Source organism: Danio rerio, chromosome 4 (assembly GCF_049306965.1).
Source record: "Danio rerio strain Tuebingen ecotype United States chromosome 4, GRCz12tu, whole genome shotgun sequence".
Lineage (NCBI taxonomy): Eukaryota > Metazoa > Chordata > Actinopteri > Cypriniformes > Danionidae > Danio > Danio rerio.
In genome coordinates, this window is record NC_133179.1 from 32,057,902 (window position 1) to 32,634,617 (window position 576,716).

Genomic DNA, 576,716 nt, shown 5'->3' on the forward strand with positions numbered 1-576,716 from the left:
ACAAGGATTCTGATACAACAACGCGAAGCATACGCATTCGTTGCGTTTAATGAGGAAACACGCTAAACTTGGAGGGCTCATGCTGAAAGGCAGAGTAATGCCCTGTCTTTGACAGCTCGCGTCTTCACCGGAGACTTTCTGAGTACATTCATGTAAGACAACAATACTCCAATTTTAATATGATTAAGATTATACTCTTATTAAAATTCTACCGTGTAGCCTTAAAAGCAACCTTACCTTAAAGGAACACCGATTCACGAAAAAGTGCTTCCTTGGTCTTATCCACATTTATTGCATGCTGAACACACGTCCACCACAACACGTTAATTATTTAAAATTTTGACAGCGCTAATATATATATATATATATATATATATATATATATATATATATATGTGTGTATAAATATAAATGTATATATGTATGTGTGTATGTGAGTGTCAGTATGGAATCAGATTAGTCTCAAAAGAAATTCATGGAAAAGACACAATGTACACATGCTTAGCCAAATTCATGTGCATAAAACCAAATTCACGTGCGTAAAATATTTATTTATATTCACAAAAAATTTTCACGTGCACAAATTAAAAATACATTTTCATAAAATACGTTTCACAAATGCAAAACACAATTTGCAAATGTATAAGAGAGTACAAAAAGTTTTGAATGTTTAAAACTTGCGAGTTCATCCTGAATGAAAATGTGCTAATCCTCTTTCACGTACGACTCCCCCTGGATACGTGTGTGTGTGTATTTTTGAGACTTTCCTGGCAGAGTTAGGGCAACTCGTACCTTTCAGCCAATCAGATGAGAGCTGTAGTCAATGACACCAACTCTGCGCTTCATTTGCGCAGACTGTTTCTCTCCAGCATGGCGAACGGAGAAAGCAGCAGTCACACTTTTTTCATTTATTTAATTATTTGACCATAGCCTCACTCTTTTTATTCATTATTTTGCCGCAGCTCCGCTCTTATTTATTGTCTTGCAGCCTCATGAGCAGAATGTAGCCTGCAGAATGATGAATTATTATTGAGTCTAATCTGTCTCCATAGTCAGTGTGTGTGTCACATCACATCTCACATTTCTGTCACACCAGGTAGCAAAGCTGGTGGTGCAGGAGTTTCCACAGATTCCACAAGAAATCATTGTGAATCCTACCAAAGAGTCGATAGTCCATTGCAGAAAGCAAATGGCTAAGGAAATTTTGCAGGCATCAGGTAGGGATGCAATTAGCGTAATGAAAATCTAAACATTAATAAAACATACATATTTGTACTTTAAGTACAAAAACACTACTACTAAGTATTAAACACTAATATTTCGACAATTGCAGTATCAAGAGAGGACTACTGCTCTTTATGTGGAAATAAAGACTCTCCCCAAGTGCAAAAGCACTGCATCTGGGTAAGTAAAATTATTAAATGTTTTTAAAGTTTGTTAAAATTACAGATACATTTAAAAAATGCTTCATGTTTTCTTAGGTTTAGTGCGACAAGTACAAACAGTGGTACCATGTGACATGCCTAAAAGACAGTAGCAGGCCTATTCAAGAATTGATTATGTGCATAAGTGTAGGCCTATGTATGCATGTGCATGCAGTGTTTTGTTTTTCATTTAGAAATAAATTTGTTTAAATGTTTAAAGTCTTATGTTATAAATTACTCACCATCATGTTGTTAAAAGCCTCTGACCTTGATCCGTCTTCTGAACAAAAATTACTTTACTATTTAGAATTGGCAATGAATATTTGTATAAAAATATATTATTATAGAGAAAGTCTGAATGTGTGAATATAAAACCAATTTTACCTCAATATTTTAGGTTGATGTGGTTTCAGACAGGTTTCCCCAGTTTGTGTCTGAGTTTTGAACTGAATTCTGCAGACAGCTCTGGGTGACCGCTAGCCTTTCTTGAGGGTACCACCCACAGACTCGACCAGGCCGTGCAAGCTAATCAAGAACTGGAGAGGGTCCTGCGTCGTGTTGCGTCCGAGGAACTGTCTTCTTGGTCTTCCAGATTAACCATGGTTGAATATGCACATAATTCCCTCCCGGTCTCGTCTACGGGTTTGTCTCCCTTCCAGTGCTGCTTAGGCTAATAGCCCCCTCTATTCCCTTCCCAAGAACCAGATGCTATTGTTCCCTCCGCCAAAGCATTCATTAAGAGATGTCTCCAAACATGGAGGATTGCCAGAAAAGCCCTTATCCGGACAGGCGATAGAAACAAGGCGTTTGACGATCGCCACCGTTCTGTGCCCCCTTATTTCGTGTGTGGTCAGAAAATCTGGTTGTCTTTCAAGGATATTCCTTCCCATATGTAAATTGGGAAGTAAAATTCTTCGAACCTTTCCTCATTGTCAAGGTGCTCAGTCCAGTGTCAGTTCGAATAAAATTAAGCCCTCAGTTTAAAAACATTCATCCGGTTTTCCGTGTGTCTAAGATCAAACCCATTCTTCGCTCTTCCCTACAGCCTTTAACCTCTGCTCCTCCACCTCCAAGACTATTTGAGGGTGCACTTACATACACAGTGCGCCGGGTACTGGACATGAGGAGGAGAGGCAGAGGTTATCAGTATCTGGTAGACTGGAAGGGGTATGGTCTGGAAAAGAGGTGTTGGTAGAATTCACTCCTTCTTCTACTTGTGACAGCTTTTACCTTTTGCTCATCCATTGCCACGCCCTCTGCTCCGATGATCTATCCCAGGAAGGAAATTGACGTTTGGTGAAATTCACATTTTTCTAGTTTAACATATAAGCGGTTCTCAATCAGGCGAAGTAGCACTGCCCTCACATGATCGATGTGTTCATCAACGGAGTTAGAGTAGATCAAGATGTCATTGATGTTAATAATGATCCATCGATTTAGCATGTCTCGGAAGATATCATTGACAAAAGATTGGAACATGGACGGACTGTTTGCTGACCCGAAGGGATTACGAGATATTCATAGTGCCCATTAATGGTAAAAAACCCCATTTTTTATTCGTCACCTGCTTTAATTCAGATGAGGTTGTGTGCGCTTCAAGCTTCGTAAAGTATTTTGCTGTGCACAATTGCTCAAGAGCTGCAGGTACTAGACGGAGTGGGTAGCGGAATTTAGCTATAATTTCGCTGAGCCCCCCATAGTCGATACATGGGCACAATCCCCCTTTTTTTTCCACGAAGAAGAAGCCAGCTGACACAGGTGAAGTAGATGGGTGTATAAATCCCTTTCTTATCTCCTCCTCGATATAAGAGTTCATGGTTTTAGTTTCTGTTTGTGATAGAGGAAAAAAATCTTCCTAGAGGGGGTGTTGTACCAGGTAAGATCTCAATAGTACAATCATACTCAAGATGGGGAGGTAATTCAGTGACCTTCTGTTTGTTGAATGCCTCGGCCAGGTCCATATAAACAGCTGGAATGTTTTGGTTTTGTTCTGTACAATGACCTGTAGACATTCATGTAAACAGAGTTCATTCTAACTTATTATCTTACCGCTCCGCCATGAAATTATGGGATTGTGTTTTCTCAGCCATGATAAGCCTAATATCAGGCAATGTCGAGGGAAGTTAATGATAAAGAGTTGAATGGATTCGCAGTGGAGAGCGCCTGTTCTGAGTGATAGTGCTGGAGTGGTGTAGTTAATCTTTCCGTCACCTAGGGGGCGGCCGTCTATCAACATGATTGCAAGAGGAGAGTTACAAGAAAGCAAAGAAATGTGATGTTCATCAGCCAAATCTTTATCCATAAAATTTCTAAACAAAGATTGATTAATGTTTAAGGAAATCAGGAATAATCAGGGGTAATTAGTGCATTGATTTTTATTGGACAAACAAATGGCTGAACTTCCCGGTATTGTTCTAGTAGGAGGTCTTACTGGGCATCTGGACTTGACATGACCCTGTTGGCCGCAATACAAACAGAGATGGAGGTGAAAACGCCGTTCACGCACTTCTGGGGAAAGTTATGTATGATCAGTTTGCATGGGTTCATGTACGCCGGGAAATGTAGTTGTAAATTGGTGATTTGTGAGAGGCTGGAAGTTTTGTATTGGTCTGCGGGTTCGTATTAGATTGTCCAGGCAGATGGAGAGTTCAATAAATTGGTCTAGGGTTTTTCATTCGTCCCCACAGGCCAATTCTGCTTGTAATTCAGAGCTTAGACCCTTACGGTCGAGGGTCTTCAAAGTGTCATCCAACCAACCAGTTTGAGTAGCCAAAGTTTCCTTGTTGGATCGTTAGTAATTCTTCCCCTGCATTCTGACCTCCTTCTGGGTGTTCAAATACTGTACAAAATCATTGTAAGAAACTTTCAAATGCAGCCAAGGTGGGAATAGTGGGACACCAGATGGTGGTAGCCCAGTCGAGTGCCTTATCTGTGAGTAATGAGCACACAAAAGCAATCTTACTGTTGTCTGTGGCATACAAGTGGGGTTGTTGGGTCACAAAGAGATGGCATTGCAAAAGAAATCCTTTACATTTTGCTGGGTTACTGCCACATTTTTCAGGTAATGCCAGGCGCGGGTTAAGCAGGGTAACAGGGTTGCTGCATGGTGGATGGAGTGATTCCGGTTGGCTGAGAGGGAATGACATTTAACCCCTGTAGGGCCTTCACCAATTCCTCCGTGAGAGTGGTCAGATGAGTTAATTGTTGTTGATGAATGGATAGGACTTGGGCTTGAGCTGTGAGGTCAGTTGTTAACTGTTGCATGCTGCCGGATCCGTATTTGGCGAAGTCTTCTGTAATGACTGATCTCAACAATTTGTAGCAGATACGATACTCAAGTGAATCAGAAGAACAAGCAATGACGAGGGCAGGCAGCAAACATTCCACATCGGTAATCGGGCAGGGGTCTGGGCTGGCAGCAAAGGTTCAATGTCCAGAGAAAGAGCAATGATCAGGGCAGGCAGCAAGACAAGGCGAGGATATGTAAACAGTCCGGGTTGGCAACAGGAGATCAGTCAGAAGGCAGGATAACAACCAGTAATGTATGCGGGGCAAAACAAGACTTCGCACTGAGTGTTCTGAGAATGTTACTTAAGGAATAGAGTGTGGATTGAGATTAGGTGCAGGATTATCAGGGTCCACTTATGAGATTTCTGGGGGATGGGGTTCTAAAAGGCAGGTGAGAGTGACCTTTGCAATAGCTGGGACCGAGTCGATGACAATATCATGAACACAACCACAATTGCACTCCTCCTCAAACCCAATAAAGACCCAACATTACCATCAAGCTATCGTCCAGTTTCACTAAGTAACGTAGACTATTTTGTCTATCGGACGAACCGTACGTAATACGTACATATATCCCATGTCACAAAAACTGCCTTCTTTCATCTGAGAAATATCGCTAAATTACGAAATATGCTATCCATCTCAGATGCAGAAAAGCTAGTCCATGCTTTTATGACTTCGAGACTGGATTACTGTAATGCTCTATTTGCTGGCTGCCCAGCATCCTCTATTAACAAACTTCAATTAGTGCAAAATGCAGCAGCCAGAGTTCTGACCAGGTCTAGAAAATATGATCATATAACCCCAATTTTATCCTCCTTACACTGGCTGCCTGTTAAATTTCGTATTGAATTTAAAATATTACTTCTCACCTATAAAGCTCTAAATAATCTAGCTCCTGTTTATCTAACCAACCTTCTGTCTCGCTACGAACCAACTCGCTCCTTAAGATCTCAAAATTCAGGGCTTCTGGTAGTACCTAGAATAGCAAAATCAAGTAAAGGAGGTCGAGCCTTCTCTTTCATGGCTCCTACACTCTGGAATAGCCTTCCTGGTAATGTCCGAGGCTCAGACACACTCTCCCAGTTCAAAACTAGATTAAAGACCTATCTGTTTAGTAAAGCATACACTCAGTGCATCACCTAACAGGTTCCACACTGGCTTCTACATCTTGCTTATATACACTATGAACAGCAGCTACGCTAATTATTCTCTTTATTCTCTATTTTCACCTGGGGATACTCATCCCGAGGTCCTCAGATTAGGCGGAGTCACTGATTGGATCCAAGACCAGCGACGTGATGATCCCAAGGATTCCATATCCGGGACCAGGCCATATCCTGAGCTGCTGCTGCGCTGATGGTCGTGGGGAGTGGAGAACATGAGTCTGATTCCAGCGACGCTCCAGGGACAGACGAGTCTTCATTGAGGCCATCTTCCAGCATAAACCACGGCGAATGAAGTTCTGCACAAGACTTTTGGCCAGCGGAGAAATTAAAATGGTCGTGCCCAACTGAGTCTGGTTCTCTCAAGGTTTTTTTTCTTCACTCCCATCAGGTGAAGTTTTTTTTTCCCTCTCCGCTGTCGCCACTGCCTCGCATGGTTCAGGATTGGTAGAGCTACGCATCGATGAATTTGCTCTTCAGTGTTTGAACTCTCAGTAATGATTAAATCACACTGAACAGAGCTAAACTGAACTGAACTGAACTTAAACACTAAAACCTGAACCACACTGTTCCAATTACTATGACCATTTATGTGAAGCTGCTTTGACACAATCTACATTGTAAAAGCGCTATACAAATAAAGCTGAATTGAATTGAATTGAACATAGCAGAGCTTGCAAAACTGTGTTTTTTTTTTGTCGACAACACGAACGTTGTCAACATAACTCACTGGAAATCCAAAATGCTTACACACCGGCGACTTCATTGAAAGAGGAGAGGGTTTAAGTTCTGTCGACGGGTCTCCTGCTTCTGCAGTTTAACAAGCACTTCAACAAGCCTGTTTTTTTCCCGCTTGGCAAGCCAAGCTGACGTGACATGGGGGCGTGGCAGCATCGACGATTCTATTTTTTTATTTGATAATCGAAATTGAGCATAAATTTTGATCGATTTTGATTAAAAATCGAAATCGTGACACCCCTAATATGTATGGTGTATTACGTGTGCATATGTATAGACTGTATCATGTGTGTATGTGTATCATGTGTGGATGTGTATGGAATGTATCATGTGTTCATATGTACACAGTGTGCCTACGCATGAAGTGTATCGTGTGTGTATATGTATGGAGTTTATGATGTGTGTATATGTATAGAGTGTATTATGTGTGCAAGTGTATGGAGAGTTTCATATGTATGAAGTGTATCATGTGTGCATATGTAAAGAATGCATGTGTATGGAGTATATCAATTGTGTATATGTATATAGTGTATCATGTATAGAATCACTGAATCCATTCAAGTAATGGATTCATTAATTAAGCTTCCAGTACCGTGACTCGCCTCTCACACCAGCGACCCGGGTTCAATCCCAGACCCTGTCAGGAGTGTATTGTGTGCATATGTATGGAGTGTATCATAAGTGCCTAAGTATGGACTGTAATGTGTGTATATGTATGGAGTGTATCATGTGTGCATATCTATGGAGTGTGAATATGTCTGGAGTGTATCATGTGCATATGTATGGAGTCTATATGTTTAGAATGTATCATGTGTGCATATGTATGGGATGTATCAATTGTGTATGTTTATTAAGTGTATGATGTGTTCACATGTATAGGGTGTATCATGTGTGCATTTGTATAGAGTATATCTTATGTGCATATATATAGTGTATGTCATGTGTGCATATGTATGGAGTGTATCGTCTGTGTATGTACTGAGTGTATTGTGTGCATATGTATAGAGTGTATCATGTGTACATATGTATGTAGTATATCGTGTGTGTATATGCATGGAGAGTATCATATGTATAGATTGTATCATGTGTGCATATGTAAAGAATTCATATGTATAGAGTGAATCATGGGTGTAAATGTTTATATTGTCTCATGTGTGCATATTGTGACGCCTGCTGCGCTGTCATTTGTCTGCCGTGTCTGTCTGTGTGTCTGTTTTGCTCCCTCTACAGATGCGCTGTAACATTGCGGGGCATAATCAGGTGGATAGGGAACACCTGAGTCTGTTGCAGCGTGACACTGAATGTGAAAAACGGGCGTTTAGATTGTGAGAAAGCTAAAATAGAACAAAAGATTGAGGAGAGTCAACTGGAGCAGCAGCGCGTGCAGGTCGAGCAGAAACTCCTTGATCTTCTAAAAGAGGGTAAGTTCCCTGCTGAAAGTGTTGTAGCCTCCTCACCTAAATTAGATATTGTTAATAATTTGCGCTTGGTTTCGCCGTTCAATGAGTCTAATGTGGAAACATTTCCATGTGGAAATTTCCATTTTTTTCTTTTATTTGAGAGGATTGCTGTAGCTTATAAGTGGAGTGACATTGAGTGCAAGTTACTCCTTCAGTGCGTTTTGACGGGAAAGTCCCAGCAAGCTTATTCTGCTTTATCTGCTGAGTAGAGTCAAATTTACAAAAATGTTAAGTCATCTGTTTTAAAGATTTATGTGCGTGTGCCGGAAAGTTATCGCCATCAGTTTCGTTCTTTGGAGTGTGAATCCAATCAAACACATGTGGAATTTGGGAGAGATCTAACTTTGCGATTTAATCGTTGGCGTATGTCAGCAGAAGTGACCACATTGGATGATCTGATACATTTAGTTTTATTGTAGCAATTTAAAAATACGCTTCCAGATATTGTTGGCGTCCTAAAAGTCCATCAAATAGACATAATTTGATTTGTAACTACTGCTTAAAAGAAGGGCATTGGAAATCTAATTGTCCTGTTCTTAAATAAAAAAGTGCTAAAGCACAACTAACTAAATCCGCCTTTTTTGTGAAGCCCGCTGCGCTTGGGGGCCCTGCACCGCTGTCAGCTCAGACTGTCGGCTGAAACACCAGCGAATACATCAAGCGTGTTAGACTGCCAGGATATTTTTAATCTGTTTATTTCGGACGGTTTTGTGTCACTTAAAGGGGGTAACAGAATAGCAGTAAAAATTCTCAGAGATACAGGATAATCAGCTTCTTTTATTTTAGAATCTATATTGCCGTTATCACTGGAGTCTGACACTGGTAAATCATTGTTAATTCGTGGTATTGGATTGAATACATTAAAACCTGTCATACATGCCGTTGACTGGCAAGCCTAATCAGCGGTTAAAACCGGTACCTCTGCAGCCCTTTTCTGTGGTATGTCAACCTCCGAGTATCTTATCATTGACTGTGTTGGGCCATTCCCTTGCTCAAAAGCTGGGAGTGAATACCTGCTTACAGTGATGTGCCAAGTCACTCGCTATCCGGCCGCATTTCCTTTGCGTTCTATTAACACCAAGTCTATTGTAAAAGCTCTCACTCAGTTTATTTCAATTTTTGGCTTTCCTAAAGTTATTCAGTCTGATCAGGGAAGTAATTTTACTTCAAACTTGTTTGCTGAAGTTCTTCGTCATCTGGGGATTAAACACAATTTCTCCACTGCGTATCATGCTCAAAGTCAAGGTGCGCTAGAGCGCTTCCATTCCATCTTAAAATCCTTGCTCTGGGCTTATTGCGTTGAGATGGACAGAGATTGGGAGGAGGGCCTCCCGTGACTGATTCTGTCAGCCAGGGAAGTAACACAGCAGAGTATTGGCTATAGCCCGACTGAACTCGTTTTTGCTCAAAAAGTTCGAGAGGTGCTGGCTGTTTTGCACGATCAGTGGACTGATTTAGATCTGCCTGAGAAATTGACTGAATATGTTTTGGGTTTTCGTCAACAGCTTTCGTTGGCATGGGAACTAGCTAAAGAGCAGCTGGGTAGTTCCCAGAAAAAAGATGAATCGCCTGTTTGACCGTTGCACTGAACACCGACAGTTTAGCGTGGGAGACTAGGTTGTTGCGCTCCTCCCGGTGTTGGGATCGCCCTTCCAAGCCAAGTACATAAGGTATATAGTACAAGTACATATAAGGTGACGCACATTGGCAGTAATGATAACTACACTATTTTACCACCAGATTGAAAAAAGAAATCACAAGGGTGTCATGTTAATATTTTAAAGCCATATTTCAATCGAGACCGTGTCACACCAATGCAGGTAAAACCTGTAGCGCTGGTTGATAGTTTTCCAGAGCACTATGTGCATCATGTGATTGACATGCAGGCAGATGAATTGAAAACACCCGATGATTGCATGTTGCAGGGTATGTTGAAGAATTCTAAGACTTTTAAAAAGTTGTTATTCGATTTTAAACATCTAGATGCTACTCAACAACAATTATATGAGTTTCCACAGCTATTAACTGATGTACCGACACAGATGAGTGTTTTGACGCATGATATAGATGTGGGAGAAGCCATGCCTACCCACCAGCGCTTTAAACTTGTTCCACTGAATAAACATGATGTATTGAGAGCAGAAGTTCAGTATTTGCTCTTCTTCTTCTTCTTTTGCTGGTCATCTCCGTGTCTTTAAGTTAAGAAGTCATGATAGTATCCATTTTTGTACGGACTAAAGAAAATTAAATTTAGTTACAAAACCAGACTCCTTTCCTCTGCCGAGGATGGAGGATTGTATTGATCAGGTCGGTGCTGCAAAATTCGTGACTAAATTGGATTTACTTAAGGGCTATTGGCAGGTCTTTTTAGGTGAACGTGCGAGGGAATTACTATCGTTTATAACACCTGATAGGCTATTCTCCTATCTGGTGATGAGCTTCGGCCTGCAGAGCGCGCCCGCAATGTTTCAAAGATTAATGAATAAAATAGTTGCGGGACTAGAAGTTTATTTGGACGATACGATTGTGGTGAGTGACAGTTGGCCGGAGCATCTTTTTTGTTTCCGCCGCCTCTCACAGGCCAACCTATATATATGTATAGGGTGTATCATGTGTGCATATGTATAGAGTGTATCTTATGTGCATATGTATGGTTTATTATGTGTGCAAATGTATAGTGTCTGTCATGTGTGCATATGTATAGAGTGTATCGTGTGCATATGTATAGAGTGTATCATGAGTGGATGTGTATAGAATGTACGATGTGTTCATATGTATAGAGTGTATCGTCTGTGTATATATATGGAGTGTATGATGTGTGCATATGTATGGAGGGTATCATGTGTATATGGAAAGTATTATATGTATGGAGTGTATCATGTGTACATAAGTATAGAATGCATATGTATGGAGTGTATCATGTGTATAAGTATAGAGTGTTCCATGTTTGTACATGTATATAATGTATCATGTGTGCCTACGTATGGAGTGTATCGTGTGTGTATATGTATGGAATGTATGATGTGTGCATATGTATGGAGGGTATCATTTATGGTGTATCATGTGTGTACAAGTATAGAGTGTTTCATGTGTGTATATGTATAGAGTGTATTAATTGTGTAAAGTGTATCATGCGTGTAAATGTTTAGATTGTCTCATGTGTGCATATGTATATAGTGTATAATGTAAAGAATCACTGAATCCAATCAAGTGATGGATTCATTAAATTTCAGTAGCTTAGTGGTACCGTGACTCACCTCTCACACCAGCGACCAGGGTTTAATCCCAGACTCTGACAGGAGTGTATTGTGTGCATGTGTATCATGGGTGCCTATGTATGGAGTGTAAAGTGTGTATCATGGGTGCATATGTATGAAGTATATATGTACAGAATAAATCATGTGTGCATATGTATGGAATGTATCATTAGTGTATGATGTGTTTATATGTATAGGGTGTGTATGTGTATCATGTGTGCATATGTATATAGTGTATCTTATGTCAGGGCCGGAGTGGGACTCATTTTCAGCCCTGGAGTTTCAAGCCAGACCGGCCCACCTCAGTTCACGACTGATTCCAATTCAGTTACTAATGGCACTATCACGTCTTTTTCAAGAAAACTGCTGCTTTAGAAATTCCAATGTTCAACAGCCCTAACAGTATTTTATGTCTTAACAATAAAATTGAAAAAAAAATAAAATAAATTTTCATGGGAGATTCGATCACAGGTCTGCAATATTGAAATGCAATGTGCTTACCACTGGACCACATTGGTGCTATTACAGCGAGAGTAAAAAATAACTAATGACTTGTGACCCTCAAGACACAGCACTACTTTCCTTTTGATGGCTCAATCTTTTTCTCCTATTTTTAGATTTCTGATCAAGTTATGTCAGATTTATTAATGTAGTGAATCATTTGATTTTTATTGAGCAGGTGTATTATTCATTTTATTCGAATTCTTATATTCACTAAGGTGCCGCTGTTTGGGGTCGATAGTTACATTACATCATCATCATTAACGTTAGTTAACCTGCAGGCTGCATTTTTTCTCACGGGGCTGCGAGAAAATAAACAAAAAGAGCGGCACTGCAGCAAAATAATGATTAAAAAAAGTAAAGCTATGGTCAAATAAATAAATAGAAGAAAAAAGTGTGACTGCTGAGAGTGCAAGCAGCTAGGGACACCGGCCCTCGCGGCCAAAAAACAGACCGGCCCACCAGGAATTCACCCGGTCCTCCCGATTAGCCAATCCGGGCCTGTCTTATGTACATATGTTTGAAGTGTACCATGTGTGTATAAGTATAGTGTGTTCCATATGTATATGTATAGAATGTATCAAGTGTGCCTACATATGGAGTCTATCGTGTGTGTATATGTATCGAGGGTATCATATGTGTGTATGGAGTGTCTCATGTGAGTAGTGTTCCATGTGTGTATATGTATAGAGCATATGGAGTGTAAATGTTTAGAATGTATCATGTGTACATGTATGGAGTGCATTGTGTGTATATGTGTAGAGTGTATAATGTGAGTAAATGTATAGAATGTATCATGTGTGCATATTATGGGTGGAGCCGAATCCAAATATGGTATTCGGAAAGGCACGAATAGTGTGTTTTTTTACAAATACTTATTTCGAACAAGTACTTGAAAAAGTGGGGTGGGGATAAAAGGTGACTGACACAGGCTGCTCCACACAGTATCAACAGAGAAGGCTCGGCTTAGCGAAAAAATACTAAACTGCATCACTATTTTTGTTAACGTTAAATAGATTTTTGTACCTTAACTGGGTTCCAGAGGCAGTTTATAAACTTGTAGCGTAGTTGAAGCGGAGTTTGATTGGTATATTATTCCATTACGCTGCATTATTGACGTCTGCAATAGGATGCTCTGTTTACGTAGCTCTGTTAGCTCAGTAATTTAGACAATAGACTGTTCGCTGAGTAACGTTAACGTTAGGTTATAAAGGTTAAAATGATGCCTGTGTAGTTGTGTGGAATTGTATGCACTTATAGGAGTTATATGGTATGTTTAAATTACTGTCTTTTGCACACAGCAAGGTATATGCTATAGGCTAGTTAACCTTTGCACTGCTTCCCGTCACTTATTGACTTGAAACTCCTCACATGGATTTGAAAAAAAAAAAAACCTTGCTCAAATTCTGTCTGAAAGAATTTTACAGTCAGTGGTGCTGCAGATAAAACAAAGTGATACTGAATGTAATGTGTGCAAAAGTGAAATCAGCAGAGATATCAAACATCTGTCAAATCTTCTATGCATTCATTTTCTTTTCGGCTTAGTCCCTTTATTAATCTGGGGTTGCCACAGTGGAATGAACCACCAATTTATCCAGCATGTGTTTTACGCAGTGGATGCCCTTCCAGCTGCTACCCAGCACTGGGAAACATCCATACACTCTCATTGACACTCATACACTACGGACAATTTAGCTTACCCAATTCACCTATATTGCAAGTGTTTGGACTGTGGGGGAAACCGGAGCACCCGGAGGACACCCACGACAACACGGTGAGAACATGCTAACTCCACACAGTAATACCAACTGACCCAGCCGAGGCTCGAACCAGCAACCTTCTTTCTGTCAGGCGACAGTGCTACCCACCGTGCCAACGTGCCACCTTCTATTTAATGCATAATCATGTGCACAAAGCATCCTCTCCTGATACTGTCTGCCAACCAACCACAAGCATCAATCCCCTCATCAGCACAGCCATGTTCTGCTAAATCCTCCACAAGCACCAGACCATCAACACAGCCACATTCTGCCCCCTGCAAATGTAAAATAAAAATAATAATAAAAACTTTGTTTTGTGACAGGCAGATGACATTAGCAAGGCTGTATCTTTTAGTAATATATAGAATACAGTTTTCGTTCTGCCAGATGTCCCAGTCAGCGGTTTATTTAGTTTCATGTTGGCAGCTAACAAAATAAATCTATTGACACAGAGCCAGGTTTCAGATTTGCTCAAATAATTATTTTATTAACTCTTATTTGAATTTTCTTGGTTGTGATCTTAAGCAATTTTTAACATTTTCTAAATCAAAGGTTCAACAAATAACAGGTTTTTATCAATGGTTCAACAAATAAAAGGTGATGATTTAATATCACTAAACTTACATCCAAAATAATACTCAAATTCACCACACGGGGTCACTATAATAACAATAATTTAATATCACCCAACTAACATTCAAGATAATACTCAAATTCACCACACGGGGTCGCTACTATTGCTTAAACTCCGAAAAGCGGTTCAAAAGAAAAAACCCAGAACGAAACTCAAATAAAGTGCCAATTATTCAGAATATAAAACTATTTAGAGTGTTAGGGCACACTTTTAGGGTGAAATCATAGTCTTTAGGATCACACAAACATGGTAGTGGCACCCTACACATAAACATAGAATGACTGTGAGCATTTTCGTCATATAAATTAAACAATGCAACACGTAAATCAAATGTCAATATACAAACAGCATTATGCACTCAATTCAAATACATTATGCACTTAGACATTACATCTAACACTTACCGAATTCTGTTTTACTGAGAATCCTGAGAAGTGAATATCATCATACGTACTCGCGTAAATAATGGATTTAACCTTGGATGATACACTATTTCCTTCGTCTCTCATGCACTGCTCAAATAGCACATCTCTGGGCCCTATCATACACCCGCGCAATGTGGCGCAAGGCGCGGCGCAATACCTGTTTGCTACTTTAAGCTTGGCGCAAGAGTCATTTTAAGGCGTTTCGCCACGCTCTTTAAATAGCAAATGCATTTGCGCTCATTTGTGCGCCCATAGGTTCTGGTCTAAAAAGTAAGGCGTTCTGAGGTGCACTGCGGGCGCGTTGCTAATTTGAGAAACTATAATAGATTTTTCATTAGACCAAAACGAACCCGGTCTAAACTCCAGCGCAGAGTTGCGCCTGGCTTACACACTGCTTAATGGCCTACACACAAGAGCATTACGCAAATATCTTTACATATGAAAAAATTTTAATATTAAGGATATATATAAATAGGATATAATAAGAATAGATATAAAATTTAAATATAAAGGATTAAAATATTACAAAACATATTATTTCCTAGCCTACATAAATATGAAAAAACACTGCTTTTATGCCTTCTTTATCTAGGGAGGCTTTTTCAGTTCATTCATAACAATTTGCTTTTGTATAATGTTATTATTATTAGCAGTATTATTTATTATATCCATATTTATATTTGTTTTATTAAAAACAAGCTTAGATTTGCCCACCTGTCAGGTTTTAGACCATATGGGGCACAGCAGGTGTTTTAGGATATAACTTAGGTTTTTGAGCACATTTTGCTATTATTATTCATTTATTCATTTGCTGGAAATTAGAACTGAATTTAGAAATAGTTTTGAAACAAATATTTGCGCTTAACAAACAAAATAAATTATGTATAGGCTAATTGATATCTGTGCGTAAAGACTTCCCTATCCACGAGAGTGAAAGTGAAAGTAGATTTTTTCTATCTCTCATTCTTGAGCGGTAGATGCTCTGTTTAACTGTTTTCTGTAAAATAAAAAAAGGCTGTAAACTGTTTGCTTGTGAAATCCTCAGTTTTTCCACTTCCACTTACTTTATGTCATGTAAATAGCAAATGCTTATGGAGCGACGCAGCTGCGGCTCTTAAAGGGAATGGGAGATGAGACTCTGATTAGTTTATTCTCAAAACACACCTATAACTCAATAAGAAAATAAACTCAACCCTTTTAGACAATGCGCCACGGCGCAAAGCGGATTTTCCCGTCCTTAAATTAGCAAATATGGATTCTGACACGCCCTGAAAGCGTTTGCACCCCTGCGCTTTCCGTTTTGCGCACGCACCGTCAAAATAGAGCCCTCTGTAATGCACTCCTAGCGCCGTCGTCACTAACAGCCGCTCCCTTAAAAGGAAAGTACGTATTTTTGTGTCCCGCACATTTATTTAGTTAATTTTATTTTTTGGAATTCTGTGCATTAGAAAGGAGTTCTTTCAGAAGAAGTTTAGAACAGTTCTTTGAAGTATTATTTGTATTTATTCTGTCTATTCAGTGTCTTTCAACAAGAATGGTGGTGGTGGGATTTATAATGTTCACAATGGTATTTCATTAGTTGTTGGTTTAACCATGGATGAGGTAAAGGTTGTTATGTTTAGGCATGTCCCGATACAACATTTTAACTTCCGATACGATACCGATATTGAAGCCTTGAGTAAAAACCGATACCGATACAAATCCAATATCAGCACAATTCATGAATACTTTACTTTTACCTATTTCATTGAGTGGAATGTATGAACGGCTAGATCAAACTGAGAAAAAGTCAGCAACAGTAAGTATGGAAATAAATGACTAATTTATTAACTATTGGTTGCATAAATGTGAATCTTTTACATAAGAATATGTAAAAAAAAAAAAAAAGAAAGAAAGAAAGAATTAAAGAATAAATATTAAGACCCTGAAAAATATTCTTATGGAATAAGAGTAAATTAAAGGAATTACATTTATTACTTAGCCAATAGCCACACTTGCATGCTATTTCAGAGCGAATATTCAAAGTAGCATGGTAAACAGTATAGGAAGGCTGTCATTGTTCAAAAATGACCCAATGTGAATATAAAAGCAACCTCAGCTCAATAAAGCAGGTTAGGCGGAATAGTGCTATTTACTGATGTTTTGTTGTTAAACTAAATATAAATCTACATTATAGTTGCTGTAAAAGGACCTTATGAAACGGAAAATAATCACCTCAATCTTTTACCGGGAGATTTCAGTGGCTGAACAACACGTCTGTGCATATAAGTCATTCATAACAGAACACAATCTAACATAAGCTTAGTTTTAAAACAGAACATTACCTGTCTTACAGTATTACTTTAGCCATGGTTTCGTCCTTCCTCCAGCGTGCTAAAGTAACTCTAATAGTGATCCAGGTTTTTAAAAGTTTCAATTCAGCATTTGATTTCTCCCGGTCTGTCTCGTGACCGCGCGTCCGCTTATGCAGACGGGCACGCACTAATGGCGGATTTGTGCAGAGGTTCGAATCAACATTTGCTGACAGACAGTCTGAGCTGCTAATCAGAATCATGGGAGATGTCGGTCCGACTCTAATTAATTGGATAAACATTTTTAGTGTTATGCCTTACCCAGAATATAAAAATACATATTAACACATTTAGATCATTTACTGTAATCATTACTATTGGACTGTGAAGAGACTTTCAACCAGCACAACAAAAAATGTTTCTGAAGACAATCACCTACTGCACCTTTAATGTACCAAAATATTTCCTAAAGATTTAGAATAAAGAAAAATGTATATACATATTTTTAAAATACAAATGTATTAGATCATAAATTGTTAGAAAAAATAGGAATCTGTTGAGGTTTAAATTAAAAACTGCAGCCTATTGTAGCTTTAGCATATAAACTGGCCAGAACATTCAACTGAGTCAGAATTTTTCTAGCCTCTCTTGTAAAGAAGTACATTTGATTTGATTGAAAATTCATTGATAACAAAATTAGTCAAATTAGTTTTCATATTAATTTTAATATAGCATTCTGCTTGGTCTTAAAGCCTTTTTTAAAGTATTAATTTCACTATTTATGATGATATAGCAGTCAAAATAAGACAAATGAGCTCATGTATGGGACAAATTCTGGACCTTTGTCATTGAGGAGTGAGTTTTTCCAACCACCCGAACCCCTCTGGCTATGGGCCTGCATAGTTACCATGAATAAGGTTCAAAATGGGATAATTTTGACACTTATAACTACTTTTGTCAGGTTGGAGCTGGAATTCATGTTCGATATCAGTTCAATGTACAGCGTGCATCGCATTATCAGATTATTGTTGTTTGAGACCTTGGAGTGAAAACAGACTAAACTTAAGGCTGGGTGAACTGGTCCGATAAACTCACTACACAGATAGTATGATCGTCCTTCTTGGAACCACAAATGGCCATGGCGTGACCGCAGTATAACTCGCACATCTCCTTCGTCAGCCATCATTCAACACACACAGGCGCGGCTGCGCCCGCCCTAACAGAAAGCAGGAGGCGTGTCTCTATAGCAACCTCTCGCGACACAACCTCTCCAATGGGGCGCCTTGCAATATTTGCAAACAATACATATGGATAATTTTTATTATCATTTGACAGTAACGGAGGAACGCTGCAAAATGTAGCGAAGAGTAATGATTTTTCTCTAATAATTTACTTGAGTAAAAGTACACATATTTAAATATACTCAAAAAGTACTCGTTACCCAATAATTTTACTCAAGTAAATGTAACAAAGTAAATGTAACTCGTTACTACCCACCTCTGGCGGTGGCAAACATCATTTCCCGTTTACATCTTTGATACAACATACAATTAAGGCTAGACACTGTACATGTCAAGATTAATTTTAACAAATAAAAACACTTGCAGGTCGTGGCTCAGAGTTCACAGCGTCTCCTTGTAGTTGCTCCATCTTTGAGGTGATTTTAACCGAATCCAGCACTGAACTGGGAGATTCTGGAAGCTGTTTTGTCAAATCATGCTTGCTATGTATTTTATAATTCTCTGAAACATAATTAATATTGAACTGTAAGCACTTTTATGTTTGTGTCGTGTCATTTGGAAGCCCAAATACAGAAACAGAGAAGCTCTTTGAAAACAGCAGGATGGCATTTTCTCCCTCTGCTGTAACGTTGCAGCGCCTCTGGCAACGGCCCTTAGCTGCACAGTGTGTGTGCGCAGTAAACGAACCTTTGTGATCTCACAAGGGCCGGAAGTATTTTTTGCAGTCCCCAAAATTTGTTCATTGTAGGCTTTGCTAAGCTAACTCTGTAAAAACCAAGGTCTCTCTTTGCATTGAACTTTCAATTTCATTGTTTTTGTTATATTTAAAACATCTTGCAGTATTTTGTGCTGAACTTTGCTCATTTATTCATTTTCTTTTTGGCTTAGTCCCTTTATTAATCTGGGGTCACCCCTGTGGAATAAACCATCAACTAATCCACCATATATTATATGCAGCGGATGCCTTTCCTGCTGCAACCCATCAATGGGAAACATCCATGCACACTCATTCACACACATACACTACGGTCAATTTTAGCATACCCAATTCACCTGATCACGTGTCCTTGGACTTGTTGGGGAAATCGGATCACCCGGAGGAACCCAGGCGAACACGGGGAGAACGTGCAAACACAGAAATTCCAAGTGACCATTGCCGAGGCCTATTCAAAATGAAAAGGGTGGTCTGTATTGCTGGTGTATATAGGCCTGTAGTCACCCAAGGCTGAGCGAATATTAAAACGTCAAATAACAAATACATTCCTTAAAATATCAAATAAATTTTTGAAAATATGAAATATATTTCTTACTTATTTGTGTGTCTGTGTGTGTTATGTTTGCTATATGCTGTTATAGTGGTTTGGCATGTCTTTGTCTTTAATAGGGAAAACACAAGACATCTGCACAATATTCAAGTTAGAGGAGGCATCCACCCCTCTTTAACACTTGGAAATGCGAGAATAACAATGGTATTCATTATAAAAAATAATTACCTAAAGCTATATTATGCATGGCTACTTGTGGCCATAGATTTAACCGTAAAAGCATTAGGCTGTTAATAGGTTTGCGCTTAGGGTGATTTCTGCAGCTCTGTGAGAGCCAATCAAAGAGGCTTTGTCAACATTCCATTGGCTTTCATTTGCATACGGGAGGTGGGTTGCCTATAAAAATTCACCCCCTGCGCCGTTTACTCAAATATAATGCCTAGTTCAGACTGCGTGATTTTAGCCCCGATTTTGGCTCGCCGACAGGTTTTGAGAAATCGCCGACAAATGCCTGAAATCACAGGCAAATCGCTGCTCGTGCACGTGAGTGACAATCACACAGTATGAATGATAAAAGACGCGATCTGAGAGAATCGCCGATGAGTCACCGATGCCTGTGAGATATTTGGCATGCTAAATATCTGGAGCTGTCAGCGTTTCAAATCATGCCGTGTGAATTGAGTTTTGACTGAAAATAACATCAGCGATCGCCTACAGCCAATGAGAGAGCAGCTTTCACTTGCGTGTGCTTGTGTGTATACATGCTGCAGGCCAGCGGGAGGCTGGAGGGAAGTTAAAGGCGCTCATTTTCAGGTTTATTTGGACCCACGAAATGTAGGGGAAACTAGTGGAGGTTTGACAGGACTCAGGAGCAACTGTGTCTGTTTGACGTTTCATACAGAAAGAAATTAGTTTATTATCAACGTTGAGGAGAAATGGCTAATTCCCTTTAAACCCAGGTGAGCAAACATGTACGTGTTCTACCCCATTAAAGGCTTCGTTCTCATTATGTAGTTAATAATAAAAGATATACTACATGTTTTTGGCTGTGAAACGTAGTTTGAACGGAAGATTGACGGAGATTCTTCCTATAGTAAAGTCATGCAATGTGAATGTCCCTGTCGCCGATCTATCTTGCAGTGTAAACAAAGCAGCGACGAAACGCTAGCCCAGATAGTCATGCAGTGTGAAAACATCTGTGACAGAATAGTTTGAAAATCATGCAGTCTGAACTCGGCATAAGCGGCAGAGCACTGGTCTTGGTCAACTTCATTCATCCAGCTTACAACGGCATAGCAACATGGCCAGTCCTGTTAAAGCGAAACAGCCTTTTTTTTCACCGCAATGATTCAGAGCACCAGAGAGAAATATCACAGAGAGGTGGTGTTCGCCCTAGAGAAGCAAGCTGTGTTCAACCGAGCCAAGAGAAGCAGCAACGATGTATGTCTGCGCAACGTCCGACACAGCCTTAGTAAGCCCGGCCTCACCCTTCTCGCAGATCAGTCTTGACAGCAGCACCACTTGTGCTGTGGCATCGCTGACTAGATTTGACTAACGGCGCTCTTGCTTTCTGTTTAAGTTTCTCAGATCCGCACGGGTTCGACGTCATCTGCTCCGCGAGCACCAGCGTGGAGGCTGGTGGAGCCGTTTCTGCACTGCACACCTCCAGACAGCAAGAAGATGACCGTTGCCGAGGTCAAGGCGCTTGGTCATGGGCAAAAGGTGAGAGTCTTGTTGCAGTTTGTTGAGGCAACTGCAAAGCGGACAGCGCACTTAACCTTTGTTTGGTGTTATAGGTGGAAGAAGTGCGCCCTCGGGTTCGACGAGACGGAATCATGAGCAAGGTGGTCAGCGCGAACGGCACTGACTGCAAGCTGAAGGAGTTGTGGGTTAGCGATTTCACTGGTGAAATTAAGCTGACGCTTTGGGACACCTACGTCAATACGGCTAAATGCTTCAGATCCTACGTCTTCAGGAACATCATGACGCGGGAGAGTGAAGGGTGCATCTATCGTACCACGGGCCCCTTCAGCATCGTGGAGGAAATTGCTGAGGTGGAGGAGAGCAGAGTGGAGGCAGAGGGCAGTGTGGTCCTGTTTCAGGAGACATGGCTCTGGACGGCAGAGGAGAGACTTTGATTCAGAGAATTATGCTAAGCTGTTAGCATTGTGGAAGATCACCTACTGCACCTTTAAAAGAAATTAGTCTACAGTTATATCCTCTTATCCAAGAACCAGAACAAGTGAGGATGTGTCCGTGAGCAGATGTAACTGGCCAGCATACTGACTCTAAGCGACTTCAGGTAAAAGATGAACCAATAACTGAAAATAAGAATTTATTATTAGGTTAATCGATCTAAATTAGACCAAATCACAACACATAAAGTAATCAGGTTGAATAATAGACAGACCCTTACACCTTCGCCATGTATCTATCTTTCCTCTAACAGTACCTCCGCTTGTGCTTTTGCTTCATCCTGTCTATAAGGCGCCGAACTGCATCAGTGCACAACAGATGCAGAGTGCGTTCATACTGCTCGCCGCTCAAAGTTTTTTTAATAATCAAACGTTTCCATGTCACATGACACAACAAATTGATTAATAAACTCGTTGCCAATGATTTAGTAAGCGATTTTAAAGGATTAGTTGTTGCAGCCCTAATTTGTTTCTCATTGTATTTTGGAAAAAGGCACAAAGTGAAATTTTGTTCAGTTTATGTACTTTTATTCACAACAGCAAAAATTTATTCTGTGAAGTCATATGAACACATTTTCACTTACGTAAGTGTACATTGTGTTCTACAATATGTTCTTGTGCTTAAAAAGATAGTTCAAACAAAGAAAAATTTATATTCTGTCATCTTTTACTCATCCTTCACTTTATCCAAATCGGTTTGAGTTTTATCCTTCTGTTGAACTCAAACAAAGATAATTTGGAAAAAATCTAGAAACCTGCAACCATTGACTTCCATGGTTTTTGTCACTTTAACCAAATCAATGGTTACATTTTTTCAAAATATCTTCTTTTGTGTTCAACAGAAAAAAGAACCACTTAACTTGAGGGTGAGTAAATTGTCATGTTTAGGTGAACTATCGCTTTAAGTCCAGATGTTAAAACAAGCTTTCATGTTCTCATGTTCTTTCAGAGGTATTAACAACATATTTTGTGAGTTTTAAGCATTTAAAACTGGGGTCAAGGTTATTAGCTCTTGTTTAAGTAGACGCACATATGAGAAAAGTAGGCAAACTGATTTTTAAGGTGTATTACGCAGTTTTTGCTTTGTTTTGTTGTATTTTGAAAGGAAATTTGAATAAAAAAAAAACCCTGCGTATTACTTTTGTATGTATTTTAATGCACTTAAAAAGATAAGTGGAGTAAATTTACACAAATTAAAAGCATTAGGTCTATTAAATTTTTAATACATGTTATAACAACTATTTTTAAAGCAGAATCCAACACAAAATCAACAGAGATGCTAATTTTTGAGATCCTGCAAAATTCTTAATGAAATGCAAAATAATCACAAAAAAATTTAAATAATCTCATAAAACATCCAATTCCAAACCATATAATCAAATGATGTTTATTTTAGTTTGATTTACATGACTTATAGATGTTGCACACAGTGTACGTGATGTATTTGAGTGTCTCTCAAAAAATGACATCTCGCCTGCACCCTCACAATGGTTACATTACATGGAATTGGGGGGCAGGGGAGTGTTCAGCTTGTGCAGTAAGCAGACGCAGATGAAGCGCAAGTGATTTACATGTGAAGTCATAGCAAAGATGAGGTATAGACATACTAAGAGTAAAATAAAGAAGCCTTTTTATGATATGTCATTGTAATTGTTTCAGACTGCACACCCAACATAGTAGGCTACCTAATAAAAGAAAAATTCAAATGTTTCATATAAATACACACACACAAACTGGTTGCCTTAAATTGTAAGTAATGAATACCTAAGGTCTCAATTTTGAGGACTCTGCTCTCCATTGTGAAGTTTCATGTGAGTGTTGAGGCTTCTTTTATGATTAAAGTCCTTTCCACACTCACTGCATCTACAACAATCCTCTCCTTAGTGTATCATCTTGTGTTTCTTATTGGAGTCTGTACATGTGAGACTCTCTCCACACTGATCACATCACTATGGTTCCAGTGTGACCATTCATGTGGTTCATGAGGCTAGCTTTACATATGAAGCTCTTTCCACACTGATCACATGGAAATGGCTTCTCTCTGCTGTGACTTATCATGTGATAATTGAGTGCGCTTTGACATATGAAACCTTCACCACACTCTGTGCATATGAAAGGTTTCTCTCCAGTGTGAGTTCTCATGTGGATTTCAAGGGTGCCATTTTGGTTAAAACTCCTTCCACACTGATGGCAGGAGTAAGGCTTCTCCCCAGTATGAATTCTCATGTGCACTGCAAGGTTTCCTGTATTATAGAAGCTTTTCCCACACTGTTGGCATGAGTACGGCCTTTCTCCAGTGTGAACTCTCATGTGAACATTAAAGTTTGATTTTTGACTGTAACTCTTCCCACACTCTTTACAGGTAAAAGGTCTCTCTCCAGTGTGAATTCTCATGTGGACTTCAAGGGTGCGTTTTCGGCTGAAGCAGTTTCCACATTGACGACAAGTGAAATTACATGCAGATTTGGATTTTCGAGGTCTTCTGTGTGATGAAGTCTTTTTAGTCAGTGTGGGTTTTTCATCAGTCGTTATTTCTTGGGGTTTCTCAAACTGCTGTTTCTTCTCCAATTCATTCCATTGATGAGTCTCTTTTTTCATCACCATCAGGTCTTAAAAAAAAAAATTAAAATTTTAAGTTTACTTCAGTATGAAGGCACAAAGCGACAAGCATGACATGGATGTTTCTCTCAAAAATGACCTAAACATTTACTCTCCGCCATGTGGTCTTAAACATTTTCTTTCTTCTGGAACACAAAGAAAGCCAGCGTTTTTTCACATCTTTTGTGTTCAGCCGAATCAAGAAACTCATTAAGGTTTAAAACCACACAAGGGAGAGTGTGGCGAGGCATGATGGAATACAGGTAACAAAGAATATGGCAGAGCACTCATGTGCAAAATGTAATTTATTGACAGTTCCCGTTCCTCTTTACAGTCTATCCTAAATATGTACAAATGACATTTGTAAAAAAAAAAAAAAAAAAAAAAAGAAATCAGGAAAATAAAGAAACAAAAATCTAAAACAAACAAACAAACTAGAAAATAAATGAAGAGTTTGGTTGCAAAACCCGATAAGCGCCATTTTTTGACATTTGGATTTTGATATTGGAAATCACCGTTCAGATGTACCTTAATCTATGTGTGAATTGCTGCAATTAATAACATTTAAGAAAGTACATTTTAGGCCTACTACAAAATGTATTTTTTCACAAAACGCTATATCCGCCAGACCAGTTTCTTTACAAAGTGCAATATAACAGTTACAGAATGTTCAGTATGCTGGGCGAGCTCAGCATCCCCTGGGAAGAGAGTCACCGCCGGTGAAGTGCTCCGAGTTTGCTCATTGAAATAGCGATAGGAGATAAATGAATGAAAACACTACAAAAGTGGACCCGAATAAAATAATTCTGAGTCTGTCAACAATACGCAAATGCAGCAAGAAACGAGTCTCCGCTGATGTCAATTAAGAGAAAGGCCAGGGAGTGCCCTTTTTCCTGCGCTTTGTACTTTTGTCTTTGTTTTCTTTCCTTTGTGCATGTTCTGAGGCTTAGATGAAGACCTATGTCGTGACATTTTTTTTTATACCCGACAAGATGCAGAAATGCCATCTAAAAAGGTGACCTGCTGATTGTACAATCAGGGACAGTGACAATGTAAATATACAAATAAATAATGTTAACCTGGTGTTTAGGAATGTAAAAACATCTGTTAATGAACACCCAGGATTATTTTTTAACCTCAGGTATAGCATGACCAGTGTGGAACATGATTACAGATAACCCAGGATTCTGTTTATGCAGCATTAGAATGACCCAGGGTTTTTTCTTATCATCAGCTGTAATCCATTTCTTAAGCAGCAAATGTCATTTTTAGACTAGTTTATTGGCCAGTTGTAGTCAGTGCACTGCTAAACGTTATTGTTCAACTATAATTTGTTTGTTTTGCCTCCTGTCATCCCACAGCAACATCATATAGTTTAGATTACTGTATAATGTTTTATAATAATTAATTATTTTAGTGTCCATTTCATTCAGCATACATAAAATTGGGGGCATCCACGTTTTTTGACGTATTTTAAACCAGGGTTTCTGCAGGTTTCACAAAGTTAAATGTAAGAATTTTTATACCATTTTAGACTCATAAGGCTAAGGAATTTTTCAATTGGCCCAGATGAAAAAGATTTTTATTTGTCCTATCAAAAAATATTATAATTTAATACATTTATTAATAAAATAATAAATGAATAATAATAAATTAAAACGTTTTAGATATTTCTTAGCAAAATATTTTAAATATTGTGTAAAACAAGTAAGCTCTACTTGTATCCACACACTTTTTCCAAGATACACTTGATTTAAATTAAATTAAAAAAATAAACAAATGTTTTAAAGACTATAATAAACTAAATCTATATACATAAATCTGTCCAGGCCGATGTCCTCAGCAATAAATACATGAAGTACGCTTAAACAAATGTTATTGTGAGGAAAATAATTAAACCAATATGATAGAGTTAAAATGACCTTTTTGAATGAAACGTTTAAAGTTTTATTGAGATTGTTGGTGACTGTTTTGGTTTTGGCCAGATTTGGTACCAAAACATGAACAAAGAATTGAAAAAAATTTAAGACCTGCAACACAATATTTCAGTAAATTTAAGACTTTTTTAATGCCTGAAATGTGGATTTTGGAATTCATGACATTTTAAGACCCCGCGGAAACCCTGTTTAAAATAGCCCTGGTAATTAGTTTTTATAATAATGATGTAATTCAAATACTATCTGTGAGAACTAGTAACAACTACTAGAAACGAGTTTAATCCCATAAAGTTGATGAAAAAAATGGGAATTGTGATCAACGTGACATATGCAAATGGAAAGTACTAAGCCAACACCATCACCGTAATAACAGATATTTTCGTATGTATGAGAATACTGTATGAGAATACTGTAGGTCAAATATCACCAGCTCAGTTAAACTTGTTTTAATTTATTGTTTTTATTTATTTTATATAGTGCCAGTGCTCAAGAACTCTTTAAAAGTAAAAGAAAAAGAACAAAAAAAGTAATAGAACAAAAAAAGCAATAACCTTAAGAAGGTGGAGAAAATGGGAGACAAATAATACATAAAAATAATGACATAAGACATGAGAACAAGTAACGAAAGAAACTCATTCCTGTCTTTCAATAGCTGCATTTCCCCTATCGCGCCTTAAGAGAGTGAGCCAAGGCCAGTCGCATTTCCATTGTCACTTCTGGGGCCTAATCGAGCCAAAGTGGGCCCAAAGAGGGCCAGTTGGGGCTTCGGGCGGAGTGAAAGGAGAGGCGGAGTGCGGACATAGTTTTCCGATCACACATGAGTACATGCGCCAAACAAATAAATAAATAAGGGAAAGAAAACATCTAGCCTTATAGGCTGGGGTCTTTTTGTGAATGATCGCCCTTATGTTTCTCTTTTAAATGTAAGGCTATTGCATAAATAAAGTTTTCATTTATAAGTGACTTTTTCCTCCCCGATGTTTCAGTAATGCATGATAATCTTTACACCATATTAAAAACACAGCAGACAGTAAATGTTTTCAAGAGTTTTTGTCAAGTTTAAAAGTTGTGTTTGTGCACGTTTAGATGCCTGTATGTTAATGTGAGACCGAACAAAAGTGTGCTCACTTCACCGCTCTGTTGATGCTGCGAGCGGCTTCTTTCTTTTGTTATTTATTTTGAAGATAATACACAATATGAATAAACAGAAAGACATAAAACTTAAAAAATTTCATGTCTACTTTTGTAGGCTCAAAACAATAGTGCCATTTCTAGATAAAATAGCCAAAGCTATATTGAAATAATTGAAAGAATTACAAATATTGCATATTATAAAATCACATTAAATAAATAAACCAATTTAAAACTATGAAAAGCTAAACCAATTTATGTATACAATACATAAATTAAACCGTTTTAAAGCCATTTTAAACTTTCGTTTTACCAAGGCCCCTCTGAAAAAAAGATTTTAGATCTTTTTTATAAACAATAAACACTGGAGAAGGTTTGAAATATTATTTATTAAGTATTTGGATACAATGATTTTAATCACATCATGCAAACAGAGCATTTTTTGGGTGAGTGAAAGCAGAAACTAGGCGACCTTTTTTTCTGTAGGCTAGGCTATCTTTTTGTCTTTTATGCATGAAGAGCTTTATTAGTGGATAGCTGCTGAGCACAACAAAATATAGGCTATATTTTATTACTTGCTCGTATGTGCTAAAATACTTAACACTTTCCTTTACATAAGATATAACATGCAACATCCTTAAGTAAAGGGGAATCCCCTATTAAGTGTCATATGGCCTGTAGGGAAAAATTTATGTTTCAGGTCTCTCCGGAGCATTTGGGCTGAATGTTTGACAGCGTCTATCTAAACGAGGATGTTATAAAATACATTTTCTACCAAGTTAATAATGAAGAATTTCTGTGGTTTTATATTATGGATTGGTGCGCTCCCTGCCCTGGATCCCTCCGTTAGTGGCGAGACCACTCGATTTCGATGCCAACAGTTGGTTGGCGAGTTAATGAATATGATGAATGGAAACACACAGACATGTGTGTAGAGACATTTCATGTACTGCTGTACAGTAACGTGTCATTTGTTTGTTTCGATTATCTTTATTTTAATGGTTTGGGATGATGTGATGGTGTGCTTTATCTGCCTGATTCCTGCTGAAGTGGGAAGGTTGTGTGACATTTGATTCGGGGGACGTTCTGGGGGCAGGGTTTGCGTGACACGCTGTGAGCTGCTAGCCCGACAGTGGAAACGCGACATGATTTCGGCCTCACTGCTCAACCTCCCAGGCGATTGGCCCGGCCCGATAAAAGTCCTGGCTTGCACTGGCCCGACAGTGGAAATGCAGCTAATGAGTGCTTATGTGCATTTAGGAGAACTAGGCAGCACACTCAATAGAGGTAAAGTTGGTTTTATATTCGCGCATTCGTTCATTTAGAAGTCTCTATACTGTTTACCATGTTACTTTGAATATTCGATCGGAATTAGCATGCAAGTGTTACTTGAAAACAACATTAACACTGTTTATTTGACTGTGCACATTGTTGTATTTTGATATTCAATGGCTGCTAATCCGTTTTTTAAGTGTGACGTCACTCGGAGCGGCTTCCGGGTCCAAGCACTCTATTCAACTGAATGGGAAAACTCATGAAATGGTAATATTAAACGTTTACAAATCGATTTAATACTTTTGAAAATTACAATCGCAATATATATGCCCATGTCTAATATCCAATGGCCAGAAAGTGACTCATTTTTTATAAATTGTTTAAATTTAGGTCTTTGTTATGCAGCAAGCCCAGAGATTGTTGTGTACACTATGACTTTATGTAAAATTAATTTTAATGTGTGATATGAATAAAAAGTGATCATAAACGAATGATTTCTCCACTCAAATGAATGGCGGCTTGGACCCAGAAACAGTATTACATACTCCACCACCATGTCACCACTTAACAAGCAGATATGATTTCGCTATTTGAGAGTTTTCAAATAATACTTTTATGAAACTATATTATTAAGGGGAAAGTCAGAATGCGCGAATATAAAACAGACTTTAACTATTGACAAAAGACATGAGAACAAGTAGCAAGAAATAAACTCATTCCTGTTTTTCAATGAGTGCTTATGTGGATTTAAGAGAACTAGGCAGCACACTCAGGGCTGCAAGATAGATTTAATTCAGGATTCTTATTATTAAAATATATCAGTATGAAAACCAACCTGTTTGTTCCTGCAGATCTTCATGTTTGACTCTAATTGTTTCTACAATCTTCACATCTTCACTCTCCTCTTTAATAAACGCCATCTTTATAACAGTGTGGAGATCAGTCGCTTCAGCAGGAGTTTTTCTCTGCGTTTGGACACTTTATCCTGTTTAAAATTAACAAAACAATAAAAATGTCCTGTTTAAAATAAATAAAACAACTTCTCTTCAACACTTGCTTCAACAGTTTCTTTGTATGAGAGTAATTAACAAAACTAAATCAAGTAGAAGAGAAAGTCCAAGCAAGAAAAAATGACCTGATTAAAACTAGTAATCCATTTCTTGTACACTTCAAATGGAATGACATTATGCTATTTAATAAATTAAAACTTCATTAAAACACGTATTACACACGTTTCTGTTAACTTCATACATTCAAACAATAGACCTTGATTACTGTGAGTCATAGATCTTCATTACTGTCAGTCATAGTACTACGTTGTATAAAGGGTTTAAATAATATTGTCAACAGCAGGTACATAATTAAGCATATGGTATAAAAAACTGAAACTTTAATCAATCGGATTATATTCATGTAAAAGTTTTAAACACAAACCTTTTTCCAGTGGAATCCCAGCGCAGGAGTGGCGCAGCCTTATGACGTCATATGTCATGCCAAAATAAAAGTCTTTAGCTTTTTTTACGATTCACAGCAGTCATAACTTATTTACATTTCTCCCTCGTTTTTCACTTTCCACTATATCTGCTCTCTCTCTCTCTCTCTCTCTCTCTCTCTCTCACACACACACACACACACATAAACAGTATTTGAAGTTGATCAAAACCTTTAATCTAAACATTTTAGAAAAATTTTGAAAAACTTTTTTAATCCACTTTATGATGATTTGCAGGTCTAAAAGACATTACTATTAATATCCAAATCTCATCCTCATAATTATGACATCTACCTCCCTATTTCTACTACTTCATAGGCTTCTAGGGTTTTAATGCAGTCTAGGGTGTACACCAGGCACTCTGGCATTGTCCGCCCCCTGTTTTTCCAATCCCCTGAGAACTTTGCTTATCTTCAGAACACAAATGAAGACACTTTAGATGAAATCTGAGAGTACCAAGATGCTTAAAGTCCAGAAAAGGAACAAAAAAACATTGTCAAAACAGTCAATGTTAGTGTTTTAATTGTAATCGAGTCCCAACAACACTTTGTGGCATTGAACCATAGTGGCATAGTGTTTTTTTATTTTTGTGTGTGTGTGTGTGTGTGTGTGTGTGTGTGTGTGTGTGTGTGTGTGTGTGTGTGTGTGTGTGTGTGTGTGTGTTTGCCACTGTATTCTTCAGTATATCTTCATTTGCATTTAGCAGAAGAAACTTAAACATGTTTGGATCAAGTTGAGGATGAGTAAATGACAGAATTGTGATTTTTTTCATGTAAACTACCCCTTTACTGCTTCTTTAAGTGAAGGTAAAGTTCATTATTACTGAAGATATAGCCAAAGAATGGCAAGAAACATAGAATACAGATAATAAAAGACAACAATTCCTATGAAACAAGTGCCATTTCCACATTGCAATTTTCAAAATTCTCATAAAGTACAAACTTAAAAAAAAAAAAAAAAAAAAAAAAACTAAAACTTGAAAGATATCTTCATCCTCCAAAACAGCTATTCCCACCTTAGGCACAAAATCCTTATTAATTATATTGCTTTTCCTTAGGCAAGAGAGGCTCTCTTGTTCCACACCATTACGGACAATATGCATGATATTACAGTAGTAAAATAACAAATAGCTTTTTAAGTTAAAACATTTTCCAAATAATAAAATGTCCTCTTATATGCAGATATCAATAGAAAGTCTGTAGTTTATTCATTTTTTTTTACTTTGAAAAATAAATTTGACATCTCTTTTGCCTCATTTTTTCACTGAAAAAACAAATTCTCTTAAAAAATACAAATCAACTTACATTTTTTATTATTATACCCACAATGCAAGAACACCATTCAACATTCATTTATGTCACGTTTCATTCTTTTTATTTCTTTTCCATAAACCTTTAAGAAGATGACAGTGTGATGAAGTAGCATCTGCTGTAAGGGGGGTTGTTCACTGTAACAGGGTGGTAAGGACAATGTGTTTTAACAGTAATTTAACCAGTGTAAACCATTAAACAGTGTCATTTATGAAGTTAAAATTTTATTGTTTTTATCTTGGGGTATTTAAAATTAGACCATTGAGGTAAGATGGACCACCTCGGCTGGATCAGGCTGCATTTCTGTGTAGAGTTTGCATGTTCTCCCCATGTTGGTGTAGGTTTTCTCCTACAAGTCCAAACACATGGTATAGGTGAATTGGGAAGCTAAATTGTCCTTAGTGTCTGTGTGTGTGTGTGTGTGTGTGTGTGAATGAGTATGGGTGTTTCCCATGATGGAAGGGCTTCCGCTGCGTAAAACATATACTGGATAAGTTGATGGTTCATTCTGCTGTGGTAACCCCAGATTAAAAAAAGGAACCAAGCCAAAAAAGAATGAATGCTGAGCACTGCATGTCCAATAATGTTTAATCTGAACTGTGTGCTACTCTTGATTGAAACAAATCTGTCTGCAATTATGTTATAAAATGTAAAATTTTTTATTAACAACAGATACATTATGAATGTTTGAGAGAAGGATAATGACAGGTGTGACAGGCCAAACAGGGTTAAATTAAAAGAAAATTACTGAATTAATCGATCAGCCCTATATTAGAATCTTTGATTTCATTCATTTATTTTTTCTTAGGCTTAGTCCCTTTATTAATCCAGGGTCGCAACAGCAAAATGAACTGACAACTTATCCAGCACTTGTTTTATGCAGAAGATGCCCTTCCAGACGCAACCCATCCTGGGAAACATCCATACACACAACAGAAAATTTAGTCTACCCAATTAACCTAAACCACATGTATTTGGACTGTAGGGGAAACGGGAGCACCCAGAGAAAACCCAAACGAACACAGGAGAACATGCAAACTCCAAACAGAAACGTCAATCGACCAAGTCGAGGCTCAAACCAGCAACCTTCTTGCTGTGAGGCAACAGCACTACCTACTGCGCCACTGCATCCGCCCCTCTTTGATTTCATACATCTTTACATTCAAATAGGATGCAGAACCACCCCATCATATGCCTTAATAAAATGTGACAGGGTGGTAAAGTGCATCCAAAAATGGCCACAAATCTCCCTGTCAAGTTCCTCACTTAGCATGCATTCATTCAATCTAAAATTTACTCTTCTTTGCTTTATAAAATGTAATAAATAAGTTTACCCTATCTGTTTTGCATGGCAAGGTGGTTGGGTTGAGCTTGACGGGCCCTGTCTAACAAGAAAAAACAAGAAAATAAGAAAACTGAATTTCTGTAATTTCCTGCTTGTAGTCTTGGAGGGTACAGGGCCCATATTATGTCAATTATGTTTTTGTAATGTCATTTAAAGCAAGAATACATGTTAGGTGTTTATGATGTTAAAGTTGGATTCTGTAACATTTAAGTGAGACAGGTGTAATGTTTGAGACAGATCAAGAATGAGGCAAGGATCAATTACTCTTATTTAAGCTTTTTACTCAATAATTGAAACAATATGTAACAATAATAAATGGGGGGAAAAAAAGAAAAACATTTATAATTATTATCTTTAAACAAAAACAACGAGTGTAAGCCAAATCAAAGAAATTAACAAAACAATCCTTAAATCTAAAGTCTAAACTAGGCATCAAAAAGAAACAGAAAATAAAAACAGAGATCTTCAGTGTATACGACACCCGAACTAAACTAATTAAACTACAAAACTCAAAATACACAGGTGGCAAAACACTCAAACTAATCTAACAAAACAGCAGTCTAAACTAAAACAAACAGGATAAGTCCATCAATGCTTAGTTTAGAATCACACAACAACCATTGTTACTTAAAGTCAACGAAGTTCAACAAGCAAACTTGAATTACCACAGTAACTAAGATATGTCACTAAATAGATAAAGCATTTGCACAAACAAATTGCGTGGCGCACAAACGGTACGCCGAGGCTGAGCGCACACCACACACGCGTCTGTCGGGGCTTTAAATCCTTGCGGCTCGTCCTGGGATTGGTGGAACCGAGAACGTCATAATGATGATGGACAGAATAATAAACCAATAAGAAACCTAAGGGTTGAGCAAACGGAGAGGAGGGTGAAAAACAAGACAGAAAAAAAAACATAAATTATAACAATACATATATGAAAGTTAATGTGATGGGGTGGTAAATCAAACTGTGGGACGCACACAAATCATGAAATATTTACAAAAAAATCTATATCTTATGGAAATAGAAACACACATATAAACCTCAAAACAACAAAAATTTGGGAGGAAAAAAAAGTTAATTATTTGGTTACATTTTAGGTGCAAATGCAATTTAGTCAGCAAGGACAATTTGCTATGTAATCATAAGAAAAGTATTTAAAAAACTATACTTTTTAATAATAATAATTTTAATATATCATGCTAGCAAGAACACTTGAATTAATTACTTTAAGCTTTGGAAACACATTTTAGGACATTTTTGTGCTTCATGCAGCTCATTAAATGTTACGGACACAAATGGCACCCGTTTCATAGAGTGACCAAAAAATGTTTAGGGTAAAGGTTTTGATCAACTCCAAATACTGAATATTTATGTGTCTGTGCATGTGTGAAAGTGGAAAACGAGGGAGAAATGTATCAATAAGTCATGTGTGCAGCAACACTTATTGGCAATAAAAAGCTAAGCAAAAAAAGACTTTTATTTTGGCGTTGCGTGTGACGTCATAAGGCTGCGCCGCTCCTTCGCTGTGATTCAATAAGAGAAAGGTTTGTTTGAAAGCTTTTACATAAATATAAACCGACTGATTAAAGTTTCAGGTTTTTCATCCGAAGCTAAATGATGGAGCTGCTGTTGACGATATTATGTTAACCCTTTAAACAACGTATTACTATTTCACTAACATTAATTGAGGGCTATTGTTTGACTAAAGCACTTATTTATTAAATAGCATAATGTCATTCCATTCTAAGTATACTCCATATAAGAAATGAAGTAACAGTTTAATTTGTGGATATTGTTTCTTGCTCGGACTTACTCTTTTACCTAATTTCTGTTGAAGCCAATGTTGAAGATAAGCTATTTTGCTTCTGTTCATTGTTTTACTTATTTTAAACAGAACTTTTTTTTTATCGTTTTGTTCATTTTAAACAGGATAAAGTGTCCAAACGCAGAGAAAAACTCCTGCTGAAGTGACTGATCTCCACACTGTTATAAAGATGGCGTTTATTAAAGAGGAGAGTGAAGATGTGAAGATTGAAGAAACATTCACAGTCAAACAGGAAGATCTGCAGGAACAAACAGGTTTGTTTTCATACTGATAATATTTTTAATAATAAGAATACTAAATTATGTCCATGCAGCCCTGGGTGTGCTGCCTAGTAGTTCTCCTAAATGCACAAGGACTTATTGAAAGACAGGAATGAGTTTCTTTTTGTTACTTGTTCTCATGTTTTTTGTCATTCATTTTATGTATTATTAGTCTCCCATTTTCTCTACCTTCTTAAGGTAGTTGCTTTTTTTGTTCTACTACTGTTTGTAAAGAGTTCTTGAGCACTGGCGCTACATGACATAAATTTAAAACAAAAAATTATAAAAGTTTAACTGAGCTGACAATATTTGACCTACAGTATTCTCATAGAAGATATCTGCTATTACAGTGATAGTGTTGGCTTAGTACTTTCCATTTGCATATGTCACGTTGATCACAATTCCCTTTTTTTCATCAACTTCTTTATGGGTTTAAAATTGTTTCTAGTAGTTGTTGCCAGTTCTCACAGATAGTATCGGTGTTAAAATTAGATCATTATTATAATAACTCATTTCATGGTTATAATAACCAGGGCTAATGTGTTTAAACAGGGTTTCTCTGGGGTCTTAAAATGTCTTAAATACCAAAATCTAAATTTTAGAGCCCTAAGTCTTAAATTTACTGTAGTATTATTAATATTGTGTTGTAGGTCTTAAATATTTTTTTAAACAAGTCTTCATTTTCCTTTGTTCATATTTTGCTGCTCAATCTGGCCAAAACTCATACAATCACCAATAATCCATCTCAATAGAACTTTAAACTTTTTTTTTTCAAAAACGTCAATTTAACTCTGTTTATCATAATGGTTTAATTGTTTTCCTTACAATAATATTGTTTAAACGTGCTCCATGTATTTGTTGCTGAGGACATCGACTTGGACAGATTGTTGTGCATAAATTTAGTTTAATATAGTTTTTAAAACTTTTAAAACATCTGTTCATTTGTTTTTTTTTTATTTTAAAGAAAGCTTATGTAAGAAAAAAGTGTATGGATACAAGTAAAGCTTGCTTGTTTTTAAATCGTAAAGAAATCTGTTTTTTTTAACTAATGAAGACAGTAGAAGTCAATGATTTTTAGATAAACATTTAAAGATTAAAATATAAACTTACGTAAACCATGCAACCACTTTTACTAAACAAATTCCATTATGTGCATTTAAAAAGGTTTGTTATAAAAGATCATATGATGAAAATGTGAGTGAATGGACAAACAAGCAGCCTGAGCACACTGTAAAACATCTGAAATGTTGTTTTGGTCATTCTAAAACACCTAACTGTTTCAGTATTAATGTTATTATATTATTAATTACCTCCAGAGTGTCTAGAGCATGTCTGGAGCGTCTGTTCTCAGCGTCTCATGACTTCAAACGCCACCACATGTTCATTGTGTGTCGGCATTGTCCTGAGAGGTGAAAGTAATTTATTAAACAAAGAAAAGATCCATGTAGCTTTTTCTACCACAGTAAATTCTGTTTTTACTGTTGATATTTGGCACCAGTTAATCAGAAAGTGACAAGTTTGTTCACTTTGTTTCATTGGATAAAAATGCTGATTCATTTATTTATTCATTTTCTTTTCGGCTTAGTCCCTTTATTAATTTGGGGTCGCTACAGCGGAATGAACTGCCAACTTATCCAGCACGTTTTTATACAGCAGATGAAATTCCAACTGGAACCCATCACTGGGAAACATCCCTTCACACTTCTACACTATAGACAATTAAGCTTACCCAGTTCACCTGACCTGGAGTATGAACCGAACTTAGCAGTGAAAATGAAACCGAAAGCGTGCAGATTGTTTAAATATTTGTATGGCATTACAGAGTAATCAGTGGCATAGCGGACGTGTGATTCCCCCAGCCCGTAACCGTGTACCAGTTCTATGGCATATTGCCAGGCTGTATCTGATATTTCTTGTCCCAGTTTATCTTCCCATTTTAAATTTGTATGATTTAGGGAAGGGGAGGCAGTTCTTTGGATCACTTCATATAACATGGACATCATATCCCTTTGATATGGGTCCATATTTACCAATTCATCTATCCAGCATGCTTCTGGTTGGTTCGTTAAAGTAGAGAAGTGTTTTTAATGAAACTACAGACCTGAAGGTACCTTAAATAATTAGAATGAGGAATCTCAATGTCTGTTCTTAACTGTTAAAATGAGATAAATATGCCATCTTTAAACAAGTCCTTAACACAATTAACTCTCCTCCTAGACCATCATTGGAATGCTGAATCTATAAGAGAGGGAGGGAATAACAGTTTTACAAAAATGGGAGCAGAAGGCAATGCTTTTTTATTATTAAAGTGAAGTCTGAATTGTGACCATATTCTGAGTGATCCATCAATAACTGGGTTATTTATAGAATATTGTTTACTCACTGCAATTGAAGCACAAAGTAGTAAGCATTAAGACAGTTAAGACTGCTGTTCCATCAGTAACCATAGTCGGGCCTCATCATTACAGATGTTGGAAAACCAGAATATCAGTTTTTGTAAATAGAAACAGAAATTTTGGTAGTATTGTCATATTAATGGAATTGATCTTCCTAGGCAAATATAAATGAAGGGTTTACCACCGCGTCATGTCTCGTTTGGCTTTGTTTAATGTCGTTTTAAAATTATTATTGGAGAAATCCTTTTATTTGCGTGTCACACTCACACTCAGATATACAAATTTATCAGGACTTACTGAAAATGGAAAGGATTAGAAGGACATTTGCTGTGCTGTCATTCATTCATTCATTTTCTTTTCAGCTTAATTCCTTAATTAAAAAGAGGGCATCACAGCAGAATGAACCGCCAACTTATCCAGCACCTTTTTACGCAGCGGATGCCCTTCCAGCTGCAACCCATCTCTGGGAAACATCCATACAAACTCATTCACACACACATACACTACGGACAATTTAGCCTACCCAATTCACCTGTACCACCCCTGTGTGGGTGTGCTTGAACTTTGTAACAGCATTGTGTATGACTCGTTGCAATTCCTCAACAAATGCATCAAATACTAATTCGTAAAATTCGTACTGTAGTATTTCTCACTAACGCTACGTGAGTCGTGAGATCTGATTTCTTTAAACCTGTCTGTTGTCTGACGCAGCCGAGCGAGGTGTTTAAGGCACGCAGAAAGGGACGTAGAAATGGTGGGCGAGAGGACTAGCCTTAAAGGTAATACAAAATATATTTTCCAAGCAACAAAATTGTGGCTAGTGAAAATGGCAAATGGCTAGTAATGTTGGAAATCTACTAGCCACAGTGGCTGGTGATCAAAAAAAGTTTATACATGACCAAACTAGTGTGCAACTTAAGCAACTTTTTTTACATTCAGTTTTGTAGTTCGGGCCCAAACAAATATTTGTTGCATTTTTCAATTGTTTGACAATGTAAAATCTTTAAGCTACGTTTGATGTTTCATTGTTGAGTTAAACATTTTTTTAAGGGTCTCCGACACATTGCTTTTATTATATATCTTTATTTTATTATTCAAAATTAACTGAAAATTAATCAGTTTTTGTTATGTTCATTATTTATTTATTTATTATTTACTAACTGCTGCTTAAAAACCAGCTGCTGAGGATTGTTTCAGTTGGTAACACAATAATCAGCCAGCTCGTTCACCTGTTCATAATGAATCTGGCGTGATCTTATGTGGAGATCCTCCGCGTATTCCGCTTGCAGAAGAAGTCTTTTCTTATGGAAGGTGATGTTGAGTGTAGCTGATCAATTGTATTAATTTTATTCATAATGTCTGTAAGCCATTCTGACAATCTTTTATTTGCAGTAGCTTGATATGAAATAGTCTGTCCTCTTATATATGCTTTCAGAGTATTCCATAGGATGCTATAACTTAACTTTTGGGGATTTGTTTGTCTCAAGGAAAAAATCAATTTGAGCATCATTAAGTTTTTCAAAACCGTTGTCTGCCACGAGTCTTGAGTTAAACTGCCATGATTGTTGGGGGACTACATTGCCTGGAAAACAAAGCTTAATTGAGACTGGACAATGGTCCAAAATAACAATACTACCATACTCTACTTGTGACGTTAGGTGAAGTCGTGAAATAGGTTTAATGCACAGGTGAATAGAAGGAAAATTGCTGGTAAGATGGATCTTTAAATCTCCAGGGGTCACTAACAACATATGTCTGAAGGAAGGAGTTGATGCATTGTGCTGGCTGACCTAATGTATTACTCGAAGAGCTAGAGCGGTCCAAAATTGGGTATAAAACACACGCCTCCTTAAATAAATTGTGTGTGTCAAGACAATTATGCAAAATTGAAAGTAAATCACTGAAAATTTGTAAATTGTCCCAATTAGGAGCATGCACTTTGGCCAGGACCACAGACATGTTAAAAAAAAGCTTACCTTGGATTATTATGTATCTGCCATTTTTGACTCCATAACAAACTGTATATACTTATGTATGAGTACAGCAACGCCCCTACGATTGCTATTGAAGTTAGAATGATGTATTTGTGTATAGCCTTGTCTATTAAGTTTAGAATAGTCTTTTTTTCAACAGACGTGTCTCCTGTAAATACACAATATCAGATTTTAACTTGTAAAGATATGCGAACACCTTGTTTCGTTTCATTGGGTGACTTAGCCCCCGCACATTCCAACGGGTAAAATTTGTCTTTTCTTCACCCATTTTATGGATTGATGTCGAAAACATTTATCATAAGCATCCGTAAGGTATCTGTGGCTTTTGTATGTAGGGGGTGTGTGGGGGAGAGAGAGGAAAGAGAAGGAAAAAAAAGGTGATCACACATACACTTATAAACACCAAACAACACAATATTGAAACGTTGCGTGTAAACTTGCTCACACTTCCAGCTACTCCCACTCTTTACTAGCTTACCATGTGGGACCTCACATATAAAACAAAACAATTTGAACAGCTCTTGATGTTTTACTATAAAGCTACCCTATTATTGACGAAGTTTACTTGAGAACTAGAAATAACAACAAGACCCATGTACTATAGTGGTAATTTTTAAAGAGCCCATATTATGGGTTTTTGAAAATTCCCCTCCATGTAGTGTGTAACACAGCTCTAAGTGAAGTGAAGTATCCAGCTAAGGCTTAAATCTGTAAGAATACAGTGTTTAAAACGGTTGATTCATCTATAAAAGAGTCGACTCATAGTGCTTCAAACGAGTCGCCTTGATACCGACTCATTAGGTGTTTCGCCATGACGTACGAACGAAACCAAGTTATTCACGTGCACGCGCAAACCCGGGAGATTTCAAACCTGAGGCCCCGCCCTCTGACGCAGAAACCCAGACACACACGCACACCCACAAACACACGCACACCCACAAACATGCCGGTCGATTGAAGTAACACTGCAGATGGACATTATATTGAGTCTCTACCCAAAGATGAAACATCAGCATTATAACCAAGCAGTTGGAAACTTCTGGAAGCTACATGCTACAAAGAATACTTCATCTGAGTTTGTTAAAGGAAGGATCAGTAAAGAGTAACTGATGGACGTCAGGATGGGTTTCTTCCATTTCTCAAGTGTAAGTACGTGCGGTTAAAGTTGTTGCCTCGTTTACTCTAGCTTGCAAATGTATTTAGTTGTGATTTGTTACTTGTAACCGCGTGTACTGTATCAGGTTAACTGGATATTTTATCTTATCGCGTGCAAAGTCACGTTAAAAACGCGACGCGTGCTGTTTGTTTATGGAGCTCCGTGCTAGAGTTCTGCTCCCGCGATTTATTCGGAAATTTATTCCCGCGCCGCAGAAATCTGGCGCGGGGACAGCCGCGGGAATAAATTTCCGAATAAATCGCGGGAGTGGTCGGTAACGGGTTTAATTTGGGACGGGAGCGGGCTGTCTAGCAATATCACGGATATTGCTATGCGAATTAGAAAGAGAGAGTCTGCGTGGTGCTTGTGTGTGTGTGTTAGTGCGCACGCGCGCGTATGAGAGAGAGCGAGAGAGCGAACGAACGAACGAGCTTTGTGCTGTGTGTATACAGACAGCTTGGCTGTCTGGACTGTATACTGGGTGATTTTTGGTTGTGTTCTTTGCTCTAGCGGGACCGGGCGCGGCGGGCAGAAAACGGAGCGGGTTCTCAGGCTAAAACCTGGCGGGTGCGGGCGGAAGCGGGAGCGTTGTCATCCGGAGGTGTGTGTGTGTTTTTGTGTGTGTGTGGTATGGCGAGTACACGACTGTCTCCTTCGTTCGGTTATCCGTGGCACTATCCACTCGCCATAGTGTGGCAGCTAAAATCCACGTCTACAATATCGAGCGTGTATGAACTGTGATTACTTTTTAAATTGCTGATTAGCTATTGGCCATTTCCCTCTCTGACTGAAGGCAGTCGACCAATCGCGACAGACTGTCATCGGTCCAATCAGCGCAGATTAGCTCCGCGCTAAGGAGGGGTTTGGGAACAAATGAATCACTGGACGATTCATACAGGAGTCGCTGGGATAATTAGCTAAAAATAAATGCAGATTATAAGACCATGAAAGTGTTTTTTGACCTTGCATGCATATTAGACTGTTGTTGGAGACCCTTACAACCAGGATATGACCCTATTTCATGTATAATATGGGCTCTTTAAAGTAAAAAATGACATTAACATTGGTATGGTCTTTGACAGCCCGGTGTACTTGTGTAATTGCCTTTATTTCAATGGCTTTCTTTAAAATATCCTCTTTTTTTCAGAAAAGTAGTGGCATTTAATCACGAAGGTGCGTGGTGGTTCCTTGTTGTCCACTGGTTTGCTGCATAGAGTGCGGTATGGCCGGTCCAGAAGTGGATTCTTCTCGAGGTTCAGAGTAACTTTATGGAGGCCGGCTATCAATCATGTCATGCGTCTTCCGTGTTCCCATCCTTCTTTAACTCCTTAATGTGGTGATTTGAGCGGCAAGACCTCTCCCTAAGATCCTCGCTTCGTTTTCTCAGCAGAGCCAGCTACTATTTTTACTATACTAAACCCTTTTTCCACGGTAGTAAGAGAGTCTGAGTATGCACCCAACACAGACCCCAGACCAGTCACTCGCTCTTCCGCTGCTTCCACTTTGGCGTTAATGTGCTCCACAGCATAGCGTAACTCCCTGAAGCTGGTCAATTTGATTGCAAAATTCATATGACTGTGCAACGGTCTTTTCCTCAATTTTAGCAATCAAATCGCCCTTTAGTGCATCAAATCTTTTTTAGATGCAGCTTGCTCTTCGGGTTAGCATTAGCATGGAGGCTAGTAGTGGATTCCGCTTCCCTACGATTGCTTCAGTCTATATTTATCCTGATTCAAGTTGAATTTCGCTCTGAACAGCTAGACTACGACACTTAAACGGTTATTTTCCAGTATAGGTAGATTTAAGGTAATAGTATTTAATATAAGAGCAATATTAAATGAAATTTTAAGTTTCACGTGAGAACCTCAACAGTTTGCATCTTTATATGGTGCTGTTCCAACCGAAAGTCCAAAACAATATAACAATAATCACATTGAAATGCAAAACCCTCAGCACTTTTAACTCAAGTGAAAGGAAAAAATACAAATGATTTCAGGCCAGCAGATTCGTCAGATTTAAAAACAGGAAAAAATAATAATGATAATAACAGTACGGTGAGAAAACAAAATGAGAAATAAAATGAGAATTTGGGCAAAGAAAACAAAAAAACTTTTGCTTCTTATCCACAGAGCGGAGGGGTCAAGGGAAATGAGAGGGGAATGGTGAATGTAGAGGTGTGGATGTGAAGGTTGAGGGCATCGAGGAACAGTAAACTCTGAGACTGTTGACTGCGGGATAAAGGCTTTCGGCAGCTGACTCCATGCCAGTGAGATAAATCGGCAAGTTGATTTTGTTCAGGACACACTGCACTGAAGTCTTAGGTGACGCACTCGTTCAGATGTCACGAGCACTTCAGTAACAAGACAGCGGTTTTTGCTCCGTTGCTTCAATATGTATTTTTGCTCTTTGTTTCTCACAGCCAGTCGTTAAGTTTACACTGCTCGTCTCGACCTGGTTTCTCTACTCGTTTCCCCTCACTGCTACAGTTTAGTCAACTTCTCTTTCTTTCACACACCACATAATTCTGCCCTTTTCAACTCTCCTCTTTATAGTCTCTCCATTTGCTTTTTGCAGTCCCATGGGTGCTTCCGGTCGAGCGAACACTGGCGTGTCTTGGCTGACGCTGCACTCTTTGTTTACTTCTTTTTACCCGAATATTTTATTGGAATGTTTTATTTTTGATCTGAACTCCTGGGCCATTGACTCTGTGATCGCTGTGGATTCTGTGATCGCAGTGGAATTTGTGATTGCTGTGATCACTGTCTGGTTGCCCGCATACCATTAACTTCTCTAGCTCTGCGTCCATGTCTTCACTAACCTTCAGATTACACAATTTTTGGATTACAACATGTGGCTGCTCACCCTGTTCCTGTGGATTACTCTCGGCTCTGCTGTGAGCGGTGTAGCTCCTTGTCTGATGTATTCGGTGGGAGATCTCTACAAACTCAGGTCTGCCACCTTACAACCTCCACTACCACTTCTGAGTCATTCGGACATCATCCGCCATTCGAGGTCGAAATACATACACTGCAGCTTTCGTCGGAAAATTCGATCTAGCAGCCCTGATGGTAACGACCTTATTCGGTCTTTCTGGTCTAATACAAGACAGCCTAGAGTTGTCAAGAGGTGTGTTGACCATATAGTCATTTCTTCGCTGCCTAGATTAGATCACATGACCTATTTTTGTTTTATGTGTAAGCCCCGTTGTACTGGCAAAGGGGGTCTTGCACTATTTTACCATGATTATTTTAAAATTAGTCCTATACAGATAGTAGAGCCCACATCCTTTGAAGTTTTGGTTGCATTACTTGAAGGTTCGACTCCTACTGTTTATGTTGTAATTTATGGACCACCAAAACTATCTGCTATGAATATTTTTTTTTAGTGAGCTTTCTGATTTTTTAACTTCTATTTGTACTCTGTCTTCAAATATTTTGTCGACCTCATCCAATATGTTAATTTTCCTACACTTTACCTGGGAACATACTCTTGACCATGTATGCTGTTCTGCTGTTGCCCCAAACAATATTTCCATAACTGATCATCTAATCTCAGATCATAAGTCTGTACTTTTTAATGTCTCTCTCTCTCTCTCTCTCTGGGAAGTGTAAAACCTTTACGCTCTCTCTTTCTGCAATATCAAGACCATTGATGAAATGATAAACTATTCTGATAATCATTGTATCTCCGCTTCTGCTTCTGACTTGATGTACTTTAAAATAAATAGCCTGTCTCAAATATTGGATACTGTGGCCCCTATGGGAACAGGCAACATATCTTATACCAACCCCTCTCCCTGGTTTACTTCTGAACTGCGACATCAAAAAGCTTTAGGGCATTGCCTGGAAAGACTTTGGAAAAAATCTGGTCTTAAAGTCCATAAGCAGATGTATTCTGACCATCTTGCCGCTTACAAGACTGCAATACAAAGAGCATAATCAGCATACTACTCGAGTCTTATTAACACTGGATACTCGAACTCTAGGACCCTGTTTTATACTGTTGGTAAACTGTTGAGGTCACATGACTCTTTCACTTGACCCAACTCCGTGTGTTTCTTACTCCAACTTCCTTTGTGCCAAGATTGATCAAATTCATCAAGGATTGCTTACATCTGCTTTATCTTCTTATGATAATCATTATGATCATATTTCTGTTAATTGGTCAGTAAGCACTTTTTCTAATTTTGAACGGCCCATTGTTGATTTTATTACCAAGGAGATCATGAAATCTAAGACTTCCACCTGTTCACTTGATCCCCTACCGACTATTCTAGTTAAGTCCTGTATTTATTCACTTTTATCCTTCATAACATCTATTATCTGTTCTTCACTATCTACTTCTACCAAAATACTGGAATGAACAGTAGCAGCTCATCTTCACTCACATCTGCTTACTAATAAAATCTATGAGCACTTTCAGTCTGGGTTCCGCTCCAAAAAAAGCACAAAAACAGCCCTCACTAAGGTTGTTAATGATTTTCTCTTAGCTGCTGATTCTGGCTGTTTGTCTATACTTGTTTTAGATATCACCACTGCTTTCGATACCATTAATCATTCAATATTACTGGATCGACTGGCCTCAATAGGAATTGCTGATAATGCCCTCTGCTGGGTTACATCTTACTTAAGTGACAGAAAACAGTTAGTGCAGGCAAAGAACAGTCGCTATGATTCAGTCTCAGTCTCTCATGATGTTCCTCATGGATCTGTATTGGGTCCTCTTTTATTTATAATTTAAATTTTCCCTTCAGGTCATATATTCCGTTCTTCTGGCATAAAATTTCATTTTTATGCGGATGATACGCAGGTTTATATTTCTACTAAGAATGCTTCATCTCAGGCCCCCTCCGATCTTACTAAATGTCTATGAGATATTGATATGTGGATGACCAGTAACTTTTAAAGTTGAATGTTAGTAAAACTGAAGCTCTTCTGGTTGGCTCTAAATCTGTACTTTTCAAAGCTCAATCCTTGACTCTATTTATCAATAATTCTCCAGTAAATTTTACAACGCATGCTAAAAATCTTGGGGTTATACTAGATCAGGGGTGACCAACCCTGTTCCTGGAGATCGACCTTCCAGCAGATTTCAGTTGCAACTCATATTAAACACACCTGCCTATAATAATCAATTTACATTGTCAAAGCATTAGATAAATAAAGATGAATTGAATTGAAAATGCTTAAATGTGTACACGTTAATGGACCGAACAAAATATGATCTGATTTATTTTACATTTAATGTGCATCAAAATTACAGTGTGTGTAGCCAATGTTTCCAGTGTCTTTTCACTTTTTAGCTTTTTGATGAGAGTTTTTAAAAGACTTTTAAAAGACAGTTTTCAAGACTTAATGAAAACTAATGTTTTTTTTTATTTATTTCAGACCTAATTGAAGAGAATGAGAGGAGTAAAGAGGAGGAACATCATGTCAAAATTGAGGAAAAAACTCATTTACAGACTGATGGTATTTTGAAAAGGAAAGACAAGAATCGTTTCAACTGCACTCAGTGTGGAAAGAGTTTTGGAAGAAAAGGCGATCTTAAGATTCACATGATGATCCACACTGGAGAAATACCATTCACATGCACTCAGTGTGGGAAGAATTTCAGCATATCATCATCCCTTAATCAACACATGTTGATCCACACTGGAGAAAAACCATTCACTTGCACTCAGTGTGGGAAGAGTTTCAGCCAATTATCATCCCTTAATCTACATATGATGATTCATACTGGAGAGAAACCATTCACATGCCCTCAGTGTGGGAAGAGTTTTAACTGCTCATCAAACCTTAATCAACACATGAGGATCCACACTGGAGAGAAACCATTCACATGCAATCAGTGTGGGAAGAGTTTTAACTGCTTAACACACCTTAATCAACATATGAGGATCCACACCGGAGAGAAACCATTCACATGCACTCAGTGTGGGAAGAGTTTTCGCCAATCATCATCCCTTAATCAACACATGAGGATCCACACTGGAGAGAAACCATTCACATGCACTCAGTGTGGAAGGGGTTTTAACTGCTTATCAAACCTTAAACAACACTTACGGATCCACACTGGAGAGAAACCATTCACATGCACTCAGTGTGGGAAGAGTTTTAACTGCTCATCACACCTTAATCAACACATAAGGATCCACACTGGAGAGAAACCATTCACATGCACTCAGTGTGGGAAGAGTTTTACCTGTTCATCACACCTTAATCAACACATGAGGATCCACAAAGCAGAGAAACCATTTTAAAACATGGACCAATTGCTCACTTTTTTAATCTCCAATCATCTTGTTTAATCCCGCCCCTTTTCGCAGCGCCGTACAACAGAATTCTGCATGCTCAAACTCTAGTGTCACTGCAGCTTCAGTGTGGGAAGAGTTTCAGCAACTCCTCAGACCTTAATAAACGCATGAAGTCCCACAAAGGAGAGAAAACATTTACATGCACATGTAGTGTGGGAATAATTTTAACTAATCAGCAAACCTTAATAAACACATGAAGATCCACACTGGTGTAAGAGTATATGTGCTTGAGTGTAAGAAGACTTTTATTACAGCTTGATTTTATGACAGCTCAAAATTGAAACTGCACAAGACGATTCACACTGTGACGAGGTTTAACCAGTTAACACATCTGAAAAGACAAAAGAGGATTTACACTGAAGAGAAACCGTAAAGATCTGATTAGTGTCTACAAAGTTTCGCTCATTCAGCGCAGCTTAAGAAACACATGGACAAAAAGTTGCACACGACATGATTGCAGCAAAACATTTTCTCATGTGCACTGGATGTTTCATGTCTGAATAATGTTTAAAAAGGCTCAGTGACAGTATATTGTTTTCCAACACTCCTACACTGTAGTCGGTGGGGTTGTAAATGTGTCGCGTTTACCATAAACACAAAGGTGGCGGCTGAGAGAAGAACAGTTTCATAAATATCTGGCAAACAGCACCTCAGCGGCTTGAAATCTGTTTGCAAGTGATTGTACAGGTGCGGATACATCTGTGCACTACTCTCCAGTGTATTTATGTATCTAGTGTTGTTTTGGATGATGTTCTTTGTCTGACTCCCTGAATCCAGAAATTCATTTTGAGCTCCAGGACGGTTCGTTTGCAGTATACCAGGGCCTCAGGTTTAGAAAGTCTATTCAATTGTCCTGTGTTGCAGCTTTTATTAGTAAAGTTTCTTCACTTTTAGGTTCAAGATTCTTTCTAGTTTACTACATTTACTTTTTTTGAGTAGAATACAAACTTTATGAATATTTTATGATTTAGGCAGAGCAACAGGTATTAAGTTTTACAATATTAATACACTGTGATGATTGCAAGACTCCAGATTGGAGTATGTTGTAAATCCTGATTGGATGCCTGCATTACTCATCAATGGGTATATTTAAGTGGTTTTGCTGGCTACCCCAGGATGCTGTGGCTACTCAGGAGTCCTCATGTCAAGACCTGCCATCTCAGTGGATCTTTAACCTTATGGTTTTGTTTTGCATTACTTGTATCATGTAGTTAAAAGTGTTCTTGTGATTATGTCCTAAGTTTTTTTATCTTCTTCTTATACCTAGATATTTGCTGGTTGCTTTGTTTAATTGTTATATGAGTTACATTTCATAATAAATAATTTGCATTCAGGCCATTTTGTTGGTTCATCTCTATTTTATGTTGTGACTCAAACAAGCAGGTCATAACACTCTGTAAAACGTGTCCTGTTGTATCAGAGATCTTGTCCTTTCAGTAATAACCATAGGTGAGAGTAGGAACCTAGATTGAGCGGTCAATTGAGAACATTACCTATCATCTCAGCTCCTTCAACACAACAGACTAGCTATTACGATGTACTCCTATGCAACCTAGGGTGCTTATTTTTCCAGAGAAATTGACTAAATTATCAAACCGTTTCAAGTATTGTAAAGATATATTTACAGGGATATACCAGCCTGATCTCACGAGGAAACGTAAGTATTTTACGTTTTGTCAGTTGAGTGGCTAGTTCATACAAATTCGAACGCGTTCAGTCATATGAAAATGTACGATTTATAAAAAAGGAGGCGTGGCCCCTAACCCTAACCGTCCTTGGGTGATGAGCAAATGGTACTAGATTGTATGAATTAGATTGTACGAATTCATACGAATTAGCCACTAAATCAAAAAGTTACGAATTGCTGTGAGATTGCATTGGATATACTGAAGTAGAGAAGTATCTTTAGGAAGGCAATTCATTTTGAGAATGATAGTTTGTTATTTTGAGTACCTCAGAGCAGTGGTTATCAATTCTGGTGCTTGTGCAAAATGAGTTAACAACCATCCAAAAGTCATTTTAGCTCTTATTACTAGATCTTAGAATAACACTTGAGAAACCACAAAAGCAGAGATTTGGCTTATCTTTAACTGCTAAGGATCAATTTGCACCAGATTAACAAGCAACATTTGTTTGATTTTTCTTTGCTGACTGGCCTCAACGAAACACAGCGTTCCTGATTGGCTGGTGACTCAGCTTCAGTGACGTCCTTGGCATTCACTCACTTGTTAGTGGAAGTTGTCCTGTGTTACCGGGGTGACAGACTCTGCTGAGAGTCGATTTGCAGAGGTTTTTTTGCATTTTCGGCAGTTCCTAAACAAGAGGTTGCATGGAAAGTTCTTAGCGACCTGATTGTGTGACGGTGCAGTGTCCGAGAGCAAGGCGAGCATGAGTGAGCTAATGCAAAAAAGCAAAGTTTTACTGTTGCAGTAGGTTTTTAAGTGATCTGGTTTAGTCCATCCAAATGCCACTGTTTTCCAATGAGCAGTTGCCATGGAGGGTGGGCCCACGCCCCGTAGCATTATGCTAAGGGTAAGTCATTAACAGACTGCTTGGTTATTTCATGTGGTAAAATATCTTGTAAGGTCGTTACTATCTTACATCAAATGTTACAAGACAAATACAGTTTCTGAAACTAGTTTGTCATTTACCAAAACGTATTTCAAATATCACTAGCTTATGTTTAGTACCAGACATCATACATTTCTGACACACAGAAGCATTTATCTGCTATAAGGGTTAAAGGGCCATGTTTCAGCAGTTTCACACCTCTAGTTTGGAAAATGTCAGGAAAGTGGGTGTGTCTAGCTCTGTTTAGGTGGGAGTGTTGGGGGAGGGAAGAGGGTTTGCATGAAAAGGGGACTGTCATTACGTGCATAATAAAAAGCAGACCGGCAACGCAGACGCAGAGATGGACAGCGATTCGGAAAGCAGCATTTACAGTGGATTTGACAGCTATGTGGAGGCGGAGGATTTCTCTCCACCAGATTCCCCGCAGTCACATCCGGTTGAAGACAGTACAGGTCCACTGCCTTATCAGTTTGAACCTTTGAACACAAACACACCAGTGAATGCAGAAGAAAGTGAAGATTCTCCTAACGACTCGAATATTGAAGTCTCGCAATGGGAGTTATTATTTCCAGCTGTATTTGTTGAAATAAACAAACAAATACACAATTTTGGATGCCACAAAAACTGCACTGCATCAGAAAACTGAGTTGTTGTCATCTTAACAGGTGTTGTGATAACTGCTCCAGACTCCGTCCAGAGGAAAATGTATGCTGTAGAGACATACCAGAGGTAATAATTTATTTTTGCCACTAATTCCTGAAGCTATTGCATGCACAGCATTATGTTGTAGCCTATACTAAGTAGTACGCTTTTCATTTTGGTCAACAGGTGCACAGACATGGCCAGTTTATCAGCGTATGTTGCATAACAAATCACCCAGGATTTGAGCCTGTCGCTCTTAACCCGTACGTCCTGCAGATAGCTTATGCCCCATATCGACAGTTGTATGGGAAGATGTCAAATGCAGCTCACAACAGGTTGGTAAAATGTGCAACTGAAACATTTCTGTGCTCTGTTGTTTCAGTATCATTACAATGAAGTTTTATTATGTAATGATAATGCTTTTATTCATTCATCCTGGGAATAAATTCCTGAACAGTATTACTTCTATTTTTATTATCAAACCTCTTTAAACGGCATATGATTCAAAACTGTATAAATTACAAAACAATAATATCTAACCTGATCTTTGTTTTATTCAGTTGTTACAAACATCTGGCATATAGAAATTTTGTCTGGTGGTGCTGGAGATATCTGGGGAGACAGATCAGAGTGGTGATACCCTCATGTGCAGTTGGAAGAATAAGACAGGAATTCCCAGAAGAGAATGTAAACTACACTGGTTTTTTACCCCGTCCACTTTAGTATAAACCAACTGTAATGTCTCAAGTGTGCTGTAATTATATATATATATATATATATATATATATATATATATATATATATATATATATATATATATATAAAGAAGGATTAACAAATACACATATGTACACTAAAAACCACAATTTGTCCGTCTTATTCATTTTTGCATCATAGGTTGACATAAACATTTGACATTTCAACATAAGAAAAATATGACACAAATATGAGTTATAAGTAAAATATGACACTAGTGGGGCGCTAAGGCACAAGGTCGCAAGCACGCCTCCCACCAGTGCTGATATACAGCCATAGTATCTCAAAGTCAACACGCAGCATTCACTTTTAACAATTTAGCCAAGTAAAATACAACACAGTTTCCACCCCACAAAACAAACAACACAAGCCAGGAGAGAGGAGACTCTTCAAATGATGTTCCAGTCCGGTTTAAATTGTCTTCACAAAAAAGCCAGCCTCCACGTGCTGGCTGGCACCTGATTCACCGCACCTGTGTGGCAATGATGAAACCTATTCGGAGACAGAGGTGGAGAGAAGAGAACCTCACGCAATACACACACAAAAACCTCACTAAAGATATTTATTTGTATTATTTTTATATTATCAATTATTTATTTAAAGAAAATTCGTAACAATGACACAAAGCAACACTATTCAGCTGTGTTTGTGTCATGGTACTACGAAGCCATGTTTTTAGTCTTCTTAGACCACTGAAACTTCTCTCAGCTTCTGTTGAATACACATGAGTGACAAGAAGCAGTCTTACAAGTGTTTTCACTTGATCAAAGAGACCACAGACTTCTCGACAAATTTCCTAAAGGATGCCCGCTGCTTCACTGCTGGACTGCACATTGTACTTTAATCTGAACATCGTCAATTGTGTGCTAAGGGATGTTTTGTTTAATTCTGGGTACTTTTGCACCACACTATCAACCTCCCCTGTTAACAGAATGTTTTCCAGATTCCTTAGCATCAGCAACCCTTCCTGCTTCCTGCTAAATCGTTCTTTGAACTGCATTTGCACAACATCAAGCACTTTGTAAAAGGCGCCAGAGTGGACAAAATTCAAGTGAAAGCAGAGAAACTGCATGTGAGAAAGACCGAGTATGGCCGGCGACAGAGACTGAATGCACACAAGAGAGACTGAGTACTTATGAGAGAGACCGAGTGGTAAGAGTGAAAGACAGAATACACGCGAGGAAGACCGAATACCCGCGGGAGAGACTGAGTATTCGTAAGAAAGACCGAGTGGTAAGTGAAAAAGACCGAATATACGTGAGAAAGACCGAATACACGCGAGAGAGACCAAGTGGTAAGCGAGAGACACCGAATAATGCGAGAAAGACCACATGCTGACACGTGAGAGAGACAGAGTAATGTACACGTGAGAGAGACCGAGTGGTAAGCGAGAAAGACCTAATACACGCGATAGAAACCAAGTGGCAAGCGAGAGAGACCGAATGCTGACACGCAAGAGAGACCAAGTAGTAAGCGAGAGAGACCGAATAATGCGAGAAAGACCATGTGCTGACACGCGAGAGAGACCGCGAAACATAATACATTACTGTTATTGTTATTATTGCTAATATGTTGTTTTTATATGTTCTCTGTGATGTAAAAATGTGTAACATTAAACACCTTACATTTGTCATGCCAATAAGGCAGTTTGAATTGATTTTTTTGTGTGAGAGAAAATAAATCTGACTGTGAGAGCTTAAAGAGAAGGCAAGAAGGGCCTTTTATGCCATTAAAAATCAACACAAATAGAAATTCTTGTTCGAACCTGGTTCAAAATATTCCAGTCAGTGATTGAACCTATAGTGCTATACTGGAGTGAGGTTTGGGGCCCTCTTCTTAGTCATGAGTTTGATAAGTGGGATAAGAATCTAGATGATTATAAATGAATCATTGTAAATAAACAGATTATTGTTTTTATTACTGTTTCATCCTAAAATGTGGATTGTTAAATGTACATTTATTCAAAACTAATATTATTTTTGTATTGATTTGTATGAATAATATGATATGTTGAATAATATGGTATATTGAATTTTAATGTGTTATATTAAATAATATGATATTTTGATATTTTATTTAATTATTATATATACATATAATATTTTTTCAACTACTATCTATTGAGTGTACTGTTTTTTATTATTATTATTATATATGTATGTTACTTTTTATGTAAACTTTAGATAACCAAAGATGCCGTTTTAAATTGTAAAGAAATCAGCGTATTTAAACAAATGAAGACAGCAGAAGTCAATGAATCATATGAATTATTTAGCCTGACATGTTAACTGCTCCAAAATATTTAAGATGTTTCCCTAAATTAAACATATTGTATTCAAAGGGGACAAAAGTTTTACCCAGACATTAGAAAATGAACATTAGAGCAGTAATCACAATACAGTGAAACCGTGATATTTTTATCCAAGATTATTATACCTTCAGAATCGGCCCATGCCTATGTGTGACACTATATGAAGAATATATGGCATCACGACATTTTAACAGCATGAACTACTGCCACAAGCTGTTGGAGAAACATTCACAAATTCTTCCCATGATGCTAGACCATTTGAGACACTCTCAGGTAAATTTAAGTTAGTAATTTTAAGTTAAAAATATGATAGTATCAGTTTGACAGTATCAGTTAAACATACTCTCTAAGAAGGTCACACTATATCATTAATATCGGACTTAAATGACAGTGTGTTAGAAATGTTTAAGTGGAAATTATCCTCTACCCCCAAGTCACACCACCAGCTGTTCACTTATGTCGGGGACTGGAGGGCGATCAAGGTGATTGTTTATTTAATGAATACATTCTGATGATAAATAAGGTGCAACATTATAAATAGTTTTTAGGTCAAATGTTTTTATGTCTCACTTTATATTAAGCATCTCTCACACTCAAAAAATAAATTCAAACTCCTTTATTGGCATGACAAATGTAAGCCAGAAGCTTCTGATTGTATCTCATAGACAAGCCACTGTTGAAAGAGGCTTTTCTGTTAATAAAGAAATAGAAACCTGCAACATGCAAGATGACACTTTAGTAGCACAGAGGCTGGTATGTGACTGTCACTCAACATGGTGGCGTTACCAAAGTTCCCTTGACAAAAGAACTTTTGAATTCAGTGGCAGCAGCCAGAACAAAGTACCGTTTCTACCTTGAGACAGAGAGAAAAAAGAAAGAATCTCTTGAACGAGGCCAAAAGAGAAATTTGGCAGAGGATTGCTGAGAGAAACTAAAAAAAGGAGGAACACTATACAAACAGCTGCTGTAAGTCGTTCCAGAGATGCAGACATATTTGCAGAGGAAGCTGAGGGCACGGCTGGCAGTAAAATGACTAATAACTACTGTAAATCAAATGCTTTAAGGAGGGCCAGCAAAGAGAAATCAGATGAGCTCAAGAACATTGAGGAGGAGATTCTGGCCTTGGAGATTCAAGGAGAAGAGCTCAAAATAATGTAGCATGCACGCACACAGACATCCCAAGTAGGAAAAAGTCATTTCCGGGGGATACAGAGTTGATTTGCGGGAGGTAGCGGATTGGTGGGTGCTCGAAGAGCAGGGGCGGGGTGGTTGAGTAGTGAGCAATGTATCTGTGAAGGGGGGCATGTGCGCGCGAGACGTACTAGAAGAGCGGTAGGGATGCAGTTGAGAGAGGGGTGTGCAACATATTTAAGGACCGGGCAGGAGACGTGCGATTTCCGGGAGATTATTATTGCAGGCATCCGGGAGTGTCTATGCATTTCAGGGAGACTCCCGCAACTTCCGGCAGACTTGGGATGTCTGCGCACACACACACAAACACACACCTGCAGACATATTAAGATGTTTGTTTTTTCCTGTACGTTGTTCAATGATGCTTGTAACCAGTCTTCAGTGTTTTTCAGTTTGAAAAATATATTTTGCCACTAATTTTATGATTACGCCATTTTCTTATTTGTGTATGTTTGTTTTTGATATTGCGGGATAGGTCTTAAATTTAATATTTAATGGTCTTAAAAAGGTCATAAAAAGTCTTAAATTTGACATTAGGATTTCTGTAGAAACCCTGTATAAGTGTATTCACTTTGACCCCTCTTCGCTTCAGCTATTGCAGGCATCGATGCAGTCCCTCCTTTTCCATGCGATGGCTGTGGCCAACATCATTGCTCTGAAAGTAAAAAATGACATAATATATTTTTGTCTAATATATTTTGGTGATATAAACCATTGTGTTGCTGCAAAAGATTTGGTAATAAACAGAAATACCTGGATAAGCTGAATGTTCACTATTCCGTTTGATTTGAGGTCCATCACAGAACAGGTACTATATTTTGCACTGTGCCCTAATTTTAAAAAATATATATTTCTGTGATGATTGAATATTTATAAACAAAGTTACATAATACTACTTTTATATTGTTGTATTATTTTGATACACCTACCAGGAGAGTCAGCTCGCATGTCCCCGCCAAAGATGGTGTCTCCATTCTCGATTGCATGGTGAACAGCTGTACTTTGTTGCACATTTCACAGCCAGTTTATTGTTGGAAAAAGTAAATTCCGCTGGTGTTTTAGGTAGGTTGTGTGACTAATCCCTGCAATGTTAAATACCTGAAACAACTGCAGACACAAAGAAAATTAACTATTAGTTATACTGCAGCAGAAAGAAGGGTCACAAAGGGGCATAAATAAAAATAGCCTTGCCTTCTCCACTTGCAAGAAGGAGGCTCTACTAAAAAGTAGAGCTGCGGCAAGCTGGATATTTCCTGCTGGTATGTCTGCAACATACGGCTGACTGGTCTGTTATGATGCTCACAGTGTGTGCAGACCTGATCCACAAACTAAACAGTTCCGACTGTCCTACTGTGTGTAGCACAGCTTTTTATGCAGATAGGACACTGCCTGAAGAGCGCAAAGAGGTTTTCTTTATAAACAATAAATTTCCTCATTCTGTAATATGGAGTTTCTATCACAGTACTGATAGGAGACACAAAAACAAAAAACGGAATTCAACAAAATATATTAATACAACATGCCGAATTACATTGTAGTGTAGTAGCAAGTACATTACAAATTTCTCAAATAACTCACCTCTCATTATAGATGGTGTGGTTGGTATCTTTGGGGTTGAACATAATGTCTTCTATAGACGTTGTTCTTGATCTTTTTACAGGCGTTGAAACAGCTGGTGGAAGTTCCTCGAACAAGGTGTTCAACATGACTGTGCTACAGCTAACATCCTTTTTACGTTGTTTTAACCTGGGCGTCTGAAAAGACAAAATGTGCTTGTGTGAAAATGCCAACTTAACATTGACCAGCTGTCACGAAACAGAATCAAGGAGCAAAAATGCAGTTTAACACAAATCTTTAATTAAGTAAAAGGTCAACCAAGGCATTCTGTAGTATAGTCAAATACACAGAGCTGGATCTTCGGGAATGAAACTCAAAAGGTCGCTCACAACTGGGAGAAATCAACGAACCAGATTCATGACAGAACCCCTTCCCTGAGGGGAAGTTGGCTGGCGCGAGCGAGAGAAGTCATTGATGAGCGAGCAATCCAGGATGTCCTGAGCTGGGACCCAACTTTTCTCCTCAGGGCCATAGCCCTCCCAGTCGATCAGATACTGAAAACCACGTCTGTGGCGGTGGGAAGCTAAAATCATTTTGACCTTAAAGGCAGGAATGTCGTCAATGAGGATAGGGGTGGAGGCGGATTTGTGGTTGGGAGTGCGGATGACAGGTTTGATACATGAAACGTAAAATAAATGGGGTGGATGTGACGAAGCGAGTGAGGTAAACGCAGTTGAACTGCAGCAGGATTAATGATCTTAATAATGGTAAAGGGACCATTAAATTTGGGAGCTAGTTTACGTGATTTGTACCAGAGGGGTAGGTGGCGGGTGGAAAGCCAGACCATCTGACCGCCAATGTATTTAGGAGCTTTAGTGCAACGACGATTAGTGATGCGACATGTACTTTCACGAAACCTTAATAATGTGGAGTGCACGGCCTTCCAAGTGTTACGACAACGCTTAATGTACGCCTGGACAGACGGAACCGACGCTTCCCTCTCCTGCGGAGAGAACAGCGGAGGTTGGTAACCTAGACAACAGTGGAAAGGGGAAAGCCCCGTTGATGACGTAAGAGTGGAGTTATACGTGTATTCAGCCCAGCCCAGCTGTTCGCTCCACGAGGAGGGATTCCGCGCTGCTAAGGTGCGGAGAAGACGACCGAGAATTTGATTCACGCATTCAGGTTGCCCATTAGTTTGCGGGTGAAAGCCTGATGACAGACTGGCAATAGCCCCAATCTGTCGGCATAATTCTCGCCAAAAACACGAGGTGAATTGAGGACCCCTGTCGGAAAAAACAGTTTACCGGTAACCCATGGATCCTAAAGACATGGTTGAAAACTAGTACTGTGGTTTCCTGCGATGTGGGACCACGGGCGGGAGAGAATAGGTAACGGCCTAAGAAGACCCGAGGGAGGGAGGTTAATACTTTTAGACTGAGCACAAACTGGGCAAGACATGACATAAGTGCGAGTATCTCGTGTCATAGATAGCCACCAGAAACTTTGATGGATAGCGGTTAGGGTGCCCTTAACCCCCGGGTGGGCTACTAATTTGGTGGCGTGTGCCCAGTGTAGTACTGCCGAACGTACTGACCTGGGAAGGAATAATTTATTTTTTGGGCACATAGGAGAAATTGTTACCCGAGCGAGAGCTTGTATAACCTTACGTTCAATTCCTCAGACTAAGGCTGCGATAACACAGCCCTTAGCTAGAATGGGTTCAACGATCGAGGGGTCCTCTGAGGGGTTGAACAGGCGCAACAGTGCATCAAGCTTGACGTTCTTAGAGCCTGGACGATAAGAGATAGTGAAGTCAAATTGCCCAAAAAATAATGCCTACCGTGCCTGTTGAGCATTGAGTCTCTTAGCAGTATGAATGTAAGCCAAGATGCGATGGTCCGTCCAGACCTCAAACGGCACAGCCGCCCCTTCAAGCCAGTGGCACCATTCGCCCAATGCTAATCGAATGGCCAAGAGTTCACGATTACCCACGTCATAATTACGCTCCGCGGGTGAGAGCTTGTGTGAAAAAAAGTCGCAAGGGTGAACCTTATCATCGGTGACCGACCGTGAGAGAACGGCTCCCACGCCGGAGCTGGAGGCGTTCACCTCCACGATAAACTGTTGGGAGAGATCAGGCGTAACGAGGATGGGCGCGGACGAAAATAATTGCTTAAGTTTCTCGAATGCTGCTTGGGCTGCGGATGGAAATTGTACTTCGTAGAGGTAAGAGCGGTTAACAGCGCGACAATTTGACAAAAATTTTGGATAAACCGCTGATAAAAATTTGCAAACTTAAAAATCTCTGGAGAGCAGTGCGTGTCTCCGGAACGGGCCTGTCCTCAACGGCGTGCACCTTTGCTGGATCCATGCTAATACCATCGGCGGAGACTATATAGCCTAGAAAAGGAACTGAGTCAGCATGGAAAATACACTTCTCAGCATTTACGAAAAGCCGATACTCTACACCGACAGATCCACAATGCAGGCAACGCCTGACGTCACCTATTCAAAGTGAATGGGAAGTGTTGACGCTGATGCCCCTTGTGAATGGGGCGTTAGAGGTCAGATGAGTAAGATTTACCTGCACAGCACTTCACTAGCTGGCCTTCGTTACACCTGCTTAAAAGTGGTTTGTAATATGCCAGTGAGAAATAAAAGAAGAGAGTGATTTTTTTCTTCAGAGGGTGTTGTTTAATGGAGATTTAAATTTGAGTGTTTTTTTTTTTTTTTTTTTTGTAAAGAATGAGGCCAGCTGATAAAGAGTTTGTGGAGGAGGACAGAGCAAGGTATTAAATGTCCTGAATAGTTTGTGGATGTCTGAAGTGGTGTTCATTTTGTAATGTCAGTATGGGTTTTGGCAGAATAGAGTTGGGAGGCTAATGATGCCGGCTGGGTTTGGTAACTGCTAAGGTCAGTGGAGGCTGACCTAAGGTCAGTGGAGTGATTTGTGCCATGCTCTCTCTGTTGTCCTGGGTGCTCTTCGATGTTATCTTAGAACATGCCCTATTTACATAAAGAAGTGAGAACTGTGGGTGTAAGGGAAGAGAGGATGTAAGTGGAGGAGAAGTGTGTGGAGGACAAAACATTTTTTACTAGTAGCAATTTAGTTGTTGAAATCAACAATTGAATTCTTGATATCAACAATTAAGTCTGAATGATAGCCTACATTTAGTAGAAGTTTCACAAACTAATTTTGAGAAAAGCATGTGATATGATTGCCACATCTACAATCATTAGTTAGCCAATCAAATGAATCCAAACTCACTATAAGAAGCTTAGCAAAAAATGACTTTCTTGTTTTCGTTTTCCGAAGAAAGCCCTTGACAGGACTGCTCCAGCTCTGTCACAAGCTTCTAAAATTCAAAATCTCTCTACAACCCATCAACAATTCTACCAACATCATCTAACTATGACAAATCAACAACAACAACAGCAGAAATAACAAAACAGCAGCATCAAAACTACTCTCACATCATCAACAGCAACATGGACAGGAACGAAATCTCCACTCTCCTAGAAACACCAGCCCCGGCTCAACAACACCAAACTCAGCCTGGAAGCTAACTCGATACAGAGGCTCAAATAAGAGACTGAAGGCCTATCCGCTCTACTTCAGCAAGAATCCACATTCCAGTGAAAAATCCAGTCCTGCTCTACCAGCTTTCCCTTCTACTCTCAGCTTTTCTTGATCACGTTTGATGATGATTGATGATCCTAGAAAACTGAACAGACCTTATATTCCTGGTTGCTTTGCCTGCGTCCTGACTTGTTGATATGATTATATGTGTTACTATGGAGAAATGTTAATGCACACCTGTCAATCAATATTGGTGGGCGGGGGGACGTACTCTTACGTCAAGCTGTGGTTGGTCTGAAAACCGATCCAACTGGTCCACCGTTTTTATGTTGTTAAATTAAAAAAAAAAAAAGCACTGGGTGTGTTTATATCACCCCAATATGACGATCTAAACATTATATCTACACACATGTAGAACACTACAAACGTGTCCAATTGAAAAATATTATTTTCCCAAATGCTCTTTTTGTATTCAGTCTGAAGAAATGTAAAGTCATTTGCTTTGGGAGTGTACTAAGATTGCTAAAGTGTTGCTAGGTCGTTGCTAGGTGGCTGCCAAGGTGTTGCTAGGTGGTTGCTAGGCAGTTGCTAAGGTGTTGCAAGGCAGTTACTAAGGTTTTGCTATGTAGTTGCAAGGCGATTGCTAGGTAGTTGCTAAGGTGTTGCTAAGTGGTTGCTAAACTGTTGCTTGGTGGTTTCTATGCAGTTGCTAAGGTGTTGCTAGGTGGTTGCTAGGCGATTGCTAAGGTGTTAGAAGGTGGTTGCTAGGCAGTAGCCAAGGTGTTGCTAGGTGGTTGCTAAGGTGTTTATAGGCGGTTGCTAAGGTGTTGCTAGGTGGTTGCTAAGGTGTTGTTAGGCAGTTGCTAAGGTGTTGCTAGGCGGTTGCTAAGGTGCTGCTAGGTGGTTGCTAAGTTGTTTCTTGGTGGTTTCTGTACGATTGTTAAGGTGTTGCTAGATGATTACTTTTAGGTTGCTAAGGTGTTGCTAGATGGTTGCTACGTGGTTGCCAAGGTGTTGCTATGTGGTTGCTAAGGTGTTGTTAGATGGTTGCTACGGTGTTGCTAGGTCGTTGCTATGCAGTTGCTAAGGTGTTGCTAAGTTGTTGCTAGGTGACAAAAAATAATTAAAATAAAAATTACATGATAAAAATACAAAGATAAAAAAGCAGCATTTTTCTAAACATAATAGTCCTTCATATGCTTTACATCCTGCTATATATGTGTTTCATCTTCGTTTATTATTTCACTTGCTGCATGTGTTATTTAATGTTAGAATACTTAAACAAATAACAGCCATCACTTAAAGGGTTATATTTTACCCTCAAAATGTAGTATATTTAATATTATTATCAAATTTAGCACAATCGCCTCACAGCAAGAAGGTCCCTGGTTCAAGCCTCGGCTGGGTCAGTTGGCATTTCTGTGTGGCATTTGCATGTTCTCTCCATGTTAACGTGGGTTTCCTCCGGGTGTTTTGAAAACAAGTGGTGACAGAGGGTAAGCTAAAATTGTCCATAGTGTATGTGTGTGTATGAGTGTAGATGGATGTTTCTCAGTGATGGGTTGCAGCTGGAAGGGCATCCGCTGCGTAAAACATATGCTGGATAAGTTGGCAGTTCATTCCACTGTGGCGACCCCAGATTAACACAGGGACAAAGCTGAAAATGAATGAATGAATGAGTATAGGCCATGATAGATAAGACAATGTATGATTAAGATGAAGTGTTTTAAAATGCAGATTTATTAAAATAAAGGTCACAAAGTAAAGAAGAAATATATTGTGTGTTTATTTATTTCACTGTCTACAAGATTTTACCTTGTAAACTAGAGAGTACAAGGTTGGAACAATGCCTTACTTTAATTTACAACCCACAAATTATGTATTTACCCTTTAACTACAGGGAACAGGGAGCAAAGAAGCTGAACTTCAACACACTACACAGGAAAATTATCAGATTTAAATTCTTGGTGTTGATGCATGTAATAAAGTTTATGGCCCTTCGGCCGCCGGGAAGAAGGAGGCGGAGCTTTAAAATATTTATTAATAACAATGACGGCAGCTCCTCAGGGAGACTGCCGTCTAAACCAAAACAAACGAACGACAGCTCCTCACGGAGGCTGCCGTCAAACTGAAAGCAAAAGTAAAATATGTCCGGGCCCGGTCCTCTCTCGGCTTCTTCTGCCATCGGTCCTCCTTTTATGGTCCAGAGCTCCTTCCGTGGGATCCGAGGCAGGTTCGCACCGCAGGTGTATCCACTTACGCTGTGGCCTTACCCTGTTCCCACGGCTCTCGGCCACGCCCCCTCGCCACATACCCCCATCTCCCATCACAGGCCGGGGGGACCCCGTGGCTGTGCATACTCCGGGGGGGGTTTGGCGCCACAACACCCGCGAGACCTATATGAGACGGGCCGAGAGAAAAGGAGATGGAAAAAAAAGAGGAAAGACAGAGTAGACCGAGAAAGGGGAGAGAGGAAAAAGAAAAAGGGGTTCGGTTCTCCAGACACGCTGCCACTCGGTCCTCCACCAGCTGAGAGATGCGACGACGTGCTGGGAGCCCTGTGGAGGAATCTATCCACCCGTCTGTCTTCTGGCGTCCGGCGGCGGTTCTCCTGGCTGGCTGGCGGCATTTCTGGTCTCCTGCTCCGCTCCCGCTTCGGTGGATGGATGCAGGCTCTGGCATCATGGCGGATCGCGGCGACTCCCCCGGGTTCTGTGGGATGGCTCGCTTCAGCACTTTCCCTTCCGGTGGTGAGCCCCGTGTCCCCTACTCCTCCCCATGCTGGGAGACGGCAGCAGGCAGATCCTTTCCTCGCCAGCCTCAGGCTGCCCCGGCACTCTGGGCAGACGAACGGGTTTCTCCCCCACTCGGGTTAACTCCCGAACACTCGCCCACTCTCTCAGCGGTGAGGGCATCTGGACAACGCGTCCCTCCTTCTCCCGGGTTTCGGCACCACTGTAATAAAGTTTACGGCCCTTTGGCCGCCGGGAAGAAGGAGGCGGAGAACCGACGGAGCTTTAAAATATTTATTAATAACAATGACAGCAGCTCCTCACGGAGACTGCCGTCTAAACCAAAACAAACAGACGGCAGCTCCTCACGGAGGCTGCCATTAAACTGAAAGCAAAAGTAAAATATGTCCGGGCCCGGTCCTCTCTCTGCTTCCTCTGCCATCAGTCCTCCTTTTATGGTCCAGAGCTCCTTCCGTGGGATCCGAGGCAGGTGCGCACCGCAGGTGTATCCACTTACGCGGTGGCCTCACCCCGTTCCCACGGCTCTCGGCCACGCTCCCTTGCCACAATGCATTTCAGAGTGAAGTTTTGACATTATAGAGTTAGATTTTGATAAATAAATAAAATCAGAGATAGAATTGATTTGATTCAGTGCGAAATCAAGGAGTTATCTATCCAACACTTGGTGGTGTTATTTCCAATATTCGGGAATTCATGCACCCCCAGTCACTAAAGAATTTTCTAGACGCCATTTCCATCTGAGTTTTAGAACAGTAACTGGTGGGTCAAACTACCTCAATGTTGGCATTTTACTGACTTTCTCTAAGGAAATACAGTTGTAAATTTATTGTTAAGTTAATTACTTTAGAATGAAGTGACAATTTTAAACTTCTGTGGTTCATTCATGGTCGTTTGTGTAGCTTGACTGCATTGCTATTGACTTCTTTTTAAGAATGTTATTCTATATGCTCATGCAAACATAGTGCATAAAAACATTAAATGTACATGTTAAACACATTTCTGTCACAGTAAATGCCATTTTATGTGTTGTTACCCATATTTAAAATAAAATCGACACTTCTCCTTTAATTGAATGCTCTCTTAGGGAATCTCCGGAGCCACCTCCTCTGCCCAGATACTAATGCTGCATTCACACCAGATGCAGAACCCACGGATAAATCGCGATATTTACGCAGAAATAGCCGCGTGAACATTTGAGGTTACTTGCTTCATTTGCGCGTCAAATTCATTTAAGAACAGACGTGGATTCGTGTGATGAGCAGGGTTTCTGTCTGCCTGGTTACTCTAGCTTTGTTGCTAAATGGCTAACATTGATTAATGAAGAAAATAAGTGTTTATGTGCTTTATGAAGGCTGAAAAACAGTGTTGATACGTTCAGGGCCATGTCTGAGTCCACTAAATCCTTTCAGAGGTGCATCCAGCTCTGTGAGCTCATAAACTCCTCCAGAAACTAAACCTGGATGACGGAGACTTTCAGCGGTGCTTCTGACTGACCCAAGCCCAGTTTGATGAACTTTTTGTCTGTGTCGGCTGGAGGATTTCCCCCGGAACACCAACAACAGGTGATACGTCACAATCACGCCCCCACAAGAGCAAGCTCCTGATTGGTTAACGCGGCGCGGATGTCCATTGAAGTGAGGAGGGGGCGTCTGCAGTCTTGGATCCGAGCAATTTAACGGCCCAGGCAGTTTCACGCACCTGATGTACCTGATGCGTCCAGTAGGGGGAGGCAGCACGGTATTATTATAGAACGCCCCTTACTCTAATCATCACACCAAACCAACATGATGCGACATGATGGAAAGGTATGCTAAATACTCGCTAAACATATTGGTTAGCAAACATGGATCTTAAATATTTTAGTTAGATTAAATTCGATATATGTCATTATGTAAACAAAACGGTGTAAACCATTTCACACGCAGAGACAAAACGATGGCAATGTCGTTAGTTTACTGTTTAGCTCAGTTTAGCTAGCCACATGTAAGCTAGCTACAGTACATGTACTACGTCACATTTTATTTAAGCTAATTTTCTTTTAACATTTTTTTTTGTCTGTCTCTAGCCTGCACGAGAATGCCTTTGCGGGTAAGATTTTTTTGTAACCTGTTCTAAACTTTTTATTTTTTTAAAAATTATTATTTTTTAATAATGGAATAATGCATTTTGCAGCAACATTAGAATAGGTCTAGACATTGTTTAAGAATTAATATAAAAAAACTTTATACTTCGTCTACAAAGTTTTTTTAATTGGCCTATTTATGTAACTCTACAAAAGATTTAACTGCAAGCTCGCTAAAAAGCAAAAATAAGTTTAAAAATAAGTTACTTTCTGTATATAATGTAAATTATATGTTCTTGTTGTTAAATTGCAGATATTCCAACAGTACGGAGAGATCGGAATTTACCAGCGGTGAACAAGTGCAACATGTGCTGTTCCCTTTACCATTGTCTGTTCTGCTCTACAGATTACTATAAACCATCAAAGAAGAGTAAACTGGAGATTCATCAGCAGCTTCACTTTTCGAGGGCAGTCACCCATGATGGTAACACAATTTCTGAATAATTTTTTTTTTTATTGTATATTAATTTGTATATTGCATAATAATTTCAATGTTAAAAACCCTTTTGATTTGTGTTTTGGTATTTCTTAAAACAACATAATCAGTATTGTCAGGTCATGTTGCGTACAAACAAATTACTAATATGTTGTGCTGGGAATTTAAAAATTTTTACTATTCTCAGCAAGGGAGTAATTATTATATGTTTAATAATTTTTTATATATATATGTTTTTTCACAGATTATACAATACACCGGTGTGGTCTGGGCTGTCAGCCAAATTTCAGTGTTTCAGGTAGTCAGCTACCATTGTGTATATTGTTATTCAACTATATACCGACTTGACAATTTTGTGGTCTGCCTCAAAAGATGTAAAACGATTTGTAAAGCTGCTAAATCAACAACTCCCTTCCTGGTGTGCTATCTCAGAGTACCACTACATCATTCATCCATCCTGGTGTGCTATTTCCGAATACCACCACATCATCCACTCATCCTGGTGTGCTATCTCCGAGTACCACTACATCATCCATCCATCCTGGTGTGCTATTTCCGAATACCACATCATCCACTCATCCTGGTGTGCTATCTCCGAGTACCACTACATCATCCATCCATCCTGGTGTGCTATCTTCGAGTACCACTACATCATCCATCCATCCTGGTGTGCCTTCTCCGAGTACCACTACATCATCCATCCATTCCGGTGTGCTATCTCTAAGTACCACTACACCAACTACTTCCATAAAGATACATACCAGTGCAGTTGTTAAGATCAAATGCCCCCATTGCCACATTGCCATTACAAAAAAAAAAAAAACTTAAGAAAACATCTGGAAAGGAAACACACAAAATGTTAGGATGACATTTCAGTACGTCATCACCTTTATTCTGACTGCATAGATCAAGCTAATGGTGTCTATGCAGTCCAGAAAATGTTTCTCTCTTCAAGTATTCCAGTCCATATAGTTTCCAAAACCTGGGGAACAGAGCACATCGTCATGTGTGAGTTTCCATCCCGTCAAGTGGATACGGACTTGGCTTGGAGAAGTGGGTTAAGCCACTACAGATGCCATCACCTACGATCTCTAGATTACTGTGGATCCTTTGCTGATGCTCCTACTTTGTCAGAAAGTACCCTTACAGACATGCTTGGGTTAAAATGGTTGGGAAGGGAAAGAAAAACAGACTGCCTACAAAGACAAAGCCTCAGCACCCAAGACAACAAATCCTTGTCTATAGCAACAAAGGCTACAACGCCATGTTCTAAAAGGTGTATTTCAGTGTATGAGCCACATGCATCGTATTATGCCAAACTTGGTCGAATAATGGTCACATAAGATGTGAAGCAGAACACCTGGCATTGTCCATGTGTCAGATCAAGAAGGTCCTGTCTTCATAAATACATTGGAAAATGGCACCTTTTCCAGACTAAGCGTCACCTATTCCGCACTCTCCGAAGCACAGAACAGACCAGTCCAGTTCATAAAAGGGATGATGACTTAGGTTTACTGTACCCCCCAGCAAAAGAGCTTGAACCTATGATTCAGTACATCTTTAACAAGAAGACCATTCCTGCAATTCTTCCCGAGAACCTGCGTTTGCCTTCATCTTTAAGCCCCTATGCAACCAACCTCATTCCTGATGAAATGTTCTGCCAGCGATGTACTGGAAATGTACCCCTATCTGACCCTCTGCTCATCACAGCAAAAGCTAAAATGTCTACCAATACAATAATTATCTATGGTAAGTATTTTTCATTTTAAATAAGGATCTATGAAATTCACACAAATGGCACAGTTTAAATGATCCTAAATAATATTGTAGTAACCGCTTATATTTTACCATTGAATTTTCAGATGTTGCCAACTACACAAAATGTTGCCACCAATGTGGACTCTTCAGATATCAAGAGTGGAAAGATGGCTTGCACAATTTTAACGAGTGTCTTTCTTGACCTTCCTTTATGTCTACATATTCGATACATGCTACAGGTTAGGTTATCTTAAATCATTTTCCATTACCTTTGGAAAAAACATTAGTGGTTTAAAGAATTGAAAACTGATTATTATTTGTGTTATCTTCAATTGTAGGCCCACAGCGCAGTTGCGAGAGTAGTTCAGTGTCTATAGGTGACAATAGGAGAACAGTTTTCCCCAGCCAAAACAATGCTCCATGCCTATCTCTATTTTGAGGCACTTACAAGCCATGAGTATGAATACTCTTGTGTGACGTGGGGATCATCCACCCATTGTGATCATAGATCTACACAGAAAAGGAGCATTCAACATGTCATGTAAGTATTTTTGGGATGGACTACAATGACATTCTACAAACATGTTCAGGGTCATTTGACAATGCTAGTGCATATAAACCCATAACAGGCTTATATGTTTTTTTTTAATTATATAGGTAATCTTATTAATATTTTCATTTTCTGTATGGTGTAAGTGAGTGATGTCAAACAACCACCAAAAGACTTCAATGGGCATGTGAATATGGAGGACTTTTGGGAGAAATTGTCACTGCAAATGATTGGTCGTGGCTTTGTACAAAGTAATTAGATTGCTTTTATGTCTCTTCTTGGCATTTTGTATGCTACTTATTGTTACCGTTTTTTAGATTTTTGCTTTGACTGTTATTTAAGGACAGGGGGACAATCCTTTCACTGTCCACCCCAGTTATTACCTTTGGGCACCTTGGATTGGAAGACATACTTGCAAGTCCAGTCAGTGTCTCAACACAGAGTTCTAGAAAGTTCACCAACCCAAAGAAGCTGAACTTTGTGAAATTACTGTGTCCAAAGATAGGCTTAAAAATGAGCTTTACAAGCAAAGGGTAAAATTAGTTTCAATTGTCACTTCTGTAAAGAGAATCAAGTCTGTTTTTGTAGGATAGGCTTGGTGGGATATAATTTTTTTAATGGATTATTTTTTTTATTTTGAATTGTTTTTAGGTCTCAGTGATACAAAAAAAAGTGAGGAGTGTGGGATTGATTCCACTGGTTCAATAAATGACCGCCTAGAAAGACTATCCTGTGAGATGAAGTCTAGACATACCTACGACAAACTATTCGAAAAGATTTGGGGTGCCTCAGGTGAGAAAAAAAACTTTTGTGTTTGTGACTGCCACATCTTTGTAGGCGTTAGGATTGGACAATATGACCAAAATGTTATTGAGAATATTTATTTCACAGTATATACACTACCGGTCAAAAGTTTGTTGTCAGTTTTTTTTCTCAGTTTTTTTTTAAGAAAATTATTCCGTTCATCAGGGCAGCATTTATTAAATAAAAAAGAATTGTCAAATATTTTTTAAAATGTTAAATAACTGCTATTACTCCAGTTATAATTGCATTTTTTTACTACTACTACTACTAATAATAATAATAATAACAATAATAATTAATACTAGAGTGATTTCTAAAGAATCATGTGGTGATCTGAAGACTGGAGTAATGAAGCTGAAAATTCATCTTTAAATCACTGAATAAATGATTAAATTAAATGATAAATTACTTTTAAACAGTTATTTTACAGTGCAATAACTTTTCACAATTTGTACTGTAATCTTTAAAAAATAAATGCATCTTTGGTGAGCAAGATAAGCTTTGATAAAAAACATTTAAAAATCATGCTGATCCCAAACTTTTGACCTGTGTGCGTGTGTGTGTGTGTGTGTGTCTGTGTGTATATATATAACCTTTTAAATATAGTGAACAAATATGACTTAGATGATCAATAGGGATGTGCCGGTGAACCCGACGATCACACCACTGTAATGGCGACATGGCACCACCACAGTACACATTTTATTTCGTGGAAACAACATATATAGTCATACTGCCCATCCCTAGTTGGCCATGTATTAATATTATTACTGCTGCCTGACACTATAACTGCCGACCTGATGTTTGGTCCAGGAGGGTGGGCTGTTGTTATGTGCCCTTGTGTAATTGTCTACAGCATAAAGTGCTGTTAGCGTGAAGAGCGTCCAAGGAATTTTGCAGATATCCTTCTCTCGTGGAAGCACATCCCTAAAATTTTCATCTATGACTTTGCTTGCGGATTAGCAACACACACAAATCTTCGCTGTCCAGAAACGCTAACCTTTATACCAAATGGAGGGCGTCTAGCTGACCCAACAGATGACAACATCAAGATGGCACAGGAAGGGAAGCTCAAAATCTCATTGCCATGGCTTAACGTGAAAAAACAAGTTCCAGACATCCATGGCCACCCAATTACAGGCTCATCAGAGAATTATGTCCTCAATGACAAGTTTCATGAGGACAATTCAAAAGACGGGATGTTCTCCGCAAGATTGGTCTTGTAGCCCAACTTGCTGGCAAAGTAAATAGCCAGGTTGCGGAGCAGTTCCTTAGCGAATAAAAAAAGAATAAAAAAAAAAAACTACTTACTAAATATGAGCCTTCCATCAACTCACGCCTTCCTTATGAGAAATATTATCCACCATCACAATAATCAGAAGAATTTTAGAAGAGATTTTGGGACAGAAGTTGGGCTCAACACCAACCATCAGGCTCTTCTTGGTAATGTTTAGATTACAGTCATATCAATTTAAAATGGGTTGTAAATATTACTTTTACAAACACCATCATGTACCAATACTTTGTGTTTGTCCAATTAAGATACTTCAGAGATTTTAGAATCTTCCACTAAATCTGCCACCACAGATGATCCCCAGCTGACCAGTAAGTAACTAATAATCTGCTCAATAGTGCAAAGATTCCATATTAATCCATATTTGGCACACAGCTAATTGTTGTATGTTTATATATTATTTGTTTTATACAAATCTGATATACACTGTTCTTGGTTTTATAAACAGCATAATTTTTTATGTTATTGTGATATTTTTACTGTTTTGAATTTATACTATATTTCATGAACTAATAATCTAATGACTTATAGACCTTTCTGGCTCAGAGGGAACAGAGGACATCCTACCATTGCCAGACTTGTAACAGAAATGGGTAAAGAAGAGAATTTGTTCCATCTAACAATACATTTTCCTTTTATAGTTCATTGTGTGTGAGTTTGTGTCATTTTATTTTCATAGCAACCACTGCAGATTTGACCATAGAGGCAGAGCCTAGGATTGTGGAGATTGCAGATGAGGATTCAGCTAAGTCCTGGAAGAAGCCTCACAATCCTCTTGAAGACAAATTGGTAATTGTTCTCGTATTCAATATCAATTCTAAAATATGTGTGGCAAAACTGAAACATCCAATCAATACATGTTTCCTATCTAAGAAAACATGAAGGATTTAATAAGTGAGCATTTTCTTTCATTTGACCATTGCAGCTCAGATATATCCGGGACACAGAGCGACTTGCAGATGAGGTAATTGTGAAAGAAGGAGCAATATGCCTCACAAGAGCAGATTTTTTGACTTTGGGCGTAAGAAGGGAAATGGAGTGTGAGGTAAGTAGTTAAATTTGCATGCAGATATTTTTTAATGTACCCAAAATGTTAATCAGTGGGTGCAATGGGTGATTTTTGTTTTTGTCAGATAACTTGGACCCTAGAGTTTTTCTTTGACTTTGCTTCCTTCTTTATTATTCATTACAGATTGGAAATGCCTGCATGAGACTCATCTATGAAGAGGCTCGAGCGCATGTATCAACATTCTTTAATGATTTTATATCAGATTTTTCTAGTTAAGCATTTTTTATGAAAGTTACTTCACTTCATATACTAAGGATGTCAAGTTATTTTCTTCTTTTTGCTCTCTCTCATAGGGCAACAACATTTACATTGCTGACTTGTATGTAGTTGCCACATGGAAAAGCAGTAAAGATCCTCTAGCCTATTTTCCAGTAAATATGGTATAACAAATTATAGCATCTAATATAAGATCTAAGCCAGAAGTTTAATAAGATTAGCTTTTTTTGGTGTTATGTTTTTAGAATAATGCTGACTTGATGGATGCCCTTGTGCTTCCTGCATGGATACAAGCCACTGTCTCAGACCATTATGTGTAAGATTATTTTTCAAAGTAATCATTTAGTTTACAGTGTAAAAACAGTTGAAATGTACATTACATTTTATAAAGCTTTGACTGCTTTTGTAGATTGTTGGAATTGATTTTTTATGCTGTTTTTAGGCCAGTATCATAAGGTGATGTCAATCACAGTCGAAATGTGTCAAATCTTTTTGTATTCTCCCTGGCCTCAACCATTGCTTATGTATATCTTTAGGTACTGAAGCCACTCTTAAGAGAGATGCTCCTACTAGACTCCCTTTATAGTACTCATGGGTCTGGTTTTGGAGGTGACCAGTTAAGAGGCATCTTTAGGTTCACAGCTAAGAGATAATTGCCATGTTCCCTTGGCATATAATGGAGACATGCGGTTGCATTGTTTCAAGTTTATTTGTTTTAATGAGAGTATTTGATGTTATTATAATGATTATAGTTGCCATGTTCCCTTGGCATATGCGGTTACATTGTTTCAGATTTATTTGTGTAGTTAGAAGTTAGTAGTTGCCATTTTAACATAATCGCACAGGTGTAGATCAGATACTGTTTTACAGTTGTATAAACAGAGTATTATGAACTGTAGGATTTCCTATTGCTTTGTAAGTTCATTTGTGCTTTTTCTTAAATCATAGGAATATTGCACAAAGTCTCAACCCAGCACAATGGACAGAAGTAACAGGATTGGATATTGGGGTGATCCAGAACAATAATTGCATTATTTGTTTTATACTAATTTTTACATTATTACATTACTTTTTTTTTTTTTTTTTAGCTTTGTCTGATTTTATTATTGTTATTATTAGTAGTAGTATTTTAATTCTAATTTTGGTATACAAGGTCCTGCCTCAACAGAACAACAGCAACGATTGTGGAATTTTCATGCTCATGGTAAGTAGTAGTTTATGGTAAATAGCAAGAGGAAGAAGGTGGTTGCACTTATTTTTTTAGTTTTAAAAATTAATATCTACTTTTTTTCAGTATGCCCTCTACAATGTGCTGGACATTCCATTCAACTTCTCACAGGTGGTCTTCTACATTTTGTTACTTTACATTTTTAATAAAGTACTTTATTGCTGGCCATTGAATTCTAACAATACAAATGAAATACTAATGTAGTAACATTTCAATTTCTGTTAGCTTGACATGCATTAAATCAGGGAGTGGTGGAGCCTGCGGCCAACTGAGCGGTTTGGGATACATGGGTATGTGAATCATGTTCTGCACATCTTAGTTTGACATTTCATTCTTGAAGTTTCTCACCAACAAAAATTAATGACCAACTGAGGCACTTTAGCAATCCATCTGCATACTCACACTCTCAATTTTGTGTTTTCTGACAGTTTATTTAGATGGAATAAAGAAATACATTTTTCAGTGCTGTCTTTTGTGACAAACAGTACTTGCAATATCGATGGCCAATAAATATATATTTTTTCCTCTCTCCTTTAAAAAGGGAAAAGGTTTAAAACCCATGGAAAGGTTTGCTCACCGGACCAAGGAGGCAAAGTCCCTCTGTGAAGGGAAACTTCTGCCACTTTATAGGGCTTTTCCTTGTGTAACCAATGACCTGCCACAGCATGTTGTTGCCACAAGTGCTCGGGGGTCTTTAAATCAGGCACTTGTAGACTACATAGTGGCAACAAAAGCAACAGATAGCCACATTCATGTATGTGGATCAAGCATGCATTTCGAAATAAAATCTTATTCAGAATGTAAACTACTTGCAAGACATGTAAATTGTAATGTTGTTAATGTCATTTTTTATTTTGTATACAGTCCATCATCAGTGGGCAAAAGAACTCAAAGTGGCTTGACAGTTATTCTGATCAGTCTGTCAAAATAACCCTGTGCCACTTTACATTAAGGATGAGGATCAAATTGATTCACTTTTCCTTCACCTCTCCTCCGTTCTAAGACCCCCCCATATATATAGCATATTTTGTGAATCAACTTATTTGGCAGATCATTTGTGGTTGCTTAGTACTTGAATACAATTTAATTTTGACAGTTGTTAACATAATTCTAATAACTAAATGCACATGAGTGTGTTCAAATAACCACTTTTTTTTAATTGTAAAAAAATTAAAAGGGTTTGTTCACTTGTAAAATAAAGTTGACACTTTCTGTATTTTAGTACCAAAACTAGCAAAGGAAGCCCCCTGCATCTGCCTTTGCAATACCTTCAGATAATTTAGCATTTTATGGAATACATGTCACCATTTAAAGAGCCCATATTGTACATGAAAAAGGGTCATATTTCGGTTATATGGGTCTCCAACAACATACTGATATGCATGCAAGGTCAAAAAACACCTTCATAGTCTTATAATATGCATTTATTGTTACCCAATTATCCCAGCGACTTCCATATGAATCGTTCAGCGATTCATTTGTTCCCAAACCCCTCCTTAGCGTGAAGCTAATCTGCGGTGATTGGACCGATGACAGCCTGTTGCGATTGGTCCACAGCATTCAGCGCTAGACAAATGCCTAGCGTGGTTTGTCAAGCCCCCGGCGGACGGGCCCGCGTGATAACCCCGTGACCGTCATAACCCCCGCATGGGAAGTATGAACGGCACTTAGCAGTAAAAATGAAACCGATAGCGTGCATATCATTTACTGAGTGTGATTTCCGTGACCGAGCTTTTCTCAGCTGTAACTTAGATCATTTCTATTTGCAATTTTTGCTGTGGCACCTCTTGCTTGAAGTGTTATATGTTCTCAGGGCTTACCTGTACTCTGCTTTGCCCAAATATCCCATCCCCAGCCAGGGGGTTGTAGTGCTCACCAGCGCATAGCAGGCTGCCTTTGCGCCTAATAAACTTGCCTTGGTGTATTGTCTTCCCATTCTCACAAGTCTTATACACCAGTCTTTTCTTATCCTTCCTTTAACAAACGAATGAATCGCCCACTGTAAGCGTGTAGACTGCTGAATCAATTATTTCCCCTCACACTTCCAATAATATCCAGGTAAACACAGCGTCTTCTTGACTTATGACTTCAGGATCTGTTTGTCGGCTGTGTTAGTGGGCAGGGCGCAGATTTAAATTTTCCTCGGTTTGCGCCCATAACAACTATGTTTCATAGTCACGTCACGCCGAAACAGCTAAAGACTCGTTATGAAGACGATTCATTCTAACCACTATGAGTCGACTCTTTTTTTTAAGATGAATCAATAGTTTTAAAAACTGTCCACTTTCAGATTTAGGCCTTCGCTGGATATTTCACTTCATTTAGATCTGTGTTACACACTACATGGAAGCTCCTTTTCGAAAACCCACAATAGGGGCTCTTTAATGTTTATTTATTTTATATAAATTAATATTTTAATGGCTCTTTTATTGCCTTTGGATAGTTAGCTAACAAATTCATCTAAACAATGAAATTGCTTGTCATTTTGATAAAACTTTATTTATTGTATTATTTACAGGTTTGATTTGTAGAATTATTATCAATAATCAACACCTGAATCAAAAGAAATGTGAAGATACGCAAGGCATACTTTGTAATGTTCATCTCTCTCTTTTTTTTTGTTAAATCTGAAGGTTATGCATATGTGTTAGATACTAATGTGTTGTTGTTTTTAAAAGCTACAGTTCTCCATACAGTAATACAAGACCCTGTGACGGTGGCTGAGTAGAGACTGATTGAGATGATGTATTTCTAGAGTTGGTGGAATGACCAAGCACACCTGCTTGGTCATTTGTGGTGATAATAATGAAGGTATGTTTGATAAAGTTCTGTATTTGTTTCACAATAAGCTGAAATGGTATTAGAGCATTAGAGATTAACAAATGACATGAAGGTGATACGTTTTGTGTTGTGGGTGAACTGTTACTTAAATATTGTTCTGCTCTTTGCTTTTCACTTTTCCTCTTCAGCATATCCTAATTAGATTCTATTTGGACCTGAAACATCTGCTAGACTACATAGTGGCATCAATACTGTACCTGGAAGGGCCTAACAACACACACACACACAAACACGGTCCCGCCAATTAAATTGGATTGATTTCACCTGTGCTTCAGGGGGTTATAAGAGAGGGATTGTATCCCTTAGTGTCTCCTAATAAGAGACCTAGCGTAGAGTTCCCTGCAGTGAACTGACAACTTATCCAGCATATTTTTTTATGCAGCGGATACCCTTCCAGCCACAACCCAGCATTGGTAAACACCCATCTACTTTTGCATTCACTCACATACACTATGGCCAATTTAGCTAATTCAATTCACATAGCCTTGATTTAGCTCGTCATCAGATCGGCTATGTCCCTCCGTTGTTTCACCATCTCGGTGAAGTTGCCTATCGACCAGATCTAGTCCGGCAATGTGTAACCCATTTCTAGCCCAAATAACCTTAAATTTGGTTGCATATTGTTTTTTTGGGGGGTTTTACCAGTTGGTTCAATTGACACTAGCCTTTTTCCTCAATTTTAGTTCTCAGAAAACTTGTTTATGGAACAATCGTTTTGATTTATATGGAAATGTCATTATTTTATGAAAATTGGGTTAAAAATATTTTTTTCTTTATTGGATATGTTTGAAAGCCGTGGTGACATTGTTAATTGCAATATTTTCTGCTTAAAACATGGTTTTGTTTGTCACCTAGAGTTTTACACAATGATTAATGCTATGCCTAAAAAACATCATAGTATTGATCAGAAGTATTCTCTCACACTACTCTGTAATGTTTTCTCTTCCACCTCTGTTTTTGGCCACTAAATGTTTCAGAGAACCAAAATGTAACAAGTTTTAAAGGAATATTCTTATTCAAAGACTTCATCCTAATCAGCTCAGACGTAATTTTATTTTATGTTTTTTTTTATTTAATTTACAGGAATTAGAAAAAATAAGACCAAGTTACATTTCTCTAATTCTCCCCCAAATTAAAGAGCTTCAGTTTAAAAATATTAATGATGTGTATCCATCAAAACAATTTTTGAAATTAAAATTTGATACTGAAGATAACTCTTGTTACCCACAACACATCAAGATTAGATCAAGTCAAAATCTTATTATCTGACACATCTGACTTTCATTCGCCAACAAGTTTTGTGAAATTGCAGACAAAAGCCCACAATTGGAGGCAAATATGTGTTTGTTCACTCGAGTGACAGTCAAGCAATGTGAATGATCAAAAACACAATCTAAGGGTGTAGGACAGTGTCCCCTGCATCTCCCCAAACATTTTCTCCTCCCTAATCTTTCTAATTTTCTTTTTAGTGCCTGTCCTGATCTTAGCAAAACAGCCTAAGAGTGACACCTAGTGGCCATAGAAGAATATTGAGTTGTAATAAGTTTGTCCCTTTACCGTAGTTAGAGCAACAGAGCTGTTTTTCGCTGCCATACAGGTTAATATTACAAAGGGTCTTAAAGTCTGTGAGTATTTTGTTTTAATATTTTTCTTCATTTGGAGTGTAATTTTGAAGAAACATGTATAGAAATTACTTTTCTTAAAAGATAAAACAACAACATTATTTGTTTGATTATCTGTATGCAAAGCTTTATGTTAAATCTGCATTTAATACCTAAATTGCATGTAATAGACCTATTATTTTGACATTCTTTATGTATGTTTAGTCTTACAGTGCTTCTTTCAACTAAAATACACTCATTGGACATCTGGCGTCCGAGTCTTTCTTGGAGGAACCTGTTAGCTATCTGCCGAGCTAGCCAGGCACAAGCACTTCAGCAGTCATCCTAGCAGGGGCAGAATAGTGCCAACCATTTGATTGGTAAATTAATAAACTATTTGCAAGTCTGCAATGTGCACAAATATAGTTATCGGTTTAGAAAATAGTTGAAACACATTGTTAGATTTCGCTGTATTTGGCTTAACTGTTCTTTGGTGGCTCCCCAATGTATAGATGACTTTAATACATAAAATTAGCAAGCTGACTAAAGTTTTTACGAGGAGAAGACTTTATTTAAAAAACAAAGAATAGTGCAGTTCAGCAGCAGTGGTGTTAACTCGTTGTCTTCAAGTAACTTAACCCAAAGTACTGTCTGTGAGACACTACTTTATAACAAAGGATGTAATCCCCCCCAGAGATTACCCAACTGCTTTGGTTGGGTCACAACTCTTGAGTTTCTATAGACCATTTGGTTCACACCATCTCAGATGCAGATACTTGTTTGCATATGAAACAAACCATACAATCTATCAACATATAGAGTTATTTTGCCTTCTTGTAACCCAGTAGCAACTCTCACAACCTGGTACTGGGCTTTGACCCTTGATCTACACTACAAAACAGTTGTCAAAATCTTCCCCCGTCTTCAGTTATTAACTTTAAATCTTCAGGTGTTCAAAGGGTTTCATTAACAGTAACTTCATATGTATTTAAGAGTTCACACTTGTTTGTCAAGCTGTCCCGTGAGAGAGCCCTAAGCTCATAAGATCCTCGAGCCCAGGGCTTCCTACTGTAAGCATGGCGAGAGGGTAGTTCGAGCTCAGGTAGATCTAGATGAACTCCCCCAACTTGTTTTTGTTCTAATGACAGATTTAGGGATGGCTAAAGGGAGATATATGGCTTACTAATGCTGTGTTCACACCAGACGCAGAAGAAGTGATTTCCATGTTAAGTCAATGAATAGACATCCTGCGACGCGATACGCACGAATGGCACAATATGCTGATATGGTGCGATGCAAATTGAGCGTTTTGCACGTTTGGTGTGCTTACAGTTTTTTCAATACATTAAACAAGTTTCCTAAACTCTTAACATGATTAGCACAACATCCGTCTTTGTTGGCTATACAATTAACACATTTCTTGTTGCTTTGACACAAAATGTATCCAGTTAACATTTAAAATTCTTGAACTTCTTGTACACACAAGCTCAACTAAGACCAAAACTATGTAATTTTACAGTCAAATTTACAAATTCTTTCACACAGTATGTCAGACCAGATAACATCATATCCTAAACACAACTTATATAGGCTAAAGTCAAAGTGAACAGCTGTTCATTGTGAATTGAAACACAAATATATTCCCTGTATTTTTACTTTCAGAGAATCTTGAAGTTGGAGGCCAAGTAAGTACCACATGAAATTATTTATGTTGACGAGGCTGGTGATGTCGCCATGGGAGAAACATTATAGGCCAAAGGGCCACAGTTACCGTGCCGGGCCATAGAAGATATCAAGTATATTGTGGATGAGAACGTGGTCAAATGCACAAGACCAGGCAGAATAGAAGATTACTTTTTAATTATACTTTTTTTTTGTATATCTTGCAGTGATGTCCTTTTGCAAATAAAGTAAGTACTGCAGAAATTCTGTGTCTGTATTTTTTTACATAAGCTGTAAATTTTATAAAGCAACTTTATTTCTTCATTTTTTGGATTGAATTTTAGCAGTATAAAAAAATAAAATGCATGCATTTACTAAACCCAACAAAACAAAACTGTAGAGAGGCTTAAAATATAAGGGCAGTGCTGACACATAAGTAAAATAATGTAGTCTCTGTAATGTCAGCTGATGATAGTGTTTTTATTGTCAGTGTTTTCTGATTGACTGAATGTTTCTGTTGGAAAAGAACATGTGTTAGTGTTTTGAACAATTATTTCATTTTGAAACATGTTTACAGTGTTTTGTTAGACATGGTGTAGTGTGTTCGTTTATTATTGTATTTTGAAAAGTAGTTTAGAGGTTTAGTTTACAATGTGTGATTTTGAGCATAAAATTAACTGTTTTGCCAATTTTATGTTTTAGGTGTGTTGTTGCGTTAAGAGTTTAGCAAATTTGTTAAATGTATTGAAAAAACTGTCATAGCCGTTGTAAAAAAAAAAAATGTTATTTTCTTAATAAAATCCATGTTAGCCATTTAGCAACGAAACTAGAGTCACCGGTCAGACAGGAGCCATGCCCAAGACGCGAATCTGCATCTGTTCTGAAGTTAATTTGATACGCAAATGAAGCCAGTTAACCCAAATGTTCACACAGCTATTTAACTGTGAATAGCATGATTTATCTGCGCGTTGCACATCTGGTGGGAACACAGCATAAGACAGGGCTGCTCAATCCTGATCCTGGAGATCTACCTTCCTGCAAAACAAAGCTTTCACCCTGTTCAAACACACCTGAACCAATTAATTAGGACCTGAACAGCACTTGATAATTACAGGCAGGTGTGTTTGAAATGGGTAGCAATTGAAATCTGCAGGAAGGTGAATCTCCAGGAACAGGGTTGAGCACCCCTGGCATAAGAGCTTGACTATGGTGCCAATTTAGAATGTTCAATTAACTTGGGTTGCATGTTTTTGGACTGTGGGAGGAAACCAATGAACCCGGAAGAAACCTACACAAGCATGGGGAGAATGAATAAAATCCACACAAATGTCGACTGGTTCCGTAAGGATTTTAACTAAGGACTGTAGAATACACAAGACGTGTCACTCGTATACTTTTGAATGGGGAAAAGTGTAACTTTTAATATGGCGAATGAAGCCCTGCCTTTTAGTACAGGAGCCAATCAGCGATTGCTATATGGTGAATAAAGCCTGCCTTCTAGTACAGAAGCCAAATCAGCAATCACTTTAGAATGACAATACTCCGGGGGAGGGGATATGACCAGACGTGAGTTTCTGCAGATTTTGCGTGATACAAACAACTAAAAATTAACAAATTAACAACTAAAAAGTTGTTGTTTAACTTTATCGGTTATTTGTAATATGAAATGAAATCGTAAGCTTGGCAAGTAGTTTTGGAGAATTTGATGTTCCCCATTCAGATTGCCCAAGAGGCGTTTCAAAGATGGCCGCAAAGTGAAATGATTTGCCTGAAGGGACTTTGTTTGGACCTGTGACATTCTTGTTGTGAGGCAACAGTGCTAATCACTGGGCCGCCATGTCGTCCAATCTAGAAAGGAGGGGGAATAAGGGTGGGAGGGGGATTCTTCTAGATGAAGATAACTGAGGTAAGAAACCGTGATTATTTATATTGAGTCAGGATTCCTCTGATTGGTCAATCATGTGTTGGCTAATGCAGGACTAGTCGTGAACAATCATAAGCATGTGATCCTCTCGTAAGTAGTTTATAAATAAACTTCACTTGAATGAACAGCCAAACTACATGAAAAAGCTGTCTTTTTGAATAAACCCGTGTTTGTGTGGACAAGACCTCAATGTTGAGGACTCTGCTCTCCATTGTGAAGCTTCATGTGAGCGCTGAAGCTTCTTTTATGGGTAAAGCCCTTTCCACACTCACTGCACCTATAACGACCCTCTCCTGAGTGAATCTTTTTGTGTTGCTTAATGGCGTCTTTGCGTGTGAGACTCTTTCCACACTGATCACATGTGAACATTATGGTTCCAGTGTGACCATCCATGTGGTTCTTGAAGCTCGCTTTGGTTGTGAAGCTCTTTTCACACTGAGCACATGTAAACGGCTTCTGTCCGGTGTGACTTATCATGTGGTGTTTGAGTGTGCATTTATATGGGAACCTTTTACCACACTCTGTGCATGTGTAAGGTTTTTCTCCAGTGTGAATCCTCATGTGGACTTCAAGGTTGCTATTTTGCTTATAACGCTTTCCACACTGAGGGCAAGGGTAAGGCTTCTCCCCAGTGTGAGTTCTCATGTGCACTGTCAAGTTTCCTGAAATATAGAAGCTTTTTCCACACAGTTGGCATGTGTACGGCCGCTCTCCACTGTGAATTCTCATGTGGGCTTTAAAGCCTTGTATTTGACCAAAACTCTTTCCACACTGTTCGCAGGTGTAAGGTTTCTCCCCAGTGTGAACTCTCATGTGAACATCAAGGTTTGTCTTTTTAGTGAAACTCTTTCTACACAGTTTACAGCTAAAATTACAGCTGGATTTGGATTTACGAGGTCTTCCACGTGATGTAATTTTAGTCCATGTGGGTTTTTCATCAGTCGTTATGTCTTGGTGTTTCTCCTCCATTTCATTCCATTGATGAGTCTCTTCTTTCAGCAACATCAGGTCTTAAAAAAAAAAGTGAACATTAGTATGAAGGCACAAAGCGACAAGCATGAAATTGATGTTTCACCCAAAAATTAAATTGACCTTACCATTTACTCTCTGTCATGTGGTTTTAACATTTCCTTTCTTCTAGAACACAAAGTAAGCAAGAGTTTTTACACAATATCTTCTTTTGTGTTCAGCAGCATCAAGAAACTCATAAAGGTTTACCACACAAGGGAGAGTAAATGGTGAGGCTATTTTCATTTCTGTGTCAGAAATACCTTTAAATGGTTTCTATTATGAACCTTTTTTATAAGATGTAAAATAAGTCTTTGGTGTTCCCAGAATGTGTCTGAGGTTTCAGCTCAAAATCAGATCATTCATTGCAGAATACCTAATTTTGGGGGTCAGAGGAAAACCAAGCTCTTTTTGTGCCTGTTGCTTTAAATGCAATTGATCAAATGCACTTGCTATGCACTTATATTACTCGTGTTGTGATCCCTCATGTGTTTCTTCCACTGGATTTAAACATTTGTAACTTGCTTGGAAGACCCACTTGAAAAGAATCCTGCATGTTCAAAGCAAGTACGCATAATTCAAGCTTCTATTAGTGAGTTTGCATTATTGTATATAACTTATGTAAATGTTTCCCAGCACTGAGTTGCAGCAGGAAGGGCATCCACTGTTTAAAACATATGCTGGATAAATTGGTGGTTCATTAGGCTGTGGCAACTGCTGATAATTAAAGGGACTGAGCCGAAGGAAAATGAATGGATGAACTTGTGCAAATGCTTAATGCTACGTTTGCTGTAAACTGGAGTGATGAGGAGATGGCAAGATGACATACTTTGCTACTTGTTATCATTAATTTGTACTTTTGTCTTTGTTTTCTTGCCTTTGTGCATGTTCTGAGGCTTAGCTTAAGACCTATGTGGTGACATTTTATATATCCGACAAGATGCAGAAATGCCATTTAAAAAGGTTACCTGCTGTTTGTCCAATCAAGGACAGTAAAAACGTCAATATTCAAATAATAATGTTAACCCAGGGTTTGCAAATTTCAAACATCTGGTAATGAACATCCAGGTTTTTATTTTAACCCCAGGTATAGCATGAGCAGTGTGGAACGTGTTTACAGATAACCCAGGATTTTGTTTATCCAGTGTTAGAATGACCAAGGGTAAACAATTTGAAGTTTGAAAAACCCTAAGAATACTCAGCATCAGCTCTCAGGATAACCAGAAAACAATGACAAACAGCGAAATACAAAAAGTGTCAATCGTGTAATAGCAGTGACCTGATCTCATATGCTATTGTTTTAGAACTTCAGTTGCCTATTGGAGAACTCAACAGGAATAATAAACGGCAGAAAACTGTCACACTACTTTCTCTACAAACAAGTGTCTTCATGACTATACATAAAAAGTAGAATAATAAAATTTGAAAATATGACTTTGCAACATCAAGCAGCATTAAGCATAGGCCAGTACAAGACTGACAGTTTGATAAGCTTGAATAAAATTATCACAGTTTCACGGTACTGTGATTACTGCTTTGAAATATGTTCTTTTTAAATGTCTGGGTAAAAAAAAAAAAAAAACCGGTTTTCCCTTTGAACACAATATATTTTATTTTGAGAAGCTTTGAAAGTATTTTGGAGCAGTAAAAATGTCAGGCTAAATCATTTAAATTGATCCTTGACTACTGCTGTCTTCATTAGTTTAAGAAACACAGATTTCTTTACGATTTAAAATGGCATTTTTGGAGATCTTTTCTGCTGGAGATACTGTTGTCCTGAAAAACTCAAACCATAAAAAAACCTTACATATACAGTAAGAACGATATAGCGAAACATTTAGCCATTTTTATTTTACCTTAAAAACAGTTATCGTCCCATGCCTAAGCAGCATAACACTGTTTTTAGGATCTAAAAATTAATTCTTTAACAAAAATGTCTCAAGCAAAAAGAGTCCAATGGCGACGCCTGCTGGTACGTGAAGTATATGGTCAATACTTACGAACTTTACACTCAAATGTTTGCATATCATCAGCATGCTGTTATCCATTTCTTAAGCAGCAACAGTCATTCTTAGACTAGTTTGTTGGCCAGTTTTAGTCAGTGCACTGCTAAACATTATTGTTCCACTATAATTTGTTTGTTTTGTTTCACGCCGTCCCACAGCAAAATCCTATAGTTTATAATACTGTACAATGTTTAATAATAATTAACAATTTTAGTGTCCATTTCATTCAGCATATTTAAAATCAGGGAAATTATGTTTTTTGACATACTTTAAACCAGGGTTTCTGCAAGTTTGAGAAAGTTAAATGTAAGACTTTTTAAGACATTTTTAAGACTATTATAATGAAATTTTAGAATCCTAAAGGGCTAAAGGCATAGGAATTTTTCAAATGGCCAGATGGATAAGATTTTTTTTGCCAAGACAACAAAATATTATAATTTAATATATTTAAAAATACAATAATAAATGAACAATAAAAATGATTACATTATTTTAGATATTGCTAAGCAAAATATTTTAAATTGTGTAAAAACAAGAAAACTTTACTTGTATCCAAACATCTTTTTTCCAAATATAAACTTTCTTTAAAAAAAAAATTAACAAATGTTAAAAAGTTTTAAAAACTATAATAAACTAAATTTTTGCACAACAATCTGTCCAGGTCGATGTAGTAAATCAGCAATAAATACATGGAGCACATTTAAACAAATGTTATTGTGAGAAAAATAATCAAACTATTATGATAAATAGAGTTAAAATGACCTTTTTGAATAAAATCTTTAAAGTTTTGGAGAGATGGATTGTTGGTGATTGTGTGGGTTTTGGCCTGATTGGGTAACAAAACATGAACAAAGGAAAATGAAGACTTGTTTAAAAAAGATTTAAGACCTACAACACAATATTTCAGTAAATTTAAGACTTTTTAAGCCCTAAAATTTAGATTTTGGAATTTAAGACATTTTAAGAGCCTGCGGAAACCCTCTTTAAACACAATAGCCCTGGTAATTGGTTATTAAATTAATGTAGTTTTAACTCAGGTACTATCTGTGAGAACTAGCAACAACTACTAGAAACAACTTTAAACTCAAAAAGAAGTTGATGGAAAAAAAGGGAATTGTGATCAACGTGACATATGCAAATGGAAAGTACTAAGCCAACACTATCACTGAAATAGCAGATATCTTCTATGAGAATACTGTAGGTCAAATATTGTCAGCTCAGTTAAACTTTTATAATTTATTGTTATTATTTATTTTATAAAGCACCACTGTTCAATGACAATTTACAAACAGTGGGAGAACAATAAAAGCAATAACCTTAAGAAGACAGAAAATGAGAGACTAATAATACATAAAATAATGACAAAATAAATGAGAACAAGTAACAGAAAAGAAACTAATTTCGTCTTTCAATGAGTGCTTATTTGCGTTTAGGAGAACTAGGCAGCACACTCAGGGCTGCAAGATGGATTTAATTTAGTATTCCTATTATTAAAATATATCTGAATGAAGATCAGATGACTGAGTTGGTCTTTGAGAATGAAAACCAACCTGTTTGTTCCTGCAGATCTTCCTGTTTAACTCTGAATGTTTCTTCAATCTTCACATCTTCACTCTCCTCTTTAATTAATGCCATCTTTATAACAGTGTGGAGACCAGTCGCTTCAGCAGGAGTTTTTCTCTGCATTTGGACACTTTATCCTGTTTAAAATGAACAAAACAATAAAAGTGTTCGGTTTAAAATAAATAAAACAATGAACAGAAACAAAATAACTTCTCTTTAACACTTGCTTTAACAGTTTCTTTATAATAGAGGTAAAGTTGGTTTTATATTCGCATATTCGTTCATTTAGAAGTCTCTATATTGTTTACCATGTTACTTTGAATATTCCATCGGAATTAGCATGCAAGTGTGGCTTGAAAATAACATTAACGCTGTTTATTTGGCTGTGAACTATGTTGTACTTTGATAGTCATAGGCTGCTAATATGATTTCGCTATTTAGATGTAAATAATAATTTTATGAAATTATAATATTAAGGGAAAAGTCCAAATGTGCGAATATAAAACCAACTTTACCTCTATTTCTTCATATGAGACACTTTTTCCAGTTTAAAATGAACAAAACATTAAAAATGTTCTGTTTAAAATAAATAAAAGAATGACAACAAACAAAATAACTTCTCTCCAATGCTTGCTTCAACCGTTTCTTTATATGAGAGTGATTAACAAAAAGAAATCAGGTAAGTCTAAGCAAGAAACAATATCCACAAATGAGCTGATTAAAACTAGTACGCCATTTCTTATAAATAGTGATGTATACTTCGAATTTAATGCCATTATGCTATTTAGTAAATTAAACCTTCATTAAAACACGTATTACACACAGTTCTGTAACTTTATTCAAACAATATCCATCAATTACTGTCAGTAAAATAGTACTACGCTGAATAAAGGGTTAAAATAACATTGCCAACAACAGGTACGTATCGGATGAAAAACCTGAAACTTTAATTAATCGGTTTATATCTGTGTAAGTTTTAAAACAAACCTTTCTCCAGTTGAATCACAGCGCGGTAGCGGCGCAGCCTTATGACGTCACAAACCACGCCAAAATAAAAGTTTTTGTTCAGCTTATTTTGCCACTTCCTCTTCTTTTTCGTTAATGACGGGTGGCAAGTTTGAGGTGCATTACCGCCACCTACTTGTGTTGGAGTGTGAGACTTCAATGAGTGGAAGGATTACTACATGTTTTCTAAAAAAAAAAAAAAAAAAGGAAAGATTTTTTTTCCTTACTTAGTCATTAAATAATAATACCAATATTCATAATAAAAATCTAAATAAAAAAAACTAATTATGATTCTTTCCGATTAAATCCTGTAAAACAAACCTGTACTCCTCACACATTTTAACAGATAATCATATACCTTAGTCTGTTTCTGAGCATTTTAAAAAATGTTTGTGATTGAAATGTCAGTCATGTCCAAATCTCTTAGTTTTATTTTAAACTGGTCCCTCTCTCTTCTATATTTTGTACACTTGATTAATACATGTTCTATGGTTTCGATTTGTCCACAATGTCTGCAGCATTGGTTTTGCTTTTCCCTATCTTGAATAGTGAACTGTTTAAATTGGAATGACCTATATGAAGTCTGGATATGACTGTCTTCCTTCCTGTTCCCATATACTTTCCTTTCTTTCCCCACTTTATTTTGTATATTATACAGATGTCTTCCTTTTGATTCTGAATCCCAGTTTTCTTGCCAAAGATTATTTACTGATATATTTATAATATGCTTTATTTCTGTTTTAGATAGCGGGATCTCAATATCCACCTCATCTTTCCCCAATGCTGTTTTTGCCATCTTATCTACTATTTCATTTCCTTCTACTCCTAGATGAGCGGGGATCCATAAAAAATTTACTATTATTCCTATTTGGTTTATTTTATATATGTTTTGAAATATTTCATTTAGTAGATCCTGTCGTGTTTCTGAGGTCCCACTATTCAAACAATGTAGTGCTGAGTATGAGTCAGAGCACACCACTACTCTTAAGGGGTGATTTTTTTCCACCCACTGCATTGCCATTGATATTGCCATTAATTATGTTGAAAAAAACTGATATATGACTACTTAACCTCATTGAAACATTGTGTTTATTGTTAGGAATATATAAAGCTATACTCATGTTCCCAACAGTTTTTGATTATTGCTTTTACTGGATGTGTATCTGCATGCCCTCTTACAGAGCTCCAATATGCCATTTTCAGCTTAAGTGTTCTATACTTTATTGGTTGCTCTGCCATTTCCACCTGAATCGCTGAAATGGGCGATGTTCGAAATGCTCCACTTCCTAATCTTAATGCTTGAGATTGAATAACGCTAATTTTTGTAGCTGAGATTTGGATACTGAGCAATATACTATACTGCCATAATCTAAAATTGGCCTTATGATAGCACAGTATATTCTTGTTAATGCATGTCTGGTAGCACCCCACTCTACTCCTGCCAAACATCTTAGGATATTTATTCGTTTTTTGCATTTATCTTTTATTTTCTTTATATGGGTTGTAAATGTAAGTTTTGAGTCTATCCATACTCCTAGGAACCTGATTTCTTGAACCTGCTCTAACTCTTGCCCATAAAGATTTATTATGATATTTGGGGATTTCCTTTTTTTTTTTGAGAAACACATCACTTTGGTTTTTTATACAGACAATTTAAAGCTCCATTTATTTACCCAATTTTCCACTTCATTAACTGCTTTTTGCATTCTTTCTTTCTCATATTCTAAGTTTCTTCCCCTTTTCCACAAAGCACCGTCATCTAAAGACTTGCCTATTTCTTGTCCAACCGTTACAAATATATCATTAATCATAATGTTAAATAATACTGGGCTGCATACACTACCCTGTGGGGTCCCATTATCTGTCGAATGTATGCTAGAATAACTTGTTCCTACCCTTACCTGAATAGTTCTGTTAAACAAAAAGTCCATAATCCAATTGTACATTTTCCCTTTGATTCCCATATTGTCTAATTTAGTTAATACTCCCTCTTTCCAAAGCATATCAAAGGCCTTTTCGATATCAAAAAATATCCCTATTAACACCTCCTTATTCATCATTGCTTTCCTAATTTCAGATTCTAAACATAAAACTGGATCCATAGTACTTCGTCCTTTTCTAAAATCACTCTGATAATGATTTAAAAGATTTCTACTTTCTAACACATAATTTAGCCGAGATACTATTAACTTTTCCATTATCTTACAGAAATTAGATGTCAACGCAATTGGTCTATAGTTTGTTGCTTCTGTATGCTCTTTGCCCGGTTTTCCAATTGGAATAATCACTCCATGTTTCCAAGACATAGGAAATTTTCCCACTTCCCATATTTTATTGAAGAACTTTAGAAGTCTTATTAGTGATGTATCTGAAAGATGTTTTATCATTTCATAATAAAATTTCATCTTTACCTGGAGATGTACATTTCAGATTCTGTATTACCTGCTTCATTTCATGTATAGTAAAATCTGCATCCAATGTGCCCCTAGTTGGTGCTTTTTGTGTTAATACATTTGGATTTTCTTTTATGATTTGTTCCCTTTTTATTCTCATACTGTCTGATAAATTATTATTACTGTGAACCTTAACAAAGGCTTCTACCAACTCCTCTGCTTTTTCTTCATTGGTCATTATGTATGTACCTTCTTTTATTAAAGCTGGAATATTTTTATTTATTTGCTTTCCACCCATTTTCTTGATCATATTCCACATATCATTTATATCTATATCTGCGCCAATTTCATCACAGAACTTTCTCCAATCATTTCTTTTTGTTGTCCTTATTACCTTCCTTACTTCTGCTTGGGTTCTCTTATACTTTATAAATTCGTCAAAAGAGTATGTCTTTTTAACTTTTTTTAGAGCTTTATTTCTGATTTGAATTACCTCATTACATTTTTCTGTCCACCATGGTACAGCCTTTTTAATTCCCCCCCCTTTATTTTTCCCTTTAACCTCTTGTGCTGCACTACATAAAACTGCATTAATTTTGTTATTTGTATCTTCTATTTCCTCAAAGTTAAATTTTGTACTAAGCATTTTATTTTCACAAATCTCTTTATATTTCTTCCAATTAGCACCTTTAAATCTCCATCTTGTCATTTTCTCCTCGTGACATTCATCTACTTCTATCTCAATTGAACATTTTATAAGAAAATTGTCACTTCCTAAAGTACTATGATATAAGGTTTCCCATTCACATTGCCTTGCTAAGTTATTGGATACTATTGTTAAATCTATGACAGAATTCATTCCTCTTAATACATCCACTCTTTGTTATATTTCCATCATTTACGCATACTAAATCATTGGAATCTAATATTTCTTCTATTACCTGCCCATTTTGATCACTATTTACACATCCCCACAGGGTACTATGTGCATTAAAATCTCCACACCACATTATGTTATCATGTCCCTCTATTCCTATATTTTTAGTTAGATCGCTATTCAATCTCTTACAGGGGTTGTAGAAATTTATCACTCTTATGTTACGATTTTCTGCCCTTACATCTATCACTATTGACTCATATTTCTTGTTTACTTTTATCTCCCTGTATGCAACCCCTGCCTTAACTAAAGTAATCACTCCTCCCCCATTTCCTTTTTTCCTATCTTTTCTTACTATTTCATATCCTTGGACCACATAACTTAAGTTGGGTTTTAGCCAAGATTCTTGTACACATATTACATGTGGTTTTATCTTAAAATCATCTATCCATTTCTTAAATTCTAGGGATGTAACGGTATTGTTAATACCGTCATACCGCAATATAATTTTTTTTCGATATTACCGTAGTCGCATGACTCTGTAAAACTGTAGGTCTTCTGAGAAAATTTGCTCAGGCGAATGAAGCGAACGGGAGGTAGCGAAAACTACAATTCCCATCAGCCCAGGGGTGGCCATCATCCCTTGCGGTCTGTTGTCGCTACAGATCCAGTAATGCGGAAATGGAGTGTGCTGCTAGAAGCGGGGATGAAAAAGAGCTGGAAAACCCTAAAGCGGGTGTTGTCACCGCGCGCGTACTGAATAGCGGTGTTGACGGGCGAGTTCTTATCAGCTGTGTTGTCGCGCGCGTTCTGATCAGCTGTGTTGTCGCGCGCGTACTGTAAAGCGGGATGGAGGGTTTGTCGCGTCGCGGGGGCACTTTTGATCATTTTGGAAGGGAACTTTCTATCCAAGACTAAAAAGGGCATGTGCACTGCACAGGTTGAGCCCTGTGTGTGCACGTGCCTGCAAGTTGGGGAATACGACTAATAATCAGTCATGGGGACTGCAGAAACACAGCACACTGTTCAGACTGATGCAGACATGAGACCTCTATCTCACTCATGGTTTGTCCTCTCAAGTCGGGGAAAGACAATGCACAACGTTACCCACTGCTGTCAACCTGGGCCAAGTCATATCTCTCTTGTCCCAGAAACCTCAGTCCCAAATGAGAGGGTTTTTTTCTGTTGCAGGGGACATTGTAAATACCCAGAGATACCAGCTTTTACCAGATTATATTTATATGATAATTTTCCTTTAAACCCATCTCTATCTAAGTGAGTGAGTGATTAAATGTTGAATGTGATGAGTTTTCAACAATACTAAATTGAAACTTAATTTTTTTACATGATTTAATTTTTTTTGTTATTAAAATTGAAGTTCCTGTTTCAAAGCTTACAGGTAGATGGCTAATTTGTATGTCATTGACACTTTTGGCACTTTTTTGGAGTATTTTCATAAGTTTCATAAGTTTCATACGTTTTTTCCTGTAAATGATTCAATAAATACCGTACCGTGAAATTCTGATACCGTTACATCCCTATTAAATTCTAATCCATTTGATATCAGACTTCTTGCATTCCACTGCAAGATTAAAAACACCATTATACTTCTCCACATGTTGACTGAGAGTTTGCTACATTCATCTTTAGTTTCTCATTTATCTGTTCAACTGTTATTCCTACCACATTCAAGTACTTTTCCGCTGCTCTTAGAATTATTCTTGTTCTTTCTGTTCTACTTTTAGTTTGGGCCGAGCAATTTACCACTTCTACCATAAAGGTTAAAAATTCCATCTTATTTTGAATAATCATGGAATCGTCTATTTCCTGAACCAAACACTCTTTTCTCATTTTTGTGTCTACAACCTTAACTTCTGTTTCTTTCTTTTCTTCCGTCTTAACCTTCTTGATGGCTTCTGCGTATGTTATTCCTTCAGAGATCTTGACATTCTGAACTTTTACAGCACTTTTCCTCACCTGACAACCTCCATATCCCGCGCTATGTTCTCCCCCACAATTACAGCATTTTGGTTTCACACCTTCTTCACATTTTCCGTAGTCATGTTCCCCTCAACATTTTGCACATCGTTGTCTTCCTTTGCACACTGCTGCAACATGTCCAAATTTTTGGCACTTGTAACATCTTAGCGGTGGGGGGATGAACAGTCTTACTGCATAGCTTATTAATCCAACAAACACTCTTTCCAGCAGTTTTTCCTCTTCAAAGTGTATCATTATCGACAGACTGTCACTCCTCTCATTATTTCGGGTTATTTTTAGTCTCCTTGCATCTATCACTTTTGCTCCCCTAATGCTTTTCTTAATTGTTTCCACAGCTACATTTGTTTGTATTCCCGTAATGACTCCTCTCGTCCATTTCTTTTCTCCCATTATTTGACTTGTGACTTTTTGTCCTAATATAGACTTTATCCCTAAAGCAGCTTTTTGTTGTTTGCCATCTTTACAGAAAATGATCATTTTCCCATCTCTCAACATTTTTGCAATTTCTATGTTTCCAACTGTTTCTTTTAAAGATTTTGTCAGTTTCAAAGGATTCAAATTACTTGCGTCCCCTGACATAAATTTCACCATTATTTTATACTCCTGCTTTATTTTGCTCACCTGGTGACATTCTCTCTCACTTTCTGTTCCTGAAGTCTGGCTCCAATCTTTTCTCCTTTTTTGCTTTTCTACTAAAGTCCACTTGCTACTTGTTTTTCTTTCATCTTCCCCGCCATCAAATTCATCCTCCATATCCAACTCACTTCCGGATTCTATTGCCCTTCCGCCCATCTTGGTCTCAGTCACAACTTAGTGTTGCCACCCGCCGGCCAAGCCTGTCTTTCACTACTGCTCTATTTTGCCACTTACTGTTGCAGTCAGGACTTATTGATACATTTCTTCCTCGTTTTCCACTTCACACAACATATCTGCTATCTCTCTCACATACACAGACACAGATACAAGCCCGGCTCCAGCTTGGAACTTTAGGGTGGGTCAAGTGACATATTGGGTAACAAAAAACAAAAAAATGTATATATATATATATATATATATATATGTGTGTGTGTGTGTGTGTGTGTGTGTGTGTGTGTGTGTGTGTGTGTGTGTGTGTGTATTTGAAGTCAGAATTATTAGCCCCCCTGTTTATTTTTTCCCCAATTTTTTTTTCTTTTCTTTTTCAACACAATTCTAAACATATAGTTTTAGAAACTCATCTCTAATAACTGATTTATTTTATCTTTGCCATGATGACAATAAATAATATTTGACTAGATATATTTCAAGACACTTATAACGTAACATTTAAAGGCTTAACTAGGTTAATTAAGTTGACTAGGCAGGTTAGGGTAATTAGACAGTAATTGTATGATGGTTTGTTCTGTAGACTATCGAAAAAATATATAGCTTAAAGGGGCTAATCATTTTGCCCTCAAAATGGAGTTTTAAAATAATAAAAAACTGCTTTTATTCTAGCCGAATTAAAACAAATAAGACTTTCTCCAAACGGAAAAAAAAAAAAAAAAAAATCTGACATACTGTGAAAATTGCCTTGTTCTGTTAAACATAATTTCGGAAATATTAAAAAAAAAAAGCAAAAAAATCAAAGGGGGCTAATAATTCTGACTTTAACTATATAACAACAGTAAGTGGCAAAAAAAAAAACTTTTATTTTGGCGTCATAAGGCTGCGCCGCCACCGCACTGTGATTCAACTGGAGAAAGGTTTGTTTTAAAGCCCTTACAAATGTATAAACCGATTGATTAAAGTTTCAGGTTTTTCATCCGATGCTAATAAATTGTACCTGCCATTGACAATATTATTTTAACCCTTCCGTTGTCAAAAAATTCTATTGGAATTTCAGTTTATCCTTTAGGATCTTAAAGGATTTCTAAAATCCTAATGGATATTTTCTTATAGGACTTCCCCTTTGTCCTATAAGATTATAAAATTTTAATGGACATTCAGAATTTTTTTTGTTGGATTTTCACTTTGTCCTACTGGATTTCGAAATTCTAATGGACATTCAGAATTTTTATTATAGGATTTTCAATTTGTCCTGTAGGATTTTAAAGTCTTTTTGGACATTATGACTTAATTTATATAAATTCCCACTTTGTCTTTAATCTGATTTAGATTTTTAGAATTATTAGACTGTGATTAGATTGTGTTTTTTTATGGAATTTCACTTTTTTTCTATTTTGATTCTGTAAATTAATTAATTTTTTAGACCCACATAGTATAGGATGTTTTTTGACCTATGATTTTTCGTAAAGTAAAATGATTATAATATGAACACATAAAAATTACAATATAATAAACAGTTTAGTAAACATTATATAGTACTTTTTAAATAAACATTAAATTAAAATACTAATGAAACAATACATTTTTAATTTGTCTTTTATTTAATCAGCCTCTTCAGTTTTGCTAATAACATAAATAAATAAAATAACATTGTCTGTTTTTTTAGAAGAGAAGTAATTTACAGTTAATATAGAGTAGTTAATTTACAGTATTTTGCAGCATTATAATATATATATATATATATATATATATATATATATATATATATATATATATATATATATATATATATATATATATATATTTATATATATATATATATACACACACCCATTGTAGTGATTTGCTTGAATCATGAGTGAACAGTGATGGTTGAGGCAATCTATTTAAACATGAGCTGTTAATTTCAGAGACAATATTTACAACACCTGATTTATTTGAACCAGATTTTTATGTTTCCATGACATGACACAGTTCTTCAATCATTTTACATATAATTTAGAGTTAATTAGATGTATCATGTTTGTTTGTTGCTGTTTATGTGATTAACGTCTGCAATGACAAGTGTATTTAACGTTACTGCAACGGAAAAAGATTTGAATAGCAGCACCAGATTTGACGTGATATGCTCTAGTCTAAACTATCTTTACGTGACAAAGTATTGTTGATCTCACAATTAAGGCAATATGAAAAGCACACTTTTATTATATATATATATATATATATATATATATATATATATATATATATATATATATATATATATATATATATATATAATAAAAGTGTGCTTGTCATATTGCGTTAATCATATTGTTCAGCATTTAAACTTTAAAATGTTAGATTAACCCATTATTAATATTGTCACAACTTGTTATTGACATGATTGAATTAACAGTTTTACAATTTAACATGTTAATTGATTTCTCTTCACCTGTCTCTGAGGTAACTTAGTTGACTTTTTATCTTGTGTTATCAGATCAATGGTTCTGCGCTGACACGTTGTTAGTATTTGCTCGCTGAAAGAAAAAAATTACATCTTTTTAAACTTTGTGTTTATGCTATTACATACTACTTGTTTTTTCTTTGCAGTATTGGATGCCATCTAGTCCTAATTGCCTTCGACTCCAGTTCCAGCCCATATATATATATATTATTGTCGAGCCCTGATATATATATATATATATATATATATATATATATATATATATATATATATATATATATATATATATATATATATATATATATCAGGGCTCCACAATAAGGACTGCCCGATGGTCCGGGGCCAGTGTGCGAGACACTCGTGCCAGTGTACAGAATGTTGCTGGCCCGATCGGGCCAGTGCTGCCTTTTTGCCTGCCAGATCGTGCCAGAGCTGCGTGCTGCGACTGTCTGTCAATTGTGTGCATATACAATCTTACAGTGCTTTCACACATAGACGTTTGTTTCGGAATCTGTCTCTTTCCCCCGTTAGCGCGGTTTGTTTGGCATATATCCAGCAGTTGCGCTTGCATCCGCGCCAAATCAATCAGTCCGAGATCGCCTGAATGAGACGGTCTTTGTCCTATTGAGTGGATCGATTGTAGTGAGAAACAATGCAACAAACTAACGACCCAGGCTATATCACAGTGTATTATGATTGTGTAATAGCCATATATACGGCTATATGAAGAGAGAATGATGAGCAGGGCGAGATGTCATTCTTACCGGTAAATGTGAAAATGAAAGCATGCTAAAATATTACCGAGAGCTGTTTATCCAGCCTGATCTCGGTTTATCCTTTAGGAAAATTGACCGAAGTTAATATCTGATCATTTTTTCCATATTTTAATCGTATAATATGTTGTGTTAGGCCAGAGTTTTGTCTATTCTGCACTGACAACTCGAAAGAAAATCAACATTGATCTGCTTTGCGATCCGATGCAGTCTCGGTTCATCTGCTATGTCTCTCTATAATTTAAGCCTAAAATACAGAATTATAGTCAACGTTTCTTTATTAGATTGATTAATTCAATAGATAGATATCTACAAAACCTGACAATTGAAATGAGGCTCTGTATGAGAAAGTCTGACCTCTCTTATTTGTATTTGGTGACGATGTCTGTGGGTTGTTAAAATTAAAGTGCACATTTTCACTTATAAAATATTCTATACACAACTGGTCAAAAGTTTGGGGTCAGTACGATTGTTAAAAATGTTAAAATAAGCCTTTTCTGCTCACCAAGGCTGCAATTATTTCATCATAAATACAAATTGTGAAATGTTGCACTATAAAATAACTGTTCAAAAGTAGTTTATCATTTAATTTATTCATTTATTCCAGTGATTTTAAAGATGAAATTTCAGGTTCATTACTCCAGTCACATGATCCTTCAGAAATCACTAATATTAATTATTATTATATTTTTTTAATGGTAATAGTAATAAAAGCAACAATGTCTGGAGTAATAATTTTATTTGAAACTACATACAATAAGAAAGCAGTTATTTAAAATTGATAAATATTTAACAATTAAACATTTTTTTATATTTATAAATATAGCCTTGATGAACTGAATAATTTTCCTTAAAAAACATTTTAAAAATTACTGTAAATATATATACAGAGTTATTAGCCCCCTTTTGTTGTTTTTTTTTTCTTTTTAAAATATTTCCTAAATGATGTTTAACAGAGCAAAGAAATGTTGATAGTTTGTCTGATAATATTTTTTTCTCTGAAAAAAATCTTATTTGTTTTATTTTGGCTAGAATAAAAGCAGTTTTTAATTTTTTATGAACCATTTTAAAGACAAATTTATTAGCCTCTTAGGCTAATTGTTTTTCAGACTGTCTCCAGAACAAACCATCTTTATACAATAACTTGCCTAATTACCATAACCTGCCTAGTTAACCTAATTACCCTAGTTAAGCCTTTAAATGTTACTTTAAGCTGTATCAAATATTATTTACTGTCATCATGGCAAAGATAAAATAAATCAGTTATTAGAGATGTTATCAAAATTATGTTTAGAAATGTGCTGAGAAAATCTGTTCTCTGTTAAATAGAAATTGGGGAAAAAATAAACAGGGGTGCTAATAATTTAGGGGGACTAATAATTCTTAAATCAACTGTGTGTGTGTGTGTGTGTGTGTGTATACACCCACACACACACACATGCACAGTCAAATAGCTATTAACTTCTTTTTTTTAGCGTTGAACCCTGTATGTGTGTGTGTGTGTGTGTGTGTGTGTGTGTGTATATATATATATATATATATATATATATATATATATATATGATAGCTTCATTTGCAGCTTTAACATCATTGGAATAAATCATATTTTAAAATATTCAAATGGAAAAGTTAACATATTAAAAAGGAATTATTATTTACAAGGTTACTTTTATATCTGCATTTTTATCAAATAAAGCAGTTTTGTCCCAAACCTTTGAATTAAAGTCCATGTTGTCTTTATATTTTCAGATGCTTTATTTATTACTGACTTTACTTTGCTTTCAAAATATAGAGTAGAAGTGAACTAGTTTTGCTTTTTGTTAAAGCCACAATGGCCCTGCATGTTCGGAACCACACTTCTTTGTATGAGTGCTTTACTGGGACCTTATAGGCACATTTTGTGCCTAGACTCAACGTAATATTAGTGGGACCTAACTATTTTGCTAATTTCTAAATACCCACAGAGCATGCTCATAGGACATACTTCTGAGCCAGATACTGTGCCCCAGTATACCTATACTACGCCCAGTGTGGCCATATTCACTCTTTGTGTGGACTTGCTATGGGCCCACAGTGGACTTCTGTTTTGTGTGGGCCAGCACACAGTTTGGTCGGGCAGCATTGTATATTTTTTTGGTCTAGGCATGTTTGTTTGGAAATGTGTGCACTAATACTGTACACTCAAGTACATGAAGGTGAGCTTTAGCGAACTGCATAATACATTCAAAACTATAGTAGGTTGAGAGAGACAATAGAAAACCATATCTATATTAAGATGAATTGGATACCATTAAAATATTGTAGAATTTATCCTAAAATATTTTTATGTCTTGTCCTATAAAACAATCATATAAGAAAAAAGATCAAAATTCTAATTGGATTCCCATACAGAAATTCTATTGGAATCCTTTAGGAGTTTTCAATACAATCATATAAGAAAGCTCCTAATGGAATCCTTTAGGATTCTCTTTTTTTGTCTGTATAAGTGTACATGTTTGACTGATTTAGATCAGAAGTTCACTAAATGTTCATTAACTAAAGTCACAGCAAAAGTAGCTACAATTAACATAGAAAAACCATAGACAGCACCACTGCTTTTTCTGTGATAGACATAATGCTCATCTGGGATTTGAGCCTGGGCCCTCTCGCACCCTCAGCAAGAATCACACCCCTAGACCAACAGAAGCATTCTGCAGTGCCACAAAAAAATTGATCCAATCTACATTCGTTTTTGTTACGTGTGTCAGCAACTCCCTGGAGGCATATTACAGTTCACAGGCAGTAAAAACAGCCCAGTGGCCTAATGGATGAGGCACCAGCCTTCAAACCTATGTATTGTGGTTTCAATTCCCACCTGGGTTGTCTTTGATGCAGTTCCTTTTAAGTTGGCTGTGCAAGACAATCCAGTGTGACCTTCAAAAAGCTAGGTTCATGCCCTTAGGTCAAAAAGATATGACAATGGATAGTCTTCAGAGAAGCTGTTTTGTTATTAGGTGTCCACACTAGATCATCTGAATGCAATATGGTATAGGGATCCTAAAGTGCTGTTTTCTGAGTTACAAGAACTTCCTGAGCCATACAACAGATATGGCAAATGCTAGTATTGGTCTAATGGATAAGACCTCAACCTTCAAAGCTTGGGATTGTGGGTTCAAGTCCAACCTGGGTTGAGTTTGTTGGATTACATTTAAATTGTGGGAAAAAAACCCGACTTGTCCCCTTGAAGCTTAGGTGTGATGAACTGAGGACAATAGTTCGCTTTGAATTCTCAGACTTGTTGTGCACTTCAATTAAGATTCATCCAATCTTGCTTAAATCTCACTGTGACGTTACAAACCTAAAAGGATTCGCTAAGCTCTGGAAATGGAGATCTTGATATTAAGTGCCCCCTGTGGCTTTAAACTAATGGTCTCATGTTAGGTGGATGATGATGAAATGCAAACAAGAAAAAAGCTGCAGAAAGGTTGTGAATTCATGTTAATTAGAGTGGCCTTGGCTGGAATTTGAAACTCAAGACCAGTCACACCATACGCGAAAACCAGGACCAATGACATACGAATGTGGATGATTGCACACAGAAAATGTTTGTCCATTAGTTCTTATTTGACGGAATGCAAACTGGCATCTAGATCCTAAAGTGCAGTTTCCCATGCGTTGGCACCTTGTTGAAGGCATACAAGAGCTCCATGACAAAAGCTTGATAACATGGCCCAGTGGCCTAATGGATAAAGCATCAGCTTCTGGAGCTGGGGATTGTGGGTTCAAGTCTGTATAATTCGATGGGTTTTTGTCGGTATAATTGTACATGTTAGACTAATTTACTGTAGATAAGAGTTCAATGTGACTATTACCGCCGTAGCATATACCGCCGCCACTTTAAATGGACAAGCATGTGTTTTTAATGTATAACCGCAGTTTATGAAAATGCCGCCAGGGAGCACAAAGGGACGGCATGCGAACGTACAGAAAAAGCCTACACAGCAGCTGTTAATATGCTACTGTTCTCATAAATGAAAATGAAACGATAAAACAAAGCATTATAATTCCTTCATTAATCATTTAACATTTGTTAGCATGCTTTATTATCATTGTAAACTTGTTAAGTGCAATGAGAATTTTACGGAACCCCGGAAGGGACGTAGTGGGGGAGAAAAAAAATGAGACTCATGTTTGAGTCTCAGTTGAACGTTCCAAGAGATCCATTTCAAGCTGTGAATTTGTACATGCACTTAAGAGATACGATCAAGACATTGCTTTAACTAAAAGTTTACAAAGCCTGTAGACCAGGGATGTCAAACTCAATTCCTGAAGAGCCACAGCCCTGCACAGTTTAATTCCAGCCCTGCTTCAACACACCTGTAGGTTTTAAACAAGCCTGAATGACTCAATTAGTTTGATCAGGTGTGTTTAATAAGGGTTGGAACTAAACTTTGCTGGGCTGCGGCTCTCCAGGAATTGAGTTTGACATCCCTGCTGTAGACTTTCTCCTGGGCAACCCTGTAATATTGATGAATTGTATAAAGTACTTAAATGTGTACTGTAGAGAGAACATTGATGTGTCTTGAAATGACAAACTCATTAAAAATGAAACAAACATTTGCATAATACTTTATTGTAAACAAAGCTGTATATAACAGGACAGAACATAAATAAAGATTAAAGATTCCAATAACTTTCCTTGCTCACAATGTTGTATTGCAGTGAATAAAAAAATAAAAATAAAACATTTGTATAATTCCCAGTGTTGTTTCAATTAAAAAACAACTTTAAACTGTAGTAAGGTAAATAATCAATATTTTAAAACTTTATAACTATTGAACGGCTATGGCTAAATCTGTCAATTTCAAACCTTTCGAATCTCTATAACCATGTAAACAGTTTAAACCTTTTAGAATAAACAAGGTTCAATTTCAAAAAACTTCTTACTAACAATTAAGTTCGAGAAAACGGAACACTAGTTAAAATTTCCATTGAAAAACTTTGAGCAGCACAAATATATTTAAATATATAATCTCAAATTGTTTACCCTTTTTTTAGAGAGAAAGTAATGCATACAAAACAATGCGTCTGTAATATTTGCTGCAATGAACTGTTAAAGTGAAATTATGCAAGAATACATACCACTTTGTCCACTTTATATGGATAAACTTCAATTTTATGCAATTAACCAAAATATGATTCAGAATTATTTCTACACTAACAATAATGACATTGCATCATATAAAGATTGTTTTAGCCAATCAATTCAAAATAAAAGTTTAATTTTCCTGACAATCAAATGAAAAACAAATTAATACTATATGGGGTGAATTCCAATCAATAGTTAAACAAAATATGAGTGTTCCTTTTCCCCATGGTATAAAAATCTACACAGGTACCACTGATAAAGTTACCAACAGGTTAATAAAAGTTACAGATTGTTCCATAAATGTACCATGAACACAATAAACTATCCTGAAAAACACCAATTTCACAGGATGTTCATTTCGAAGCAATCACTAGACAGAATGTTATCAAGCTCTGTGCGGAGGTCTGGGTATGAACTGTAAGTGTATGGCAAGTCAAGTGTAGCGCCACATGTATGAGCTACTGGCCTTCTGCTAAGGTCAGATTCAGCATTGAAGCTTACCTTGATCTGTTCAACACATATGACGGAAGAGCCAGTGCAGAACCGCAGAAATGTTTCTGCTTTGGTTTGGTCTGCGTTTCTGACATAACGTTGCAGATGATGGAATACCATCTGTTCTTTCTGAGACCGGACATCCTGTGTTGTTTGCAGTAGCTGCGCTACTTTTTTGCCAGTGGCCTTCTTTTTCTCGTACAGAGACACTAGACTTTTTTGGTCTGGTATTTTCAGCAGTGCCAATGGCATGTTTTTTGAGAAACAGTCTATTATAAACTTGGGCTCTTGAAGTATGGCTTTATGAGCCATTGTTTGGATGGCAATTTTCATATTTTGCAAGTTTTTAAAAGGGATTCTGTGAGAGCCCATTCTCGTGAAGAGGTCAAGCAAATCCTCTTCGTCTGATTCATCCAGCGTGCCCTCATAAGCCTTTGCAATGGCAGTTCGTTCTGTCAAAGAGAGGTAGTTGTGGAAAGATGACAACAATAACTCATCATCCACTGAGTCAATTCCATACATGCATGCTAGTATGAAAGCACTGGCAAGTCTCACAGGCAGTACACCAAGGTCAAGAAATCCTTTTACCCAGATCCGTCCTACTGCCTCCCATTCAGGTTCAGAGAAATCTGGTCTCAGTCTTGGAACACGCTCATCTTCCCCTTCACACTGCTCAAAAAAACTGATCCCAGAATGCAGTGTAAACTTCTCTGGATACTCCAGCATCATCTACAGCAATCTCATTTACAAATTCCATTTTCAAAGTAGACTGAATTATGCTTCTGTCCATGAACACAGACAAAAGATCTTCTACCACCTTTACCCTGTGTATTAAAGCTTGCACTTCTGTTAGATTTGCAGAGATTCCAAATGAAGAAGAAATTTGGTCTCTTAAATGGGATGGCAGACTGTCTGGGGTTGAAGGCATTTCGGAACCCATCTAGATGAAGGTAAAAATAAAAATATTTACGAAAAATATTTAAACTTTTTTTAAAATTCTGTATTCATAAGTATTCAAGCAATATGTATAGTAAAATGCTTTTCTAACCCTAATGTTGTTCTAAACTCTTTTGTGTCATTGTGTACTCTTTTTGATCATTTATATACTTATTTTAGTTAGATTTGGATGAGTATTTAGTGTAGTTCTAGGTTTTTCAATTGTCTTCAAAACATTTAATTTGCTGAAGATGCAATGTAGTTGCATTTAAAAGCAGAGAACAGAAATTATCACTGGAGTAATGATTTAAGATTTATTTTACTCAAACTGTTGAGTAATCATTCCAGTCATATTCTATAAGCTGCCAATTTGCCAGACATTTTTAGACACAGGAGAAAAGTCACAGGTTTGGAGTGACATCTAATTTAGGAACAGCATTGACAATTAAAAATTTAATAATGATAATTTCAGGTTTTAGCTAGGTTTCAAAAGGTTTGTTCTTAGCCTATGCATTTTTAAATTATCTATAGTCTTTGACCTATACTAATTATATTCTGTATGCAATCGAAGGATTAATTACTCTCACTTTAAAATATGGGTAGCACTTAACAATAAGATTGTATTAGTTAATGGATTAGTTGACATGAATTAACAGTGAAAAACACATCTGTTAAACTATATTTTTATTGATGTAACTAAACATGTTACTGTGTTATTTAGTTATTAGTTAATGCATTATTAACATAAAACGATGAACAAATATTTGTAACACATTAGATAATGTTTAAGTACTGTACCCTACAATAAGGTTTACAATTACCTTAACAAATGCTTTGTTAATGATGTTAGTAAATCAAGAAACATGAATATCATGCAAGCAGATGTTTTACTTATTTTTTAATGCACCAAAACAGCAATGTTATTCATGTTTGTTGACTCTTTACTAACATGATTCAACACTAACAAAGCATTAGTAAAAGGAATTAAGAACCTTATTGCAGTTTACCCTACTGCAACATTATCTAATGTGTTACTAACATCTGTTAATTATTTGTTCATGTTAACCGATGCATTAACTAACACATCAATATGTTTATAGTTTATATAAATTTAGTTTTGCTAAATAGATGTGTTTCGCATTGTTAGGTCATGTTATCTGGCCCATGAACAAATGCATTAGTGTGTGTAAAAGTACACATGTAACTGACGCAACTAATTAAGCTGTTAATGTAAAGATTATAACATGAGTAAGTTAACATTTATAAAGATTCTTTAACACTGAATGAAGACTTTGTTCACTATAAGTTAATGTTTAAAATTTAATTATACATTTATATACATTTAGTTAACATTAACAAAGATTAAGTAATGTTCAACAGATGTGATGCTTACTGTTAATGGATGTTAACTAATGCATTAATGAACATTAAGTAATACAACCTTATTGTAGAGTGTTACCAAAATATGCTATTCTTCATTTATTTGAAACTGCATGTACATTGAGGAAATGTTCATCATAGTACCAAAATAAAAAGACTCATAACTGATATTTTATGTACCGTATAGTACTGACCTGAAAAATAAATTTTCCAAATAAAAGACATTCACATACAGTGCTCAGCATAAATGAATGCATCCCCTGTTGAAAGCTAATACTTTTTATTAAATCGTCAGTGAATATAGACAATAGATATACGTTGGTCCATTTAAAGTAAACTTTTATTTACCTTTTATTATACAGTTATATCAATTAAAATAAAAGTTTAGTCACCTAACATTTTTAGGAATAGGAAGAAAACACATTTTTAATAACAAGTTATTGCAACAAAACAACCACAACAATCTAACAAATAAATTCATGTTTATGTTCATCTTGATTTTTCCTGTTTATTAAAATTTTTATATTTTTCCACAACATATTCAATTGGGTGTTCTAATTTTGAATTAATTTTGAAACGGTTATCTTACCTTTTTGTTTCATTAGTTTAAGTTTTGACTTTGGTACTGGCTAATAATGTTTATGAACATGTAAATATATTCTAAAGCATCCTAAACAAAATACGAATTTGATATAGATCTGTGAGGGGTGTACTCATTTGAGCTGGCCACTGTAATAGTTACAAAAAATAAGTTGAATTTACAAAAATTACCATTTATTGCACACTTACTTCCTAATACTCTGTGGTTTCCTGGACGTTCTACTTTTTTGCAATAATTTCGAGTCTCTTGTTTTACCTGAATTGTTCAATTGCCTGCTGTTCTTCAGAAATCCTTCAGAGATCACAACATCTTAGTTTTTCCAACAACTGTGTGTATTTGAACCCTTTCTAAAAATGACTTTATGATTTTTAAATCCTTGTTTTTACACTGAGATATTCATATGTAACTGTTAAAGAATTCTTAAATGCTCACTGATACTTCATAAACAAAGAAAACAAAAAACGATGCTCTTAATGCATGCTGTTTTCTCTGGAGTATCAGTGAGCATTTAAACATTCTGTAGTTGTCAGTAATTGCATATGTTTTTCTTTTATTTTAAAGATCAATCTATAAACCAGTCAACATTGGAAAGGGTTCAAATACACACATTGCTGAATCTGTGTGACCTCGAGGAATTCTCTGAATATCAAGCAGGCAGTTTAACTATTTAGCACAAAAAAGGCACTCAATAACATTCAGGATACAACGCAGTTTTAAATATAATGTATTCATTTACGTACTACTTTCTCTCATGGACTTCAATGTATCTAAACTGTATATTAACTGCTTTTGTGTGATTTTTGTGTATACATAATTTTGTTTATCTTACTCAGGTCAGTACTTAATCGAAAAATGCAGTTTATATGAGCTCTCTTAGTGTTGTACAATAAATAGCATGTTTCAAGATTCTAAAAAGTAAAAAGTGTATGTAAACTTTTGATTTCAAGTGAAGCACATCTTGTTCATTTCATTTCAAATCCATTGTGTTGGTGTATAGAGCCTGATTATCTATGTTCTAAAGTGCTTACAAGAAAGGAAAACTTTAAAAACATGTTTTGTAAGTCATACCTGCAATACATGATGGCTGTTACTTAAGGGTAGTGATGGCTCCTCATTTTCAGCGTCAGTCAGCTCAGCATTCTGGATGAATTATATACCAAAAAAGAAAGTATGAAATTGTCACAAAAAAGTCTGTGTCAATATAGTTCAATGTTGTCAATTCTAATGTAACTTAATAAGCACAAAGCATAGTATATCTGATGTATTGTACCTATAATAATGCCCCTTAAGTTTATAAAAACTAAATCTAGTATAGTTTTAAGGCTTTAAATTTAAATATAACTCTTTTTACAGAGACACTTTGCTAATCAGGATTACATTACCTCAATGATTTCCTCTCTCAGATCCCATGTTACTACTATTTCTTCATCTTCAATTCTGTTTCCAAGTTCATCCCCTTCCCTCCACTCAACTGTCTCTTCCATATCAAATCCAAGAGTTTCAACTCTGTTGTTTTGTAATGGAGGGATCTGATTTGTCAAGTCAATCAATTCACAGTCTCTTTGAAAATCACAGTGCTCATGTAAATCCTGTGGACTCTTTGATTGCTGCAAACTGTAATTGAACAATTTACCAGTCTCCTCATCACTTGAGCTGCTTGCGACTCTTTGGACGACATGTGCTTTTTTGATATCATTCAAGAGTGAATGAAAGCAGTATGAAGTGCTAGGTGCATCTGCGGTAAAGCCACTTTGTGCAACATCCTCCAATTCCCCTGGTCTCTGGGTTTCTGTTGTCACTCGTCTCTGAGAAACAAAAAATTTACTAACATTACTAAACATAAACATTACACTAAATTACTAACATTTATTCTAAATCAAATCTTGAACAGCTCTGTTCTTAATCTATTTTTAAGTGCAAAATACCTTCTTGCTTTTTTCATTAGATGAAAGTCTATAATCCAGTAAGTGTGTGCTTGCATGATCAACATCACTATCACATCCATGCAATGACAATGATGCAGCAGGTCTTTCTGTATCACTGTCTGATCCATCCTGTCATAATGAGTGGTCATTAAACCCATCTTTATCTTCTTCAGATAAAGATTCTTCGTCTGTGAGGTAAACCTCTTGTTTAGTGCAAATATAAAACCTCAACAATTTCAGCTTGGTTTGTTCATACAGATTTCCAACAGTACTGTCCAAAACAATTTAGTTTCTTTTGAAATCACAAACATGAAATGTGAAGTCTGCTTCTGGACCTTTTGGAGACTCCCCATTTGGAAAAAAAAGATTCTTTCCCATTTCCATTATTTGTTCAACAGTTGTCTCTTTTTGAACTGTCAAATGTCTTGTCCCACCACCATTATTGGTCCTCACTTGCTGGTATCCATTACGACCATAGTGAAGCCATCCAATTACAATTCTCCTGGTGGTTCTTTCTGCAGATGAATTTTTGTTTCTTGCCATGGCATTCCATTCCTTAGGGATAACACACCTTTTTCCTTGGAAAGTTTTAGATGAACCAAGTTTCCTTGCTTCAATTTTGTCTCTCAGGTTCTTTAAAAGGGATTCTTTATCAGAGGAGGCTGCTGTTTGTTGACAGAAGGAGACGATAGCTAGTCGGTCACCATATGAACTAACATACTTTGCCATTTGCTCATCAGTCATGACAGAGAGCACAGACTTGTCAATCTGAAAAAGCGGTGATTGAAGATTTAATTTAATATATGGATGGCTTTTGAAAGAACATGAATTTATGCACTAAAACTTTATAAATATAAAAAAATGTGTATATTGCAATGTTTATTATTTTAATCATTTACAAAAAATGTTTTAATTACTTCACAAGACATAGTTCTAGAATGAAGTTAATTATTAATATTGAGGGTACAGTTAATCTATATAGACAATACCTACTTGCAGTTCCTGTTAAGTGAATCTGTTAGCATATTTTTGAACAGCCACGGTTGTATTTATGTTATTGTGGAATAAATGTATGTTCGGTTATGTAAAGTTTCAAAAGGACAGTTCTAAATAAAACAAGGTAATATAAAAAATCATTTTAATTATGTGCAAACTTACACAGACATAGAACCTAAATGACACCTTTATTAATATCTGTGTAATAAATGTGGCCATATTTAAGGATATTATTAAATGTTTACATATACAGGGATACACGTTACAGGGTTGTGTATGTTGTTAACGTAATTGCTAAAACTTGCTTTTAATGAAACATTACTAACCTTGTCCCTTATCATGAGAATGATGTCCTGTTCTGGGACGTCTCTTGACCTCAAAAACTGTTGTAGATCATCGTCCATCATAGAGCTACAACAATTAGCGCTAGCTGCGTCTCCGTTGATGAGATGACAATCAATCACATAAAAGTTTAAGTTAGTTTAACTTACTCAAAGGACCTTCCGTGCAATCTAATCAAAAAGAGTTTATTATGATAACTCACCGCAAAAGTATGACCTTTCTCCGATCCAACTGCGGAGTGTTAACATTCAAGATCATTAAAGTGAAGTGATGTTGACGCTGTGCAAGTGCAAACACCAAATGCAAACAACCGCGAACAAGTGTCTCGTGAGAATACACGTCTCGCGGGCGAACATAAAACAACTTTGCGAGATAACGCAAAACATCTTTGCGAGGGAACGCAAAACATCTTTGCGAGATAACGCAAAACATCTTTGCGAGAGAACGCAAAAAAATTAGAAATATATATTTTCCTCCCACCCATTTTTTTTCTTTCACTCATTTTTTTTTTCACCCACCCATTTTTTTTCTCCTCCACTACGTCCCTTCCGGGGTTCCGTAGAATTTATATATATTATTACATTATTACATTTAATGTATATATATATATATATATATATATATATATATATATATATATATATATATATATATGTATATATATATATATATATATATATATATATATATATATATATATATATATATATATATGTATATATATATATATATATATATATATATATGTATATATATATATATATATATATATATATATATATATTTATATGTATATATATATGTAAGTATATATATATATATATATATATATATATATATATATATATATATATATATATATATATATATATATATATATATTAGGGATGTGCGGAGCAACCGGTATTTGTATTTGTTAAGGGGGAAAAAGTATTTGTATTTGTATTCGAGTACAATTCAAAATGGCGCAAAAATATATATTTTTTCTATTACACTTCTAATTTACGTTATAGTGAAAGTATTGTTTAATTATACCCATTATATAAATTATAGACATGCAATATTAGTTGTTGTTTTTGAACATGTGACAAGAAATGTCATTGAAAAGAAAATAACATAGAAGCCATTATCTCATCCATGGTTAAACCAACAACTAATAAAATACCATTGTGAATATTATGAACCCCACCACCACCGTTCTTGTTGAAGGACACTGAATAGACAGAATAAAAACAAATAATATTTCAAAAAACTGTTCTTCTTCTGAAAGAACTTCTTTCCAATGCACAGAATTCCAAAAACTAAAATTAACTAAATAAATCTAAATAAAACCCTGCCTGGGAGATCTGGCAGAACAAAAGTATTCTATATAATACTAAAAGATACAGTCCTGCTTTTGTCATCTGCCTGCCACAAAACAGACACAAAGTTTTTTTTTTTTACTTTTTTATGTTTGAAACTGACTTGCTGGGGCAGAATGTGGCTGTGTTGATGGTTTGGTGCTTGTGGAGGATTTAGCAGAGCATAGCTGGGCTGATTGAGGGGATTGATGCTTGTGGGGGGTTCACAGACAGTATCAGGAGAGGATGCTTTTAGTGCATGTGATAATACATTACATAGAAGGTTGCGCCGTGGCACAGTGAGTAGCACTGTCGCCTCACAGCAAGAAGGTTGCTGGTTCGAGCCTCGACTGGGTTCTCCCCATGTTGGTGTGGGTTTCCTCCGGGTGCTCCGGTTTCCCCCACAGTCTAAACACATGCAATATAGGTGAATTGGGTAAGCTAAATTGTCCCTATTGTGTGTGTGTGTGTGAAAGAGAGTGTATGGATGTTTCCCAGTGCTGGGTAGCAGCTGGAAGGGCAGCCACTGCGTAAAACATATGCTGGATAAATTGGTGGTTCATTCCACCATGGCAACCCCAGATTGATAAAGGGACTAAGCCAAAAAGAAATGAATGATTATGCATAGAAGATGTTGACAGATGTTTAATATCTCTGCCTCAGCTGATTTCACTTTTGCACACATTATACAGAATCACTTTGTTTTATCTGCAGCACCACTGACTGTAAAATGCTTCCACAAAGAACATGAAGTTTTATTTTTTTTACTGGTGGAGGACCAAGAAATGGCTCAGCAGCAGTCTCACTCTTTTTCATGGTGCCCAAATGTATTTGAGGAGTTTCAAGTTAATAAAAAGTGACGGGAAGCTATGCTAAGGTTAACTAGCCTATAGCATATATCTTGCTGTCTGCAAAAGACAGAGACGTACCAACTCCCATACCATATAACTTAGACTTACCATTTAACTCCCATACTATTCGACACAACTGCACAAGCATCGTTTTAACCTTTATAAACGAACGTTAACGTTACTCTGTCAACAGTCTATTGTCTAAATTACCACGCTAACAGAGCTAAAGTTGCGTAAACAGAGAGCACCCGATTGCAAACTTCAAAAATGCAGCGTAATGTAAAATCCCGAACTAACTCTGCTACAAGTTTATAAACTGCATCTGGAACCCAATTAAGGTACAAAAATCTATTTAACAAAAATAGTTATGCAGAGAAGTATTTTTTTCGCTCAGCCGAGCCTTCTCTGTCTGCTGCTGTGGAGAAGCCTGTGCCAGAGACCTTTTACCTCTGCCCCGCCCTCCGACTGAGCGTCTCTCTCTCTCTCTCCCTCACTCACTCACGCACTGTGGTCTCGGGAGGAAACGCAGCTTTTTGATGTAATGCTTTTCTTGCTCCCGAATACAAATAATTTTTCAAGTATTTGTTCGAAATCAGTATTCGTAAAAACACGCTATTCGTGCCTTTCCGAATACCGTATTCGGGTTCGGCTCCACCCTTAATATATATATATATATATATATATATATATATATATATATATATATATATATATATATATATATGTATGTATGTATGTATATATATATATATATATATATACTATATACTGTCTATAGTTGAAGTCAGAATTATTAGCCCCCTGACTTATTAGCGCCCCTGTTTATTTTTTCCCCAATTTCTGTTAAATGAAGGGAAGATTGTTTCAGCACATTATTAAGCATAATAGTTTTAGAAACCTATTTCTAATAACTGATTTATTTCATCTTTGTTCCAAATTTTTTTTTTTTTTTTATTAAAAACTGCTTTTATTCTAGCCGAAATAAAACAAATAAGACTTTCTCCGGAAGAAAAAATATTATCAGAAACACTGTGAAAATTTCCTTGCTCTGTTAAACATCATTTGGGAAATATAAAAAAAAAGAAAAAAAAGAAAAACAAAAGGGGGCTAATAATTTTTACTTCAACTGTATATATATATATATATATATATATATATATATATATACAGTTGAAGTTAGAATTATTAGCCCCCTTAGTTTTTTTTTCTTTTTTTTATAATTCATGAATAATTGCGTAAAAAGAAGAAAAAGTTGTCAAAAGTTAGAGCTAATTCATCAAAATTAGCTATATTAAAATACAGCTATATGCTAATACATTCAGAGTGAACAAACTCAGGGTAAGGCTAAGGTATGCGCTTGCCATTTAATGCATTTAAAAATTTGCGGCAGAGGTTTTACCAACCGCTTCTTTTCTGTCATCCAGCCCTGCTCAAACAAGTGTTTGTTTTTATATAAATAAAAAATAAACAAAACAGTAAATGTAGAGCTTTAATTGTAGCTGCTGAGCGCAATTAACGAAATATAGGCTATAGCCTAGCTTATATTTTATTACTTCTTCTTATGTCCTGCAACACTTAACGGTTTCCTTGATAACCGAATAATATGCATCATCCTTAAATTATTCTCTTAAATAAAGGGAAATTATCCATCAAGTGTCATATAGCTTAGGGAAATATTAATGTGATTAGGTGCCTCTTGAGCATTTGGGCAGAACGTTTGACGGCGTCAATCAAAAAGATGATGTTATGAAATACATTTTATACTGAGCTATTACCAGAAAATTTCTGTGGGCAACTTAACCCTGCCGTTTTTGTCGAGATTCTCCCGTATTTTACCATTTAATCCCGCTATCACGTTTATCCCACATGATTTTTAAGTTATTTCAGTGGGTGCTGGTAATGCTCTTGTCAGCTAATCAAAAACTTGTCTGCATATTTACTTATGGGTCAGTCACAGGTGGATAAGATTAATATTTGGTTATGCAAACTTTAACTACAAAAACTCACTACAAATATGCAGACATCTTTATTCTCACAATACCTAATTAAGGTATTTGCACCATATGCGTTTATGCACACAATTAAGCAGTTTACATTTAATGTTCCTTTGCGATTATACCTTTGGTGCAATTAAAAAAAGGAATAGCTGAATGTGTTCAAATATTCTTTAAATGTGTTTTATAACTATGAAATTTACTAAACAAAGTGAATCATTATGAATTTGCCTAGAAATGCTCCACATACCCCCCCCCCCCCCCAAGTCACAGCAATAAAACAGTACACAGCACAAAAATATTTTTCAGCCTACATCACTGAGAATATAGCTGCATTATTTTATTAACAAAGAATAAAAATGTTTTTGTTTCCCTCAACACATTATTAATCATAATGATTATTTTTGCCGGTGTAAGTTTATGCGCGCGCTGGTATTACTCACCCACTTACATTGATGATCGTGTTAATGGATGACCGCACACTTCAGTTCATCGGGTTGTTTACCTTTTGTGTTTTATTTAAAGCTTTTATTACAGAACATTTCAACCAATTATTGGAATGAAAAAACATGCATCAACACAAGAAAGCACGGGCGGTCTATTTAAAACGGCAATACAAGCACTGGCTGCTTATGTTGTGGCAGTGAGCTTGTAACGCAGACCGTGATAAGATTTAAACATGACAAAGATTTCTCCAGAGACAAGCGCCATAGTGACCAGCATCTTCATGACCAGAATGTTTAGAACTTCCGTTTACAGTAATTCGCGATCTATAAATAGGTTTTAATAGTGCTTTGAGTGGATTAGAAAGTATTTTTGTGACACAACTTTGAAAGGTGTCTGTTAAAGCTGTTAAATTTCTGCCAGATCTGTGGTTCAAGCGCGAGAGAAGAACAGTATCATAAGCCTTTTCTTTCTCGTTCTGCTTAATAACATGGCCCAAAAAAGATATTTAAAATAAACAAAACAATATGTCTTTTGACTGCTTTTTGAATAACTACATTAGACAATACTTGTACTTTTACTTTCAGTACTTGAGTAGTACATTTTGAAATAAACTACTTGCAATACTTCAGTACAAAAATGTTGAATACTTTATTATTCCACTTAAGTAGCACTTCTACTTCTACTTGAGTCACTTTTTTGATAGAGCACTTGTACTTTTACTTAAGTCTGGGTCTCTAGTAGTATCTCTGTGAAACACAAACTGACACTTTGAAGAGGGTTTTAAGACAAAACCTAATGTTGCATTATTATATTAATGTTGACCATATAATGATAGAAATTTTCAAAATAATCATCATGTTTTCCCTGTTTTATTTTAAGTTAGTTTGCAGCAGTTCAACCCAGTCCCCAGTATCCCATGACCTGAGTCCGGAGAGCTCCTCAAACATTCTTTGGTCAGCAGGAGTTTACATATAACGTAAAAAGATATGCTGTTGTTTGAACAGAGTTCTGCACATTTAAGTACAGGGAATTCTGAAGTTCAGTTTATAAAGATTCCAGCATAACAAATGCACATCTTTTTAATATCTTCAAGACAATTAAGAAACAGAACTCAGTGAAAACCACATGTATTTGCATGTTATACCTTATAACAGAACTCTTATTTTTCCCTAGAACTGCAAACTTTCTGGAGAGTTCTTTTAGGCCACAGACCAATTTCACATCTATGGGTTTTCTTTTTAGCATCGAAACACACAGTAATGCCCTGATCAGCTGTCCTTTGCATGGCCTATAATAATTTAAAAAGAAATAAATTTATGGTCAAATTTTAAATGTGTGTTCACGTCGATGTCTTGCAGTGCTTTAAAAAGCACAACATCAGTGTCCTTCCCATTGATTTTCATCACACAGTGTACCAGCTTAAGGTTTGCCATCTTGGATGAGTGATTGATTTTTCTCCCAAACGAGACTTTGTCTGGATGGCACTCACAAGGGAAGGTCCGCGCGTCAATGCAGAAGTCCCTCTGTCCTGCTTTGAAAAAGAAAAGGTAGCCGCTTTTATCTCTGATGTCTTCCATTATCTGTCTTCCACTGGTGCCAGAGATGACCTTCCCATGGTAATCACAGACAATGTCACCTTTGGAAAAGCGCTTGGTTGCAACCACTCCTGTGATGAAGAGGACATTACATTAGTTAGATTACATTAGACGGACAGGACATTTTTAGGTAGACCTGAACATTAAATAAAGTCAGACTTTTTAAAGAATGCCAGTGTAAAATGAGCTGCAGCTAAAAGTCCTCTAGGGCACAAAAATAAGGAAAGGTATGTACTAACCTTGACCCCGCACAGGACCAAAGTCCTTAATGGCAAGGCCTGACCAGCTCTGCTGCGAAACAGACTTGATGATAATTTCATCTTTCTCGATGGTCACCTTGAGAGCCGGCTTCCAAAGGCTCACAATCTCCTCAGGCTTAGGGTGATTGCCTTTCCACCCCTCTTGTCCAATAACCTTTGCCACTGTGACAGCTGTTGGTTTACTCTGTGTGAATTGTGCTAAAAGAGAGAGAAAAAAAATCCTCCATACAATGAATAAATGCCCAGGTTTGAGTAAATGACTGACTGTCAGTGCTGTGTTTATAGATTAGACAACTTACACAACAGATATTCCTGTCTCTGGTTATACTGGACGGTTCTCCACTTATCATAAAACACACGGTCATCAGGAAATCCGGCATTGAGCCGCTGCATCTTAGTCGGTGGCTGACCTCCACGGGAGACTGGAAAACTGGAAATAAATGATGAGAAGTCTTTCACTGGCTCGATCTCCTCGCTGGTTTCAGCCACTGCACGGCTCTCGTCTTCTATCGAAAAGCTGTAAAAATAATGTTAAAATCTATATTTAGAAAAGTACATGAAAACATGCATGCTGAATTCTGATGCTGGATGAGGAGACCTACCCCACCAAGGAGTCCAGCAGCACAGCCGTGTCAACAACCTGCTGAGGCTGCAGCCTTCTGTGAGTTTGGTGTGGGTCTCCAGAACTGCAGGCCAGATAAAGTGTAATGGCGTCTCGCTGGTGTGTAGGCAGGTTTTTTGCAGAAATCCGAAGAGTCTTCCGCATAAACTGACTGCTGCCCAAGGGCAGCTTAAACCTGCAACAAGGGAAAGAAATATGTGAGTTCTAAAACAACAAGACTGCTACTACATCATGAAGTGTATGTGTAGGCATGTACATGTCATGCAGGCGTCTCATGTCTTGTGCGACATTGCTCAAAGCCTCGCCAGAAGAGTTAAGAAAAAACTGGTTGCAGCACTTCTCAGGCCGGATGTTTTCAGGCCTGATCTGCACAAAATACAGCTGAAACCACTGTGGAGATAGGAAAGGGAGAACATTTTAGACTATGAGAGTATAATTGTTCAAACTATCTGATCACCATGTCCCACTGTCACAATATTGCTGTGGCCATGACTGCCAGACTGCAAGAGAACTTCACAGTGATCTTGAACACCACTCAGGTTTCAGAGTCTCCTGTTCTCACTCATCTGAAGAGTGTGCAATTAATTTTCACAGTAAAAAGTGTGACTTATCACAATTAAAAATACCACTTCCTCTTGAAGAGTGAGGGCAAACATCGCTTTCTGGCTGTGGACGCCAGTCACAACTCTGCCACCGTGGTGAAGCCGGTCCACCCATTCTGAATCCTGGAAAACATCGAGAACAGGGCATTTCAACATGTCATATGTATCACACCACATCACATGTGCTGACTCACTAAAGCAGATTAACTTACTGTGAAGGCTTGCACCGCTCCAGGGCTTTGGAAGTAGTGGTGGATCAAGATAGCCTCACAATAATAGCGGAAGAGCACCTTCTCACTACTAAGGACCTCAATGTTGTTTTGCAGTTTCATGCAGACTCGCAAGAATTCAGGTTTGGCAGCTCTCAAAATAGCAGCGCTGTCAGGAATGGCAGACATGGTGGCTTTTTCCGGTTCTGTGGGCTGGCTTACGACAGCTGTTTCCGGTTCTGTGGACTGGCTCACAACATCTGTTTCCGGTTCTGTGGGCTGGTTTTTGATGAAAAACCCACGCTGAAGGAGCTCCTTCACCATATTGGTGCGAGAGCTCCTATCGGGAAGGATCTGGCAGAGCTGGTTGTAGTCCCAGGTCCTGCTGGTCATCATCCAGGCCCTATTGGATGCCTTGGCCCTCTCCAGCTCCTTGGCTCTCTCCGCTGGTGTGCTGGCCTTCATGCACAGCCTGGTCAGGTGTACAGAGAGAGTTTTCTGTGGCTTCTGGCACAGCAGGCAATAGAAAATGTTGCGATTAACTGACCTGTAAAACACACATTCATGAGGTCAAGAACAGCTTTAAACTGGGCACACAAATTTAAAACATAAGATTGAATAACTAAAAACATGATGTATGTGAATATATATATATATATATATATATATATATATATATATATACATATATTAGTGCTGTCAACATTAACCCGTTAACGCATGCGATTAATTTGAAACAATTAACGCGTTAAAAAATTTTTACGCAATTAACACGGTTGCAGACTGCGTTAAGTGAAAGTGAGATGTTTCTTTTCCGGACAGAGCAGCCATGTGACATAATCTGCAGCCCATTGGTTCTTTTCTTTATTGACATTGGGCTGACCCAATCACAAACTTCCATGTTGGGCTCTGTGTAATGTAGGTGTGTATTTGTCAAAAAAGTCGAGAGTCACGCATGTTTCTTATGCGTGGCGGAGGGAGAGCAGAGGCGGAGAGCAGCCAGGCACTTGCCCTTTGCGTCTCTGCAGTCTGCAGTGGAGGACAGGTCATTATATTCCTGTCTATTCTATCTAGTTACCCATCTGTCCATATAAATATACTTTTGTTTTTTTTTTACTTTTAATCTGCATCACGGCCCGCAGCAACTTCCTCCTATGTTGTTTCCTTAACCTGCAAGTCTTTATTTTACAAATGATAAAGAATGTCTGCTTCTCAAGCTCTATGAGGGGTGTCATTCATGTATTTTAAGATGCACTTGGTCAAAAGACAATCGCCTGAGATATCATGACATTGTGTTTTTGATCGTCAGCATGATGTAGGCTTATAGTGACAATAATATTTATACAATATGGTTATAATGATATTTATACATGACCAAACTAGTGTGCAACTTAATCAACATTTAGTTTTATAGTTCGGGCTCAAACAAATATTTGTTGTCATTTTTAAATTGTTTAAGTTCATTTGATTGACAAAGTAAAATCTTTTAGCATCGTTTATTGTTTCATTATTGAGTTAAACATATTTTAAGGGTCTCTGATACATTGCTTTTATCATTTATCTTTATTTTATTAATCAACATTAACTGTGTGCGTCAGCAGGCAGTTTTTGTCATGTTCATTATTTATTAGGCTCCCTCAAAACACACAGGCACCCACATTTCCAGTGTGGACAATAATTTCATTATAATAATAAAAAAATTTAAGTTTTTAATTTGTCAACTCTCATTATTTCCTATATATGGCTTTTGTGCTTTTATAGAATGGGAGTTGGTAAACATAATCAAGGGCGTGGGGTGGTGGGGAGCATTTTGATTGATGTAGTGGGCTGCTCTGGCCCAAAATGCCAGGGCCGATTATTTTGTCCCAGTCCAACTCTGCAATTAGTACAATTGTTTGTTTTCAATACTTTATTATTATAATTTTCCATTTTCCATATCTGTAATACTTGTATTTTGGCTTTTTTTTTTTTGCAGTCCACTTAGAATCCAACATGGAAATCAATGTTTTCTTTATTGGCATTGATTGTTTTAAAATTTAAATGTCATTAACATGCCTGTGTTTTTATTTCTGTAATAAATATGGCTGTCAAGCCAGGATCTTGATGGTTTATTGTGTGTATGTTGTTTACATGAAGAAATCTGTGTTACAAGTTAAACAAAAAATGTAATAAACGATTAAATTTATAATTTAAATAGTATTTGTCTTGCCTTTACATTAATTTTACATTTGAATAGCCAAAATTACAAGTTTCGCAATTATTCTTTTTAAAAAGTGCGATTAATTTATTTTTTTAATCGAATAAAGCAAATATATATATATATATGTGTGTGAGTGAAAAGTTCAGATGCAAAAATCTTTAAATGCCATCCAAAGTTTTCTCCCTAAATGAACATTTTTCTTAACCTCCTATGTTTATGTTCAAGTATTTCACTCTAAAAGCAATGAAAAAAAGGCCGATGGAGTAGGTAATGCTGTCGACCCACAGCAAGAAGGCTGCTGGTTCGTGCTTCGGCTGGGTCAGTTGACGTTTCTGTGTGGAGTTTGCATGTTCTCCCTGCGCTCGTGTGGGTCCAAAGACTAAGACTAATATCAATAAAATATCCACTTCTAAGCTTTTTAAACTTAGATACAGATAAAGTAAGATAGATAAACTTAGATAAGATAACATTTTTGATTCAGCATGCTAACTCCAGTGAATGTTAACTCCATGAAATTAATGCCAAAAGATCAAATTAGGCCATACTATGTACAGTGTCTTGAACCGGACCAAAGCACGCTTGTCCCCCCTCTCGTCTCCCCAGATGGCCCGCACTCACATTACATTCGGGCCTGGGAACGCTTACTTCATAGACGATGCGCTGTTCAGTAGAAATGCGCTCTCACTCAGCAGAGTGTAGATTTTTCAAGTTGTACTGTTTTAGTCGTTTGGGATGCTGTGACACACAGTCAATTATTTCGCCGAACAGATCAGCAACTTTTGACACACATAAACAGTCATAAAGTCCTCGTGCTGCAAGAGTTAGGAGGTTTGCTGAAGGTGCAGCTGTGATGCAGTGAGAAGTTTGTGTCTGTAATAAACTACGACAGTTTGCGTTCATTGAAAGGTAAGAATGATTAATAAATCCATATGAAACAGTCGCTTAAAAGTCACGTCTTGCTTTCAGTTTCTGGCTTTTGCGTGTTTTGCACACACAAACGTACCGCGCCAAAACCCAATTGAACCATGCCTGAGCTCGATTCAGCGCACTCACACTTCTCAAACGATCCAGAAAACGGGCCTGGGCACAGTTCGGATAGCATAGAGTGAGTAGGCCCTTAGTCTCAAAGTACAGTTACTTAAGCAGGGCTCGACAATAAGGACTGCCCACTGGCTGCAGACCAGCGATCGAGACGATGGGGCCATTGCTGCCTTGTCACAAAAGTTTGGCTGTGACTGTCTGTTTATTGCGTGCAAATACAATCTTAGGGTGCTTTCACATATAGACGTTTATTTCAGAATCTGTCTCGTTACCCCTGTTAGAGTGGTTTGTTTGGCATATGTGAATCCAGCAATCGCGCTTGCATCCACGCCAAATCAATCAGTCCAAGATCACCTGATGATGGTCTCTGCTCGATTGAGTGGATCGATTGTTGTGAAAAAACAAAACAATGCAACGAACTAACGACCCAGGCTATGTCACAGTGTTTTATGATTGCGTAATAGGCATATGAAGAGAGAATTATGAGTAAGGCGAGATGTCATTCCTACGGGTAAATGTGAGTTTCATGTCTAATGCGAAAGTGAAAGCATTCTGAAATATTACCGAAAGCTGCTCAACATTGATCCGCTTTGCGATCTGATGCAGTCTCGGTTCATATGCTATGTCTCTCTATAATTTCAGCCTATAATGCAGAATTCTATCCAATGTTTTTTAATAGATTGGTTAATTCAATAGATAGATTTTTACAAAACCTGACAACTGGCATGAGGCTCTGTATTTGAAAGTCTGACCTCTCTGATTCACATTTGGTGACGATGTCTGAGGGGTGTCGAAATTAAAGTGCACACTTTCGCTCATAAAATTTTCTATACACAACTGGTCTAAAATTTGGGATCTGTGTGATTGTTAAATATGTTAAAATAAGCTTCTCCTGCTCACCAAGCATGCATTTAATTCATTATAAATACAGCAAAATTGTGAAAAGTTGCACTTTAAAATAAATGTTCAAAAGTAGTTTATCAATTAATTTAATAAATTAATCCAGTGATTTTAAAGATTAATTTTCTTTTTCATTACTCCAGTCTTCAGAGTCACGTGATCCGTCAGAAATCACTAATATTAATTATTATTGTTGGTATCATTATTATTATTTTATAGTCATAAATGTAATAGCAATAAAAGTAATCATGTCTGGAATAATAATTTTATTTGAAACTACAATAAGAAAGCAGTTTTTTTTTCTTTTTTTTATAAATATTTAACAATTTAAGATTTTTTTTTACATTTAATTACTGAATAATTTCTTTAAAAAATAACCTAACCCTAACCTTAAAAAATTTATACAACATATATATATATATATATATATATATATATATATATATATATATATATATATATATATATATATAACTAATATAAGTTAGTTATAATATATATTTTTATTAATAAAAATATTTATATATACACACACACACACACATTACAATTGAATTTTTTTTAAATAGTCAGAAAAAAAAAATTTCAATGAAAAGGGTAGGTATTACAATTGTTTGGCTATTGAAACAATTTAAAATACTGTATGTGGCTAAGAAATAGCTATTAACTTCTTTTTTTTTTTTTGGTAGGGCCAGTGAAAATTTTGGCAGGTCAAGTAAAAATCAGAACCACTGGCCCAATCAGGCTAGTAGAAAAAATCCTTAGCATTGAACCCTGTTAAGGCATACACAGAAATTGTACTTACATTTCAGATGCCATTTTTTCCCCTTTTCTTAACTTTCTGGAGAAGACTGAAGAAGAAGAAGAAAAAAAAAAGAGTTGATTTCTGGGATAGTGTTTGTCTGTTATCCACAAGTGAATCAAAGCAAGTGTAAAGAATAATGAAGACACTAGGTTTGAAACTTGAACTCCGGTCAATGGCCAATCAGGACACAGCTCAAAACAGAAGCCCAGCCACCTTCTTCCGGGTGACAATAGCCACATTTCAACTATCGGGCCAGTGCGAGCCAGGGCTTTAATCGGGCCGTGCCGGGCCAATAGCTTGGGAGGTTGAGAAATGAGACCGAAATCATGTCGCGTTTCCACTGTCGGGCTAGTAGCTCACAGCGCGTCACGCAAACACTTATATATTTATATTGTGTATTATCTTCAAAATAAATAAAGAAAAAAGCCTCTCGCGGCATAACAGAGCTGTGAAGGAGTGCTCTTGCCCGGTCTCACACACACATACAGCCATCTAAACGCGCACAAACAAACATTTTAAACTAGACAAAAACTCTTGAAAACTTTTACTGTCTCCTATGTCTTTACTATGGTGTAAAGATTATGATGCATTATTGAAACATAAAGGAGGATGCAGCAAAGAACGTCACTATAAATTAAAGCTACTTTATTATTTTATGCAGCAGCCTTACATTTAAAAAGGAAACATAAGGGTGATCATACGCAAAAAGACCCCAGATTATAAGACCAGATGTTTTCTTTCCCTTATTTCTTTATTTGTTTGGCGCATGTACTCATGTGCGATCAGAAAACTGCCCACCTCTCCTGTCACTCCGCCCCGAAGCCCCAGCTGGCTCTCCTTGGCCCAAGGTATCCGAAAAAGGCCAGCCGCTGGCCCCAAGAAAGCCCCGCTTTGGCCCGATTAGGCCCCGGAAGTGACAGTGGAAACGCCACTGGCCTTGGCTCGCTCGCTTTAGGCCCGATAGTGAAAACGCGGCTAGTGGCTGTGCAGCTAACAGGAACGATTCTCTACAAAATGAATCAATCTAAATTAAAAAAACATAGGAGAGTACAAATATTTGTAAAAGTAAAAGATTAGGTCTAGAGGCTCTAGATCTTCTCCAGCTCTCTCAGTGATGAACTCTGAAGTTTTGTTTTTAATTTTTTTTAGTTCTCAGGTTCTTCCTAAAGCCTATAAATATAAACTCTATCAACTATATATCCCTCTAAACTACACCACTAATGGCAAACACAGATTTAGATATATTATTGAGAACAGGATTTAGTCAATTATATATTTATCTGTTATATATAAAGTCAAACTAAAATAGAGAAGTAAAGCTACGGACTGTTACCTACACAAACAAGAGTTTCCAGCCGAGAGGGATAGAGGTAAAGTTGGTTTTATATTCGCACATTCGTTCATTTAGAAGTCTCTATATTGTTTACTATGTTACTTTGAATATTCGATCAGAATTAGCATGCAAGTGTGACTTGAAAACAACATTAGCACTGTTTATTTGACTGTGAACAATGTTGTACTTTGATAGTCATTGGCTGCTTATATGATTTCGCTATTTAGAGTTTGCAAATAATACTTTTATGAAATTATATTAAGGAGAAAGTCTGAATGTGTACATAAAACCAACTTTACCTCTATAAAGCCTGTCAGTTGATCAAGGTGTAAGAGTTTGCTTTGTTAAATTGTTACCATTATTTGGAAAAAAAAAAAAAAAAAAACTCATTAAAGCCTTTTTGGCCTTCATTACTGCTGTCCACGCGAGGTTCAACTGTAGAGGTAAAGTTGGTTTTATATTCACACATTCAGACATTCTCCTTAACAATATAGCTTCAAAAAGTATTATTTGCAAACTCCGAATCATTTTATCAGTAAATGACCATCAAAGTAGAATATTGTTCACAGTCAATTAAATAGTGCAAATGTTGTTTTGACGTCTGTCTTACATGCAATTTGAGACTAAATATTCAAAGTATCATGGCAATTAATATAGGGAGCATGTCACTGAATGAATGTGAGAATATAAAACCAACTTTACCTCAATTGTTCAACTATAAGTATACAAAGCTCCAAGAACACTTTCGAATGCCAAGAAACCTGTAAATATGACTTTGCCTCGATCTTCCACATTAGTTAAATGTGTGTGTTGGGCCAATATGGTTTGATCATTATAGAGGTAAAGTTGGTTTTATATTCGCATATTCGTTCATTTAGAAGTCTATATATTGTTTATCATGTTACTTTGAATATTCGATCGGAATTGGCATTCAAGTGTGACTTGAAAACAACATTAACACTGTTTATTTGACTGTGAACAATGTTTTCTTTGATAGTCATTGGCTGCTAATATGATTTCGCTATTTAGAGTAGAGTTTAGACTTTACCTCTATTTGATCATTTGGGCTACTTGTTGTTATTGAGGTAAAGTTGGTTTTATTCTAACATTCGTTCAGTGACATGCTCCCTATATTATTTGCCATGGTACTTTAAATAATCAGTCTGAAAGTATGAATGACTTCAAAACAACATTAGCACTATTTAATTGAATGTGATAAATGTTCTACTTTGATAGTCATTTGCTGATAATATGATTTCCCTATTTAGAGTTTGCAAATAATACTTTTTGAAACTATTAATAGTGAGAATGTCTTAATGTGTGAATATAAAACCAACGTTAACTCAATCTTGTTGTAGTGTTCGTCAATTCATCTTTGCAAGTTTTGTTTAGATCACTCGCCACATGTCTTTTGTTTACTTTCTACATCCCCGCTAATTCTATTGTTTTCGTTCTATTACTATATTAAGCTAATGTCACTCACGTGTTCTCCTTCATCCCTCTAGTCTGATTTCCAGTCAGTTTTGGTGTCCTTGATCATGTTCCGTTTAGATTTTTGTCCTGCTGCTCGCCAGCATCTTCCAGCACTCCCCTTCCCAGCGCTCACTCTTCCTCGCAGGTGTGTCGTTCTGCGGTATCGCCCTCTGTCGGGTATTATTGTTATTACACCCCTGTGAGAAGACCGTCAATCCCTCTACCGAGAAGCCTTTTTCCTTTTAATATCAACTTTAGTCTTTTATGACTGTTCCCTCTATACGGAGAGTTTGTGTTGCTGGAGTTTTTCTTCTGGAGTTTTTCGTTCCCCAATCAGCGTCTATTAGTTTTTTCCTCCTCGGAGCAGTTTTTGTTTAACCTTTTAAAGATATAAGTTTTTTTTCCCTCTGAGACGCTTTTGTTGAGACAGAGGTAAAGTTTTAGAGGTTTTATAGTCGCACATTTGTTAAACTGTATATTTTCCATGTTACTTTGAAATATTTAATCGGAATTAGCATACAAGTGTGACTTGAAAACAACATTAACACTGTTTATTTGAATGTGAACAATGTTGTACTTTGATAGTCAGGCTGCTAATATGATTTTGCTATTTTGCAAATAATACTTTCATGAAATTATATTTATTAAGTTGAAGGCTAGGGCGAGGCAGTGGGGCAGTAGGTAGTGCTGTCGCCTCACAGCAAGAAGGTCGCTGGTTCGAATCTTGGCTCAGTTGACGTTTCTGTGAGGAGTTTGCATGTTCTCCCTGCCTTGGCGTGGGTTTCCTCCGGGTGCTCCGGTTTCCCCCACAGTCCAAAGACATGCGGTACAGGTGAATTGGGTAGGCTAAATTGTCCGTAGTGTATGAGAGTGTAAATGTTTGTGTGGATGTTTCCCAGAGATGGGTTGCGGCTGGAAGGGCATCCGCTGCGTAAAAACTTGCTGGATAAGTTGGCGGTTCATTCTGCTGTGGCGACCACAGATTAATAAAGGAACTAAGCTGACAAGAAAATGAAATGAAGTTGAAAGCCCGAATGTGTGAATATAAAACCAACTTTACCTCTATGTTGTTGAGGTGCAAAAAAATTGTGAGAGACTGCATGTGTCCTTTGACCTGACCTTGACAATATGACTTTTTCATGTTTAGCTGCTGACTCTACTGGCAATACATCAGTAAATAGTAAACGCAGTCCCTGAGGAGGAATAAAACAAATGTTGTTTTAACATTTCTTTTTGACTCAAAATGTTCTTGTAGCTTTCACTGTAGCCAATAGCCCGGGACCTTAAGCACTGACGCCAAATCATGTCGCGTTTCCACTGTCGGGCCAATAGCTCGTGGCATCACATCCTTAGAATGTAATAGAGTAATTAAGTTCATTCACTATTGTGTGTAATAGTGGATGAACATAGTAATATTTGTCATGGTAGTAATTTTAGCTATAAAATTGACTGTTAATAGCACACAGAGTGGAAGAAGATGTCAGGATAATACATAAATTGTGGATTAATTAAGTTGCTTCCAAACAAAACTTCTTTACATAATTATGACTTACAGTATTCATGATTTTCTTCAGATGTTACATGTATAAATAATTTGATGGTTTTCAGATAGATTTTTGTTTGTGTATGTATTCATATTAAGTAATTGTTCCTGTTTTTTGCATCATCTTTTAGATACTACATCACTACTACACCAATATAATGCAAAAATCTAATGTGTGGGCTGTTTGTGTAAGGCTGTGATAGCAGTGCTCAAACCCAAACTCATTAACACGACTGATTATTTTGATGAAAAATGTGAAATTCCACAATGTGTTGATGCTATTGACGGTTCACACATTCCTACACTGAAACCTCCACAATACCAGTCTGATTTTCACAATAGAAAAGGCTGGCATACCATCATTTTACATGCAGTTGTGGATGGTAAAGGCCTTTAGTGGGACCTTAATGTTGTACAGCCTGGTAGAGAACATGACGCCAGTGTCCAGAAAAAAAACATGCTTTTGGACTTAGGCGACATCCACCACGGCTTTTCCTGGAGTAAAATACATGATTTAGGCTGCTTCATTCTTGTTGACTCTGCATATCCACTGCAGAAATGGTTGTTAAAACCATATCCAGAGGCTCAAGAACTGTGCAACACAAGAACAAGTCGAGCCCACTGTGTGGTTGCATTTGGGAGGTTGAAAGGCAGGTGGAAATGTCTCAGTAAAAGAAATGACTGCAATGTAAATGCTGTTGTTGATGTGGTTGAGACATGCTGTACACTGCATAACCTGTGTGAATTGATTTGTGCCAAAGTGGCCCACCGGTGGTTTTGATGAAGATGTTGAAAGACAATCTTATATTAGCTCAGATGCAAGAACTGCTCTGCATTCGTTCTTTCATGCAGCAGCAATGATTGTAACAGTATTTTTGTTTTGTTCAGAAATAAAATACTGTAAATTAAGTTTGGCGTTACCTTTTTGGTGTTATCCACAATCAAATCTGTCATGCAGCTATAGGTTTATAAATAGAAAATAATTATATCACAAGTAAAATCTATTGTATAGGCAGTTTATACAGGGTACGTCAATAAAAAGAGTCCACTTTCAATGCATTATTTTTATTTTGATTAACCTCCACCTACACCAATTACAGCATTTCTCAGACTTCTTTTTCATCATGATGGAATTGCAGTGGTGGTCTGGTGGACATCTCATAAAACAAAATCTGCACTTAATTTCGTAACTTATTTGCAACAATGAAAGTAATATTTGTGTCACATATTCATTTAAACAAATGCTCATCATTATATGCAATTACCTTTAATAATAGCTGCCTGATAGGCCAGACCCTTAACTGAATAGGACCTTCTTACATTTATTAGAAACCTGTTAACAGGTATAGCTGTTCATGCCAATACCAACATGATAGCCTAAATCATTTTGAATGACAAGGACCTGCTTTAGATCCTTAGATGCAAATAAGCATGGATTTTAAATTACCATTAGTAAGCATAGTTCTTCAACAATACCAATTTGATACCTCAAATAATTACAATGGAATAGGGCCCTCTATATGTTGTATTAATTTGAATATATATACTTTTTATTCATTTTAATAAAGTATATTTCAGAAGAGCCATAAACCTTTTAGATGACATTTTTGCTAACATATTTTATGGTTATATTATGCAACAAGGTGTGACCTTTTATTTGTAAACAATATTCAAAGTAGTCCAAAATACAAAGGTGCATATAAGCTGTGCAAACAAAAATATAAAGGTCAATTTAAAAATGACTGCACACACAGACCAAAACACAATAGCATGTTGGATATGATTCAACTGGTCTACTTTTTTCCAACTCTTCAATCAAAACACCAACATGTACCACTTTAGCAACTTGTCAGTCATGTTCCTCTTTGATTTTTAATGTGAACGCTTCTGACTGGACTCCTGAAAAAGCAAAATTGACATGAGAGTGTAACAGTGAAACTCTCCTAGCCAACGGTAATCTAGCCAATGGCATGAGCGAAAATACACTTCCTTTTACACAATCTTCTAAGTATTTAATGTATACACCATATTTTTCATGTGTTTCAAAGTCTTAAACAAATGGGTGCAAGACCACCATGCTGTTTTACAGAGATAGCCTTTATTTCTTTCGTTTGCAGTGGTGGGTTATTGGATTATTGTGGGCTCAGTGGTGGGTTATTGGGTTCTTGTCTGCAGGTCTTGGAACAGAAACAAAGGAAGATAAACAGGATGATGACCAGACGAGGAATCAAGAAGGCAGGAGTACCTGGTCTGACTGTGACAGGTGTGAACTTAAAAAGATGCATTCAGTAGTTCACTATAGAACTACTAAAGAGCTTTAAGTCAATTTAATTCATGGCCAAGCTTTACTGTTTGTAGATAAACTGAGAATCAAAATTTTCTACTTAAAATAAAGGTGGCTGTTATTCCATTATTTTGATTAATTTCTCTATTTCTGATCATATTATCAAGTATTTTCAATGAAAAGCCAGTTGAATGAACAATTAAGTAACTAAGATGTTTTACTGTAATTCATTTAATTTGAAGAGTTTGGTTGCAAAACTGTCTCTTTTTGTCTTTATTCTTTATTTGTAAAACAGTGAAACACAAATAATCACATAATTATAACAATAATGTGATAATTATTACATAATAATGTAATCCTGATGAATTCAGCCATTATGAATAAGCAGTTATACAAAGCAAAACTATTCTTTAACAGAAAAGTCGTTACATTTATCATACCATATCACATAAATGATGCTTACAGGGTATTACGCTTGATGGAAATATCTAAACTATTAGCACAACCCTTTAACGCTGTTTATTTCCTAATGAAAGTGAAACTGAAAGCAACACTCTTCCGCTACCGACATCAACCAGCAGATGGCGTTCGGACACCACAGAAACTTAAACTCATTTATTATGTGCCACACATATTGCCATTTCCCGTGATTCAGCCATACATCCAATGCATGTATGCTCTTCTAAAACTACAACACAGTTATTTAAAATAGTAAATTAACTTATCATTCAGTAATTGACTAAATGCCTCTTAACTTATTTGCATACCCATGTAAACCTAAACCTAATGTATTGATTTATATATATATATATATATATATATATATATATATATATATATATATATATATATATATATATATATATATGTATGTATGTATATATATGTGTGTGTGTGTGTGTGTGTGTTTATATTACACAAATGCATTTTCATTTCTAATCTATAGTGTGTGTGATTTTTATTTTTTTTAAGGACAACAGTATCTTCAGCAGAAATTATATCCAAAGATGTAATTTTAAAATTACAAAAGTCAGTGTTTTTGAAGCTAATAAAGACAGCGGAAGTCAGTCATTCATTTTCATTCTTTACTATTACCATCTTCACAATTCCAAATAAGTTTTAGATGTTTCTCAAAATAAAATATATTGTGCTTAAACGAGAAAAGGGTTTTAATTTTTTTACCCAGACATTTTAAAAGAATATATTTTAGAGCAGTAAATCACAATATTGAGAAACTGATTTTTTTTCATCTAAGGTTATCATACCTTCAGAATCTTATACTGGCAGTTGTCTACAATGGAAAACTGGAGTAATTGTATTAGCCTCAACCAACAGATCAACAGAACAGAACAGTTTTTTATGTTTTTTATTTTATTTTTAATTCTTGGCAGTAATTTGGGAAAGCTAGTATTTGACTATTACAACTAAGGCACCAACATTATGGTTTGGAACAATAACTTTTTAACGAGACCATTTATTTTTTCACAGCAAGACATAAACAAATTAGAAACATTAAGACCCACTCCAGCCATTAAGAGTTCAGATCAGTATTCATGTAAGAACAACAAGTTGCAAACGAGACTATTCATACCTCCATCACTCAGCAACATTAGCAAATTAGTATCATTAACACCCACACCGGCCAACAATTGTGAGTTTAGATTGGTATTCATGTGAGAACCACATATGTTGCAATAAAATAAATTCGTAATCATAGCAAGCTTTTTCCTAGTGCCCAAAAATAAACTAACTGATACTGGGGTAGTTTTCATTTCATTCCGCTCTATTGAAATCCATCTCACATCACTGTTCTTTGGAAGCTGCCAGATCCACAATGAATGAAACTGTGATGTTTGATAATAAAATCTAAAATTTGGGAGGTTTAGCCCTCCTTTAGCATATGGTGCCTGGAGGGTGGTTAGACTTACTCTTGGGGTTTTCTTATGCCATGAAAATGTAGATATGGCTTTGTCAAGATCTTTAAAGAAATACCTAGGAATTTTAAAAGGGATACTATGAAATGAGTAAATGAATTTAGGGAGTATGTTCATTTTTATTGTAGTGATTCTAGCAATTAATGATAAAAGCAAATCTATCCACCTCTGAAGGTCAGTTTTAGTTTAGTTCAGCATCCTTACATAATTATCGTGATAAACTCTCTCCAATGAGCTACTTATGTTTATGCCCAAATAGCTAAAACCACTGGGGCACCATTTTAGAGATCCAGAAAGAATTCCAATATCCTTGTCCAGTATATTAACTGGAAAAGCTTCACTTTTTAAGTAATTTAACTTATAGCCAGATACTGCACTGTATTCATTCAGACACTGAAATAGTGGGGGGAAAGACTGAGTTGGGTTAGTTAGGAATAGTAGAAGATCATCTGCATATGGACACAGTTTATGTTCGACTATGCCATAAGTTATACCCGAAATTGAAGGATCCGAGCGAATGGCTATAGCTAAGGGCTCTATAGCAATTGCGAATAAACCAGGTGAGCATGGGCATCCCTGGCTGCATCCTCTGTGGAGTGACAAGGCATCTGACAATATTCCATTAGTCAAAATTTGAGCCTTAGGGGCGTTAAAAAGTGTTTTGATATATTGAATAAATGTATCCCCAAAGTTCATAGCTTTTAATGTGCATATTAAAGTTATCAGGAACTTTGGTTCTGTTCTGTCGAACGCCTTCTCAGCATCCATTGATAAAATCATCAATGGGTGTTTCTGGGCAGTGTTAATCACATGAAACAGTCTTCGAACATTGTCTGCTCCCTGTCTGTTTTTGATAAATTCAGTTTGGTCTGATTGATTTATTTTGGAGATGACATTTTCTTGTCGCAGAGCAATTCGTTGTGATAAAACCTTATAATCAGAATTTAGTAAACTAAGGCCTTTAAGATCTACATTCTTGTTGATTTTTACCTGATTTAAGTAGCAGAGTTATTATTGCAAGCTCCAGTGATTGTGGTAGTACTTGGTTATCTACTGATTCTCTAATCATGTTGGTTAAAGGGGGCAATAGCTTTTTAGAAAATGCTTTAATGTATTCAATTGGAAATCCATCTGGTCCGTGTGCCTTATTATTCTGTAAAGATTTAATAGCAATATGTACCTCATCCTCAGATATTTCAGAATCTAGTATATCTTTATCTTCTGTATTAATTTTGGGGAGAGGTAATTTAACCAAAAAGTTTTTTTTTATTTCAGTGTAAATATTTTCATTTTCAAAATCACTTTTATACAGTGTCTGATAATACTTTTAAAATTCCAAATTAATTTCTTTTGGACCTTCTAAACATTTACCATTAGGTGCTTTAATAGAGTGAATATATTTTTCACTGTCCTCTTTTTTAATCTGCCAGGCAAGTAATTTGCTTGTTTTAATGCCAAATTCATAGTAGTGATATTTTGTTCTTGCCAAGGCTGCTTCTGCTTTACAAGTACATAGGTTATTATATAGTACTCGTTTTGTAGTTAAAACTTTAAGAGATTCTGTTTTTTTTTTGTCAACAAATAATCCTGTTCTTAAGTTCTTATATCTTTTTCTAATTGAGATAAAGTTTCTCTCCTTATTTTATTTTTGTGTGCCACATATGATATGTCCTCTCATATAAGCCTCAAGAGCTTCCCAGATGTTAGAGTGAGAAGAGGAATTTAGATTGGTTTCTAAGAACACATCAATATAGTCTTTCAGAGGATAGCCACTGAATCTCCATCTTTTAGAAGTAAATTGAGGTGGGCCTATTTCTAGATCCATCTTTATAGGGTTATGATCAGAAAGAGTTGCAGCTAAATAAAAACAAGATTTAACCTTTGACAAACTAATTTGTGGTGTCAAAAACATGCCAATTCTATAGTAAGTATTATGGACACTAGAATGAAATGAATAATCTCTTTGATTTGGATGTAATGATCGCCATGCATCAATTAAGCCTAGATCATTGAAGGTAAGAAAAACACAAACTACAGCCAAAACCAAAGATGAAATCAACTGAGAAAAAAACTCTAAATAAAATAATAATGAATAAAAAAAAACTAATTACACAATAATTTTTTTTATTTTTCGACATCTTTAAAACAACACATCACATTAAACAACTCATCATGGAGCTTCACCTATTACTGACCTTTGACTTGATTTCTGTCATGTGAACAAAAGCTCTTAATGAAATTTCTGTTGTTTATTTGAAGTCACCATGATGGAGGATAGAGTCTGCTTTAGTCGGGCTCTTCAACTTCTTGCTATAAAATGTCTTTTATTTTGGCTGCTGTAATTATTAGTATGAAACACACTTTTTATACTTATAGCATGAAAAGTCAAAAGAAAATTAAAGTGTCAATGTGAAGAGATTTACTATGATATCAAAGCCAGCCTCTCCTGCTTGTTTTCTAATTCAGTACCATATTAATTATGTGAGAGAAATGAATAATATACATAAATGAAACAAACCACTGATGCTCCAACAATTAATGACATTATAACAGGTTTAAAAGCACCATTTACAATAAGATTGTTTGATCTATGGCAGAAATGAAAAACACACAGTCATCAACATTTAGTCTTTGAATCTCAATAATGGTGACAAACAAAAAAATAAAAATCAATTAAAAAACAACCCAGAACAAAACAAAACACTCTACTGAAATATCACCTCCCGAAAACAACACAAAATAAAGGAAAAGAAAGAGATTGAGAACATAAAGCTGCATAATTTATTTATGCTGCAATGCATGCTGGGAGCTTTGTACTATGCTGGCACCCAGCATGCATTGCGGCATGAACTATGCAGCTTTTTTTCTTTTTAGCAACCACGGTTGAGGTTCATATCCTGATGTCTGTGTCATAATAAGCAAGCTGGAGCTCGAGGATTTAGTGCATGACACTCTAATTATTAATTGCATCCTAATTGTTTGTTTAATCTTATATGATGAGCAGCAGACTGCCAGTAGTATTGTTCCTTGCAGCTTTAATACAAATATATTTGCATTTTTTATGAATCAACTCTTTAAACACCTAAAGTTATATCTATAACAATTAAGCATAAAAAGCAGAGTTTTTCATGACACTTCTTGCTATAATTGATGAGTTTTAAAATCACAGCTATAGCAGTCAGAGAATCATTAAAATAAAAGCGTAAAGCTTCAAGAGCTCAACTAAGCAGCCTCTGATCTCCATGATGGTGAGGTCAAATTAAATATTTTTAATAAAAAAAAATATAAACCTCTGTTCAGTCAAATATTCTTACAGAAATGAAGTCAAACTGTAATCAGTGAAGCTGCTAATGCTGTTATTTAATGGAGTTGTTTAATCCTGTTTTAATTCAGTTGGTTTGGTGTGAGGCTGTGTCTAGTTTTATTTCTTCCTTCAATTTCTTATTCCTTCAGTGATTGTGCTTGTTAACAGCAGGTGTTTAACAGCAGGTGTCTCAATTCAATTATTTGTGGTCATTTGCTCTGTCTAGTGGACTAAACTAATTGACTAATTTAAGGGCCAGGTGAATGAGGGTGTATGGCGAGATCAGACACTCTGATTAGGTTCTCAAATACAAGGGTTTTCTACAAAGGTAGATACATCCCCCTCCCCTCACAATTTCCTCCCCCTTTCTCTCCCTTCATGTAATTTATACACTTCAGAAAGTATTCAACTAGTTCCATACTCCATTCCAGTCGGTGGCGGTAATGCACCTATAAGTCTGGTTGCCAACCGCCAGTAAAACCCAAAGAAGAAGAAGAAGAAGAAAGGTAGATACATGTTACTCTGTATGACAAGGAGGCAAATCAGCTTCTAACGCCGAGAGGGTTATTTTACCTTTATCTAACTCTAGAATTTTATCACTTTACTCTGAATTACCACAACACTTGAAATTTAACACCAATGAATTTGCTGTGTGAGAATTTACTCTTCAAGCCAACTCTGGTACAAGCTGTATTTTGCGGAGTTTATCCCGTGAATTTTTGGTGTTGTTTTTTTATAGAAACGGTCATAAAGAACGTAATGCTCAGATGTGCCAGTTGATGGATGCCCATTTACATCAGAAGGGAATTTCTTCTCTTTAAGCCACTTTAAAGACACTTTCAGGGTTCCCTTTTCTGCTGCTGTAATATTGGCTTCATTGGCTCTAAAAGTCGACCTTCATGTGGACTGAAGGGAATCATGTTCGGACTGCAAAGATTTGCATGAGCAGCCAGTCCTCTTGCAAAATCATAAATGGTCACATTGGGGAGATGTTTCCAGGATATCAAAATGTCAGTAAAGTCGTGTGGATTTTGAGCTCTCATCAAAACTTTAAGGCTGTAAACAACACCGCAGGGGCACATCACAACTGCCCAACCCCCTAGATAATAACAAAATGATTTTAGCAATTTATTTTTTAAAACGTTATTATTATTTTAAAATAAATCCAATGCAATTGTTGTGAATAATAAAATAATTAAAGAGAAATAACTATAGAATTACACAAACCTGATGCACCCCAAACCTTCTGAAATATTTTATCGTAAGATGACATGCTTTGCATTTCACTCCTCAGTCTTGTTATGAGGTCCATCTTTGATCCCTTTTTACCTAATCCACAAGACTCGCATAAGCGTCGGACAGCACTAACCTAAAACATAATATTTAAAATAATACTAATAAATAACAACAACAACAAATCCACTAATAAAAAAAACTAACTTGAAATAATTGAGAATGCAGTTAGTACTATCACAATATTAGAAGTTGTCAGAAAAGGTCACATTCAGTTTCATCAGCTCATCAACTAGCCTCTCCTCAGTAACTGGAAGTTCAGATATGGGATTAGAGGTTGATGGCTGAACTTTTTCAGTATTCAAAACAGTTCCAGACTTCCTGGTGTTAACTCCAATCCAGGGTGCCCAAAGGTGAAAATTTTATTTAACAGCAAATGGATTGTGGTTTCCACCTATCTGAACGGTGTGCTTAGTACATCTACTAAACTGAATGGACCAAACACAAAATAAACAAACTTACATGGCACAAGACCTCTTGCAATAATTTCCAATCTCAGGGAATTCCAAAACGCCTCAACATCTACATGTCCATCAAAGTTTACAGGCGTTTTTTCAGTTTCACTTACTACAAAAACAAAGGTAGTTAGGTAACTGGATAGTTACGTAGGATGGACGAATTGATAACATTTTTTAAAATTAAACAATGGAGAAAGAGGGGCAGATAATTAAAACATTAAAATTTAAACAGTTATCATACCTGGCATACTAAAAACTCCTTTTTGATGTGCATCCATGATAACAACAGATGGATGTAATCCACACCTTAAGCAGGAAAACTGGTAATTGTGGTCATTCAAGGCGCCAAAGTGCAGATAAGCTCAAAGCACAGTTTTGCTGCTTGGATAATGCATTTCAGTAGATGCAGAAAGAGCTTTACAGACTCGTTCAACTGCAGTGTGAGACTAAAAGAGAAAATTACATATTATCATTGAAAACAATGTACAATATAACTCCAATCCTAAACAACCACTGTTTTGCAAAGTTTAGCTCTAATCACACCTTAATAAGCAATACACTAAAAACCTCCCACCATGTGTTGAGGCAGAATGGAGCTAAACTATGCAGAACAGCTGTCATTTAGGTCTCTGGACACTCCAGGATATGATAATCCATCTACTATACCTGTAAAAAATTTCTAAGCAGCAGACAAAATTTCACACTTAGTATGATGTGGTCATCATAGTTATGCAGACCAGAGTTCCATTCTTGGTAGCGATATGAAAGGCCACACACTGGGCATTTCTTGCAATACATTTCAACATCTAAAAACAAGCATGCAGTTAATAATAATAATTTATTTTATTTGTAAATGGCGCCTTTTTTAGACACCCAAGGTCGCCTTACAATAAGCATCGGCAGACATGCTAAACAAATATAACATTTCTAAAACAGTCATTGACCAAACAAGTTAAAACGCAATAGCGAATATAAAAGAACATAACAAAAGCATGATAAAAAAATTGTTAAGTAAAAGCCTGCTTAAAAAGATGGGTCTTTAGACGTGATTTAAAATTGTGAAGACTATCACTGCTCCTAAGATCTACTGGAAGTGAGTTCCATAGCCTAGGAGCCATAGAGCTAAAATATCTGTCTCCCATTGTGCTCAATCGAGTGCAAGGTGGTGCCAGGGTGAAGTTGTTGGCTGATCTAAGGGTACGAGAAGGGGTTAATGGAAAATACATTTAATACTCATTGAAATGATTTGCTTCTAGCAAACAAATACCAACCTTCGATTATTCCAATAGTTGTGACAATTTTGGCTTTCTTCGAGATGAACAAAGGGTCACTAAGTGGTACTTTTTCTGAACACAATGAGCAGAGCATTTCATTTGGAACAAGTACTTTTTGGGAACTCCTTTTCACAAAAACTGGTTGTTGATGAATGAAGGGAAGATGGTATCGTTTTTATGGTGAAAATGTATTGCACCATTTTTTTGAGGTCATCATTTGTTGGAGGGTACACGATGCTCTCAGAATCATCTTTTGCCAAAGAAGTATGATCAGCATCTGCTGGCAATAAAGACTTTGTGGCCAAGTCTTCCTCAGTGCTCTTTACTTTTCGGAACATATTTCGCTTTAATTTTGGCATTATAAAGAACCATAATTCTGTCCAAACGGTTATAAAACGAAACTTTCGGCTCAAATACGGAGATGTAATGCATATGAGATGCACTTCCAATGTCAACATACGATGCAAGACATGTATCTTCTTCCTCTGCTTTTTTTTTGCTAATTTATGCACTGTTTCTTGCGATCCTCTGCAAACCATCTCTGGGTGACTATTTCTTGCAAAACCTCTTCCTGTAGGGAAACTTTTGAAGCCTCCGATCTGCAATAATTAACTGATTTTAGGTGGGTACACCTAGATCAGGATCGCATACCAGATCTCCTTTTAAAATAAATTAGCGCATTACAGATGTCAACATCGCAAGTCACCTTATGCGAACTGCCCCATGTCTTTTTAATAACATGGACAGGAATGCAAGGGCCTTTTGAAGATTTTGAAACGGCGAACACACCATTTTTTTCATCAATGCACAGGCTCCGAAGACAGGAAAATGCAGTGATGTCATGCTCAATATTTGAATGGTGTGTTTTTTAAGATTTTTCTTTAAAATACAAATATCGCAGTGTGGACAATTCACCCTTTGCTCCTGCTTTCTTTGAACAACTGTCACCTTGGCGGTCTCTTGGTTTGGAGTGATAGTAGGATGTACCGTTTGCCTGTTTGGAGGAGGTGCCATCTGCCGTTTTAGAGTGCTAGGTGGAGGTGCCATCTCACTGTTTAGAGTGCTAGGTGGATGTGCCACCTCACAGTTTAAAGTGCTAGGTGGAGGTGCCATCTCACGGTTTAGAGTGCTAGGTGAAGGTGCCCTCTCACGGTTTACAGTGCTAGGTGGAGGTGGCATCGGCCGGTTTACAGTACTAGGTGAAGGTGCCATTTGCCGGTTTAGAGTGCTAGGTGGAAGCGCCATCTTACGGTTTAGAGAGCTAGGTGAAGGTGCCATCTGCCGGTTTAGAGTACAAGGTGGAGGTGCCATCTCATGATTTAGAGTGCTAGGTGGAGGTACCATCTCATGGTTTACAGTACTAGGTGGAGGTGCCGTCTCACTCTTTGGAGTGCTAGATGGAGGTGCCATCTCACGATTTAGAGTGCTAGGTGGAGGTGCCATTTCATGGTTTACAGTGCTAGGTGGAGGTGCCGTCTCACTCTTTGGAGTGCTAGGTGGAGGTTCCATCTCACGATTTAGAGTGCTAGGTGGAGGTGCTATCTCATGGTTTACAGTGCTAGGTGGAAGTGCTGTCTCACTCTTTGGAGTGCTAGGTGGAGGTGCCGTTTCACTGTTTAGAGTGCTAGGTGGAGGTGCCATCTCACAGAAGAGGAAGAAGTCTGAAGAGGTAAAGCCACAAGTTGATTTTTAGTGGAACATTCTATAGGTGCCAGAGTAGAAGACAGATGAGATGCATGCCACTTTTTCCCCATGCAAATGTCTTGAGAACTTTGGGTGTCCCTTTGGAACATGAACCGGACTCCTTACACGTACCCAGTCTCCCTGTTTAAAGTTAGGAGTGCGAGCTTTCAATCTAGAGTCTGCATACATTTTCATTTTCTTCTGTGACAATGACACTGTCTTACTCACAGCACTCTCACTAGTTGCAGGAGGAAGCATCCGCATCTTTCTAACACTCAAATGGAGAGAGTCCAGTTGCAGAATTTGAAGTAGCACGATACACCTGAAAAAATTGTTACTGTTGGATTCCATGCTTCCCCAGACACAATAGCAGACTGAATACAGCTCTTGAGCACACGATGAAATCTCTCAATGGCACCTTTTGCAGATGGATGATAAACTGATTTAAAGGTATGTTTAATAGCTCTCTTTTTCAGAAAAGCAGCAAACTCCATTGACCGGAATTGACATTCATTGTCAGATACCAGGTACTGAGGATTTCCAAATCGACTGAAAACTGATGTCAAGAACTTTATCACATTTTGAGTTGTGATCGAGGAAGTAAATGCAACTTTAGGCCACTTACTATGGTAGTCAATCATAGTCATCATATACCGACAATCCCAGGCAGCAGTTTCTAATGGGCCTACAATATCAACAGCCACTTTTTCACAAGGCACATAGGGATAAGGTACAGGTTGTAGAGGTGCAGCAGAAACAACAACTGTCTTATCAGAGGAGGCACATACTTGACAGTTTTTAATCATCTGACTGACAAAGAATCCATACCTGGCCACCAATAGAGTTCCCGGAGACGTTGTTTTGTACGGACAATTCCTTGATGAGCATCATGGGCCAGATTCACCAATGTGTGCCTTAATGAAACAGGAACAATAAGACGTGATCCTCTGAAAACAATCCTCTGTTTTGAACACTCAACTTATTTCTTAAATAGGAACGTAAATCTTCGTCCACAACCACTGATGATCTGTGCACATAATGCAATTAATTCTGGAGATGATGCAGAGGCAGCAACAAACTCAGCTGGAGTCACAGCAGACATCTCAGATGAGAAAATGCAACAAATTCAGGTTCTGCATCAACCAGTTCCTTTTCAGAAGCTGGCAAAGGTAATCGAGACAAACAATCAACAGTGTGATTTTGAGAACCAGAACGGTAAATTACCTCATAATAAAAGCACAGGAGTCGTGCTCCCCAAAGTGCAATTCTCATTCCAGCACAATCTGTATCTTTGGAAGAAAGAAGCACTGTTAAAGCGTGATGGTCAGTACGTAAGAAGAATTTTCGTCCCCAGAGATAAATTCTCCATTTTTTAACAGCCCAGACACAGGCTTCCTTTTCAATTGTTAAATACTTGCGTTCAGAAGGTGATAGTGTTCTTGAAGCAAAGGCAACAATACGTTAAGATTGATCTTCATGAATTTGAGCCAGTACAGCTCCTATTCCATAGCTTGAAGCATCAGTTAAAACCACAATCGGTAAATTAGGATCAAATAACGCCAATGCAGGGCTTTTGATCAGCAACTCCTTCACAGTGTCAAAACTGTTCTGTGCTTCTGCTGACCAAACAAAATCAACTCCTTTACTGATACAAGCACGCAATGGCTCCACTACAGTGGCAAATCCTGGAATAAACTTGTTGTACCATGAAATTAGTCCAAGAAAAGGCCGAAGCTGATGTGCATCTGTAGGAACTGGTGCATGAAGCATAGCTGTCAGGGTTCTGCCACTCTGGTCTTGTAAATTCTTGTTTTGGTGGCAGAGCTTGGACACTACCCATGTCTGGTCCTGTTTCTGTCTCTGTGTGCGTGCGCGCCGTCGTGGGTGTACGCAGAATGTGCGCGCTCCTGCTTGACGCGGCCGCGCGCGCGTTCTGCGTCCCTCAGACCCGTGCGCTCTTGTACTCGTGTTTGTGTTGTCGTCTGTCAGCAGCGTGGTGTTTCATTTCCAGCGTCTCAGTCTTGTTGGTTTCGGTTTTGGTCGGCCCTGGGATGAAGCATGCACGCTGCGAGTGTGAGCGCACGGTGAGTGTTTTCATTCATTGTGTGCTCGTGTCTTGCATCTCTTGTCAAAGCACGTGGCTTGGTGTTTACATTGTGGTCACGTGCTTTTGTCGTGTACTTCAGTGTTGTGCTTGTCTTGTCATGAACATGCGGTTAATGAGTTCTCTCATTGGCCGCATGTTCTTGTCCTGTGTTATGTGAGCGCATGGCTTGTGTTGTCTCTCTGTGTCATGCGCTCTTCCGTCTATTGTCTAGTCCCACCCTCCTTGTTAACTCATTATTAGTTTGTCATGTTCACCTGTTTGTGTCAATTTACTTTTGCTCATGTCTTCAGTCCTTTGCCAGTTCGTCGTTGATAGTTTCCTGTCCTGTTGTGTCCAGCCCTGTCTTGTCCATCCAGTCAAGTTAGTTTGTTCGTTTATTTGTTTTATTAGAGTTTTTACCCCCTCGGGGTTGTTTGTTTTGCCTTTTTGTTTTCATTTTATTATTAATAAAAACCCATTATTGCTGCACCTGAGTCCTCGCTCCTTTTCCTAACCACGAACGTAACAATAGCATTAAGGTGATCGTCATTTGGATGAACACTTTGTGCAGACACAGTATGGCCCAAGAAGCTTAAACTTGTCTTGCTGAACTGGCATTTCGAAGTGTTCAACTGAAGTCCCGGACTCTGCAAAAGCTGAACATCTTTTTTAAACATACCATCATGTTCACTCTGTGAAAGACCCCAAATAATGATATCATCCAGATAGCGAGCTACATTTGGCAGTCCTTGCAGTACAGTAGATACCAGCAAGGGCCTTCATCAGAAATTCTAAAGGTCACAATGGCTACTACGGATGTGATAAATGTATCCAAAAGGGAGTCTACACAAATATTTGGATGACCTTCCCAGAAGTTTGTCTAAGGACCAATCATGACTGATTTGATTTATTAGGTGAGGACTCACACTTCAATGAAAACACACCTTTAGATTTCCTATCTATCGGTCTGGTGACATAATTTCCTCTAGACTATATGCATCTTGTGTGTCTGGGAGTTACACGCAAACTAATATCTCTCTGGCAGAAAGGACGTGTAAAAACACGTTTAGGTCCAATGATTGTCCAGAATGTGTCTTCGCAACTTGCAGAGCTACGTCCTCATACTCCATCAGAAATTAACAGAAAACCAAGATCCCTTGTTGAGTCAGACCGCTGGAAGGCTACTGAATTCCGTACGTTTCTCTTGTACACTGCACCAGTCTGCTTAAAAGGAAATATTCCAAAGGCAATGTATGAAAACTTCATGCTGCTTGCAGTTGCCATGACCATCTTTATAAGTCCATCCTTGTGTGCGGAGTGTGCGGAGTATGCCGACTACGCCGGAAGCCTCCTGGTTTTGTTTTTGAGACGCTGCAGCAGCCTGTATGGAAAAGAAACCTTAACCTACAACATGCATGGCTTAACTCACCTAATTCACGACGTGCACACATTTGGTGTACTTGACAATATTTCTTGCTTTCCCTTCGAAAATCATCTTGGCCAGTTGAAAAAGATGATAAGAAAACCCAACAAGCCCTTAGAACAAATCATACGCCGTCTGTCAGAAAGGGAGGCAATGAGAACAAGAGAGTCAGATACAAAGGAAAGCCTACAAAAGCAACATGCCAATGGACTGAATGTAAAAGAGCAGTTTGCAAAAATGCAGTTCACTCCCTTCAAAGTGCAGACATCTACTTGGAACAACTGTGTCCAATTGAAGAACAAGGATGTTGTTGTAGGGCAAAACCTGCTGGTGGAAAAGCATGGAGAGGTTTTCATTGTGCACAAAAAGTTCTGGAGCAAGACAGATCTTTTTGTCTATCCTCTGCCATCATCACAACTAGGCAATTTCCTTCTCTCTGGCATGAAGGAAGAGTGTTCTCCTCCAATTATCTGTAAAAAGGTCTGTATGTTATAGGATATGTTAAAATTAAGTTGCTAAACTTCTTTTGTAAAACTGAGTAACCCATTTTTATTTTTTGTTCACAGTTAAATGTTTGCTTTAGTTCATTTTCCCAATGAGGACGAAAGCTTAGCTGTCATTTCACAAAGCTGGTGCACCGATGATGGATGCTATTGGCCTCCATTCAAGAGCCAAGAAAGAATGAGAAAAGCAGTAATGGCACATGAAAAGCCAAATCCTGAATCATGAGAGATACACCAATGTAAATTATTAGAGACAAAAAGTAAGACTTTCAAATTATTATCAAACCACTAAATGTGTAATTAACAAATATTCAATTAATTAGCCCCCTCTCTGTTGTTTTTAGATACATATGACAAGGCTCATGAATGCCAAATTCAGGCTGAAAAAGGCTCAGGCATGGAAACAGAGCCAGAGTCTCATCAAAGAAAGAGAAAGTAAGATTTATTGTTTCAGATAAATTACATAAACACTGCACTAATTCATTTATTATTTTGCTTATTCCTAGACAAAATCCAAAATTTTATCAGACAGATCCTGAGGAATCCGATGGTGATTATTATAATCTCCCGCCACCACCAAAGCCCCCAAAATTTACCCCAAAAAGGGATGTAGCTAAAGGCAAAAAAGGTATGTCAAAATATTTATTGTATTGTAACAGTTGTTTATGCACAGTGTCATTGTAATATGTACAGTATAAAGTTACATTTGTCATTTCTACAATTTACAGTAGCACCCCCAAGTGTCAACTGCCAACATTGCGTCTCTGCAGAGGGTAGGTGTCCCTTATTTAGTGTACTAAATATAAGAAAGCCTTGCTATTTCAAATTTTGCAAAAGAATGAATTATGTTGTATTTTTTAAGCAAGAGCCGAAAATAGAGCCACAAATACCAACAAGACATCAGATAACATCTGTCAATGTGGAAAAGCACTGCACAGTCCTTTTAATTATTTGCATGTCTGAAAGGGGTTTTAAACCTGCTAAAATTGTCTTGACGTCTGATGTACAGTTGAAGTCAGAATTATTAGCCCCCCTGTTTATTTTTTTCTCCAATTTCTGTTTAACGGAGAGAAGACTTTAAACACATTTCTAAACATAATAGTTTTAATTACTCATTTCTAATAACCAATTTATTTTCTCTTTGTCGTGATGACAGTAAATATTATTAGACCAGATTTTTTTCAAAACACTTCTACACAGCTTAAAGTGACAAAAAGGCTTAACTAGGTTAATTAGGCAGGTTGGGTAATCAGGGAAGTTATTGTGTAACAATGGTTTGTTCTGTAGACTATTGGGGGGGAAAAGTATAGCTTAAAGGGGCTAATAATATTGACCTTAAAATGTTTTTTAAACTGCTTTTATTCTAGTCAAAATGAAAAAAAAATTAAAAAAAGAAATACCATAGAAATTTCTTTGCTCTGTTAAACATCATTTAGGAAATATAAATAAAACTCAAAGGGGGACTAATTTCTGACTTTAACTGTACAAGGCAAAAAAGCTGTGCTTAAATATCAGAACATTACTAAAAAAAACAGGTATGCATGTCTGTTGCTCGTTCCAAGTATTTACATATGTGGTAACACTTCATAATAACTACAAACTATAAATCATTTATTAAGCATGAGCAAATGGTTAGTTTATTACGTTTAGCCTTAACTTTACATTAATAGATGTTAGTAAGCAGTTATAAACAGGCCTGCATCTATTGTACAAATGCTGCAGTCTTAACTTAAAAGCACTTGCTTAATGATTGTGTTTTCACAATTTACTTTGTTAATGATTAATTTTTTGATACTGACTGAAGTATTGCATTATCTACAAACCATTAATTTAAGAATAATTGGCATTTAAGATCATTCAAAATGCAAAAGTAAATGATTAATGTATTCAAAATAACACACATACTGTATCTTATTCAGGGAAATAGTAGTAGTTACTTGGTGTGTTAAAAATGCTTTGTCTATGACCAAATGTAAGGACTATTTATGCTTAGTAAATCCCTTTAATGACAATTAAATGCTTCGTATTGAATGAAAAATAAATCTTTGCAATAATACCTTTGTTATATTACTTTAAAGCTTAAACATTGCTTAGTAATTGAAGTGTCAAAGTATAAGAAAAATGAATAACAATATAATTTAACAATATACTACGATACAATATTTCAATGTTATTTAGTGATGTACAGTAAATAATAATTATTAATAATTGTAATTACAGTGAACTGAAATTTCAATTATTTTAATTAGATAAGATTGCAAAGATTAGTTTTATTTTTTTCATTTTATACAGTTTCACTTGTGTATCTTGAAATAAATAGAAATAAAGTAGTTTATTTTCCTTTTTGTCCTGTTTAGAATATAACAGAGCCTTTAATGATCATTTATAAGGGATTTTCAAAACATACATAATCCTCACTCGATTAGGTCACAAAACTGGATGAAGTTGAGTAAATGAAGCATATATTAACATACAAAGTAACGATTACTATATGTATGAATCGTACGATATATAAATTGTTAATATGTATAGTTTACCAATCATTTACTTAGGAATTCTGAATGATCTTAAACACCAATTATTCTTTAAAAACTAGTTAGTAAATAATGCAATATTTCTTAATAGTAATAAAAAAATAAATCATTAGAGTATGAAAGCACACTCATTAAGTGCTGCACTTGCTTTGAATGTTATCACTCAAATGAGCGTTATCAGCTGATAGTGTAACGGTGGCTGGTAATAATAATTCAGTTTAAATATAATTTGAATGAAGAAAAATAAAAATAAATTTCAAATTTCAAAAACCAGTTTTAGTGGGATTCGAACCCGGACCCGTCTGCACCACGGTCCAACGCTCAACCGCTAGTCCACTAGGAAGTTTCAAATTTTCACGGTCCTTAATCTCACTCCCAGCAGACCTCAAACAAAAAAAAAAATTAGTTATCAATATTTTTAATTAAACTTTGGGCGCCAGACAAGATTTACTTGCCAAAAAGAAAAACATTTACCAATACCCTGGTTAGCTACAGCCGGCATTTAACCACCATACACAATGCAAAAGAAAAGGATAAATAATAACAACGCAACACACTTTAAATTAAATCAACTGTTGTATTTTTATCACACAGTACAAAAAATATATTTTCTAAATAATACCTAATTCTTTTTACCCCTGTTCAATCTTTGTTGAACGATTTTTAACAACAAAAAAATCACTGCTTAGATAAGTCAATAAAATAAAAGAAAGAAAACATCAAACAAACAATCAATCAAACAAACAATAATAACGTGTGGCTGAGGTAACAGAAACCAGAGAGAAAGAGAATTGCAAAGAAGGTTTGTGAAATTGAGTAGCAATGGGTGTGGATTGTATGGGTGTATGAATGAATGTGAATGACCTAAATAACGGACCCGGCAAACAACGCTGATTCTGTACAGGTCCACCTTGGCTTTCGATACCCATAAGATCCTGCAGACCCCTCGCACTTAATCGCTCGTGTTGTTTTTCTGGTCAGCCTGTCCCCCGTCACTTTCACACCACAGTATTTATCGCCACACCTCCATCTTCAAAGTCAACAGCTCTTCACCTTTTGCATCTTTCTTGTTTCTCGTCTTTTTCTCTCCCCACGATTTCACCACCAACACACGAATAAAAAAAACAGCAATGAAAACAGCTACTCCAACAGCAGCAACCACAACAACAACAACAGCCACCCGGAGCAACCCTCAACACCCCCTTTTATGGTCTTCTATTGTGTAGCTGACCTTCCACTTCCTCCCGACCCCGGAAGTAAGGTTTTGGAAGCTCGACAGAGGGCAGAACAGAGCAGCGCCTCCTTGTGGCACTTTGAGAAAATGGGAGAGCATTTTATTCGCCACAATAGATATGGGCCAGTAGGGGCTTTCTGCGTTAAAAAAATACAAGTAACGGGAAATTTAATAAATAATACTTGTAGTTTATCAGCTATACTAATAGAGAAGACTTAAGATTAAGATTTGTTTTTTTACATTACTCTGACAGTTGGGTTTGGGGTAGATGTTAATAAAATACAATTAATGGGAAATTATGCAGCCATATGTTATCTATAGCTAACTAACCATATGAATGGATGATAACTAATTCTCCTGGTTTTCTTCATGCACCACCTAATTTAGATGTCCTAGATTGAGGAAAGTTCACTGTTGATGGATGTGTTGTTCTTGTCATCTTGCATAGATGATTGTCAAGCAACAAACCAATTTTTAATGTTTCTTTTTTTCGCAACAATTTTATTGATTTGGTTATTCTATAATTTTGATAAATTGTGCAGTTCTAGTTTTTCAAACTTAGATCAGGGGAGTGTAGTCCTGCTCCTGGACAGACAATATCCAGCAGAATGCAACTGCGTTTATAGTGTGTTTAGTTTTATTGGAGCTCTGTGGGTCACCACCTGAAAAAGCTAAATATTAGGATATAAAATAAATATATTAATAAAATATAGTTTTTTATTTTGCATTTTAATGGTTATTTAACAAAAATGTATCTCCCATATAGCACAATCTTCTCTTTCATTTGGACCTGCAGGTCGACTTACAGAAGGTAACTGCAGTATAAAATAGCAAATTCCATTGCAGTGGTTTTTATATTGTTGTTTCTAAGTCATATGTGAACTGCACTTAAGCACTTAAGAAAACTGTCAGTAGATGTAAAAGAGCTTCAGTATCAGGCCAATATGAACAGAAATCTGCTGATGCAGTTCATTAAAGGCTACGAGGACATAGCTCTGCCAGAGGGCATTGAGCTGCCACTGATGGACAGTCAGATGCTCGAGGAGTTTAAGCATCAGCTTTCCAGCAATGCTGAACTACAAGAGAAATTGGTAAGAACACAGAAATAAACATGAAACACATTATGTACAGTTATTACTGCTCTGTTTAAAGTTTGATTCTGATCCATCACAATAGAGATGGCAAAAGTACACACATCCTTTACTTAAGCAGAAGTACAAATACTCATGTAAAAACGACTCTGGTAAAAGTTGAAGTTCTGACTACACTTTTGTACTTAAGTAAAAGTAAAAAAGTACGGCCCGAAAAAATGTATAAAAGTAAAAAAATACCCATATCAATCGCAAAGACATGCAGTATAGGTGTAAAATAGGAAACTAAATTATCAGTAGTTGTAAGTGCTGATTAGCGTTCATTCCGCTGTGACGACCCCTGATTAATCAGGGACGAAGCTAAAGGATAGTGAGTGAGGATAGGTAGGTAACTAGAACTCAAAATTCTACTGATACATTAATATAAACCAACTTACCTTAAAAAATGTGTATGTAAAATGTTCGTTGCCAAATTTATGAAAGTAGCTAAGCAGCATCAAATCCTGTAGTACTGCATAACAAAATTGCTTAAAAAGTAAGCTAAAGAATCTAACTAAGGATCTGAGAATGCTTGTAGCAAACTTAAGTGTGTGTTGTTTCAAGAAAACAACTATTCATTTGTTTTGGTTTTTATTTTCATTTGTGTTTATTCATTTATTCTTCATTTAATTATTTTATTTAATCAAATGATCATTAGTCATTTATATAATTATTATATCATTTTATTGATCAGTAGTTAATGATTTGATTATTATTAATTATTTGTCATTTTATTATGTTTTTTATATTTTATTATTACTATTTTATTATAATTATTGCTTCATTATTATTTCCATTATTCCATGTTGTTATAATCTTATGTCTGTGGATTCAAGCAAAACTTGTTTTCATGAGTAAGAGATAAGAGAATGTCTCCATTTCAAGGTCTTTATTGTCTCTGGACAATGTTGTGAAGCATTAATTTTCTACTGCTTTTGGTTGTGGTATAATAACACTTGTTGGATTTATCCTGGTCAGACGAAGTCTGAGCATTGAATCATACGCAACTAAGATTATTCAATAAACTTTGCTCTTTCTTTATCATAATTACTTCCTCTCCTGCTTCAGCTCCTCTCTGGTTTTCTCAGTCAACTCCTGTATTGATAAGAGACTGTTAATTCAGTTGAATACTGGTTAACAGGTTTAGGTATTGAAAACTTTGCTGACTCGTTGTCCCTATACCTGGAGAAACAGACATTTTCTGACAAGATCTGGTGTCCGGGGCTGGATCGTATTTACCTGGCGTGGAGATGGTGATCTAACAGAGCCCATGTATCATCATCCGTATGCAAACTCACAGCATTCAGCATGTAGTTTTGTGGTTGTTAATTTAAAAACAACAGCTGCCATTCATGTTCATACACTCTAAAAATAATTCTGCAGCCCTGTATATCTTTACTGTACGTTCACACCGAAAGCGGCGTAGGCGTCCAAGGTCACTCTGGCCCCCCTGGCGACAATGCTGTCTGCATTCAGCTCCGGCGGCGAGGGCGTCAAAACTCACTACATTGATCTCGTATTTAAAAGAGCCGTTGCAGCATATCAGTTACATTCCTGCATAAACATGTTTCTAGCGTGAAAATGTTGCACACTTCTTATCAAATTCATATAACAATGAAAGATCACAATGAAAGATCGTGTGGTGTGGCTTTACTTTATTTATCCAATGTGTCCATATGTCTAAAATATCCTGAAGCAGCTATACTGTTTTGTACTGTCACGTCGCGTGAGATTACCGCTTTTTTTTTTAAGATAAATATATATATATATATATATATATATATATATATATATATATATATATATATATATATATATATATATATATATATATATATAACATTAATGCACATCAGTAACTCACCAGTAACTTAATTAATGCATGTTCCTGTAAGAAAACATTGTAAATTATTGGAAATCCGGCGACCGCAATAATCAAACCCTTGGGAAAAACTGTGATCGGAACCAAAGTTCACAGGTCTGAGTTCTCTGTACTCCTCTCAAGCGGTGGACGTCTTCATTCTGATTGCTTGCCGCCGAACCGCGTCATAGCTCATTACCATAAAGTTGACTTGATTTTAACTCTCCTCAACGCCCACAACAGCGAAGACGCGCCGCATTGCTCCTCGCCGCCGGCTCTCATTGAAAATGAATGACTTCCGACTACTTTGATGCTCTCGCCGCTTTTGGTGTGAACGTACGGTTATAAACAAGGTCTTACATTTTAAACTATTCTGTCTAAAATATATCGATTTTTTTTTCTTTTGCTAAAAGAAAGTCTTATATTCCTCGGCTGGGTCAGTTGGCATTTCTGTGTGGAGTTTGCATGTTCTCCCTGTGTTCGCGTGGGTTTACTCCAGGTGCTCCGGTTTCCCCCAGAGTCCAAACATGTATGTGTGTGTGTGTGTGGCATTATGCTTATGCTACTGTATATGCTAAAAACAGTTCTTTGTGCTAAACTTTTTCTTTGTTTAGCTGATAAAATAGTAAAACTCAGCTCAAGAATATTTACAAATAACAATTACTTGCATTGCACTATCTAGGTTTTTTACAGTTATTGTACACAAATGTATTGATTAATGACCTACAGAAATAGGAACCTGAAAGCTACATGAGTACTTTTGTGCATGCACACAATGTTTATAAACAAAGTGCTACTATTGTTACTACTATTGTTTATAAACAATAGTGAAACTTAATATATTATTGAGTAATGTCACCTTTCTGTGATATTTATGACTTTGTCTTGGAGATAAATCAACATATAGATTCTGTTTCTACATGTTGTATTTTTGTATACACAAAGTTTACAAGCATCACGAACTATGGCCAATTTGTTTAACAGATTAGGTTTTTGGCTGCAAAAGGAGGGAAGAATGTTAAAGGGCCATGAAACCCCCTCGTTTCAGCAGGGTGTTTTCACACCTCTACTTTGGAAAAAAACAGAAAAGTGGGCGTGTCTAGCTCTGTTTAGGGGGGAGTGTCGGAGTAGCAAAAGAGAGATGGTGTGGGAGTGTCGATTTGACCACATGCTGGGTTTCAAAACACACACACATGCACACAGGGGAGAAAGTGACTGTGTTTACATGGACATCTGTTATCAAATTATTTGCCAAATTATTAAATGGTGGACTTAAACAGCAGTTTGGCACTTACATTTAGAATTCATTCGTGCCCCTCGTGACAAACGAGATATTTGATTTGAGGAACTGCTCTAAGCGTGTATTTTTCATGCAATGTTTGATACCGAACGGCGAATGAGAGAAAAAAAATAAACTGCATTTCTCTGTAACTTAGATGCACTCGGCAATTAAGCCGGTGAAAATCCTACACGAAGGTTAATAGTTTGGTTGTGGTGCCAACATGTTTACACTCGGTGCAACCGTTAATTCGATATGAAAAAACTGAATAAACAAAGAGCACTGGTCGCTAACTTACCAAATCTGTAGAGACAGGACAATCACCAGCAACTAGAGCCGCGTCTTTATTAAGAGGAGATGAGCAGCAAATCCGAATCTCCATTTGCAGAAGAGAAAAGCTCTTGGGTAAACAATGTTCCGCGACACGTAAGTTATTGTTGTCATGCGTCGCATCGCGTCGCGTACACTGTAGTCAACAGTCCAGCTGCGCTCTCACAGAAAGAAAATGAAAACAAAACTTGACTTTAGCAAATTATGAAAGCAACACTGTACGCTTGTTTTGCCAACACAATGTGGCGTCTCTGCCGTCCACACTGTAACATTAATGAATATTAATGAAGTTGCACAATAGAGCGCGCTGATTGGTTTGAACCAAGCCTTACTCATGCATTAATGCAGCACACTCGGAGACGTAATAAGGCACTCTCAGGAAAAGACGTTCAGTCTACACGCTAGAATACACACTAAGATCTCATGACCGTGACGCAGCTTCAAAAATTTGTTCAAACCGGAAGTACGAACTTGCTCGAAATAACACAAAAACAACTAATTTCCACTTTTTAGTGAGATTGATGTGTATATAGACCTTTTACTTCACTTCTCTATGGAGGGCGCCATTGCGAAGAGCGGTTTCCGGAAGAATGCAATAAACTTTCTTTTATCAACTAGAGAATGTTAGCAGTAATGGCGAGTCGTGGAGGATCAGGTACAAATTGCGCGGTAAGAGGCTGTACCAATAGTTACAGAAACTTAAAAACTTCGCTGATCAGCCGTGTTATGAACACAAGCCATTACTTAGAGCAGAATGTGCATGCCCCAGACCTTTTAAACTGCACAAGATGCCGTCTGACGACAATGTATGCTCGTCTGGTCAGGCTGGGAGATGACCAGCTAAAACCAGCTTGACCAGAGTCCAGCCAAAACCAGCTATGTCCAGTTTAAACCAGGCTGGTCAAGCTGGTTTTACCTGGATTTGGCTGGTCATTTTCCAGCCTGACCAGCTAAGACCAGGCTGGAAATGGCTGGAAACCAGCCTGGAAATGGCCAAAACGTAATTAAAAGCCATCTTATGATTCAGCCTTTTCAGTGTGTCTACGACCTGGTTTTAATGATGTATGTTTATGTTAAACGTATTTAAGAAACCTGCATTTTATTCAGCATTTAAGTAAAGTTACATTTATATTTGGCAATATTCATTAAGATCATTTAATATGTAATAAGAATTAAAACAAATCGGAAGATCAAAAGTGAAGTCTAATTAGTTCAACAAACTTGACTCGTTTGTTTTTATGACTCTGGAAGCTAATAAATAAGCATAATCTGGTAGTTGAATAAATAAGCATTTCAATTGTGTTTGTGATATAGGTTTTTAGCCATGCTTATTTATTATAAAGACCTTTTTTAATATATATATTTACATAAGGAAATTTAAAAAATATCTTCATAAAACATGATTTTAATATTCCAGTGATTAGATGTGTATAAAAGAAAAATCTATAATTTTGACAAATACTGTGTATTGTGTGCTATTTATATACATATGCTGCTTATGACAGATTTTGTGGTCTAGGGATGTATATGGATTTTAAGTCTGACTTGAATGCATCTTTTAATACTGCATTTTAAGGGTGCTAATAGTAAATCAATAATAATTTGTTTCTCAGACTTCAGTCTTGTATTTACCAAGTGGTTACCAAAGTGTGCATACACTTAAATATTGACTAAATATGTCTGAACATTTTAGCAGCTGTAATGGTATGGTACCTGAAATATTTACCATTTGTAGTTGCTCAAATTACAATATTTAACAAAATAACACCTATAAATATGTTTTTTTAAAACACATAACATATGGTGAACGTTAGTATGTTCTTTCTTAATTCCAAAAATAAGTGTACAATTGTTGAACTCTAAAAACTTAAAATGCTTTATTATTTTATTTATTTGCATTCATTAGCTATTTAAAAAAAATAATCTAAATCTCACACTTTTCAAAATAAACCTTACTCTGCACTACATAATATTACCCAGCTATGTCTTGTCTGTATTTACAGGAACTAGTGTTTTGGATGAGCAGTCTGGAATGGATGAGCTGGAACCTGAAGATGAGAGTCTTGCATCCGTCCCCAGTCACAATCAGATGTTGATGACAACAGCTGTACACTTAAAAACTTTGCCTCCATTGGAACTCAGTGGGAAGACCACATCTTTGAAGAGCATTGTTATATAAAGAGAAAACAGTGTAACTTGTGTAAACAAGTCAACGCAATGCAATTCTTTTCAACCTACTACTCTATTGAATGACACTAACTCAAATCTATACACTGGTCTCCCTCTCCATACATTTCATACTCTTGTGGCAGTTCTGCGTCCCCATGCAAACCAGGCTTTCCAGACTGATATTGAAAATCAAATCTTGCTCACGCTAATGAAACTGAAATTAAACTTGTTAATAGAAGATCTTGCGATTCGATTTAGCATGTAAGTCAAGTGAGCAGAAAAATTTCTTACTGGATTGACACCATAGTTGTGGTATTGAAGGATTTAATACCATGGCTCCCCAAGGAAACAATAAGGGCCACAATGCCTGAGGCATTTAAGCAACATTATCGTAATGTCACTTGTATCTTAGACTGCAGTGAAAGTGAGGTGCAGAGACCAAGAAACTTAGACTCAAGGTCTGAATGGTACAGCCACTACTATGGTTGCAACACTATTAAGTATTTAATAGCTATTGCACCATGTGGTGTCATAATGTTTATATCTGAAGCATATGGGGGACGCTGTAGTGACAAGTTTGTCACATGTGATTCCGGCATTCTTGATTATCTCCACCTTTTCCAAAAGACTGTTTTTTAGTTCAAAAAGTGGTTTTGTGTCTGAAGAACTAACTCTCTCCTTGAACTCTTGATGTGTGTCAAAACATGGTGTAGAGCAGGGGTCTCAAACTCACGGCCCGCGGGCCATTTGCGGCCCTCAGTGCAATATTTTGTGGCCCGCGCCGACCGCTGTACACTGACAGAATCAGCGGAGCGGGGAGAGAGAGCGCTCCCCGCTCCGCTGATTCAACCCGTACACAGCGGTCACTGGCATTCCCCGCCCGCCGTGAAAACGCACCTCGCCCCTTTGTTAGACGCTGTGACAGGCGGGAAGTGTTAGGAGGGAACTCGCGCCAGCCAGAACCAAGGTAAGCTGTTCCCGCCCCTGCCTGCCACTTAGCTACCTATCTGCAGCCTGCCACCTACCTTGCTACAGCCTGCATCTTATATATATTATAGGTAGATACAGACTGGTACAGACTGATGTGACTGGAGTGGGGTGGGGGTGTTTTATTTATACATATATACGCCTTTTTTTAGGTGAGGGAATGGAAGTTTTGAGTGAGTTCCCCCAAGCCATACTGAGGGTCTCAACTGCTTCCGCTCTAAAGCCAAATGTGGTTCAGATTTGTGAGAAGAAGCGCTGTCAAGTCTCTGGCAGCAAGGAGTAGGCAAAAGATGCCATGTTCAGAAGAACTGTTCATAATCTTCACTCAATGTTCTATTATTGTTCAGGACACTTCATGTTCAGAAGAAATGATTAAAACTGTTAATAATGACATTTGAGGACTTTTTTTTGTGAAATCTCTTATGCGGCCCAGCCTCACCCAGACTTTGCCTCCTGCGGCCCCCAGGTAAATTGAGTTTGAGACCCCTGGTGTAGAGGGTTGCCTATCTCCTTCCTTTGCTGATGATGAGTCATATAAATCTTCAGCTTTGTGATGTTTAAATGTCATCTGACTTATTCTTTTTTGTTGAAGGTTTTTTTTTTTTGGTTGCGGCATTCCATCTACACTGCTCATCAGTGCAAGATAGCCCTGTCAGACCACTGGCTACTGCATTTTGCACCTTTCAAGAGTTCACACTTTGCTGATGATTGATTATAAGCAAGTTTGGCATGCGGTCCCGGGAGAGAGCCCTGAGCTCGAAGGTTCTTGAGCCCTGGGCTCCCTCCCGTTTGGAGGAAGAGAGGGGAGCCTCGAGCTCAGGTAGATCTCGACAACTCCCCTTTTGACAATAGCTAAAAGACTAAGATTGAAAGCTATTAAAAAATATGCTGCATTTTTAGATTACCTGTATTGAAATTAATGATTTACTTGTTGTGCATGTTTTTGGAATGTGGGAGGAAACCGGAGAACCCGGGGAAAACCCACGCAAGCACGGGAAGAACATGCAAACTACACACAGAAACGACCACCGGCCTGTTAAGGAACTAGAACCGGTGACGTTCTTGCTGTGAGGCGACAGTGCTAGTCACTGAGCCACTGTGCTGCCCTATAGAGGGAAAGGTGAAAAGGTGGGGTGGAAGGGGGGATTCTTCAAATCGAAGATGACTGTAGTGAAAAAACACTGGCTCTTTATAGTGGTTAGGAATGGCCTGATTGGTGGATCAAGCATGCTAATGCAGAACCAGCCGTGTTCAATCATAATCACGTGCTCCTCTCGAAATTAGTTTATGAATAAACTTCACTTCAAGAGTTCACACTTAGCTGATGATTGATTATAAGCAAGTTTGGCATGCTGTCCCGGGAGAGAGCCCTGAGCTCAAAGGTTCTTGAGCCCTGGGCTCCCTCCCATTTGAAGGAAGAGAGGGGAGCCTTGAGCTCAGGTAGATCTCGACAACTCCCCAAAATGCTCCACTCGGGCCAGCAGCCGCATATTTGAAGAACCCCCCAAAAGGCACAGGAGATTAATGCCATATCCGGCTGCTGAAAAGTGATACAGAAATAGCTTGGAGGAGCAACAGAGACTGGTGTGGGTGTAAAAATTAACTGAAAGTGCTTATGTAAGACTATGTGTGCTCCCGGGGCCGGTTAATTGTAAGGGTAAGTGTAGAGGTTTAAAACATATGTGGTGAGTTTCATAAAGGTTTAGTATAGCAGTGATGGAAAATGAAGCTGTAAGGTTCTGCGGAGCTGTAGCTGCAGATGAGAAGCGGTTAACTGATTAACCGCTTCGGCAGTCCAATGGGGGGTGTGTCAGTAGTGGTATGGATAATTGGTAGTGTGCGTGAGCTCCGGTGGAGCGACACTGCTGCAGAGGTGCAATGGAAGTCAGTATCTGAAAGGGAAATACGCCTCCGCAGAGACGTTTAACTGCTTTAGCAGTGCTGGAGAGTAATGTATCAATCAGTAATGGATTGCTAAGTGGAAGTGTATATGCGCTCGCTGAGCGTCACTGCTGCGGCAGTGATGTAGAGGGGAGTGATGCTCGGCTGAGCATCTCTGCGGCTGCAGAGGTGCGATGGAAGTCAGTATCTAAAGGGAAGTATGCTTTGGAGAGCTGATTAACTGCTGTGTAGCGGATAGGGATGAGGCTTGGTAGCGGCTCTGAAATTGCAGGGGTGCGTAGGTATTCAGTGTCAAATGAAAAGTTGGTGAAATAGGATAATGGGTGAAATATGATTTGGTGGAGTTTAGAGCGTTGAAGTAGAAGATTGTATGGTGAGAAAGCCGTGTGCGTTCCCGCTAAGCCTTTACGGCTGTATTATGCGGGGATTGTGTTGGTAAAAAGAGCTTTGAGCATTGTAATGTAAGAATTTGGTATGGTGAGGAAGCAATATTTGTTCCCGCTAAGCCTTTACGGCTGTATTATGCGGGGATTGTGTTGGTAAAAAAGAGCTTCAAGCATTGTAATGTAAGAATTTGGTATGGTGAGGAAGCAATATTTGTTCCCGCTAAGCCTTTACGGCTGTATTATGTGGGGAGTGTGGAGATAAAAAGCTTTAGAGCGTTGTAGATTATGAATTGTAAGGTTAGAAGTAATGCATGTTCCCGCTAAGCCTTACAGCTGTATTATGCGGGGATTGAAATGTATTTTTTTTTTATATATAACACGTACTTCCTTACTTGCATACGCGCACACATAATGTGTGCGCACACACACACGCGCACACACACACACGCACACACACGCGCACACACACATAAACACGCGCTTGAACACCTACGAATACACATTGAGCATACTTACAGACATATAAACCCCAAGGGGAAATGAGGAAGAGAGAAAAAAAAAGGGGAAAAAAAGATAAGAGTCCTATTGTAGGCTGGAATTAGAGAGAGCAGATATTTGTGTTTAGAGATTCATAAGTGTTGATGTCGGCTACCGAGAATCTGCTGGGCTTCTCTGAGGTGATATTGGCTGAGGTGATATTGGCTGAGGCGAATGTATGATTTGTAGGCGTTAGAAGACCAACAACCGAGGGTTTGAATCTGTTGTTGGGAAAGGCCGTTGTGTGCTGCTGTAGCAGCTGCTCCTATCCTAAACGAGTGCGAAGAGAAAGGTTCGGGGGGAAAACCTGAAATGCGAAGGATTTCCTTAAGGTGAAATTGAAACCAGAAACGAGTAACTGGACGATTAGCATCATCAGTAAAAAGTGGAGCGAGTCTGTTGGGTTCTTGGGCCCTCCTGTAATGCATGTATGCTTTGAGGGTTTGGAATGGTTGAGTGGGTGAGGGAATGTCAAATATATAAATAGGATGTCCTCTGTGTAATTGATCTGTTTTGCTTTGCTTAATGAAGAAAGATAGTTTCTTCATCTAGCAAGGTTAGATCTGATAAGGTTGGGTGAATTGTAGGATTGAAATTTTATGTTGTTGTGAGTTCAGAACATCGCAAAAATCCAAAAAAAGCTAATGTGAACATGGCGTCGAGTGTGCGGGCTGTATGGATGGAAATATATCCTTTGCATAGGGTGTGGATGCATTTAGAAAGGATGTGAAGTGTGATGGGTTGCCTGGTATCGGGGGAGGAGGGGTGACTTTTTTATATACCCTTAATAAGGAGAGAAGTTTGGGAATTTGAAATAGCCTCTGAAGGAGACCCGTGAATCAATTTGTGAAAAAATTGGATCCCACTTCGAATGGAACTGGCTTGTAGATTTTTTGTAAGGTGTAAATGTGCTATGAATGAGGTGATAGAAAGGAGAGAAAAGTCAGGAAAAGGAGTTTTATACAGACAGTGAAAGTTTTTGAAGGAACTCCAAGCAGTGAGATATGATTGGAGGGTCCTAGGAGCGACGCCCTGCAGGATGAGAGAAATGGCTGATTCTCTGAGGTGGTGTAGAGGATGGTTTATGGCAATATCATCTCTGAATAGTGAAGAACAGGTGTTGGATGAGGGTCCGCTTCTGGTGCTAACAGCCGAAATCTCTGGAAGAAAAAGCGAGACAGAGAATCAGCAATTTGATTTTTGCAACCTTGTACATGTTCAGCAGATATGATAAACTGTTTTGTGGCAGCTGTCCAAACGAGGCGTCTTAATAAGGGCATGAGTGACGGTGAGTGCGAGCGCCCTTTATTAATGCATTGAACTGTAGCCTCGTTGTCGCAATGTACGAGGATGCTAGAGGTGGACCACTCGTTACCCCATAAAATGGCCGCGGCGACGATGGGATATAATTCGAATAGAGCTGATGATTGCTCGTTTTGGGGTATTTCCAACATTTAGGGTGGCCATGGGGACGCGAACCAACGGCCTTGGTAAAAACCTCCGAAACCGACTGATGGGGCGGCGTCTGTGAATAATTTAATATCTACCGGCGATGCTTAAGGTCGCTGTAAAAAAAGGAGCATCCGTTCCATTACTTAAGGAAAGATATCCATAAGCTGATTTCGTCGCGACAAGGTTTAGAGAGAAAGATTGTATCTTCTAAACCAGGAACTGAGGTAGAGAGTTGTAGGAGGTGCGTGATAAACGGACGACCTTGGGGGATAATGCGCAAGGCGAAGTTTAAGTGCCCGAGGATGGAGAGGAGTTCGCGTTTTGTACATGACTGGTTTTCGATGAAAATTTGGCATAGAGATGTAATGCAGTCGACTTTTTCTTTTGGGAGAGATGCTTGGAATTTATTCGAGTCTAGGTTGATGCCCAGGAATTCGATGGACGTGCTTGGACCGGATGTTTTTTCCTTTGCTAGAGGGATTCAGAGGTCGGCAAAAACTTTTTGGGTGATCGATAAATGATTATTTGGAGGAAACGACGGAGGAGAGATGATTAGGAAGTCGTCTAACAGATGTATAAGGTAAGGAATTCCGTAATTGTTGGAAAGTATCCAACATACGGCTTCTGAAAGCATGTCGAATATTTTTGGGCTGCTTTTACAGCCGAAAGTTAACCGAACTGCAAAGTAGAATTTTGAGCGCCAGCGAATGCCAAAAAGGTGCCAGAAATCTGGGTGGATTGGCATAATTTTAAATGCGGATGTAATATCGACTTTAGCTAACCAGGCATTACGGCTGGCGGTTTTGATAAGGGTTATGGCTTGGTCTATGTCGTGGTAGTGGAGCGAGTATTCGTCTATCGGGATAGTGCTGTTTATGCTGGGGAATACGGAGTTATGTGGCGCGGAGAGATCGATAATGAGGCGTTTTTTACCGGAGAATTTTCGAGTAGCCACTCCAATAGGACTTATACGAAATACTGTAAACGGCGGAGCTGTAAAAGGCCCGATCATGAAATCGTTATCAATTTCTTTTTTGATAAGCTGATCGACTGTTTCTGGTTCGGCTTTTGCAGATAGAAGATTGGGACAGCAGAGGTTGTATGAGGGTGATGCTGAAACACCTGGGTGGAATCCATGAGTTAAACCTGAAATGAGAAAATCAGAGAAGTTAGTATCAGGGTGATCTTTTAACTCAGAAATGAGGTGAGGAATAGGTAGTTTTTATATTTTTTATTGTTTGCTCTGTAGATTGGGCAAACAATTTTAGCATGAGCCCCACCGCAAAATGAACAGACATGCAGATATTTGCAAGGATTTTTCTGACATCTACCTAAGTTGAAGTTAATACAGATGTTACTGGAAGGAGTGGAGCGGATAGAAGAAGGAGGGAGAAGAGGAGGAATGTTAGGATTAGCGGGGCGGGGAACGTAACTAGTAGATTTCGGGTTCTGAACTGTGTTAGCGGAGGGAGAGATGAAAGGGCAAGAGGTAGTGGCGTGAGGACTGGAGCGGCAGACCGCGCAGGCTAGATTACGGCATCCTAAAAAGACCCGATTATGGATATCAAAGTCCACGGCCCCCCAGTACGGAATTTGATTCCATTGGGTTACCCGGATTGCACATTTAGCTGAAAATAATTTGTGATAAGTGTAAAAATGAGTGCCCCCGTAGGAGAGCGCGAGTTCGGCTATGATCGCCATGTAGTCATTTAACTCGCGCCTCCTATGGGGGAAGGCGGAGCAGATGACTTCTGTATAACGTGAGAATGCCATGGTAAATTCGGCTAAGGATAAGATATGTGACTGTGTGTTGGACGACTGTTTTAAGGTGAAGGTGAATTCACCGCAATCCACCTGACGTTCTGCCGCGGTAGGTGAAATTGGTGACAAGAGTGTGATGAGATTTATATCTGCACCTGAGAGAATCTGGTTTCTTGTAGCTGTAGAGATAGGGGTGGGATCCAGAGCCAGAGCGTTAGGCGACATAGGGAGGGGAGTGGCGGTGAAAAGTGTGTAGGAGGGCCGTGCTGAGGAAACTGGTGCGGGGAGAGTTTGAGTTGGATCAGTGCTAGTGTGTGCTAAAGGGGGTGAAAAAGAGGGGGGAATAGGGTAGGTTGGAAGAGAGGAAGGTGGTTGGTTATGGGGAATAGAGTAAGAAGTAGAAGGTTGAGGAGGGAGAGAGAAAGGCTGATTAATCTGAATGGCAGGAGGAGCGGAAACGTTAGGTTGGAAAGGATTAGAAGAAATTGGAGGGATAGGAGGGGTAGCAGGAGAACTGGAGGGAGGGGCTGGAGGCCAAGAGAAAGAGGGAGGTAAAAGTTGAGAAACGGGGAGTCCTTGGTTCAAGTCCTGACGGTGTGACGTAGCTGGTGGTGACTGGGATTCCTGGGGGTGTGGTCCTGTGGGTGCACTGCTGGATACGTGTTTGGTTTTTGATTTTCTTTTTCCTTGTTGAGTGCGGGTGGGTTGAGGGTAGGGGTGTGTCTGGCGCTGGGTTCCCTGGTGGTAGGTCTTTTGCTGGGACTGAGTAACGGGTGGGAGTCTGAAGTGTTTGAATAGAGTTTGAGTAGTTCCGATTTATTGAGGGTCCTTGGGGCGTGAATGCCGAGATCTGCGAGATGTTTACGTAGTTCTGAAAGAGTTATTCTTGTGGGCTGACGGAAGGAGGAAGCTGTAGCATATGATGAGGCTGGGCACGTGGCTTGCTGTCTGGATGTCGATGGAGAAGTGGAACTGGTGCGAAGTCTGGTGGATGATCGGGTGGATCGGCGGCTTCTTGTGGCATTCTGGGGCTCAGTTTGAGGTACCATGGGGAGTTCGGGTGCTGCTGGTTCTTCTGTAAAGGTGAGTGGTAATGGATTGGCTGGATTGGTGGTTAAATTACTGGGGCTGTTGTCGTTGTTGTTGATTTCCATTTTTTGAAGGTATTGTAGATTGATGGGCAGTGGTAAGGGTTGTTGTTGATGTAGCTGTTGATTAGCTTTAGCTTGCTTCGCTGTGCTGTTGTTGTTGTCGTTGTCGTAGTTGTTGTAGTAGTAGTTGTTGTTGAAGTAGTTGTTGTTGTAGTAGTAGTAGTTTTTGTTGTTGTCTGTCGTAAGCGTTGCTTGCTTTGTTCTTCAAATCGAAGATGACTGTAGTGAAAAAACCCTGGCTCTTTATAGTGGTTAGGAATTGCCTGATTGGTGGATCAAGCATGCTAATGCAGAACCAGCCGTGTTCAATCATAATCACGTGCTCCTCTCGAAATTAGTTTATGAATAAACTTCACTTCAAAAATAAGAACATTGTTTTATTTGTTATTGCACAATACATCACCATTAGCACTTTTTGTAATAGCTAAACATTTGTTAAATATTGCTGTACAATATATGTTTGCATTAGATTCCTGAATCACATGCAGACAGTTTAATTAAGTTTGCTGTACTTTTAACCATACTAGCAGTGTTGCTTTATTGGCAAGTGCTTTTGACATTTATTCATTCACCACACACAAATTCTGTTCAAGAACAACAATGGTTATTTATGATCCGATGCATTGTATGAATTCTGGATATCAGATTTGTATTTTACTGAACATATTTATAAAAAGTTATACATGTACAAGTACAAAATAAAAGGTTGGTGTGAATGTTCATAATTTAAAGAAATAACTTTTTTTTTTTTTTTAAATCAACAACTGAATTTAAACGGAAGCATGTGGTAAAAAATAAAAATCAAAACAGCTTGTCACGCAATTTATTATACTCACCTTCCACAACACTGCAACAGCATGGCTACAAGACCTGCCAGGGCCAGCTACACAGGAACGTCTAGCTGTTTCTACTACTCCGTTATTTTGTAACATAACCCACGCCATGTGGTTGGGTTTATTTACAGATTGACTTGGGTCTACCTCCGCTTTCAGTAATGTGAACTGCTGATATTTGTGACAAAGGATGCATCTGATTTTATTACTGTGTAGATAACGGTATGCTTTTGTGCTTTTGTAATTTCTAAGCTCTTCACCATCTACACCCTCGGACAAAACAAGATAACTGAATATGTCAACATATGTGAGGGCTGGCCATTGTTTCATATCATCAGTCCAGGAGGAGGCACAAATCAACATGGGGTAAGGAACAGACAGAGTTACCTCGTTTACGGTCTTTATTAAGTAATTTTGATCGTGCTGCCATCGCAAACTAATTTTGCATCTTGTCGACATTGTGGACGTTTCAACTAGGTAAAATAGGTAACAACCATCGTTTCAAATCCGTCTAAATAGCTCTAACGTGAACGCAATTCATTGATCTCTAGTGTGAACCGGAAGTTCGTCGCATTCTCGCTACGCGTACGCGCAAAACTTTAATGGGTAATTTCGCGTTCCATGAAAAAGGTCTACATACGATATATATGTCATGTCTTTTCTCTATTTTTCTTTTGTTTTCAACAGCATCTTAAAAGGAGCCCAAAGGTTCTAGAACCAATCAGCTGCTGAACATCTTTATATGCAAGTAAAGTTTTGACTGACTGCCAGAAAGTAATGAGCAAATGATATCTCAGTGGCAGTTCTTTAAGAAAAAGATAGGTGAGATGTAAATCCTGAGATTGATGTAGATTTTAATAAATATTTTCAAATATTCATAACACTTTGAGATATGTTCCCTTTATGCACTAGATCTCCATGTTAAAAATTCCATGCATTAACTTTCTTCAACCAGACCACTTCTGAATTTAACTGTGGTTAAATTGCACTGCAAACACAAAAGCTCTAAAATACAAATTCAATTCAATTTTGACATGTTAATTTGTCAATACTTTTTACTGACTTTTTACAGTTGTTCTGCAAATATCCATCAATAAGTAAATATCCATCAGAAGTAGTAAATGATATACACTAGTGTATACTTGAACACTAAGAACAGAGAAAACTACAGCATCAGTTTTTATTCATTGAAGACCAAATTACTACAATTTTCCATAAAGCATCAGCTATACATTCACTGAAATGCAACAGTTTGTCCCCCCTCTGCAAACAGCAGTAAAGATGCGAGCCTGTTTTCATCTGCATTGAACCCTGACGGTAGGCCTATATCATGCAAAGTTATTTGTTGATAGTGATGTTGAGACATTGATGGCTGTGGTGAGATCGACGAGTAAACATTCATAAGGTAAGTAGTGTAAGGACATATATTTTTATATTAAATTGCAGATTTAAAATACATACAGTATACAACAAGGGTTCATAATTTTACATGTTGTAAACCTTTTATTCAATAAACACCCCATATAAAACCCAAGCACTGAATAAGAGTACTAATGTACTTACGCAGGTGCATGTACATTTGCAGGTTGCATTAGGTTGTCACCACCATTGCATAATTCTTCATATGTTTACAATACATGAAGAAAAGTACATCTAAACGTAATATACTTACGCGGTTCTTTCCACGTTGAATCTTATTGTTACTCCCTTATTACGCAAACATTACGGTTTGTTCCTTTGCAATTTAAAGAAAAGTACATCGTTATTTCACTGTACTTACGCAGTACTTTCCATGTTGAATATCTGGTTGTTACCCCCTTATTACCCAAAAGTTTTAGTTTGTTCCTTTATACCTACACAAACGTTATTTATACATACACTATACATACAGAAAAGTACACCGAAAAGTACATTTCACTGTACATACGCTATAATTTTTGTGTTGAATATCTGGTTGTTACCCCCTTATTATGCAAGCATTACAGTTTGTTTCCTTAAACATACACATACGTTTATTAAACTTACACTACACGTACTTTCTGTATAACACTGTTATTTCACTGTACTTACACGGTACTTTGTGTACTTTGGGTTGTAAAAGAAAGCGTTACCAAATTTTTCATTTCACAAATTGTAAGTCCTCAGCAGATCTAACAGCAGCTCTCCTTCCTCCACTTTCCAGACAGCGTCCTTGTAGCATCACTGTTGTTTCAAAGTTTCAGCAACATTTATGGCCTTGTAATACTTCAAATCTATTGTAATTCTGGACCTAACGAATGCTTTAAAAACTCTAAATCTCTTGACCCTGTACATCAGGGATGTCAAATGTACGGGATCAGGCCCGCAAACAGGTTTAATTCGGCCCGCGAGATGATTCTGTAAAGTATAAAAACGAGCTGCAATTTTTCAATAAATGAAGCTGCTGTTCCAATTGTGTCCACTGGATGGCCAACTGCAAATGGTTAATTTCATCTGATAAAGCAGGGATTCTCAACCGGTGCGCCGTGGCCCACTAGTGTTTACTGTTCCTGTCAGCGATCTCCCAATAATATCCAGCTGCAAACTCAACCGCCATCAGATCATCGCGTTTCAACAGATTTAGGGTGTTTACTGTATTTTACATTTGTCTGTATATTTTAGAGTAGATGTATTTTATAGTAGAGATTTAAAAGTCAGTTTAGCTTAAAGCAGAAGCTTTGCAGTCTTTGTTTGAAAAATTATAAAGAATGTCTGCTTCTCAAGCTCTATGAGGGGTGTCATTCATGTATTTTAAGATGCACTCAGTCAGAAGACAAGCGCATGAGATATCATGACATTGTATTTTCGATCATCAGCATGATGTAGGCTTATAGTGATAATAATATTTATACAATATGGTTATAATGTTTGTTAATGTTATGGTTAAAGCTTTATGTTTTATGTTGATCATATTAAAACAAAGAAAAAAATTGACGTTATTGTTTTTAAGTTATATATATCATGTTTTTACCGGTCTGGCCCTTTTCCTCCATGTGTCCCCTAAGTTAAAATTAGTTTGACACCCCTGCTGTAGACACTCATCAGATCTGTACGGTTTCTCTCCGGTGTGAATCCTCTTTTGTGTTTTCAGATGTGTTCACTGATTAAACCTCTTGTCACAGCAGGGCCGGAGTGGGACTCCTTTTTAGCTCTGGAGTTTCAAGCCTTAGACCGGCCCACCTCAGTCGACGACTGGCTATATTAAAATAACGTCATTTCCAATTCAGTTTCAAATGACACTAACATGTCTTTTTCAAAGACACAGCTGCTTTAGAACTTCAAATATTTTTTATAAATATGAGAACATTAATTCTTTATAGATATCCAGTCCTTTGTAATGATCGTCACACACAAAAAACATAAGTACATAAGTAACCCAAACAGTATTTTATGTCTTAACATTGAAAAAAAACGTATTATATACTGGTGAGGTTCAAACTCGGGTTGGCTGCTTCAAAGCGTAACGTGCTGACCACTAGACCACGATGGCGCTGTTAAGCTCTGCAACGTTATCTGCTGCTATTGATGCCTACTCTTTTTTTCACCCTACTCTTTTTCTCCCCTTTTTAGATTTCTGATCAAATTATGTCAGATTTATTAATGTAGTGAATCATCTGATTTTCATTGAGCAGGTGTAATATTCATTCATATTAATTAATATTCACTAAGGTGCCGCTGTTTGGGGTGGAATGGGGTGCAGCCCGCAGGTCAATGATCATCATTAACCTGCGGGCTGCATTTTGCTCACAGGGCTGCGAGAAAATAAACAAAAAGAGCGGAGCTGCGGCAAAATAATGATTAAAAAGAGTGAGGTTAAATTAATTTTAAATTTAAAAAGTGCAACTGCTAAGAGTGCAAGCAGCTAGGGACATCGGCCCTCGCAGCCAAAAAACAGACCGGCCCACCGGGAATTGTCCTGGTTCTCCCGATTAGCCAATCTGGGCCTGTGTCACAGTGTGAACACTTGTACAGTCTCTCCAGTGTGAAACGTATGGTGCAGTTTCAATTTTGGCGCTGTAATAAAAGTCTTCTCACACTCAAGCACATATACTCTTTCACACCAGGGTGGGTCTTTATGTGTTCATTAAGGATTGCTGATCGGTTGAAACTCTTCCCACACTGAGTCCATGTGAATGGTTTATCTCCAGTGTGGTTCTTCATGCATTTATTAAGGTCTGAGGAGTTGCTGAAACTCATCCCACACTGAAGCTGCGGTCACACTAGAGTTTAAGCATGCAAAGTTCTGTTGTATGGCGCTGCAAAAAGGGGCGGGATTAAACAAGATGATTAGTCATTAAAAAGGTGAGCGATTGGTCCATATTTTACTTTTTTTATATAATTATTTTTTAGGGGTTTTCACCCTTATTGGGATAGGAAAGTAGAGATTTTTATAGACAGGAAAGGTGGGGAGCAGAGATAGGGGAAGGATCCGCAAAGGACCTCGAGCCGGGAACCGAACTCGGGTCGCCGTGAGCACCTTGGTGCTATGTGTCGACGCACTAACCACTAGGCTATTGGCGACGACCATAATTTACGTTTCTGTCCAGACAGGTCATGTTTTGATCTTTAATTGGTCTCACACAGTCAAGTGATGTGATTTCGCAGGCCAGAGTTCACGAAGTGAACTGCAAAACTTGATGCAAGAACTTGCTTTCAAGTTTGATGTATTCGTGTGCGTATGAATGGAAGTCTGAGGAGAAAAGTCCAGTGTGACCGCAGCTTAAGTACTAGTGAATGGTTTCTCTCCAGTGTGGACCCTCATGTGTTGATTAAGGTTTGATGAGCAGATAAAACTCTTCCCACACTGAGTGCATGTGAATGGTTTCTCTCCAGTATGGCTCCTCATGTGAAGATTAAGATGTGGTGATTGGTTGAAACCCTTTCCACACTGAGTGCATATGAATGGTTTCTCTCCAGTGTGGATCCTCATGTGTTGATTAAGGTTTGATGAGCTGTTAAAACTTTTCCCACACTGAGTGCATGTGAATGGTTTCTCTCCAGTGTGGCTCCTCATGTGTAGATTAAGGGCTGATGATTGGTTGAAACTCTTCCCACACTGAAAGCATATGAATGGTTTCTCTCCAGTGTGGATCCTCATGTGATTATTAAAGTTTGATGATTTGTTGAAACTCTTCCCACACTGAGTGCATGTGAATGGTTTCTCTCCAGTGTGAATCATCATGTGAAATTTAAGATTCCCTTTTCTTCCAAAACTCTTCCCACACTGAGTGCATGTGAATGGTTTCTCTCCAGTGTGGATCATCATGTGAAACTTAAGATTGACTTTTCTTCCAAAACTCTTTCCACACTGAGTGCAGGTGAAACGATTTCTGTCTCTTCTTTTCCAAATACCACCAGTCTGTAACTTTTTTTCCTTTTCCTTTTTTTGAGTTTTTTCCTCAATTTTGACATGATGTTCCTCCTCTTTACTCCCCATATTCTCTTCAATTACGTCTGAAAAAAATAAATAAATTCATTAAGTCTTAAAAACTCATCAAAAGCAGAAAAGTGAAGACACTGGAAACATTGGCTACACACACTAATTTTGATGCACATTAAATGTAAAATAAATCAGATAATTTTTTGTTCGGTCCATTAACGTGAGAACATTTAAGCAGATTCAAGTCATTTCATCTTTATTTATCTAGTGCTTTTACAATGTAAATTGTGTCAAAGCAGCTTAACATGAAAGTTATAATAAATTCAAACTGTCTGTCCAGTTGTCAGTTTTTACATAATTGATCATAGAAGTCATTTTAGTCATATTGATAAGACAGAGATTTGAAAGCTGTAAATGGCTATTTTTATTTGTATATATTTATAATTACAACAAAATGTTTTTCTAAAATTTGTAAAGCAGACAGGGAATACTTGTTCATTCTGTGCCTGACTGGTAAACGCATCAGAAAAAAAAATGTTCTGGGGTAACAGCTGAACAGACACCTGAATATTTACCTCTCAGACGTGACATACCTGTGCATTGTAAGACTTAAGATATCACAAACATTTTGATGTCTTTGACAATTCAAACATGAGCTGAAAACACAGAGACAATCGGCTTCACAGCAGGTGGGAATGCGGGAAAACCAGCTCCCCTCCTTTCCTTCATTTACATTTGAAACATCTCCCCTTGGTCACTCAGCCCCTTTTCACTCTACTCACACAAAATGGTCATTTCAAAATATGAATGTTCTATATCAACCCACGTGACTTTATCATGTTTGATATAATTTTGAATGTCTCAGTGCGACTGGTACAATGGTCTCATTCCCTCAGAAATAGACAATCAAAACAATAAATATATAACTTCAGATATCTTTTGAACCACTGTGAAGGGTGTGCCTTTCCTATATTCAACACACTCCTTTCCTCGAGGAGATTCTTAGTGGTCTTAGTAGATTTTAATGGTCAATTTTGTGACTGTATCCGATTTTTTTGATGACCTACTTACATCATCTTTTAAAAGTGACTCATATCCGATCATCTGCATTTACACAGCACACGGCAAAGGCGCAATGACCAAGAGAGGAAAAAAAAAAAGAGCGGACGCTGACTTACAGCTGATAATGAAAGCGTGCTCTTTTCTCTATTCCTGTATGAAATCTGTTCTTTTTACAAACGGTTTTGCTATAGTTTAAGACAGAAAGGTTCTCATTTGTCCATCTTATTTTGACCTTTAGGCTTATTTAAACCTTTAGGCATCTTAATGTAATGTCCATGGTGTGATTTATGCATGTGATGTATGCACTAGTTTTATATAAGTTTATATAGGTTACGTGGCAAACATTGCGCTCTTTCGCTCTCGTTAACATGCTTAAATACCTGTGCTATATGACAGTGTAAAAGCTGTTTAAGTTCTCGTGTATGAGATTTAAGGTTTGGGACTTTGGGTTTGCTGAAGTCTGTTCTGAAAAGAAAGTGTCAGACTAAACATCATGGTTTTTAATGATGCACAATTCGTATTGACAGGTGAAAATCTGATCAACCTGCTTACACTGCAGACACGAGAACACAGAACCGATTCATTTCGGATAAATTTTCACATATGAACAAGGCCTGAATCTGATTTGAGTAAATCGGAATCCACATGATTTGTTCCGGCTTACACATACATGGGCCATATCCGATCTATGCCACATGGGCGAAGAAAAAAAAAATGAAATTTCACTTGAACAGTGCAGTGTAAATGGCCTAATTCTATAGTAATGATCATAGAATGACTAAATAGCTTTGTTTAAAAGATAGCAGATCTATGGGGACAGGACAAAAAATATCCTAATCCGAGAAAGTAAAATAATGGTGCTTTCACACCTACACTTTTGTTTCGGAACGTATCTCGTTTGCCCAGTTAGCGCGGTTCGTCTGGCATATGTGAACAGGGCAATCGCGCTCTGTTCCGTGCCAAAGTAATCGCTTTGAGATCGATTGAGTGAGGTGGTCTCGGCTCGATGGAAACGAACCCTGGAGCGGTTCGATTGCAGTGAGAAAGCGATCCGATCCAAGCGCGGTTATATCACAGTGTTTTATGGATATGTAATAGGCTTACGGCTATATGAAGAGAGAATTATGAGTATGGCGGGAAGTTTCGCGAGTCTCCGGATGCCCGCAAACAAGTGATGATCTCCCGGTAATCTCGCGTCTCCCTCCCGGTCCTCAAATAGGCATCGTCGCGCACCCTTCTCACCTCTACCCACCGCATCTCTCCACAAACACGTAGCGCGCGCACCCTGTCAATCACCACCAAACCACCACCTCTCCTGACAGCTGAGAGGGACACTGCAAAATAAACCCTGACACTCTGACCAATGTGAGGAGAGTTTACTCGCACGTGACTTGTTTTAGCTCTTTGGTCCGATTAGAAACTTTGCAGTGTGAAAGCGAACCGCTCCAAGAGCAAAGAGCAACAATGTAACAATTGTAATCTCTGTTTCGGAACAACTGAATCGATTCACAGGTGTGAAAGCACCCTAAATGATTGGGGATATGGCCAACAAACACTCATTTGGGAATGAAATCCATTTGGGGGGATGGTGGGTTATTCTAGCGAGCATCTGGAATGAGCAAGGTCCAGTGGAAGATTGGTGGTCTCTGGAACGGCTGGTGGTGACGGCTTGACGGTGCTCACCGATAGAGTTGTTTAAACCTAAGCCCAAGCCTGCCAGGCCCAAGCTCGACGGGAGACCACCTTTCCGGGACCTTCGGTGCCTGGAGGTACGTGCCTGACAACAATAGTCTCTGACCTGCCATCAGGATTTGGGGGAAGGAGTGAAATCGTGAACTTTTTGTTTTTGGCGGATGTACAGTTCAAAGAACCAGGCAGTTCTCTGGCTAGGCTGTATACTTGAGCAAGTGCGTCCGTTTTCCGCAGGCCCTTGGCTGCACGTCATGGCATAGTTGAAAAGGAACCGGGGTCTTGGGCCAGGCTTTATACCCGAGCAAGTGCATCCATTTCCCGAGGGCCCTTGACCGCGCTTCCTGGCATGGTTGAAAATTAATCAAGGGGTCTTTGGCCAGGCTGTATACCTGATCAAGCGCGTCTGTTTCCTGCGGGCCCTTGGTCACTCGTCTTGGCATGGTTGTATAAGAACCAGGGGGTCTTTGGCCAAGCTGTATACCCAAGCATGTGCGTCCGTTTCCTGCGGGTCCTTAGCCGCACGTCCTGGCATGGTTGAAAAATAACCAAAGAGGCTATGGCCAGGCTTTATACCAGAGCAAGTGCGTCCGTTTTTTGCGAGACCTTGGCTGCACATCCTGTCATGGTTGAAAAAGAACCAGGGGGTCTTTGGCCAGACTGTATAGCCAAGCAAGCGCATATGTTTTTTGCGGGCCTTTAGCCGCGTGTCCTGGCATGGTTGAAAAAGAACCAACGAGGCTTTGGCCACTTTACCAGTTAGAATGTGCGGGGGCTAAATCACCCAGTGAAATGAAACAAGGGTTTTGCATACCTCAATAAGTTAAAATCTGATATTGTATTTTTACAGGAGACACATCTGTTGAAAAAAAGACTATTTTTAACTTAATAGAGGAGGTTATACACAAATATATCATTCTAACTTTAATAGCAAAAGTAGGAGCGTTGCTGTACTCATACATAAGAATGTACAGTTTGTTCTGAAGTCAAATCTGTTGGATTAAAAATGGCAGATACATAATAATCCAAGGTTACCTTTTTAACATGTCTGTGGTCCTGGCCGATGTGTATGCTCCTAATTGGGACAATGTACAATTTTTTAGTGATTTATTTTCAATTTTGCCTAGTCTCAACACACACAATTTAATTTGAGGAGGCGATTTAAATTGTGTTTTGCACACAATTTTTAACTGCTCTAGCTCTTCGAGTAATACATTGTCAGCCAGCACAATGTATCAACTCCTTCCCTCAGACATAAGCTGTAAGTGAACCCTGGAGATTTAAATATCCATTTCAAGCAATTTTCCTTCTATTCACCTGTGCATTAAACCTATTCCAGGATTGACCATTTTCTCCTGGACAAGCAGTTACTTCCCTTAATGCAGGGGTCGGCAACCCGCGGCTCTAGAGCCGCATGCGGCTCTTTAGCGCTGTCCTAGTGGCTCCCTGAAACTTTTTCAAAAAATGTTTGAAAATGGAAAACGATGAGGGAGGTAAATATATTTTTTTGTTTTAATATGGTTTCTATAGGAGGACAAACAATCTTAACGTTTTCCAACGCTGTAAAAGTGTGTAGAATATTTAATTTCAACATTTCTGTCAACGAAGATTTGCGTCATAGCCTGCGAGACACGTTTCTATCAGCAGGACGGGATGCCAGGCAGGTAGCTGTTGTAAACAAACCGGCGGCTGTGTGATGCGCCATGGAGCACCAGCTGTCTTTGCCAAAGATGTACAGCGGGGCACGCGTTCTCATTTTTCCTCCCTGAGAGAATTCAAAGAAGCCCATCCCGATCACTCACTCAACGGTGATTATTTACAAGGTGCGATCGTTGATATGCAAACTGCATTTGGGAGCAGATTTTGTGAGTTGCGAAAGGAAAAAACGAGACTGTCTTTCCTTGACACACACCCTTGGAGATTAACCCTTCCTTGTTGAGCACATTCCCAGGAATGACTCGAGCTGATCTTGAAATGGAAATGGCAGGCTGCATTTTATTGCACTGTTTGTTGTCCAGATAAGGGGCACGTTGTGCACATTCATTTTGATGTTGTTTTTTTGAATCCTCAAAATAAAAAAAACATTAAAAAATCTGATTTCTTTATTGCATTTCTTTAATTTCATCAAAGCAAAACATAATGCAATAATATTGTAATGAAGTTAAACTTGATCATTAAACATACTTCATTAATATTGTAATGAAGTTAAACTTGGTCATTAAACATATTTCATTAATATTTTAATGAAGTTAAACTTGATAATTAAACATAATGCATTAATATTGTAATGAAGTTAAACTTGATAATTAAACATAATGCATTAATATTGTAATGAAGTTAAACTTGATCATTAAACAATTCATTAATATTGTAATGAAGTTAAACTTGAACATTAAACATAATTCATTAATATACTGTAATTAAGTTAAACTTGAGACGGCATCGTACAACAGAGTAGTCACGTGGCGCGTCATTCTCTACAGGATGCACTGCAGGGAAATGAACATTTAATCATGAAGGCTCAGTATGTATTTGTAGCCAAGAAGTCATTTTTTTAGTAGGCTAATATAGCTAATATAAATACATATAGCATGTGTTGCCATCATTATAATGCTTATATAAAGCCTTTAATTTTTTGCAGCTCCAGACATATTTGTTTTTGTTTTTTTTGGTCCAATATGGCTCTTTCAACATTTTGGGTTGCCGACCCCTGCCTTAATGTCTGAAATAGAGTATGGTAGTATTGTTATTTGGGACCATTGTCCAGTCTCACTAAAGCTATGTTTTCCAGGCAATGTAATCCCCCAACGTACATGGCGGTTTAACTTAAGACTCTTGGAAGACGACGGTTTTGAAAAATTTATTGATGCTCAAATTGATTTCTTCCTTGAGACAAACAAATCCCCAGAGATAGGTTATAGTATCCTATGGGATACTCTGAAAGCTTATGTAAGAGGACAGATTATTTTATATCAAGCTAGTGAAAATAAAAGAAAGTCAAAACGGCTTACAGAGATTATGAATAAAATTAATACAATTGATCAGCTACACTCAACATCACCTTCCGAAGAGCTTCTTAAGAAAAAGACTACTTCTGGAAGTGGAATGTGACTCCTTGACAAGTGAAAAATGCAGAGGATCTCCACATAAGGTCATGCCAGATTCATTATGAACATGGTGAACGAGCTGGCAGGTTATTGTGTTACCAACTGAAACAATCCTCAGCATCTGCTTTTTTAACTATTCAGAATTATCATCCCTCTGTAATTCAAATCAGTTGGCATAAGAAGGAAATATAACACCTTCTGAAACTGAAAATGCAATCAAAAAATTGAAAACCAGAAAAGCGCCAGGCCCTGATGGCTTCCTGGCCGTGTTTTATAGCACCACTGACTTGTAATGCTGCTGTATGTACCCTGATAGAAACCTATGTTTAGAATTCTAAAATGCAAGGCGCTGCGTGGCGCAACACTTTGCGTCGCCGAGCAGCATTTCTGGTTTGCGACCTGCTTATGTTAGTAGCTACTGTATCTACCATGTCAATTTGTTGTTCAAGATGTGTGTTAAGGAAAAATTGAAGACTTTTAAAAAATCAATTAAAATATTTGAAAAATAAGAATGTAAGCAGTACTAAAAAATAGTTTTTAGAACAACTAATGATCCCGTTAGTTACAGTACATATCCCTGTCGAAGGTCTGTGAATTTAAGCCAATTATTCATTAAAAAATGACAGGCCATTCTCGTACGTGACTTTGTTCTTTGTGTGACTGAAATGTAGGCAATAGCTGTGTTTCCATCCAAAAATGTTAATTAAATTTATGTGCAAAACTGGAATGTCACATAAAATTACACATGACAGCCTGTTGCGATTGGCTGACACTGACTGCCTTCAGCGCGAGCCAAAGTGAAATGCCCAGCAGCTAATCAACAATATAAAATTAGTCACAGTGCAAACACGCTTCATAGTGTAAGGCGTGGATTTTGGCTGCCAGTGGGTGAATATAAATACAGACAACTAACTATTTTATTGAGCAAAAACTCCAAGAACTGGCGAGGAGATTTCCTAGCTTGTCACACTCTGCTCTTTTCACACACACACACACACACACACACACACACACACACACACACACACACACACACACACACACACACACACACACTACCCTCCTCAGACGACACACACATACACACACATTACCCTCGGAGGAAGACACCGCACACACATACACACATTACCCTCCTCCACGGAGGTCTGTAAACAAAGCGGTACGCGTCGCGTTTTTAACGTGGCTTTGCACACGATATGAGAATATAGCGAGTTAACCTGATAACCTTGAGTCTTTGGTGCTAGCATGCGGCTAACTCATCTGTTTTTCCTCATCCTGGTTTTTATTGGAGCATTGGACAAGGCCTACAGTGGTCGCTTGGATTTTAACATGTTCACTTATTCTGGAACGGATCTTTACCAACTTTAACACACTATGCTTCCTGCGGAGGACTTGGTACAAGTGATTCGCTCTCTAAAACTACTACGGCGCCCCGTACACTCATAGGGGTCCTCACCGGAGTTTTCTGGCTCACCAGGCTGGGTCTATCAACACCGTCTGGTCTCGGAGGCGATTGGTTCGTCCTCACTCTTAAGCACGGGTTTGTTTGACGAATCTTGCACCCATCCAGAAGGCTTCATCATCCAGTGGAGGTCAGCTAAACAGTGTCAAGTTTGCCCACCTAAATGCACGTTCTATCAATAATGAAGCAGCTTTGATTCGTGACCTAATGATTGACAATGATCTGGACTTTCTTTGCATTTGTGAAACTTGACATCAGTCTAATGACTTTTTAAATTTAAATATGCGTGCTTTGCCATGCTACACATATATCAAGCGCTCTCGCTCCACTGGCAGAGGCGGTGGCTTAGCAGTTATTTTCCGCTCTGATGTGACTGTAATCGAGGTAACTCTGCCATGTTTTACTACCTTCGAATGCTTGGCGTTTAAATTGACTGGCACTTCTCCTGTGTTAGTACTGAACATTTATCGTCCTCCAAAACCTGCTTCCGAATTTTTCTCAGAACTTACTGATCTATTGACGGTGGCTAGTGTGCTGTCTTTTTTTCTTCTCCTAACTGGTGATTTAAATTTTCACGTTGAGGATGTGGACTGTGCTCAAGCTGCTTGTTTACTGGACATATTTGACTGTTTTAACTTGATCCAGCATGTTGACTTTCCTACGCAAATGTGGTCACATGCTGAATTTGGTTTGTGCCACAGGAGTGAATATTCAGTCACTTAAAGCATATGTGGTGCCTTTCAGTGACCATAAACTCATTACGTTCGATCTGAGTACACCATCTTCTCAGACTACTGTCAAACGCACTATTACTTTTAGGAAACTTGGTGATATTGACCTTGACCAACTTAGTCAACAGATTGAGGATGTGCCTATTATACCTACAGTAGCCCAATACAACTCTGTTTTTAAGTCACTTCTTGATAATATTGCTCCACTGAAAACTTGCTCCGTTTCTTTTACTAGATAATTGCCCTGGTTTACGCAAGAGTTAAAAAAAAAATGAAGGCTGTTGACAGGCAATTGGAGAGAAAATATATTAAATCTGGGAGTGTAATACACAAACTTATGTTTGAGCAGCATCTCACAGAATATCATAATGCGCTGATGGTCGCCAAAAGGGAATACTACTCGCATATCATTGGTAGTCAAAATTCCAACTCTAGAACAGTCACTAAGCTGGTTGGACCTCCTAAGAACTACACCCCTACAACTGCTGAGTACTGTGAGGATTTTTTAACATTTTTTTACAACCAAGATTGACAATATTTTCTCTTCCATTGCTGGTGATCCTGATTCCACATATGTTGAGCCTTCAACCTCTGTTCTTCCTGCTTCCGGCTTCTCGACTTTTAACATTGTTGATTATGTTTTTATTGCGAAAACTGTTATGTCACTGAACTCTTCATTTTGTGTTCTTAATCCTTTCCCAACACTATTGTGAATGCTTCACTTAGCACTGGTTTTATTGAAACTGCACTGAAAACTGCTGCTGTTACACCGATTAAAAAAAAAAGCCTGGCAGTGACTCCTCTGATCTGACTAATTATCGGCCGATTTCTAATCGACCTTTTCTGGCGAAGGTTCTTGAGCGGGTGGTCGTGGGGCAACTGCAAGAACACCTGCAAGCAAACGCTTTGTTTGGTGCATTTCAGTCTGGTTTTAGATCAGGACATCGCATAGAAACTGCTTTGGTTAGGGTTATAAATGACCTCCTGATTGCCGATTCGGGGGCTTGTGGTATTTTAATGCTTTTAGACTTAACCGCAGCTTTTGATACAATTTCTCATAGCATACTGTTGGACAGACTGTTCCTTTATGTCATGGTGTCCCCCAAGGGTCAGTACTTGGTCCACTTCTCTTTAGTATTTATATGCTGCCTCTTGGTCAATTCTTGCAGAAATTTGGTATTAGGTATCATTGTTATGCCGATGACACACAAATCTACATTAACACATCTCCCAATTCATCTGCATCAATGTCATCGCTTAACGCTTGCTTAACTGAAATTAAAGCTTGGATGCAACATAATTATCTTAAACTGAATAGTTCGAAAACAGATTTTATTGGTTGCCACTCTTTCTAACGTCAAGAGGTGTAGTGAATTTGAGTTAACAGTGATGGGTCTGTCTTATCACCATCTCTGCAGGTACGTAATCTTGGTGTTCTCCTTGACTCTCAGCTTAGTCTCAGCCTCATTTTAAACATGCAACTAAAACGGCTTTTTATCATCTTCGTAATATAGCCCGCTTATGTCCTTTCCTCTCGAGGCCTAATGCTGAAAGACTCATCCATGCTTTTATCCAAATTTCCCGAGTTTGCATGCATAACTACTTGGTTTCGTTGTCACGTCACCGCGAAACACCTAATGACTCGTTATCAAGACGACTCGTTTAAAGCACTCTGAGTCGACTCTTTTATAGATGAATGAACAGTTTCAAACAATGTACACTTACAGATTTAAGCCTTAGCTAGGTATTTCACTTCACTTAGAGCTTTACACACTACATGGAAGGGCATTTTTAAAAAAAAACATAAATATGAGCTCTTTAAAAGGAAAAAAAACTGAATTTTCTGCGGTAGAAGAAGCTACATAAATCTTTTCCTTAATTAATAAATGGCGACACACAATTAACACGTGGTGGCATATGAAGCCATGAGACACATGAGACATGAGGCTCCAGGCGCTCTGGATGTCAAAACAACATAATATACATACATCCGGCTGGACCTTTTGTGTACTTATAGCTCCATCTAGTGGCGTTGTATAGCCAATGCCAACCTATAGATACACAGCAATAACCCCACACTGGAGATCATTAATAATATAATAACTTTAATACAAAAACGGTAAAGGCGTGTTAGAATGATCAAAACAACATTTCAGATGTTTTACAGTGCGCTCAGTCTGCTTCACACAGATTTTCATCATCATATGATCTCGTATATCAAACCTTTTTTTAATGCACATACTTGAATTTGTTCAGTAAAAGTACTAGTGTAGTTTATGTACTGTAAGTTTATCTTTTTTTTATTGAATAAAAAGTTTATCCTGCTCAGATTTGCGCATGCTTTTATGCCTATGTTTCAAAAGTTATGTGCATCATGACGTTTCCATCAACCAATTTTTAATTTTTTTCTATGCTCATAGCTATCCAAAATGCACATAAAAATAGGTGGCTGGACATAAAGCTGAGTGATAAATACCACTTCATCTTTATAAAAAGGAAAGGACACCGACAGAAACTCGGAGTTTAGATAATAAAGCCTGCTACTGTTAGATTTACAGAGTAAGTTACCACGGTAACTGAGCCAGAGTTAAAGTTACCTCTCTTTCAGAAACAGACTTAACCTGCTTTCTCGACCTATTTTGAAACAGACAACCCAGAGTTTCTCTAATTTCAGGATTAGCATACTCTGAGTTTTCACTTAACCTTCTGTCTGAAATGGCCCCTGATCTCATATGCTATTGTTTTAGAACTTCAGTTTCCTATTAGAGAAATGACCAGGAATAATAAACGGCTACTTAAAGTACTTGCTCCACAAACATGTATTTATGACTATACATACAAAGAAAAATAATAAAATGAGAAAATATGAGTTTGCAACATCAAGCAGCATTAAGCATGGGCTAGTATAAGATTCTGATGGTATAATAACCTTAAATAAAAATATCACGGTTTCACAGTACTGTGATTACTACTCTAAAATCTATTCTTTTTAAATGTCTAGGTAAAAAACAAACACTTTTTTCCCCATTGAACACAAAACATTTTCTTTTGAGAAACTTTTACAATATGTTTGAGCAGTAAACATGCTGAATAATTATAATGAATCATTGACTTCTGCTGTCTTCATTTGTTTCAGAAACATAGATTTCTTTAAGATTTAAAATGGCATCTTTGGATATATTTTCTGCTTGAGATACAGTTGTACAAAAATGTAATATATATTTATATATTTGAATTTGAAGAAAATATTGGCAGTTTTAGACCTTGACTTTTTTCAAACCGTGGTATACCTTGAAAAAGTTATCCCATGCCTAAGCAGCATAACACGGTTTTTAGGATCTAAAAATGTATTCTTTAAAAAAAGTCTCAGGCAACAAGATTTCAATGGCGGCGCCTGCTGGTACGTGAAGAATATGGTCAATACTGACGAACTTTACACTTAAATGTTTGCATATCATCAGCATGCTGTAATCCATAATCCACTTAATCAGCAAAAGTCATTTAGACTAGTTTGTTGGCCATTTGTAGTCAGTGAAATGCTAAACTATATTGTTCCACTATACTTTATTTTGTCTCATGTTGTCCCACAACATCATCATATAGTTTAGAATACTGTACAATGTTTTATAATAATTAATTATTTTAGTGTCCGTTTCATTCAGCATATTTATTATTGGGGCGTCCACATTTGACATACTGTAAACCAGGGTTTCTGCAAGTTAAATGTAAGACTTTTTAAGACCATTATAAATGAAATTTTAGACTCATAAGGCTAAGGAATTTTTCAAATGGCCCAGATGGAAAATATTTTTATTTGTCCTATCAAAAAATATTATAATTTAATACATGTAATAATAAATTGGTAAATGAATAATAATAAATGTAAATATTTTAGATATTTCCTAGCAAAAGATCTTAAATATTGTGTAAAAACAAGCAAGCTCTACTTGTATCCATACAATTTTTTTCAACAAAAATTTTCTTTCAAATAAAAAACATTTAAAAGTTTTAAAAACTATAATAAACTAAATCTTTGCACAACAATCTCCATGTCGATGTCCTCAGCAGTAAATACATGGAGCACGTTTAAACAAATGTTATTGTGAGGAAAAATATTAATCCATTATGATAGAGTTAAAATTACCTTTTTGGATAAAAGCTTTAAAGTTTTATTGTGATGGCATGTTGGTGATTGTATGGGTTTAGGCCAGATTTGACAGCAAAACATGAAACAAAGGAAAATGAAGACTTGTTTAAAAAGATTTAAGACCTACAACAAAATATTTCAGTAAATTTAAGACTTTTTAAGGTCCCTAATTTAGATTTTGGAATATAAGACCCAGCAAAAACCCTGTTTAAACACAATAGCGGTGGTAATTACTTATTTTAATAATGATGTAATTCTAACTCAGATACTTTCTGTGAGAACTAGCAACAACTACTAGAAACAAGCTTAAACTCATAAAGAAGTTGATGAAAAAAGGGAATCGTGATCAATGTGACATATGCAAATAGAAAGTACGAAGCCAACACTATTACTGTAATAGCAGATATCTTCTATGAGAATACTGTAGATCAAATATCACAGCACAGTTAAACCTTATTGATTTATTGTTTTATATATTTTATATAGCGCCAGTGCTCAAGGACGAAACAGTAAAAAAAAAGAAAAAGAAAGGAAAAAAAACAGTACGAGAACAAGAAAAGCAATAAACTTTCAATGGTTGAGAAAATGGGAGACTAATAATACATAAAATAATGACAAAAGACATGAGAACAAGTAACAAGAAAGAAACTAATTTTCGTCTTTCAATGAGTCCTTATGTGCATTCAGAAGAACTAGGCAGCACAATCAGGGCTGCAAGATGGATTTAATTTAATGTTCTTATTATTAAAAATATATCAGTATGAACACCAACCTGTTTGTTCCTGCAGATCTTCCTGTTTGACTGTGAATGTTTCTTCAATCTTCACATCTTCACTCTCCTCTTTAATAAACGCCATCTTTATAACAGTGTGGAGATCAGTCGCTTCAGCAGAAGTTTTTCTCTGCGTTTAGACACTTTATCCTGTTTAAAATAAATAAAACAATGAACAGAAACAAAATAGCTTCTCTTCAACAGGAAATCAGGTAAAAGAGTAAGTCCGAGTAAGAAACAATAGCCACAAATAACCTGATGAAAACTAGTACTCCATTTCTTATATAGTGATGTATACTTAGAATGGAATGACATTATGCTATTTAATAAAACCTTCATTAAAACACTTATTACACACATTTCTCCTGCTTTAATCAAACAAGCCCTCAAATAATGTGAGAGAAATAGTACTACGTTGTATAAAGGGTTAAAATTAGAATTATTATCGTCAACAGCAGGTATACCATTTAGCATTGGGTGAAAACCTGAAACTTTAATCAATCCGTTTAAATATATGTAAAAGCATTCAAACAAACCTTTCTCCAGTTTATTCACAGCACAGGAGCGGCGCATCCTTATGACGTCACACGACACGCCAAAATAAAAGTCATTTTTGGTTAGCTTTTTATTGCCACTTACTGTTGCAGTCATGACTGATACATTTCTCCCTCGTTTTGCCACTTTCCCACATACAGAGACACACATATATTCAGTATTAGGAGTTGATCAAAACTTTTAATGTAAACATTTTAGGTCATTCTAATACTTTTTCATGATTACATAACAATTTTCACATGTCCGTGCTGACTGACATTGTATTTGCACCTAAAATATCAAATAAATTACTTTCTTTCCTCCCAAATTTTTTATTGATTTGAGAGTTATGTGTTTCTATTTCCATAAGATTTTTTTTTTTGATAAATGTTATATATATTTTTGTAAATATTTCATGATTTGTATACGCTAGCACAAGTACATTAACAAACAGGTCAGCTTATTAAAATTAATAGTTATTATGATGAAATATAATCAAGCTATTAAATCTCATTAGCAGTTTCTCCACTGTATAACTTACACATTCTGATTAAAGAGCAACAAATGAATCTTTCACTTGTTTAGATTTTTTTTATTACATTAAATAACAGGTGTCACTTTAAAAATGCACACATCTAACATTATAATGAAAGCATCCGACTGCTTTCCTAAGCTTTTATGCTCATTTAAGACGAAATTAGTTGTGTTAAAAAAAAAATACACCAAAATCGATATGTTTATATGTTATTATTACGCCGTTGCCCCAAGTCTAGGGGAAAACAACAAGGGCATAGTAAACAAAGAAATCAAATGTGTTGGGGTGGTGGATTTCCCAAATAAAACAAAAACTTAATGCAAAAGATCCTTCGGTCGATAACCAAACTCAGACACTCAGTTAAGAGTATTTGAATAGATTATAGAAAAAAATGTAGTAAATATAAATGAGCATCTCTTCTGGGTGATCACAGGCCAAAATAACAAACAAAAGAATCTATAAAGTAAAATGCACTAAATTACCTATTACTATTTAAAGAAAAATACAGGAAGCTTACCTTTCTCCCTAAACATAAACATATTCAAAAATATTCAAATAAATAGGCAGGCCACCCCTACATGCTCAAACTCTCAAAATAGGGTAACGTATGAACAATGGTACAAAATTGTTGGTCATCGGCCGGAGGAGTAAGGGAAATCCAGGAGCTCCACTTCCAGCATTGAACGCAGCACATATAAAATCCCCTAACCCTGCCAGAAGCTCCTTTTTATACAGGCCTTCGAGACCATCAGATAATCGGCAGGATAATGCCGGTATGGGAGCCTATGGGATAACAAAAAACAACTACAAGAAGGCAGGACAATGAAAAAGATATGCAATTCGTAAAAGCCAGACTTTCACTTCGCTTCAAATCACGTGTACAGAAACCGTTTGGGAAACATCGTCTATTTATCAGTATGGAGCATGTCAGATGAGTCATGCACCATTATAATTAATGACTATTTTGATGATTGTATAGGAGGGGCGGAACCTGTAATGAAAAGTAAAGTGAATTGCGACGTTTTTTATATTTATTTATAAATGTTTTCATGTTTTCATTCCTAAACAAAGTGAAAGCACAGAACAGAATCACATTTAAGAGTTGTGATGTGCAGATTGATACTTAAATATTGATATCTCCGATACCAGTTTGTATGTTCTAGAATCGATTGTCTTATCAAAATATCAATATTTCAATAATTCAGAGCAAATATATTTTATTGGAAGTAGAAATACAGCCTTTCTCTAAATAATGTCAATTTAGTCGGACCACTTGTTCTTCCGCCTGCAATGTCATTTGCGTAATATGGCACTTTACAACTGCAGATCACACTAGCTAGCCACTCAGTTTGCTGGCCTGTCACATGCGAAGTTATGTGTGGAGCAACTTCACTTCCATAAACTGAAATGATGCGGTTTGTGACACAAGTAACAAAACAGTGAGGTACTGTGGTAATACTACAAATCTAATTAAACATCTACATAGAAATCACAAGACAGATTATGACAACTATATGACTAGGCAGTCAGAAGAGGAGGAAAGGAGAGGTACAGGTGCTGCTAGGGCGACACAGACATCGCTTTTAGAGTAATAGGTGCAGCAGATAGTAGATGTGGCTGTATTAGGGGCCTTGGGTTTTTTTTTTTTCGTTTTTTTTGACAGTGATGAAACAACGAAAAAAGGTTCAAAACACTTTCATGGGAACCGGACTAAATGTAAAAGTGTGAATGTTTTTTAAGATATTCAGGCAGGCTTTTTAGGATATACATGCTCAGATGCTGTCAATAAACATATAAGTTGGCTTTTTTGCATGATAATTCTTCATCAATAAACAAGAATAACCGGTAATATGGCTCGTATTCAATATAAAGTGACACATTTAAGTACACTACTTGTCACTTTAATTTCCCAAACAGTCATTTTTGGGCAGTATCCGATCTGTATCACTGATACTCGCCTTCATTTTACTTGGTATCAGATCAGATAGGAAATCAGTGGTATCACACATCACTATTTAAGAGCGGCCCCTGGTGGTTCGGCGGTAGGGGTTGCACATATAGGGAGGCTCAGCTCTTCAGAGAAAAACTGAAAATACGGGAGAAATATGGGAAAATACCTTTAAGGGATGATAGCGGGATAGAACTTTAAAATACGGGAGAATCCCGGGAAAAACAGGAGGGTTGACAGGTATGTTGACAGGGTCTGTCAAGCACAACCCAACCACCACGACACGCAAAATAGACAGGGTAAACTTTATTATTATTATTACATTTATAAAGCAAAGAAGAGTACATTTTAGATTGAATTAATGTATGCTAGGTGAGGAACTTGACCACAGGGGAGATTTGTGGCCATTTTTGGATGCACTTTACCACCCTGTCACATTCTTTATTGTGATGGGGTGGTAAGGGATGTGATGGCGTGGTTCTGCATCCTATTTGAATGTGAAGATGTATGAAATCAAAGAGGGGCAATGCAGTGGCGCAGCAGGTAGTACTGTCGCCTCACAGCAAGAAGGTCGCTGGTTTGAGGCTCGGCTGGGTCGGTTGGTGTTTCTGTGTGGAGTTTGCATGTTCTCCCTGTGTTCATGTGGGTTTCCTCTGGAAGCTCCGGTTTCCCTCACAGTCCAAATACATGCGGTACAGGTGAATTGGGTAGACTTAATTGTCTGTAGTGCATGAGTGTGAGTGTATGGATGTTTTTCAGGGATGGGTTGCGGCTGGAAGGGCATCCGCTGTGTAAAAACTTGCTGGATAAGCCGAAAAGAAAATGAATAAATGAAATCAAAGATTCTAATAAAGGGCTAATCAATTAATTCAGTAATTTTCTTTTAATTTAACCCTGTTTGGTTTGTCACACACTTCATTACTTTCTCCTTCACACACTCATTTTTAGTCATTCACTCATTATCCTTCACTCAAACATTCATAATCTATCTGTTTTTAATTTAGTCCCTTTATTAATCTGGGGTTACCACAGCAGAATGAACCACCAACTTATCCAGCATATATTTTATGCAGCAGATGCTCTTCCATCATGGGAAACACTCATACTCATTCACACATACACACAAAAGACAATTTAGCTTACCCAATTCACCTATATTACATGTGTTTGGACTTGTAGGGGAAACCGGAGAAAACCCACACCAACACGGGGAGAACATGCAAACTCCACACAGAAATGCCAACTGATCCAGCCAAGGTGGTCCATCTTACCTAAAAACGATATATTTTTAACTTCAATAATAAACCTGTTTAAAGGTTTCCACGGGTTAAATTACTTTTAAAACATATTGTTCTTACCACCCTGTCACAGTGAACAACCCCATCACAGCAAATGCCACACTGTAATTTTCCTAAAGGTTTGTGGAAAGAAAATGAAAAGTTACATAAGTGAATGTTGAATAATGTTTTTGCTGTGTGGATTTAATTTTTAGTTGATTTGAATTATTTTAAGTGAGTTTGTTTTTTCAGTGAAAACAATGAGGCAATTGAGATGTCAAATTTATTTTTCAAAGTTAAAAATGTAATAATAAAAAAATATTAAACTACAGACTTTCTATTGATATCTGGATAAAAGAGCACATTTTATTATTTGAAAAACATTTAAATTTAAAAAGCAATTTGTTACTTTACTACTGTAATACATATTGTCCGTAACAGTGTGGTACAGGAGAGGCTCTCTTGCCTAAAGAAAAGCAGGATTTTGAGCCTGAGGTGGAAAACTAGCTGTTTTGGAGGGTTAAGATATCTTTCACGTTGTAGTTTTTTTTTTTTTTTAAGTTTGTACTTGATGAGAATTTTGAAAATTGCAATCTGGAAATGGCACCCGTTTCATATGAATTGTCGTCTCTTATTATCTGTATTCTTCGTTTCTTGCCATTCTTTAGCAATATCTTCAGTAATAATTAACTTTACCTTTACTTACAGAAGCAGTAAAGGGGTAAAGGGGTTTACATAAAAATTACAATTCTATCATTTACTAATCCTCCACTTTATTCAAACCTGTTTGAGTTTCTTCTGCTGAATGCAAATAAAGATATACTGAAGAATACAGCGGCAAAAAAACAGCCACTATGGTTCAACGCCATAAAGTGTTCTTGGTACTCGATTCAACACATTTTCACTCCCAACCCGTCATGTACTGACGCTTGGTCAGGAACCCTAGTTTGTGATGCACAGGGTACCCCTTCAGCGTCATATTTAGACGTGCAGGGATTCCCTAAAGAATCTGTACCTCAACCTAAGCGTAAAATCGAGATGCTCCAAGCCTCGTATAATTACCGATAGATGTCAACGAAATTTTTAAAACCTGATTTACGCCTATTATTGCAGTTTTCTTATTTTAAAAATGTGTAATTTTTGTTTTGTTCATGAAAAGCGTCGGTCACACTGTACCATAAGGTTCATTAGTTAATGTTAATTAATGCATTTACTAACGGGAACAAACAATGAACAATACATTTACTACAGTATTTGTTCATGTTAGTTAATATTAGTTAATAAAAATACAGTAGTTCATTGTTAGTTCAGGTTGACTCATGGTGCATTAACTAATGTTAACAAGCATGGACTTGGATGTTAATAATGCATTAGTAAATGTTCAATTATGATTAATAAATGCTGTATATGTCTTGTTTATGATTAGTTCATGTTAGCAATAACTAATGAATCTTATTGTAAAAGGTTACCAAAGCGTCTGTAAACTGGGTCAAAACAACTGTAAGAATAAACTTCGGTCCACGTGACTTCCATTCAACAGTGAGTTTAACACCGCTCTGCTATTGGTCAAACTGCATCAGCGTTGAGTTCACAGATGAGTTCAACTGTCAACATTAACTTAAGTGGTAGGTAAACGCTGCATAATGTATTATTATTGGAGATCAGTTGGTGTTGATAAATATGTTATAATTTACTTTATATTTAATGAGTGCAATTATATTCGATTGCTCAGTTTAGGGTAATTATGCCCAATAAAACTTTGATTCATTCATTTTACTTATTAATTTTCAACTTAAAAAAATATTACAATTCAAGTATTAAATTTAAAAATATTTTTAGCTGATCTTTTTATTATTAAATTATTCATTGAAGTTGGGGTCATTGTATGTCGCAATCTATTTTTTGCAGTCTATGGTCACGATCCCAAGGTTCATTGCGATCCCAAGGTTCACTGCAGTTTTCCACTCGGTAAGTAAAAAGTAAACAAATAAAGACGATTTGTTGATAAAGCATGTACTGTAAACTAGCAAAATTATCTAATTACATCCCAGTTTATTTATTAAAAACATATATTTTTTTTCCCACATATAACATTATAATGTGGTATTTACCCTTTAGCTACAGGGAACAAGGGAGGAACAGTGCTTCACTTTAATTTACAACACTCAAATGTGGTATTTACCCTTTAGGTACAGGGAACAAGGAGGGAAGAAGCTGAACTTCAACACACTAGTGTATACTTGAACACTAAGAACAGAGAAAACTACAGCAGCATTTTTTTATTGAAGACCAAATTACTACATTGTTCTATAAAGAATCAGCTATACATTTACTGAAATGCAACAGTTAGCCCCCCCCTCTGCAAACGGCAGCAAAGATGCGAGCCTGTTTTAATCTCCATTGAACCCTGACGATAGGCCTATATCATGCAAAGTTATTTGTTGATAGTGATGTTGAGACATTGCTAGCAGTGGTAAGATCGACGAGTGAACATTCATAAGGTAAGTAGTGTATGGAAATATGTTTTTATACTGAATTGCAGATTTTAAATACATACAGTATACAATAAGGGTTCATAATTTCACAGGTTGTAAAACTTTTATTTATTAAACACCCCATATAAAACCCAAGCACTGAATAAGAGTAATGTACTTACGCAGGTGCATGTACAGTACATTTGCAGGTTGCATAAGGTTGTCACCACCCTTGCATAATTCTTTATATGTATACAATACTTTAAGAAAAGTACATTGTAAACTCAATATACTCACATGGTTCTTTGCGTGTTGAATATCTTATTGTTACCCCCTTATTACACAAACATTATGGTTTGTTCCTTTGCAATTTAAAGAAAAGTACACCGTTATTTCACTGTATTTACGCGCTACTTTTCGTGTTGAATATCTGGTTGTTACCCCCTTATTACCCATTACAGTTTGTTTCTTTATACCTACACATACAATATTTATACAATACGTACAGAAAAGTACACTGGTATTTCACTGTACTTACGCAGTACTTTTCGGTTTGTAAAAGAAACGTGTATTCCTGGTGACTGGTTTCTCATTCAGGGAGTCAGACAGAGAACATCATCCAAAACAACCCTAGCTACATGAACACACTGAAGAGTGGAGTAAAGATGTATCCGCACCTGTACAATCACTTGCAAAGAGATTTTAAGCCTCAGAGCCGCGTTTGCCAGATGTTTATGAAACTGTTCTCTCAGTCATTGAGAGTCTCTCATCATTGTGTTTACGGTAAACGCAAGGAGCGCAACACATTTACAACCCCACCTACTGCAGTGTGGGAGTGTTGGAAAACAGTATACCGTCACTCAGCCTTTTCAAACATTATTCAGACATGAAACATCCTGTGCACATGAGAAAAAGTTTTGCAGCATTCAAGTCATGTGTGCAACTTTTTGTCCCATGTTTCTTAAGGTGCGCCAAATGAGCGAAACTCTGTAGACACTGATCAGATCTGCATGGTTTCGCTTCAATGTAAATCCTTTTTTTGTTTTCAGATGTGTTAACGGATTAAACCTCTTGTCACAGTGTGAACACTTGTATGGTCTCTCCAGTGTGAATTGTCTGGTGCACTTTCAATTTTGGAGCTGTAATAAAAAGTCTTCTCACACTCAAAGCACATATACTCTTTTACACCAGTGTGAATCTTCATGTGCTCATTAAGGTGTGCTGATTGGTTAAAACTCTTCCCACACAGAGTGCATGTAAATGGTTTCTCTCCAGTGTGGGTCTTCAAGTTGTAACCTACAGTCCGAAGGTAAAATTTCATGTGTGACCTCATTTGTCTATGTGGGTTCAGTCTATAGGACAGTTACGATCCCCCGGTGCCAGGGAGACTGCAGTGAAAATCCCTGGGTGACATCTTTATTTTAACGGGACATTTAGCAGATTGTTTCGGCTCGCTCTTGTTGGACTTCAAAGTAACATGACAGATAAGAAAAAGGAGAGAAAACCCCCTTTTCACCATTTCTGTTCTGTCTTCAAAGGCATTCCATTACCCCTCCCTCCTGGGACACCCAGACAAGGCTCAGACACTGAAATGGACTCAGAAATTCTAAATTTCATAGTCAAAGTAATTGTTATGTGTTTGTAAACTTTGTACTTCATTTTTGACTTTTCTTACATATATCTCTCTCTCGATATCCCCTTTTCAAGACACTAGACAAGCTAAGATTGCCTGAATCATGTTTATGTACTTCTAAAAGTGTCATGTCTGTTATCATTCTGTAGCGTACATCATCCAGGAGGCATGATCATAATTTATAAGGCTTCCATCCTTTAATACTCTTGAGTTAATGTCTCTTTGTATGTTTTCGGGCAGACCCTTATTATGCATATTAGCAGTCGAGAGACAAAGAAAATCTCCCGCTCAACTTTGCCATGAAACCATTGGTCAGTCAGAAAAAGAAAATGTGACTTGCCGCGACAGATAAAATCCATCTGCACACACAGATCAGGGCAGAAAGATCTCTGAAAGAAGGTCTCTAGAGGTGCCCCTCGAGTGGGCAGACCGCATTTCTGTACCTGCGTGCCTCGCTTGAGTCCCGTTTTCTTATTTTTCCAGCAAAGTAAACTCAGTTTAAAGTTTGTGCCTTGCGTATCCTCCGATCTGCATCGCAAGTTCCACGTATCAAGGAAGGACACTAAAGGACAAAGGGAAATACCCACTAAATCCAGGTATTTAGTTATGCGTTAAGAATCACTTCTCTCCAGTGTGGCTCATCATGTGTAGATTAAGGGATGATGATTGGCTGAAACTCTTCCCACACTGAGAGCATGTAAATGGTTTCTCTCCAGTGTGGATCCTCATATGTTTATTAAGGTCTGATGAGCTGTTAAAACTCTTCCCACACTGAGTGCATGTGTATGGTTTCTCTCCAGTGTGGATCCTCATGTGTTGATCAAGGCGTGATGAGCAGCTGAAACTCTTCCCACACTGAGTGCAAGCAAATGGTTTCTCTCCAGTGTGGCTCAGCATGTGTAGATTAAGGGATGATGATTGGCTGAAACTCTTCCCACACTGAGTGCATGTGAATGGTCTCTCTCCAGTGTGGATCCTCATGTGTTGATTAAGGTGTGATAAGCAGTTAAAACTATTACCACACTGAGTGCAAGTAAATGGTTTCTCTCCAGTGTGGATCTTTATGTGTTGATTGAGGGATGATGATTGGCTGAAACTCTTCCCACACTGAGTGCATGTGAATGGTTTCTCTCCAGTGTGGATCCTCATGTGTTGATTAAGGGATGTTATATGGCTGAAACCCTTCCCACACTGAGTGCATGTGAATGGTTTCTCTCCAGTGTGGACCTTCATGTGTTTATTGAGGTATGATGAGCAGTTAAAACTCTTCCCACAATGAGTGCATGTGAATGGTTTCTCTCCAGTGTGGATCCTCATGTGTTGATAAAGGGATGATGATTGCCTGAAACTCTTCCCACACTGAGTGCATGTGAGTGGTTTCTCTCCAGTGTGGATCCTCATGTGTTGATTAAGGCATGACGATATGCTGAAACTCTTCCCACACTGAGTGCATTTGAATGGTTTCTCTCCAGTGTGAATCCTCATGTGTTGATTAAAGTGTGATGAGCATACAAAGCTCTTCCCACACTGAGTGCAAGTAAATGGTTTCTCTCCAGTGTGGTTCATCATGTGTTGATTAAGGTTTGATGATTGGCTGAAACTCTTGCCACACTGAGTGCATGTAAAAGGTTTCTCTCCAGTGTGGATCATCATGTGAATCTTAAGTTTGCTCTTGCTTGTCAAACTCTTTCCACATTGAGTGCAGGTGTTACGATTCTGGTCTCTCCCTTTCAAAATATCATCAGTCTGTAAATTAGTTTTTTCCTCAATTTTAACATGGTGTTCCTCCTCTTTACTCCCCTCATTCTCTTCAATTAGGTCTGAAATAAAAAAAAAAACATTAGTTTTCATTAAGTTTTAAAAACTCACATCAAAAGCTGAAAAGTGAAAAGACACTGGAAACATTGAAAATGTTTTTTTCTGTGTAAAGCAGACAGGGAATACTTGTTCATTCTGTGCGTGACTGGTAAACACATAAGAAAAAAAGTTCTGTGGTCACAGCTAAATATTTGCCTCGCAGACATGAGACATACCTTTACAGAATCTGCATAAAGGCCGGAATGTGCACCTTTCCCCTTGTGTGCTGTTGGGTAATTTTCATCTATTCTGGGGTGATTTTGAGGCTTAATTTGGTCAAATCTTTCTGTGTTTCAGCAAACGGATTTATATTTGGGGACATCTTATTTTGACATATTCTGGGAAAATGCTTTGAAATGAAAAAAAAGAAAACTAAGTATACTCTGGGCAAATTTACTCCCTTTTTCGTTATATTCATGGCTGATTTTTCTCCATTGGCCTCAATTATAAGAAAATTGTTTTGATTGCAAAGCCATGACAGCAAATAATAATGCATTTAATGGCGTGTACAGAAGCTAATCTGGTATCAGTTTATTGTACGGAGCGTGTCTGTCAGTCAGCGCTTATACATGCATTCACTGGTTCAGAGGTAGCATATGGAAGGCGACGATCGATGTACAGCTTTACTGTAAAGAAAGTGAATGCAGACATTTTAATATTATTTTCAGCGTGCTTCAAGGTTAAAAATATATCAGAAATGTGGGAAAATACTTAATGATAGGATGATAGTGGGATAGAATGGTTAAATATGGGAGAATTTTGGCAGAAACGGAAGTGTGGACATGAATGAAGTGAACAGGAAGTGTTTGTGGAGAAACAGTTTTGCGATAAAGCGCAAAACATCTTTGCGAGGGAACGCAAAAAAATTAAAAATATGTTTTCCTATTACTCATTTTTTCTCACACCAATTATTTTTCCCACCATCACATCCCTTCCGCAGTAATCCAATAATTAAGCAGAAAAAGTCATTAGGCTCGTTTGAGATGGCCAAAATCTGCGCAGAACCGATCACCGGTGATCATGGCAGGATGCATGCCGATTAGAAATGTGTCCGACTTGCCTTCACCTCACTCTGATGTCACGCTGAAGTGCACCAAAAAACTCTTGCGATCGTGAGGCAGGTACCTCGGATTATGCAGTCGGCAGCAGTTGCTCTCCAAAGACTGCGTTACCAAAAGCATGATGGGAATCAACTGGCTGACGACACAGCTGAATACTGATTGGATGAGACTAACACATTACACTTTATTCTCTATCTTGTTTTACTAAGGTTTATACCTGGATTTGTTGAATACCTTTATTGAATTTTAATGATAATTAAAAAAACGTCATAAAGAGCATTACATATGGTTATTTATTTAGATTGACACGCAAACAAAAGCAAAACACACCTTTGTAATACATAACTTGACCTATCCAATATAACTAAATGATACCTATAAATCACTAGGATGTGCGTGTGCTGTGTTTTATTTCTCACTCAGTTTAAAGTCCTGTTTGTTTTCATTTTCACTTTTTGTATGTTTGTGTGATTTTTGTATTGTAATTTTTATGCAGCGTTATTCCATGAAACTCAATCCAATACATGCATTTAGGCATACAAAAGTAATCAGACTGCTTTGTCATTATGCCTTATCTTTGTGTGGGTTCATATTAGAAGTGAAAGGGGTGTAGTAAACAAGACACACACACACACACACACACACACACACACACACACACACACACACACACACACATATATATATATATATATATATATATATATATATATATATATATATATGTATGTATGTATGTATGTATGTATGTGAAGTCAAAAGTCATGTTTAATAGACCAAGAACATTTTCAGTTTTTTCTACAGTCTTAATAGTTTTTATTCTGGATAAAGTCTTGGGCTATTAATTTTAGTCTGGCTGGAGTAAAAGCAGTTTGTATGGACCTAATAAGCATGTCAATAAAATTGACCACCTAAGAATTTCTTTATGTCAAACAAACATTTGTCATGACCTGTCACTCAAAAGCATCTTGCTATAGCTACTTCATTTATAATGTAGCCAAATTAGGTTTCTTGAAAGTTTTCTTGTTGTATAATCTGTTTAGTTTGTTATTCTTTTAACATTTGTTGAATATACAGAATTATATTTTTAAACACCCTTTTAGTTAATGATCTGTTCATCTTCTGTAATTCTGACCATCTTTTTTTTTAAAACAGTGATTTTTCAATTGCATCCACTCGGACTCCCACATTATAAAATACTATGGTAATGTATACGGTGGTGCTTTTGAACCATATTATAGAATAGCCTATTTAAATTTTATAGTTGCTCTGGTATCACAACAACAATAAACATAACTCAATCCTTAATAAAAAGTTCAAAAACACTATAATATTCATTATAAATCACCATAGTATTTTTTCATGAGGTCATTTGTCCGCGATAAAAAAGCCAGTGGTGGCAAAACAGGGAGATTCGGCAAGTGTCCGACTTCTGATGTAATTTTTTAGCCCTTCTCTTACTGCAGACGCCTGCTCTCGTTTACAATGCAGTCAAGGCGAGGCACACATCAAATGAGCCTATTTTTAGACTGGTTTGTTGGCCAGTTGTAGTCAGTGCAAAGCTACACATTATTGTTCCACTATAATTTGTTTTTTTTGTCTCACGTTATCCCAAAGCAACCTCATATGGTTTAGAATACTGTACAATGTTTTATATTTAATTATTTTAGTGTCCATTTCATTCAGCATGTTTAAAATTGGGGGCATCCATGTTTTTTGGCATACTTTAAACCAGGGTTTCTGCAGGTTTCACCAAGTTAAATGTTAGACTTTAGTTTTTAAAGACCATTATAAATAAAATTTTAGACTAATAAGGGGCTAAAGGTTAAGGAATTTTTCAAATGGCCCAGATGGAAAAGATTTTTATTTGCCCTATCAAAAATACATTATGATTTAATACATTTAATAATACAATAATAAATGAATAATAAAAAAGTCAATATTTAAGATATTTCTTAGCAAAAAAATTAAATATTGTGTAAAAACAAGCAAGCTTTACTTATATCCATACACTTTTCTAAACATAACTTTCTTTATAAAAAAAGTATTTAAAAAATGAACATGTTTTAAAAGTTTTGAAAACTGTAATAAACTAAATCTATGCACAACAATCTGTCCAGGTTGATGTCCTCAGCAGTAAATACATGCAGCATGTTTAAACAAACTATTGTAAGGAAAATAATTAAACTATTAATGATGAATAGAGTTAAAAAGACCTTTTTGAATAAAAAGTTTAAAGTTTTATTGAGATGGATTGTTGGTGATTGTATGTGTTTTGGCCTGATTGGGTGGCAAAACATGAACAAAGGAAAATGAAGACTTGTTTAAAAAAGATCTACAACACAATATTTCAGTGAATTTAAACTTTTGAAGGCCTAAAATATTGATTTTGGAATTTAAGACCCCATGGAAACCCTGTTTAAACACAGTAGCCCTGGTAATTAGTTATTATGATGATGATGTAATTCTAACTCGGATACTATCTGTGAGAACAAGTAACAACTACTAAAAACAAGTTTAATCCCATAAAAAAGTTGATGAAAAATAGGAATTGTGATCAACGTGACATTTGCAAATGGAAAGTACTAAGCCAACACTATCACTGTAATAGCAGACATCTTCTATGAGAATACTGTAGGTCAAATATCGTCAGCTCAGTTAAACTTTTTTATATAGTGCCAGTGCTCAAGGATGCTTAACAAACATTAGAACAAGGAAAGCAATATCCAACAACTTTCTACTCACTTAATTGGAAATGACATTCCTGATACATTTCAATCTGGTTTTAGGACACTCCTTAGCAATGAGACAGCTCTCCTTAAGATGTCTAATGATATTTTTCTGAATGTTGGTTCTGAAAATGCACACTTCTGATTTTACTAGACCTGACTGTGGCATTTGACACAATACATCACAATATCTAGATTAAGCGTTCAAGATTGTGGGCTGGGATTCAAGAAAATGTTTTGAATTGGTTAAGTTCTTATCTCTTAGGGAGAACCTTTTCTATTGAATTGGGAAATTTTTCTTCCTCTTTTGCACGTTTGGAGTGTGGTGTTCCCCAAGGTTCATATGCTGATGATACTCAGCTTAACTTGCCCATAAAAGAAAACTCTGTTTTACAGTCCTTTTTTACCTGTTTTAATTAGATTAAAGAATGGCTGGCTGGTAATTTTTTACACTTGAATGAATCAAAAACTGAAGTACTAGAGTTTGGCCCAACCGAGTGTCTGTGAATCTACAATTAATCAATTAGGTTCGATCAAGTCTAAGGTCCACAGTCACGCAAGAAATCTTGGAGTTACTTTTGACACTGAGTTACAGTTTGACAATCAAATCAATTCCGTCATCAAAAGTGGTTTCTATCAATTAAGGAACATTGCCAAATTGAAGCCTTTTCTGACTTCTAAAGAGCTGAAAACCATCATTAATGTTTTTATTATGTCCAGATTGGACTACTGTTACTCTTTGTATTCAGGAGTTTCGCAGGCATCAATAGCACGCCTGCAGCTGGTTCAAAATGCAGCTGCTAGGTTTTTAACTGGGACAAAAAAACATTCCTAGTAACTCACCAGTTTTATCATCTCTTCACTGGCCCCCAGTCCAATTTAGGATTCAGTATAAGTTTTTGCTACTTGTTTTTAAAAGTTTGAATGGTCTGGCACCTATTTACATCTCTTTAACGAGAATTAATTGCAATTAATTAATTTTAATCTGTTTTATCTATTTTGCTTATTTTTATATATAGGTATAGATTTTGTATGCTGGTCTTTTTGTAAAGCACTTTGGTCAACGTCTGTTGTTTTTCAATGTGTTCTATAAATAAAGCAAACAAACAAACAAATAAATCAGAACGAGATAGAAGTGAAGTTGGTTTTATATTCGCACAGTCCTTTATTTAGAAGTCTCTATATTGTTTATCATGTAACTTTGAATAATCGATTGGAATTAGCATGCAAGTGTGGCTTGAAAACAACATTAACACTGTTTATTTGACTGTGGACAATGTTGTACTTTGATAGTCATTGGCTGCTAATATGGTTTCGCTAAGGAAAAAAGTCCAAATGTGCGAATACAAAACCAACTTTACCTTAATCAGAATTAGGATCAAATGACTGAGTTGGTCTTTAAGAATGAAAACAAACCTGTTTGTTCCTGCAGATCTTCCTGTTTGACTGCTAATGGCTCTCCAATCTTCACATCTTCACTCTCCTCTTTAATAAACGCCATCTTTATAACAGTGTGGAGATCAGTCGCTTCAGCAGTTTTTCTCTGCGTTTGGACACTTTATCCTGTTTAAAATGAACAAAACAGTACAAATGTCCTGTTTAAAATATTTAAAACAAGGAACAGAAACAAAATAACTTCTCTTCAACACTTGCTTCAACAGTTTCTTTATAAGAGAGAAATTAACAAAAAGAAATCATGTAATAGAGCAAGTCCGAGCTAGAAACAATGAGCTGATTAAATCTAGAACTCCATTTTTTATTTATAGTGATGTATATTTAGAATGGAATGACATTATACTATTTAATAAATTGAGCCTTCATTGAAACACTTATTACACACGTTTCTGTTACTTTAGACAATAATCCTGATTACTGTGAGTAAAAGAGTACTACTTTGTTTAAACAGGGTTAAAATAATATCGTTAACAGCAGGAACATAATTTAGCGTCGGATGAAAAAAACTGTAACTTTAATCAATCGGTTTATGTTTATGTACACGCTTTAAAACAAACCTTTCTTTAGTTGAATGACAGTGCGAGAGCGGCGCAGCCATATGACGTCACACGCCACGCCAAAATAAAAGTCTTTTTGTTTAGATTTTTTGCCACTTAATGTTGCAGTCATGACTTGACTCATACATTTCTCCCTCGTTTTCCACTTTCCCACATACACAAACGCACATATATTCAATATTTAAAGTTGATTATATATATATATATATATATATATATATATATATATATATATATATATAAACATTCAGTAATTGAAAATCTTATATTCCTTAAGAATATTACAAGCCTTCTTTGCTTTGTTATCAACAATGTTCTCCAAACTTGTGCAGTAGTCCTTAGTCTCTTGAAGAAAATGAACAAAATTTGGCTTTGATCCTGTCCATTTTATATTTATATGAAACTGTCCCAAAATAATAAAAAGTTGTATTAGAAAGGAAATTTTTTTACAGGTATTAACATAATAAATGCAAATATCATTTTTTTTTTTTTTTTACCTGAATACAATATTTGTTTTCCTTCTAAGAAAATTTTCCAGATCCACCCAGAAAATCCTTGTGTTTATACAATCACAAAACATGTGGGCAATAGATTCCTTTCCCATGCAACAAAAATCACAGGAATAAACAATATCCAAATTAAATCTCTCTAAAACCTCTTTAACTGGATATATACTATGTAAAATTTTAAATGTAACTTCTTTTACTTTGTTATTTATACAATATATTTCAGAAAAACGCCAAGCAGCTTTTTTTCAATTTATATTTATGAATACATTGGTCCATTTCAAATTATTATTTACAACTATAATATTTCTAATATATTTATTAGCATAACTTTGTTTAATAATATCAATGTCTCCTATAAAAAAAGGTTTTCTTTAACATATTTTCCTTCTAAAGATTTATTTTCATATGCTCTTAAAAAATGAAGAAGCTGTTGAGATATGGCATCAAATACAATGCATACTCTTTTTGGAGTAACTGGAAAACCAAATTTATCTAAACATTCACTGTAAGATAATAAATTAAGGTTTAAATTTAGAAGTTGTCTAACTAACACAATATCATTTTCATACCATTTTTGAAAGAAGAGAGATTTATTTTTATATTGAATGCATCTATTATTCCAAGTAATTTACTTGTTTGGAAAAAAAAATACTTAAATAACAGCATCCAGGCCAATAAAACTTGTCTGTGAAATTTAGCTCATTTCACTGGAAGTTTGTCAATTTTAAAATCACAACTCAACAGAAATTCTATACCCCCCATCATGTCAAATATGTGTTTTGGAAAAGTATACTACATACTGTTCTTTTCTTTCATGAATTTAATTAACCAATTAATTTTGAATGTATTGTTTAAAGTTTCAAACAGATAACCCACCATTGGATTTTTGTTTACACATAATTTCCTTTCTTAAATAGTGATGTCTATTTCTCCATAAAAAAAATTAAATAGTATTTGTCTAATTCTTTATATACATTTGATGGCATCTCTAGAGGTAAAGACACATAGACAGATCTTGATATCCCTTCTGCTTTGGACAGTAAAACCCTGCCATTCAGGGATAAATTTCTTTGTAGCCATATTAAATCTAGTCTTAGTTTTATTTATTGTGGGTGGAAAATTAAGCTTATTGCGTTCATTTTCTTCTTTATGAATGACAACCCCTAAATATGTAACTGTATGTTAAATAGCGATACTATGTAATTCTGTCAAATTGCATGTTTATTTGGAAATAACATAGATTTATTCATATTCGTTTTAAGACCTGATACTAAGGAAAATTCTTTTACACAATTAACTGCTTTTAATATTTCTAAATGATTTTTAAGAAAAATAGTAGTATCATCTGCTAGTTGGGACAATTTAAATTCTTTTCCAAATACATGTATTCCTTCAAAATCTGCTTTTTTAATATATAGGGCCATAATTGTGTGACTAATAAAAACAAAAATGGAGATAAAGGGCTACCCTGTTGTATACCTCGATTAATCTCAAATCTACCACTTGTACCTGCAGATAATTTAACTGAACTATTGCATCCATTGTAAATAGTTCTAACAGCTTTTTCAAAGTATTCACCAAAACCAAAATGTTTAATGCATCTAAACAGAAACTCATGGGTTACAGTATCAAATGCTTTATAAAAGTCTATGAATAAAATAAAAAAATAATTTGGTATATAATCAATCATACCTAAATTTATTGCAACGATCAATTTCTTCATCCATAACAGTATAAAAATCTCCACCCCAAATAATCCTTGCATGAGAAAATGTAAAACTTAATTAATTTTACTCTCACTTGTTGTAAACAAGTGATAATTATTTTGCTTATTATTTGTGGCAAAAACATTCACTATAATAAAATGGGAAAGATCTATACTAACATGTAAAATTAACCATCTTCCTTCCATATCTTACTGAGAATTTGACCTTTAAATTGACCTTTTAATATGAGTACCCTAGCCGATTGGTTAGTACCAAACGAAAACCAAACATCATTCCCCCACTGAATCCTCCAACAGTTTACATCAGCTTCACAAGCATAAGACTCCTGAATAAAATAAAAATCTGCACTTTTACTCTGACAAAACAAAATAAAGATTTCCTTTTCAACTGGTTTCTTATACCTTTGGCATTAATCAAAAAAAAAAATTAATTGACATGAACAATAACCAATTAACAAATTAACGTAAGCTAAGTGCTCTTAACAAGAACATAAAGTGTCACCCACTGAAGCTACGTGTTGCTTTTATCAACAATAAGTGCATTAACCATCTTCTCTTAACTTCAGTAGTAATTCAAGAAGTCATGTAAAGAAAATTACCAGTCAATATCTCAAGTCTCTGACTATACTGTTGAATACATTTAAAGTCTCTAAATGATCATCCTTTGATTTCTTTTCCGTTCACAAATGCTTTTTTTCCTACTAAGTAAGCCTTCTCCCCATTTTTTCTTGCCTGTTCAACAAACAGCCACAGACGAGCACGCGTTGCCCTGTCATCAGCTGTTAGGTCTAACTTCACCTGAAGATTCATGCTTTTGAGGAAGTCGTTGTTCTTGGCGCCCTTCCAGAAAGTGTCTCTTGCTGATCTTGACATAAATCTGACGATCACAGGTCTTGGAAACTTTCCTTTCTTTCCGTTCTTTCCTCCGCTATCTATTCTTCCAATACGATGAGCCACATCTACTGCTACTTGGACTTCTCCATCGCTGCCTGAAATTGCTGAATGGCAAATTGTTTCCAAATTTGCTTTGATGTTTTCCTCCCACTCTTTCTTCATTTCATAGATACGAAGATTGTACCGGCGGCTATATCAATCCACATCGTTTACTATATCAATCCACATTGTTTGCTCCATTTCACTGACTTTCTTTTGCATTTCTTCCACTCGTATTTTTTATTGTAGCTTTTTTTTTTTTCAGATCGACTACTTCTTGATGACAGAAGTCCAGCGATTTTTTAATACCCTTGATTTACTTCGTTTTGTGTTTCACAGCTATAGTTATATCTGCTCTTTTGTTGATTTTGGCAGTAATAACACAGATTATATTGTCCGGTATTTCAGTCAAAGAAGGATCAGAATTTACTTGTATCTGTTCTTTACGTGCTTTCTTTGAGAGTTTTTTTTATCTGTAGTGTTGGGACTAGAATCACACACTCCATTACCATCCTTATAAGCTTTGCAGAAGTATGAGTGCGTGTCTTGAAAACTCTCTTATCTTTGACATTAATTACCTCCATTTCTTCCGTGGTGCACAGTTCACTCGTCAAGTTTGTTAACGCTGAGTTCCGAAATCTGCACTTAAGAACAAAAACAGATTCTTAAAATCCTACTATAAAAACTATATACATCCGGTAACCAAATATTATGGCAACTGTATTACATAATCTTTTCTAACTACGTGTGACAAAAACTTATAACGTTCTTCAAAAGCACAACACAACCGCTCTCTCCGCCATCTTGGCCGGAATCCTAGATTTCAGGTTAACGTTGGATTTGAATGGAGTGCCTGACGTCGTTTCAACATTACCCCGATGAGCAAAACGATGTTGAATCAACGTCGGTGATCAACGTGGATTTTGATATCAAAAGAAACGTTGATTTTTTGTTGAAATTATGTCATTTTGCTATCTGGGTTACTTAAGGAGAACATTTAATTTATTTTATTTTTGATTGTATAATGGTGGATATTTATGGTTGCCGTGGCTAGCCTGGGTTTATTTATTATTATTCGACAAGATAAACTTGTCTGGCGCCCAAAGGTTATAAAATAACATATGATAATTTTTTTGTCCAAAGTCCGGTAGGATTGAATGGCCTGAAAAAGCCACAGCATTCACAAGCCACGTGGTCTAGCAGGAGATTTGCGGTGCTGGCGGCCGGGGTTTTAATCCCGCCAGGAGCAGTTTTTGAAAGTTGATTTTTTTTTTTTTTTTCTTTCTTTGAAAGATTAAAACAAAACTTATTTAACCCGTGAAGAAGGTAGGAGTGTGAAACAACGTCGTGATTTCAACAGTGAATCACCAGTGGTGGTCTGCCGGTGAAACAATGTCATAAACGTTGATCCAATTTGAAAAATTGAAAGGTAATTCAACTTTGATCCAACCAAAGACCTGATATGGATACAACGTTGAATCATCATTGAAATGACGGCTGGGTGGTTATTATTTTTATGATGCTTCTTTGATATTTGTAACTTTTTGTTTTTCCCCACAGATATTTGAGTGTGGCTATGCAAAATGAGCTGTCTAGCAGGTATGAGTTGCTTAAACATTTTATGCTAAAGCATTTACACTAAATCTGGTATCCCTGTCCATATGCAGATGTACATTCACAAGCTGGAAGAAGCTTTTGAATCACATCAAACACACAGAATGAACCTTTTAAACAATATTTATTAATTTTCCATATAACTGGTGTTGACATACTTTTTGCATTACCCACGCAAACCCAGGGGGAACATGCAAACTCCACACCTAAATGCCAACTGACCCAGCCGAGGCTCGAACCAGCAACCTTCTTGCTGTACTGCACCACTGCGTTGACTGTTATTTTTAATCATTCCAAATTAAAATGTTAGAATGTTCTTAAGGAATAGGGCATAAGGGGGGATAAGTGGAAATAGTACACAGAGAGGAAATGTTTTTACAGCTCCAGAGGTGTAATTGCAAGTGCACAAGTTTGCAACGCAGTTTGCGAATGTTTGTTGAAACGATGGTTTTGGGAAACAGTAAATCAACAAACTATGTTTGTAACAATGGAACTTGTAGCCTTAATTGGCTAACGATGGTTTTGGGAAACGCACCACAATTTGTGAATTATATTTCTCCACACTGTTGGCTAGCCTATGCCATGCAACAGGTAACAATTTTGCTTTTGAGCTAGATATCCAGTCAAAGCACCACGCATCCTGGCATTATGGACATGTTAGCTAAATATTATTATTATCATTATTCCTTAAAGACCTAGAGGTATTTTGTGGGCACCTAATGGGCTTATATTATTATAATGTTTTTAAAGCAGTTTTATTTTTATTTTAGCAGTCAGCCTCAAGTGTCACATATTATTTTAAACAGGAGAACCTGAAGCTTCAATCTATATCATTTAAAGGTCCAGTCTAAAATATTTTTTGGTCCAAAAACATATGAAAGGACAGACAATATTCCAGAATTTTAAGAAAAACGTTTTTTTTTTTTTAAAGTGCCATTTTCTAGTTATTACAAACAAAACCTCATGAAGTTTTTTTTTCTTTAGAAATACACACTGATGTTTTATACTTCCAAAATAAATTTTGTCTACATCCACCTCTCCCTGAGCAAGTTATAGCAATTTATTTCAATGTTATTCTAAGGCGTTTTTCAGTGGGGAAAAAACTAGTGCATTTATTTACTGACAATGTATTTGCACAAAAGTTCTGTGAATGAATTAAACAAAAAGATTGTTACAAAATAACAAAACACTGAAGCAAGTTTGACTTTTTCCAAACTATATATTTTCAGTTACCATAAAAAATACCACTTACAATGAACAAATAAAAAATAAGAAAATTACAATTAATGCGTCAAAGTCCAAATAAACATAGTGCAAATCCTCAGTAAAAACTTAGATATAAATATTTACTATACTGTAAATAGTTACATAACTAAACTAGATTCAATATGTACTATCCTTAGGTTTTATGTGCCAGCATATAGTTATGACCCTGCTGCTTTTCAACTTTTGCATTGCAGACAAACAACCGCACCGCGATTTGCGTCCTTTGAAAACAGCAAGACAAGCACTTCGTCTTTGCTGTGTCACTTTTTTGTCATGTTTTTGTTATGTTGTTGTGCATGCAAAAGTATGAGAATTATTTGATGCAAAACTTTTTTTCTGTGTTTTATTTAGCCATGCGTAAAAGTACAGCCTATTTCTCATTCCGGGTTGGTCAAATAGCTGATTGCTGGTCCACAAAGCGAAACCTATGCTTATTGGTTGTGAGAGAGCGAGTTTGAAACAATCTGGGCATGGAGGAGGGACAGTGCATGAATGCATCATGTCTAGTTTGTCCGGAGACACAAGCTACCTTTGCTAAATCAGCGTTGTCAAAATGTAATGACGTAACCACACTGATTCCGGAGCCTCTGAATGTAATGTACAGCGATGGAAAGCTTAGGGTGCTTTCACACCTACACTTTTGTTTTGGAACGTATCTCGTTTGCCCAGTTAGCGCGCTTCGTTTGGCATATGTGAACAGGGCAATCGCGCTCTGTTCCGCGCCAAAGTAATCGCTCTGAGTTTGCTTGAATGAGGTGGTCTCGGCTCGATTGAAATGAACTCTGGAGCGGTTCGATTGCAGTGAGAAAGTGATCCGATCCGAGGGTGGTTATATCACAGTGTTTTATGGATATGTAATAGGCTTACGGCTATATGAAGAGAGAATTATGAGTATGGGAAGTTTAGCGAGTCTCCGGATGCCCGCAAACGAGTGACGATCTCCCAGTAATCTCGCGTCTCCCTCCCGGTCCTCAAATAGACATCGTCGCGCACCCTTCTCACCCCTCCCCACCGCGTCTCTCCTCAGACACGTCGCGCGTGCGCACCCTGTCAATCACCACCAAACCACCACCTCTTCTGACAGCTGAGCGGGACGCTGCAAAATAAACCCTGACACTCTGAGCAATGTAAGGAGAGTTTACTCGCACGTGACTTGTTTTAGCTCTTTTGGTCCGATTAGAACTTTGCAGTGTAAAAGCGAACCGCTCCAAGAGTAAAGAGCAACAATGTAACAATTGTAATCTCTGTTTTAGAACAACTGAATCGATTCACAGGTGTGAAAGCACCTTAGACTCTCGTCTTTATGCCAATCTTTGAATTGTACGGATCGGATCAGCTGATTAAAAATTATTAAACATTTAAGAACAATACTTATTTTTAGCCGCGGGCAGCTGTTTCGGTCTTTTAGTGGACATAATCCACTTTTCTAAACCAGCAGATTTAGTTCTTTCTCTGCATGCGTGTGAAAGAGAAATGAACAGAGAAAATGAACAGACGATAAATAATATGCAGCTCACAATGCGTGTGGATATGCCCATTTATTAAATTAATAACTGCCACTAGTTCTGTGTGCATGAGAGTGTTTTACATGAAGTGGCAGTTGGTCAAATATTTGTAACAGCCTGAATTTACGAAAATTTCGTTCTGAAAGAGGTGTTAAAAGAAAAAGCATCTCCGACGAGCAATTGGGGTTGGCGGTTTCAAGGGCAGTTATAGAGGTGAGTATTTTTCCCTAAATGCTTCAACCTTTAAGCTTTTTAAGAATTTATGACCCTTAAAAATCTCATCTGCTAAACAGTATAAACCAGCCTACAAGCTGTGTGAGTTACCAGGTGTCACCGACTCGGTCCCAGTCATTCCTCTCGCTGGCCAGCAGAGGTCACCATCATCGGATTTCTAACCATTACGTCATGCTCATACACTGATTGTCACACACCTGCAGCACATCTCACTGATGACCCACGCACACACTTATAAGCAGCTCAAACACTCACACCATTGCGAAGTCATGTTCTGCCCCCAGCTGACATTTCTGAGCGTTCATCTCCTTGCCTGATCTCCCCGTGTATTACCTGGACTGTCCCTCGACCTTGCCTTGCCTGCCGCCTGCCTTGAACCTTGCTTTGTACCTCGACTTGATCCCCGCCGCCTGCCCTAAACCCAGCCTGGTATCTCGCCTCTAACCCACGCCGCCTGCCTCTGCCCCAGGCCTGCTATCATACTCCTTGACAGTCAGCCGCCAGCCCTAAAAACCCAATCTAACTACTTTTGATGTGAATTCGCAAATTAGTGTGTGATTTGTGATTAAACTATGTTTAATAAATATACTGCAAATGGATCCCTCTGTGTCAGACTCCACGTTTCACCAGGTAAATTTAACTTGACGAGCCTGTTTTAAGATGGGCATAGATTTTGGCTGGTTCACTGAAAAAGTTAAAAGCAAATTAAAAGGTTAAATGTTGTACCATATAGTTAAAAAGAATAAAAACAACATTTACTAATTACTAAAAAGATAATTGAGCTTTATAACAGTAATGAATTATATTTACTTAATATTCTTATGTCATCTTGTCATTACATGTAAATGATTATAGAGTGTGGAATCATACATTAGTGTATTTCGTAACCAGTCTTGTTAGAATTAAAAAAGAATTTAAAAAATACTTTACTTAATGACTGCAATAGTACAGGATGTGTAAAGTACCCTTATGTAGTTCATACTTAATGTAAGCACTGTATGTAACGAAATAAAATTTTATTTCAGGATGCACAATTTAAATCCAGTCCCATACAATGCAGAGTATGTAGGTCACAAACTATGTGGATCAAAATGAGAAGCTTTGCATGTTTGGAGTCACACATCTTATCGCTATTAATGGCTTCAGCAAGAAAATTGTTGGCCATTCCACTATGCCAATTAAGAACAATTTAACAATTTATAAAGAGGTGAACGGGTAAGACTAAAATGTTCTATTTTCATTAATTCATCTTCTGCAGCTTTTCCGGGGCCGGGTCACGGGGGCAGCAGTCTTAGGAGAGAACCCGAGATCTCCCTATCCCCAGACACTTCCTCCAGCTCCTCCGGGGATCCCGAGGCGTTCCCAGGCCTGCCGAGAGACATAGTCCCTCCAGCATGTCCTGGGTCTTCCCCGAGGCCGCCTCCCGGTGGGACATGCCTGGAACACCTCCCTAGGTAGGAGTCCAGGAGGCACCCGAAACAGATGCCTGAGCCACCTCAGCTGACTTCTATTAGATATACCAGAATTTTAAGAAAAACGTTTTTTTTTTAAAAAAAGTGCCATTTTCTAGTTATTAAAAACAAAACCTCATGAAGTTTTTTTTTCTTTAGAAATACACATTGATGTTTTATACTTCCAAAATAAATTTTGTCCACATCCACCTCTCCCTGAGCAAGTTATAGCAATTTATTTCAATGTTATTCTAAGGCGTTTTTCAGTGGGAAAAAGCTAGTGCATTTATTTACTGACAATGTATTTGCACAAAAGTTCTGAGAATGAATTCAACAGAAAGATTGTTACAAAATAACACTGAAGCAAGTTTGACTTTTTCTAAATAATATATTTTCAGTTACCATAAAAAATACCACTTACAATGAACAAATAAAAAAAGAAAATTACAAATAATGCGTTAAAGTCCAAATAAACATAGTGCAAATCCTCAGTAAAAACTTAGATATAAATATTTACTATACTGTAAATGGTTACATAACTAAACTAGATTCAATATGTACTATCCTTAGGTTTTATGTGCCAGCAAATGGTGTTGACCCTGCTGCTGTCTAAGGAGAGAACTCCAGACTTCCCTATCACCAGACACTTCCTCCAGCTCCTCCGGGGGATCCCGAGGCGTTCCCAGGCCAGCTGAGAGACATAGTCCCTCCAGCGTGTCCTGGGTCTTCCCCGAGGCCTCCTCCCGGTGGGACATGCCTGGAACACCTCCCTAGGTAGGCGTCCAGGAGGTGTTACGTTTCAAAGAAAGTCAGAGAGGATCCAAATGCAAGTGAACAAGTTTATTGTATATGACAATAAGACAAATAGTGCCAGGCTAGAAGGACGCAGAACACAGGGCAGGAAACAGAACGGGGAAACCAGATCCAGATAACTCCTCAGGGCCTGAGCACAGACACACAAACATGAGTGATAGTAACGAACTGACACCGACACACAAAAGCGTCGCCCAGATATAGGCACCATGATGAGCCTCAGCTGGCGAACTAATCAGACCAACTGAGTGTCGTCATAACACGTGAGCCTAACAAATCCACATGGGACAACCAAAACAAAACAAACCCACGTGATCAAACATACACTCCGGAGAAGGGCACAAACCTGCAACCGTGACATTACCTCCTCTCCTACGAGCACCACCTGGTGCTCCCAGAAGAGCTTACCTGGCGATTGTAATCATCGATAAGAGAGTGATCCAATATGTCCTTTGCAGGGACCCAACTCCTCTCCTCTGCATCATAACCTTCCCAGTCCACCAAGTACTGAAATCCTCGTCCCCTCCATCTCGAGTCCAGAATGCGCTTAACCGAATAAAAGGTCTCCCCATCTACGAGACGCGGCGGAGTGGGCGGGTTAATGGCCGTATGAAAAACGGGCTTTAAATTGGAATCATGAAACACGGGATGTATTCTCCTGTACGCTGGAGGAAGTTTGAGGCGGACTGCCACCGGACTAATGATCTTGATGACAGTGAATGGGCCAATAAATTTAGGTGAAAGTTTATTACATACAGAACGCAAAGTAATATTCTTAGTTGAAAGCCACACTTTTTGACCGACAACGTAAACGGGAGGCTTCGACCGGTGGCGATCGGCTTTAGCCTTGGTGCGCGCACCCACTTGGAGGAGGGTCTGTCTGGCTCTGCTCCAAGTGCGTCGGCACCTCTGGACAAAGGCGTGGGCAGAGGGGACCGCGATTTCGTATTCCAGACTGGGAAAAGCTGGTGGCTGGTATCCTAAGCTACACTGAAACGGAGAGAGGCCCGTAGCCGACACTGGTAATGAATTGTGTGCGTACTCCACCCATGGGAGCTGCTGACTCCAAGAGGAGGGATTTTGGGAAACCAAACAACGTAACATGCGCTCGAGATCTTGATTGGCCCTCTCTGTTTGTCCGTTACTCTGAGGATGGAAACCAGAAGAAAGACTTACAGTCGCTCCCAATAAATGACAGAATTCTCTCCAAAATTTAGAGACAAACTGGGGTCCCCTGTCAGAAACCACGTCCGTCGGGAGGCCATGAATGTGAAAGACGTGATTAATGACAGCATCCGCTGTCTCTCTGGCTGAGGGTAATTTAGGCAGAGGAATGAAATGAGTAGCTTTCGAGAACCGGTCCACAACGGTCAAAACAGCCGTATTGCCACCAGATGGCGGGAGACCGGTGACGAAATCTAGCGAAATGTGCGACCAGGGTCTCGAATGCACTGACAGCGGCTGAAGGAGTCCAGCAGGGGGGCAATTAGAAGTCTTAGAAACAGCACAAACAGAACAGGCCAAAACAAACTCGCGTATGTCCCATGCCATAGCTGGCCACCAAAATCAATGTTTAACCAAAAATAATGTACGACTCACCCCAGGCACGACTCACGTCAGACCGAATCTCCTCCGGCACAAACAAACGACTGGGTGGGCATCCGACCGGGGGCGTTACCCCATCCAGGGCTGTGCGGACCCTGCTCTCGATCTCCCATGTTACTGCAGAAATACAAATCCTCTGGGGAACGATGGGCTCAAGAGGCGTATTGCGCTCGGAAGAATCAAAAAGATGGGATAACGCGTTGGGTTTGATGTTTTTAGAACCTGGTCGATATGAGATAGTAAAGTCAAAACGTCCGAAAAATAATGCCCACCGAGCCTGCCTGGAGTTAAGTTGTTAGGCGGACCTGATGTATTCGAGGTTCTTATGATCGGTCCAAACGATAAAGGGAACCCCCGAACCCTCCAACCAATGACGCCACTCCTCCAAAGCGAGTTTGACAGCCAACAACTCCCTATTACCAATGTCGTAATTTCGTTCTCCGGGAGATAATCGGTGAGAGAAAAACGCGCACGGATAAATTCTGTCATCCGAGGCTGCGCGCTGGGACAGGATCGCGCCCACGCCCACCTCTGACGCGTCAACCTCCACCACGAACTGCCGGGAGGGATCAGGTGTCACCAGAATAGGAGCTGAAACAAAGCGGCTCTTTAGTTTAGTGAATGCAACCTGTGCTGCACTCGACCACCTGAAGGGCGTCTTGGCGGAGGTTAAGGACGTCAGAGGGGCGGCGAGCTGGCTGAAATTGCGAATAAAACGCCGGTAAAAATTAGAGAAGCCCAGAAATCTCTGCAGGGCCTTACGAGACTCGGGGATTGGCCAATTCACCACAGCCTGAACTTTCTCTGGATCCATGCGCACCCCCTCGACTGACACAATGTGTCCTAGAAAGGGAACAGACATGGAACAATGTGCATGGAACACGCATTTCTCCGCCTTGACAAAAAGCCCATTCTCTAGCAGCCGCTGAAGCACTCGCCTGACGTGCTGCACATGTTCCTGGAGAGAACGAGAAAAAATCAGAATGTCATCCAGGTAGACATAAATAAACTGATCTATCATGTCTCGCAACACAACATTTACGAGTGCTTGGAAAACCGCAGGAGCATTAGAAAGCCCAAAAGGAAGAACACAATACTCAAAATGCCCCCTAGGGGGTCAAAAACGCGGTTTTCCACTCATGACCCTGCTTCATGCGAACCAAATGATATGCGTTGTGGAGATCTAATTTCGTGAAAAACGAAGCCCCTTGCAGACGCTCGAACGCTGAAGACATCAGCGGCAAAGGATACGTATTCTTCACCGTGATGCTGTTCAGCCCTCGATAGTCTATGCAAGGTCTAAGAGACCCATCCTTCTTTTTCACGAAAAAGAACCCCGCCCCCGCCGGAGAGGAAGAGGGCCGTATGATCTTGGCCGCTAGAGAATCAGAAATATATTTCTCCATGGCCTCACTCTCAGGAATGGAAAGAGAGTATAACTTGCCTTTAGGCGGAGACGTACCTGGCAATAAGTCTATTGCACAGTCATATGGACGATGAGGAGGCAGAGAAGCAGCTCAAGACTTACTGAACACTCTCTCCAGGTCGAGGTACTCACTGGGCACGTTTGACAGGTCCATGCGCTCCTCCTGAAACACAGAACACGAAACAACAGAACGAGCAGACGAAAGACAAGATTCATGACATTTCTCACTCCACGAAAATATGGAATTAAGACCCCAATTAATGTGAGGTTTATGAAGAATTAACCATGGATGTCCTAAAACCACCGGTGAGTTGGAACAGTCTGTTAAAAAAAATGAAATGTGTTCAATATGATTTCCAGACGTGATAAGTTTTATGGGTTTGGTGGAGTGAGTGATAGTGGGAAGGGAAAGCCCACTGAGGGCGCGTACTGCATTGGGTTGTGACAAAGCTATAACTTTATATAACTATAAATTTAGAACTGAAAGCGAAACTGGAGTCAATGAAATTTCACTCCGCCCCGGAATCGACGAGGGCATGGGTGTCATGACTTCCGGAACCTCATGATACAGTGAAGGGCAATAAAGTGGCAGCCATAGAGGATTTGTGCAAATTAATTTAACCCATCAGTAACCCCTTACCTACTGATGGGTGTTGTCTTTAACGGGACAGGAAGCCACCCGATGACCCGCCCCTCCGCAGTAGAGGCAGAGTCCCCCTGTTCTCCGTCGGCGCTTTTCTTGCACGAACAAGCGGGATCTCCCCAGCTGCATGGGTTCCGGGTCAGTGCTTACCCCTTCCGGTGTCGCAGTTAATGCCGGAAAGTCAGGAACGGAATCCGAAAATCTGCTCTGCTGCAGGCGAGTCTCACGCCGAAGCAGTCTGGTGTCCACACGGATGGCTAAATCCACCAGCTCGTCCAGAGTCTTAGGAAGATCTAAGGAATAGATCGCATCTTGCAGACTATCAGACAATCTGTGCAGAAACATGTCCCATTGTGCCTCCGCGTTCCAGCCGCATTCAGCGGCCATTGTTCGGAACTCAATCGAGTACTCCGCCACGCTTCGATTCCCCTGGCGGAGTTCAGCGAGGACTCAGGCAGCCTCTCTCCCGGAAGTGGCTCGATCAAAGACCTTCTTAAGTTCTTTGGAGAACAGGTCAAACGTAGAGCAGCAGAGTAGAGTACGTAGAGTAGCTTTTGTTCCAAAGCTGTTGTTCCCCAAACGCCACCTTAGATTGTTCGGAGGAAAATAATGACGGCTGCAGCGAGATGTAAAGGGAACACTTAGACAGGAAGGATCGGCACAAGAGAGGCTCTCCAGAGTAGCTGGTCAGAGGTGGAAGACGCGGCTCAACAGAGCGACCAAGAACCGCAGGCGCTGGTGACACTTCCGGGGTCGGTGCAGTCTCGGGGGCCGGTGCAGTATCAGCCTGTGCAGCACGAGTAACCAGTTGTTGGACCTGGGATGTGAGCAATGAAACTTGGCCAACCAGGGCCTGGATCGCCTGAGCCGTGGTGGCCAGGGCCTCATCCTGTCGATCAATCCGAGCGTTGCTTTGAGAGACAAATTCGGAGATCTGGGAAACACTCGCTGGATCCATGTAAAGGTCAGTTCGTTCTGTTACGTTTCAAAGAAAGTCAGAGAGGATCCAAATGCAAGTGAACAAGTTTATTGTATATGACAATAAGACAAATAGTGCCAGGCTAGAAGGACGCAGAACACAGGGCAGGAAACAGAACGGGGAAACCAGATCCAGATAACTCCTCAGGGCCTGAGCACAGACACACAAACATGAGTGATAGTAACGAACTGACACAGACACATAAAAGCGTCGCCCAGATATAGGCACCATGATGAGCCTCAGCTGGCGAACTAATCAGACCAACTGAGTGTCGTCATAACACGTGAGCCTAACAATTCCACATGGACAACCAAAACAAAACAAACCCACGTGATCAAACATACACTCCGGAGAAGGGCACAAACCTGCAACTGTGACAGGAGGCACCCGAAACAGATGCCTGAGCCACCTCAGCTGACTTCTCTCGATGTGGAGGAGCAGCGACTGTACTCTGAGCTCCTCCCGGGTGTCAGAGCTCCTTACCCCATCCATAAGAGTGCGCCCTGCCACCCTTCGAAGTTAACTCATTTTGGCCTTCCAGGTCTGTCCAGCTTTCCCCCTTGCCAGCGGATCCAACTCAATACAAGGTGGTGATCAGTTGACAGCTCTGCCTCTCTCTTTACCCGAGTGTCCAAGACATACAGTCGGAGATCAGATGATGCAACCACAAAGTTGATCATTGACCTCTGCCCTAGGGTGTCCTGGTGGCATCTGCATGGATGGACACCCTTATGCTTGAACATTGTGTTCGTTATGGACAAACTGTGATTAGCAAAGAAGTCCAATAACAAAACACCACTCGGGTTCAGATCAGAGAGGACGTTCCTCCCAATCCCGCCTCTCCAGGTATCACTGTCATTACCCATCTGAGCATTGAAGTCCCCCAGTAGAACAATGGAGTCCTCAGTCTGGGCACCTTCCCGCACCCCTCCCAAGGACTCCAAAAAGTCCAGGTACTCTGCACTGGTGTTTGGCCCGTAGGCACATACCACATTTAGAGACCTATCCCTGACCCGAAGGCAAATGGGAGGCGACCCTCTCATTTACCAGGGAAAACTCTAACACATGGCGGCTAAGTTGGGGAGCTATAAGCAAGCCCACACCAGCCCGCCGCTTCTTGCTGTGACCAAATCCAGAGTAGAAGAAAGTCCAGCCCTTCTCAAGAAGTTGAGTTCCAGAGCCCAAGCTGTGTGTGGAGGTGAGCCCAACTATCTCTTGTTGGTACCATTCCACTATCTGCACAAGCTCGGGCTCCTTCCCTCCCAGTGAGGTGACATTCCATGTCCCAAGAGCCCGTTTCTGTGCCTGACGATCGGGTTGTCGTGGTCCTAACCTTCAAACACCACCCGTTCCACAATGCATAGGCCCCTTACGGCTCCCCCTGCAGGTGGTGGGCCTGCGGGAGGATGGTCCCACATCGCTCCTTCAGGCTAAGCCCGGCCGAGTTCCATGGGATAAAAATCCGGCCACAAGGCGCTCATACAAGCCCCTACCCCAGGGCTGGCTCCAGGGTTTTATATATATATATAGAAATGCTGTCATTTCCCATGGGATGTGGGATCAGGTCAGGGTGGACCATGGCAGAGAATTTTTCCTAATCCTCATCATGCAGGAAATGGCAGAACACAGACATAACCAGCAGACTGCCTTACCTCCAAACAACATCAACAAATTTGAAATAAAATACCTGGTGTTTTTTTTTTTCTATCTACACTTTTGAACTACTGAATAAAGTACAGTTGTACATAGATACAACAGTTATTACAACTTAAGCCCTAGATGCATAAATAGCCTATTTATAATAAGTTGCACTCTCAGAACTAAGGCTATTCATCATGTTAAATACCTTTTAATGAATCACAAAGGTGTTAGGTAGCACATAGACATTAGGAGACAAATTGTAACCTTAAAAAAGAAATGAGGAAAAACAGTTAGGCTGCAACAACATATAAAAAAACAATGTTACCATGTATGCCAAACCAAAATAGATATGTTTGTCTACTGTATCAATTATTAAAATATTGTAATAAGTTTTTCCCAATACTTGTTAAATCATTTAACTGACAATTTTATCCTGTGTAACATTTTTACATAGTTTACATTGCTTTTACTCCACAGAACCACACTGTAGAGAGAATGTGGCCTGAAGTTAATAAGCGGGTCATTTTTCCAATCAAGAAAGCACTCATTCAGATGGTTGACCAGGAGTCTTTGGATATGGAGGATGGGTTGACAAGATACTGTTTGTCCAACCTTACATGCCAGATCAGCCAGATTGGAGTGCAGAGATTTGTTAATGCACAGAACAGTTATTATAATACAGGTATGTTACAGTGCTTTAACATTTGTTTAGACCAAAAGTTGATGATCTTTTCTACATTTTTGCTGTAAATCCACCTATGACTTGACACCACACATATAACTACCCATATACATGCATGTAATATCCTGTAAGACCACTTCCTGTTGTTTATCTTTAAATCTAATCCTTCAGGAGAATATTTACAGGAACAGTAGGTATCTATGACCAGGGTGAATTAAGAGTAAACCAGGGTTTGCTTTAATGTAAAATCAATAGTTTATTTTTATTTTTTTATTTTTTTACCTCAAAACTAAACCTTTAATTTCTAGGTAAAGGCATACACAATCTGCTGGCTGCAAAACAAGGATTGTCGAGGAACTTTTGCAGAGGGCTTCAGAAGCTGCTGAGCTGTACCATCAGGAAATAGGACAGCGTTTGACCAGTTCGTCAGCATTTGGCATTGACCCATTTCGGTCTGAGGAGGATAAAATTAGGGCAGAGACAGAATTTAATTCCCTTTATTTTGACCTTGGAGACATCTTGAACTACACTGTAAATGAGCATTGCCACTTGTTCCAAGACTGTTTACTTCACCTCATTAACATCACCAGAAGAAGTGCACAGATATCACCCGGAGAGGTGCAAAAATAAATGTTATTGTATATCTTTTTTTACTACTGTAATACATATGGTGTAGTCTACTGTAGCATGCACTGTATAAATTGCGAAACCAGCAGTTATAGTAACTACAGTAGTTCAATTAGAATAAATATTCTGCAAAAAATGATTTGAGATAGACTGATTTGTATTTAAGCATACTGCAAATGAATTGAGCATTAAGCAAAACAAACTGCTAATGACAAATTCAATGAAAGTTTTTTTTATTCTCAAACATGCCAACAGAATGTTTAAAACATTGTCTTTGAATCACAAAATGTATGAAAAAGGTAGTAATAACACTAACGTACTGTATTGTGTAAACTGCATATAAACATGCATACAAACTAATACAAAACATTTTAAATAAGGGGGGTGGGGGAGTTGGCTTTAGCTTAGCATAGATTATTGCAATAGCATCTTGCTAATTAAAAAAAAGTTCTGACTTTCCCATTTAGAGTTTGACATATGTCATCACATGGTAGTTTTTTTTCTAGGCTGATATGGCTAGGTTCTATACACATTCCAGCTTAATTTTGAAAGTATTTTGCTGCCATACCATGGCTGTAGCAAAAGAAACATACAGCACTTAAAAATTGTTCCCAGCTAGGTAACAGCATTGCGTAATATTACACCTGTTACAATCATGGAACAGCAGCAAAGTTCCTTGATTACACTGAAAGAAGACTACAGATCCTAGCCATATCAGACTACAAGATTGACAAAATGAAAAGTTCCCATCTAGAACACAATGTCACAACAGAAGAGTCAAGCTTTTAATAGGAAAAGCATTAAAAAAATGCAAATGGCCAAACCGAATTAAATGATTCCTTCTAATCAAAATGTGCTCTTGCCAGACCCAGACATCAGCTTGGAGGGTTCAGTTGACAGCTTCAACAGGAGTTGTACTGCTTGTCTAAGGCCTTAATGATACTCAGGACCTCAGACAAGCCAGCCACAACCACAATAAAATCTCTTGACACTGCAGACCTGCATTTTATACAGGCTTAGCCCTCGTCCACTACTGCCTCTATGCATTGTCGACAGCCAATAAGGCTACAACAGCACCGAGACAGGACTGTCCATCACTCCTATAACAAACACACATAGAAAAATATATCATTAAACTGGAACTTTACATATTTCGGGTACATACTTCACACAGCTCTTATGGTCAGGGCTGGATTAAGAACACATTGAGCCCTGGGGTTATAGCAAACCCAAGGACCCTAATTTATTTTATTGGCTCACAAAAGTAGTTTTTTTCTTTGCTATTAATTTTTTGCTTATTGATATTTTCATCTAATTTTCCACTATTTGATTTATACTGCATTTGATTATTATTAATGTTTTCTATTTTACTAAAGTTAGCGTAAAGCCTATAAAATTAATCTCGTAACATGAACTTTATTCAGGCTGCCAAATTCAGCAAAAACAAAAACACCTGCAATACATTCTAACGAGTGCTTTACAATACTTTAAATAGGGTTTAAAATGTTTACTTTAAAATGTATCTAAGCAGAACTTTCAGGTAAACATTTAAAATCCCTGGTTGCAATTTCCCAAAATTTTGGTCTTGAGTCAATCAATTTCAGAAGGTTAGCATTTTTTTTTTTTTTTGGCAGATGAAATGTCAGATGAAAGCTTGCACCAATATTCAATTGTTTAGGATTATTACTGTTATTTTTATAAAGTAAATATTCCTAAAGTTTGCTTTCTAACTGGTTTAGATAGCCTTTTATGTATTCTTAAAATAGACACTCTGCAATGATGGACATTTTAATAACCGATTGTGTAGGCTATTTTATTTGGATGCACAAAGTCTTGGTTATATTATTTGAGAAGAATGGAACTGACATCGCTTCAGTTATAAGTCCATTCACCTAACTATCTGAATACCAGATACAATTTATTTCTTGTTCTATGATGCATTGGGCTAGCCTATCTTTGACTGGACTGTTTTTGCAGTAGAGCCGAAATAAGGGACTAAATCAGGGCTACTCAAAATACAGATTGGGCTACAGCCACTCTGAGCCACAGTTTAGCGGCCTCACAGTTTTTTTTTTAACACTAACGAGCCAAAACAAATACTTCACAATATCTGCATGTGAAAGCATAAACTAAAGAAAAAAGGAGTTTCCTGCATCATGACACAAATTAATTTGTCATTTAATCAAGGGCCTCCCTTCTGTGGGCCCTGTGGCTTCAGCCCGACCTAGGCCTTGTAAGCCGGCCCTGCTCATAATACTTCATACTGATGGTCACTAATGACACTAAGGCTGAAATTTTATAATAAAACAGCAGGTGTACTAAAAAAAAATTGTATATTAAACTATCATTGTATATAGTGTAACATTGCAGAGCAGTTTGAATTTAGGGAATAATATTGTCATGCAATGCAATGAACCTAAATCATACTTTTTCTGCAGTGTGCATTTATAATCTTTTTGAGTGCTATTACACCCGTGTAGATTTCTACTAAGTCTCTCTAACATAACTATTTTATGCAGCACAAGCCATCAGTTGCATTATCAGTAAAGCCGAATTTATAGTACATGACTTTAACCCTCAGCAGATCACTGTGCTGTTCAAAATGTTGTTATTTACACTAAGCGACAATACATAAATGATCCTGAATTGGAGGTTCAACCAACAGCTATGGCTTTAGAATAATGTAAATGTTTCTCAGCTTAATAATAGCTTAATGTAAATATTTAATGGGTGATTTTACTACATATTTTAGTAAGAAACTATTGAAATTATGCCACAATTTTTAATATCCAGGGCTCCCTTCAGGGAAAGTTTTATAATTTGTTACATGTGAACTATGGTCCTTTTAATGAACATATTGTACATGTCAGCATGTTGCCTAGGTAATTACCTCTGAACACACAGCACTTGAACGATGTTCTCAGAACCTCACTTTGCCGTTCTGTGAGGCATTTGCACAGCTCTCTCAGTTTAGCTGACATGGCAGGTAGACCTTCAAATGCTAGTAGAAGCTCCTCAATTTTCTCTTTTACATCACAGAGCCCAGAGTCATCATGTTGTGAAGTTTGCCTTTTACAGAAAAATAAATATAATTATTGACAGGTTCTAAAAACAACAATAGTTTTAATTTTTTTTCTGTGAATGGCTTAAAGAACTCAAGGCTCTTGTGAGGTCATAATTGTAGCCAAAGTATGCATTAAAGCAGGGGTGTCCAAACTCTGTCCTGGAGGGCTGGTGTCCAGCTGATTTAAACACCAACTTGCCTCAATACATCTGTCAGGATGTTTCTAGAAACCCTAGTAAGAGCTTGATTTGCTAGCCTACCAGTGTCTGATTGAGTTTGGACACCAGCTTTAAGGCACACTTTGGCTACAATTGGACCTCATGAGAGCCTTAAGTTCTTTAAGCCATTCACAGACAAAAAAAATTAGAGCAATGAGGCAAAGCAGGGGTGCTGAGGTCCGTCCGTGTGAGGAGAGGGATTGGTAAAATGTGGTGCCGGATCCGGATCTGGCTTGTTCCAGCACAAATTAAGCCGTGTCCATATGATACTTGAATGAAAATATGGTAATTCAAATAATGTCAACCAAAAAACACAGTATGGACAAGAACCAATGTCAATGCAATGACTGACCCAACAGTTTTGTTACCAATTTAAAAAATTTTATTTTGGTGAAAACCAGCAGTTTAAGAGAATAAATAATTGTCCCATTGGTTACTGTGCTATACAAGTACATTTCCATCAGCATCTCATCAATATATTGACATACTGCCATTATGCTGCCATATTTCATAATGCTGCTATGCCTCAATATTGCTCCATTTTATGTAGTAGGCTGTTTGTTATTAATCAGATTAATGTCTGCACAAATCAAAACTTTGAGACCAATTTTACTTCTGTATTTTGACAACTCTAAGAGAAATAGAATATTGAATTAGAAAACTGCACAGGGCACGTCTTTTTTGTTTTAGATTATTTTCTTTTTTCCTAAACTTAATTGGATGTAGTAAAATAGCCACTTCATTCAGAAATGAACACTGACAGTTTGAGGGGCGTGGTTAATTATATTATTCTCATTATTCTCAAGTCCTTATGGAGGCCCAGCGGGAGGACCACAAGGTAATCCGGAGTCTGCTGACCCAGGAGATCCAGCCTGCAACAACATAACATCTCAGCGAAGAGTGTAGCGGAAGCCCTGTGTCGTATAATCTCCCGAGTGGGAATCTCCAAGGAGATTCTCGCTGATGAAGGCACCGCATTCATGTCACGCACAATGTGCGAACTTTACAGATTATTGGGCGTTAAATCTATTCGCGCCAGCGTCTATCACCACAAACAGACAGGCTGGTGGAAAGGTTTAATTGCACGCTTAAATCAATGATCCGTAAATTTGTTCACAAGGACGCGAAAAATTAAGATAAGTGGTAGGAGCCCTTATTATTCGCTGTGCGGGAGGTTCTCCAAGCCTCCACGGGGTTTTCCCCCTTCGAGCTTCTCTATGGCAGACAGCCCAGAGGGGTTTTGGATGTCGTAAGAGAGGCTTAAGAGGATGAGCCTTCTAATAGTAAAAATGAAATTCAGTATATTCTGGACCTTAGAGCAAAACTCCACACACTTGGGCGGGTCTCTACAGAGAATTTGCTTAAGGCCCAGGATGACCAACGCCGCCGTTATGATAAGGGCACTAAACTACGTAAATTTTTACAGGGAGATAAAGTCCTTGTACTGCTATCCACTTCCAGCTCTAAATTACTCGCCAAGTGGCAAGGGCCATTTGTGGTCACACGACGAGTCGGTGATCTCGATTACGAAGTGGTTTGTTCAGATACGGCTGATTTACATCAGATCTATCACATTAATCTGCTGAAGCAGTGGAGGGAGCTGGAGGACGTGGTGTTGGCTACGCTTGTTACTAACGAGGATGACCTGGGGCCGGAGAGCCCCGGCCGGGAAGGTCCGAGCGCTCTGGTTACGGGGGGCAATCATCTCTCAGCGAGCCAGCTCCTCGACATCCAGCACCAAAGTGAGTACTCTGACGTGTTTTCGCCCCTTCCCGGTCATGCTAACCTGATTCAGCACCATATCGAGACTGAACCGGGCGTGGTCGTTAGGACCCAGCCGTATCGCCTACTTGAACACAAGAAAAATGTGATTCAAAAAGAATTGAGTAATATGTTGAAAATGGGAGTAGTAGAAGAATCCCACAGCGACTGCGCCAGCCCGATTTTCTTGGTACCCAAGACGGACGGCTCGGTCCGGTTCTGTGTGGATTATCGCAAGGTAAATGCTGGGTTGAAATTCAATGCTTATCCAATGCCGCGTATTGACGAGTTGCTCAACCAGTTAGGGGGTGCTCGGTATTACTCGACATTGGATTTAACAAAGGGATATTGGCAGATCCCCTTATCTCCAATATTCCGCGAAAAAAATGCCTTCACTATGCCATCCAGATTACACCAATTTGTGGCGCTTCCGTTCGGGCTGTTCGGGCACTGGTGACGTTTCAGCGCCTGATGGATAAAATACTCTGCCCTCACGCAGCATATGCCGCTGCTTATTTAGATTACATCATCATTTACAGTAATGACTGGCAGCAGCATATGCAACATCTGAGGGTGGTATTGTCCACACTGAGACGGGCTGGGCTCATGGCCAACCCACGGAAGTGCGCAATTGGGTGAGTGGAGGTAAGGTATCTGGGCTTCCACTTAGGTCACGAGCAGGTGCAGCCACAAATTGATAAGACTGCAGCTATTGCAACCTGTCCGAGACCCTGGGGTGCAGCAGGCCGGACGGCTCCCTGGCCTGAGGCGGGCGGTAGGGGTATGTGGAGAGGTGAGCATAATCGAGCACCCAATAAGGGGGGAGAGCATACTCTGAGCCCGGCAGCTAATCAGCAGGTCAATCAAAAATGATAAATAACACCTGTCTTTCTAGTGATTGGGCCGGAGACACTCCCTTCTTAAGGAGAACGGGAGGAGCAGTCGGGAGAGGTGAGAGCACACGCACACAGCCTGCTACATGTGTGGTGGCATTTAAAACAATAATAAATCAGTTTGCTTACCTGAATCGCCGACCCTCTCTTCTTCTTCCCACAACAACTAACCAAAGGTTAATTGTTTAAGACAAAAATGTATGAAGCTGACAAATAAGTGTTTTAATCTCAAGCAGATGTTAAAAATAAGGGAGTTTAAAAATTTCAAGGTTGTTAGTAACTTTACAAAACATAGTTGTACTGTAAACTAAATGTCCCATCAGACCTGGCCAAACTAAAACACTGACAATAATAAAACAGTAATAAACTATGACTATTTAATTTATTTATTTTTTTTACCAGACACAGTGTTGGTTTTGAATATGACAACATATCTTTTGAAAGATAAATCTAGTAAAAACACTAGCATGATGGTGGGGTTATTTAAAATAATTTGAATGGATATAGAATGCAATATAAAATCCACTAAAGATTTTCCATAAATTGCCTGAACATTAATGAAAAGTTTAAAGATTATTCATGATTCTACCCTAGTTTTCTTCGTTTTCTTCTTCCCATCTCTACAAATACTTGTCCCACTCAGTCATTGCAAAGATTCGCGTAGAGTTCTGTTTCCAATAAGACGAACCTGTGTTAGTGGGAAAAATAATAAAGTTGTGAAATTCAGAATGACAGCATTATTAACAAGCAGGGGTGAACTTAAAGGTACAATGCTAACCAGCTAGCATAAATCTCTGAAACACACCCCACCTTAAAGATGACAGCAGAACCCTCACTCAGGGAATAGTGGTTGGTCGGCGGCATGCAGGTCTTACACTCATTACCAAGCCATACTTGCTTGCTGTTCAGACTGAATAGTCAGAGTAGCATGATAAACAATATAAGCATGTCAGGTTGTCACTGTTCAAAAATGAACCGATGTGAATAAAGCAACTTCAGCTCAGTAAAGCAGGCTTGGTGGAATAGTGCCATTTACTGTTGTTAAACTAAGTTTAAATCTACATTATCGATGCTGTAAAATGTCCCTTATGAAACTGAAAATAGTCACATCAATTGTTCTCCAGGAGATTTCAGTGGCTGAACGACACGTCTGAGCATATAAAAAATATAATTTGTAACAAAACATCTACATCAGCTTTGTAAGCTAAAATAGTTTTAAAACAGAAAATGTATAACAGAAATACTTCAGCCATGGGGTCATCCTTCCACCAGCGTGCAAAACTAACTCCAATATTAATTCAGAAGTTTAAAAAGTTGATTATGCATGTTTTTACCACTCGCGCTTTTTCTCTCTCATGAATCCGCAGTGGGTGTATGTGTAAACAGCTGCGCATTAGTTCAAATCTACAATTGCTGACAGACAGTTTGAGCTACTTATCGGAATTTTGGGAGACATCGGCCGAACAATATTTAATTGGTTGAACATTTTTTAGTCTTATGCCTTACGCAGAATATAAAAATACATAAAAATACATTTAGATCATTTACTATAATCAATAATCTTATCGGAATGTAAAGAGACTTTCAACCAGCACAACAAAAAATGTTTCTGAAGACAATCACCTACTGCACCTTTAAGTAATTAAAAATATATTAATTCAATATCTTCTCCAAAACACACCTCTTATGCCAGGGTTCCTTCACTTTTAGTTTCATGGCAGATAAACAGGCGTCAGTTTTCTCAAAGGGAATAATCAATTCCTTTTCCTGCACAATTTTTCCCCCTCCAGCTGACCAAGGAAAATAGTTCTGTGAAAACACACAAAAGCACAATGTACCCATCAAAAGTAGTTATTTTAACAGGTTAAATAGAGCAATTAAAGTACATTTCAATATCTTTAAGACTTTCCATACATTAAGTCCCCATTAGGTCACTTTAGGTTTCACTGGTAACATTTTAAGAGTCGACGCCTCAGCCAGCGCCTCAGCCAGAGTCGACGCCGCAGCCAGAGTCGCCGCCGCAACCAGCGCCTCAGCCAGAGTATCCGCCGCAGCCAGTGCCCTAGCCAGAGTTGACGCCGCAGCTAGAGTCGACGCCGCTGCCAGAGTCGCTGCCGCCTGAGCTTCCCGAAGGGCCGCCGCCTCCTAAGCTTCCCGAACGGCCACAGCTCCTCGCCTTGGCGATCCTAGCCAGACTACTCGCCCTGCCGGCGCCACCCAGATGGCTCGCTCTGCCAGCTCCCCACAAGCCTCCAGCTCTGCCGGCTTGACCCGCATTACTCCAGGTCCTCCCCCTGTTCCGCCTCCGCTCGGCCTCCCGCCTGAACAGAATTGGATTGTCTGGAATCCACTCTAGAGGGGGGGCTATGTCACATAACCAGCGATCGCTCTCCAGAGATCGCTGGTTCTCACACGAACACCAAGGACTACACTTCAGCCTTCCCCTGTACTACATCTTCATACACAGTGTTGGGAGTAATGCGTTACAAAAGTAATGTATTACAGTAATGTATTACATTGTCCTGTAACGCAGTAGTGTAAGGCATTACTAATAAATTTTCAGTAATATTTTACTCGGTACATGTTCAGTAACGCGTGCGTTACAACACACTTTTCGCCCGCAAGACATTAACAAATAAAAAATACTGCAGTTCTATTTCCTGTTCGTGGCTAGAGAATATATGCGCGTGCTGTCATTAATCTCCCTCTGGCTATGGGACCTTTTTACTTTGAACGCGGAATGATTTCAGCTTCTAAGCTCAAGGTCCGGGGCTATTGGCTCAGCCCGGTTCGCAGTACGCGTAGCGGAAAATCAGCAAATGGATGAAAATGGCATATGACAGTGCATTCGCGAGACGGACGTAAGTGCATATGGCGTTATTTCACTGAGAAATGTCGTAAGCTCATTCATGTAATACGAGCGAGTGAACAGGCCGGTTTCCTCTGTGGACAAAACTCCTCGGGTTCACTCAACACTGGCTGGGCTGCTCACATGCTAACGACCTGCTCTCGCTCCGTCAGATGATGCAGACTCACAATCTGTGCCTTTTGTTTCCTCTTCCTTTCGTTCTGTTGCTCTCCAGAGATCCTCCTATTTAATTGTTTCCCAAAAATTTTTATATGGTTTATATAGTGCTACACTATTTACTTACAGGTTAAGATAAATTCTATAATAAATACTAGTGTTTTTGATTGTAAGGTATACTGCCTATGTTTTAGGCTATAGTATTTACAATGAATGCTTAAGCATACTGTCGTATTAAGAATAGTGAACTCATAAAATTAAATATAAAGTGTAGTTTTACTACAGTAAAGTGTGGTGAATTGTAGTACAATCTACCCCATATTTTTAAAAAAATACAGCACTGGATCATTTGTTTATTTTACACTTGTTGTGTTACCATAGCAGCTATAGTATTACCACAACAGAGTAATTAAAGTACTTAATGACAATATGTGTGTTTAGGGGCCCTGTGGAACAGCTTCTTCTCAAAATGAAGAGGATGGCAGGGAAAAATAAAAAAATGTGATTGATAGTGAGATTTATTTGAAGAGTGAATAGTACAGTAGGCTATAATACCTTATAAAGTGTTTCTATTAGTTACATTTCTGCTTGCGTTAATTTTTATTTTTGTCTAAATGCTTTTTTATTTGAAATCATATAACATACAGCCAACAATGTTATGGTTTATTAGATTAAAAATTAAAAGTCTATTTTAGTATTTTGGTTATTGTTAATAAATAGTGTACTAATATGATTCATATCAAAAAGCTTGAAAGGAAGAGGGAACATAAGACACAAATTGTGAGTATATTTAAGAGATTGTGAGAATTTGTGCGCGAGCAGCGTATGTGAGAGCTCGCAAGAAGTTTTGTCCACAAACAGGAAATCGGTGCACAAACATTATACTGAGAAAGCGGTTCATCATGCTCACTTTGTGCAGGACGGTTTTGTGTTGTAAACCACTTGAATGTAAAGTAAATACAATAATGGCAACAATAAGAAAAGAAACTAAATCTGCATTTTGTTATGGAGTTTACATATCGGCCTGTTGTGTCTAATGTGAATATAACCAAGCCATTCACAGATATTGCCAGATAATCACTTTACCTCTACCATACTTTTAACAGATCATTTGTAATTCTGGCTGTCATCCTTTCTTGCATTGTCTTGAGCCATCACATTGCCAATTATATACTATATTGTTAGTAGCCTGGAGAGGTCACAGTCATTCTGCTACATCAAATCACTTTCTACTGGATGTAAAATGCTCATTATAGAACATTATAGAATTGTATAATGTTAAGTTCTAATTCTATAGTTATTTTGGTGAAAGTAACTTAAAAGTAATATAAGAGTAATGTAACATATTACAATTCTGAGACAGTAATATTGTAAGGTAAGGCATTACATTTAAATAACAGTAATAAGTAATCTGTAATGTATTACAGTTTGTAAGTAACTTGCACAACACTGTTCATACATGCTCTCCTGTTACTCACACATGCTCACTCATCAAGATTGATTACATTCTCATCAGCTGAGCCTTGTCAGAGACTGATTACACACCCTACATAAGACACTCCTTTACTCATCCAGTTTGCCAAGTCTTGTTAGCTGTTTCAGTTACTTTACAACGCGTTCCTCCCTGTCTTTTTTCTCCTTGTTAGACTCTAGCCTTGTTCACCTTTGTTCTCCTGTTACAAGTGACCAAAGATATTTAGAAATTGAAAAACTAAAATATTAAATTGTATTAAATGTAAGCAAATATATATTGAATTGCTTCTCTTGATTTTTCCTTTTTTATTTAAAATATTCTTCTACAACATACAAATTTGGCTGTATTTGTTTTTGGACCGTTATCATGAGTTATTTTGTTAGATAAGGTGCAGATTTGGCTTCAGTACTGACTAATCTAATGTATATGCACAAATATAATGTTGTACAGCTTCATAATACAAATATTAATTTAAGAGGGATCTGTGAGGGTGTTCGTAAATATGCTAAGCACTGTATATTGTATAATTAAAAAAGATACAAAATATAATTTAGTGTAAAATAATATTTAAGATTTCTAATACTCTTTAAGGGTCTTGAATTTCTCCAATTTGATTTAGCAACTTTTTAATACCCTGTGGTCAACCTGTTTAAACCCACATTGTTTTATAACTTAAAAAAACAAATTTGTTAAACAAAAAAGTTGACTTATTTCACTGCATCAAAATTTTATCAACATGGACCAATTTATATCTGCTAAAAGAAACTGTCTTTAACCTACCTCTGATAAACCTTTGGGCTAACGTTAACTGCAGGACTAACTGTGCGTGCAGCTGTTGTTGCAGTGGCAGATCTTGAAAAACTAAATCGTGGTCGACCAGGATTTGGGTTAGAGGGAATTGGCACTGGGCTAGGCAGTGGCCCAACTGCCTCATCGCCCATTACCTCAAATGCACTTCCACCATTTAGGTCAACACAGCTGAAGTATCCTGATGCCGTTGGAAAAATTGGGATCCCCGCGTTACTTATTAAATAGACACTTGTCTGTGTTACCTACACAAAGGAGACAAGATAAAAAACATCACTTGGTCAGAATACAACTCAGTCAGAATATTAAGCCACACTTTGGACCAAAAATTGTATTCGCTTTCAGTGCTGGAAACCCATGTGCATTGTTCGAACTATACCATGGCCTTTGGGGAGCCCACTTTTTTTAATTAAAAAATGTAAGCACAAGCTCTGTGATTGGTCGGCTTGGTACCGGTGACGATCATGGGCGGTGCTGAGAGGCACGAGCCCGGTGGAGCGAGCATTTACAAGTGTGGAGTCCAGATAGAGACTTTGGTTTTATGTTTACCTTTTGGTTGATGTCCGCTGGTTCAAGCCTCTAAATGCGCAGTTTTTAGCTACTTGTATCTTTCAAAAAAAAAAAAACACCCGTGAAAAAACTCGACACTAGGGCTGTGCAATTAATCGAAAATCCGATTTCGATTTTAGCTTCTAACAATTATGATAAACCACTAATCAAGATAAACGATTATAAACTTAGCAGCGCGCAAGACCGCATGCTCGGCTCAGTGTGCGAATGAGACCAAATGCTGACCTCATGCTTCTGTGTGTGCGCGCCGCACACATAGAAGCATGCGGTCAGCATTCTGTCTCATTCACACTCTGAGACAAGCAGCGCGCACACATCTAAAGTCATCTTAATGTAAGCTCTTTGATGGTCAAATAGGTGTCAAAACGCAGTGTTTTGAGATAATTCATATTAACCTTTATTTGAGTAATAAACACGAGTTGAGAATCAAAAGACGTGAAAGAGAAACCATTAAAGTGACAGTGCAAGATGTTCCTGCTGCCTCCTGTTTTTATGATTATTAATCAAACAGCAAAATGAGAAAATCCCTCACTGCTCTTAACTGAAAGACATTTGTAGCTAAAGTGTTTTTCTTACAGTGAAGATGCTCAAAGCACAGATTGTTTTATATTTTTATTCTATTGTATTTGTTTATCTTTCCTTTGCAGGGTGGAAAATAACTGTATATATATATGCAGTTAAAGTCAGAATTATTAGCTCTCCTGAATATTAGCAACCCTTTCCCCCAATTTCTGTTTCATGGAAAGAAGATTTTTTTTCAACTTATTTTTGTACATAATAGTTTTAATCACTCATTTCTAATAACTGATTTCTTTTATCTTTGCTATGATGACAGCACATAATATTAGACTATTTTCAAAATACAAGCATTCAGATTCAAAGTGCGATTCAAAGACTTAATTAGGGTAACTAGGCAAGTCATTGTTTAACAGTGGATTCATCTGCAGACAATTAAAAATATTTATTGCTTAAGGGGGCTAATAATATTGACCTTAAAATGGATTTCAGAATATTTAAACCTGCTTTTATTATAGCAAAATATATATAATAATAAAAAATAAAAATAAGCCTTTATTTTTATATATTTATTACTTTAAGAAATAAATATTATAGGAAATACTGTTAAAATTCCTTGCTCTGTTAAACATCATTTGGGAAATATTTATTTAAAAAAAAAATTCTCTGGAGCGCTAATAATTTTGACTTCAACTAGTAATTGTTTAGAATAATCGTGATTACAATTATGACCAAAATAATTGCCCTACTCAACACAGAGAAATATAAAAACCTACTGGCAGCTAGCGTCTCGAAAGTGTAATTGCAGAGCTAAGTACACAAACATCGAGCAAAAGTATCAATGCAAGTTTACCAGCAGGGCCGGCCCAAGCCTTTAGGGGGCCCTAAGCAGAATTTTATTTGGGGCCCCCTTGGTGCAGGCAATATGATAAATTATTGTTAATCCTTAATTATCAATTTTATTTGCTGTAGCTGTGTTGCTTACATTATAAGATATGCTTTTTTTCTTACATATACTTTTTGTATTTTCTAGTTCAAATATCTAAAAGAAATCACTTTAAATCAAAATCAAATTAAATCAAGAAGCATTTTCAACAGATAATCTGTCTAAAAAATGTTTATTCTTTAAGATTTTTTACATATTTGGACAAGAAACAAGACAAAAACAATAAAAAGGAAAGAATTTTTGCAGTATTTACCAACTGTCAATGATTCATAGTACATGGCTGTGAAATTTGAAGAAAACCAACCATGATATATAAACATTTTTGCAAATGAAGAGTAAAAAATGCATCAAAAAGTTATAAGATGCATTTCTTTCATTAAAAGCACATGTTTATAATATTGCAACTGTGTAATAAAGCACACAACTTTTCAACAAGCTGAAAAATGCAGAGATAGAGGGCGCATCTCTAAATTAGTCAGAGCAGCAGCATCACAATTAACCTAGTTAAGCCTTTAAATGTCACTTTAAGCTGTATAGAAGTGTCTTGAAGAATATCTAGTCAAATATTATTTACTGTCATCATGACAAAATAAAATAAATTAGTTATTAGAAATGAGTTATTAAAAAGATTATGTTTAGAAATGTGTTGAAAAAAATCTTCTCTCCGTTAAACAGAAATTAGGGAAAAAATAAACAGTGGGGCTAATAATTCAGGGGGGCTAACAATTCTGACTTCAACTGTGCATGTTAGAAAACAGTTAAAATAGCAATTTTATGCTTTCTAGTTTTATGTAAACTAAAGACATTTATTACAACTTGGCCAACCTATTTGATGTATTTTATGTATAGCCCTGGTTTATTTTTAATCATGCAAAATTTTGCATTGCACTAGATTAATATATTTTCTTTAAGAACAGTAACTGATTGGAATACTCAGAAAGGTGAGCACAGACTCCTCTGAGCACTTATAATGCCTCCAGCAGTAGAGAACATTAGTTATTTTCTCATCAATTTAAAAAGAGCATTATTTTTAAGTTTTTCTATTTAATTTATCTAATATTTTCAGCACAAATACCATCTACAAGACTTTGCAAAGGTCTGCAAGGGTTAAATAAATGAAAAACCCTTCATGTGTTCTTGTCCTATTATTGATATCTTTATATATTTTGGCGGAATTAAATAGTGTGAGCCCATATTCCTGTATAAAGTTTCACAATTGCAATCGCTCATCTGTCAGTGGTTAAATAGGCTGATGCGTCTCTGATGTATTGTTGAGCCACCATTACGGGAAGACCCACCTGGTGGCAGCTGGGTGTACTGCAGCCACAGCGGTAAATGGCTGCCGTCAGAGATTAATTAATTCAGATCTTTTGTACATTAGATAAATATCGATTCTTGGCGCCAGAGCATATTGATATATTTGCACCACCCATAATCTATAACCAAACTCTCCAACAAACTAAAACAAAAACGAAAGTTAGTAATTTAATGCACTCTTGTGGGCCCCCTGGTGGCCATGGGGCCCTAAGCAGCCGCTTAGCTCGCTTATGCCTTGGGCCGGCTCTGTCTGCCAGCAAGGCAGGCGCGGGGGGTCATGCCAAACCCTTGAATAAGTATAAATAAGCCTTAAATTGCCGTCATGCATGAATGAATGATTATTTTTGCACTTTTACACAATAATTCATGATCACATTACACAATACTTAATCCACACGTCAAAACAACTCAATATTTTTTGACACTTTTCCCTCTCTCCATGTCCCTGAACACGTTAAAAGGAGATGGATTAATCTGAATAATTTCTTTAAGTTTGCTAATGTTTTACTCAAGTTCGCGTTTTGTCGATTAATCACAAAAACCTGTCCACACATTACATTGTTACGTGATTTAATTTACATATGGCTGCAGGTTTAATTCCTCATCAATGAGGCAGCACGTCCTCATGCGTTGTCAATGACATTATATTTAGCCTAAATATGCTTTACATAGGCTAAATTTATAATATTAACAAAACGTCAACTGGAAAACAAGTCTTATCTCCTTAATCTTGAGAGCTCTTTAAGTAAATTTTGAGTTCAATCGTTAGGTAGCCTATATTTTTTTACATTCTATTAAGATTATGTCAGTTTAATGAGAACAAACCTTAAAAACCCTTGCTAAGTTGTCTATAGTCACGTCATCCTCCCTTAAAACTGCGGAAAAGGAGCCTCTCTTTAGCGAATAAGTGGTAGACATGTTGCCGTCATTTGCTGGATGAACGTTAAAGGGTGCCAATTTGATCTGTGCAGAACTTACGTCACATCCGTTTAGAACCACCTGCGCTACTAGTGCTTGTGTGTTAAGCACATACCGCCACCTACTGTTCATATCAAACGTCACTCCATCAGGATTTCAGCTCCTGATTTCATACCTCTCGTCCATTCAAATTAAACACTTTTATTACATTATGCCTAAATTCTGTCGATCAGTTTAGTATTATATATTGTATTAATACCTTATATAAGCTATTATTTTATATATTACTATTAACATTTGTGTATAATAGCCTACGTAGCCTACTGTAGGTTTCTAACTTTGTCCATTGTTATTTAAATTTCATTATTTCCTTCTCACTTGCATACGTACAAAAATGTCAATGTCTAGCACTTAAAGCGTTTTTGTCAACATTTCTCTCTTTTTTTATTTTTATTTCCATGCCAAAAAAGGAACAGAAGGAGTTATATCTCTTACATGAATTAAATATAGGATAAATATTTCAATATCAATTTACACAAAGTTAGAAACTTAAAAAAAAAAAAAAAAACGTTTCTTCCAATCCATCTCATGAACTCTTAATGATAATAATGGTGGAACCAACATCACTACTGGCTATACACTTTTTATACACTTATTTAACACACTTGGCAACAACAACAAAAGAAAGAAAACGAACAACAAAAAATTGTGGGATTGCATTAAAGGGTTTGCATGAATCAAGCTTTGAACATCATAAATATACAAAAAGGTGAAAAAGTGATTAAAGTTCTTAAAAAGGTTGACACAATGCATTCAAAAGTAGCACTTTATGTTTTCCTAAGTCAATTTTGCTTAAAAAGTATGTTTTCTAAAGATAAAACCTGTCATTTTCAGAAAAGAAAACAACAATTTTGAGGACAAACGTGTGCTTAACAGCTTAATTCAACCCAAAATCTGTTAGTGACACTGCATAAAAAAATAAAAAAACAGCTAGTTCATCTACAAAGCCACAAAACAAGCAAGTCACATCAAAATAAGCATGACTATAAATAAATTAGGCTTTCCAGTCAGTGTACAGTCCATTACTTCCATTGTATCTGTTCAGCTGAGGGAATGGAACCAACCCCGTGACGTCAGACACAGCGATATTCCAAAATAGCTGCACCCTAGCTCTAAAAAATACAGTAAAAAATGCTATTTTCTTCAAAATGATTACATTAATCCAGTTTGTAATATATATTTTCATTAAAGTATATCAATTCGCTAAATAATGTAACCTTGACAGACTGCTTTGTTTTCACTTTTATGCTTTAAAAAAACAAGACCTACTTTATATTAAAGAACCTTAACTACATAGGGTTAAATTAATAAAATGGTGCAATGCACTTAAGTACTGTATATACATGTTTTTAAATTGTTATTTTCTAATCATCTGCATGTAATTACATTTAATATTAACTTCTGTATTCCAAAGGCCACTTAAATTGAGTCCAAACGCAATATTTGACCTTCATGCATAATTAATTTACATTTTTAACTCATTTAATTTATCTTTATTTAATGTGGTTTTAATAAACTAATGGTTAATGTAAAAAACTAATAACTTCAACCTGAATATAATAATAATAATATATCGCATATGCTGTATTCTCAAATTATAGTGCAATATCTGTGTAAATGAGTGGGAAAATATGTGTGGTGCACTAAGGAGGGAGTAGTTTCAGACAGAGCTTTTGTGTTGTCTTATTTATGCTTGTGATCAGATATTTGACCGGTTTACATTCTTTGGATTTTGCCTTTATTGGAGTATATGGGCTCTCTGCAAGCAGGGAAAAAATCCTTTTGTATAAATTGAGACAATTTATAACTTTATTCATGTTTCCTTTTGTTATTCAGAAATGTTCTGCATATGTTTTTTGAATATGTCTTGATAAGTAAAAAAAATGGCTCTGGGAATATTGTGAATCTCCTTTGTTTTCATATCTTTTTAGTTTAACTACATTTTAATTTACTTTTATAGGGACACCTCCAATGTGAAGAAGTGGACAGCTAAAGATGTTGCTGGCTGTTATGCTAGATATTATTTAAATTTGATTGTTTGCATTAAAATGTATATTACAGTATTAATTATATTATGTGAATTTAATTGTGATGTATATTGATTAATAAAAGTGATTTTTTTATTAGAATTGTGATGTATTTTTAATTTAGATAGATAGACATTTTCTTTTTTATTTCTGTTTGCAGCTCAAGACTAATTTTAAGATTTCATTTTGCTATTTTTGTGATCCTTAGCCCCAGTCTAGCCCAAGTCTTTAGTTGGTTCTTTATTTTTAATTCCTGTTCCTGTGTTTTGCTTTCTGTTTTATTTCTAGTTATAGCTTATTTCTTTAAGCCTTTTGTTTAAGTTTTAGTAGTTTCATTTAGTTCCTTATTTGTGTCATTTTGTTTTTTGAGCTCTTATTTCCCCCCTCTTAAATATTTCTCGTATTTACTTAGTTCTAGTTTGTTTTTTGCTTGCTCTTTTTTTTTTTTTTCTTGTTTCCCCAGCCGTCTAGTCCTGTTGTGTTGCTTGTGTCACTTCCCTCCTAAGTCATTGCTGGTTGTGGATCCCCTTTCCTTGATGATCCATCTGTTTGCCACCCCTGTCCTTAACCAGAGGTTCGGGTAGCTACCTTTTGACTGCTTGGCCTGAAGTTTGGAATTCCCCTTTCCTGACCAGCCTGTGTTACCCCCTTAAGACACCCCCCTCTGTATTATCCTGAAGTCCTGAGTCTCCTCCCCTCACCAGCCTGTTCTCCTGCCATCGTCCTGCACTATTGACTGTCCTTCTGCATAGTCTTGTTTACCTCCTGAAAATAAACCTTGTGTTCTCGAGTCAATTCTGCATTTGGGTCCTCCTTGCCTACAGTGACACAAAGTGGAGACAACACTTCGGATTCAGCGAAGTTGGAATTAAATGCTGATCATTCTCCATTTAAACATCTTTGTTTCTTCCCGCTTGACATGTTAATAAGCTTTCACTTCAAATGTAAATTAAGAATAGCAATCCCAGACCTTTCAGTATACCCGCTTAACATATTAATAAGCCTTCGCTTTGAATGTAAATTAAGGACCACAATAAAAGTGATACTCTTCCGTTCCCAGATCTTGAGTAGACTTTCAGGTGAGAATACAAACTGTTATGATAAATGAGTTTAAACAGAATTCCTTTTGGTCAGCAGATGGATCTAGATGGCTCGCTGCCACTCACATGCTACAAGTAAATTATCATTCCAAAGACATTAATTAAATGCTTAAATACTTTACTTGAGGAACTCTCCTCTCTTTGTTAAGAAAAGAGCATGAGACACTTGTGAAATAAAGTAGAAGTTGGGTCGAGGCAGACTAATTTCTTACAGAACAATGGGAAAAACCAGCATTAAAAAATGAAATGGTGCTTCAAAGCACTCAAGGTGGTTCCTGGTCATTCTTAAAAAGAGGGTTGCTCCAGGAACCCTTGAAGTTCCTCAGAGAACTGCCCCTTTTGAAATGGTGCCTAGAAGTTCTTTAGACGGTTCCGCCGGTGTGGCAATGTGAAAAATCCCAAAAAGTGCCTCCAGGAACATTTTAGAGTAGTTTTTTATTTGTACTGTACTATCTGTACAAAATATAAAATGTTCCTTGTATTTAATTTGGCTTTTTTGACAACTGATGTGATGTCTTAAATCTGACATTGAAAAATATTGCTGTTTTTTTCTTTTGATAATTCAGTAACCATAATTTTGTTATTGATAATCGAATTAAAGTGTGGCAAACAAGTTGCCTTAGCTCTTATGTCCTCCCTGTTACCCCCATTAACTATGTAGTATTTTCATATTATTTAAATAAAATCAACATATATTACAGGTGTTTTTCTGGTTACTTGTATCCAAAGAACTGACCACATTAAGTCACTAAAAATGGGATTTGATTGCATTGCAATTTCTTTTTATACTAAATAAAATACATTAAATTTACAATGTGCCGTAAATCATAAGTCTTTTTTAGATAATCCTTGTTTAATAATAGCTTTTAAAAATACTATTGCAGGGTAAAGTGGGGGACATTTTAGCCCTTAGAAAATGTCAATATTTCAGTAACTATTTATTTTAAACACCTTTTAAAGGTACAAGAAAGTTCTGTAACGGGGAACATTTGGCCTGTGTTACATGTGAAAATTCTGTAAAAAATGCTGAACGGTAATATCCTAAACTGGACCAGTATATTTATAGTAAGTACTCTTTCAACTGAAATTATAAATATCCTGGAAATTATCTTTTTTTTCAGGTACAGTTACTACCCTGAGATGGCACCAAATAAATAATTAACTCAATTAATGAATTTTATTCATTCGTGCATTCAGTCTTCTCTGTCAAATTGCATACTTTTTTTTTTGTTAGAACAGTTTCTTGTGTGTAGTGTGAAGCTATAGGTTACAATAATGAGTAATTTATCTGAAGAAGGTATATTAGGTTAATGGTTCATCTTCATGACTAGTATTGTATTTAATTAAAATATTATTGCCTTATGTTTTTTTTTTTTTTTAAGTGCTACAATACTTGCCGACAATGCCAGTATTTGCAAGTAGCTTAACGTTAGAAGGTTCGTAAGGAGCAACTATTTGACATACTAAAATTAGAATATTATGCTATTTTCACATTTTTTTTACTAAGATTAAATACCCTCCATCTCTAGGCTAGACTCAGTGTCGACTTAAAAATACAGAATGGAGGCAAATGCGCTGTACTTTAACATTGAATTTACATTAATATTAGGCGTATATCTTTTTTTTTTCATTTAAGCATAGACCTACTTTTCTTTTGAATAATGTAAACCCTTGCCCCGTCTCTTATATCTTTAGTTTCATGCTTTCAATGCCTATTGATAGCGATATGTTAAGAAAGCAAGCAGGAAAGTTTTGCTTTGCGAGTTATCCATCATGAATTGGTAACGGTGTGTGCTACGTTCTGTTTTGCCGATTGCAAAACGTGATAAGAAAATGGTTTGCCAGAATATACCCTGACCGATAAGGCTCATTGTGTCTCTATAGATGTTGTAGAAGATCAGAGTTCCTGCACTGTTATCCACAAACACTCCTATTCTCCTGCTGAGTGGATTTACCGTAAGACGAGTCTGTGCGATTGTGCCAGAATGAGAAACTGGAGGAATCACAGAGCAAACTCCAGGACTGAGATTAAATCCAAACCCACACTCATCACCTTCTCCCTTCCTCCTGATGCTCGTAACCCGAAACACACCACCATCTCCAACTGCAGTCAATCTCCCAGTAACAGCGTCCACACACACTTTCTTTGAACAACACATGAGAATAATAATCAAATCTGTCTGGATGATCAGGATACAACTGTTCCTCTTCCACACTCTTCACCTCTGTTCTCCTCAGACAGAATGAGTTCAGTGTTTGCTGTGTTTGGATCCAGTGTGAGGAAACAGACATCTGAACACAAGAACACACACATTTCTAACCACAGCTCTCTCTCTCTCTCTCTCTGTGTGTGTGTGTGTGTGTGTGTGTGTGTGTGTGTGTGTGTGTGTGTGAGAGAGAGAGAGAGAGAGACAGTGTGTGTGTGTGTGTGTGAGAGAGAGTGCATGTGTGTAATCCTACATTTGCGTGGTCCTGCTGTAATCCTCATGTCTCCTCCATGATCCAAACTGTAAACACACACAGATAGAGAGAATGAGCTGTTTAGTTTCACCTTTAGCTAATAAGCTAAAGCTAGCACTGAGCTGCTCAGCTACACGCTCAAAATTCTTCAGCTAAAACACACACTTGTTGGTTCCACCCGGGATGCACAATAAATCTAACACAGTGCGTTCTTTTTCTCTGCTGTTGGTGAAGCGAGCGCAGATACTGCTCATGCTGATGGAGACACCCTGCTGCAACATTCATTTATTAGTGATCACACTTAGCTTTGCCATCAATATTCACCACATGCAGCCTTTGAGCACATGTTGCAGTCCATCTCTAAACTCTGTTCAGATTATTAAAGCTGCTCGCCAGCGTCCAATAGATTGGCAAGTGAAAAATACACGTGTGCACAGAGAAGAGGAATCCAGATGTTCATTTTTGAACAAGAGTCTGAACATTAATCTAAAGTGTCTGATTCCAAAATCTGAATCCATCTTCAATCCCCAACCAGCAGTAACTTTTTCTTCACTGTGTCTTAACTATATTGTTGCTTTACTGTCATTTTTGAACATTCATTCTTTCATTCATTTTCTTTTTGACTTAATCCCTTTATTCATCAGAGGTCGCCACAGCAGAATTAACTGCTAACTTATCCAGCATTATGTCTTACGCAATGAATGGCCTACTAGCCGCAACCCATCACTGGGAAACATCCATACACACTCATTCACACAGGTATATGGACAATTTAGCCTACCCAATTCACCTATACCACCTGTCTTTGGACTTGTGGGGGAAACCTGCAAGGGAGAACAGCAAACTTCACACTTCACACACACTAAGGGCCTACTTACACTATGCCATCCGTACCGTGCCCAGGCCCGTTTCCCGGATCATTTGAGAAGTGTGAGTGCGCTGAATCGGGCTCAAGCACGTTCACTTGGCCAGCCCTGGCCCGGTTGGAAGAGGTGTGCCTGAGCGCGGTTCACTTGAGCTTTGGCACGGTACGCTTGTGTGTGAGTGCAAAACGCGCCAAAGCCCGAAACTGAGGGACTGTTTCATATGGATTTATTAATCATTCTTACTGTTCAGTGAACGCAAACTCTTAACAATTATGTGGCATTGTATGGGCCAAACACTAGATTATTGCACATATTGTAGCTTAGATTCTATGCAAAATCATACAAAAAATGCATACCTAAAATGTTCATAATCTCTACAAAAAAAAAAATTATAATAAAAAAATAGTCTGATAGTCTAGTGATTTTCTAATATTGTGATTTGTGCAATTGTGTGACTGTTGTGTTTGTGAGAGAGAAAGAATCAAAGTAAAATTTTACATCCAAGCTTTCAAAACATTTTGTTCATGACTTTACTGAAATATTATATAGAATTTTCACTGTCGTGGGTGTTCAGTTTTGCTACAATAATGCTATATGTAATTTATGTACTTATTTACTGTACTTGACAAAGAATGATTTGTTAATTGGTTATTGATTAGGCTACTAAACCTTTCAAGCTCGATTACCGATTACTTTTATTTTTGATCACACAGTTAACAAAAACACATTATTCAAAACTGAATATTTTACTGCCAGTTAATTCCGCTGTGGCAACCCCAGATTAATAAAGGATTTAGGCCGAATAGAAAAAAAGAATGTTACTTTTATTTACATAATTTGATTTAAGAAAGCAGGGGTTCTGTTTTGAAAACCATCGTTAGCCAACTAAGGTCGCAAATCCATCATTCCAATGAACATTTACAAACTGCATTGCAAACTTGGTCCGTTTACCTGCAGCATATGGTTGTGTTCTATTCCTAGTTATCCCCACATGCCCTATTCAATTAATGTTCCAACCTTTAAATTTGAAATCATTAAACAAAATATTGAAGTCATCTCTCTTAGGTGTGATTTGCTTTCAAACTCTTTTTACAGTTTAGTTATAGCTTCATACTGACAATTGCGTTCCCTTCGTAGTGCACTTTGAAAACATTTATGCCATTTTAAACACAGCCATGGCTCATGAGTCATGATGAAAGCTATAGGTGACCTATTATTTAAAAGTGAAATTTACATTATCTCCAAAGTTTACGAAAACAAAAATTTTATAGCAAATAATATATATATATATATATATATATATATATATATATATATATATATATATATATATATATATATATATATATATATATATATATATATATGTTAATGCTTTTAATTTATTTTTGGTTATTTATTGAGAAATGTATATATGATATGGGCCTGTTGGTTTGAACATTCCTGCAGTGGTTTGAATGTGCCAAATTGTAAAAGTTAAACTTTTCAAAAATAAACAATATCCTAATAATAATAAATAAATAATTATTGTTGTTATTATTAGCCTATTCAGTAGGATTTCATTTCTTTTCTGGCCTACTGTAAATTACAAGCATTAGCCTAAGGATTTTCAGACCTGTGGTGAAAAAACAAGCTGGATAAGTTGGCCGTTCTTTCCACTGTGGCGACCCCGGATTAATAAAGGGACTAAGCTGACAAGAAAATGAATGAATGATATATGTGGTGTGATTTGTCATATATACATATTAAATTATAGTATCCTCCAAAAAAATGTGATTATGTACTATGGATTGGTTTGAAAAGGTTGTTTAAGCATTCATTTCAACGTTAAATCAATTAAATTTTATGTTGAATGTGTAGATTCTACGTTGGTCCAATTGACTGTAAATCAACATCATTTCACCGTTAGACAAACCAATTAGGTTGATTATATGTTGAAAATGTGTGGATACTACAATGTTGTTTCGACTGAAATAAAATCAACATTGATTCAATGTTGGGTAAGTAACCGATTGCGTCGATTTCAGGTTAGATTTGAATGGAGTGCCTGACGTCATTTCAACATTACCCCGATGAGCAAAACGATGTTAAATCAATGTCAGTGATTAACATTGATTCGATATCAGTTATGTAATTAAAATATGTAATTTTGCTATCTGGGTTGCTATCTGGCTATACTATATATATATATATATATATATATATATATATATATATATATATATATATAAATATAAATATAAATATATATATGATGTATCTTCTGTGAAAAAGTGTTATTTCTTTGCATAAAATATCTATCTATCTATCTATCTATCTATCTATCTATCTATCTATCTATCTATATATATATAGACAGATATTTTATGCAAAGAAATAACACTTTTTCACAGAAGATACATCATGAATTAGAAAGTAATGTAACAAAACTTAAATCACAGCATATTATGTACGTTTATCAGATTTGCCAAGCAAGAGTGTTCCATGCAATAATTAAAAGCTATAAAATATTAAATTTATAGTTAAGGCTTTAGTATCAAAGAGTAACTAAAAATACAATTTTACAAAAGTTTGAAAGTCAACGCAAAACCTTCATATTAAGTACACTCCCAAAGCAAATGACTTAATATTTCTTCAGACTGAAAACAGAAAGAGCATTTGGGGAAATAATATTTTTAGATTGAGCACGTTTGTGATTTAGTGGAAAGCAGTTAGAGACTTCACCAACTTCAATATAAAAGAAATTTATGTAAAACTCCTACCATTCTGTCACTTAAATATATTATTCCAAAAGCTCACGCAAACAGGTAAAGATAACTTTAGGGGGCCAGGCTTGACTGAAGGTATACAATCAGGGATTGCACAGATACAATGTTATATTCCTCTAAAGAGACTGAAAGAGAAGACAAATTATCGTCTGTCCACAAAGTTTCCCTCTGTTGTCAAGAGACAGATTGAAACGGGCAGCCAATCAGCTTCCGCCGAGCGCCTACAGGCAGCCAATCAGCTTTCACTGAGCGCTTTCAAAGAGTCAATCAGTTACATACAGGCAGCCAATCCGCTTTCGCTGATCAGCGTGCAGGCAAGTATCCCGCCCATGGCGCGCAGTCTGAGGCGGAGAGTGGAGAGTGCAGAGCTTTGTAGTTTGCTTTTTGATTCCATTTATGTTACTGGTGTTGTTCATCTATTCAAAGTAAGTGTATTATATTTGATCTTGTAGTGTTCGCAGATTTGCTGCAATTATCTTGCGGGTTTAACTGCTTTAACATATGTGCTCAATGCTAATATACTTACTTGTTTTTAGCTCGATGCTACGCTGTAAACTTTAGATAAGTTAGAGGTAAAGTTGGTTTTATATTCGCACATTTGGACTTTCCCTTTAATAATAATAATTTCATAAAAGCATTATTTGCAAACTCTAAATAGCGAAATCATATTAGCAGCCAACGACTATCAAAGTACAACATTGTTCACAGTCAAATAAATATAGTGCTAATGTTGTTTTCAAGTCATCCTTGCATGCTAATCCTTGCATGCTAACCTCAATACAATAGAGTAAAGTTGGTTTTCTATTTGGATATTCAGACATTCTCCTTATTAATATAATTTCAGAAAAGTATTCTTTGCAAATCCTCAATAGTGAATTAGCAGCAAATGACTATCAAAGTACAACTTTGTTTACAGTCTATTAGATAATGTTGTTTTAAAGTTTACTTGCAAGCTAATTCTGAATATTCAAATTGGCATGGTAAACAATACCGAGACAGTTAAATTAACGAATGTGCGAATATAAAACCAACTTTACCTCAATCCAAAACCCAGATAAATGTAAGCAATCAGAGACATGATTACGCTGCACATGAGATGTAGAATCAGCCACTCAAGACTTGCACACATTTATTGAACAGGGGAAAAAAAACTATTATGTAACTTGTGTGAGACTATTTTGATGGTAAAACATATTATAACAGAATGTGTGTATATATATATATATATATATATATATATATATATATATATATATATTTTTTTTTTTAATAATATTAGAGAATGTTTTTATGCAGGAAATATTTTAAGGCAAATGTTTAAAAATGTGTTTTAAGGAGAATTTTTTTTTTTTTATCATTGATCAAACTGCAAGAGCTTTTAAGAATTTATCAGTGTTGTTTTTATTGGTGATTAAAACAAATCTAATGATGTTTCAGAGAGAGTTATGATTGTCAATTACATATTGAATATTTAATACAAGTTTTGCCATAAATATAGCCAGTGCAGCTGATATGGCATTAAAATATTTAAATATATGCAAATAACGTGTAATTACAATAATTGTCTTCTCCAGTGAAGCTCCTCCTCCTCCAGTGAAGTTCCTCCAGTTTAGCAATAAACGCTGGAATATTCCCATCTGGGGTCTGTTCTTTGTACGTGGATTACTCACTTAGCTGGATCCAGGATCAGTTCGTTCTTCAAAACTGATCCGACAGTTGTTGTCATAACAACAAGTTTTTAACAATATAAAAACAAGTTAAAAATATATGTATTAAGTGCAAAGAGAAAACGTATTGATTTGAACTTTTTAGATCGCTTTAGTACAATTTGTGTTCTATAATTGAAATGCTCAATATTTGACTTTTTTTTTTAAAGCAATAATACATTTATGCAGTCATAAACATGTTGGGACAGTTAATATGACTTCATAAAAGTTACAGATGCCTTAACCAATATCGAAATGCTTTTGTAAACATCCTGTTATTCTTTACACTGATTTAAAAAACGGCTACAATAATACTACTATAATAAGGAAAATCCGCTTTAACTGTAAAACTAAATAAATTGCTCTTGACACATGAAAGGGCCAAGCCTGCAGCCCACAACAAGGCTCGATAGATAAGTCCTTCACAACACACGCAGCAATCTCAGATCAGTTCATCCAGAGGTTTTAATCTGATTCACGAACTTATTTAAAGAACCAAATTAGCTAGAGATCAGTTATTAAGATTAACAGATCCAGGATCTGCCAAATCATCTTAGATCATTTAAGTGTGCTACGAAGAACAGACCCCAGGCTCCAGTGAAGAGTTTTTTGAAGGACAGCGAGAACATGAGTGATCCAGAACCATGCAAAATTAAAAATGAGGAGTCTGAACAACAAATAGGTTAGTGTTTATTCCTGATCATGGGGCAGCATGGGGGGTTGTTGGACTTCTGGGGCTTCAGCCCCAAATGTATGTTCCAATGCCATGAATCTTTTGGGTTTAAGTTTTGTCAAAATGCAGTTTTATTGACGCAGCTTCTTCTACCACATTAAATTCTTTTTTTACTGTTGATATTTGGCGTCAGTTAATCATAAAGTGACAATTTTGTTCTTCACTCATTGGATGGAAACGCTGCTTTATTCACATCTTTTATGTGATATTCCAGTTTTGCACATAAATGTATGTAATATATTTGGATGGAAACATGGCTATTGCCTACATTTGAGTTACACAGAACAAAGTCACGTACGAGAATGGCTTATCCTTTTTTAATAAATAATTGGCTTAAATTCACTGACCTTAGACATGTACTGTTACTAGATTAGTGGGATTATTATTCTTTCTAAAAATAATTTTTAGTACTGCTTACCTTCTAAATGTCATATCAACCTCTATCACTTGATCAATAAAAAATAGCAAGCAGACACACAAGTGCACTGTTAAATTTATTAAAACAGATAAAGGTGTATAAAAGTTTTTTTTTTTCAAATTATAAACGTCACACATTACATTACTTATTTTATTATACTTTAAATATTTAAATACTTTAATTGTAAAATTACGCATTAACTTGAGCAGCTGTTTTCCCAGGCTGATTGTTTCACTGATGGTTGCTTTTTTTTTAATATATATACTAGGGATGCACGATATATCGGCAGCCATATCATTATTGGCTGATAAATGCTATTTTTAAGATTATCGTTATAGATCCGATGTCTAAATTAGGCCGATTTCTTTAAGCCAATAAATTACGTAATTGTACAGACCTGCCTGCCGCACACCGGTGATTCTCACAAAAACTGAGTTTAAAAAATTTCAAACATGAGTTTTTAAAAATGTTTAAATTAACATTTTGTTTTTGCAGATAATTGTAACAAAGTCTGGAGCATTTGTCAACATTAATTAAAACACATATAATTGAGTACCATTTTGAGCATAATTTCCAAAATAAGGAATAAAAAAAATCTAATTTCCGCAACAGTCTGCAAAATCCACGATTTGTGGAGGCTTTCATACTTGATACACTCGACGAAGTCAGAAAGTTGCTAAATTAATTAATATAATATTTCAAGTGAATAGGTTGTGGATAAATTTGGAGAAAACTCATGAAAACATTTGCTGAAATTGTTCCCTTGTTAGTATTTCCGCCATCTTCCCAATAAAATCTCGTTATGACATCTCGCATGGTTCAAAGGGATGTCAATAACTGCTAACCTCTCTAACTTACTATAAGTTACAACCCCTTTTTAGTTACGCCATCTGGTAAAAAAAAAAAAAAATTTAACACACAAGTGTTATTTGCTAGTTTCAGCTTGGCGCAATAGTCGTTTTGACATTTTGTGCCATGCTGTTTAAATAGCAAATTCATTTGCGCTCATACAGTGTGTGTGCCCATTGGCAGTCTGATCTAAAAAAGCAGGCGTGTTTTGGCGTGTTTGGTGTTTTGCTATTTTGAAAAACTATAATAGTCTGTTCTTTAGACCAGAACAAAGCCGGTCTATTGTCTGGCGCAGAGTGCGCCTCGCTTACTGCTTAATACACACAAGATGTAGAGCAATACGCAAATATCTTTACATTTGAGAAAGAATTTAAATATTAAGGATATATATGATATAAATATATAGGATATAAATATATAGGATATAAATATAAAGGATTAAAATATAACAAAACATTTTCTAGCCTACATGAATTTAAAACCACTGTCTTCATACTTTCTTCATCTCGGGAGGCTTTTTGAGTTAATTCAATTTGCTTTTGTATGTTATCATTATTAGCAGTATTTATTAAAAACAAGCTTAGATTTGTCAGCCTGTCAGGTATTAGACCATATGGTCAGGGTCCCCGTGGGGTCTTAAAAGTATTAAAGTCTTAAATTAAAAAATCAAAATTTATGGCTTTAAAAAGTCTTAAATTTGCTGTTCTAAGTCTTAAATATTTTTGCACAGGTCTTATTTATGTGATGTCCGTGTAACGCTACATCTAATGTTAATTTAAATTCTTTTTGTTGTTGTTGCTAGGTTTTTGGGGTGTTGTAGTTCTTTATTTCACTATTCCAATTGTAATTTGCGGTATTACAACTACAAAAAAGTCAACTTGCAATAGCCAATCAGCTTTCTGATATTAAACTCAGTGCGCGTGGCGAATGTGATATCATCGCTGTGTTTGTGGAAGTTCGCTTTGAGTGCACGCGACATGATTTCGGCTGGCAGAGTATGCCGTTATTTCACTGACAATTGTCGCAAGCGCAGTTTTATAAGTCGGGAGCGCTGTAATACGAGAGAGCGAATCTTTGCTCATGCGCCGGTTTCCTTTGTTCATGGACAAAACTGTTTGCGAGCTCTCCAAACATTGGCTGCTCACGTGCGATTGACCTGCTCTAGCTCCGTCTGACTTCTTCGTGCTTTTCCAGAGATGCTTCAGCATATATTATTAAGAATAGTGAACTGGTACAATGAAATACAGTGTAGTTTTACTACAGTAAATTGTGCTGAATTGTAGAAAAATAAACCCTATATTGTAAAAAAATAAAATAAAATAAAGCACTGGGTAGTTTGTTTTTAATACACTTGTTGTGTTACCATAGCAACTATAGTAGTACCACAAGAGAGTAATTGAAGTACTTTACTGTACTTTACAAAACACTGTACAGCAGACACTGGTTAACTTTATTTTAGTGATAAAATGAGATTGACAGTGGGATTTATTTGAAAAGTGAATAGTACAGTAGGCTATAATACCTAATCAAGTTTTTACCTATTTTCTATCACAGCTACATTTCTGCTTGCCAGAATGACCAATAATTATTGGCTAGAAATTGCAACAGCCATGGGGAAAGAAGGAAAGTTTTTGTAAAACTTTGGAAAAACTCTGAGGGATAAGTTTGTTAAAACAAAAAAGAGGCCCCCAAAAACATCTTAGATGATAATGATTATCTTTTTATTTGTCTGATTTTACTTTCAGTTTTTTTGGACCGCCCCCTGTCATTCAAAAAAATATCTAATGTTGAAAAAAACACGTAATGTTGAACGTGTCAAGTATAAAAGCCTTAATCCCTTTTGTGAGTTGTGCGATGCGGTGTCAGGTGAAAGTATAAATCTGCATTAAGATGTTTGTTTTTTCTGTAGTTCAATGGTGCATTAAACCTGACTTTTGTACTAATCAATTTAAATAACTTTATTTTACCCCCAATTTTGTGCTTTTACATTTTCTCTCGCGTGTTTTTGATATTGGGATATAGGTCTTAAATTTAATACTTAATGGTCTTAAAAAGGTCTTAAAAGGTCTTAAATTTGACATTATGATATCTGCAGACACTGATGGTGCAGCATGTGTATTTGGATGCAACTCAGTTTTTTTAACACACTTCGTTATTATTGTTCTTTATTAGTTTGCTGAAAATTAGAACTGAATTTATAAATAGTTTTGAACAAATATTTGCGCTTTAAGTAAATTAATTATTTATAGGCTAATTGATGTCTGTGCACAAGGTTTCCCTTTCCATGAGAGCGAAAGTGAAAGTAGATTATGAGATGCTTTATCTCTCATTCTCGCGCTGTAGATGCTCCGTTTAACTGTTTTCTTGCTAGTGACATGCTCAGTTTTTCTACTTTACATCATGTAAATAGCAAATGTGCCATGGCGCGACACAACTGGCTCTTGAATGGGAAACTCTGATTGGTTTATTCTCAAAACACACCTATAACTCGTTAAGAAAATAAACTCAACCCTTTTAGACCATGCGCCACAGTGCAAAGCAGATTTTTCCGTCCTTATATTAGCAAAAGTTGATTCTGACATGCCCTGTGCTTTGCGCTTTGAGCATGGACCGTCAAAATAGAGCACTGTGTGTGCAGATTAAAACTAAATTATTAACTTAAATGAATACATTTCCTAACACTGTAGAGTTATTTTTTAGTAATTACACCCGCTGATCTACATCTCCAAATCTAATCCCTCTCTTTCCTTCCTTCTGTACTCCTCAAGTAGTTCTGGGTTGCTGTACAATTTTTCCCAATATAGCTTTTGCTAAATAATAACTTTTTTCACTTGCCGACTGTCTAAAATGAAACATATCAAAGCAAAATATTAACAGTTAGTACATTTTAAAATTAACATTAAATTCAAAAGAGTAATTTGAACTGGAGTGCAATTAACTTAAATTCTCATTTTCGAAACAGCCGTTCTCTCTACCGCAACTGTCCATAAATGGTTGCGGTATATGAGAAAAGAGTTGTGGAGAATGAGGTGCCTTAACATGTTTTGCTAATTATAGGGAAGCTATGATGATTTAGCAATTTTTTACTCAGTGCCTATAATTAAGACTTTAGAGAAGTTCATTTTCACAATAAAAATGTAAATCTAACAATTATGTAAATGTAGAAAACCTGTTTCGGTAATGATAATCAAAAAGTCATGTAACCATTTTGACAGAAGAAAATTTGATATTTAACTAGAGAAATATAAAATATCTTCTTTTCTGGCAGCCATCTTAAAACAACTGGCCCATGTGGTCCTTCATTCACAATTAAACTTTATTTAAACTCTTTGTGCATTTTTAAACTACTTTAAAATGGTTGCGGAGGATGAGAACATCTGTCATGGACACATTTTTTTTCAGCTTTTTCTTATAATCATTATACATAAAAATTCTGTAAACTATTTGTTCTGTCATGTAAGATAATCTCTTAGAACAATTCATTTGTTTTTATGCTGAAATTTTCATGATAATTTGTAATGTAATGTAATGTGTATTTTATATAGCACATTTATTGTGTATGGCAATACACCCAAAGCGCTTCACAATCATGAGGGGGGTCTCTCCACACCACCACCAGTGTGCAGCATCCACTTGGATGATGCGACGGCTGCCACAGGACAACGGCGCCAGTGCGCTCACCACACACCAGCTATTGGTGGAGTGGAGGGACAGTGATAGAGCCAATTCGGTGGAGAGGGGATGATTGGGAGGCCATGATCGTAAGGGCCGATAGAGGGACTTTGGCCAGGACACCAGGGTTACACCCCTGCTCTTTCACGAGAAGTGCCTTGGGATTTTTAATGACCACAGAGAGTCAGGACCTCGGTTTAACGTCTCATCCGAAAGAATTTGTTTAAATTACAACATAACACACATTCAAACATACCTGGACATGTTTCGGTAATGAGAATTTCAGTTAAAAATGCATTTAAAATTATCATAATTAAATAAATTATGTTGAAATTACACATTGTGCTTCGTAGAGAACAGTGTTGTCTTTATTCTAATGTTTTTTGTTTTACCAAATTACTAAGTTTTATATTTAAAATCTTAAGTGCCATGTTGTTTTACACGCATAGATGGAACTTGTTCAGACTTGCCCAGTGCACTATAATGGATCTCTCCTCACACTGTTTATTTCTTCGAAGTCTGTCATTTTTTTATGTGGTATTGCTGTGAGTTAATAACTCAGTAAGTAACCATGTTCCTTATCATTGTAGATGTGTTTGATTGAGTGTCATAGTCTATTTTGCTTTAAATCGCCTCAGGAAAAATATTACAAGTGTTGTAAACCTTTCCTGGGGGCTGTTCCAGAAAGCAGGTTATGTGACATACCCGCGTAAGTTTGAGAGTAAGTAGGTGGATAACATCAGCTTTGGTTCCAAAATCGAAGGTAACTTCTGGGTATGTTATGTAGCCGTAGCAACTTACTCTCTGAACATAACCTGCTCCGGAGTAGTTTTTTCATTGTGTGAGGGTTATAAGTGTATAGTTCTTTTCATAACCAAATTTATAATGTTTATTTTCAAAAGAATCGTTAATGTATTTACCAAACCTTTTGAAATCAAATATGACAAACCGCGAGTCTGCGCTTATCGCGATACAATAAATATTGTGATATATTGCAATAGTTTGTATTAGTATGTGTGTCATGTTATATTGACAACTTGATGAAGTCAGTAGACAATTTAAATTCCAATTTATTTTCTATCCATTTTAATTCATTAGAACTGCACTGTTCTCGAACAGAGAACTCGCAGAACTGTATTAAATGCATATTGTTATTTAACACTGATTAAAAATGAATATGCCACTAAAGTCACATATATATGTTAAACAATTTATTAGCAAGTTGGGATGCTCAATATAATCAATTAACCGTTAACCAAAAGGGTGCGTTTGTAAACAATTAATGGTATCAGTTAAACGATTAAAAATATTATTATATATATTTTTAGTTTGACTGCATAAAGGGCCGATCGAATGGTTTCTAACGGCCGCAAGTGTTTTGCACGCGGCTCATCCCTAAGCAGCAGTTTGTGTTGTCAAGACAACTAGAGAGAACTTTTAAAGAGCATGGTTTCCACTACAAAATATAAACATTTTGCTGTAAAACTGGTCGCACATGGGTAAATTGATGGCTTGCACGAAACATTTTACATGCAAAAAGCCGGCCAGCTGTGCTGCCACGGTCATGTTTGACGTGTTGTCTGTTACAACGACAGGACCTTCCAATTTATGTCCCATTCTTCCTAAGCAGTTTTCAGTAACTCTGCAATGTTAGTCAAGGCAAACAGAAGCTTGTTGATGATGTTATCCAGTGTAGTTTTCCTTGAATCAAGAGGTTTCGGTTGAGGTCGCAGTGCCACTAATTCATCTGCATATGGTGTCTTGTTAAGTGATGACGCAAGTTCGTAGTGTTTCCCGAATATTTTAAGATAGATTTGCAAAGCTTGCAAATGGCATTTTTTTTTGTCTAATTCAGCACTCTGGTATAGTGTTAAAGCCAAAATGCAGCCACACGTCAGCTCTAAAAGCAGGAGGCTCCTTTATATTTTCCACTATGCTCATTCTTGCTAACTGCTGATACAATACTACTTAGCGTTTTGTTGATAGCGAGTTAGCAACATCTACTGGAGCAAAGGAGGAGGTTGTTTGGCACAACATGAATCGATACTTCAGGTTGGACTAACGATACACGATCATGAAATAAATTATCGCAATAGATATATCGATATTTTTGCACAGCCCTATTCCTTGGTCATAAATCACTGTGTGTCATTACACAGCTGACTCAGAGCACGCCAATAGTGTAGTGGACAGTGCGTCGTTAATGAACAGCGGAGCACACAGTGGAGTGAGTTCAAATCTCACTTACAGATCTTGTGTTTTTCTCTCCTTCTGCACCCCTCACATTTTTCTGTATAACATTACTAGAAGTGGCATTCTTGTCTTTTGTAGGAAAATATGTCCATAATTTAAGATGTAGGACGTCGTTCATATGCATACATTCACGCACACACACCTACATTTTTTATATATATAATTTTTTTCAGGGTTTCCAAATGCTATTGTGTGCATTAATTGCAGCCAGTTTTAAAGCTCAATCTGTCACTAAAGGACACTTATAATATGAAATCTGTCCATAGTATAAATGTGCAGGTAAAACTTAATTTTCTGTCCTTAATCTTTTGGTGTTTCAACTATTAAACTCATTACTGCTTCCACTTACCAGCTCATATGTAATGACCCCACCTCCTCACCATGTTGTGGCTAAATGGCTGATTTTCAGGAAGTAATTATTCAAGTGTATAATACAAATATAGTAAAAAAAAAAAAACTGTGAAGCAAATGTTGCTTTACACAATGTTTATTTTTATTATATTTGTATTATACAATCAAATCATTACTGGGCACTACATTGTTATTTGCTGGAGGACAAAAGATACCATTTTCTGCCTTTTATGGTGACACTCTACCTGCAGCCTGACCCAGAGGAAATCTCAGTGACCCAAGCAGACAAAAGAGATTGAAGAGTGCTAAGAAATATAATTTCTCAAAAAACTGTTTAATCAAATAGTTTGGTCTGTTCATTTCTCCATTTCCTGAAATAAAATGAATGATTTTTTACAGTGCTTTATACACGCACCTTTTAACGTGTAACATATTTTTTATATACATTTCTCACCTTAAGGTGATGCATGTGACTTTATTTATCTTTGAAGATGGATCTAATACAGCTATATATATATATATATATATATATATATATATATATATATATCTTTTTTTTTTTTTTAATAAGATAATTAAATACACAAAATATAAGATTTTGTGATCCAAAAGTAAAATTCAAATATGGAAAAGTGCAGACAAATTCTTACACTGCTTGTCAGTTGAGGCAGAAGGAACTTCTGCCTCAGCATAAAAGCATAAAAAGAACCTAAAGCTACCTGTCAACAATCACTTACAACAGTGACAGATTGTGTGGTTTAGGTCAAATAACTCAACCACTGATGAGTCTTTATTGAAGGACATAGCAGCTCCTCTATCTGGTTGCCCACAGCAGTTAGACAGGCCTCTTTCTATTAGCTGCATGACAGAAAGAATATTTTAGAGTGTTAAATACAGAGCTCCAGTAATTAAATATTACCTTTTAGGGGAATGTTTCTGTGTTTAATGACTTTGGACAGAGTTCTAGCTCCAGAAAGATTATTTCTATAAGCCTTACATATTAGTCAATACATATATTGTGGCCTTAAGAAATTAATAGCAGGAAAATTAAATGCATGAATGGTTACACAACATACTTAAAAATTATGTTAAAGAGAAGTTTAATTGTTCATTAGCATAAAATAGAGAGTGGCATGTGTAATTTAATTAACAAACTTTCTTATTATTTATTTTTTCTCAATTATTTCTTATTCTCTACATTTCTTTCCTTCGTTGATGCAGATGTGTAATGTGTTTGAAACCTTTAGCTCCGCCTCTGTAAAGTGTGATGCCTTTTTTTTTTTTTTCTCACCGTCACTTTCTATGGTGACACGTGAATTCGGCGATCTACTGAAAAGGCCTTCAGGTATGTGCCGTGCACGCGCATTAACCCGCGGTTATCTTCAGGAGGTTGATTTATCTAACTCTTTATCACCTGTTTTGGAACCAACATACTCGCAGTAAGCAGGTTTTGGGTAAATCAACCGAGAGTTCAGGGTTTAGCAGATGGTAAGTTAACCCAGCTTTCTGGAATACACCCTGCTCTGTCTCTTTGTTGTGTTAGAGAAAGCAGGGAAGATTCACTTACTACTCCATGGCCGAATAATGTTAGTTTCAAGGTGAACTGCCTTCTCTTTTTGTTGCAGCCGGTGAATGAACGAGTACAACATATTTATTACTTTCCGTGTGGTACAACAAATCAGTCACTGAAAATAGTCTCATTGTCCATAAACCGCTCCTCCTTTCTCTCTCCTTCTCCGCTTCACACACCCCCAAACTGCAGCCCAGTCCCGCTAAAGGACCTGCACATTTTACAACACGTGTAAACATAACGGTTGCTTGTAATCTGATTTTTTGTCTTATCAACTCGTTGCTTGCCATGTGTTGTTGATGTAAGATTGTATTCAATTTAATCGGAATATTCATATTGATTATATCAAGCGCGCGTGAGAGCTGTCACTACACACACACACTGTAGCACGGGAGAGAGGAATTGCAATTGACAGCAAGAATGAGCGCATAAGCGTTGTCTGATTGACAAGCAGCACCTACACGTGTTCAAAAGGATGAATCTGTGTCGCATTTTCTAAATGTACTAAATCATACTATCTGTATTTAGCTGTTCACTTGTTCGGTGGCTTTAAACTGTCAATACACCTCCAAAAAAGGCTTTTTCGGACATGACATTTGTACATGTGTACATCACTGTAAAACATTTTATTCAAGACCATTTGAGCTGGTTTCGGTCCTTAGCTCTTTCATTTTCATCTTATTTAAATATATTTAACTTGCTTCATGATTAAATTCCATTTTGTTATTTAACCTATTATTTTTATGCAACAGTCAAGTTGCATGTTAATTTGCTTTTTGAAGAAAAGGAAATAATGGATTGTTTGCATGCTAATTTATGTGAAATGGTGAATATAGTTATATAATCACCTTGCAATTCTGAAGTTATAGCTTTTTGCTTTGAGCATAGACTACTCAGTTCATAAGAGCAGTTCAATCTTTGATGAAGTTTGCTGTATAAAAATATACCATTTTGAAATATTTATAATTATTGGCCTATACATATCGGCTATCGGCCTCCAATTCTGAAGAATTATCGGTATCGGCCAAAAAATCCATATCGGTGCATCCCTAAATAGAGGCCAATGGAGAAAAAAACAGCCATGAATATAACAAAAAGGGAGTTAATTTGCAGAGAGTCTATTGAGTTTAATTTTTTTTTTTTAAAGCAATTTCCCAGTGATGGGGAATTAATTTATTACTAATTTATTACTCTCGTTTACATGCTTATGAGTGATTTCAGTGTTGTTGTTGTTATTATTATTTTCTATTGTATTTTATTTGCAATCAAACAAAAATTGTTATTATAGAGGCCAACGAAGCATTTTTGTCAGAATATGTCGAAATAAGATGTCCCCAAATATTAGTCCATTTGCTTAAACACAGAGAACCTTTGGCCAAATTAAGTCTTACAATCACCCCAGAATGGATGAAAATGACCCAACCACACACAAGGGGAAAGGTGCACATTTCAGCCTTTATGCACATGTTGTACAGGTATGTCTCATGTCTGCGAGGCAAATATTCAGCTGTTACTCCAGAACCTTTTTTTCTGATGCGTTTACCAGTCAGGGACACAATGAACAAGCATTCCCTGTTTGCTTTACAAATTTTAGAAAAACATTTTGTAGTAATTGTGAGTATATACAAATAAAAATAATCATTTACAGCTTTCAAATCTGTCTTATCAATATGACCAAAATTACTTTTATGATCAATTATGTAAGAAACTCTGAAAACTGGACTGACACAGTTTTAATTTACTATAACTTCTATTTTAAGCGGCTTTGACACAGTTTACATTGTAAAAGCCCTAGATAAATAAAGATTAATTGAATTGAATCTCCTTAAATGTGTACACATTAATGGACCGAACAAAATATGATCTGATTTATTTTACATTTAATCTGCATCAAAATTTCAGTATGTGTAGCCCATGTTTCCAGTGTCTTTTCATTTTTCAGCTTTTGATGAGTTTTTAAGACTTAATGAAAACTGTTTTATTTATTTTTATTTCAGACCTAATTGGAGAGAATGAGTGGAGTAAAGAGGAGGAACATCATGTCAAAATTGAAGAAAAAACTCATTTACAGACTGATGGTATTTTGGAAAGGAGAGACACGAATTGTTTCACCTGCACTCAGCGTGGAAAAAGTTCTGGAAGAAAAGGCGATCATAAGATTCGCATGAGGACCCACATTGGAGAGAGACCATTCACATGCACTCAGTGTGGGAAGAGTTTCAGACAATTATCACAACATAATCTACATGTGAGGATCCACACTGGAGAGAAACCATACCCATGCACTCATTGTGGGAAGAGTTTCAGATCATCATCACAACTTAAACGACATGTGAGGATCCACACTGGAGAGAAACCATACCCATGCACTCAGTGTGGGAAGAGTTTCATATCATCATCACAACTTAATCAACACATGAGGATCCACACTGGAGAGAAACCATACCCATGCACTCAGTGTGGGAAGAGTTTCATATCATCATCACAACTTAATCAACACATGAGGATCCACACTGGAGAGAAACCATACACATGCACTCAGTGTGGGAAGAGTTTCAGACAATTATCACAACTTAATGGACATATGAGGATCCACACTGGAGAGAAACCATACACATGCGCTCAGTGTGGGAAGAGTTACACCGTATTATCAAACCTTAAAAACCACATAAAGATTCACACTGAAGAGCAACCATTCACATGCACTCAGTGTGGTAATAGTTTTAACTGCTTATCATACCTTAAACGACACATGAGGATCCACAGTGGACAGAAACCATTCACATGCACTCAGTGTGGGAAGAGTTTCAGACAATTATCACACCTTAATAACCACACGAGGCTCCACACTGGAGAGAAACCATTCACATGCACTCAGTGTGGGAAGAGTTTCAGATGCTCAACACAACTTAATGTACATATGAGGATCCACACTGGAGAGAAACCATACACATGCCCTCTGTGTGGGAAGAGTTACACCGTATTATCAAACCTTAAATACCACATGAAGATTCATCCTAAAGAGAAACCATTCACATGCACTCAGTGTGGTAATAGTTTTAACTGCTTATCATACCTTAATCGACACATGAGGATCCACACTGGACAGAAACCATTTACTTGCACTCAGTGTGGGAAGAGTTTCATCCGCTCATCAAACCTTCATAAACACATGAGGATCCACACTGGAGAGAAACCATACACATGCACTCAGTGTGGGAACAGTTTCAGCCAATCAACACACCTTAATCAACACATGAGGATCCACACTGGAGAGAAACCATTCACGTGCACTCAGTGTGGGAAGAGTTTCAGCCAATCATCAAACCTTAATAAACACATGATGATCCACACTGGAGAGAAACCATTTACTTGCACTCAGTGTGGGAAGAGTTTCATCTGCTCATCAAACCTTAATAAACACATGAGGATCCACACTGGAGAGAAATCATTCGCTTGCACTTAAGCCGTGGTCACACTGGACTTTTCCCCATAGATTTCCATTCATACACAAGCGAATGCGGCAGACCAGAAATGCAAGTTCGTGCATCAAGTTTTGCAGTTCACTGCATTGCAAAGTTCAAGCTTGGTGAACTTGACAGTGTGAGACTAATGGAAGATCAAAACATGACCTCTCTGGACAAATGTAAAATATGGACCAATCGCTCATTTTTTAAATGTCTAATTGTCTTGTTTAATCCCGCCTCTTTTTGCAGCGCCGTACAACAGAATTCAGCATGCTCAAACTCTAGTGTGACCGCAGCTTCGGTGTGGGAAAAGTTTCAGCAACTCCTCAGACCTTAATAAACACATGAAGGCCCACACTGGAGAGAAACCATTGACATGCACTCAGTGTGGGAAGAGTTTTAACCAATCAGCAAACCTTAATAATCACATGAAGATCCACACTGGTGTAAAAGAATATGTGTGCTTAAATGTGAGAAGACTTTTATTAAAGCGCCAAAATTGAAACTGCACCAGACGATTCACACTAAAGAGACCGTACATGTGTTCACAATGTGACGAGGTTTAATCAGTGAACACATCTGAAAACACAAAAGAGGATTCACACTGGAGAGAAATCGTACAGATCTGATCAGTGTCTACAGAGTTTCGCTCATTCGATGCAGCTTAAGAAACACGTGGACAAAAAGTTGCACACATGACATGAATACAGCAAAACATTTTCACATGTGCACAGGACGTTTCATGTCTGAATAATGTTTGAAAAGGCTGAGTGGTGGTGTACTGTTTTCCTACACTGCAATAGGTGCGTTGTAAATGTGTTGCACTCCTTGCGTTTACTGTAAACACAATGACAGCGGTTGAGAGAAGAACAGTTTCATAAACATCTGGCAAACAGCACCTCTGTGTCTCTTTGAAAGTGATTGTACAGGTGCGGATACATCTGTACTCTACTCTTCAGTGTATTCATGTAGCTAGTGTTGTTTTGGATGATGTTCTCTGTCTGACTCCCTGAATGAGAAACAAATCACTGGGAAGACACTGCACATTAATAAGAAGGTGGAGCTCCAGGACGGTTAGTTTGCAGTATACCAGGGCCTCAAGTTTAGAAAGCCCATTCAATTGTCCTGTTTTGCATCTTTTTTTAGTAAAGTTTCATTCATTTTAGGTTCAAGATTCTTTCTAGTTTACTACATTTACTTTTTTGAGTAGAATACAAACTTGATGAATATTTTATGATTTAGGCAGAGTGACAGGTAATACAATGCAATATTAATACACTTTGATGATCACAAGACTCCAGATTGGCATTACTCATCAATGGGTATATAAAAGTTGTTGTGCTAGCTACCCCAGGACGCTGTGGCTACTCAGGAGTCCTCATGTCAAGACCTGCCATCTCATTGACTCTTTAACCTTATGGTTTTGTTTTGCATTACCTATATCATGTAGTTAAAGTGTTGTTGTAATAATATTCTAAGTTCTTTATCTTCATTACAGGGTTTCTGCAGGGTATTAAAAAGTCTAAAATTTAATAAAAAAATCTAAATTTAAGGACTTTAAAGTCTTAAATTCCCTGTTCTAGGTCTTAAATATTTTTACACAGGTCTTATTTTTCCGATTACCATGTAAAGCTAAATCAATTATTCATTTAAATTCTTTTTTTTGTTGTCGTTTTTATTTCGGTTTAATTAAGTTTTAAGTTCTTCTTCAAAAACACCATAATGACCACATTCTCCAGTGAGAAGCTTGATCTCTGTGCAGACACAGACATAGTGATGCTCATTTTTGATCAAGTTTTCATTTAGATAGATAGATAGGTTTCAGTTTAAATGAATGAAGAAATATACATATACTGTGTTTCTAAAGTGTTTTTAAATGACATATTCACCAGTAAAAAACATTGCAGTTTTGTCTGCAACTAATGTTACAGTTGTAGCCGTAAAGGTTGTATTTTTACCTCCCGTTAGTGATTCGTAAATTGCGGTTATATCTACTGGCGCTGCGGATAAACCACGGGTCGGGTAATAAAAAAATACATTATAATTAGCTAATTGCAGTGGAGATATCATATAATTAGGACATGGCAGCGAATCAGCGAAAAAGCAGAGATTGGCCTTTGCAGAATGGGTAGTTATGAGACGCCCAATAATGAAGAAAGTGCAAGAGTAGCCTACTGTTCAAAGTTTCAGTTAGAGGAGTCAGGAAAATCTGCCATCGTCCTGGAAGAAACAAGATCGCTTATTTCCATGACTGCAGCACCTTGCAAGGAGAATCATTCCTACAACACACGGTGCAAGCGAACGCTCGTTCACTGCAGTCTGCAGCTGGCTGCGTTTTAGAGGCGAGGCGGAGAAGGCGCAGGGATATAAAGACAGGGAGAGAGCGCTTTTTCCTTTGATCTCGTTTTTGGTGTATTTTGCTGACATGATTATGATTTTCCTTGTTTATGCTTAACTTTCGTTTGGGTAAAATTATTTTCCATTACGTTTGCCCACTTTGAGAAATGTAGTGAGTTTTGCTCATTTTTATTTAAATTATTTTGTATGCTTTTTTTTTTTTTGGCTCTTTCCTGACAATATTGAGCTAGCCTTTATCTCCTCAAGTTCACTCTTACCTCAGAGTTAGGTGGAAAGGGAAGATGTCGTACAATTCCATTTTGCAAACATGTAGAAAATGTATTGTTAAAGACATCAGGGGCCTGTTTCAGTAAGGAGGTTCAAACAACTCAGAGTTTAAACTTGAACTCTGAGTTGATTTACCGAGAGATTAAAAACTCAGAGTTTTCGGTTTCAGAACAGCTGATCTGAGTTGGGTCAATCAACTTCGAGTAGACCAACTCAGAGTTAAGCGCACACACCGTGACTTTAAAAAGGCATTATCAATAGAGCGCAGACATTACGAGTGACTATGGCAATATCTTATAAAAGAGAACACCATTTCTTTCTCCAGCTGAACTTGATGTTCTCATGCAAAGTTATAGCAAATATGAGCGTATATATTTGAAAAGAAGCAACCATCAGTAAAGAAGAGACTGTTAGCGTGGGAAAACAGCTGCTCAAGTTAATGCCTAATTTCACTTTTCAAGTATTTAAATATTTAAGTATAATAAAATAAGTAATGTAATTTATGACGTTTATATATATTTTTTCTAAACTTTTTTTACACATTTATTAGTTTTAAATGATTTAGCAGTGCACTTGTGTGTCTGCCTTTTTTATTGATCAAGTGATAGAGGTTAATATAACATTTAGAGAGTAAGCAGTACTAAAAATAATTTTTAGAAAGAATAATAATCCCATTAATCTAGTTACAGTGCATGTCGAAGGTAAATTTGATTTAATTATTTATTAAAAAAGGATAAGCCATTCTCGTACAGTTCTTCTGTGTGTGACTAAAATGTAGGCAATAGCTATGTTTCCATCCAAATATATTACATAAATTTATGTGCAAAACTGCAATATTACATAAAAGATGCGAATAAAATTCCATCCAACAAGTCAAAGAGAAAAAAATCGTCACTTCCTGATTAAACTGGCACCAAATATCAACAGTAAAAACAGAATTTACTGAGGTAGAAGAAGCTGCGTCGTTTATTTAGCCTAATTAATGTACTTGCGCCTCGATTTCAGAAGACCATGCTTTAACACAATGAACACGTGGGGGCGTCTGAAGCCATGAGACGCGGAGACTCTTGACACGCACCAGACGTTCGGAGGTAATTAATAATATACACTAATACTGAAACAGTTAAGGCATTTTAGAATGACTAAAACAATATTTAAGACATGTTACAGTGTGCTCAGCCTGCTGGTTTGTTCACACATTTTCATTATCATATGATCATGATCTTTTTTTAATGTACATACTGTAATTTGTTCAGTAAAAGTGTTCCCATCATAGTTTATGCGCACATTTTCTATCGAATAAAAGTTTATCCTTCTCAGTTATGCGCGTTTTTTATGCATTTTTAAAAAGTTATGTGCATCATGACGTTTCCATCAATCGTTTTTATGCACATCTCCAAAATGAGCATTAAAATAGGTGGGTGGAAACGTAAGGCTAAGGCGAGAAATACTGCTTCATCTTTAAAAAAGGGGAGGAGACCGACAGAAACTCTGAGTTTAGAGAATAAAACCTGCTTCTGACCAGGTTAGATTCACAGAGTAAGTTACCACAGTAACTGACTCTGAGTTAAAGTTACCTCTCTTTCAGAAACAGGCTTGACTTACCCTGCTTTCTCGAGTTTAACAAAACTGCCATTTTGAAACGGAAAACCCAGAGTTTCTCTCATTTCAGGGTTAAAATACTCTGAGTTTTCAGTTAACCTCCTTTCTGAAACAGGCCCCTGGTAAGAGGTGAATGTCATCTTTGTTTATTTTATTCAGTATAGGGAAGTGTTGTCATTATACACACTGCGCTGAAGGACTTTTTTTTTTTTTTTTTTCATCAGTTTTTAGCGAGGTAAGGGGTAATTCATGAATTAGAATTGTTTTGTTATATTTCTTTCTTTTGTTTGGCTTCACTATCATCCCCTTACGCGAGTTTATTTAGTTTTTGTTTGATACTTTGTTTGAATTTGCTACATTATTATATTATTTTTATTATTATTTTATTTCTCTTTTTTGTATATATTTGGACATTATTCTGCTTTCACTTTTTTACATTAAATCACTTTACTTGGAAGTTCTGTTGCAGTCTTTTGCTTACACCCTTACATTGTGAAATTACCATAATAATTCTTATGACTAAGTTTCGTGAAAGTTACGACACATAGGCGTGCGCTTTTTCTATGACACGAATTCTGTTCCTGTACTCCACTGGAAAACCAAAATGCTTCTACACAGGCGACCTAACACAGGGAGCTGCAATCTCCATATATGTGAAGCAGCCATCCTGCGTATACAGTAGTAACCAAGTGATCTCTCACTCAAGTCACTTGACATGGCTTGCACTTGAAAAATACTAACTTAAGAATATAATATTTAGAACAAAATCTCATCATTATTACTATTACAATTTAATCAAATGTAATGAAATAAAGATGTTTAAATTGGTTCAATTAGGTAGAGACAAGCGACGTCAACCTCAACAAGGGGCAGCAGGGGGCGCGAGAGTACCACGGTACGTCACGAGAGTTTCGCAATACGTATCGTGGTTGGTGTATCGCGATATTTCAGTTCGGTTTTAATATCGTTACACCTCTAATATTAATGATTCTATTTTTTATTTGTTTGATTTTACTGTATGTTTCTTTTGAACGCCCCCTGTCATTTAAAAAAATATCTCAATGGCGAACGCGTCAAATATAAAAGCCTCATCTGTTTCGTGAGGTGTGCGATGCGGCACCAGTTGAAGGTATAAATCAGCATTAAGATGTTTGTTTTTTTTCTATAGTTCAATAGTGCATTTAACCTGTCTTTTGTACTGTTCAATTTAAATACATTTATTTTATAACAAATTTTATGATTTTGCATTTTCTCTCGCGTGTTTTTGATATTGTGAAATAGGTCTTATATGTAATACTTAATGGTCTTAAAAAGTCTTAAATTTGACATTGTTATCTGCAGTAACCCTGTATTATCCCTAGACATTTGTTGGTGTGCTTTGATTGATTGTTCTATGAGTTACATTTTATAATAAATAATTTGCATTCAGGCCATTTTGTTGGTTCATCTCTCTTTTATGTTGCATTACCATACACTGTGTATAATTACTTTCAGAGAGTCATGATGTTGGAGGCCAATCAAGTACCACATGAAATTATCTATGTTGACAAGGCTGGGGATCTCGCCGTGGGAGAAACGTAATAGGCCAAAGGGCCACAGTTACCGTGCCGGGCCATAGAAGATGTCAAGTGTAATGTGGATGAGAACATGTGGCAAAAGACCGGGCAGAATTGCTTTGTTATTTTATTATAATTGTGGTGCTTTTTCTGTTTGCAGTGATGTCCTTTTGCAAATAAAGTCAGTACTGCAGCAATTCTGTGTCTGTATTTTTTACATAAATTGTAAATTTTATAAAGCTATAATTTTATAAAGCTATATTTTATAAAGAATTTTTGCAGTAAAAGAAAATGCCTGCATTTACTAAACCCAACAAAACAAAACTGTTGAGAAACTTCAAATATAAGAGCAGAGCTGACACATAAAATAATGCAGTTTCTGTAATGTCAGACGATTATAATGATTTTATTGGAAGAGAACATGTTAGTGTTTTGAACAGTTCTTTCATTTTGAAACATGTTTACAGTGTTTTGTTAGACATGGTGTATTGTGTTTGCTTATTTTTGTATTTTGAAAAGTAGTTTAGAGGTTTCGTTTACAATGTGTGATTTTGAGCATGAAATGAACTGTTTTGCCAATTATGTGTTTTAGTTGTGTTGCTGCATTAGCAAATTGGTTAAATGTATAGAAAAAACTAATTCAGGGGGGCTAATACCTCTGATGTCAACTGTATGTATGTATATATATATATATAAGCTGGAATATATAAGCAAGGAATATATTTGTGTTGTGTTTCAATTCACAATTCACTTTGACTTTAGCCTAAAAGTTCTGTTTAACATGGTGTCATCTGTTTTGACATACTGTGTGAAAGCATTTGTAAATTTGACTGTAAAGTTAAATTGTTTTGGTCTTGGTTGAGCTTGTTTGTAAAAGAAGTTCAAACATTTTAAATTGTCATTAACTGGATGCATTTTGTCTCAAAGCAATAAGAAATGTGTTAATTGTATAGCCAAAAAGACGGATGTTGTGCTAATCGTGTTAAGAGTTTAGGAAACTTGTTTAATGTATTAAAAAAAGTGTCATAGCCATTGTAAAAAAAACTGTAAACATTAGGGTTGGGCATCTAAGCTATAATGCCGATCCGATACGCATCTCAATACAAAGAATACGATCCGATATACTAGCGATACATTTGTGACATATTGCGATGCAACACGATACGATTCACACCCATATCATGAAACAATGCGATAATTCAGCACTAACTTATTAGATCAAGTTTATGAGATTGTGAAAGAGGATGCTGTGCCATTGAATGAGTTTGTTTATTTATTAACCAAGCAAAACCAAGACTTTTTTTACAAACTGGCTTTTCTCTCAGAGCCAGAGTGTCAGTTTACAGTAGAGGGCCATTTTAGAACCTATAGCACATATTATTTAAGTATTTTCAAGATAAACCGAATGTATAAGTGCAATATATATTAAAATATATATACTTGCACTCTTTCAACATAAAGGTTTAGCATTGCACAACAAGAATTGTGATTTAACTTTTCAACTATGAAAACAAGTTTTACAAAGATATATTTTGCCACTGAATATTCAAAACTTAAGGTCGTGAACTAGCAGTGTTATGCTGCTTTCAAACATCACTGTCACTGTAAACAACAGGCTAATAAAAATATAACAAACCAGCAATCTTCTTGCTGTGAGGTGGTCAAACTACCCACTGTGCCACCGTGACACCCATTATTTTTATCATTATTATTATTAATATTATTATTATTATTGTAATTAAATAAAAATTAACAGAAGTAGGTTTAAAACCTTCGTTCTCCGTGACACTAGGCTGAATATCTTTGCAGATGAACAATGCAATAACATCCGTTATTGGCATAGAGCGCACAAAACTGTTGCGCATGGAGAAACTTTCAATGCTTTTCTCACCACTTTTGGAGCTGGTAGCTACAGTTGAAGCAGTGCGAAAGCCAGGGATGCAGGGACACTGGAAGATGCTTCCACAACAACACCGTGGCGCCGCTTCAAGTGAGATTTCAGATTAGTCGTACTGCCCACGTATTTTACAGATGCGCGGCACATTTTGCAAATTGCATCTGTCCTGTCAAGTCGTCTATCCTTAAATCCATAATTGTTGCCATACTTTAGATTTAAAACTCAGTGGGGAAGAAAATGTTTGTTTTGCTTCTCGCGCTTTCTGAGGGCGCACCACTAGCTTCATCCGCACACCTGATACACTGAGTTGTAGTGTAAGTGTACACATCCGCAAATCCGTTGCTAAGGCTTACTTTATGTAGGTCGATTAAATTATGCACCAAAAACAGGTTGACAACACTTGTTAATAAATAAAAAATACTTTCTATATTAAAAATATAAGCTGTATCTTGGAAAAACCGATGCATCTCGCAAAAACCGATGCATCTCGATTTGCTTCCAAAATTTCATTCATCCTCTGCTGCTCTACCGATGCACTCGCATCGTGCACGCGCATGACCGCGTATCGATACATATCGATTAATCTTCCCATCCCTAGTAAACATGCTGTTGTACAGCCTCTATTAAAGAGGCCTCATCTTGATCCCGCTGTGCCTGACCACTACAGGCCCATATCTAAGCCCTCATTTATCTCAAAGGTTTTAGAGAAAATTGCACTTTCACAATTGACCTCATATCTGGACATTTTTTTTTCATTTGAGACCCGTTCTAATCTGGTTTTAGAGCAAAACACAGCACTGAGTCTGCACTGCTAAGTTACAAATGACATTTTACTCTTCATGGATTCAGGATGATCTGCAATTTAACACTTTTAAATTGAACATATTATTTAAACGACTTGAGTGTTTTGTTGGGGTTCAGGGCCTTGCTTTACAGTGGTTCTCCTCTTATCTAAAGGGGAGATTTTTTTCTGTAAATATTGGATCCTTTACTTCACCACCTAAACCTATTTACCGTGGTGATCCACAAGGATCCCTCTTTTATTTTTTCTTTATAAGCTTCCTTTAAGCTCAATACTCTGCAAACATAACATAAGCTATCACTGCTATGGTGATGATCTCAAACTATATTTTCCAATCAAACTAGGAAAAGATTTATCATTAGAAAACTTTTCCTATGCCTTACCGACATTAAGATCTGGATAACAAATAACTCACTGCAACTAAATGAAAATAAAACAGAAGTGTTATTATTAGGTCCTGCTGCTCCCAGTGATTCAATTAAAACTCCACTCTTGCAGTTGGACACTTGTTGGACACTTTGGTTGTAAATGCGGTTGTGAAGAGCAGCTTTTTCCAGCTTAGATTGGGGGCTAAAGTTAAACCGTTTCTAAAAAAAAAAAAAGATTTAGAACTCGTTACCCATGCTTTAATCTCCTCTTGGTTAGACTATTGCAACTCTTTGTACATTGGTCTACCTCAGTCAACACTTTCTCGGCTACAGTTGGTCCAAAATGCAGCCGCCAGATTAATAATGGGAATTAAGAAAAGAGATCATATCTCCCCTGTCCTCGCCTCTTTGCACTGGCTACCTATAAAATACAGAGTTGATTTTAAAATGCTTCTTTTCACTTATAAAGCAGTGCACAATTCTGCCCTGGCCTATGTCAGTGAACTTATTAAGATCCCATGACCAGTTTCTTTTGTCTGTCCCTCGGCCTCGCTGCAAATCAAATGTTGATCGAGCTTTCTGTGTTGCGGCCAAAAGGCTCTGGAACAGTCTCCCTCTGAACATCAGAATTTCTTCTTTATTGGGTGCATTTAAATCTAACTTAAAGACTTAATTTTACTCTCATGTTATTTATTATTATTATAAATTGTTATTTTTACTTTTTAGTATTACTTTTAAACAAATACATTACCTTGTATTTTAATACCAGTTTTTATTTAGTTTTATTGTCTAGTTTTTTTTTATTGTAAAGCATTTTGAATCAGCTACTGTTGTGTAAAATTGTGCTCCAAAAATTAGGTTTGCCTTGCCTTGCCTCCAGAGTCCACTTCTTCTCCACAGACCACTCCATTTCTACGGCCAACTCCATCTCCACACCCCACTTCATCTCTGCAGCCATCTACAGCTCCACAGGCCACTCCATCCTCATGCCCAGCACCCTCTATGCAACCTGCACCATCTCTTCCTTAGGTTATTATAAATTGGGAAAGCTTTCTTCCCACTCAGTTCAAATGAACTCTCCAGCCAGCAGATTGGTTGTTGATTGCCAAGTGCCTCTATGAGCCCAGGGAGACTGGTTTTATCCACCAATGCAGCCCAAGCCATCTCCCCCTGAGCCTGAATGGTACTTCCGTCAGAGGATGTTCTTGTGGGCACCGATGAGAATGCGGGGCATTACTCTTAAATGGCCACAGTGTAGCCGGAAGATGTAGCCAGGACATTCTTTCACAACTGGACGTGGCACACAGGAACCTGTTTCCAGCAGTTCTTACAACTCAACTAGCCCTGGACAGGAAATGTGTGACCTTCCTCAGGCCAAGGACAAGCCGGAATAGTTCCTCCTACTTTCAGGCAGCTGTGGAAGAAGTCCACAGTGAAAAGTGGGCCCGACGGACTATCCAGTACCTCTCTGACTGCGAGCATCATTTGAAAAAGTTTGCTCTGAAAAAGTTTGGAGACACTTGTTCGCTCTGAAGTGCTGAATTAGCAAGAGGAACCCTCACTCACTCAGAAAGGATACGGCGCCAATTCATTTAATTCATTGGCCCGTTCAATACTCTTCAGACAAGTGGCTTCTGATCCGAATCCTCCCATACATGGATTTTCCCAAAGATCAAATCCACTGTATTGACCTTATTCTAAACTGCGGAAGTGCGCCTGTTTTCGCGATTGTCTCAGAACTTCCGATTCAGTCGCCTTTGGGAGAAATGACTAGGAATAATAAACGGCAGAAAATGGCCAAACTACTTGCTCAACAAACAAATGTTTGCATGACTACACAGACCAAGTAGCATAATATAATAAGAAAATATTAAATTGCAACATCAAGCAGCGTAACGAGCAGTTGTTAATGTCAAAAAATGAATGAAAGTGAATGTGACCGGAAGTCGCGAGACAAAAAGATTCAAATGGCAGCGCCCACTCGACAGCTGAGAATAAGGTAAATAGTACTGAAGTTTCCCAACCGAAGGGGAATGGTATGTAATGTTCAAGTAATGTGTGTATTGTTTTAAGGAATACGGGGCTTATAATAAAGTTATCATTAAAATTTGGAGTCTCACAGCTGTGTGACCCATCACAAGCTGATGAGGGTGAAATTAATTAAAATGCAGTTCATTTATCAAAAAAATTTCTGTGGAAAAGTACTCCTATTATGTTAATGAGGTAAAGTTGGTTTTATATTTGCACATTCATACTTTCTCCTTAATAATATCATTTCAGAAAAAAATTCTTTGCAAATTCTAAATAGTGAAATCATATTAGCAGCCAATGAATATCAATGTACAACATTATTCGGTCAATTAAATAGTGCTAATGTTGTTTTCAAGTCATATTTACATATGCTTTCAGACCCAATATTCAAATTAAAGTAGTAAATAATATAGGGAACATTAAATGAATGAATGTGTGAATATAAAACCAATTTTACCTCAGTTATTATGTTAATCCAAGAAGTCGGTCAGATAAAAAGAAAGAAATGATTTCTATACGCAAGCTTGTTTGGAGTCTAATGTATTTATGTTCATGATAATAGTGACCTAAATGATGGATGTTTTTTTTTTTTTTTTTTGACAAATTTGGTTTAAGAGAAATCCAGGATGGTTAGATAAAGTCATTATGCTAAAAAGTGATCCTGCTTTAACTTGTAGTGTTGTTTGGTTAAGGTTTAGATATAGATGGAAGCTGGATTGGGATGGATTTGCAAGATCTGTGCCTTCATTGCCCCTAAAACAAATCAACTTTTGAGACACTACAGATTAAGGCACAACCACAGTGAATTTCTTCCTTGTTTATATGCTGATTGCCCTTGCTCATTCAAAAACATTAGTGCTTTAAATTCACATTTGAAAAGTACACATTCAACTGACAAACCAAAACCTGGAGGAATTGTTTTTAACTGTGAATTATGCACTTCTTGTTTCTCAACTGAGAAGGATTTCTTCAAACATCTTGGATTTCATTTTAGGAAAAATGAAACATTGCAATGTGTCTATAAAGACTGTGATTTTCACACAAATGTGTATGGAACCTTTGCATCACACAGATCCCGACAACATGCAGCAAATTCTTCATGTGACTTCCGTGTATTATTTTACATAATTACACAGATCAATCAAATACTACAGATCAATCAAAAATAGATGATGTTGTTGAAGCACATTGTAAATTATTGTTCAAAAACATATGACCATTCAGGAGAGTATGAAACAGAAGAATTAAAACAGGATGAATCAGAACTTAATCTTTATCTTCTGTTAATTAATTAAATTAGAGAGCATTTACAATGTCCCAAGCAAGTGCATTAATAAAGTTGTAGCAGAGCTCCAGTTTCTATCCTCTTCATTGTCAGGTCCTGCCATAAAAAAGACTGCAAACTCATGTTTAAGGAAACATGACTGTGTGCTTGATGTACCAGTAATTTCAGATTTAATCAAACAGTTAAGTGAGTCCAACCCAGTCAGCACAGTTTTAAGACATGATGGTCCTCTTGCCTCATCTTACAAAAGACAGCAGTTTTTCAAGAGGACATTCCATGTGGTTGAGCCTGTTGAATTCATTGTAGACCAGAAGGAAGGTAGAACCTTAAAGTATGTTCCCATTCTTCAATTATTGTCACAAATATTGAGCATTGAGGACATACAGAAGAAAGCTTTCAACTCTTCATACACTACTCATGGGAGGCGGTACGAGTCATTCACTGATGGCACACATTTCAAAGAAAATGCACTTTTTTTCCTCTGAAGATATAACTCTTCCTCTCATTCTTTATGTTGATGATTTTAAAGTGTGTAATCCTCTGGGAACATCCAGAAAAAAAGCACAAAATTACTGCAGTGTACTGGGTGTTGGCAAATGTTCCACCACATTTTCGTGCAACACTTAAGTCAATTTATTTAGCTATGCTTTGTAAGGCTGTAGATGTAAAGAAGTATGGATACGAGGCAGTGCTTGAGCCACTGTTAAAGGATATTCTCCAGTTGAAAGAAGAAGGCCTCTTTATTCCTTTGTTTGGAAAGAAAATCAGAGGAACTGTTGTTAGTGTTGTAGCTGACTTTTTAGGGGCTCATTCACTTGGTGGATTTTTAGAAAGTTTTTCTGCATCTCATGTCTGCAGGTTTTGTTTGGGAAAGCTGTCTGACTTTCAGGTGAAAGAAGTAAGGACTGGGGCCTTCCAAGCTAGGACGAAACAGGAACATTCTATCCAAGTACAAGCTGCTTTAGAAAGTCCCACTTTCACTCACTGCTTTGGTGTGAAAAGGCAGTGTGCCTTATCTAAGAAATTAAAATACTTTGATGTTTTGTCAGGGTATCCTCCAGGCTTGCTTCATGGCCTATTTGAGGAAATAGTACCATTGGAGTTGGCTTTGTGCCTTGATCTTCTGATTAAGAAAAAATACTTTACTCTACATTAACTGAATGACTTTATCAGACAGTTCCCCTACAAGTGGACTGACAAAGCAGACAGCCCTCAGTCTATCCCACTTCACTTTGCCTCCCGGAAAAGCATTGGTGGAAATGCTCATGAAAATTGGAGCTTGCTGCGACTTCTCCCCCTTATGATTAGTTTCAAAGTGCCAGAGAATGAACCAGCATGGCATCTTTTCAATGGATCTTAAAGACATCGTCGAACTTGTGGTTTCTCCAATTCACACTAATGACACAATAAGATTTCTGGACACCAAAATATCTGAACACAGGCATAGATACTTGCAGGTTTTTCCAGAAGCAAAAATTCTGCCAAAGCACCATTTTCTGGTGCATTATCCTCAACTGATTAAGGCTTTTGGTCCAGTTGTTGCTCTGTGGACCATGCGCTTTGATGCGAAGCACAGCTTTTTTAAGCGTGTCGTTCAACACACCACCTGCTTTCGTAACATCTTATTGTCACTTGCTGTTAAACATCAGTTTATGCTGGCCTACCATATGGATGGTACAGATGTACTCAAACCTGCCCTTAGTGTCTCAAATATCTCCACAGTGCCTGTTGATGTCCTCAAGGAAAACATTCAGGAAGCAGTACAAAAAAAAGTTCCTGGAGAAACATCCATTCAGGTAGATAATTCAGTGACCTGCCATAGCTCTACTTACTCAGTGGGAATGATTTTGCCTTATGGATCCACCGGAGGACTTCCAGATTTTGTTGAGCTAAATCTAATCCTTATTGTGCATGACCATCCTGCATTTGTTGTCAAATGTCTACATTCAAGGTACAGTGAGCACCTTAGGACTTTTGAATTGGAATCCACAAGACAAGTGACAGTCCTCGAACTGCTGGAATTGACAGACTTCTATCCTCTTGCATCATACACAGAAAGCGATTCATCACCCTGAAGCATCATATACTAATAGAAGATTAGGTATTTTAATATTTGATAATGTTTTTACTTTTTGTGAGTTAACAAATGTTTCTTTAGTGTTTCAAGTGGCTCATAATCTAATTTATTGTGTAAACTGGGTCCTTTGAGTCCTGCATAACTAAACTCAAAATAACTTTTTAATTTTTTCATTTTACAGAATCAACATGTCTGCCAGACTCAAAGTCATAGTCCAGGAAGAGATACGCTAGCTGTCCTTGCCCTCAGGAATACCTCAGACTGTAGAGGAATTGAAGCAAATTGTACAAGATACTTTTGCAGTTGAACAAGAGTTTAATTTGCAGTTCCAGGACCAAGATTTTGATGGACAGTTTTTTTACTCTTGTAGAAACTGCTGAAATAAAGGTCAAAGATACCATCAAGGTGGTTCTTGCTGAACCAGTGATCACATTAACATTTGAAGATTATTCAAGGGATCATGTCCAGGAGAGCTTTAATAGCAGTTGTTCTGAGTTGTTGGAAGATGCTGGGTCATGCTCCACTGCATCCAGTGATACCATAATTATGTCTTCTCCAGCCAGCACCACCTCTCTTCGTTCTGTGCCTTGGCCAGCTCAGTTTGAAATGCCAACCTTTTCCTATGACACTGAGCTAATTCTGCAAGCAGCAAATGAAGCCCACGGCAGGGATGGAACCTTTCTTTGTAATCCTGCTGTGAAATCTAGCATTCTGGAGAAACTGGCATAGAGCATCTTTGTCTATACTGCCTATCCTTCACAAGCACAAAGGGAGCTGGTTGCTGAGGCCTTGGTTGCCAAACACCCATGTTTGAGATACCCGGTAGTCTTCAATGGGTTATATAGTTGGCACAACAGCCTGCCTGAAATATAAACTTGGAAATTACAGAGCAAAGGTGAAAAACCTAGGAATACCAGAGCTAAATGTAAACTGTCTTAAAAGAAAGTCAGCTGCTGATACAACTCCAAAAAACTTGAAAAAAGCAAGGAAGTCAGAGGTAAACTACCTCCTACCATTTCCGCAAGGTGAAACTGAAGCCTCTCTTGAAAAGGAGAGAGTGGAGCTTTTGTATGAGTACAAAAAAAAGACAACAACAGAGTCATTAATGAGAAGATGACTAAAACATTTTCACTGCGTCGTAAAGATGTGATCGCAAAACTACATGTGATTGACTTGCATGCTCGATGGCCTGCCCTGTTTGATTTTTCCCAGGTATGTCAAACATTTAAACTACTGATTACCTTTGAAATACCAAGCAGTTCACCTGGCAAGGTGGCAGCCATGTTGCATTTGGTCAACTGTTAACTAAACTCAAGTGCAACATCTCTTGTCAGACATTAGACCACATTTAATGTCATTCTTACTGTATTTATAGGGTTAATATTGTACTTTCTATTCAACTTTTTCTATCTTAGATTGAGGAGGAATTCAAGAGGATCACTCTGAAGTCTCTACAGTCTACCTTCTTAGGAAAGTTGGACCAATACACAGCAAAATTGTTGAGCCTGTACAGGAGAAAAGGAGGAAATGTTGGAAAGAAGCTTAATGAGACCCTTGACGGCATAAATGAGGCATGTGCATTTAACATTGTAAATCTCTGTGACCCTGGGTCAGAAAACCATAATACAGAGTGTCAAATTTAAATCCTGGAGGGCCTCAGCCCTGTAGATTTTAGTTGCAACCCTGCTTTAACACACTTACCTGTAGAATTTAAACAGGCCTAAAGGACTAGTTTGATCAGGTGTGTTTAATTAGGGTTGGAACTAAACTGTACAGAGCTGTGGCCCTCCAGGAACTAAATTTGACACCTGTGTCATAATGTAATTATATTGAATGGGGAACTCCAATGCTATTGGTGGATTTGATTATCATCCACTCAATGGGAGATTTCGTTTCAGAAAGCCAATTGTCTGAAAGAGTATAGAACGGGCCAATGAAATGCCAATGAATTGGCAGCGTAAGCTTGCGCGTGTGTGCTTCATTGCAATTATCTCCGCATATAAGCACAGGTGGAGCAAGCACACGCTATCCTTTTCGCTTCATAGACTTCACAGTCTTCTGATTGAGTCGATGAGAGTTCCTCTTGCTGACATCAGCAAATTCGAGCGAACGAGTGTTCTCCCGGTCCAGAGTGGCAGACGGTTGAGCTGGGATTCTCCCTTGCCTGGCGTTCTTTGGGTCTGGGCCTCCAGAGCGAGGCGTATAAGTTGCTTACTTTTCCTAAAAGAGCAACACAGTCGTGCAGCACTTCCTTTTCAGGATGGCGCTCCGACTGTGTGTTTCTGGATGCGGTGGTTTCCTGTCTCCGGATGATGGGCTTGATCACTGCGTTACATGTTTGGGGGTCCAACATGTTAATGTGGTGCTCATGGGGGTCCATGTCGTCACTGCGATGCCATGAACATTGTGCAATTAAGATCGCGGCTAGCCCTTGTAAAAGGGCGAACCACCCCAGCTGTCCCCTGCTCTGCAGCAGGCACTCGGGCAGATCTGAGGGTCTCAGCGGGAGATAATCCGCCGCCCATGGGCTCGCGGACCTCCCGCTCCTCCAAGCGCTCCATCCAAGCTTCGGGCGGTGTGAGTGATCCGTCTAACCAGATGGTAGCTCTCACGCTCGCTGAAACCGGAGATCAGACGTCCACCGCGGCATCGGAGGGTGGGCTTTCATTGTCCGACAAAGATCCAGACCTGCTCGCCCCCTCCGGGCAGGTGAGCGCTGTCAAAACGGATCCTGAGATGGACATGTTAGCCGTGCTTTCCCGGGCTGCTTTGGCCGTGGGGTTGGAGATGGCTCATCCCCCAGCTCCGCAGCCGGACCGACTAGATGGGTGGTACGTAGAGGACCAGAGTGCAAAGCCTTCAAAGCCTCTCGTCCCCTTCTTCCCAGAGGTGCACAGTAGGCTCATGCAGTCTTGGAGGGCTCCTTTCTCTGCCCGTGTTGTGCGACCCTCCACCCTCCTCAATTTTTGCCCGCATGGTGCCTCTTCCTGGCGGCGTCCGTCTTGTCTCCCGTCCAAAGCCTGTAGGTTATCTGACTCCCTCGAAGCTAGAGCTTACAAGGCTGCGGGCCAGGCTACTTCCGCCTTGCACGCGATGGCCACCTACCAGCGCTACCAAGCGCAGGCGCTGGCCGAGCTGCACGAGGTTGGGTACAACCCAGGCTTGTTACATGAGTTTCGCACCGCGACCGACTATGCTCTTCGGACTACTAAGTCTGCCACGTGTGCGTTGGGGAGGACGATGTCCACACTAGGGGTCTAGGAACACGACCTCTGGTTAAACCTGGCTGATATGTGCGAAGTTGACAAAGTTCGCTTTCTTGACTCCCCCATATCCCAGGCTGGCCTGTTCGGCGACACTGTTGGTGAGTTCACCCAGGAATTCAAGGCGGTGAGAGAGCAGTCGGATGCGATGGGCAATGTTATCTATCGGCGGGACCGTAAGCCCGCTCCGCCCAACGAACCATCCACCTCCGCTGCTCCTCGCCGAGGGCGCCCGCCTACGAGTGGTGCACCGCTGTCTCCTTTCCCCCAGTCCTCGAGCCCCCTCGCTAGGGTGCGGAGCGAGAGCGAATCTCTCTCCTCCAGCTGTTCCACGGGACCCTCGCGCTTCCCGGATCAGCACACCCTTTCCGCACTGCCCCACCGTTGGTACATCAGCGATTGTTGTGATGAGTCCATTAGCCAGAGCTCTGCTTGCCTGATTAACGCGGGCCAGCCCCTCGCGGTGGCTCATACGCACAATCAGACTCGGTTATGCGATCCAGTTCGCGAAACGGCCTCCCAAGTTCACGGCCGTGTATTTTACCAGGGTCAGCCCCCTGTCCGCCCCTGTCTTGAGAGATTGCTGTCCTCCTGGCGGAGGATGCAATTGAGCCGGTCCCTCCAACCGAGATGGAGAGCGGGTTTCACAGCCCGTACTTCATCGTACCTAAAAAGAGCGGTGGGTCACGGCCAATCCTATATCTGCGCGTTTTGAACCGCTGTCCGCACAGGCTGCCGTTCAGAAAGCTCACTCAGAAGCGCATCCTCCGGTGCGTTCGTCCTCTGGATTGGTCACGCCACCGTCAGCTTCAGTTGATTATGCACAGAGACAAGGTGCTCCGGCACCTCCACCTGTTGGGGCTTCAGGTCAACTGGGAAAAGAGCAAAGGATCTCTTTTCTCGGGATGGAGCTGGACACGGTCACCATGGTAGCGCACCTCTCCAGAGAGCGCGCTCAGCTGATGCTGAACTATCTGAGAGAGCTCGACAGCAAAGTAGTGGTCCCACTGAAATTTTTTCTCCTGGGGCAAATGGCATCCGCAGCCGCCGTCATGCCGCTCGGATTACTCCATGAGACCACTCCAGCACTGGCCTCACAATCGAGTCCCTGGACGCGCATGGCACGCGGCCACACACCCAGTCTCTGTTACTGCGCTGTGTCGCTGCGCCCTCAGCCCTTGGAACGACCCCTCATTCCTAGTGGCCGGTGTGCCTCTAGGACAGGCGTCCAGTCATGTTGTTGTCTCAACAGATGCTTCCAACACAGGCTGGGGGGCTGTGTATTGCGGGCATGCAGCTGCGGGCCTGTGGAAGGATACCCAGTTGCATTGGCATTAGGCTTGGGCGGTATTACGGTATTATGGTATACCGCGGGATCTAAAAATAGCAACGGTGTCAGTTTCAATACCGTTATACCGTCATAAAATATTAAATATCCTTTATTTAATGCCTACAAAAACGTATGTGTGGTTGTCATCACGGGACAGTGTGGAGGAGAGAGGGAGAGGAAGAGGGAGAGGGAGGGAGAGAGGGGGAGAGGGAGGGGGAGAGGAGACGTGACGAGTCGCGCTTCAAAGTGTCCTGCAGTTTGGGAGTTTCGACTGAACAGAAGGGAGACGTGGTTAATATGAACGAGAGGTCTGCATTAGAGCTAAAGATCTTTGCCCGAACCCGGCAATACACAAAAAATCCAAATCCCTGCATTAAAATCCATACCTGCAAAGGTAAAACAAAAGATGATGAAGTAGTAAAAAAGCGAATTTTGACGGCGGTCAAGCCAGTCACTAGCTCATAAGGAGCGGTTATTCCAGCCGCAGGTCTTCCGCGGTAGCTTATACACTGCGTATTACGGTAGAGCCCTAAACCGCAAGCTGACAGGTAAAAAGAAGAGGCCAAATGCATGTTCCTGACTGGTAGAAGATGAAAAAACAATCCTACCCAAAACTTCAGCCGGATCAGAACTCTGCATCTCGACCTGTAGCCGCAGGAAAAGGTGTTCAGCTGCTGGACGCACCATGAGTGAGAGACTGCGCTAAAGCCAGTGGATTTAATAATGTTCCTCCACAAACACACGTAGCCTAATCTTGGTGCGTAAAGGGTTTTTAAATTATAAATAGCCTAAATATTAATTAAACCATATAATCATAATGTAGACAGAGTATACAGGCTAATGGTGGCATTATTCTTTTATTATTCAGCTTCACCGCCGCCCTAATGCCAGATTGTGAAGAGAAGTGGAGAATTAACTTGCACAGCCTTTATCTTAATTTCGTTATTGCCAAAATACCCGTCACCATTTAGAGTTTATTTTAATTTGATTTGTTAAGCAAGATTTCTTTTCATTGGTGTGTAGGCTAATTTAAAGGCTAAGTGCATGTACCTAGACCTATAGAGTGCTGAGATGTTACGATGTTACAGCTGTAGGACTTATTTTATTTCTTTGTTCCACCTTTCAAGTGGCCTATAGTCTACGCTTGTTACGAATAAAGGATGTTAAAACATATAAATGACTCATTCTTGAAAAAAATGCATTAGAGCTGTGTGCATGAGCACATTTTAATGTCGGGCTGTGAACGGGTTCGCGCTGTATAAAGCTGTCAATCAAAATGTACCTGTCGGACTCGGGACCTATCGGGTATAATTTTTATTGCCCGATTACAGCTCTGCATTACCGCTGCTGTTCCGCAGGAGCCGGCCAGATTTCTTATGGTGTGGGAGTAAATTTCTGAATAAATCGCGGTGAGATGTGTGTGCATGTGAGAGAGAGAGGTGCTGTCCGTCGCTTTGCGCTCGCTCTCTCTCTCTCTCTCTCTCTCTCTGACCGCGAGCCTAAGGTCGCATAGAATGTATTCAGTTTCTGAATGGTTTAGGCTCAAGCCAACAGTTTGGTGATGCTGTCTGAGCCTTACGTCATAATTTTTTTTATTACGCCGGTAATACCGGATACCGGGGTAAAATATGGAGGCGGTTTGACGGTATCAAAATTTGGATACCGCCCAAGCCTAATTGGCATATCAATCGCCTTGAGCTGTTGGCAGTGTTCCTCACTCTCCACTGTTTTTTCCGGTGCGGGAGCAGCAACACGTGCTGGTCAGGACGGACAGTACGGCGGTGGTGGCGTATATCAACCCCATGGGGGTTGAAATCGCTGTGCGCCATTCACATTCCAGGCAAGCTCAACCATGCAGTCGATGTGCTCTCACGGCAGCATGTACATCCCGGAGAATGAAGACTCCACCCCGAGTCTGTTCAGCTGATATGGGCAAGATTCGGGGAGGCCCAGATTGATCTGTTTGCTTCCCCCGATAACGCTCATTGCCAGTTGTTTTTTTCCCTGACCGAGGGCTCTCTCAGCACGAATGCACTGGCCCACAGCTGGCCTCGGGGCATGCACAAGTATGCGTTTCCCCCAGTGAGCCTGCTCGCGCAGTTACTGTGCAAGGTCAGAGAGGACGAGCAACAGGTTTTGCTGGTAGCGCCCCTCTGGCCCAACCGGACCTGGATGTCAGAGCTCTCCCTCCTCGCGACGGCCCTCCCTTGGCAGATCCCTTTGAGAGAGGACCTACTCTCTCAGGGACAGGGCACCATCTGGCACCCTCGCCCGATCTTTGGAACCTCTACGTGTGGTCCTTAAACGCGAGGAAGACTTAGGTAATGGTTAATACCATTACTCAGGCTAGAGCCCCCTCCACGAGGCGTGCCTACGCCCTGAAGTGGAGTCTGTTCACTGAATGGTGCGTGTCTCGCAGAGAAGACCCCTGAAATTGCCAGATCAGTATTGTGCTTTCTTTCCTACAGGAGAAGCTGGAGAGCAGGCTTTCAGCCTCCACTCTCAAGATTTACGTGGCTGCCATCTCTGCTCATCATGACGCGGTAGCTGGCAGCACTGTGGGAAAGCATAACCTCATCATCCGGTTCCTCAGAGGTGCTAGGCGAATTAATCCACCCCGCCCCCCTCTCATGCCCTCTTGGGATCTCGCCCTTGTTCTCAAAAGCCTGCGTTCAGATCCCTTTGAGCCACTTAAATCAGTTTCTTTACGATTTCTGTCCCTGAAGACAGCTCTGCTGGTCGCGTTGGCATCTATCAAGAGGGTCGGGGACCTGGAGGCATTTTCGGTCAGTGACTCATGCCTGGAATTCGGGCCGGATTTCTCTCACGTTATCCTGAGACCCCACCCGGGTTATGTGCCCAAGGTTCCTACCACACCTTTCAGAGACCAGGTAGTGAGCCTGCAAGCGCTGCCCCCGGAGAAGGCAGACCCAGCCCTTTCTTTACTTTGTCCAGTTTGCACTTTGCGTATTTATCAGGACCGCACTCAGAGCTTTAGATCATCTGAGCAGCTCTTCGTCTGTTATGGCGGTCGGCAGCAGGGAAGTGCCGTATCGAAACAAAGATTGACCCACTGGATAGTGGATGCCATCTCTCTCGCTTTTCAGCCGAGGTGACCCATGTCCCCCGAGAGTGCGTGCGCACTCCACTCAGAGCATCGCATCCTCTTGGGTGCGTGTATGCGGCGCCTCTCTAACAGACATCTGTAGAGCTGCGGGCTGGGCGACACCCAACACATTTGCAAGGTTTTACAATCTGCTAGTGGAGCAGGTTTCCTCAAGGGTATTAGGTAACCCTTGGTGATTGAGGAAACCATTCGGCTAAGGTGTTGAAACATGCTTGCTGCGCCATTCTCCCTAACACGGAGATAAGTGCGCCTTTTTATCTATCAGTAAAGTTCCCCGTCAGGTGAGCCCTGCAGAATTCTCCGAGGCCCCCAGCACTGACTCAGCAGAGGAGTCACTTGCTGGCCCACTACGTTGTAGGTCTGCCCGCTGGTCAGCCCGCGTTTTGGCTATGCGTGATCCCCACTGGCGATCCCATATGCTTACTCAGGCATGGTTCAGTCCCCCCTCTCGGGAGGACCCGTGTCTTCCCTCTCCACTAACCACCTTTTATTATGCGTACTCCCCCTTCTTATGGCTAGTCCATATGTACTTTGCCATCTTATCTCCCTACTAGGTAGCAGATGGCCTCCGCAGTGTCCTCCCTATCGGGGCTGCACGCTTCCCAATGTACTGTCGTATTATTCCTAGAATTATCTAGACGCTTGCGACTTCCCAAAAAATATATCTAAATCCGTAAAACTTTTGTTGAAGCGGGATAAGTAAAGGCCAGGGACCACGTTGGAGGATCGCGCCTGATGTAGGAGCGTTCACCCTTGTTTGGCTATCCTCTCATTGGAGGCGTAGGTAAGGTGCAGTCATTATGGCGTTTTCCATAGCTTTTCCCATTCGTGGATTTATAGTTCAAATCCACCAATAGCATTGAAGTTCCCCACGCTATTCCAACGCTCTGGTTACTAAAGTAACCCGTAAATGCTATTTACCATCGCCATAATGACTGTCTCTTAGCTGTTAGTTCAAGTCTCTTCAGCTTAAAAGGATAGCGTGAAGCACACGTGCACAAGTTTACGCTGCCAATTCATTGGCATTTCATTGGCCCGTTCCATACTCTTTCAGACAATTGGCTTTCTGAACCGAAACCTCCCATTCATGGATTTATAGTTCAAATCCACCAATAGCATTTCCATTCCCCTCCTCGGGGAACGAGGGTTACTTTAGTAACCAGAGTGTTTTTCCACCTACCCTTACTTTACGTCATGTAAATAGCAAATGCGCTTATGGCGCGACGCAGCTGGCTTTAAACGAAATGGGAGATGAGACTGATTGGTTTATTCTCAAAACACACCTATAACTCATTAAGAAAATAAACTCAACCCTTTTAGACCATAGGCCACGGCGCAAAGCAGATTTTTCCGTCCTTAAATCAGCAAAAATGCATTCTGACACGCCCTGAAAGTGTTTGCGCCCTGCATTTTGTGCTCTACGCATGGACAGTCAAAATAGAGCCCCTAGAGTCACACCAAATATCTAATGCAGAACTTGATTACTTTGTGGACTGTTGTTGCTTCAGAGATGATTTATAAAAGCATGTGAGTTATGCTGTAGTTCAAAAAGAAGGTAAAGAATTCAATCCAATTGTAGTACAGCATTGTGAACACCCTTGCTCTGCTCAATTGACTGAATGTAAAGCAATAACTAAAGCCTACCTTTTAGGCAAAGGAAATTTCTAAACATCTATACTGAATCAGCATATGCACATGGTGTCTGTTACCATTTTGGTGCAATCTGGAAATTTAAGAAATTAAAAAAAATTATGTCTCTAATCCAACATTCTGACCAGACCAATGATTTAATTTTAGTTATAATGTACCCAAAACAGCTTGCAATCTTTTAATATAAGGCACATAAAAGGCATTTGTTGCATCATAAAAGGAAATAACTGTAGGTTTATATGCTAAGCAAGCATCTGAATTTAGAGTAGCTATAAACAGTTTTAGGCGAACCTTAGATAGGAAATATGATAAGAGTGCAACATGGAAACTTCAGTGCTATCAAAGATTTTAAAAAGAATATGGAGATGACATGAAAGTTTTATGAATCCTCTTTTGACTATTTTAACATCAGATGCACATGGTTTTGGCCATTGTGAAAGAATGAGGTCCTTAAAAACATAAAGCAACAGTGTTTTTGGTCACCTTATCTATCAGAATATAAAATGTATCCACAAGACAATATCAGAAAGGGCACAGCAACACCATTAGGACATATACTAGGGCATGAAGGACCATTTAAGCATTTAGAATTTAAGTTGTCAAAATATATATACAAATTATATATATTCGCGACGCGAATGTTGTTGTTTAAGATTGGGTATTATTCTGCAATAACAATCGGCTGGATATACATAATCACTCAAAATACAGGTCTACCTCACACAAATATAAGTAATTTGATGTAAAATATTGATTTATGTCAAAATATTTTATTGTCATTGAACACGAAGCCTTTCTGAAAGCCATTGCAAGCGACCATTAATTTCAAATTAAACAGATAACATTATACATTCGTACTGCTTATTAGATGGCTTCTTTTCACAAATATATTATTTTTATTTCTTTATTGTCTTGCCTTACATATACAGTGCGCAACAAGTGTCTTGAGCAGGATTGTTTAAAGTTATATGATTATAATATATATTCTTAATATTTACATTTTTTCAAATGTAAAGATATTTGCCTATTGCTCTCTTGTGCGTATTAAGCAGTGCATAAGCGAGGCGCAACTCTGCGCCGGAGTTTAGACCGGGTTAGTTTTGGTCTAATGAAAAATCTATTATAGTTTCTCAAAATAGCAACGCGCCAGCGGTCCGCCTCAGAACGCCTTCCTTTTTAGACCAGAACGCCTATGGGCGCACAAATGAGCGCTAATGCATTTGCTATTTAAACAGCGTAGCGCAACGCCTCAAAACGACTCTTGCGCCAAGCTTAAACTACCAAAAAACTAATAAAATGGTACAATGCACTTAAGTACTGTATATACATGTTTTTAAATTGTACTTTTCTAATCATCTGCATGTAATTACATTTAATATTAATTTCTGTATTCCAAAGGGCACTTAAATTGAGTCCAAAAGCAATATTTGACCTTCATGCATAATTTATTTACATTTTTAACTCATGTAATTTATTTCCCTTACAGAAAATTCACATGAATTTCACATGTTTTTCACATGGGATCACATGTGGACACATGTGACCACATGTGACGTTCATGTGGCAACATATGGACCACATGTGGACTTCATGTGGCAACATGTGGACCACATATAAAGTTCATGTGGCAACATTCGATCACATGTGCAAAAATGTGAAGTTTATGTGGCAACATTTAATGACATGTGCAAAAATGTGAAGTTCATGTGGGAACATGTGGACCGCATGTGTAGTTCATGTGTCAAAATTTGATTGTGAAGTTCATGTGGCAACATGTGAAGTTCATGTGTCAAAATTTGATTTTAAAGGGGTGGTCCACAACGATGTCATATTTTAAGCTTTAGTTCATGTGTAATGTAGCTAAGTGAACATAAACAACATCTCTGAATGTAATATACCCAAAGTTCAATGCAAAGGGAGACATTAGCTTTTACAGAGTTAGCTTAGCAAAGCCTACAACGAACGAATTTTGGAGACTACAAACAAAGTCTTCCGCCCCCTGTGACATCACAGGGGTTCCAGGTTACGCGCATTTACTGCTCACACGCCTCGCGCTGCAAAGAAGCGTGGCCACAGACGCGTAAAGAACGGAAAATGCCGAAACGCTGCTATTTTCATGGATCTTGTTCTGCTTCGCTATTTAACCTTCCAAAGGACGTGACACAAAGAGAGAAGTGGTTAAAATTCATTTTTAATCATGTTCCAGAATATTACAAAAAAGATATCACTCTCTGTGCACAGCATTTTACAAAGGACAGCTTTCAAAATTGGTCGCAGTTCAGGGCTGGATTTAGCCAAAAACTTCTCCTCAAAGAAGGAGCAGTACCTACGATAAAAGACGATGCTGGGGATTGTGAGCTTTAACCTGTAAGTATTTCTATTTGTTGCAATATCTTACATGCATAGTTTCTAGCATTCATTGTAGGCTATGTTGTAGTACGGACGTAAACCAGGATATAAACCACGAGAAACGCGGTTTGTCTTTAGCAATTGGTTTTGTCTTTGTCAATTGTTAGTCTTTAGTTTGTTGAGGTGGTCTCTAAGTAACAAAGTTATGAACCGGGAGGAGTATGGATCGGCGATCAGAAGCTATACCAAAGTAAATGCGCTAGCTTGTGGATGATATTACGGAAGTTTTCCTGTGGAAATAACAACGGGAGGGTGGCAGAAGATGAGTGTGAAATACGAGAAACTCTCGGGAAAAAACGGGAGTTTAGCAGGTATGATTTAGCTAACGTTACAAACATACGTATCGGTTTTATCCCTGTAATTATCCACGCTCGTCACCAGCAAACACGATGTATATGTATGCGGAAACATTGCGTGAGTTTTACAATTGAAATAGTGGAGTATATTATGTACAGACATCCGAAGTCTCCCTGAGGCGCCGCCACAGCCCCCTCCTCCCCCGCTCGCTATTCATCTTTGTCGTGAAATCTCCCACTCTCTCTTTTTCTGTACGTCGCTTTTCAAACTACTTTTATCAACTTGGGAAGTTTGTACATATACTGATAATGCTTTGAAATAGCCGCAAGTTGCTACGATGATGTACATCTGCTTAAAAAAACACATGCTGGAAATGTATGTTTTGCTGCAGGTTTCAATGGGTTTGCTGGTCTCAATATTGGTCAGGGCCAACACTGAGAACAGCTAGACCAGCACTGAAAACAGCATCAAAACATATCTTACTAGCATGTGATTTTTTTTAGCAGGGGTGGCAATTAAAAAATAAACAAACACATGCTTTTTATTTTTACCAGACAACATCTCAACAGGTTACCAGCTCCCCAGACCTACCTTCCACACCTACACATGTAGAAGTTGCATGTCAGGTAGACATTAAAGAGACTGTGACAGTAGCCACCAAAACATCACCAAATGTGCGATCAGTGGGTACACAAGTTTCTTTTCGTACTTTGCGGGACATCCATGTAAGAAGCAAAGGTATGTTTTATTTTATTATTTAAATATTTGCTGTTGTTTGTTTGTGCATTCTAAAGTTGTTTGTGTGCCAGGTATATTGTGTATTAAATAGCATGAATAACACAATTCCCTTTTTTTTAATAGGTATTCAGGCGAAAGTGTCTTGTCGTAATGTTGGCACAGAAACTATTTCTTTGCCAGATATGCAGCTCTCTTCAACACCAATTAAGGGTTCAATCTTTAGGCCAAGCAAGCGACCTCGTCTTTTGTTGGAGGAGGAGGATGACAACAATGATGATGAGGACGAAGAGTCTGATTTGCATGTAGAACCACATGACTCCACTTATAATCCGGAATCTGTTGTCACGGAAGATTCACAGTCAGTGTAAGTTAATGCATCTTTATCAACAACTTTGTAGTATACAGAATGTATCATACTATTAAATATAAAATCATAATATTAAAACATTGATTACACTTTGTTTCATTTAGGTTAGATCCAGAATCAAACTACATGGACAACAAATACATTGTATTTGAAAGCTGCCTTATAGACTTGTTTGGTTCCTGTCCCGTCTGTAAGACAAAGTGTGCCATCCAAAAAAGACAAATGGGGACTTTTATTGCATTCACACAGCTGTGTGACAAGTGTAACTACCTACGACAGTGGCAGAGCCAGCCCATAGTAGGTAGTACTCCAGTCGGAAACCTGATGTTGTCTGCTGCTACAGATTTCACTGGTGGATCATTCATTCAACTACAGAGGGTAATTTAAACAATAATTTAGTATTCTCAAATAATGCAACAGTAAAAATAAATGTTTATACATTTTAAATACAAATTTTATGTGTGCGTATGTGTGTGTATATATATATAATGACTTATTGCTTCAATATCTCCTTAGGTTTTCAAGGCCATGAATCTTCAAACGATTCAGTACTCTGCTTTCAGGAACCATGCCAGAAATTTTTTAGAACCTGCCATCATACACAAGTGGAATCTAGAGCAACAAAATATTTTTACACAGCTAAAAAAAGAGGGAGCGGTTGCATTAGCAGGAGATATGAGAGCTGACACACCAGGTATGGTGGGTTTATTTAAATCACTTTGAAATCTGATAAATGTATGTGTGTTAATGTATAATTCTTTTTTTTCAAATAGGACATTCAGCAAAATTTGGCAGCTACACATTGATGGACAATGAAACCAACAAAATTGTCGATCTTCAACTAATTCAGGTGAGTGTAAACACACAAGAACTGTTATACTTGTTTAAATTTGTAAATGTTTCTACTTATTTATTTGAACTTATGCGTACTTATCAACAGAGCAACGAAGTCGGTGGAAGTTATCACATGGAAAAAGAGGGATTAAAACGTTGTCTTGATAAGCTGGATGCTAATGGTTTAGCTGTTGACTACATAGTCACCGATCGCCATCCTCAAATTCAAAAGTACCTGAGAGAGCGTGGCATCACCCAGTTCTATGATGTGTGGCACTTTGAAAAAGGTAACAATATGTAATACACATGTATATATAAATATATGAGTAATATTACATTAGTAGCAAAAATCAAAAAATGTGTTTAGAAAAATAGATAGATAGATAGATAGATAGATAGATAGATAGATAGATAGATAGATAGACAGATACATACATACATACATACATACATACATACATACATACATAGATACATAGATAGGTACACCGATAGATATAGCACACCGCTACTTATGTGGCAATACTTGTATAAGTATTATATTTATAGAAGCTTAGTCATGTTGATTTTTGTTTTTCATTTGAGTTTCTTTATGTAATTATTTTACAAATTTTGTTTTTGATTGTACAGGTTTGTCCAAGAAGCTTGAGAAGCTTTCAAAAAGGAAAGAATGTGAGGTGCTGAAGAGATGGTTGAAAAGTATAAAGAACCATGTGTACTGGAGTGCGACTTCCTCCGTGTCTGGCCCGGAAAAGGTTGCCAAATTAACATCCTTACTGAACCACATACAAAATATACATGTTCACAATAACCCGCTGTTTCCAAAGTGTGAACACCCTGATGTACTTTCAAGAGATCGCAAAAAATGGTTCCAACCAGGTATTTATCCAAAAAAAGTTTATGAATTTACACAATACTGGTTAAATGTAGAGCTGCTGTTCGTATTTCATGGCTGTATCATTACAGGTTCACAGGCCCTCTATAAAGTAGAAAAGGTTTTGAACAACAAGAGAGTTGTCAAGGATGTTGCAAAACTCAGCCACCACTATCAAACATCCTCACTTGAGGCATTTCATAGTGTGATTCTGCGTTTCACACCAAAGAATGTTGTTTTTCCTTTTATTGGAATGCTGTGCAGGTGTTTATCTTTGTTATTTTCATTTAAAATATTTATACAATAGTTGTTACAATGTGTACATTTTTCATTGGTTTGTTCAATGATTTACAGGTTATATCTCGCAGCTATGCACCAGAATGAAAATTGTCAACGTGAACAGGCAATAACTACTACTGGACAGGCTGTGTACAAATTTGTATTTCCAAAAACGAAAAGGGGGGAATGCACAGCAAAACCAGTGAAAACAGAGCCAACATATGGTAAGTTGGATTTTTTTTTTATTATGAGTTCTTAATAACAAAATTACAAATAATTATTTATGAGAAAGTAAATATAAGCAGATTAAATAAATTATGAATAAATATCACAGTATAGTTGTTCCAAACATGTAATTGTTTTCTCAGAAAACATTTTTTTTTATTATTGGGCTACGTGAAGGACCTCATGGTCCTTGTGCTAGATGAGGTCTGTTTGGATCCAGCACCATATGTGGAAGAGCTGCAGTCCATTCCGGTTCCACCACCTCTTTCCTCTCAATTTGAGAAACCCTCAAAAGAGCATGTTATTTCACAGCATGTTTCAAGATTTAATCAAGGGGAGGCTGGAACCCAACATACTGTCCTGCTGCATTCGGAAACTCCTGGCGTATCCGGCGCACCACACATGACGGGATGACAACCCTCACTTCACGTCCTAGCCAGCCCCAGCACCAGCTAACAAAGCTGCGATATGACAGATAACGGAAACGCCTATGGCAATAAAAGGAAACGGATGTCAGCATTGCATATCAAACCTTGCAATTGTACATATGTGTATATATTTATTGTCTATTTAAGTTTTTTTAAACTGGTTTTCAGTGATTTGTACTTAGTAACTTAAAATACATTTATTAACATTTATTAAAATACATTTTACAAAAACTTACTCTTCAACATTTCTGTGTCTCAACGGTCCATAGTCTGCCCTGTATATATTATTTATATTCTGTAATGTGTACATGTTTAAACAATTGGGTTCAAAACCAGGATGCTGCACCATGCAAGTAGGAGGGTCTGGAACCTGCATCATACGCTGGACAACCTAAACCGTAATGTATGACAATAATTAATTTCTGCGTGGTCAACTGGCATGTATCCTTTATGAAAAGTGCACTATTAGTCAAACTCAGAAACATTAATGAAAAGCCATTAATGCAATTACATTACCTTCTGTGTTTCTTTGCAGCAGATGTTTTCTACTTCTGTTGGCATTTTTTCACAGTTATTACAAGTGCACCTAAAGAAAATTAAATGTATTCCCATAACAAAAAATTAGCTTGATTTTGTATATGTTGCCACATAATTATTGGTTGCTGTTATAACATTGAACATTCATCAACAAAACGGATAAAAACTAAATATTAAATATTGCTATTACCATTTACAAATGACAACCTATTTTGAAACTGACACTAGATGTAAAAGAAGAAAAAAAGATGTTATCAAGCCAACAGCACTTCAGAAATCCAGTGAAGACCGCAGCTATTCATTGTTTAGCACACATATTACTGTTACGGTAATTTCGTGACCGTTTTACTCAATAAAATATCATTCATATTATATATATATATATATATATATATATATATATATATATATATATATATATATATATATATATATATTATAACATATAATATATTTTCTGCAACGTATGTTTCATTATGTATGTACAAAACTGCACTGTTTTCAGTATAGGTTCGTCCGTGCTTTCATTTTTGTAAGTATTATTTTCATTCATTTATTCAGCCTAGCCATAATTTATAAATACCTGAAGTGCGTTTTAATTTGTCCTAGCCTTATTACGATAGAATGCCATTACGATTGCATTTTTATGGCGTGGTTAAACCTCAGAAGTGAACGAGAAAACAAAGTAGATCGTTTTACCTGCTCTCTATTACAAACGGAGACATTACAACCATCTTATAATGTACTATTTCCTATATACACTAGTATGGGATGTCATGTTTTTTATAAGTATCATTTTAATTTATTTATTCTGCATAAACATTTAGCTTTTATAATTACCTGAAGTGCGTTTTAATTAAGCCTTACTATGGTACAATGTTATTACGATCGCATTTTTATGGCGTGGTTAAACATCAGAAAGTGAACGAAAAACAAAGTAGTTACCTGCTAACGTTATCCATTAGAAAGGGAGACCTTACAGCCACCATATAAAGTACCATTTGCTATTTACACTGGTATGGAATGTAATTTGTACAAACTGACCATTACTGTGTTACTGTGTACTACTATGAAATGCTGATGGCTTGACCACATTCCTCTTACCAATGAACAAAACAAAAACGTACCATTCCGAAACATCTTGCAAAAGTCGCGTTAGCATTAGTTCAGCTGTGTCCTCTTCATTTTCTGTGTCTGATTCAGGCTCAAACTGATACGGCTTCACTGACATTATTTACAGTCTGACGGACAGCATGCAAAAGAGGCATGACGTTTCCTGGTGACGTGATGCCGATCCACCAACCAAAACACATTAGGTTAGCTGACTAATCAGATCCCTTTGAGGGCGGGCTTTATAGAACAAACCAGGAAATATGATGGTCGTTTCCATGTTAGCTCAGTAGCTGTATAAATTGAAGGTAAGATCTGTGAACAAATAACGTGATTTATTACAAATGCATAATGAACCCACATTGTTTTGCACCCCATAAACACAACCAAAGCTTAAAAAAGCTATTGTGGACCACCCCTTTAAAGTTCATGTTACAACATGTGGGCCGCATGTGAAGTTCATGTGTCAAAATTTGATTGTGAAGTTCATGTGGCAACATGTGAAGTTCATGCGTCAAAATTTGATTTTAAAGTTCATGTGGTACCATGTGGGCCGCATGTGAAGTTAATGTGTCAAAATTTGATTGTGAAGTTCCTGTGGCAACATGTGGGGCGTATGTGAAGTTCATGTGTCAAAATTTGATTGTGGGGAAAAAAAAAAAGAAGTGAAGTTTATGTGGTAACATGTGGACCACATGTGATCAAATGTTGCTGCGTGAACTTCACATGTGGTCCACATGAACTTCACATTCCAGACAGCATGTAAAGTGTATATGGTCATGTGTGAATTCCACGTGGACAACATAGTCTTGTTTGAGATGACCCACATTATCTTGCTAGCTGGCGAGATCCTTCGGTTGTAGGCATGAGGAGACTGTACTTGGGTTGGACACTTTATGCTTTCCAGTGTACTGAACCAACTAAACCTTAGCCTAATCTTATTTTTTGTAAAATTTTTGCAATAAAAAAACGATATAAATACAGATTTTTTTTTAAACTAATAAACCACAAATCACAGTTATCTATTGAGTATCACTATCAAAGGCTTTGACAGCTGATTTTGAACTTGCAGTGGTAGGTGCCTTCTCCTGTGACTTTGAGGCCACATGATCAAAAGGCGGCTGCATCGCTGATCAAATTTGGACAGGCAGTAGCCAAGTTTTGTGGTGCAACAAAGTCGAACAAGCCGCAAATCATTACATATGATTGATGTAAAGTTCATGAGGACAGTCACGTTACAACACATCTGAAAATGATATCATATAACATGCAGAGTACATGACATGAAACCCATTCCAACATCCTATCATACATATTAGATGCTTAACTATAATACTAAGCTAGTGTAATGTCAACCCACACTCATACTAACAAAAAATATAAAGGCGCAATGTTTGGTTTTCTTTTTTCTTTTTTTATTTGAATAAGCTATGTAAACAAAAAACATGTTTACAATTGCAATATTGCAACATTCACTTTAAAAACAGGTATTCACATTAACAGATATATATATATATATATATATATATATATATATATATATATATATATATATATATATATATATATAAGAACTAGAACAGCTTGTCCAAGACTGATCAGTGCTCCTTGGTACAGCGGGGACCTCATCATGTCATCATTTACCTAGGAAAAGCAAGGTCAATTTAGTAAAGCACTGCATTATCTGGAACCAATTATATTGAACTAATATGGGATGTATATTAGATCACCGGTCGAAAGCATTGTTACTTCTTTCTATAAAAATACACTGACACATATTTACCATAGCCTTAGCACAAATATTTGAGCAATCTGTCAAAAACTTTCACTGCAAATTTCTTTACATTGTTTCCTATATGTTGCTAAGCAATGCTTATACTTCAAAAAGCATTACTGTATTTATATGCTATAATTTACCAAAAAAAATGTAATTCTGTCTTCACGCACTGACGTATTCACAGCCACAATAATCACACATTAGCTGATGCACTTGGGTGTGCCTGAGGAAGCACCAGCATATTTTATTCTCCTTTAGTTTAGTCCCTTTACTTATCAGGGGTCACCACAGAGGAATGAACTGCCAACTATTCTACCAAATATTTTGCACAACAGATGCCCTCCCAGCTGCAACCCAGTACTGGGAAACATCCATACACACTCATTCACACACAAACTACGGCCAATTTCGTTTATTCAATTCCCCTATGGAGCATGTGTTTGGACTGTGGAGAAAACCGGAGAACCCGGAGGAAACCTACACGGGGAGAACATGCAAACTCCACAAAGAAATTCCAACTTAACCCAGCCGGGAATCGAACCAGCAACCTTCTTGCTGTAAGGCCACATTGCTAACCACTGAGCCACCATGTGCTGTGAATAGGTCATAAAGCTGCAAATAAGTAATAATGTAAATAAATAGTAAAATAAATAATAATAATAATAGTAAATAAATAATGCAGTTTGTTGCACAGTAGGGATGTAACGATTCACCTGACTCACGACTGGATACAATTCATTATACTAATCTCAGGATATAATTTAGTCATAATTTTTAAACTAAATTATTTGAAACAAACTGAAAGAGCCCTTTTATTTTATCAAAAGCTGCACATTTTTTGCAGAATGATATATTTTCTGCCATGACTAAATTGCTATTTTAAAAACAAATTGCAAAAAAAAGAATAACAAAAGAAAAAAAAGAACGTAAAAGAATAATGCAAACTAAAAAAAGCCTCATTAATATAAAAAACTAATACTGTGACTATGCTGGGATTTTACGTTTAAAAAGAAATATTAGCATAACTATGTTTTCTGGCATACGCTGAGGTCTTTGCACATTTACAATGTCCCTGCTAAAAAAACTTTCACTGATTCACTGTATATGTATATCATGTTAGTAATCACCAAAATGTTAAGCTTAGAGCAGGTGTCTTCTTAAGTTAAGCACTTAATGTGTACAGTGAATCCTAATATAAATCAAACTGATAAGAATCAAACTGCAAATAAATTTGCCCCTACTACAAGTCAAATAGCAAACTTAACAGTGGTAGGTTTTAGACTTAAAAAGAAGTTTAAATGTTACTTTAATATGAAGAAATAGTCATACCATGTGTTCAGAATTGTCATCATTGTCATTCAAAGAAGTGTCATCACCACCGTCAACAGTGCTGCTGGTGCTACTGCTGCTGAGGGAGTCCTGCATAAAGAAGACAATGACCCATTTTTTTTTTTTTAGCTAAAACTGCTTTTTATAAATACAAAGGCCTGTTGCAACAATCAGTGTATCAACTTGAGAGAACTTCTTAAGAAACAATGGTAACAGACAGGTGAAAGAAATGTGTGTGAATTTTCACATTTTCCTGACAACTATTGAAAGTTTGGTAGAGGCTGTTCAAATTAGCTGTTTAAAATCTGCGGTCCACCTACAGTGAAAGTGTAAAATGGCAGACATTCAAAAACGGTCACGATCAACATAATCATGGCCACCCCGATCATAATTGCATTTTTAGAAGAGAAACATTTCTCCTAAACTTTTGGATCCATACGGATCACAATTTACAGTTCGGAACACACGTGACTTGCGGATTAATAACTCTTTTATTCTTGTAGATTAATCCAACATTTATAATAATTGCAGAGAGATCGCCTCCTGCATCATTCAAATCACATGTATAAAAGCATTTTGGCATCTCCGGAAAATTATAATGATGACAGAAGAAGTTGTGGTAGGACCTACCCAAACGCTTTCTTAGGACATTAATTTAAGGTGTTTTCTGTCACTGTTTGTTTAGCCTGCTTTAATGCATACAGTGTAAACTGCGCAATCAAACATTTAAAGATTGTGAGCTCAATTCGAACCCGCGGAACATGAATGATAAATGATAATAATGATTTGCATGTTTATTAATTGTTCTAAGCGCTGGATTCAAATCTGTGTTTGATCAAGAGATATTCAGTTTTTAAACTTTTTCAGTTGGTTACAAGCAATCAAATTACAAATTAGAACTTGGAGAACAGTTTATAGTTCAGATATACTATATATATATAATTTAAATAAAACTCTGAAAAAAATAAGACCTTACTTCAAGGTCAGAATCCACATTTGCTTCTGAGCTATCACTGTCCGTGTAGGCATCAAAGAACTGCAACAGAAGAGGAGACAATAAATAATATGTTTGAATTTACGATTTCCCATATAGTGACCTTAAAACAACAGATTAAAACACGTTTTTAATCAGTCACCAAAGTGACAGGAAATACATGTGACATCTTGATAACTATAATAGCAGAAATGAAACAACACTGGGTGAACCTACATGTTCTGGTTCATCATTCAACCTGTTCTCTTCCTCATCAATGTCCTCAACAATGTGATCAGCATGTTGCTAAAACAAAAATATATAAATTAAATAATAATATAGCGGGTTGCTGCACTTTCTTTTCAAATTCAGTTGACTTTTTTGCTTGTACATTGACATAATTTTAGTCTGAATTACATGAACTATTCTAAAAATAACTTTTACCTGTTTATTTTTAAATCAATATATAAAAATGGCTAATAAAATAAATTTTCTAGTGAAATGTTACATTGTAAGAAATCAATAGCCCCCCTGTATATTTGTTTAGTAGATTTTTTAACATATTTAAACAATAGTTTTATTAACTAATTTCTAATGAGTAACTGATTAATCTTCACTCTGATAATGGTAAATAACAATTGACTTAATATTTTTCAAGATATACACTTCTATACAGCTTAAAGTGACATTTAAAAATGTAACTAGGTTCATTAGGTGAACTAGGCAGGTAAGGGTAATTAGGCAAGATGTTGTATAACAGTGGTTTGTTCTGTAGACTATCGAAAAATATAGCTTAGAGGGGCTTATAATTTTCAATCGTTAAAAACCTTAAAATGTTTTTTTTTTATTTATTAAAAACAATTTTTATTCTAGCCGAAATATAACAAATAAGACCTACTCCAGAAGACAAAATATTATCTGAAATACTGTGAAAATGTCCTTGATCTGTTAAATAATTTGGGAAATATTTAAAAAATAAAAAAATATATTTATAGGGGGCTAATAATTCTGACTTCAACTTCCCCCAATTTCTGTTTAATGGAAAGAAGATTTTTTTCAACACATTTCTAAACATAATATTTTTAATAACCCATAATTCTAATAACTGATTTATTTTATCTTTGCCATGATGACAGTAAATAATATTTGACTAGATATTTTTCAAGACACTTCTATACAGCTTAAAGTGATATTTAAAGGCGTAACTAGGGTAATTAGAATAATCAGGCAGGTTATTGTAATTAGGCAAGTTATTGAATAATGATGGTTTGTTGTGTTTGTTCTGACTATCTAGAAAAAAAAGTTTAAATGGGCTGATAATTTGGACCTTAAAATGTTTTTTTTTTAAATAATAAATGATTTTATTCTAGCTGAAATAAAACAAATAAGACTTTCTCCAGAAAAAAAAAATATATATTATTAGGCATACTATGAAAATTTATTTTATAAATAAATTTATAAATATATTTTTTTTTTTGCAGAGTTATTGTTCAAATACGTAAACATGATGTTCATCAAAACAATTTTTTCTCAGCTGTAACACCATTTTAACTCCATACGCACCATCTGCACTTCAAAGTTGCTGTCCAAGCCTTCACTGTCTCTGTTTGTGTTGTCATCAGTAGACTGCTGCTAAAAAGAAACATACTAGTAGTAAAATGTGGTGCTTAATCTCAGACATTATTTGAACTTAACATGAATCAAACAACAATTGAACTTACTTGTTTGGGATTATTGCTCAACCTGCCATCCTTCTCACCATCCACATTACACCCATTCTCCATGTCCATGCTTGCACTTGTGCCATCAATGTAACTGACTGTGTATTCATCGATAGACTGCTGCAGAGAAGGACAGAAATAATTTATCAAAAGTTAAAGGTCGATCTCAATCTAAGCCATTAAATGAGGTAGATATAAAATAAAGGTGCCTACTTCATGAAGTTCATTATTCAGCCATGCCTCTTCTTCATTGCTGTTTTCTTGAATGTATTTTGTGTGCTGCCAGAATGATATATTGTATATATTATATTAATTATATAGCTTTACAACCACTTTATTGTTTTTGTGCAGTGTGTTTTGGCTCATCTTAAACAAAATGCAAGACAATTACTCAGATAACACACCTCACAGTCCATAAATGCACCAGTGCTATCAATGGATTGTGTGTTCATCAAAAGACTGCTGCAGAAAAGGAAATGGAGATAAATATATCAAAAGTTTAATATTGTGCTTTATAATAACAGTAATGCAAGTTAAATTGCTAAAATATAAAATAAGATAACTTTTTATTTCACAAGCACATTTAAAGCTGTGTGTTATGCTCTGCCAAATCATTATTTATAGAGAAAAAAGACCATTATTTGCAGGCATTAATTATTTTTTAATTCAAACATACCACTGAATTACAGTCCAATTTAGAACCGGGTGCACTGTCTTCTTCTGAATGGCCATCATTAAACTTCTAAGTGGATACAATATATTAAATATCAATGCAGTAAGTTCAATAAATACTGGACTGTACTTAATAATAATCACTTATAATAATCATCATGTACAAATGTAATCTTACCTCTAAATTACTGCAAACCTTGCCATCTTGCCAATCAGAATTAGAGCTGCACAGAAATCGCGTAATTTCTTAGTTTTATCCATTCAAACAGATACATAAACAAAACTTCACTCTCCATGTAACGTCATTGAATCTCTGCTTACCTCTCGTCATTAGCGGGATCTGAAATGAAATCAGTAAGTTAGTATCAGTCGTTTTGGTATTTTAAGCAAATAAAACATGAAAAAAGATTGCAAAACGAACCAGGTGAACGTTATGAATATTATATGCTAACATTACTTGAATCATATACATCTAAAAAGTGGTCAGACAGGTTACGTTATGGCATTAAAAAAGATGCTGGAAACAGATCATGTGTAACGTTACGCGATGATCAAATAACGTTAAAATGTCCAACTTTAGTTTAATAAGCACACTAACCTTGCATTGAACAAATTATTAAAATACTGCGTGAGGAAGTTATATATTTGTAACGCTGGTGCAGTTTTAGCCTTTCTAGGAATGACCTAATCCTTATTGACCAGTTTAAGCGAGAGTTTCATATGAATATAAGGTTCATTTTGCTTTATTGGGATGACATTGTAATATTGAATTATTTGTCGCTTATTTTAAGCTGGCCACATATATTGTTTCACTGAACTACAAGGTAATTAGAAAAAAAAAACCTTAATACAAGCAGACAATTACCATTTTTGTCCATACGAGTCTCGTTGTGCGGGGTAAAGGTTCGTGGTCGTTGCGCAAATATCTTCTGTAAAGGCCTTTCTTCCTCTTCTTTCTTGAGGACTCCATATCCGAACAGACAGCAACCTACCACCATCTGACGTCACGTGTCGTGCAACTGTGCTGAAATAGAGTGGAGGAACTATGACGTCAATTTGTATGCAAAAACCCGGAAGCGAGTTAGCATTTTAGCACTTCCGGTTCCCTCGTCCCAAAGTCAATGGGTTTTTTGAATGGGGTTTCAGTAAAATCGCTTAAATAAGTTCCGTGGCTAACACAAATTCAAGATACTTTCACGTTTTGTTCTACGACATAAAACACATCAGTTACAGCACACTTTTGAATTTTTAATTCGGCCATGCTTCTTTAAAAAGACGGTTGCTATCAAGTTGCTAAATGGGACTACAGGCGGTGTCGGAGACATTATACGTCATCGAGCTGATCTGGTCTAGAGCGCAGCTCGCTTGTGTTGGGCATCTGGATTTGTCTGTTATTTAGGTATTTTCATGAATAGTATTTTATAGTTTTTTGTGTTTTTCTAATTAAGACTTCAGATTGTGTATAGATAGTGCCTTCACATGTAAAGGCTGTCGAGACAGATTCATTTGTTGATCATTTATTTTAATTAAACTATATTATGAAGATACTGCTCACCAATGCAAGCCTGTCTCTCTCCTGCCCTCAGTAATGCAAACGTGTGAATAAATGTGTAAAAATACAGACATATTTTAACGTGATCAAGTGATATTTCGTCTTTTTTATTCATCTGAACACCTTTTACTCAGTCATAACTGTAATATTTACACTCCTCCATAAAACGTATAGCAGATGTGACAGTATTGGGCTGCTTTTCGCTGTACGTTGTGACATAAAATGAATATTGAATGTTGCTCTGTATCCATCATGATGAAACTTGCAGCCATTTGATAGACTTGTTCCTCCTCATGCCTCATTTCTGTAATCTGTTAAGGTAAGCAGGCTGTGTGCGCGAGCGATACACTTATTTAAATATGTCTGATGAAAATACTATATAGGCAGTTATACACGCAGTTTTAAATCTTTTAGAACAACCGCAAAGCAAAACAGATGTATTTCCCACGTAAAAACTATCCAAAAGGCATATAGGTCTATGTATTTTTGCGTATTTATTTGTTTATAATATATAGCGTGGATTATAATATAATATACAGAGAGATTAACTCTTTGTCATGGACATTATTTCTAAAAATAAGCTTAAGAAGTTGAACCCTGTAGCAGGGTGGGGCTGACGTCACAGACGAGCGCCCCGAGGGCACTGTAGTCCGATTATAGCCTAATGTTAGCTTTTTAACTCTTGTGTTTGCATTTAAGATCCAAAAGTGCTCCAAGTTGTATTTTCGTGTGAGGATTATCTGGCTGGACAAAACGTGTAAGTGTAATGAACTGTGTTTGTACACAGAGCTTATTATTTGCAATCTTCGAAAAACCTATGGGAAAATCCTATAGGGATTTTCACAAGGGAACCAGTTTTATGCTAGCAGCCGATTAGCCTACAAAGTGATGTCATAGTTCCTCCACTCTATATATCGACAGCTCTTCAGTGGAGACTAACCAAAATTATATATTCTCATATTCTACCTATTAGATTTGAGAACTTTGTGCGAGGGAACTGACCCAGACGTAGAATGTCCCAACAAGGCGGACCCAGAGGTGGGCAAGGTCCTAACTTTGCCGGCGCCAGGGATGGAGGACAGCAGCAGCAGCAGGCCGGTCCAGGACTAAGACGCCCGAGAAACTGGCAAAATGCTGATGACGAGTTCACAGATCGTATGCTCGACATGATGACGGATTTGAGGACTCAGGTGCCGCGAGCAGGTTATATACGGACAGCATGGGAGAATCAACACCATGACCCCTTGACCCCGCCTCAACCTCATCGATTAGCTGTTGCACCAGCTGACAACCCAAGAGTCTTTGATGCGATCGGAGGTGCAGGACGCAATTTACGATCTATCCTGCGATACATAGATATGCCACCCTTCTCCCTTCGAGTGATGGACCATAACTTGATGGACGTGCTTACTCTGACCACAGCTAGTTTCATCTGCTACCTCAAGCATAACTGTGCAGACCTCAGGAAACAGCAGTTGGTTCTTGAGACTATGGTGCCCCAGCTCCCTGAACACATGGTGCTACGAGCGGTAGAGGCCCGTGAGGAAGTCAATCGCCTGCTGGATAACGTCCAGGCTCTCAGGGATGCGTTTTGGTTTGCTGACATTTGCGGGGGAAGCCCTTACCGCAGGTGACATTCAGCTTACATGGTCCAATTTCGGCCAATACGTCGATGACAATGTTATGCCGTCCATAGTACGAAGATGGCTAGCCTACATCCCTCAACATGCTCTTCGCGTGTGTGTTGTACTGGCCCAAGCAGCTGGGTCTGGGTTGACATCACTAGATGTTATTGCGAGGGCCATACATAAAAATCCTGCCTTCCCATGGATCCTGATACAACGCATGTACCCAGAGCAGTGGGACAATGCTGGGTTGGCCATGAGACGTGTGGGTAACAACCCATATTATGGGTTCCGACACAACCTCGAGCATGTGCGTGCTAACCAGTTCAGATATTTGGCTGCTTTCTGTGGCCGGTTACTGATAGCGTTAGGAGATGAAGCATTGGGTCGTTATCAGGGATTCCAGAATGACCGTCTTCGTGTTGATGTTTGTCGTGTTGATCCAGCTTATTGCAGGATATTTGGCTGCTCGTGGTCGTGAGGCCTTAGATATAGAACGACCAATGACAGACGCTGAGGTCCGTATGCAAGCGGCCATGGCCGACCTGGTGGCCCTGTATCCTGCAAATCTTGGTGGCTTAGCCAATATGGACGGGCACCCTGATGTACCACCACCTCGGCCACGCCGACGCAGACGTCCTGGTCATCCGAGGTTCGGAAATCCGAGGGACTCATCGGACGGTAATGACGATGACGATGATGACGATTGGGGCGGACGTGGGAGACCCAGGCGCCGGCGCAATGCAGGCGATCGTCCTAATGACGATGGACAGGGCAACGGTGGAGGTGACAGAAGTGCCCCTCAATCTGACGAGGACTCTGGCAGTGATAGGCAGACAGGTGGCTGTGGAACTTCACAAGGAGAGAGACCACAGGCGGTTACAGCTCGAGCAGCCTTGATGAGACGACTGGAACTTATGCGAGACTTGTGCGAGTGTGCGCCCCCAGGTCAAGAGCCTGCTCCCAACAACAACCCTGTCCTGCAGGATCCTGATGTCGTGGTTGAGCAAGAAGACGATGTGTTTGTAGATGCACCTCCTGCGCCTGCACAGTTGATCGACGCCACAGATCCCAATGCCAATGTCACAACCACTGACGCGGCAACCACTCAACGGATCGCACCTCAATCAGACACCCTCGGCGCTCTACCAAGCTTGGCATCCGGGTCAACTCAGCCGGCCACATCAGCAGCCACCTCCAGATTGCCACGGTATCGAATGGTTGACGGCCATCTCGTCGATAGGTCTGGCCGACGAGTTACCCCGGAAGAGATAAGCAAACTGTGGAGCGCTCATCGTACTGCATCAACTAGTGACGAGGATTCATCTCCTACGACCAGCACACCACGGGGTCAAGCTCGAGAACGGCTGAACACACACCCTCGACAGACCTTGCCCGCTCCTGGTCATACCTTAGTGTCACAAGGCCCGCCACCCCGTGTCCAGACACAATCTGAGACCTCTGGAATAGCACGTGATTCATTGAATTCCACATTGTCTGTGGCACCGTGGTTCTACGATGATCAAGATGGGACATACGAGCCTGTTCAGGTCGGTGAACATGCTCATTTAGGGTCTAATGCCACACAGGCCATTCAGTCCGCACAGGCAGACTCACTCGACCCAAACTCTTCTGTCGGGCCTGTCTCCTCAGTCCGACGCCAGCGCTCTCAGTCTGTCGCCGAGGCAATTCTGGCCTCTGTGGGACCAAATGCTTCTCAAGCCGACATATTACTGATCCACATCTCCCCCGCCCGGTCAGCCAACGGAAGTCGGTCTCTTCAGTCCGGCTCGGCGCCAAATGGAGGAACTACTGGATCTCCCGCCAACGCCTCGACCCACTCGGGAGTTATTTGAGCTGGTGTTCCCTTGCCAAGCAGGAGTGGGCAACCCAACATTCCGAGATTAACATGTTCCATTAGTCAGAGCAGGTGCTATGTTCAAATTGACAATCAGAGAAGTTTTGTTCTGGATAATTAAGTTTGCGTGCGGTTGCACCTATGGTTCTTAGGTTCCGTTAGTCAGTTAAGTTAAGATTAAAGTTATCTCAATGCTAATAGGTAGACAGTCATGAGACACTGGTGATTTTGATAAGTAAACATAGAAAGTGGAGAAGATACAATAACCAAATCTACCTCAATTTATATAGAGAAATACTCGTTCATTGTTTTCAAAAAAAAAAAAAAAAAAAAAAGACAGCTCCTCAGTTTACAAGAAATTGACTTGTGATTGGATGACAGATTAACTCTGTTTCTGATTGGTTGCAGTGTTGTTGAGGGATTGTGAAAGTCTACGCCCGCGCTTTTGTTTGAACTTGACTTTTGATTGGATGATCCGATTGACACTGATGGGTTGTGATTGGTTCCGATTACTGCTCTTTTACTTTTTCGTTGCTGAGGCTGAGACTGATAGTCATTAGTTAGTCGGACAAACCCCACATTAAACATGTACATACTAATAAAATGGATTAAAGAAAATAAAATCAGTGTAGGACTAGACACCTATGTAAAAGACCAAAAAATGTTACAAGACCCTAAGAGGATTGGTTTGGTGGAACATGGTGCCATTGGCTCGAAGCCACCTAAAGGCGGTCGGAAGAGTTTTCCTGCCCAAATACTAAGTGCAAAAGGTAAGTAAAACAGTTGTAATATTAACCCACTGTAACGTACTGAATTTATTGTTAGAAAGTCTGGACCATAATTGGCCGTACATAAACCAAATGAAATGTAAAAATATGCTAACTAACATTAAAGGCTGAACGGGAATTACTGTGTAACGTTAAGTTAACTTTATCACATGGCAGGGTTCTGGACATTTTTGTCAGGACGTTTTGAAAGGCATTAAGTTACTTCACGTTGCATTAAGTATTTTAAAAGAAAATTATACTTAAGTCTATTTTCTCAGGTTTATTTTATAATATTATATTAAATTAACGTAAGTTGATTAAAATACTGGTGGGGAGAGTAAAGCTACTATGGCAACAGCCACTTGGAAAAGCAACGGCGGCGACGACGATGCCATATTCCGTTGATACAGTTGATTCTGTTGATTGCCTAGCAACATAAAAGTAATCAAGTCAACAAAGAGGCAGTTCAGTGTGCCTCCCGTTTTCATCGTTTGCGGATGAGGTGTCATCATCTTACTATTCTATTTCTAATTTTGACAAATGACAAAAATTCAACCATCTTTTGAAGAACTAACGCTTGTGTACCAGCTATTTTAGTTTGCTAAACATTAATTATGTAATGTTACTTGTGTCTGCGCTACCAAATGCTAACGTTACCATCATGCTAACAGTTAGATGAGTAGTATGTATCCTTAACATATAATGTTAGTTAAACAAAAAATATATTTAAGATAATGCATTTAAAATGTAATAACAGTTTAATTAATTTAAGTTAGTGCAGGTTCAAGTAATTCTCAATAATTTAGCCTCACCTATTAATTGTATTAACATTACAGAGAGCCTTGGTAAAATAAGAAAGGCAGAACGTCTCTGGATAGAGAAACATAAAATTGGGACTCCATCAACATCAAAGGTATGTCCTTTGCCCTCTCTCTGCTGTTTTTAATGCTTTCCTGTCTCCACTTTTACTGTCCTATACAATAAAGGTTAAACCCCCCTAAAATAATTGTTAACTACTAAAGAAAGAAAAATACTAATTAGTTCTTTTAAATTGTCTTTTTTATTTTTGTTTCTACCTAGAATTGTTCTCACCTGTCTAATTTTTACTATTTATCCAATGTTTTCTGTTTTGTTAGGCCAATGAAGAAGATGATTTCTTTGATAATGGCAATGAATGTCCTCAAAACCATGATTTACAGGTATGGTCTTCCACACCTGAGTTTGAAGAACACTTAGAATAATGTGGGGCAGCATATCTGTTACATTTACTTATTAAGGCCAGAAGGAATTTGTAGATTCTTTTTTTAAGCTCTTTCTATACATAATTGTGAGATCTGAAGATTTTTATTTTATTTTAATTAGTCAAATAATAATGAAATAATTTCAAATCAATTATAGCTTTGTTAATTATAAAACTGTCAGTGAAATAGGAGGATTAATTGTTTAATTAAACTGTTTACTGTACATAACAGTCGCACCAAATAATAGAAACAAATTGCACCAAATATGACTTCAAAAACCAACCAGAATTTATAACAAAGGGAAATAAATAGTAAAGTGGTTTATACTGAATATAGTAGTTACAACTCTTAAATAAATAAATATAAATATATATATATATATATATATATATATATATATATATATATATATATATATATATATATATATATATATATATGCAAGGCTTGAAATTGCGACCATTTTGCGACCAAAATATTTGGAAGCATTTGTGCGATTGTATAAAATTGTTTTGTGTGACCAGTTTTTACTTCAAAATGTTCACCACTTGTGCAGATTTTGGAGACATTTACACAGAATGCATCTCTGCTCTTGAAACGCGAAACGCAGCGCTCAGGAATGGTTTAAAACAGTTGTCATGTCAACTTGCTGCAGTAAACAAAGCCAAGTCTGTAATGCTTGCCCCGCCTTCGCGCTCTTCTTATTGGCCCACCACTGCTCTAGCACTGAAATATCAGCTGTCAATCACTCAGTCAATGCCTTCAGGTCTGGGATGACAGAGAGAGCTACTAATGCTAAAAACTGTAAAGCGCTGTAGATGAGGATGAAGATAACACTGACAGATTTTGTTTTAGAAACCATGGCATCTAAAGTTACAAATAATGACACATCTTACTAGTGATCATGTGCTGAATGTTAATCCAAAATCTACACTTTTCCAAGAGTGGATAAAAGACCTCTATTGGCTTCAAGTACGCTATGAAAAGTCTGTGGGATGGAATTTTCAGGTAACTGTTTGCCACATTTAGCACGAGAGCTTCAGTTTATCCTTCAAATAATGGCCAGATGCTGTCCGCCGTGTAAGTGGCAGCTATATGTCAAATTTAACACCACGTACACCATCGCAAACGGGCTTGCACTGAGTAAATTAATATTGCTACTCATAAAAAGACCGGTATTGCTATTAACATAACGTATGCATATAATAAGATACAGTATATGTCAAAAACATCAGTACAATATCATACAGCACCCGTGAGAACAGCACAGTTATACCGTTAACAGATTCACTCATGTCAAGCAGTGTGTGCAGGGCCGGTGAGCGGTCCATGTATCTTTTGGTCACTTAGTTATGTTATAAAAAAAAGTATTTTCTTGTGATAACGGGGCTTCAGTGAGGCATATTTTCCTCACGCATGCATGTATTTCTATGCATATTTTTTTTTGCTTGTTAATTTGATTATTGTTGATTTTAAATGCAATAAATATGTTTGAATAACACTTGTAGTAAGGGTGCTTATAATTGGTGGGTGATATCAGGACATTTTTCCTGTGTAGCACTGGTGCTCCTAACTTTAAAAATTTAGGCGCAATCACCTGAAATTATGAGCACCCTTATAAGTTGTATATTACCAGATTCTATTATATATTAACACTCTAATCACAACTAACAAATAAACAAAAATCTGCATGCACTGCTTGACGTGAATGAGATGAACTGAATTAACAATAATAACTGTACTGTATGCTCATGGGTGGTGTCTGATACTGCACAGATGATATTGACATATAAGTTATATATGTTATATATGTTATATGTTATATATATATATATATATATATATATATATATATATATATATATATATATATATATATATATATATATATGATATGATATATGTTATAACTTATTATTTGCATACGTCATCTTCATAGCAATAACAGTCTTTTCATGTGCTGCAGTATTAGTTTCATATCGGTGAATGCATGCTCTTAAGCGATGGTGAACGCGGTGTCAGTCGCACAACTGACAGCATTGTGAGGATTAAATGAAGGATTAAATAATGTTAGAACAACTTGTGCTTAAAATGTTTAGATTTAGTGGCAAACACTGTTACCTGAAAAGTCCGTCCCACCGGCTTTACGGTAAATGCTTTAGTCATTTTCATAGTGGACTTTAAACACTAGAAGTCTTTTATTCACTCTTCGAAAAGTGTAAGTTTTTAACTAAATGTACAGTATAGGGTAATTTGTTTTTATTACTATAGTTATTATATTGCCAAAGCTATTATAAAGTTACTCCAACAAATCTTGTCTAACAAATTCACTATAGTATGGTTTAAAAACAGTAGTATATACTGCAAATTACTATATTATTTTTTTCATGTTGGTAAACTTAGGCATGTTTAAAGTAAGTTTATTTAAAGAAACTCAAATCTAAGTTTGAAATATTTTTTGTTAGAGTAAAAAGTAAAGTATCAGTATTAACGTAAAGACAAGTACTTCCCAATTTAACCGCAGTCACAACAACTCCGGTTCGCCATCTTTTCTTTCAAGTTTGTCATGTGAACATGAACAATAAAACATGAACACTAAGAAATTGTCATCATACACAAGTACTTAGTTGACCATGATACTAGCCACAGAGCTCAGTGAGAAGTGGCGGTTTAGTATTGGTAAACGTAGCTTGTGTGGACAGTACTGCAGTACTTGTGACAGTGACCCTACCATCACACTACTGAGAAATGTAGTTAAGCTAGTAATACACACTGAAGTAATATAGTTGAAACTGATGAAATAAGTAAAGAGTAAGTGGTCACATAAGCGGTCCGCACACAGTAAAAATGAAATTTGCAGACTGGATTTGTTCTTGAGAATAACTTTTGTGGTCTAGATCCTAACCCCATCTTAGCAATGGTAAATAAAAATTGCATAATGGGCTCAACAATCTGCAAAAATAGCAAGGCATTTCTTTAGATTTGTTACTGACTCAGATTTGGTATGGGCCTACTCGTTATTTTCATCATCCTCATCTTTCTGTTAACCACTCCATTTACTTGTTTTGCAGGATGATTTATACTTGACCCCAAAACGATCCAAGGTAAATTTGTATATATCTTCTTTGTTTACACTTAATTAGATGCCTAACATTAGGGGTGCCCAATACTTTTCCTATAGATCTACCTTCCTGAGTTCAGCTTTATTATTATTTTATTTGCTTGTTTATTTAACCGGGACAATAAACTTGACATTGTTATACAAAGATAACCAATGTTTCGTACATAGGGCATATAGCATAAAGCTTGCAACCTTGATCAAACACAGATCCTATTACAGCTGCGGTCACACTAGAGTTATAGCTTGTGAAATTCTGTTGTACAGCGCTGTGAAAAGGGGCAGGATTAAACAAGATAATTAGACTTTAAAAAAGCGAGTGATTGCTCCATGTTTTAAATTTCTGTCCAGAGAGATCATGTATTAATCTTTGATTGGTTTCACGCAGTCAAGTGATGCTATTTCGCAGGTCAGAGTTCACCAATCTTGTACTTTGCAATACAGCGAACTGCGAAACTTGTTGCACAAGCTTGCATTTCTGGTCTGATGCACTCGCTTGCGTATGAATAGAAGTCTATGGGGAGAAAAGTACAGTGTAACCACAGCTTTAGTCGGTTAGTTTAGCTCGAGCCCTGATCAAAAACAACTAAGTAGGGTCTGAATAAGCACTTGGTATTTAAAGACAGGAACTCAGAAAGGTAAGGGACAGGGACAGGATTGGGCACCCCTGCCTAACATGGGCTGTTTCTCAATTCCAAGAATGCAACTGACTTGCGTTCTTGTGAAGGCTGTTCTTACCTCAGAAAAACAAACTCTGGAGACCACGAGAACAGACAATGCGTCCTCTGAGAAATGAGATGCTGCGTTCTTCCTGATAGTCACATGACCTTCATGCGTGTTTAACTGCAAACTATTTAAACATAACATCATTCATACGATTTATTGATTTTCTTTTTTTCTGTATATGCTGTGCACAAAGATCTTACAAATACATAGGTTCCACTACATTCATTCTTCCATGGCGGGGCTCCACGCCAAAATTTATCCCGCCATGGATACATTACAGCTTTTCACTCAAAACATTTTTTTAAAACTGTTTTGAGTTTTAGAACTGAACTTTGGCAGTTGATGATGCCGTTACACGAGGACGCAAGAACCCTGAAGAATGCATATTGAGAAACAGCCATGATCTTTATTTTTTTAGACCCTTTTCACCATTCTTCAAGAGGTTAAACAATGATTAAAAGTAGGGAAAGGACAAGTTCACCAGCACTTAAAAGACTTAGTTAATTCAAGGCTTAGTTACCAAAAAATATATTAGACAACAATTCAACTGTACACTCTTATCTACACTTTTTACTTCACAAATAGAGAGACTACAAAGAAGAAGTTCATGAGCTTCAGGAGAAACTAAAAGAAGAAGAAAAGGAGATACGGAGATTACGAAGATTAAACCTTTAACTTCAAGAGGGTATGTAAATGAAGGGAACTGTTTTGCATAACCATAGTTATAATTTAATTGTCACGTGGTGGTATATTTCTTAAGTTAAATGTTCTTTGCTTTGAGTGTAGGACTTGCAGATACAATCAAAAAAACAGTGCAAGATGCTTTGCTGGAAACTCACTGTGCCCCCAGCCAGCCGGAGCCCACTGTCATTACAGAAGAGATAAAGGTATTTTTTTATATAGTCAGGAAAAAACATTTAAACCTTATTCTTGGTCTGGATGATTTTGTCAAAAATATTATAATGATAAAATAAATATTAATACTTTACACAATAAATGTCAAATCTCAATTATTTTTTTAAGTTTAAAAGCAGATTGTTTTATTTAAAAAGTTCTAAAAACCTGAAAGTTAATTTGTTAAGCTACTATAAATTATCAAAAGATGGGAGAAAAAGGAAAAAAAGGTCTTTGGTTACATTTAACAAATCTGTGGTACAATGTTTAAAGAGATTATTATTTGTAAATCTTGTTTTGAGTTAAAATAAAATTTAGCAGGTTTTTCTTAGTTACTGCATGTTCTTATGAGTGACATCAAATCTTGTTTCCTTATATACTTTTTCTCTTATGTGAAATCCTTAGGACTTTTGTTCATCTGTAAAAATGCATTTTTAATACAATGTGAACAGATAATTAGATTGAATTTGAATGTATTTATATATTTTTCATCTTTACAGAACAAGTCAGTTACTGATATGCTCAACCCCCATGCCCTGGAATACACTAACAAACTCGAAAGCTACAAGAAACTGACAAGGGCGTTGATGGACTCTGTTTTTTCGGCAGAGGAGATGTCAAAATGCTCTGTCACAGGAAAAAAAGGGGTTGTTGGGGATAAAAGGCCCCGCCTTAACAGGGGTGATAGCGTTCCGGCACCACGCCGGATTTCCGGCGTACTGTGGCTGCGGGGGAAAAAAAAATCAGGTTCACGGATATTGATCTGTCAGAATTCACTCACTGCTGAAAGCGCCGGATTGGTTTTTATTAAGTGCCATTTTGTGTGCTCGTGAATCATCTTTTGAGTGTAGACGCCATGTAAATAAAAGATTAATTGTGTAATTTAGAGAGCTTTATAAATTATAACGGATCTTTGTGAGATCTCTATGAACTAAGATTAGTGACGCTTTTTAGTGATAATAAGAGGATCGTGCTGTGCACTTTCCAGGCTATAATCCATTCAGAATTTGTATGAAACTTTCGTTTTCGGCACATATACGCTGATATGTTTTGGGAATGACATCTGCATATTTACGCTGGGTTTATTCTCGAAATAACGGTGAAGCAATAGACGGGACAAAAATATATTTCCCCCTTCTCCTTAAACAACTTAGTGTTTCAGCTATAAAATAGTTCAGTTTTGTATGTAGCCTAATGGCAAAGTGTTTATATTTAGTTTCGTTTTTTATTCAGCTTATTTAAAACGTTTGGAGCATTGTTTATTCGTTAAAAATAAGTTGTTGTTTTTTTTTAACGAACAGCGCCCAGCGGAAGACCATCATTGTCTGTTTGATCAGTTTGCCTTCTCAGATCATCACGACTTGCCTAAAATAAAAGATATAAAACAGTTCAAGTATAAAACAATGGTAGCTTAAACGTTAAAGAATGTGTGTTATTAGGCGCATAGTTTGCTTATAAAAAGCTTGCAGGACATCGAGGCGCCAGAGCAATCACTTGCATTTTTTCAGTGGGAGCAATTTAAAGTTATCCTTCATTTTTGCTCACAAAGTACGAGTAATACATCAAAAAACGTTACAGCGTTTTTATAAAATAAAGAAAACCAAAATTATGCGCTTTCTGTCGTCTGGTTTTTGAACAGGAGCGCTTAACAAAATGAAGCAAAATGTATATGCCTCACAGACATAATAAATATATTTATAGAAAGCTTTAAATTATTACTTAACGAAATAAAACAAATTGAAAACAAAAAAAACTCCTTCCTGTAATCCGTAAAGATGAATTTCACTCTAAAGGCGAGTCCAAGAGGAGATTGCCAGTCAGGATCTGCGACACTGACTCAGAATAAGTTTATTAATAAATAATTAAGATATGTCCTTACTCTTTCCTCGACACATTCATTGTTATTTGTTTTTGCCGGTGCTTGGGGCGAGTTTTAGCTTATTGTGTGCGCTTGAACGCGGATTCACAGTAGCAGTTTTAACATGGAGTGACACGACATCTGACGTACAGATGACACTGGCACATGCCACTGAGTGTAGTGACACTTCCGGTGGCACGTCCGGTTTTCCACTGTCATGTGTCACTCGCTAGTGGCATGTGTAATGACCTGTGTCACTCAGAGTGTCGCGCTGCATGTCACTGCAGTGACATCGACACCCGGCGAAGCTTATGACATTAATTAACTCGAGCAAAACCATATTTAATCATTACGCGACTTTTAACCTAATTTATCGCGTCGCAAGTTAGTTTATTTGCTGAGCTACTCCACGATGTTTTAAATTTAAACGCATTTATTTTATGTATTCGTAGTCATACTTCCGTACGTAATATAGTCATTTGACAGTACATGTCAGTCAAATTTATTGTGGCATGCTTATGTATGGGAGGGGTTACACTTATCTGTTGTACTGTATATTATTGCATCCTGGCAGTTCCTTTGTTCCCTACAATATGGACTTCTCTATGTTTTTAATTCATTCATTTATTTTATTATTTAACTTATTTTCATTTTAAGGTATCTTAAATAATATACTTTAAAAATTTATAATAAAATGCATGTTGAAAACTCAAAACATATATGCATGTAACAGGGCTCGAAATTGCGACCATTTTGGTCGCATATGCGGCCGAAAATTAATCGATGCGACCTCATAATAGCCTATATTTGGGCGCATTAGTGCGACCTGTTTTGATTTTTTTTTTAAAACGTGCTGAATCGCTCTTCCCTGCCGCTATATTGGTTCATATTAGCTGTCATTCACTCACTTTCCACTGTTAGATGACAGGGAGGGAGCTTTTATGTCCACGGGAAATGCAAACGGCTGTGAAAACTTAAAGCACACAGGTTTGCCCACTTAAAGTTGAGGCGCAGATGAGAGCGATCATGACACGTGGTGAATATTGATCCGCCAGCTGAGATCAATCGAGTACGTGCTTTTCGGAGAAGGTGGCCGAATCTCGATGTGTTGCATTCACTGCGTGTTCAGCGCAAATGTCCGCTAAAAGTCAAATCTAATACTGTATCATCGCCAAAGAAGCTCGCCTTTACTAAGTTTACACTGAAACTGCGTCTCATAACAAACAGCGGTATTGCGCCGGTGCTCAACCTGCTCATAAATGGGGTCGGCTGACTCGCCTGCTTTTCCACAAACACAGAAAAATGAAAATCAGCTCAGACAGAACATTTAAATTGACACAAACTGAAACCAAAACTTTTAAAGAGTGATAGAAGTGAGACTTTACTTACTTTCTTTTGCCTATTCTTTCTTGAGGTGTATTTTTTTTTATTTAGTTACTGATGACTGTTTTGCAGCTTTCAGCCTTGAATTTAATATTTTATTATAATCTTTTGTTTGTTTTGCTGCAGAAATATTATTTATTAAACTGACATGCATACATATGCTGTTTAGCAGTACAAAATAAATATTTCTTACTGCAATGCTTCATTTTTGTTTGATGCAAACTATACATTTATTTTTTTTATAAAGTAACAGACTTTTTATAGCAGTAACTTACATTCAAACACATTCAAGGCAGCATGATGATGAGAAATGTAATTCATTGTTACTATTATTGTCATTTTCATCATCATTAATATTCTAGAATTATTAGACATACACATTTTGGAATTATTGCACACAAATATCAATGTAATCTCAGCATTAGTTATAGTTGTTTCTGGTTTTTGTTAGTCCTAATTGATGTTGTTTTAAAATACAATAAGTCCCTTAAAATACAATTTGCAGCGGTGCTCAATCATTTTTGGTGGGTGCTCCTAAATTTTTTCTGGTGCTCCTAAATTTTTGAAGTTGGGAGCACCGGTGCTACCAAGTAAAAAAGTTAATTTCGAGCCTGAATGTAAGATAACAGGTGTCATTTGCCTAATGATTTTTAAATATTAAAGCAAAGAGACTTATAAGATTAATGTGCTTATAACGTGCTTATACTGACACCTACTGGCACATGTCACAAGATCACTGACACTGGCATGTGTCACTGACATTACTGGCATACATTAGCATGCCACAATAAATTTGACTGACATGTACTGTCAAATGACTATATTATGTACGGAAGTATGACTACGAATACATAAAATAAATGCGTTTAAATTAAAACATCAGCAAGGAAAAAAGTTCAGGCTCAGGAATTTTTTCCACTATCAGCCCTGCCTTAATCAAGAAAAGGTTGGGCTTATAATAGGTAAGCACACGACAATATTACTTGCATTGGAAAGCTTATATTTTATGCAGGTCTAAAATTAGATCGGAGCCGTGTGGCTTCCCAGAGCCATGTGACCCTTTAGTGCTTTCTGAATCAAAGCCTCCTGATCAATGACTGTAAAAAATATGGACGACGCGACAGCCCCTTTTCCCATTCAACGCCTTGAGGGCAAAACGCCTGCTTGACAGGCACAAACTGTCGCAAAAGACTGCTGAAATTGGAGCCTTGACATGCGCAGAAAGAATGTCTGATGGAGCCAGAGGAGGAGCCGCGAAAATGAGCAGAGTCGAGCTTCCAACCAAACGCTTTATGTAAAATCAACCACGCCCCCCAAACTTCTCAGCATGCGTTTGCTGTCATATCAGCACAAATGGATGTAAAAACGTTAACAAATATGAGGGTTTTATATATTCAATCGCGCCAGCGCATAACCTACTCGCAGCGTCGTGGGCTGATTCCGGCTCTCATGCGGCAGCGCCGGCTCGCTCGGCCGCCGCATCTGGCTCGATTGACTCGGGCTGGAATCGGACAGTGAGTCCAGGCATCCGGAGTAGGTCCAGCAAAGGTAGTCAGTCTGAGCTCTGAGGGGTAAGTCTCCGGCAGGCGAGAATCTAGCCGGAACTGACCCGAGTGTGTTTTGCTGTCTGGGTGGTTAGGCGTGTATCAGCAAACTAATAAAGCCCGAAAAAAGCCCTGACCTTAGCGAATAAACAGTGTTCCACCAGGATCATGTATGTCAGAAACTATAGTTTACTGCTGAACTCATTTTATCATGGTAAAAAAACACAGAAATCGAATAATAACACTTCAGTCTCCTGCCAAAGCTCAGACGCGCTGCTTTGAGAAACTGTCAATCACAAAGACACACCCAGCATTAAATTACTGCTAAAAACAAACAGTTTACACAAATGAAGATCTGCACCTATTTCAGCACAATAACCAGTGCCTTAATCGACCAGAACCATCTTTCGGGACATTTTATTGCAAGTGTAATATTTTTTTATATTTGGGCTCAAGTCTCCTTCATTAACACGGAGGAGGCGGGCTTTATGACTTGTACTGCAGCCAGCCCCCAGGGGGCGATCTAACGGCCGAGACCTTCACTCAAACGCAGGCTTGCGGCACATTTGCTCCTGACACACTGGGGTTATACTAACTAGCACTAACTCCTAAACCAGAGCCTCCTGACTCACTGGGGTTAAATGAACTGCCAGTGTCTCCTGAACCTATGCCTCCTGACACACTGGGGTTAGCTGAACTGCCAGTGCTTCCTGAACCAAAGCCTCCTGACCCACTGTGGGCGTATGATCAATCTGTGCCTACTAAATCTAAGCCCTCAGACCTACATCAGCTTCATGCTTCAGGCCCACTGCAACTTTACGCTCCAGGCCCTCCGCAGCTCCACACTCCAGGGGCCTCATGTATCAACACTGCTATAAGTTTTCCATACCATACAGTTGACCAGCCAAACATTTAAGCGCAATTTCAGCGATCACCGGTTTTCCCAATGTAATCGGAGTGATCGACTGCACGCACATTGCTATAAAGGCGCCATCTGAAGACGAATATGCATATGTGAATCAAAAACATTTCCATTCAATAAATGTGCAAATAATATGTGATGCTCAAATGAGCTTAACATAATACACACACTTATTAATGATTCCTACTTGTCCTCCTTATGATGAAGAGTAGGCAAAATCTGGTTTGTAATGGGGAAAAAAGAAAAATAAGTTCATTAGACGCTGGATTTTAACCGGTATCGGGAATGATAGTGTCAAAACATGTTGCCATGCGGTTTACGAGATACGCCACTTGCACTGCTGAAGTCTGCTCAACTATCACTCTTAGATCTTTCCAACGAGACTCTGCGCTACCGTGTCAGCTAAACTCTCCTATTCTATTTTTATTTATTTTTTGTTATTAATTCCGGAGGACCAACTTGCAAATAACACCGCTTTTCTCCAGTTCACATTCTGTTTAAAGTTTCTCTTTTTGCTTGCTTTTGCAATTGCTTCTTTGTTTGGTTTTGCCAAAGTAGTCACTAGCATATTCATATGGGTAGGAGGCATGTAGGATTTTGCGCTCGTGCATGTTGCGCTCAGTTTCACGTCATTTAGATGTACAAAGAGAATATGCGTGTGATTCGGCATACGCAGTGTTTCATACTAGAGATCTGCGCGGGAATAAATTTTGAATCCCGCCCGCACCCGCCAGGTTTTAGCCCGAACCCGACCGCTCCCGCTTATATTAAGAATTTATTGTCCCGCTGCCCGGCCCGCCCCATTTTCTGGCCGCCACGCCCGATCCCGCTAAAGAGCGGGGGAGAACAAAACCGAAAATCCCCCAGCTATACAGTCCAGACAGCCAAGCTGTCTGTATAAACACACACACACACACACAGCACCAAGCACACACACACACAGACAGACAGACAGACAGACAGACAGACAGACAAATCTCACTCTCTCATACACGCGCGCGTACAAGCCCCAAGCAGACACACAGGCATTTGCTGTTATATCAACTCAAAGGCTTGTAATACCATGTATCAAGTACCAATGTAATACTAAAAGGTTTTATATAAAGGTATATAAATACTGAGTCGCGCCAGCTCCGGGCCGCAGCGCGAGAATCTAGCCGGAACTGGCCCGAGTGTATTTTGCTATCTGGGAAAGCTCTCTCTCTCTCATTCGCGCGCGCGCACTAACATACACACACACAAGCACCAAGCACACACACAGGCAAAGCTCACTCACTCTCTCTCTCTCATTCGCATAGCAATATCCGCGATATTGCTAGACAGCCCGCTCCCGTCCCAAATTAAACCCTTTACCGACCGCTCCCGCGATTTATTCTGAAATTTATTCCCGCGCCGCAGAAATCTGGTCGGGTCCTGGGGCGCCCGCGGGACAGCCGCGAGAATGCAGACCTCTATTTCATACATCTGAATTTTTTACTGTGTACGTACATTTACAGCTTTGTGCGTACGCAATGCTTTAATATGATTTCCACGCAAGTCTTCGTACATGAGGCCCCAGGTCCTCCGCAGCTACACGCTCCAGGTCCTCTGCAGTTCTACTCTCCAGATACACCCCTGCTGCATGGTCCTGGCCCTATGTCCCTCCCCCTGTTCTGTCTCTGCTCCACCCCCTCCTGCCCTGAATTGGGAGTATCTGGAAGCCGGTCTTAGATGGGGGCTCTATTTACCAGCTATCCAGCCTGTGGAGATTGCTGAAGAACTACAAATCTGCCACTTTAAAAATCTACATATCCAGTCATGCACCGCTTACACACACCTGTTCCTCATTTGGTTGATTACACACAGACACACACAAACACACACACACACACATGGCTGGGAGCTGCTCATTAACTGGGCTTTATAAACAGCACACGCACACACACACTTCAGTACTGAGTCTTGTTAAACTGTACTGTAAACATTACGACGTTTTTTCCGTCTGTCTTGTCTTGCCCTATTTGATCCTGATGTTTTATTGATTATTCCTGTCTACTGCCTGCCTTTTGACCATCCATCTGTTTATAACCACAACTCCGGATTACCTGCCAATGACATTAGCTTTCAGGCACCTGATTGTCTTTATTCTGTATATGCGTCCAAATTCCCTATTGTTTATACATTTTGAAATCATTTGTTGTATATGTTACAGACCATGTCCAGAAAGTTTACAAAGGCATTGGAATCAAAGAGATCAAGGTCTGCATGGCACAAAAACTTAAAGACCTTAGAAGACATGCAGAAAGGTAAACATTGTCCTACGTTGTTGTTTTGTGCAGACCTGTTACTTGCATCTTGTACTCTACGGTGTCCAAAGTAAATGTCAGTTTACATTACCAAACAATCCTTTTGCCATTATTTGTAAAAATATTGTATTGTAACCCACAAACAGATCTGGTCTAACTTTCATCAAATCTATATATATTTATATATATATATATATATATATATATATATATATATATATATATATATATAAATATAAATCTATGTATAACAGGTGTGACACTTAAAAAATAAATTAATCAATGTTAATTCATACAAGAAATGTAATAAAAATGTATATTAAAAAAAAAAAAAAATATATATATATATATATATATATATATATATATATATATATATATATATATATATATATATATATATATATATGTGTGTGTTTTCATCGTTGTTTTAAAACATTGATTGATCAAGCCAAAGGTACTTAAATTTAATTTTTTTTTACATTTTTAACTATTGCTTTAAGCATTTGGAAATTGCTTTCCCCCATGTAATTGCCTGTAATTGGAAATTAATTTTCTTTTTCTGATGGTTTTCTTTATCCATTTGTCCATCGAGTTAAACAATGTCATTGGTCAGTACAAATGTGGTGCAGCCAGTCAACTTTCTCCTTAAATCCCCTCTCACAGTTAAACGTAACAAGCACTGTTACTGAACATCAAGAAAGCTTTAGGTTATTAGAGTGTTTTATAGATTACAGAACAAAGGAGTTACGTGCACACTTTTGTTTTGTATGTATGTATATATGTATAAATGTGTGTGTGTGTGTGTGTGTGTGTGTGTATATATATATACACAGTATATATATTTATTTATTTATTGCTCCAACGCATGTACTGACCAGTGGGCCGTGGGTTGTTAACTTTACTGACAAGTAGAAAAAAAAGCAATCATCTAATTAAATGACAAAGAGTAGCAGTTGGCAAATGGAGTTCAGAAAAAGCCTGTCAATTGCAGTTTTAAAAAGCTATTTAGAATTTGCATTTAAAAATATTTATTTATACATTTAATTATTCACTAGTTTAAAACATCAATGAAACAAATATTTATTCAATTTAAAATGTGAAAAGTATTTATAAATATTTAAACTTTTTTAAATGCAGTAGGTAGTGCTGTCCCCTCACAGCAAGAAGGTCACTGGTTCAGGCTCGTCAGTTGCCATTTCTGTGTGGAGTTTGCATGTTTGTCCCACGTGTGCATGGGTTTCCTCTGGGTGCTCCGGTTTCCCCCACAAGTCCAAAGACATGCGATACAGGTGAATTGGGTAGGCTTAAATCAGGGGCGGACTGGGACTACAAATCAGCCCTGGCACTGTAGCCACACCAGCCCACATTACCACACCGACACAGCCCCATCCAAGGACACGCACATTCATTACTTATATTTGTGTACAGATGGTAAAATTATATAAGCAGTACCTTATTTAAGAGATATTTAAACATTTAATGTATGTGACTGAAACAAAAGCAACCCATTTATATATGCAATCATGTCATTCATTTTCTTTTCGGCTTAGTCCCTTTATTAATCTGGGAATCAGCAACATATCCTGCATATGTTTTATACAGTGGATGCCCTCAAAGCTGCAACCTATTACTGGGTTTCCCAATTCGCCTACCCAATTCACCTATAGCATGTGTTTGGACTTGTGAAGGAAACCAGAAGCAAACCCACGCGAACATGCAAACTCCACACAGAAACACCAACTGAACCAGATGAGGCTCAAACCAGCGACTTTCTTGCTGTGAGGCGACAGCACTACCTACTGCGCCACTGCACTGCCCCCTTTCGAGACTAGTTCTGTTAATTTTATGTAATTGGCAATGTCTGACTTGACTGCCTTTCCCTTTTTATGGTCCTTCTCTGACAATTAGCTTGTGTTGCACTTACTGTTTGTTTGACATTCTTGCCAAATTTTGATTATGTCTGCGTAACCTCAGATTGGGTCGGCCCATCTCGAAACCAACCCGTTGTTGCTGATTGGGCCAATGCTTAACATTTACTGTTATTCTTACTATTATCACCATCATCATCATAATATTCACATCTCGCACGAGATAAAAGCTGCCTACATTTAAAAAACAATACATATGAAAAAATAAAAAAAATAAAAAAATAGCTAACCGGCCCACATTTAAAAAATGGTCCGGCCCTTCTGGCATTTGCCAGAATTGCCAGATGGCCAGTCCACCCCTGGCTTAAATTGTCCACAGTGTGGGTGTGTGATCGAGAGTGTGTGGGTGTTTCCCGGTTTTGGGTTGCAGCTGGAAGGGCATCCGCTGCGTAAAAACATGTGCTGGATGGGTTGGCGGTTCATTCCACTGTGGTGACCCCAGATTAATAAAGGGACTAATCCAAAAAGAAAATTAATAAATGAATGCTTTATTAAATTAAATTTAAAACATGAATTAATTTGACACAATTAAATTTGTCTATTATTTTTTCATTTAAAATGTAATTTATTTGGATACATTTTAATGCTTCATTTATTGATATTTTAATTCATCATTTTATTTTAAGTGGCATTCAAGGTCATCCATATACTACTACTGTCACGGATGGCAAGGAGGACCCAAATGCAGAATTGACAAGAGAACACAAGGTTTATTTTCAGGAGGTAAACAAGGCTATGCAGGAGGACAGTCAATAGTGCAGGACGATTTCAGGAGAACAGGCTGGTGAGGGGAGGAGACTCAGGACTTCAGGATGATACAGAGGGGTGTGTTTTAAGAGGGTAACACGGGCTGGTCAGGAAAGGGGAATTCCAAATTTCAGGCCAAGCAGTCAAAAGGTAAATAGCCAAACTTCTGGTTAGGGACAGGGGTGGCAAACAGATGGATCATCAAGGGAAGGGGATCCACAACCAGCGATGACTCAGGAGGGAAGTGAGACAAGCAGCACAACAGGACTAGACGGCTGGGGAAACAAGAAAATTAAAAAGAAGAGCTAGCAAAAAAAACAAACTAGAACTAAGTAAATATGAGAAATAATTAAGAGGGGAAATAAGAGCTCAAAAAAAAAAACTAAATGAAGCAAATAAGGAACTAAATGAAACTACTAAAACTTAAACAAAACGCTTAAAGAAATAAGCTATAACTAGAAATAAAATAGAAAGCAAAACACAGGAACAGGAATTCAAAAAATAAAGAATTAACTAAATACTAGGGCTAGACTGAGGCTAAGGATCACAAAAATAGCAAAATGAAAACTTGAAATTAGTCTTGAGCTGCAAACAGAAATAAAGTTGAAAATTACAGCAACCTTACTGAAAGAAAAATAAATAAACCGAATCAAAAGGATAAATTAATTCAAGATAAATATCAAAAAGACTTGTACTAGACTAGACAAAGGAAACAAAACTAGACTATATGGAAAAAACCTCTATCATGCACTAAACAAGATAAGCTAGACAAGCACACTAAAGATAGTATGACGAACCAGCAAAGACAAGTGGAAAATGAACTCAATATAAAGGGAGTAGATAGCACAAGGAACAGGTGAACATAATTAGACAAACAAGGACTAAACAAGGGGGCAAGGCATAGGAAAACAAGGAGGCAGGACAAGAGGAGCACATGGCCAACACAACAAAAGAGACAACCATGTGCTAATACACAAAACAAACATAGAGACATTAAACACAGACAGGAGTGACAGGGCTGTAAGGGCTGGATCCTGACAACTACATGATGAATGTAAAATAAATGTCACTTTAAATCAATGTCTCTAATATGCTAAAAGCAACCTACAAGGAAAAACTCAAATGCAGCTAAAACACAATGTGCAATAAACAAAAAGGCTGCACTCAATATTGTTTCACTCAGATAAGAATTTAGAAGTTTTAATTGTGTTTTTGAACATCATGGAGTAACCGCTGTTCTGGATATAATCTTTCTGAGTATTTCTCTTTCTTCATGCAATAATACTTGAGATTATATTTGTAGATGTAGAGCATACAGACTTGTCAATTTTCTTTTGTAAGCAAAAACATTAGTGTAATATTACATCTAATTGCACAAGGATAGTTTGGAAATGTCTTTACCTTGTTTTGTAAAGTAAAAGCAATACTTCTGTTTTGCTTGCCTATTGTTAAATTAATACTATGTGGCAGAAAATGGTCAAACTAATTGCATTACAAAGTAATATGTTTGTGACAATACATTGAAATAATATAATGAGAACACACCACATTGTAACATTTAACAGCATAATAAGATGTATTTTAAGGAAAAAGAATCAGTGGTAATGAATAAGGCAGGAAGGCTGGTACAATTAGGTTACAGTGTCACAGAGAATAAATGCATTGTCAAATTTCATAATTCTTATTTGTCTTAAACTCTAATTTTCTTTTCTTTTTTTACCCCAAAACAGGGAGTCTTCTGGAAGAGAGGCTGACAACTAAAATGCATGCACACACACACACACACACATACACAAACACACACACACACACACACACACACACACACACACACACAGAGAGAATATGTAACATTTCTTTATAGAGACATAAGCACACAGAAAAGCTGTTTGTAGAGGGACACAAAACACAGATTGTTTTTATTTTTACTATACAGTAGTCAAGTTTGTGATGCGTTGGGTTTTAACATTTAGTATTACATGTTTGGAAATAAATTATCCATTTCATTTAGTTGTATTTGTTTGTTCTTTGTGTTTAGTGGTTCCTTTTTAGTTTAATTTAATGTGTTTTCTTTCTCAGTAATACCATGGAGCCAGCACTTTTCATACATCTAGCTTAGCATTTATTCATGGTTTCCCATGTGATCACATGTGTACCCACACAAAAGCGTTCCAAATACACACAATTTCCCATGTGATCACATGTGGTTCACATGTGAATTCACACAAAAGTGTTTGTGATCACATGGGAAAACGTGTGTTTTTGGAACGCTTTTGTGTGGATTCACATGTGATCACATGGGAAAACGTGTGTATTTGGAACGCTTTTGTGTGGATTTACATGTGATCACATGGGAAACCGTATGTATTTGGAACGCTTTTGAGTGGATTCACATGTGATCACATGGGAAAACGTGTGTTTTTGGAACGCTTTTGTGTGAATTCACATGTGATCACATGGGAAAACGTGTGTATGTGGAACGCTTTTGAGTGGATTCACATGTGATCACATGGGAAAACGTGTGTATTTGGAACGCTTTTGTGTGGATTCACATGTGATCACATGGGAAAACGTGTGTGTTTGGAACGCTTTTGTGTGAATTTACATGTGAACCACGTGTGATTACATGGGAAAACGTGTGTATTTGGAACGCTTTTGTGTGAATTTACATGTGAACCACATGTGATCACATGTGAATCCGCACAAAAGCGTTCCAAATACACACGTTTTCCCATGTGATCACATGTGAATTCACACAAAAGCGTTCCAAATACACACGTTTTCCCATGTGATCACATGTGAATCCACAAAAAATCGTTCCAAATACACACGTTTTCCCATGTGATCACATGTGAATTCACACAAAAGCGATCCAAATACACACAGTTTCCCATGTGATCACATGTGGTTCACATGTAAATTTACACAAAATCGTTCCAAATACACACATTTTCCCATGTGATCACATGTGAATCCACACAAAAGCGTTCCAAATACACACGTTTTCCCATGTGATTACATGTGGTTCACATGTAAATTCACGCAAAATCGTTCCAAATACACACGTTTTCCCATGTGATCACTTGTGGTTCACATGTAAATTCACACGAAATCGTTCCAAATACACACGTTTTCCCATGTGATCACTTGTGAATTCACACAAAGCGTTTCAAATACACACGTTTTCCCGTGTGATCACATGTAAATTCACACAAAACCGTTCCAAATACACACGTTTTCCCATGTGATCACATGTGGTTCACATGAAAATTCACACGAAATCGTTCCAAATACACACGTTTTTCCATGTGATCCCATGTGCATTTCACATGTGGTTTGTGTGTTTCACATGTAAAATTTCACATGTGCAATTTCACATGCACATGTGATCACGTGAATTTCTGTAAGGGTTTATTTAATGTGTTTTTAATAAACTAATGGTTAATGTAAAAAGCTAATAACTTCAACCTGAATATAATAATAATATATCGCATATGCTGTATTCTCAAAATTATAGTGCATTATCTGTGTGAATGAGTGGGAAAATATGTGTGGTGCACTAAGGAGGGAGTGGTTTCAGATACATTTTTTTTTTTTGTCTTATTTCTGCTTGTGATCAGATATTTGACAGGTTTACATTCTTTGGATTTTGCCTTTATTAAAGTATATGGGCGCTCCGCAAGCAGTGAAAAAAAAAATCATTTTATTTAAATAGAGACAATTGCTAACTTTATTCATGTTTCCTTTTGTTATTCAGAAATGTTCTGCATATGTTTTTTGAATATGTCTTGATAATTAAAACAATGGCTCTGGGGATATTGTGAATTTCCTTTGTTTTCATAACTTTTCAGTTTAACTACTTTTTAATATACTTTTATAGGGACACCTCCAATGTGAAGCAGTGGACAGCTAAAGATGTTGGTGGCTGTTATGCTAGACATTATTTAAATTTGATTGTTTGCATTAAAATGTATTTTACATTATTAATTATATTATGTGAATGTAATTGTGATGTAAATTGACTGATAAAAGTGAATATTTGTTAAAAATGTGATGTATTTTTATTCTAGATAGATAGACAGATAGATAGATGTTTATTGAATTTATGATTAAACATGTTTGCATAAACAATAAATTAAGAGTGTAAGAAAAGTAGATGAGAACGTCTTGAAAAAAAAAAAAGTTTTATTCCAGAAAAGTAGTGTCAAAGTGGAGACAAATCTTCGGATTCAGCAGAGTTGGAATTGAATGCTGATCATCCTCTGTTTAAAAGTCTTTTACTGTTTCTTCCTGCTTAACATGTTAATAAGCTTTCACTTCAAATGTAAATTAAGAATAACAATCCCAGTCCTTTTGGTATACCCGCTTAACATTTTAATAAGCTTTCGCTTTGAATGTAAATTGAGGACAACAATAAAAGTGATACTCTTCCGTTCCCAGATCTTGAGTAGTCTTTCAACTGTTATGATAAATGAGTTTAAACAGAATTCCTTTTGGTCAGCAGATGGTTCTTGATGGCTTGCTGCTGCTCCCATGCTACAAGTAAATTATCATTCCTAAGACATTAATTAAATGCTTAAATACTTTACTTGAGGAACTCTCCTCTCTTTGTTAAGAAAGGAGCATGAGACACTTGTGAAATAAAGTAGAAGTTGGGTCGAGGCAGACTAATTTCTTACAGAGGGATGGGAAAAACAAGCATTAAAAAAATGAAATGGTGCTTCAAAGCACTCAAGGTGGTTCCTGGTCATTCTTAATAAGAGGGTTCCTCCAGGAACCCTTGAAGTTCCTCAGAGAACTGCCCCTTTTGAAATGATACCTATAAGTTCTTTAGACGGTTCCGCCAGTGTGGCAATGTGAAAAATCCCAAAAAGTGCCTCCACGAACCTTTAATTTTTACAGTTGCAACATTTTAGAGTAGTTTATGTGTACTGTACTAGCTGTACAAAATTTAAAATGTTTTTTGTATTTAATTTGGCTTTTTTGACAACTGATGTGATGTCTTAGATCTGACGTTGAAATATAATGTAGTTTTTTTTTTTTTTTGATAATTCAGTAACCATCATTTTGTTATTGATAATCGAATGAAAGTGTGGCAAACAAGTTGCCTTAGCTCTTATGTCCACCCTGTTACCCCCATTAACTATGTAGTATTTTCATATTAATTAAATAAAATCAACATATATTACAGGTGTTTTTCTGGTTACTTGTATCCAAAGAACTGACCAAATTAAGTCACTAAACTGGGATTTGATTGCATTGCAATTTTTTTTATACTAAATAAAATACATTAAATTTACAATGTGCCGTGAATCATAAGTTTTTTTTAGATAATTCTTGTTTAATAATAGCTTTTAAAAATACTATTGCAGGGCAAAGTGGGGGACATTTTAGCCCTTAGAAAATGTCAATATTTCAGTAACTATTTATTTTAAACACCTTTTAAAGGTACAAGAATGTTCTGTAACGGGGAACATTTGGCCTGTGTTACATGTGAAAATTCTGTAAAAAATGCAGAACGGTAATATCCTGAACTGGACCAGTATATTTATAGTAAGTACTCTTTCAACTGAAATTATAAAAATCTTGCATTCAGTCTTCTCTGTCAAATTGCATCCTCTTTTGTTAGAACAGTTTCTTAATCTTCTGACAAAAGACTTCTTACTCTGTCTCTCCCAAATTGTCATCTTTCGCTTGTACAAAAATAAAGGACTACTTGGAATAAAAATAGTCAGAGTGCGAAGCTATAGGTTACAATAATGAGTAATTTCATCTGAAGAAGGTATATTAGGTTAATTGTTCATCTTCATGACTAGTATTGTATTTAATTAAAATTTTATTGCTACTGTTTTTTTTTAAGTGCTACAATACTTGCCGACAATACCAGTATTTGCAAGTAGCTTAACGTTAGAAGGTCCGTAAGGAGCAACTATTTGACATACTAAAAATTAGAATATTATGCTATTTTCACATTTTTTTTTACTAAGATTAAATACCCTCCATCACTAGGCTACGCTCAGTGTCGACTTAAAAATACAGAATGGAGGCAAATGCGCTGTACTTTAACATTGAATTTACATTAATATTAGGCGTATATCTTTTTTTTTTTCATTTAAACATAGACCTACTTTTCTTTTGAAAAATGTAAACCCTTGCCCCGTCTCTTATATCTTTAGTTTCATGCTTTCAATGCCTATTGATAGCGATATGTTGAGAAAGCAAGCAGGAAAGTTTTGCTTTGCGAGTTATCCATCATGAATTGGTAACGGTGTGTGCTACGTTCTGTTTTGCCGATTGCAAAACGTGATTGGTAAACAGTTTGCCAGAATATACCTTGACCCGGTCAGGCTCATTGTGTCTCTTTAGATGTTGTAGAAGATCAGAGTTCCTGCACTGTTATCCACAAACACTCCTGCTGAGTGGATCTACCGAAAGACGAGTCTGTGCGATTGTGCCAGAATGAGAAACTGGAGGAATCACAGAGCAAACTCCAGGACTGAGCATTAAATCCAAAACCACACTCATCACCTTCTCCCTTCCTCCTGATGCTCTTATATGACACTGATAAACACACCACCATCTCCACTGCAGTCAGTCTCCCAGTAACAGCGTCCACACACACTCTCTCCGCACAACATCTTAGTTATGATTCTGTTACATGACCTTAATCAAACTGTTGACAATTATGTGGCATTGTATGGGCCAAACACTAGATTATTGCACATATTGTAGCATAGATTCTATGCGAATCATACAAAAAATGCATAGCTAAAATGTTCATAATCTCTTTAAAAATATTATTAAAAAAATAGTCTGTGATTTTCTAATATTGTGATTTGTGCAATTGTGTGACTGTTGTGTTTGTGAGAGAGAAAGAATCAAAGTAAAAGTTTACTTCCAAGCTTCCAAAACATTTTGTTCATGACTTTACTGAAATATTGAATAGAATTTTCACTGTCGTGGGTGTTCAGTTTTGCTACAATAATGCTATATGTAATTTATGTACTTATTTACTGTACTTGACAAAGAATTAATTGTTAATTGGTTAATGATTAGGCAACTAAACCTTTCAAGCTCGATTACCGATTACTTTTCTTTTTGATCATACAGTTAACAAAAACACATTATTCGAAATTGAATATTTTATTGGCGGTTAATTCCGCTGTGTCAACCCCAGATTAATAAAGGGTTTAGGCCGAATAGAAAAAAAGAATATGTTACTTTTATTTACATAATTTGATTTAAGAAAGCAGGGGTTCGGTTTTGAAAACCATCGTTAGCCAACAAAGGTCGCAAATCCATCGTTCCAATTAACATTCACAAACTGCATTGCAAACTTGGTCCGTTTACCTGCAGCATATGGTTGTCTTCTATTCCTAGTTATCCCCACATGCTCTATTCATTTAATGTTCCAACCTTTAAATTTGAAATCATTAAACAAAAGATTGAAGTCATCTCTCTTAGGTGTGATTTGCTTTCAAACTCTTTTTACAGTTTGGTTATAGCTTCATATTGACAATTGCGTTCCCTTCGTAGTGCACTTTGAAAACATTTATGCCATTTTAAACACAGCCATGGCTCATGAGTCATGACAAAAGCTATAGGTGACCTATTATTTAAAAGTGAAATTTACATTATCTCTAAAGTTTACGAAAACAAAAATTATAATAATTTATAATAATAAATAAATAATTAATGTTGTTATTATTAGCCTATTCAGTAGGATTTCTTTTCTTTTCTGGCCTACTGTAAATTACAAGCATTAGCCTAAGGATTTTCAGACCTGGGGTGCATTTCCCAAACAACATCATATTCTAAAACATAAAATCCCTAACAAAAGCTAAGTTGTATTCTAATATCATAGATAAATCATATAATAAATAAATAATGAGGCTATTTATTATCAAATTAAATTAAATATTTTTTTATTAGAAATGAAAAAAATCATACTTTAATAATAATATTAATAATTATGATGATGATGATTATTATTATTATTAAGTAGGATATTGTTTATTTGTTTATTTTTTAAAAGTCTACTTTTTCAATTTGACACTTGTAAACCACTGCAGAAATTTTAACCAGCAGGCCCATGACATATACAGTACAGATACTTTATAAATATTTTATATTCGCTATTGCGTTTTAACTTGTTTGGTCAATGATTATTTTTAGTAATGTTTAATTTGTTTAGCATGTCTGCTGATGCTTATTGTAAGGCGACCTTGGGTGTCTAGAAAGGCGCCATTTACAAATAAAATGAATTATTATTATTATTATTATTATTATTATTATTATTATTATTATTAAATAACCTACTATAAATTAAAAGAATTAACATATGCTTTTTGTTTTCACAAGCTTTGGAGACGTAACATAAACTCGCTTTTAAATAGGTTACATGTAGCTTTCGCCATGAGCCTGTGTTCAAAATTACATCAATGTTTTCAAAGTGTACTGCGAAGGGAGCACAACTGTAAACATAAAGATCACTAAAACTGAACTGTAAAATAGTTTGAAAGCAAATTACACATAAAAGAGATGACTTTGATGCTTTTTTTATTTTTAATAATTTTAACTTTGAAGTAAGAGTGTTCAAAATGAATAGGGCATAGGGGGGATAAGTGGAAATAGAACACAGCCAGGAACTATGTTTTGAACTACAGCTCCAGAGTTGCAAGTTCTCAAGTTTGCGACGCAGTTTGCGAATGTTCGTTGGAGCGACGGATTTGGGAAACGGAAAATCAACAAACATTTTTTTACTCTAATGAAAAATACATGTTGAATTAGAACACAAATAGACAAATGTATTTATTATTCAGCAGTTTTTTTTTGGTTTTGTTTTTGACTATGTTAGCCTATAATTTAAATGTTTTCTCTGTGTGTTTTTGTGTACTGCGGGCATAGAAGGTTTGAATGAATTTTTGCACTTAACGAATATTTCCAGCTTTATATTTGTATAATTATAAAAATGATGACAGATTGTGGGGGCAACGCAGTGGCACAGGTAGTGCTGTTGCCTCACAGCAAGAAGGTCGCTGGTTTGAGCCTTGGCTCAGCTAGCGTTTCTGTGTGGAGTTTGCATGTTCTCCCTGCGTTCGCGTGGGTTTCCTCAGGGTGCTCCGGTTTTCAAAGACATGCGGTACAGGTGAATTATGAGGCTAAATTGTCCCTAGTTTATGAGTGTGTGTGAATGAGTGTGTGTGGATGTTTCCCAGAGATGGGTTGCGGCTGGAAGGGCATCCGCTGCGTAAAAAAAAAAAAAACACAAGCTGGATAAGTTGGTGGTTCATTCCACTGAGGCGACCCCGGATTAATAAAGGGACTTAGTTGACAAGAAAATGAATGAATGAATGACAGATTGTGGTGTGATTTGTCATATATACAGATTAAATTATAGTATCCTCCAAAGAAACTGTGATTATGTAATATGGATTGGTTTGAAAAGGTTGTTTAAGCATTCATTTAAACTTTAATTCAATTAAATTTTATGTTGAATGTGTAGATTCTACGTTGGTCCAATTGACTGTAAATCAACATCATTTCACCGTTAGATAGACAAACCAATTATAGATTATATGTTGAAAATGTGTGAACACTACTATGTTGTTCGATTGACAGAAAATCAACATTAATTGATTTTTATGCAAAGAAATAACACTTTTTTCACAAAAGATCTATCATGAATTAGAAAGTTATGTAACAAAACTTTAATCACAGCATATTATGTACGTTTATCAGATTTGCCAAGCAAGAGTCTTCCATGCAATAATTATTAGAGTTCACATCAAAATCTCTGGATGCCAAATGTAGAAAGAAAAAGCTATAAAATATTACATTTATAGTTAAGGAGTTGTTACGACCCTGTCTTCTCTTTCCTACCTTTCGGTGGCCTCGCCATGTGACGTCACCGTTAATTAGTTAATTTATGGGTGGAGAAAGTATATATTTGAATTTTTTGTGAAGAACGGCACTTCCTCTGGTGGACCGTTATTCCACAGAGAGGTCATTTTGCTCCAACTCTTTTGTGTTGCCGTCTTATGTTTTGTTTTGTATTAGTTGAGAGAATTTCACCTGCTTTCTTATTTATTTCAAATCCCTAGACAGTTTGTTATGCTTTATTATTCCCTTTAATAAATGTTTTTTTCATTATATATCTTTTTGTGTGTCTGATCCTTTTTATGGTACGGTCGGGAGCGAGCTGGCCGTAACAGAGTACACTCCCAAAGCAAATGACGTTGTATTTCTTCATACTGAAAACAAAAAGAGCGTTTGGGGAAATAATATTATTAGATTGAGCACGTTTGTGATTTAGTGGAGAGCAGTTATGAGTAGAAACTTCACCAACTTTAATATAAAAGAAATGTATGTAAAACTCCTACCATTCTGTCACTTAAACATATTATTCCAAAAACTAACCCAAACAGGTAAAGATAACTTTAGGGGGCTAGGCTTGACTAGCCCCCTAATATACAATATTAGTATACAATCAGGGATTGCACAGAAACAATGTTATATTCCTCTAAAGAGACTGAAAGAGAAGACAAATTATCTTCTGTCCACAAACGTTTCCCTCTGTTGTCAAGAGACTGATTGAAACAGGCAGCCAATTAGCTTTCGCCGAGCGCCTACAGGCAGCCAATCAGCTTTCACTGAGCGCTTACAAAGAGTCATTCAGCTACGTACAGGCAGCCAAGGGAGACAGCCGGAAGAGCACGTGCGTGGCAAGAGTGGAAAACGAGGTCTGAAGGTTTTCTCTGGATGGTAGGACGCTGAGGACGCCGCTGCTACGAATCGGAGGATACTCGTGGTAAAATAGAGAACAGAAAGGACAACTTTAAGTCCTGGGTAGACGCAATGGATGATGAATCGGATGATGACAATCAGGAAACTGAATTCCATGAAGTACAATATAATAAAAGAAAAAAAGGAAACAACATGGGTGATGAGTCTGAATATGAGCAGGCGTGTTCAGGCGGAGACGGGACGAAGGGTAGTGACAGTTAATGAGGAAAGAGAAATTAAAATCTTAGTCACTTTTGTCAAGCAGTCAGAACAATATGTGCATCCTATTAAACTATCAAAAGCAATAGAAAAAGAAATAGGATCAGGGTACCCAAAGGGGCAACATGTCTAAGTAATGGTAGAGTTTTGATTAAATGTAAAGACGAAATGCAAAAAGCAAAGATAATGAAACTAACAACATTGGCTGGTGATAAAATAAACTGTACTGAAGTAGGGTCAAAAAAGGTGTGCGTCTCCCGTAGGAGCAGTCACTGCACTTGCAGTGGTGCATAATTTTGAGGTGTACGTCTCCCATAGGAGCGGTCACTGCGCTTGCAGTGGTGCATAACTATAAGTTGTACGTCTCCCGTAGGAGCAGTCACTGCGCTTGCAGTGGTGCATAATAAGGTGTACGTCTCCCATAGGAGCAGTCACTGCACTTGCAGTGGTGCATAGTTATGAGGTGTACGTCTCCCGTAGGAGCGGACACTGTACTAACAGTGGTGCATAATAATAGGGTGTGTGTCTCCTGTGTGGGGTATGAGTGGTCAGTGCCCTAGCGGCAGTGTGTAATAAGGTGTGCGTCTCCCGTAGGAGCAGTCACTGCACTTGCAGTGGTGCATAATTATGAGGTGTACGTCTCCCATAGGAGCGGTTACTGCGTTTGCATTGGTGCATAATTATAAGGTGTACGTCTCCCGTAGGAGCAGTCACTGCGCTTGCAGTGGTGCATAATAAGGTGTACGTCTCCCGTAGGAGCAGTCACTGCGCTTGCAGTGGTGCATAATAAGGTGTACGTCTCCCGTAGGAGCAGTCACTGCACTTGCAGTGGTGCATAGTTATGAGGTGTACGTCTCCCGTAGGAGCGGTCACTGTACTAACAGCGGTGCATAATAGTAAGGTGTGTGTCTCCTGTATGAGGTATGAGTGGTCACTGCCCTAGAGGCAGTGTGTAATAAGGTGTACATCTCCCGTAGGAGCACTCACTGCGCTTGCAGTGCTGCATAATTATGAGGTGTACGTCTCCCATAGGAGCGGTCACTGCACTTGCAGTGATGCATAATTATAAGGTGTATGTCTCCCGTAGGAGCGGTCACTGCATTAGCGGTGGTGCATAATAAGATATGCGTCTCCTGTAGGAGTGGTCACTGCACTAGCAGTAGTGTGTAATCAAGTGTGTGTCTCCCGTAGGAGCGGTCACTGCACTTGCAGTGGTGCATAATAAGGTGTACGTCTCCAGTGGGAGCGGTCACTACACTTGTAATGGTGCATAATAATAAGGTGGGCTTCCCCCGTGGGAGCGGTCGCTGGACTAGCAGTGATGCTTGATGAGGTGTACGTCTCTAGTGGGAGCTGTCACTGCACTTGCGGTGGCACATAATAGTAAGGTGTGCTTCTCCCATAGGAGCAGTCACTGTGCTTGCAGTTTTTCTTAATAATAGGGTGTGTGTCTCCCGTATGAGAAATTACTGCCCTAGCAGCAGTGTGTAATCTTGTGTGCGTCTCTCAGAGGTGGGACCAAGTCATTGTTTGGTAAGTCACAAGTAAGTCTCAATTCATTGCCCTCAAGTCCCGATTCAAGTCCCGAGTCAAGACAGGCAAGTCCCGAGTCAAGTCCCAAGTCAAAGGCAACAAGTCTCAAGTCAAGTCCAAAGTCCTATTGTTTGATTTTCGAGTCTTTTCGAGTCTTTTTAACAGAAAAATAAAATTTAAACAGATTATGTATGGCTGTAAGATCTGTATTTATTAAACAAACCTGTTTTTAATGAAAGAACATTGCTTAGATATATAAAGATACAAATGTAATTTTCTGAAAATGTGCTAAACAGTGCTGCGTCTCGTCTACACAGCCTATTGCACAAAAATGAGTTCCACTAAAAAAAGAGTCCATTTTGCCTCACAGAAATTGCAGGTCTACTGCTGTCTAGTTCATTAAGTTTAGTTGTGCTATGTTATGTCTTCGGTGATCAACTTGTGATTAACTAAAACTACATAAACAACCTCAATGAGGCAGCAGTAGACCAACAACTCCTGTATGCTGCAAAGTAAAATTGAGTGAAATTGGTATTTTGTCAATTGAATCTCGTGTGTGCTAAAGAGATGGAGATGCAAATCTGTCTAGCAGCAATGTAAAATGGTAGCACATATTCTAAATGAAGTAGGCTACTTCATACAAACAATAACATTGTTTTCTTCACATAACAATGAAGAACTTTGCTCTCTACCTTGTGTGATGCTCGTGCACCGATTTCCTCTGTGGACAAAACTGCTTGCGAGCTCTCAAATATACGCTGCTCACGCGCAAATTTTCTCGCTCTCAAATATGCACTGCTCACGCACACATTTTCCTGCGCGGTCTCAGAGATTATATATAGAATTTGTGTCTTGTGTTTCCTCTTCCTTTTGTGCTTTTTGATATGATTTATATTGAGGCACTATTTATTAACAATAACCAAAATACTAAAATAGACTTACATATTCAATTTTTTATCTAATAAACCATAACATTTTGGCTGTATGTTTTATGATGAGATATTTCCAGTTACAAACACTTAAAGACACAGAGAATAGAGGTTGGATGTAAAGAATGCATTTTGTTTTACAAACATTTATTAAACATCCAAAAGGTTCACCATACTAATCAAATAAAAAACATTTAAACAAAAATATAACTAACGCAAGCAGAAATGTAACTGTGATAAAAATAAGGAAAAACTTGATTTGGCATTATAGCCTACTGTACTATTCACTCTTTAAATAAATCTCACTATCAATCCCATTTTATCATGGCAACTAAAATAAAGTGAACACGTCTCTGCTGTCTTCCACATTATTGATGAGATTGTGGAGGACATTTTCCATGTCATCCTCTTCATTTTGAGGAAAAGCTGTTCCACAGGGCCCCTGAACACATCTATTGGCATGGACAGGGTTTTGAACAGTACTATAGTAAAGTACTTTAATTAATCTGTTGGGGTCATATTATAGTTGCTATGGTAACACAAGTGTAATATAAACAAATGACCCAGTGCTGTAGTTTTTTTTTTACAGTGTTGGGTATATTATACTACAATTCACCACACTTTACTGTAGTAAAACTACACTCTGTATTTCATTTTATTAGTTCACTATTCTTAATACTACAGTATGCTGAAGCATTCATTAACAACTTGTAAATAGTACTAGGCTTAAACATAGGCAGTATACCTAACTCTCAAAAACACTAGTATTTATTATAGAATTTACCTTAACCTCATAGTTTTTCGTATATTGTTACTAAATAGTGTAGCAATATATAAACCATATCAACATTCTGGAAAAATCAATTTATCAGGAGGATCTCTGGAGAGCAAAAGCAGGAAAATTATGAAGCGCCAGTGTGGAAAAAACTCAAGCAAACGCAGAGAAACTGAATACGCGCGTGAGAGACCAGCCAATCAGATTGAAGTACCTGCCCACTACTGAAAGTAATGTCAGAGCCAATCAGATTTTTCTTTCTTTTCATAAAGAACGGGGTTCGAATCCCACTTAGGCACTTGTAAAACTATCATTTTAGAACATTTTGTCAAAAATCCCTACTGAAAAAAACAGCTTAAACCAGCCTATAGGCTGGTTGGCTGGTTTTAGAGGGGTTTTGGCCATTTCCAGGCTGGTTTCCAGCCATTTACAGCCTGGTCTTAGCTGGTCAGGCTGGGAGATGACCAGCTAAAACCAGCTATGTCCAGCTTAAACCAGGCTGGTCAAGCTGGTTTTAGCTGGATTTTGCTGGTCAGTTTCCAGCCTGACCAGCTAAGACCAGGCTGAAAATGGCTGGAAACCAGCCTGGAAATGACCAAAACCCCTCTAAAACCAGCCTGGTCGACCAGCTTAAACCAGCTTACCAGCCTAGGCTGGTTTAAGCTGGATTTTTCTGCAGGGATATTGTTATGTTTAACCATTTATTAGAGCCACAAAGTATCTAAAACTTGTTTTCATGTTTGAATAGCCAATAAATGTGCTAAATAAATTAAAATAGAAATACCCACAGTGAAACAGTTATATAAATTTAAATATTAGTTTAAATACATTCATAGTGGTTTTAAATATCTTTTAATATGTAAAGTAGAGAAGTTCACATTCAACAAACTGAATAAAACAAGTCCTCGTTTTTAGTTTATTTAAAAACAATTACAAATGGAGTAATTCAACTCACAATTAAATGATCTCATTGAGTGATGGAATAATAAAGGTAAAACTTTAATTGAATGATCAGTCAAGTGTTTCCAAATGAAATCTGTTAAAATAAGAGTCCTACAAAACAGGAACAAAGACACTCATGAAACAAAATGTGATTGTTAATTGTATTTTTTATTAGATGGTTGGTTTTAAGTACTTTAAAAATAGTAGATAATCCTGAAATATAGTGGGGGAAATACAGAAAAACAAAAAAACAGAAATTCAACAATATATATGCATTACATTACAATCTCGCAATAAAAAAAATTTATTAAAAATCATATAGAGGACTAAAATATTGCTAAGAGGCATAACATCAACAATAATAAAAATACCTTTAAGGTTTTAAATACTAAATAAAATTAATAGTATTAATCCAAAATATGAAAAATGTAACACTTTACAATAAGGTTGTATTAATTAATTAAGTTTATGCATGTACTAATGTGAACAAACAATGCAGTGCAGTTCATTACAGTATTCATTATTTTATGCTTTAATTAATAGAAATAAAATTATTGGTTAATTCTTGTTAACTCACAGTGCATTAACATTAATGTTAACAAGCATAACTTTAAATTGTAATAATGCAATAGTAAATGTTAAACTATAATTAATAAAGGTTTAGAAGTATAGTTCATTATTAGTTAAAATTGTCACCAGAAAATAACAAAAAACTTTTTTTTACAGTTTTAAGAGATTTAAAAATAAATTATATATCTAGTTATTATGGCATGTAATTAATGTTACTACTAATTAAATAGTTAGAAAATACTGTCAGAGGATGGGCAAAACACAAAGATAAAACATAATATGCGCATTGACACAAACGACCAAGTGCAAAAACATAAATTACAGATGTTCATTCATAATTATATGAAATAAATCACGAGAGGGTAAATTTGGTTTAAAAAAAACTGAAGTTCATTGACTTATGCACAACAGTAAAACAATGCTTTTGCACAACAGTAACACATTGCGAGTAGTAAAGTCTCTTACCTTTGACAGATGTTGTAAATCCGCTGAATAAAACAAAAGGAGCAGATCGCGGATGTGTTTATTTCACTCTCCGAGTCAGAATGAAAATGGCATCTTCAAATTTCCCGCTGGTGCAAAAACACGGAAGTGCGCCACAAAGCGCTAGTGGTCGAAAGTATGCGTGCATGCTCTCTGTCACACACGCACACACACGCAGAGATAGTCAACTGTGTTGTTCTGTGTCAACATACTTTTTTATCTTTAGGTTTTTTATAGAAAGTAGCAAGTCTTTACAAGTCAATAGGCGCAAGTCCAAGTGAAAGTCCGAGTCATTTATGTTCAAGTCCAAGTCGAGTTGCAAGTCTTTTTATATTTTGTCAAGTCGAGTCTGAAGTCATCAAATTCATGACTCGAGTCTGACTCGAGTCCAAGTCACATGACTCGAGTCCACATCTCTGGCGTCTCTTGTAGGAGCGGTCACTGCACTTGCAGTGGTGCATAATATTAATGTGTGCGTTCCCCGTAGGAGCGGTCACTGCGCTAGCAGTGGTGCATGATAAAAAGGTGTGTGTCTCCTGTAGGAGAGGTCACTGCACTAGCAGTAGTATGTAATAAGGTGTGCATCTCCCGTAGAATCGGTCACTGCGCTTGCAGTAGTGCATAATGATAAGGAGTGTGACTACGGTGGGAGCGGTAACTACGCTTGCAATAGTACAAAATGATAAAGTGTGCGACTCCTGTAGGGGCAGTCACTGCGCTTGCAATAATACAAAATAAGGTGTGAGACTCCTGTAGGAGCGGTAGCTGCGCTTGCAGTGGTGCATGATAAATAAGATGTGCATCTCCCATAGGAGCAGTCACTGCGCTTGCAGTGGTGCATAATAAATAAGGTGTGCGTCTCCAGTGAGAGCGGTCACTGCGCTAGCAGTGGTGCATAATAATGATGTGTACGTCTACCGTAGGAGCAGTCACTGCGCTTGCAGTGGAGCATAATAAGGCGTGTGTCTAGAGTGGAAGCAGCCACTGTGCTTAAAGTAGTACGTAATAGTGTGTGCGTCCCCAGTGAATGCGGTCGCTGTGCAGCTTATAATAGAACTCCTTGAAGGGGTTAATGACCAGGGTATTGAAGGTTTAGGGGTTGAAATGGTAAAAAGGGGGCAACGATTGTGCATTTCCGCTGAATTTCGGTTTAATTTCTGTGGAAAACTTAATTGATAGGATTAAAGGAACTTAAGGTAGTGCGAGGAGCATTGAGTTCCATGGTTTATACTGAGTGCAATTGCGACTTGAATCGCTGTGAAAATAGGTGGGGTAAGCTAGTCATGGGATTCTGGATGATTTCTGAGCTGGAGTTGCTTATCAGCTTGGTGTTATTATTACTTCATAATTACTTATCAAATTTATTTAATTAAGCAATTTATTTTATAGACGCGTGTTGTCTATGTAAACTTTAATAACGTACTTAAGTTTATACATGTTAAGTACCTAGACGATGAATCTAAGGAATATAGTCTATACGTGGCCCAGGATCACAGGTGGGAGGGAAAGAGAAGAGGGGCTGCCGGCGTTAGTGACGTCAGCGGAGGCAGCCTCACGCTGGCACTTACGTCGGGGCCTGACAGAAAATTAGGGACTAGAGTCGTTTGCGGAGGCGTGCTCACGCTACTGATGACCCTAGAATCACAGGTGGGAGGAAAAGAGAAGAGGGGCTGCCGGCGTAAGTGACGTCAGCGGAGGCAGCCACACGCTGGCACTTACGTCGGGGCCTGACAGAAAATTAGGGACTAGAGCCGATTGTGGAGGCGTGCTCGCGCTACTGATGGCCCTAGGATCACAAGTGGAAGGAAAAGGGAAGAGAGAAGGGGCTGCCGGCGTTGGTGACATCAGCGGAGGCAGCCTCACGCTGGAACTTGCATCAGGACCTAAACAAACCTGGTTAATCTGCAAGCGGCATGAGAGAAGAATCCGCTTGTTAAGTGGTGACCTGTTAGTGACGTATGTAATACTGTTTCCGGGTCCAAGCCGCCACTCATTTGAGTTGAGAAATTTATTCGTTTATGATCACTTTAAATTCTTAATCACACAATAAGGTTAATTTTATACAAAATCATAACAATTACCAAAAACAATAAGCAATTTATAAAAATTAATCACTTTCTGCCCGTCAGATATAAGGTGTGGACGTATGTATAGGGTATATGCTGAGCTACTGCTGTTCCCATGCTGATACACTTCCAGTGACCTGTTATTGTGAACTTTTTTCCATTTTGTACAGTTCCTTATACAGCATCGATGTTGTAATGTCATTAAAATGCATTCAGTTAAATAAACTTTAGCGTTTATTTGGTTGCTCAAGCGTAAAATGAGACAGAAGCTGTTTAACGTTACTCGCACACGCTCGTCAGAAACGGCAGGCTAATGCATAAGCTCTATTAAACATACTGGAGTAAAATAAATGCTCATATTATAAAGATATGGCGATATCACTCAGCTAGTGGAGATCGCTCATTTTTAAAGAAAATAGACCTTAAACGCACTGGCTTTTGCATTGGCATTCATTTCGCCGGAAGCGCTTAACCCAGGTTACTGGCAAATTAAGAGTCCTATTAGCATGCTTCGGCATATACCCCGTTGTGATAGTGATTTCGAAAGTAATAAATTGCTTTGTAAACATTATAATTAACATTTCATGAGTCTCCCCATGCAGTAAGTTGAGAAATTATTTGTTTATGATTAATTTTAAACATATTACACGACAAGTTAGTTTTATACCGAGTCATGATGCACACAACCATTTTTGGGCTTGCTGCATAACAAATACCAAACATTTTTAACAATTTATAAAATTAATCAATTGCATCATGTATGAGGCTTAGACATATATATTGTGATCATGATTTTCGAAAGTAATAAATCGCTTTGTAAACGTTATAATTACCATTTCATGGGTCTCCCCATGCAGTTGAATAGAGCGCTTGGACCCGGAAGCCGCTTCGCGTGACGTCACACTCACGACCGGACAGGCTTGCTAAGTTTGGCGTGCCGAGAGCAGTGATTGCGGGCGCTACTAAGTGGAAATGTTCCGTGCGTGGGGGGTGGATGAGGCCGTAGCGGAGACGAGCTCACGCTGTCATGGCGAATTGGCCGATGGTGGCGCTTCGCCTGTACAGCGGTGGCATGGCACTCGCTTGATCTGGTCCGGTGGTTCACAACTGGGGAGCGGCTCAGGTTTGTTGCCGGTGTCTGGAAGAGCGGCGGCGTGGCGGGCCTAAGTTAAGACCGCGGACTCTGTTGATATGCTCTGCCGAGTGCTGATGCGCTGGACGTCGGCTTGGAGTTTGCAAGAGGAGCCGTGTCATCCTCATGGAAATTTGCTGTTTGGACGAGGCTACAGCGATTGGATGTGCCAATGCTAAAGTCATGAGATGCTGCAGGTAAGACAGCTTTGGTATATATAGGAGTTGCTCAGAAACTGATTTGATGATGGGATAATTGTCAAAGACGTATTCGATACTGAAACTTCTGCGCATGCTCCTCCCGAAATTTGTTTAAAAACATCACTAAACAGACACAAGAGGGAGACAAAGAAAGCACAAAAACCCTGGCAATTAAACAATGGCTGTTTCTCAATTCCAAGAACGCAGAGAACGGACTTGTGTTTTTGTGGAGACCGGTCTTGGCAGGTGTCCTCAGAAGAACGAACTCAGGAGACCACGAGGGCAGAGAATGTGTCCTTTGAGAAATGGGATGCTGCGTTCTTCTTGATGGTCACGTGACCTTCACGAGTTTTAAATGGAAATTATTTAAACATTACAGCACTCATACAACGATTTATTGTTTTTCCCCTCTTCAAAATATATACTTTGCATAAAAAAACATTATAAATATACTCTGCAGAATATAAATAAAACAAATTTTAATACGAATTTCAGCAAACAAACAACCCTTAATGTGTTTATTCCTTTATTAAGATGTCCATGGTAATGTTTACTTTCACCGTTTCATTTAGGGAAACTCCTGAGGTAAATAAGTGATATCTCTGAACTTTAATAATAAATCTAAATAAAATGCTGGCCTCCCACCTCCAGTCGCAATGATTTCTGGGACTTCCAGAGCGAGTTCGGTGCTCAAGTCTGCATCGGTGCATCCTCGATATCAAGATCACATCCGGGAAGTTTCACGCGTCCTCTGTACTTGCGGTCTTGAGTATTGGAACTGAACTTAGGTAGCTGATGATGACGTTGCATGAGAACACGAGGACGCAAGACCGCTGAGGAACGCATATTGAGAAACAGCCAATGTTAGAAACATGGATTTAGTACCTTGATTGGAATATAATCTGGTTCATGTTTTAGATCTTTAGATGATTTAGACCCTGGGCCACAAAACCTAAATATTGTAGAGGTTGGGCAAAATATACATTGTACAGACCAAAATTATAGATTCTTTTCTTTAGGAGAAAAAGATTAGGAAAAGATTGTTTTCCATTGAGATGTTTTATTTGTAATTACATGTCATATATGAAATCTCTTTTATATTGTAATAGTTGTATCTCAGCTAAATATAGTGCAATCATTTTACATGCAGCACACACTGCAGACAGTTCTTATATTTATCTTTAAGTTATGCCAATTTCCTTACCTGCCATAGTGAAGTTTGATGCTCTCCTAATTATGCAATATCGCTGGTGTTTATCAGCATTTTTGGGGGGTATTCACCCAAAAGAAGGTAGGCCCTAAGCTCAGCTAGGAAATTAGGATCCATGATGTGCTGTGGTAACTTGCAAATCATCCTATACCGTGCTCATCAGGGAAGTTACTTCTCAGTGTTATCAGTGGATTATAAGCACCTGAGTACACCTGATGTGCATTTATTCAATGTATTCTTGATGTAATATGAAGCCTTAAGCTGCGGTCACTCTGGGCTTTTCCTCCCATAGATTTCCATTTATATTCATGCGAATGCGTCAGCTTTGTGAACTCTGACCTGCGAAATCGCATCACTTTACTGCGTGAGACTGATTGAGGATCAAAACATGATCTCTGTAGACAGAAATTTAAAACATTAAGCAATCGCTCGCTTTTTAAATGTCTAATCATCGAGTTTAATCCCGCCCCTTTCCGCAACGCCGCACAACAGAATTTCACAAGCTCAAACTCTAGTGTGACCACAGTTTGAGCTACGGTTACACAAATGGAGCCGCCCTCCACTCTTTCTGTAACAAGCTACAAGTCGATTATGTAACTTCACTTACATAACTTAATCTTGGTTATCAAAAAAACAATGATTCTTTAGCTTTTCTTAGAATATAGCATAAGGTGGATATATAGTGTTTTGCAAAAAAATGCACATTCTAGCCAAAGCTGAGTCTCAGAATCTTATTATTTTTAATCAATCTTTGTATAGATTATTCCATATATTAATGATGTGTATATATATATATATATATATATATATATATATATATATATATAATTTCTTTAATCAATTTAAGATGTTTGACAATGTTAAGATAAATATGTTGCATTTTGGCATGGTTTTTGACTTGTTTATAAACTATTTATGGACATAAAACTAAATAAAAAATATCGTGGATTTGACAATATTGTGTTCACTAAGCTCAGGTAACAGTTTTATGTACAAAAAGTGTGAATAAACTTTACTGTTGATGTCTTAAATCAGGGGTCACCAATCTCTGTCCTGGAGGGCCGGTGTCCCTGCAGGGTTTAGCTCCAACTTGCCTCAACACACCTGCCTGGATGTTTCAAGTATACCTAGCAAGACCTTGATTAGCTTGTTCAGGTGTGTTTGATTAAGGTTGGAGCTAAAATCTGCAGGACACCGGCCCTCCAGGAACAAGTTTGGTGTCTTAAATAATAATGTCAAATAACCAACATTTTTTAAAATGGATATACCTCGTTTTGTAACTAAACTCTTCATATGGTTTTTTGGTAATGCTTACTTTTACAACCCGCAAAGTACTGCGTAAGTACAGTGAAATAACGGTGTACTTTAGTGTACGTATGGTATTAGTAAAATGAACGTACGTGTAGGAATAAGAGAACAAACTGTAATGCTTGGGTAATAAGGGGGTAACAACCAGACTCAACACGGAAAGTACCGCGTAAGTATATTAAAGAGCATATTGTAGGTTAAAAAACTGTTTCAAAAAAAGGTAAAATCATTTGTGAAAGTACTCTATAATACCATAAAATACCATATTAAAATGTTTTATGAAGTGCAAGGGCACAAATAAAAAAAAAATGTGTCTGTTTTCCCACTTCCGCTTTTTTTTCTAACCACCCCGGTGACGTCAGAAGCGGGACTTATCTGACAGACGCGCGCTGCATACAGTGGAGCAAAGGAGCTAATACCAGAAATGGTTGTTAGTTTTGCCGTAATTTATCATCATCATGCTATATTATTGTGTTTATGGGAACTACACAAACTCCAGCCTGTCAACAGATCAAGTCCACAAGTTTCCTGTCGCTATTTTGGTTCGTGAAATGGGATGAATCCGATAAGACTTATAGCTGACGCGAACGGCGAAAAACACTCCTGGATCAGTAGGAGATGCAGCTCGATGAAAATGAGAGCTGTACACGGTACAGTCTACTGTATAAGTTTTGTGAGATGGTTTGCAGTTCACTATCCAGGGGTCTGCAAATGTGGCTGGGTTTTCTGTATTATGTTATATTATAAATCATACAGTGAATTTTAAAATGTATAACTGAGGATGCGGGTGGTGAGTGAGGTGTCGCGGACGTAACTGAGGACACGGGTGGTGAGGGTAGTGTCGCGGATGCCAGCCTCTCTATTCTGCTGCCTTATGCGCGGACATACCCAGCAAACATGCTACTTTGGGGCCCATAAGGGGCCCATGTGGGCAGCACACTGTGGGCCCAGATACCGGCGTGAAATGTGGGGCACGTGTGGGACCCACACTGTGGGGCAGGTGTGGGGCCCCTTTGGGACAGCCCAAAAGTGTGGGCCGACTGTGGGCTATCCCACACTAATCAGAGTGGGTTATCCCACAGTCAGCCCACACTTTTGGGCTGTCCCAAAGGGGCCCCACACCTGCCCCACAGTGTGGGTCCCACACGTGCCCCACATTTCACCCCGGTATCTGGGCCCACAGTTGCATGAAGTGTGGGGCATGTGTGGGCCCACTGAGACAGCCCAAAAGTGTGGGCTGACTGTGGGATAACCCGCTCTGATTAGTGTGGGATAGCCCACAGTCGGCCCACACTTTTGGGCTGTCCCAAAGGGGCCCCACAAGTGCCCCACAGTGTGGGTCCCACAGTCAGCCCACACCATTGGGCCCACAGTGGGCGGCTCGCAATGATCCTGTCTGAGCCACTGAGTCTGGTTCTACTTTGTACATACAGAAAACCATTATACAATGCATTTTCAGAACAGTTTTACTTGACAATAAACTGGGTCATGTTAGTAAATATTTATTTACAGAGTTTAATAACAAAAAATGAACAACTGTATGATATTGAAACAGAATTATATTTTATACAAAATCAAACGTGAATAAACACACAAAAGAAAACGCAATTTTTTAACTCCAAAAAATTAATTAAAAGTAAGTCCCTTCTGAGTTTTGGCCCTTCCTTGGCGCCCACCATCTCTGTCTCTTGACTTTCTTAACCATGACTTTATTGTTGCTTCTACTTGGGAAGCTGTTCCTTTGCTGATTTTTGTTACAGCGTCTGGGAAATAAAACAATTGAAATACAAATGTTAAAATCAATGTGTTATTTACGTTCTATGGACCCTTTTCACAATTCTGGGTTGTTTAGTAGCAGAAGTAATCATACTTATGGCAGAATACAACAAAATGTTTGCATTTTATTTTGCTCCAATAACCAAAGGAAAACTCAGTGATGGTGTTATCAATACTTTCAGAAAAAGCAAAAAAAAATAATAATAATAATAATTGTGTGAGACTGATAATGGCAACAAGAGGAGAGAACAACATCAAATTTACTGTCCTGCCCATAGGCACTGCATTAGAAACACCTGACATAAGCAATCTTTTTTTTTTTTTGTATTTTGACGCACAGTTGACATTACAAAGTATAGCTTTAGAAGTGTACAAAGAACTAAAGATTTAAGATGCTGATCACCATTAAACACATCATAACCTTTTTGTGAAAAGGGTCCATGTACTCTTACAAAAATTTTATTCTCAAGTATACTATTAATATATTCATTTTAAACTACAATTAGGAAGGAATAGAGTATATTCAGTATACAGCAGAATAAAACTATAGTGGTTTGGTGAAAGTGTACTCACTTTGTACCTCAAGGAAGTGTGTGTGTGTGTGTGTGTGTGTGTATCTATTACTGTGTGTGCAGTTGTAATGGTTAAGTGCAATAGTCAAGTTCTGAGCAAAGAATAGAGTACATAAACTAAGTATTTACAACAAGTATTATAAAAGTATACTACTCAGGAGTTCACTTGCCGTACAAATGAAAAATGTCATTGTGTAATTTTCAAGTAGTACACTTACAATTATACTAGTAGTTAATACATAACGTATTTCACATCTATTGAATCTGAGATTAGATTTTCTTTTAAGGGTTGTTTCTGTTTCTAAATTTTTAATACTCTGTTAAACTGTAAAAACTGTTAAAAACTGTTAAAAAGATGTGCTTGGCAGGCTTTAAAATTAGACAAATTGACCAACATTATAAATAAAGTTAAAAACTTATATTATTATTTGTAGTTGTTACAAAGCCCCTGGGGTTGTAAAAAGATTCCAGGATAATGAAAAGTGTTTCAGTCTTTAAAAATTTGTGGACAAATAAATGTTACTTACTTAACTGTTTCTACTGTTCTTACTGTACATGACTAGTAATTTTTTCTTCAGATTTCCTTTTCAACTTACAGAGGGTTATAATATAGAAACATTACATACTCTACCTTTAAATGCTTTGCAGATCAGCATGCCCCTAATGACCTTTTTATCTGGTCAGAGCCCTTCTAGCAGTTGCTAGGCTAGTGGGGTGTCAGCACAGTATCGTACATCTGCTCTGCATCTCTGGGACAGCTCTGTGTAATCCAAACGTAAACAAATCTGTTACAGTCGTTGTAACCCTCGTCTTAAACCAAGTGTATTTATACAATCAAAAGTGATATTATTATCGTTTTTAACAACTTGAATACAAAAACATAACGTTTACAGAGGATTTCAGCGTGGTGGAGCCCTTTAGTTAACTTTGCAGTTATCATATAACACAACCGGCCGCTAACTGCCGTTTTCATACAATGTCAGCAAACAGATACAATCTTCACCACTAATTAACTCTTTAACTGCACGTTACCTCACTAAACTTGTAAACACACTTGAGTAACATGTTATCTTAACATTTCATCGATTTTGTGATAGGATTTACCCACCTAAAAGATGAGACGGCTGCGTTGTTGTTCAAAATCAAGGCGCTCTAGTAATGACACTCCTGCGGTTCACCGTTACCATAGCAACCCTGTAAACAAACCATCCCGGTCCCACCCACTCTCCACTCATGATATTTAAATACAGCTTTAGATGAATCATGAAGAAAATTAACAAAGAGAAGCAGATTTTATTATAAATACTTATAAGAAAAAAACATACATATAAACGTGTGACTAACCATTCAGGGTGTCACACTTTCCCCAAGAAAATAATTGCTCCAGTTATGATTTTTATTTTTATTTTTTCACTTAAGGACACTTTTTTTAAACACTTTTGGTGTCAAAATTGTCTAAAAAAGTGGACAATAAACATTTTGGGTGGCTCAATTGGCTACCCCACATGGGAGCCACATGTGTTTTTCTGTTGGATTGTCCTGCCCACACTGTCCCACAGTAAACCCACACTTACCCACAGAGGGTCCACACTGTGATCATATGTGATCAAGATTATATATAAAACTATAATTTCTAGATGATTTTCTCTCAGCAGCAAGGCAGTTTTTGTCCTTCACACTATTTTGACCAAAATGAAAATGATTTATTGTAATTTTTATATACAAGCTAAATATAAAATTTAACTTAAATTTACCCACGAAATACAAGTTGGGGCCACAAAGGGAAAATCCATTGGGCCCCGCTTGGGCTGACCTATATGGGGCCCACATGGGTTTTTCTGTGGGCAAGCCCACTGTGGGATTGCCCACAGAAAACCCACATTGGGCCCCAAAGGGTAAAATCCATAGGGTCCCAAATAGGCTGACCCATATGGGGCCCACATGTGTTTTTCTGTGGGCAAGCCCACTGTGGGATTGCCCACAGAAAACCAACATTGGGGCCCCAAAGGGCAAAATCCATTGGGCCCCACATGGGCTGACCCATTGGGGCCCACATGGGTTTTTCTGTGGGCAAACCCACTGTGGGCTTGCCCACAGAAAAACCCATGTGGGTCCCAAAGGGGAAAATATTTTAAGGGCCTGCATGGGCTACCCCACATGGGGCCCACATGTGTTTTTCTGTGGGATTGTCTTGCCCACACTGTCCCACAGTAAACCCACACTTACCCACAGTGGGCCCACACTGTCATGTTTGCTGGGTAACTGAGGACGTGGGTGGTGAGTGAGGTGTCTCGGACGCCGCCCAATGCGCGGATATAACTGAGGAGGTGTCGCGGACATAACTGAGGACGCGGGTGGTGAGGGTAGTGTCGCGTACGCCAGCCTCTATATTCTGCCGCCCTATGCGTGGACACAACTGAGGACGCAGGTGGTGAGGGTAGTGTCGCGGACGCCGCCATGGAGGCGACGGCCCTGGAGGTCTTCACAGGCTCGACGAGAATGCAGAACTTTGCACTACATTTGCTCTTCTTTCTAGATCCTTCCAGCGGGTTTACAAGGATGAAGCTGTCGGCATCTTTTTACACAGCATTCACAATTTAACACACATTAAAGACATGATGGTGTGGCACCCATATAAACGTTGGCCAACTTACTGAAAAATAATTTTAGGTTTACTTTTAAATGGGTCAGATGATATATTCTCCTTTCAGTATACACACACTCACACAGATACCTATACATAAATAAAGAGTAAAAATGCTGTTATTAACACTTTCTATGATTTTGTGCTATATAAATAAAACTTGAACTTGAGTTGAATTAAAATTTGAACTTGAATTAGGGTTGAAGTTTATTTAACCATAATTGCAGATCAGATCTGTTGATCAAATATTTGTAAATATTTTATACAGTAACAACCGTACTTGTATTTTTTATGGATTTTTGGCTAAATGGGTTCCAATACTGATCATCTTACAGTATACCCAATGAAAAAAAGGACAAAAAAACACATATTTAAAAACTTATTTTAATTGTTTTAATATTTGATGTTGTTTTTATTTTGATACAAAAGCTCCGAAAACCTTTTGTGTAATAAAACATTTTTCAGTACCTTGTTTACATGTTTTTGCATCATTCCAGATGTTCTGTGTTATTTGTGTTTTGTGTTTACTTATCTACTATTAAAAAAATATGGTCAATGTGGCATAACTCTGTTAAATGCTCATTAGTTTCTGTTACTGGTAAATATTAATTTTTATAGATGATCAATACTAGCTTTGCTGTTGCCAGAAAAGATTTTGTTATCATGCAAACTTCTGTAAGCCAACACTGGCCTCACCATAAACCTGCTCTGTTCTGCCTCACAATAGAGTTAAATTGCACTTCTCTGACTGCTGTTCTGACTGCTGTTCTGTCCACAGGCTTATAATTGTATGGCTGTGGTCTGTCGTTTGTGTGAGTCTCTCAGAATATCTTATCTTGGCATCCAAATGCGCACCGCCATCAGTTGTCTTCATAGTATTATTTGCGCGAACTCCCTCATCCCACGTCACTTCCGGTCTGGCGATTTTTCAGACGCAGAAGTAAATTTCTGTGACTCAAAACGACTCCAAACGGCTTAACAATTAACTTTAACGTATATTTTAAAGAAAATCTAATTCTTACTTTACTCTTACACACATTGTCTCACTGGGGTGTCTAACCTACAATATGCTCTTTAATCTTGACAACATTCAGTTTCAAACACAATATAAGGAAAAAAAGCAAATATAAGTGTAGATAGTTACTGTGTGCACAGCATTTTCACCTCCTCTGAAGAAAAGCAAATTGGGCACGAGATATGCCAATGAGTATATCAGAGGGGTCTTAATTTACCACATCATGACAGGGTGGACAGCAATTTCAAGGACACATGCAAAATGATTTATATAATATTATGAAAATAAAATAAAAGTTATTAAAATGATTTTGTTAAACAACCTTTTAAAGACAATGACAGTATTTCAAAATCTTTTTAATTTAATCTAATTTACCAACATTTTAGACTCACTGAAGTTGTCTGCAGTGTGTGGACATGGCAAAATCACATCCATTCAATGAAAGAATGACGCAAAAATTTACAAAAACATATTTCAAAACACTGATAATTCTACCTGCATGTGCGTAAAGGTTTAACAATTATATCAAAACATCAGACTTTCTTTATTGCACATTATGTCCATATAATACTGTTCAATCATGGGACATCAAAGGCACTTTTTAGTGATAATGACCTAGTGGAACTAAAACATGAAGTAATAATGGATACTTTTATACTTAAAGGGCACCTATTTTACCCATTTTCAGCATTTAATATAAGTTTGTGTCTCTAGAATGTGTCTGTAAAGTGTCAGCTTAAAACACCCATCAGTTTATTTGTTATACCCGTTAGATTTCCTGCTTTACACACTTAGTCTTAGTGGATTAAACAAGTTTTTTAAAATTGTCTTAAAAATGTTTAGAGTCACAACTGAGATGGATATTCTGTTGGTGCAATCCAGAATACCATGCAAGATGGAAAGATATAGAGATTTTCTGGTATGATGAGTTCCCCATTCAAGCAACCATTGTGGATCAAAAATTAATAAAACAAGATAATCAATGGATCAAGGTAACCTTAAAAACTTTGTCTAAGATCATTAAGGTTTATAACCTAACAGACTCGATGAAGGTTTTGAAATGGGCTTCATACGACTCAGACTTCAAACCAAATACTTTAGATATGCGTTTTAAAATATGGACTAGGAAAGGGATAACAACTTATTCTTCAATTATGGATAGAGGATATTTATTAGATTTTAATTCAATAAAAGAGAAATTTAATTTAGACTCCAAAGACTTCTTTAGATATCTTCAGCTCCGACAACATTTCTATCAAAACATTAAAAAAGACACTGATGGGGATACCAATAAGAGTGCTCTGGTGAAATTATTCTCCTCGGCGTATAAGGCTGAATCAATGTCAAAAAAAATAACTAAATCATATAAATCACTGATGGACCTACAAGGGGATTCATCTCTGTACATTAAAGAAAGATGGGAGAAAGAAAGTGGCATTATCATTTCAAATCAGGATTGGCTAAATGTATGTAAATTACAATGGGCTACTTCCCGTTCTTCATATTGGAGAGAATTTTGCTGGAGAAATATTATTCGATTTTTCCTTACCCCAAAACAGAAAATGTCATTTCATGGAAACTCAAATTGTTGGAGGCATTGCGGCTCACAGGACGCTAATCACTTCCACATATTTTGGGGATGCCCTAACATTAGAAGTTTTTGGAAAGAGATACATAATACTTTAGAATATATCTTAAATTTTTCAATTGATTTTAGCTTTGAGATACTTCACCTAGGTATGCTTTCAATGGATTCCTTGGATAGAAAAAGTAAATATATGTATAGAATTATCCTTGCTTCAAGTAAGAAAGCCATTACTAGATGCTGTTACAAACCTAGTCCACCACAAATACAAGATTTGATAGATATTTTGAAAAATATATTCATTATGGAAAAAATAACATACAATGTACACAACCAAACAGATATATTTGTCGACTTGTGGCTCAAATGGATTGAATACATTACTCCCATTCAACCAAATGTTTTTCTTTTATAGAGTTTTAAGACTTATTTTTACTGGTTATACTGCCCCTATATGTGTGTATGTGTATGCATGTATATGTGTGTATGTATATATGTGAGTTGTGTATGTATGTATGTATGTATATATGTATATGTGTATATACATATATTTTTTCATATATATCTTTTTTTCTGTAAATAGTTTTGATTAGAATAATAGAAAATAAGGCAGAGGAATATGTTCTGTTGCTGTCCTGAAGAAATTTGTGTTTTCTCTTTGGTCCCTGATTGGGGAATTTAAATTGTAAAAAAAATGTAAAAGTGGCATATGTATATTGATGTTGTGAATTGTATCTCTCAGCAATAAAAACTTAAATATTAAAAAAAATGTTTAGAGTAAAGGTTTTGATCAACTCCAAATACTGAATTATATATATATATATATATATATATATATATATATATATATATATATATATATATATATATATATTTATATATATATRTGTGTGTGTGTGTGTGTGTGTGTGTGTGTGTGTGTGTGTGTGTGTGTGTGTGAGTGAGAGAGAGAGGGAGAGAAAGTGGAAAACGAGCGAGAAATGTATCAAGAAGTCATGACTGCAACAGCAAGTAGCAAAAAAAAAGCGAAACAAAAGAAAAGACCTTTATTTTGGCGTGATGTGACATCATAAGTCTGCGCCGCTCTTGCGCTGGATTCAGCTGGAGAAAGGTTTGTTTTAAAGCGTTTACACTTATATAAAGCGATAGATTAAAGTTTTAGGCTTTTTTCATCTAATGCTAAATTATGCTGTTAATGCATAATGCTGCTGTTGACAACATTACTTGAACACTATGTAGTATTTTACTCACAGTAATGAGGGCTATTGTTTGAATAAACTAAATAAACAGAAACCGTGTGTAATAGGAGTTTTAATGAAGGTTTAATTGATTAAATAGCATGATGTCATTCCATTCTAAATATACATCACTATGTATGAGAAACGGAGTACTGGTTTTAATCAGCTCATTCTTTATAGCTCTGACTATAGAGGTAAAGTTGGTTTTATATCCACACATTCGTTCATTTATAAGTCTATACTGTTTACCATGTTACTTTGAATATTCCATTTGAATTAGCATGCAAGTATGACTTCTTAACAACATTGTTTATTGGACTGTGAACAATGCTGTACTTTGATAGTCATTGGCTGCTAATATGATTTTGCTATTTAGAGTTTGCAAATAATGCTTTAATGAAATTATATTATTAAGAGAAAAGTCTGAATGTGCGAATATAAAACCAACTTTACCTCTATGCTTGGACATACCTGATTTCTTTTTTGTAACTGTTGAAGCAAGTGTTGAATAGAAGTTATTTTATTCCTGTTTATTGTTTTATTCATTTTAAACAGAACATTTTTATTGTTTTGTTCATTTAAAACAGGATAAAGTGTCCAAACACAGAGGAAAAAATTCTGCTGAAGCGACTGATCTCCACACTGTTATAAAGATGGCGTTTATTAAAGAGGAGAGTGAAGATGTGAAGATTGAAGAATCATTCACAATCAAACAGGAAGATCTGCAGAAACAAACAGGTTGGTTTCATTCTTAAACACAAACTCAGTCATATAGCGGTAAAGTTTGTTTTATATTCGCACATTCATTCATTTAGAAGTCTCTATAGTAGCCGCGTTTCCACTATTGTGCCTAAAGCGAGCGAGCCAGGGCGAGCCAAGGCCAGTGGCGTTTCCACTGTCACTTCCGGGGCCTAATCGGGCCAAAGCGGGGCTTTCTTGGGGCCAGCAGCCGGCCTTTTTCGGGCCGCTGAATACCTTGGGCCAAAGAGGGCCAGCCGGGGATTCGGGGCGGAGTGAAAGGAGAGGCGGGCACAGTTTTCCGATCGCACACGAGTACATGCGACAAACAAATAAACAAATAAATAAATAAGGGAAAGAAAACATCTGGAACAAATTATAGGCTGGGGTCTTTTTTGCATATGATCGCCCTTATGTTTCTCTTTTAAATGTAAGGCTGTTGCATAAAATGATAGTTTTTATAAGTGACTTTTCTTTGCTGCACCTCTTTGATGTTTCAATAACGCATAATAATCTTTACACCATATTAAAGACACAGCAGACAGTAAAGGTTTTCAAGAGGTTTTGTCAAGTTTAATAAGTGTTTTTGCGCGTTTAGATGACTGTGTGTGACTGAGACAGAGGAAAAGAGCGCTCCATTAATAGCTCCAGTGATGCCACGCAGCTTTTTTCTTTTATTTTTATTGTTTTAATTTATTTTGGAGATAGTACACTATATGAATACAACAGAAAGACATTAAACTTTACAAATTTCATGTCCACTTTTGTAGGCTCAAAACAATAGTGTCATATCTAGATAAAATAGCCCTATATTGAAATAATTTAAATAATTACAAATATCAGATATAATAAAATCACATTAAATAAATAAACCAATATAAAACTAACAAAAGCTATAGCTATAACAATTAGGTACTATATCAAACTGTTTCAAATTTATATTAAACTTTCATTTTTCAAAAGCCTCTTTGAAAAAAAGATTTTAGATATTTTCTAAAAAAATAAATAAATAAACACAATATTATTTATAAAGTATTTGGATGCGATGAAATTTATCAAATCATGCAAACAGAGCATTTTCGGGGTGAGTGAACGCAGAAACTAGGCGACTTTTTTTCTGTCTTCCAGCTGCGCAGCACTGTTTAGACGGGGAAAACTGCAAGTTCAAAATGTGTTCTGTGTCCTCAAACAAGTGTGTATGTTTTTATATAACGTGGTAAAATTAAAAAAGGAAATTTTAAATACATAAAGAGCTTTATTAGTGCATAGCTGCTGAGCGCAACGAAATATAGGCTGTATTTTATTACGTGCTGCTCTTATGTGCTGAAACACTGAACACTTCCCTTAAGATATAATAAGCAACATCTTTAAATAAAGGGAATCACCCATTAAGTGTCATAAAGCCTATAGGAAAAAAAAAATCATGTTTCAGTTCTCTCCGAGCATTTGGGATGAATGTTGGACAGATTCGGTCTAGAGGATGTTATAAAATAAATTTTGTATCGAGTTATTAACGGAGAATTTTATATATGTGGTGTTATATTATGGATGTGTGCGCTCCCTGCGCCGGGTCCCTCTGTTGGTGGCAAGACCACTGGATTTCGATGCCAATAGTCGGTCGGCGAGTAAATGAATATGATGAATGAAAACACACAGGCATGTGCGTATAGACATGCGTTGTACTGCTGTACAGTAACATGTCATTTGTTTGTTTTGGTTGTCCTAATTTCAATAGTTTCGTGATGATGTGCTTTATCTGCATGATTCTCGCTGAAGTGGGCGGTTTGAGTGACGTTCGATTCGGGGTAGGGCTGCACGATACATCGTTTCAGCATCGAAATCGCGGTGTGTGCATCCGCGATAGTCACATCGCAGGAGGGTGCGATGCAAAAAAAAATAAAAATTATATATATAGGCTATATGTATTATGGGTGGAGCAGAACCCGAATATGGTATTCGGATAAGCACGAATAGCGTGTTTTTACAAATACTTAGGCTATTTCGAATGAATACTTGAAAAAAGATTTGTATTCGGGGAACAAGAAAAACATTATATCAAAAAGCTGCGTTTCCTCATGAGACCGCAGTACATGCCCGCATGAGTGAGTGAGTGAGTGAGTGAGTGAGTGAGTGAGTGAGTGAGTGAGTGAGTGAGTGAGTGAGTGAGTGAGACGTTCAGGAGTCGGAGGCAGGGTGAGGCCGGGGAAAAAAGGTAACTGAAGCATGATGCTGTTACACAACAGCAACAGAGAAGGCTTGGCAGAGCGAAAAATACTGCATTACTATTTTTGTTAAATATTTTTTTTCCATCATACTAAAATAACACGTGACAGAAGCTCACTCAAATGTGAAAGTTCTTTCAATAATTACTAACACTCCCGTCATTACTACTTTCAGAACATAAATTTTGATATTTTACCATATGAAAATGCAATGCAGTTATGAAAATTGTGAAATTAAAGCAATAGTGCAGAGATCTGGTCCCCGCGTCAGGTACGTCAGGGTGCACCTGTAAACTTTAAAACGCAGATGTGGAGGCGCACTAAACTTACACGTGAAAGAACTGGGCATTCAATTCATGTTTTAGTTAAATAATTCTTTAAATACAGCTCTCTTGATCCTCTAAAGGGGAAAAAATGCAAAAGAAATTTGTCTTTAAATTAATTTTAGCAGAGACGCAACTGCCTGTCATTTTCACATTCGTTTTTCAGTCAGGGATTAGGTCTATTAACCTAATCACAATGTTTTGTTGGACACTGTAGTCTACACAATAATCAATATTATATTTTATTATATACATTATTATTAAAACTAAACTATACAATTGATAAAACAAACCCCTTTTTATTGTTCAATTGCTTTCATTTTGACACCGCTAACAGTTGTAATAAGAAACATTACATTATGCAGAAGTTAAAAATACCTTTTGAGTTTAAAGATGATCAGCCTGTCAAGTCAAGTTTACAGTGTCATAAATGAAATAGGTAGCATGAGTAAAGGGGATTTGCCCAGCACACAACTTCTCGCTGCAGGTAAGCTGAATGATAATCTTTAAAAATATATATGCAATAGAAAACTTTAAACATTTCTGTTTTTTTTAATAAAAAGAAAAGAAATCAGGAGAGTAAAATATAATTTAAACCACTGGTCTGGCGCCGCTACTTCATTGTTTGTAGCGAGAAGAAGAAAAAAAAAAGCAGATGAAAACCTGGCTGGGGAGACGGTGACAACATGGATTATCTTCAGAAAGGATCACGACATTGTGAGGCGTTTATCATACAACGCAGTTCGTGTTTATAATCAATTATGTTAACTAATATTAATTCTCTCTCTAGACTTTGTTTTAGGGCTGGTTCTTGTCGGCGCAATATAGCCTCGGCTTATTACACGTACGAATCCAATTGTGAAAAATGATTAAGCGCTTGCATTTTTTATTTTCTTTTTTATCTATTTATTTTTTTAAAGTGGTGAGAGCATTATTTACTGGCAAACATGTTCCATGATCCCGTACATCAACAAATAAAGTAGCCTAAATTAATTGACCTTTCATGTAAAAATTAAGGAATAACTTAACTTAATTAAATATTAATAAATAAAACATCCGTATAAACGTAGGCCTACGTGTTTATTTTTGAACTTTCGTTAATAAAAAACAAAACTGTTTATAAATATTGTAGTTAAATATTAAATAACTTTAACTGCTTGACACCGTAATAATAATTAAACGTGACATTTTTTAAAGAACTTAACAAATAGCCTAAATGGCACTTTACTAATCAGTGTAATATAAATATTAATAATTATAAGTAAAAAGTAAATATTAACCTAGTAACAACATAAGTCAGATGTTTAAAAAAACGTAGGTTCTCTCCACCTTTTGTATTCATATTTTAAATTATTTGCCAGAAAAACTAACATGTTGACTTTGTCCGGTTTAAGTGAAGAATGGGGTTATAATGTTTCCAGCAATACACTGTCAGACGGTGTGCTTGTAGCAAAAATGCACAGACAGCCTGTTTAAATATTATAAATATTAAAACTTTTTTACAACCATGCGATAGGGCTTCTTGTTTCTGTTTCGCTGCCCCCATTTCTCGCAACGCAGGTTTCTCTACGCTGCGGGGCGGCGCGTTCTTAACTAGTTACCAAATATGTTGCTCCATTTGTCATCAATGTCTTCCATTTATCACTTTCTCTTTTTTTATCTGGCCATTTTTTGCAAATGCCTCTGCCATGCCTGGCTGAGCTGGGCTTTTGCATTTAGAAGACATGAGTTGATAAAGCCTACATGGCTTTTTTCCCTCGCCGTCAATCGCCACTGGCTTGCATGATGAGGGACCCATGGATCTGCGTATCGATGGATTTGCTCTTCAGTGTTTGGACTCTTAGCAGTGAATATTAAAACACACTTTAACACTTAAAAAACCCCTACAAAAAGCTTAATCTAAATTGATTCGTTCACCTTTCTCGGTCGGCATGAATCCAAAATGTTCCCAGATGTAAGATTTCGTTTTCTAACAAGATTCATGGTTGAACTTGAACTTGCTGAATCGCACCTAATGTTATATTCTAACAGATATGTAATACTTGGCAACATAACAGTAATTTGTGTTTTAAAGTGCGTGACGTCACGTACTACAGCCGGTGGCAACTGACCACGGCGGTGACGCGGTTGTCTCGGTGACCGTCACAGCTCTAAGTGTGTGTGTATATATTTTATTCTCACGAAAACTGATTCAAAAAATTTCAAACATGAATTTTTAAAAAATGTTAAAATTAACATTTTGTTTTTGCAGATAATTGTAACAAAGTCTGGAGCATTTGTCAACATTAATTAAAACACATATAATTCAGTACCATTTTGAGCATAATTTCCAAAATTAGTAATAAAAAATCTAATTTCCGCAACAGTCTGCAAAATCGACTTTGTTAAAAAAACAAATTCACTTTGATATTTTTAAAAAAGGGATTACTAACAGTCATGTGGAGTTACTTGAGATTTTAAAATAACATTTATATTTTAATTAAAAGGGTTTTTATTTTGATTGTTTTTTTGATTGTTGAAACACCATACAACCGACAAGAGTTTTTTTTTTTATATATATATTTTTATAAAACCTGATGTATTTTCAAAATGATGTGGCTAACCTTAAAGGACATAATTGGTAGATTAGGCACATGCATTGAAAAGCAAACAAATAAAAAAATTATAATGAAATAACACTTAATGAACATTGGTTGCGGTAATGATAAATAGTTTCTAGAATTTAGGTTTATTATTTCACCATTGATTTTAAGTATACCACTTATGAGATTTTTTCAAAAACATTTAATGTACAAAAAAAACAACAACATTGAATTTCAAAATTCAATTTTATTTTAAAGGCTTTAGAAACAAAACTTTAATTTCAAAGAAAATTTTTCATTAGCTTTGATAAGCTGAAATAAATTATCATCCTCGCTATCTGGTGTGGTCTTTAGTACAGCTTTGTACTATTTGTGGTCTTAGCCGGTCAAAAAGAGATGGAACACCTGTAGAGTACCAACTGTTGTAAATTTATATTTATGCAGACTGCAAGACGGGCATAGCATGAAGGGGGTGTAACTTGTACAAGAGGCATAACTTAACGTTATGGAGACCTACATCTCAAAACTATGTTGCCGGCAAGATAACGATGTACATCAGTTTTTAACATCTACACCTTCTCCACACCTAAACCCAATTATCCCAGATATTAATGTACAGCCACAATTTGTGGAGGCTTTTATACCTGATGCACTCGAAGAAGTCATCAAGTTGCTAAATTAATTAATATATTATTTCAAGTGAATAGGTTTATATAACAAATTTGGAGAAAACTCATGAAAACATTTGCTGAAATTGTTCTCTTGTTAGCATTTCAGCCATCTTCCCAATAAAATCTCATTATGACATCTCGCATGGTTCAAAGGGATGTCGTTAACTGCTAACCTCTCTAGCTTACTATAAGTTACAACCCCTTTTTAGTTACGCCATCTGGTAAAAATAAATTAATTAATAAATACATGCAATGACATGGTGTAATCACTAGGTTCTATTATTACTACCTCTACAATGCTGCTTGTCAATTCCTTTCTTGTTTTGGAATTACTACGGAATTGGGACTTTGAATATACATCTAGACCAGTGGTTCCCAAGAGGATAAGCATTGGGAGAGGATAAGCGTTGAGGTAGAAAAAGGCATAAAAATGCTCCACTATCATATAGGGCTGTACAATTAATCGAAAATCGATTATATACAATTAATCGAAATTCGATTTCAAACGATTATAAAAAAGCATTAATCGAGATAAACGATTATTGCATTATATACCGCCACCTTTCCAGTTGTACACGTGGAAGCGCGAAAGAGCGCGTGCTTTTGTGTGTGTGAAGCACGCACACTCAGTCAGAAGCATGCGGCCGGTCAGCATTCACTCTCATTCGCACACTGAGACGAGCAGAGGAGGGCAGACATCTAAAGTCATTAACGTTAGCACTTTAATGGTCAAATAGGTGTCAAAACACGGTGTTTAGTAATTATTTATATTAACCCTCATTTGTGTAATAAACAAACGAGTTGAGAATCAAAAGACATGTGAAAGAGAAACCAAAGAGACAGTGAGAAATATTCCTGCTCCCGCCTGTTTTTATGATTATTAATCAAACAACGAGAAAATCCCTCACTAGTCTTGACTAAAGGACTGCTGTAGCTAAAGTGTTTTTCTTACAGTGAAGATGCTTAAAGCAAAGTTATTTTTGTTCTATTGTATTTATCTCTCTTTCCTTTGCAGGGTGGAAAATAACTACGTAAACACTCAGTCAGAATTATTAGCCCTCCTGAATATTAGCAACCCTTTTCCTACCAATTTCTGTTTCATGGAAAGAAGTTTTTTTTTTTTACTTATTTCTGAACATTATAGTTTTAATATCTCATTTCTAATTACTGATTTCTTTTATATTTGCTATGATGACAGTACATAATATTTCACTAGATATTTTTCAAAATACAAGCATTCAGATTAAAGTGAAATTCAAAGGCTTAATTAGGGTAATAAGGCAAGTCATTGTATAACAGTAGTTTCTTCTGAAGACAATCAAAAATATTTATTGCTAATAATATTGACCTTAAATTGGTTTCAAAATATTTAAACTTGCTTTTATTCTAGCTAAAATAAAACAAATAAGCCTAGAAGAAAAAATATTATAGGAAATACTGTTAAAATTCCTTGTTCTGTTAAACATAATTTGGGAAATATTTATAAAAAAAAAATTCTCAGGAGCGCTAATAATATTGACTTTAACTGATAATCGTTTTGAATAATCGTGATTACAATTATGACCAAAATAATCGTGATTATGATTTTTCCCAAAATCGAGAAGCCCTACTATTATACATGTATTTTTAAGTACCAATATATATATATATATATATATATATATATATATATATATATATATATATATATACATATATATATATATATATATATATATATTATCAAAACACATGCTTAAAATTCCAACATAACAGTAAAAATAATTAAAATAAATAACTTTAAAGAATTATTTAAATTTTGCTCACTCACGCAATGTGCTTGTCAATGTGTTGTAAAGGCAAAATCAAAACAAAATCGCCAGAGAAACGTAAATGCAGTGATTCTTCAGAGGCGAAGAAAAAGATTAGACAGTATGACAAAGCCTACCTAAATTTATTGAAGGCCAAGACAAGTTAAAACTGATTAATTTATATTTTCTATACATATTATATATTAATATTACACAAATAAACACACACATACAGTATATATATATATATATATATATATATATATATATATATATATATATATATATATATACATATATATATATATATATATATATATATATATATATATATATATATATATATATATATATATATATATATATATATATATATATATATACTGGCCTAAGAAAAAGGTTGGGAACCAAAAAGGTTGGGATCTAGACAAGCTAAAATACTTCTTTTTAACAAGGCTTCGATATTTATTGTTTGACAAGGTGATTTGAAGTGTTAATTTTTTTATTTTGATTACAGTAAATACTACATAGTCTCCACTTCACTTCCTAATCTGCAATTGCCTCTCTGAATATCACACTAACTGTACCCAAAAAAAAAAAAAAAAAAATAATTCTAATACTACTAATACTTCCCTTCTTAGACTTTACAGACCTGATACTTGCCTATAGCACTTATTCATTGTTGCTCTTGGTTGTGTAAATTGCTTCCTTGTCCTCATTTGTAAGTCGCTTTGGATAAAAGCGTCTGCTAAATGACTAAATGTAAATGTACATATAGCTATAAAAAGACTACAGGCTAAACTTTGAATGATTATAAGGCTTAACTTTGTATGATGCAGTGTGTTTGTTTTTCACACTTAGTGTTATTCACCATTCACAATTATTCACAAGATAATCTATTAGAACAATTCATTTGTTTTTATGCTGAAATTTTCATGATATGATAATTTGTTTAAATTACAACACAACACACATTCAAACATACCTGGACATGTTTCGGTAATGAGAATTTCAGTAGAAAATGCATTTAAAATGATCATAATTAAATAAATTATGTTGAAATTACACATTGTGCTTCGTAGAGAACAGTGTTGTCTTTATTCTAATGTTTTTTGTTTTACCAAATTACTAAGTTTTATATTTAAAATCTTAAGTGCCATGTTGTTTTACACGCATAGATGGAACTTGTTCAGACTTGCCCAGTGCACTATAATGGATCTCTCCTCACACTGTTTATTTCTTCGAAGTCTGTCATTTCTTCATGTGGTATTGCTGTGAGTTAATAACTCAGTAAGTAACCATGTTCCTTATCATTGTAGATGTGTTTGATTGATTGTCATAGTCTATTTTGCTTTAAATCGTCTCAGGAAAAATATTACAAGTGTAAACATTTCCTGGGGGCTGTTCCAGAAAGCAGGTTATGTGACATACCCGCGTAAGTTTGAAAGTAAGTAGGTGGATAACCTCAGCTTTGGTTTCAAAATCGAAGGTAACTTCTGGGTATGTTAAGTAGCCATAGCAACTTGCTCTCTGAACAGAGTTTGTCTGTTTCAGAGAGTTAACTGAGCATTGCGTGCTCTTTTGATGAGAATATTTATGGACGTAGAAGCACAGATACAAGTTTTTTTCATTGTGAGAGGGTTATAAGTGCATAGTTCTTTTCATAATCAAATTTATAATGTATATTTTTAAAAGAATCGTTAATGTATTTAACAAACCTTTTGAAATCAAATATGACAAACCGCGGGTCTGCGATTATCGCGATGCAATAAATATTGTGATATATTGCAATAGTTTGTATTAGTATGTGTGTCATGTTATATTGACAACTTGATGAAGTCAGCAGACAAATTAAAATTCCTATTTATTTTCTATTCATTTCAATTCATTAGAACTGCACTGTTCTCGAACAGAGAACTCACAGAACTGTATTAAATGTAGGGGTGTCAAAACTAATCATTTCTTCTGTGCACCGTGATGCAGACGCGGACAATTCGGTATCGGTTCAGTAATAATCATAACCGTTTATTACTGACATCATTTACCTCGTATGCGGTCTGTCGCGAAGAAGGCGATCGCGAGTATTTACAACGCTCTAACTACTTAAAACTCAAACTGTGCACAATTTCACTGTGTGTGGTTGCTGGATCAGTCTTTCACTGACATTTACAACAAAAGCCCCTCTCTCTTTCGCTCTTGCTCTCTCACACTCACACAGTGGCCCATTTGACCTGCTGGCATGGCTTTTCTTCTCCTCTCGGCTGTTTTACACCATTACTGCTGGATAAAGAAACGAGCGGGTATCTGCAGAGTTTTCTCCACCGTGTCTATCATACATCAGCTGTGAGATCACCGCCTGCCGCTCAGTGTCACTCATCTGTGAAGAGCACAGCGTGCAAGAGCTAATCGCAACCGTTTTTGTTGAGGGTCTGACCAATCAAAGAGGTATAAGAGAACTAGACAAGGATCAAAAATTGAGCTGGATATTTATGTTTGTTTATATTATTATTTGCTTAATGCTCGTTTTATTTAAAGTTACAGTTTATATATCTGACTGTTTGTATTAAATGACAAAATTGTATTACAAATAATATATAAATATATTCATACATTTTAATACAAGAACTGCTGCTGTGAAGAAAATATTAAACTTTGTATGAAAAGCACCGTGATGCACCGAAATATCGAATTGAACTGAATCGATGGCATGATAATCGTAACCGAACCGTGAGAATAGTGTAGGTTCACAGCTCTAATTAAATGCATATTGTTATTTACACTGAACTAAAATAATTATGCCACTAAAGTCACATATAAATTAAATAAACAATTTATAAGCAAGTTGTTATGCTCAATGTAATCGATTAACCGAAAGGGTGCGTTTGTAACCAATTAATGGTATCAGTTAAATGATTAAAAATATTATTTTATATATTTTTAGTTTGACTGCATAAAGGACCGATCGAATGGTTTCTAACGGCCGCAAGTGTTTTGCACGCGGCTCATCCCTGAGCAGCAGTTTGTGTTGTCAAGACAACTAGAGAGAACTTTTAAAGAGCATGGTTTCCACTACAAAATATAAACATTATGCTGTGAAAACTGGTCGCACATGGGTAAATTGATGGCTTGCACGAAACATTTTACATGCAACAAACCGGCCAGCTGTGCTGCCACGGTCATGTTTGACGTGTTGTCTGTTACAATGACAGGACCTTCCAATTTATGTCCCATTCTTCCTAAGCAGTTTTCAGTAACTGCAATTTTAGTCGAGGCAAACAGAAGCTTGTTGATGATGTTATCCAGTGAAGTTTTCCTTGAATCAAGAGGTTTCGTTGAGGTCGCAGTGCCACTAATTCATCTGCATGGTGTCTTGTTAAGTGATGACGCAAGTTCGTAGTGTTTCCCGAATATTTTAAGATAGATTTGCAAAGCTTGCAAATGGCTTTTTTTTTTCTTTCTAATTCAGCACTCTGTTATAGTGTTAAGGCCAAAGTGCAGCCACACGTCAGCTCTAAAAGCTGGATGCTCCTTTATATTTTCCACTATGCTCACTCTTGCTAACTGCTGGTACCATACTACTTAGCGTTTTGTTGATAGCGAGTTAGCAACATCTACTGGAGCAAAGGAGGAGGTTGTTTGGCACAACATGAATCGATACTTCAGGTTGGACTAACGATACACGATCATGAAATAAATTATCGCAATAGATATATCGATATTTTTGCACAGCCCTATTCCTTGGTCATAAATCACTGCGTGTCATTACACAGCTGACTCAGAGCACGCCAATAGTGTAGTGGACAGTGCGTCGTTAATGAACAACGGAGCACACAGTGGAGTGAGTTCAAATCTCACTTACAGATCTTGTGTTTTTCTCTCCTTCTGCACCCCTCACATTTTTCTGTATAACATTACTAGAAGTGGCAGCTTTGTCTTTCGTAGGAAAATATGTCCATAATTTAAGATGTAGGACGTCGTTAATATGCATACATTCACGCACACACACCTACATTTTTTAATATAATTTTTTTCAGGGTTTCCAAATGCTATTGTGTGCATTAATTGCAGCCAGTTTTAAAGCTCCATCTGTCACTAAAGGACACTTATAATATGAAATCTGTCCATAGTATAAATGTGCAGGTAAAACTTAATTTTCTGTCCTTAATCTTTTGGTGTTTCAACTATTAAACTCATTACTGCTTCCACTTACCAGCTCATATGTAATGACCCCACCTCACCACCATGTTGTGGCTAAATGGCTGATTTTCAGGAAGTAATTATTCAAGTGTATAATACAAATATAGTAAAAAAAAAAACTGTGAAGCAAATGTTGCTTTACACAATGTTTATTTTTATTATATTTGTATTATACAATCAAATCATTACTGGGCACTACATTGTTATTTGCTGGAGGACAAAAGATACCAAAAGATATCCTTTTATGGTGACACTCTACCTGCAGCCTGACCCAGAGGAAATCGCAGTGACCCAAGCAGACAAAAGAGATGGAAGAGTGCTAAGAAGTATAATTTGTCAAAAAACTGTTTAATCAAATAGTTTGGTCTGTTCATTTCTCCATTTCCTGAAATAAAATGAATGATTTTTTTTTTATTACGACTGCTTTATACACTCACCTTTCAACGTGTAACATTTTTCATATACATATTTCTCACCTTAAGGTGATGCTCAGGTGACTTTAACTTTGAAGATGGACCTTATGCTACTTTAGAATTTAAACATAAACCGCTCCTCCTTTCTCTCTCCTTCTCCGCTTCACACACCCCTAAACTGCAGCCCAGTCCCGTTAAAGGACCTGCACATTTTACAACACGTGTAAACATAACGGATGTTTGTAATCTGATTATTTGTTATTGTCAACTCGTTGCTTGCCATGTGTTGTTGATGTAAGATTGTATTCAGTTTGATCAGAATATTCATATTGATTATATCAAGCGCGTGTGAGTGCTGTCACCACACACACACTGTAGCACGGGGGAGAGGAATTGCAATTTACAGCAAGAATAAGCGCATAAGCGTTGTCTGATTGACAAGCAGCACCTACACGTGTTCAAAAGGATGAATCTGTGCCGCATTTTCTAAATGTACTAAATCATACTATCCGTATTTAGCTGTTCACTTGTACGGTGGCTCTAAACTGTCAATACACCTCTAAAAAAGGCTTTTTCGGACATGACATTTGTACATGTGTACATTACTGTTTTATTCAAGACCATTTGAGCTGGTTTCGGTCCTTAGCTCTTTCATTTTCATCTTATTTAAATATATTTTGCTTGCTTCATGATTAAATTCCATTTTGTTATTTAACCTATTGTTTTTATGCAACAGTCAAGTTGCATGTTAATTTGCTTTTTGAAGAAAAGGAATGATGGATTGTTTGCATGCTGATTTATGTGAAATGGTGAATTTAGGTATATAATCACCTTGCAATTTTAAAGTTATAGCTTTTTTGCTTTGAGTAAAGACTATTCAGTTCATAAGAGCAGTTCAATCTTTTAAGAAGTTTGCTGTATAAAAATATACCATTTTGAAATATCTATAATTATTGGCCTTGACATATCGGCTATCGGCCTCCAAGTCTGAAGAATTATCGGTATCGGCCAAAAAAATCCATATCGGTGCATCCCTAAATAGAGGCCACTGGAGAAAAAAACAGCCATGAATATAACAAAAAGGGAGTTAATTTGCCGAGAATTTTTTTTAAAAGCATTTTCCAAGTGATGGGGAATTCATTGTGTCTTAATGAATTTATTACTCTCATTTACATGCTTATGAGTGATTTCAGTGTTGTTGTTGTTATTATTATTTTCTATTGTATTTTATTTGCAATCAAATAAAAAATGTTATAATAGAGGCCAATGGAGCATTTTTCCAGAATATTTTAAAATAAAATGTCCCCAAATATTAGTCCATTTGCTTAAACACCGAGAACGTTTTGGCCAAATTAAGCCTTACAATCACCCCAGAATGGATGGAAATGACCCAATAGCACACAAGGGGAAAGGTGCTATTTCAGCCTTTATGCAGATGCTGTACAGGTATGTCTCATGTCTGCGAGACTAATATTCAGCTGTTACTCCAGAACCTTTTTTCTGATGCGTTTACCAGTCAGGCACACAATGAACAAGTATTCCCTGTTTGCTTTACAAATTTTAGAAAAACATTTTTTAGTAATTATGATTATATAAAAAATAATAAAAATAATTATTTACAGCTTTCAAATATGTCTTATCAATATGACCAAAATGACTTTTATGATCAATTATGTAAGAAACTCTGAAAACTGGATTAACACAGTTTTAATTTACTATAACTTCTATTTTAAGCGGCTTTGACACAGTTTACATGGTAAAAGCCCTAGATAAATAAAGATTAATTGAATTGAATCTCCTTAAATGTGTACACGCTAATGGACTGAATAAAATATGATCTGATTTATTTTACATTTTAATGTGCATCAAAATTTCAGTATGTGTAGCCAATGTTTCCAGTGTCTTTTCACTTTTCAGCTTTTGATGAGATTTTTAAGACTTAATGAAAACTAATGTTTTATTTATTTTTATTTCAGACCTAATTGGAGAGAATGAGTGGAGTAAAGAAGAGGAACATCATGTCAAAATTGAGGAAAAAACTCATTTACAGACTGATGGTATTTTGCAAAGTAGAGACAAGAATTGTTTCACCTGCACTCAGTGTGGAAAGAGTTCTGGAAGAAAAGGCGATCATAAGATTCACATGATGATCCACACTGGAGAGAGGCCATTCACATGCACTCAGTGTGGGAAGAGTTTCAGCAAATCATCATACCTTAATCAACACATGATGATCCACACTGGAGAGAAACCATTCACATGCACTCAGTGTGGAAAGCGTTTCACCCTATCATCATACCTTAATAACCACATGATGATTCACACTAGAGAGCAACCATTCACATGCACTCAGTGTGGGAAGAGGTTTAACTGCTCATCATCCCTTAATAAACACATGAGGATCCACACTGGAGAGAAACCATTCACATGCACTCAGTGTGGTAATAGATTTAACTGCTCATCACACCTTAATCGACACATGAGGAGCCACACTGGAGAGAAACCATTTACTTGCACTCAGTGTGGGAGGAGTTTCAGCTGCTCATCAAACCTTTATCAACACATGATTATCCACACTGGAGAGAAACCATACACATGCACTCAGTGTGGGAAGAGTTTCAGCCAATCAACACACCTTAATCAACACATGAGGATCCACACTGGAGAGAAACCATTCACGTGCAGTCGGTGTGGGAAGAGTTTCAGCCAATCATCATCTCTTAATCAACACATAAGGATCCACACTGGAGAGAAACCATTCACATGCACTCAGTGTGGGAAGAGTTATAGACGCTCATCAACCCTTAATAAACACATGAGGGTCCACACTGGAGAGAAACCATTTACTTGCACTTGAGTCGCGCTCACACTGGACTTTTCTCCCCATAGATTTCCATATATACGCAAGCAAATGCGTCAGACCAGAAATGCAAGTTCGTGCATCAAGTTTTCACTGCATTGCAAAGTTCAAGCTTGGTGAACTCTGATCTGCGAAATCGCATCACTTGACAGTGTGAGACTAATGGGAAATCAAAACATGACCTCTCTGGACATATGTAAATTATGGACCAATCGCTCATTATGTCTAATTGTCTTGTTTAATCCCGCCTCTTTTGCAGCACTGTATAACAGAATTCTGCATGCTCAAACTCTAGTGTGACCGCAGCTTCGGTGTGGGAAAAGTTTCAGCAACTCCTCAGACCTTAATAAACACATGAAGGCCCACACTGGAGAGAAACCATTGACATGCACTCAGTGTGGGAAGAGTTTTAACCAATCAGCAAACCTTAATAATCACATGAAGATCAACACTGGTGTAAAAGAATATGTGTGCTTAAATGTGAGAAGACTTTTATTAAAGCGCCAAAATTGAAACTGCACCAGACGATTCACACTAGAGAGACCGTACAAGTGTTCACAATGTGACGAGGTTTAATCAGTGAACACATCTGAAAACACAAAAGAGGATTCACACTGGAAAGAAACCGTACAGATCTAATCAGTGTCTACAGAGTTTCGCTCATTCGATGCAGCTTAAGAAACACGTGGACAAAAAGCTCCAGGACGGTTAGTTTGCAGTATACCAGGGCCTCAAGTTTAGAAAGCCCATTCAATTGTCCTGTTTTGCATCTTTTTTTGTAAAGTTTCTTTACTTTTAGGTTCAAGATTCTTTCTAGTTTACTACATTTACTTTTTTGAGTAGAATACAAACTTGATGAATATTTTATGATTTAGGCAGAGTGACAGGTATTACAATACAATATTAATACACTTTGATGATCACAAGACTCCAGATTGGCATTACTCATCAATGGGTATATAAAAGTTGCTGTGCTAGCTACCCCAGGACGCTGTGGCTACTCAGGAGTCCTCATGTCAAGACCTGCCATCTCATTGACTGAGATCTCGTTGATCTCATTCAACATTATAATTAGCTAATTGCAGTGGAGATATCGTATAATTAGAACAGGGCAGCGGATCAGCGATAAAGCAGAGATTGGCCTTTGCAGAATGGGTAGTTATGAGACGGCCAATAATGAAGAAAGTGCAAGAGTAGCCTACTGTTCAAAGTTTCAGTTAGAGGAGTCAGAGGAAAATCTGCCATCATCCTGGGAGAAACAAGATCGCTTATATCCACGACTGCAGCACCTTGCAAGGAGAATCATTCCTACAACACACGGTGCAAACGAACGCTCATTCACTGCAGTCTGCAGCTGGCTGCGTTTTAGAGGCGAGGCGGAGAAGGCGCAGGGATATAAAGACAGGGAGAGAGCGCTTTTTCCTTTGATCTCGTTTTTGGTGTATTTTACTGACATGATTATGATTTTCCTTGTTTATGCTTAACTTTCGTTTGGGTAAAATTATTTTCCATTACGTTTGCCCACTTTGAGAAATGTAGTGAGTTTTGCTCATTTTTATTTAGATTAATTTGTATGTTTTTTTTTTTTTTTTTGGCTCTTTCCTGACGATATTGAGCTAGCCTATATCTCCTCAAGTTCACTCTTACCTCAGAGTTAGGTGGAAAGGGAAGATGTCGTACTACTTCCATTTTGCAAACACGTAGAAAATGTATTGTTAAAGACATCAGGTAAGAGGTGAATGTCATCTTTGTTTATTTTATTCAGTATAGGGAAGTGTTGTCATTATACACACTGCGCTGAAGGACTTTTTTTCTCTTGATCAGTTTTTAGCGAGGTAAGGGGTAATTCATAAATTAGAATTGTTTTGTTATATTTCTTTCTTTTGTTTGGCTTCACTATCATCCCCTTACTCGAGTTTATCTAGTTTTTGTTTGTTACTTTGTTTGAATTTGCTACATTATTATATTATTTTTATTATTATTTTATTTCTCTTTTTTGTATATATTTGGACATTATTCTGCTTTCACTTTTTTACATTAAATCACTTTAGTTGGAAGTTCTGTTGCAGTCTTTTGCTTTCACCCTTACATTGTGAAATTACCATAATAATTCTTATGACTAAGTTTCGTGAAAGTTACGACACATAGGCGTGCGCTTTTTCTATGACACAAATTCTGTTCCTGTACTCCACTGGAAAACCAAAATGCTTCGACACAGGCGACCTAACACAGGGAGCTGCAATCTCAATATATGTGAAGCAGCCATCCTGCGTATACAGTAGTAACCGAGTGATCTCTCACTCAAGTCACTTGACATGGCTTGCACTTGAAAAATACTAACTTAAGAATATAATATTTAGAACAAAATCTCATCATTATTACTATTACAATTTAATCAAATGTAATGAAATAAAGATGTTTAAATTGGTTCAATTAGGTAGAGACAAGCGACGTCAACCTCAACAAGGGGTAGCGGGGGGCGCGAGAGTACCACAGTACGTCATGAGAGTTTCACGATACATATCGTGGTTGGTGTATCGCGATATTTCAGTTCGGTTTTAATATCGTTACACCTCTAATATTAATGATTCTCTTTTTTATTTGTCTGATTTCATCTCTCTTTTATGTTGCATTACCATACACTGTGTATAATTACTTTCAGAGAGTCATGAAGTTGGAGGCCAGTCAAGTACCACATGAAATTATTTATGTTGACAAGGCTGGGGATCTCGCCGTGGGAGAAACGTAATAGACCAAAGGACCACAGTTACCGTGCCGGGCCATAGAAGATATCAAGTGTAATGTGGATGAGAACATGTGGCAAAAGACCGGGCAGAATTACTTTGTTATATTATTATAACTGTGGTCCTTTTGCAAATAAAGTCAGTACTGCAGCAATTCTGTGTCTGTATTTTTTACATAAACTGTAAATTTTATAAAGCTATAATTTTATAAAGCTATATTTTATAAAGAATTTTTGCAGTAAAAGAAAATGCCTGCATTTACTAAACCCAACAAAACAAAACTGTTGAGAGACTTCAAATATAAGAGCAGAGCTGACACAAAATAATGCAGTTTCATTAATGTCAGACGATTATAATGATTTTTATTGGAAGAGAACATGTTAGTGTTTTGAACAATAATTTCATATTGAAACATGTTTACAGTGTTTTGTTAGACATGGTGTATTGTGTTTGCTTATTATTGCATTTTGAAAAGTAGTTTAGAGGTTTAGTTTACAATGTGTGATTTTGATAAAATACAGAGTTGATTTTAAAATCCTTCTTTTCACTTATAAAGCAGTGCACAATTCTGCCCCGGCCTATGTCAGTGAACTTATTAGGCCTTGTTCAGCTTGTAGACCATTAAGATCCCATGACCAGTTTCTTTTGTCTGTCCCTCGGCCTCGCTGCAAATCAAATGTTGATCGAGCTTTCTGTGTTGCGGCCAAAAGGCTCTGGAACAGTCTCCCTCTGAACATCAGGATTTCTTCTTTATTGGATGCATTTAAATCTAACTTAAAGACTTAATTTTACTCTCTTGCCTTTGAGTGACGCATGCATGTTATTTATTATTATTATTGTTGTTTTTTTTTACTTGTATTTTAGTATTACTTTTAAACAAATACATTACCTTGTATTTTAATACCAGTTTTTTTTTTTACTTTTATTGTCTAGTTTATTTTATTGTAAAGCACTTTGGATAAACTACTGTTATGTAAAATTGTGCTCTATAAATAAAGCATGCCTTGCCTCCAGAGTCCACTTCTTCTTCACAGGCCACTCGTTGGCCACTTCACACCCATGCCATCTCCTCCTGAGCCTGAATGGTACTTCCGTCAGAGGATGTTCTTGTGGGCACCGATGAGAATTTGGGGGATTCCTCTTAAATGCCCACAGTGTAGCCGGAAGATGCACCTATCAGAGATCTACCCAAAGGTCAGGGAGGTGATACCCACGATGCAGTGCATGCAAGTTACCATTGTGTCAATGGAGCCAGGACATTCTTTCACAACTGGACGTGGCACACAGGAACCTGTTTCCAGCAGTTCTTACCACTCAACTAGCCCTGGACAGGAAATGTGTGACCTTCCTCAGGCCAAGTACAAGCGGGAATAGTTCCTCCTACTTTCAGGCTGCTGTTGAAGAAGTCCACAGTGAAGAGTGGGCCCGACGGACTATCCAGTACCTCTCTGATTGCGAGCATCATTTGAAAAAGTTTGCCCAGGTCCAGTCTGCAACTGTACCTGCCTTTTCTGCACCTGCACCGTTCCGGCCACTGCCACTCCCCCAGTGGTTTGAGACTTTTCACTCCAATGACATTGTCAGGATGAGATAAAAGGGGTGATTACCTTCACCTATGGCCATATCCTGAAAATGGATTCTACAAAAAAGGTACAATACATGATGGTTTGACTAAAAGATTTATCTTCAGCAGTTGATGTAAATAATTAGAATAGATTGAATTTCATTGTAATCCTAAAAGTGTGTGTATTTGTGACAAATAGAAGGAAATGTATTTCGGGCCTACCAAAATGTATACTTTTTTATGGTTGATTTCCAGGTTACCAAAAAGCTGGCTCGTGCCATTGGGGACTCGGCAGCATGGATGATCAACATTGGGAATGAGCTTGGTCAGGTTTTTGAACAGTGTTCTTACAACAGTTGAAGTTGCAGGACTGGAGGAGCAGGGCATCGTCAGATGCTACCAGAATGCTGGGGAGCCAGAGTCTAAGGTCATCTATGTTGACCGGTATTGCTGCAGTCAGTCAGGTGAAATCTTATTAAATGTGCAGTGCATTTGACAAAAATTTAAATGCTTACTTTTCCTAATGATGAAAATCAATTATTAATTAATAAATACTGACGCCATCATTAAAATTGTATTTAAAACATTTGACTTTTTACATTTAAAAATAAACAAATATCTGAATAAAAACAACAAGAAAATGCAGTTTCTTTTCTTATCTGAATTTTTACCATAAACTGTAGTGAATTTCTGATTAAGTTTGTGTAATCATCTTGATAAATGTGTCTTTTTTTATTTGTAATTGTTTTTAAATTGTAAATGAAAATGAATTGTGAATTTTTTTTTATTTAATATTTTCCCTCTGACATTTATTTTTTCCACAGGTGCACTCGTGGTGCTAAATCTTTTCCGGCCATGGAAGTATATTGTCAGGCTAGATATCTTCCATTTTATGAAAAGATTCAACTGTGGCCTTACTACAGAGCACCACCCTCTCTATGGTACTTTTTGTTCAAAACGCTCCTCCTCCTGTATATTTGAGTGGGATCAGGAGGATGTGAAAGAACTTAAGGCACCCAAAAGAGGGGAGTGAAAGAGTAGCCATGGAGGACAGACTCTTACTGAGGCACAGCTCATGGCCAGCATCATAACCCTGACAGCATGGACCATGTCTGGGAGACACAACAAAAACACCTGGAGTGCATCCAGGACCCTCCCCATGTGGAGTTATACACAAAGACTAAATGTGCTTAGATGTGGCAGGGGGTCATCCTCACTGGAGAGTTTTCACCGCCATCAGTGTGCCTTCATTCCTGGTAAATATTTAGTGTTAAATTGCTATATGTTCTGTACATTGTTAAGTTTATAAGCAAATAAGTAAACTATTGCTATTGTTTCAGCATTATAGTCGTACCCTGGCCACTAACTGGATTTTGCTTCTTTTCATTAAATTTATTGATTTAAGTTGTTATCATGAAATTGACAACCATAGTTGTTTCTGTATTTTGTTACTGTTTTATAACATTTATAGTCATAACATTTTAGTTTTCCCAGTTTAAAATAACTGTTGACTGATTTTTTTATTTATTTCTAGGATGGGAGATGCAATGCCATGCACACACAAATGTACATGTTAGTGGGGTCCTCGAGATGGAACATGAGCCAGGAAAAAGAAGCTGTGTCGGTGACGGGGACCTCAAACATTAGGACATTTGATGTGTGTTTAATGTCCCATTTAAAAAGCATAAGCCAACGAGTCCTTGGTAGGGCTTTGATGCCAGAATTCACTATTCCAGGAAAACCCACTGGTAAGTGTATGTTTCAGGACAAAGCATTGGATTATTGCTCTCTCTCACTCCTGTGTTAAAGATGTGTTAAAAATATTACAGGTGAGCGCATTGCAGTGGAGTACTTGTTGGCTCAGTCCAGTAGATGAGACAAGTTGATTCCACATTAAAAATGACATGCCTAAAATTCCTGCAGAAGAGCCTGAAGAGGACAGTGAAATTGACACAACTGTGTGCCATGCAGCTGACATTGCAGCTGGTGATCCTGATCCTTCAGTAGCTGTCTTTGAAGCCCAGGACAGTAGATGTGACTTAAGGGGTGTTTCTGTATGGCGGCAAATCAATGGCAATATTAATCGAGGGCAGCGGTGATGTTTGCGCGCGAGGAGAAATGAGCTGTGAGCAGATTACAGGGCTACACGCGAGAAAACTACAGCTCTCGAGCGCACAGGGGATCTTCACGCGCGCGCTCAACTGATCGAGCGCGAGAAAAAAAAGTCCCGTGCGCGCACATCATTAACGGCGTGATCTTTTAACCTGCGTCCAGTCCCGGCTAACTTCCGGAAAGGTAGAGTAGCCAATAGCGTTAGAGATAACAAGTAAACCAAGTCCCGCCCTAGGACTGACAAAAATCCAAAATGTTTCGCGCGAGCAGAGAGAACTGATTGCACGCGCGCTGTAGGCATGACCTCGCTCGCGAGAGCGTACATAGTGCGCACAGATGATGATGTGCGCGCGCGGGACTTTTTTTCTCGCGCTGGATCAGTTGAGCACGCGCGTGAAGATCCCCTGTGCGTTCGCGAGCTGTAGTTTTCTCGCGTGTAGACCTGTAATCTGCTCACGGTTCACTTCTCCTCGTGCGCAAACATCACCGCTGCGCTCAATTCATATTGGCATTGATTTGCCGCCATATTTCTGGATGTGATGCGGTAGACAACTTGGAGGGGTACTGTATCTCGTCAGCCTCAACTGCACTATCACTGGTTTATCGACTCTACCAACGAGATAGCAGAGATCTTGCGGTTGTATTCATGTTTGGATGCCATTGACCAGTCCCCCTCTAAGTATTTGCTTAAAGCAAGAAAAAGGTCTTGGAAGGTCCTTGGAGAGCTTCACAGAAGCGCAGTGGCTCAGCCCCTGGTCAAAAAGCAGCTGAGAGGCAAATTAAATTGTAACATTTGACATTAGTCTTTTAATGCTGCCTATGTAAAAATTTAATCTATATGTCTAAAAAAACTATAATGAGACATTAAATACAGATCATACATATTTTATTCAAAGCATATTTATATCCACAGACTGTTCATGATTCACGGCCAGGCTGCCCAGAGACCTAATGTCAACAGGGTTTCAGAATGTGTGAAGCTGAAGCATTTGAAGGAGTTCAGGGAAGCAAGAAACAGGCCCAAAGACCAGAAGGGCAAAATCTTACCCATACCTTAGGCAATTGGTGATGACGTACAGTCACATTAAGCAACTGCTTGAGGACTGCAGAGAGATCCTGGACTAGACCAACTTGGTGCTAGTTAAAGTCAACACCACTACAGTGTCATCTTGGTAAGTCGGGCTTCTTACAATCATTTGAGTAGAATATAACTATCAACGATTGCTCTTCAGAAGCAAATACTGAATTAACATTTCCAAATGAATTTTTATATTGGTTGCAATAAATGTGCCAATGTGCCAGGTTTTTTCACAACAACTTTACACAGAACTGCTTACAGTACCTTATTGCTGTAGTATTAAACACCTCTTGATTTCTGATTGTTACTGGTCAGTTGTGAGATTGCAAATTTAGATTTAACAGAATTATGAACATCATTAACAGTAATGTATAACAGATGGCTCATCTGGGATCTGAAGCCAGCTTTTCTTTTCTGTCTCTTAAATCACACTGCAAACTACTTATCTTTATATTTATTTCTTTAAGTTATTTCCTGACGTTTATGTTTTAAATATAGTTTTTTCATTGTTATGTAGTATATACTTAACCATTCTGCTCACTTGCATAAAGAGTAGTTGTGCTCTCTTCAAACTTAATGTTTGTTTTTTTCTTTCCCAGGCTTCTGGACAGACAAAAAAAGAACTGAATGGGACACACTTCTTCAAGGAGTAGAGCTTCCCCAGCAGGTGGGTTTGGCGAATGAGCCACTGCTGATGCCTAAGGTGTCCCCATCTGCACCTGTTGAACATGGACATGTTCCAATCGAGTTTCATGAGCCTGAAAATCGGGAGGGTGGGGCAGTTCACCAACAAAAATATTCGAGAACTGGAACTGCAGCGGCTTCCATTTCACACACAGACACTGGGCAAGGAGGAGCATGTCCATCTGGCACACATTTTTTTCTGGCCTGGGGCTCAGCACCTTCCTAGGTGGCCTTCCTGGCAAGAACATACATATTGTACTTTTCCACCATATCCACCATCAGCTCCACCATTGCCGCCAGGATGTTTTTTTTCCCCACCATACCAACAGCCATCAGCTTCATCAGCTCCACCACCGCCTCAGGGATGGTCACAGCCATCACCTTCATCAGCTCCACCATCGCCTCAAGGATGGTAATTTGGTCAAAAAAAAAAACTTTTGCAAACCGACTTGCAAACATTCTGGTAATCCAGGATAACTTCCACTCACAAGCGAGTGAACCTCAACAACTTCACTGAAGCGGAGTCACCGATCAATTAGGAACGCCGTTTTTCATCAAGGCCAGTTCGCGAAGAAAACTCAAACAAATGTTGTCTCTTGCTGATCTGGTGCAAATTGATCCTAAGCAGTTAAAGATAAGCCAAATCTCTGCTTTTGCGGTTTCTCAGTTGTGATTCTAAGATCTAGTAATATGAGCTAAAATTAATTTGAGACAGTTGTCTACACATCTTGCACAAGCACCAGAATTAAGAACCAAAATAGGTACTCAAAATAACAAAGTATCATACTCAAAATGAACTGACTTCCTAAAGTTACTTCTCTACTTCAGTATATCCCTGTAAATATTTCTTTAAAAACTTTTTAACAGTTAGATAATTTAGCCAGTTAATTTCTTTGGAACAATAAGCACCCTTGGTTGCATAGGAGTACATCCCAACAGCCAGTTGATAAAAAAGGTTTGGGCTTCCTGAGCATTTATTTCATTATTCCGCCTTTAGTCTGAGACATCTTGCACACTGGTCCATCCCTCCTGAGAGAGCTCTATTTTGGTTTATGGTTGAACAAGCCATCCTACTTCCCCTTACACCACTACAATGTCTATCCATCCATCTATTTATTCATTTTATTTTGTACATGTGTTATTTTTAAAACTGATCTCAAAAATATAATAATTTTTACTGAAAGAATTGTAGGATATAGACTAGGACTCTGCCATTTTCTGATAACGTTGTCCTTTTGGCTTCATAGGACATGGACCTTCAGCATGCAGTGGGATGGTTCGCAGCTGAGTGTGACATGGCAGGGAAAGAAACAGCACCACTAAGTCAGAAACCATGGTGCTTGACTAGAAAAAGGTGGCCATGTCCAGTTTGGAGGAGTCTCTTTACCCCAAATGGAGTTCAAGTATCTGCGTTTTTTTTTTTTTTTTTCATGAGGAATGGAATGTGATATAAAAAGATGGATCAGTACAGTGGCGGCAGTAATGCAGTTGATGTGATTGTCAGTTCTGGTAAAGGAGCTGAGACAAAAGGCAGTATTTCAAATTTACTGCTCAGTCTAGGTTCCTACTCTCACTTATGGTCAAGACTGAAAGGACAAGATCGTGGATACAACCGGACACATTTTACAAAGCGTTATGACCCGCTTGTTTGAGTCACAGCATAAAAGAGGAGCCAACAAAATAGCCTTAATGCAAATTATTTATTATAAAATGTAACTCATAGAACAATCAATCAAAGCAACCAACAAATGTCTAGGGATAATAATGAAGATAAACAACTTAGGACATAATCACAACAACACTTTAACTACATGATACAAGTAATGCAAACAAAACCATAAGGTTAAAGAGTCAATGAGATGGCAGGTCTTGACATGAGGACTCCTGAGTAGCCACAGCGTCCTGGGGTAGCTAGCACAACAACCTTTATATACCCATTTATGTGTAATGCAGGCATCCAATCAGGATTTACAACACACTCCAATCTGGGGTGTGTTTACCAAAACCATTGTTAGCCAACTAAGGTCGCAAGTTCTGTCGTTACAAACAAAGTTTGTTGATTTATCGTTTCCCAAATCTGTCGCTCCAATAAACATTCGCAAACTGCGTCGGAAACTTGAGCACTCGCAACTATACCTCTGGAGCTGTGGTTAGAAACGTAGTTCCTGGCTGTGTTCTATCCCCCTATGCCCTTTTCATTTAGAACATTCTAACATTTAAAGTTGGGATTATTAAAAATAAAAAGCATTAAAGTCATCTCTCTGAGGTGTAATTTGCTTTCAAACTATTTTACAGTTCAGTTTTTGCCATCTTCATGTTTACAATTGTGCTCCCTTCGCAGTGCACTTTGAAAACATTGATGTCTTTTTGAACACAGCTTCATGGTGAAAGTTATAGGTGACCTATTTAAAAGCGGCGTTTATGTTACGTCTCCAAAGCTTGTGAAATCAAAAAGCATACCTTAATTCTTTTAATTTATAGTATCTGTACTGTATATGTCATGGGCCTGCTGGTTAGAACTTTCTGCAGTGGTTTACAAGTGTCAAATTGAAAAAGTAGACTTTTCAAAAAATTTTTAAATAAACAATATCTTATTTAATAATAATAATAATCATCATCATCACCATTATTATTAATATTATTATTAAAGTATGATGTTTTTCATTTCTAATAATAAATATTACAATTCATTTTATAATAAATAGCCTCATTATTTATTTATTTATTATATTAGAATATGTGTTAGCTTTTGTAATTGATGTGTTTTAGAATAGAATATGTAAATAATATTTGTAAAGGAAACACAGGCCCTATATGTGACATTTACATATATTTCAGTTAATATGGAAAGCGAGTGCATGTTTTTACCAAAACTAATATTGGATTTTATCTTAAATGTGTGTGCGTGTAAAACAATATAATCTGCACAAAGAAATTAAAGATTTCTTCTCTAAAGAAGTAGTTACTCCACCCAGTTTAGAGCATCATTGTGGGCGTTTTATGAAGCAATGGATCTGCGACAGCGAAACTATGGGTTTTGGGAAACACTCGTCACTACATAGTTATTTTCCCAAACGATGAATCGTACTATGATAGTTCAGCCACGAATTACGTTGTTGTTTGGAAAATGCACTTTTTTTGTTGATGCAATTTTTGTTGCATCATGGATCATATTTTAAACTTTTCATAAAATCATCAAACAACGTGTACCTAAAAAGCATTTTCTTAGAAATAAAGAGGTCTGTCCTATTGTCAGTTATTGTTATTTTTTTCTGCTTATGTGGTTTTATTTTTTATTATTTATAATACTATTAAACAGTGTTTAAGTTTCTAATGCCGGCAGCATCATATGTTACAAAATGGTTCACAAAGACCATTTGATTCATTAAATAACTCATCTCTTATGCTTTCCTTCATGTTATGTGACAAAAGAACGAATGACTCGAATGAACTAAGTGATTCAGTCATTCACGCATGCGCACGTTGTGTAGTGCGGCAGAACTTTAGGTCATTTTTTAGTCCTCTATTGGGTTTGAGTCGTTCGTTCACCACATGAAAGACTAAAGCCTCGCCAATAATATGCATTTAGAGCCAGAAAGAGAATTGATCCGTTCATTTATTGAGTCCTCGGTCTGGGTCATTCATCACATAAAAGACAGAACCTATCGTATGCAATTAGAGCCGGAAAGAGATTGATCCGTTCATTTTTCGAGTCATGTCTCTCTTCATGCCGTCACGTGAACGAACAACTCAAGAACCAGAAGACTCGAAAGGTGAACTAATCATGGCTCCTTTCGGCTCAGACTGTGTACATTGGTTTAGATCATATGCAACTGATTTGAGGACATAAAGAGGTGAGCTGAGCAGAGACAAAAATACTTTGAAAGACGAAATAGTAGATTAACATTGAATTATTGTTTTCTCCTTCACAGTATTATATTTATGACTTGTTTGTTGTGTGATCAACCCTTTGGGCTAGTTGTAGATGTGTTTATATGCAATTTGTAACATTTTAATAATAATTTGGCAAATTAAGCCAAATGAACGAAATGACTCGAAAAAAGATTTGTTTATCTCGATGAACTAGACTCACTGATCCGAGTCAGTAAAATGATACAAACTTCCCATTACTACTGAGGAGTTGCTGAAACTCATCCCACACCGAAGCTGCGGTCACACTAGAGTTCGAGCATGCAAAATTCTGTTGTACTACGCAGCAAAAAGGAGTGGGATTAAACATAATTAGACATTAAAAAAGTGTGTGATTGGTCTATATTTTTCATTTCTGTCCAGAGAGGTCATGTTTAGATCTACGATTAGTCTCACACAGTCAAGTGATGCGTTTTCACAGGTCAGAGTTCACCAAGCTTGAACTTTGCAAGGCAATTAACTGCAAAACTTGACACACGAACTTGCGTTTCCGGTCTGATGCATTCTCGCGCGCACAAATGGAAGTCTATGGGGATAAAAGTCCAGTGTGAGCGCAGCTTAAGAGCAAGTGAATGGTTTCTGTCTAGTGTGAATCCTCTTGTGTACATTAAGGGATGATGTTTGGGTGAAACTCTTACCACACTGAATGCATGTAAATGGTTTCTCTCCAGTGTGGACCCTCATGTGTTCATTAAGGTGTGATGAGCAGTAAAAACTCTTCCCACACTGAGTGCATGAAAATGGTTTCTCTCCAGTGTGGAGCCTCGTGTGGTTATTAAGGTGTGATAATTGGCTGAAACTCTTCCCACACTGGGTGCATTTGTATGGTTTCTCTCCAGTGTGGACCCTCATGTGTTGATTAAGGTGTGTTGAGCAGTAAAAACTCTTCCCACACTGAGTGCATGTGTATGGTTTCTCTCCAGTGTGGATCCTCATGTGTTCCTTAAGGTGTGATGAGAAGCTGAAACTCTTCCCACACTGAGTGCATGTGAATGGTTTCTCTCCAGTGTGCATCTTCATGTGTTCACTAAGGTGTGATGAGCATCTGAAACTCTTCCCACACTGAGTGCATGTGAATGGTTTCTCTCCAGTGTGGATCCTTATGTGTTGATTAAGGGATGATAGTTGGTTGAAACTCTTTCCACACTGAGTGCATGCGAATGGTTTCTCTCCAGTGTGGATCCTCATGTGTAGTTTAAGGGATGATGGGCGGATGAAACTCTTCCCACACTGAGTGCATGTGTATGATTTCTCTCCAATGTGGCTCCTCATGTGTAGATTAAGATAGCCTTTTTTTCTAAAACTCTTTTCACACTGAGTGCAGGGGAAATGATTGTTGTCTCCCCTTTTCAAAATATCATCAGTCTGTAAATGAGTTTTTTCCTCAATTTTGACATGATGTTCCTCCTCTTTACTCCCCTCATTCTCTTCAGTTAGGTCTGAAATATTAATAATAAAAAACATTAAGTCTTAAAAACTCTCATTAAGACCTGAAAAGTAAAAAGACACTGGAAACATTGGCTACACACACTATAATTTTGATACACATTAAAATGTAAAATCAATCAGATCACACACACTCTGGTCAAAGTTACTCCCTTTTCGTTTCATTCATGGCTGTTTTTTCTCCATTGGCCTCTATTTTAACAACATTTTTTTGATTGCAAATCCATGACAGCATATAATCATGCATTTGTGATTGTTGGTGTTTTCTGTGATGACAGTCAACATTGTTTAGTCGGTCTTCACCCATGAGACAGCAAAAGGGAAATGGGTGAGAGTTAAAAAGGAAGAGGAGGAGTTAAAGAGGGCAGCATTATGTGGTGTGCGGAAGAAAGAGATTTGGGCCCCGTTTATACTACTACGTTTTAGTTTTAAAACTGTGTTTTATAATTAAAACGATCCATGTCCACACTAGCGTTTCTGAACAGCTCTCAGTCTACATTAAAACTGTGAAAAGTACATCACATGACCACACACACACCCTCTGGCATGCGCTGCAGCATATCTACCCAGATGAGAGCTGTGCTCGTCGAACTGTTCATCAAGGATCCACCGCTGGATCTAATCTCACTATATTTGTTAAACATGATATTTAATTCATCTTGTGGTCTATATCTTACCACATATTCCCTGACCTCGCTTTTTCGAATCTATTACTTGTTCTCAGGTAACGTGTTTTATGGCTGAGCGCAAAGATAAGTGTTATGGTCTCAGAAAACCGTAAACTTGGTTGATAGTATTGGCTGGATGGCAATGTATGCTTTTCATAATAGATATGTTTCTATGGAGTTAAGGTGACATCTAGTGGTTGATGTCAGTAGCAGAAGTTATTGTCTTAAGTTTTGGTTTCATTGTAGTTCGGCAAAGACATGTGGCATGGCAGTTATTCAGCAGCTTCTTCCGACAAGCAAACTGTGCCAACAGTGTAGTTTAAAGAGGGCAATACCCTGTGTTTTTTTGTATGATTACATAAATACAATGGGTTTTCTGTCAAAGAATGTTATTAGTTTGTATAATTGATTGTTAATGTCAGCAGAATTTATTGAGTTGACGTGGCTGCTAAATGATAACGCATACTGTGCAAGAGTTATGTGAATGTAAAAGCTATTTATTTGTGTTTCACACTTTTTACAAGTAAAAAGAAATAAAGAATGGGAAAAGGAAGGATCTGCAAACGTCATCTGTAATTCTTTGTAAGATTTTCATGTTAACTGACTGGATAACTAAGCAGCCAGCCTAAGTGAGGCCACTACAATAAGTTAATAATTAATGTAACCACGTACATTCTATATAATGACTGATTGCTTCCCTTTATTTTCTATAATGTATAAACCTATTGTACATTATACTTTTATAATGGCCATTGTTGATTATTAAAACTGATATTCAGCAAAAGAGAGGGTATGTTTTGTATTTTCAATGAGACTGAAAGGAGACAGTAATGTTACAGGCTCCGTTTTGTTATAAATATGCATACAGTGAAGACGACACTCATGTTGCACGCCTCAACATTTCTGCTGTCCGTTAAGTTGTTAATATCAAAATGAAAATAGCAGTTCCTTAAATTATGTTTTCATTTTATTGTTAAGGTATACAATGTACATATACAGGATGGTGTAAATAAGGTTATAAAATACACTCTATCCTTTGAAGATTTACACGACTTGTCCTCGGGAGTCTGTTTTCCATATCAAAATTGCGAAGTCTGAACTTACAAGGAAAGTATGCAGGACTGATCTATGGGCCTACTCACACTATGCCATCCGTTCCGTGCCCAGGCCCGTTTCCTGGATCGTTTGAGAAGTGTGAGTGCGCTGAATCAGGCTCAAGCACAGTTCACTTGGCCGGCCCTGGCCCGGTTGGAAGAGGTGTGCCTGAGCGCGGTTCACTTGGGCTTTGGCGCAGTATGCTTGTGTGTGAGTGCAAAACGCGCCAAAGCCCGAAACTGAAAGCGAGACATGACTGTTTCATATGGATTTATTAATCATTCTTACTGTTCAGTGAACGCAAACTGCCGTAGTTTATTAAAGACGCAAACCCCTCACTGCACGACAGCTGCGCGCCTTCAAGAATGTGTTTTTAATAGAAATATTCTGTAAACTGAATTTATGAATGTTAAAAACAGTAGATTACTGGCAACCACAGCTACCGATATTTATCCGTAAAATCAAAAAAGGAAAAAAAAAAAAAAAACAGCAAAAAAAAAAAAGAATGTAAGCAGTTTTCTCTGGGTGCTCCGGTTTCCTCCACAAGATCAAAGACACTCTGTATAGGTGAATTGGGTAAGCTAAATTTTCCATAGTGTATGTGTGTGTGTGGGTTTTTCCCAGTGACGGGTTGCACTATAAACGCTCTGGAGGTCATTAATAATATAATAGCATTAATACTAAAACGGTAAAGGCATTTTGAATGACCAAAACAACATTTTAGAAGTTTTACAGTGTGCTCAGCCTACTGGTTTGTCCATTCACACACATTTTCATCATCATAAAATCTTTTATAACAAATCTTTTTTAATGCTCAAACTGGAATTACAATGGTAACTGACTCTGAGTTAAAGTTACCTCTCTTTCAGAAACAGGCTTAACTTGCCCTGCTATCTCCAGTTTGACAAACCTGCCATTTTGAAACAGAAAACCCAGAGTTTCCCTCATTTCAGGGTTAAAATACTTTGAGTTTTCACTTAACCTCCTTTTTGAAACGGGGCCCTGATCTCATATGCTATTATTTTAGAACTTAATTTGCCTATTGGAGAAATTGCCAAGAATAATAAACAGCAGAAAACGGTCACACTACTTGCTCTACAAACAAGTGTGTTCATGACTATACATACAAGGAAAAATAATAAAATTAGAAAATATGACTTTGCAACATCAAGCAGCATTAGGCATGGGCCAGTATGAGATTCTGACGGTATGATAAGCTTGAATGAAAATATCACGCTTTCACTGTACTGTGATTACTGCTCTAAAATATATACTTATAAATGTCTGGGTTAAAAACTTAAACTTTTCCCACTTTGAACACAATATATTTTCATTTGAGAAACTTTTACAATATTTTGGGGCAGTAAACATGTCAGGCTGAATAATTCTAATGAATCATTGACTTCTGCTGTCTTCATTTGTTTCAGAAACACAGATTTCTTTACAACAATTTAAAACGGCAAATTTTAATATCTTTTCTGCTGGAGATACAGTTGTCCTGAAAAACCTAAAACAAAAATGTAAAAAAAAAAAACATCCATAAACCGTAGGAATGGTACAGCAGAAAATATTGGCAGTTTTTCAAACCTCGGCTTTTTTATTTATATGCCTAAGCAGCATAACACTGTTTTTAGGATCTAAATATTTATTCTTTAAAAAGCAAAAAGATTCCAATGGCGGCGCCTGCTGGTACGTGAAGAATATGGTCAATACTGACGAACTTTACACTCAAATGTACACTCAAATATCATCAGCATGCTGTAATCCATTTCTTAAGAAGCAAAAGTCATTTTTAGACTAGTTTGTTGGCCAGTTGTAGTTGTAGTTAGTGCACTGCTAAACGTTATTGTTCCACTATAATTTGTTTTGTCTCACGTCGTCCCACAGCAACATCATATAGTTTAGAATACTGTACAATGTTTAAAATAATTAATTATTTTAGTCCATTTCATTCAGCATATTTAAAATCAAGGTCATCCACGATTTCTGACATACTTTAAATCAGGGTTTCTACAGTTGTCACCAAGTTCATTTTAAGACATTTTTAAGACCATTATGAATGAAATTTTAGACTAAGGAATTTTTTAAATGGCCCAGATGAAAAAGATTTTTATTTGTCCTATCAAAAAATATTTCAATATAAAATATTTAATAATACAATAATAAAAATGATATTGAAATATTTTAGATATTTCTTAGCAAAAGATCTTAAATATTGTGTAAAAACAAGAGAGCTCTACTTGTATTCACACACTTTTTTCCAAAATAAACTTTCTTTAAAATAAAAAACAAATTAACAAATGTTTTAAAAAAATTTCAAACTATAATAAAATAAATATATGCATAACAATCTGTCCAGGGGTCCGTTCTTCGTAGGTGAATTACTCAGTTAGCTGGATTTGTTTATTGACGATTTGACATGATCCAGGATCATTTCGTTCTTCAAAAGTGATCGGAGAGTTGTTGTCATGGCAACAGTTCTGGTAGCTCAAACCTGATCGGGAGCAGGTTCAATTCATATAAACAGGATTAGATCGGGTCAGTTCAAGCTAAGATGATACAGAAAGCATGTACCGAATTCTGATATTTTCTTACAGTAGTAGTTATATACACTTGGAAAAATAGTAAATATTTTTTAACTATGTATATAAAGTTAGAACCAATAATACATTTATGCAGTCATAAACATGTTTTGACATTTAATATGACGGTGATTTGATTCAGATGATGTCATTACGCTGCTGTGCAATCAGCCAATCGTTGCATTGCTGATCATGATTTCGAGGATCGATAGATCTGTCCTTCACAACACAAGCAGCGATCTCAGGTCAGTTCATCCAGGCATTTTAATCTGATTCACAAACTTGTTTGAAGAACCAAATTAGCGAGAGATCAGTTATCAAGATTAAAAGATTCAGGATCTGTCAAATAATCTTAGATCATTTAAGCGAGCTACAAAGAACAGACCCCAGGTCGATGTCTTAAGCAGTCCATACCATTATGATAAATAGAGTCAAAAATGTCCTTTTTTAATTAAAAAGTTGAAAGTTTTATTGAGATGTATTGTTGGTGATTGTATGGGTTTTGGCCAGTTTGGGTAACAAAACATGAACAAAAGAAAATGAAGACTTGTTAAAAATAAGATTTAAGACCTACAACAAAATATTTCAGTTAATTTAAGACATTTTAAGACCCCGCAGAAACCCTGTTTAAACACAATAGCCCTGGTAATTAGTTATTATAATAATGTAGTTCTAACTCGGATACTATCTGTGAGAACTAGAAACAAGTACTAGAAACAAGTTTAAACCCATAAAGAAGTTGATGAAAAAAAGGTAAATGTGATCAACATGACATATGCAAATTGGAAGTACTAAGCCAACACTGTAATAGCAGATATCTTCTATGAGAATACTGTAGATCAAATATCGTCAGCTTAGTTAAACATTTATTTTTAATTTATTGTTTTTATTTGTTTTATATAGCGCCAGTGTTCAAGGACACTTTACAATCAGAAGGAGATCAAGAAGAGCAATAAACTTAAGAAGGTAGAGAAAATGGAAGACTAATAATACATAAAAGAATGACAAAATAAATGAGAACAAGTAACAAGAAATGAACTCATTCCTGTCTTTCAATGAGTGCTTATGTGCATTTAGGAGAACTAGGCAGCACACTCAGGGCTGAAAGATGGATTTAATTTAGTATTCTTATTATTAAAATATATCTGAATGAGGATCAAATGACTGAGTTGGTCTTTGAGTATGAAAACCAACCTGTTTGTTCTTGCAGATCTTCCTGTTTGACTGTAAATGTTTCTTCAATCTTCACATCTTCACTCTCCTCTTTAATAAACGCCATCTTTATAACAGTGTGGAGATCAGTCGCTTCAGCAGGAGTTTTTCTCTGTGTTTGGACACTTTATCCTGTATAAAATTAATAAAACAATAAAAATGTTCTGTTAAAATAAATAAAACAATGAACAGAAACAAAATAACTTCTTTTAAACACTTGCTTCAACAGTTTCTTTATATTTGAGTCATTAACAAAAAGAAATCAGGTAAGTCAGAGCAAGAGACATGAGCTGTTCAAAACTAGTACTCCATGTCTTATATAGTGATGTTTACTTAGAATGGAATGACATTACGCTATTTAATAAATTAAACCTTCAGTCAAACACTTATTACTCACATCTCTGTTGCTTTATTCAAACAATAGCCCTCATTACTGTGAGTAAATAGTACTTCGTTGTATAAAAGGTCAAAATATTGTCAACAGCAGGTACATAATTTAGCATCGAATGAAAACCTGAAACTTTAATCAATTGCTTCTTATTTATGTAAACGTTTTAAAACACAAACCTTTGTATCTAGCGCAAGAGCGGCGCAGCCTTATGACGTCATACGCCACGGCAAAATAAAAGTCTTTTATTTTGTTTAGCTTTTTTGCCACTTACTGTTGCAGTCATGACTTATTGATACATTTCTCCCTCGTTTTCAACTTTACACTTGCTCTCTCTCTCTCTCTCTCTCTCTCTCTCACACACACACACACACACAGACACAGATATTCAGTTTTTGAAGTTCATCAAAACTTTAATATAAACATTTTAAGACAACTTTGAAAAACGTTTTAAGGTCATTATCACTATAAAGTGCCGTTGAGACTTTAAAATAAAAAAAAGTTTAAGATTTTAATTTCACCACATAGTTGTTATATTACTTAGACCTTAGGCTGTAAGAAATGAATGTTGGTCAAGCTCCTGCACTTTTTACAAATAATCTGCAAGCTAAAACAGCGAACAAACCTCAAATTGTGTCAGCCCTGTCAAGGACAAATTCAAAGTAGTATAAGTATATCTTCATTTCAGTGGGATTATTAAATGTATATTTTCAGAAAGGTCATGTGTCCTTTTACCAACCCAACTTTATAGATTATGAAAAAAAAAGTCTATTTATAATAATGAAACCTGACACAAAACATTGATTTACAAATAAAATATGCACATTCTTTTCAAAATAAAACCCAAGATCTAAAACATTTTATCAAACTTACAAACAATATTAACTGGCCCTTATTGGTTTATCAAAAAATCACTCAAGATGTTTTGCTGAGGTTATAAACAATTTGTTCATTTTCATAAAATTTGAACATGACTTTAGAAAGGAAGATGACGGGGTGGACATTGGCATGACGGTGGACAAAGGCTTTATTTAGTGAACTAAATATGGAGGAACATTTGAAAACAACAGGTACAACAACAAATATTAAAGGGTTCAAGTAAAAGGATTGTAAACGTTTTCAAGAATTCAACTTCTGTTTTCACTAATACTGCAAACAACTGAGCCACTTTGCCACCTCTTCTGTTATCAATTAGGTTTATTCAAAATGCAAAATAATGGGAAAATAAACAATTATTGTCCTTCAAATGACATTTGCTAATGAATGTAAATTAAAAAAAAAAAAAAAAAAAATTATATATATATATATATATATATATATATATATATATATATATATATATATATATATATATATATATATATATATATATATATTGGAGGAGTGAAGGGAATGTTGGAAGCAACTCAAGTTTAACACCTTAATAATACTGTTTTTTTTTTTTTTTTAATAAGGTAAATAATTACAGATGTTCACATAAATGTACAAATACTTATGGTTGTAGTTTTATTTCAAGCAGTCAATGAGTTCTATTATATGGACTTTAAAAGGATATCCTTAATATAGACTGAGACAGATTTTGCCAAAAGGTTTGTCTTGTCTACTCATGAATTGCATCTACTGGCGCAGTGTGTGTGTGTGTGTGTGTGTGTGTGTGTGTGTGTGTGTGGGTGGGTGGGTGTGTAAGTGTTATAACATAAAACATTTACTAATTAACAATACAATATTAAATAAAGAATTGAATAAATAAAGTGTCAAAAACAATGCATATGTTCAAAGTGTTTCCTAGTAATGGTGAAATGAAGCTTTCTGAACCAGTGAAGTGCTCGACCCAATTGTATCGGAAAAAGGTTCGTTACTCGAAACTTTCTAAATCAGAGCTCGATGAGGACCTCTTCTGTTTAAAGTGTGGGAAAGAACTGTGTTGCAATAATGTAAAATGTTCACAACTGACCAACTCATTCATGTAGTAATACAACAACAGTAATATAAACAAATTACTCAATTACTGTTTACTGTTTATGTTTTTACACATAAGGTATTTACATTACACCACCGATGACTGTAGTAAAATCCAAAATATTCAAAACTATTTACATTTATCGTATTCCGACTAGTCTTTCACCCACCCACTCATTCCAAGCGGGGATCGAACTAGCGATTCCTGCATGGTAGGCAAATGCTCTTGGAGGAGGCTATGTAATTGATGCTTTTGGGCTGCACTCGCCAGCTGGCCTCCATTTAACACTATACTGTGATATGTAGGGGTTTTCTTTAAAGATAGTTGTAAAAAAATATATACTAATACACTTTAGTATGGTTCAAAACTTTTTTACTATAAATTACTGTTTTAAATGAACAGTGTTTTAAATTAATTATTGGTGTGTGGGACCGGTGCAGTGCTTTGAAATAGCAGAAATGCAAGTAATCGACGCCTAATCTCTTGCTATACACTTTACTAACCCATGAGGGTGTTTAAACCTTTGAATCAAAATTCGTAGCAGTCACATGGGTATAGGCGAAAATGAAGCTTCGGACGTCACTGATCACATGATGATGCCAAAACAAAGCAAGCTCCGGTACACTACTTTACTGCGAGATGTATTGTTTTTTTTTTAAACATACCTCAAAGCCTCGGCGCACAACGTCACATCACTAGAGTTTCCCTATTTAAGCTCTTTGTACACAGATTATGAGCTATATTTTAATCTCTGATTTTTTTTTAATAATAATTAATATTTCGCTCTGACAGGGTTTACATGACAAGTTTGACAACATTCAGTTTCAAACTAAATATGAGAAAAAAATAGGAAACATAAGTGCAGATACTTAATGTGTGCACATCTGATGTTTTAACCTCTGAGGAAAAGCAAAATGGGCATGAGGATGCCAATGAGTACATCAAAGGGTTTCTTAAAGGGGCGTTTACCACATCATGACAAAGTTGATTTTAAGGAAACATGCAAAATGATTAATGAAATAAACAAAATAAAAGTTATTAAAATTTTAAAAAAAATTCAAACAACTCGTTAAAGACATTAAGAATATTTACAAATCTTTTTAATTTGATTTAATTTACCTACTTTTTAGACTCACTGAAGTTGTCTGAGCAGTGTGTGGGACATGGCAGAATCACATCCATTCAATTAACGAATAAGGCAAAAATTTACAAAAACATATTTCAAAACACTTATAATTCTACCTGCATTTGTGTAAAGGTTTAACAATTATACGAAAACATCAGAGTTTCATTATTCACATTATGTTCATATAGGACTGATTCAATCTTGTGGGACATCAAAGGCTAGTGATATTGACCCAGCTAGTGACATATTGTAGTAATGCATACTTTTTACCTAAAGGACACCTACTTTACCCCCTTTTTAGGATTTAATATAAATTTGTGTCTCCAGAATGTGTCTGTAGTGTTTCAGTTCAAAACACCCATCAGATTATTTGTTATACCCTTTAGAATGTTGGGATTTTCTGCTTTAAACAATTAGTCTTAGTGGATTAAAAATGTTTTTTTTTTTTATTAATTGTCTTACAAATGTTTAGAGTAAAGGTTTTTGATCCACTCCAAATACTGAATGTGTCTGCAAATGTGGGAAATGGAAAATGAGGGAGAAATGTATCATGACTGCAACAGTAAGTGGCAATAAAAAAAATACAAAAAGACTTTTATTTTGGCGTGACATTTGACGTCATAAGGCTGCGCTGCTCCTGGGCTGTGATTCAACTGGAGAAAGGTTTGTGAAGCTTTTACATGAATATAAAGCGATTTCAGGTTTTCACCCGATACTAAATTATGTACCTGCTATTGACAATATTATTTGAACTCTTTATACAACGTAGTACTAATTTACTCACAGTAATAAGGGCTATTGTTTGAATAAAGCAACAGAAAAGTCTGTAAGGTAGACTAACCATATTCCGTACACAACGATGTTCCGTACAGATGACCTTTTAACGTTAATCTCCGAATAAATACTTATGGGTCGTAGGCAAGCTATATATCTGTGTAATCTTTAATTCTCACTCTTTCAGCCCCAACCACAACAGAGACATTTCTACTATATGTTTCCGAGTAAAATCAGTAAGTTTGCTATGTTCACCTAATGCGCTTGAAAATAGAAAGTGGGCAAGCTTAAAGTGCGAGTGTCGCCTGGGAGGGGAGACATTTAAAGCCCTGACAATATGCTTTTGCATTTAATTTATGCATCACACAGTATTCCAGTCTTTATGAAGTGAATATTATGTTATCACAAACTGTTAAATAAATTATCTTTTGTTAAATAAATGTTTTGAAATGGGGATGTTTAAACATCAATTGTGGGTAAATACCTCATGTCGCAACTCTCCGCCTGAGAGACAGGCTGCAAACGCTGTTTGGATCCTCCTTTTGCAGTAATGATGTTTATATTCATAAAAGGTCAGTCAAGTTAGCTTCAATGTGCATGAATTTATTGTTTTAATATTTTAAATTGTCATGCTGTAATAAAATAAACATGATATAAAAAGTAAATGATTTTGAAGCTATTTCATTTAAAACTTTCATAAAAGAGTTATTTAATATATCATTAACTTCAAGTTAAACACAATAATAGTATATTCTGATATAAGATTTCAATAAGACTTCAAACAATGCCCATTTTTGCCAGTAAATTAAAGTTATGCGCCCTGTACGGAACACTTTTAGTTGTGTACGGAACACCGTTAATACCTATCATCTTCCGTACACATGCCAAGGCAGTACTTATCCCATATTTTCTCAAAAACTACTGGTCCAAAAGACATCAATCAAGATTTGTATTGTGCAATAGGTATTCCCCCAGAGAATGAACACACAAGCATGCTTATCTGGCTTTCAATGACGGAGGAGTGGTCGTTTGAGTGCGCTGAATAGCGAAAAGTGTACGGAACATGGTTAGTCTACGCTAAGTGTTTTAATGAAGGTTTAATTTATTAAATATCGTAATATCATTCCATTCTAAGTATACACAGCTATATATAAGAAACGGAGTACTAGTTTTAATCAGCTCATTTGTGACTATTGTTTCTTGATTAGACTTACATGATTTCTTTTTGTTAATGACTCTCATATAAAGAAACTGTTGAAGCAAGTGTTGAAGAGAAGTTATTTTGTTTCTGTTCATTGTTTTATTCATTTTAAACAAAACATTTTTATTGTTTTGTTCATTTTCAACATGATAAAGTTTCCAAACACAGAGAAAAACTCTGCTGAAGCGACCGATCTCCACACTGTTATAAAGATGGCGTTTGTTAAAGAGGAGAGTGAAGATTTTCTCAACATTCATTCTCAACGACCAACTCAGTCATTTGATCCTTATTCAGATATATTTTAATAATAAGAATACTTAATTAAATCTTGGAGCCCTGAGTGTGCTGCCTAGTTCTCCTAAATGCATTAATGAAGTGCAGCGAAGATATGTAAACGGCGTAATTAATCTATTACCATCGTGTAGGACTTCTAGCCGCATTTTGCCACTGGACAGTCCACACAGCAGTTTGACACTATATTCTCTGGACCTACACACATCTCTAAGGGCACACACATACTGAACTGCTGGAGACTCAACACACCCGCCTTCATCATTACCAAACACGTTTATGCTGTATGGGAAACGTTTGATTTTCATGGTTCAAGTGACCAAATTCCACACAAGAACTAAAAAATGCTTTTATATTGTCATGTAGCACAAGTATTTAAGCCTGTTCTCGAGAGAAAAAGAGCACAACATTCACCACGAAACCAGTATAAAATAATACTGTTGCATACATCACATGAACAAATCAAGCCATGGGCATTACATTAAGGTGCCTGCTGGTTTAAAAAGGCCTAGATAAAAAGAATATAGCCAAAATGACAGCGTTTCTGTCATAAACTATAGGAAAACAACTTGTCAAAAAGAAAAAAAAAAATGAAACGATGCAAACAGAATAAATACAGGAATGGAAAAAAAACACTCTTTTATTATCAGCTTTTAGTCAGCGCTTACTCTTTTTTTTTTTTTTTCCCCTGGTCATTGCGCCTTTTGCTGTGTAAATGCAGACAATCGTACGGAACCCCTGAAGGGACGTAGTGGAGGAGAAAAAAATTGGCTGGGTGAAAAAAAATAAAAATGGGTGAAAGAAAAAAATGGGTGGGAGGAAAATATATATTTCTAAGTTTTTGCGTTCTCTCGCAAAGTTTTGCGTTCCCTCGCAAAGATGTTTTGCGTTCCCTCGCAAAGATGTTTTGCGTTCTCTCGAAAAACTGTTTCTCCACAAACACTTCCTGTTCACTTCACTCACGTAAACCCTCCCGTTTTTGCAGAAATTCTCCAGTATTTTACCAGTGAATGCATGTATAAGCGCTGATAGACGCGCTCCATACAATAAACTGATCCCAGATCAGCGTACACGCCATTTACAGAGGAGCGGGTGTATGTTTAAACAGACAAATACACTAATAATATGTAACATCTCCGTCCTGCATGTTTTATTTTAAACAGCTAATTTTCTCTTAAATGAGCACAAAGTTTCTAAAGTAATGGACTGCTTCCATTATAGATCTGTGCATTTTTACAGAGACACTTCTGTTATCAAACTAAACAAAACATGAGATTCATTTGCTGCTCACTTGTTTGATAACAGAAGTGTCCCTTTAAATGGTGCGTACAGACGCTGATCTGGGATCAGTTTATTGTACGAAGCGCGTCTGTCAGTCAGCGCTTATACATGCATTCACTGGTTCAGAGGTTGCAAAGTGAAAGGCGACGATCAGCGCACAGTAATGTAAAGAAAGTGGGGTAGAATGGTAAAATATGGGAGAATTTCAGCAAAAACGGGAGGATTTACGTGAGTGAAGTGAACAGGAAGTGTTTGTGGAGAAACAGTTTTGCGAGGGAACCCAAAACATCTTTGCGAGGGAATGCAAAACTTTGCGAGAGAGCGCAAAACATCTTTGCGAGAGAACGCAAAACTTTGCGAGGGAACGCAAAACATCTTTGCGAGGGAACACAAAACTTTGCGAGAGAACGCAAAAACTTAGAAATATATATTTTCCTCCCACCCATTTTTTTCTTTCACCCATTTTTTTTTTTTTTCGCTCAGCCAATTTTTTTCTCCTCCACTAATACCGTTCCGGGGTTCCGTACAATCGAAAACAAGTAGCCTTTAAAATATGATAAATGTAAGCAGGTCATTAAAAAAAAAATTGACTGTCACAAAATCCAAATTGACCATCAGTATCTGCAATATAAATACTGTGAAGTTCTATAGCCAATCAGTAGTTTGCTACTTTCCATTTATATATTAACAAATGTTTTGCATTGTTTGCATGTTCGTTGCATAGAATTTAATAAAAACTAATATAAAACTATTGCATACATAAAATTATGGGAATAATTATGGAAATTGCATATATATAAAAAATGGAAGTAAGTTCATTACAAGTAAAAAAAAAAAAAAACACCTTAATTGTTTTGCATTTTGTGATTTCATTATGTTTTTTTTTTAATAAAAATCTGTTTTCCATTCATATATTAGCAAAATATTTAAAGACTATTCCATTCATATGTCTCATCATTAAGAATATCTTTAAACTAGTGTAAAAATCTCGACTTGTCTCGTTATCGTGAACCCAACCGTGCGTCTTATCTTGTCTCGTGGAGTAAGCATCTCGTCACACCCCTACTTAATCTTATACTATAAATTTTAGATTTTGTTTTTAATATGCTATAATAAAATTATCAAGGTAATGTTCTGTGATTGATTAGTTCAAACTAGGCGCAAAAACAGCCTCATGATCGCGTCTGCAATTAGTACACATCTGCTGCGTCACTGTGTGTATAATATGTAATATACATAGATTTAGTTTTAAATATTAAAATTATATATATATATATATATATATATATATATATATATATATATATAATTTAATATTTTATAATATTTTTATATACACTATATAAAATAAACAAAAACAATAAATAAAAAAGTTTAACTGGGCTGACGATATTTGACCTACAGTATTCTCGTAGAAGTTATCTGCTATTACAGTGATAGTGTTGGCTTAGTACTTTCCATTTGCATATGTCACTCAGATCAAAATTCTTATTTATTAATTGATTTTTTTTTTGGGATTAAACTTGTTTTTAGTTGTTGTTTCTAGTTCTCACAGACAGTATCTGAGTTAGAATTACATCATTATTATAATAACTAATTACCATGGCTATTGTGTCTAAACAGGGTTTCTGGGGCATTAAAAAGTCTTAAATTTACTGAAATATTGTGTTGTAGGTCTTAAATCGTTTTTTTTAAACAAGTCTTCATTTTCCTTTGTTCATGTTTGGCTACCTAATCTGGCCAAAACCCATACAATTACCAACAATCCATCTCGATAAAACTTTCAACTTTTCATTCAAAAAGGTTATTCTAACTCTATTTATCATAATGGTTTAATTATTTTCCTTACAATAACATTTGTTTAATCGTGCTCCATGTATTTACTGCTGAGGACATCGACCTGGACAGATTGTTGGCAATAGATTTAGTTTATTATAGTTTTTAAAACTTTTAAAACATTTGTTAATTTTTAATTATTTTTTCAAAAAAAAGTTTGTTTGCAAAAGTGTATGGATATAAGTAAAACTTGCTTGTTTTTACACAATATTTTAAATCTTTTGCTAAGAAATATCTAAAATATTGTAATTTTTTAATATTCATTTATTATTGTATTATTAAATGTGTTAAATCATAAAAAATTTTGATAGGGGAAATAAAAATCTTTTTCATCTTGGCCATTTGAAAAATTCCTAAGCCTTTAGCTCCTTTTGAATCTAAAATTTCATTCATAATGGTCTTGAAAATGTCATAAAAGTCTTACATTTTACTTGGAGAAACCTTTTAAAGTTTTTTATGTTCCCTCACAAAGATGTTTTGCGTTATCTCGCAAAACCTTTTCTCCTCAAACACTTCCTGTATACTTCATTCATGTCAACCCTTCCGTTTCTGCCGAAATGATCCTGTATTTTACCACTATCATTTTATCATTAAGTATTTTCCCATATTTCTGATATATTGATAGTAAAATGTCTGCATTCACTTTCTTTACAATAAAGCTGTGCGTCAATCATCGCCTTCCATATGCTACCTCTGAATCAGTGAATGCATGATAACTGTACGTTCACACCGAAAGCGGCGAGAGCGTCCAAGGTCGCTCTGGCCGCCCTGGCGACAACGCTCTCTGCCTTCAGCTCCTGCGGCGAGAGCGTCAAAACTCGCTACATTGATCTCATATTTAAAGGAGACGTTGCAGCATATCAGTTACATTCTTGCATAAAACATGTTTCTAGCGTGAAAATATTGCACTCTTCTTATCAAATTCATACAACAATGGAAGATCAAGTTGCGTGTGGTGTGGCTTTGCTCTATTTATCCAATATGTGTCCATATGTCTGAAATATCCTGAAGCAGCAGTACTGTACTGTCACATCGCGTGAGATTCCCACTTTTTTAAGATACATTTATATAACATTAATGAACATCAGTAACTCGCCAGTAACTTATTTAATGTATGTTCCTGTAGGAAAAAAATTGTAAATAATTAGAAATCCGGCGACCGCAATAATCAAACCCTTGGGAACAACTGTGGTCGGAACCAAAGTTCACAGGTCTGTGTTTTCTGAACTGCTATCAAGCGATGGCCGTCTTCATTCTGATTGCTTGCCGCCGAACCGCGTCATAGCTTATTACCATAAAGTTGACTTCATGTCAACTCTCCTCGACGCTCACGCCGGTGAAGACGCGCCGCGCTGCTCCTCGCCGCTTATCGCCGCCTTTCGCCGCCGGCTCTCATTGAAAATGAATGACTTCCGGCTACTTTGACGCTCTCGCCGCTTTCGGTGTGAACGTACGGTAAGCGCTGACTGACAAATGCGCTCTGTACAATAAACTGATCTCAGATTACCAATCGCACTTCCCCTTTTTATATCATTTCATGCAGTCGTAGCGTAGCCTATAGCCTAATTCATTCAATAGAAAATTCTTAAGAACGCAAACAGTTCAGCAGCACGGAGTTGGATAATCGGAAGATTAAATAATAAAAAAAGATTAAAGTTTTTGACTAACGCATTTTATAAATAATCAAAAATATAATAATGTAACATGTAACAATTTTTTAAAAGCTGAAAAAAGGATGGCTATGGTCGCTAAATTTACCTGCAGCTAGAATCACCCATATAGTTCATGGAGAGCAACATGTTTTTGTGGAGTTTTTTTGCAAAACACTGTGATAAATATAATCGTCAGTACAAAAAATAGTGTTAAAATAAAAGTTAGTTTGCTTTTATCAAAGTGACAGGGAACATTTAAAAAGATAAATACAATACTTTTAAAATTATTTTATTACCTTTAAAATTTTTTAAATGTATGTATCTATGTATAAGTATATATCTATGTATATGTTTTATTTATTTATTTATTTATTGGCACACCTGAAATGTCACTTGGCCCACCCAAAAGTTCCAAGCTGGAGCCGGGCCTGATGTGTATATATATATATATATATATATATATATATATATATATATATATATATATATATATATATATAATGGGTACGGAGGATCCTGGGGGTACCCTGTTTTCACACATAAACAGCAATATCAACAACAAAACAAACAATATAATAATGATCACGATGAAACACAAAACCCTCAGCACTTATAACTCAAATGAATGTTAAATAAAAAAATGCTAATGATTTCAGGACAGCACTCTTTCTTCCGCACAACACATAATGCCGCCCTCTTTAACTCTTCTCCTCTTCCTTTATACTCTCACCTATTTCCTTTCTGTCGTCCCATGGGTGGAGACCGATTAAACAATGTTGACTGTTGTCACAGAAAACACCAACAATCATAAATGCATGATTATATGCTGTCATGGATTTGCAATAAAAAAACAAATGTTATAACAGGGGCCAATGGAGAAAAAAACAGCCATGAATATAAATAAAAAAGGAGTAAATTTGCCCTGAGTGTATTGCGTTTTTTATTTATTTTATTTATTTCAAAGCATTTTCCCAGAATATGACAATATAAGATGTCACAAATATCAGTCTGTTTCCTGAAACACCTAGAAAGTTTTGGGCAAATAAAGCCTTAATATCATGCAAGAATGGATGAAAATGACCCAACAGCACACAAAAGGGAAAGGTGCACATTCCAGCCTTTATGCAGATGCTGTACAGGTATGTCTTATGTCTGCGAGGTAAATATTCAGCTGTTTGTTCAGCTGTGACTCCAGAACTGATGAGTAAATCAAATAAAATAGGTCATTTACAGCTTTCAAATCTGTGTCTTATCAATATGACCAAAATGACTTTTATGATCAATTATGTAAGAAACTCTTAAAACTGGACTGACACAGTTTCAATTTACTATAACTTCTATGTTAAGAGGCTTTGACACAATTTACGTTATAAAAGCCTTAGATAAATAAAGATGAATTGAATATTTTAATGGACCGAACAAAATATTTTATTTATTTTACATTTATTGTGCATCAAAATTACAGTGTGTGTAGCCAATGTTTCCAGTGTCTTTTCACTTTTCAGCTTTTAAGAGTTTTTAAGACTTAATGAAAACTAATGTGTTTTTTTATTTTATTTATTTATTTCAGACCTAATTGAATGAGGGGAGTAAAGAGGAAGAACATCATGTCAAAATTGAGGAAAAAACTCATTTACAGACTCATGGTATTTTGAAAAGGAGAGACAAAAATCATTTCACATGCACTCAGTGTGGGAAGAGTTTCAGCCAATCATCAAACTTTATTAAACACATGAGGATCCACACTGGAGGGAAACCATTCACATGCACTCAGTGTGGGAAGAGTTTCAGCCGATCATTGTCCTTTAATTTACACATGATGAGCCACACTGAAAAGAAACTATTTACTTGCACTTAAGCCGTGGTCACACTGGACTTTTCTCCCCATAGACTTCCATTCATACGTACGCGAATGCGCCAGACTGCAAACCAAGTATTTGCGTCAAGTTTCCCAGTTCACTGCGTTGCAAAGTACAGGCTTGGTGAACTCTGACCTGCGGAATCGCATCACTTGACTCGGGCTAGGTATCGTTCCAAAGTTTTCGATTCTGAACGATACTTTTTTCGATACTTTTATTTTAAGAAATATATTTTAAAAAGATTACATGACACATAATCTCAGAGAAACTTTGGTTTTATTTTTTCAGGATGTTTGCGGCACTTTTACAGCAGGCTTATCTCTAAGACCAATAAACAAAGGAACAAAAGCACAAAATTAACAAAGTGTAGTTAACACAATATATTACTGTAAACAGATTTATTAAAGTTCTAAGTTTTAAGTCAATCAATTTTAAGTATTTGTGAGGCTTACTGCTGCTTAAAGGTTTAGTTTCACTCAAAAGAATGAAATTTTGTCATTAATTATCTTCAAATGAAAATATTTTGGATTTAATCCAAGAGCTTTCTGATCCTCCCGTAGATAAATCGTTGAATAAAGTTATTTTTGTTTACTTTGCACACAGAAGTATTCTCGCAGCTTCATATAATTATGATTGAAATACTTATATCTTATATTCTCCACAGTTGAAAAAGGCAGCAAACCTTTAACAATAAAATTGTAACGGCCCTGCGGCATTCATCTTTTAGCAGGAGTAGAGACTATAACATTAAGGTAAATGTCTTCTATTAAATAATAAAATAATAATAAGTAAACAAACATTTTTGGGTTAAATATTCCTTTAATATGATATTTATATTGAGATGTGTGAAATATGTCTCATTTTGATTAGTTTATACTGATGATACTGACATTGATTGCAATATAGGAAGTCTCAGAAGTAGAGAACTATCTATCCAAAGAAGACGTGTTCGCGAAAGACTTGCAGCAGTTAGTTAGTTAGTTTATTTATATAGCACATTTTTTACAACACAACGTTGCCCAAAGTGCTGAACACAATCAATACTAAAAATAAAATCTACATCAAATACATAATTAAAACATAAGCCAAACCCCTCAACATTAAAAAGGCTCAAATACTAAAGAACAAAGATGGCGTTTTAAACGCTTTTTAAAAACAGATAGAGTTGGAGCATGTCTGATGTGGGGCGGAAGCCAGTTCCAGAGTTTTGGGGCGACAACAGCAAAAGCCCAATCCCCACTTTGCTTACACCAGGACCTTGGTATATATAGAATAAATTCATCAGAAGACCTCAGTGACCTACCAGGATTTTGTACTAATTGCAATCTATTTAGGGCATTTTGACTAATACCCACATACAGAGAATTGCAATAGTCAAGTCTTCCCAAAATAAAAGCATGAATGACCTTCTCAAGGTCATTAAAAGAGAGAAACGACTTTACTTTTGCCACAAGTCAAAAATGGAAAAAACTGGATTTACAACTGTATTTACTTGTTTGTTAAATTTCAGATCACTGTCGAATTGAAATCCTAGGTTTCTAACAACAGGTTTTTGATAAGTGGAAAGCTCGCCAAAACCTGATAAATGCAGCGGGGTAGGATAGCCAGACCAGCTCAGTTTTTTCTTCATTGAAATTTAAAAAATTTGACGAAAGCCAGCTCTTAACCTTGACTAGACATCTCATAAGGGAGTCAAGCCCCTTTTTATCAATACTTTTAAAAGGGACATAAATCTAAGTGTTGTCAGCATAAAAATGAAAAGCCACCCCATATTTACAAAAAATAGATCCTAAAGGTAAAATATATAAAGAAAATAAAATAGGTCCAAGTATAGACCCTTGTGGAACTCCACATGTCAGGGGTCTGGAGGATGAAAAGGTCTGACCAACGTTAACACAAAAGCTGTCTGACAAATAAGATCTAATAAGATCAAATAAGACCCTGAATGCCTACTAAATTCTCAAGACGAGAAATAAGGATTTCATGGTCTATAGTGTCAAAAGCTGCAGTAAGGTCAAGAAGCATAAGGATCACAGAGTTCCCCGAGTCCCTAAATACCAGAATGCCATTTAACACACGTAGCAGTGCAGACTCAGTACTGTGATATGCCTTAAAACCCGATTGAAAAACTTCATTAATACTGTTAAGCTTCAGAAAGCTCTGCAGTTGTGTTAAAACTGTTTTCTCCAGAATTTTAGATAAAAAGGGTAGCTTATAAATAGGTCTAAAATTGGACAGCACAGATTTGAGGTTGCAAGAGGTTTGCACTACAGCATATTTCAATTGAGAATGCACAACACCCGAAACAAGACTCCTATTTATAATGGATAAAATACTAGGGCTAATAATCTCAAAGGCTTGCTTAAAAATCTTGGTCACACTTTATTTTGATGGTCCGTTTGTTGAATTTAAGTTTCATTGTATCTACATGCTAACTAATTCTCATTAGATTATAAGTAGACTGTTAGGTTGGGGTTAGGGTTTGGGTTAGTGTAAGCTGACATGTACTTGCTATGTTTCTTATAGTCAGTTAAATGTCTGTTGAAGGAGCAGTATACACAGATATTAAGCAGACAGTCTACTAATACTCAAATGGACCATCAAAATAAAGTGTTACCAAAAACTTTGATGGTAAAATATCCAATGGATAGCTGCTAAGTTTTATCTGGCCTACTGTATCAGTCAGAGATACAAGAGAGACAGGTGTGAAACTAAAAAATGCAGCAGGGGACACATGAGGTTCCGGAAAAACAATATCAAAGCTAGCAATTCCAGACCTAATTGAAGAAATCTTCTCCGTAAAGAAGTTTAAAAAAGCTTCACATGTATCACATGACTCCTCCATAACAACATTAGACCCAGGGTTAATCACAGAACTTATGCAGGAGAATAAAACATCAGGCTTATTTTGATGATTACTGATTAATTCAGAAAAATATTTCCTCTTAGCCTCCTTCATAGAACGCTGATAATTAGAGAGAGATTCCTTAAAGATCTCATATGACACCTGCAGTTTATCTCTCTTTATAGCCCTTGCACATGCTGTGTCAAATTAAAAGAGTCAATGAGATTTAAGAAATCCTTTGCTAAATTGTCTTTTGGGCAGCAAACATGAATATTAAAATCACCCAAAATTAAAATATTATTGTATCTAGGTAAAATACTGCTCAACAGACCCCAAACTGTTTAATAAAGTCTTTAGTAGACCTAGGAGGTCGATAGATTAATGCACATAGGACAGGTCCTGAGCGTTCTTTTATCTGAAACATTTGTAGGTCAAAGCTGGAGAAAGCATCACCATGTAGGGGCTGGCAATTAAATGTTTTTTAAAAATCGTCGCAAGACCTCCCCCTCTGCCAGAGCGCCTCGGATTATCAATACAAGTGCAGTTTACTGGGACAAGTTCAGAGAATGGACTAAGGTCCCCATCAACTGCCCATGTTTCAGTCAGAAATAAGAAATCCAAATCTCTAGCAGTGAAAAAGTCATTCAATATGAATGTCTTATTCAAAATGGATCCCGCATAAACCACGGCGAATGAAGTTCTGCACAAGACTTTTGGCCAGCGGAGAAATTAAAATGGTCGTGCCCTACTGGTTCTCTCAAGGTTTTTTTTCTTCACTCCCATCAGGTGAAGTTTATTTTCCCTCTCCGCTGTCGCCACTGCCTCGCATGGTTTAGGATTTTGTTAGAGCTACGCAACGATGAATTTGCTCTTCAGTGTTTGTACTCTCAGTAATGATTAAATCACACTGAACTGAGCTAAACTGAACTGAACTGAACTTAAACACTAAAACCTGAACCACACTGTTCCAGTTACTGAACCACACTGTTCCAGTTACTATGACCATTTATGTGAAGCTGCTTTGACACAATCTACATTGTAAAAGCGCTATACAAATAAAGCTGAATTGAATTGAATTGAATCTTACATTGACCAGAGTTAGTCTTGTTGGTACCTGGTGGTGATTGTTTACCCGTGGTATTCGTCGTAGCTAGCGAAGATGACTTAAATCCAATTCTCGCCTTCGACAACGCGGCAAACAAATCTGCGTGCTTGCTTCACAAGAGGCTGGAAAAACAGAAACCAAGCACTGGATCGGGGGATCAGATGTGCGGTAAAGAATAATCCTGTAAAAATCCGAAATGAGGTTCGAAGAAAAGCGACCCCGGCAGTTCATCCCTGCATCCAACAAACGCGCTTTAAGACTGATCAACAAACCACTGCGTTTACCACATTTTCTGTGCCGTCTTCTCGAAAAGAGGATGCAGGGAAGCCGGCATAGGTGAGCTGGTAAAGACAGTGAAGCAGGGTGATTGTAGGTGCAAGCGGCTCGCCGATCAGCCGATTTACCATACCATTTCTAATGTTCAAGAGTGTTTGGCGATCATAGACCAACAAAACCTCAGAATATTGAGCCACAAAGAATAAAACTAAGATTAATATTAAAAACAACTGTAGAGGGTTCAGACGGCAGGCCGCAAACACTGGCGCCATCTTGACACTTTGCAGTTGACCCTGTTGGCACCATGATATGTACAAGACACTCAATTAGCAGGAGAGTATACAAGGTCAGAGGACCAAATCATCTTTGGTATATAATAATGATAATGTTATAAATCAAACATTCTATGTATTCACAAATCCCTTTTTTTCTTTTTCCTGTTTAGGCATATTGATTCAAACCACAAATTAATTGCATGGAGATTTGTGTTCCATGGATGCATTGATGGTTGTAGCAGGACAGTAATTTATCTTGAGTGCTGTACAAATAATAGGGCATCTACAGTACTTACATTTTTCCAGCTGGGTGTCATAAGATTTGCCTTGCCATACAGAGTCAGAGGTGGTGAGAACATTGAAGTGGCCAGGTACATGATTCACAATCGAGGAACTGAAAGAAGGAGTTTTATCGTGGGGCGTAGTGTACACAATCAGAGAATTGAACATCTTTGGGCTGACATTAATAGAGTGATGTCCGATTTTTATAAACAACTTTTCCAACATATGGAGCACTGTGCAATATTGGACTCCACAAATGAAGTTGACCTCTGGGCTTTGTGTACCTTGAGCGGATACAGAGATCAGCAAGAGAATTTTGCCAGCAGTGGAACCACCATACTTTTTTCAGATTTAATATAAGTCTTTTGCGTCTCTAGAATGTGTATATAAAGTTTCAGATCAAAATACCCATCAGATTTTTTATTATACCTTTTACAAGATGCTGTTTATTACTGATTTCCAGCAGGGGGTGGTTTTGTCGTACTGCGCCTTTAGTCCGAGTGCCCGCCTACTGTTTCTACATGCCTCCTCCCTCAGCTGCGTCAGAAAACAGACAGACTTAAAGGAAGAAGGTCTCACTTAGCGTTTGTGAGATACTACAGTAAGAACTAACCTTTACTAATCAGTATTGTGAAGTGGCATTGATGAGTCTCACAAAGAATATCGTTACAAAGTTAAAGTGCGCTGGCAGGCAGGCAGGCAGACAGACAGACAGAGCGCGCTTAGCTTAGTTAAGGCTAACCTCAAGTACTGTGTGGATATCTGTTATGCTAATGTACAAAATAAACCTGATTTAACTTCCACAAACCGGGATTGAAGCGTCTTCTTTTATAATTGTTCTGACACGCGGCTGTGCTGATGAAGTAAAGCTGAAGTAAAACGCTGTAATTAATTACACACATACTCTGTTTTAAAACACTTTAAACATGTGAAACTTACTCTTAATCACATTTGATGATGATTGCTGATCCTAGCGAACAGAACAGACCTTTTATTCCCGGTTGATTTGCGTATGTCTGCCTGGTCTTGTTGACATATACACGTGACTACCGGAACATGTTAATGCGCGCAGCTGTCAATCAATTTGGTGGGCGGGGGGATCGCACACCTACGTAAAGGTGCGATCGATTTGAAAACAGCTCCAATTGGCCGACCCTTTTTTTTGTAGTTAAATTGAAAAAAAAAGGACTGGGTGTGTTCATATCACCACAGTATGACGGTCTATACACTATACCAACACACAGATCTGTCCAAACAGCTTGAAAAGTAGATTTTTTTACCATAGGTGCCCTGTAAGTTCCCAAACTATGACACCCTTGGCAATGTGGCACACAGGTATGTTCTTGCAGCCAAGTCTAGATATTCTAACACAGGAACAAACTGAAGACTATGGTATTAATTATGATGGCCCTGTAGTTCGGGAAGAGGCAGTTATACTGGTTCCAGAAAGTAATCTTAGAATAAATCCTGACAATTTGTCTCGTTTACAAGATCCATACAATTCACTAACAGATGACACCAACCATGGCATTAATCACTATCTTTTTGTCAGAGACTTTATTTCAGATTGCAATTACATTTAATATGCTGCGTGAACATGGATTTGTATTTGAATATGTCTTTGTATCATTTAAAATGTTTTACAACTGTCACTGTCTTTCTAATATAAACTAAAGAAATATACATGTTATGTTTCAGAAAATCAATTAAACATTTTTTTTTCCTGGAGATTATTGATAATTATTTAGTGCATCTATGGCCTCAATGCAGGAACGTGTGCCTTTTCAAGAGGTATAAACAACAACAAAAAACTAAAGTTTTACAACTTTACACAAACCTTTTTTCTTCAAAGTTAACAAAAAAAAAACTAGCAAAACCCAAAGCCTTGGCAATTTTAAATGGCATAAGTCATGTTGCTTTTAATATCAGTGTATGTTTGATGTACAACTTGAAGGTGCAGAATCTTGGCACATGTACTTGCTTTTGGAAGTAGTAACATCTCACTCTCTTCAGTGCTGTGAAGGAAGTAAATGCCTGGATGAGGTCTCAGTCCAAGAGGTGGGAGGGTTATCAAGCCAGCGGTAAAAAAGATGTCACTGTACTGCAGCTCACTAGAGTTATCTGTTAAACAAAAAGTGTACAGGAATATATTTACTTTTCATATAGCATGGCAGTAACTGGTATTAAAAAAGATACCATGAAAAGTAACATGCAAAGAAGGCATATAACTTCCTTTACCTTTAATCTCAACCAAAAGGTTTCTCCAGAAAGAAAGAACAAGATTATCTGTATTCCTTTTGGAAGAACCTGGTAGATTCAATTCAGTCCGCATCATTGTAAAGAAGCTCATGTAGGTGAACTGCTGAGGATGATGACACATGACCCTTGAAAAGGAAGCCGGATTTTCCCGCATTGCCTCCAGAACACCAAGGGTTTTCAGACCTTCTTTGAATCTGTTGAGATACAGTAATAGCTGGAATTACGAACAAGAATGCAAGCCATAGATAGAAATAACTCTTGAATTTGTCGTTATTCATGTGTGGCCAGACAAGCGCAGCCCCTCTGTGGTTGCGGGTGGCATACCCCCTACCCTATTAGTAATTAGTGGGGGAAGATATAAAATGACAACCAGGATGGTATGTGTCACGAGTCCCGCCCCTTCCGACTGGTCACTTCCCGCTTTCAGTCACTCGCCGGCAGTGTTGCATCTTATATGGATCACGGTGTTGGACTGCATCTACGGCTGCTCTTCTGCAGTCAGCAGTTTGTTTCACTGCATTACAAAACTATGTTTAACCCAACAGATATGTTTAGGACTTATTAATTATTGATTGAGCCCGTTTTCCTCTGTGTTGGTGTTCTGATGCTCTTGATTAGGCGAAATTGAGTGTTGCGACCGAAAATGATTGCTGGGTGCCGCATGACAACCTATAGCTACGTGGGAGGTTTCTAAACGACGCTGCTGCTTAACCGCTGTTTAACTGCTGCTTAACCGCTGTTTAACTGCTGCTTAACCGCTGCTTAACCGCTGTTTAACTGCTGCTTTGATGCTGTTTAAGTATTTTTGGGGATGATGCCGTTTTAATGTAGTAAACATTAGTGTCCCTACACATTCAGTGCTAGGACCGTATATTTGAAGGTTGTGGTTGACCGATTCGAATGGTCCTTGTGTTCTCTTTTTCTTTATATATGGGTAATTTCGCCTAGTTTTGTTAGATACATAATTATTAATTTTTTTTTTGTGTTGGTTTCCTTGAAATTAGTATTTTCTAATTTGATTTCTTTCTATTACATTGTTTTTTTTTGTATGCTTTATTGAAATAGTTTTTTTTTTCATTTGTAACAGTCTTCGTGTATGTATATTCAAGACTGTTGAACCCTTTTGTGTCTTCCTCTTATATTTTGTATTTTTGGGTTGCTTCTTCAGCAGAGGGTTCATTAAGAGGGGTTGTAATTCATTATCCATTAGCATTGCAGTGTGTTGTGCGCCAATCCACGTCCAATCCACGTCTCTTGCCATTTACTGCAAGCTTACCTGTGTTGCCTTTATAATATAAAATATAGGTCCCTGGCCATATTCCAGGGTGGCATAGTCGTGCTAGCTGTTGAACATTATTGAATGCCTTGGTTATGCCACATTTTTGGCGTAGTCGGCAGGATATAGCGCCACCTGGTCCGCCATGGTGGCCTGCATGCGCACCTCGTCATCAATCATTGGGCGATCCACATCTAGTGCCTCTCTACCTCGCGCTGCCACATATCCCAAGATAAGTCGGTTCCAGATGTCCGCCCGAATACGGTCATTTTGAAAGCCCTGGTATCTCCCCAGCGCTTCGTCCCCAAGTGCAATCAGTAGGCCCACAGAACGCTGCTAGGTGCCTAAACTGGTTAGCACGGACATGTCCTAGATCATGGCGGAATCCATAATAAGTGTTGTTGCCAACACGCCGCATTGCGAGACCGGCATTGTCCCACTGGTCTGGATACATCCGCTGTATCAGGACCCATGGGAACGAAGGGTTCTCATGGATCGCTCGCGCGATCACATCAAGAGAGGTTAGACCGGAACCTGCAGCTTGCGCTAACACAACCCGCACTCGAAGTGCGTGCTGCGGTATGTAAGCGAGCCACCTCCTCACAATGGCTGGCATAACTCGGTCGTCGACATAATGACCAAAATTTGACCACGTCAACTGGATATCGCCGGTGGTTAAGGCTTCCCCAGTGAAAGGCATTGTAGGAGCTAACTCGGTCACAACACGCGTAACCTTTGCTGCCGACATGTTCCCGCGTACTGAGAATGACACCACGGTTAGAATTATAGCCCCTACAGCTACATCTCGTGCTCGGTGTCCCTGGAGCATGAATGCCATGATGTGCAGGAATCTTAGCTTTCCAACCAGATTCACCTGGGGTCGCCACGTTGCAGCCTGTTGATCCCACAATTCAGCACCTTGGGGTACATTCTGGTCTGCCCGTCGGATTGCCTCAAGACCATCAGTAAACCAGAATGCGTCCCTGAGGGCCTGAACATTGTCGAGAAGACGGTTGAGCTAATTCCTTGCCTCCTCTGTGCCTATCACTATATGTTCGGGCAATTGCGGGACCATTGTCTCCAGGATTAGTTGTTGCTTCCTGAGATCAGCTCTATTATACCTCAAATAGCAGATGAAGCTAGCAGTTGTCACCGTCAGAACATCCATGAGGTTGTTATCCATGATGTGTAGGTTGAATGGAGGTATATCCACGTATCTGAGCATAGATCGCAGGTTGCGTCCACCGCCGCCCATTGCGTCAAATATTTCCGGGTTGTCTGCCGGAGCAATGGCTATACGGTGCGGCTGAGGTGGGGTCAGTGGGTCATGGTGTTGGTCTTCCCACGCTGTGCGGATGTAACCAGCCCGAGGGACTCGCACTCTTAGATCAGCCATCATGTCTAGCATGCGGTCTGTAAATTCATCATCAGTGTTCTGCCAATTTCTGGGGCGTCGGGGACCTCCACCAGGTTGTTGTTGCTGGCCTCCATCCCTAGCTCCAGCAAAATTTGGACCTTGTCCTCCTCCAGGGCCTCCTGGCTGCGCCATCGTGTTGCGAAGTTAGCTTTGACTCACGGAACTCTCAGATCTAATAAATAGATTATGAGAATGTGTATATATATATTGGGTGTTCTCCGTCTCACTTGGCATTACAGGAAGCCTTTTTCTCCAGGAGGCAGTCAGAGGGAGAGAGCTTACTTGAAATCTCTCTTGCTTTGATGGCCTTGATGGAGAAAGTTAAACAAGGGTTTTCGGGGGTCATACCAAATGCTCCAGTATTATTACGAGACCAGTTCGTGGAACATGTAGCAGATAATGCACTTCGCCGTGAGCTTAAACAATTAGTCCGCCGTCAACCGACTGCCACGTTGCTTGAAGTGCGTAGCGAGGCGATTAGGTGGGAACAAGAAGGTATGCCTGGGGGGGCGCGGGCTCGTAGCCAGTCTGTCCCATTGTCATATGGGATTCAGTATGGGGTTCAGGGGGGAACTCATTCAAATGCAGCGGCATCCTCGCAATCTGAATTAAGCGAAATAAGAGAAATGTTAAAAGCACAACAACGTCAGTTGAACCAGCTTGCTCAAAGTTTTGCCGAAAATCAGGGGGTACCTCTGCGGAGTCGCTCCCCCTACTTTGGACCAGTGATCTGCAGGCGGTGCCACCACCCAGGTCATTTTGCCAGGGAATGTAATGCATAATTGCCAGGTCCGTCGTCTTCTGTTTCTACTGCTGTGTTACCAGTGGAGGGGCCCCGTCAGGCAAGTCAGCCCTCGGGAAACTAATACCCACCGGGCTGTTGAGCTACAGCTCGGATGGGGTAATTAAGGGCTCAGATGTTCTAATTAGTGGTAGCTCAGTGTCCCGTTTAATGTCAGGTTGCCCTCAGTTGGTGGTCAACATCGGTGGTGTTCCTATCACTTGTTTGTTTGATACAGGTTCCATGGTGACCACCATAACTGAGAGCTGCTTTCTGGAAAACTATAATCCGTGGGGTCAAGAACATCTAAAACTGTGCCAATGGCTCCAACTACGTGCTGCTAATGGGCTTGAAATCCCATATATTGGCTATTTGGAGTTAGACGTGGAGCTGTGTGGCAAAATAGTTCCAGATTGTGGGATATTGGTGGTCAGAGATCCTCCTGGTGGCATGTGTGCTCGGCTCCCTGGGGTGCTGGGGATGAATGTGCTGAACCGGTGCTACCAGGAGCTCTTTGGCCAACATGGGCAGGCCTTATTTGATTCTCCACCAGTAGTAGGGTTCCCTGGTGCTGTGATGCAGGCTTTGCAACACTGTCATGAGATTGGGCCCCAGACAGTATTTGGCCAAGTAGGTAAGACAAGGGTGCGAGGTCGTTACCAGTGCCGTGTTCCAGGTGGTACAATGAAGATCGTTGCTGCTACTTGTTCAGAGCACTATTCAGGGAACACTGTGTTGTTTGAACCACTGGAGTCAGGACTTCCGGCAGGGCTTTTGGCCTCACCAGCCTTGGTGCCTGTTGTGCGAGGGACAGTCTATATCCCAGTGCTCAATGTTGGAACATTAGATGCAGTTCTTTTTCCGAACACCTTACTAGGTTCTTTGTGTAGCGTGTATGTGGTGAGTTTACCTCCCAGGGTGACTGAAGTGAAGGAGGTGGTGGCTACTGTGAGTTCTCAAGGTTGTGGGATTGCACCCTCTGTACAAGAACAAGTTAACTCTCTAGACTTGTCTGTTTTGGAGATGGAGGAGCAGGACCAGGTGAGGACCCTCTTACACAGATATCAGTCTGTTTTTTTCCAATCATGACCAGGACTTGGGGTGTACTAATCTGATCTCCCATGATATTCCCCTCACAGATGATGTTCCGGTTCGGCAGCGGTATAGACGCTTGCCCCCATCTGAGTATGATGTGGTCAAAACTCACATAAACCAGTTGTTGGAAGCCCAAATTATACGTGAGAGCTGTAGTCCATATGCGTCTCCGATTGTCTTGGTAAAGAAAAAAGACAATTGAATGCAAAGACTAGGAAGGATGCATTTCCATTGCCCCGTATAGAAGAGACTTTTGTGTGTCACAGGTCTTGGTGGTCTTGCTGTGGAGGCCTTGTTGTGCCCTTACTCTCTGCTGTCACGTCTCAGCTCCTGCACTCCTAAATCCAGGTGTTTTAGTGTGTGCGTGTAGTGTATTTTTAGTAGATGGGTTTTATTGAATTTAAACAGTATATACATTGTCCCCCTTTTTGATGCATTTTTGAAAAAAATAAAGTTTGTATGTATTTTTCCAATCCACGTCTCTTGCCATTTACTGCAAGCTTACCTGTGTTGCCTTTATAATATAAAATATAGGTCCCTGGCCATATTCCAGGGTGGCGTAGTCGTGCTAGCTGTTGAACATTATTGAATCCCTTGGTTATGCCACACATGTATTTTGTATATACATTATATTACAATTACAAATTACCTTATTAGTAAAAGCGCAAAAAAAAAAAACATTTATAGGTGTAATGACTTACATAGTAACTAATTACTGTAATGAAAGTACTTATCTTTAATAAAAATTATATATTATAATACTGTAACTATTATTATTCTTATATATAAGTACTACAAACACATTGAATAGTTATGTACAAATGAATACAGGGAAGTAAAGGGATATTATTTAACAACAAAATATGATTCCATTTATCAAGAAAGTGGCACATGCCTAAGAATGAACTGAACAAAAAACAATGACAAAATATGGTATATAAAAAATGGTGTTATTGTTTTGAAACTTTCAAACGGTCAGACAGCCACTATAGCCTCCCTCATCAGGGATTTCACTGACCTGACTTCGCTCATCTGATTACAGTCAGCTCACCAACCTCATAAAACTGTCAGAACCACTGTCTAGTCTACAGTTCCACTTTTGACTCTTTCTGCTCGCTACTTACCTGGATGTCATCTTTGTTACCTTTTTATTTTTTACCTGTTGTTACCTTTTGCTCCTCTTCTTTTTGTGTTCCCCTGGATCCTTACCTCACACTTCCATTCAAGAACTCTCACATAAGCAAATCTTATCTATAGCCATAACCTGCATTGCACTTCCATATTCCCTATGTTCTATACCCGGTTGTTGCTGATCCTGTCTCCATGTAGTTAGAAATGTATTACCTATTTTAAGTACCTTAAACAAATGTGATTATAAATTGCACAAAAATATGAACAAGAGTACATACCTCTCAAATGCAGAGCTGCTACGCTCAAGACAGTACCAATGGGCTGTATCTAGTGCAACCTTTCTGGCTGTTTGAAAATCATTCACTATGGCAAATGTCCAAGCCATATCTAAGATATTCACAATATTCTCTACGGTATCATAGTCCCCAGAAGCTAACTAAAATCAGGAAGTATAACAAGAGAACATTGTGTGTGAACGCTTTAAAAAGTAATACTTCTCAAAACATTTCTGAGAAAACTTACTCTCTGCAAGCTGCAGAGCATGGGCTCTTTGACCTCTTCCACGGTAATGAGAGTAGCCTCAGGGCTTGTTGTCAAAGCCCTTATAAATGCTTGATGAAAGAAATTGTGGTCCTGGTCCCCCGTGAACCACTGAGAGGGCAATGGCAACACCCGAATAAAAATTATCATCATTCTGCATTGCTGAAAAACAATAAGTACAAAGGCAAAAAATATAAAATATTAATTATCAACAATTCCAAACTAGCCTACAGATTAATAAAAAGGGACATTATATACTGCTCAAAAAAAAGTAAACACTTGTTACATTGTGTTGTTTAAGTGATCCCTTTATTTTTTTTTAGCAGTATATATGGCATGTTTACTCAATAATCTACAACACATAGTTACATTTACTGCAGAAATGCAGGAATTTGGCATCATCCGGACCAACAAATAATGCCCCTTGTTTTCAGAATCCAAACATCCATAATGAATGTGAGAAGCTAATCAGAACTGTAGCCAATAATAGTTTTAGCAAGTAGTTCGTGTTTAAAATTACTTCAGGTAAAAAGCAAGAAACTCGAATGATTATCAGTGATTAAGATTAGTCTCTCTCATCGGCATTTGGAAAGTCACAAATGATCACCTGTTTTTAAAACTAAACATTTCTGCTCTAGCCTGTCTGCTGAAACTAGACACACTGGTGAAGAAAGGCTTCCACATACAAGACTGATGTGTGACACTGACCCAAAACCTTGTGACAAAGGAAAGGAGGAAGCTGTATGAAGCTTTTTGACAAGGACGGCAATCTCTGTACCTCTTTCTGAATGAAAGGATAGAATATTTTGTATTTCTCCACAAACACCATCACTCATCTTTGCTAAACATTCTTTGCGTCTCTTACTAAGGCTGTAGTTTTTGCTGGTGTAAATTAACCCTTTGTGCACCATTCTCTTGTGCACTACCATTTCATCTGGTGCATGTTGCTGTGCAGAAATGAAAGCTTGTTTTTCAACTTCTGTAGTCTCCATCACTCTGCCGCTATTCAGAACAGTAGTGTCTTGGAATTTTGTGAAACTCTTTACTCTTTGATTGTTTGTCATATCAAAACAGAACTCCTTCACTTACTCACTAACTGCATACCTTGTAATAAAAAGTGGTATTGCTCTGTACAAAAGTAATTTGTTGGCAATTTGCTGAGCAACATAGTTTGTTCCATGCACTAGTTTTAACAGACCCCCATTTCAGTTTCAAAAACAAATGCTGAATGAGCCCAGAGTGGCCCCCACCATGTCACTGATTTTGCAAGGTGAGTTAGCAAATGCACATTGAATGTCATAGATGCCTCACCATACAGCAATTGAAACATTATCACAAACTCAAAAAACATGTTATCTGCTTTGTTGATGTCTTAAATGGTAATGTTCTCATTCAGAAGAAGAAATACTGCTGACACCAGGCCTAGGTGCTTCACATAACTTGTCCTGAGGACACCCTTCAGGACTGGCAAGCTGTAAAACAGAAGCCATGCTCGCCAATCTGAAGCTTTCCAGTACTTGAATTCTGCAAGAGGTCTGGGTAGTCATGTTAATAGGTGTGGTGGCTCAATGTCCTTAATCCTGTTTTCTAGCACCCTCATAGAGTTGGGACTCCCAATACAGTAGGGTTGATCACTGTTATTCAAAAAAAGCTCTGTGACCTGTCTAGTGACACCAAGTAAGACAGCACGCATGTCGTCTGGAACAAAGCCCCACACTATATTAAAATATGGCATGTTTATGAGTCTTTCACTCCTCTGACACTTCTGTTTTGTGCTACTGCTTGCTCCATATCAGCCAACATGTTAATAGCTACCCTGTCAGTCATAGTGTACTTCACCTGTGCCAGGATGTAAACAGAAGCCACACACAAAGTATCCATTAAACTGTGTGGTGTTTTGCATGGCTGGTCTTGCCTTTGAGTCAACACAACAACATATACCGACAATTTTGCTGTGGACAAATTGTCCATTTTTTTTTCAAAGACACTCCTTTGGATGCCAGTGTTTTGGCTTGATCAACAAAGGGTCTGAGGAAAATGGACATTACTGGCTCCTGAGTACCAAACCAAAAACCTGCAACACTACATTCTGAAACGTCATTTTAGGAGGGAGACCGTTTAAATGCATGTGTACGGGCCATATAGAAAACTTGGAAGACTTGTACACAGGTGAGCCATCCGAATTGAAATTAAATGAAAAATTGTTGGGATCTGACAGAATTCCACCTGGTCTTGACAACTTTTTTTACATTTCACCATCATAAATGTCTGATATGACAAAGTCGTTCTGTGGCCTTTGGTGTCGGTAGCTTACGCTGTTTTGAATCTGGAGAGTTTCAAGGAGCGTCTGAATTTGAGGTGCAACTGGTATGTTGATGAAAAAGCTTGCACTGTTCAAGAAGCTGATTTCAATAAGGGAACTTTACAAGTTTTGCAGTAAAAGTGAAACTCCACAATGTCTGAATTGTTGTGAAAAACCTTATTAAACAAATACTTTGATCTGGGTAACACCTATTTGCCAAACAAGGCATTTATGAGTTGTAATAAATCATGAAGCTGTGTCCCTGTTATATTATGTCTTACTGCATGACACATTACCATGAGCAGTGCCTCAGCCTTTGCCATTGTAATAGCTGCCAAAAGTACTGAATCCATAGCTGTGTCAGTGTTTTGACTAAAAGAATCATCTTCTGGAATATCTGGAATTTCCGAATCAACTGCAGAAACACTGCCTTCAGATAAGGAATCACAACTAAATTGATGTGGCATGTGACTTGGTTGCAGCTCAGATGTTTGCAGAAAGTGACCAGATGAAGACATGAGCTACAAAAGAAAAAAAACAAACAAAAACATTCTTTAGTGCATGTGTCTACAATGACTAAAAACTAAAATATTAGTTAATGACCACTTTTTAGTCATATCGCACATTAAAGTGAATTCTTTATATAATCATGTATGTATGTATGTATGAATATTAATATATTTATCCTTGTTTTATCAGACTCCAATTATAAAACATTAATAAAGTTATTTTGTTTTCTTTAATATTATTTTAAATTTAAGATTGAATATTGTCTTCGATTTGTTATTATATATTATTCTCATTTATTCAGATTCCTATAGCATCCTGAGTCTTGCACCGGCCAAGTATAAAATCTCTTAAACACAAGTTTGACAGTCTTGGTCATTAAACAGAGGCGATTAACCACTCTCCTAAACAGGCAGAACCCTACTTACTCAATTTAGGATATTTTATGTGGTCCCCATAGATCTGTTATCTACTGAATCAAGACAAACTATTTTAGTCATACCATAATCATAACTTCAGAATCAAGAATCTATTAGTAACTTTGAATAATTCCCAAATGATTTATATAGTATAAGTTTGTAGATGAAGGCCTAACTTACCCACATTTAGATTAGTCTCAATAATATTTTGTTGTTCTAAATGGAAAACCCATTATTGGCCTTTTACAGTCTAAATATACTTTAATTAATGCCAATATGATAGTTAAATCTCTAAAACATTGTTTAACGTGCCACACTGCTCCGTCTAACGTGTTTTAGTCCGTTGCTAACCTTTACAGAGGCTTGTGGTGCTATGGACTTAACGTAATATACTAGAGATAATAACACAATCTCTGTTTGAATAATTCAAAACATAACAATTTATTAGTCAGGTAAATGTGTATTATGCCAATTCATTCAGTCAATTCCTAAATGATCCATAAAAAAAAACATAAAATTCTCAAAGATAAATCCAAGATTAAAAGATGCATACCTGACTTTAAAATATACATAACATGGAGCGTAAGCAATTATGAACTTGTGTTTTTCTGCATTGGAGAAAGTCATGAGGTGAAGCATAAAATATATGACTGTTGAAATATCAAGCCAATTCCATGTGTGTTCAATAAGAAAAGGTCTGGAGAGGATTTTCTTCAATGTCAAAAATTGTAACAATTTATTGGATACAAATGAATAATTCGATGACAGAGCTCTGGGTTACATTACCCCAATGCAATACAAGAATTACATTCAAGAGGTTCGCAACTGACATACATTTCCTGACTCCATTATATATACACAACTGATCTTAACAGGTGGAGTTTTGGTGTAACGTCACTTGTCAGTAAACTTCCTGTGTTCTGTGTTCAGTTTTAACACCTCTCTTCAGACAGGAAGTTTCTGCAGAGCTGAATTTTATTTTGGACCCGCATCTATCTACTTCTGCAAAAATGCTAATTAGTATGCACAGCACTCACCCACAACATTAGAAGTTCAGTTAATATATGACCCTTACATGACCAGTACAAATAATTGTTTGATTAAAAGAAAAAAATAAAATAAAAAATGATTCCTATTTTACAACAGTCCCCCTTTCTGCTCCTCTCTGGAGCACACAAAAACAAAAACAGATAATCAAATTCCCACAAATGTTTTAACTGTCATTACTGCAGGCCTTTGCCTAAATCTTTGTTTTACCTCTTATTCAAAATAATCTTTAACATAGTAGTGCTCATTTATTATGTTAGATGATGCCCAAAACCCCTTTTAACTCAATTTCTTTAACTTTTCTGGATTCAGTTTATAATTTCCACACTCTTGGTTCTCCTCTTCGGTGGTGCAGTCTCTTCCCTCTTGAAGTCACTCCGATATCTTCTTTTAATAAGGATTATACTTGCTATATTCAGGCTTAATACTCCCAACAATCTTATTAACTTCCAATTATCCCATAATTAAAATTTTCCATTCTTATACACTTTATCAATAAAGGTTTTTCTTCTTCTTCTTCCCCACCAAAATTAGGATAATAATGAGAATAATAAAAATGTAAACAAAATTTAAAAACTCCAACATAAAAAATAAAAATCTGATCAAAAGGAAATCCAGACCCATAAAGATATGCTCCAATTAAAAATCCCACTATATAATTAAGATCAAAGATCAACACTTGTGAAAACACTTGTGATTGGAATTAGAAATTCACTAATACAAAATTATAATCCCCTTGAATAGTTCAGACTGAATTTCAACATTTTAAAGTCATTATTGAACAAAAATTACAATTGAGATTTAGGATGAAAAATCAACAGCTTCAAAGTAGGATTAAACTAAACAATTATTAAAATGAAAAGTTCAGAACTCAATCATAACAAGGTTATTAAACTAACAATTCAAACTCGTCACCAAATGATTAAAACCAAAATTCAAACATATTTAAACTAGATTCTTTTTTCCCTCAATGTCTTTAAATGGGAAAATCAAATGCACAACAATGTAATTAAGATAAAATAAAAATCTTAAGAATCTCTTCAAATAAAAGGTTCAAAAGCAACAATGGCTTAAAATAAAAATCTTAAAATGTCTTTAAATAAAAGATTTAAAAACAACAATGGCTTAAAATAAAATGATCTTCAAAAATGTATTCAAATAAAAGAATCTTAAAATCATAATGATGTGTTTAAAATACAATAATCTTAAAAATGTCTTAAAATAAAAGATTCAAAAAGCATCTTAAAATAAAAGATTTTTTTAAAGCATTGAATGTCTTAAAATAGAAGATTATGAAAAAACATACAAATGTCTTAAAATAACAAAGGATTTAAAAAGCGTTAGAAAGGTATTAAAATAAAAGATAAAAAGTCATGGAAATTTCTTAAAATAAAAAATAATAAAAAATATAAAAAATGTCTTCACATAAAAGATAAAAAGTGTGCCTAAAATAAAAGAATAAAAATAATTTAAAAATTCAAAAACATAACGTGTAAAATAAAATAATTTTAAAATGTGATTATCTAATTTGTCCAATTCATTCATTCATTCATTTTTTAAGGCTTAGTCCCTTTATTAATTTGGGGTCCCTACAGTGAACTGAACAGCCAACTTATCCAACATATGTTTTACACAGCGGATACCCTTCCAGCTGCAATCCATCTCTGGGAAACGTCCATACACACTTAATCACACACTTTCTGTCAGATTGTCATATGCTAGTAAATCAGTCTTATTTTCTCTTTCTGTTTCTATTTCCCTTTTTGTGTTGGCCTGTATCTAATATACAGTTGGCCTCATGCATTGATGTTGCATCGTATTCAGCTCCCACACCAATACATGCTTTACACACTCCAATTAGTCAGATATCCCCTTTTTCTGTTTTATCCCCCTTTTGTCCTGGGCCTAACTCCAGGCCGTTTTACACCCCTATATTGACTGTCAAGTTAATCTGGCCAGCCTCACTATAGCTGTCAATCATGACTAGCAGATAACTTTTCATTCACCTTTTCTCCCATATCTCTATAATCAATTATAACATCACCCTCATTCTTTTCTTGCAGTTTCTGATACCTCTAAATATAATTTCAGTCTGCAATCTATATTAGTCTTATTACCATGTCTTTTACAGTCACCAGTTTACGGTTATTTGAAATGGCTTATTTATTTGGCGTTCTGACTCGACCTTGCCCAGACACCACTCATCCTGAGGAATGTCATCTAATCCTCTCTAATTTTTATTTACTTCCTTTAAATCTAGTTCCATATAAATTTCATAGCACCTGTTTAATCCCAATCAATTAGGTGTCTACTCTTTTTCTGCAAGTAAAATATCATCAACATCACGTATCAGTAACACTCCCTCTGCCAAGGGGCAATAACTCAGCGGGCCTCGCAGGGCGTGATTTAACAACCCTGATAATATAAATTCTTGGGGTACTCTTGTGTACCTCTATTGTTGCCCCTAAAGATAAATGAAAACACATCCCTCTAATTTGGTGCCAGTGTTAAACAGAAAATTTCATTGGCTAAGTCTAGACATTAAAACCACTTATTCTCTTGGTGTAAAGCTGGTAATGCAGTGTATTAATTTGGAACTGGCATTGTGGTGGTTTTCAATACCGCATTAACTTTTCTTAAATCATGAGCCATTCTGTATTTTCCTATATTTAGTTTTTCTACAGGTAAAATCGGAGTGTTTGGTTGTAAGGTTGATGGTTCTAATAAAACTATAGTCAACAATCCTTTAATTGCATCTGCAATACCTGCTTCAGCTTGTGGTTTGTGGGGATACTGTGGCTGCCAAATCGGCCTTTCATTATTTAAATTCATTATTTAACTTTGATTTGTGTCTGAGAGTGAGGAGCAAAAACCCACATCTGTTGGTCCTGTAGGCCATAATTGGCTTGGTAAACTTTCTAGCATTGGTGCCGCCACCTCATGATCTGTTCTTTCTCTCCCATGCCACCTTGTGACCCATATATGTTTTGCTAATTTGCCAACCACACCCTTCTAATTTTTATTTATTATTATAAAATCAGTTTAGTTTTGGTCACAGAATACAAATCATGTGTGGTGGGTTAGTGGGAGTCATGTATGGTGTAGTGTGGGTTACCCAAGACCTCCATTGAGCATAAAGCGAGAGAAGGCCGTATCCCGACATGGTTTCTGGCTCCAGTTTGCCCCAGTAAATGTCAGCTCCTCCAGGCTCTCGTATCGCTGACAGCAACCATTGTCCTCTCAGGCTTGGTGTGCCCAGTGAGCAGTTCATAGTCATTCCTGTGAGAAATCTCACAATGACACCATCAGCACAAAATAAAATTAATTCACCCAGCTTTATCAACAAGTCTCTGCCCAGTAAGTTCGTATGGGGCTCTGTCAGACAACAGAAATGACATCGATGTTTTAATTGCTGTCCAGCCACAGACACGGGTATTGGTTTAGTTAAAGGCAGTCTTTCACATTCCTCAGAGAAATCCACAGTTCCACAGTTTTTTTTTTTTGTGAAATCAAGTCCTGGTTGACAGGGCCACTCAGTGCGGAATAGGTAGCGCCCGTGTCAACCAAAAAGTTCAGACAGTCTTTGTTAACCTCCATTGATAGCATTGGCTCCACCTTAGCCACGCTTGGGTCTCCCGGTGGGCCTCCTCAGTATAGTTCATGTCCTCCCCAGAGTTGATATTGTGTCCCACTCTGTCCTGGGTTTTGTCTACCACGGTTTGGAGCTAGCCCTGCGTGTGGTGTTGCAAAGCCTTGGCCTCTTTGTGCACCCCCTCTCTGGGTTTTCGGGTTCTGTCCTTGGGGACATCTCCTTGAAATGTGCCCCCACTGGTTGCAAGTGAAGCATTGCACTTGGGGTCTAGGTGGAGCCGGAGCCAAACAGTCGCGGACCTGATGATTTAGCTGCCCACACCGGAAACAGCCCTCTCCACGCCCATGCCCACTGTAAACCCCGGGACCCCATTGACCCCCCATGCCTCCCCTATTTGGTCCTTTAACCTGATGTTGGCGTTTGGGTGGTTGGTTATATATAGGTGCCATGTAATATAGTTCAGGGTCAGGTGACTGCACCAACTGTTTACCTTTCTCTTTATTCTTTTTTCTTTTATTAATCAGTTTCTGTCTGTCTTTCTTCACCTGCAATTTGATTAATAGGTTTTTCAACTCCTCAAACTCAGACCGGCTCACATCAGCTTTATTTTTAGCTATGTTCATATGATGAATTAAGTACCTCTCCCAGGTGACCGAGCCACTTACTGGTATGTCAGGGTTATCTTTTAGGGCCGTTTTAACACAGCTTGGAGTACCCTCCAACACAGCTGATCTGAACACCCATTCATGTAGTTGGTTAGCATGAGGATGTGTCCCAGTTTGGGCTTCCCACTCCTGCTTACACCTCATTAAGTATGCTGCTGGAGTTTCATCTACCTTAGGGGTGAATTTTATGTTATGTATCCCACCAGGTGGTGCTGGAAATTTTTTTCTCATCACTGCTCCCCAAGCAGTTGCCACATTGCCAAAAGGAGTGCTTGATTGAAATTTGTGTGTACCCGATTCCTGTTCAAATAGTCCCAGTTCCGCTTTAGAGATTACCTGCCCCATAAGGGACAGTGGAGCCATTAGAGAATTTCCCATTTCTGATGTTTCACCTATTTCCTCCTCACTTCCTGCATTTTCATCATCTCTTTTTTTGCTATCCTCTTTCACCTCAACCCATTCTTCCTCACTTTCGTGATCTGCTAATTTCACTTTCTTAGTTTGTTGTCTGGTTTTGTGTGCTATCACCTCTTCATTGTGTTTCAGTTCCCTTATCACATTTTTAATGGACTTTGTGGCCGCTCCCAGTTCCTGATCCATACATCTGGCCTGTTCTGCGTCTTCACTGCATCCTTCACACTCTCCTTCACGATTCATTCCACTCTCCCTTCTTTCTCTCAACTTCGCATCTTCTTCAACTGTCAAAAGATGAGTGTTAGATCCAAACAAAATCAAATCCTTCTCTGTCTGAGCTGCTTTTCTTCTAAATTCTATGTCTTTGCTTCTCTTAATCTTCATTTTTTCCTACTGACCGAACTCTTCCTTCTTGTTGTCAACTCTGATCATTTTCCCTTCTTTTTTTTCTTCTATGTATCTATTGTAATGTTTCTTTATTAGCTGGTCTTTATGTTGTATTTTAATTTCTCTTTATCATTTCCTATGTGTATTATTTTGTTATTTGTTCTTATTGTTCTAATCAACAAACTACTGGTCTATGGTTTTAGTCATACTCCTTTATTTATTAGATTACTTTCTTTATTAATATATTCATTTGTATCGCTTCAAGTTCCATTTCAACAAATATAACTATATTAAACATATTTCTCATTGGTTCTTTATTTCACTTGTCTTTTTTTTACCACATTGAAATAGATCTGTTTATTTAGTAACTTATACTATATCCCTAATTATTATATCACAGTCTATCATTATTTAATCAAAACAATTTCATATACTCTTTTAATATAATTTACTCCTTCTGCCTCTTACTTCAACTGTTTCTTCCTCATGAAAAGGAGTGGCTCCTTTTTTCTGACTTCCTATTTCTTGTCAGTCTGTCTAAGATTGTCTGTCTGAGCACTTCCTCTTTTTCTCTCCTCATCTGTCTTTCTATAGCCGTTCCCACAAATGCCAAAATCATGCCACATTACAAATTCCAACAAATTTTTCCATTTCTTACTACCACAACCTCCTTGTGGCCCCCTTTTGCTATCTTGTAAACTTTGTAAAAAATCTTGTTTCTCAAGAGTGTAGCCAATTTTACAGTTCAATCATAGCTCCACTCATTTTCACATTTAAGCTTCTCATATATTGTTTCTAATTTCCTTTCCAAAAATTTTTTTTCTTTCTTAGTTCCAATCAATTACCACTTGTCCCATTGAGTTTTTTAGTTTTGTTTGGGACATTTTCCATATTGCTCACATTCTTTATCAAATGAATTATCCATTTTTTTTACACTTTCACTTCCTCAAATTTACAGTGTTTTTCACACAGAATAATGAACTTCTGTATGTTGAACTTACACAACATACACAATCATAAAATATATTTATCCTCCTCCAACAATCAAATTTTCACCTGCAAACTTTTTGCACTTTCCCAATTACAGAAATTTCACAATTTTAAATGACATTTAAATGAATATCATATTCGCTTATATACAGCCGACTAAATATCTGTACACTATGCTTATTTCAACTGTTAGTTACCAACGCAACAGACAAACATTTACATAAAATAAAATCCCTGGCTGCACCACTCCTCTAAGCTATTCTAAACTACCCTAATATTTACCAACCGGTTATCACTTAAAGCATATATACATTTAAACTCATCGAATTTTTCAAATGCTTATATATTTTAACTACATCAATCCTACATATCAGGTTTTCTGCTTACCTTATTTTTTCGGCGCTGATGATGTCAATGCAATACGACAGATCAATAACTTCCTCTCCCCCTTTTCCACGTCGGAGGTCACCAAATTGTTGGAATATCAAGCCAATTCCATGCGTGTTCAATAAGAAAAGGTCTGGAGAGGGTTTTCTTCAATGTCAAAAATTTTAACAATTTATTGGATAAAAATGAATAATTCGATGACAGAGCTCTGGGTTACATTACCCCAATGCAATACAAGAATTACATTCAAGAGGTTCGCAACTGACATACATTTCCTGACTCCATTATATGTACACAACTGATCTTAACAGGTGGAGTTTTGGTGTAACGTCACTTGTCAGTCATTGTTCAGTCCTCCATTGGCCGCACCTTCGATATACTTCCTCTTTTCTATGAATTCTCTGCACAACAAAAAACTTCCTGTGTTCTGTGTTCAGTTTTAACACCTCTCTTCAGACAGGAAGTTTCTGCAGAGCTGAATTTAATTTTGGACCCGCATCTATCTACTTCTGCAAAAATGCTAATTAGTATGCACAGCACTCACACACAACATTAGAAGTTCAGTTAATATATGACCCTTACATGACCAGTACAAATAATTGTTTGATTAAAAGAAAAAGAGACAAAAATAATAAAAAATGATTCCTATTTTACAACATGACCAAAACATAAAAGGTGTCAGCAAGTGCGAGTTGTACAACTGGTCTCAGGTCTCTTTCAATGTGTTTAGAAGGTCCAATCAAAAACAGATAAATTCTTTGTCACCACTGAGATGGGGTATAATGATAGGGGAAATATTGAAGATATTCTTAGTATGAATTACTCAGGGGAAAATTATCAAAAGGTCAGTGCAACTTATTAAAACAGTATAACAGGCAGTATGCATCATAAAACACATCATCATGACAATACATTCAAATAAATGACATTCATATTCATAATGAAAAACCATGAAAATATTTGTCATACATGATATTAATCACATTATTTACCCATAATTATGAAGGTATATCTATAATAATGTGTGCGTTTGTGTGTGGTGTGTGCATGTGTGTGTGTATGTCTGTGTGTGTAGGCTAGGCCACAATTGATGTATTTGTCAAATTTAAAATTTCCTAGTTGATTATTAGAAGGGTTCTCACTTCAGGTTTAATTTTAATTACTTTAACACTTATTCCTGTTAGTGGTGATAGATTGGAAAACCAGGGGCCCTTTGGTTTGTTAGCCATCCCCTTAACAGTCAGTGTATGTATTCTTAAATTTATTGGCAAATTCGCCTCTGTATTGAAATTTTATACCATCAATTTTTTGTCAAAGCCATGCAAATGTGTATTTTCTTGTCAGCTGACAGAGGGTGTTAAAAGTGTGTTCTCATCTGTCATCAGGTTAATTATTGTGTTGTACTATGTGTGTGAGGCTAATGTGTTTTGTTTGTATGAATATGGACAATAGATTTTTAGTTAAGGAGGTTTGACTGTGTCTTTGAAGACTAAGGTGTTATCTATGTGCCTGGGTTTACCTGTGGCTATGTGTCAGTGTAATGCTCCGAATAATGGTAATAAATTTTTATAATTGTGTTGTAAAATGTTGGTCCGGTTTTAACGGAGCCAGCATAAGAATGTGAACATGAGGTGTGTTCCGGCTCAAATTAATTCTATATGATATCTTTAAAGGAGGATGATAAAGTGGAATGTTCAAAGCTGGATCCTGTAAGAATGCTTTTTTTTTTTGAACAACCCATCACTAATAATGACGTTGGAAAAATAAGTTGACTTTAGCCATCTTTATATGTTTTGTTGCTGTCGTTTTATAGGACTATTGATGGAAGATTTTTTATTTTAGCTGCTACATTTTGTAGTTAAAGGGTGGTCCACTACAATATCATATTTTAAACTTTAGTTGAAGTGTAATGTAGCTGTGTGAACATAAACAGTATCTCTGAATGTAAAGATCAAAGTTCAATGTAAAGGGAGACCTTGGTTTTTACAGAGTTAGCTTAGCAAAGCCTACAATGAACACATTTTGGGGACTACAAAAAATACTTCCGGGCCTTGTGAGATCACAAACGTAGTTTTACCGCGCACACACTGCGCAGCTAAGGGCCGTGGCCAGAGGCGCTCTAACGCTATAGCAGAGAGCTAAAATGTGTCCAAACGCTGCTGTTTCCACAGAGCTTCGTCTGTTTCTGTATTTTGGCTTCCAAAGGACACGACACAAAGACAGAAGTGCTTACAGTTCAATATTAATTATGTTCCAGAGAATTATAAAATACATAGTGTGACCAGATGACTTTTTGTCAGAGAAAACGATTTAGCAGAGGGTAAATGAAGTGACTTACAATCAGGAGAACAATTATACTTTATTTCACAAGTTGTTGTATAAAAAAGATACAAATATTCTCCATCTTTAATGCAAACAAGGTGGGAAAAGTAAATAAACTAAATAAAGGAAAAAAAAAAAAACACTAATGGCCAATGGTTACCTAGAAAGTGAGGACAGATGAGGTACCCAAGCAGCAGTGTTCTCACCACACTCAGCTCACAGCAATCACACTGCAACCTAACAAAAAAACACAAAATTAACAGTGACCAAATCACCACACAATCCCAACCACAATTTTCCACTGCCATCCACATAGTTAATCTGAAAGCAAGTTGGGCTGTGGTCACACTAGAGTTTGTGCTTGCAAAATTCTGATGTATGGCACTGCAAAAAAAGGGTGGGATAAAACAATGTGATTGGACGTTGCTAAAAGCGAGCTATTGCTCCATATAGCTCATGTTTTGATCTTCTATTGGTCTCATGCACTCACGTGATGCAATTTCAAGCTTCGGTCTTGCCATTGTGGAGTCCACTATTAAATCTGTCATGCATCTATATATTTATAATTAGAAAAAAATTGCATCACAAGTAAAAAAGGAAAAGTCATCTTTAGTGATAGCTGCCTGATAGGTCAGACCCTTAACTGAATAGGACCGTTTTACATATAACAAACCTGTTAATAGGTAAAGCTGCTAGTGCCAATACCAACTTGATAGCCGAAAGCAAATTACATGAACAAGACCTGGCTTACATCTCTTATGACAAATAAGCATAGGTGTCCATAACAACACATGCTTGATTCCCCAGATCATTACAATCGCTACATTTGAATGACGCCTTTTCACGCGTTTAAAAAAAAAAAAACATCCATTTGTAAGCATAGTTATTCACCAATACCAATTTAATACCTCAAATAATTATACATGTGACACGTCACAGTGGTGCAGTGGGTAGCATGATCGCCTCCCAGCAAGAAGGTCGCTGGTTCAAGCCTCAGCTGGATCAGTTGGCATTTCTGTGTGGAGTATGCATGTTCTCCCAGTGTTCGCTTGAATTTCCTCTAGATGCTCTAGTTTCCCCCAAGTACATAGACATGCGGTATGCATGCAGTCTGTGTGTGAATGAGTGTGTATGCATGTTTTCCAGTAATGGGTCGCAGCTGGAAGGGCATCTGTTGTGTAAAGCATGTGCTGGATAAGTTGCCGGTTCATTCCACTATGGTGACTCCTGATTAATAAAGGGACTAAGCCGAAAAAAATAAATTAATATATGAGTAATATTATCACACGAGTAGCAGTGCTATCAGTTTTTGTATTTCTAGTTGAAATGGCCTTTTGTTATTTCAATAAAAAAAATAAAAATAAATAAAAACAATTTAATAAGCACTGCGATGTGGCGGTTTATCAGCAGTAGTGGAAGGCGTGTGTTATAGTGTACACTAGGCACTCGAGAACGATTGCCTCTTTACCTGTTGTTTCAATCCCCTGAGAACTTTGCTCATCTTCAGAACGCAAATGAAGACGCTTTAGATGAAATCAGAGAGCTCCTTCATCTGTCAGCAAGAGTCCCGAGATGCTCAAAGTCCAGAAAAGGAACCAAAAACATTGTCAAAACATGTGACGTGACCTTAGTGGTTCAATTGTAATCAAATTTCAAGAACATTTTGTGTGCAAGAAAATGTAAAAAAAAAACATTATGTCCAAAGTAGGAACTGTTAAACCACAACTGTTGAACCACAAAATGTTTTTGCCTCTGCATTCTCTTCATTTGCATTCAGCAGAAGAAACTCAAACAGGTTTGGCTCAAGTAGAGGATAAGTAAATTACATAATTGTGAATTTTATGTGAACTACCCCTTTATTGCTTCTGAAAGTAAAGGTAAATTTTATACTGAAGATATTGCTAAAGAATGGCAGGAAACAAAACACAGATAATAAGAGACAACAATTTATGTGAAAAAAGGAAACTATATAGGCTCATGAAGTTGTAGAAATAGAAAAGAAGAGGTCATAATTATAAGCATGAGATTTGGACTCATGAATAGGAAGTAAGGTGTTGTAGACATACAAGTCATCATAAAGTGGATTTAAAAAGTTAAGAAAATGTTTAGATTAAAGGTTTGTGTGAGAGAGCAGATATAGTGTAAAGTGAAAACCATGGGAGAAATGTATCAGTAAGTCATGACTCCAACAGTAAGTGGCAAAAAAACTAAACAAAAAAGACTTTTATTTTGGCGTGGCTTGTGACGTCATCAGGCAGCGCCGCTTCAGCGCTGTGATTCAACTGGAGAAAGGTTTGTTTAAAAACACTTACTGATATTAACCGATTTAAAGTTAAAGTTCTAAAAATTTAGCTTTTTATACGATGCTACATTATGTTCCTGGTGTTGGAAATATTATTTTAACCCTTTATACAACGTAGTAGAATTTTATTCTCAGTAACCGAGGGCTATTGTTTGAATAAAGTAACAGAAAAGTGTGTAATAACTGTTCTAAAGAAACGTTTTACTTGATTTCTTTTTGTTAATTACTCTCATATAAAGAAACTGTGGAAGCAATGTGTTGAAGAGAAGTTATTTTGTTCCTGTTCATCGTTTTATTTATTTTAAACAGGACATTTTTATTATTTTGTTCATTTTAAACAGGATAAAGTGTCCTAACACAGAGAAAAACTCCCACTGAAGCGACTGATCTCCACGCTGTTATGAAGATGGCGTTTATTAAAGAGGAGAGAGAAGATGTGAAAATTGAAGAAACATTCACAGTCAAACAGGAAGATTTGCAGGAACAAACAGGTTGGTTTTCATTCTCAAAGACCAACTCAGTCATTTGATCCTCATTCAGACATATCTTTAATAATCAGAATACTAAATTAAATCATAGAAGTAAAGTTGGTTTTATAAAAGTATTATTTGCAAACTCTAAATAGCAAAATCATATTAGAAGCCAATTGGTCTTTTTCAGTCACGTGCGTTTGTTGTGTTTGACGTCACACCAGCGCCATTTTTGTGGTATCGCTTCGCGAGACAACTTAAGAGAGGCACATAACGCAAGAGAGATACATGCCATAAAAAGGTCAAGCTGGAGAAGTAAAAGAAGATCTGTATATCATCAATGTCTTAACATATGTTTAGTTTAAACCATTAAACCACAGTAAGTATCTCTAAGTTTTATTATAATAAAGTATTTAATTAGTTACATCTAATATTTACATTTACAAACTATTGGACAAATGTTTGTATCCAAAGTATTTTACAAATACGAACAATAATTGTACTGAAAGCAACAGAACAAAAAATTTAAATACTAGTATCAATTTATTTAATCAAATACATTCAGTGCATACAGAACAACAAAAAACATTAAATAAAATAATACACACAAATATAAAGATATGTTGAACACAAATACAGATATGATAAAAGCTGAAAACCTGTAACTATTGACTTCCATTGTATTTGTTGGTTTTCCTACAATTCCTAAAACAGATTTTCAGCTTTCTTCATATCTTTATTAATGTAAAGAGAAAAAAATAAACTCATAAAGGTTTAGAACCATTTGATGGCAGGTAAATAGTAAGTCATGTTAAATTTGTGGGTTAACTATTCAGTTCAAACTACTGATAGACTTAATGTTTAACTTTGAGCAAAAGCACTTGTCTCAATTCTTTAAAGGATTATTTAGTTCAAGTAATAACTGCTTACCTTGTGTTTGGTTCTGATGTACCAGTTTTGTTATTGTGAAGAACATAAACATTAAATCAATTAACAACACATTTAAGTCATCCTCCAGTTATTTACATTTATACAAATGATATTTTTATTCAGGCACTGAGGGAAAAGTCATATATATATATATATATATATATATATATATATATATATATATATATATATATATATATATATATATATATATATATATATATATATTTTTTTTTTTTTTATAATACAATAATAAATCAATAATGAATATGTGTATATATATGTGTGTGTGTGTGTATGTATGTATATATATATATATATATATATATATATATATATATATATATATATATATATATATATATATATATATATATATATATATATATATATATATATTTGATTGGCCAAATTAAAATCTTTTCCATCTAGGCCATTTGAAAAATTTCTTAGCCTTTTGCCCTGTATGGTTCTAAAATATCATTCATAATGGTCTTGAAAAGTCTTAAATTTAACTTGGTGACACCTGTAGAAACCCTGGTTTAAAGTATGTCAGAAAACGTGGATGTCCCCAATTAGAAATATGTTGAATGAAATGGACACTAAAATAATTAATTATAATAAAACTTTGTACAGTATTCTAGTTTTCTAAACTATATGATGATGTTGTGGGATGACATGTAGCAAAACGAACAAATTATAGTGGAACAATAACGTTTACCATTGCACTGACTACAACTGGCCAATAAACTAGTCTAAAAATGACTTTCGCTGCTTAAGAAATAGATTACAGCATGCTGGTGATATACAAACATTTGAGTGTAAAGTTCGTCAGTATTGACCATATTCTTCACGTACCAGCAGGTGCCGCCATTGGAATCTTTTTGCTTGAGACTTTTTAAAAAAAATGAAATTTTAGATTGTAAAAACAGTATTATGCTGCTTAGGCATAGCACGATAACAGTTTTTAAGGTATAACACAGTTTTAAAAAAGGTTGAGGTTTTAAAACCGCCTATATTTTCTGCTGTACCATTCCTACGTTTTTTTACATTTTGTTTTAAGTTTTTCAAGACAACAGTATCTCCAGCAGGAAAGATATCCAAAGATGCCGTTTTAAATTGTAAAGAAATCTGTGTTTGAGTTCACTGGAATCGAAGCACAAAGTAGTGAGTGTAAAGACACTGGATTAGACGTGTGCTGTTCCATTAGTAACCAAAGTGGGCCCTCATCATTACAGATGTTGGAAAACCAGAATATCAGTTTGTGTAAATTGGCCACCCAATAATAGAATAGGAAATTTGGCATTGCCAATCCACCCTCTTCCCTCTTTTTTCCCCAAGAATTCCTTACTTATGTGAGGAATTTTCTTATCCCAGAGAAACGTAGAAATACAATTATTCAACTGAAAAATGACTTTGGATTAAAAACAGGTACGGTCTAAAATAGAAACAGAAATCTTGGTAGTATTGTCATTTTAATGGAATTGATCTTCCCAGCCAAAGATAAAGGAAGGGTTGACCACCGCGTCGTGCCTTATTTATCTTTGTCTAATGTCAATTTAAAATTATTATTAAACAAATCCTTACATTTGCATGTCACACTCACACCCAGATATACAAATTTATCAGGACTTACTGAAAATGGAAAGGATTAGAAGAACATTTGCTGTGCTCTATCGTTGATAGGAAAAATGAGACTCTTTGCTAGATTGACATTGATATCAAGAAACATTTCCAAATTCTGAAATTATTGTAAGAGCTTTTGGAATACTTTTATCTGGATTTGACAGAAAAAGAAAATGATCATCATCCACATATAGCAGGAGCTAATGTTCTTGTCCCTCTCTGAAAATTCCTTGCAAGCCATCTGAGTTTCTTGATACGGTTGCAAGAGGTTCGATGGCAGTGTCTAAGACCAGAGGGGACAGAGCAATATGTCGTTCCCTAGAAAGTGGAATACATTTAGAAATTTTGTTATTTGTTTGAATGGATGCTTGGGGCCTGGACTATAAAATTTTAACCCAGGAACAGAATCCAGGGTCAAAACCTAATCTTTTAAGCGCTGTAAATGTATAGATTTACTCTATTCTATTAAATGCCTTATGGACATCTAAAGAAATTAAGATCTCTGGATTGGTATTATTTTTAGGTGAATAAATAATTTTAAATAAGCGACAAAGGTTATAAGAGAACTGTCTCCCAACAATAAAACTAGTTTGATCTGAGTAAATCTTGAGATCTTTCTCATGACTTACTCTACTCTGATTGCCAGCACTTTAGCCTGGATCTTATAATCACAGCAGATTAAGCTGATCTGAAGATAAGATTCACATTTAAGTGGATCCTTACCCTTTTTAAGAAGTACTGTTATAACAGCCAATGTTATGAAGGGGGGGAGTGATTCCAAAACAAGAGCTTCAGCTAATACCTTGCACAACAGGGGTGTTAGCTTGGCAGAAAACTTCTTATAAAACTCGTCCAGGAAGCTATCAGGGCCTGGTGCTTTTCCGGTTTTCAGTGTTTTGATTGCATTTTCAATTTCAGAAGGTGTTATATTTCCTTCTAATGCTAACTGATCTGAATCACAGAGGCATGGTAATTCTAAATTATTAAAAAGCTCTCAATATGTATAATTTAGTTTACCTCAGAGCTGTAAAGAGTTTTAAAGAAGTTTTTAAATTGATCATTAATTTCCTTTTGATCAGTAATAATACTGCCATCATCCTTACTAGATGAAGGTATCTTATGGAGCTCTTCGGAACGTGATGTTGAGTGTAGCTGATCAATTGTATTAATTTTATTCATAATCTCTGTAAGCCGTTTTGACATTCTTTTATTAGCACTAGCTGGATATAAAGTAATCTGTCCTCTTATATATGCTTTTTGAGTATTCCATAGGATACTATAACATCAATTTGAGCATCAATTAGTTTTTCAAAACCGTTGTCTGCCAAGAGTCTTGAGTTAAACCGCCATGTACTTTGGGGGATTACATTGCCTGGAAAACATATCTTTAGTGAGACTGGACAATAGTCGGAAATAACAATACTACCATACTCTACTGCTGACATTAACACCCCATTCATACGGGGCTTCAGCGTCAACGCTTGACAAAGGGCGTGTCCGAAGTTGGGGCTGATGCGATCGTCATAGCAGCGTTAGCCTATGAAATTAGTCAGCAATAGGCCACCGGTGTAGCTGGTGTATTTGCATACAGTGATCTGATTGGCTGATGCTTCTGTTGCCGCTTGAAAAGTTGAGAAAGTCCCAACTTCTGTAGCGAGCAATGTCTCTGAAGCGACGCCGACGGATCCACAATGCAGTTCGGCAACACCTGACGTCACCCATTCAAAGTGAATGGGAAGCATTGGCGCAGACAACCTGTGTGAATGGGGCATGAACTGCTTGTCCAGGAGAAAATGGGAGTGAAAAAAAAAGGAGTGATTGCAGATACACTTATAAACACCAAACAACACCATATTGAAACCTTGCGTGTAAACTTGCACACACTTTCAGCTACTACCACTCTTAGCAAGCTGACCATGTGGGACCTCACATATAAAACATTTAAACAGCTCTTGATGTTTTACAACAAAAGTACCCCATTATTGACAAAATATACTTGAGAACTAGAAATAACAAAGACGGACAAGTGCTAATTTAAAAGTTAACCGGAGAGTGACATTAACATTTGTATTGTCTTTGACAGCGTAGTGTACTGTCATGATTGCCTTCATTTCAATGGCTTTCTTCAAAATATCCTCTTTTTTTGGAAAAGTAGTGGCATTTAATCACGGAGGTGCGTGGCGGTTCCTTGTCATCTACTGGTTTGCTGCGTAGAGTACGGTGTGCCCGGTCCAGAAGTGGAGTCTTTTCGAGGTTCAGGGTATCTTGCATGATTATATTGGGTCAATCAAGGAAAGGTTTTGGTGCCTCTCAATGGTGTGACACACTGTTTAGTTTGTGTTAGCTTGTCACTGGGTTACCCCCATCCAGTGGCAACACAGTAGTCCTCACTGTGGTGGGCAGATTTATGAAGGCAGCTCAATTTATTCCCCTCCCCAAATAATCTTTTATCGACACAGACAGTAGCCATTGTCTTGGACCACATCTTTCGTATTTATGGCCTTCTAGTTGACATGGTTTTAGGCAGGGGTCCCCAATTTGTGTCCAGGTTTTGGGCAGAATTCCGCCGACAACTGAGGGGGACTGCTAGCCTTTCTCATGAGCACCACCCACAGACCAATGGCCAGGCTGAGCAAGCTAATCTGCAACTGTAGAGGGTCCTGTGTTGCGTCGCATCCGGGGAACCAACATCTTGGAGTTCCAGATTAACCATGGTCAAATATGCATATAACTCCCTTTTTCATCTTGTCTATGGGCTTGTCTCCCTTTCAGTGCTGCTTAGGCTTCCAGCGCCCTCTGTAGACTGATTTCACGAGGTCGCCATTTTAAAAGCGAAATCGAGGCCATGTTGGGAAGAAACTCGGAAGTATCGCCTGGAGTCACACAGGATCATAGTGTACCTGGCTGTATATCGTAATCACAGTAATTTCTGGTGGGCACCAGTAAACACTATGACAAATCAGCGCTTTTTAAGGAACACTCTCAGTGGCGCCTAAATGTTAGCAGGAAATGGAGGTTTTTAAAACTTTATTATCAGGACAACACTATTACAGACAACACGAGGGTGTGCCACAGAGGACTGTAGGTGTTTTATCACTTACTCAGTTATATAGGCTGAAGCAAGGAATCATCCCCACAGTTTACCTGGTGCCATGAACTGAATCCTAGGGGGACACTTAAGCGTATCACTCTTAAAGAGATTGTATTTTTATTTGATGCCTAATATGCTTTTAATTGTTTAAATTAAACTGAACTAAATGATATTGAAGTGATGTCTATACCATTTGCATTTTGAAATTACAAAATTAAACAGCTGGAGGTTTGTAGTCCACAGCATGTTGTTTCAATGTTTACAGTGCTGATCCCATACCTCCATGTTTTTCCCACTGCCTAGCTTTCGTTCTTTAAAATGGAGGCCACATGAAATAACCGTATTCTCTTCCCAAGAACCAGATGCCATTGTTCCCTCCTGCATTCGTTTATTCAGAGATGCCTCTAGACAAGGAGGATCACCAGAAAAGTACCGGCAATAGTATTAAAGCGTTTGCCCCCCCTGTAACAGTGCAGTTAAGTGTTAGATTTCTGCATTGCATTTGTTACACACAGATTACTTGCCTCTAAAACATTTGTCATGTAAAGGTGCTGATTTAAAGCCTAATGCAGATATTATGCAGATATGTCTCATGAGATTCAGCTGTTTTTTTCTGACAGGTTTACCAGTCAGACACAGAATGAAAAAGCATTCCCTATCTGCTTTACAAGTTTTACAAAAACATGTTGTTTTGTTGTGATTACGAATATATACAAATAAAAACTGGCCAGTTACAGCTTTCAAATTTATGTCTCATCAATATGACCAAAAATGATCTGGCATTAATCATATAAGAATCTGCTTCAATGTGTATGTGTGTAATGGACCCCAGGAGGTTGATAAGACAAGATCAATCTAAATTTTGTCTACTATGTTTTTACATTTAATGTGCATTAAAATTAAGGTTTGTGTAGCCAATGTTTTTAATGCCTTTTCACTTCAGCGTTTGATGAGTTTTAATGATTTACTAAAAACTGAACTTTTTTTTTATTTCAGACACAATTAAAGACTATGAGGAGAGAAAAGAGGAGGAACATCATGTTAATATAGAGGACAAAACTCATTTAGAGACTAATGGTATTTTAAAAGTGAGAGACAAGAGTTGTTTTACCTGCACTCATTGTGGAAAGAGTTTGGCAAGCAAGAGCAAACTTAAGATTCACATGATGATCCACACTGAAGAGAAACCATTCACATGCACTCAGTGTGGGAAGAGTTTCAGCCAATTATCATACCTTCATAAACACATGAGGATCCACACTGGAGAGAAACCATTCACATGCACCCAGTGTGGGAAGAGTTTCAGCCAATCATCATCCCTTAAACTACACATTAGGGTCCACACTGGAGAGAAACCATTCACATGCACTCTGTGTGGTAAGAGTTTCAGCCAATCATCATCCCTTAATCTACACATGATGATTCACACCGGAGAGAAACCATTCACATGCCCTCAGTGTGAGAAGAGTTTCAGCAAATCATCACACCTTAATCAACACATGAGGATCCACACTGGGGAGAAACCATTCACATGCCCTCAGTGTGGGAAGAGTTTCAGCAAATCATCGCACCTTAATCAACACATGAAGATCCACACTGGAGAGAAACCATTCTCATGCCCTCAGTGTGGGAAGTGTTTCGTCCACTCATCACACCTTAATCAACACATGAGGATCCACACTGGAGAAAAACCATTCACATGCAACCAGTGTGTGAAGAGTTTCAGCTCATCATCAACGCTTAATAGACACATGAAGGTCCACACCAGAGAAAAAACATTTACATGCAACCAGTGTGGGAAGAGTTTCAGCCAATCATCAACACTTAATAAACACATGAAGATCCACACTGGTGTGAGAGAGTATATGTGCTTGGTGTGTGAGAAGACTTTTATTACAGCTCCAGAGTTGAAACGGCACCAGAGGATTCACACTAGAGTAAAACCGTACAAATGTTCACAATGCAGTAAGAGTTTTACTCACTCAAGAACGCTGAAAACACATGAGAGGATTCACACTGGAGATAAACCGACATGATCAGTGTGTACAGAGTTTCCCTCATTCGGGGCAGCTTGTAAAACACATGGGATGGTTTCCGGTATGGCGTCGACACATGTAACAGCATAGAAAGAGCGCTCCCATACACACTGGTATTAATCCTCCATTTACATCATATATGATTACCTGAACCATATTTAAATAACATGGAGGGGGACAAAAACAAAAAGGCTAGGACAAAACAAACTTTAAACCTGAAAAAAAAAACGAAAAAACAAAAGATGAAAAATCCAAGACTAACAGGATAGCTGATAGCCTGTCAGCTAGCCTTGCAGCAGATGAATCGTAAATCTTATTCAACCACCTTCCAGGATTCTTTTGCAAACTAAGTACTTTAAACAAGAAGTCAATCAAAAACTGGATGGCCTAATCATGGACCTAAATGCAGCGGCAGGTCAACGAAGCGGAGCAGCGAGTTGGAGAATTGGAGGAGAACATTGCTGAGATGAAAGAAATACTCGGTCAAACCATTCAAATTCAAGAAAATCTAGAATCTAGAAACACGCTCCTGTAGAAATAATATTAGGATATTTGGAATCCTGTAAGGAAGTGCAGTAGTATCTGGATGCAGCCTTTATGATGCAAGCTGAGATTGCATCAATCAACGATGCAATGTCAGACACAATGCACTCAACGGAGTGAGTGAAGTCACAGTGACGGGTAGGGTTAGGGGTGGGGTTTAGTGTGTGCATTAAATGGCATTGGATGCAGCTCAGATTGCACTGCACCAGGTCTGCATCCAGACCCCTCTCAGGAAGCGAAGGGAATAATATCTAAGACTTGGTGGAAACGATCATCAAAACAGAGCTGTTACTCGACGAATTGGACCTTAAAATCCTACGATGTTACCAGGCACTTCAACCAAAACCACCCGCTGACGCCACCCTAGATTAGTGGTGATATTCTTCCTGGAATACAAAGGACCTGGTCCTCCGCTTTGCATGGAGAAAGAAAGTAATACAATGGAACAAAAAAAAAAAAAGGATTTTTTTTGACAATGACTACCCACCTAAGATCCAACAGAAAAGATGGGCGTTTGTTCTGATAAGAAAAATTCTGAAAGAAAAGGGGATTAAGTTCCAAACACCACTGACGGCGAAACTTAGAATCTTTCTCGAAAATGGGCCAGTCATGAAGACGGGGTCTCAAGAGATATGAAAGAAAAAGGACTGATAAACATCAAAGAAGAAACTATTATAGGTATCTCTGGGAAAGAGAAACAAAGACTTGGCAAAAGGTTGAAGAGACATTGAAGAAAAGTAAGGAAAAACATTCAGCGAAGATCAGGGAAAATCTACGTGAGTTTCAAAGGAACAACAATAGCTCCGTTTGAAAGAAGGGTAAAACAGATCCTAACAAAGAGCTCTAAGAGACTGGTAATTCTTCTTGACTTGATTCACCGATGATGGACATTTAAATTGTTTGAAGGAAGAATGGTATTTAACTGAAATGACCAACGACACAAGATGAATGATTAAAGCACACCAAGACTCAAGTCATTAGGTAACATACTGGTAGGAAGACATAAAGGGATTCTAATTTATACATTTAAAATATCTTGCTATATTTAGAAATATTTAACTTGAAAACCTGATTAGAAATACAAGAATGTAATATTGCCAGACATGGCGCTGAATATATTAGTTAACATTTTTTTGTGCAATAGGCACAGCAAGAAGGGACCCTTTAGAGAAGGAAGGCTTTCCCCTTACATTGAGAAGTTATTTAAGACTTCAAAGTTTGGAGACCTTTTTCGATACTTTTTTTATGTGGTTCAAGATATTCATGTTTGTGTTTTTCATGTTCCAGTCACTGTGATCTTCGCAATTACATCTGATTATAGTATATGCAAAAACAGAAATATAGAGTAATTACTTTGAATATTAATGGGTTACTAAATCCAATTAAAAGAAGCAAGCTCTAGGCTAAAATGAAAAGAGAATAGCAACTGATAATCTTCTGGCAAGACACATCTTTCTGATACAGAAGATAAGAAATCAGATCAAATGGAATTCAAAGTTTACTTTTCCTCATATAATAATGGTCGTAAATGAGTAATGACATTAATCTCAAATAAAATCAACTTCCAATTAATTTCTAAGATTACTGATAAAGAAGGACGATATAACCTATTTAACAGAACTATCAAACAAAACAAAGTTACATTAGTTAAATGTAATGGTGGTCTATATATATAAATATATATAGAACACCTGAAAAAGACAAAGCATTTCTTAAAAAAAATAAAATAAAATTACTATTATAGCCAAGGAGGCCTCGGGTACATTGATCTGTGGGGGAGGCTGGTATGTACAACTTCATCCTAAATTGAACTCATTTTCTAATAAGCAATTTAGACAAAAAACTAGATAAATAAGATACATGATGAAAGAATTAGGCATAATAGATGTATAGAGAGACATTTACCCTCTTAAAAAAGAATATACTTTCTTTTTCCGCCCAAATGTCTCATTCTAGAATTGATTATTTTTTATGTTTGAGACAGATCATAAAAAACACTGTAAAATAGGAGCAAGGGACATCTCAGATCATGCAGGAGTATAATTAACAGTGTACCTGGACAATAAACCCAAAAAGACATTTTGGTGATTTAACCCTAATCATTTGAATGATTTAACATGTGTAGAATATGTTAGGAAGACTATTAGAATATTTAAAACAATGATAATGGAGCGGTGGCAAACAGCATTTCCTATTGTTTACATCTTTGCTACAATACCGTTAAAGAATCCATATTTATCGACAAAAACAATTTAAAATCATTTAAACAATTAGAAGAAGAATTCCAATTACCAAGAACAGATTTCTACAGATATTTACAAAAAAGAGATTATCTTACAAAACATAAAGAATGGGAGAATATCATCGATCCAAATGAAATAGAGAAGTTAAAGATGAAAATACAGATGGGGACTACTGGCAAGCAGATTATTTCTAAACTATATAAAAGTCTGCTATCATATCCTTCATATAATACTCTTGCATATAAAGATCGTTGGGAGGCTGAAATGCAGGTAAAGATTACACAAGAAAACTGGACTGATATATGCTCAGAAGCCCATAGAATCACAAACTCAAATGTATGGAGAGAATTTAAGTGGAAAATCATTACAAGATATTTCCTTTGATCCAACTGTGGCAGTCCTGGGTATGGTGCCTGAGAGCATGGTGGAACGAAGAAGTATTTATTTATTTCAAATACTGCTTCCTGCAGCAATAAAATGTATCATGTCTAACTGGCTCAGATCAGACTCACCTATGTATGAAAAATGTATAAAAACAATTAGAGAAATTTATGAAATGGAAAGAATAACTTATTGCCTTAGACTCCAGATGAATATATTTAAACCAAGATGGATCCAAATTCTAACAATTATACATGAGTTACTTTAAACATACAACATAGATTTAATAAACAGCTACATTACATACACGATGAGTATGAGATTTCTCCCAATTGCCCCCACACCCCCCTCCTTTTTATTTATTTATTATTTTTAATATATATTTTATATTTAACTTCAACACTAAAAAGGAGGGGGGAATTATGCCACTGGCTCACAGTTGGTGCAGGGCAGAGTACCTGTAAAGGTGGGCCAGTTGCGATGGTCCCATTGTATCTTGCATATAAGTATCTATCTGTATCCTTACTGACTATTTCTGATGTATCTCTGATTTTGTGTTGTGTTCTAATAAAAAGAAAATCAGTTTAAAAAAAAAAGGAGTCCATATTATGGGTTTTTGAAAATGCTCTTCCATGTAGTGTGTAACAGCTCTAAGTGAAGTGATATATCCAGCTAAGGCTGAATCTGTAAGTGTACAGTGTTTAAAACTGTTGATTCATCTATAAAAGAGACGACTCAGTGCTTCAAACGAGTCGTCTTGAGTCATTAGGTGTTTCGCAAAGACGAATCTATGCAATGCATGAAGTTGTGGACGTGTACCCCATATCTACAGCAAGACCAGCATTTGTGGTTTAAAAGTGCGCATTGCAATGCTTATTGACGATAACCCGTCTTTTTTGCCCTTTATTTCACCTCGCATTTAATTCTGGTCTTACTCTAGTGATCGGTTACAGGAGGCCAGTGCCGCCCCTCGGCTCTTTGACACACCTCCAAGTGTTTCAACTAGGTCCGGTACTTGACCTAAAAGAGGTCTGCTTGTGTTGTTTCTCCCTTTTTATATCATTACGCCGTGTCCAAGGCCAGCTCGGCACATATATTTTTTTTAAAAGATGGCAATTAATTATGGAAGTTTTCACTCATAAGTAGAACCGTCTGAAGCTAACGTTAGTGCGTGTGGTCTCACTGGGAGAGAGGTACTTGTACAATTGTTAAATACAGTTTTTATGGACATACTGGTCTCTTCATTACCTAGCTGGCACGTTTTAGAGCCCTTTCCCTTCGACGGACTGATGTGTCACTTTTGACAGAGAAAGTTGGGAGGTCCGTTGAGCTCGCATTATAGCCTGAAAACAGACAGAGCAGCTTCAGGTCTCAGTTTGTTGGTGTGATGACTGACTAATTTTTCTGACTCAAAGATCTCAGTGTAATCTTCCTCCAAAAAATGATCCCTGCATACTCGAGCCTCTGATCCTATTAGAGGGTTTTTCCTTTTTCGCCCTTGCAATAAAATCTATGATAAACACCCTATTTTCTTCTAAATGGTTATGTTTAAACATGTTTGTTATATATTTTTCAATAAAGTGGAAATTGGTCTACACAATAACATAAACTTGACAGAGTGCTTCATTTCCCTTTTAGTACAGGGAACAAATGCTGTAATTGTCCTTTTAACTACATGGAACACACTTCAACACACTAGTGTATACTTGACTCAGAACAGAGAAAACTACAGCAGCAATTTTATTTGATTGAAGATCAAATTACTACATTTTTCTATAAAGCATCAGCTATACATTCACTGAATTGCAACAGTTAGTCCTCCCCCTCTGCAAACAGCAGTAAAGATGCTAGCCTGTTTTCATCTGCATTGAACCCTGACGGTAGGCCTATACCATGCAAAGTTATTTGTTGATAGTGATGTTGAGACATTGATGGCTGTGGTGAGATCGACCAGTAAACATTCATAAGGTAAGTAGTGTATGGACATATATTTTTATATTGAATTGCAGATTTAAAATACATACAGTATACAATAAGGGTTCATAATTTCACAGGTTGTAAACCTTTTATTCAATAAACACCCCATATAAAACCCCAGCACTGAATAAGAGTACTAATGTACTTACGCAGGTGCATGTACATTTACAGGTTGCATTAGGTTGTCACCACCCTTACATAATTCTTTATATTTACAATATTTAAAGAAAAGTACATCGTAAACTCAATATACTCACATGGCTCTTTGCGTGTTGAATATCCTATTGTTACCCCCTTATTACCCAAACATTATGGTTTGTTCCTTTGCAATTTAACAAGAAGTACACCGTAAATTCAATATACTTACACTGTACTTTTCATGTTGAATATCTGGTTGTTACTCCCTTACTGCCCAAGCATTACAGTTTGTTCCCTTTATATCTACTCACACGTTATTTATGCTTAAACTATACATACAGAAAAGTGCACTGTTATTTCAATGTACTTACGTGGTAATTTTCCTGTTGAATATCTGGTTGTTACCCCCTTACTACCCAAGCATTTCAGTTTGTTCTCTATTACCTACACATACATTCATTATACTTATACAATATGTACAGAAAAGTACACCGTTATTTCACTGTACCTACGCGGTACTTTGTGGGTTGTAAAAGAAAGTGTTACCTAAAAGTCTTCTCACTCAAGCATATATACTCGTTCACATCAGTGTGCATCTTCATGTGTTCATTAAGGTTTGCTGATCGGCTGAAACTCTTCACACAAAGTGCATGCGAATAGTTTCTCTTCAGTGTGTGTCTTCAAGTGTTTATTAAGGTCTGATGAGTTGCTGAAAGTCATCCCACACCAAAGCTGCGGTCACTAGAGTTTGAGCATGCGAAATTCTGTATGGTGCTGCAAAAAGGGGCGGGATTAAACAAGATGATTAGACATTAAAAAGGTGAGTGATTGGTCCATATTTTAAATTTCTGTCCAGAGAGGTCATGTTTTGATCTTTGACTGGTCTCACACAGTCAAGTGATGCGATTTCGCAGGTCAGAGTTCACCAAGCTTAAATTTTGCAAAGCAGTGAACTGCAAAACTTGAAGCACGAACGTTTCCTGTCTGACGCATTTGCGTGCGTATAAATAGAAGTCTATGGGGAAAAGTCCAGTGTGACCAAGGCTTAAGTGCAGGTAAATGGTTTCTATCCAGTGTGGATCCTCATGTGTATATAAAGGGATGATGATTGGCTGAAACTCTTCCCACACTGAGTGCATGTGAATGGTTTCTCTCCAGTGTGGATCCTCATGTGTTGATAAAGGTTTGATGAGCAGTTAAAACTCTTCCCACACTGAGTGCATGTGAATGGTTTCTCACCAGTGTGGATCCTCATGTGTTGATAAAAGTTCGATGAGCAGTTAAAACTCTTCCCACACTGGGTGCATGTGAATGGTTTTTCTCCAGTGTGGATCCTCATGTGTAGATTAAGGTGTGACGATTGGCTGAAACTCTTCCCACATTGAGTGCATGTGAATGGTTTCTCTCCAGTGTGGATCCTTATGTGTTGATTAAGGTGTGATGAGCAGCTGAAACTCTTCGCACACTGAGTGCATGTAAATGGTTTTTCTCCAGTGTGGATCATCATATGAATCTTAAGATAGCCTTTTCTTTTAAAACTCTTTCCACATTGAGTGCAGGTGAAACGTTTATTGTCTTTCCTTTTCAAAATACCATCAGTCTGTAAATGAGTTTTTTCCTCAATTTTGACATGATGTTCCTCTTCTTTACTTTCCTCGTTCTCTTCAATTAGGTCTGAAATAAATAAATAAAACATTAGTTTTCATTTAGTCTTAAAAACTCTCATCAAAAGCTGAAAAGTGAAAAGACACTAGAAACATTGGCTACACACACTATAATTTTGATGCACATTAAATGTAAAATAAATCAGATCATATTTTGTTTGGTCCATTAACGTGTGCACATTTAAGCAGATTCGATTCAATTCATCTTTATTTATCTAGTGCTTTTACAATGTAAATTGTGTCAAAGCCGCTTAACATAGAAGTTATAGTATATGGACTCTATGCACAAACTGCTGGCGTATTTCCAGTAGAATATCAGTCAGGTTCTTTAGGTCCGCATAGCGTGTTCTACAGCTAAATCGAATAGCGGCGAATCCTAAATGCATCAGAGCATGGCAAAGAAGGGAGATTTACTCTTAAATTGATGAGGATCTAGTGCCAGCGGATGTCCAGCATCTGGAAAACCATTATTGTTCAGTTCCAGAACCCATGGTAGTTGATTAATACACCAGATCAGGCTGACAATCTCCGTAAAGAGGTGGAGTGACTGAAAGGAGACTGCTTCGATGCTGTTTTTGGTAATCGGGCTGCAGAGAGAATTTGGCGGAAAACTAAAAAATCCTGCACAGCTCTTAACATACCAAACTCTTCTGTCCTCTTTCTCAGCTGAGGTTACTTCTGCAAAGCAAACATATTACCGTCTGAAAATCAACAATGCCACTAATCCTCGCCTACTTTTTAAAACATTTTCCTCCCTCCTCTATCCTCCTCCTCCACCCGCATCCTCCACACTTACTACTGATGACTTTGCTACATTCTTTTGCACCAAAACTGCAAAAATCAGTGCTCAATTTGCTGCACCTACAACAAACACGCAAGGTACACCACCAACACCACACACACTCACCTCTTTTTCTCAGCTCTCTGAGTCTGAGGTGTCCAAACTCGTGCTATCTAGCCATGCAACCACCTGTCCACTCGATCCCATTCCCTCTCATCTCTTGCAAGCCATCTCTCCTGCAGTCATACCAACACTGACTCACATAATTAACACATCTCTTGACTCTGGTTTATTCCCCACTTCATTTAAGCAGGCTAGGGTAACCCCACTGCTAAAGAAACCCAACCTGGACCATACGCTACTTGAAAACTATAGACCAGTATCACTGCTTCCATTCATGGCCAAGATTCTGGAGAAAGTAGTGTTCAATCAAGTCCTGGGCTTTCTTACTCAAAACAATCTCATGGACAACAAGCAATCCGGCTTTAAGAAAGGCCACTCAACTGAGACTGCCCTGCTCTCGGTCGTGGAGGATCTCAGACTGGCTAAAGCAGACTCTAAATCATCAGTCCTCATTTTGCTGGACTTGTCAGCTGCTTTTGACACTGTCAACCACCAGATCCTGCTATCTACGCTTGAGTCACTGGGCGTTGCGGGCACTGTTATACAATGGTTCAGATCTTACCTCACTGACAGGTCATTCAGGGTGTCTTGGAGGGGAGAGGTGTCCAACCTACAGCATCTAAACACTGGGGTACCTCAAGGCTTTGTTCTTGGGCCACTTCTCTTCTCCATCTACACGTCATCTCTAGGACCAGTCATCCAGAGACATGGATTCTCCTACCACTGCTATGCTGATGATACCCAGCTATACCTCTCTTTTCATCCTGATGATCCCTCGGTTCCAGCTCGCATCTCAGCCTGCCTGTTGGATATTTCACACTGGATGAAAGATCATCATCTTCAGCTGAACCTCGCAAAAACGGAAATGCTTGTAGTTTCTGCCAACTCGACTCTACACCATAACTTTTCAATCCAGATGGATGGGGCAACCATTACTGCATCCAAAATGGTGAAAAGCCTTGGAGTAACGATTGATGACCAACTAAACTTCTCTGACCACATTTCTAGAACTGCTCGATCGTGCAGATTCGCACTCTATAACATTAGAAAGATCCGACCCTTCTTATCTGAACATGCAGCTCAACTCCTTGTTCAAGCTCTTGTTCTCTCCAAACTGGATTACTGCAACTCTCTACTAGCTGGGCTTCCAGCTAACTCTATCAAGCCTCTTCAACTGCTCCAGAACGCAGCAGCACGAGTGGTCTTCAATGAACCTAAAAGAGCACATGTCACTCCGCTGCTAGTCCGTTTGCACTGGCTGCCAGTTGCTGCTCGCATCAAATTCAAAGCTCTGATGTTTGCCTACAAAGTGACTTCTGGCCTTGCTCCTTCTTATCTGCGCTCACTTCTGCAGATCTATGTGCCCTCCAGAAACTTACGTTCTGTGAATGAACGTCGCCTCGTGGTTCCATCCCAAAGAGGGAAGAAATCACTTTCGCTCACGCTCACGCTCAATCTGCCCAGTTGGTGGAATGAACTCCCTAACTGCATCAGAACAGCAGAGTCACTCGCTATTTTCAAGAAACGACCAAAAACTCAACTATTTAGTCTCCACTTCACTTCCTAATCTGCAATTGCCTCTCTGAATATCACACTAACTGTACTTAAAAAAAAAAATACTAATACTTCCCTTCTTAGACTTTACAGACCTGAAACTTGCCTATAGCACTTATTCATTGTTGCTCTTAGTTGTGTAAATTGCTTCCTTGTCCTCATTTGTAAGTCGCTTTGGATAAAAGCGTCTGCTAAATGACTAAATGTGAATGTAAGGTAATGTTATAAAGTTCTAACAGTACAGTTAAAATATGATGTACTAGAATTTAACCCAGATAAAAGTACTAACAAGTTGTAATTGTGTTTTATATTAAATAATATTACGTTTTTAACTATCGTTTTAACAAAAGTTAAAGATTTGCATTAGTCAATTAACTTAAGTTGCATGTTTTTGGACAGTGGGAGGAACCCGGGGGAAACCCACGTAAGCACGGGGAGAACGTGTAAACTCGGCACAGAAACGTTCGCTGGCTTGGTAAGGACTAGAAACAGTGATGTTCTTGCTGCGAGGCAACAGTGCTAACCATTTTATCACAATTGAGGTGTCGTGGACGCCATCCTCTCTATTCTGCCGCCCTAGGCGCGGAAATAACTTAGGCAGCGAGGAGTTAGGGAGGTGCTGGGTCGCGGACATAACCGAGGACGCGGGTGTTGAGGGAGATGTCGCGCCTCTCTATTCTGCCACCCTAGGCGGTCGCCTAGGTGCCTCTATGGACGCGCCGGCCTTGCTCCTGTCACTCCACCTTACAGTTAGCAATGTTCATACTAATGGATATTGTTTATTTATTTATTTTTTAATGCCATAAAAGCAGCATTGGCTATATTCATGGCAAAAACATATACTAATAAATATACAATATATCTAATCATAAAGTCGAATCGGTTTCTTAAAAAAAATACATTGTAAAAAAACAACAAAAACTATACAAGTAGCAGCAACATTAAAAACAGTCACATACAATCTTTTAGTTTGATTAAAGATAAATATTCTAAAAGTGCTCCAAAAGGCACCTTTATTAAACATTTCACTTAAAATATTTCTCAATTAAAAACGTTTGCTAATGTCATAAAAAAATCCACATTCTATTAAAATATGTTTTATCGTCAAAATATTCTTACACAAATCACAAATAGGTTTTTCATCCCCTCTCAATAAATATGCGTGTAAGTCTTGAGTGTCTGATTCTACATCTTGTATGTACAACCTGGTCATGTCTATTTTCAAAACGTTAATTATTTCTTTCATTTAAATATGGATGCACTTCATGCAATTTGTTATGCTTACATTCATTTCATTCCATTTGCCATTTCTCGTTAATGTACTGATTTAAAATAGGTTTAATATCAGACACAGGAATTTTACATTCTGTAATCTCCAACTGTATGGCTTCCTTAGCTGCTTTATCTGCACGTTCATTTTCAATGAATCCCATATGTCCAGGTATCCAGCAGAAAATAATATCAAAGTCTTTAATCTTTAAAAGGTCCACTTTTTCTATAATGCTTAAAATCATAGTATGAGTTAATGAATGAATATGAATATCAGTTTTCAGAGATTCAAGTGCTTGTAAACAGGATAAAATCTGTGCAAATTAAAAACTGGCTTTGCTGTTCTTTTTCTATTTGTTCCAGAGCTAAAAACAGTACACAACCTTCAGCTGTTAATATCAAGCTTTGACCGGGAATACTCTTTCTGAAACACTCTGAACCAACCCCTGCTGCAGCAGATACTCGTCCATCTGATTTCGAACCCTCTGTAAACACTGGTACATAAGTTGGTAGATTGCATCGGTATTCATAAATTCTTCCTGATAAACATTTGGGTGGATTTCCCTTTTTTAAACTGAGACAGGTGCCTTATAATAGATGGCTTTTTTTAATATATCAAGGTGGTATAGGGCATACATGCATCGTTGTTATTATATCCAGATTATTATCCAACTTCTCCAAGTGAATTTTCATTCGAATTCCAAAAGGTCTGATGTATCTAGGTCTGGCTTCACATAGGTGCTGATATTGAGGGGGGAAAACTGTAGAATATGCTGGATTGTCTTTATTAGCTTTCAGCTTGACTGCATATTTAAGAGCCAGTTTCAATCTTCTGCTGTACAGTGACATTTCTCCTGCTGCCGTGTGTAAACTTTGAATTGGAGAAGCCCTGTATGCTTCAAGAGCAAGTCTCAGTCCTGTATGATGTACTGTATCAAGCATCTTTATGCATGATATCCTTGTAGATCTTTCCCAGAGATGGGTTGCGGCTGGAAGGGCATCGCAGCGTAAAAACGTGCTGGATAAATTGGCGGTTCATGCTGCTGTGACAACCCCGGATTAATAAAGGGACTAAGCCGACAAGAAAATGAATGAATGAATGAATCCTTGCAGTTCAGTAAACTATGCTTCCATAGTCTTAAGAGTATCGCCCAATCTGCAACCCATTTGATCTTTGCTAAAACTTTTATAACATTCATTTCGTAATACTTTAATATGAGGAATAAAAGGCAAATTGTCAAAACTCATTCCTAGGAACTTTACCTCTTTCACAACTTGTACATCTAAAAAAGGCTCTGGATCTAAATGCATAGATCTTAAAAGACAAAAATGCATGCTTGCAATTTTTGATTTAGAAAATTTAAAACCATTTAAAACTGACCAGTCATACATATTTGAATTTGAGGCAACGCAGTAGGTAGTTCTGTTGCCTCACAGCAAGAAGGTCGCTGGTTTGAACCTCAGCTCAGCTCAGTTGGCGTTTCTGTGTGGAGTTTGCATGTTCTCCCTGCGTTCGTGTGGGTTTCCTCTGGGTGCTCCGATTTCCCCCACAGTCCAAAGACATGCGGTACAGGTGAATTGGGTAGGCTAAATTGCCCGTAGTGTATGAGAGTGTGGATGTTACTCAGAGATGGGTTGCGGCTGGAAGGGCATCCGCTGCGTAAAAACGTGCTGGATAAGTTGGCGGTTCATTCCGCTGTGGCGACCTCGGATTAATAAAGGGACTAAGCCGAAAAGAAAATGAATGAATGAATATTTAAATTTTTCTCTCGATTTGATATTTTTCCCTTTATAACAAATACATCTATTATCTACAGTTAAACTATGAAATATATTATTCCCAATAACATTTACAATATTATTAATTTTAATACTAAATAATGAAAGTAAATACTGATAGTACTAAATACTGATAGTAGTAAAGTTACTGATAGTATACTTCCTTGGGGCACTCCTGATTCTTGTATAAGCAATTCAGATAATATATTTTAATATGAACACAAAAAACTCTATTGGATAAAAAAAATGTACAATAAAATTAGAAATGACAAATTTCCTCTAAAGCCCATCTCATGTAAATTTTTTAAAATACCATACCTCCAGGTAGTGTCATGTCATAGACCCTTTTCCAGATCAAAAAAAAAAAAAAAACTGCTACCATGTGTTCTTTATTTAAAGAGCCCATATTATGGGTTTTTGAAAATTCCCCTCCATGTAGTGTGTAACACAGCTCTAAGTGAAGTGGAGTATCCAGCTAAGGCTTAAATCTGTTAGTGTACAGTGTTAAAAACGGTTGATTCATCTAAAAAAGAGTCGACTCATAATGCTTCAAACGAGTCGCCTTGATACGGATTCATTAGGTGTTTCGCCATGACGTACGAACGAAACCAAGTTATTCACGTGCACACGCAAACCCGGGAGATTTCAAACCTGAGGCCCCGCCCTCTGACGCAGAAACCGAGACACACACACACACACACACCCACAAACACACACACACAAACATGCCGGTCGATTGAAGTCACACTGCAGATGGATATATTGAGTCTCTACCCAAAGATGAAACCTCAGCATTATAGCCAAGCAGTTGGAAACTACTGGAAACTTCTGGAAGCTACATGCTACAAAGAATACTTCATCAGCGTTTGTTAAAGGAAGGATCAGTAAAGAGTAACTTACTGATAGACGTCAGGATTGGTTTCTTCCTCCATTTCTCAAGTGTAAGTACGTGCGATTAAAGTTGCCTCGTTGACTCTAGCTTGCAAATGTATTTAGTTGTGATTTGTTACTTGTAACCGCATGTACTGTATCAGGTTAACTGGCTATATTCTCTTATCGTGTGCAAAGTCACGTTAAAAACGCGACGCGTGCTGCGTTAACGGAGCTCCGTGGACGGGGAGTAACGTTAGTGTGTGTGTCTGTGTGTGCGTGCGCGCGCTGTCGTCCGGAGGTGTGTGTGTTTGTGTGTGTGTTTGTGTGTGTGTGTGTGTGTGTGTGTGTGCGCGCGTTGTCGTCCGGAGCAGGGTTAAGTGCGTATGTGTGTGTGTGTGTGTGTCTGTGAAAAGAGCAGAGTGAGAAGGAGATCTCCTCAACTGTTTTTGGAGTTTTTGTTCAATAAAATAGTCAGTCGTCTGTATTTTCAAGTCCATAGTCTGTATTTACATTGACCCACTGGCAGCTAAAATCCACGCCTACACTATCAAGCGTGTATGAACTGTGATTACTTTTATATTGCTGATTAGCTGTTTGGCATTTCACTCTCTCACTGAAGGCAGTCGACCAATCGCAACAGACTGTCATCGGTCCAATCAGCGCAGATTAGCTTCGCGCTAAGGAGGGGTTTGGGAACAAATGAATCCCTGAACGATTCATACAGGAGTCGCTGGGATAATTAGGTAAAAATAAATGCAGATTATAAGACCATGAAAGTGTTTTTTGACCTTGCATGCATATTAAACTGTTGTTGGAGACCCTTACAACCAAGATATGACCCTATTTCATGTATAATATGGGCTCTTTAATTAAACCATCTCGTACAAAAGATTCTAATCGTATAAGAAGTACTTTTCCCTCTTCTAAACTCACACTGATATTTATTAATCTTCTGTTCTTTTTCTAAAATCCACTCCTATTGATCATTAATCATTTGATTCATTGTTTGCAAAGGCAACTGGTAAGTGCTGTTGGACAATAATTATTTAAATCATCTTTTCCTGGTTTAGGTATTGGTATAATAATAGCTTCTTTCCAAAAGGCTGGTATTTCTCCTGATTTCCAGATATTGTTAACCCGACAAGATGCAGAAATGCCATCTAAAAAGGTGACCTGCTGTTTGTCCAATCAGGGGCATTGAAAACATAAATAAACAAATAACAATGTTAACCTGGGATTTACGATTGTGAAACGTCTGTTAATGAACACCAGGTATAGCATGAGCAGTGTGGAACGAGATTACAGATAATACAGGATTCTGTTTATCCAGAGTTAGAATAACCCAGGGTTAACAATTTCAAGAGTCAAAAGCCCTTAGAATAGCATCAGCTCTGAGGATAAACAGAGCACAAAGACAAACAACGATGTACATAAATTTTCAATCATGTCATAGCAGTGAGCTGATCACATTTGCTATTGTTTTAGAACTTCCAATTATATTGTCTATTGGGGAAATGATCAGGATAAATAAACATCAGAAAATGGTAAAACTCAGGGGGCGAACTGGCCATAGGGAGCACCAGGACATTTTGCGGTGGCCTGACGGTCATTCTGGCCCGCTATGCCCCCAACTTATCATAAACATTGTGCTTCTCTCCCCAAACTAAATTTAGTAATAAAAAAATTATCCCTAACAAAGTATGAACGTACAATTATTAAGCACATTATAAATGTGGTTGTAAGTCAGGAATACAGGATATGTAGCTGCAGTTATAAACGGTTTACTAAGGCTTATTAATGTAGAGTTAATGCTAAACAGATAATGAATTCACTGTTTACTAATGCTTAATAAATGGTTCATAGTGTGTTATTATAAAGTGTTACCAAATTATCTGTTGTCTTAGACCCGACTCATGGGCGAGAATTAATGCTATGAAGTCTTACCACTCTGACTCTTTATCCCTTCCTTTCTGCCTTATAGCCATGCTTAGTAAAAGTAACACCATCGTCATATTACATAAACTTTACATAAACTATGCAAAACTCGCTGTGTGCCAACACCTCTGCACAAAAGGCTGGTAATTCAGTTTCATGGCGCATGAGCGGTGCTTATTTTATCGGCGTGCATGCTAACTACTGGGATTCACACAGGAGCGTGTGTGTGCGGACGGTGCGCGGGAACGTTTTTCTGTACGCATGCATCAGTTTGCTTTCACAAGCGTTGTTTCGGTTGCACAAAGAGAATAACAAACTTGCACGTGCTAAAGATGCCAAATGTAAATGGCCCCTAATGTCTTTATTCTGGGATTGCCACTCTAAATGAATACATTTGCATAAAGTAATCTTATCTCAATGCTTTCACTAGGAAACATTTTTTTTGCCGCCCCCAGGAAAATCCCACCCTGGGCGATCGCCCACATTGCCCATGTCTAAATCTGCCACTGGCAATACTAAACGTTATTGTTCCACTATTATTTGTTTGTTTTGTCCCACAACATCATATAGTTTAGAATACTGTACAATGTTTTATAATAATTAATTATTTTAATGTCCATTTCATTCAGCATGTTTAAACTTGGGGCATCTAAGTTTTCTGACATACTTTAAACCAGTTACATTTAAGACTTTTAATGACCATTATGAATGAAATTTTAGACTCATAAAGGGCTGAAGGGTAAAGAATTTCTCAAATGGCCCAAATTTTGTATTTGTCCTATCAAAAAAATATTATAATAAAAAATATATATTACATTATTATTTTAGATATTTCTTAGCAAAAGATTTTAAATGTTGTGTAAAAAAGCAAGCTTTACTTGTATCCATACAATTTTTTTCCAAAATAAACTTTCTTTTAAAAAAAATGACCAAACATTTAAAAATCATTTATTCATTCATTTTCTTGTCAGCTTAGTCCCTTTATTAATCCAGGGTTGCCACAGTGGAATGAACCACCAACTTATCCAGCAAGTTTTTACGCAGCGGATGTCTTTCCAGTCGCAATCCATCTCTGGGAAACATCCACACACACACACACCCATACACTACGGACAATTTAGCCTACCCAATTCACCTGTATCACATGTCTTTGGACTGTGGGGAAACCAGAGCACCTGAAGGAAACCCACGTGAACGCAGGGAGAACATGCAAACTCCATACAGAAACGCCAACTGAGCCGAGACTTGAACCAGTGACCTTCTTGCTGTGAGTCGACAGTACTACCTACTGCACCGTTTTAAAAACTATAATAAACTAAATTTATGCACAACAATCTGTCCAGGTCGATGTCCTCAGCAATAAATACATGAAGCACGTTTAAATGTCATGTTAATGTTATTGTAAGAAAAAAAAATTAAACTATTATGATAGAGTTAAAATTACCTTTTTGAATAAAAAAAGTTTTTAATAATAAGACTTTTTAGGCCTAAAATTTTGATTTTGGAATGTACGACATTTTAAGACCTCGTGGGAACCCTGTTTAGACACAATAGCCCTGGTAATAAGTTATTTTAATAATGATGTAATTCTAACTCAGATACTATCTGTAAGAACAAGCAACAAGTACTAGAAACAAGTTTAAACCCATAAAGAAGTTGATTTAAAAAGGGGAATTGTAATGAAAGTGACATATGCAAATGGAAAGTACTAAGCCAACACTATCACTGTAATAGCAGATATCTTCTATGAGAATACTGTAGGTCAAATATTGTCAGCATAGTTAAACTTTTAATTTATTGTTTTTATTTGTTTTATATAGCACCAGTGCTCAGGGAAAACTCGTGCTTTTCAAACAGTAGGAGAACAAGAAAAGAAGGTTAAAAAGGTTGAGAAAATGGGAGACTATAAATACATAAAATGAATGACAAAATAAATGAGAACAAGTGATGAAAGAAACTCATTCCTGTATTTCAATGAGTGCTTTTGTGCGTTTAGGAGAACTAGGCAGCACACTCAGGGCTGCAAGATGGATTTAAAATAGTATTCTTACTTTTCAAATATATCTGAATGAGGATCAATTGACTGAGTTGGTCTTTGAGAATGAAAACCAACCTGTTTGTTCCTGCAGATCTTCCTGTTTGACTGTGAATGTTTCTTCAATCTTCACATCTTCACTCTCCTCTTTAATAAACGCCATCTTTATAGCAGCGTAGAAATCAGTCGGTTCAGCAGGAGTTTTTCTCTGCGTTTGGAAACTTTATCCTATTTAAAATGAAAAAAAAAAAAACAATAAAAATGTCCTGTTTAAAATAAATAAAACAATGAACAGATACAAAATCTCTTCAACACTTGCTTCAACAGTTTCTTTATATGAGAGTCATTAACAACAGAAATCAGGTGAGTCCGAGCAAGAAACAATAGTCACAAATGAGCTGATTAAAACTAGTAACTTTACTCCATTTCTTATATATAGTGATGTATACTTTGAATAGAATGACATTATGCTATTTAATAAATTAAACATTCACTAAAACACTTATTACACACTTTACTGTTGCTTTATTCAAACTTTATTCAGGTATGTTCTTAATTGTTTTGTTTGTTTGATTTATTTTATTGTCTGCTTACAGCAACGTTGTAGCACTTATTTGCACAAGACATGAATTTTCTCTCAGTGACAAATAAAGTTGATCCTATCTTATCCAAACAATAGACCTTACTGTGAGTAAATAGTACATTGTTGTATAAAGGGTTAAAATAATATTGTCAACAGCTGGTACATCTAGCATTAGATGAACAACCTGAAATTTTAATCAGTCGGTTTACATCTGTGTAAAAGCTTTAAAACAAACCTTTCTCCAGAATCACAATGCGGGAGCAGCACAGCCTTATGATGTCACACCACCACGCCAAAATAAAAGTCTTTTTTTTAATTTAGCTTTTTTTTCCCCCCACTAACTCTTAGTCATGACTTATTGATAAATTTCTCCCTCGTTTCCCACTTTTTACTTTATCTGCTTTCTGTACTATCACTATTTGTGTCAATTGAATAAACCCATTTACCCCCTCTAAATCTTTGCCTTCAGGTTGATAAGAGGTTGCATTTTCTTTAAACAATTGCATTTCTTCATCTATAGCTTTAACCCACATTCACTTGCATTCACTGATGTTACCACCTCTTTGTATACAGGCCCAGCTCCAGATAGGAGATGAAGGGTGGGCCAGGCTATGGGCCATTAACCTATTATCCATTTAATTATATATATATATATATATATATATATATATATATATATATATATATATATATATATATATATATATATATATTACCGTTGTATAAATGAAAGATAATCAATAAAATAATATTCATGTATTTTTAATTTATGCAACATTTTTTTCTAGTTCACGAATCTAATTGGCTAAAAACTGTGCAATATTCTAATCAGCACTGATCAGCCTCTTCATCTGGGTTTAATTACTCTGCCAGCTGCAGCGAATGTCAAATTTGTTAATTAACTCGACTGGACTGTTGAGTCGGACCACATAGCCCACATGTGTCAAACTCAGCTCCAAAAGGGCCGCAGCTCTGCACAGTTTAGTTAAACACACCTGATCAAACTAATTGAGTCCTTCAGGCTTGTTTGAAACCTACAGGTAAGTGTGTTGGAGCAGGGTTGGAACTAAACTGTGCAGGGCTTCGGCCCTCCAGGAATTGAGTTTGACACGCCTGTCATAGCCTATATATATATATATATATATATATATATATATATATATATATATATATATATATATATATATATATATATATATATATTTTATTTTTTTATTTTTTTTATTTTTTTGTTTTTTTTTGGCGAGAATGTTCGTCTACTTAAGGATTGCGGCTATTAATTTAGATGACTTCGGACTCGGAGATTATATTGTCGAGAGCACTCCTCTGGTGGACACAATCTGGAGTCTGATGTATGTCTTTATAGTAGTAAAATGTGGGAAAAGAATTGTTTTGATTATATATAACGACAATATTTGTTCATAATCATCTGTTAATTGCTATAAATCAAACAGATTTGAGTGCAAATTTAAGTTTTACATCTCTAATGTTAGATAAATTGAATAGGCCTATATGAAAACCTGGTTATTGTTCTTTTGACGGATTTACATAGCATGTTTATATTGTTATTTGTTAAAGGTTATTTAAAAAAATGTCATTTGAAGTAAATTTTATTTTATTATTTAATATTAAACCGGTAGGCTCCTTCGATTTTCAAATTGTGCATTGACTGGCAGTTGACGTTACATTATTCCTCCAAAAGATGGCGACAGACACCGTATAATAAATGTTCAAGGACGTAGACTCTTCTCAGAGAACATTTTAATAATTAAAATGTTGAATAAAATTTTGACTTTTAAAAAAATTCTTAGATTATGAATTAATTTTTTAAAGGGAAGAGGGGACAAGAAAAACAAAGGGGTGAGTGAATTCACCGTGATTGCCTGAGACAGTATATCTACATGTCTGCAAAGAAATGACAAGTCCATCATGGACTACATTTTAGTTTCTAGATCCTTTTTTACTTATGTAAGTATCTGTGTATGTATTTTGCTTATTATTTCTTGTATTTCTGTTTGCCTATATAACAGATCTTATAGGTCAACTTTACTTTATTTGATTTTTAAAATAACTATTTACATCACTACTTTCTAAAAAAAAAACTAATTACAAAGGTTATTTTTATTTTTTATTAATAAATTCTTAGTTATAACAGACCTTAAATCAATTTAGTAACTGTATTTGATTTTAAAAATAACTATTTACATCACTATTTTTTAAAACCAACTCTTTTTTTTTACCTATACATAAACTTTGGAATTTGATTTTGATTTGATTTATTTATTTTCGAACAAAATTATGATACATAAAATGTCATTAACAAAAAGAAATACATTTCAACATGGTCGAAAATGGAGCGGGATGAAGCATAAGCTTATTATTCTCCCACCCCATACCCCATACATCATTCGTTTATTATTTAAACTTTATTCTTTTACCTATCTCTAGTTTTTACATGAAACAAATTTGATCCTTTTGGCATCTTTGAAAAATAATATGTTTGATTCCATTTGTACCTTTTCATTTTGTAACATAAGACCCAAAAAAAAAAAAAACCTAGTACTGCAAATAGCCATTAAAATTTCATCATACCTTTCTCTTTTTATCATTTTTCAATAACCTTCATCATTATATTTCTTTATTAACATATATTTATACAGTTTTTTAAAATTGATTAATATCCTGACGTTGTTTTAGAGTCTGATCTAGACGGTTCCATAGTTTTAAACCATGTACAGACATACACAAACTTTTTAAAGTTGTTCTTGTTTTCAACCTCCTAAAATTGAGTTCTTCTCTCAGGTTATATCTCCCTTGTCATTCTTCAAAAAACTTTTGTATACATTTCGGAAGTAGTTTATTCCTAGCTTTAAACATAACGTGTGCTGTTTTAAACTTAACCAAATCACTGAACTTAAGTATCTTTATTTTAAAAAATAAAGGATTTGTATGCTCTAAATACCCAACATGTTCTATTAGTCGAATTACTTTTTTCTGCATTGTACATATGGATCGTAAATTAGATTTATATGTATTTCCCCAAATTTCAACACAATAGCTCATGTATGGCAACATAAGTGTGTTATATAATATGTACATAGATTTATTGTCCAGGATAAATCTCGCTTCATACACTATTGCTACAGTTTTTTCTAACTTTGATATCACATTATTTATTTGTGGTTTCCAACTAATTTTATGATCCAATACAACACCAAGAAACTTAATTGCATACACTCCTTCTATAACTTCATTATCAATTTGTAAATCTATATTATAACTATTTTTTTAATTTGCCAAATAACATAACCTTTCTTTTACTTATATTTAATGACAATTTGTTTACGTCAAGCAACGTTTTAATCAACGTTTTAATCAACGTCAAACAACGTTTTAATCAACTCTATAAGTTTTGGTAAATTATGCCCAGAACAAAAAATGCTTGTGTCATCTGCAAATAAAATAAACTTAATAAAGTTATTTATAAAATAACTATTTACATCACTATTTTTTAAACTAATTCCATAGGTTATTTTTATTTCCATAGGTTATTTTTAAATTTTATAAAAAATTTTTTTTTACTTATAACAGACCTTCAATTTAGTAACTGTATTTGATTTTTAAAATAACTATTTACATCACTATTTTTTTTTTACTGACTTGCAAAACTTTTTTCTTGTTTGTTCTCTCAACCTATATCTATAGATAAACTTTTTGTAACTTTATTTGATTTTTAAAGAACATATATTTACAATCTTTTTTTAACCCCATGAGACTCAATTTTGCCTATTTATCTGTTTAATACAGCATTAGGTTTTGTCTCGTTTTAGAGAATTCTGTCACAAACTCATCCATGTCCAGTTTGTTTGTTATTGCCTTTTCATTACAAGTGGTGCTCACTGCAGAGCCATTTGAGCAGAGCTGAGCTCCAGCAAGAGGGAGCTTGAGCTTGAGCTCCTCCTTTCTTGCACTTCTTCTATGAGTGATGTCACTGGGGGTAGGGTTAGGGGTGGGGTTGGTGTACGCATTAAAACAGCTTATAGGAGGAGGAGCGAGAGCTCATGCTCCCCCTCGCTGGAGCTCAGCTCTGCTCAAATGGCTCTGCAGTGAGCACCGTCTCTTTCATTGGCCAAAAGTACAAGTTTTTTTTCCTCTCACAAAGCATTGTTTGGTGAAATGCTGTCAGAACTCTTGCCAGTGTAGAGAATGAGCTCTCACATGAGTCAGTATAGGCACCTATGACCACTGCAGATACAAACAATTTACGAAGACTTGCAAATGCATCTTGGTATTCCTGCAAAAGTTTGCAAACAGCAGAGGAGTCAGCATCAGCTGGGAGCATCCTGGAGAGCATTGGTCTGGCAACAAGAATTTCATTCTAGAATTCATTTTTTGCAACCCCTGCCCAATTACCCCAATGAGATGTTCCTCTGGCACACCATTGCACACAAATCGAATTGCAATGGAGAGATTTTCAATATTGCACCTATCCCTTGTTCCATCACTTATTAAACAGAATGCAGATGAATCAGCAGTGTCATATTGCTGTTTTATTTTTTTTCAGAACCATGGATGCCAAAATTTCAATCACTTCATTCTGGATTGTTTTGGATGTGTACTTGGCATTTTGAGGGATGTGCCTTACATCTCTTAAGACAAATAAGTATAGGTGTCTATAACATTACATGCTTGATTCCCCAGATCGCTACATCTGAATGGTGCCTTTTTACACGTTTTAAAAATAACAATCATTTGTAAGCATAGTTCTTCACCAATACCAGTTTAATACCTCAGATAATTACACATGTGAGTTCAGTGGTGCAGTGGGTAGCACGATCGCCTCATTGCAAGAAGGTCACTGGTTCGAGCCTCAGCTGGGTCATTTGGCATTTCTGTGTGGAGTTTGCATGTTCTTCCTGTGTTTGTGTGAGTTTCCTCCAGATGCTCTGGTTTCCCCAAAGTCCATAGACATGTGGTATGCATGCAGTGTGTGTGTGAATAAGTGTGTATGCATGTTTCCCAGTTATGTAGCCTTCTATCAGTTTTTATTTGTTGTAATGGCCTGTTGTTATTGCAGTAAAAAATGAATAAATTCATTTTTTAAAAAGCAGTGCAATGTGGCTGTAGGCTGTATATCAGCACTGATGGGAGGCATGAGTTAAGGTGTACACTAAGCACTTGAGAACGATTGTCCCTCTACCTGTTGTTTAATCTCCTGAGAACTTTGCTCATATTCAGAACGCAAATGAAGACGCTTTAGATAAAATCAGAGAGCTCCTTCATCTGTCAGCAAGAGTCAAGAGATGCTCAAAGTCCAGAAAAGGAACCAAAAACATTGTCAAAACATGTGACGTGACCTTAGTGGTTCAATTGTAATCAAGTTCCAAGAACATTTTGTGTGCAAGAAAATGTTGAAAAAAGCAGCCATGTCCAAAGTAGGAACTGTTGAACCATATAATGGCTGTTTTTGCTCCTTTATTCTCTTCATTTGCATTCAGCAGAAGAAACTCAAACAGGTTTGGCTCTAGTAGAGGATGAGTAAATCACAGAATTGTAATTTTTATGTGAACTACCCCTTTAATGCTTCTGTAAGTAAAGGTAAATAAATATTTTACTGAAGATATTGCTAAAGAATGGCAGGAAACGTGGAACACAGATAATAAGAGACGACAATTCATATGAAAAAAGGAAACTACATAGGCCTATGAAGTTGTAGAAATAGAAAAAGAGGTCATAATTAAGCGGGTAAGATTTGGACTCAGATATTAATGAAGTAATGTGTTGTAGACATACAAGTCTTCATAAAGTGGATTTAAAAAGTTTCTTAAAATGTTTAGATTAAAGGTTTGTGTGAGAGAGAGAGAGAGAGAGAGAGAGAGCATATATAGTGTAAAGTAAAAAAAAATGGGAGAAACGAATAAGTCATGACTGCAACAGTAAGTTGCAAAAAACTTAACAAAAAAAGACTTTTATTTTGGCGTGGCGTGTGACGTCATCAAGCGGCGCCGCTTCAGCGTTGTGATTCAACTGGAGCAAGGTTTGTTTTAAAACGGTTACAGATATAAACTGATTTAAAGTTAAAGTTCTAAAGTTTTAGGCTTTTTATACGATGCTAAATTATGTTCCTGAAATATTATTTAATCCTTAATACAACATAGTACAATTTTATTCTCAGTAACCGAGGGCTATTGTTTGAATAAAGTAAAAGAAAATTGTTTAACGTAATAAGTATTTTAAAGAAACGTTTTGACGTTACCTGATTTCTTTTTGTTAATTACTCTCATAAACTGTTGAAGCAAGCGTTGAAGAGAAGTTATTTTGTTTTTATTAATTGTTTTGTTCATTTTAAACAGGATAAAGTGTTCACAGAGAAAAACTCCTGCTGAAGTGACTGATCTCCACACTGTTATAAAGATGGCGTTTATTAAAGAGGAAAGTAAGGATGTGAAGATTGAAGAAACATTCACAGTAAAACATGAAGATCTGCAGGAACAAACAGGTTGGTTTTCATACTAATATATTTTAATAATAAGAATACTAAATTAAATCCATCTTGCTGCCCTGAGTGTGCTGCCTTGTAGTTCTCCTAAATACACATAAGCACTCATTGAAAGACAGGAATGAGTTTCTTTCGTTACTTGTTCTCATTTATTTTGTCATTATCTTCTTAAGGTTATTGCTTTTCTTGTTTTCCCACTGTTTGTAATGAGTTCTTAAGCACTGGGGCTATATTAAATGAATAAAACAACAAAAATAATGCTGACAATATTTGATCTACAGTATTCTCATAGAAGATATCTGGTATTACAGTGATAGTGTTGGCTTAGTACTTTCCATTTGCATATGTCACGTTGATCACAATTCCCCTTTTTGTAATTAACTTCTTTATGGAATTAAACTTGTTTTTAGTAGTTGTTTTTAGTTCTCACAGATAGTATCTGAGTTAGAATTACATCATTATTATAATAACTAATTACCAGGGCTATGGTGTTTTAACAGGGTTTCCACGGTTCATAAAATGTCTTAAATTCCAAAATTAAAATTTTAGGCCTAAAAAAGTCTTAAATTTACTGTTGTAGGTCTTAATTCTTTTTTAAACAAGTCATGTTTCTTTGTTCATGTTTTGTTACCCAATCTGGCCAAAACTCATACAATCAGCAACAATCCATCTCAATAAAACTTTAAACTTTTTATTCAAAAAGGTCATTTTAACTCTATTTATCATAATGGTTTAATTATTTTTTCTTACAATAACATTTGTTTAAACGTGCTCCATGTATTTACTGCTGAGGACATCGACCTGGACAGATTGTTGTGCATAGATTTAGTTTATTGTAGTTTTTTAAACATTTAAAACATTTGTTTTTTTTTTTTTTTTATCTTTTTCAAAGTTTTTGTTGGAAAAAAAGTATATGGATACAAGTAAAGCTTGCTTATTTGCTTGTATGCAATATTTTAAATATTTTGCTAAGAAATATCTAAAATATTTTAATTTATTATTATTCAATTATTATTATTAGGGCAAATAAAAATATTTTAAATAAAATAAATATTAATAATAAAATAATAAAAAAATAATAAAATAATAAATTTTTATAAAACATTGTACAGTATTCTAAACTATATGATGTTGTGGGACAACGTGAGACAAAACAAACAAATTATAGTGGAACAATTACGATTAGCATTGCACTGACTACAACTGGCCAACAAACTAGTCTAAAAATAACTGTTGCTGCTCAAGAAATGGATTACAGCATGCTGATGATATGCTAACATTTGAGTGTAAAGTTTGTCAGTATTGACCATATTCTTCACGTACCAGCAGGCGCCGCCATTGGAATCTTTTTGCTTGAGACTTTTTTAAAGAATTAATTTTTAGATCCAAAAAACAGTGTTATGCTGCTTAGGAATGGGACAATAACCACTTTCAAGGTATACCGCAGTTTGAAAAAGTCAAGGTTTTAAAACCGCCAAAATGTTTTACTGTACCGTTCCTACAGTATATTTAAGGTTTTTTTATTATGTTTTAAGTTTTTCAGGACAACAGTATCTCCAGCAGAAAAGATATCCAAAGATGCTGTTTTACATTGTAAAGAAATCTGTGTTTTTGAAACTAACGAAGACAAGTCAATAAGTCAGTTGAATTATTCAGCCTGACAATTTCCGGGAGATTATCATTCATTTGTGGGCATCCGGGTGTCATTATGCATTTGCGGGAGACTCCCGGAAGTTCCGAGAGACTTTGGATGTCTGAAATCGTCTCTAGTAGTCCTAAAGACCTTGGTTGGATCAGCTGTGTTTGATTAGGGTTAAAGCAAAACTGTGCAGAGCTGCAGCCATCCAGGAATGGAGTTTGAGACCTTTGCTTAAAAGGGATAGTTCACCTAAAAATGAAAATTTCCTCACCATTTACTCATTTTTCTTACGATCGCAACAGTACATCATTTCATTTACACACAGTCTAATAACCATCAGTAATTCTGCCATTCTCAACCCTTGGATGCACACAAAGGTTGGGATAATATTATCTTTGCATTTATAATGCACACTATACATTCACTTGTCACCACATCTGTTTATATTGCCAATATACACACACAAACACCAAATAGTTACACATACATTTTTATTGAACTTTTGCAGTCCAGGTTACTGGAAGCAATGGGCAGCTCCTGTAGCTGGTTAGAAAGATTGATAACGCTACTTATCTAGAAAGTTTGATAACTTCCGCACCGCACATGCGCGATCACTCCGATAACTGGACTGTCTTAACGTTGCCTGTTTTGGGGGAGAGCTGGGAATACAAAACCAGAGTAATAGGAAAATACATGAACTGACAGATGTATTGATCAATATGATGTATTATTATTGTTCAATACACCTGTTATGATACTAGAGATTAACTGAATGCTATGTATGTGATCATCTATACAAGTGCAATATTTTAATACTCACCCAAGGGAATTTAGTGGAGTCTTTTAGTTAGTCTTTTGCAGTGGAAGGCAAATAATGCTAGTCTACCGTACCTTTTTGTTGAAGGTTGAACAGCAAAGAGCGGTCATTTCTACATGTATATATTTATTTTCTTGTTTGTTTGTTTTGATTTTTGTTTATTTTACTGACATCTTTATTTTTTTATGGATTTCATTTGTACAAATTTATGATCATTTTTGTATGGACCGTAAAGAGGATTGGAATACTGTCAATTTTGCACATAAGTGCTTTGCTATATTCTTTGTGACCTGTATTCCATTATGCCTCATCACACTCTCCCTTGTGTGGTTTTAAACCTTTATGAGTATTATTATTTTTTTGATCCTGTTGAACACAAAAGAAGATATTTAAAATAAAATAAAAACGGAGGCTTTCTTCACGTTCCAGAAGAAAGGAAATGTTTAAAACCACATGACGGAGAGTAAATGGTAAGGTCATTTTCATTGTTGGGTGAAACATCCATTTTATCCTTGTTGCTTTGTGCCTTCATACTAATGTTCACTTTTTTTCTTTTTTTTTTTAAGACCTGATGGTGCTGAAAGAAGAGACTCACCAATGGAATGAAATGGAAGAGAAACAGTTTGAGAAACACCAAGAAATAAAAACTGATGAAAAACACACACTGACCGAAAAGACTTCATCATGCGAAAGACCTCGGAAATCCAAATGTCGTCAGTGTGGAAAATGTTTCAGTCGAAAACACAACCTTCAAGTCCACATGAGAATTCACACTGGGGAGAAGCCTTACCCTTGCCCTCAGTGTGGAAAGAGTTTTAAGCAAAATGGCTACCTTAAAGTCCACATGAGAACTCACACTGGAGAGAGGCGCTACACATGCCAACAGTGTGGACAACGCTTCTATACTACAGGAAACTTTGCACAGCACATGAGAATTCACACTGGAGGGAGGCTGTACACATGCCTACAGTGTGGAAAAAGCCTCTATCAGTCAGCAAACTTGGCAGCGCACATGAGAATTCACACTGGGGAGAAGCCTTACTCTTGCAATCAGTGTGGAAAGAGTTTTAAGCAAAATAGCACCCTTGAAGACCACATAAGAACTCACACTGGAGGCATAATTTTTACTTGCACACAGTGTGGGAAAGGTTTTGCTCAAAAGCAAGACCTTGAGATCCACATAATGATTCACAATGGAGAGAAACCTTACTTTTGCACAGAGTGTGGTAAAAGTTTCAGATGTAAAACTTCACTCAAACACCACATGATAAGTCACACCGGAGAGAAGCCGTTTACATGTGCTCAGTGTGGAAAGAGCTTCACAACCAAAGCTAGCCTCAAGAACCACATGAATGGTCACATTGGAACCATAGTGTTCACATGTGATCAGTGTGGAAAGACTTTCACACGCAAAGACACCATTAGGAAACACATGAAAATTCACTCACGAGAGGATCGTTTTAGATGCAGTGAATGTGGAAAGGGCTTTAAATGTAAAAGAAGCCTCAACACTCACATGAAACTTCACAATGGGGAGTAGAGTCCTCAAAATTGAGGCTTTGCCCAGCGGAGCTTAGGGCACTTGAAAACATATCAAGTTACTGGAAATGAAACCAGGGGCGTTGCGAGGGGGGGGCTTTGGGGGCTTAAGCCCCTGATGTATTGTCAAAAGCCCCTGATCTTTTGGAATATGTTGCACTTAAATAAAAATAGGTTGTATAACATTTATTTTGTTAACAAAGTTCTGACAATTAACACGTGTATATCACGCGTATTCTACCTAAAGCAGCGTTTGTGTCGGGTATTTAAAAAGTAATTTATTCAGCAGTACCTGTTTCTACCGGCAGGTGGGAGTGGCTCTGTTGTCACATGGTTTAAAAATATTCCGCCACTGCACATCATTTATTATTTTGAGCAGCTGAAGCTGATGAGGTAATAATACAACTGTTTCGCAAAACTGAATAGTTCTAGCTAAGTTACAGATGAAGCTTAATATTTGTTTTTACAGCAGAAAATGTGTGTAGTTTTGGTGAAATAACATAACTGTAGGTAATCAATATAATGTGCTGCACATTAATGTAAATACATGCAAATTAGTAAGAAAAATGTAAATTGTACTTGCTTTCTAGATACGATATATATATATATATATATATATATATATATATATATATATATATATATATATATATATATAGACATCTTTATCTAGATATGATATAGCCAGTCACATCTGTTTCTGTAATAGTTAAATCACAGTGAGTTCATGTATCTAGCTTATTATTTTATGGCTATATTCTACAGTAACATGCTTTGTCATTTAGCAGCGGATTATAAATCTTTCTTTCTTATGAAAATACCTAATGCCCCCGGGCCCCCCTGTTTATTTTTTTAACACATTTCTAAACATAATAGTTTTATTAGCTCATCTCTAATAACTGATTTATTTTCTCTTTGCCATGATGACAGAAAGTACTTGACTAGACATTTTTAAAGAAACTTCTATACAGCTTAAAGTGACATTTAAAGGCAGGTTAGGGTAATTTGGCAAGTCATTGTATAACGATAGTTTATGCTGACTATCGGGAAAAAATATAGCTTAAAGGGGCTAATTATTTTGACCCTTAAATGGTTTTTAAAAAATGTAAAACTGCTTTTATTCTAGCCTAAATAAAACAAATAAGACTTTCTCCAGAAGAAAAAGTATTATCAGAAATACTGTGAAAATGTCCTTGCTCTGTTATACATCATTTTGAAAATATTTAAAATAGGAAAAAAATTTAAAAGGGGGGCAAATAATTCTGACTTCATCTACATTTATTGTCACAGTTGTGTAAATGATCAGTTTAAGCCTTTTTTATGTTTATTCAGATCTTATTTTCATTCAACTCCAGCAATATTTCCTGGAATATTCTACAACTTTTGTGAGGCATATATGGAATTTCTGCTCAAGTGTGAATGAAACAGGCATTGCATGCATTCAAAGTGCTACACTGCCCACATCAACCTATTTTGAGGAAAACTAAAAATCTCCCTCTAAAGAAATTTGAAGTAAACACATTTCTAGCATTTAAATCTTTATTTATTTATTTTTTTTACTATTTTTGGTACAATGGTTTAAAAAAAAAAAAAGCCCATTAAATATCAATATTTTGCGGGTTATTGAATTTAGAAATTCCAGTATCTTGACAACACTACACCTCAGTTAATCACTCTGTCCAAATAAACATGTGTGTAGCTTTGTATCACATTGGATAACAACTTGGTCTATAAAATAAATCAGATTTTCAGATTTGAAGACATGCAGAAATTTTTATTTTCAAAAAACAAACAGAAACTACAAATCAGGAGAGGAGATAGGAGGCTCAAGGGGCATAATATGGCTCATAACAGAATAGTAAATAAGAAGTGGGTAATTTATCAATTTCTTTCCTTTTTGGTGTTACAAGTCACAAAGCTTCACAATTTATTGTTATAGACTGTAAACTCAAAAACCATTTATTTATCATTAAACCATCTCTAATCCTATTATTAAAATTAGAGTAGATCAACTTATGAAACTGTTTTTTTTTTCTTTTTTTTTTGGTGGGGGGGGGGGGGGGGGGTCTTTGGGGCTAAGCCCCTATTCCCTTTCGAGCCTAGCAACGCCCCTGAATGAAACCCTTTGAACACCTGAAGATTTAAACTCAATAACTGAGGAGGGGTGAAGAAATATTATTATTATTTTGTAGTGTAGATCATGGGTCACAGCGCAGTACCAGGTTGTAAGAGTTTCAACTTTATAATAAACCAATAACCATGTTTTTGCACATTGCACACTTCCATCAAATGGTCGGCACTAAAAAGAAAATTAAAAAAGATTAGAGAGGAGAAACTGTCCTGCACCCTTTGTTTTGATAATTCATATTGTTTTTTTTTTATAATTCACATTGTTTGTCATTCACGTGAACAAACACAGATTTGCCTCCAGTTTTGGACTTTTGTCTGCAATTTACAAAATTTGTTGGCGAATGAAAATCCGGCTTATCTTATGTGGTGTGAACTCGCCATAAGGCAATGACAGTGACTGACTCCCTAAAACCCTGTTCAGACTACACAATGCCATTTGCCAGTTGCAACAGATCAGATTTGTGTCAGATTATTATGTGGTTTCGGGTAACAAATGACGACTTTGGTTTCAAAACCCTAAACATTTATTTTGATGGACTGATTTAAGAAAGGAAAAAGCTTTCTTTATGAAGACAATTTAACTTTCTGTACGCAACTGGTTACCTTTAAAGATATGTTCATGTAAAAACTCCCACATTACTACAAATAAATTGGTGTATGGGAAACCCAGTGTTGCTATTGTGAATGAGAACATGAGGGATTTGTTAGCTTACATGCCAATTCCAAAACTCAACAGACTACTGATGCCCTTCAGCTTTTTGTTCATTTAAATTATTATTTATATGCAAAACATATTGCACTGCTCATGTCCGCTGATTATAATGTGTACTGTCTGTAAGTGGTGTGTGTATGTAGACAGGCCAATATGAGTATGTTAATCTCAAAGTCACACTTTAAAATCAACTCTATACCACCAACATTTTCAAGAATAAGGTTTAGGATTACTATATCTCATTTTTATGTTATTATATTTTTTATTAAATGTTCAAAATAAATGTACAAAGACAGTAGGCCTTACATGCATAAACAAGCATTAAGTAATACAATTACAACAATAGGCAGACATATAGAAAAAGCAGCATATGGCAATGACAATTGTATTATATATATATATATATATATATATATATATATATATATATATATATATATATATATATATACACACACACACACACACACACAATATAAAGCTTCAAAGGGTTGTGAAGGGGCTATAGGGTACAGAATTTGCTGACAAAAAATAGCTACTTTAGTAGCTTTATCATTTGACAAAGTACTAAGTGATGAAGCCATAATAGCAAGTTCAATAATAACGTTTAAACTAGAAGAGGGGGTTCAAAAACCTACATTTAAGAATGAAGAATTTTTCAAAACATAAAAGGGTGTTAAGCAGGTAATGCTATGTAGATTTTTCTTTAGATACACCAAATATAACTAGTTTAAAGCAAAACATGGATATTGACATGAGACATTCTGTCATGTACATGAGCCCAAAATAACTGAGTATATGCAATTGTAGAAAATATGTTTAGTGGTTTCAATATCACTTTTACAAAATTGACAAGAGTTATTCTCAGTATCAAATTTTAATCTCAGGAATTCTTTTGATGGATACACATCATTAATCATTTTAAACTGAAGCTCTTTAATTTTGGGGAGAATTGATATATTCTTTTTTTTTCTAATTCCTGTGAATTAACATCTTTAAAGGTAAATGACGTCTGAGCTGATTAGGAAGAAGCCTTTGAATAAGAATATTCCTTAAAAACGTATGATTACATTTTGTGTCTCTAAAACATAAAGTGCCTAAAAACAGAGATGGAAGAGAAAACAGAACAGAATAGTGTGAGAGAATACCTCTGATCAATACTATGATGTTTTTTTGTTTTGTTTTTAAGAATAACATTAATAATTGTGTAAAACTCTCTAGGTGACAAGCAAAACTATGTTTTAAGCAGAAGTTATTGTAATTAAAAATTGTCACCATGGCTATCCATCATATCATATAAAGAAAAAATATTATTTTTAACCAAATATAATAGTTTCCTAAAATAAAGGCTTATTTCAATATAAAATAAAACGATTACGCCATAAACATGTTTTATGAGGACTGAAATTGTGGGAAAAGGCTAGTTTCCAGCACAATAGGACCTGCTGGTGAAAAACAGACAGTTTGAGAAGCAGTTTAGACAGTTCAAAAGCACATCTGATCAAAAAGTCAACACCACCTGTTTTGCAAAATACTGCAAAAGTAACTTTAAACTTAAGTCAAACCGAGACATAAAAATGACTCCAGAGGGGAATGGGTCAGAACCCTTCAATTCTGATGGATCAAGCAAGTCATCCAACAATGAAGAAATAAAGTACAGAAAGATCCCATTCACTCCAGTAAAATTCCAAATCACAGTACAATTGCCAGAGTTAAAATCCTGATGTTACAGTGTTTTAGAGTGAAGTGTTGTTTTATGGTGCTGAATTAACATTGACGGTGTAAAGAGTATCCTCTGTCTAACTGGTGTAGTTATCGAAATCCTGACCTCATTAACACTGGTAGTGCGACACATATACATCCGGGACATATTACCTGGTGCGCACTTCAGTCAGCTAAAACTTATCTCGGGGATGCCATCTTATTTTATTTACCGTGATGAGCGGCGAACCCAACCGTGTGTTTTAACCAGGATTGCGGGAAACAATTGTTAACTGGATAGGTTCAAAATGTAATTGATGTATTTCATAAAGTTGTGTAACTTTATAACGCCTCGTGGTTCCATCCCAAAGAGGGAAGAAATCACTTTCCCGAACTCTGGCTTTCAATCTGCCCAGTTGGTGGAATGACCTCACTAACTGTATCAGAACGGCAGAGTCACTCGCTGCCTTCAAGAAACAACTAAGAACTCAACTATTTAGTCTTCACTTTCCTTCCTAATCTGCAATTCCCTCTCTGGTTCCACCGCTAACTGTACTACAAAATAAATAAATAATATTTTTTGCGTCTTACACTTTACATACCTGAAACTTGCCTATAGCACTTATTCATTGTTGCTCTTATAGTTGTGTAAATTGCTTCCTTGTCCTCATTTGTAAGTCGCTTTGGATAAATGCGTCCGCTAAATGACTAAATGTAAATCGTTTTTTTTTTAGCTTTGTTAAGCAGTAACTTACTTGTTATAAAAGCCTGTGCAGGTGGCTTCAATATGGGCTTAACATTACTTTGAATCAACTAACAAAACTATGTTTAAATCAGTGTAATTAATACATTTTTGTTATTTATTTGTAGTACATGTAATATATCAAATTTGTGTACGGTTAGCTTTAAAGGGCCATGAAACCCCCCTTTCAGCAGGATGTTTTCACAACATCCTAGTTTGGAAAAAGTCAGGAAAGTGGGTGTGTCAAGCTCTGTTTGGGTGGGAGTGTCAGGGGAGGGAAAAGGGGAAGGATTTGAATAAAAATGGGAGTTTCCATTTGGGCACGTGCTGATTTTCACAGAGGAAAAACAAACATACAGACGCAGGGGAGAAAGACAGTGACTGTGTTTAATGACAGTGGAACGTTTGAGACCGTATGTCGTTTAAGAGAAAAAAAAAACTCTGCATTTCTCGGTAACTCAGATGCACTCGGTAGGTCAGAAAGCCGTGTGTGTGTAGACAATCCTGTCACAAAATGGGCCGAAAATTAAAGGGTCACGAAACACCAAAACACATTTTTTGAGCTGTTGACAGTCGTATATGTGTCCCACACTGCTAAAAACACTATTAGGACACCTATATTTCACTAAAAAGTGTAAATTGGTTGTTTTTGCGTTATTTAAAGCAAATTTGTACTTCCTGTTTAAAACGAATTTTTGAAGCTGCGTCACGGCCATGACATAATAGCGTGTATTCCAGCGTGCAGACTGGACGTCTGTGCCAGAGTGTGTCTTATTACGTCTTACAGTGTGCTGCATTAATGCATGAGTAAGGCTTGGGTCAAACCAATCAGCGCGCTCTATTGTGCAACTTCATTAATATTCATTATTGTCACCGTGTTTACACCACAAAGATGCCACGTTGTGTTGGCAAAACAAGCGTGAAGTGTTGCTTTTATAGTTTGCTGCTGTTAAGTTTCGTTTTCATTTTCTTTCTGTGAGAGCTTATCTGGATCACGTGTGGATTAACAGTGTACGCGACGCGCGACAACAATAACTTACGTGTCTAAGGAGGATTATTGTTTACCTGAGAGCTGTTCTCATCTGCAAACGCTGAAATCTGGATTTGCTTGTAGTATTCTCTTCTTAAAGACGCGGCTCTAGTTGCTGGTGATTGCTCTGTCTCTACAGATTTGGTAAGTGAGCGACCAGTGCTCTTTGTTTATTCAGTTTGTTTGTATTGAATTAAGTTAACTATTGCACTGAGTGCAGAAATGTTAGCACCGCATTTTGTGACCAGAATAACACACGCGGCTTTCTGACACTACCTGCCATGTGCATCTAAGTTTCCGGGAAATGCAGAGTTTTTTTTTCTCTCATTCGCCGTGCGGTATCAAACATTGCATGAAAAATACACGCTTGCAGCAGTTCCTCGAATCAAATATCTCGTTTGTCGCGAGAGGCATGAATGAATTCCCTGAATGAAAGAGCCAAACTGCAGTTAAAGTCCAACATTTAATAATTTGGCAAATAATTCGACTAATTCCATGTAGGTTAAACATCACTTTCTCCAGTCTGTGTGGGTGTGTATTTTGACCCTGAAACTCGTGCGTGCACAAATAGACACTCCCACACCATCCCACTTTAGTTCCTCCGACACTCCCCCCTAAACAGAGCTGGACACGCCCACTTTTCTGACTTTTTCCAAAGTAGAGGTGTGAAAACACCCTGCTGAAACGAGGGGGTTTCATGGCCCTTTAAACACCACGGTCGGCAATAGTTTGCTTGCAGTGTTCACATTTACACTCAGAGAGCAGCATTTACAGCGGATCTTTCAGTCCATAATATTGTATTTATATTAACATAAACTAAGTAACTTAGAAATCATTTGGCATCATACCATATCTTAAGCAACGTGGCATCTCTCTTTTTCAGGTAGTCTTTGAAGCTATCATGTATATTAATGAGGTTGCACCGCATACAAAATAGAGTGCGCTGATTGGTTTGAACCAAGTCTTACTCATGCATTAATGCAGCACACTCAGAGACGTAATAACGCACTCCTACGTACAGACGTCCAGTCTACATGCTGGAATACACGCTAAGATCTCATGGCCGTGACGCAGCTTCAAAAATTCGTTTCAAACAAGAAGTACGAATTTACTCAACACAAAAACAACCAATTTTCACTTTTTAGTGAAATATATGTGTCCTTAGTGTGTTTAGCAGTGTGGGACACATATAAGACTGTCAACAGCTCGAAAAATTGTCAAAGCTTTGGTGTTTCATGACCCTTTAAATTAAGCATTTTATGTGCACACTGTAGGTGAGGCAGACAGCGTACACACATTGATGCATGTATGAAAAAAAACTAAATTACCTTTTTCTAAAAGAACCTCATCAGAAGGGTGTTCCTTTGTGGTCATAGGACTTGGGAGTGGCAAACTGGTGAAAAATTAGTCTGTGGAGTGGCCTCTGGTTTTGCAGCATGAGAGGTCTCAGCAGAAGATTCCTCTAAGTGTCACGGGTAGAAGAAGGAGTGAACTCAAGTGCAGAACACAAAGTGTTTATTAAGGAGAAAATCTTTGCAAAGGAACAAAAAACCCAATCGGGTGAGTGCCGGGGGAGTGCCGTGGTAAAACAGTCCAGAAACAACGGGAGACTCGTTCACTGGCAGCCCTGGACACAAATATGGGGTGAGTAACAGACCGTTATACACACACACCAACGACAACAGGCTGACAAACATGAAGGGAAATGACGTGCTATAAATAGGAACAAAGGGATGAGAAACAGGTGGAGCGAATTACTCCGATGACTTGTGAATACTAGAAAAGCAGGTGACTGAAGGTAATCTGTAACATTGAACTGGAGAGAGTGAGAACACAAGGTACGGTGACAGTACCCTCTCCCTCAAGAACGCCTCCTGGCGTTCCCTGAAGACTCACCATGGGTCTGATGAAACTGATCAATGAGAGAGCGGTCCAGAATGTCCCGAGCTGGGATCCAACACCTCTCCTCCGGGCCATACCCCTTCCAGTCTACCAGATATTGATACCCTCTGCCCCTCCTCCTCACGTCCAGCAGGCGGCGCACTGTGTAAGTAAGTGTACCCTCAACTAGTCTGGGAGGTGGAGGAGCAGAGGTTAAAGGGTGTAGGGGGGAGCGAAAAACGGGCTTTATTTTAGACACATGGAAAACCGGGTGAATGTTTTTAAACTGAGGGCTTAATTTGAGTCGAACTGACACTGGACTGAGGACCTTGACGATGGTGAAAGGTCCAATGAATTTAGGTCCCAATTTACGTGAGGGAAGTCTGAGAGGAATATCCTTAGAGGACAACCAGACTTTCTGACCACACACGTAAAGAGGGGGTACGGAACGGTGGCGATCCGCAGATGCCTTGTTTCTGTCGCCAGTCCGGATAAGGGCTTTCCTGGCAAGCCTCCATGTTTGCAGACATCTTTGAATGAATGCCTGGGCAGAGGGAACAATGGCATCTGGTTCTTGAGAAGGGAATAGAGGGGGTTGGTAGCCTAAACAGCTCTGGAAGGGAGACAAACCCGTAGACGAGACCGGGAGGGAGTTATACGCATATTCGACCATGGTTAATCTGGAAGACCAAGACGACGGTTCCTCGGACGCAACACAACGCAGGACCCTCTCCAGTTCCTGATTAGCTCGCTCGGCCTGGCCGTTAGTCTGTGGATGGTACCCTGAAGAAAGGCTAGCGGTCGCCCCCAGCTGTCGGCAGAATTCTGCTCAAAATTTTGACACAAATTGGGGACCCCTGTCTGAAACCACGTCAACCGGGAGGCCATGAATACGGAAGACGTGGTCCAAGATAATGGCTGCTATCTCCCTCGCTGAAGGTAATTTGGGGAGGGGTATAAAGTGTGCCGCCTTCGAGAATCTGTCCACCACAGTGAGGACTACTGAATTGCCACTGGATGGGGGTAACCCAGTGACAAAGTCCATCACTATGTGTGACCAGGGTCGCGAAGGGACGGGCAGTGGCCGGAGAAGCCCTCCTGGGGGTCGATTCGAGCCTTTAGCTACTGCACAGACCGGACAAGCCAATACAAACCGACGAGTGTCCCGCGCCATCGATGGCCACCAGAACCGTTGCTTAATTAACCCCGTGGTGCGATCTGCTCCTGGGTGGCAGGCTAGCTTCGACAAGTGACCCCACTGTAAAAGCTTGGTCCGGACCGACTCAGGCATGTATAGCAGGTTACTGGGACATTTGGTGGGCGTGGCGATAGTACGAAGAGCCTTACGGACCACAGACTCTACCCCCCAAGTTACCCCTGCAACCACACGTTCAGGTGGCAGGACAGAAACTGGAAGGGTGGGTCTGGCCTCGCCCTCACCTAGACGTGATAGGGCGTCGGCTTTTCCATTCTTAGACCCCGGGCGATAAGAAATATAAAAAAATCAAACCGGCCAAAGAATAGTGCCCAACGAGCCTGACGAGAATTGATACGTTTGGCTGATCTAATGTATTCTAGATTTTTATGGTCGGTTCAGACCACAAAAGGAACCCCCGATCCTTCTAGCCAGTGACGCCACTCACCCAATGCCAACCTGACAGCCAGTAACTCCCTGTTCCCGATGTCGTAATTTCGTTCCGAAGGTGTTAATCGATGGGAAAAGAAAGCGCAGGGGTGTATTCTGCCGTCCGACGAGGACCGTTGGGATAAAATAGCTCCCACACCTACTTCTGACGCATCCACCTCCACCACAAACTGACGAGATGGGTCTGGATTACTTAAAATAGGTGCAGAAATGAAACGTCTCTTTAATTCAGAAAAGGCTGTCTGAGCCTGGGGTGACCACTCAAATCGCTTGTGGATGGAGGTAAGATTAGTCAGAGGCAGAGCAACCTGGCTAAAATTGCGAATGAACCGCCTGTAAAAATTGGCAAACCCCAGAAATCGCTGGACCGCCTTGCGACTGTCTGGGGTGGGCCAATCTGCAACTGCTTTCACTTTGGCAGGATCCATTCGCACTCCCTCGGGCGACAGAACAAACCCCAGGAACGAAACCGACTGTGTATGGAAGTCACACTTCTCCACCTTGGCGAAGAGTCGATTCTCCAGCAGCCGCTGAAGCACCCGCCTGACGTGCTGGACATGTTCCCGTTCATTCTGGGAAAAAATCAGAATATCATCAAGGTAAACGAACACAAAACGCTTTACCATGTCCCTGAGCACGTCATTGACGAGTGCTTGGAAAACCGCCAGTGAATTGTAGAGCCCAAAGGGCATAACGAGATATTCAAAATGACCAGTAGGGGTGTTAAAGGCGGTCTTCCATTCGTCCCCCTGCCTAATCCGAACTAGGTGGTAGGCATTGCGGAGGTCTAATTTTGTGAAGATGGTTGCTCCCTGCAGGAGTTCGAAGGCCGATGACATCAGTGGCAAAGGATAACGATTCTTTACAGTGATGTCATTCAACCCCCGATAATCTATGCAGGGACGCAAGGAACCATCCTTCTTCTCCACAAAAAAAACCCCCGCCCCAGCTGGAGAGGAAGAAGGACGTATAATGCCTGCTGCTAGAGAATCATGGATGTACTTCTCCATGGCCTCCCTCTCAGGTTTAGACAGAGAGCATAAACGCCACCTAGGTGGAGAAGTGCCAGGTAACAGATCAATAGCACAGTCGTACGGGCGGTGCGGAGGGAGAGATGAAGCCCGGGACTTACTGAACACAGCTCTCAGATCATGGTAAACGACAGGTACGCCAGTTAGGTTCACTTCCTCCTGCAACATAGAAAAAGAAGAAAGGGGAGAACAAGCAGAGCCAAGACAGTGAGACAAACAATAGGAACTCCAAGAGGATACGGAGCTAAGAGTCCAATCAATCTGTGGATTGTGCTTAACTAGCCATGTGTGACCCAAAACAAGGGGAGCAGTGGGAGAGTGAATAAGGAGAAACTGTAACTGCTCCACGTGATTGCCTGAAAGTGTAAGAGTGAGGGGAATGGTGCAGTGGGTGATATCAGCCAGGTGAGAGCCGCAAAGTGTTTTGGCTGAAATGGGGTTATCCAGGACGATCATAGAAACACCCAGCCGCTTGGCTAAGTCTAAGTCCATAAAGTCCCCTTCAGCTCCTGAATCGATTAAAGCAGACACCTGTTTAATGGAACCCTTAACATGTATCCAGGCTTGGAGAGACGCCCGGCCCCCAGACAGTGCACGTATATTCGTGGCGCTCACCGTCAAACTGCCCTTAGCTGGCTTACGCCGCTCTCTGATAGGGCAAGAGGCCATCTGATGCCCCGCTTCCCCGCAGTAGAGGCAGAGACGGTTGGAAATGCGGAAGCGACGCTCCGTCGCCGACAAGCGGGCTCTTCCGATCTGCATCGGCTCCTCCTCCGAGAACCCCGACTGCTGTGGCATGACCACGTCAAGCGCCCCGGTGTTCCTGGGAGAAAACTCTTCGACTCCGCCTCTGCGATGACGCGCTCTGAGAGTGATTCGGTTGTCGACCCGGATGGCGAGATCGACGAGTCCGTCGAGAGTGGATGGCAGCTCGAGCGAGAAGATCTCGTCCTTGATATACTCTGCCAGGCCGTGAAGAAAGTGGTCCCATTGGGCTTTGGCATTCCAACCGCTGCTCGCCGCCAGGGTACGGAACTCGATGGAGTAATCCGCCACCGAACGCTCCGCTTGTTGAAGCGCCGTTAGCGCCCTCGCCGCTTCGGTCTGCAGCGGGGAGCGGTCAAATACCTTCTTCAGTTCGTCAGAGAAGGCTTTGAAGGTATTACAGCACGCATCTTTGTTGTCCCACATTGCCGTTCCCCATTCTCTGGCCCGGCCGATCAGGAGAGTTATCGTGAAAGCCACCTTGGAAGTCTCTGTGGGAAAACAAGATGGCTGGAGCGAGAATGTGAGGGAGCACTGGGAAAGAAACGATCGACAGGAATCGGGCTCACCAGAGTAAGCGGCGGGTGGATTAAGCCGGGGTTCAGCCTGTCGTGGAGTAGTTATCCTCTCTTCCGGCGTGGGGTTCGCCGGGGGATCCGGGGAAGCCGCTGGAGGGCTCGGGAGAGCGAGCTGTAGCTGATCGAGGCGCCCGGCGAGCGCGACCAGCTGTTGGGACACCTCCGCAAAAGCTTGGTGGGAGGCAGCGATCTCCTCTTGTTGTCGACCCAGTAATGCGCCCTGTTGGGCGAGCGCTCTGCGAATGTCGACATCCTCTGCTGAGTCCATGCTTTGGTCAGTCTGTTCCTGTCACGGGTAGAAGAAGGAGTGAACTCAAGTGCAGAACACAAAGTGTTTATTAAGGAGAAAGTCTTTGCAAAGGAACAAAAAACCCAATCGGGTGAGTGCCGGGGGAGTGCCGTGGTAAAACAGTCCAGAAACAACGGGAGACTCGTTCACTGGCAGCCCTGGACACAAATATGGGGTGAGTAACAGACCGTTATACACACACACCAACGACAACAGACTGACAAACATAAAGGGAAATGACGTGCTATAAATAGGAACAAAGGGATGAGAAACAGGTGGAGCGAATTACTCCGATGACTTGTGAATACTAGAAAAGCAGGTGACTGAAGGTAATCTGTAACATTGAACTGGAGAGAGTGAGAACACAAGGTACGGTGACACTAAGCATTCTTGCAATTCAACAAAATTGGTTTTATATCTCAAAAGTCCTATTAAAAAGTTTTATATTTTACCTAAGATGAAAATTCAAATTCAAAACCAGATTTAGATTCCTCTTGCATCTCAACATCTTGGTCTCCCTTACTGCCCTTGTGTTTGTCAAAGTCAAGAGGCACAGGTCTACAGCCTGGCTCCACATACTGTAGGCCAAACCTCTCTCCTGTGTCTCTGCTAGTTATGTGCAAGGCTGAATACTTGGGTTGTGCTGTCACTTTTAATGATGCCCTGTTTAACCCCATCATCAAAAATGGGTCAAACACAGAAGGTAGGGCAATACCAGGCTGTTTCAGGTCCACCAGCCTCTGATAATTCCAGCAAGTCACACCAGTTATTCCTTGTGCCTGGAAAAGCTCATGAGAAACACGATTGACTGTTACCCACTGAGCCTGATGGAAATGAAACCCCTCCTGTTGTGAATTGCCTGTTACAGGGATCCAAAAAGGCACAGCAGCTCCTTTACCCTTGACATGATTCAGCTGTAGGGTTCCACCATGTCTGTAGAGGATTCCCTCCTCCACCTCAGGGTCACTCACTGAATCCACAACAACTTCATTATAGATGGCTTGAAGAGGAAGATGTTGTTTCTAATCCATTCCAAGATAAAAATGATGAAGCACTTCTTCCACTTGTTGAACCAGCTCTCTAGGATGTGGCACTTTTGTTCTGCAGTCCTCTCTGATGTGCTGCTTGGTGGGATTAGCCGGCTCAATACCACAGATTTTGTATGCACTCTTCAGATTTTCCAGGTCACTCTGATCTACTACAGTGAAGGCAGAGGAGAGGAACTGACAGAATGAGGTTTACAAAGGATGGTGCTCTGAAACACACTCCCTGGTGAACCAGGGAATCCAATGAAACAAGTCCAGTTTAACAACCATGTCCTCATTGAACTTCGACAGGCAGCATGTAAATTCTTGAGATTTCCTGATGTAACCTAATTGACTACAGCTTCAGTAGTCCTCCAGGCTCCCCACTGCTGGTGCTCATAAGGTACAGGGTCCAACACTCTGAAAGTAGCACAGCAGTCCCTAAATAAACAAAAGGGAAATATATTTTTATATAAATGTATGCATTAGCCTTGCTTACTCTACTTGATATGATGTATGTTGGATATGATTATTCTTACCAGTCCACCCACTGGTACTTGGCCTTTGGAATACCAGCATCCCTATAGCGATCAGCTAGCCCACAGTACATTGACTCCAGGGACTGCTCACTCTCACTCTGCAGCATCACCCATGACGGGATCATCCAGTTCTCATTCATCACAGCTTAGGATGACATTGTGCCAGATGAGAAGGTCACTTTTCTGGCAACTTTGCATGCATGATCTGACCTGAGAACCTGTCCAAAAGTGTCTGAGAGACTGATAGTCCGCGCCACCCGTCAGTGTCTTCAAACGCCAAACGGTGATGGTATGTCGTCCTTCCTCACAGCCTCAGTAATGGTTTTCTGACCATACAACCCTGCTTCAGCATCCCTGATGTTCTGGACACTAAGAAGGTAGGCCAGATGTGCTTTTTTATATTTAAGGTGAAGCACCTCAGACAACTGGTTAGCTATGTCATCAGGCGATTTTCCTGAGCGCCTCAGTTCATCCATCACCGTCTTACAGATTGCTTTCTTATGGGTGAGGAATGCAGGGAAGATGCTTTTAAATCACAGTGGTAACATGTCCAGCCATTTAGGTTTAGAAGCATACCAGCATTTTTTGCATGCCTTACAGCACAGACGGGATGCAAAAATGTAATACTGTCCATTAGTCCCAAGGATCACTCTAGGTCCTCCCACACCAGAGGACACAACATTTTGGGTTGGACAGCCATAGAGACAAGGCAGGATGTAATTGATTCTGACTCTTTCCATTATGCTGTGCTCAGATTTCCAAATGAAAAAGAAATAGAGCTGGAAGTATACTGCTGATCAGTCCAGAAGAAGACCTGCACACAGGAGCTAGTGGACATGGAGAAGTAATGACTGCATGTGATGATGGTGATGGCTGTGGTAGAACTACATGGTGAACAAAGCAAAGAAAACAAATAATAATGACAACATATATATGTGAAGGAAGCCTAGGGATGCTTGAAATTTATTCGAATATAGGTTGATGCCCAGGAATTCTATAGAAGTGCTGGGACCAGCTGTTTTCTCCTCTGCGAGGGGGATCCCTATATCCTCGAAACCTTTTGGGTGATCATCATGTATTTAGCCAGGGGCGAGGAGAAAATTGTCAAGGAGATGGTTAATGTTCGGGATTTTGTAGTTATTAGATCAAATCCAGCATAATGCTTCTAAAAGCATGTCAAAATTTTGGGGCTACTTTTGCAGCTGAAGTTAGTCGGACTGCAAAGTAAAATTGTGAGCGCCAATTGATGCCAAAAGGCGCTAAAAGTCTGGGTGGATTGGCATGATTTTGAAGGCGAATAAAATATAAATTTTCACCAGGCGTTGCGACCGGCTATTCTGATGATGGAAATGGGTTGGTTTATGTCATGGTAAATCAGTGAGTATTCGTCAGAAGGAATAGTGCTGCTAAATGCTAAGGAATATAGAATTGTGAGGAGCGGAGAGATAATCAATCGTTTTTGCTAGAGAATTTTCAAGTCGCAATGCCGATAGGACTAATACAAGAACGCTGAACAGTAGGGCTAGAATGGTCCTATCATGAATTTATTATCGATTCTTTTTTGATTAACGAATCCACTGTTTCATGTTCGGTAGTTGCAGATTGTAGATTGAAGCAGAATAAGTTTAAGGAAGGGAGAGCTGAAACGCCCGGGTTAGATCCTTTGGTTAGACCTGAAATCAGAATCAGAAGTTAGTATCAGGGTGACAACGCAATTCAAAGCAAGTTGAGAAATATGGCATAGAGAGTGTGGGCTATGTGAGTGGAAATGCATCCTTTATGTAGAGTGTGATTGTATTTGAAGTGCATATAGAATTTAATGGGTTGGATGAGGGTCAGGTTCTGCAGCCGAATGTCATGGTCTCTTTGTTAATGCATGGTCTGATAGCTTGTTGTCGCTACGTGCTAGGATGGTAGAGGTGAGCATTCATCCCCCCACAGAATGGCAGATGGAAGGAGAGCTGAGGATAAGGGGTATGGTTTGTCTGGTGGTCCTGGAATTATTTATTGAAGATCCGTTGTCAGAAATGTCCTCCTATTCATAGCAGCCAAGCAGGAAGTTTGTTTCTTTGCGTTTCACATCCAACTGACTTGCCATTATAAGCTTACATAAGACACTAGTGTATGAATACATGAGTCACTGGCCTAGTGTAATTAGACTTCAGTGCTCGATGTGTATAAATTATTATTTTTTTATTTATTTAATTAATTAAATTTATGTAATTATTATTTATTTATTTATAATTTAATTATTATTATTATTATTTTTTCTCTTCAATTGCCAACATCAAACTCTGAACTCTATAAGACTTCACGGCCGATGTCACCACTTAGTAAAACTGTGAATGAAATGTTAGTAATTGGCTTTACTTTAATCCATGAATAACATTTTGTTGGTATCTAAACTACATTCATGAGCGTGTCTGGCTCAAATTCATTCATAAAGACTTTGCAACAGAGTCAAGAGAGGGTGGGACCATCTCCAGAGAGCTCATTGGATGGTGACACTTCTCCTTACAGCGATTGGCTTAAAGGAGTATCAATCGGGCGTGCAAAAGGTGAAAAAGCCTGGCGGCCATTTTGTTGATCCATTTCACCATTGTTTATGACTGAAGCTGTTGCTCTGCTAATAATTCCAGCAAACAAGCTGTTAAATGTTATGGATCTGTGGACAGGCAAGAGGTTTGAGAGGCAAGTTTCTTTAGTTAAAATCATTGTTCACGCTAGTCTTGTTATTCAAAAGTTTTATACATTTTTTTAGTCTAAATGTTTGGTGTAGTTATTTTGCGAAGCTCCCCTTCATGTGCCCAGCATGTGCACCGCTAGAAAAAAAGTAATGGTTCAGTTTCAGTGCAATAGCTTTGGAGTTTTGGCTGTCATTTGCTGGAGAATAGGGTTGAAGACACAGCAGATGCGTTTGAAGTGGAAAGTTTGATGTTTTGTTTAAGTTGTTGATGCAATTGTTCGAGTTGTTTTGAAGTAGTAATAGTAGTAGTAGTTGCTGTAGATTGTAGCTTGTTGCTTAAAGCTTGTAGATTGTAGCTTGAAGATTGTAGCTGCTTTGGTTGTCCATGCTGGTTTAGAGTTGGTTCTTCAACAGAGCTAGCTACGGTGAAGCTGCCTCTTCAAAACGAAGATAGCAGTGGAATGAAACCCAGGGTATTTATAGTTGTTTAGGAGTCATCTGTTTGGAGCATAGTGAATTGGATAATGCGGATCCAGCCGCTAGCAATCATAAGCACGTGATCCTCTCGAAATTAGTTTATACATAAACTTCACCAAGTCCAAATACCGTTCCACAATGACTGATGAACATTTGGAAGTGTGCTTGAGGCTGGCTGTCAGCAGCTACTGTCCGGAATATGTATCCCTGGCTGATTCAATTCAGTGCAAGTCATCAAATTAAACTTGGGTTATTACAAAAAATGTAAATAGTCAATTATTATGTGTGTTTTGTCGATTCTCAATGAAGTTAAAAATAATTGTTTGTTGATTGATGTTTTACTTTTTTGTAGCAGTTTGACATGGTCATTTTAAAAGTAGTTCGCAAGCTGAAAAAGTGTGAGCACCCCTGGTCTAAAGTTTATTATCTGCCCCACAAGGCGGTGGCATAGTCCTCTTCGCCACTTAAATAAAACAATTATGATCTAATTAGTGGGAAAATCTAACTTGCCTTTCAAAAAGATATGGCTATGTTAAATCACTTCCACAATTAAAGATGCTGTTTTTGGCTTCTTTTTCTGTCACCCCCGCACAGTCTGTGTGTAGCCAGCCCAAACATGTGTCACATTGTACCCACAGGCAGGGCCGGCGCGTCCATAGAGGCGACCTAGGCGGCCGCCTAGGGCGGCAGTTTAGAGAGGGCGGCGTCTGCAACACCTCCCTTACGACCTGCGTCCTCAGTTATGTCCGCGGCACCTCCCTCACCACCCGCGTTCTCAGATATATTCGCGCATAGAGGATAGAATAGAGAGGGCGGCGTCAGCGTCACCTCCATCAGCACCCGCGTGTCCTCAGTTATTTCCGCGCATAGGGCGGCAGAATTGAGGTCTGTTACACCCGCGCGTCCTCAGTTATATCCGCGCATAGGGCGGCAGAATAAAGAGCGCAGCGTCCGCGACACCTCCCTCCCTCAGCACTTGCGCGTCCCCAGTTATATCCGCGCATAGGGCGGCAGAATAAAAAGCGCAGCGTCCGCGACACCTCCCTCCCTCAGCACCCGCGCGTCCTCAGTTATATCCGCGCATAGGGCGGCAGAATAAAGAGCGCAGCGTCCGCGACACCTTCCTCCCTCCCTCAGCACTTGCGCGTCCTCAGTTATATCCGCGCATAGGGCTGCAGAATAAAGAGCGCAGTGTCCGCGACACCTCCCTCCCTCCCTCAGCACCCGCTCGTCCTCAGTTATATCCACGCATAGGGCGGCAGAATAGAGAGGGCGGTGTCCGCCAGTCCGCGACACCTCCCTCCCTCCCTCAGCACCCGCGCGTTCGTTATATCCGCGCACAGAGCGCCGGAAAAGAGGTCCGCGACACCTCACTTCATTTTCATAACAGGTCACTTTCGTTTTCACATTGGGATTGAGAGCGGCGTGATAGTCCTCTGCCTAAAGCGGCAGTTCAGCTTGCTCCGGCTCTGCCCACAGGATGTTACCAACATTGGGATACAAAGACCTTAAATATAAACAATGTGATACACACGTGTATGTGTGTGTTATATGTAAAGTAAAAACTAACAAAGCCTACCCTTGTCCCACTTTTTGAAAACCGCACACACGCAAATCACCAGCCATGCATTGCATTGGCTTTTCTGTTTTTTCATTGAGTTCAAGGAAAAATTATATTATCAGTAATTTAAAATATTTAAAAAAGAAAAGAAAGAAAAAGAAAATCTCAAAAATAACCTCAACTACAACGTCCTTCACTAGAACTGTTGCATGGTATTCGCGCAAGTACTGTGTTTGTGAAAGGCCAATGGTCTCTGTGGTCAGTTTGTAGTAGGGATGTTATGATCCGATATTAATATCGGAAATTCGTCCCATATCAGTCCAAAAAACTATATTGGACTGTGTTAAAAATCTCCGATATAAGCAGTCCGATACTCTCTTAACTCAGCTATTACAGCTATTCTATACAGCAGCGTCCAGAGCCAGCGTGCAAAGCATACGTGATCACAACACTGCTTGCTAGCTAAGTCTCTAAGAGATACCATGCTCTTCAAACTAAGTTATGGTGTATTACGATAGAAATCTATTGTGACAGTAGCACACGCTGACACTATCAACAGCGGCATATTTCTAACATTACTGGTTTATTTACTTCACGTCAAACGATCTTTACATTGTTTTGCATAAGGCTGCTAAGCAACATAAGACACCGAATGGCGATGTAGCACACATCGTGCAAGCCTCAATTCGGTCATGGCATATCGTGGTTCATCCAGTGTGATACCTAATTCATCACCAGCGCTTTACACACATAAGACTTTACCTCAGCAGCCCGGTTCTGTGTGCGTGAGAAAAGTCTCCGCCAAAGACTCGCGGGCTCTGCTGCTGCAGCAGACCAGCAGAGACGCGCTGGACACCTGCTTTGACTTGAGCTTAGAGAAGTGCGCGAGGACAAACGGAAAATAAAGCCTTTTACTAAATAGACTGTTCCAGCTCATTATTTAGGGTGACAATAAATCCTCTTTTTCCCAGACACTTGAAAATTGCATTCAGGCAAGATTTCTAAATCGCTAAACATGTCCAGGATTCCGCTTTCTTTAGCTGCGTTTCTATATTATTTTGTTCGCAAACTGTCAATCTCAATCTCTCAGCAGCACCAAGAGTAGAGAGGGAGCAGGTTTGACCTGTCAGTGGTGCACATGGATAATAGGAGTGAAATAGTGGATTTATTATTCTTTATTTCATTTTTTTTTACTTGAACACTCTGAAAGGAACAGTGTCATGTAAAATGCTAAACATTTTTGTTGTTTTAATTGTCTGTTAAATAAGAATAAGAAATCATTCTGTTGCTGACGGCCATTACAGTTTAAAAGAAAGAATGGTATTACTTTTGGGGCAGAAGGAACATTTTATTAGAGACATTCCCATGTTTAACTCTTCTTTAAAAAGACTAGAAAGATAAAGTGCTCTGATAAACAGTGTCAGCTTTGCATACAAGTTTGCAGTTCTCTTTATTTACATTGTCATAATTTTCCCATGTGGGCAGTAGGGTGGAATCTGTGCAAATATGCAAATATAATGAATTTTGATCAATAAAATTATTCTTAAAAGTCCCATTACTTCAAGTGCTGTGGAGAAAAGGTGTGTTTCAATCTAGCCTCTGCAATTATTTTTATGTTAAATATAATATGTGCAATATATATTTGTGGAGAGGTAAGCGTGATCGAACACCCAATAAGGGGGGAGAGCATGCTAGGAGCCCGGCGGCTAATCAGCAGGTCAATCAGAAATGATAAATAACACCTGTCTTTCTAGTAAATGGGACGGAGAGACTCCCTTCTTAAAGAGAACGGGAGGAGCAGTCGGGGGAGGAGAGAGGACCGGGCCCGGGCATTTTACTTTTGCTTTCAGTTTGACGGCAGTCTCTGTGAGGAGCTGCTGTCTGTTTGTTTTGGTTTAGACGGCAGCCTCCATGAGGAGCTGCCGTCACTGTTATTAATAAATCAGTTAAAAACTGAGTCGGTTCTCCGCTTCCTTCTTCTTGTCGACCAAAGGGCCGTGAACTTTATTACAGTGGTGCCGAAGCCCGGGAGAAGGAGAGATGCGTTGTCCAGATGCCCTCGCCGCTGAGAGAGGGGGCGAGAAACCCGTTCGTCTGCCCAGAGTGCCAGGGCAGCCTGAGGCTGGCGAGGAAAGGATCTGCCTGCTGCCGTCTCCCAGTATGGGGAGGAGCAGGGGACGCGGGGCTCACCACCGGAGGGGAAAGTGCTGAAGGGAGCCATTCCACAGAACCCGGGGGAGTCGCCGCGATCCGCCATGATGCCAGAGCCTGCATCCATCCACCGAAGCGGGAGCGGAGCAGGAGACCAGAGATGCCGCCAGCCAGCCAGGAGAACTGCCGCCGGACGCCAGGAGACGGACGGGTGGATAGATTCCTCCACAGGGCTCCCAGCACGTCGTCGCATCTCTCAGCTGGTGGAGGACCGAGTGGCAGCGTGTCTGGAGAACCGAACCCCCATTTTTTTTTTCTTTTTCCTCTCTCCCCTTTCTCGGTCTACTCTGTCTTTCCTCCTTTTTTTCCATCTCCTTTTCTCTCGGCACGTCTCATATAGGTCTCGCAGGTCCTGTGACACCAAAAATTCATCAAAAAGCTGTGTGTGAAATTGAAATTTTAGTTGTTCAATTAACAATTTTTTTTTCTTATGTTCCTGCTCTCAGCAGTTTCTACTATTTGCTGATGGTAAAAAATTATCAACTGAAGTGACCTTTAATTAGCATTTTGCACTTTAAAAATGTATTTTTGTTTATTCAATTAAGATATTTTTTAGGGTCTTAATATTTATTATTTAATTCTTTTTATATATTCTTATGTAAAAGGTTCACATTTATGCAACCAATAGTTAATAAACTTGTTTTTACCATACTTACAGTTGCTGACTTGTTCTCAGTTTGATCTAGCCTTTCATACATTTGACTTAACAAAATAGGTAAAAGTATTCATAATTTGTGCTGATATCGGATTTATATCGGTATTGGTTCATACTGATGGCTGCAATATCGGTATCGGATCGGAAGTTAAAATGTATCGGGACATCCCTAGTTTGTAGCCCTTCAACTCCGTCTCAGCCACCGGTTTAAAAATAACAAAAACGAAGGATGACAATTTTGTTTTGTTATTTTAAATCTGCATGATAATATTTTGGTACTTGCATATGATTAAATTTAAATTATGTTGATATAGTTGTAATAACACTCCAGTTATTTACATCATTATGACCCTAAAGCCACTTAGATGGATATGACACCTTCCAGTCAGCAAGATTCTATGTCTTATTAAAGGCATCACTAAAGGAGATAGACAGACACACATATATAAAAACATTATAAGAAACTGCAGATGTGAATGAAATAAAGTTTAGTACATTGATTACTTATATTTAAAGTTGACTGAAACTATTCTTCCTTTAAAATACTTTTTTAAAACGTTCCAGGTAGTATGAAAAAACAGATAAAATAGTTGATTGCACTACAGTACTTAATAATTTTTGAAACGTTATAGTTAAATGGTCAGCACTTTTTATTTTTAGCCAGCATACTGCAGCATAGAAAAGTGTAAAAAAAAGAGGTCAAATACATTACCACAGAATTTCCATGTGGTTTTCTGGTATGTTTTTGCAAAGCCCCAAGGAATCATACACCTGGAGTTCATGGCTCTGGCCACAGAAGACATTTGAAGATATTGTAAAGAAAATAATTGTACACAAAATAGACAAATAGTGTTAAAATACATTTATAAGATCAAGATGTTTTAACTAACCCACAAAATGAAATGGTTCCCAGTCTCAAGGTTCTCTTTTGGCCCAACACATCAAGGAAACAACATACAGTGTCGCTCAGCTTTAGACTCTTTTTGAAAAAAAAAGTTCTTAGTTATTTTATTAATTAAACCCATATATATATATATATATATATATATATATATATATATATATATATATATATATATATATATATATATATACACACACACACACACACATACATATATATATATATATATATATATATATATATATATATATATATATATATATATATATATATATATATATGTAAAATGTTTGCACTTATTTAAATATACTTAATTACATTAAAGGAATACCTTTATGCAAGTTAAATTGCGGGGTGATATTTTGTTATGTGTAACTTCACAAATCAATGTTATTTAATAATATAATCTGCAATAAAAGTATGTACACTCACATTGGCTGTTGTAGATGCAAGTTGTGCAACTCTAGTGTTGCCAGCCTATTGCAGGTTCAAAACATGTTTATTTTTTTTCTTCCAGACAAACATTAACATACAAAAAACATTGTACATACATCATCAGTCAGCCATGTTTGTCTGGGTAAGAGGTCTTCTGATTCGGTAGAAATTACTTCTGCAGGATAGATTGTCTGTAGGTCTTTAACTGTTATTACACAGCTCCCAATTTGCAGAAGAATAGAAGCATAATTTTGTACAGTGGAGTAGAGTTCTAAAAGCTTGTCCTACAAATGGCATGTTCAATAAAAACAATTAATATGACAGTATTTTCAACATGGTATACCTCTTTAAATTGACAATCAATTAGTCTTAAAACCCAAGTTTAATACATTCAACAATACCTTGTTTTCCTTCAAGATTGGAAAAATTGACGTGCTAAATTGATGTCCTTTCACTGAGGTGATCTTTGATTTTGTTTTCTGCAACACTCTCGAAATGTTTTATTGTTGAGTGAATGTCTCTATCTGTAAAATTAGACAATGATAGCATAAACATTCATTCATGGCTGTTAAAAGTTTAACATGCAAATTAAGGTAGGATTCCTATCAATCTTACGTGTAGTGAAAAGACACAATCTTCCATCTGGTCTAACCTTAGCTGACCCTTGTGCTTGCCTCAGCATTTTATCCATAAATGCATTGTTCACTCTGCTGTTATGCAAATGGAACACCAAGCGAAGTGCAAACATAATATAAATGTCTTTCAGCTGGCAAAGAAAGTATTAAGAATTTGCAAGCTCCCAGTTAAGCTGCTTTGTCATCGATGAGTTGATCAAACCTGTGAGCTCTGGCACCAGATCCAGGCTTCTCAGTTTATCTTTTTCTTGTTTTTGATTTTGTTGATAAAAGCGGTTGTACAGTGAAAATCTGTCAGATGTTCCAGTGATGGGGTGAGATTTGGAAAGTGGTTCTGTGGATCCATTATTTTCACTCTGGCACAACCACCTTCTGTCATGGTTTTAACCCAGGGAACATGGACAAGCTCTTTGGATGAAGCCTTGGCCACATTTTCAGAAGTGGCTTCTCACAATCTTTCATCAAAAGGTCTGAAAAATGCCTGACAAATTCTGTTGTTGGCATGACGTGAAAAACGTCCAGCCACATGAGAAATGTACAAAGTTGGTGGAGTTTTTAAGCTCAAAAGTGCATCCACGTGGTCCCTTGCTGATTCTTGCCACTAAAGAGGTGAACAACAATAGACAACAGCATGCAGGCAACCAAAATAAAGAACACCACCTAAAATGGACAAAAGATTAAACAGTTCTTCTTAAAAAAAACTCTACAGAAAAAGTTTCTATTGCCCTACCTCCAGTCTTCTGCAATTTCACAAACATATTAGGGTAGATATATTTGTAAAGAAGTTCCAAATGATTAATAATATCAGAGGCAGAGCCAGCAGCAGATACACCAAGCTGTGGACGTCCTGCCAACAGCTCATTTTTGGAAGCCTACAAAAAATAAATATAAAAATAGTTTGATCACAAGTTTTTGTTTTGTGTAGGGCCTCACACATGTAATACACAATTATGTAGTGCATTAACTTTAAATTAGCTCAAAGGAAATATAACAGAACTTAAAGCGGCTCCAAAAGAATCAACTCTCTAGAACTGTACAAACGAATCGTCCATCGCTTGTTTGAACAGACAGGGCTGTTGACTCACAATGATTATTGCTATTCAAAATAAAGTAAAAACACTTTAATGTTTAAGCAGGGTAACAAGATCTAGGTATAAGGCAATAGATACATAAGTATACACAGGCCACTTTACTTTAAATACAAAAGAGATTTTATTGACCACACACAAAACTAACCCAAACACACATACATGCATTCATTCCAGTTGCAGACAAGGAATAGAAGGAAAAGAAGAGTTTAGGACAGATGTGATGTAAAACCTCCAGATGTAAAACCTAACCAAAGTGAACCAAATAATCAATTCAACCTTCACTCTTTCTCATACATGGTTATCTATCATTTAACTTGATTAGCAGATCATACACCAGTTCAGCAATGGATCTGGAGATGTACTTGCATTCCTTAGTGATGTGGTGAAATCCCTTTGTGGAGCTGGATTCACATCTGAGTTCAGTGATGGTTGGTTTGCTGTTGAAGAGGCTTCTCTGTGGCTGCTGATAAAGTGAAGTCCAGTAGTTCAAGTTGGAGAAGGCAAAACTGCAGCTGTGTTGACTGGTTTCACGGATGAAGACTCTTGACGGAAAGAAATGAAAGAAGAGTTAACAGAAGATGGGGAGTTTGAGGTTAGTCTCAGCCCATCTTAATGTCCAAGTCCACCTGGACAGGACCCGGAGAAGAGTTGTGCTGGAAGTAGAGCATCTCCACTCCTCAACAGCTGCTGCTAGTGCGACTTTGCTGGACTGGACTCGACTATTTTCTACTCTACTCAGAAAGTTTTGGGGTGAAGGGTTTTTTAAACATTAATGTTTCCGGCCCCTAATAGAGCTGGATCAATAAGGCATTGTCCATGGATCTGTGTGACAGTCTCTTGTTAGCACATGCAGCTTTGGCGTGACTCACTCACATGAGCCATGGTGCTTAGACATATAGTATTAAGCATACATTTATAATATGAACATGATACATTTTACATATCTATAATTACAAGAAATGAAGGAAATGACTCATTCATCTCAAATAACATGTGCATAATGGTACATTAATGATAAATCAAAGCAGAATAGAATACGCATGATTAATGCATTGTTAACATATACAGGATTCAGGTGTCAAACAAGAGCAATAAAATTACATTTATTAAAAGTCCGCTTTCATCGTTTCGAGAATGACCTAATGAAATTTAACGATTGAGAGATCGTAGTAAAGTCCTATAACGGAGTTGCAGTTCTTATGAGTATACACTAGATGGCGCACCTCTCTAATTTGACTAATATTTACTACTTTCAATTTTAAGAGCAAGCACATGGCACAAATCACATGTGATACACAATGAGACGGCAAAAGATCTATCCCGTGTGCGTTCATGCCAAGAAAGTGAGTTTATTTACTGATTTCCACCCAAATATGTATAATACTTATGTTAATATTGTTGTGACAATATATGTAATGTTATATTACTTCTTTAATGCATATATTTGCATAATCTGATCTTATATGTAAATCTGTGTTGGTAAGCTAATATGCTAGTCCAAACTATTTATGCTATAGCATGTTTCTTTGTTGGATTGATGTGTATATTTTGACAGATGGTATAATTTTGAGTCATTTCTAGATACTACAGTGTGACAGTGAATTTATTCATATATTTAAAAATTGTTTTCTGTTGTAATCTGAATGGAAATGTTTGACTGTTGTTAGTTAATGGTAAACCATTGATATTTAATTTGCCCTATTTTATGTTTCAGACCACACATACGCAAACTCTTACATCCCCTCTGTACCTATACCGACAACGGTTAACCTGTACTAATATACCCACTCATTAAAGTTATTTTGGATGAAACTCTCCGAGCCCTTTTACTCTCTTACCGGAGTCTCCAGTTTTCAAGGACTATCAGAACATTCCAGAGGTTCCACCTCTACAGGTGATAGTTTATACATTTCAGAGAGGATTGACTCTTAACTGATGATAAACCAGTCATGGAGCCGATAGCCTCGAGGCATCCACTTCCTGCTCTGTACTGCAACAAATGTGGCCTTACCTTCTGATTTTGGTCAGAGACGATTGAAGAGTGATTAAGGTGATTTTGATCACAGGTGTCAACTCAGTTATCGGTGTCTGCATCGTTAAGTCCCCACATTTGTTTTTGTCAAAATAATGTGTGGGTTCATCAAAATAACACAAGATACAAAGATATAGCTTTTTGGACTTTTGGATCAACACAGTGTCCTCAATTGCCTGAGAATCTACAGGTGTGTTGTTGTATAGTCTTTGAGAAAATCCTTTAAAGGGCCACGAAACACCAAAACACATTTTTTGAGCTGTTGACAGTCATATATGTGTCCCACACTGCTAAAAACACTATTAGGACACATATATTTCTCTAAAAAGAAAAAAAAGGTTGTTTTTGCGGTATTTCGAGCAAATTTGTACTTCTAGTTTGAAACGAATTTTTGAAGCTGCTTTACGGCCATGAGATCTTAGCGTGTATTCCAGCGGGTAGACTGCACCTCTGTACCTGGGAGTGCCTTATTACGTCTCTGCGTGTGTTGCATTCATTCATGAGTAAGACTTGTTTCAAACCAATCAGTGCGCAATTTTGTGTATGAGGTGCAACTTCATTAATATGCATGATACCTTCAAGACTGTTTTTTACCAGTTACAGTGTTCAGATGGCAGAAAGACACCACATTGTGTTGCCAAGCAGGTGAACATGAATTGTTTGGCGATACGAGTCTTCAGTGTTGCTTTTATAATTTGCTGCAGTGAAGGTTTTGTTTTCATTTTCCCTCTATGAAAGCACAGCTGGACTCACGTGTGGATTATGGTGCACGCGACACGTGACAAAAATACTTGTCTAAGGAACATTGTTTACCCCGATAGCTTTTCTCATCTGGAAATGGTGAATCCGGATTTGCCGCTCGTCTCCTTTTAATAAAGATGCGGCTCCAGTTGGTGTTTAATGTTCTGTTTGGTAAGCGATCAGTGGTCTTTGTTTATTCAGAGGCAAAGTTAGTTCATATCGTCAGCAATACTCTTTCAGTGTTTAAAGACAGACCTTAGTCAAATGATTTCTAGATGAATAAAGTTTACCGTACGTTAACATCACTACAATATTATGGACTGAAAAATCTGCTGCAAATACTGCTCTCCCGAGTGTAAACGTGTAAGCACCACAACCAAACTTACCGTCATGTAGGATTTTCGCCGCATTTTGTGACAGGAATAACACACGCAGCTTTCTGACGCTACCTACCGAGTGCATCCAAGTTACAAAGAAATGCAGAGGTTTTTGTTCTCTCATTCGCCATGCGGTAACAAACATTGCATGAAAGATACACGCTTCCAGCAATTCCTTGAATCAAATATCTCGTTTGTCACGAGGGGCATGAATGAAATTCCTGAATAAAAGAGCCAAACTGCAGTTGTAGTCCACCATTTAATAATTTGGCAAATATTATTAAAATTTTATTACTGATATCTATAAACACTGTAAGTTACTGTCTTTCTCCTCTGCGTCTGTGTTTGTTTTGCCTGTGTAAAAATCAGTAAATGTCCAAACCGACACTCCTATTTTTATGCAAATTTTTATGGACCTTGTCTTGTTCCCTCTTCCATCACTCCCCCCTAAACAGAACTGGACATGCCCACTTTTCTGACTTTTTCCAAAGTAGAGGTGTGAAAACACCCTGCTTAAACAGGAAGGTTTCATGGCCCTTTAAGGATCTTAGTTTTTGGAAGAACTGGTCGAGCCCTGCAGGAGGTTTCGAGCCATGGGGCAAATGATGAATAGGATAGATCACTGGAAAAAGGGTTTCTCACCTTTGTTTCTGCAGGTGATGTACAGAGAAAAAGACATCATATATCTTAAGCAGTTATGTGTTATTTAGATGATAATTTATTTGAACATAAAATATATGATATATGTGTATTAATATTTATAGTATTTGCCATTACAGAAACCAACACAAATTAACTCCTTTTCTAAACATGACCATCTTTCTTTAACATTGACATTAAGGTCACACTGTTCAACATTGTCAGTGCAACGCCTCTTCAGGAGGTTATGGCTTGGCAACTTTGCCAAATCAATTTTCATTACTTAAAGTCATTTTTTAAGAATGTTGTTTCAATACTTTACTTTCCAGGCAAATCAAAAGCCACCTTCCAGTTACTGTCAGCAATCAAGATAGGTTGTTCACGGCCACAGCGAATGCAAGAAAAGTCATACGTATATCTGGTCATTGCCCAGAAATGAAAAAAAGGTTTTGTTCAGAGTATTGTGGTGAATTGTCACTGCAAGCAGATCCTCAATAATATATAAAAACTGTCCAATGGCTGTGTTTGTCTTTAAATGTGTTATTTTAAAAGAAAAAGTTATAAATATTTTACAATTTTAACAGCAATGAGCTGCTGCACGTAACTATTACAAATGACTTTTTTTTTGTCTTAAAGGCAGATGTCATCATTGCACACTGCCGAGTTGTTAAAATAATGGTGTTGATAAAATTATGAAAACCTGCATGGTGTTTTGCATATCAGGCAGTACTTCACACAAACAGTAATGCCTATATTAGAGACAACAAAAAACATATCTTTACAGTGGCATTATCACTTTTTTAATTTAGAAATGTTGGGATTTACTAATTTAATGTACAAACCTTAACTGAATCAATCTCATTTGATGCTTTTCTTGTGATGACAACAGGTTCAGTGAGACCTGGTGGGGTTGGTCCTGGGCAGTAAGGGCATGTTTGCTCAGTGGGGGACGAATCTATTTGGGATCTGACTTGCATTTGTCCTAAGTTCTTAAGTCAAATATTCAGGAATTATTTTGCTTTGCCACAGGTAATTAGTCATTGCAACCAGCTGCTTTTTTGTCAGTCTGTCCCCACCAATACCAACTCTTAATTCTTCAGTCTCAGATAAGTCTTCTGACAAGCTGCTGTTTGCTCTTGATCCCTCAATTACGATGTCCTCTCTCTCCTAAAATGTCCACCACATTGCCATATATATGTGAAGACACTAGTATTGTCTCTTCGTTCCTTTACAAAGGCGATACCAGTGTCTCAACAATCGATCAAAAGACCCTCTTGTGCGAACAAAGAGACACAATCTTTCTCCCCTACCCGAATAAACTGAAAAATAAATAAATCTTTCAGAGTCTTAATGTGTTTCTGGAAAAGTGGGGAAAACAGAGCAGATTCCCTCTCCTGATGCAGATTTACTATAATTTAGGAATTCTGACACACTTTTTCCTGTATCTTCTTTAAAGACTCTTCGTTCAGAGGCTCAGGATGAATGTACAGTGGAGCAGAAGAAACTCTGATCAGATGCTCACACTCTGCACCAGGCTTTCCACCAAGTTTGGCTTAAGTCATGAATTCTCTACACCCTGTTACTTCACAGGCATTTATTTGAGAAGTGGTGTTTTTCTGAATGTGAATCAGAACTCTTTGGCCTCTTGTGTTTTTAGCTGTGACGAAGTCACCTTGTTGGATATCAACACAGTAAACAAGATTTGTTCTAAAATGAAATGTTTCTGATGCCTTTGAAGACTCTCTGAAGTAGTAAACGAGGACAAACAGTAGTGTACTAATCCACTCCAGGAGCTTGTTCGGCAATTTCGCTGGATTTCTCTGGTATTACTTAAAAACAATTGCAAAGGGAGTTTTAGAATTTCTAAGTGTAACATCCTTTTCATTTGTGACATACTTTTTTTGTAAGCAAGTTTAGTAAACATATTCAATACCCGCCTGACAAATCCAAATATAAATGCCATTTCAGTGACAATTAATTTTAAATATTGCATCAAAACAAAATGTCAAATATTAATAAACCAAAATACAAATATGTACTTGTCTTTGACAGGCCTTTAAAAGGTGTCACTGTGCAAGCTGCAAAATAGGTTTAAGTAATAATTTGAATAGGTTACAACTTAGCTCTTACCATGTTTCTGTAAATATTCTTCAAATGCAGTTCGCATTTGCAAAATCCTGTCACACTTAAAACAATGCCAGTGACTTTTTTTTTATTTGGACATATCTGTCACAAAGACATGGTAGTGTGAAAAGAACTGTTTGGAAAAACAAAAGGTCACTAATTTGTAATACAATTAATGGTGGAATTAATTAAATAAGTTGTAAAGCCAAGAGATACTCACCAAAATCACCATCTTTAAAGTGCACTGCGTATTTAAAATGCTTTTTTTTGTAGGTGTTCTTCAGTGGTGATCACAGCTTGTTTACACAGCTGGCATTTTTTTCCTTCATTATGCTTGATAAAGCTAATAAGGTCTTTGAATGTTTGTGGAACTATGGGGAAGCAACAATGCAACACTTGATCTACAGTAAATATTGTATAACTGGCAAAAAAGGCACTTGGGTGGGGGTGATGAAAAAACTTTGTTGTATAATTGCAATTATACATCAAACAGTTTTAGTGAAGTTTAGTTTTAAACTAATTTCGAGAGAAGCATGTGCTCATGATTTACCCAGCTGGTCCACATTAACTAATTATGATCCTCCAATCAAAGGATCCCAAACCACTTTATATATCCTCATTTCCTTTCTACAACTATCTTCGTCTGGAAGAAAGCTTCCTGCTTCTAAAAAGCTTTAGCTCTAAAAGCTTTTACAGCATTGCACTTTTTAGCCCATCAATATGGAAATAACCAACAATATCTACAACTGCAACCAGAGCCCTGCTCTCCCTGAGACTTCAGCCACTGCAATGAAGCCAAACTCTCACCGCTCTTCGCGGTCCACCTGTGGTAACGTAGTATGCTTTAAGGGGAAACTTCTCTCTTTAAGGAGAAACTACTCTCCAAAAGACTAAATATTTCTTATGTCTTTAGAAAAGCAAGACTCTCATAAATAAAAAATAATTTAAACCATTTTAAAGACACAAACACTATGGACAACGTCCTCCTATAATCTGTAAACAAGCAGAGATTATAACAAACCAAATAAACCCACCTTTCAAGCTTGCTGTCTGTTCACAGGTCCATAACATTTTAACAGCCTGGCTGATTTGACTGCAAGGATCAAAGCAATCCAATCCATAAAACTTTAGTCCACAACATGTTTACATGTTTATAAACATACATGGATACACTGCTGTCATCCAAACTTGTTGCTGGAGTGCTTTCAGTAAAGTAGTATCTTTCAGACAAAAACACTTGTATTATGGTCTAACAAAATGGCTGCCGACCTTTTGATTGACACTTCATTGAGCCAATAGCTGAAAAGAGAAGTGTCACCATCCAAGCTGTCAGAACATGAGATGGTCCCGCCCTCTCTTACGATAGTTATGAACAGACTTGGTTGCAAAGACTTTGTGAATGAATTGGGCCAATTATGCTTCTGATTTCATTCTTGTTAAGATTCCAAATGTAATGTTATTTAATCAATCAGATTAAAGTAAAGCCCATAGTAAACATTTAATTGACACAGTTTAATAAGTATTGTTCAAGTGCAAATTAAATGACAACATCATTTTAGAAGTTAAATAAATAAATAAATTAAACAAATAACTAACATAAATAAATAAACATGCATATAAATAAACAAACCCTGCCACTTCCAATAGCTATTTAACTTCTCAAATAAAATTACCCACCTAATGACAATAAGCATCCATCGATCATAGAAGTCCGATCGTAATATGTCACAGGAATTTAAACTTATCACTTCACCTACTCCACTTTAAAGAGGTATTTTTAAGATCACCAGCCAAGCCATGCTCAATATCCTTGGCCCTCCACTATCCTGGGGGGGAATGAGCGTCTACCAAAACATTTAAAACACTATCTGTCTGTCGATTCCTCACCTCGCTAGAGAACTGCGTTCTCACCACTAATTTTTCTGATTTTCTCATTTCAGGTCTAACCTATGGATTCCACCCGGGCACCTCAGCTCTCCCTTCCTATCCTAATATTCAGTCAGCTTTTGCTGATTGAACCAGAAATTGTGGATCATCTTATTTAAAAAGAGATTGACAACCACTTTATGTTTGACCATTCTCTGCCCCACCACTCAAGGTTTCACGCATTTTTCCCATAAGCAGTGCAACTTGCAAATTCTCCATCACTGGCTTCTTTCTAACAATCGCAGAATCCCCCACCTTATCCAACTTTAGATGATATTCTAATCACCCCCCACATTGCCTCCAGCCAAACACCTAGAGATCACCAAAAGGTTTTCGCCAATCTAGGTATTCTGCTCGCAGAAGGCTGGACCCAATACATTTATCGAATTTCTAGGCATCAACTTCGATTTGCTCAAATTCCAAGCTTCTCTTCCTAAAGAGAAAATTGGCTGAATAATTTCTCTTTATCTTGTATTATAAGAAAGAGACTTGAATTAAACACATACTGTTATCTATCCTCGGCCACCTAAAATTCACAGTGCAAATTTACCTTAAACTTGCCTACTCCAGCTCCCTACCACAAGTCACGATTTAAAAGGCACAATTTCTCTCTCAAAACCCACCCACAATGAACTCCGCTTATGGATTGCTTCCTTAAGCTATGGAACGGCTGTTCCTTCTTCTGCAGAGATTGTTCGCACCCCCATTAGATATTTGTCTATTTACTGGTGCTACCCCATCAGTAGGGTTCCAAGGGTACTCAGAGGCCACTGGTTGCCACCACATGGCCCCCTCAATCTATTTCCACTATAGAAACCAATGTTCATCAGCTTTCTTCAAACTGTACCCAATAGTCGCTGCCGCCATACTATGGGGAGATGAATGGTCCACCTCTAGGATTCTCATTTATTGTGTTGAGGAAGAAACAATATAATGCATAGACAAAGGCGTTCCTACTCTCTAAGCTTTAATGCTACTTTTAAGATGTCTTATTTGACATTAGTCAATTTATCATGTCTGCATAATACGTGCCAGGTTGCAAAACCAGATCACTGACTCTCTCTCATTTTCTTTCCAGAAACTTTGGTCACTGGCTACAGAAGTGGACCCCAACTCAACGCCTGTCCATCCCTTTCCACAAATGACATTACCTTAAGCCACCCCCATTATAACCTCCACCAAACTCCATATCACTTACCATTAAAGTAGTAACCTTCAGACCCTTCAGTCACACATCACAGCATGAAACATTTAAACTCAACTCTCACTCCAACCCACCATAGCAGATCTAATTTTGTGTGATGAGGAAAGAAAGGGTTTCCTCGTCCTGCAAAGTAAGATAGATCTATTGACAAAGAACATTTCATTTACATCTTCAACATTCCTGCCCTCACCCACCCAGTCCAAACTCTCTAGTATACCTTAACTCGAGGATTTTAAGAAACAAACCCCCTAGCCCCCCTTTTTACTGATGACGCTAATCGTCCAGTATAACATCTCTGGTTCCAGAAACACCTCAAAGTTGTCCACCTCTCAGGATTTCCTCCCGAACCAATCTCCAGCCATTCATTCAGAATTGGCATTATTAAAAGGCTTTCCCAGCACCAGATCCAGACCCTTGGTCATTGGTTCTCTGAAGCCTTTCAAATCCTACATTTGCCTCAGTCTTTTCATCTCAAAGAACCCAAGTTGTTTCTTTCAAACCTCTCAGCCCAATCTTGGCCACCCCTTTATTCTCAAGCCAAAGCCATCTATCTGTCCATCCCTAGCAAACCCCCTCACGGCTCAGACTCCCGCTGGACTAAATATGAGCTTCAGCTCTCGCAGAGCTTAACATGACCCTCTTTCTGTTCCCCCTGCCAGCATTGAGTTCCTCTGCTGTTTCCTCCTAGTTCTTTACTCCCTGCCTTTGACTCTCATGTAATCTCCTTGCTACATCAGCATCACCCTAAGCTCAGATTTCGCAGGGGTCAACATGAGCTTTAGCTCTGACAAGAGCCTACCCTATCACCCTCTCCTTTCTGTTCCCCCTGCCAGCGTTGAGTAATTCCGCTGTTCCCTCCTAGCTCTTTACCCCTTGCCTTTGGCTCTCTGGTAACCTCCTTGCTCCATCTGCATCACCCAAGCTCAGACTCTCGCAAGGGTCAACACGAGCTTCGGCTCTCGCAAGAGCCTCACCTTTCACCCTCTCCTTTCTGTTCCTCCTGCCAGTGTTGAGTGCTTCCACTGTTCCCTCCTAGCTCTTTACCCCTCGCCTTTGGCTCTCTTGTTACCACCTTGCTCAATCTGCTTAAAGCTCAGACTCCTGTAGGGGTCAACACAAGTTTCGGCTCTCCCAAGAGCCTCCCCTTTCACCCTCTCTTTTCTGTTATCCCTGCCAGCGTTGAGTACTTCCGCTGTTTCCTCCTAGCTCTTCACTCCTTGCCTTTGGCCCTTTCATAACCTCCTTGCTCTATCTGCATCACCCTAAGCTCAGACTCCTGCAGGGGTCAACGCAAGCTGTGGCTCTCATAAGAACCTCACCTATCAACCTCTCCTTTCTGTATGCCCTGCCAGCGATAAGCGCTTCTGCTGTTCCCTCCAATCTCTTAACTCCTTGCCTTGACTCTCAACTAACCTCTTTGCTCCATCTTAGCATCACCCAAAGCTCAAACCCCCACAGGGGTCAACACGAGCTTCGGCTCTCGCAAGAGCCTCCCCTATCACCCTCACCTTCCTGTTTCCACTGCCAGAAATGAGTGCTTATGCTGCATCATTTTATTTATTCTGTATTGTCATTCATCAGTTTCTACATTTTGTTTAATCTGTATAGTAGTTCATTAGCATTACATGTTATCATATTCTGTATTTTGCATAGTAATCTCGTTATCTCCAACAGCTCTCCCCTTTTTTCTTTCCCCCCTGTCAGCGTTGTATGCTCCCTCTGCCTTAGTATCTTATTGCATAATTTGTATATTCTGTATAGTACTTGTGTTGGATATTTGTGTTTCTTACAGCTGCTCTCCCCCCTTTTACCTGCCCTGCAGCATCAAGCACCTTTGCAGCTCCAATTAATTTATTCTGCATATTGGTTTATTGTTGTATCTTGTATTGTATCATTTGCATAAAAATTGTTTATTATATCTGTTACTTCCAGCCACCTTGCCCATTTCTTTTCCCATTCCAGTGTGGAGTGCTTCCGCTGCACCAGTTTAATTGTTTTCCATATAGTTATTGATAAAGGTCTACATTGTGTTCATTCTGCATAGTAGTCCATTTGTATTTCATGTATTATATTGTGTATTTCTGGATAATAATCATATTACTCCCAGCAGCTCTCCCCTTTCCACTTGCCAGAATTGAGTGCCTTGCTGTTTACTCATTGTTTTTGACTCCCATCCAACCTCCTTCCTCCACATTAACATCACCCTAAGCTCTGACTCCTGCCGGAGTCAATAGGAGTTTCGGCTCTCGCAAGAGCCTCACCTATCGCCTTTACCTTCCAGTTTCCCCTGCCAGTGTCGAGTGTTTCCGCTGCATCAGTTTATTTATTCTTTATAGTTATTCACCAGTATCGGCATTGACATGTTTATTCTGCATAGTAGTTCATTAGCATTTCATGTTCTGTATTTTGCATAGTAACCTTGTTACTTCAACAGCACCCCCCTTTTTCTCTCCCCTTACCAGCGTTGTGGGCTCCCGCTGCATTAGTATCTTTCTTATTGATTATTTTGCACATTATGCATAGTAATTGTATAGCATATTTTTGTTAATTACAGCTGTTTTTCTTCCGCCAGCGCTAAGTGCTTCCGCTGCTTATTGCATTTTATTATGCATAGTATTTCCCTAATGTTTCATGTTTTGATTTTATTGTTAATATATTAAATCTGTGTTAATACCAGCTTCCTTTCCCTCTCTTTCTCCCTGCCAGTTTCTAGCAACATGCCAACATTGAGTGCTTCTGCTGCATAGCAGTTGTATATTCCATACAGTAATTTATATAGCATTGTTTCCTCCAGCTTCTCTCCTTTGTTTACCCCCAACAGCTTTTTATGCTTCCGCTACCAAATCTCTTCCCTCCTCTTAAACAGCCAGCTCCACACCCTTCATTATTACATCTCACAAACCTTCTCTTAAGCACTGACTCCCGTAGAGAGCCCATTTAAGCCCCAATTTACACACGAGTCTCCACCCACCCTCTAAGCCACTCAGACTCCCTCAGACTTCCTAACGTTATTTCTTAGCCACCAAGCCCACCCTGCCCTTCACACACTCCCTAGAAAGCTTTTCCCCCACTTTTTATCAGTTCTTCACATATATATCCAGCAGCCGGATATAGCACTTTTTCTTTGCACTTTGGGGAGTTCCTGTGTAAACACGCGGCTGCTGTCCCGAGCGCTTATCATTGGCTTTTTGGGGAGTTTGAGATAGACCTGAGCTCAATCTCCACTCGCCCTGCAAAAGGGGGGGAGCCCTGGGCTCGAGGATCCCTTGAGCTCAGGGCTCTCTCCCGGGACAGCATGCCAAACAAGCTATGTATAAATCATGAGCTAAGTGTGAACTCTTGAAGTGAAGTTTAGTTTTAAACTAATTTCGAGAGAAGCATGTGCTCATGATTTACCCAGCTGGTCCACATTAACTAATTATGATCCTCCAATCAAAGGATCCCAAACCACTTTATATATCCTCATTTCCTTTCTACAACTATCTTCGTCTGGAAGAAACCCCCCCTCCTCCCCTTCTTCCTCCTTTATCCAGAATGGGCGGCACGGTGGCCCAGTGACTAGCACTGTTGCCTCACAGCAAGAATACCAATGGTGTTGGGTCCTCGCTGAGCCATCTGGTATTTCTGTGTGGAGTTTGCATGTTCTCCCCGTGTCCGCGTGGGTTTCCCCCGGGTTCCCCGGTTTCCTCCCACCATCCAAATGTGCTCTATATTATAGATAAAACAAGCCTAAACCTTTTTTATAATGTCTTACTCTCAGGAAGTTCGCCTTGGCCTCAGCAGCGGGGGAGTTTGAGATAGACCTGAGCTCAATCTCCACTCGCCCTGCAAAAGGGGGGGAGCCCTGGGCTCGAGGATCCCTTGAGCTCAGGGCTCTCTCCCGGGACAGCATGCCAAACAAGCTATGTATAAATCATGAGCTAAGTGTGAACTCTTGAAAGCTTGTTTAAAGGGCACATATTTTAGCCCTTTTTTGAGATTTAATACTAATATTATGGTTCTTCTGAGTGTGCCAATATAGGTTCAGATCAAAACGCAATTCAGATATGGTTATTATGCTGTGTTAAAAAGTGTAAATTTAGAGGCGTGTACACGGGTTGCTGTTTTGGGGTGTGTTGTTTAACATGATAATGAGTTTCGACTGCCCGCCCAACGTAACAAGGGGGCGGAGCCAAGAGCGCGTCTGCTTTGTGCACCGCGTCACAGAGGCAGACAGTAGGAGTCATCATGAGTGAGAGGAACACAATTCAACCCTACATATATGACCCAGACTCGGACACAGATCAAGCAGAGTCGACTGTTGAGGAATCTATAATCCGAATGTGCCAGAATGTGTCAGAGTGGTACATACAAAATATTTTATGTTTTTGAATACTTTTACAGCCGCTATGTAACTATGCATGCGCCATCCGTAATTTGTTTGATAAAGTTCGCGAACGTCATGCGTTACGTCAAACACAGACAAGACATAAAGATATCCACAGAGATAAATTTTGCATTGGTATGATTTATTCGTAATTCATGAATATTGACGTTGACAAATATTGGCAGGTGCTTGTGTGGCAATTGTGAAAAAATGCCAACTGAGGCTGAAAATGTATGCTGCAGGGAGATACCGCAGGTAAATTTCCAGTTTATGTTAACGTTGCTGCTCTAAAGACATCGAATGAGATAATAAACAGCATAACTGTGTCGTGTAATAAGGTTAGAAGACGAATGGATCAACTGGAAATGCAACCCTCGTGCATGACGGAGCATCCAGGAATGGATCCCGTTTGCTTCAATATTTATTCCTTGCAAAATGCATCGAATATATACAAAGCAGACTATGGTCCCCTGCGACTTCGTGGAGTGCAAAAGTGAGTTTAAATAAATAGAAATAATAGCAGGTTACCTTGTTCATGATCTGCATGCTCGCTTTCTTTTTAAGCACATTAACGCCGTGTAGTCAATAAAATAGCGATAAAGTTGGTTTTATATCCGCACATTCAGAAGTCCCTGTATTGTTTATCATGATAGTTTAAACATTCGATCGTATTTAGCATGCAAGTATGACTTGTAAACAACATTAAAACTATTTACTTGACTGTAAACAATGTTGTACTTTGTCATTTGCTGCTAATACGATTTCCCTATTTTGAATTTGCAAAGAATACTTTACTGAAATGATACTATTAAGGAGAATGTCCGAATATCTGAATATAAAACCAACTTTACCTCAATGTCAATAAAAATGAAATACGTACCGTTTTTTATTGCTGCTATTTCTGAGATGACAATTTGAATGACTTCATAAAAGGCTGAGTAATGCATGTACTTTTTATTGAAAAATAATTTTAAATTCACTAAACATTAATATATAAACTCTTAAAATATATAAAAATCAGTATGGCATAGAAACATCAACCCTTCAGAAAAGATGCTTCAATTCCTGAGTCATATAAAAACTTTATATTGAAGTATAAATTAAAATGTGATGGCAAATATAAAATGTATCCTTGTGCAAATATAAAATATAAACTCCAAGTTGTCCCTTTGTTGAATGAAATACAATTGTCCATGAACATTAGAAAGTACAGTATATCTACAAACACATACAAACATATCAAATATACATTGGCAGTTGAATAAACAAAATATGACTTCTGAAATTTTGTTAAAGCTAGTTATTTTATAAAAAATAAAAATGTATATGTGATAACTCCCAAGTTCAAATTGTAGTGCAATTTCTAAAACAATGTTTCATTATTATGTCTCTGTTAGACAGTGCCGCTTTTTGGCTTATCGGAGCTTTGTGAGCTGGTGTTGGGGTTTCCTCGGGCGGAGAGTCCGTGTAGTGATTCCTGCCTGTGTGGTGCTGAAGATTCGAAGACAGTTTCCTGAAGAGCAGGGCAGCTATGTGGGTTTTAGGATCGCTATTGATTGAAGCGGGTCACCCTGCTGGAGATAGCCTCCTCCATCTCAGGTCGATCGTAGGCTGATGATAGAGCAGGTGGTATGTGAATTCCCAACACTTCATCAACATAGGGTGATGGGTCCACAAACACTTGGTTGAAGATGAGGTCCAGCAGCTCTTCTACATAACCTGTGCAATATAACAGTTATCTCTTTAGTAACTTAATTTTGTATTTTGAGTAGTGAGTTTTCATTGTGAATGTAAAGTGCAATTATTTTTTTTATTTATTGAATTATTAATAATACTATAAACATTTATATACATACCGAAAGTTTGCTGTGTCTTCACTTCTCGGACCCTATACTCTCCTTTCTTTGCCTTTGGAAAAGCAAGCTTGTAAATAGGTTTACCAGTTGCTGATGTGGCCTGGGGACGCCCGGCATTTTCATTGTAATGCAGTGCAGCCAAGTACAACCTAACAAAAAGAAAAATGTAAATGACGTACCATGACAAGACTGTATAGTATTGTAAATATTAATTTCTGATCATTGGCTTTACCTGCATAGCATCCCCAGAAAAGGGAATACCACATTTTTGGGTGCAAACCGCAGTATGACGCTGTGGAAAGCTTCAACAGTTGACGTCTGGTGGTGAGGACTTAGCTTGGCCACATCCTTCAATATTCTCTTGTTAGCGAGAACTTTCTCCAGCTTATAGAATGGCATCGTTGCTAAACAAGCAAAAATTTAAGGTATTAGAGTCGAAATCAAAAACAAATCTGAACAATGAAACAAGCTCTATTTTGAATTAGTTTTAATCGCAAAGAATATTTTATATGTCTGTATACAACTTACCAGCCGACAGCCATTTGTTCTTGTCTCTGCTTATCCGTTGCGGATGCAGACAAGCCGGAAAATTGGGGTCTTCATGTACATGTTTGTCTTGTACATGGTTTAAGATAGAGGTCCACTTTGCCACTCTTTCAGGACCTGTTGTGGATGATGCAGCAGTCCAGTAGATGTGGTTTTTGATGCTACGTAACCATTTACGCAACTTCTCACAACCCTTTATCTGGCATATCTTGTCCAGTTTTTTGGAAATTCCTGGAATTTAATGAAAAAAAGACATCAACACAAAAATAATAATAAACATGTAAGAACTGTAAATAGCAATTTAATCTTAAGTAAATTAATAACTGCTAAATTACATACCTTTCTCGATATGCCACACATCGTAAAACTGAGTGACATTTCGATCCCTGAGGTATTTCTGTATTTGAGGATGTCGGTCTGTGATGATGCATTCCAGACGAACACCGCGGGCATCCAACAGGTCAAGGCTTCTCTTTAGGCCTTCTTTTTCCATATGGTAACTGCCACCCACCTCATTACTCTATAAAATTTTAAATAAGGTTAAAATATATATATATATATAAATCACACATTTTCAATCCAAAATATTATGCTAGTTCACATAATACTTTTCTGTATTACCTGGACTAACTGTAGGTCGACCACTGTGTTAGTTGCAAGGTCCATCATTGTATAACTCCCATACTTGGCCGAGTGACCTTCAAGAACAAACCGTACATAATTATTCTAAACACATTTTTGGAATAATTGTAATGTATTTCATATTTATTTTTTTTATTAGACTGTATTGAATTAGAAATTAAATCTTTTGACTAAATACCTGGGGAGTCAGCCCTCATATCTCCTCCAACAATCACATTCTCTCTTCGACTGAGCTGTTCTAGCATTTCACTCTGCCAATTTCTCCACTTGTGGACAATAGCAGGTTCAATGCAAAGTCTTGCATGACGGCGAAATGAATTATATTTAAAAATGTGTAGTTTCATTGCAGCAAATACCTGACAACAGAGAGGAGAATTTTTAGTACAATGTGCATGCACCCTGTGACAAAATTTATATTATGTTTCTAAAAGAAATGTGATAAATTTTGATAGATAATTACCTTTTCAACTACAAAAAATGATGCACCGCTCAAGTAGACTGCAGCAGAAAGATGCAGGTTGCCAGCTGGAGTACTACCAATAATTGGCTGACTGTTCCATTTTCTTACAAACTCGCAGTGTGGGCAGACTTGCTGTACGCTCAGAAATGTCCCAAGCCTTTGTGACTTTACATCACATCTCCTCTGACACACTGGGCAGTCACTGAAGAGCTCCATGAGGCATGTTTCATAGACAATGAACTTGGCAATGTTATGAACTGGGCATTCTTGGATTCTGTAAAAATAAATATACACATTAACATAATAAAAAAAAATTATGATGAATGTTATGATGACAATACACAATCTGTCAAATAATTTACATAATGCATAAACTCACGACAAGTCTGTTGGTTCAGTTGCAGATGTGCATTCCTCTGCAGGGTCAAATGTCACATCCGAGTCTTGGGCTATAATTTTTGACTCTGTCAAAGTCTCTTCGGCTTCTTCTTCTTCCTCCTCCTCCTCCAGCTCCAGACGAGGTCTTTTTAGTGAAGGTTTGAGGGGTGTCGAAGTCATAAACGCAGTAGAGGACGCTGATGGCACAGTCAGTTCAAAACTGGATATTGTTGTCTGGACACCTATAGTGTAATTTTATGATTAATCTCATTGCACGTTTATAAAGATAATAAAACACGTTTCTAATGCAGCAACTTAAAATAAACTGAGAAATTTTAACTTACTTGTACTCCTGCGTTTAGCCTGAAGCGTCCTAAAAGACAACTGGGTGCCAACACTGTGTAAAGATGTGTGAAAAGGTTCTGTCTGGCAAGCTACATCCACCTTGTTGCTCTTTGTCGACGTCGTGGCCTTTGTAAGAAAACATACATGTTTTAAAATGACCTTTATTTGATTAAAACATACCGATCTTATTGTAAACAACTGCAGACCACGTGCAAGTACAGTGGAAAAAAATTACAATAAACATCCCACATACAAAACAAACTTTAGCTGTAACTTAGTCAGTGGTAATGCTTTATTACAATGTTTAATTTTTTCTACGGTTTCTGTTTCTGATGGCTAAAACCCCTTTATGTACACATTACCACTTAAAGATTCGAGTATTTAGACTGTTTTAGAAAAGCACAATAGCTGTAAACGCGCAAACATCCGAAGTAGCTTTAGCCGCAGATGCTATTTATTTCTGCTTAACATTACAGTATACACATTACAACAAACATCCCACATAAACAACAAACTTTAGCTGTAGCCAGTACTGGTTACTGCTTTATTACAATGTTTATATTTTTCTATGGTTTCTGTTTCTAATGGCTAAAAGCCCTTCTTGTACACACTACCACTTATAGCTTCGATTATTTAGATTGTTTTAGAAAAGCATAATAGCAGTGAACACGTGCAAACAAACATCCGAAGCAACTTTAGCGGCTTTTAACTTTTAGATGTTATTCATTTCGGCTTACGATTACAGTACAACAAACATTTAACAACAACAAACTTTAGCTGTAGCCAGTGGTACTGCTTTTTACAATGTTGCTATTTTTCTACGGTTTCTGTTCCTAATGGCTAAACCCCCTTCATGTACACACTACCATATGCAGCTTCGAGTATTTAGACTGTTTTTGAAAAGCACAATAAGAGGTAAACACGTGCAAACAAACATCCGAAGCTACTTTAGCCGCAGATGCTATTCATCGGCTTAACATAATTAGAATACTAAGGCTAGAAGTACATAAAATGTAATACTTACTTGAAGTGAGACAGGATCACGTATTGTAGGAACTGATCCAGTTTTCAAAAACAATTTACTCGCGAATCCGGAGTTGTATTGTCCCGCGTTCTCGAGGCAGTCTACGCTAAAGTGGTTAGCGCAAACATACAACAGTTTTGGTACATTTTCAGGCACCTTGTCTTCAAAGATAAAACTCAGCCACTTAAGCCTCTGTTGCTCATTTGCAGGAAGACGGTGAAGGCTCTTGTGCTGAGCCTTACATCCTAAAATAGCACAAGGGTGTTCTCTCGGTGGCATCGCTTCGACGTTCACGCTGATAATGGCGGAAACGGCAAACGCAGGATATGTTAATACGCGCAGCTGTCAATCAATTCGGTGGGCGGGGGGAATCGCACACCTACGTAATGGTGCGATCGATTTGAAAACAGCTCCAATTGGCCGACCCTTTTTTTTGTAGTTAAATTGAAAAAAAAGGACTGGGTGTGTTCATATCACCCCAGTATGATGGTCTATACACTATACCAACACACAGATCTGTCCAAACAGCTTGAAAAGAAGATTTTTTACAATAGGTGCCCTTTAAATCAAATCAAATCACTTTTATTGTCATATCATCAGCAGCATGTGTGCTATGATGAGTGAAAAGCTTAAGTGCTGGCTCCAGACAGTACAAAATACATTTAGTGATGGGAAGTTCGGATCATTTTACTGACTCGGATCTTTGAGTCTTGTTCATCAAGATGAACGAAACTTTTTTCGAGTCATTTCGTTCAATTTGCCAAAATATTATTAAAATGTTACGAATTACATCCAAACACATCTACAACTAGCCCAAAAGGTTGATGGCACGACAAATAAATCATAAATAGAATATAAGAAGGAGAAAATAATACTTCAATGTTTGCCTGCTCTTTTATCTATGAAGGCATTTTTGTCTCTTTGCTCAGCTCATCTCTTCATGTACAGTCTAAGCCAATAGGAGCCATGATCGTTCGTTCATCACGTGACAGAATGACTCAAACCCGAGGACTTGAGTGATGAACGGTTCAATTCTTTTTCCGGCTCTAAACGCGTATGATTGGCCCGTGATGAACAAGTGACTCAGAGCCGATAGAGGACTCGAGAGGTGAGCAGATCACTTCTTTTTCCGGCTATAAACGCATATGATTGGCCCGTGATGAACAATTGACTCAGAGCTGATAGAGGACTCGACAGGTGAGTGGATCAATTCTTTTTCCGGCTCTAAACGCATATAATTGTCTTCTGCCAATGTGATGAAGACTTGAAATTAACGATACCACCTGCACAAATGTGCGCACGTGCGGATGAACGAATCACTCCCTGAGAGGACTCGTAGTTCCTGAGTCATATTGAAGATTCGTTCAAAATTAACGAATTGTTCATGAACAACCCATCACTAAAATACATATAGTGCAAATACATTGACAATGCAAAATACAACAGCATAGTCTTAAAAAGAAAAAAAAAACAGGACAATGTAAAATAGACAGCGATATGTACAATGAATAGGTGACCGTATAGTTGAAGGCAGTATTGTTTCAAGTCTGGATTGGTTAAAGTGCAGTGCATGCTACATATTGATGCTGTGTAGTGAGGGGTATGGAAGAGTCTGTGTGGGGTGTGTTAAGTATTCATCAGCCTGATAGTCTGAGGGAAGAAACTTTCCTTCAGCCGGCTGGTATGTGACCGGATGCTGCAGAACCGTCTGCCTGAGGGTAGCAGAGAGAAAAGTCCATGGCTTAGGTGGCTGGAGTCGCTGATGGAGTCTCTTGGCTTTCCTCATGCACTGCCTGGTGTAAATGTCCTGGAGGGAGGGAAACTCACCTCCTACTACTCGTCCAGCAGTTCACACAATCTTATGTAGGCCTTTGTGATTGCTGCTGGTGATTCCATACCAGGTGGTGATAAAGCCAGACAGGATGCTCTCCACAGTGCAGGTGTACAATGAGCGGAGGATGTGGTGGCTCATTCCAAACCTCCTGAGACGCCTGAGGAAGAAGAGGCGTTGTTGTGCCTTCATCAGCACTGCGTCTATGTAAGCAGCCCATGTCACGAATTTAGCGATGACGTTGGATATGTGTTTGGCTGTACAGTCATGTGTGTACAGAAAATACAGGAGTGGGCTGAGAACACAGGCCTGTGGAGCACCAGTGTTGAGGATCAGTGTGGACAAAGTAATGTTGTTTATTCTGACCACCTGGTGTCTGCTTGACAGGAAGTCCAGGATCCAGTTGCACAGAGAGCTGTGTAGACCCAGAGCCTGGAGCTTCACCACCAGCTTGGCAGGCACTATGGTGTTGAATGCTGAGCTGTAGTTCACAAACTGCATTCTCACATATGTGTTTGTTTTCCAGGTGAGACAGTGTGCAAGGTGAAAGCAATTGCATCATTAGTAGAGCGGTTATTTTTGTATGCAAATTGCACAAGGTCAGTCTGAGTGGGCGGTACAGAGCAGATGTGCTTTTTAATCAGCTTCTCAAAACATTTGCCAAAGATGGGTGTCAGAGCAATTGGACGCCAGTCATTTAATAATGTGGTTTTAGTTGATTTCAGTATGGGCACAATAGCAGCTGTCTTAAAGCATGTGGGAACCACAGACCAAGAGAGCGAGAGCTTGAAGATGTCCGTGTAAACTCCCGCTAGTTGGTGTGTGCATGCTGTAAGTACATGTCCAGGGATGCCATCTGGGCCAGTAGCTTTTCGCATGTTCACGCGACGAAAAGATCTTGTTACGCACCTTGTGTTATTTGTGTTAAATTGACCCTCTACCTTCTCTCTGTATTGACATTTTGCTGTTTTGATGGTTTTCCTGAGGTTGTAATTTGCTTGTTGTTGTTCCTTAGCATTTCTGGATTTATAGGCAGAAGCTCGCACTGATAAGGTTGTTCGAAATTCACCATTGATCCTTGGTTTTTAGTTGGGGTAGATACAGACAGTTTTTGTTGGGGCCACATCTTCTATGCATTTTCTGATGAAGCATGTAATGGTGTCTGAGTTTGCTTCAATGTCGTCATCACAAGCTGTCCGGAACATCTCCCAGTCCACGTGTTTAAAACAGTGTTGAAGTATGGAATCCGATTGGTCTGTCCAGCTCTGAAACGTCCTGTTTCTGCCAGTAAGCAGGAAAGAGCAGAACAGAAGAGTGATCTGATTTGCCAAACGGTGGTCAAAGGAGGAATTTGTAGGCGTCCTGGAATGGGGAATAGCAATGGTCCAAAATATGGTCACCACACGTGTTTGTGGTAATGTGTTGATAGTATTTTGGAGCGATTTTCCTGAGATTGTTGTTGTTAAAGTCCCCTGTAAAAAAATAAACGTTGCCTCCGGTTGTACGGTTTCCTGCTTGCTTATGCTCCCATACAGTTCCCTGAGCCCCTGTTCTGTGTTGGTTTGAGGGAGGATGTACACAGCCGTAATAATCACAGCTGTGAACTTCCTTGGTTGTCAGTATGGCCCACACTGAAGCATAAGATATACCAGATCAGGAGAACAAAATTATCTAACTGGGTGTATGTTCCTCTCATCACACCATGAGTTGTTAATAAAGAAACACACACCTCCTCCTTTGCTTTTCCCTGTGAGTTCTTTCGTTTAGTCCGTGCACTGCACGGAGAACCCCGAAAGTTCAGCAGCTGTGTCTGGTACCTCCGTAGATAGCCAGGTTTCTGTAAGGCAGATAATGCAGCAGTTTCTTGTTTCCTGTTGGAGGGAAATGCCCGCCCGTAGCTCGCAAAGTTTGTTGTCTAGTGACTGAATGTTAGCCAGCAGAATGGTGGGGAGCAGAGGTCGAAATTCAAGGCGTCTCACTGTACGTTCACACCGAAAGCGGCGAGAGCTTCCAAGGTCGCTCTGGCAGCCCTGGCGACAACGCTGTCTGCCTTCAGCTCCGGCGGCGAGAGCGTCAAAATCCGCTACATTGTATATGTAAACATTTTGTATTTAAAGGGGCCGTTGCTGAACATAAGCAAATCGCTTGCATTCCCGCTAAAAACATGCTTCCTAGTGGCAAAATGTTGCATATAAATAATACCGTGCACAGTTTTATCAAATACATTTCACTATGGAAGATCAAGTTGTTGCGTGTTGTGTGGCTTTGCTCTACCTGCGGAGGAGAAGACACCGAAGATCGGTGTGGGTGCATGAAATTCTTCAAGCCCGTCATCAGCTTGGGGAATTTCACCGGCTGGTGCAGGAACTGCGGCTGGATGTTGGCAGGTTCCAGCGGTACTTCAGGCTGGATAGAGAGCAGTTTGACAGCCTGCTCTTCAAAGTGGGACCGCAAATTGCGTGACAGGACAGCAATTACTGGCAATCTATTGAGCCGGCTGAGCGTCTCGCAATTTGTCTTCGGTGAGTTAATCATTTATTTTGTTTAATTGTCAAAATTTTGTTCAAATGTTTTTATTATTGTTATATGGCTATTTACCTTTTTATTAATATCTTACTGTCCAGTTGTGGACTAATTATTAAGAATCATTTACTTAAAGCATAAGCATAAAACAAAATTACGAGCCTAATCATAATATTAATAGTGAATTTTGACTATTTAGGTTTAAAACGTATCTTTTTCCTTTTATAGTATTATACATTAAATTATCTTTATTTCTACATCAGCAACATTTGACTATTTAATGGAAAGTTTAATATACATAAGAACATGTTACATAAGTGCAAGCCCCTGAAATTTGCATGAAAGTAGGGCAAAGTAATTCTAATCATCATAGATTACTTTGTTCTTAATTGATAGCTGTTGTTTTTGCAGATTCTTGGCCACAGGAGACTCCTACCGCACCATAGCTTTCAGCTATCGTAAGCACAGTGGCAGGGATTGTTGGAGCGGTCACCAGAGCAATATGGGACACGTTGGCACAAGAGGTGACCACTGAGGACTGGCGAAACAACTCAACTGACTTTCTCCATCGGTGAAGCTTCCCTAACTGTCTTGGGTCCATCGATGGGAAACATGTTGTGATCAAAGCTCCTGACAACTCAGGGTCCCTATTCTACAACTACAAGGGGACTTACTCGGTTGTGCTCCTGGCTGTGGTAGATTCACAGTACCGCTTCCGAGTAGTGGATGTAGGCAGTTATGGGAGGATGAGTGATGGCGGTGTACTAGCCAATTCCATCTTTGGCCAGGCACTCCGAGATGGGGCCCTTGGTTTGCCACAGGATGCTCTGCTGTCAGGTGCAGAGCATTTTGGGCCACAGCCACATGTGTTTGTTGCTGATGAGGCCTTTCCACTCTGTCGAGACCTCATGCGCCCTTTTCCAGGACACAACCTTTCAGGCAGGCAAAGAATTTTTAAATACAGGCTGTCACGTGCAAGGCTGATTGTTGAGAATACCTTTGGTATTCTCACAGCTCAGTGGCGTATGTACAGAGGAGCCATTGAGATCAGCCCTGCCAACGTAAATGCGTGTGTGAAGGCTACCTGTGTCCTGCACAACTTCCTAAGGTCAACAACTTCCACAAGGATCCCCCTACCATCAGCTGCTGATGGAGATGCTGCTGGCTTACAGGAGGTCACCCGAGTGGGCAGCAACAACGCCACACGGTAGGCCATCCGTGTCCGGGAGACATTCACATCATATTTCTCCACAGAGGGAGCCGTCCCCTGGCAACCTGTGCCATAATAAATGGCTTTAACGGCTCTTTTAAGAGCCACAAATTCATTTTAAAAGAGCATTTTTCCATTAAAATATTATTAAATGTGACATGACACACTTTTCCCTATTGAAACAAAAATACAGTTCCATAATGTGCTTAAAGTGCTTTACGTTTTGTTAATTCTTTGTTTAATTCTTTTTTTTCAGCTGAAGACAAACTAATATATTTTATACATTGACTTTCATTGTAGCAACTATGGTATTAAAATCAAAATATTTTCTTTTTTCACCAAATAAAGACAAAAACTCAAACTGGTTTTTAACAAGTCAAGGGTTAAGATTATCCTAAGGACACACACACACACACATATACATATATATATACCTGGGGAGAAAGTACAAGGTGCAGCTGACAGGGCTGCGAGGGAAATAAGCTTACAAACACCCCTCACAGACTTGTCAGCTGCCCCCCGTTTCTTTCTCCCCAGGTATCAGCCATATCAGCTTCCATACATTTAGCTTCATATATTAGCTGATGAATTTTGAATTTTATGTCCTGTCTGCTTCTTACTGACAAGGACTTAAAGTCTTCCAGTAAGCTTTTAAAAAACAAAGTGTCACTGTCCTCCTGAGGAGCAACAGTTTTCTTTGATATCGCCTCTAAAGTTGACATTATTCTGTCTTCAAATTCTGTACTGTTCTGTGCTGCTTTCTTTCTCTTGGTTCCTTTATCTTGTACACTCACACTTTGGCTTGTCATGAGTGAGCTGCTGGACTCTGCTGGACTTGATGGTCCTGCCTCACTGGTCTGGCTCTCTATGTTTTGTGCATGTGTGGGTGTAGTCTGCACTGCTGCCTCATTGTCTTCCATGGCATCATCCCTCTGCTCTGGGTTTTGGGCTTCACCAACCCCCCCACCATGTTACTGCTGGTCGCTCTTTCTTCTAGGAAGGGGTTGAGGAAGCCCATGACTCTACTGTACCGCCATGGCCGCACACTGTTAGCTCCTGCTCCACTCCTTTTCCTCTCTGCCTCTTTCTTCCTCTCTTTTCTGTATGTGTCTCTAAGAGACTTCCATCTCTTTCTGCACTCATCCACTAGTGAAAAGACAATACAAAGTGCACAATTAATATAAACACATAATCTCTGAATAATATATATATATATATATATATATATATATATATATATATATATATATATATAATTTGCAATAATACAACTTTGCTGCAGCTCTTTTAACACCTATTGTAAATTTAATCCAATTTAGGTTTACATGTCTGATATATTCTCAGGGGTGATAGCGCTCCGGCACCACGCCGGATTTCCGGCGTACTGTGGATGCGGGGGGGGAAAAAATCAGGTTCACGGATATTGATCTGTCAGAATTCCCTCACTGCTGAAAGCGCCGGATTGGTTTTTATTAAGTGCCATTTTGTGTGCTCGTGAATCATCTTTTGAGTGTAGACGCCATGTAAATAAAAGATTGTGTAATTTAGAGAGCTTTATAAATTATAACGGATCTTTGTGAGATCTCTATGAACTAAGATTAGTGACGATTTTTAGTGATAATAAGAGAAGCGTGCTTTGCACTTTCCAGGCTATAATCCATTCAGAATTTGTATGAAACTTTCGTTTTCGGCACATATACGCTGATATGTTTTGGGAATGACATCTGCATATTTACGCTGGGTTTATTCTCGAAATAACGGTGAAGCAATAGACGGGACAAAAATATATTTCCCCCTTCTCCTTAAACAACTTAGTTTTTCAGCTATAAAATCGTTCAGTTTTGTATGTAGCCTAATGGCAAAGTGTTTATATTTAGTTTCGTTTTTTATTCAGCTTATTTAAAACGTTTGGAGCATTTTTTATTCGTTAAAAATAAGTTTTTTTTTTTTTTTTTTTTAATGAACAGCGCCCAGCGGAAGACCATCATTGTCTGTTTGATCAGTTTGCCTTCTCAGATCATCACGACTTGCCTAAAATAAAAGATATAAAACAGTTCAGTAAAACAGTATAAAACAATGGTAGCTTAAACGTTAAAGAATGTGTGCTATTAGGCGCATAGTTTGCTTATAAAAAGCATAATAAATATATTTATAGAAAGCTTTAAATTATTACTTAACAAAATAAAACAAATCGAAAACAAAAAAACTCCTTCATGTAATCCGTAGATGAATTTCTCTCTAAAGGCGAGTCCAAGAGGAGATTGCCAGTCAGCATCTGCGACACTGACTCAGAATAAGTTTATTAATAAATAATTAAGATATGTCCTTACTCTTTCCTCGACACATTCATTGTTATTTGTTTTTGCCGGTGCTTGGGGCGAGTTTTAGCTTATTGTGTGCGCTTGAACGCGGATTCACAGTAGCAGTTTTAACATGGAGTGACACGACATCTGACGTACAGATGACACTGGCACATGCCACTGAGTGTAGTGACACTTCCGGTGGCACGTCCGGTTTTCCACTGTCATGTGTCACTCGCTAGTGGCATGTGTAGTGACCTGTGTCACTCAGAGTGTCGCGCTGCATGTCACTGCAGTGACATCGACACCCGGCGAAGCTTATGACATTAGGCTCGTTTGAGGTGTGCCTCGCCTTGACTGCATTGTAAACGAGAGCAGGCGTGCGCAGTAAGAGGAGGGCTCAAAAATTACATCAGAAGTCGGACACCTGCCGAATCTCGCTGTTTAGCCACCTGGAAACGTCACCAGTGGCGGAGATCTCTTTCGCGTTTTTTATCGCAGACGAATGACCTCATGAAAAAATACTATGGTGATTTATAGTAAATATTATAGCATTTTTTAACATGTTTATTCAGTATTGGGTTGTGTTTATCGTTGTTGTGATACCAGAACTATAAAATTTAAATAGGCTATTTTATAACATGGTTCAAAAGCACTACAGTATACATTACTATAGTATTTTTAATGTGGGAGTGGATGCAATAGAAATATCACTGTTTTTACAGAGATGGTCAGAATTACAGAAGATGAACAACTCATTAACTAAAAGGGTGTATTAAAATATAATTCTGTATATTCAACAAACGTTAAAAGAATAACAAAATAAACAGCTTATACAGCAAGAAAGCTTTCAAGAAACCTAATTTGGCTACATTATAAATGAAGTAGCCATAGCATGCTTTTGAGTGACAAGTCATGACAAATGTTTGTTTGACAAATAAATTCTTAGGGGGTTAATTATATTGACATGCTTATTAGGTCTATATAAACTGCTTTTACTCCAGCCAGACTAAAATAAACAGCCCAAGACTTTCTCCAGAATAAAAACTATTAGACTGTAGGAAAAACTGTGAAAATGTTCTTGGTCTATTAAACATGACTTTTGACTCCACATACATATACATATGTGTGTGTGTGTGTGTGTGTGTCTTGTTTACTACACCCTTTTCACTTCTCATATGAAACCACATAAAGATGAGGCATAATGACAAAACAGTCTGATTACCTTTGTATTTCTAAATATATATGTATATATTGGATTGACTTTAATGCAATAACGCTGCATAAAAATTACAATACAAAATTCACACAAACATACATAAAGTGAAAATGACACCAAACAGGACTTAAGACTGAGAGAGAAATAAAATACAGCACATGCACATCCTAATGATTTATTAATAACATTCAGTTATATTGGATAGGTCACGTTATGTTTTACAAAGATGTGTTTTGTTTTTGTTTGCGTGTAAATCTAAATAAATAACCATATGTAATGCTCTTTATGACTTTTTTTTAATTATCAACGAAAATACAAAAAAGGTATTCAACAAATCCAGGAATAAACCTTAGTAAAACAAGATAATAAAGTGTAATGTGTCAGTCTCATCCAATCAGCATTAAGCTGTGTCGTCAGCCAGTCGTTTCCCATCATGCTTTTAGTGAGCGCAGTCTTTTGAGAGCAACTGCGGCCGACTGCTCTATCCGAGGTACCCGCCTCGCGATCGCGAGAGTTTTTTGGCGCACGTCAGCGTGACATCAGAGCGAGGCGAAGGCAAGGCGGACACATTTCTAACCGGCATGCATCTTGCGGTGATCACCGGTGATCCATTCTGCGCAGATTTTGGCCAAGTCAAACGAGCCTAACAATTAACACGAGCAAAACCATATTTAATCACTACGCGACTTTTAACCTAATTTATCGCGTCGCAAGTTAGTTTATTTGCTGAGCTACTCCACGATGTTTTAATTTAAACGCATTTATTTTATGTATTCGTAGTCATACTTCCGTACGTAATATAGTCATTTGACAGTACATGTCAGTCAAATTTATTGTGGCATGCTTATGTATGGGAGGGGTTACACTTATCTGTTGTACTGTATATTATTGCATCCTGGCAGTTCCTTTGTTCCCTACAATATGGACTTCTCTATGTTTTTAATTCATTCATTTATTTTATTATTTAACTTATTTTCATTTTAAGGTATTTTAAATAATATCCTTTAAAAAGTTATAATAAAATGCATGTTGAAAACTCCATACATATATGCATGTAAGATAACAGGTGTCATTTGCCTAATGATTTTTAAATATTAAAGCAAAGAGACTTATAAGATTAATGTGCTTATAACGTGCTTATACTGACACCTACTGGCACATGTCACAAGATCACTGACACTGGCATGTGTCACTGACATTACTGGCATACATAAGCATGCCACAATAAATTTGACTGACATGTACTGTCAAATGACTATATTACGTACGGAAGTATGACTACGAATACATAAAATAAATGCGTTTAAATTAAAACATCAGCAAGGAAAAAAAGTTCAGGCTCAGGAATTTTTTCCACTATCAGCCCTGTATTCTGAAGCAGCAGTATTTTTTTGTAGCTGTCGTTGATTCCCGCTTTTTTTATTCAAAAATATTTAACATTAATGCACATCAGTAACTCACCAGGAACACCCACAATCTCAGACACCTTGGTCCATGCTTCGTTTTTTTTACTTGTATCCCTGTAAGCAAACAGGGACACGTCGTAAATGATTGGAAATCCGGCGACCGCTATAATCAAACTCTCCTCCATTTCGCTTAGGAACAACTGTAGTCGGAACCAATGTTCACAGACATGTGTTTTCAGAACTCCTCTCAAGCGGTGGACTTCTACATTCCGATTGGTTGCCGCCGAACTGCGTCATAGCTCACTACCATAAAGTTGACTTGATTTCAACTCTTCCCGACGCCCACGCCGGAGAAGACGCGCCGCGCTGCTTCTTGCCGCTTGTCACCGCCGGCTCTCATTGAAAATTAATGGCTTCCAGCTACTTTGAGGCTCTCGCCGCTTTCGGTGTGAACGTACGGTTAGTCTGACAAGGACGCCGGCTCTCTTTCCTCTTTCTATTCCTAAATATAATCTGAAACTGGGTAATGTTTAACTTTATTCATTATTCAAAATCATTTCAAAGATTAAAAACTGATTAAAATACTCATATGAATAAAGTAATGAGAAAAAGGATACTGAAAAACAAGATAAACGTTGGTCCTTGCTGAGATGAATTGAAAGACCATTGAATTGAAAATCTGAATCCATTTGTGCATAGTGATGATGAAATTACAAATTCGATAACAACAATTGAATTTTGGGGGGGTGGGGGGTTGTTAAATATCAATGAATTTATCACGAATAAATTAATTGTAGCCTACCATTTTTACTACCTGACCCACATGGTCTTTGCATTACTCATACCCAAACCATAAACAAATAAAGTTACAAACAAATGACCACCTGTCAATCATGTTTTTTTTCCGCAAGACTCTGGCATGAATAGGCACAGCAGGCCCGTAGCCAGCCTGGTGAAAGGGGTAGTTATATTTTCTCAAAATGTGGTCCACAGTTTTTGCAAATAAACGACTCAGTTTTTGTTTAACTATGAGATTTAAATACTGCATTTTACTGACAATTTTTTTGCTGAGTTAGCTTGTCCGATGTCATCATAACGACACTTTGTGATGTACTTAAAATATTTTCTAAAAATTGCAATTACAAAAATTAAAAACAATTTATTACATCATATATCATTTCAAGAGTTCACACTTAGCTGATAATCAATAAGCGTATTTGGCATGCTGTCCCGGGAGAGAGCCCTGAGCTCGTAATATCCTCGAGCCCGGGGCTCCCTCCCGTTAGAAGGGCGAGAGGGGAATTCGAGGTCAGGTAGGTCTCGAGAACTCCCCTGCTTGTCACAGTGAGAAGTGTAAACTCAGGTTGTATTGGGTGATAATTTGTTTTAGTCGATTGGCTATGGTTTATGTTTTTGGACGGTGGGAGGAAACCGGGGAACCCGGGGAAAACCCACGCGAACACGGGGAGAACATGCAAACTCCACACAGAAAAACCAAACGGCCCGATGGGCTGGACTGGCGGTGTTCTTGCTGTGAGGCAACAGTGCTAGCCACTGGGCCACCGTGTCGCCCGATCAGAAAAAGTGGAAGGATGTAGGGGTGGAAAGGGGGGGGAGCTTCAAGACGAAGATAACTGGAGTGAAAAACTCAGGTTATTTATAATGCTTCCGTAATCATCTAATAGGAGCCAGCCGTGTTGATTATAAGCACGTGATCCTCTCGAAATTAGTTTATGAATAAACCACACTAGGAAAAAATAGCAATCTGTTAAAGTTTTCAAGCAAAAAAAAAAGTAGCCTACTATCATTTATTAGACAAATAAACAAACTGGCCCTCACATCCAATTGTCCTCAGTCACAATTTGAATGTAAATCAAAGGCAGCAACACCAAGGCAATACAAATCCAAATATCCAAAAATACAAATTTATTAAATTAAAAAGGCTGACACAGCGTGTAACGTTTCGAGCCACCCGGCTCTTCATCAGACAATGTTTATCACAATCTGGTGCTCCTTTTTATACACTTCCGGATTACATGATCTCCTCTCGCATATATGCCAACATATACATACATGCATATGTATACATACACAATCGTTCATATATACATATACAAATATACACATGAATACATGTATACACATTCACATATAGTCTATAGCTTGAATATTTTAAATCAAATTACAAAAAATATATAAATTATAATATTACATCACAAATTATAATAAAGAAAAATAAATAAATACAATATATAATAATAATATATACCAGGATACACCAGATATAACAAAATATAGTTAAAAAACCTTAAAACCAAACCCCTACTTTAGCCTTCATTCACCATTCATTCATTATCTTTTCAGCTTAGTCTCTTTATTAGTCCGGGGCTACCACAGCGGAATAAACCGCCAACTCATCCCGCACACTTCCACGCAGCGGACGCCCCTCTAGCCGCAACCCATCTCTAGGACACTAATTAAATAATAAAGACTTATACAAAAATTATTACAGAAAAGGACGAATTTCAAACTTCTCATTTAAACCTTTTGGAGACAATGTGTCTAAAGTGAAAATCCAGAAAGCTTTGCGTTGCAACAGCAATTTATTAAGATCACCTTTTGCGGTTTTGGGTGAGCACCCAATTAAGAGAGATGTGCGTGCTTTTGTACAGTTTTCTCAATCACAATTTGGCCATTTCAATAAAAAAAATAATTCAAACAATAATAATAATACAATAATAATTAATTCTTAAGATTTTTTTCTAGCCTCCAGTTAAAAAAATAAAGCCATTCTATGGATTATTTTCATTATTTATGATGGCATAGCAGTCAAAATTGGATGAAAGTAGGAAAAATGAGCTCATATATGGGGCCTTTTGAACCACCTGAACCCCCCTGTCTACAGGCCTGAAAAGTTAAACACGTATTTTATGCTTGTAGTAAAAGCTTTCAGCTTGACTGTAAAAGCGCACCTACAGGCGTTTCATGCACAGGTCAGATTTTCTCCAGGTCATAATTTATTTTGTTTATATTAATTTTGTCCAAAAAATGATTACACCTATCCAGTTTTTATCTGGAATGCATCCCAGATCCCCTTCTGAAGTGGTTTGAGGGATCAGATTTATATCCGATTGGAAAAAAAAATTAATTGACAAAACAGCCTTAAAAACACAGCTGTCAGATGTCACTTAACGGCAAAAGGCACTGATCCCGTCACGTCTAAGGCTTGCTATTAAAGCCTTCATCGGACAGTTGTCAAAATGTCAAAAATAGAGAAAGGGAGATCATGTAACTTACTGGACAATCAATACATATACAGGACGTCCCGGCTGGCTAATGCGGCCAGTTAGCCTAGAACCTCATGGATAGGGTCATATTTTCATCTGTTAGAAAGTAAGTAACATCAGCCTTACCCTGTTTGGCAGTCTTTTAAACATATGTTCAATATTTTGCAATAATGACGCCGCTGCCTGCCTTTTCTGTCTTCTTGCTCTTTTCGACCCACAGCGTGACTCAGTATCCATGGATGTCGCCATAAAGATTCAAATCTTATCACTCAGTGGGTTATGTCACATGACTTGCGTCACATTATTGTCGCTTTGAGGCTCTATAGGATACAAATTACTGGGCAAACTTATTTAAAATGACACTTTCTTACAATATATATATATATATATATATATATATATATATAAATATATATATATATATATATATATAAATTACATAAAATAATTAAAAGGGCAGATTCTGGACGTTTTGGCCGTGGGGGAACCCCTCCCAGGTTACGGGCATGGCAAAGTGATCAGTGTCGTTATAATGGCTTTTCCCACAGCTGGTGGAGGAGACGAGAGTTCGGTTGGAGTTCACTGTAGTGCATACATTTTCATTATTTTCACTGTAAAATCTTCACCTTGGCGCAGATTTAGGAGACATTTATGCTGAATGCATCTTTGCACCTAAAAACACATGGGAGGGGGAGAGGGAGGGGGGGAGGTGAGGTGACGAGACAGGCTCCAAAGTGACCTGCAGTTTGGCAGTATTTCCAGTTTTGACTGAACAGAAGGGAGACGTCACGTGGTAAATATGAACTAGAGGTCTGCATTAGAGCTGAAGATCTTTGCCCAAACCCGGAGGGACCCGAAAAAATCCAAATCCCTGCATTAAAATCCATCCCTGCAAAAGGTGAAACAAATGATGACGAAGAAGTAAAAAAGCGAATTTTGACGGCGGTCAAGCCAGTCACTAGCTCACTAGCTGGGTCACAAGCAGTCACCACCAAGGTAGGCTATTTCGGCGGTCGCTCATACACTGCATATTACGGTAGAGCGCAAACCGCAAGCTGACAGGTAAAAAGACGAGGCCACTCGCTACATTAATACTACTGTCATGGAAAATCAAATGGATGTTCCTGGATGGTAGAAGATGAACAAACAATCATGCCAAAAACTTGCAAAGTTAGCCAGATCAGAACTCTGCATTTCGGCCTGTAGCAGTAGCAGTGAAACGGTGTTCAGCTGCTGGACCCCGTGAGCGCAGGACTGCCCTAAAGCCTGTGGATTTAATAATGTTCCTCCACAAAAACACGTAGCCTAATCTTGGTTAGTAAAGGGTTTTTAAATTATAAATGAATATTAATTAAACCATATAATCATAATGTAGACAGAGTATACAGGGTTGACAATATTTTTTCAAAATCCAGCTTCACCTTAATGCCAGATTGTGAAGGGAAGTGGAGAAACAAATCTTGCACAGCCTTTATCTTAATTTCGTTATTGCCAAAATACCCGTCATCATTTAGAGTTTATTTTAATTTGATTTGTTAAGCAAGATTTCTTTTCATTTATGTGTGTTAGCCAATTTAATGGCTAAGGGTATGTAGGCTATACCTAAGTTACAGAGAACTTATTTATTTATTTTTTTTGTTCCAACTTCCAAGTGGCATAGAGTCTACGTTTGTTACGAATAAATTATGTTAAAATATAAATGACTCATTCTTGAAAAAAGGCAATAGAGCTGTGTGCATGAGCACATTTGTATGATGGGCTGTAAACGGGTTCGGGCTTTATAAAGCTGTCAATCAAAATGTACCTGTTAGGCTCAGGCTTCATCGTGCCTAATTTATATGGCCCGATTGCAGCTCTCTGCATTCCCGCTGCTGTAAATCATTATTGAAATTTCTGAATAAATCATTATTATTCTTATTGAACTGAATTGAATTGAGAGAGAGAGAGCGGTGCTGTGCGTCGCTTGGCTTTTTCTCTCTCTCTCTGTGTGTGTGTCTGCGTGTGAATGAGAGGAGTGTCCCGCGCTGAATTATACAAACAAGACAAATAGGTGACCTCGAGCCTAAGGGTCGCATATAAGGTATTCAGTTTCTGAATGGTTTAGGCACAAGCTAACAGTTTGGTGACGCTGTCTGAGCCTTACGTCATAATTTTTTTTATTACGCCGGTAATACCGGATACCGGGGTAAAATATGGAGGCGGTTTGACGGTATCAAAATTTGGATACCGCCCAAGCCTAGTAGTAAGAGCTAAAATTAATTTGGGACGGTTGTCAACTCATTTTGCACAGCACCAGAATTGAGAACCACTGCTCTGAGGTACTCAAAATAACAAACTATCATACTCAAAATGAACTGTCTTCCTAAAGTTACTTCTCTACTTCAGTATATGCCTGTGAATATTTCTTTACAATATTTAAAACAGTTTGATAATTAGGTCAATTAATTTCTCTGAAACAATAAGCACCCTTGGTTGCATAGGAGTACATCCCAACAGCCAGTTGATAAGAAAGGGTTGGGGCTTCTTGAGCATTTATTTAATTTTTACGCCTTCAGTCTGAGACATCTCGCACACTGGTCCATCCCTCCTTAGAGAGCTCCATCTTGGTTTATTGTTGAACAAGCCATCCTACTTCCCCTTCCACCACTACAATGGTTATCCATGTATTCATTTTATTTTGTAAATGTGTTACTTTTGGGGCTGATCTCAAAAATATAACAATTTTTACTGTTAGGTGCAGGCAAGGACTGTTTGTGCCATTTGCAGATAATGTTGTTTCTTTGGCTTCATAGGACATGGACCTTCAGCATGCAGTGGGACAGTTTGCTGCTGAGTGTGACAGGGCAGGGAGAGAAACAGCACCTCTAAGTCAGAGACCAAGGTGCTTGAATGGAAAAAAGGTGGCCATCTCCAGTCCTTATCCCAAATGGAGTTCAAGTAGCTGCATTTTTTTTATGAGAAATGGAATGTGAGATTTAAAGATGCAGCGGCAGCAGTAATGCAGTGTATGTGAAGGAGCTGGGACGAAAGGCAATGTTCTCAATTTACTGTTGAATCTAGGTTCCTACTCTCACCTGTGGTCTTGACTGAAAGGACAAGATCTCGAATACAACCGAACACATTTCACAAAGTGTTATGACCCACTTGCTTGAGTCACAACATAAAAGAGAGATGAACTAACAAAATAGCCTGAATGCAAATTATTTATTATAAAATGTAACTCATAAAACAATCAATCAAAGCAACCAACAAATGTCTAGGGATAATAATGAAGATAAAGAACTTGGGATAAGGAGGATATTAGGATATAAAGAGGATATAATCACAACAACACTTTAACTACATTATATAGGTAATGTAAAACAAAACCATAAGGTTAAAGAGTCAATGAGATGGCAGGTCTTGACATGAGGACTCCTAAGTAGCCACAGGTCCTGGGGTAGCTAGCACAAACAACTTTTATATACCCATTAATGAGTAATGCAGGCATCCAATCAGTATTTACCACATACTCCAATCTGGAGTTTTGGGATCATCAAAGTGTATTAATATTGTAAAACTTAAAACCTGTCGCTCTTCCCTAATCATAAAATATTCATCAAGTTTGTATTCTACTCAAAAAAGTAAATGTAGTAAACTAGAAAGAATCTTGAATCTAAAAGTAAAGAAACTTTACTAATAAAAGCTGCAACACAGGACAATTGAATGGGCTTTCTAAACTTGAGGCCCTGGTATATGCAAACTAAATGTCCTAGAGCTCCACCTTCTTTGATGTGCAGTGTCTTCCCAGTGATTTGTTTCTCATTCAGGGAGTCAGACAGAGAACATCATCCAAAACAACACTAGCTACATGAATACACTGGAGAGTGGAGTACAGATGTATCCGCACCTGTACAATCACTTGCAAAGAGACTTTAAGCCGCAGAGGTGCTGTTTGCCAGATGTTTATGAAACTGTTCTTCTTTCAGCCGCCATCATTGTTTACAGTAAACGCGAGGAGCACAACACATTTACAACCCACCTAATGCAGTGTAAGAGTGTTGGAAAACAGTATACCATCACTCAGCCTTTTCAAACATTATTCAGACATGAAACATCCTTTGCACATGAGAAAATGTTTTACTGCATTCATGTCATGTGTGCAACCTTCTGTCCAATTCTGTAGACACTGATCAGATCTGTACGGTTTCTCTCCAGTGTGAATTCTCTTTTGTGTGATTCAGATGTGTTAACTGATTAAACCTCTTGTCAAAGTGTGAACACTTGTACGGTCTGTCAAGTGTGAAATGTCTGGTGCAGTTTAAATTTTGTAATAAAAGTCTTCCCACACTCAAGCACATACTCTTTCACAACAGTGTGAATTTTTATGTGTTCATTAAGGTTTGCTGATCGGTTGAAACTCTTCCCACCTGAGTGCATGTAAATGGTTTATCTCCAGTGTGGGTCTTCATGTGTTTATTAAGGTCTGAGAAGTTGCTGAAACTCATCCCACACCGCAGCTGCGGTCACACTAGAGTTTGAGCATGCGAAATTCTGTTGTTCGGCGCTGCGAAAAGGAGCGGGATTAAACAAGATGATTAGACATTTAAAAAAGCGTTTGGAGTGTGAGTGATTGGTCCATTTTTAAAATTTCTGTCCAGAGGTCATGTTTTGATCTTCGATTAGTTTCACACAGTCAAGTGATGCGATTTCGCAGGTCAGAGTTCACCAAGCTTAAACTTTGCAACGCATTGAACTGCGAAACTTTACGCACGAACGTTTCCGGTCTGACACATTCGTCTATGAAAGGAAGTCTATGGGGAGAAAAGTCCAGTGTGACCGTGGCTCAAGTGCAAGTGAATGGTTTCTCTCCTGTGTGGCTTACCATGTGTATATTAAGGCATGATGATTGACTGAATATCATACCACACTAAGTGCAAGAGAATGGTTCCTCTCCAGTGTGGTTCCTCATGTGTCGATTAAGGTTTGATGAGCAGTTAAAACTCTTCCCACACTTAGTGCATGTGAATGGTTTCTCCCCAGTGTGGATCCTCATGTGTTTATTAAGAGATGTTGATTGGCTGAAACTCTTCCCACACAGAGTGCATGTAAATGGTTTCTCTCCAGTGTGGACCCTCAAGTGTAGATTAAGGGATGATGATATGCTAAAACTCTTCCCACACTGAGTGCATGTGTATGGTTTCTCTCCAGTGTGGATCCTCATGTGTAGATTAAAGTTGAATGACTGACTGAAACTCTTCCCACACTGAGTGCATGTGAATGGTTTCTTTCCAGTGTGGATCCTCTTGTGTTTATTAAGGTTTGATGAGCAGTTAAAACTCTTCCCACACTGAGTGCATGTGAATGGTTTCTCTCCGGTGTGGATCCTCATGTGTTCATTAAGGTGTTCTGATCGGTTGAAACTCTTCCCACACTGAGAGCATGTGAATGGTTTCTCTCCAGTGTGGATCCTCATGTGAATCTTAAGAATGTCTTTTCTTCCAAAACTCTTTCCACACTGAGTGCAGGTGAAGCGATTTGTGTCTCTCCTTTTAAAAATACCATCAGTCTGTAAATGATTTTTTTCCTCAATTTTGACATGATGTTCCTCCTCTTTACTCCCCTCGTACTCTTCAATTAGGTCTGAAATTAAAAAAAAAATTAGTTTTCATTAAGTCTTTAAAACTCTCATCAAAAGCTGAAAAGTGAAAAGACACTGGAAACATTGGCTACACACACTAATTTTGATGCACATTAAATGTAAAATAAATGAGATCATATTGTGTTTGGTCCATTAGCGTGTATACATTTAAGCAGATTCAAGTCATCTTTATTTATCTAATGCTTTTACAGTGTTAATTGTGTCAAAGCCGCTTAACATAGAAGTTATAGTGAATTGAAACCATGTCAGTTCAGTTTTCCAAATCTATCTCCTATGCACGATGTCGCGATACTAGGATGGAGGCGAGGGGGAGTGAAGGCTGCACAGCACACAAGCCACTATTTCACTATACGAAGAAATGCTGTAAAACTCCATCTCTGCCTCTCTCTCACTTTGGACACATGACCTGCTGCACTGGCCTGTTTGTAAGGTAACTTTTCCTCTCCTCTTGTCTGTTTAAGCAATAATTTTGGATCCGGACACGGGAGTGCCAGTGGTGCGAGTTTTCTCCACTGTGTCTATTACGGATTACCTGTGATAACAGTGTATTATGTGTGTTAAAGCACTGGCACTCTTGCTCATTGTATTAAAATAAACCACTGAGGGGTTTATAATTATGTTTCTGTGTATTATGGTACTGTAGTGATAATGTCATGTTTACATGCTTTACGTCTCCACATTATACTGTTGATATTCATTGTTGCTACGCAACAATGTGCGCTCAACAATGTGCATAGACTGTAACCGCGGCTGTTCTTCCCGCCATCGGTGAACAGCGCTTTCATTTCTAAAGCTGATCGCACCTTTTCTGTTGAGAAGGTGAAGACAATAACCAAAAATCAGAAAATATTATATAAAAATCTGAAAATATGAAGTGTAAGACCAACTTAATTAAAAACAATCAAAATAAAACATTTTAGAATACTAAATTATAGCAATAAGCCATTAAATATTTCATTTAACACCGTAATATACACATTTTCTTTTCTTCCTTTTTTTCCATTTTCTTTCTTTTCTTTCTTTTATTTTTTTTACAATAAAATCTAAATCAAGTGAATTAGTGCAACAGGATTTAGTTTGCTTGTTTAGTTTAGTTTCACGAGTGCTTCCAGAAGATGGAACTCCTGTTTACTGTGGTATTAACCAATCAATCAAACTTCAAAAACTCCCAAAGTGTGAGTGTGTGTGTTTGTGTGTGAGAGTGAATAATGTGTGTAAGAGAGAGTCTGAGAAACAGTGCGATTGTACCTGTGTGTGTGTGTGTATATGTGTGTGTGTGTGTGTGTGTGAGCGCGCGTCTGTCTGTGTGTGTAAAAGAGTGTAATTATATGTGTTTGTGTGTGCGTGTGCCCTTGTATATGTATAACAACATCAGTATTACACAGATATTACGAGGAGATGGTGAATTATGTGGACATTATGTATGACATGCAATCATACTAAATATTTTTTATTTTCAGAAAGTAAAACTACACATAATATGGGAGAAATGACTAGAAATAGTAAACTTGCTTTACTTGCTACTTGCTCTACAAACAATTGTTTGCATGACTATATAGACCAAGTAGAATAATATAATAAGGAAATATCAGTTTGCAACATCAAACAGCAAGTAGTTTTTTTTTTTTTTTGTTTTTTTTTTGGAGCAGTAAACATATCAGGCTGAATAATGATATAATAATGAATCATGGACTTCTTCTGTCTTCATCAGTTTCAAAAACACAGGTTTCTTTACAATTTAAAATGGCATCTTTGGATATCTTTTCTGCTGGAGACAAAGTTGTCCTGAAAAACCTAAAAAAAAAAAAAATGTAAAAAAAACGAAAGATATCATCTTATGCCTTAGCAGTATAATACTTTTAGGATCTAAAAATGTATTCTTTAAAAAAAAAAGGTCTCAAGTAAAAAGATGTCAATGGTGGTGCCTGCTGGTACATGAAGAATATGGTCAATCCTTAGGAATTTTACACTCAAATGTTTGCATATCATCAGCATGCTGTAATCCATTTCTTAATCAGCGAAAGTCATTTTTAGACTAGTTTGTTGGCCAGTTGTAGTCAGTGCAATGCTAAATGTTATTGCTCCACTATAATTTGTTTGTTTTGATCTGTTTGTTTGGAATACTGTACGATGTTTTATAATAATTAATTATTTTAGTGTCCATTTTATTCAGCATATTTAAAATTGGGGGCATCCACGTTTTCTGACATACTTTAAACCAGGGTTTCTGCAGGTTTCAACAAATTAAATTTAAAACATTTAAAGACAGTTTTAAGACCATTATGAATTAAATTTTTTGACTCATAATGGGCTAAAGGGTAAAGAATTTTTCAAATGGACCAGATGAAAAAGATTTCTATTTCCTCTATCAAAAAATGTCATAATTTATTAAATTTAATAATACAATAATGAATAATAATAAATTAAAATATTTTAGATATTTCTTAGCAAAATATCTTAAATATTGTGTAAAAACAAGCAAGCTTTACTTGTATCCACACATGTTTTTTCCAACATAAACTTTCTTTAAAATGAAAAAAAAACAAAAACTGAACAAATGTTTTAAAAGTTTAAAAAACTATTATAAACTAATTCTATGAATTATAATCTGTCCAGATCCATGTCCTCAGCAGTAAATACATGGAGCACGTTTAAACAAATGTTATTGTGAGGAAAATAATTAAACCATTATGATAAAAAGAGTTGAAATTATCTTTTTGAATAAAAGTTTTATTGAGATGGATTGGTGGTGATTGTATGGGTTTTGGTCAGATTGGGAAGAAAAATATGAACAAAGGAAAATGAAGACTTGTTTAAAAAAAGATTTACAACATAATATTTCAGTAAATTTAAGATTTTTGAAGGCTAAAATTTGGATTGGAATTTAAGAAATTTTAAGACCTCGTGGAAACCCTGTTTACACACAACAGCCCTGGTAATTAGTTATAATAAAAAGAGAAAATGGGAGACTAATAATACATAAAATAATTGACAAGACACGAGAACAAGTAACAAGAAAGAAACTCATTCTGTCTTTCAATGAGTGCTTATGTGCATTTAAGAGAACTAGGCAGCACACTCAAGGCTGCAAGATGGATTTAATTTAGTATTCTAATTAAAAATATCTGAATGAAGATCAAATGACTGAGATAGAGGTAAAGTTGGTTTTATATTCACACATTTTGACTTTCCCCTTAATAATATAATTTCATAAAAGTGTTATTTGCAAACTCTAAATAGCGAAATCTTATTAGCAGCCAATGACTATCAAAGTACAACATTGTTCACAGTCAAATAAACAGTGTTAATGTTGTTTTTAAGTCATACTTGCATGCTAATTCCGATCAAATATTCAAAGTAACATTATAAACAATATAGAGACTTCTAAATGAACAAACGTGCGAATATAAAACCAATTTTACCTCTATATGACTGAGTTGGTCTTTGAGAAAGAAAATCAACCTGTTTGTTCCTGCAGATCTTCCTGTTTGACTGTGAATGTTTCTTCAATCTTCACATCTTCACTCTCCTCTTTAATAAACGCCATCTTTATAACAGTGTGGAGATCAGTCGCTTCAGCAGTTTTTCTCTGTGTTTGGAAACTTTATCCTGTTTAAAAATAACAAAACAATAAAAAATTTTCCTGTTAAAATAAATAAAACAATGAACAAAAATAAAATAACTTCTTTTCAACACTTGCTTCAACAGTTTCTTTATATGAGAGTAATTGCAAAAAAGAAATCAGGTAAGTCCGAGCATATAGGTAAAGTTGGATTTATATTTGCACATTCGGACTTTCCCCTTAATAATATAATTTCAAGTATATTTGCAAACTCTAAATAGCAAAATCATATTAGCAGCCTATAGCCCCTTTCACACATACAGACCTTTCCGGAAAATTACTGGCAATTTTCCAGAAAGGTTGTATATGTGAACGGGCCCTTTTTGAAAATACCGGTAAATTCGTTCTGGCAATTTTCCAGAAAGAGAAGTTGTAACATTACCGGTTATTTGCTGGAATGCTGTGCCGTGTAAATGCAGAAGGAAGATTGCTGGAAAGAGCGCGTACAAGTCTAGAACGTGCTGACATGAGACATCTGCTTTAGCCAATCAGAACAGTCAGACGCATTCTTGTGCGCGCGGTTTAAGAGAATAAAAGCCTTTGAATATTTTTCCAGACACCTTTAGCTGCTAGATGTTATTCAGATAACGTTTCTATGTTCCTTCTTAATGCTAACTGTGTAAATAATTATTGATAAAATGTTTATGATAATCCGTTGTTTGTTTACCTTCAAGCTTTGCGTGTGCCCGTGAGCGAAAGCACACACACATATCATGAACATCTCGACATGCGAAAGTGTTCCTCTATATGTTTTCATTGGAGTTGTACTCAATACTGATCCATCCAAAGAGTTTGTAATGTAGTCAAATGGTTACAAACACAAGCGCAGCCGTTTAGAGGTCATTTCTAGTTAATGATGTCAGAATTTACCGGCATTTTGCGATGGATGTGTGAATGCTTTTTTTCCGGAAAAATTCCGTAACGCCCTCGCCTGTGTGAACAGCGCTTTTTTTTAAATTACCGGTAAAGTCGTTCCGGAAATTTTGCGGATATTTACCGGTATTACTGTGTGAAAGGGGCTAATGACTATCAAAGTGCATAGAGGTAAAGTTGGTTTTATATTCACATATTCGTTCATTAAGAAGTCTCTATATTGTTTACCATGTTACTTTGAATATTCGATTTGAAATAGCATGCAAGTGTGACTTTCTGCAGGCTTTCTGCACTAAACAACATTAGCACTGTTTATTTGACTGTGAACAATGTTGTACTTTGATAGTCATTGGCTGCTAATATGATTTAGCTATTTAGAGCTTGCAAATAATGCTTTAATGAAACTATATAATTAAGGGGAAGTCTGAATGTACGATTATAAAACCAACTTTACCTCTATTCAAAGTACAACATTGTTCACAGTCAAATAAACAGTGTTACTGTTGTTTTCAAGTCATTCTTGCATGCTAATTCCATTTGAATATTCAAAGTAACATGGTAAACAATATAGAGACTTCTAAATAAAAGAATGTGCGAATATTACAACAACTTTACCTCTATAGTCCGAGCTAGAAAGAATAAGCTGATTAAAACTAGTACTCATAGTTCTCATACATAGTGATGTATATTTAAAATGGAATGACATTATGCCATTTAATCCATTAAACCTTTATTAAAACACTTATTACACACATTTATGTTGCTTTAGTTTATTCAAACAATAGCCCTCATTACTATGAGTAAAATAATACTACATAAAGTGTTAAAATAATTTTGTCAACAGCAGCATTATGCAATAATGTTAAACATAATTTAGCATCGGATGAAAAAAAGCCTGAAACTTTAATCAATCGCTTTATATAAGTGTAAACGCTTTAAAACAAACCTTTCTCCAGCTGAATCAAGCTCAAGAGCGTCGCAGCCTCATGACGTCACAACACGCCAAAATAAAAGTCTTTTCTTTTGTTTTGCTTTTTTCCATTTGCTGTCGCTGTCTTCTTCTGGTGTTTTATGGCGGTTTGGCAAACCAACGAATAGGTGCATTACCGCCAACTACTGATCTGGAGTTTGGATTGTGCATAATTGAGGTAGAAAGAAAACACTTATAAATAAATTAAATAACTATATAATAATACTAATAATAAAGAAAAAAACTAAATTCTATGCATTATTCCTTTATTTCCCAAATATTTAATTAACATTTCATGAATTCTTGATTGTCTAAGCCCATTTCCTAGCAAGACTTTCAAAGAAATTACCTCACCTTTCAGCTGCCCTAATTCTTGTATTAACTTAAACCTCTCTCTTTCATAAGCAGCGCATTCTTAAAATATATGATTATGTTTCCAACTCTCTACAATTATCTCACTTCCTTAATTCATGCTTTCCTATTTTATACAAGCTGTAATTTAATGATGTATGACCAAACCTTAGTCTTGTTATGATGACATCTTCCTTTCTATATCCATTTCTTTTCCTGTCATTTCCAACAAATTCCTGAATTTGGTATAGCTGGATAAGGCTAATTTAATTTCTATTTGCAAATTTTTTAAAGCTTTTTTTTTTCTAGCAAATCAGCTTCCTCATTCCCATCTACACCCACATGTGCCGGTACCCAGAGAAATGAAACCATTATTCTTAACTGCCTAATTCTGAATAAACTTTGTAAAATTGTAAATACTAAATCTCGTCTAGCTTCAGATTTGGCACCTTGAAAGCTATAAAGTGCAGCCATTAAGTCTGTACAAAATACTGCTTGTTCTGGTTGAACTTCTTTAATCTATTGAAGTGCTATAATAATAGCTAATAATTCAGAAGTAAACACTGACACGTGATCTAATAATCTCTTTGCAATTTTGAGGTTAAATTGTGGAATATATACAGCAGCAGCAGTTCTTCCACACTTTGGTTCCATCGACCCGTCTGTATAAATTTGTAAAACAGAATAATAATGTTGTTGCATATATTCTTGAGCTATTAAATTAGTTGGAATATTTATCTCCTTGTTTTGAATTCTTTTGTGAATTTGCAGATCTACTACTGGCATAGGAAACAACCATGGAGGAATTGTTGGTATAACAACAGATGGAGCAACTTCCAGATCTTTCCAGTCTAAACTGTTTATTTCCTTTCTCACTACTCAACCAAAACTAGCCACTTCTTTGTACACATAATCCCAGCAAACTTTTAAAAGACGTCTAACTGGATGGTTTTCCAAATGTCCTTTTATTCCTATCCAATATCTCATTCTCAGCTGTGACATTTAATGTTCTAATGGCATCTCTCCCATTTCAACTTGTAATGATGCCACTGGAGAAGATCTTAAAGCACCACAACATATTCTCAGAGCTTGATTTTGTATGACCTCTCTTTTTAATCAATGTTTTATTAGTAGAACTATAAACCATACACCCATAATCAACGTTTGACCTTATCACAGCATTGTAAATTCTTTTTAATGATATACTACAAGCTCCCAACTCAACTCCAGCTAAACACCTTAAAACATTTATTCCTTTTTTACTTTTTTTAATTAATTTCTCAATATGAATTTTAAATTTTAACTTATTATCACTGCATCCATGACGGCAAACTACATTTGGGCCAATTGTGGATAATAGTTGTGTGGCCTAGATCAGTGTAACGATATCCACAAGATTCACAATATCCAGGAAAAATACTTATTCTCTCTCTTTCTCTGAAACATATGTAATGAATAGAATTGATAATAAAAATAACAACAACAACAATAGTAATAATAATGGATTTATATATGAGTCAGTGAAAAAAGCATAAAAAAAATGAGAATGAAAGCATGAAATGTGGAACAGATGTGGGCCGGATCTGGGCCGACAGTGGTTGCTTTCATTTTTCAGAAATGATCACAAATTTAAAAAAAAAAAAATCTATTTGACCTGAACAAATATGCATTTTAAATGTGCATTACCAAATATTATTTATTTATTTTAATTTGATTTTAAATATAATAATAATAAGATGATAAGATGATGTAAAACGATTTCCATACATTTTAATGGAAGCTCAAAATCACTTGAACAAAATAGTTAGTCTAGTCAATTGTTGGCGCAATCTCCACGGTAACAGCAGCTTTTCTGGTTGGTGGGTGAGGTTCACATGATACAACGTCGGTTGAAACTTCTCTTTTCCAACTAAAGAGAGAAAATACGTCTGCCAGACAACTACTGTTCAGGTAAGTGAATTTATCTTGTAGGTCTACGACCAAGTGTTAGATATAGCCTTCAGGTACTGCAGAAATGCAACTACATGAATTATCATTCGAAACAGTGTTTATTACACTCTTACTGTAACGTTAGTGTTTTTATTAATCTCCGTTAGCCTGAAAACAAAGTGCAAAATGGGTCGCATATTAAGATGTTTAATGGTAAAATAGCCTGTTTTTAGCGCTTTTTTATAACTGAATTCAAACTCGGGTGCAACCTTGTTTTTTATTGAAGTGAACATTTGCTTATGTCACGGTAACTGCCGTTCACTTGAACTTGAGAAGTGACCCGTGTGTGTGATAGACCAGCCTGGGATGTCCGAGGCGGTGTTTATTGCTGCCCTTTCTCCCTTTCACGGATGAAAGAGGCGGGGTGACGGAGATCACAGGAAAATCAGCAAAAGTGATTGAATCATAAAATGGAAAGTGATTCAGTTGTTTTAGTTTTTAAATAAAAAGGTATTAAACCCTGTTTGAGCACGTAATAAGTAAATAAATAAAACAATAAAAAGTACATTTTGTTAGCATTTTGCATCAGTCATGTACAATCAAATCTAGATTAAATGTCTAACATAAAAAAACATGCTACATCATGTTTTCTTTTTTTTTTTTCTTTTTTTTGTGATCACAGGGGCCTGCTTAGTTATTTCATGACCTGCTAGACATCTCATGTGTGCCATATTTGTAGGTGATTGAGAGAAAAAAATATTGTACTATTAAAATAACTAAAAAGTTATTTTTAAGACACGGAAAGAATTATAAGGATCATGTGAATTTTATTGTTGCCTAAAAACAATAATTCTCAACCTTGGTAATGGTCACATCTAGGATTTCCATGAACAATTGGCTACATCAAAATTGAACCAGCAGAACAACTACACAATCTGCTAGTATTATTGTATAAAATTAAAGAAAATGCATTAATTATGGATAAAATAATTCAATATAAGATATTTAAATGTGAATACAAATTGCTTTAAAACATTGAATTTTACAGTTTCAAAAGCTGAAAACCTCTGGCCTTAAAGCATTCACATTTCATGATTTAATTTCATAACAAAATTACTAACAATTTATGTTGATGATAAATCTTTGGCGAGGCAGTGGTGCAGTAGGTAGTGCTGTCGCCTCACAGCAAAAAGGTCACTGGGTCGCTGGTTCGAACCTCGGCTCAGTTGGTGTTTCTAGGTGGAGTTTGCATGTTCTCCCTGCCTTCCACCTGGTACAGGTGAATTGGGTAGGCTAAATTGTCTGTAGTGTGTGTGTGTGTGTGGATGTTTCCCAGGGATGGGCTGTGGCTGGAAGGGTATCTGCTGCGTAAAAACTTGCTGGATAAGTTGGTGGTTCATTCTGCTGTGACGACCCTGGATTAATAAAGGGACTAAGCCGAAAAGAAAATTAATGAATGAATGGTAAATCGTAAATATTTAAATAGGCAAATTTAATGTTTATCTTTTTTTCTCTTTCTTACAGGACTGTGATTGAACTATAAAACAGACTAGAAGACAGACTATTGGTATAGAGGGTAAATGGTGTAGTGTTCTCGTGCAGTGTGTTGTGACTGACTAAACACCGAGTTAAACCATAGCCAATGAAGACAGAGTCGTAGCAAGTTTGATCGTTTACTGTCACTCTTCTTATTAGCATTTATGGTGAAAACTGCAACAAAAATAACAAAACAATTCTTAGAAATTGAGTTTTGACAGGTATTTCCTCTTACATATACATAACATAAACAGACTACAGTTCTCCCTGCAGTAGGAATTACACTAGCAAACAAAGTTATTAAACATTGTATTTTTTACAAAATAATCACTAATATAAAGTCTTCAACATGTCTAATGTGCAAAACATAAACTTACAGCATTGCCTCTATGATGAGTTTAAGCGGATGGCTTAGATTGTCCGAGAGAGCGCATGTCTGACATGGCTTCCACAAAGAGCCAGGAACACTAACAGGAAGTGACTAAACAGGAAGTATGATATAATGCAAAATAAAAGTATTCCTGTTTACACACGAAGTAGATTATTTAAATAAATTATGAATTTCACATTTTAACAACGAAAATATGTATCTAAAATATTTAAAGAAGATATTTTAAAGTGAAACTTCTTAAAGGGCAACACACTCCCCGCCTGACCTATGTAAGGTCACTATGAACTTCTGGGCCATACACTAATCTCCAGATCAGTCTTTGGGTAGAAGCAGAACGACCTCTGAAATCGGCCTTAGAAAGGTTTTTATATTCCCTTGGTCAGTTGTTGAAACCTCAACCTTTCTCACATATCCATCCTTTCCTGGGAATAAAGCAGAGACTCTGGCCATGGGCCAACAGTTGCGGGCTATCTGCTTATCCCTGAGCAGAACTAGATCTCCCACTTGAAGGTTTCTGCGAGGTACTGTCCACTTCGGTCTGTGTTGCAAGCAAGGTAAGTATTCACGGCTCCAGCGTGTCCAGAACTGGTTTGCAAGCGCCTGAACTTGTCTCCATTGCTTTGTATACAGGTCCTTGTCAGAGAAATCTCCAGGGGGAGGTGGAACTCCTGTCTTCTGTGTAAGGAGCACTGAAGGTGAAAGTATGAATGGTTGTTGTGGGTCTGCAGACACAGGTAAGAGTGGCCGTGCATTAATAATAGCAGTAACTTCTGCTAGTAGTGTGCAAATAACTTCATGGGTTAAGCGAGCTTTTGGCTGCAGAAACATTGAATCTAAAATTCTTCTTGCAATGCCAATCAGGCGCTCCCATAAGCCTCCCATGTGCGAGCTGTGAGGTGGATTGAACTCCCAGCTGCATCCTTGCTCGCTGAGGTACCTCTGTACCATCTTGTCCATTCCAAGTTCCTTGCATGCCCCAACAAAATTAGTACCGCAATCAGAGCGGAGCTGTTTTGCAGGACCTCTTAATGCAAAGAACCGCCTGAGAGCATTTATGCAACTTGATGCGTCCATAGATTCAATGACCTCGATGTGCACAGCTCATGAGCTCATACAGCCAAACATGATTGCCCACCTTTTGCTCTCTGCCTGTCCTCCTCTGGTGCGTCTGGTAGTGACAGACCAGGGTCCACATACATCAAGCCCCACGTACGTAAAGGGAGGGCAGATTTTGAGATGTTCAGATGGCAGGTCCGCCATGTGCTGCTCTTCAAACTTTCTACGTAGCTTGCGACAGGTTATACATTTGTGAAGTACTGAGTTTATTAGCGACTTGGCTCCTAAGATCCACAGTCCTGCTGCCCTGATTGCTCCCTCTGTCAGATGACGGCCTTGATGTTTTACTTGCTCATGATGATGTCGAATGAGCAGCAAAGATGTGTGGCTTACTTTAGGGAGAATTATTGGGTTCTTTTCTGCAGTTGCAATCTCAGAGTGCTTCAATCTTCCTCCAACACAAATGAAATTGCCCTCCATGATTGGACTGAGTTTACGCAAGCGGCTGTTTTTGGATACAGGTTGGTCAGCTAGCAGTGCTGACAGCTCTTTTGCAAATGCAGCTTTTTGTGCTGCTTTAAGCACAACATTCCTTGCTTGGTCCATCTCATCTGGAGTACGTGGTAAGTCGCATCTGTGCCAACCCTTGCATTTGCTGTTTTATTTTGAGTGCTTGAAGGATTTTGCGACGTGAACTAGAAACGCTAATCCTCTTATTAAAGAGGTGAAGGTGGAGAACCTTTGAAATCTGGTAGATATAAGTCCTGCTTCCTCCAGGTAAGTAGCACATGTTTGGATTTGAGGACGAATTTCTGCATCATTCTCAGGCTCAATTAGCTCAAACATTTTACTTGATTTAGTTTTTTCTGCAGGTGGCTGTCGAAGGAAGGAGGGACCGGTGAACCAGGAAGTCACCTTTGGCTGACCTTAATATTGACATGATTGCTAGCTTCCCTTATGATTATATGCACTTAGTATGCTTAGGGGTTATGAGGCGTCTACTGGATTTGTGGATGGGTCCTCCTGGACCCCTGCGTTGTCGTATGTCAAGCACTCAGGCTTCCTTAATTTCAGAGAGACTGCTTTTTTTAAGGGATTTTTAATTCCTTCTAAATTCACTAGAAGACCACGCGCACTGATTGAAAGATGTAGGTGGAAGGCCACAGAATTTCGCCAGTTCTTGCTGTACACTGGACCTGTTGTACTGAAGGGTGTGTTAAAGTCTCAAATATATGACAATTTCATGCTTTTGTAAATTGGTGTATACATATTACTGAGCTCAGAATATTGCATGGCGGTGAACAATTTGGCCAATTGTCTTGAGATCTTTTGTGGAACAAATTGGTCAGCTTTATGGTCAAGAATTTTTAGTTTACAATGTTCATGGCTTGGTGCATCTTTGTGAAGATGTAAAAATTCATGGTAATTTGGATTCATTTTCATCTTTTCCATATGAGAACTTCCTGGGTCATCTTAAGAAATTGGTTAGAGGCCCACGTAATCCTTTGACACAAGTGATTCGCCGGTTGTCTGAAATAGATGAAGCCAGTTCCAACTGTAATCTTAATGCACAGACATCCAAAGATTATTAATCGTAACATGCTGAAGGACAAGTACCACCCTTTTTTACAGAAGTAAAACAGTTTAAAATGTTGTCCATGGATGGTGCAGTTATCAAAACTTCAAATAGAGATTCCTGCATCAAAATAAAAAACAGGCTGGTTTTGGTTGAAAATATTATTGTTGACAGGGGAGTGGGATATATTGTTGGTAGGGAATACAGGTGCCAGGAATCATTCTTTGATTACCCTTTTGACTCTAGGGAGTTAGACATCTTTATGGTATCTAACTTGTCCATGTCTCTGAAACATTTTCAGATAGTGGAGCATGTGCAAAAGTATGTCAGACTGCCCATTTCATGACAAGTTTGTTGTTATACCTTTGCTGCATTTAGAGAAACCACACTGCAGCTATAGATTTACATGGTACCTAATACATTTTTTATACCATGCAGTAGTTTATGTGTCCAGTAAATCTATAGTGTATATTTTGTTGCTCGCTTAATATCTGTGGTTCATGTGTACAATTACAGTTCCTAAAAACAGTCACTCTTCTCACATTATTCACTCAAATGTGTTCCTACAGTACATATTATTTTTAAAGGATACATAAATTGCTATTTTTTATTTTATTTATTTATTTATTTATTTTAGACAATGTATCACATTGTGATTTTTGAAACCACAAATGAAGTAGAAGTGGTGCCTTCTAATTGGGTGAATGAAAATAAATGTATGTGGCCACCAAATAAAGTGGATATTGTTAAAGCCACAAAAAATAAGGAGCAACCTGGTGAAGGATGGACTCCACACAGGGTCAGAATTATATTTACATCCAGTAAGTATTACTAGATTTTGTGTTAATGTTTCTGATACATTTACAATTTTTACTTTAATATCAAGTCATAAAATCAAGTAATGTATAAAAAGGGCAGTTAACTGCTAGTGATTGTAATCCTTTATAGACAGTTACAGTGAGGCAAGATTAAAACTACCCGAAGCTGTTGAGCACACAGACCTTGCAACAGATGGGGAGGATTCCCCAATTAAAGCGAAAAGAAGAAGAATGTAAGTTGTCCTTATTTATAATCTATGAGTTTCAGTGGCCTGGGGTGGGGGGTGACATGACCCCTACAGGGGTCGGCGCCAGGGGTACAGGGCTAGCTGGCCGACTCTGGCAGGAGTCTGGGAAAAAAAAGGGATTTGGAAGGTGAAAACTCCTGTTAGAGGGTGACAGGGCGAGTTAGGTGCTCGAGGAACACTCCGTAAATGACAGCACTATATATACATATAAATATATACATAAGGCCTGGGACGGGGCGGTGAAATGATTCCTGCGGGAATCGAAGCTCGGGGTAACACTACCGCGGGTGTCTGAGCCTTAGGGGGGGCAGGGTCCGGCAGGAGTAGGGAAATGGGAGGGGGCTGTGAAAACTCCTGCGGAAATGGCCGGGGGTGGCGTGGTGACAAGGGGGCTTGGAGGAACTCAGATTGGCTACGTGACTGGGGGATAAAGCTGAGAGTTACTCAGGCTAGCAGGAAGGAAAAGAAGCAGGTAAGGTGGCTAGGTCATGCCCTCGCCCTTGAGTGGATGTGGGTTGATGCTGGCGGAAGTCATCTGGGCTTCTTTGAAGTGCTTTTGGCTAAGACATGTGTCTTGAAGGCATCAGGTGATCACCTTCCTAGAGTTTGGATTTGTTGCTGTGAAAGCCCTTTGTTCTTTAATGGCTGCTCATGTTCTAAAACAGATTATACAGGAATCAGAGAGTGTAATTCAACACCTTTTAATACCTTTTTTAAGACTCTATCCACACATTTACAGATCTTATAACCACTTTTTAACCAGAAATGCTGGCGAGATTTATCTTACAGTATATTTACTAAATATTAAATGGATAACACTTTACAATAAGGTTCATTAGTTAATGTTTAAAAAATGCATTTACTAACATGAACAAACAATGAATAATACATCTACTACTGTATTTGTTCATGTTAGTTAACGTTAGTTAGGGAAAATACAGTTGTTCATTGTTAGTTCATGTTAACTCATGGTGCATTAACTAATGTTAACTAGCATGGACTTGGATGTTAATAATGCATTAGTAAATGTTCAATTATGATTAATAAATGATGTACATGTGTTGTTCATGATTAGTTCATGTTAGTAAATGCATTAACCAATGAACCTTATTGTAAAGTGTTACCATTAAATGTAAGAAATTAATCCAAACTAAAACTTGGCGGAGCAATTCTGCTGTTGCAGAGGTGCAGTAGTAGTCAGCATTGGAGCATTATGATTGCTAAATATTGTCAATAGTGATATGAAGAGTAAATAAAAGAGGGGCTCAGCTAGAGCGCCACTGCAGTGGTGCTATGGGTGAATGTAACTTGGCGGGGCGTCTCTGCTGTTGCAGAGGTGCAGTAGTAGTCAGCATCGGAGCATTATGATTGCTAAATATTGTCAATAGTGATATGAAGAGTAAATAAAAGAGGGGCTCAGCTAGAGCGCCACTGCAGCGGTGCTGTGGGTGAATGTAACTTGGCGGGGCGTCTCTGGTGTTGCAGAGGTGCATTGGTAGTCAGTATAGTATAGTAATGCATGTTCTCGTAAGAATGTAAAACCCTGTCGTTAGTGAGATGTAGAGGTGAGAGTGAATAAGGGGTCTGCTAGAGCGTCACTGCAGTTGCTCTATATAAGAGTGTAGCTCAGCTGAGCGTCTCTGCTGCAGTGGGTCAGTATGGAGGCAATGTGTGCTCCTGCATAAGCATATACTGCTGTATTTATGCAGGGGAGTGTGACAATAGTGGTATTGGAAGGGTAAGTGTATATGAGCTTGTTTAGAGCGTTGTTGCTACAGCAATTAAAACTTGGACAACCCCTAAATGGGTCAGAGCTGTGGTGAATAAGAGTGAATGGAAGTATGGGATAGTTGGAGTTTGGAGGGGAAATTAAAGGAAAAAGAGTGGAAGAGGCCTAGAAATGCATTTAGGTGGAGGTCGGCTGGAGAGGATTAGCTGGGCTTCCAATATGTGGTATTACTCTCTTGAGGTATAAGAAGTTAAGACGGGTGTATGTCTGTTGGGGGGGGGGGGACAATATATATATATATATATATATATATATATATATATATATATATATATATAATGCCCTTGTGTAAATGATCTGTTTGCTTAATAAGGAAAGAGAGTTCTTCATCCTGCAAAGTTAGATCAGCTATGATGTGGTGGAATGTGGGATGAAATTTTGATGTTAGTTCAGAACATCTCAAAAACCAAAAAGTCTAGTGTGAACATGGGATCAAGGGGGTGGGCTGTATGAGTGGAAATCTATCTTTGCGAAGAGTGTGAATGCATTTCGAATGGATTTAGAGTGTAATGGGTTGAATGAGGGCAGTTTCTGGAGCTGGCAGTCATGAACTTTAAAATGAGAAAACAAGAGAGAATTAGAAATTAAATCTTTACAACATGGTACGTGTACAGCAGACATAATTAATTGTTTTAGCTGATATTCGTACGAGGTGTCTTCATAAGTTTATGGATAACTATGAATGTAAGCAGCATCTTTGATTTGACGTCACAATGTGCAAGAGTTGTAGAAGTGGGCATTTGTCCCCCTGCAGGGTGGCAAATAGATTGAGAGCTGAAGGTATGGGGCGTGTCTTGGCTGGTGGTCCTGGAAGTACCTCTTGGAGCGCAGGTGAGATGATAGTGGAGTGGAGTTTAAACCCTTTAGTGATATAGAAGTTTGTTTAAAAGTGAATATATCTAACACAGTCAATCTATGAAAGGTTACTCCTTTGCCAGGAATGTCCTCCTCTTGTTTGTAGCAGTCAAGCAGAAAATTGTTTCTTTGCCGTTTCTCATCTTGCCAATATAAACTTGTCTATGACACTCGTGTGTATTGATATTTGAGTCACTACTGGCATGTTACAAAAGAGCTTCAATGCTTGATGTGTTGGATGTCTTTCACTAGCTGGGTAATACTCTTTTCATTCCATTATTTTTATTAATGTAAATATATCAACTGCCAACATCAAACTTGAAAAAAGATGTTGCCACTTAGTAGAAACTGTGTGAATATAATGTTTATCATGGGCTTTTACTCAATCCATGATAAATAACATGTCTAGAATCTTAACCCTTTTCATAGCAGGGGCCCGTATTCTGGCCGTCGCGGCGTGGGTGGGCGTGTCTATAAGATTTATGACATGTGTTCCGTGAATATATACAACCTTGTGTCAAAATCTATGCATCGTTTGAAAGCTATAAACCTCAAGATTCATGCTCTGAGCTTGTTTTTCAAATCAATGTACCACAGAGGAAAGGGTTAAATGAAATCACGAAGGACCACCCATTTAAACATGTGCAAAGTTTGCCGCAATACTTAGTTTTATCGCCTGTAGTTCTGATCAGCGAGAACGACTCCAAAAAACAACTACATCCATGATGGTGCAAGTGTTCACTGTCCAAAATGCATCCCAGCTTTTGATCCAAAACAATGGAACAATTTGGGAAAAAACGAAAAATACTCCATTGTTTACAAAGATCATTTTAAGATGAAGTAACCAGAAAACTATTTTATATCCATATTCAATCGATAAAAAGTCCCTGTTTTCTCAAAGTTTAGTCTCTTCCGTGCAAAATAACTCCTCCTTCGTCTCCCTCCTTCAATCAGAGGCTTTGTTGTTGGTCTATAAAACAAAGGTAGTGCTTCACTGGCTCAGCGAGGTGTCAATCTTCGCACCTCAGTTTCTCATGTCAAATTCAGCCAACGTATAGACAGCAATGTTTTGATGGATGGAAGTTGTAGCCAATTAAAAGACCTTTACAGTGATACGCTGTTTACGTAGTACACATGTGTGTATACACAGATTACATGTGCGTAAACGTTTTAGTCACTCGTGCGTCCTCGTCAGTACGCGTCGTGTGCATAGAGTGCAGTGAGACATCGTTTGTTTTTTTACCGATCGATCGCCTTTCCGAGTTTTTTCTAACAATGGATCGTCAAGTTCAGAGGAGTTTTTGCGGTGTTGAGAGTGTTTTGGAGGAGATCATGAGAAACAGCGAGGAGGTGCAGCAAAGGGATGCCGAGAAATGTTTCTCAGACAAGAAAAACACGGCAGCGAGTGTCGATTCTGCCCAGGAAGATATGTTTGTTGATGGACTCGATCCTGTTTTGGATTGGTAAGTTTCTGTACCATTGTTTTGAATGTTTGAAACTGTATTTGCAGTTTTTGTTTTAGCACAGCGGCATTTTGATTAGTAAAGTAACAGCAAGAAGGATATTAAAGGGCTTACACTGTGTTTATAAAGATTTCACGTCACTTATAAATGCGTAAATCTGATGCACTGACGATAAAATTACTAATAGAACATATAACAAAGTAAAATAATGTGTGAAGTAAAAGTGCAAAATGGTTTGTACATTGTTTATCGTGTATTTGCATTTGTTGTTTTATGCTAGCTGTGTTTGATCATAAAATATACAGTGGACAACTGGAGGTTATATGCTGTTATATAGTGTCCATATGCACTTTATATATTTTGCATTGTTTTTATAATAATGTAAAAACATTTACAAGGTAAAGATATTTGGGAGAAGGTAAAAACATTACGAATTATTTATTTTATTGAGCATTATTTTCTAAAGTTATTTTAGGCTTTTGCAATTGTAAAATGAAGGAATATTGATGCTTGTAGTTGTATGTCTCTAATGTATGACTAAAATCCTCATTTGCATTGTTTTTATAATTATGTAAGAAAACACTTACAAGGTAAAGATATTTGGGAGAAGGTAAAATATTACAAATGATGTATTATATTGAGAATTGTTATCAAAAATTGTTTTAGCCTTTTGCAAGTGTAAAACGGAAATTTACAAGGTAAAGATAATTGGGAGAAGGTAAAGACATTTCAAATTAAGTATTATGTTGAGCATTATTTTCAAAAGTTATTTTAGGCTTTTGCTTTTGTAAAATGAAGGACATTGACAACGTAAAGATATTTAGGAGAAGGTAAAAACATTACAAATTATTTATTTTATTGAGCATTATTTTCAAAAGTTATTTTAAGTTTTTGCATTTGTAAAATGAAGGAATACTGATGCTTGTAGTTGTTGTATGTCTCTAATATATTATTAAAATCCTTATTTGCGTTTGTGTGTGTTTCTCTGTGCTAAAAATAGGCCTTCTGACACAGATAAGGACTGGAACCTGGAGACCAGTCCTGTACGACGATAGAGATGACGGCAGTCATCTTCATCATCTTCAGCTCCATCCTTATCTTCTGTAACTATAAGAGGGAGAGGGAGGGGGAGAAGGAGGGGATGCCAGTCAGTGTCTGATGTGTCCCCTGGCACCTCACATGAAAGATGGAAGGATATGGATGAAGATGACAGTGGGCCTCCCCAGCCTGTGTTCAGGCCTGCTCGTGAACCTGGGCCACAGTTGGTGACAACTGACAGATCGACACCGCTGCAGCTGTTCCAGCTTTTTTTTTACTCCATCTGTGTTACAGACCATCATGCAACACTCTAATATGCAACCAAACATCGCCAGGAAACGGACAAGTCATGGAAAAACATCGCAGTGGAAGACCTGAAGTCTTACCTGGCGCTTGTGATTTTCATGGGTCTCTTGAAAGTTTGTGTTATGACAGACTATTGGAGGAGGTCTGAAGTGTATAGTGTTCCCCTTCCTGCAAGGATCATGTCCTGTAGGAAGTTTCTGAACAACGCTAATGCTCTCCATCTTAGCGATCCTGAGGATGATGAAGCAAATGAAGGTAAGAAGGGAACCACAGACTATGACCGCTTGGGGAAGATCAAGCCTTTGTATGACAACATTAGGGATGCCTGCAGAGCGTTTTATCAACCTGGTCAAAACATCTCCATAGATGAAAGGATGGTGGCATCCAAAGCGAGGTCTGGACTCAAGCAGTACATGAAGAACTAACCCACTAAATGGGCTACAAGCTTTTTGTTTTGGCAGATTCCCAGTGTGGTTACACATCAGAGTTCTTTGTGTACGAAGAAAAGCGCAAGTCATCTCTGAATGGGCTGAGCTATGAGTCTGTCATGGGACTCATAGATGAAAAGTATCTGGGCACTGGTTATAAGCTGTATGTGGACAACTTTTACACCAGTCCCAAGCTTTTCAGAGACCTCCTCTCTAAGAGGATTTGGGTATGTGGCACCATTCGTCCAAACAGGATTGGTTTCTCAAAGATTGCCACCAATAAGCTGCCACAGGATGCTCCACGAGGGTCAATGCGATGTATCAGAGAGGACGACCTGCTGTTTGTGGAATGGAAAGACACCCGGGAAGTGCTGATATGCTCCACTTTCTACAAAGCATATGGAGGTGACATAGTGGAAAGGAAGATCAAGAACAAAGATGGGCAGTGGTCTATTGTGCATGTGCCAATCCCTGGTGTTGTGCTGGACTTCAACAGGTTCATGGGGGGGGTGGACCTGTCAGATGCCCTCATTTGTTACTACAAAGTGCTTCACAAGACACGGAAGTGGTACCGAACCTTCTTTTACCACTTTGTAGACATTGCTGTTGTCAATGCCTTCATTTTGCATCAGAAACTGACCAGAGCAAAGAAGGAAAGACCCCTGACCCAGAAAGAATTCAGGGAAACCCTTGTTATGGAACTCGCAGGTTTAGAATCAGGTGCTCCTCCAATCCCAACTACATCTACCATCTGCCAAAATCTGAAGTACATCTCGGGTGACAGCACTTCGGGACGGCGAAAGTGCAGAGTTTGCCATCAGAAGACACCAGTCATGTGTGCAACATGTGAGGTGCCACTGTGTTTCCTTCTGAAACAGGACTGCTACAATGACTGGCATCGGAGGGAGGGGAAATATTGATTAGTGTGTTGTTTGTAGTCTGTCATGTTCTATTTTTATTTGCACTTTATATTGTTCAAAGTGTTCAAAACTAATAGTTGTTCAAGATTTTTTTCCAAGTTTAGGTGGAGTTCAGACCCAGTTCCCAGTTCCAAGGAGTGAGGTGATGAACAACAATCCACATCCAGTAAGTTTTGATCTTGTGTTTTTACTGGTAATAGTGGATTCAGTTTCTTAACATTTATTTATTTATTTATTTATTTTTTTACATTGGCTGTTTCTGTTTCCTTCTTTTTTAGTGTTTATCTTCTGATTCTGCACAGTTAATGTGACAGACTGGCATAAGGCAGTATACTTACACACACACACACATTTATACAGTGTTACAGAGTTGATTTGTTTTACTTACACACTTCTTTCTGTCTCTGTTTCCTTTTTTTTACCATGGGTTTCTTCTGAGTCTGGGCTTTTGAAGAAAATGTGGCACGAGGTAGTACTATGTGAGTACTCACAGATGTACACATATATACATAGTTACAAAGTTGATTTGTTCTGCTTTTGTTGCAGCGGATGTCTTCTGAGTCTGCACTTTTAAAGAACACATAAAATGCTGACATGTGGCAGTACTAAGTAAGTACTCGCATATGTACACATCACAGTATTCCACAGTTGATTTGTTGTGCTTACACACTTTCTAACTTTCTCTCTGTCGCTTTCATGTCTTTCAGCGTCTTTGGTTTCCAGTTGGAAAGACAGCCAACCTCTGTATTGTCTTTAGTGTAAATAGTTGCATTGTTGAACAAACATTAAAATTAATATTTTGCTGTTAAAATTTTTAAAGATTTTTTTTAAATCTTCAAGTGTTTGTTTTTCCTAAATTAATCAAGTTTTTTTTATGCATATGTACAGTATGTAGTATCTAATATCATTGGGAGTCTCCTAATAGCCATTTTTAAAGGTTTCCTAGAACTTATCCGCTCGACAAAAGACTAGTCTAGGCATTGACTACTCTGTGCCAGTTGGAGATGCCAAATGGACACCAGGTAACCAAATGAGTTAACACCACATTGTTGATCTGAAATAGTTTTTTCTCATCTTTTCTTCCTAATTTAGTGGGCAGAGCAGTTCTGAATCAATTTGCATGTTTGTGTTATGTATTTTTGACCCATTTGGGCACCAGGTGTCCATTTGGAGTCTCCAAATGGTCTTTTTAAAAGGACGCCTAGACATTTTTTAAATAAATGCTTACAGAAACCACATTTTTGGGAGTATCATCCTCAAATTTGAATTACAACATGGGCATACATACATCTTTATAATTTTGGTGTTTGTAAACCATTACCATTCAATTAACATTCATATTTTCATGAGTGTACTCTAATAAACAAAGTGGCGAGTAATGTTTTTCAATATTTAACCATATTTTACTATATTGCTATAGAACTTTTGGGTCATTTAACTTTTTAGTAACAAACATTTAAGTGTATAGTTTCAAACAAGACCACATTTGTGAAAATAGACCTTAGGGTTAAAAAGCTACATGCATTTTTATTTGGGTATGGCGTTTTTTGGAAAATGTTCTAAAATAGGGGCGCTGGTTATAGGGTTGGAAATCTTGAGCGTATCTGGCCCAATTCATTCACAAAGGCTGTTTCTCAATATGCGTTCTTCAGCGGTCTTGCGTCCTCGTGTTCTCGTGCAACGTCATCATCAGCTGCCCAAGTTCAGTTCCAATACTCAAGGCTGCAAGTACGGAGGACGCGTGAAACTTCCCGGATGTGACCTTGATATAGAGCACGCAACGATGCAGACTTGAGCACCGAACTCGCTCTGGAAGTCCCAGAAGTCATTGCGACTGGATGTGGGAAGCACTGCATTTTATTTAGATTTATTATTAAAGTTCAGAGTTATGACTTAGTTACCTCAGGAGTTTCCCTAAATGAAACGGTTAAAGTAAACATTGGACATCTTAATGGACATCTTAATAAAGGAATAAACACATTAAGGGTGTTTGTTTGCTGAAATTCGTATTAAAATCTGTTTTATTCATATTGTGCAACAAAGATTTATAATGTTTTTATGCAAAGTATATATTTTGAAAAGGGGAAAAACTATAAATCGTTTTATGAAGGCTGTAATGTTTAAATAATTTACCATTTAAAAAACGTGAAGGTCATGTGACCATCAGGAAAAACGCAGCATCAATTCTCAAAGGACGCGTTCTCTGCCCTCGCGGTCTGCTGAGTTCGTTTATCCGAAGACACCTGGCAAGACCGGTCTCCACAAGAACACAAGTCCGTTCTCTGCGTTCTTGGAAATGAGAAACAGCCAAAGTCTTTGCACTCAGTCCATTCAAGAAACTGTCAAGAGAAAAGGCAGGACCATCTCAGGTTTGGAAAGCTCATTGGATGGTAATACTTCTCCTTTCAGCTATTGGCTCCTTGGAGTATCAGTCAGAGTTCAGAGTGCAAAGGTCGGCAGCCATTTTGTAGATCAAATCGCTACGGTGTCTATAGCTGCATCCCAAATGGCACACTATACACTATGCACTCATGCACTATGTACTTAAGCACTTACACACTCAACAGGATAGTATATGTATGTAGTGTTGTCCCAAATGGCACACTAATGTTTTTTTTACTAAGCGGAAATTCAAACCGTTTCCCTGATGACGTTTAAAGGTTGCCAAATCAGTGAAATAAACAACCGAATTATCAAATAATACCTACCGTAAGTATTGCCGCATTCACCACTGGGAAGGGCTATAATCACTCTCGTAGGAGAATTTTGCTTTCACCATCCAAAATAAATAAAGTTATTCGACATGTGCGTCCAATAGCTCCGCCCCTTCCGCTATGTAAGCAAACCTGCGGTCATTGAGTGCGTGAAGTGTCCATCATTACACACTTCATTTTAGCGGCTGAATCAATGACTGTAAAAAATATGGACGACGCGACAGCCCCTTTTCCCATTGAACGCCTTGAGGGCAAAACGCCTGCTTGACGGGCACAAACTGTAGCAAAAGACTGCTGAAATAGGAGCCTTGACATGCGCAGAAGGACTGTCTGATGGAGCCAGAGAAGGAGCCGCGATAATGAGCGGAGTCGAGCTTCCAACCAAACGCTTTATGTAAAATCAACTACGCCCCACTAACTGCGCACTTCACTGCCGGTGTCTGCACTATAACAAACGCTCACTGATGTAAAAAGAAGCACTTACATTTAAAAATACAGAATAATATACGCTTTAAAAACGATGTGATGTAAGCTGTTTTACTTTTATCAAAGCAATACATGCAGGACTGCAGAAATAATCTTTTCTACACTCTAGCCTGAATATCAGCACAAATAATATATTCTCTTATATTTATATTTGTTGTTGAAATTTGTTATCTTCATAGGGGTAGAAAAAAACACTAGTAAAATATGAACAATAACATATAAACAACACGTACATTTTTAGAAAGGTTTTTATTTTTAATTAGCCATCAACAGAACCCAAAATATAGCCTACACACCATAACGATTTACCATGCGGGAACAATCGTGCGTTTAAATAGGCTACAGCAAGATTTCTAAATATCAACAGGATATTTACACATCCCAACCCAGCAATTTGTCCATTTGTGCAAAAAAAGAACTTTGCAGTATTAAAGAGCCCATATTATACATGAAATAAGGTCATATCTTGGTTGTAAGGGTCTCCAACAACAGTCTAATATGCATGCAAGGTCAAAAAACACTTTCATGGTCTTATAATCTGCATTTATTTTTACCTAATTATCCCAGCGACTCCTGTATGAATCGTCCAGTGATTCATTTGTTCCCAAACCCCTCCTTAGCGCGGAGCTAATCTGCGCTGATTGGACCGATGACAGTCTGTCGCGATTGGTCGACTGCCTTCAGTCAGAGAGGGAAATGGCCAATAGCTAATCAGCAATTTAAAAAGTAATCACAGTTCATACACGCTCGATAGTGTAGACGTGGAGTTTAGCTGCCACACTATGGCCAGTGGATAGTGCCACGGATAACCGAACGAAGGAGACAGTCGTGTACTCGCCATACCACACACACACACAAAAACACACACACACCTCCGGATGACAACGCTCCCGCTTCAGCCCGCACCCGCCAGGTTTTAGCCTGAGAACCCGCTCCGTTTTCAACCCGCCGCGCCCGGTCCCGCTAGAGCGGAGAACACAACCAAATATCACCCAGTATACAGTCACACACAGCACAAAGTACACAAAGCTCGTTCGTTCGTTCGCTCTCTCTCGCTCTCTCTCTCTCTCTCTCCCCGCGCCAGATTTCTGCGGCGCGGGAATACATTTCCGAATAAATCGCGGGAGCAGAACTCTAGCACGGAGCTCCATAAACAAACAGCACGCGTCGCGTTTTTAACGTGACTTTGCACGCGATAAGATAATATATCCAGTTAACCTGATACAGTACACGCCGTTACAAGTAACAAATCACAACTAAATACATTTGCAAGCTAGAGTAAACGAGGCAACAACTTTAACCGCACGTACTTACACTTGAGAAATGTAGGAAGAAACCCATCCTGACGTCCAGCAGTTACTCTTTACTGATCCTTCCTTTAACAAACTCAGATGAAGTATTCTTTGTAGCATGTAGCTTCCAGAAGTTTCCAACTGCTTGGTTATAATGCTGATGTTTCATCTTTGGGTAGAGACTCAATATATCCATCTGCAGTGTGACTTCAATCGACCGGCATGTTTCTGTGCGTGTGTTTGTGGGTGTGCGTGTGTTTGTGGGTGTGTGTGTGTGTGTGTCTGGGTTACTGCGTCAGAGGGCGGGGCCTCAGGTTTGAAATCTCCCGGGTTTGCGCGTGCACGTGAAAAACTTTGTTTCGTTCGTACGTCATGGCGAAACACCTAATGAGTCGGTATCAAGGCGACTCGTTTGAAGCACTATGATTCGACTCTTTTATAGATGAATCAACAGTTTTAAACACTGTATTCTTACAGATTTAAGCCTTAGCTGGATACTTCACTTCACTTAGAGCTGTGTTACACACTACATGGAGGGGAATTTTCAAAAACCCATAATATGGGCTCTTTAATAAAATGTGCTGCAACATCGCTAGTATATTGTTTATTAATTTTCGCTTAAATTGTTTATTTAATTTTTTGCCTCCGTTTTCATTTGGTTTATTCGATGCCTTCATTAAATCTGGCAACGAGGAATTTACATTCATTTTAATGTTTAGTTGGAGTTTTCAAATAAAACGCCAACAGTAAATGATGTAAATAATATCTAACATTTACAGCTCTATTAGGCTAAGATTCGGTTTCAATAATGTTTTATAACAGCATATATTCAGTAGATTACTTAATAACATGCCGAAAAATGCAGAGACGTCCTGTAAAGCAAGTTCGAATAACCTTACAGTAGAATAACGTTGAGATTATTATTTTAGACACATAAAGAGAATTACTGCTAACGATCTCCTGTATTTTCCCCGTACTTAAATTAGTTTATTTTATTGTGCAGTTTTATTGTCATTTTTATATTTGTTTGTGCACTACAAAATTTATTCAATTGTATTATTATTTAATACTTTTGCAATCAATACAGGTTTATTGTTATTTATTTTTTCCTTTATTTGAATATTTGCGATGTATGCTGTTTGCATTTTTATTCAAAGGTTAAACTCAGTGCTACACTTTGCGTTTACATATAGCCTGCGTTTGCTGTCATATCAACACAAATGGATGTAATAACGTTAACAAATGTGAGGGTTTTATATAATGAAGATTCAATCGCGCCAGCTCCGGGCCGCAGCGCATAACCTACTCGCGGCGTCGCAGGCTAATTCCGGCTCGCATGCGGTAGCGCCAGCTCGCTCGGCCGCCGCATCTGGCTCAATTGACTCGGGCTGGAATCGGGCAGTGAGTCCTGGCATCCGGAGTATGTCCAGCAGAGGTAGTCAGTCTGAGGGGTAAGTCTACTGGCCCGAGTGTATTTTGCTATCTGGGTGGCTAGGCGTGTATCAGCAAACTAATAAAGCCCCAAAAAAAGTCCTGACCTTAGCGAATAAACAGTGTTCCACCAGGATCATGTATGTCAGAAACGTTCGAGGTTACTAAAGTAACCCTTCGTTCCCCGAGGAGGGGAACGGAAGCACTATAAGTGGATTTGATTTGTAAAATCCACGCATTGGGAGGATTCGGATCAGAAGCCGCTTGTCTGGAGAGTATTGAACGGGCCAATGAATGAAATTAATTGGCAGCGTAAGCTTGCGCAGGTGTGCGACATCTGCAATTATCTCAGCATATAAGCACACCTGAAGCCAGCAGACGCCATCCTTTTAAGCTGAAGAGACTTTCAAACAGCTAAGGGACAGTCATTATGGCGACGGAGTATAGTGCTTCCGTTCCCCTCCTCGGGGAACGAAGGGTTACTTTAGTAACCTCGAACGTTCCCCTTCGGGGGGAACTTCAGCACTATAAGTGGATTTGATTTGTAAAATCCACGCATTGGGAGCCCATTGAAAGCGCCATAATGACTGCACCTTACCAACACCCCCGATGAGGAGATAGTCAAGCAAGCGTGACGCACCCACATCATGGGGGGCGCGGTCCTCCAACGTGTCCCTGGCCCTAATTTATCCTACTTCAACAGAAGTTTTACGGATTTAGATATATTTTTTGGGAAGTCGTGAGCATCTAGATAATTCTAGGAAATACGACAGTACGTTGGGAAGCGTGCAATCCCGATAGGGAGGACGCTGCGGAGGCCATCCGTTACCCAAGGGGGGGATAGATGGCAGAATTTACATATGGACTAGCCCTAAAAAGGGGGAGTACGCATAGCAAAAGAGTGGTTAGCGGAGAGGGAAGACACGGGTCCGCCCAGGGGGGGGACTTAACCGTGGCGGAATAAGCATATGGGATCGCCTAGTGGGGATCACGCATAGCAGGCACCTATACCCAAAACGCGGGCTGACCAGCGGGCAGACCTACAACGTGGTGGGCCAGCAAGTGACTCCTCCGCTGAGTCAGTGCTGGGGGCCACGGAGGAATCTGCAGGGCTCACCTGACGGGGAACTTTACTGACAGATAAAAAAGGCGCACGTACCTCCGTGTTAGGGAGAATGGCGCAGCAAGCGTGTTTCAACACCCTACCGAGTTGTCTCCTCAATCACCAAAGGGTTACCTAATACCCTTGAGGAAACCGGCTCCACTCGCAGATTGTAAAACCTTGCAAATGTGTTGGGTGTCGCCCAGCCCGCAGCTCTACAGATGTCTGTTAGAGAGGCGCCGCGTGCACGCGCCCAAGAGGATGCAACGCTCCGAGTGGAGTGTGCACGAACTCCCGGGGGACACGGCTGACCTCGACTCGAATAAGCGAGTGAAATGGCATCCACAATCCAGTGGGATAATCTTTGTTTTGATACGGCACTTCCCTGCTGCCGACCGCCATAACAGACAAAGAGCTGCTCAGATGATCTAAAATTCTGAGTACGGTCCACATAAATGCGCAGAGCGCGAACTGGACAAAGTAAAGAAAGGGCTGGGTCTGCCTCCTCCGGGGGCAGCGCTTGCAGGTTCACTACCTGATCTCTAAAGGGGGTGGTAGGAACCTTGGGCACATAACCGGGGCGGGGTCTCAGGATGACGTGAGAGTAATCCGGCCCGAATTCCAGGCACGAGTCACTGACCGAAAATGCCTCCAGGTCCCCGACCCTCTTGATGGAGGCCAACGCAACCAGCAGAGCTGTCTTCAGGGACAGAAATCTTAGAGATACTGATAAAGGGATCGGATCGCAGACTCGTGAGAACGAGGGCGAGATCCCAAGAGGGCATGAGAGGGGGGCGAGATGGATTAATTCGCCTAGCACCCCTAAGGAACTGGATGACCAGGTTATGCTTTCCCACGGTGCCGCCAGCTACCGCGCTATGATAAGCGGAGATGGCGGCCACGTAAACCTTGAGAGTGGAGGGCGACAGCCTGCTGTCCAACTACTCTTGAAGGAAAGAGAGCACAACACTAATCTGGCAATTTCGGGGGTCTTCTCTGCGAGAGATGCACCATTCAGTGAATAGACTCCACTTCAGGGCGTAGGCGCGCCTCGTGGAGGGGGCTCTAGCCTGAGTGATGGTATTAACCACCGCAGTCGGTAGGTTACCTAAGTCTTCCTCGCGTCTAGGGACCACACGTGGAGGTTCCAAAGATCGGGGCGAGGGTGCCAGATGGTGCCCTGTCCCTGAGAGAGTAGGTCCTCTCTCAAAGGGATCCGCCAGGGGAGGGCCGTCGCGAGGAGTGAGAGCTCTGATATCCAGGTCCGGTTGGGCCAAAGGGGCGCAACTAGCAGAACCTGTTCCTCGTCCTCCCTGACCTTGCACAGAAACTGCGCGAGCAGGCTCACTGGGGGAAACGCATACTTGCGCATGCCCCGAGGCCAGCTGTGGGCCAGTGCATCCGTGCCGAGAGAGCCCTCGGTCAGGGAAAAAAACAACTGGCAGTGAGCGTTCTCGGGGGAAGCAAACAGATCGATCTGGGCCTCCCCGAATCGCGCCCATATCAGCTGAACAGACTCGGGGTGGAGTCTCCATTCTCCAGGACGTAACAGCTGTCGTGAGAGCGCATCGGCTGCACGATTGAGCGTGCCTGGGACGTGAATGGCGCGCATCGATTTCAGCCGCGGGTGACTCCAGAGGAGCAGACGGCGGGCGAGCTGAGACATGCGGCGAGAGCGCATACCCCCCATGCGGTTGATATACGCCGCCGCCGCCATACTGTCCGTCCTGACCAGCACGTGTTGCCGCTCCAGCACCGGTAAAAAGCGGTGGAGAGCGAGGAACACTGCCAACAGCTCTAGGCGATTGATATGCCAATGCAGCTGGGCACCCTTCCAGAGGCCCGCAGCCGCATGCCCGCGACACACGGCCCCCCAACCCGTGGTGGAAGCGTCTGTTGAAACAACAACATGGCTGGACGCCTGTCCTAGAGGCACACCGGCCTGTAGGAACGAGGGGTCGTTCCAAGGGCTGAGGGCGCGGCGACACAGCGCAGTAACCGAGACCCGGTGTGTGCCCGCGTGCCATGCGCGTCTGGGGACCCGATCGTGAAGCCAGTGCTGAAGTGGTCTCATATGGAGCAACCCGAGCGGCGTGATGGCGGCTGCGGATGCCATATGCCCCAGGAGCCTCTGAAAGAACTTCAGTGGGACCACTAGTTTGCTGTCGAGCTCCCTCAGACAGTTCAGCAACAGGCGAGCGCGTTCCTCGGAGAGGTGCGCTACCATGGTGATCGAGTCCAGCTCCATCCCGAGAAAAGAAATCCTCTGCACGGGGGCGAGTTTGCTCTTTTCTCGGTTGACCTGAAGCCCCAGTAGGCGGAGATGCCGAAGCACCTTGTCCCTGTGCATATTCAATTGCTCCCGCGAGTGGGCTAAAATCAGCCAGTCGTCGAGATAATTGAGTATGCGAATGCCCGCGAGCCGAAGGGGCGCTAGGGCACCCTCCGCGAGTTTGGTGAAGACCCGCGGAGACAGAGAGAGCCCGAAGGGGAGGACCTTGTACTGCCACGCTCGACCCTCGAACGCAAACCGCAGAAATTGGCGGTGGCGTGGAAGAATGGAGACATGGAAATACGCGTCCTTCAGGTCTATGGCTGCAAACCAATCCCGAGGACGAACGCATTGGAGAATGCGCCTCTGCGTGAGCATTCTGAACGGCAGCCTGAGCAGACAGCGGTTCAAAACGCGCAGATCTAGGATTGGCCGTGACCCACCGCTCTTTTTGGGTACGATGAAGTATGGGCTGTAAAACCCACTCTCCATCTCGGCTGGAGGAACCGGCTCGATTGCACCCTTCGCCAGGAGGGCAGCAATGTCCTCTCGCAAGACAGGGGCGGACAGGGGGTTGACCCTGGAGGAATACACGCCCGTAAACTTGGGGGGCCGTTTCGCGAACTGAATCGCGTAACCGAGTCTGATTGTGCGTATGAGCCACCGCGAGGGGCTGGCCCGCGCTAACCAGGCAGGCAGAGCCCTCGCTAATGGATTCATCGCTACAATCGCTGACGTACCAGCGGTGGGGCAGCGCGGAGTGGGTGTGCTGATCCGGGAAGCACGAGGGTCCCGCGGAAGAGCTGGAGGAGAGCGATTCGCTCTGGCTCCGCACCCTGACTCCGGAGAGGGGGCTGGAGGGCTGAGGGAAGGGAGACCGTCCCCCCAGCGCTCGTGAGCCACTGGCGAAGCACGTAGATACTGCGAGCCGGAAGGCAGCGCGTCCCGGACTGGCAGAACTCGTGCAGTCACATCCGGGGAAGGGAAAAAGTGCTCTTTTACTGATGTTTTGGTGGCACTGAAAAGTACCGTTGTTATCGGGGCCCCGCCCTCCAGCGGGGAAAGAGCAAGTTTCCTCTTCTCCGGATGGCCTGTCTCAGGGACGCTTCGCGGTCCGTTTACCGGACTTAACGGCGCCCTGGGCAGGAGGGGCTGCCTGTTTTTGAGGTGAACACCGCGCCCGCTTGGCCGGAGGCGCAGGCGGGGGCGGGGCAGCACTCGTTGGCGGGCGCCCTCGGCGAGGAACAGCGGAAGTGGATGGCTCGGCGGGCGGAGCGGGCTTACGGCCACGCCGATAGATGACATTGCCCATCGCATCCGACTGCTCTTTCACCGCCTTGAATTCCTGGGTGAATTCACCGACGGTGTCGCCGAACAGGCCAGCCTGGGATATGGGCGAGTCAAGAAAGCGAACTTTGTCAACGTCGCGCATATCGGCCAGGTTTAGCCAGAGGTGGCGTTCCTGAACCACAAGTGTGGACATCGTCCTCCCCAGCGCACACGCGGCGGACTTAGTAGTCCGAAGAGCATAGTCGGTCGCGGTGCGCAGCTCATGTAATAAGCTTGGGTTGGACCCGCCCTCGTGCAGCTCGGCCAGCGCCTGCGCTTGGTAGCGCTGGTAGGTGGCCATCGCGTGCAAAGCAGAAGCAGCCTGGCCCGCAGCCTTATAAGCTCTGGCTCCGAGGGAGGCAGACAACCTACAGGCTTTGGACGGGAGGCGGGGCAAACCCCGCCACGTAGAGGCGCCGCGCGGACAAAGATTGACCGCGATAGCGCGCTCCACTGACGGGATCGCCTCATACCCCCTGGCAGCTCCGCCGTCAAGGGCGGTGAGGGCGGAGGCACTCGCAGCACGGGCAGAGAAAGGTGCCCTCCAAGACTGCGTGAGCCTACTGTGCACTTCCGGGAAGAAGGGGACGAGAGGCTTCGAAGGCTTCGCCTTCTGGTCCTCTACGTAGCACCCATCTAGTCGGTCCGGCCGCGGAGCTGGGGGATAAACCATCTCCAACCCCACGGCCGAAGCAGCCCGGGAAAGCACGGCTAACATGTCCGCTTCAGGATCCGATTTGACAGCGCTCACCTGCCCGGAGGGGGCGAGCGGGTCCGGATCTTCGTCGGACAGTGAAAGCCCACCCTCCGATGCCGCGGAGGACATCTGATCTCCGGTGTCAGCGAGTGTGAGAGCTACCATCTGGTTAGACGGATCACTCTCACCACCCGAAGCTTGGATGGAGCGCCGTGAGGAGCGAGAGGTCCGCGAGCCCGTGGGCGGCGGATTATCTCCCGCTGAAACCCTCAGATCTGCCCGAGCGCCCGCTGCTTTTTTAGAACAGGAGGCAACTGGGGTGGCTCGCTCTCTTGCGAAAGTTAGCCGCGATCTTAGCTGTGCAACGGTCATGGCATCGCAATGACGACATGAACCGCCCGCGAGCACCGCATTAACATGCTGGACCCCCAAACATGCAATGCAGTGATAGTGTCCATCATCCGGAGCCAGGAAACCCCCGCATCCAGAAACGCACAGTCGGAGCGCCATCCTGAAAAGGACGTGCTGCACGACTGTGTTGCTCTTTTAGGAAAGTTGCAACTATACGCACCGCTCTGGAGGACCGGACCCAAAGAACCGCAGGCAAGGGAGTAACCCAGCTCGACCGTCTGCCACCGCGAAGACCCACTCTGGACCGGGAGACACACTCGTTCGCTCTGAAGTGCTGATCAGCAAGAGGAACCCTCATCGACTCACTCAGAAAGGATCTGAAGCGAAAAGGATGGCGTCTGCTGGCTTCAGGTGTGCTTATATGCTGAGATAATTGCAGATGTCGCACACCTGCGCAAGCTTACGCTGCCAATTAATTTCATTCATTGGCCCGTTCAATACTCTCCAGACAAGCGGCTTCTGATCCGAATCCTCCCAATGTGTGGATTTTACAAATCAAATCCACTTATAGTGCTGAAGTTCCCCCCGAAGGGGAACTATAGTTTACTGCTGAACTCATTTTGTCATGGTAAAATAACAGAAATCGAATAATAACACTTCAGTCTCCTGCCAAAGCTCAGACGCGCTTCTTTGAGAAACTGTCAATCACAGCTGTCAATCACGATGACACGCCCAGCATTAAATTACTGCTAAAAACAAACTTTTTACTAAAATGAAGATCTGCACCTATTTCAGCACAATAACCAGTGCCTTAATCGACCAGAACCATCTTTCGAAACATTTTATTGCAAGTGTAATTAATTTTTTTATTTGGGCTCAAGTCTCCTTCATTAACACGGAGGAGGCGGGCTTTATGACTTGTACTGCAGCCAGCCCCCAGGGGGCGATCTAACGGCCGAGACCTTCACTCAAACGCAGGCTTGCGGCACACTTGGGCTGAATGAGTGCATCTTCCGGGTAATTAAAGTGCACTTAATATTTTTAGAATTTTCAATGTAAATACACTACTTACACTATTTATACTACAAAATGGCGTAGAATAGTGCATAAGTATGCGATCTGGGACGCAGCTTATGCCTGAAGGACTGGCTCCACTCACTCCAGCAGCTGGTTTGGATGATAACAGTGCACCTTTCCATGGATGTATATCAACGTATTAATGTGTTGTGGATTAATGTTTGTGGATTAGATTGCCTGGTCATTTGCATTTGAAATACTTCAGCTGTCAGAATGTTATGGATCTGTTAACAGGCGGGAGGCTGAGAGGCGAGTTCTTTGTTTAAATTATTCTATCCATGCTGCACTCGTCTTTTGAAACCTTTATAAAATGTTTAGTCTTTGTTGGAGTGTAGTCATCTAGCGAGGCTTCCCTTTAAAGCATGCATGTTACCGAAAGTAGACCGCTAGGAGATCAGTGAGAGTTCAGCTTCATTGCGGTGGCTTGGATGGCCGGCGTCTTGAGTTTAGTCGGTGTTGTGGCTTGTGTTGTGAGGGGCAGTTGAAGAAGAAGTTGGAAGAGCTGGTATGCTGGCATTTTGCAGGAATTCAGGCTCAATTGCTGGCGAGGCAGCGGCTGAAGTTTTGGGGAGAGCGGGGTTCTGGTTGAAGTTGTTTTTTGTTTGTTCTTCCATGTCAAAAGGTTAAATGATGCTGAAGTGGGCATTTGTCCCCCTGCAGGGTGGCAAATAGATTGAGAGCTGAAGGTATGGGGCGTGTCTTGGCTGGTGGTCCTGGAAGTACCTCTGGGAGAGCAGTGAGATGATAGTGGAGTGGAGTTTAAACCCTTAAGTGATACAGAAGTTTTTTTAAAAGTGAATGTATCTAACACAGTCAATGTATGAAAGGTTACTCCATTGCCAGAAATGTCCTCCTCTTGTTTGTTGCAGTCAAGTATGAAATTGTTTCTTTGCCGTTTCTTGTAGCAGGAAATTGTTTCTTTTCAAGCAGGAAATTGTTTCTTTGCATGGAAAGTAACGGTTCAGTATAAAAAAACATTCATTCATTTTCTTGCCATCTTAGTCCCTTTATTAATCCATGGTCGCCACAGCGGAATGAACTGCCAACTTATCCAGCAAGTTTTTACGCTGCGGATACCCTTTCAGCCGCAACCCATCTCTGGGAACCATCCACACACACACTCATACACTATGGACAATTTAGCCTACCCAATTCACCTGTATTGCATGTCTTTTGACTGTGGGGGAAACCGGAGCACCCGGAGGAAACCCACGCGAAGGCGGGTAGAACATGCAAACTCCACACAGAAACGCCAACTGAGCCAAGGTTCGAACCACTGACCCAGCGACCTTCTTGCTGTAAGGCGACAGTACTACTTACTGCACCACTGCCTCGCCGGTATAAAAAAACTGTCTAGCACCCTGGCAACTTATTGCTGGGAAACTAGCCTGGTCCGGGGCAGGCTAACTCTCAGGCTAAGTCTTAAGTTCAAGCCTAATCAAAGTAATGTTAACATTCACCTGCCATATTTTAAGAAAGACACTGACTTATAGAAAGGATAAGAAAGACGCTGACTTATTTAAAGAAGAAGACTACATTTCTTAAATATTGACTTTAAAGCTGTTAAATAATTGGAATAATCGGGAGATGATAAGTGCTGTGCAGCAGCGTCACTTTAATATAAAGATATTTTCCCACGGGCCGCAGGAAACAAGTGGCAAAGGGAAAGCAACAATGTGCAGCAAATTAAAAATCCCACCGCTTGTGCGTGCACGGCTCTTTATTTATTTTAAACCTATGTGCTTACATTTAGAACATTTTGTATGTTACAGTGAGCCTGCAATGCATTAAAACTTTTCCTTGCAAGCAACAATTGGCAGTAAGCGCAAATCATCAAGTGATTTCACAGCAAATGTTATTTATTAAATCAGAAACAAACTCATTAATCTAAAATGGATGGGGATGAGATTGCACTAGATTTCTCCGGCGATGCATTCAGGCAGATAAGGGATCCTGTGAATGATATGATTTATACATTTAGCGAACTTTATATTGACTCAGACGAAGAGAAAGAACTGGCGGTAGTACAAAAAATGTTACCTGTACAGTCATATGATTGTACTGAACTTCCACCACCACCTTCTTTGCGAGAATTCCATGAGGAGCAGATGCAATCAAATGGAACTGCAACAATACAACGTTTGACTAGCATTAGTTGTATGGGCTGTTGAAAAATGGCGTCATTACCTGGAAGGTAAACCTTTTGAGGTGGTAACTGACCATGCTGCTTTGGTCTGGGCATTTCAACATCCAAAGCTATCCTCCAGGTTAGTAAGGTGGACAATACGCCTCCACGGATTTCATTTAATTGTACGTTATCATAAAGGACAGTGTAATGTGGTTTCTGATGCCCTGTCGAGACAATAGCCCCTTTCACACAGTGATACCGGTAAATATCTGGAAAATTTTCGGAAAGACTTTACCGGTATATTGAAAAAAGCACTGTTCACACAGGCGAGGACGTTACGGAAATTTTCCGGAAAAGAGCATTCACACATCCATTCCAAAATACCGGTAAATTCTGACATCATTCACCCCAAATGAGCTTTAAACGGCTGCGCTTGTATTTGTAAACATTTGACTAAATTACAAACTCTGTGGATGATCAATATTGTGAACAACTTTCGCAGGATCACTTTCGCATGTCGAGATGTTCATAATATGTGCGTGTGCTGGCGCTCATAGGTGCACGCAAAGCTTGAAGGTAAACAAACAACGGCTTATCATAAGCATCTCATCGATGATTATTTACACAGTTGGCATTAAGAAGAACATATAAACGTGATCTGACTAACTTCTAGCAGCTAAATGTGTCTGGAAAAATATTCAAAGGCTTTTATCCTCACAAACCGCGCGGACGTAAATGCGTCTGACTGTTGTGATTGGCTAAAGCAGACGTCTCACGTCAGCACGTTCTAGACGTGCACGCGCTTATTACGGGAATCTTCCTTCTGCATTCACACAGCGCAGCATTCCGGCAAATTGCCGGTAATGTTACAACTTCTCTTTCCGGAAAATAGCCAGAACGAATTTACCGGTATTTTCAAAAAGGACCTGTTCACACATACAACCTTTTCGGAAAATTGCCGGCAATTTTCCGGAAAGGTCTGTATGTGTGAAAGGGGCTAATGTCACACAGAATGATGACAAAGAGATCCAGGGGTTGTTATCCAGCAACCAGCAAAGAAAAAATGACGATGCAATGCGTGTTCACTATATGTGTAAGAATGGAGTGGTGTTCAGAAGTGTCCCAGAAGGAAAGAAAGAACAAAAACTGCAAATCATAATTCCAGCTGTTTTTAGAAAGATGTTCATATCTTATGCGCACGATAATCCTTTGAGTGGCCATTTAGGAAGGTTTAAGACCCTGATGAGACTTCTTAATTTTGTATATTGACCTAGCATTAGAAACGACGTTTGGCAGTATTGTAAAGTATGTACTGTATGTCAACAAAATAAGCCGCCTAAGACTAAAACTGCAGGTATGCTGCAGAGTGTGCCAGTAGTGGAGCCCGGGTACATGATGGGAATTGACATAATGGGAACGTTCCCTAAAAGTTCTAAGCAACATGAGTACTTGTTAGTAGTTGTGGACTATTTTTCGAAATGGGTGGAACTGTTTTCACTTAGAGCTGCAAAAGCTCCTACAATTGCTCGAATTCTCATTGAAGAAATTTTCACTCAGTGGGGGACACCCTCTTACCTTGTGTCTGACCGTGGAAAGCAGTTCACGTCGAATCTTATCCCCAATATCAGTCAACAATGGAAAGTCATTCAAAAATTAACAACGGCCTTTCACCCACAAACTAACTTAACAGAACGAATCAATAAGAATCTCAAGACAATGCTGGCATCCTATGTTCAAGAGAATCAGTGGGATCAGTGGATTCCTGAATTTCGTTTCGCATTGAATTCATCTTGGCTTAAAAGCATGGGCTATTCACCAGCAGAAATCGCTCTTGGAAGGAAACTAAAAGGACCTTTACAACGAGCAGTTCAACATCCACCTGATCCGGACCATCCGAGTTATAGTACGTTGGAACGGCACTCTCAGATAATGGATTTGGTTAAAGCTAATGTGGAGAAAGCACAATGCCACCAAAGACGGTATTACAACCAGCGCAGCAGAAAGCAAGAGTTCTGTGCAGGAGATGTGGTTTGGGTGTAATCTCATCCATTATCCAAGGCAGATGATGCTTTTATGGCCAAATTGTCTCCTAGATGGAAAGGGCCTGCAAAAGTAATAAGAAAATCAGGACCTGTGAACTATAGTGTCTCTTTTATGTCTGATCCTACAGTAAGTGATACATATCATGTACAGAACTTAAAAATTTGCCACGGATATGACAAAATTTTAAACACGGGAGGGGGTATGTAACAGAATGAAATGTCCGTCACTTTTAATGAAAGCAAAATACTTTTCTAAGGGATACTAGAGGGCGCTGGTGAGATACATAGAGGCTATAAAGGGTGAGAAGAAGAAGAGGACAGAGGTTAGTTTTTTGTATGGAGCACATGGTTCTTTGAGGCTACTTCAAACTAATAGTAATTTTATGAAGTATTAGTTGAGAAACCTAGAGTTTTAAGCTCAACTTAAGGTCTTCCATAATGTTTTAAGGGTATGATGTCTGATTAATCTTGGACAATTTTCTTGAAGGCCATCATGCAGTTTCTTTAAAACATTAACTGTGAGTTTTGAAGAAGCTGATCAGTGATTTTCAACACACTCAATGTTTTTTTTTGTACATAAGAAGGGACCATCATCAAACAGCTAAGACATTATATGTTTTTTTTTTTTTTGTGTTTGGGAGAAGTTTAAAAGAATTTGGAGATTTATTAGTTTTGTTGTTGAGTGCATTGTTCAGTGAACCAGTATGTTTCCATTTGGGAAATAAAATTTACATGCATTGAATAAATATTTGCTAGCTTCAGTATTTCACTAATATCCTAGTGGTAACCTTTTTTAATGTGACTGCAATGAATAAAACAATTGATAAGTTACATGGTTTCCGGTATGGTGTAGACTTGTGTAGCAGCATAAAAAGAGCACTTCCATACACACTGGTATTAGTCCTCCTATTACATCATATATGACAGGGGTGGCGAACCTGTTTGGCATGATGAGCCAAAAAAAAACTTTATCACTGCAAAGAGCCACACAACAGATGTGCAAACAACAGTATATCTGTCACAATAACTTATACACCTAATTATATAACGCAATAGTTTTCATGGATTTAAATTAGCCTACCTCATTTTACTTGACTCAGTGGGACACCTGACATTCCTTGGTTTCCACAATCTTTTTCAGGTCTGGCTCGTATTCAGTTGTGGCTACTCGTAGTAACTCTTTCACATGTGTGTCAGTAAGAACAGAGCGATGCTTTGATTTCACTAGTTTCAGTGTAAAATCCCATTCAGATAAAAATGTTCTGCCCTCATTTTCGTATTTACGCTTAGCTGTACGCTTTCCTGACTCTGCCATGACGATTGATATTAACGAACTGCACGTCACTCGTGTTGCGCCCCAATCAAACGGGGCATTAGTGTCAACCCTTGACTGAAGGCGTGTCTGAATGGAAGCGTCAGAAAATAAAATTCAGTCAGCAATAGGCCACTTTCTAGCAGGTGTATTTGCATACAGCGATCTGATTGGCTAACGTGTCCGTAAGCGCTTGAAAAGTTGAGCTACTCCCAGCTTCTGCAGCGAGCAACGTGAAGCCCCGTGTGAATGGGGCATTAGTCAATTGGTTATTATATGTTAAATCGCGCAAGAGGTTGAGCCGCACAAAAGCAGAAAGAGACGCAGAAGCCCCGTGTGAATGGGGCGTTAGTCAATTGGTTAATGTATGTTAAATCGCGCGAGAGGTTGAGCCGCACAAGAGCAGTAAAAGAGCCGCGGGTTCGCCACCCCTGATATATGATAACCTAAACCATATCTAAATAACATGGAGGTGGACAAAAACAAAAAGACTAGGACAAAAACATTGAAACCTGAAAAAAAGAGAACTCAACAGATAAAAAATCCAAGACAAACGTGAAAGCTGATCAGCTAGCATTACTGCAATACAAACGGACATCAAAGCTTTTCAGATGGATATTAAATCTGATTTAACCGCCTTACAATATTCTTTTGCAAAAGATGTAAAAACCAAAACGCAACTGCAGGAAAGTTCAACGAAGCGGAGCAGCGAGTTGGAGAACGTTGCTGAGATGAGAGAAATTCTTGATCAAACCATTCAAATTCAAGAAAATTTACAAGAGAAACTGAGAGATCTAGAAACACGCTCCCATAAAAATAATGTGTATTTTTGGAATTGAAGCAAGCGAAGGAAATAATAACCAAGACTTGGTGGAAACGATTATTTAAATGGAGCTGTCACTCGACGAATTGGACCTTAAAATTCAACGGTGACACTGGGCACTCAGACCAAAACCACCCGCTGACGCGCACCCTAGATTATCGGTGGTATTCTTCTTGGAATACAAAACGAAGGACCTGGGGCCTCATGTATCAATGCTGCGTACGCTCAAAAACTTTGTGTACGCCAGGTTTCACGCTCAGAATCGCCCACGTTTGGATTTACTAAAGATGAAATGAACGTGGGAATGTGCGCAGCTCCACGCCAGCTTCTTGGCTGGCGTACGCAAATTCTTTGTGCGTGCCTGTTTTATTTCCATTGGCGATTCCTAGAGGCAATTATGTCAAATTGCACACTACAAAGTATACCACTAACACATGTGAAAAACATTGCTACTAATGTATAATTGATGAAATGGGTTAATTGCCACAATATTTTTGTACCAATTATGTGATTTAGGACATATAAAAGCATTTGCAAATGCATACAACCCTTTAATCTATGGCAATGGCAGTGTTGGCCTTATTAGAGGACATTGTCAATGGGCGAATCCGAAGGGAACGCGTTTTTAGAGATCACGGTGATTTTTCTGGCCCACGACGATGACTGGCTTTTTAGCCGTTTCAGATTTCCAAGAGCTATTCTCTTGGATCTCTGTGCTGAGTTGGGTCCACTGTTGGAAAGAGAGACAGCGAGGAGCCATGCATAACCTGTTACCTTACAGGTGCTGACAATGCTTGGTTTCCTGGCAACTGGTTCTTTCCAAAGGAAACTGGCAGACCGCTCGTGGGTTAAGTCAGTTGTCTTTGAGCCGAGCAATGCCAGCTGTATGGGACGGGATCATCCACATGTCTAGCAGGTACATAAAGTTTCCATACCATGCAGTTGACCAGCCAAACATTAAAGCACAATTTGCAGCGTTCGCCGGTTTTCCTAATGTAATCGGAGCGATCGACTGCACGCACATTGCAATAAAGGCGCCATCTGAAGATGAATTTGCATACGTGAATCGCAAACATTTCCATTCAATAAATGTGCAAATAATATGTGATGCTCAAATGCACATAACAATTATTGTGGCAAGGTGGCCTGGGTCAACCCATGATTCATTTATCCTTACAAACAGCATGGTTGGGATGAGGCTCCAAGGTGGCAGGGTGTGTGATGGGTGGCTTCTTGGTGAGTGATGTATTTAAAGATATTATTCCAGCTAAGTTTTTTTAATTTATTTTGAGCATCATTATTTAACTGCATATCAGGAGACCGTGGTTTTCCATTAAAGACGTGGCTGTTAACCCCCCTCAACAACCCACAAACGGACCAAGAGCGCAGGTACAATGATGCCCATTATCTCACTCAGTTCGTTGTAGAGCGGGCGATTGGGCAGCTGAAATGCCGTAGGCGCTGCCTTGATAAGAGCGGAGGGGTGCTGCTATACCACCCTAACAAAGTGTGCCACATCGTGCTGGCCTGTGGTGTGCTGCACAATGTTGCGCACAGACATGGCATACCTAATGGTGAGCCAGTGGCACCGCCAGATGACCCAGACCCAGGACCAGTGTGTATACAACCCAACCAACTCGTGTGGTTGCGGCAATATAAAAAAGGTCATCAGAGACCAAGTATATTTTTTGACCAATTCTTTTAATGACTGGCTTATGTCTGTTAAAGCATTACTTATATTTTTTAGGTGATTATTAATATCACCAATGGCCCTAACAATATCCTGTTGCGATTCCAGAACAGCCTGCGTCAGGACGTGGCCTGATGGACGGGCCTCGGCACTGGCACTAGCACTGGAGACACGGGGGAGGGGTAGCGCCGGAGACACTGGGTTCTGGTTCCTTAGCAGGGACGAAGTCCGTGTCACTAGACGTTCCTGCACCATCTAAGTGTAAATAAAAAAAAGCACTTTAACTGATATTTGAGTCCATTATTTGGGTACACGCAAATTTATAAATGAAATAGATAGGAAGCGCGGGGCGCAAAGTAACGCAGGGTTAGATGTAACAGAGTTTTAGGGTTTTTGCTCAGGGTTAACCATGGCATGCTTCCGAGGTATTCACCATAGTGTCTGCAGATGTCTTCCTGGCAATTATTGAAAAAGTTTGCCGCAATTTGGATGAGAAACACCAATTTTTGCCGCAAAAAAAGTATTTTTCATTATAATCTATCTATCTATCCATCTATCTATCTATCTATCTATCTATCTATCTATCTGTGTTTTTTTTTTATCTGTGAAAGTATGCACGAAAAATCCTACATTGTTGTAATTACCGTCTTTTAGGCTAAAAGATTAAATAATTTTGAAAGATGTAAGAAACACACTGCTAGCCAGTTTTGAGGAATACATGACACAGCAGTGTTAGTTGTAACTGGATGGTACAATTAAGCCAAACACTGTTGGACAGCAACTAAACTAACAAAATATTTTTTATTTTAATTTTGATTGTAATTACACTTTTTATAATAAAATGTTTTTTATTAGATTTTTGAAAAACATTTATTGCTAATAATGCAAATAAATGCAATGTATGATAATGGATAAGGCAAATAAATTCAAAAGTCTTTATCCAAATAAATAAATAGACTGTGCTATGTAGAAAAAATAAATGAGCCAATTAGTGAGGAAATATGGCTATTTTTTTTTAAAGTAAACTCAATTTAAATTAATCGTATGAAATCTGCCTTTTTAAGCATGTGTTACAACTAACCCCCCATCTGTTGCAATCCGGCCCACAGGTGTAAATGGTAACCTTTTTACTCCTGGCACTTTTGCCAATACTGCACAGAAACGATAGTTCCGGCGATCATAATTTCAGTGCTCATTTGTAGGAGAGGCTTGTGTGTTGTTGGTAAAAAAATACTTTGTTAATTATTTGACAAAAACCAAAAAGTGTTACTTTGTGCCCCACTCTCCCCTACATAAATTAATTGTACTGCTACATGTATTGGAAACTTAAATGCAAACAACAAACAAATGAGAAGTAACTTACTTTCGTGGGCTTCCTCTAGTACATCCGTATCTCCCACAGATGCGGATAATACCCCCGACAATAAAGTGTCGCCCACAATTGAGACAACTCTCTCCTCAAAGGGTGTAAGTGCAGTATCCCCTGTTCCTTCGCCTGTTTGGGGCACACATTGACGATGCGCCTCTGTTCTCCTTTTAACCTGCACCTTTATATCAGACCATTTCTTTTTTTAATTCACTTACAGTGCGACGTTTAGACCCCACTGCGTTAACTGCCTCAGCTAAACTCTCCCACTCTATTTTTTTCCTTTTGTTGTTAATTCTTGAAGACAAACTTGCAAATTGCAGTTTTTCTCCGGTGTACCTCCAATAGGAACACCTCCAATTCACTTTCAGTAAAGTTTCTCTTTTTGTTTGCTTTAGCCATTGCTTTTTCGTTTGGTTTTGCCAAAGTGAAGTTATTACCATATTTATAAGGGGGAGGAGGCAGGGAGGGGTTTTGCGCTCGTGCACGTGCGCTCAATTTCACGTTTACTCGGATGTACAAAGAGAAGATGTGTGGGATTCGGCAGACGCACTGTTTCATACGTCTGAATTTTTTTCTGCGTACGCACATTTACAGCTTTGTGTGTATGCAATGTTTTAGTATGAATTCCACGCAAGTCTTCGTACATGAGGCCCCTGGTCCTTCGCTCTGCATAGAGAAAGAAAGTAGTACACTGGAACGAAAAAGGATTTTCTTTGACCAAGACTACCCACCTGAGATTCAACAGAAAAGATGGGCGTTTGTTCCAATAAGAAAAATTCTGAAAGAAAAGAGGATTAAGTTCCAAGCAAAAACGGGCCGTACATGTACAACGGTCATGTACGATTCGATGACGGAGGCATCAAGAGATCTGAAAGAAAAAGGACTGATAAACAGCGAAAAATAAACTATTATAGGAATCTCTGGGAAAGTGAAACAAAGACCTTGGCAAAAGGTTGGAGTGACATCAAAGAAAAGTTAGGAAAAAAGATCCTGGAAAAACTATGTGAATATTAAAGGGACAACACTTGCTCCGTTTGAAAGAAGGGTAAAACCTGACAGATCCTAACAAAGAACTCTGAGAGACTGGTAAAACTTCTTGACTTGATTCACCGATGATGGACATTTAAATCATTTGAAGGAAGAACGACACAAGATGAACGATTAAAGCACACCAAGACTCAAGTCATTGAGTAACATACTGGTAGGAAGACATAAAGGGATTCTAATTTATACACTTAAAATTCCTTGCTATATTTAGTAGAATTTGAAAACCTAGCCAGAAATTCAAGAATATTCCCAGACATGGGAGCTGAATATATTCGTTAACAGTTTTTGTGCAATAGGCACAGCAAGGAGGGGCCCTTTAGAGAAGAAAGGCTTTCCCCTTACTTTAAGAAGTTATTCAAGACTTCAAGGTTATGAGACTTTTTTTCGTTTTGTTTTTTTATGTGGTTCAAGATATTCATGTTTGCGTTTTTCAAGTTCCGGTCACTGTGATTTTTGTAATAACATCTGATCAGAGTATATGCAAAAAGATGAATATAGAGTAATTACTTTGAATATTAATGGGTTACTAAATCCGATTAAAAGAGTCAAACTTGTGGCTGAAATGAAAAGAGAAAAGCAACAGATAGTTTTCTGGCAAGAGACACATCTTTCTGATACTAAAGGATTCAGATTTCTGCTTTCCAATCCATCTCATCATGGACCAACGTTTATCCTTTTCATCATCCTGTTTCTCAGTATTTAACTGTGAATTGATTTTAACAAATGAATAAGTTAACACTGCTTACTGCAAGAATGTTGTGTCCTTATTTCTCTTTTTTTGCCTGTCTATTTTAACTTTGTTTTCAGGAAACACACAAAAACTAGGTCATAGGTCATGGAGACCTCTCTCCCTCTGTCCCTCTGAACGGAGTACAGATGCAGAGGAGAAGCAAAACACTTGCTCTATTTGTCCTAATATTGTCTACAATAATTTAGCTGTTGGATTGATCTGTTTTGATTTGTAAATCTTATTAAAGTAATTGCTTTTGTATGGAGAAAGACACTGTGTGTGATAAGGATATTGTAGCAGACTGTTGATGGAAACAGTCTTGAACCAGCTTGATAACAAAGCTGAATGTACAAGAAACATCCTTGAGTTTTTAACACAGATGGTCTATTGTGACTCTGGTTTAGCTTTTCACAGGTTGGAGATCAGCTCCTAATAACTTAGGGTTGACCTACCTGGAGCTAGATACAATACTTCATTGACGCACGCATTTAGAATTGTCTGTTTTTGTTGTAACCAATGAGAACTGTTTTACCAGGATCCCACCTTTTCTGGACTTGGGTAAAGAGTATAATTGCTGTATTGTTGTACTGTAAGTCAGAGCGGCCTAGGAACTCATTGCGTTTGTTGAAGCTGGCTTCTGCTGATGAAACTGCAAACTATCTTCAGTAAACTTGATTTATTTATTTAAATCTCTGACTCCGGTTCTTCTTCATCTACCAGACTGGTCATTCTTTGGGTCAAACTGTATACTATCCCTACAATACAGAACATAAAAAATTAGAAAAATTGGGATTTAAGGCTTCCTTTTCCTCGTATAATAATGGTCGTAAATGAGCAGTAATGACATTAATTTCAAATAAAATAAACTTCCAATAAATTTCTGAAATTACTGATAAAGAAGGACGACATAACCTACTTAAAGGATCGAACAAAACGAAGTTACTTTAGTTAATATTAGTGCTGTCAAAATTTGTGTTAACGCATGCGATTAATTTAAAATATTTAACACGTAAAAAAAAAATTTAACGCAGTTGCAGTTTTTTTTATTTCCTGTTGTGGTCGATGTGTGTTCAACATGCAAAAAAATATGGACAAGACCAAGGAAGCTCTTTTTCAAGGCAAGTTTCAGTATAAAACAATTAATGTCGCATTACCAGGCTCTCCAGCATTCTCTCCAAAGTTTCATGCAATTTCGCGTGTTTCATTTTTAACTTTCGACTTTTGTTTTAATGGAATTTGATACCGCATGGTGAACAAAAAGGAAAAACATCCGCATTTCATGACTTAGTGGCACAGGTGTCAAACTCAGTTCCATAAGGGCCGCAGCTCTGCACAGATTAGTTCCAACCCTAATTAAACACACCTGATCAAACTAATTGAGTCCTTCAGGCTTGTTTGAAACCTACAGGTAAGTGTGTTGGAGCAGGGTTGGAACTAAACTGTGCAGGGCTTCGGCCCTCCAGGAATTGAGTTTGACACCCCTGCTTTAAGGTAATCAAAAATAGCTGTTTACATGGTAGACTCTTAATAAGAGTATTATCTTAATCATATTAAAATCAGAGTATTGGTGTTCATGTAAATGTACTCAGAAAGTGCCAGATAGTCGCAAGCTGTCAAAGACAGTGCATTCCTCTGCCTTTCAGCCTGCGCCCTCTAATGTTTCATTAAGTTTGACAAGTTTTCCCTTAAATGTAACTTTTATAAAGTGTCTGCTTCGCGTTGTTGTGTCAGAATCCTTGTAAAATACAGCCATACTTTAGAATGCTTAGTTTAAGCAAATTGGATGAACTCGATCGTTCGTGTTGAAACTGAAGGGAGTACTCCGGCTGCCCTGTCCTGCGCACATTTTCTGTGTGTGCGTTTCTTAGCAACAAACCTGCCTATACGTCGTTGTCCATATCCACTAAATCAAAAAGTTATGAATTGCTAGGAGATTGCATTGCACTATTAGCTCACATCATTCAAAAGAAAAGGTCCACATTGTCCCCCGATAATGTCAACAGACTGGACTGTTTTAGCAACTGGATGAATGTAAAGGAGGACTAAGCAAAATTGTTTCTACTCTATAATTAATGTTCTCAACTCACAGCAATACAACTTTACAATGAGTACAATTGTTTGTATTCAATACTTTATTGTTATCATAATTTTCCATATTTGCAATGCCTGTTTTTTGGCAATTTTTGCAGTCCATATAGAATCCAACATGGAAATATACATATTTTCTTTTTTGGCATTGATTGTTTTGTAATTCAAATGGCATTAACATGCCTGTGTTTTAATTTCTGCAATAAATATGCCTATCAAGCCAGGATCTTGATGGCTTATTGTGGATATACTGTTTACATGAAGAAATCTATTACAAGTTAAACAAAAATTCTAATAAACAATTATATTTTGAATTTAAATAGTTTTTGTCTTGCGTTTACATTAATTTTACATTTGAATAGCCAAAATTACAAGTTTCAGTATTTTAGATGTGATTAATCGCAGTTAATTAAAAAAAAAGTATGATTAATTAGTTATTTTTTAATTGATTGACAGCACTAATTAATATATAACAAAATCAACTTTCAATTAATTTCTAAGATTAATGATAAAGAAGGATATAACCTAATTAAATGAACTATTGACCAAAACAAAGTAACATTAGTTAATATATATATATATATATAGACCACCTGAAAAAGTAAAAGCATTTCTCAAAACAAATTTACTATTATAGCCAAGGAGGCTTGGGGTATGTTGATCAGTGGGGGAGACTAGAATGTACATATTTAGCCTTTAGCTATGCTTCATCATATCATAATCATATTATTTGCTTAGGTTTTGACTACCTCCAAAACTCACTGCGTGCCGACACCTGTACATAAAAGGCTGTTACCCCTGCCATATAATGTACCCCTTCTGAAATGTGATTCTATTAACTTAAATTGATATTTTTTAATACCAGCATTATGAGAGTGAACCAATGGGAGTAAACCCTTCCCTCCACAGCAAAATCTTCAGCGAAAAATACACTCAGTTGAGATAATACTTGGCCCCTCTCTAAATTGAGTAAAATTTACTCAGCAGCAGAGTTAAAGTTAATGAGTCAATGATGGGGTTAATTAAGTGATGATTGAGCACTGATGATGGAACACCTGCTGTTAATAAGCAGAAACAGAGAAGAAAAACACAAAATTACAACTGACTTCAATCACAGCCATAGATTAAATAAACTGAAATAAAACACATCAAATCTCTCAAACTCAGCAGAGCATCATGAAGCAACTCCACAAACAGCAGCTTTACTTATTAACCTGTTTGGCCGTATTTCTGCCACACTGTACAAAATTACATATAGTGATATTAAGAAATAAGTAAATAATTTTTTACAACAGCAATAAAAAACACCACTTTTTGTGTTTAAGCTGTCACCATTGAGGAGAACAGTAGCTGCTTTACCTGGACTCTGACTCGATTTCTAATGGTAAATTTTCTTTGTTTGCCAAATAGTGTATTGTGACAAATGTTGTATAAAGAGAGCAGTTGTGCTCTGAAAAATTGAATCTGTGGTGGTTTAGTCACTGGTCAAATCAGTAAAATTGGTTTTGACCTATTAAGTTTAAATAATGTTATAACACAAAAGGAGGAGCACTGTATTAAAAAATGGAGCTCACCAATACTTTTATCAGATCAAAAAAACACATTGAACATCTGAACCACTCAAAACCCACAGACATAAAGAATCAGAGTATGCTTTTCAACTATAGTGCGTTTTTTTTCCCCTCCAGTGCATGCTGGGAACTATGGATGAATGTTGTATGATTCTCTTAGCATACACTGCAGCCAAAAAAATAAAAAATAAATAAATCTCTACCTACTGTTAAGATAGATATGCTGATTATTGATGTTTGTGTCTGTGAAAGTGAATCAGATGCTCAATGTTTTTTAAAAATATATAAATCCACAGCTGAGGTCCATTCTCTTGCAAAACACTCAAATTTGTTTTTTATATGTTTAAGCATGAATTAAGCATAAGTAGCAAAGTCAATCGTAATCTCTTATAATTCTTATCAAGAGTAAGAATCAATACAGGCTAAGTCAACCTGCTCATATTTGCTCACTTCTTACTTGTCAAAGCAAGCAATGACAAATCAAAATTATCTATATCAAGTCGAAAAACCCAAGTATATCAGCCACTTTTCTCCATTATTGTGACAATGGGGAAAAAACATGTTTTTTGTTTTTTTTTGTAAAATGTACATAACTAAAACAGTTAATTCTCAATAAATCTTAAATGGACTGATGTTAACATATGACAGAAATAAAGTCAATCAGGTAAGCAATAAGTGAAGCTGCTGCTGCTTCTCTTCTGTTTCTGCTTATCAACAGCAGGTGTTTATCATCAGTGCTCAATCATCACTTAATTAACCCCATCATTGTCTCATTAAATTTAACTCTGCTGCTGAGTAAATTTTGCTTAATTTAAAGAGGGACCAAATATTCTTTCAACTGAGTAAATTTTACTCTGAAGATTTTGCTCTGTAGATAACAGAATTTTTTTATTTATTTTTTTTTTACATTTATTTGTAAACCTAATGCATTTTAAAATGCGTTCCACTTGTTTTTGCTTTATCCATCAAGATAATCATATCACTTTTTAATCAATTATGGCCTACAGTGGTTTTTTATGTAGACTGAAAATCTCAAAAAGAAGTTTGAAAGGGGTGCATCTTACTGCAGGGATGTGTTTCTTGGCACACCTGTAACACAAGGCATGAGCGGCACGTGAGCAGTGCATATTTTTTTCAACATGCATGTTCAGGGAACGCATGCAGAGCGTCAAGCAGAAGCGGTGCGAGAGGCGCAAGAGGTATGTTTTCTGCTCGCATGCATCAGTTTGTATTTGATTACACTGCTTTTACCAGTGTTGGTTCGGTTGCTCATAGAAAATACCACCTTTATATAATGATAAAAGTCTTTAAAACCATCTTTATTATAACAGAATAAATATTTCATGGAGATGATTTTACTGCATGAGAAAAGTGATGTGTGGCGTGAGAATACGGTCAATTGCGTGACTCACGCCAAATGCGTGAGTTGGCAACTCTGTTCAAAATTCATTCACCTCATATCTTGACTATTGAATTTGTATAACAGTAGTCAACAATCAAATTTAATAAATTTTCATATTAAAACATCCTACTTTTACAAAATATCAATTACTCGTTCTATTCTTAGGACAATTTTAAAAACTTTTTTTTTTTTCATTTTTAATATATAAAACAATCTTTTGAGACAATGTGAACATATACAAGTATGTATGTGTACCATTCACAATAAAAAAAGACTTATTAAGTGTCACTTAGTTTGAAAAATTTTGCAAATTGCAAATTTTATGTAAATATTGTGGGTGTTCATCGAGGTTTGACAAATAAATATAAACTCGTAGCTATGTTGTTACTGGTGCCTGTTACGATTTTAAAGATGGTAAATCAAGGGGAAAGGGAGTAACATTAATTTTGGGTGAAACATAAGCAAACACAATATCAACAAGTGAGGGACAAAACACCAAGACTAGCTAAATGCAATAAATTGTTAATTTACAAAGATAGTGATAATAATAAATGCAAAAAAATGTGTATAGAAAGAAAATTTAATATTTACAAAGATACATTGAAATTTACAGATAACAAATGGGACACAAGACGTTTGACCAGATAGATGAGAGAGTTGGAGAAATGAGACGCGGGCGGCGTCCAAACAATAGAAATAAATAAAAACAAAACAATCTATTGGCCCAACCTCTACCCTAACTATCCAAAAGAAAAATACTGTAGTTATTGAAAAGAAATCTTTGCAACTATTACGCACTACCTAACCTACTCTAAAATATGATGAGAAAACAAAAGTACAGTGGGTGGAGCACGCCCCTTACCTAGTGTGTCTACTACAGAGATATTCAAACTACGTGTGCACAATGTATGTCGCGCGACATTCTTACCTGTCCCAATATCCAACCTCAGATGCATATAACACTGACGGTAGACAAATGGAGAACAGACAAATAACAATGGACAGATACCAAATAGTAACACACAGTAAACGGATATCAAATTCACTGACACACAGCACAACACAGAAATTCAGGGCCTCCCGAGTAGCGCCCTATCACCACATTTATGCCACGGTGTCAGCGGCTGGATTGGAGACTTTGGGTGACGTCAGGGGGGGCACGGCAAACAGCTGGGCAGTGGTAGCCAATCGGAGCCACTGAATAGGTGGAAGCGGGAGATAGGTAGAGCGCAAGCGAGGGCGGAGAGAGAGAGAGACTAGCGAGAGAAAAAAATTATATTAATCATGCAGTACAGGAATGTAACAGTGCCAATTAGCATTTATTGTTGTTTATGTCCTATTTACTACAACATAGATGTAATAGATCATTTTTTTACAAATTAAAAATACCTACAGGTTGTGGATCGCAATCCACAGCTTCCGCTATTATGATTAAAACTGGTCCTCCTTTGAGGAGTTTTAGCTGAATCCAGCACTGACTTTTGGCCAGCGGAGAAATTAAAATGGTCGTGCCCAACTGAGTCTGGTTCTCTCAAGGTTTTTTTTCTTCACTCCCATCAGGTGAAGTTTTTTTTCCCTCTCCGCTGTCGCCACTGCCTCGCATGGTTCAGGATTGGTAGAGCTACGCATCGATGAATTTGCTCTTCAGTGTTTGAACTCTCAGTAATGATTACATCACACTGAACTGAGCTAAACTGAACTGAACTTAAACACTAAAACCTGAACCACACTGTTCCAGTTACTGAACCACACTGTTCCAGTTACTATGACCATTTATGTGAAGCTGCTTTGACACAATCTACATTGTAAAAGCGCTATACAAATAAAGCTGAATTGAATGAATTGAAAACTTGGGGAAAATTCTGAGAGCTGTCCTTTGTCAAATGCTACAGAGCCATCTTTGACACTCTTGTGTCATGTCTTTGGAAGCCCAAATACAGAAACAGAACAAGCTTTGTAAAAAGTAAACATGTTTTAAAGGCCCTTAGGTGCACATTTGCTATAGACATAACCTTAAGCATTTATGACCACATTAACCTAGAGGTATTTTTTGTTGTCCTCAGTTACTTCATTGTAGTGTTTGCTAAGCTAAAACCAAGGTCTCCCTTTGCATTTAACGTTTGAGCATATTAGATACAAACATTGTTTATATTTGCAAATATATTTCGCAATGTCATGTTGATTTAATATAAACAATGTACTTTGTAAAATAAAATACACTTTGTCGTACAATATTAAAAACCTTTATTTAACATTAACATTTACAGAACAATGACATTTAAAACTAAATCACAACTACTATTAATAAACTGTCATTGAAATAGATTTTTACCATATGCATTGTCTCCTTGATTAACATTTTTACTTCACAAAAATTCACCAATAACTAAAACTTGTAATTAATAAAACTATATACACCCGCAGCTATATGTTAGAATACTTCGATTTCACTTGAATACAGAGAAAATCTCTATTTAACTGAAATCTAAGTATTCTAACAGTTTCACTTTTTACACTTTTGAGTTTTTCTCTTGGACTCCTTAGCCTCCAGTACAACCACATCTGACATATCAGATTGGTGTGACTTTTTGCCACATTGCTCACTGACATCTGCATTCAGATGAGCTAGTCCCTCTGAAAACATTCACTTCAAGGTTAAGATCATCGTGGAACATTCGTCCATGTCATGACTTGTTCCAGCCACATTTTCTTGTTGGTCAGCCAATGCGTTTGTGCTACTGACAAACGCTACGCCAATGACCCTCTGACCACGAAGTTTGTACCTGTACATACGTTGACCCGTCTCCCAGCAGCGTAGCAACAAGTGCATCTGGGTCAGGGGTGCCCTTGTTGGGGATGTTTATCAATTTTCACATTAGAAAATCACTGTTTTCCTCAATTGTAATAATGCCTCATAATGCAGCAACACTTCTGGACGTGAGACAGCAGGCATCACACTGCTGGCACCTGATCATCGAAGTTCCCATATTTTCCTTTGGTAAAGAATTTTATTTCGGGCGAAAATATTCTATCTTTACCTCAACGGTGACAATGATGCCCTCCTTCCTTTCAAAGTTCTCCCTAATCTCTGTGACCGCTGTTAAATCATCACCAGAAACTGCAATTGTAGTTTGTGCTGTACTTGACAAGCACCTTCAGCCGCCAAATTTCCACACTGAAACATTTGTAAGTGTATACCACTTTCCAACGTTAAGCTGTTCCATATCCCAAACAGTCAGGGACATTGATTGCTGTAGTTCGCATCAGCAACATCATATGATCTAGTCTTCATCTTTCGGCTGCTGCAGGTGTATGTGTCTCTGACCTCGCATAACTGCAGAACCTTGATTTTGATGTTGACCTAAAACACAAAAACACAACATACTTTTGTTACACAAAACATAAATTCATACAGCAACAACATAACCTTACATTAATACTAAAATCATACAATTAATATTACACTACCTACAAATGCAGCAATACATGTAATTAGTGTTAATAATAAAAATTTCATTATCAACAAAATCTACTCAAAAGTATAAAATTGATTCAATACCCAATTATAACTGCAACAATACAAAATAAATAAACAACCATTCGGACACATGCTCAACTCAAAAATTTAGCACAGCACTGTTATCTACTAGCTTCAAGACACTAAGTATGTTTTTATCAATATCAGCTTCATTTGCTTTTTGAATGTTCCTTTCATATTTCCAGCTGACATGTTATAGCACATAGATCAATTAATGTCATTCAACATTCAGCACTAGTTTCCTCTGGTGTTTTACACAACAGTTCATGCTCATCAAGGCACCATTTGTTTGCAACAAATTCAACTGCATCAGCAAACAGATGACAACAAAAACAAATTATTAAGCAGCAGGCCACCTCTGCCATTTCATTCATTACCCTGAGAGAAATTCAGCAGTACTGGATTAAAGCAAAGTCATTAAATCATTGCACCATAATGTGCTCCCCTGCGTGAAGCTAAAGCAGGGATGGGCAAACGTGATCCTCGAGGGCTGGTGTCCCTGCAGAGTTTTGTTCCAACACTAGTCAAACACACTGGCCCTCCAGGATCAAGTTTGCCCACACCTAAGCTAGAGCTTGGCAATATGGGCCCTTTAAACAATCTCTACTTCACATTACATGTCAAATCAAGTTTGCAGATTTTAAGTTTTGTTATTAAGATTTTTTAAAGTTTTAAAGTTATTAATTTTTTTAGGGGTTTTCATCTTTATTGATAGGACAGTGGAGATTTTACAGACAGGAAAGTGTGGGGAGCAGAGATAGGAATCTCGGGCCAGGAATCAAACTCGGGTCGCCGTGAGCACCTTGGTGCTATGTGTCGACGCACTAACCACTAGGCTATTGGCGCTGACAAGTCACTCTCTCTTAAAATAACACATTGGGGACACATAAATCTCCACTGTATAATAATATTGTATTTAGGGCTGCACAATTAATCAAAAAAGATCAAGATCTCAGTTCAACACCCCATACTCCAGGGTCCCCGCGGGTCCTTAAAAAGTCTTAAAATGTCTTAAATAAAATTTTAGATTTTTAAGGTCTGAAAATGTCTTGAATTCTGTAATTTTCCATAAGGAGGTCTTAAATTTCATGTGGGATCAAGAAAACTACAGCTCGCAAAGGAACAGGATCTTCACGCGCGCGCTCAACTGATCCAGCGCGAGAAAACAAGTCCCGCGCGCGCACAGAGCGAGGTCATGCCATAGACTGTAAAATATATGGACGTAGTATCCGTGACGTCACCCATAGGTTTCTGAAGAGCGCAAAAGAAGCCACAAGTAGGCGCGGCCAACCGTCGCCATTTTGGTCACGCGTCATCACACCCACGGCGGGATACCAAACAAGGGCGAAGAGGCGGAGAGTGAGCGGAGCTACAGACACCTGCTAGCATTTAGCTTGGACCTGGTTCAGACACACTTTACTTTGGGAGAACGCTTAATACTTTATCACTTGTGACTCGTTTGTATTCTGACCACTTGTGCTTGGTTGTATACTATATCAATAAAGTGTTTAGACTTTTAAAAACACTGCTGTAATACATTGAGCCACTAAACATTGTTCTTATGACGTTTTTAAACGGGAGGAAAACGGGAATTACTTCCAAACACTTCAGATATAGTCTGTGTTAGTTAATGTAAGACTATTGATAAAATCCAGCATAACACTGTATGACAACGCTTCAGATGACTGTTCTAGAGCCTACAGCTAATTAATCTGACAGATTCTGGAGTGCATTACAGCTCTAAATATAAATATAAACGATAAATGATCTTAAATAAAACAAATACATGTACAGAGATGGTATATAAGTATATAACTTTACTCACATGGGAAACGGAGGCCACGTGAATGGTTTGTGAGCACAATTAAGTGCCCTCAGCATTCCATGCCATCTAATAATTGTGGGAAACAAGTCCAAAAGGCAGTTGACTGTGTAAAGCCACATAAAACAACACAGAAATACGATAAATATGCCGAGTTCAGTGGCTAATCTGCAGAGGTGACGTGACGGCGACCAGCGAGACCTAACTGTCACTCAAGTGACCACTCCCTTAATTATGCAAACTTAATATAACTTAATATAAAGGAAACGGATGAGTTATAAAAAAATTCACCCCCCTCACAGTTGTCATGAAGGGTAATATTAGCTGTATTAACCAAAATCTTTTTTTGTACCAGGCTGTAAACACCTTTTTTTTCTGCTGTAAAGTTGGCCATTCTAACAGTGGGCTCAATTGAAATTTGCTCTGTTTTGGAGCCAGGAGCGGCCAGGACTAGCGGAATTTCGGATGAATTGCAGTTTTAGTTACTTCCGTATTGGCTTCCTGAGAGAGAGCGGGAGGTTGCCGCTTGGGTCATGCCTACAGCGCGCGCGCGATCAGTTCTCTCCGCTCGCTCGCTGGTTCTTCTCTCTGCTCGCGCGAAACATTTTGAATTTTTGTCAGTCCTAGGGCGGGACTTGGTTTACTTGTTATCTCTAACGCTATTGGCTACTCTGCCTTTCCAGAAGTTAGCCGGGATTGGACGCAGGTAAGCTAGTTTCCCTGTTAAATAAAGATATATAGGATATCTTATCATAATGTCACAATGTGAAACTAATAGGCTTACTTTCTCAGTAATAATATGTGAATGAACTTACTTTCAATAATGAGATATTTCTTGTAATAATTAATCTCATAATAATGCCTATTCTTACCATCATGACCAAGTCATATAATGACATATCAAAATAATGAGATATATTCTTGTAACAAACTTTATTACTTGGGAGAGAAAGAGAGAGTTATACCATGTGGCAAAAGATCTCTCCATTAAACAGAAATTGTGGAAATGTGTGTTTTTAACCATTTGATGAAGTTTAGCACCTACATTTAAACTGAACTCAAACCAAACGTGTTCAAATTTATAAAAATCTTTTTTTTTCTTAGACTCATTGTCCTTGACTCATTTTCTATGAAGAACAAGTCAGAATAAATTGGATGGACAATAGTATACAAAATAGGCTACACATGCATGCAGTGCATAAAGTACAAAGGTTTATAGTAAATATATTGCCATTAGTCTGTTATTCCACTATACAGTTAAAGTCAGAATTATTAGCCCCGTTTATTTTTATCCTAATTTTTATTTAACGGAGAGAATATTTTTTTCAACACATTTCTAAACATTATAGTGTTAATAACTCATTTCTAATAACTGATTTATTTTATCTTTGCCATGATGACAGTAAATAATTAACTAGATATTCTTCAAGACACTTCTATACAGCTTAAAGTGACATTTAAAGGCTTCACTTGGTTAACTAGGCAGGTTAGGGTAATTGGGCAAGTTATTGTATAACGATGGTTTGTTCTGTAGACTTTCGAAAAAAATAAATAGCTTAAAGAGGGTAATAATATGGACCTTAAAATGGGTTTTAAAAAATTAAAAACTGCTTTTATTCTAGCCGAAATAAAACAAGAAAAAAGTGGGCTACTAATTTTGACCTTAACTGCATATGTGACCTTTAAGATGTGGGCCTGTCGTATAGAAAGTGGTATTTGTATGCCTCTGAAGTGGAATGATGTAATGGATAGTGAGTAAAGCCAAACGAAGACTGTAGAAATTAAATTGTTGCTCAATAGGTGGCGATAAACACCCATCTGAATGTCTGTCACTGTATTTTTTATGTTTGATTGGGCTAATTATTTTTGATTGAAGTCTTTATATGCAGGTTATTCAATCATTAACTAAAAATTAGATTGAAAAATATATATAATATATAGATATATATATTTTACACTGATCTATATTAAAAACAATGTTAACAATTATAATAATATACAAAGCTGCACTGCACATATAGTATGCATTGTATGGAAAGATCTAAAACGCAAATAAACTCTTCTGAAGATAATATTTCCTAGAAAGATCATTCCCTAGTGTAATAATGAGCACTGCTGTTGTGGTTAATAATGAAGTAAAATACAACAAACCAGACAAGTGCTGCACGGGACAAATCAAATGGGTTCAGAAAGTCATGTTACAAGAATGCAAGTCATTATTTTAGAAGATTAATTTTTATTATTTGACTGTTTCTCGAGATTGAATCCTCATAAAGTTCTCAGAAAGTTTCTTATGATTATGACTTGCAAATTGTATATATATTTAACGGCGTGATCTTTTAACCTGCGTCCAATCCCGGCTAACTTCCGGAAAGGCAGAGTAGCCAGTAGCATTAGAGATAACAAGTAAACCAAGTCAACCAAGTAATCTGCTCACGGTTCACTTCTCCTCGCGCGCAAACATCATCGCTGCGCTCGATTTATATTGGCATTGATTTGCCACCATAGATTTGCCGCCATACTTCAAAACATCATTCTGTGTTGACACACTGAACATTTTCCTGTTTTTTTTTTTTTTTTTTTTTTTAGGTAAAGTCTTATATTTTCATTTTAGAGGACTTAAAAAGGTCTTGAAAGGTCTTAAATTTCCTGTTAAAAAATGTGCAGATACCCTGTACTCTTATTACAGCATTTCTACAATTCAGCCAATTACATTTTCAGGGTAAGAAGAGAAGCATAAAGGTGGTTGCACAAGTTTTTACATTGTGAGATATATATGTTATATATATGCTTAGCAAAGTTGACACGTCCAAATGGTACAGAACAGGTCCCATGTATATGGTATGATTCACCAAAAAAAAAAGTAGTTTCTGTCTTACTGTTATGATGTATATTTAGCTGCAAAATCACACAAGCTCACCATGACCTCTGCATTTACCTTAGAGAACACACACACTTGCTGATAAAATCTACTTCAGTAAACAGAACCAGCATAGTCTGTAAATAACAAGTAATACATTTCTAATAAAAAGTTTAGTTTGTTACAATTAATTGGCAGCAACACAGGAAGTGATTTAGATATGTTTTCTTTTTACTCTGAAAGTGACAGCAGCCATAATGTGAACACACGCAATAATGAAAGTGAAATTAAAAGAGCACACATTTAAGTGATCATAATTAGACAAAATCAGACAAAACAAAACAGGACAAAAGTAGACAAAATCACACAAAACAAAACTATACAAAAATAGACAAAATCAGACAAAGCAAAACAGGACAAAAGTAGACAAAACAAAACTAGACAAAGAAAGGCAAAATCAGACTGTACAAAACTGGACAAGATCAGACAAAACAAAAGTAGACAAAATCAGAAAAAACATAACTAGACAAAAGTAGACAAAATCAGACAAAACTAAACTAGACAAAAGTAGACAAAACTAGAAAAAAGTAAACCAAATCACACAAAACAAAAGGAGACAACACTAAACAAAACTAGACAAAAGTAGATAAAATCAGACAAAACGAAAATACACGAAAGTGGACAAAATCAGACAAAACTAAACTAGACAAAACTAAACAAAAAAAATAGACAACACAAAACACACAAAACAAAAATAGACAAAATCACACAAAGCAAAAGAGGACAAAAGTAGACAAAATCAGACAAAACATATGTAAGAATCAGCTCTTTGGTTTAAATCATGTTTAAACTTTGGGGATTCGAATCAAAGATTCGAACATGATTATTATAGAATTATTTAAAGCTTTCACTTAACTTAAGTATTTGTCCAGCAAATAGAATGTTTAGTGTAAAGCAATTCTGTATTATATTATTACGTGGCCAACAATAACAATATAAAAACAGTATCTAATTATTTAATGAGCAAGGTAGCAGTATCTGAAGCTGAGGCATTAACTTATAAAGCACACAACACACCAACACTGATCTTAAAACGAAACAAAAGTTTATTGCTACTCTATAACACAAAGTACTAATCTACGTAAAACAAACAAATGCACATACATACACACACGCACAAGCAGTTTGAGAAGAGTTTTGACTGAGTAGATTCAACTTCTAGCCTTTTCTATGTTCTTAGCATTGCAACCTGAGAGAAACCATAAAAGCAGATAATTTCGCTATTCTTTACTACTTAAACATAATTCACACCAATTTCAGCAATGGATAGAAACCTTGTTTGTGCTACTTGCGTTCTGATGGAATTTTGGTTTCCTCGAGTGGTCCAAAGGGAAATCCCGGCGAAGCTGA

At 37.9% G+C, this 576,716-nt stretch overlaps 18 protein-coding genes and 7 long non-coding RNA genes across 62 annotated transcripts; 9 read left to right on the forward strand and 16 right to left on the reverse strand.

Annotated features, from left to right (window-relative positions):
* Positions 1 to 23,016: 23,016 nt before the first annotated feature.
* Positions 23,017 to 30,035, reverse strand: zgc:174315. The gene is given in 3 exon segments (NM_001114445.1): positions 23,017 to 24,254; positions 29,422 to 29,571; positions 30,021 to 30,035. Coding segments are annotated over 2 exon segments (753 nt in total). The 5' UTR covers positions 29,507 to 29,571; positions 30,021 to 30,035; the 3' UTR covers positions 23,017 to 23,586.
* A 4,197-nt stretch (positions 30,036 to 34,232) lies between these two features.
* LOC137490091 (uncharacterized) lies at positions 34,233 to 426,891 on the forward strand. 6 transcript variants are annotated; one of them, XM_073947777.1, is made up of 4 exons: positions 34,233 to 34,399; positions 34,669 to 34,818; positions 37,932 to 37,999; positions 45,758 to 48,017. In XM_073947777.1, exons 3-4 carry the CDS (start codon positions 37,972 to 37,974, stop codon positions 46,627 to 46,629), a joined length of 900 nt encoding a protein of 299 aa, XP_073803878.1. In that variant the 5' UTR covers positions 34,233 to 34,399; positions 34,669 to 34,818; positions 37,932 to 37,971; the 3' UTR covers positions 46,630 to 48,017. The 6 variants fall into 6 exon arrangements, with proteins under 6 accessions (XP_073803878.1, XP_073803877.1, XP_073803874.1 ...); XM_073947776.1 differs by having other exon boundaries at positions 34,233 to 34,283; XM_073947773.1 differs by lacking the exons at positions 37,932 to 37,999; positions 45,758 to 48,017 and adding an exon at positions 425,753 to 426,891.
* LOC100332883 (uncharacterized) lies at positions 49,759 to 50,650 on the forward strand. The gene is made up of 3 exons (XR_001798590.3): positions 49,759 to 49,983; positions 50,083 to 50,231; positions 50,457 to 50,650. It is a non-coding gene; the product is annotated as an uncharacterized lncRNA (long non-coding RNA).
* On the forward strand, positions 69,052 to 74,421 carry si:dkey-13e3.1 (the record flags this gene model as incomplete). The annotated part of the gene is given in 13 exon segments (NM_001113341.1): positions 69,052 to 69,160; positions 69,260 to 69,322; positions 69,543 to 69,604; positions 69,691 to 69,800; positions 69,937 to 70,056; positions 70,204 to 70,251; positions 70,374 to 70,451; positions 70,542 to 70,612; positions 71,245 to 71,305; positions 71,450 to 71,500; positions 71,591 to 72,278; positions 72,389 to 72,538; positions 72,554 to 74,421. Coding segments are annotated over 9 exon segments (669 nt in total).
* LOC137490846 (uncharacterized) lies at positions 76,516 to 85,167 on the reverse strand. Of its 3 annotated transcripts, none has more exons than XM_068219809.2 (4): positions 85,117 to 85,167; positions 84,117 to 84,266; positions 80,650 to 80,686; positions 76,516 to 80,562 (listed from the first exon to the last, which is right to left on the reverse strand). In XM_068219809.2, exon 4 carries the CDS (start codon positions 80,555 to 80,557, stop codon positions 79,739 to 79,741), a length of 819 nt encoding a protein of 272 aa, XP_068075910.1. In that variant the 5' UTR covers positions 80,558 to 80,562; positions 80,650 to 80,686; positions 84,117 to 84,266; positions 85,117 to 85,167; the 3' UTR covers positions 76,516 to 79,738. The 3 variants fall into 3 exon arrangements, with proteins under 3 accessions (XP_068075910.1, XP_073804004.1, XP_068075909.1); XM_073947903.1 differs by having other exon boundaries at positions 80,650 to 80,689; XM_068219808.2 differs by lacking the exon at positions 80,650 to 80,686.
* On the reverse strand, positions 99,024 to 106,772 carry LOC110437723 (uncharacterized). Of its 3 annotated transcripts, none has more exons than XR_012402260.1 (5): positions 106,216 to 106,516; positions 104,351 to 104,773; positions 104,037 to 104,108; positions 100,302 to 100,991; positions 99,024 to 100,221 (listed from the first exon to the last, which is right to left on the reverse strand). XR_012402260.1 is itself a non-coding variant. In XM_073947958.1 (5 exons), exons 1-5 carry the CDS (start codon positions 106,477 to 106,479, stop codon positions 100,725 to 100,727), a joined length of 912 nt encoding a protein of 303 aa, XP_073804059.1. In that variant the 5' UTR covers positions 106,480 to 106,772; the 3' UTR covers positions 99,024 to 100,724. The 3 variants fall into 3 exon arrangements, 2 of the variants coding, with proteins under 2 accessions (XP_073804059.1, XP_005164631.1); XM_073947958.1 differs by having other exon boundaries at positions 99,024 to 100,991; positions 106,216 to 106,319; positions 106,434 to 106,772; XM_005164574.6 differs by having other exon boundaries at positions 99,024 to 100,991; positions 106,216 to 106,772.
* si:dkey-23a23.2 lies at positions 111,717 to 122,059 on the reverse strand. Its single transcript, XM_017355462.4, has 9 exons — positions 121,914 to 122,059; positions 119,098 to 119,143; positions 114,155 to 114,698; positions 113,967 to 114,065; positions 113,597 to 113,730; positions 113,321 to 113,515; positions 113,018 to 113,235; positions 112,698 to 112,916; positions 111,717 to 112,529 (listed from the first exon to the last, which is right to left on the reverse strand). The coding sequence occupies exons 2-9, from the start codon at positions 119,109 to 119,111 to the stop codon at positions 112,162 to 112,164; spliced, it is 1,791 nt and encodes a 596-aa protein (XP_017210951.2). The 5' UTR covers positions 119,112 to 119,143; positions 121,914 to 122,059; the 3' UTR covers positions 111,717 to 112,161.
* LOC137490847 (uncharacterized) lies at positions 160,647 to 178,184 on the reverse strand. Of its 3 annotated transcripts, none has more exons than XM_068219810.2 (3): positions 178,142 to 178,184; positions 177,606 to 177,755; positions 160,647 to 164,706 (listed from the first exon to the last, which is right to left on the reverse strand). In XM_068219810.2, exons 2-3 carry the CDS (start codon positions 177,688 to 177,690, stop codon positions 163,973 to 163,975), a joined length of 819 nt encoding a protein of 272 aa, XP_068075911.1. In that variant the 5' UTR covers positions 177,691 to 177,755; positions 178,142 to 178,184; the 3' UTR covers positions 160,647 to 163,972. The 3 variants fall into 3 exon arrangements, with proteins under 3 accessions (XP_068075911.1, XP_073804064.1, XP_073804065.1); XM_073947963.1 differs by having other exon boundaries at positions 178,070 to 178,184; XM_073947964.1 differs by lacking the exon at positions 178,142 to 178,184 and having other exon boundaries at positions 160,647 to 164,742; positions 177,602 to 177,755.
* LOC141381748 (uncharacterized) lies at positions 164,650 to 167,764 on the forward strand. The gene is made up of 3 exons (XR_012402400.1): positions 164,650 to 166,434; positions 166,481 to 166,540; positions 167,207 to 167,764. It is a non-coding gene; the product is annotated as an uncharacterized lncRNA (long non-coding RNA).
* LOC137490842 (uncharacterized) lies at positions 184,479 to 193,721 on the reverse strand. 2 transcript variants are annotated; one of them, XM_073947666.1, is made up of 4 exons: positions 193,666 to 193,721; positions 193,070 to 193,216; positions 186,988 to 187,826; positions 184,479 to 186,903 (listed from the first exon to the last, which is right to left on the reverse strand). In XM_073947666.1, the coding sequence occupies exons 2-4, from the start codon at positions 193,152 to 193,154 to the stop codon at positions 186,625 to 186,627; spliced, it is 1,203 nt and encodes a 400-aa protein (XP_073803767.1). In that variant the 5' UTR covers positions 193,155 to 193,216; positions 193,666 to 193,721; the 3' UTR covers positions 184,479 to 186,624. The 2 variants fall into 2 exon arrangements, with proteins under 2 accessions (XP_073803767.1, XP_068075893.1); XM_068219792.2 differs by having other exon boundaries at positions 184,479 to 187,826.
* LOC103909899 (uncharacterized) lies at positions 211,538 to 261,015 on the reverse strand. 4 transcript variants are annotated; one of them, XR_012402368.1, is made up of 8 exons: positions 260,848 to 261,015; positions 232,476 to 232,522; positions 222,535 to 222,806; positions 218,937 to 219,064; positions 218,066 to 218,165; positions 217,845 to 217,943; positions 214,210 to 214,388; positions 211,538 to 212,419 (listed from the first exon to the last, which is right to left on the reverse strand). It is a non-coding gene; the product is annotated as an uncharacterized lncRNA (long non-coding RNA). The 4 variants fall into 4 exon arrangements; XR_012402367.1 differs by lacking the exon at positions 260,848 to 261,015 and adding an exon at positions 236,104 to 236,256; XR_012402369.1 differs by lacking the exon at positions 222,535 to 222,806 and having other exon boundaries at positions 260,848 to 260,982.
* LOC141381777 (uncharacterized) lies at positions 229,263 to 232,309 on the reverse strand. Its single transcript, XR_012402432.1, has 2 exons — positions 230,915 to 232,309; positions 229,263 to 230,145 (listed from the first exon to the last, which is right to left on the reverse strand). It is a non-coding gene; the product is annotated as an uncharacterized lncRNA (long non-coding RNA).
* Positions 236,448 to 252,669, forward strand: LOC561361 (uncharacterized). 2 transcript variants are annotated; one of them, XM_068219791.2, is made up of 3 exons: positions 236,448 to 236,534; positions 237,684 to 238,497; positions 249,659 to 252,669. In XM_068219791.2, exons 2-3 carry the CDS (start codon positions 238,443 to 238,445, stop codon positions 251,125 to 251,127), a joined length of 1,524 nt encoding a protein of 507 aa, XP_068075892.2. In that variant the 5' UTR covers positions 236,448 to 236,534; positions 237,684 to 238,442; the 3' UTR covers positions 251,128 to 252,669. The 2 variants fall into 2 exon arrangements, with proteins under 2 accessions (XP_068075892.2, XP_073803655.1); XM_073947554.1 differs by lacking the exon at positions 237,684 to 238,497.
* On the forward strand, positions 278,008 to 281,421 carry LOC110438911 (uncharacterized). Its single transcript, XM_073947555.1, has 10 exons — positions 278,008 to 278,185; positions 278,309 to 278,549; positions 278,657 to 278,930; positions 279,069 to 279,246; positions 279,326 to 279,402; positions 279,493 to 279,673; positions 280,017 to 280,265; positions 280,353 to 280,524; positions 280,615 to 280,763; positions 280,942 to 281,421. The coding sequence occupies exons 2-10, from the start codon at positions 278,368 to 278,370 to the stop codon at positions 280,965 to 280,967; spliced, it is 1,488 nt and encodes a 495-aa protein (XP_073803656.1). The 5' UTR covers positions 278,008 to 278,185; positions 278,309 to 278,367; the 3' UTR covers positions 280,968 to 281,421.
* LOC137490853 (uncharacterized) lies at positions 284,331 to 290,364 on the reverse strand. The gene is made up of 12 exons (XM_073946739.1): positions 290,177 to 290,364; positions 289,633 to 289,651; positions 289,490 to 289,535; positions 289,316 to 289,381; positions 289,044 to 289,101; positions 288,853 to 288,918; positions 288,640 to 288,759; positions 288,482 to 288,550; positions 287,156 to 287,224; positions 286,922 to 286,981; positions 285,946 to 286,035; positions 284,331 to 284,483 (listed from the first exon to the last, which is right to left on the reverse strand). Exons 4-12 carry the CDS (start codon positions 289,372 to 289,374, stop codon positions 284,331 to 284,333), a joined length of 744 nt encoding a protein of 247 aa, XP_073802840.1. The 5' UTR covers positions 289,375 to 289,381; positions 289,490 to 289,535; positions 289,633 to 289,651; positions 290,177 to 290,364.
* On the forward strand, positions 305,259 to 313,771 carry LOC141381759 (uncharacterized). Its single transcript, XR_012402412.1, has 3 exons — positions 305,259 to 305,295; positions 308,991 to 309,084; positions 313,493 to 313,771. It is a non-coding gene; the product is annotated as an uncharacterized lncRNA (long non-coding RNA).
* LOC101883706 (uncharacterized) lies at positions 334,802 to 337,425 on the reverse strand. 3 transcript variants are annotated; one of them, XR_012402318.1, is made up of 4 exons: positions 337,371 to 337,425; positions 336,894 to 337,022; positions 335,342 to 335,677; positions 334,802 to 335,151 (listed from the first exon to the last, which is right to left on the reverse strand). It is a non-coding gene; the product is annotated as an uncharacterized lncRNA (long non-coding RNA). The 3 variants fall into 3 exon arrangements; XR_012402317.1 differs by having other exon boundaries at positions 334,802 to 334,903; positions 335,335 to 335,677; XR_012402316.1 differs by having other exon boundaries at positions 334,802 to 334,903; positions 335,320 to 335,677.
* LOC137490843 (uncharacterized) lies at positions 342,578 to 362,297 on the forward strand. The gene is made up of 3 exons (XM_068219805.2): positions 342,578 to 342,617; positions 343,332 to 343,482; positions 357,657 to 362,297. The coding sequence occupies exons 2-3, from the start codon at positions 343,398 to 343,400 to the stop codon at positions 358,535 to 358,537; spliced, it is 966 nt and encodes a 321-aa protein (XP_068075906.1). The 5' UTR covers positions 342,578 to 342,617; positions 343,332 to 343,397; the 3' UTR covers positions 358,538 to 362,297.
* Positions 368,406 to 378,269, reverse strand: LOC137490844 (uncharacterized). Of its 2 annotated transcripts, none has more exons than XM_068219806.2 (3): positions 378,223 to 378,269; positions 377,638 to 377,787; positions 368,406 to 372,091 (listed from the first exon to the last, which is right to left on the reverse strand). In XM_068219806.2, exons 2-3 carry the CDS (start codon positions 377,720 to 377,722, stop codon positions 371,211 to 371,213), a joined length of 966 nt encoding a protein of 321 aa, XP_068075907.1. In that variant the 5' UTR covers positions 377,723 to 377,787; positions 378,223 to 378,269; the 3' UTR covers positions 368,406 to 371,210. The 2 variants fall into 2 exon arrangements, with proteins under 2 accessions (XP_068075907.1, XP_073804003.1); XM_073947902.1 differs by having other exon boundaries at positions 369,988 to 372,091; positions 378,053 to 378,269.
* Positions 396,349 to 415,562, reverse strand: LOC100536213 (G2/M phase-specific E3 ubiquitin-protein ligase). 14 transcript variants are annotated; one of them, XM_073947695.1, is made up of 7 exons: positions 414,016 to 414,278; positions 412,396 to 412,535; positions 405,904 to 406,128; positions 403,288 to 403,467; positions 403,044 to 403,201; positions 397,045 to 397,259; positions 396,349 to 396,927 (listed from the first exon to the last, which is right to left on the reverse strand). In XM_073947695.1, exons 2-7 carry the CDS (start codon positions 412,492 to 412,494, stop codon positions 396,701 to 396,703), a joined length of 1,104 nt encoding a protein of 367 aa, XP_073803796.1. In that variant the 5' UTR covers positions 412,495 to 412,535; positions 414,016 to 414,278; the 3' UTR covers positions 396,349 to 396,700. The 14 variants fall into 14 exon arrangements, 6 of the variants coding, with proteins under 6 accessions (XP_073803796.1, XP_073803797.1, XP_073803795.1 ...); XM_073947696.1 differs by having other exon boundaries at positions 412,366 to 412,535; XR_012402223.1 differs by lacking the exon at positions 403,044 to 403,201 and having other exon boundaries at positions 412,366 to 412,535.
* A 5,043-nt stretch (positions 426,892 to 431,934) lies between the features above and the next one.
* Positions 431,935 to 444,983, reverse strand: LOC137490848 (uncharacterized). Of its 2 annotated transcripts, XR_012402276.1 has the most exons (4): positions 444,906 to 444,983; positions 444,166 to 444,315; positions 432,519 to 433,748; positions 431,935 to 432,377 (listed from the first exon to the last, which is right to left on the reverse strand). XR_012402276.1 is itself a non-coding variant. In XM_068219812.2 (3 exons), the coding sequence occupies exons 2-3, from the start codon at positions 444,248 to 444,250 to the stop codon at positions 433,141 to 433,143; spliced, it is 693 nt and encodes a 230-aa protein (XP_068075913.2). In that variant the 5' UTR covers positions 444,251 to 444,315; positions 444,906 to 444,983; the 3' UTR covers positions 431,935 to 433,140. The 2 variants fall into 2 exon arrangements, 1 of the variants encoding a protein (XP_068075913.2); XM_068219812.2 differs by having other exon boundaries at positions 431,935 to 433,748.
* A 5,694-nt stretch (positions 444,984 to 450,677) lies between these two features.
* On the forward strand, positions 450,678 to 455,348 carry LOC110438633 (uncharacterized). 2 transcript variants are annotated; one of them, XM_021471551.3, is made up of 3 exons: positions 450,678 to 450,707; positions 451,024 to 451,169; positions 454,192 to 455,348. In XM_021471551.3, exons 2-3 carry the CDS (start codon positions 451,085 to 451,087, stop codon positions 455,163 to 455,165), a joined length of 1,059 nt encoding a protein of 352 aa, XP_021327226.1. In that variant the 5' UTR covers positions 450,678 to 450,707; positions 451,024 to 451,084; the 3' UTR covers positions 455,166 to 455,348. The 2 variants fall into 2 exon arrangements, with proteins under 2 accessions (XP_021327226.1, XP_073803923.1); XM_073947822.1 differs by lacking the exons at positions 450,678 to 450,707; positions 451,024 to 451,169 and adding an exon at positions 454,072 to 454,095.
* Positions 455,349 to 494,235: 38,887 nt separating this feature from the next.
* Positions 494,236 to 498,850, reverse strand: LOC141374967 (uncharacterized). Its single transcript, XM_073947483.1, has 11 exons — positions 498,548 to 498,850; positions 497,523 to 497,649; positions 497,180 to 497,420; positions 496,801 to 497,074; positions 496,519 to 496,696; positions 496,320 to 496,396; positions 496,038 to 496,218; positions 495,681 to 495,929; positions 495,385 to 495,556; positions 495,153 to 495,301; positions 494,236 to 495,015 (listed from the first exon to the last, which is right to left on the reverse strand). The coding sequence occupies exons 1-11, from the start codon at positions 498,824 to 498,826 to the stop codon at positions 494,846 to 494,848; spliced, it is 2,097 nt and encodes a 698-aa protein (XP_073803584.1). The 5' UTR covers positions 498,827 to 498,850; the 3' UTR covers positions 494,236 to 494,845.
* A 16,660-nt stretch (positions 498,851 to 515,510) lies between these two features.
* Positions 515,511 to 527,717, reverse strand: LOC110438632 (uncharacterized). 4 transcript variants are annotated; one of them, XM_073947982.1, is made up of 3 exons: positions 527,623 to 527,717; positions 521,427 to 521,573; positions 515,511 to 517,945 (listed from the first exon to the last, which is right to left on the reverse strand). In XM_073947982.1, exons 2-3 carry the CDS (start codon positions 521,509 to 521,511, stop codon positions 517,233 to 517,235), a joined length of 798 nt encoding a protein of 265 aa, XP_073804083.1. In that variant the 5' UTR covers positions 521,512 to 521,573; positions 527,623 to 527,717; the 3' UTR covers positions 515,511 to 517,232. The 4 variants fall into 4 exon arrangements, with proteins under 4 accessions (XP_073804083.1, XP_068075912.2, XP_073804085.1 ...); XM_068219811.2 differs by lacking the exon at positions 527,623 to 527,717 and adding an exon at positions 523,406 to 523,455; XM_073947984.1 differs by lacking the exon at positions 527,623 to 527,717 and adding an exon at positions 523,406 to 523,455 and having other exon boundaries at positions 515,511 to 519,758.
* Positions 527,718 to 551,404: 23,687 nt separating this feature from the next.
* On the reverse strand, positions 551,405 to 554,791 carry LOC141381787 (uncharacterized). The gene is made up of 3 exons (XR_012402442.1): positions 554,020 to 554,791; positions 552,712 to 553,254; positions 551,405 to 552,497 (listed from the first exon to the last, which is right to left on the reverse strand). It is a non-coding gene; the product is annotated as an uncharacterized lncRNA (long non-coding RNA).
* Positions 554,792 to 576,716: the final 21,925 nt, after the last annotated feature.

Excerpts from the sequence above, each read along its gene's own strand:
- LOC137490846 (XM_068219808.2), bottom strand. The coding sequence starts at position 84,252 with ATGCAGAGAAAAACTCCTGCTGAAGCGACTGGTCTCCACACTGTTATA. Across the intron at positions 80,563-84,116 it reads AGATCTGCAGGAACAAACAG|ACCTGATGTTGCTGAAAGAA; the intron begins GTTGGTTTTCAT and ends TTTTTTTTTAAG.
- LOC110437723 (XM_073947958.1), bottom strand. The coding sequence starts at position 106,479 with ATGTTAACACTCCGCAGTTGGATCGGAGAAAGGTCATACTTTTGCG. Across the intron at positions 104,109-104,350 it reads TGAGAGAGGAAATCATTGAG|AATGCTGAGCTGACTGACGC; the intron begins GTAATGTAATCC and ends TAATTCATCCAG. Across the intron at positions 100,992-104,036 it reads ACAGCCATCATGTATTGCAG|ATGGGTTCCGAAATGCCTTC; the intron begins GTATGACTTACA and ends ACCTTCATCTAG.
- si:dkey-23a23.2 (XM_017355462.4), bottom strand. Across the intron at positions 113,236-113,320 it reads CTGCTGGACTCCTTGGTGGG|CTTTTCGATAGAAGACGAGA; the intron begins GTAGGTCTCCTC and ends TTATTTTTACAG. Across the intron at positions 112,530-112,697 it reads TGGTCCTGTGCGGGGTCAAG|GAGTGGTTGCAACCAAGCGC; the intron begins GTTAGTACATAC and ends TCTTCATCACAG.
- LOC137490847 (XM_068219810.2), bottom strand. The coding sequence starts at position 177,690 with ATGGCGTTTATTAAAGAGGAGAGTGAAGATGTGAAGATTGAAGAAACA. Across the intron at positions 164,707-177,605 it reads AGATCTGCAGGAACAAACAG|ACGTAATTGAAGAGAATATG; the intron begins GTTGGTGTTCAT and ends TATTTTTTTCAG.
- LOC137490842 (XM_068219792.2), bottom strand. The coding sequence starts at position 193,154 with ATGGCGTTTATTAAAGAGGAGAGTGAAGATGTGAAGATTGGAGAGCCA. Across the intron at positions 187,827-193,069 it reads AGATCTGCAGGAACAAACAG|ACCTAATTGAAGAGAATGAG; the intron begins GTTTGTTTTCAT and ends TTTTTATTTCAG.
- LOC561361 (XM_068219791.2), top strand. The coding sequence starts at position 238,443 with ATGAGTGATCCAGAACCATGCAAAATTAAAAATGAGGAGTCTGAACAA. Across the intron at positions 238,498-249,658 it reads GGAGTCTGAACAACAAATAG|ACCTAATTGGAGAGAATGAG; the intron begins GTTAGTGTTTAT and ends TTTTTATTTCAG.
- LOC110438911 (XM_073947555.1), top strand. The coding sequence starts at position 278,368 with ATGCAGCTCTCTTCAACACCAATTAAGGGTTCAATCTTTAGGCCAAGC. Across the intron at positions 279,247-279,325 it reads TATGAGAGCTGACACACCAG|GACATTCAGCAAAATTTGGC; the intron begins GTATGGTGGGTT and ends TTTTTCAAATAG. Across the intron at positions 279,403-279,492 it reads TCGATCTTCAACTAATTCAG|AGCAACGAAGTCGGTGGAAG; the intron begins GTGAGTGTAAAC and ends ACTTATCAACAG.
- LOC137490853 (XM_073946739.1), bottom strand. The coding sequence starts at position 289,374 with ATGATGGCCATTCAGAAGAAGACAGTGCACCCGGTTCTAAATTGGACT. Across the intron at positions 288,760-288,852 it reads TGAATAATGAACTTCATGAA|CAGTCTATCGATGAATACAC; the intron begins GTAGGCACCTTT and ends CCTTCTCTGCAG. Across the intron at positions 286,036-286,921 it reads ATGTGGATTCTGACCTTGAA|GACTCCCTCAGCAGCAGTAG; the intron begins GTAAGGTCTTAT and ends TTCTTTATGCAG.
- LOC137490843 (XM_068219805.2), top strand. The coding sequence starts at position 343,398 with ATGGCGTTTATTAAAGAGGAGAGTGAAGATGTGAAGATTGAAGAATCA. Across the intron at positions 343,483-357,656 it reads AGATCTGCAGAAACAAACAG|ACCTAATTGGAGAGAATGAG; the intron begins GTTGGTTTCATT and ends TTTTTATTTCAG.
- LOC137490844 (XM_068219806.2), bottom strand. The coding sequence starts at position 377,722 with ATGGCGTTTATTAAAGAGGAGAGTGAAGATGTGAAGATTGAAGAAACA. Across the intron at positions 372,092-377,637 it reads AGATCTGCAAGAACAAACAG|ACCTAACTGAAGAGAATGAG; the intron begins GTTGGTTTTCAT and ends TTAATATTTCAG.
- LOC100536213 (XM_073947694.1), bottom strand. The coding sequence starts at position 412,635 with ATGAAGATTAAGAGAAGCAAAGACATAGAATTTAGAAGAAAAGCAGCT. Across the intron at positions 403,202-403,287 it reads TGCTCTGCAGCTTGCAGAGA|TTAGCTTCTGGGGACTATGA; the intron begins GTAAGTTTTCTC and ends TCCTGATTTTAG. Across the intron at positions 396,928-397,044 it reads CCTTTTGGTTGAGATTAAAG|ATAACTCTAGTGAGCTGCAG; the intron begins GTAAAGGAAGTT and ends TTTGTTTAACAG.
- LOC137490091 (XM_073947772.1), top strand. The coding sequence starts at position 419,040 with ATGAAGATGGCGTTTATTAAAGAGGAGAGAGAAGATGTGAAAATTGAA. Across the intron at positions 419,131-425,752 it reads AGATTTGCAGGAACAAACAG|ACACAATTAAAGACTATGAG; the intron begins GTTGGTTTTCAT and ends TTTTTATTTCAG.
- LOC137490848 (XM_068219812.2), bottom strand. The coding sequence starts at position 444,250 with ATGGCGTTTATTAAAGAGGAGAGTGAAGATGTGAAGATTGAAGAAACA. Across the intron at positions 433,749-444,165 it reads AGATCTGCAGGAACAAACAG|ACCTAATTGAAGAGAACGAG; the intron begins GTTGGTTTTCAT and ends TATTTATTTCAG.
- LOC110438633 (XM_021471551.3), top strand. The coding sequence starts at position 451,085 with ATGGCGTTTATTAAAGAGGAAAGTAAGGATGTGAAGATTGAAGAAACA. Across the intron at positions 451,170-454,191 it reads AGATCTGCAGGAACAAACAG|ACCTGATGGTGCTGAAAGAA; the intron begins GTTGGTTTTCAT and ends TTTTTTTTTAAG.
- LOC141374967 (XM_073947483.1), bottom strand. The coding sequence starts at position 498,826 with ATGCCACCGAGAGAACACCCTTGTGCTATTTTAGGATGTAAGGCTCAG. Across the intron at positions 496,219-496,319 it reads TCGACCTACAGTTAGTCCAG|AGTAATGAGGTGGGTGGCAG; the intron begins GTAATACAGAAA and ends AAAATTTTATAG. Across the intron at positions 495,302-495,384 it reads TTTCTGGGGATGCTATGCAG|GTTGTACTTGGCTGCACTGC; the intron begins GTAAAGCCAATG and ends TCTTTTTGTTAG.
- LOC110438632 (XM_073947982.1), bottom strand. The coding sequence starts at position 521,511 with ATGGCGTTTATTAAAGAGGAGAGTGAAGATGTGAAGATTGAAGAAACA. Across the intron at positions 517,946-521,426 it reads AGATCTGCAGGAACAAACAG|ACCTAATTGAAGAGTACGAG; the intron begins GTTGATTTTCTT and ends TTTTAATTTCAG.